This window comes from Orcinus orca, chromosome X (genome assembly GCF_937001465.1).
Source record: "Orcinus orca chromosome X, mOrcOrc1.1, whole genome shotgun sequence".
Taxonomy (NCBI): Eukaryota; Metazoa; Chordata; class Mammalia; order Artiodactyla; family Delphinidae; genus Orcinus; species Orcinus orca.
This window is the reverse complement of record NC_064580.1, coordinates 131,416,087-131,881,714: the sequence shown is the minus strand read 5'-3', so window position 1 is coordinate 131,881,714 and position 465,628 is coordinate 131,416,087. Positions and strand designations below refer to the sequence as shown.

The 465,628-nt window shown below is 43.7% G+C and overlaps 14 protein-coding genes and 3 non-coding genes across 23 annotated transcripts; 8 read left to right on the top strand and 9 right to left on the bottom strand.

The window, feature by feature from the left end:
* Positions 1-14,699: 14,699 nt before the first annotated feature.
* BRCC3 (BRCA1/BRCA2-containing complex subunit 3) lies at positions 14,700-90,818 on the bottom strand. 4 transcript variants are annotated; one of them, XM_004285931.4, is made up of 12 exons: positions 90,636-90,818; positions 89,936-89,952; positions 89,152-89,206; positions 83,145-83,264; positions 79,867-79,954; positions 75,347-75,435; positions 73,664-73,719; positions 41,172-41,246; positions 21,778-21,909; positions 21,236-21,279; positions 17,374-17,543; positions 14,700-16,269 (listed from the first exon to the last, which is right to left on the bottom strand). In XM_004285931.4, exons 1-11 carry the CDS (start codon positions 90,756-90,758, stop codon positions 17,392-17,394), a joined length of 951 nt encoding a protein of 316 aa, XP_004285979.1. In that variant the 5' UTR covers positions 90,759-90,818; the 3' UTR covers positions 14,700-16,269; positions 17,374-17,391. The 4 variants fall into 4 exon arrangements, with proteins under 4 accessions (XP_004285979.1, XP_033272742.1, XP_033272743.1 ...); XM_033416851.2 differs by lacking the exon at positions 41,172-41,246 and having other exon boundaries at positions 90,636-90,817; XM_033416852.2 differs by lacking the exon at positions 89,936-89,952 and having other exon boundaries at positions 90,636-90,761.
* Positions 90,819-91,352: 534 nt separating this feature from the next.
* CMC4 (C-X9-C motif containing 4) lies at positions 91,353-101,463 on the top strand. 3 transcript variants are annotated; one of them, XM_033416839.2, is made up of 3 exons: positions 91,353-91,491; positions 98,549-98,616; positions 101,098-101,463. In XM_033416839.2, the coding sequence occupies exons 2-3, from the start codon at positions 98,559-98,561 to the stop codon at positions 101,238-101,240; spliced, it is 201 nt and encodes a 66-aa protein (XP_033272730.1). In that variant the 5' UTR covers positions 91,353-91,491; positions 98,549-98,558; the 3' UTR covers positions 101,241-101,463. The 3 variants fall into 3 exon arrangements, with proteins under 3 accessions (XP_033272730.1, XP_033272731.1, XP_033272729.1); XM_033416840.2 differs by lacking the exon at positions 91,353-91,491 and adding an exon at positions 97,174-97,622; XM_033416838.2 differs by lacking the exon at positions 91,353-91,491 and having other exon boundaries at positions 97,176-98,616.
* Positions 91,355-98,040, top strand: MTCP1 (mature T cell proliferation 1). Its single transcript, XM_004285930.4, has 5 exons — positions 91,355-91,491; positions 96,492-96,643; positions 96,763-96,933; positions 97,015-97,066; positions 97,158-98,040. Exons 2-4 carry the CDS (start codon positions 96,539-96,541, stop codon positions 97,060-97,062), a joined length of 324 nt encoding a protein of 107 aa, XP_004285978.1. The 5' UTR covers positions 91,355-91,491; positions 96,492-96,538; the 3' UTR covers positions 97,063-97,066; positions 97,158-98,040.
* A 12,103-nt stretch (positions 101,464-113,566) lies between the features above and the next one.
* Positions 113,567-133,244, bottom strand: FUNDC2 (FUN14 domain containing 2). The gene is made up of 5 exons (XM_004285929.4): positions 133,073-133,244; positions 128,889-129,039; positions 121,992-122,067; positions 117,187-117,318; positions 113,567-114,095 (listed from the first exon to the last, which is right to left on the bottom strand). The coding sequence occupies exons 1-5, from the start codon at positions 133,203-133,205 to the stop codon at positions 114,018-114,020; spliced, it is 570 nt and encodes a 189-aa protein (XP_004285977.1). The 5' UTR covers positions 133,206-133,244; the 3' UTR covers positions 113,567-114,017.
* Positions 133,245-133,502: 258 nt separating this feature from the next.
* Positions 133,503-261,003, top strand: F8 (coagulation factor VIII). Its single transcript, XM_004285927.3, has 26 exons — positions 133,503-135,989; positions 147,566-147,687; positions 151,233-151,355; positions 155,814-156,026; positions 159,304-159,372; positions 162,121-162,222; positions 164,027-164,248; positions 164,982-165,234; positions 165,530-165,701; positions 175,346-175,439; positions 179,207-179,421; positions 180,984-181,134; positions 187,885-188,094; positions 203,194-206,290; positions 211,715-211,868; positions 221,129-221,341; positions 221,624-221,852; positions 222,043-222,225; positions 228,485-228,601; positions 229,120-229,191; positions 230,589-230,674; positions 233,924-234,079; positions 247,410-247,554; positions 247,957-248,105; positions 248,877-249,053; positions 258,608-261,003. The coding sequence occupies exons 1-26, from the start codon at positions 135,844-135,846 to the stop codon at positions 258,761-258,763; spliced, it is 7,026 nt and encodes a 2,341-aa protein (XP_004285975.2). The 5' UTR covers positions 133,503-135,843; the 3' UTR covers positions 258,764-261,003.
* On the bottom strand, positions 160,200-160,325 carry LOC117198847 (small nucleolar RNA SNORA25). Its single transcript, XR_004480095.2, has one exon. It is a non-coding gene; the product is annotated as a small nucleolar RNA SNORA25 (small nucleolar RNA).
* F8A1 (coagulation factor VIII associated 1) lies at positions 236,893-242,324 on the bottom strand. Its single transcript, XM_049705165.1, has one exon. The coding sequence runs from the start codon at positions 242,202-242,204 to the stop codon at positions 241,068-241,070; it is 1,137 nt and encodes a 378-aa protein (XP_049561122.1). The 5' UTR covers positions 242,205-242,324; the 3' UTR covers positions 236,893-241,067.
* Positions 243,581-243,912, bottom strand: LOC105748890 (histone H2A-Bbd type 2/3). The gene is given in 2 exon segments (XM_012539125.3): positions 243,581-243,616; positions 243,619-243,912. Coding segments are annotated over 2 exon segments (330 nt in total).
* A 1,816-nt stretch (positions 261,004-262,819) lies between the features above and the next one.
* On the top strand, positions 262,820-263,990 carry SMIM9 (small integral membrane protein 9). Its single transcript, XM_004285943.2, has 2 exons — positions 262,820-262,961; positions 263,857-263,990. The coding sequence occupies exons 1-2, from the start codon at positions 262,820-262,822 to the stop codon at positions 263,988-263,990; spliced, it is 276 nt and encodes a 91-aa protein (XP_004285991.2).
* Positions 263,991-271,727: 7,737 nt separating this feature from the next.
* MPP1 (MAGUK p55 scaffold protein 1) lies at positions 271,728-294,212 on the top strand. Its single transcript, XM_004285924.4, has 12 exons — positions 271,728-271,973; positions 282,514-282,657; positions 282,835-282,913; positions 283,946-284,031; positions 286,886-286,954; positions 288,391-288,587; positions 289,017-289,123; positions 289,826-289,906; positions 290,608-290,688; positions 292,131-292,333; positions 292,584-292,658; positions 293,527-294,212. Exons 1-12 carry the CDS (start codon positions 271,872-271,874, stop codon positions 293,701-293,703), a joined length of 1,401 nt encoding a protein of 466 aa, XP_004285972.1. The 5' UTR covers positions 271,728-271,871; the 3' UTR covers positions 293,704-294,212.
* Positions 294,213-296,036: 1,824 nt separating this feature from the next.
* Positions 296,037-306,825, bottom strand: DKC1 (dyskerin pseudouridine synthase 1). Its single transcript, XM_004285922.4, has 15 exons — positions 306,677-306,825; positions 305,962-306,029; positions 305,428-305,514; positions 304,137-304,228; positions 303,749-303,933; positions 303,085-303,149; positions 302,674-302,800; positions 302,315-302,445; positions 301,758-301,901; positions 300,091-300,211; positions 299,161-299,279; positions 298,429-298,532; positions 298,000-298,063; positions 297,174-297,302; positions 296,037-296,807 (listed from the first exon to the last, which is right to left on the bottom strand). Exons 1-15 carry the CDS (start codon positions 306,690-306,692, stop codon positions 296,742-296,744), a joined length of 1,518 nt encoding a protein of 505 aa, XP_004285970.1. The 5' UTR covers positions 306,693-306,825; the 3' UTR covers positions 296,037-296,741.
* On the bottom strand, positions 298,098-298,226 carry LOC117198848 (small nucleolar RNA SNORA56). Its single transcript, XR_004480096.1, has one exon. It is a non-coding gene; the product is annotated as a small nucleolar RNA SNORA56 (small nucleolar RNA).
* On the bottom strand, positions 302,080-302,215 carry LOC117198846 (small nucleolar RNA SNORA36 family). The gene has a single exon (XR_004480094.1). It is a non-coding gene; the product is annotated as a small nucleolar RNA SNORA36 family (small nucleolar RNA).
* A 7,142-nt stretch (positions 306,826-313,967) lies between the features above and the next one.
* Positions 313,968-374,606, top strand: GAB3 (GRB2 associated binding protein 3). Of its 2 annotated transcripts, none has more exons than XM_004285921.4 (10): positions 313,968-314,080; positions 342,737-343,040; positions 345,092-345,305; positions 345,692-346,170; positions 358,960-359,015; positions 359,492-359,711; positions 361,745-361,826; positions 362,771-362,873; positions 372,326-372,442; positions 373,733-374,606. In XM_004285921.4, the coding sequence occupies exons 1-10, from the start codon at positions 314,009-314,011 to the stop codon at positions 373,847-373,849; spliced, it is 1,764 nt and encodes a 587-aa protein (XP_004285969.1). In that variant the 5' UTR covers positions 313,968-314,008; the 3' UTR covers positions 373,850-374,606. The 2 variants fall into 2 exon arrangements, with proteins under 2 accessions (XP_004285969.1, XP_033272737.1); XM_033416846.2 differs by lacking the exon at positions 313,968-314,080 and adding an exon at positions 338,900-339,272.
* Positions 374,607-389,048: 14,442 nt separating this feature from the next.
* On the top strand, positions 389,049-389,804 carry LOC101288213 (olfactory receptor 3A1-like; the record flags this gene model as incomplete). The annotated part of the gene is made up of 1 exon (XM_004285942.1): positions 389,049-389,804. A coding segment is annotated over one exon (756 nt), but the record flags the coding sequence as incomplete, so codon positions are not given.
* Positions 389,805-400,720: 10,916 nt separating this feature from the next.
* Positions 400,721-403,204, bottom strand: LOC125963142 (sodium- and chloride-dependent creatine transporter 1-like). The gene is made up of 5 exons (XM_049705169.1): positions 402,368-403,204; positions 402,155-402,279; positions 401,398-401,507; positions 400,950-401,266; positions 400,721-400,858 (listed from the first exon to the last, which is right to left on the bottom strand). The coding sequence occupies exons 1-4, from the start codon at positions 402,409-402,411 to the stop codon at positions 401,021-401,023; spliced, it is 525 nt and encodes a 174-aa protein (XP_049561126.1). The 5' UTR covers positions 402,412-403,204; the 3' UTR covers positions 400,721-400,858; positions 400,950-401,020.
* A 21,038-nt stretch (positions 403,205-424,242) lies between these two features.
* LOC125963143 (creatine transporter-like) lies at positions 424,243-426,609 on the top strand. Its single transcript, XM_049705170.1, has 3 exons — positions 424,243-425,011; positions 425,100-425,224; positions 425,872-426,609. Exons 1-3 carry the CDS (start codon positions 424,968-424,970, stop codon positions 426,189-426,191), a joined length of 489 nt encoding a protein of 162 aa, XP_049561127.1. The 5' UTR covers positions 424,243-424,967; the 3' UTR covers positions 426,192-426,609.
* Positions 426,610-465,628: the final 39,019 nt, after the last annotated feature.

Genomic DNA, 465,628 nt, shown 5'->3' with positions numbered 1-465,628 from the left:
CTGATCTTTTCTTTTGCAGATTATCTTCTCTTAATCCCATTTAGGACAGTTTGCATTTTCAGTAAGGTATTTTTCATCTCTAGAATTTCCATTTGACTCTTTTTATCTTTCAATGCTCTCCTCATTATGTTCACATTTTCCTTTAAACCCTTGAGGATATCATAATAACTATCAAGAATATATGCTTATCAACCAATTCCTTCTGGCTCTGTTTCTATTGACTTATTTTTCTCTTTGGTATCAGTAACATTTTTCTGCTTCTTCCTGTGTAATTTTGTATAGATGTCAAATATTCTTAATTCACTGAGTGCTGTATGTTTATGTATTACTTTAAAGAACGTTGAAGTTGGTTTAGAAAGGCACACACATTACTTTGATATCACTTCTGTCCTTTCAGAGCATGTTTTCTCAAGTAGCTTTGTTGGTATTTAATTCACATATCATTCCATTCACCCATTTAGTCTACAAGTTGGTAGTTTTTAGTATATTCAGAGTTGTATGACCAGCACCAAGATCAATTTACAACATTTTCACCACCTTAAAAAGAAACCCCACACTCATTAGCCATCACTCTTCATTTCCACCTAAACCTCCCATCCCTAGTCAATCACTATTCTACTTTATGTCTCTGAAGATTTTCCTATTCTGAACATTTCATATAAAAGGACTCAGTCAATATGTGGACTTTGGGGACTGGGCTCCTTCACTTAGCATAATATATGACAGCTTCATTCATGTTGTAGCATGAATCAGTACTTCATTTCTTATTATGGCCAAATAATATTCCATTGTGTGGATATACTACAGTTTATTTGTTCATTCATGAACACGTGGGCTGTTTCCCTTTTTGAACTATTGTGAATACTGCTTCACATGCAAGTATTTCTTTCAATACCTGTTTTCACTTCTTTTAGGTACATACCTAAGCGTGGAATTGCATGTTCATATGGAAATTCTGTGTTGAACTTTGTAAGGAACTACTAAACTATTTTCCATAGTGGCTGAACCATTTTACAACCCCACCAGCAGTGTATGAGGGTACCAATTTCTACACATCCTTGCCAATATTTGTTTTCCATTTGTTTGATTATAGCCATCTGAGTGGGTTGGAAGTGGTATCTCTTTGTGGTTTTCATTTACATTTCCCTGATGACTAATGACTTAGAAGAATTTTTTCATGTGCTTATTGGCAATTTGTGTATCTCCTTTGGAGAAATGTCTATTCTGATCCTTTGCTAATTTTTTAATTGAGTTTATCTTTTTCTTCAGCTTTACTGAGATATGATTAACAAATAAAAATTGTATATATTTAGGTTGTACAACATGATGTTTTCTTTTTTTAAAGACACGTTTTTATTTATTATTATTTTAAAATTTTATTTATTTTTGGCTGCGTTGGGTCTTCATTGCTGCACGTGGGCTTTCTCTAGTTGTGGCGAGTGGGGGCTACTCTTCATTGCGGTGTGCTGGCTTCTCATCGCGGTGGTTTCTCTTGTTGCGGAGCACAGGCTCTAGGCACGTGGGCTTCAGTAGTTGCAGCATGCGGACTCAGTAGTTGCAGCAAGCGGGCTCTAGGGCACTCAGGCTTCAGTAGTTGTGGCACACGGGCTTAGTTGCTCCACGGCATGTGGGATCTTCCCGGACCAGGGCTCGAGCCCGTGTCCCCTGCATTAGCAGGTGCATTCTTAACCACTGCGCCACCAGAGAAGTCCCAACATGATGTTTTCTTTTAAGGTGTACAAGATGAGGATTTAATATATGTATACATTGTGAAATGATCACCACAGTCAACACATCCATCACCTCCATACTTAAAATATTTTCTGTGGTTAGAACACTTGAGATCTATTATTTTAGCAAATTTCAAGTGTACAGTATTATTAATTGTGTTCACAATGCTGTATATTAGATCACTAGAACTCATTCATCTTTTTTTTAAATGAATTCATCTTATAACTGAAAATTTGTACCCTTTGACCAACTTCTCCCCATTTCCCCCACCCCCCAGCCCCCGGCAAACATCATTCTACTTTCTGGTTAAATAAGTTCAACATTTTCAGATTTCACATATAAGTGAGATCATACATTATTTGTCCTTCTGTGCTTGGCTTATTTCACTTAGTTAGCATAATATCCTTGAGGTATATCCATGTTGTCACAAATGGCAGAATTTCCTTCTTTTTAATGGCTGCATTTTATATATATATAAAATATATTATATATATATATGTACACACACATTTTCTTTATTCATCTGTCAATGGAATTTAGATTGTTTCCATATCTTGACTGTTGTGAATATTGCTGCAATAAAAATGGGAATGCATATATCTTTGAGATCCTGACTTCATTTCTACGGGTATATACCCAAAAGTTGGATTGCTGGATCATATGGTAGTTCTATTTTTAATTTTTTGAAGAAACTTCATACTTTTTTACATAATGGCTGTACCAGTTTATATTCCCATCAACACTGCACGAGGGTGCCCTTTTGTCCACATCCTTGCTGACACTTGTTATTTGTTGTCTTTTTGATAATAGCCATCCTGACAGGTGTGAGGTGATAATCTTATTGTGGTTTTGATTTGCATTTCCTTGATGATTTGCAATGTTGAGCATCTCTTTATGTGCCTGTAGGTCATATGTATATCTTCTTTGGAAAAATGTTTATTCAGGTCTCAGGCCTATTCTTAAATTAGGTTGTTTGTGGGTTTTTTTGCTATTGTTGTATAAGTTCCTTATATATTTGGGGTACTAAACTCTTAGCAGATATATGGTATACAAATACCTTCTCACATTCTGTGGGTTGACTTTTCATTTTGGTGATGATTTCCATTGCAGTATAGCTTTTTAGTTTGATGTAGTCCCACTTGTTTATTTTTGCTATTGTTGCTTTTGCTTTTGGTGTCAAGTCTAAAAAGTCATTGCCCAGATGGATGTCAAGGAGCATCCGCCTAGGTTTAATTCTAGGAGTTTTATGCTTTCAGGTTTTACATTTAAGTATTTAATTCATTTGAGTTAATTTTTGTGTATGGTGTAAGACAGTGGTCCAGTATCATTCATTTGCATGTAGATATCTAGTTTTCTCAACACCACCTGTGGAAAAGACTATCCTTTCCCCATTGTGCATTCTTGGCTCCCTTGTCAAATATTAGTTGACTGTGTATGTGTGGGTTTATTCCTGTACTCTATTCTACTCCATTGGTCTGTGTGTCTGTTTTTATGCCAGTGCCATAGTGTTTTGATTACTGTGGAATTGTAATATCATTTGAAATCAGGAAGCCCCCAGCTTTGTTCTTGCTCATGATTACTTTGGCCATTTGGGGTCTTTTGTGGTTCCACATGATTTTTAGGATTGTTTTCTTCTATTTCTGTGGAAAATGCCATTGGAATTTTGATGGGGATTGAATTAAATCTGTACATCACTTTAGGTATTATGATCATTTTAACAACATTCATTCTTCCAATCCATGAACACAGGGTATGATATAATTCTTTTTTTTTTTTGGCCGCAAAACTTGGCTTGCAGGATCTTAGTTCCCCCATCAGGGATTGAACCCGGGCCCTCAGCAGTGAAAGTGCAGAGTCCTGTCCACAGGACCGCCAGGGAATTCCTCATGGATACAGGATATGTTTCAAATTATTTGTGTCTTCTTAAAATTCTTTCATCAATATCTTATAGTTTTCAGTGTACAAGATCTTTCATCTCCTTGGCTAAATTTACTCCTAAGTATTTTTTTGATGCTATAGTATATGTGAATGTCTTCTTAATTTCTTTTTCAGATAGTCCATTAGTATATAGAAATACAGCTGAGAGAGGTTCAAGATGGCGGAGTAGAAGGACATGTTCTCACTCCCTCTTTTTTTTTTAGGGTGATTTATATGTTTGTTTGTTGTTTTTTAACATCTTTATTAGAGTATAATTGCGGTACAATGGTATGTTAGTTTCTGCTTTATAACAAAATGAATCAGTTATACATATACATATGTTCCCATATCTCTTCCCTCTTGCATCTCCCTCCCTCCCACCCTCCATATCCCACCCCTCTAGGTGGTCACAAAACACCGAGCTGTTCTCCCTGTGCTATATGGCTGCTTCCCACTAGCTAGCTGTTTTATGTTTGGTAGTGTATACATGTCCATGCCACTCTCTCACTTTGTCACAGCTTACCCTTCCCCCTCCCCATATTCTCAAGTCCGTTCACTAGTAGATCTATGTCTTTATTCCCGTCTTACCCCTAGGTTCTTCATGACTTTTTTTTCCCCCTTAGATTCCATATATATGTGTTAGCATATGGTATTTGTTTTTCTCTTTCTGACTTACTTCACTCTGTATGACAGACTCTAGGTACATCTGCCTCACTACAAATAACTCAATTTTGTTTCTTTTTATGGCTGAGTAATATTCCATTGTATCTATGTGCCACATCTTCTTTATCCATTCATCCGATGATGGGCACTTAGGTTGCTTCCATGTCCTAGCTATTGTAAATAGAGCTGCAATGAACATTGTGGTACATGACTCTTTTTGAATTATGGTTTTCTCAGGGTATATGCCCAGTAGTGGTATTGCTGGGTCATATGGTAGTTCTATTTTTAGTTTTATAAGGAACCTCCATACTGTTCTCCATAGTGGCTGTATCAATTTACATTCCCACCAACAGTGCAAGAGTGTTCCCTTTTCTCCACACCCTCTCCAGCATTTATTGTTTCTAGATTTTTAATGATGGCCACTCTGACCAGTGTGAGATGATATCGCATTGTAGTTTTGATTTGCATTTCTCTAATGATTAATGATGTTGAGCATTCTTTCATGTGTTTGTTGGCAATCTGTATATCTTCTTTGAAGAAATGTCTATTTAGGTCTTCTGCCCATTTTTGGATTGGGTTGTTTGTTTTTTTGTTATTAAGCTGCATGAGCTGCTTGTAAACTTTGGAGATTAATCCTTTGTCAGTTGCTTCATTTGCAAATATTTTCTCCCATTCTGAGGGTTGTCTTTTGGTCTTGTTCATGGTTTCCTTTGCTGTGCAAAATCTTTTAAGTTTCATTAGGTCCCATTTGTTTATTTTTGTTTTTATTTCCATTTCTCTAGGAGGTGGGTCAAAAAGGATCTTGCTGTGATTTATGTCATAGAGTGTTCTGCCTAGGTTTTCCTCTAAGAGTTTGATAGTGTCTGGCCTTACATTTAGGTCTTTAATCCATTTTGAGTTTATCTTTGTGTATGGTGTTAGGGAGTGTTCTAATTTCATTCTCTTACATGTAGCTGTCCAGTTTTCCCAGCACCACTTATTGAAGAGGCTGTCTTTTCTCCACTGTATATTCTTGCCTCCTTTATCAAAGATAAGGTGACCATATGTGCGTGGGTTTATCTCTGGGCTTTCTATCCTGTTCTGTTGATCTATATTTCTGTTTTTGTGCCAGTACCATACTGTCTTGATTACTGTAGCTTTGTAGTATAGCCTGAAGTCAGGGAGCCTGATTCCTCCAGCTCTGTTTTTCTTTCTCAAGATTGCTTTGGCTATTCGGGGTCTTTTGTGTTTCAATACAAATTGTGAAATTTTTTGTTCTAGTTCTGTGAAAAATGCCAGTGGTAGTTTGATAGGGATTGCATTGAATCTGTAGAGTGCTTTGGGTAGTAGAATCATTTTCACAATGTTGATTCTTCCAATCGAAGAACATGGTATTTCTCTCCATCTATTTGTATCATCTTTAATGTCTTTCATCAGTGTCTTATAATTTTCTGCATACAGGTGTTTTGTCTCCTTAGGTAGGCTTCTTCCTAGATATTTTTTTGTTGTTGTTGCAATGGTAAATGGGAGTGTTATCTTAATTTCACTTCCAGATTTTTCATCATTAGTGTATAGGAAAGCCAGAGATGTCTGTGCATTAATTTTGTATCCTGCTACTCTACCAAATTCATTGATTCACTCTAGTAGTTTTCTGGTAGCATCTTTAGGATTCTCTATGTATAGTATCATGTCATCTGCAAACAGTGACAGCTTTACTTCTTTTCCGATTTGGATTCCTTTTATTTCTTTTTCTTCTCTGATTGCTGTGGCTAAGACTTCCAAAACTATGTTGAATAATAGTGGTGAGAGTGGGCAACCTTGTCTTGTTCCTGATCTTAGTGGAAATGCTTTCAGTTTTTCACCATTGAGGATGATGTTGGCTGTGGGTTTGTCATATATGGTCTTTATTATGTTGAGGAAAGTTCCCTCCATGCCTACTTTCTGCAGGGTTTTTATCATAAATGGGTGTTGAATTTTGTCAAAAGCTTTTTCTGCATTTATTGAGATGATCATACGGTTTTTCTCCTTCAATTTGTTAATATGGTGCATCACGTTGATTGATTTGCGTATATTGAAGAATCCTTGCATTCCTGGAATAAACCCCACTTGATCATGGTGTATGATCCTTTTAATGTGCTGTTGGATTCTGTTTGCTAGTATTTTGTTGAGGATTTTTGCATCTATGTTCATCAGTGATATTGGCCTGTAGTTTTCTTTCTTTGTCTCACTCCCTCTTTTGAGAACACCAGAATCACAACTAACTGCTGAACTGTCATCAACAGGAAGACACCAAGCTCACCCAGAAAGATACTCCACATGCAAAGATAAAGGAGAAGCCACGATGAGATGGTAGGAGGGGCGCTATCATAATAAAATCAAATCACATAACTGCTAAGTGGGTGACTCACAAACTGGAGAACACTTATACCACAGACGTCCACCCACTGGAGTGGAGGTTCTGAGCCTCACGTCAGGCATCCCAACCTGGGGGTCTGGCAATGGGAGGAGGAATTCCTAGATAATCAGACATTGAAGACTAGCAGGATTTGATTGCAGGACTTTGGCAGTACTGGGGGAAACAGAGATCCACTCCTGGAGGGCACACACAAAGTAGTGTGTGCATTGGGACACAGGGGAAGGAGCAGTGATCCCAAAGGAGACTGATCAGACCTACCTGCTAGTGTTGGAGGGTCTCCTGCAGAGGCAGGGGGCAGCTGTCGCTCGCCAAGGGATAAGGACACTGGCAGCAGAAGTTCTGGGAGGTACTCCTTGGCATGAGCCCTCCCAGCGTCCGCCATTAGCCCCACCAAAGAGCCCAGGTAGGCTCCAGTCTTGGATCGCCTCAGGCCAAACAACCAACAGGGAGGGAACACAGCCCCACCCATCAGCAGAGAAGCAGATGAAGGTTTTACTGAGCTCTGCCCACCAGAGCAACAGCCGGCTCTACCCACCACAAGTCCCTCCCATCAGGAAACTTCCACAAGCCTCTTAGATAGCCTCATCCACCACAGGGCACACAGCAGAAGCAAGAAGAACTATAATCCTGCAGCCTGGGGAACAAAAACCACATTCACAGAAAAAGAGACAAGATGAAATGGCAGAGGACTATGTACCAGATGAAGGAACAAGATAAAACCACAGAAAAACAACTGCATGAAATGGAGATAGGCAATCTTCCAGTAAAAGAATTCAGAATAATGATAGTGAAGGTGATCCAGGACCTCGGAAAGAGAATGGAGGCAAACATCGAGAAGATGAAAGAAATGTTTAACAAAGATCTAGAAGAATTAAAGAACAAACAAACAGAGATGAACAATACAATAACTGAAAGGAAAACTACACTAGAAGGAATCAATAGCAGAATAACTGAGGCAGAAGAACGGATAAGTGACCTGGAAGACAGAATGCTGGAATTCACTGCTGTGGAACAGAATAAAGAAAAAAGAATGAAAAGAAATGAATACAGCCTAAGAGACCTCTGGGACAACATTAAACGCAACAACATTCACATTATAGGGGTCCCAGAAGGAGAATAGAGAGAGAAAGAACCCGAGAAAATATTTGAAGAGATTATAGTTGAAAACTTCCCTAACATGGGAAAGGAAATACCCACACAAGTCCAGGAAGCGCAGAGAGTCCATACAGGATAAGCCCAAGGAGAAACACGCCAAGACACATAGTAATCAAATTGGCAAAAATTAAAGACAAAGAAAAATTAGTGAAAGCAGCAAGGGAAAAGTGACAACTAACATACAAGGGAACTCCCATAAGGTTAACAGCTGATTTCTCAGCAGAAACTCTACAAGCCAGAAGGAAGTGGCATGATATACTTAAAGTGATGAAAGGGAAGAACCTACAACCAAGATTACTCTACACAGCAAGGATCTCATTCAGATTCGATGGAGAAATCAAAAGCTTTACAAACAAGCAAAAGCTAAGAGAATTCAGCACCACCAAACCAGCTCTACAACAAATGCTAAAGGAACTTCTCTAAGTGGGAAACAAAAGAGAAGAAAAGGACCTACAAAAACAAACCCATAACATTAAGAAAATGGTAATAGGAACTTACATATCGATAATTACCTTAAACATGAATGGATTAAAATCTCCAACCAAAAGACACAGGCTTGCTGAATGGATATAAAAACAAGGCCCATATATATGCTGTCTACAAGAAACCCACTTCAGACCTAGGGACAAATACAGACTGAAAGTGAGGGGATGGAAAAAGATATTCCATGCAAATGGAAATCAAAAGAAAGCTGGAGTAGCTATACACATATCAGATAAAATAGACTTTAAAATAAAGAATGTTACAAGAGACAAGGAAGGACACTACGTAATAATCAAGGGATCAATCCAAGAGGAAGCTATAACAATTATAAATATATATGCACCCAACATAGGAGCACCTCAGTACATAAGGCAACTGCTAACAGCTATAGAAGAGGAAATCGACAGTAACACAATAATAGTGGGGGACTTTAACACCTCACTTACACCAATGGACAGAGCATTCAAACAGAAAATTAATAAGGAAACAGAAGCTTTAAATGACATGATAGACCAGATAGATTTGATTGATATTTATAGGACATTCCATTCCAAAACAGCAGATTACACTTTCTTCTCAAGTGCTCATGGACCATTCTCCAGGATAGATCACATCTTGCGTCACAAATCAAGCCTCAGTAAATTTAAGAAAGTTGAAATCATATCAAGCATCTTTTCTGACCACAATGCTATGAGATTAGAAATCAGTTAAAGGGGAAAAACGTAAAAAACCCAAGCACATGGAGGCTAAACAATACGTAACTAAACAACGAAGAGACCACTGAAGAAATCAAAGAAGAAATCAAAAAATACCTAGAGACAAATGACAATGAAAACACAATGATCCAAAACCTATGGGATGCAGCAAAAGCAGTTCTAAGAGGGAAGTTTATAGCTCTACAAGCCTACCTCAAGAAACAAGAAAAATCTCAAATAAACAATCTAACGTTACACCTAAAAGAACTAAAGAAAGAAGAACAAACAAAACCCAAAGTTGGCAGAAGGAAAGAAATCATGAAGATCAGAGCAGAAATAAATGAAATAGAAACAAAGAAAACAGTAGCAAAGATCAATAAAACTAAAAGCTGGTTCTTTGAGGAGATAAGCAAAATTGATAAACCATTAGCCAGACTCATTAAGAAAAAGAGGGAGAGGACTCAAATCAATAAAATTAGAAATGAAAAAAGGACAAGTTACAACGGACACCGCAGAAATACAAAGCATCCTAAGAGACTACTACAAGCAACTCTATGCCAATAAAATGGACAACCTGGAAGAAATGGACAAATTCTTAGAAGGGTAAAACCTTCCAAGACTGAACCAGGAAGAAATAGAAAATATGAACAGACTAATCACAAGTAATGAAATTGAAACTGTGATTAAAAATCTTCCAACAAACAAAAGTCCAGGACCAGATGGCTTCACAGGTGAATTCTATCAAACATTTAAAGAAGATCTAATACCCATCCTTCTCAAACTCTTCCAAAAATTGCAGAGGAAGGAAAACTCCCAAACTCATTCTATGAGGCCACCATCACCCTGATACCAAAACCAGACAAAGATACTACAAAAAAAGAAAATTACGGTCCAATATAACTGGTGAATGTAGATGCAAAAATCCTCAACAAATACAAGCAAACAGAATCCAACAACACATCAAAAGGATCATACACCATGATCAAGTGGGATTTATCCCAGGGATGCAAGGATTCTTCAATATAGGCAAGTCAATCAATGTGATACACCATATTAACAAATTTTAGAATAAAAACCATATGATCATCTCAATAGATGCAGAAAAAGCTTTTGACAAAATTCAACACCCATTTATGATAAAAACTCTCCAGAAAGTGGGCACAGAGGGAACCTACTTCAACATAATAAAGGCCATATACGACAAACCCACAGCAAACATCATTCTCAATGGTGAAAAACTGAAAGCATTTCCTCCAAGATCAGGAACAAGACAAGGATGTCCACTCTCACCACTATTATTGAACATAGTTTTGGAAGTCCTAGCCACGGCAATCAGGGAAGGAAAAGAAAGGAATACAAATCGGAAAAGAAGAAGTAAAAGTATCAGTGTTTGAAGCTGACATGATACTATACATAGCGAATCCTAAAGATGCCACCAGAAAACTACTAGAGCTAATCAATGAATTTGGTAAAGTAGCAGGATACAAAATTAATGCACAGAAATCTCTTGCATTCCTATATACTAATGATGAAAAATCTGAAAGAGAAATTAAGGAAACACTCCCATTTACCATTACAACAAAAAGAATAAAATACCCAGGAATAAACACACCTAGGGAGATAAAAGACCTGTATGCAGAAAACTATAAGACACTGATGAAAGAAATTAAAGATGATACCAACAGATGGAGAGATATACCATGTTCTTGGATTGGAAGAATCAGTATTGTGAAAGTGACTGTACTACTCAAAGCAATCTACAGATTCATGCAATCTCTATCAAATTACCAATGTCATTTTTTACAGAGCTAGAACAAAAAATCTTAAAATATGTATGGAAGCACAAAAGACCCCGAATTGCCAAAGCAGTCTTAAGGGAAGAAAAACAGAGCTGGAGGAATCAGACTCCCTGACTTCAGACTATACTACAAAGCTACAGTAATTGAGACAATATGGTACTGGCACAAACACAGAAATATAGATCAATGGAACAGGATAGAAAGCCCAGAGATAAACCCACGCACCTATGGTCCACTAATCTAGGATAAAGGAGGCAAGGATATACAATGGAGAAAAGACAGTCTTTTCAATAAGTGGTGCTGGGAAAACTGGACAGCTACATGTAAAGAAATGAAATTAGAACACTCCTTAACACCATAGACAAAAATAAACTCAAAATGGATTAGAGACCTAAATGTAAGACCAGGCACTATAAATCTCTTAGAGGAAAACATAGGAAGAACACTGACATAAATCACAGCAAGATTTTTTTTTTTTTTTTTTTGTAGTACGCAGGCCTCTCACTGTTGTGGCCTCTCCTGTTGCGGAGCACAGGCTCCAGACGCGCAGGCTCAGCGGCCATGGCTCATGGGCCCAGCCGCTCTGCGGCATGCGGGATCTTCCCGGACCGGGGCACGAACCTGTATCCCCTGCATCGGCAGGCAGACTCTCAACCACTGCGCCATCAGGGAAGCCCAGCAAGATATTTTTTGATCCACCTCCTAGAGTAACGGAAATAAAAACAAAAACAAACAAATTGGACCTAATGAAATTTAAAAGCTTTGCAGAGCAAAGGAAACCGTAAACAAGACGAAAAGACAACCCTCAGAATGGGTGAAAATATTTGTAAATGCAGCAACTGACAAAGGATTAATCTCCAAAATATATAAACAGCTCATGCAGCTCAATATTAAAAAAACAAACAGCCCAATCCAAAAATGGGCAGACGACCTAAATAGACATTTCTCCAAAGAAGACATACAGATGGCCAGGAAGCACATGAAAAGCTGCTCAGCATCACTAATTATTAGAGAAATGCAAATCAAAACTACAATGAGGCATCACCTCACACCAGTTAGAATGGGCATCATCAGAAAATCTACAAACAACAAATGCTGGAGAGGGTGTGGAGAAAAGGGAACCCTCTTGCACAGTTGGTGGGAATGTAAATTGATACAGCCACTATGGAGAACAGTATGGAGCTTCCTTAAAAAACTAAAAATAGAACTACCATATGACCCAGCAATCCCACTACTGGGCATATACCCAGGGAAAACCATAATTCAAAAAGACACATGCACCCCAGTGTTCATTGCAGCACTGTTTACAATAGCCAGGTCATGGAAGCAACCTAAATGCCCATCGACAGACGAATGGATAAAGAAGATGTGGTACATATATACAATGGAGTATTACTCGGCCATAAAAAGGAACGAAAATGGGTCATTTGTAGAGACGTGGATGGATCTAGAGACTGTCATACAGAGTGAAGGAAGTCAGAAAGAGAAAAACAAATATCGTATATTAACGCATATATGTGGAACCTAGAAAAATGGTACAGATGAACTGGTTTGCAGGGCAGAAATCCAGACACAGATGTAGAGAACAAACGTATGGAAACCAAGGGGGGAAAGCCGCGGGGGGTGGGGGTGGGGATGGTGGTGTGATGAATTAGGCGATTGGGATTGACATGTATACACTGATGTGTATAAAATTGATGACTAGTAAGAACCTGCTGTAAAAAAAAAATAAAATTCAAAAAAAAATTTTTAAAAACTTCAAAAAGTAGGCTTCCCTGGTGGCGCAGTGGTTGAGAGTCCGCCTGCCGATGCAGGGGACACGGGTTCATGCCCTGGTCCAGAAAGAGCCCACATGCCACGGAGCGGCTGGGCCCGTGAACCATGGCCACTGAGCCTGCGCGTCCGGAGCCTGTGCTCTGCAATGGGAGAGGCCACAACAGTGAGAGGCCCGTGTACCGCCAAAAAAGAAAATAAAAATAAAAAATAAATAAAAATTCAAAAAGTAATAGAAAGAAAAAAAAGAAGACAGCAACCAAACCAAAAAATAAATTACCAATGATAACAAGCACTAAACACTATACTTAAAAAACAAAACAAAACAAATGGACAGGCAGAAACCTAGGACAAATGGTAAAAGCTAAGCTAAAAGCAAAGCTATACAGACAAAATCACACACAGAAGCATACACATACACACTCACAAAAAGTGAAAAAGGGGAAAAAATTGTATCGTTGTTCCCAAAGTCCACCGCCTCAATTTTGGGATGATTCATTGTCTATTCAGGTATTCCACAGATGCAGGGTACGTCAAGTTGATTGTGGGGATTTAATCTGCTGCTCCTGAGGCTGCTGGGAGAGATTTCCCGTTCTCTTCTTTGTTCGCACAGCTCCGGGGGTTTAGCTTTGGATTTGGCCCCGCCTCTGCATGTAGGTCACCGGAGGGCGTCTGTTCTTTGCTCAGACAGGACGGGGTTAAAGGAGCAGCTGCTTCGGGGGCTCTGGCTCACTCAGGCCAGGGGGAGGGAGGGGTACAGATGCGGGGCGAGCCTGCGGCGGCAGAGGCCGGCGTGACGTTGCACCAGGCTGAGGCGCGCCGTGCGTTCTCTCGGGGAAGTTGTCCCTGGATCCCGGGACCCTGGCAGTGGCGGGCTGCACATGCTCCCAGGACGGGAGGTGTGGAGAGTGACCTGTGCTCGCACACAGGCTTCTTGGTGGCGGCAGCAGCAGCCTTAGCGTCTCGTGCTCGTCTCTGGGGTCTGTGCTGATCGCCGTGGTTCACGCCCATCTTGGGCTCATTTAGGCGGTGTTCTGAATCCCCTCTCCTCCCACACCCCGAAACAATGGCCTCTTCGGCAGTTCCAGACTTTTTCCCGGACTGCCTCCCGGCCAGCTGTGGCACACGATCCCCTTCAGGTTGTGTTCACGCAGCCAACCCCAGTCCTCTCCCTGGGATCCGACCTCCAAAGCCCGAGCCTCAGCTCCCAGCCCCGCCCCACCCCGGCAGGTGAGCAGACGAGCCTCTCAGGCTGGTGAGTGCTGGTCGGCCCTGATCCTCTGTGCGGGAATCTACTTTGCCCTCCGCACCCCTGTTGCTGTGCTCTCCTCCGTGGCTCCGAAGTTCCTCCCCCTCCGCCACCCACAGTCTCTGCCCGCGAAGGGGCTTCCTAGTGTGTGGAAACTTTTCCTCCTTCACAGCTCCCTCCCAGAGGTGCAGGTCCCGTCCCTATTCTTTTGTCTCTGTTTTTCCTTTTCTCTTTTGCCTTACCCAGGTACGTGGGGAGATTCTTGCCTTTTGGGAGGTCTGAGTTCTTCTGCCAGCATTTAGTAGATGTTCTGTAGGGTTTGTTCCACATTTAGCTGTATTTCTGACGTATTTGTGGGGAGGAAGGTGATCTCCACGTCTTACTCTTCTGCCATCTTGAAGCTCCTCCCCTTTTCATGTTTATAAGTAATTTCTCTGACACTGACAAACCTAGCTTCCACTTTCCTCAATACATTTACTTATTTGCTCCATCAGTTGACTTACTTGTTTAATGTACCTGATTGCTGGCTGCACAACAGTTTCCACTAGATATCCCCCACCAAGGCACTCATGCAGTAATCCCAGCCCTGCTTCCTCAGCCACCAGGTACTTTGACACTTCCATGTACCTGCCTCCTCTCCCCACATCCTATTTTACAGATTACAACTCGAATTATCAGGTTAGAAAAAGAATTTCAAATTGCCATAACTCTGTCAATGTAAATAGCTTAGAAGGGACATGTGCAGAAGGTTTGTCTGTAAAAATATTCAAATCATTTTATTCCCCCTCAGATTTTATCACTCTTTTCTTATTACACAAAATACGTACCATACCTCCTAGTTCCTTATTTAATACTTACAACTTTTTATTTTGCAATAATTATAGATTAACAGGAAGTTGCAAAAATAGTACAGGGAGTCCCATGTGCCCTTCACCCAGTTTCCTCCAGTGGTAAGATCTTACACATAACTATTGTACATCTTCAAAACCAACATATTGACAATGGTAGAATACTGCTAACTAGACTATAGACCTTATTTGGTTTCACCAAATTTTACATGCATTCATTTGTGGGTGTGTGTAGGCCTATGTAGTTTTAGCACAGATATAGATTCATGTAATAAACACCACAATCAAGATACAGAACTGTTCCATCAGCACAAAGGAATTCATTGTGTTATCCCTTTATAGTCACCCATATCCCATACCCCCTCCAGTCCCTATCCCTGTCAACCATTAATCTGTTCTTCACTTCTATAATTTTGTCATTTCAAGAATTCATACAAATGCAGTCATACAGTATGTGAGCTTTTAAGACTGGCTGTTTTTCATTCATCATTATACCCTTGAGGTCCATCCAAGTCGTGTGTATCAACAGTCTGTTCCTTTTCATTGCAGAGTAGTATTGCATGGTGTGGTTTAACCACACACGCAACTGCAGGTCATCTGGGTTGTTTCCAGTTTGGGGCTATTACAAATGATACTGCCAAGAATGTCTGTATAGAAGTTTCTGTGCCAAAATAGGTTTCATTTCTTTGGGATAAATGTCCAGGACAACAATTGCTGGGTAATAAAGTACATGTATGTTTAACTCTATTAGAAATTTTTAAACTCTTTTTTTCAGAGTGGCTTACATTTTACATTCTGTTCAGCAATGTATGAGAGATCCAGTTTGTATGCTCAACAGCATCTGGTATTTTCACTGTTTTTTCTTTAGCCATTCTGATAAGTATGTAGTTATAATTCACTGTGGTTTTAATTTGCATTCCCTGATGACTAATGAAGTTCAACACCTTTTCCTGTGCTTGCTTGCCTTCGATACACCCTCTTTAGTGCTATGTCTATTCATGTCTTCTGCTCATTTTCTAATTGGATTGTTTGTTTTTTACTCTTGACTTTATTCTAGATAAATGGTTTGCAAGTAATTTCTCTCAATAACTTCCTCCTCTTAAATTTTTGACAGAGCAAAAGTTTTTCATTTTGATGAAGTCCAATATACAGTATCAACTTTTTCCTTTCACGATTGTGCTTCTGGGATGAAGGCCAAGAAGAACCTGTTGCCTAGCCCATGATCCTAAAGATCTTTCTATGATTTTTTTTCCTGAAAGTTTTACATCTTACATCTAAGTTCATGATACATTTTCGATTAATTTTTGTATAATGTATGCAGTTTAGGTCAAAATTCATTTTCTTTGCCAACTGCACCAGCATCATTTGTTGAAAAGACTATCCTTCCTCCACTGAATTGCTTTTGTACCTTTGTCAAAATCAGTTGCGCATATACCACACTGTCTTGATTACTGTAGGTTTATAGTAAGTCTTGAAGTCAGGTAATGTGAGTCTTCCAAATTTTTCTTCTTCAAAATTGATTTGGCTTAATTAATTTTACACCTGGATATTTTCATCCTTCCTACAGGGAAAGAAAAGAATAGAGAAGAACTGTGGCTGTGGGAAATTAGGGAAAATACAACATTTACACTACATATGCCCTAGGGGAGTTCATGAACATTTCTGGGTTCCACTCCCAGAGCTGAAGTTTGGCCTCCACATGATTATGGTGCATGTAGTTCTGGACTGTACTTTGAAATTTGAAAAACAATAATTTAGGGAGAAACAAGAAGAAAAAACAAAAACAAAACCAACCCTTTGTCGCTGTTGTTGGGATTGGGGCTTTCTTTGTTTTCTTTCTTTCTAACTCCTCCAATTCCCACTTTAATTTCTGGTCTGCAGTAGGCTTGGCTCTTTTCTGAAGACACACTTAGCATTTGTGGTTACACATGGTAAGAAGCTTGCAACAGAACTTTTTAAAGCATTATTTTTGTTACATCCTAAGTCCTGAATGTTTCTGGAAAAACACATTTATATTATACTGGAAATTCTTAGGGAAATAGGATCTGCTCAGTAGGAATTTGCTTCAGAGCCAAATATGCTAGAACTCATGTTTTTGGTTACAAAGAGCACCCACATAGATTCAACCTTTGCTGGGTATCTCAGAATACCTATTTTAGAGATCAAGAAGGAAGACATAAGACATATGCCTCTCAATGGGGGTAAAGAATAGAGGTGGGGTGCTGATGAGTCACCTTCACTTCATCCCACTAACCCTTGTGTACTTATTTATTTGTCCAACATCAGCATCATAACTACAAAACTGAACATGAAATACTTATCCCTTTAGCTTATTCTAGAGAAAAAATAAACACTTGAAATATGCTCCCCAGACATTTTATTACAGGATATCCTTGCCAATGTAACTTGCATAGCCTTTAAAAAAAAGCTTTCATATTCTACTTAAATCACCCTGCATATGCTCTTTGTAGGCCGGTTCCAGGTAGGAGGGTTCATTAGGCCCTAATGAAACTTTTAGGAAGACATCTTATGTTTGTTTATCGTATGCATAAAATGCACCCATGGGGATATAAAAGGATCTGCTCCATCGTCTGCCTACACATCTCCTGTATATGAATTTTCAGACCATGTTTAATACACAAATTGGAAAACAAAAGTTTTTTACCCCATTTTGTCTCCTGCTTTATTCTAAAGAAGAAAGTTCTTGCATAAGCTCTTCCTTTTCTTGTTGCAACTCCTGCAAATGCTGTTGGTTTTGCTCCAGTCTGTCCTCCAGCCACTGCAGTAGAGGCCCGCTGACTGCCGACATCTGACTGCACAGGTTCTTGGTAAACACTTCAATAGGAAAAACAGAGATAACAATCCACCACCAGTAGCGCCCAACAATGATTACAGAAAGAGGGGGAAGGAGGAGAACACAGAAAAAGTGCAGAAGTAGAACTGGCAGACAACTTTGTATGGGCAGCCAGGAGAAAGGCAGGAGAGCTGAGCAAAGAGGATACCTATTCGGAGGCCATCCTGAACATCCCTGGATCCATAAGCCAGACGGAAGCCTTGCTATGCAGAGAGCAGAAAGATATCCAGCTTTTTACTTCCATAGCAAAAGGGTAAGAGCTACAGAAGAGTCTCTTTCCCCAGCTCTCAGACCTTCTCACTGTGAATGAACATAGCTTCCCAGTGAGCTAGAACTCTGTCTTCTGCAACTTAATTTTTCACGAGTTCAGAAAGAAAATTGCTTACCAAGTGTTACATACATTGAAGAATACATTAATGCAACTCACCTGAAAGCTTCTCTTTTAAAATGAGGAAAAAGCAGAGAGATGAAGGGAGTGATCACCTTTCACGTCTTCCTAGGAATGTTCAGCTTCACGGCAAGACGGAGATTCTGTGGCTCTCTTTTTAAAACAAATTCTGCCTAATAGAAATATCTTTTTCTCTCTTATGATACATGACTTATTAAAATGACCACTGTAAAATTGTGGGGTAGACCTTCCAAGATATATCTATATGTGTGTGAACCTGTGTGCATATGTATATATACTTTTGAATAAAAATGGTTCTGAAGAACCTAGGGGCAGGACAGGAATAAAGACACAGGTGTAGAGAGTGGACTTGAGGATATGGGGAGAGGGAAGGGTAAGCTGGGACGAAGAGAGAGAGTGGCATGGACATATATACACTACCAAATGTAAAACAGATAGCTAGTGGGAAGCAGCCACATAACACAGGGAGATCAGCTCGGTGCTTTGTGACCACCTAGAGGGGTGGGATAAAGGAGGGCGGGAGGGAGAAGCAAGAGGGAGGAGATATGGGGATGTATGTATATGTATAGCTGATTCACTTTGTTATACAGCAGAAACTAACACACCATTGTAAAGCAGTTATACTCAATAAAGATGTTAAAAAAATTTTTTTTTTGAAAAACAGATTTGGGGGCCCCACTTTCACATCACTGAATTACAAACTCTCTTAAGACAGGCCTTGGAATCTGTGGGGTTTTTTTTTTGTTATTATCGACCTCAGAGTGCTATATATATATATAATTTTTAAATAAATTTATTTATTTATTTTTGGCTGTGTTGGGTCTTCGTTTCTGTGCGAGGGCTTTCTCTAGTTGCGGCGAGCGGGGGCCGCTCTTCATCGCGGTGCGCGGGCCTCTCACTGTCGCGGCCTCTCTTGTTGTGGAGCACAGGCTCCAGACGCGCAGGCTCAGTAGTTGTGGCTCACGGGCCCAGTTGCTCCGCGGCATGTGGGACCTTCCCAGACCAGGGCTCGAACCCGTGTCCGCTACACTGGCAGGCAGATTCTCAACCACTGCGCCGCCAGGGAAGCCCAATTTTTTTTAAATGAAGTTAAAAAAAACTGTATGATTTTGGATGTTACTTTTACCTCACATAACAATAAGCCATAGACACCTTCCTGTGTTGATAAAGATCTACCTTTCCTTCTTAACGGCTGTGCAGTATTCATCAGAATGGGCGCACCAATTTAATAAGTCTTCTGTTGGTGGGCCTCCCAGTGGCGTCCAATTTTTCGCTATTATAAAGACTGCGATTAATATCCCTTTATTTTTGCACACTTTTCCTACTAATTTTTTAAGGGTACATTTTTCGAAGTGGAATTGCTAGATTCAAGTTCACATATATTTAAAAATTATACCTCCAGGAACAGTATATGGGAGTGTTCACTTCCCTCACATCCTCATCTAATTCTCTGTCAATTTAATATTTGTTGAAAGAAAAGGAGAAAACCTGATGACTTTATCTTAATCCATACTTCTTTTATATATTATTATGAACAATTTGACTTTTCTGTAGGGCTCTATAAAAGTCTTTAATTCTTAGTCAGTCTTTTGTGACTTCCTTGTATTTTCCTCCTGTATTTTTTTTAACTTTTAATGAGCTTTATTGAGGTATAATTTACAGACAATAAATGACCCCACCTTAAGGGTACAGTTCAGTGAGTTTTGACAAATGCATACCCCTTTTAACCACCCTCCAGTCAAGATACAGGCCATTTCCATCAGCCCAGAGGCCCTTCTGGGTTCCCTCTGCAGCCGGTGCCCCTTCACCTTGGGCCACAGCAGCTACTGACCCATTTGCTGTCACCATAGGTTAGTTTAGCCTATTCTTAAATTCCATATAAATGGCACTATAGAGTATGTAGCACTTTGTGTGATGCCTCTTTCAGTTGGCATAATGAGATTCATCCAGGTTGTTCATGTATCAGTAGTGTGTTCTTTCCATTGCTGAGCAATACCTTGTTGTATGGATGGATCACACTTTGTTTATCCATTCACCCACTGACAGACAATTGGGTGTTCCCACTTTCTGGCTATTGTGAATAATGCTGCTACAAACATTCCTATACAAGTTTTTGTTTGAACACCTGTTTTCAACTCTTTGGGGTATATGCCTAGGAGAGGAACTGGTGGGACATTTGGTAGTTGTAATTGTCAATCTCTTTCCAAAGTGGTTGTACTGTATTTAATAGTAGAAGTTTAAATATATCTGGAATTTATTTTTTGTGTAGGGCATTAAGTAGGAATTTATTTTTTTCCCATATGGAAATAGAAGTATAAACTAAGAAACAAATGAACTGTCCCAACACTATTTAGTGAACAATCCATCCTTTTTAAAATTGATTTGAAGTGACATCTTTCTTAGATATAAATTCTTAAATATGTATACATGGGCTGTATTCAGTTCTACTGATTTATCTGTCCATGTTTGAATTATCAATATATATTTTTTAATTGCTGTGGCTTTAGAGTATGGCTACATATCATATATTACCTTATATTATTAACTCTTTGCCATGTTTTACCTCCAGATAAAAATGATGGGACAGATAAACCAAGCCAGCTCTGTCTTTTTCTCTCAAAGTACTTGCCTATAATACTTGGAAGCCTCCTTTTCTTCCTTCCTAGTGACTTTGCCAGAATGGCCTGAGAGTCAGGGTTAGTCAGAAGGTGTGGATGGGTAGGTGTGTATGTTGGGAAAAGTGATTTAGTGTGTATATTGTATTGAGCAGAAATCCTTGGCCTTGTATAGGAATTCCTTATATATTTATTTACATGAAAAGATCTCCCTCATGCGCTCCCTTTTATGTCTGTCTGTCTGTCTAGCCATCTCTTTCAACTCCCACTACAATAGGCTGGTACTGATATGCTGGAAACCGGCTCACAAGAGCCAACTGTTGAAATTTCAGGAAGTTTGCAAACTGGTTACGGCCATGTTAGTTGTTTGAAATCAGCCACAGTAGGCGTGTTACACTATGGAAACTTGCAGACAAATCGGGGCCCTCCCTGTCTCCCTGAGAACTGGTGTTAAATGTGTCCAGTCATGTATAGTATTCAGTGGTCCACAGGATTCAATAGAAAAGTTGGGAGCAGGATTAGTGAATGGCAAAGCTCTTGGGAAAGAAAACTCATGGGTAATTTGTACTCATCACTTCAGTCACTTCAACTAAATTTGCTTCTGTCATGTGAGTATTTCACTGCCTGTACTCGAGAAAAAAAATCTTACCTGAGCCATTATGGATCTTGGTTACTGAGTCCAGATGTGTAAGGCTAAAGGGATAAAATAGTTTAGGTTAGTAGCAAAGCAGCAGTTCATCTAATCCGTTTGGCAGTGGTCTGCTACAGACCTCTGCCAACCAGATTAGATAAATATGTATCATTGAACTTCCCATTATTGTTCCATTTTTCATGATTTGGGGGGATATAATTTTATTCAGAACGTTGAGATAATTCAAAGAAATAATTTTGAAATTATTGTCTCTCGCTGAAGCCTTCCTATAGTACACAGTACTTGGCAACAGGGCTACTAAGATGTTATTTTTAACAACTAGAAAAAGTGTCTTTGCCCCAGAAGCATCCAAAGTGCACCAGGAGAGAAACAAGTGTTAAAGAGATTGTTATCATACAGGGTGAGACATGTGATGACTTTCTCACAGAGAGCTGAAAGGAAAGGGGGCTCACAGCTTGAGCTGCTGAAGATGAAAGGACAGGAGAGGAGAACAGGGACCAGGCCCGAGAACTGGGAAGAGGAGCAGCGAGGCTCTCTACCTGTGGATCCTCCTGTACGCATCCTGCTCCTCTTGGCACAGGATCTTGGGCAGCTCAACTGCTGACTCAAGGCACACTTTCCCAATGGTTACATGAGGTACAATATGAATTGGAATTTCAATTCTCTCATACCTGTAAGACAGTCAGTTCAGGTCAGTTTTTGTTTGTTTGTTTCCAGCTTTACTGAGGTATAATTGACAAATAGGAATTAAACGTATATATTTAAGGTGCACAAATTGATATTACGATATATATACACATTCAGAAATGATCACCACACTCAAGCTAATTAACATATCCATCACCTCACATAATTACCATTTTTTGTGGCGATTTAAGATCTACCTTTTTAACAAATTTCAAGTACAAAATCACCAAGTTGTACATCAAATTGCCACAACTCATTTATCCTAAAACTTTGTACCCTTAGACCAGGGGTCCCCAACCCCCAGGCCGCGGACCAGTACCGATCTGTGGAGGAGGAGGTGAGTGGTGGACGAGCGAAGGAAGCTTCATCTGCCACTCCCCGTTGCTCCCCAATGCTCACATTCCCGCCTGAACCATCCCCCCTCCGTCCACACCTGTGGAAAAACTGGCTTCCATGAAACCGGTTCCTGGTGCCAAAAAGCTTGGGGACCACTGCCTTAGACCAATACTTCCTCATTCTCCCCTCTACCCCCCGTGCCACAGCACCACCATTCTACTCTCTGGGTCTATTAGTTTGACTCTTAGATTCCACATATAAGTGAGAGCACACATTGCATTATTTGTCTTTCTCGGACTTATTTCACTCAGCATAATGTCCAGGTTGATCCATGTTTTTGCAAATGGTATGTATATATACATACATATACACATACCACATTTTCTTTATCCATTTATCCACGGACAGACATTTAGGTTTTCATTCCTTGTGAATAACAAGGAATGTGATGAACATGGGAGCACAGATACCATTTTGAGACACTGATTTCATTTCCTTTGGATATATACCAAGAAGTTGGTAAGTTTTTAATACTGACTTGTCATAATCAGAAGTTTTCTATAGTTTTAATAGAAATTTGGGGACACAGTATGCTTCAAAGATTAAATATTCCTGTTACTTATTTAGTAACTCAACTCCAAAGGGGACAGAGTTCAAACTGAGCTCATGTGGGGAGCAAATTGGAAGTACATACATTTGCAGAGCCAATATTCTCATAGAAAATCTGAGGCCACTTTGTATACTTAACAGAAGCCTTGGGGGTGCAAGGTCCTTATGCTCATTCCCCAGACAAGGGAAATAGCTAATTAATACTGTTTTCAGTCAAAAAGTTGCCAGTGAGGTTGAACACATTAATCACAAAGCCTGGGGAAGAGGAAATGTAGACTCTTCAGTGACTCCATCAGATTCATTATGTGGAAGGGATTACTCATATAAATACTCACTTGTTCTAACTCAGTGTTCACCAGTGGCCCTCACTTCCCATTTTCTCCCCTGGAGGGAAATAGGTAAGTAATTTACAAATACTTCCATTTTCATGCTAGAGTGAGGTCAACCAATCTACCTCTAAATACTTCTCACCCCAAATCCACCTAACAGTGGGTTCAGTGGAGCAACCAGGTTGAGGGTCCCTGGCACTGTGTGACCTCATTGGCACATGGTGGTATATCAGCATAAGATCTAGCTCCCTCCTCTCTCTTTCCCACCGAGCAGAATGCGTCTGGCCCCCTCACCACTTCTATTCAAAATAATATTAGAAGTCCTAGCCAAAGAAATTAGGCAAGTAAAACAAAGGTATCTAAATTGGAAAGGATGAAGTAAAATTATCTGTTGGCAGATGACTTAATCTTATAGATAGAAAACCCAAAATACTCCTCCAACCCCCCCCAAAACCGATTAGAGCTAATAAATTCGGCAAGGTTGCAGGTGTCATCAGGGCCCCACATCTGAAAGCTCTAGAGGGGAAATCGTGCCTTGCCACTTGCAGATTCTCGTGGCTTGCGGAGATTCTTTGCTTGTGGCAGCGTAACTCCTATCTCTGTCTCCATCTGTGTATTTGCGAGGTGATCAGGTAATGAGGTTGGAGCCCTCATGAATGGGATCTTTATAAAAGTGTCTTTATAAAAGAGGGTATATTTCTGTAATCTTTCTTCTGTTCTATTGAACTCTGATCCTTTCACCAGTACCACCTGTCTTGATCATTATAGCTTAATAGCAACTCAGTATCTGGTAATGTGATACCTCCCAATTTATTCTTGTTTCCCCAGATCTTTTTTTTTTTTTTTTTTTTTTTGCGGTACGCGGGCCTCTCACTGTTGTGGCCTCTCCCATTGCGGAGCACAGGCTCTGGACGCGCAGGCTCAGCGGCCACGGTTCACGGGCCCAGCCGCTCCGCGGCATGTGGGATCCTCCCAGACCGGGGCACGAACCCGTGTCCCCTGCATCAGCAGGCGGACTCTCAACCACTGCACCACCAGGGAAGCCCTCCCCAGATCTTTTTGGCTATTAAGGTTCTTTTGCCCTTTCATAAAATTTTAGAATCTAGTCCCTCAAAAAATTCTGCTGGGAATTTGATTGCTATTAAATCTATAGATTTGGGGACAGTTGACATATTTGCTACTCTGACCTAATCCATGAACATGACATGTCTCTCCATTTATTTACTTATTTTTTATTTCTTATTTTATTTTACATTTTTGGGTGCACCGGCCCTTCATTGCTGCGTGTGGCCTTTCTCTAGTTGTGACAAGCAGGGGCTATGCTTTGCTGCCGTGCGCGGGCTTCTCACTGCAGTGGCTTCTCTTGTTGCGGAGCACAGGCTCTAGGCGTGCGGTCTTCAGTAGTTGTGGCTCACGGGCTCTAGAGTGCAGGCTCAGTAGTTGTGGCGCACGGGTTTAGTTGCTCTGTGGCATGAGGGATCTTCCTGGACCAGGGCTCAAACCCGTGTCCCCTGCATTGGCAGGCGGATTCTTAACCACTGCGCCACCAGGGAAGCCCCTCTCCATTTATTTAGATCTTTGATTTTATTCATGAGTTCTGAATTATTCAACATACAAATCCTGTATGTGTTCCTTCTATTTGCATACAACATGATTGTCTATATGAGGTTAGCAAGGTCATAAAGTACAAGATTAACACAGACACACAAATCAGTTCTGTTTCTATATTCCAGCAATGAACATTTGTAAATGAAAGCTTTTTAAAAATGCCACTCAGAATAGCTCCCCCCAAAATGAAGTACATTTAGGTTGTTTCCACATCTTGGCTATTGTGAATAATGCTGTAATAAACATGGGTCTGCAAATCTCTTTGAGATCCTGTTCTCAATTCTGTTGGATATACATAGAGATTGCTGGATCATATGGTAATTTTAGTTTTAATTTTCTGAGGAACCTCTGTATTGTTTTCCATACAGACTACACCATTTTACATTCCCAGGGCACAAGGGTTCCAACTTCTTCACATGCTTACCAAACATTTCTTCTTTTCTGTGTTTTTGATAATGGCCATCCTAGTGGGTGTGAATTGATATCTCACTGTGGTTTTGATTTGCATATTTTTAATGATTAGTGATGTTGAGCATCTTCTCATGTTTGCTGGCCATTTGTGTATCTTTGGAGAAATGTCTGCTAAAGTCCTTTGCCCATTTTTAAATTGGGTTATTTTGTTGTTGAGTTGTAGGAATTCTCTTTATATTCTGGCTATTAACCCCTTATCAGATATATAATGGGCAAATATTTTCTCCCATGATGTAGGCTGCCTTTTCACTCTGTTAATTATTTCCTTTGATGATCAGAAAGTTTTTAAGTTTAATGTAGTGCATTTGTCTATTTTTGCTTTTGTTGCCTGTGCTTTTGGTGTAATATCCGAGAAGTCATTGCCAAATTCGATCTCATGAGCTTTTCCATTTTCTTCTGTGACTTTTATAGTTTTAGGTCTTACATTTAGGTTTTTATTCCACTTTGAGTTAGTTTTTGTATATTGTGTAAGGTAAGGGCCCAACTTTATTCTTTTGCATGTGACTATCCAGTTTTCCCAGCATCATTTATTGAAGAGAATGTCCTTTCCCCATCAATTGTTTTGGAACCTTGGTCAAAGATCATTTGACTACATATGTCAGAGTTTAATTTGGGACTCATTCTGCTCCACTGGTTTTAATATCCGTTTTTATGCTAGTACCACACTGTTTTGATTACTGTGGCTTTTTAGTAAGCTTTGAAATGAGGAAGTGTGAGACTTCCAATTTTGTTCTTCTTTTTCAAAATTGTTTTGGCTATTCAGGGTCCCTTGAGATTCCACATGAATTTTAGGATAGATTTTTCTATTTCTGTAGACAAACAAAACACAACGCTGTTGGGATTTTGATATGGACTGCATTAATTCTGTAAATCGCTTTGAGTAGTATTGACATCTTAACAATATTAAGTTATTCAGTCCATGTACATGGGATGTCTATTTATTTGTGTCTTCTTTTATTTCTTTCAGCAGCACTTTGCAGTTTTCACTGTACAAGTCTTTCACTTTTTGGCTAGGTTTATTCCTAAGTATTTTATTCATATTTATGCTATTGTAAATGGATTGTCCTCTTAATTTCCTTTTTGGATTGTTCATTGTTAGTGTGTACAAACACAACTGATTTTTTGGCACTGATTTAGTATCCTGCAACTTTGCTGAATTCATTCATTCCAGTAGTTTTTTTAGTGGACTCTTTGGGGCTTTCTATGTATAAGATTATGTCATCTGTAAACAGAGATAATTTTACTTCCTCCTTTCCAATTTGGATGCTTTTTATTTCTTTTTCTTGCCTAATTGCTTCCAGTTCCATGTTGAATGCCCATTTTTAAATTGAGTTGCTTGTCTTTTTATTGTTTAGCATAAGAGTTCTTTACATATTCTGGATGCTATACCATAGTCAATTGGGAGAAGCCACAATGGGGGCTTCTGGAAGGATAGTAAGTTTCATTTCTTGATATGTGTTGCAGTTTCATAGACACATTTCACTTTGTGAAAATTCATGGAGGTGGTGATCTGTGTTGAGGTTGTGTGGGTATGTTTATGAAAGCTGATTGAGCTGGACACATAATTAGTGTGCTCTTCTGTATGTGTGTTATACTTCAACTGAAAAGCTAAAATCAACACACCAAACTAAGGTAATGAAGAAGCTCTAGAGTTTGCTAGAACTCACAGGTCAGAATACTAGTTTTGAAGTCTATAGCTGAAGGAATATTCAACAATTATTTATTGAGCACCAGGGATACAGTGATAAAAGGGAAGCATTTGTTTCAAGAATCTTACAATGTTAATAGAGAGACAAAATATTAAAATATACTGTTACAAGTATTATGACAAAGGAAATATAGGATTCTATTTAGTTCTCAGAAGGAGTACTAACTGGGTTGGTATTGGAGGTTGAGGGGTATCAGAGAAGAATTCCTAAAGTTGAGCTTAGTCTTCAAAAACGAGTGTTAGCCAGGCAATGGCTGGAGAAACAGGCCAGCTATGAAAGGCTTCAGGTTTGTTTTCTGTTTCTTTTATGAGGATGTTATGGAGCAGGACCATTTTGGAAAAGCTACAGCATAGATACCAGATAGAAGGGAAGGAAGACAGGAACACAATGGATGGGTGAAATGGAAACCAAAATTAAACGACTTTTAAAAAAATAATGAAAGTGAAAAGACTGCTACTATCCTAGCATCTATGAAATATAAAGCAGAGATCAGCAGAAATTCATAGCCTTAAGCACTTATATCAATAAAAATGAAAGACAAAAAATATATTAAATAAATTCCAAACTCCAAATGCTAAGATAAAGCACAAGAAAATAACCAAAATAAAACATAAGGAAGGAAATAATGAAAGATAAAATAAAAATTAATGAGGGTGGGAGTAGGAAAAAACAATCAAATTAATAAAAATGATTGTCTTGGGGGAAATTGACAAAATACACTACTAGCTAACATAATCAAGGTGGGAAAGGGACAAAGCACAAATATACAAAATACGAAATGACTAGGGGGAGATAACTGTGGAAATAGAAGAGATTTAAAATACCATAAGAGACTCTCTGGCAGATAGATCTCTATGCAAATAAATTTGAAAACGAGACAAAATGGATAATTTCTTAAGAAAATACAGTTTACCAAAATTGACCTCATTAGGAAAAAAAGCATAAATAGATCAATTACCATAAAAGAAACAGAGGAGTACATCAAGGAACTATCCCCTGCCCCCCAAATAAAAGGCCCTATTGCTTTCATAGAGGAATTGTCAAAGAATACATTGTCCCCAATGTTACATACATTGTACCAGAGCCTAGAAAATGAAAGAAAACTTCAAACAACTCTTATGAATCAAGTATAATATGGAAACCTAAACCTGATAAAAACAATACAAAAAAATTCCAAAAAGTTATCACTTATGACTGTTGATGCCAAAGTACTAAATAAAATATTAGCAAAAATAGCCCAATATCATATTAAGAAAACCCAGCAGGATGTTTTTCCAGGAAGGCAAGCTTGGTTCAATAGTTGGAAATCTATTAATATAATACATCATATTAATAGATCTAAAGAAAAAATTATGTTCATAGTCCTGAAAAATTAACAAAATTCAACAGTCATTCCTGATTAAACACAGAACAAAAGAGGTAATTATGGATTTATGGATATTTTCTTAATAGGAAAAAGTATGTATACCTTAGTCCTGAATACAACCTTAATAGTGAAATGCTACAGGAATTTCACAAGGATCAGAAACAAAGTTAAGACTGCCTACTATTTTCCACTGTTATTTAAATATAAAGGAGATACTAGGCAATGCACTTACACATAAGAAATCAATTAGAGGCACAGGAACTGGAGAAGTAAAACTATTTCTATTTATGGATAAGACATAATATTTATCTGGAAAGCACTAGAGAATCAAAGGTAAAATTAATGCAAGGAATAAAATCATTCTGGAAGGTAAAAACGTTAATACAGATATAATAGCCTTCAAATATACAAACAATAAAAAGAGTCACAATGGAAAAAAAAACCATTCAAAATGCAAACAAAGAATCCCAGGTGCAGCAAAGTTTGAGAACCACTGTGTTAGAACACACAACCTCCTTCCCTGTCAGGCCTTCCAACATGCTGTTTCCTCTGCCTGAGGTTTCCCCCTATTTTTACTTGACTAATTTCTACTCACCCCTCAGAAGCCAGCTTAAGAATGCTTTCTTCAGCAAAGACTTCCCTGATTACCTTACAGCACTTATCACAGCTGCAACGAATTAGTTGTGTAATTAACTTTTAAATTTATTTTCCCCTATTCTTTTTTCCAGCTTTTTTGAGATATAATTGACATATAAATTGTGTAAGTTTAAGGTGTACAACGTGTTGATTTGATACTTACATATAGCAAAATGATTGCTACCATAATAATAGCTAAGCCTCCATCAGGTCACATAATTTCCACTTCTCCTTTTGTGGTGAGAACATTAAAGATCTCTCTTTTGTAAGTCCTGACACTCAGGCCTCATCCTTTACCCCATTATAAAAATCACCATCTCTGGAGGAGGGACCCACACAGAATAATTTCACTGCCCTAAAAATTCTCTAAGCTCTGCCTATTCATCCCTCCCTCCTGTCAAACCCCTGGGAACCACTGATCCTTTTACTGCCTTTCCTTTTACAGCATGTCATTTTGTTGGAATCATACACTAGATAGCCTTTTCAGATTGGCTAGGTATAGTTTTTAAACTGCTTAAGTGATTCCAATATTCAGCCAAGTTTGAGAATGAATGGTCTAACTCACGTTTCTTCCTCCACATCTTCCAATCTACTCAGGTCAAACCTTCCCTAACTTTTGGTGACAAAATATTCCCTAGAGTTGCAGAAGTAAAGCTTATTAGCCATTCTTTGGAAAGAAAAAATAAGGTCAGGTACATGAGTTTTCTAACAGTAAAAAAAAGCTTCTGATTAGCAAAGTGCTTTCTGGCTACATGTGAAACATCAAAGAGACTTGTAGTTCCATTACTCCCTAAGTCACAGACTTTCAAGGGGGAGAAGGTGAGAACTCTGCTAGCTCTAACAAGCTAGTTTGTTTACTTTCCTGTGACACTCATTTATATGGCTTATTCTTTCAAAATTGTGAGATAGGTTTTAGAGAAATTATGTCATAAAAAGATGGCTATTGTAAACATTCAGTTGATTCAAACATTGTATTAGTTATATAAATGATTTGATAATGAGCTTGCTCTGCTTTCTGCAAGATAATTTTTATTCAAATTTATAAAATTCTCTCATTGTGAATATGATGTTAAAGGACCAATCACATTATTCTCTTCCCATTTGTACAGAATTTTAAGAAATGAAGTGATTTTGAATTTTAAAAAAGGAAGGTAAAATAGGAATAAACCTAAACAAAACATGCACAAAATCTATATGAGAAAAACTTAACACTTTCTTGAAAGACACAAAAGTAGACTACAGCAAATGGAAAGACATCCAGTGTTCTTAAAAGGGATGATGCAAACATCATAAAGATTAATTATAAATTAATTTATAAATTTAACACAATCACAATAACAATACCAAAAAGTTTTTGCTGGAGCTAGCCAAGTTGACAGTAAAGTTCACATGGAAAACTAAACATGTAAGAATAGGGAAACACAGAGAAAGAAAACTTAATGAGGACTGGCTGTAGCAGACAGTAAAACATACAATAATTATGTGCCGGTACACAAATAGACAGCCAGACAGAATAGAAAGTCTAGAAATTGATCTAAACAAATAGGGAATTATTGAATGTGATAAAAGGAAGCATCTAAAATAACTGGGGTAAAGAATAGCTTTTTAGTAAGTGGTTTTGGGACAGGTGGATAGCCATTTAGAAAGACATAAAATCAGATCCACATCTCATGATACACAAAATAAACTCTAAACTATATAGTTCTGACTTTTGACTTTTTAGAACCATGTTGGTATTTCACATACCCCAAAGGGAAAAAAATGTATGGGTTTAAAAAATTCTAAAATGGAAAATAACCAGGAAAAAGCCCTCTCTTTCAAAAGAATAATAATAACCACAGGGAAGCGGTGGAGGGCAAAAAGACAAAACTCAAGTAACTTTTGAACACATCTGAGTATGTACTCTCAGGAAGAAGACATAAAGAACTTCAAACTATTTTCGATCTTCAGTTAGTAGGTTAGTACTCAGTTCAGGCTGCTACAACAAAAATACCAGAGACTGGGTGGCTTCAACAACAGGATCTTATTTCTCATAGTCCTGGAGGCTAGGAAGTGCAAGATCAAGGTGCCAGCTGATTTGGTTTTTGGTAAAGGCACTCTTTCTGGTTTGAAGATACCTTCTTGCTGTGTCCACACATGGTGGAGAGAGCGATCCTCTCTTGTGTCTCTTCTTAAAAGGGCAGTAATCCCATTCATGAGGGCTCCACCCTCATGACCTAATTATCTTCCAAATGCTCCACCTCCAAATACCATCACATTAGGGATTAGGGCTTCTATACAACATATGAATTTTGGAGTAGGTGGGGGGCCACAGACATTGAGTCCACAGCAGTTTGTATAGGTTAGCAATTCTGAAACTACTTTCCATATATTCTAGGATTGAGCAATAAGTTAACATATTATGGATAGCAGGAACAAAGTTTCTCTAGGTCAGAGAAGAGAGTTGTAAGTATGGAAAGGGAGAATACTAGAATGAACCCTAAGATGTGGGAAAGGATTGGAGTTATTGGTTTGAACTCATGGGGTGTGTGTGTGTGTGTGTGTACACGAATATGCACACATACATACTTCTTCCTAGCTCTATCTACTGAGAGAGTCTAGAAGCAATGACACTCTAAGAGTAATGAGTATACCTAGCACCCAGACCTTGGTTTCTAAATAGCATTGTTAACTTAAAAGAACCACAGTACAGGCTAAGATGGAGGGATGGGGACCAGACTTACCCCCTTCTTGAAACAACTAAAAAAGTGTAAAAAGAAGAATAAAAAAGTGAAACAATGACTCACAAGACCTTGGAAAACAGGCAGTGAAGGACAGTGAAACCTGGGAGATGAGAAGCAAGATGAGTCTCAGCTTACTACATGAAGAAAGTTTCCAGGCTGCAGCAAAGGAAGGGGAACCCCATCTAGAGCTTGAAGTTCTCCTTGAGTTGAGAAGAGAGAGCTGAGGCTCTGGGAGAGCCAAGGAGGCTTGAATTTGCAGGGAAAAGGACTGTGGAGGAGAAAGCAGCAAAGAGAATTCCAGAGATCTTTAGAGGGTCACCTTCAAATGTTCAGTTGAGTAGTGATCAGGGCACATATGTGAGGAAACTACATAAGGCCAGGGGAACAATAACCCAGAAGGATTAAAGGGAACTATCCTCAAAGTATATCCAGGGCCAGTAATACTGCCTGTCCCCAAAAGCCTTAATGGGAAATCTCATAATTCAGAAGACAACAGAGTACTAAAAAGGGTCTAGCCTCAGGACTAGAGAAAATGAACCTTACGTTAAAGACTGCATTGTTTTTGCCTAATAAAGCTTAAAAGCAAGACCCAAAAGGATCAAACTATTTCTATTAACAGTATCTCAAAGCAAAGCTCAAGAATATTTTTAGGAATATAAATATATCTAACACCCAATAAGGTAAAATTCAAAATGTCTGCATTCAATCAAAAGTTGCCAGGCACGCAAAGCAGCAGAAAAATCCAACCCATAATGAGGAGAGAAAATCAAATGAAATTGACCCAGAAATGATGCATATCTAGCAACAGTAATTAGCAGACACATACATTAAAACAGATATTATAACTATTCTATATTTTCAAGAAGCTAGAGCAAAGATTAACATGTTAAGTAGAGACAGAAAGAAATAAAGACCCAAGTCAGACTTCTGGAAATGAAAATTACAACACATGAGATAAAAAGTACACTGGATAGGGTTAACAGAAAATTAAACATTACAGAAAAAAGATCAGTGAACTTGAAGACATAGCAGTTGAGACTCTACAAAATAAATCACAGATTTATTTTCTATCAAAAAAATGATTAAAAGCAACGAACCATGAGACAATATCAAGTAGCCAAATGTATGTGTAATTGGACTATCCAAAGAAGAGGAGTAGAACAGAAAACATTTTGTAGAAATAATGGCTTAGATTTTTCTAAATTTTTCTAAATTTTTGATGAAATTTTCCTAAATTTGATGAAAAATGTAAATCCACAGGTCTAAGAAGCTCAATGAAACCCAAGCACAGGACACATGAAAACAATTACACCATGGTACACTATAATCAAATAGTTTTAAACCAGTGATAAAGAGAATCTTAAAAGAAATCAGGAATTATTAAAGAAATGCAAATCAAAACTACAATGAGGTATCACCTCACACCAGTTAGAATGGGCATCATCAAAAAATCTACAAACAATAAATGCTGGAGAGGGTATGGAGAAAAGGGAACCCTCCTACACTGTTGGTGGGAATGTAAATTGATACAGCCACTATGGAGAACAGTATGGAGCTTCCTTAAAAAACTAAAAATAGAACTACCCTACAACCCAGCAATCCCACTACTGGGTATATACCCAGAGAAAACCATAATTCAAAGACACATGCACCCCAATGTTCATTGCAGCACTGTTTAGAATAGCCAGGTCATGGAAGCTACCTAAATGTCCATCTACAGACGAATGGATAAAGAAGATGTGGTGGTACATATATACAATGGAATATTACTCAGCCATAAAAGGAAAGAAATTGGGTCACTTGCAGGGACGTGGATGGACCTGGAGACTGTCATACAGAGTGAAATCAGAAAGAGAGAACAAATATTGTATATTAATGAATATTTGTGGAATCTAGAAAAATAGTACTGATGAACCGGTTTCCAAGGCAGAAACAGAGACACAGATATAGAGAACAAGAGTATGGACACCAAAGGGGGAAAGGGGGGTGTGGGATGAATTGGGAGATTGGGATTAACATATATACACTAATATGTATAAAATAGATGAGAATCTGCTGTATAGCACAGGGAACTCCATTGTACAGTAGAAACTAACACAACATTGTAAAACAACTATATCCCAATTAAAAAAAGAAATCAGGAAAAGAGGACAAATTAAGTAGACAGGAAAAAGGTAAAGATGATAGTCACTTTCTTGTTGGACAGTGGAGAAATCTTTATAGTTCTGAAAGAAAAAAAAGTCAACCTACAGTTCTTTACCCATCGAAAACATGTTTTAAAACTGGAGTTGAAGTAAAGACGTTTTTCAGACATATAAAAGTTGAAAGAATATATTGCCAGAAGACTTGCATTATCAGAAATATTAAATGACATTCTTCAAGAAGAAAGAAAATGATGCCAGATGGAAACAAAGAAATGAAGAGCACTGGAAACTGGGTAAATACAGACATTTTTTCCTTAATTTAAGTTGCTTGGAAAGATAATCAACTATTTAAAGTAAAACTAATAACAACATACTATGGGTTTATAGCATACATACAAGTAAAATGTATGACAGTATTAGCACAAAAACCAGGAGGAGAGAAATGGAAGTACCGTGGTGCAAGGTTCTTAATACTACATGTGAACTAGTATAATATTACTTCAAGGCAAACTGTGATAAGTAAAAAAAAAAATATATATATATATATATATATATATATATATATATACACACACACACACACACACCAGTGCTTTTCAACCAGGTGTGATTACACCCTTCAGGGAACATTTGGCACTGTCTGGAGACATTTTTGACTGTCACAACTAAGGAAGCGCTACTGGCATCTAGTGGGTGGAGGCCACAGATGCTGCTTAATATCCTACAATGCACAGGACTTCTCCTTGCTACTACAGTTGTCTGGCCTATGATGTCAATAGTGACAATGTTGAGAAACCCTACTAAAGTAATATAACAAAAGATTATCGCTAATAAACCTACAAAGGAGGTAAAATTAAATCATAAAAATCACTCAATCCAAAAGAAGGCATAAGAAAGAGGAAAAAGTGAACAGAAATTAGATGAGACAAATATAGAAAACGAATAGACAATAGAAGCAAGATGGTAGATTTTAAACCTAACCTCATTAATAATCACATTAAATGTAAAGGATCCAAATATGTCAATTAAATGGCAGAGATTGTCAGATTGGATAATTCCTAGACCCAACTATATGCTAACTACAAAAATCACACTTTGAATTTAAAGACACAAATAAGTTAAAAGATACAACATGCTAACAAAACTCAAAAGAGAGTAAGTGTGGTTATACTAATATCAAAGTTAATTTCAGAGAGAAGAATATTAACAGAGATGAAGATAATTTCCTAATGATAAAAAGGTTAATTCATAAAAAATACATAGGGCTTCCCTGGTGGCGCAGTGGTTGAGAGTCCACCTGCCGATGCAGGGGACACCAGGGTTTGTGCCCTGGTCTGGGAAGATCCCACATGCCATGGAGCGGCTGGGCCCGTGAGCCATGGCCGCTGAGCCTCCGTGTCCGGAGCCTGTGCTCCACAACAGGAGAGGCCACAACAGTGAGAGGCCAGTGTACCGCAAAAAAAAAAAAAAAAAAAAAAAAAACCATAAAAAATACATAACAGTCCTAAACATGTAGGGACACAATAACAGAGCTTCAGAAGCTATAAATAAAAAACTGATAGAATCATGAGGAAAATAGACAAATCTACAATTATAGAGATGTCAATACCCTTCCTTCAAAAATTGATAGAACAGTGCACACAAATGCCAGTAAAAGTAAAGACTTGAACTACATTATAAAACATCTTGATTTATATGAGTCTCCTTATTCCTAGTCATTGATTTTTTTCAAGGTTCAGGCCAGTCATCTTGTAGAATGTGCCACATTTTGGATTTGAATATTTTATTATTACACCCAGGTCTGGCAAGAATACTACATAGGTATTGTTGTACCTAGGTTTGTTGTATACATGAAGTTTTAAAAACTCATTCTTATAGAAAAATTATTAGTAAAAACAAACAAAAATATAAAGCATGAGATTAAAAAAAAGAAACATTCTAGCTTGGTTTAAAAGAAAATTTCCACTCTTTTCTTTTTCCTTGTGCCTAAGAAATGAGCACAATGTTCACATTTGCACCTGTATATTTGCTGGCATTCTGTCACCTGTGTATGTGTTGTATTTTAACAACAACAACAAAAAATGTCTTAAGGGCAAAGCTTTTCTCTTCCTTTATTTTTCACAAAATGTGTATTCCAGTCTGCTAAGTCTTCTTATTACCACAGAGTAAATTATATTTAAAGAATGAGCTGGGGAGGGAAAAATCTGTACTGGAAATATTTAAGGGATGAATTGGAAGGGAAAAAAATCAGTATTGAAGAGAAAAGGGCAATTACTATCTTAGGCAGCCTTCTGAGTAATTAGTGCTATACAATCTCAGACTGCATACCAGCTGTTAAGTTGAGTAAATGTCTTTATTTTTATTGGTTTTGCCCTTTATATCTCTAAATGAGAAACAATAGATTTTGATTAACTTAAAAAAAACTTAACCTAATTGATATTTCTAAGCATACTCTACCCAACAGCAAAATACATATCCTTTTCAGGTGTACACAGAAAAGTTACCTATATAGACCACATTCTGGGTCATAAAACATTCTCAATGTATGGCATGGGGAACACAATCAATAATATTATAATAACTTTGTATGGTGACAGATGGTAACTTGACTTATCATGGTGATTGTTTTGTAAGGTATAGAATTATTGAATCACTGTGTTGTGCACCTGGAACTAACATAGTATTGTAGGTCAATTATACTTCAATTTTAAAAATTAGGACTTCCCTGGTGGCACAGTGGTTAAGAACCCGCCTGCCAATGCAGGGGACACGGGTTCGAGCCCTGGTCCGGGAAGAGCCCACATGCTGCAGAGCAACTAAGCCCAGGTGCCACAACTACTGAGCCTGTGCTCTAGAGCCCTTGAGCTGCAACTACTGAGCCCACGTGCCACAACTACTGAAGCCCGCATGCCTAGAGCCCATGCTCTGCAACAACAGAGGCCACCACAATGAGAAGCCCACGCACCGCAACAAAGAGTAGCCCCCACTCACTGCAACTAGAGAAAGCCTGTGTGCAGCAAGGAAGACCCAGTGTGGCCAAAAATAAGTAAAGAAATTTATATAAAAATTAAATAAACAAAATATAATTAAACAAAACGTTTTAAATAACTTTAATAGGATTCAAGTCACAAAAAGTATTTTTTCTGACCACAATGGAATTAAATTAAACATCAATAACAGAAAAATATCATGAAAACCCCAAGTATTTAGAAACTAAATAACATACTTTTAAATACTTGTGGATCAATGAGGAAGTCAAAAGAAAAATTAGAAAGTATTTTGAACTTAATAAAAATGAAAGCATACCAAAATTTGTGGGATACAACTAAAACAGTAGGTAGAGAAGGAAATTTATAGCGCTCAACATTTATATGAAAAGATAGGCCTCAAATAATGGATCTCAGCTTCCATCCACCTTTTAAAAAACTAGAAAAAGAAGACTGAAGGAAGTTCAAAGTAAGCAAAAGGAAGGAAATAACACAGATCAGAGTTGACATAAATGGAAAAAGAGAGAAAATGAGTGAAACCAAAGATGATTCTTTGAGATATGCAGTAAAACTGTTACACCTCTAGCCAGACTTATCAGAAGGGACACAAATTACCAATATAGAAATGAGAAAGAAGATGCAAATTACCAACATAGGAGTCAGAGATGACATTACTATAGATTTTACATATAATAAAGGATAAAATATTATGAACAACTTTATGCCAGTATATTCAACTACTTAGATAAAATGAATAAGTACCTTAAAAGACACAAATTACCAAAGCTCACTCAAGAAGAAATAGATAACATGAATAGCCGTATATCTATTAAATAAATAAAAAGGTTCCCACAAAGAAGCCTCCAGGCCCAGAAAGCTTGAATGGTGAATTCTACCAAATACTTAAGGAAGAAAGAATATCAATTCTACCCAAACTCTCCCATTAAATTGAAAAGAAGGCTATACTATCTAACTCATTTTCTGAAGCCTGCATTTCTCTGACACCAAAGCCATAGAAAGACTTTCCAAAATTGAAAACCACAAACTAATATCCCTTGTGTATACAGATGCAAAAATTCTTAATAAATTTTTAGCAAATCAAATCCAGCAATACATAAAATGGATAATTCATCATTATTCATGGGGTTTATTCCAGGAATGCAAGGTTGGTTTAGCAATCAAAAAATCAGTGTAATTCATCAATATTAACAGACTGAAAAAGAAAAAAAACTATATGATCATCTAAATAGATTTTTATAGAATAAGCATTTGATAAAATACAACATCTATGATTGATGAAATAGAAAACTCTCAGCAAACTAGGAATAGAAGGAAACTTCCTCAAACTGATGAGAGAACCTATGAAAAACCTTCAGGTAACATCATACTTAATGGTGAAAAATTGAATGGTATCTCCAAAGATCAAGAACAAGCCTACCGTGACTGCTCTCACTGTCATTAAACTGTATTCAACAGCTTATTAGAGGTTCCAATGAATATGGTAAGGTGACAAAAATAAACATAAGCATCCAGATTGGAAAGAAAGAAGTAAAACTGCCTCTATTTACAGATGATGACCTATGTAGGTAATCCAATGGACTCTTCAAAAAAACTACTAAAATTAACAAGTGAATCTATCAAAGTTGTAGGATACAAACTCAATATATAAAAATCAAATGTATTTTTATATAGCAGCAATGAACAGTAGGAAAATGAAATTAAAACAATAGAACAGTAGGATAAACATATGAAATGTGTAGGGATAAGTCTGACAAAAGATATGCGAGACCCCTATACTGAAAACTACAAAAAATTGTTGAGAGAATTAAAGACCTAAATAAATGGAGAGATATACCATGTTCATGGACTGGAAGACTCAATATTTTTAAGATGTCAATTCTCCCCAAAATGATCAATAGAGTCAATATAATCCCAATAAAAAATCCCAGCAGGCTGTTTTGGAAAACAGCCCCTGGTAATTTCTTAAAAAGTTAAATATACACCTACCATATGATTCAGCCAGTCTGCTCCTAGGTATTTCTCCAAGGGAAGACAGAGCATATATCCAATACAAAGACTTGTACACAAATGTTCAAAGCAGCTTTATTTGTAGTAGACAAAAACTGCAAGTAACTCAAATGTCTATCAACAGGTGAATGGATAAAAAAATTGTGGTAATAATTATATCATTTAATACTACTCTGTAATAAAAATAATGATACATGCTATAACTTGGATGAATCTCAAAATAATTCTGTTGTTTGAAAGGTAACAAAGAGTACATATTCTATATATATATATATATATGTATATATATACATATATATTTCTAGAAAATGCAGAGTAATCTATATTGACAGCAGGTCAGGGTTTCCTGGGGTTAAGGAAGGGATATGAAGTGGCAAGGGGGAGGAATTACAAAGGGGCACAAAGAAAACTTGAGGGGTGAAGGATATGTTCATTATCTTGATTGTGGTGATGGTGTATATAGGTGTGTATTTGTCAAAACTTATCAAATTGTATACTTTAAACATGTAGTTTATTGTATGTCAATTATACCTCAATAGAACTGTTAAAAAAAGTAAGGGAACCAGGGATCCTTGAAGAAATGCTGAATCCAGGGCTGAATGCAGGAAAGGACGAGATGAAGCTGAAACATATTCTTGTGCCAGAAAATCAGGTAGTACTCAAAAAATGATGGGAACATGTCAATAGACCATGGGAGGGGCTTCCACTGTGTGTGCCTACTATGTGTCTCAAAGTAGCTAATGACAATAATGGGTTAGAACATATGGGCAAAATAAGAATCCAGGTGTCCACACTAATATAAATAAATGAATGAAAAAATAAACAAATGGGAAGAAGGAAAAGCCCTTCCCTGGAGTAGAATGCTAACTAGTAAATGTAGATGGAATGATGGAATTAGACCATTGCCTTTGATAACCATCTTAATAATAAATAATTAGGAAAGGATCATTGATGAATGCTAAAACTCCCCACAAGATACTTACTAATTTCAAAGGGAAAAATTTATAGTGGAAAACCTCATAGACACTTCCTTAAGGGCATGGTCAAAGTTGCAATCACATATGAAGGGACAAATTGATATCATGTGCCTCCTAAAACAAATCACTGAGAAGAACACAACATCACTTTTGTGGTGTTATTGCCAAAGTATATAATCTCCATATAATTATGATAAAACATAAACAAATCCAAAATGAGGGACATTTTTCCAAAATAACTGGCCTGCAGTCTTCAAAAATATTAAGGTCACAAAAGACACAGGAACTGTTTCCAATCAAAGGAGACTAAAAAGTCATGACAATTATGTGCAATGTGTGAACCTGGTCTGCATCCTGGACCAGGATAAGGGTTTTTTTGTTTTGTTTTTTCGTACGGTAAGGGATGTTATTAGGAAAACTGATGAAATTAGAATACCATCTATGGATCAGATACAGTATTATACGAATTTTAATTTCCTGATATTATTTTATTATTGTCATGTAAGAGAATGTCCTTGTTCTTTAGGAAATATCCACTGAAGGGACATCATTTGTGTAACTTATCCTCAAATGGTTCAGGAAAAATTATTCAGAAATATGATAAAATTCTGACATTTGGGGGATCTGGGTGAAGGGTACACAGGAATCCTTTGTACTATTCTTGCAACTTTTCTGTAAATCTGAAATTATTTCAAAACAATGTTGTAAAACATTAAGAGTATTATCTAAAAGAATCAAAACAGTAAGGACAATGTCTAAAATTGAAAAAACAGGTAATGGAAAACTCAATCAGAGTAACAAATGGAAGGAGAGGTAAAAAGAATTAAACAGAAAGTATGGCACAAAGAAAGCAGAAAAAAAAAAATGGCAGGAATACTGCCACATATACCAGCAATGATAATAAAATGAATGCATTACACTCACCTATTAATAGACAGATGTTCTGATTGTTTAAAACCAAGTAACTCAAGATCTTGCTATATTCTATTTAAAAGAGACATACCTGAAACAAAATAACTGAGGAAGGTTGAGAATAAAGGGATGGAGAAAGTTATAACAGGAAAATGATATTAACAAGAACTACAACATGCAACAAACAGGGAGTGGCAGAAGTTGCTAGCTGTCCTAATCCAAATGTCCTTGGTAACAATGCCAATTTTTAGCAGACAGAGCTATCTGACAGGCCTCCCTGGAAGCTTAGGTGTGGCCACTTGACTAAATTCTGCCAATGAGATGAAAATTGAATTGTTTTCTGGGGCTTTCTGGGAAGGTCACTTATTAGAAATTGGCAGAGCTGGGACCAGCCCATTTTTGCCCTCCTACCTTTCCTCTTCCTTCTGGCCCTCAATGGAGATGTGCTGGCTGGAGCTCCAGAAGTCTCGTGGACCATGAGGGGACCTTAGGATGGAAACCATACACCGAGATGGTGAAGCAGAAGATAGGAGCCTGGGTCCCTGATAGTATCGCAGAGCCCTTGAATACCTATCTCCAGACTTCTTCTACCCAAGAAAAAATCTTTCTTCTTTAAACTAATTTTATTTATTATTTTTTCCTAATATATGTAGTTGAACCTAATCCAAACAGGAATAGTAACATGCTTTACAAAGAAAGAATTTAAGGCATGTATAAATATATGCATAAATAAATGGGACAAAGAGGGCTACTTCATATTTTATGAAGGAAAAATATACCAGGACAATATAAAAGTTATGGACCTTTATACATTCTTTATGCACTAACAATACAGCTTCAAAATATATAAGGCTAACCCTGACTAAAATATAGGAAATAGACAAATTTAGTTATGATGGGAGGTTTATACATCTCTCTCTCAATGAGGAAGGATATAAGGATCAGTATAACACAACTTAACAAGCTTATTCTAACAAGGCTATAAGGGACTTTTACTCAAGAGACAATATACATATTTTTCAATTCATATGAAAAAGTTATAAAAATTGACCATGTTTGAAGTCAGGGGTCAGCAACCTTTTTAATGGAAAGGCCAAACAGTATATGTTTTAAGCTGTATGGGCCACAGAGTCTCTATTACAGCCACTCAGCTTTGCAGTTGTAGCTGGAAAGCAGTCATAGGTAGTATGTAAACAAATGGGTGTGGCTGTGTTCCAATAAAACTTGATTTCCAAAATAGGCACCAGGCCCATGTAGCCTACAAGCTGTAGTTTGTGGATCCCCGTTCTAGGTAACAGAGGAAGTATCAAAAAATTTCCATAAAGCTGATATCACACAGGCCACAATTACCATAATGTAGTGTTAAAAATGAACATAATAGCAAAAAATATCCCCCCCAACCTGGCCCAGATCTACACATCTGGACGTTTTAAATGCATTTCTAAATAACTCTTGAGTTGAAGAGAAAATAAAAACAGAAAACACAAATGAGTTAGAACTTAAAAAAAACCACTGGAACTACTATACAACAAAACCTATGTAATGGAGCCAAAGTGAGGAAGAAAATATATGGCCTTAAATGTATTTGTTAGAAAGCAAGGGAGACAGAAAGTAAATTAATTTTCATCTCAACAATTTAGAATAAGGATAACAATAAGAAGAACAATGCAGCAATAATAAAACATACAGAAAATACAATGAAGAAATTAATAAAGGGAAAAGCAGACTATTTTTAAAAAAGAAAGCAAAGAAATTGAGTTGAGCAAGAGAACCTAAAGTGGGTCCTTTGAAAAGACCAACAAAATAGATAAGCCTCTGGAAAGAGAATCAAGAAAAAAGAGAAAAAACAAGTAAACAGCATTAGCAATGGAAAAGGGGACATACTTAAAGAGAGATCACACAATCATCCACTCAAGAAATATTTACTGAATGGCTACTATGTGGCAGGCCATGACACAGTCCCCACAGTCATAGAGACAACAATATAGTGGAGAGACCATAAATAATGAATGAAAAATTAAATTACATTAGTGATAAATGCTACAAAGAAAATAAAACATTTAAAAAATAAAACTACATATTTCCTCAAGTCAAAAAAAAATGGAAAACTTAGATGAAACCGACAATTTTCTAGGAAATATAAATTACCATAATTGACTCAAGGAGAAGTAGAAAACCTGAAAGAAAACAGAAACCAAAGAAGAGATTTAAATACTGAGGAAAGATCTACACCCTCAGAAGGCATGAGGCCAAGATGGTTAAGGAAGAGAAACTCCAGTCTGATATAGCCTGTCCCAGAGCATACAACTAGTACAATAATAAAATAAAACATAGCTAAAATATAGCTAAGAGAGGAATTTTCTTAAACAGATAAAGAATATCTGTCAAAAATCTACAATAAACATCACTTATTGGTGAATTATTAAAAACTGTCTCTCTGAACTTGGGAATAAAAAAGGATGCCTAATATCATCCCTGAAAGTCCTAGCAAATTTAGTAAGGCAATAAAAGAAAAGGCATGCAGATTAAAAAGGAAGAAATAAAATTGTGATTATTCAAAAATGACCTGTGTTTGTAGAAGATTATAAAAACCCACACACTATTAGAATTAATAAGTAAATTAGCAAGGTCACTGGGCATAAGACCAACATAAACAAATCCATTTAATTCATATATACTAGCAAAAAATAGGAAATGAACTTTAAAAAATTAGTCCATTTATAATAGCTTTACAGTATTTTTAAAATAAAGATGAAATAACTAGGAAAAAATCCAACAAGAGGTACAAGGCCTCTATACTGAAAATTATAACATATTACTGAGAGAAATTAAAGACCCACACAAAAGGAGGGATATAACATGCTCATGGAGTAGAAGACCTCACTTAAAAAATGTCATTTTTCCCTGAATTGAGCTATAGACTTAAAGCAATCCAAATCAAAACCCCAGCAGGTCTTTTTCCTGTGGATACTGAGAAGACAAATTCTGCAATTTATGTAGAAATGCAAAGGGCTAAGAATAGCTAAGGCAACATTTGAGAATTACACAGCTGGAGGACTCATGTATTGGGTTGGCCAAAAAGTTCCTTCCATTTTTAAAGTTAAAAATAAAAGACACATTTTTCATTTTCACCAAGAACTTTATTGAACAACGTGTTCACCATTTTGTTCCACTAACTTCTGCCATTTTTCAGGCAACTTCATAACTCCATCTTCCCAAAACTTTTTATCTTTTTGAGCGAAGAACTGTTCCAGGTGCCTTTTACAGTCTTCCAGGGAACCGAAATTTTTTCCATTAAGAGAATTTTTGTAAAGACTGAAACAAATGGAAATCCAAAGGTGCAATGTCTGGTGAATACGGCAGATGAATCAGAACTTCCCAGCCAAGCTGTAATAGTTTTTGCCTGGTCATCAGAGAAACATGTGGTCTTGCATTACCCTGATGGAAGATTATGCATTTTCTGTTTAATAATTCTGGACACTTTACCTCGAGTGCTGCTTTCAGTGGTCTAATTGGGAGCAGTACTTGTTGGAATTAATCGTTTGGTTTTCCAGAAGGAGCTCATAATAGAGGACTCCCTTCCAATCCCACCATATACACAACATCACCTTCTTTGGATGAAGACCGGCCTTTGGTGTGGTTGATGGTGGTTCATTTCGCTTGCCCCACGATCTTTTCCATTCCACATTATTGTACAGTATCCACATTTCATCACCCATCACAATTTGTTTTAAAAACGGAACGTTTTCATTACGTTTCAGTAGAGAATCGCATGTGGAAATATGGTCAAGGTTTTTTCTGCTTAACTTATGTGGAACCCAAACATCAAAGCGATTCACATGACCAAACTGGTGCAAATGATTTTCAACACTTGATTTGGACATTTTGAGTATGTTGGCTGTCTACTGCATGGGTGTAACATTGACTGTTCTCAATTAATGTCTCGATTTGATGGCTATCAACTTCAACTGGTCTACCCGACCATGGAGCATCATCCAGTGAGAAATCTCCAGCAGGAAACTTCACAAACCACTTTTGACACGTTTGATCAGTCACAGCACCTTCTCCATACACTGCACAAATCTTTTTTTGCATTTCAATTGCATTTTTACCTTTCTTGAAATAGTAAAGCATAATATGCTGAAAATATTGCTTCTTTCTTCCATCTTCAATATTAAAATGGCTACACAAAAATTCACCAATTTTGATAAATTTTTTTAATGCATGGTGATATGACCGCTGTCACAATGCAATCTAACAAAATTGTTTCGAATGAAGTTAAAGACAACTAAACGCTTCTAGAGCCATCTTATGGAAAAAAACCGAATGAACGTTTTGGCCAACCCAATATTACCACATGTCAAGACCTGTTGTAAAGCTACAATATCAAGACAGTGTAGTACTGGTACAAGGATAGACAACAAACCAAGGATAGACCAAGTAAAGAATCCAGAAACATCAACACATAAACAAATGCCTGATTGATGACAAAAAATGGTCTTTTCTATTAACGATTCTGAGTCAATGGACATCCATGTGAAAAAGAAAATGAATCTTGACCCCCTGCTTCAGACCATACACAAAAATCAAATCCAGGTGTATTATAGATATAAATGTGAAAGGTAAAATAATGAAACTTTTAGGTAAAAAGTAGAACGTCTGAATGAGCTTCGGGTAGGAAAAATTTTCTTAAACAGAACACAAAGAGCTCCAAAATGGGAAAAAATTATACATATTAAAATTAAGAACTGGTATCAAATATTTGTAAACCATATATCTAATAGAGTTAATATCCAAAATACATAGGGAACTCCTAAACAGAAATAGAGTCACAGATGTAGGAAACAAACTTATGGTTACCAGGGGGGAAAGGGGGGAGGGATAAATTGGGAGATTGGGATTGACATATACACATGATGCTACTTATATGATGAATCTAAAATAGTCAAACTCAAAGAAGCAGACCATACGATAGTGGTTGCCAGTGGATGTGGGTAGGGGAAAGAGGAGTAGTTATTCAATGGGCATACAGTATTGTGCATTTCAAAATTTGCTGAGGGTAGATCTCACATTGTCTTCTTACCACAAAAACAAAATTATATGAAACAAAACAAAGACAACACAAGGAAACTTTGGAGGTGTTGGATATGTCTATTACCTTGATTGTGGTGATGTCAGCCCTATGCCTGATTTATATGTAGGTTATAGATCCTATGTAACCCAATAAAGGCAGAAGAAAAATTCAAAAGCAGAGTGCAGATAAAACAAGGATAAGGCTCAGGAATTCAAACAGTGCTTCTAGTGAGGACTTTGGTAATCTTGTCCATGACTTCTTAAGTTAAATAGATTCGGGATTTGACATTCTTAAAAGGGGACACAGAATGAGCACTGGCCTTGCTCTTGCCCAGCCACGTGGTCTTGGATGAGCCCCTTTATTTCTACAGACTCAAGTTTCTGAAGGACACTCAATGACCTTTTAAAGTACTTTAGGCTGTAATGACTGAGAATTCAATTATTCTCTTTTCTTGCATTCTGATAACATTTTTCCTTTACAAGATCAGCACCATTTATTGAGAATGCAATGAGAAACACAGTCTAAAACTTGTAGAACACGGAGAATAAGTTTCCAGCTAAAAATAGATTTTTTCAGGTCTCTAATCTTCACCATGTTACAAAAATAAATTTGTTCTTCATACTTAAAATGTTTCCCCTACAGCATTCTGGAGGTCAGAGAAAAGCAGTGCTCTGTACTTCAATTAACAGTAATCACCAATCATCCATAAAGAATAATATCATCAACAAGAACAGATAGTTACCTAGAGGAATTAATAAGCAGTTGTAGACACTTTCAAAAATGAGAACACGAGATGCAGTATCCCACTTTTGCAGTTCCCGTATTTGCTTTTCATCTAGTGAAACAGCTACTGTTTTTTTCTCTTCCTGAAAGAATGGAGACTGAAAAAACAAAGAGGCTTTCACATCCTAATTCTGCTTCTGTTACCTTTTATTTATGTTTGAGCTCTCATCTTGCATGTAATTTTTTTTCAGATTTACTGAGGTATAATTGACAAATGAAAATTGTATATAATTAAGGTGTACTACTTAATGTTTTGATATATATTGTGAAATAATCACCACAATCAAACTAATATATCCATCCCCTCACACAGTTACCATTTTTGGTGGGGAGGGGCACGGTGGTGAGAACACTTAAGATTTACCCTCTTAGCAAATTTCAAGTACACAATACAGTATTGTTAACTACAGTCACACTGTTGTATATTAGACGTCTAGAACTTACTCATCCTGAATAACTGAAACTTTAACCATCATCTCCCCATTTCTCCCTCCCCTCAGCCCCTGGCAACCACCATTCTACTTTCTGGTTCTATGCGTTTGATTACTTTAGATTCCTCACATAAGTGGAATCATGCAGTATTTATCCTTCTGTGACTGGCTTATTTCACTCCAGGTTAACCCATGTTGTCGCAAATGGTAGGATTTCCTTCTTTTGGGGGCTGAATATTCCACTGTGTGTTCGTTTGTGTGTGTTTGCACACATCCCTGATGACTGATGATGTTGAGTACCTTTTCATATACCTGTTGGCCATCTGTATGTGTTTTTTTTTTTTTGAGAAATGTCTATTCAGGTCCTTTGCCCACTTCTTAATAGAGTTATTTGGGTTTTTTGTTACTGAGTTCCTTGTATATTTTAGATATTCACTCCTTATCAGATACACGGTTTGCAAATATTTTCTCCCATTCCATAGGCTGCCTGTTTACTCTGTTGATGTTTCCTTCGCTGTGCAGAAGCTTTTTATTTATTTTTGGCTGCGTTGGGTCTTCCTTGCTGTGCGCAGGCTTTCTCTAGTTGCAGTGAGCAGGGGCTACTCTTCGTTGCAGTGCATGGGCTTCTCATTGCAGTGGCTTCTCTTGTTGCAGAGCACAGGCTCTAGGTGCGCGGGCTTCAGTAGTTGTGGCACATGGGCTCCAGAGCACAGGCTCAGTAGTTGTGGTGCATGGGCCTAGTTGCTCCGCGGCATGTGGGATCTTCCCAGACCAGGGCTTGAACCCGTGTCCCCTGCATTGGCAGGCGGATTCTTAACCACTGTGCCATGAGGGAAGTCCCAGAGCTTTTTAGTTTGATGCAATCCTACTTGTCTATGTTTGCTTTTCTTGCCATATCAAATAAAAATTCATTGCCAAAACCAGTGCCAAAAAGCTTTTTCCCTATGTTGTCTTCTAGGAGTTTTATGGGTTTAGATCTTACATTTAAGTCTTTAATCCATTTTGAGTTGACTTTTTGTATATGGTGTGAGTAAAAGGTCCAATTTCATTTTTCTTGAAGTGGATACAAAGTCCCCCCAAAATCATTTCTTGGTTTTATTGTGTATTCTTGGCACTCTTGTCAAAGATCAGTTGACCATGGGTGTATGGGTTCATTTCTGGGTTCTCTATTCTGTTCCATTGATCTATGTGTCTGTTTCTTGTGCCAATACCATGATGTTTTGAACACTGTAGCTTTGTAATATCATTTGAAATCAGGAAATGTGATGCCTCCATCTTCATTCTTCTTCCTCAGGATTGCTTTGGCTATTCGGGGTCTTTTGTGATCCCATATGAATTTTAGGAGTTTTTCTTATTTCTGTAAAAAAATAATGCCATTGACATTTTGATAGGGAATGCATTGACTCTTTAGATCACTTTAACAACATTTTAACAATATTAATTCTTTTAATCCATGAACACAAGATGTCTTTCCATTTATCTGTGTCCTCTTTAATTTCATTCATGAATGTTTTTATAATTTTCAGTGGGTATATATGTCTTTGACTTTACTCATAAGCATTTTATTATTTTTGTTGCTATTGTGAACAGGATTGCTTTCTTAATTTCCTTTTTGGATAGTTCATTGTTTGTGTATAGAAACAAGACTAATTTTTGTACGTTGATTTTGTATTCTTCAACTTTACCAAATTTATTAGTTCTAACAGCTTTTTTGTTGAGTCTTTAGGGTTATCTGCACATATTATCATGTCATCTGCAAGCAGAGATAAATTTTACTTCTGATTTGGATGCCTTTTATTTATTTTCCTTGACTAACTGCTCTGGCTAAGATTTCCAGTATTATGTTGAATAGAAGTGGAAAGAGTGGGTATCTTTGCCTTGTACTGGATCTTGGAGGGAAAGCTTTCATTTTTTCCCCCCACTGATTATGATGTCAGCTGTGGACTTTTCATATATGGCCTTTATTGCATGGAGGTAAGTTCCTCCTATACCTGTTTTGTTGAGTGTTTTTACAGTGCTTTCTCTGCATCAATTGAGATGATCATGTGGTTTTTATCTTTCATTCTATTAATGTGGTGTATCATATTGATTGATTTGCATATGTTGAAACATCCTTATATCCCAGGGATAAATCCCAGTTGTTCATGGTGTATAATCCTTTCAATGTGCTGTTGAATTCAGTTTGCTAGTATTTTATTAAAGATTTTTGCATTCTGTTCATTAGGGATATTGGCCTGTAGTACTCTTTTCTTGTGGTATCCTTGTCAGGCTTTCATATCAGAGTGATGCTGGCCTCATAAAATGAGTTTGGAAGTGCTCCCTCTTCTGTGTTTTGGAAGCGCCTAACAAGGATTGGTATTAATTTTTCTCTGAGTGGTAGAATTCATCCATGCAGCCATGTGGTCCTGGACTTTTCCTCCTAGTCCATCTTGCATATGTCGCCCTTCATATAATTTATAGTTTATGCCAGTAGTTACTTCCCTCCTGGATATATCACAAAGATGAATGGGTGTTGTTTTTAAAGTCATTTTTCATTATTACCTTTCTGCATGGTGGGAGGTTGGCCTTATCTGTAAATACACAATACCTATAAGCTTTGGAAATGTTGTTGCATTTAGGGAAGGGGGGATTTTGCGCAATTGGAATATTTTTTAATTATCTAATGCCTCGCAACATCCGTAAGATACTGGAAACATTCTACTTTTATCCCTTTTGAAAAAGACAGGAGTACAAACTTCAAAAAGAATGTTTATTAATACAAGGTGTATAATTGATTATATATATGTTATTGCACTAATCCCCCAAAGTATAACCCGTCATTATAAGCAATTAAATGTTAAAGTATCTCCCTCACAGTATTGTGTGATTTTCAGTTGTTCTCAACTGAAAAAAAAATTAGCCAAATGCTCATTTACTCTTTCAATTACCTATTCATTCATTCAATTAATGTTTATTCTGTGCCTATGTTATATTTTCTGTTTCTGTCCAGGTTGCCCCTTTCATGAGTTCCTAGGTTCCTTAAATTTCCTATCACAATGTTTATTCTTTGTACTTTCTGGCTGAATCTTACATTACAGTCTTTACTACTCAATACATTTGAAATTCTCTTATGAATAGGGACTGCGGCTTTTACTTCTTTGAGTTCTCTCTACCACTTCCTGTATGAAAGATGCTGCTCTCAATATCCTTTAAGTATCTTTCTTAGTAAACAGAAGCTAATTTTTAGCTGGTAGGTTGCCTGTAAGCTAAAATATTTCTTAGTATCTCTTGCAGCTAGTTGTTACCATATAATTGCTAGCCAATAAGACATTTATGAAAAGGTTATATGTACAACCAGGGAGATTCCTTAAAAGGAAGGTTTTGGGTTTTTTTAACTTCCTTCCATTTGCTGTTTAGAAAATCATTGTATGTCTGAAATTTTAACATCCATCTTGGACTATTTGGAGACCCTGTAAATGGAGCAATAAGATATAAGATACCTATTTCCCTAATAACAGCCATTTACTGTCTACCCATTTACTATTTTTCCATGATGGAGAATTAAACTTTAACTTTGCTGAAGGCATTATTTTTAGAGTTTTTGCTTGGTTCTCAACCAAGTGTAATTTTAACTAATACAACCTAATAAATTGTTATGCACATGTTATGGACCTAAATAAAAACATCCTGATTATTTGACTTTAATTTTGGGGCTATGAACATAGGGTTTAATCCACGGACTATATCCATGTATAATACGGATGCTATTCATATAATAATAACATGCTAGAACTAAAAAAAAAATATGAAAAGGTTTTCAACTTTATTAGTGGTCAACAAAATGGAAATTAAAGTCACAATGCAATACTACTACACACTTACCAGAATGGCAAAAATGAACAAGGCAGACATTATTAAGTATTGGCAAGGATGTGGAGTGAGAGGCAGTAAAGACACTTCAGGAAAATTGTTGGCATTATCTATTAAAGCTGAACATATATACATACGTATTCCACCCCCAGGTATGTATCCAACAAATGTACATATGTTCACAACAACAAGAATATTCATAGCAGCACAATTTGTAAAAGCCTTTTAAAAACTGAAATTATCTCTTAATAGTAGAATGAATAAACAAACTGTGGTATATTCAGACAATGGAATACTATACAGCAATGAGAATTTCTAAACTATTGCTTCATGTAACCACACGGATGAACCTCACAAACATAATACTGATTGAAAGAAACTAGACCCAAAAGAGTACATACTATATGGCTCCATTTATATATGGTTCAAAAATAGGTGAAAGTAACTGATAGTGCTAGACATCAAGATAGTGGCAAATCAGGATTCCAACCAAAGCATCTGGCTACAGAGCCATGTTCTTAATTATTATGCTAGATTTTCTTTCCGAAAAAGAGAAAAAAATCCAACTCATTTTATAACTTAATAAAATAATCCTGATACCAAAACTAGACAAGAGGAGCCCAAGACAAGAAGAACACTTTAGACTAATCTCACTTATGAACATAGATGTAACAATCTTAGGCCAAATTTTAGCAACTAGAATCTACTTTGTATTAAAAGAAGAATAATACATCGTGGCAAAGTAGGGTTTATCTGAGGAATGAAACATCAGTTCACTGTTTTAAAAGCTTTCAATGTTGGAAACTTTTAAAACAATGAAACAACCACATTATCATCTCAGAAAATGACAAACAGGCATTTGATAAAACTTGAGACACTCATGATTAAAAACTCTCAGTAAACTAGAATTAGAAAGAAACTTCCTTAACTTAATAAAGGAATAGAGGGTGTCTACCACAAAATCATAACAAACTCATACTTAATGATGGACAGAAGTATTCCCATTAGAGTCAGAAAGAATGGTATTTGCCACCCAACTCTGCTATTCAACTTTTATAGGTCCATACCAATGAAATAAGAATGCTCCTGAAAAAAAGGATACACACACACACACAAATATTAGAAAGAGTCAAACCCGTCATTTGCAGATGATATGATCATCTACCTAGAAAAAACCAACATAACCCACTGACTCTACTATTACTATTTAGAGTGTTCAGCACTATGAACAGAAGAACAAAAACTATGAATCTAATGAGAAATACTATAGTAAATATCTGTTGGTTTTGCTGCCATGTATTCTGTCCTCCTTCTGGAAATAGTACCTCTGAAAGTAGGATTACCAAAACCCTTTCTCCCTCGAGGTGAGGCACTGACCTTGGATTCACTTTCTAGTTTGGTTGCCCTGGAAACCTGATGAAGGTGGATGGTCACCTGTGGGATGGGCGGGCCTGCTTCCGAAACAATGTCCCTGGAGGTACCCTGAGCCTGGTCTGGGAGGGCTGGGACTGCACATCAACACCTGCTGGGAGTCACAGCTCAGGGTCCCTGAGTGCAGTGAGCCTATCGTTCCTGGGCCCTGACCCTGGCTGGGACCGAGGCTACACACAGGGAACAAAGACAGAGTGGTCCCTAATTTGGGACATGGGGCTTCTAAGCCATAGTGGCTCCTGTTCTCCCCCATCCCCCCCCCATATGCTCTCATTTCTTCACACCTGAGCTGTTAATGGGGGCAGAGACGAGCCCTAGACAGCTGAGAATGCTTGCTGATGCCAGCCTTCTGGCAGGCTGGGTTTCTTGTTCTGCAGTCTGCAAAGTTGAATACTTATGGGTGCCAGGATGGCCTATTTGGGTTTTGTGAGTGTGAACCATCTAGCTGAACCTGCTGATTGAGCAGAGTGGATGTGGCAATATGCCAGTTTTTACTGTGAAGAAAATGTCAATATATTTCTGAAAAAGATAAAACGACATGAATGTAGGGAGGGACATACACCAAGTTCATGGATGGAAAGACCCAATGCTGTACAGGTGTAAGTTCCTCCCTAAATTAGTCTATAAATTCAAAGCAATCCTAATATATAATTGCTGACTACGAGATACTTTTGAGGAAGTAGAATGGCCTGTGTGGGGAGTAAGTGCCCTACCAAGTCCAAATTCTGGAATAGGTTGCATTTACTGAGTCTTCCCCTTTGCCATACATTATCCTAAATGCTTTATTTCCATTAATTCATCTTATCCTCACAATAACTCTAAGAGATGAGCAGTGAATTAATATCTCCATTTTACATATAAGGAAACTGACGTAGAGAGAGCTTGAGTTATTTGCCCAAAGTCACATACCTAGTTAAAGGTAGTCTCAGGACTCAAACCAGGCTACCTGGCTCAAAGCCCCATGCTCTCAGGCTCTGTATACACTGCCTTTCTGTTTCTATGCTAAAAAGCCCTAGTAACTAAAGTATGGTATTAGCAAAGGAACAAACAGATCAAGGGAATGAAGGAGAAAACAGAAATGGGCTCATGTATATATAAAGAAACTTAATATATGATCAAAGTGGCCTTTCAAACCAATGGGTGTGCAGGCAACTGCTCAAAAAGCGGTGCAGGGACAACTAGTGATCCAGTTGGGATAAAATGAAGTTAAACTCCAACTGCAAGGAGTTAACACCATAAGTTCCAGATGACCTAAGTTTCTAAATGCAAAAACCAAAATTATAAAAGAAGAAAGTACATAAAACTATTATTTATGGTCTTGAGGAAATGAAAGGTCTTTGAAAGAAGAAAGGCAAAGGCATAAAATGAAAGATAACATTGATATATTGCTTTAAAGCTTTTGTCTGACATATGACACAATAAACTAAGTCAGCCTGGGACTAAATATTTGCAACATACTAGACAAAAGATGAAATTTCCAGAACATACAAAGAAATTATGCAAATCAGCAGGAAAAAAAGACAAATAACTCTATAGAAAATAAAGCAAAGAATATGAATGGGCAATTCAGGACTGACAGACATGAGGAGATGGGCACCCTCACTAAAACCACTTTACTGGCTGGCATACTGTTGTTCATCTGTCAGATTGATAAAAATTAATGTTTGACATTGAAAATGGCCCTCTACACCAACTCTGTGACTTCAAGCAAGCCTCTTAACCTCTGAGCTCCAGTTTCCACATTAGTAAAAGGGTTGTTAGGAAAATTAAATGAGAGGATGCACATCAAGTACCTGACAGTTTCCACTAGCATGACTTTTATCAGACGTCTTCCCAGGTTTTTCTCCTTCAACTGGTTGATGTAAAGAATTATATTACATTCTGAATTACATTTAAACTTCCTGAAGCTGAATGAACTTTATATTTCTGGATTAAACTGAATTTGTTCATTGTATATTATCCCCTAATACAGTTATATTTGATTTGTTGATATTTCAAATTTTTGTATCTATAGCTGAGATTGGTCAATAGTTTTCTTATTCTTTGCTATCTCTATCCAGGTTTTGGTGTTAAAATTATTTTAGCTATTTAAAAAATTGAGGAGCTTATAACCTTTTTGTATAGTCTGGAAAAACGTATAAATTGAATTAGAGCCACCCATCCTTCAAAGGTTAGAATTCAGCTGTAAAGCCATGTAAACTCGCTATCTTTTAAAATCATAGATCCTTAATCACCGTTTTCAGTCTCTGCTTTGATAACTGCACTGAATAAGTTTTCTATTCTTAATTTTGACATATCTTCCTAAGAAATCAACCATTTCCTTTAGATTCTCAAATTATTTGTTACAGAGGTCATGTACTAATGACTTATGACTTAATTTTTGTTTACTTTTGTCATACAAACTGACTTATGGAGTACAGTCCAATGAATTTTACATGTACAGGTTCCTGTAACTACTTTAATGAGGATACATAATTTTCCATCACCCACCCTAAAAAACTCCCTCATGCGGTCCCTTTATACTCACACCCTTCCCCTAATCCATAAGCCCTAGCAACCACTGACCTGATCTCTATCGCTATAATTTTGTCTTTCTGAGACTATCATATAAAAGCAGTCATACAGCATATAGCCTTTTGAGACTGACTTCTTTCACTCAGACTCTGAAATCAAAAGTTCATTCCTTTTTATTGCTGAGTAGTTCTCCAATGTATGGCTGTCTTAGAGTTTGGTAATCAATTCACTTATTGAAGGAATCTGGGTTGTTTCCAATTTGTGGCAATTCTGTGTGTGTGTGTGTGTGTCTGTATAAACATATACAAACAGGGTTAGTGTGAAATTAGTGTTCAATTCTCTTTGGAGTAAGACTGCTGGATCACATATTAAGTGTATGTTTAACTTTATACAAAACTGTCAAATAGTTTTCTAAAGTGACTGTACCATTGTGCATTTCCACCAGCATCATGAGAGTTCCAGTCTTCATCCCTGCCAGCATTTGGTACTGTTAGTATGCTTTATTTTAGTGACTCTAATAGGTCTGTAGGGGTATCTCACTGCAGTTTCAATTTTCACTTCCCTATTAGCTAGTGATATTCAGCATCTTTTTATGTGCTTATTTTCCATTCATTTTTTTAAATAAGTAAATAAATATTTATTTTTAAAAAATAGGTGCAAGGAAGTAGTCTGATAAAGAAGAGCTAGAGACCTTAAATCCTACAGAAGTAAATTTTGCCAAGCAGATAATACTTACAGAAAATGCAGAAAATCAATGATAATAGTAATTGCTGTCTATTAGTTCCAGTCTTCTGTTTAATTCCACTCACCATTTTGCCCTTACTCCATAAAGGTAAAAAATATGTAGTACCCATGACATAATACAGGTTCTTAACTAATTTGGAATTACAATCTTTGCCTTAATGCATATTTCATTTAAAAACTTTTTAAGATATTTATTTTCTTTGTTACCTCATATACAATTATTTTTATTATATTAAGGAGATATAGATTCTCCTGAATTCACGAGTATTGAAAAAGTAACAAATAATACAGTGAAGTGAAAATCCCCCATAATCTCATCTCACTTATTTTTCCAGATTTTTATATGCCAATATAAGCTCTCTTTTCTTCACACAAATATTTATTTATTTTAATGTTATTCTATAATCTGCTTTCTAAAATCTTAACAATAGATCAGGAGCACTTATCAATGTAAAAATACTGACTACTTAATATTCCATTATATGGATATTCCATACTTTATGTAGCCACTACAATTTAGCTTGTTTCCAATTTAAGCTATTATATCAATTTAACTATTAGTACCCCAGTATAATCAATTTTGTGAATTTGTCTAAGTAAATTCTTCTTTCTTAACATCTTTATTGGAGTATAATTGCTTTACAATGGTGTGTTAGTTTCTGCTTTATAACAAAGTGAATCAGTTTACATATACATATGTTCCCATATCTCTTCCCTCTTGCATCTCCCTCCCTCCCGCCCTCCCTATCCCACCCCACTAGGTAGTCACAAAGCACCGAGCTGATCTCCCTGTGCTATGCGGCTGCTTCCCACTAGCTATCTATTCTATGTTTGTTAGTGTATATATGTCCATGCCACTCTCTCACTTTGTAACAGCCTACACTTCCCCCTCCCCACATCCTCAAGTCCCTTCTCTAGAAGATCTGCGTCTTCATTCCCGTCTTACTCCTAGGTTCTTCATGACAGTTTTTTTTCTTAGATTCCATTTATATGTGTTAGCATACGGTATTTGTCTTCCTCTTTCTGACTTACTTCACTCTGTATGACAGACTCTAGGTCCATCCGCCTCACTACAAATAACTCAATTTCGTTTCTTTTTATGGCTGAGTAATATTCCATTGTATATATGTGCCACATCTTCTTTATCCATTCATACAATGATGGACACTTAGGTTGGTTCCATCTCCTGGCTATTGTAAATAGAGCTGCAATGAACATTTTGGTACATGACTCTTTTTGAATTATGGTTTTCTCAGGGTATATGCCCAGTAGTGGTATTGCTGGGTCATATGGTAGTTCTATTTTTAGTTTTTTAAGGAACCTCCATACTGTTCTCCATATTGGATGTATCAATTTACATTCAAACCAACAGTGCAAGAGGGTTCCCTTTTCTCCACACCCTCTCCAGCATTTATCGTTTCTAGATTTTTTGATGATGGCCATTCTAACCGCTGTGAGATGACATCTCATTGTACTTTTTATTTGCATTTCTCTAATGATTAATGATGTTGAGCATTCTTTCATGTTTGTTGGCAATCTGTATATCTTCTTTGGAGAAATGTCTATTTAGGTCTTCTGCCCAGTTTTTGGATTGGGTTGTTTGTTGTTTTGATATTGAGCTGCATGAGCTGCTTGTCAATTTTGGAGATTAATCCTTTGTCAGTTGCTCCACTTGCAAATATTTTCTCCCATTCTGAGGGTTGTCTTTGGTCTTGTTTATGGTCTCCTTTGCTGTGCAAAAGCTTTGAAGTTTCATTAGGTTCCATTTGTTTATTTTTGTTTTTATTTCCATTTCTCTAGGAGGTGGGTCAAAAAGGATCTTGCTGTGATTTATGTCATAGAGTGCTCTGCCTAGGTTTTCCTCTAAGAGTTTGATAGTTTCTGGCCTTACATTTAGGTCTTTAATCCATTTTGAGCTTATTTTTGTGTATGGTGTTAGGGAGTGTTCTAATCTCATACTTTTACATGTACCTGGCCAGTTTTTCCAGCACCACTTATTGAAGAGGCAGTCTTTCCTCCACTGTATATTCTTGCCTCCATTATCAAAGATAAGGTGACCATATGTGCGTGGGTTTATCTCTGGGCTTTCTATCCTGTTCAATTGATCTATCTTTCTGTTTTTGTGCCAGTACCATACGGTCTTGATTACTGTAGCTTTGTAGTATAGTCTGAAGTCAGGGAGCCTGATTCTTCCAGCTCTGTTTTTTGTTCTCAAGATCGCTTTGGCTATTCGGGGTCTTCTGTGTTTCCATACAAATTGTGAAATTTTTTGTTCTAGTTCTATGAAAAATGCCAGTGGTAGTTTGATAGGGATTGCATTGAATCTGTAGATTGCTTTGAGTAGTAGAGTCATTTTCGCAATGTTGATTCTTCCAATCCAAGAACATGGTATATCTCTCCATCTATTTGTATAATCCTTAATTTCTTTCATCAGTGTCTTATAATGTTCTGCATACAGGTGTTTTGTCTCCTTAGGTAGGTTTATTCCTAGATATTTTATTCTTTATGTTGCAATGGTAAATGGGAGTGTTTTCTTAATTTCACTTTCAGATTTTTCATCATTAGTGTATAGGAATGCCAGAGATGTCTGTGCATTAATTTTGTATCCTGCTACTTTACCAAATTCATTGATTAGCTCTAGTAGTTTTCTGGTAGCATCTTTAGGATTCTCTATGTATACTATCATGTCATCTGCAAACAGTGACAGCTTTACTTCTTCTTTTCCGATTTGCATTCCTTTTATTTCCTTTTCTTCTCTGATTGCTGTGGCTAAAACTTCCAAAACTATGTTGAATAAGAGTGGTGAGAGTGGGCAACCTTGTCTTGTTCCTGATCTTAGTGGAAATGCTTTCAGTTTTTCACCATTGAGGACGATGTTGGCTGTGGGTTTGTCATATACAGCCTTTATTATGTTGAGGAAAGTTCCCTCTATGCCTACTTTCTGAAGGGTTTTTATCATAAATCGGTGTTGAATTTTGTCGAAAGCTTTCTCTGCATCTATTGAGATGATCATATGGTTTTTCTCCTTCAGTTTGTTAATATGGTGTATCACGTTGATCGATTTGCGTATATTGAAGAATCCTTGCATTCCTGGAACAAACTCTACTTGATCATGGTGTATGATCCTTTTAATGTGCTGTTGGATTCTGTTTGCTAGTATTTTGTTGAGGATTTTTGCATCTATGTTCATCAGTGATATTGGCCTGAAGTTTTCTTTCTTTGCGACAACTTTGTCTGGTTTTGGTATCAGGGTGATGGTGGCCTCATAGAATGAGTTTGGGAGTGTTCCTCCCCCTGCTATATTTTGGAAGACTTTGAGAAGGAAATGTGTTAGCTCTTCTCTAAATGTTTGATAGAATTTGCCTGTGAAGCCATCTGTTCCTGGGCTTTTTTTTGTTGGAAGATTTTTAATCACAGTTTCAATTTCAGTGATTGTGATTGGTCTGTTCATATTTTCTATTTCTTCCTGATTCAGTCTTGGCAGCTTGTGCATTTCTACGAATTTGTCCATTTCTTCCATGTTGTCCATTTTATTGGCATAGAGTTGCTTGTAGTAATCTCTCATGATCTTTTGTATTTCTGCAGTGTCAGTTGTTACTTCTCCTTTTTCATTTCTAATTCTATTGATTTTTCTCCCTTTTTTTCTTCATGAGTCTGGCTAATGGTTTATTAATTTTGTTTATCTTCTCAAAGAACCAGCTTTGGGCTTCCCTGGGGGCGCAGTGGTTGAGAGTCCGCCTGCCGATACAGGGAACACGGGTTCGTGCCCCGGTTCGGGAAGATCCCGCATGCTGCGGAGCGGCTGGGCCCGTGAGCCATGGCCGCTGAGCCTGAGCGTCCAGAGCCTGTGCTCCGTGGCGGGAGAGGACACAACCGTGAGAGGCTCGCATTCCGAAAAAAAAAAAAAAGGAACCAGCTTTTAGTTTTCTTGATCTTTGGTATCGTTTCCTTCATTTCTTTTTCATTTATTTCTGATCTGATCTTTATGATTTCTTTCCTTCTGCTAACTTTGGGGGTTTTCTTATTCTTCTTTCTCTAATTGCTTTAGGTGCAAGGTTCGGTTGTTTATTTGAGATGTTTCCTGTTTCTTAAGGTAGGATTGTATTGCTATAAACTTCCCTCTTAGAACTGCTTTTGCTGCATCCCATAGGTTTTGGGTCGTTGTGTCTCCATTGTCATTTGTTTCTAGGTGTTTTTTGATTTCCTCTTTGATTTCTTCAATGATCACTTCGTTATTAAGTAGTGTATTGTTTAGTCTCCATGTGTTTGTACTGTTTACAGATCTTTTCCTGTAATTGATATCTAGTCTCATAGTGTTGTGGTTGGAAAAGATACTTGATACAATTTCAATTTTCTTAAATTTACCAAGGCTTGATTTGTGACCCAAGATATCTATCCCGGAGAATGTTCCATGAGCACTTGAGAAAAATGTGTATTCTGTTGTTTTTGGATGGAATGTCCTATAAATATCAATTAAGTCTATCTTGTTTAATGTATCATTTAAAGCTTGTGTTTCCTTATTTATTTTCATTTTGGATAATCTCTCCATTGGTGAAAGTGGGGTGTTAAAATCCCCTACTATGAATGTGTTACTGTCGATCTCCCCTTTTATAGCTGTTAGTATTTGCCTTATGTATTGAAGTGCTCCTATGTTGGGTGCATATTTACAACTCTTATATCTTCTTCTTGGATCGATCCCTTCATCATTATGTAGTGTCCTTCTTTGTCTCTTGTAATAGTCTTTATTTTAAAGTCTATTCTGTCTGATATGAGAATCGCTACTCCAGCTTTCTTTTGATTTCCATTTGCATGGAATATTTTTCCACCCCCTCACTTTCAGTCTGTATGTGTCCCTAGGTCTGAAGTGGGTCTCTTGTAGACAGCATATATATGAGTCTTGATTTTTGTATCCATTCAGCCAGTCTGTGTCTTTTGGTGGGAGCATTTAATCCATTTACATTTAAGGTAATTATCAATATGTACGTTCCTATTCCCATTTTCTTAATTGTTTTGGGTTTGTTATTGTAGGTGTTTTCCTTCTCTTGTGTTTCTTGCCTAGAGAAGTTCCTTTAGCATTTGTTGTAAAGCTGGTTTGGTGGTGCTGAACTCTCTCAGCTTTTGCTTGTCTGTAAAGGTTTTAATTTCTCCATCAAATCTGAATGAGATCCTTGCTGGGTAGAGTAATCTTGGTTGCAGGTTTTTCTCTTTCATCACGTTAAATATGTCCTGCCAGTCCCTTCTGGCTTGCAGAGTTTCTGCTCAAAGATCAGCTGTTAACCTTATGGGGATTCCCTTGTGTGGTATTTGTTGTTTTTTCCTTGCTGCTTTTAATATCTTTTCTTTGTATTTAATTTTTGATAGTTTGATTAATATGTGTCTTGGCATGTTACTCCTTGGATTTATCCTCTATGGGACTCTCTGTGCTTCCTGGACTTGATTAACTGTTTCCTTTCCCATATTAGGGAAGTTTTCAACTATAATCTCTTCAAATATTTTCTCAGTCCCTGTCTTTTTCTCTTCTTCTTCTGCAACCCCTATAATTCGAATGTTGGTGTGTTTAATGTTGTCCCAGAGGTCTCTGAGACTGTCCTCAGTTTTTTTCATTCTTTTTTCTGTATTCTGCTCTGCAGTAGTTATTTCCACTATTTTATCTTCCAGGTCACTTATCTGTTCTTCTGCCTCAGTTATTCTGCTATTGAGCCCTTCTAGAGTATTTTTTATTTCATTTATTGTGTTGTTCATCGTTGCTTGTTTCCTCTTTAGTTCCTCTAGGTCCTTGTTAAATGTTTCTTGCATTTTCTCTATTGTATTTCCAAGATTTTGGATCATCTTTACTATCATTATTCTGAATTCTTTTTCAGGTAGACTGCCTATTTCCTCTTCATTTGTTAGGTCTGGTGGGTTTTTACCTTGCTCCTTAATTTGCTGTGTGTTTTTCTGTCTTCTCATTTTGCTTATCTTACTGTGCTTGGGGTCTCCTTTTTGCAGGCTGCAGGTTCATAGTTCCCGTTGTTTTTGGTGTCTGTTCCCAGTGGCTACGGTTGGTTTAGTGGGTTGTGTAGGCTTCCTGGTGGAGGGGACTAGTGCCTGTGTTCTGGTGGATGAGGCTGGATCTTGTCTTTCTGGTGGGCAGGTCCACGTCTGGTGGTGTGTTCTGGGGTGTCTGTGGCCTTATTATTATTTTAGGCAGCCTCTCTGCTAATGGATGGGGTTGTGTTCCTGTCTTGCTAGTTGTTTGGCATAGGGTGTCCAGCACTGTAGCTTGCTGGTCGTTGAGTGAAGCTGGGTCTTGGTGTTGAGATGGAGATCTCTGGGATATTTTCGCCATTTGATATTACGTGGAGCTGGGAGGTCTCTTGTGGACCAGTGTCCTGAAGTTGGCTCTCCCACCTCAGAGGCACAGCACTGACTCCTGGCTGGAGCACCAAGAGCCTTTCATCCACACGGCTTTTGGGAGGTCTGAGGTCTTCTTCCAGCGATCAGTGGGTGTTCTATAGGAGCAGTTCCACGTGTAGATGTATTTCTGATGTATCTGTGGGGAGGAAGGTGATGTCCGCGTCTTACTCTTCTGCCATCTTCCCCTAATTAAAAATCTATTTGCCATTCTTACATACTTGTTGGTGAAGCATATGCTCATGTCTTTTGCCCATTTTTAATTGGGTTGTATACTTTTTTATTGTTGAGTTTTGAGAGTTGTTTGTATATTATAGATACAAGTCTATTTTCAGACATTTGATTTGAAATATTTTCACTCACACTGTAGCTAGTCTTTTCATTTTCTTAAGTTTCTTTCACTCAGTAAATTGTTTAATTTTGATGAAGTCTTGTTATCAAATGTCTTTTATGGAAAATGCTTTTTAAAATTTGTATTGGAGTATAGTTGATTTACAATGTTGTATTAGTTTCTGCTGTACAATAAAGTGAGTCAATTATACACATACATATATCCATTCTTTTTTAGATTCTTTTCCCATATAGGTCATTACAGACTATTGAGTAGAAGTCCCTGTGCTATACAGTAGGTCCTTATTAGTTATCTATTTTTTCATATATATATATTAGTCTGTATATGTCAATCCCAATCTCCCAATTTATCCCTCCCATCCCCCTTTCCCCACCGGTAACCATAAGTTTGTTTTCTATGTCTGTGACTCTATTTCTGTGTTGTAAATAAGTTACTGGAAAAATGCTTTTGGTTCCAAGAATAAGAACTGGTTGGCAAGCCCAATATCATACAGATTTTCTACCTTTTCCTCTAAGACTTTTCACACTCTTATTTCTAATTGGACCTATGATCCCTTTTAATGTTTTTTTTGGTATGAGGTTTAGAACGACGTTTATTTTGTATATGGTAGTCTAACTGTTAGACTATTCCTCCAAATTTTATTCTTCCTTTTCAAAATTGTTTAAGGTATTCAAGTTCCTTTGCCTTTTCATATAAATTTTAGAATCAGTTTGTCTGTATCTACAAAAAAAGTCTTGCTGAAATTTTGATTGCTGTTGCTCTAAACCCATAGATTAATTTGAGGAGAACTGAAATTTTTACTATGTTGAGTCTTCCAATCCATAAACATGGCATGTCTTTCCATTTAATTAGGTTTTCTTTGATTTCTTTCATCAATGTTCTGTGGTTTTCAGCATATAGATTTGATAGATTTTGATAAATTTACACCTGTTTCATTTTTTGTAGTACTGTGTTAAAATGTTTCCAATTTTCTATTGCTGGCATTTAGAAATATTGCTTTTTTAAAAAACATCTTTATTGGAGTATAATTGCTTTACAATGTTGTGTTAGTTTCTGCTGTATAACAAAGTGAATCAGCTTTATTTATACATATATCCCCATATCCCCTCCCTCTTGCGTTTCCCTCCCACCCTCCCTATCCCACCCCTCTACGTGGTCACAAAGGACCAAGCTGATCTCCCTGTGCTATGCGGCTGCTTCCCACTAGCTATCTATTTTACATTTAGTAGTGTACATAATGTCCATACTACTCTCTCCCTTCGTCCCAGCTTACCCTTCCCCCTCCCCATGTCCTCAAGTCCATTCTCTACATCTGCATCTTTATTCCTGTCCTGCCCCTAGGTTCTTCAGAACCTTTTTTTTTTAGATTCCATATATATGTGTTAGCATACGGTATTTGGTTTTCTCTTTCTGACTTACTTCACTCTGTATGACAGACTCTAGGTCCATCCACTTCACTACAAATAACTCAGTTTGGTTTCTTTTTATGGCTGAGTAATATTTCATTGTATATATGTGCCACATCTTCTTTATCCATTCATCTGTCAATGGACACTTAGGTTGCTTCCATGTCCTGGCTATTGTAAATAGTCCTACAATGAACATTGTGGTACATGACTCTTTTTGAATTCTGGTTTTCTTGGGGTATATGCCCACTAGTAGGATTGCTGGATCGTATGGTAGTTCTATTTTTAGTTTTTTAAGGAACCTCCATACTGTTCTCCATCAAGACAATATGGTACTGGCACAAAAACAGAAATATAGATCAATAGAACAGGATAGAAAGCCCAGAGATAAACCCACACACATATGGTCACCTTATCTTTGATAAAGGAGGCAAGAATATACAGTGGAGAAAAGACAGCCTCTTCCATAAGTGGTGCTGGGAAAACTGGACAGCTACATGTAAAAGAATGAAATTAGAACACTCCCTAACACCATACACAAAAATAAACTCAAAATGGATTAAAGACCTAAATGTAAGGCCAGACAGTATAAAACTCTTAGAGGAAAAAACATAGGCAGAACACTCTATGACATAAATCTCAGCAAGATCCTTTTTGACCCACCTCCTAGAGAAATGGAAATAAAAACAAAAATAAACAAATGGGACCTAATGAAACTTCAAAGTTTTGCACAGCAAAGGAAACCATAAACAAGACCAAAGGACAACCCTTAGAATGGGAGAAAATATTTGCAAGCGAAGCAACTGACAAAGGATTAATCTCCAAAATTGACAAGCAGCTCATGCAGCTCAATATCAAAAAAACAAACAACCCAATCCAAAAATGAGCAGAAGACCTAAAGAGACATTTCTCCAAAGAAGATATACAGATTGCCAACAAACACATGAAAGGATGCTCAACATCACTATCATTAGAGAAATGCAAATCAAAACTACAATCAGGTATCATCTCACACGGGTCAGAATGGCCATCATCAAAAAATCTACAAGCAAGAAATATTGCTTTTTTGTGTTGACATTGCATCCTGTGACATCACTTAACTCACTTATTAGCTCTAGGAATTTCTTTATAGATTCTTTGGGATTTTCTGTGCAGATAACCATGTCTTATGCAAATGAGGATTAGTTTTTTTCCAGTCTATATGCCTTTTATTTCTTGCTTTATTGAACTAAGACTTCCAGCACAAAGTTAGAAGTGGGGAGAGGAGACTTTTCAGCACAAAGCTCTACTTCTAAGGACTTCTTTTTCAGGTAAAATTCAGAGAACGTAAAATTCACCACTTTAACCATTTTACAGTGTGTGATTCAGGGACTTGTACATTCACAATGTTGTGCAACCATTACTGTTACCTAATACTGTAATATTTTCATCACCCCAAAAAGAAAGCCCATACCTATTAAGCAGTCGCTTCCTGTTATGGTCTGAATTGTGTCTCCCCCCAAATGCATATGTTGAAACCCTAAGCCCCAGTACCTCAGAATGTGACTGTATTTGGAGACAGGGCCTTTGAAGAGGTGATTAAAGTAAAATGAGGCTGTTAAGGTTGGACGCAAATCCAATCTGACTGGTGCCCTTATAAGAAGGAGAAATTTGACATGCAAAATGACCCTAGGGATGCACATGTAGAGAGGAAAGTCCATGTGAGGACACAGTGAGAAGGCAGCCATCTGCAAGCCAGGAAGAGGTCTCAGAAGAAACCAAATCTGCCAGCACCTTGATCTTAGACTTACTGCATCCAGAACTGTGAGTAGATAAATTTCTGTTGTTTAAGCCACTTGGTGGTATTTTTTATGGCAGCCCTAGCAAACTAATATACTCCCAGTTTACCTCTCTCCTCTAATTTTTGTCTCTACAGACTTGTCTATCCTGGACATTTCATACCACATGTGGCCTTTTGCATCAGGCTTCTTTCACTTAGCATGTATTCAGGATTACAGCAGTTATCAGTACTTCATTTCCCTTTATGACAGAAAATTCCATTGTATGGCTACATACACTACATCTTGTTTATTCACTTATCAGCTGATGGTCATTTGGGTTAGTTCTGCTCTTTGTCTATTTATGGACAATGCTGGTATGAATATTCAAGTACACGTTTTTGTTTGAACACCTGTTTTCAACTGTCTCTGCTACATACCTAGGAGTGGAATTGCTAGGTCATATGGTCATTCAATGTATACATTTCTGAGGAATCACCAAACTTTTTCACAGCATCTGAACCATTCTAGATTCCCCCCTACAATGGGTCAAGGTTCGTTTTCTCCACATCCTCAGCAACACGTTATTTTCCTTTAAAAAAAAAAAGTACAGCCATCCTAGTTGGTGAGAAACAGTATCTCATTACGGTTTTATTTGCATTTCCCTAAAGACTACTGATGTTGGGCAGCTGTTTTTGTGTTTATTGGCCATTTGTATATCTTCCTTGGAGAAATGTCTACTCAAGTCTTTTGCCCATTTTTAAAAATTGAGGTGAAATTCACATAAAATATAATTAACCATTTTAACTAGGGAACAATTCAGTAGAACTTAGTACATTTACAATGTTGTAGGACCACAACCCCTATCTAGTTCTAAAACATTTTCATCACCCCAAAGTAAAACCCCGTATCAATTAAAGCAGCTGCTCCCCATCCTGGTCCCCATTTCTGGCCAAACCATGCCAACCACCAATCTGCTTTCTGTCTCTATTCTAGATACTTCATATAAATGAAATCATACAATATGTGACCTGTTTTTTTGTTTGGCTTCTTTTACTTAGCATAATGTTTTCAAGATTTCTCCACATCATAGTATGTTTCAGTACCTCATTCGTTTTTTATGAGTGATAGTCCAATTCAATGGATATACTAAATTTTGTTTATCCATTCATCAGTTGATGGACATTTGGGTTGTTTCCAACTCTTGGCTACTGTGAACAGTGCTGCTATGAATATTCATGTACAAGTGTTTGAGTACCTGTTTTCAATTCTTTTTGGTATATACCTAGGAATAGAGTTGCTAGGTCATATGAATTCTCATATGAAAAACCTCCCCCCAAAAAACTGTTTTCCACAGCAGTCTCACCATTTTACATTCCCCACCAACAATGTCTGTAGGTTCCAATTTCTCCACATCTTTGTCAACACTTGTTATTCTCCATTTTTAAAATTATGGTCAGCTCAGTGAATATAAGGTGGTATCTTGTTAGTTTTGATTTGCATTTTCCAAATGACTAATGATGTTGAGCATCTTTTCGTGTGCTTGTTGGCCTTTTGTACATCTTCTTTGGAGAAATGTCTATTCAAGTACTGTGCCCATTTTTAAATTGAGTTGTCATTTAGTTGCTGAGCTGCAAGAGATCCTTATATATTCTGGATACTAGACCCATTCAGATATTAAGATTTGCATATATTTTCTCCTATTCTGTAGGTTGTCCTTGCACTTTCTTGGTAATATCTTTTGATGCAGAAAAGATTTTAGTGTCTGGTTTTTTTTTAAATAAATTTATTTATTTATTTTTGGCTGTGCTGGGTCTTTGTTGCTGCACACGGGCTTTCTCTAGCTGCAGCAAGTGGGGGCTACTCTTCCTTGTGGTGTGCAGGCTTCTCATTGCAGTGGCTTCTCTTGTTGTGGAGCATGGGCTCTAGGTGCATGGGCTTCAGGAGCTGTGGCTCGCGGGCTCTAGAGCACAGGCTCAGTGGTTGTGGCTCATGGGCTTAGTTGCCCCGCGGCATGTGGGATCTTCTCGGACCAGTGCTTGAACCTGTGTCCCCACATTGGCAGGTGGATTCTTAACCACTGAGCCCCCAGGGAAGCCCAAAAGATTTTAGTTTTCATGAAATCCAATTTATCTGCTTTCTTTTGCTATTCATGCTTTTGGTGTCATATCTAAGATTCCATTACCAAATCCAACATCATGAAGATTTACCCCTATGTTTTCTTATAAGCATTTTATAGTTTTAGCTCTTCTATTTAGGTCATTGATCTATTTTGAGTTAATTTTTATATATAGTGTATGTGGATAACCAGTTGTCCCAGCACCACTTGTTGAACAGACTCTTCTTTCCTCATTGAACGACCTCAGCACCCTTGTTGAAAATCAGTTGGCCACAGATATGCAGGTTTATTTGTGGACTCTCAATTTTATTCCATTGGTCTCTGTGTCTCTGCTTATGCCAGGTCCACAAAGTTTTGGTTAGTGAAGCTTTGTAGTAAGTTCTGAAATCTGGAAGTGTGATTCCTCCAACTTTATTCTTCTTTCTCGATATTATTTTCACTATTCAGGGCACCTTGCAATTCCTTATGAATTTTAGGATCATCTTTTCCATTTTTGTAAAAAGGGCCATTGGAATTTTAATACAGATTTTATTGAATCTTTGGGAAGTACTGTCATCTTAACAATATTGGGTCTTCCAATCCATGAGCAAGGGATATCTTTTGATTTATTTAGGTGTTTTTTCTTTCACCAATGTATTCTAGTTTTAACTTTACAAGTCTTTCCCATTCTTGGTTAAATTTTTTCCTAGGTATTTTATTATTTTGTATGCTGTCGTAATTGGATTTTTTAGTTTTATTTTTTACATTGTTCATTGCTGGTGTGTAGAAATACACACTGATTTTGTGCACTGATTTTGAACACTGCAACCTTGCTGAACTCATTTATCAACTCTAGTAGCTTTGGGGGCTTTCTTTCAGATTGTCTATATATAGGAACACATGATCTGCAAATACATAGTTTTACTTCTTTCCAATTTGGATGCCTTTTATTTCTTTTTTTGCCTAATTGTTTTGGCTAGAACTACCAGTAACATTGAATAACAGTGGTGAAAGTGGGCATCCTTGTCTTGTTCCTCATCTTATGGGAGAAAGCTTTTCACCATTGCGTAAAATGTTAGCTGTGGGTTTTCATAAAAGCCCAAAAATGTTGAGGAATGTTCCCTAGATTCCTAGTTTTCTGAGTGTTTTTATTATGGAAGGATGTTGAAATTTTGCTTTTTGTGCATCAGTCGTGGGTTTTTTCCTTCGTTCTATTAATGTGGAATATTAATCAATTGATTTTCTTATGTTGAACCTCACTTCTATGCCAGGGATAAATCCCACTTGATCATAGTGTATAATCCTTTTAATGTGCTATTGGATTCAGTATGGAAGGATTTTGTTGAGGATTTTTGCATCTGTATTCATAGTGAATATCACTTTGTAATTTTTTTTTTGGTGATATCTTTGTCTGGCTTTGGTATCAGGGTAATACTGGCCTCAAAGATGAGTTAGAAGTGCTCCATTCTCTTCTATTTTTGGAGAGTTTGAGAAGGATTAGTGTTAATCCTTCTGTAAATGTGTGGCAGAATTAACCAGTGTAGTCATCTGATCTTGGAGTTTTCTTTGTTGAGATGTTTTTGCATACTGATTCAATCTATTTAATTTTTATAGGTCTGTTCAGGTTTTCTATTTCTTTTTGAGCCAGTTTTGGCAATTTGTGTGTTTCTAGGAATTTGTCCACTTCATTTAGGTTATCTAACAATTGTTTGGTTTTACCTTATAATCATTTTTATTTCTGTAAAGTTGGTAGTAATGTCCCTACTTTTAATTCAGATTTTAGTTATTTGGTTCTTCTCTCATCTTTTTGTCAGTCTAGCTAGACATGTCAATTTTGTTGATCTTTTCAAAGAACTAACTTTTGGTTTCTTTGATTCTATTGTTTCTGTATTCCCTATTTTGTTTGTCTTCACTCTATTATTTCCTTCCTTCTAACTGCTTTGAATTTAGTTTGCATTTCTTTTTCTAGTTCCTTAAAGCGTACAGTTAGAAATACCTTAAATACTGATTTGAGGTATTTCTTTTTTAAAGTAGGCATGTATAGCTATAAATTCCCCTCTGAGCACTGCTTTTGCTGCATCCCATAAATCTTGGTATGTTGTGTTTTCATTGTCATTAGTCTCAAAGTATTTTCTAATTTATCTTGTGATTTCTTCTTTCTCTTAAACACTGGCTGTTTAAAAGCATGTTTTTTAATTTCCACATATTTGTGAATTTTCCAGATTTCTTTCTGTAACTGATTTCAGATTCCATTCCATTTTTGTAGAAGATGCTTTGTATGATTCCAGTCTTCAAAAATTGAGACCTGTTTTGTGAACTATCATGTGGTTTATCCTAGAGAATGTTTTATGTGCACTTGGGAAGGAAGTGTATTCAGCTATTGTTGGGTGGAGAATTCTGTATGTGTCTATTAGGTATAGTTTGTTTATAGTGTTGTTCAAGTCTTCGGTTTCATTATTTTTTTCCTAATTGTTCTTTCCTTTAAGGAAAGTGGGGTGTTGAAGTCTCCCACTAGTACTGTTGAACTGCCTACCTCTCCCTTCAGTTCTGTCAATTTTTGTGTGATATATTTTGGGGTCCTTTTGTTAGGTGCATATATGTTTATAATTGCTATGTCTTATATCATTTTTTGTTCAATTCTTCCTTACCGCCTTTTGTATTAGAAAGACGTTTTCTAGTACACTGTTTTGCTTCCTTCCTTTCTCTCTCTCTACTATATATCTCTACTTTCTTAACGGTTTCCCTGGAATTACAATTAACACTTTAGTTCAAATTAGCTCCTCAGACTGGGTGAATTGACATTATCCAGTCTGAGGAGCAGAAAGAAAGAAAGAATGAAGAAAAATAAAGAGCCTGAGACCTGTGGGACATCTTAAAACGCTCTAAGTGTACTCATAATAGGAGTCCCAGTAGAGGATGAGATAGAGAAAGGGGCAGAAAATGTATACAAATCACCTATCTTGAAGTTTGGTGATTCTTTCTTTCGTCTTCTCAAACCTGCTGTTGAACCTACCTAGTGAATTTTTCACTTCCCTTATTGTACTTCTCAGTTCTAGAATTCCTATTTGGTTCCTTTTTATAATTTCTCTCTTTATTGATATTTTCTATTAGGTATTCTCTATCATTCTCATGGTTTTCTTTAGTTCTTTGTATATCATTTCCTTTAGCTTTTTGAAAATATTTTAAATAGTTGATTGAAAGTCTTTGTCTAATAAGCCCAACATCTTGGCTTCCTCCAGGAATGTTTTTATTAATTTATTTTTCCTGCTTTCAGCCCATAATTTGTTTCTGTGAATGCCTTTTTTGTTGTTGCTGAAAACTGGACATTTCGAATATTGTAACTATGGAAATCGTATTCTACCCCCTCCCCAGGGTTTATTGTTGCCGCTTGTTTTATCTGATTTTGTTTGTGTGTTTAGTGACTTTCCTGAACTAATTTTTTATAGTCTATATTCTTTGTTATATGTGGCCACTGAGGTCTTTGTCTTGTTAGCTTAGTAGCCATCTAGTGACTTGACAGAGATTTACTTAAATGCTGAGATTCTGGTGTTTTTTTTTTCTGGATTTAGTATTTGCCAGGTTGCTATAAAATATTGATTACTTTCTAGAGTTCCAATAAAGTTGATTCTGACAGTTTTTGCCAGATTATTCACTGCTTTTGTGGAGGACTTTTTTTTTTTTGCGGTACGCGGGCCTCTCACTGTTGTGGCCTCTCCCGTTGCGGAACACAGGCTCCGGACACGCAGGCTCAGCGGCCATGGCTCACAGGCCCAGCCGCTCCGCGGCATGGGGGATCTTCCCGGACCAGGGCACGAACCTGCGTCCCCTGCATCGGCAGGTGGACTCTCAACCACTGCGCCACCAGGGAAGCCCTGTGGAGGACTTTTGAAGTTTCCTACTCTGCCATTTTTGTTGATGTCACTCTCTCTTTTGTCACTTTCTCTCTTGATGTCACTTTTTCAATTTTAATGTTCTGAGGGGGAAAATGTCAATTTAGAATTCTTTATCCATTAGGGTTATTAATGAAGAATAAAAACATTTTCAGGCAAGCACTGATGCAGAAGGTTTAGCTCAAATGCACACCTTTCTTAGGAAGTTACTAGAGGGCCTTTAACAGCAAAATGACAGAGTGAACCAAGAAAAATGACATGAAATCCAGACAACAATGGATCCAACCCAGGAGAATAATGAAGGAAAGCCCCAAGACATCAGCTGAGACCTGATTAGCATAGGAAGATAGAAGGCTTTAGGGAGCGATCCTAGGAATCTGGAACTCAGGGAGGTGATAAGGTCAGAGAAATAATGGAGAAAAAAGCCATTCAAAACCCCATGAAAAAGCAAAAAGCTATACAGGAAAGGAAATGGAATCATAGTATACTACTTTATAGTGCTTGGTTGTACATGGAATAATATTTATATAATCATAACAATATAAACATTTTGTTTTCTATTCTTAGAATCAACTAGTACACAAAGCACAGAAAACACAATTGTGATTACAACATAGAACACAGGTTTTTGCAACTGTGAAAATATAAAGGTTTATGGTAAAACTGCAAGTAACACTAGGGAGCCAAGAGATGTCTATTGTCTGTTGTTGATAGAATAAATAAAGGGCAAACTTTAAGATTAGAAAAGTAACAACAGAAGAACAAAAAGTAGTAATATAACTACATTGGGCAGAATGGAGATGGGGCGGTGTGAACTAAATCCTCATTTGTGAGACGAAGATAACATAATAAGAAGAATAATTAATATCTAAAATTAGTAAATCAAGAAAGAGTATCAAAAGTATATTATTTAGAGATATCAAGGTAAACAACAGAAGAACTAAAAACAAAATTGGGAGAAAGAAGTGGTTCCCCCTGAGGAGTGACAGTATTCCTCATAAATTCTGTGCCATCTGATATTTTTATGCACGTGCATCTATTACTTTGATGAAAAATTTAAAAATTAACACTTGTGTATGGTTCAACATTCCAAAGCTGTAAAGGTACAATTAAGTCTCCACACCTCCTTCCTACTTCCTCTCTGCTGAGGTGACTGATGTTTCCTTCCAGATATTCTGTGTATTTCCAAGCAAGTACACTGGTATGTCATGAGTAGATTTCTCTTCCATATCCTTATATGAATGGTAGCATTCTATACAGACTGTTCTTGTACCTTGCCTTTTTTACTTAACAGTGTATCTTGGAGATATTTATGTAGCACTACTAAGCATCCTTATTTTTTTTGGTCACGCCATGCGGCATGTGGGATCTTAGTTCCCCGACCAGGGATTGAACCTGGGCCCGTTGCAGTGGAAGCACAGAGTCTTAACCACTGGACCGCCAGAGAATTCCCCTCATATTTTTAATAGCTGAATATTATTCCATCATTTAGATGCATCATAATTTATTTAATCAGTTCTGTACTGACAAACATCTGTTATTTTCCCCAATTCTTTGCTGTTTCAAACAATGCTATCATAATAAATTGACAAATATTATAAGAAAAAAATTTAAGGCATTCTTTGTTTCTGTCTCCCAATTAGATAATGAACTTGGCTTTCTCTCTGCCTCCTTGGTGCCTACCATGGTGCTTGGCATATAGTAGTTACTGTATTTGCTAATTTAGGTTGAATTGAACTTAAATGAGGAAACTAAGCTATTCAAACATTTAAATGAGATACTGTAATTCTAAAATCAAGTTTATGGCACAACAAAGACAAGAGCTTATACAAATCTATAAGACTCTGCACACTCAGCCTTTGTTTTACAATTCATCAGAGACAGGGAAAGTAACAGTGCAACTCAGTTTAGAATAATGCAGGAAAGGAAATGTGGGACAGGGCTGTGGTGATGTAACTGCAATGAACAGACTCCTTGCTTATATGATCCTAGCTTTCTAGATCCCTGATATCCAAGATGCTAAAGAGATTCTAATTCCTCACAGAGATGTTCACATGTATAAGCAAGACTATAGAATTCTTAGTGTCTTACTAATGAGAAAAATAAAATGAAATAAAACAATCAATTCCCTGGAATGGAGATTAACCCACCAATACATACATATATCTCTGTCATACTTACTCTGAGCTCTTTTGGGCCTGTATGGACTGAAAGCAAGTGTAGAGTACCCGTCCAGTCTAAAAAAAGAAAGAAAAAAAGAAAGGTCACACAGAGGATTAATATTGAAAGAGTTATAGCAATTTAGTGGACGCTAACCTAAAACTCAAAGGCCCCTCTGGGAGTGGAAGGTTAGAAGAGACTCCAAAGATAGACTATGTATAAATCAGTTTCTGTAAGAAGGATCAAATACTCAGTCAAGGGCTTCCCTGGTGGCGCAGTGGTTGAGAGTCCGCCTGCCGATGCACGGGACACGGGTTCATGACCCGGTCTGGGAAGATCCCACATGCCACAGAGCAGCTGGGCCCGTGAGCCATGGCTGCTGAGCCTGTGCATCCAGAGCCTGTGCTCCGCAACAGGAGAGGCCACAACAGTGAGAGGCCCGCGTACCGCAAAAAAAAAAAAAAATACTCAGTCAACGTGAGATGGCCACAATCAAACATCCACTCATGTGACAGCAGAGAATTGCTCACAAACATGAGAACCAAGAAACTAAGAATGAGACCATTCACACTCCTTTTTTGGAAGCTGACAAATTCATGCAACAACTATTTATAATGACAATAAATTTATGATGACAAAGCCAGAAGCATTTCAAATGAAGTATGAAGTTCAAGATAGTAAACTTTAATGTTTTCAGAAAAGAGTGATTTTATGAAGAATATTCATTATTAACATAGATTCTGAGAATATAACTAATGTACTAAACAAGAGGAGGACACACTTGGTACATCGGCAAAATTCATACTTGCAGTGTTAAATTTTCTTTTTGTTTGAAGTGACACATAGTAAAACCTCTTGATCTGAACGTAAAATTCAAACAGAATAGCAAGACTAGCCATTGATTGAGCTGCTTAACTTCTCTGAGGTTCGGTTTGCTTATCCATAAAAATTGATAATAATAATCCTCACAGGTGGTTGTCAGGGTTCGAGTATATTTATGTAAAACACCTAAAGAGTAAGTGCCATACAATACGTGATAAATGGTAGCACTTGTTACTGTTATTAGCCTCCACTCCTACCACCGTGGTCAAACATCCGTCATCTCTTTCCTAGATTACTACAGTTGCTTCCTAACTGGTTTCACAGACGCCATGGACTCTGCACCCCCTCCCTCCCTGTCCCCCCAGCCCCACCCCCAGTTATCTTCCAGACCTCACTGTAGGATGACCACATGAGTTACCATGCAAAGAGTTACCATGGTACCATGTCCTGGTTACCATGTTACCAGGACACTTCCAAGAAGGAAAGGTGCTAACTGAATAGGAGACTGGGACAATGGGTGGAACTGGGACTGACAGAGGCAAGCTGGGACATGTAGTCATGTTCTGCCTCACTCTGCCGCAGCCACACTGACTTCCTCGATGTCCCCTAAACATGCCACACTCACCTCAGGGTCTTTTCACTGGCTATTTCCTCTGCCTGGAACGCTCTTCCCCCAAGAAATCCACAAGACTTGCTCCCTCACTTTCTTCAGGTCCTGACTCAATGACCCTCCTGATTGAAACCTTCCCTGGCCACCCTATTAAAATTGCAAAAAGATTTTTCTCTATTCTCTGTGTCTGTGTGTTTATACACACACGCATGCGCATGTGCACACACACACACACACACACATAGACACACACACACACACACACACAATACCTTTGTATTTTTATCTTCTATGAAACAGGAAAATATAAGTCCTACAAAGCCTTGATCCATCATCTGGTACATGGCTTGTGTACGAACATCTGCAAATAAACAAAAATAAAAATCTGCTGTTAAACTGTACCTCCCAGACATGAAAATATAAAGATAACAGCAGCATACAATCCTCGCGGGATTCAGATTCTAAAGGCAGAACAGGGGTACATCCTAATGACAATATTATTGTCAAAGTATAAACATTTTACTAGGTTAGTGAAATACTACAGGAGTCGGCAATTAAATAATAAAATTTATTACTAATTCTAGGCTGCCTAGCCCACAACTAGCCCTGCTATGAAATGTAGCATAGAAAGAAAAAAATGGAAAGCCTATTATCCCCAAAACACCTGATAATTTCTTCCAGGAGGACTCCAAAAGAAAGGAAGGCATTCGAAGGAGACAGCAGATTTCTTAGAATAAGCCTTTTGATGGACAGCTTCTAGGGAAGTGAATACATTAGACTTGATACTAAAGAATGGCAGTGTAGAACTATTACAGAGGAAACTATTGTATACAAGTGACTACAATAGAATTAAATACTACATTCCAGGGAACAGAAACAAAATCTCACTAAATGGTTATACAATTTTTGAAAAGGAAATCATAGACAAGCACCAAGTAACATTTGAAAGGATTAGCTAAAAGATTACCAAAAACTGAACAGAGGCAAAGTTTAAAGATATGAAGTACTCAGACCATTATTTATGGATACAAAAGATCTGGTATTACAACAAAACAGTGCACAGCATGGTTTGGTCCGGTGACTTATGCCCAGTTAGCTTGTTCTATATGTTCTTAAATATACTTCGCATTGGGACTTCTACCCAATATATTCCTAAGCAAAGAGTAGGGCCCAACAGTACCCAGCAAAGAGTATGAGAAAAATACTGGCTGAAACAGTTGGTGAAAATGAACAGCACTGTTTGAATGATCTCTGTACCTGCTATATGACCTTGGTAAAATTTTTAATACCTCTAAGCCTATTTCCTCATCAGTTAAATAAGGATAAACATCATCCGTACTTTTTCAGGGTTTTGTATTTTAAAAGTTGCCAGATGTTTTTAGCACAACGCCTAGCACATCAGAGGTACTTCATAATAATTCATTACATTTCGTTCCATCCACAACCATTGTTGATGAACTGCTGAATCTGAAATGGATTAGTATCCATACTGTGCCACCCAAAGTGCTTCTGTCAAGATCACCCATGATGCATTTTTGGTTCTCAATTTATCCGATTGCTCCCTCTTTGAAACACTATCTTCACTTGGCCTCACATTCCCACTCTTCTCATCTCTGTCCTCTTAACTTCCTGGCTCTTCTTTTCCAGTCTCTTGCTGGATCCTTCCCATCTTTCCATCCTCGAAATATTGGCATGCCCAGGGCTCTGTCTTCAGCCACTTTCTCTTCTCCATCTACACTTACTCCCTGGGGGAGTTCATTTAGTTCCACGGCTTCAAATCTCATCTCTATACTGGCCACTCCCAACTCCTACTCAATAAACTCTAGTTCCAGCCTTCTACCCAAACTGCCGAATCATATATCCAATTGTGTACCTGACACTGAGACTTGGTTGTCTTAATACTGTGCTCCTCAAGGCAGTAGGTCCATGAACTATTTGTTACCCGTTCACAAGGAGACAAGAGCTTGAGCTGGAATGGAAATTAATGCTCTGCTTCCTTCATTGACAAAGTCTTAAGGAAAATGTAAGCTGAACTAAACAATATGCTAAGTTGACATAGATGATTTTTTTTTTTTTTGGCCATGCCAAGCTGCTTGCAGGATCTCAGTTCCCTGACTAGGGATTGAACCCGGGCCACAGCAGTGAAGGCCCAGAATCCTAACCACTAGGCCACCAGGGGACTCCCGACAGAGGATTTATGTTTGGTGTAGGCTCCTTATCGAATTGGTCACAGACCAAAGCCAGGCTAGGTGAGCATCACTTGCCTACCAGACATTTGAAACTCAACATGTCCAAAAGCACACACTTGATTTCCTCCACAAAATCTGCTACTCCCAAAGCCACACTGGCTGTCCTGCTTTTCCTCAAATTTTCCAGGCATGCTCCTCCTCAGGGCCTTTGCACTGCCTATTCCTCTCTGCCTGGGACGCTCTTCCGCAAGATATTTGCACGGCCAACTCTCACTTCCTTCAGGTTTTTGCTCAACTGTTACCTTCTCCATGAGGCCTAATCACGTTACTTAAAATACAAACCCTATGCCCCTTACCCTGATTTACATTTTTCCCTGAGGTAACTTAATTACTTCCAAATTACCTCCTAAATGCCAAATCCAAAAGATACACTTTAGTCTAAATGAGGACCATCCAAGAGACCTTCTTGCAACTGTGCCAATTTTTCTTTCAGCATCAGACAGTCTGAAGAGACAAAAGAATCACACCTCCCGTTTCCTGGTGTAAAAGTAGAACAGCCTGAGCACCATATTCTTTCATTTACTCTTGACTCAAAATTTTCCTGAAACAGAAACCACAGACCCCAGTTCATAATAAAGGATTTTAAAAGAATGAGAGACTATACATACAAGTGTTTTTAGAATATGAGCCCTGAGATAGCCATCACATTACAATAAAATTTTGGTTCAGCCTTCACTTATTCTATCCCTGGTCCTAACAGAGCTTCCATCTATGTCAGTTTGCTAAAGAAGGGCATAGAAATGTATTATAATATCCAAAAAAATTTGTTTGTAATGATTCTAAGGAGTATTGACATGTAACTTCTAGAAGAGAATGTTTGGGGAAATGTAATTTTTAAAAATGACTGGTGATAGAAAACTGCTTAATTAAAACTACAGCCTATATTTTTCATGGGAGGTTGATCTGACCCACCAACTTTGGTAATAAATTAACACACCATGACATCACCGTAGCAGTGCTTCCCTTCTTATAAAAGGATCAAGCAGATCTTATGATTAGGAACATAACTACAGGCGCATGTCTCCTTTTACTATGCACTTACAAAGACAGGAAAGTTAATGTAAGAGTAACTGAAAAACAGTGCCAAGTCACATGCGATTTACAAAATAGGCTGTGCTTTTTAAATTGCTTCCCTTTTTCTTTTGCAAGCCACGTCCTATAGGTAAAATTTGGGTAAGATCGTTGCATGGGTATGACATAACTCAACTATGTATCTTTTTCCCCACCACCAAACCTATGCTTCCTCCTCCATTTCCTGTTTTCATAAATAGCATTCCCACTTAACCAGACAAAGCAGACGCTGGAGAATGCCAAGGCCCCTGATTCACAGAAACCTCCACTGAGATATTGACTCTGCCACTTATTAGCTGACTGGTTTTGCACAAAGTATTTCAGCTCGAACCTCAGCTTAGTTTCTTAGGAGCCACACACTCCTCGTGATTATTTGGGAAGTGTTTCAAGAAGTAGAGAGTGGTTGCAGTATCAAATGCTACAGACTTGGGAGACAGATATGGTTCAGACCTCAGCACTGCCACTTACTCAACACATGGGAGCCTCTGTTTCCTCCTCACTGCCATGAGGGGGAAGGTCTCTAAGTCACGGGTTAGACGAGGAAACATTCATTTCCGCAAGTAAAGTTATTCTAATTCTTTCAAAAGAGTCAGATAGAGACAAAAAGTGACCATGATTAGAGAAAAAGGGTAAAGATAAAGAGAAAGAAAACAGGGCTTCCCTGGTGGCGCAATTGTTAGGAATCTGCCTGCCACTGCAGGGGACACGGGTTCCAGCCTTTGTCTGGGAAGATCCCACATGCCGTGGAGCAACTAAGCCTGTGCACCACAACTACTGAGCCTGTGCTCTAGAGCCCATAAGCCACAAGTACTGAGCCCACAAGCCTCAACTACTGAAGCCCGCGCACCTAGAGCCCGTGCTCCACGAGAGAAGCCACCACAATGAAAAGCCTGCGCACTGCAATGAAGAGCAGCCCCCACTCGCCGCAACTAGAGAAAGCCCGCGCACAGCAACGAAGACCCAACACAGCCAAAAAAAAACAAAAAAAGAGAGAGAGAGAAAACAATCTTGTTACATATACTGATTAGAGGGCTGAGGAGGTAGGTTGACAGCCCCAAGAGCTAGGATGATATATGTGTCAAACAGAGATTGTAAACATCAGTTTTATAAATTTCACCCTTCACACCTTTGATTCTTCCAAATGGTAGTGTACTAGACAGTGATAGTCACAACCGGCAATTTTCAGTTATAGTTTATTTATTATTATTATCATTATTTTGGATACCAGCCAATTGTCAGGGTTTAGTCTTGATTTCCTGAATACTGTCAAAATGGAGTGCTAAAATTTTATCTCTATTAAAAATAATCAATATGACATAAATCAGTACTTTTAAAACAGCAAAATAAAAATAAGGACGTTTGCTTAAGGATACTTAAATTTTGATTTAAAATAACCACAGCCCATGTAATGGAGAAGGAAAAATGATATTCATTTCTAAGAACAAAAAACATTGCAATCCCATAATACTTACCGACATGTGAAGGCCAAACAGTTATATGGGGATGGGAATGATACCAGCCCACAACTCTCATGGGGCGACCAGTTAGTTCAGCCAACCTGTGTGTCTGTCAAGGTATTTTCAACTTGTGGGAACACAATTTGTGATGCTAATAAAGGCTCAGAAAGCAACCTGAAGTTTAAAATAAACCTATCACAATTTAATGTCAACAAAAGAATGAAAAAAGGTCAATGCCCAGAATTTCCCAGACTTCCCTTCTAAAGCCAAAAGTATTTCTTTTTTTTAAATAGAATCCATTTGGTTTCCATTATTGTATATAGTTATATGCTCTTAATCCAATTTAGCTAATATTTGATCACTCAAATACTTATCACTGTGCTATCTGAGAAGAAGCTTCTAAATCTTTGGATGTCACATTATTAACTTGAGTAATCTTCTGTCCTCTAGCCCAACCTACCCTCACTCCTGAAAAAGTACAAAATTTAAAAAATTCATTTCATTTCTCTCTGGCAAGCTGCCAGTGTCAACAATAGCAAGTAGGGTGGTTTCAGAGACCAAATGAACAAAGACCCCCAGTTTAGTCTCCCCATTTGTCTAGAAATATCCTCCAAAAGAACATTTTCTCCTTTGTTCTGGAAATAAAAATTTACCGTAACTGTCTGAGGCTCTGACTTGAGATAAGAACTCGGTTGGAGATAAGAAGCTGTCCCCTTCTGTTGCTATTCACTGTAAAGTGCTGGTTCATTTTCCTGTGAATTACTTGCATTGAAACCCAATAGTCCTATCTGTATAGCTAAGTGTAAGAATACTTTTTAGGGACTTCCCTGGCGGTTCAGTGGTTAGGACTCCACACTTCCACGGCAGGAGGCACAGGTTCCATCCCTGGTTGGGGAACTAAGACCCTATATGCTGCGTGGCACAGCCAACAACAACAACAAAAACTTTTTAAATATATATTTTTTTAATTTCAAATGCCAAGAGAAGTTACTTAACTTCCCTAAGCCCATTTCTTCAGCTAAGGCGAGGGAAAGGACCACCCGAAAGGATGGAAGGTCACTCTGCCCAGCACTCAAGCAGGACAGGGACTGGGGGCTGTCCCCACTGGCCAGAATGCAAATCTAACAATTTCAGGCAGCCTTGGGCAGGAGGCTCAGAAGGCCTCTGAAAAAATGACTCCTACACTGAAAGCTCCTCCGGTCCCACGCAGCAAATCTTCAAACAAGTAACAATAGGGTCTCACTGTCCCCGGTAACCTAACAGCATCCCAGAACAAAGCTAAAAAAATATGTCTAGGAATACAAAGATATCCAGCCCCCAGGGGAAAATCATAATCCTGGCATCCAATCTAAAATTACCAGGTGTGCAGAGAATTGGGAAAATCCAACCTATAGTGAGGAGACAGAGAGCAGATTCACGGCTCCCATGGTTTGAGGTGTGCGGGGTGAGGGTGGCTATCCAGGGGAAGCTTGAGGCAGATCTTTACGGTAATGCAACAGCTCTGCACCTTGACTGCTGTGGTGGTTTTATATATACATCTCTACACATATGACAAAATGGCATAGAACTACACACATTAATGTCAATTTCCTGGTTTCCATATTGAACCATAAGTTATGTAACATGTAACCTTTGGGGGAAACTGTGTAAAGGTACAGGGACCTTCCCATACTATTTTTGCAACTTTCCATGAATCTATAATTATTTCAAACTAAAGAGTTTAAAAAAAGGTGCAAAAGGCACACATCATAAGAGGAGATTGATATATATGATTATATAAAAGTGCAACAAGAACAATTTGATTGGGAAAAAACACACACATACTGTGAAAAAGCTGACAAAAATCACTATCCTTATCACAAAAGGCTAGCTTTCTTAACATAAACTATAAATTATTAAGAAAAGTATTTCCAAATCAATAGAAAAACGGGCAAAGGAAATAACCATATAATTCAGAGAAAAATACAAATGACTCCTAAAAATTAAAAGCTGATCAAATTTACTCACAAGAAAAATGCTAATTAAAATTGCAAGAAAGAAGATACAATTTTTGCCAATCAGGTTGGCAACAACCAAAAACTTTGATTTACCAGGGCCTCGCAGCACAAAAGCAAAACTTTGATAACATCCAATGTTTGGAAGGGTGTGGGGAAACAGATACTCTTGCACATGGCTAGAGGGTAAACTGGTCAAACTGCTACAGGCGCAAGTCCATATAACCTTTGCCCCGGCAATTTCACATCTAGGAATTGATTCTACAGATACACGCACACATTTGTGAAATGCAACGTCCAAGGTTATTTGCTGCAGCACTGTCAGTAAAAGACTGCAAATAACCTAAACGTCTGCATGAGGACAGCACAGCCATCCAGGGCTGTATTATGTAGTCATAAGAATGAGACATCTCTATACAGTAATGTGGACAAATCTCTAGATACACTGTTAGGTAATGTCATAGCTACCATATGTATTAAATACTTTTTAAAAAAGAAAATATTCTTATATGTTTCCGTATGCACAGAATTCATCCATAAGGACACATGAAAACCTGATACCCCTGGTTATGTCCAGGGAAGGATGGTGGGGGAACTGGGGCACAGAGGCTAGAGAGAAATACTTACTTTGTATACTTTTTTGTACCTTTTAAAGTTTGTACCATGCATGTTTTCTACTTTTAAAAGTTACTTTTTAATTGACTACAAGATTAACTTAATCTGAAAGAATGATAAATTACTAAAACCGCTGATGCAAGTTTAATTTGTTACAGTTGAGGTATGGAGTCCAGATCATAGGAAGCAAATGTCCCAACTGATCGCTCTTTGGTTACATTTAACATGGAATATTGCATTCAGTTCTCAGCACTGCATTCTCTTTGAGAGGCAGCCTCAAAAGAGAATCTCCAAAGGAGAGAGACCAAGATAGTGAAAGGCCTAGAAGCTAAATGATATTACAAAAACTGTGGGGGCGGGGGTTGGGGTAGACGGGGCAGAGGGGAGTGGAGAGGAAGGAGACAGGGACTCCCCAGAGAGTTCACTGTCATAGTATTGGACCCTGGGATCTTTTGGCATTTAAGAGCAGAAATGTTAGAAATGTCCAGTTCTTCCAATAAAAGCCACTCAAAAAGAGAAATGGAGAGAAATGCTGATTAACCAAGCAACTGGATCTAAGGGGTAAATATGAAAACTGGGAAAGAGTCACTAGGAAGAAAAGCTGTGAAATCTGCTTAAGCAGCAAACAGAGAAACCTGGAAGCCTCAAAGCACATAAAAGCTTCTCATCGACCAGTAAGGATATCTCTGCCTCTGTCGAGGCTGCAGACAGCTGCTCTGGAGAAATTTCCACTCGATCCTTCCTCTTATCAGAACGCCGCAAGATGATGACAGAATGAATGTGAACAATTCTGACGGTGTCAACCTAAAGGAAAATCCACAGAAACGTTTACTTCTGTCTCTCTCGAATAACATCTCTCCCTGCAATTACGGGACTGCATCGTATTACATTATCAGGTTGAAGTTTCCATCTTAGAAAACAGGCATTTTTTCTCATGAATAACAGAACGTTTCAAATAAAAGACATCCAACCTCAGTATATACATTTCAAAACAAAAATATAAAGGCTAACGTTTAGATCAAGGGAGGACTTTTGCAATGATCAACTAACAATCATTTGATTTCCAACTATGTGCAGGAATACAAGTCAGAGTGCTGACAGTCCAAGTGTTCAAAATGCTAACATGTGGTTGCACAGCAAGAATCATACATGAAACTACACTAAAGTAACGCAGTAAATAAATGCTGCAGGAGCCCAGAGGAAAGGAGTCTCTTAGATTGGAAACAAATCTTTACAGAAAAGGCAGACGAGAGTTATCTATTTCCTGATTGTCGTGTGTGTGTGTGTGTGTGTGTGTGTGTGTGTGTGTGTGTGTGTGTGTGCATGCACACGCACACATAGATAGAATTTCTGTAGATGCCAAATAGATGTGAATGACATGTTTGGGAGACAAATTGGCCAACTCATTTAGGTGGTACAGAACTTGAGGTGGAATGGCAGACAGCAAGGCTAAGAAAGAAGGTTAGCGTGAAAATATGCAAGGTCTCAAATGCCAAGCCACGATCTGCAGGATGACCTAGGAGGAAGGACACTATTTCAGAGAGCTTGCCCGGGAAGCACTGGACTAAGTGTATGTCAGAGATGGAAGAAACAGCCTTGAGATTCATTAAGAAGCAAGGATCCACGAGATTTGGTAGCTTATGGACCATGGGTGATACAGGACAGGAAGCTGTCAAGGAGGACTCTGAAGTTTCAGGGTTGAAACTAGGTAGAGCAGAGGAGGCAGATCTAAGTTTAGAAAGGATCAAGAAGGAAGGAAGATGAGTGTGTTTTCAGATGAGCTCAACTGAGATGAGAGGATGTAAATAAAGGCAAGGAATAGCGTGGGGAGGGGGAGCAGAGGTCCAGGGTGAATCCAGGGGGATACCCATGGTATAGGATGGGGTACAATGAGAGGAGCCAGGAAGGAAGACAGCAGTCAAAACCAGAACAATGAAATCGTTCAAGAGTTTCAGGAGAAAAGGTGGGTATGGCATTGCCAGACGTTGCCCGGACAAGGGTGAAATCTGAGACAAGATTTTGAAGTAACCTATAGACCTACACTGTGCAACACAGCAGCCATGAGGCACGTGTGGCTACTGAGCTTCAAATGTGGTTCCCTTTCATGCCTTTTTTCACCTCATGAACTCTTTCATAGACTTTAAATTCCTTGCTCATCCTATAAAGAATGAATCATTCTACCCTCACATACAACTTTTCTTATAATACACACACGTGTCTGGCAGGCACAGAGTATACAATAAGGAAAATCAAAAGCAGACAGAAAGACACTTGACCTTCCAAGGAGCAACAAGACGAAGAGCTGACTTTTGAACAGAAACAATCAAAGCATAAAGAGAATGGGTGACACGTCAGAGTGTAAAAAGAAAAGATCTGCCAACCAAGAACTCTATGAAGCGTCTTTGAATGAGAACACATCCCTCAAAAATGAAAGTAAAATAAAGACGTTTTCACATGCAAAAAATTGAGAGATCATTATCAGCACAGAAGATACTAAAAAGAGAAAGGAAAATCCCAGATATGAAAGAAGGAATGAAGAACACTGTAAAGGGTAAAATATGTGAGTAAATACAAATGTAATGCTAACTGTACAAAACAGTAATAACAATGTCATGTGGGGGGACTTCCCTGGTGGTCCAGTGGTTAAGAATCTGCCTTCCAGTGCAGGGGAAGCAGGTTCGATCTCTGGTTGGGAAACTAAGATCCCACGTGCCGCAGGGCAACTAAGCCCGCGCACCACAACTACTGACCCTGCGCGCCACAACTAGACAGCCAGCATGCCGAAATGAAGAACTCATGTGCTGCAACTAAGGCCCGACGCAGCCAAAAATAAATAAATAAAAAGTCACTCTGCCCTTTAAAAAAGAAAACAAAAACAAAAAAACCCCCAAAAAACAATGTCATGTGGGGCTTAAAATATCCAAATAATTAAAATGCATGAAAACAATAATCCAAAAGGTGGGAGGATGCAAATGAAATTTAAATGTTCTAAAGTTCTAGTACTATCAGTGAAATGGTAAAAATAGTAATCTGTATTAGACTAACAAATTAAGAATGCATATTGTAATATGTAGGATAACGACTAAAAGGAGAGTAAAAAATGTTATAACTGATTAATGGAGGATCAAAGGAGAATAATAAAATATACTGATGAGTCCAAAAGAAGTCAAGAAAGGAGAAAAAAACAAAACAGAGAAGTGGGTCAAATAGAAAGCAAAAATATGACAGCTATAACATATATATGTATATGTGTGGGGGGTATATACATATATAATTACATTAAATGTAATTGGACTAAATAGCCCAATTAAAAAGGTTATCAGATTGGATTTTTTAAACTATATGCTGCTAATAAGAGACACACTTGAAAATATTAGTACACAGAAAGGCTAAAAATAAAAGGATGGAAAAAGATATGGCATGCCAGCATTAACTAGAAGATAAGTTGCTGAACTCATGAAGTTTAATATCAAATTTGCAGGTACAAATTGACATAGAATTCAAGATGAGGACATGGACTCTTGAAAAATAAAATTACATCATTAAGACTGGGAATGTACTTTAGTAGGAGTTGATGCCCAGCATGAATTTTCTCTTTCTCAGAGAAAGTTTCAGTGCCTAAGAGGAATGCGTAAAAGAAGTTCAGGATAGGGTGGTGAGACGAGCCCAGGAACAGATCATAAACAAAACGAAACAAGCATAAATAAAAGTCACAAAGGACTGATGGATGTCCCTGAAAGTCACAGGTAGCTGAAGGGTTTGAGGAACAGACTGGTATGGTCATAGTCACACTAGAAGTAAGATATTACAGCTGAGCTAGATTGGTCCCTATGCTTTTCCAGTCTTGGAATTAAGGTACTAAAGCCCAGTTCCTTTGGCTCTTCTGCCTTGGTACAGATCAAAGGTCAGCAAACTATGGCCTGCTTGGCCTCCCTCAGGTCAAATCTGGCCATGTTCATTCATTTATGTTCCAGTAGCTGCTGTTGCACTACACTGGCAGAGCTGAGGAACTGCAGTAGAAACTGTATGGCCCGCGAAGCTAAACATTTACCATCTTGCCCTTTACAGAAAGCCTGTGCCCCCTGGCATGGCCCTCCATGGATCACAGGCAGGTAACACTAATTTCCTCCTGTAGGGAATGTATGTTAATCATACAACATGTATTTATCAAGTATGTACTATATGTGAGGCACTACACGAGGGCCTGAGCATACAAAGATAAACAGGATACAGTAGTCACATCCAGGAAGACAGACAGGTAAACAGCTCTAAGACAACATATATGCACTGCAATAGATACGCTCAAGGAGCTAGCCTACAGGTCAGGACAGGTTCCTTCAAGGAGGCAGGCGGCACCTGGGCTGAACTGCAAGGAATAAGGAGTTAGCCAAGCAGACTTATGTTCTCAAAAGGTCACATCCTAAGTAGTCAGAAGAAAAGACTGGAGGTGAGACAGACTCACGGCAAGGAGACCAGTGGAGAGGCTGATGCAGTATTCCATAAAGGAAGTGATAAGGACCTCAACCAAGGTAGCAGTTGTTGGGATGGTGCATTGGAAACAAATGGGAAAGCAATCTACATTAATGGTTCTGAATGGCAGGCAGTGGTTCCCAAACTTGGCTGCACTTTAGAATCACCTGGGGAGCTTTGTAAACTCCTGCCACACAGGTCTCACCAAAGACCAACTGAGTCAGTATCAGGATTTTGTAAAGATTACTGGGTGATTCCAAGGTGCAGCCAGGTACGGGAACTACTACGGCAGGAGGAATGCTGGAGGAGAGGGTTTGAGGAAGAGGAAAGGTTCAGTCTTGAACACGTTAGTTTAAGATACCTGTGTCTGGATAAACGTGGATGTCCAGAAGGCAGTGGAGTACGAAGTTCTGGAGCTTTGGGATAATTCATACTAACCATCACCTACTGGCCATTAACAACAAGTCAGAATGGCCAATGTCATGCGTCAGGCACTTGGAAAGTGCTTTTCGTGTATTAATTTAATTAACTCTCCCCATGACCCAGTGAGGTTGGTACTATTGTTATGCCCATTCTACAGATGAGTGTTTTACACACATTACCCAGATCCAACTCTCCCAACAATTCTATGAAACTGGTGGCTGTCATTTTCCCTGTTTTGCAGATAAAGAAAGCAAAGCTCACAGATGTTAAGTAACATGTCCTAAGTCACACAAGTATCAGAGAAAACATTTGAAGACAGACCTGTCTAACCTCAATGTCTCCTGCAGGTAAAGCCATAGGGGAGGTAAGGCTGGCCAGGAAGACATTCTGGGAAGAGGAGGAGGTGAAGGCAGAAACTTGGAGAATCCCAATATTTGATGCATAGGCAGAGGAGGAAGATTCCATAAAGGATGAGAGAGAGAGGGGAGGAATGCTAGACACAGCAAAAACAAAACAAATAAAACACCCCGTGAGAGTTCAGAGTTCTGAGGACAAAGATTAAGTAAGATAAGCACCAAGGAATAATCCACTGATGGAGCGATGAGGAGGTGGCTGGAGAGGTAGAACTGCAAACTACAGGGTGGTCGCTTTCACTGGAGAAGGTAAATAAGGAACGATTGCAGCCTATTCTTTTAAGAGGTCTGACTATTAAAGGAAGGATACAAGAGCAGTTAACTACAGGAAGATACAGGATTGAGAAGTTATTTGTCTTTCCTTTCTGAAAATGAGAGTAATTGAAGCACAGTTGTATCCTAAGGGAAAAAAGCCAGATGACAGGAATAGGTTGAAGACTCAGAAGAGAGACAAGATATTTGATAAGCAAGGTCTTTGAAGAAGCTGCAGCTCTGGATGGGAAGTGGACTTCTTTCCTTGATTTGGGAAGACTGTACATGGGGGTAATAATTAGATGTTAATTAGTTGTTGCCTGATAGCTTTTATCACCTCCATTGTCTGCTTGGTGGGAGAAGAGGACATAATTTATTTTTATTGTATTTTACAAAACCATTGGTCTGCAACAGGTTGGGAAAAAATTAACTGGTCCTACACCACAATTAGGTTGAGAAGCATTATACTCCACCATAAAAGCTCGAGCATGCCAGAAAAGGCAGGGCAGGGGGACTTCCCTGGTGGTCCAGTGGTTAAGACTCCGCACTCCCGATGCAGGGGGCCCGGGTTCGATCCCTGGTCAGGGAACTAGGTCCCACATGCCGCAACTAAAGATCCCACACGCAGCAACGAAGATCATGCGTGCCACAACTAAGACCCGTGCAGCCAAATAAATAAATACATATTAAAGAAATAAAAAGGAAAGAAAAGGCAGGGCGGGAGTGCAGACAGGTTGCCTGTAAGCAGAGAGGGGTTGCCTGAGTAGATATTGGGACTTGGGATAAAAAGATAACAATGATGTGAACCAGATCTCAAGGATGTGAACCAGCAAGGTCTCAAGGAAGATGGGAGAAGGGCCAGAAATCCCGCAGAGGACAGCAAGGAGGAGAGCTGACAGTGGTTACTCAATCCTGATCAAGTAGTAATAATTTGCTAGAAAGAATAGAAAATTAGGTCCCATTCCTACTGAGTAGATTCTTCATCTGCTTTTCCTAGACAGAACACCCCACCCAGCCAAACGTGGGTCTGCATGAACTGGCTTAACCCTGGCTGAGATCATCAAACAGAATACAGAAATCCCTCCCCAAGTGCAAGTTTTCATCATGCAAAATTATAGCTATAGCACACGTACCTTTTCAGCAACTGTGCGCATATCAGTTCCAGTATATGTAAATTTGGGGTCACTCCTTTTGGGGATAAATTAGAAAAAAAGGGAACTGAGGTTTGGAATATAAAAAGGTATTAAAGCAAAGTAACAGGAATAGCAGTTTTTGCAATGAAACAGCAGAGACAAAGGAAGAGGAGGGAAAGTAAACTGAGGCTAGAGCTGTGCTCTTATGTCTGTTAGAAGGACTCTGAGACATATGCTTAAGTGGCGAGTGCATAGTTTTCATGGGCAAAGCTAAAGTCCTATAATCCTGGGTATTAAGGAGGTGAGTTTGACAAGGAGAAACTGCTGTGCTCTGACGTTTAAATAAAGGTAGACCAAAGCTTTCACCGCCTCAAGCATTCAAGCCGCTGTGGATCTCTGAGATCACTGTAGGGTCCACCAGGGGGAGGCAGAAAGCCATTGACAATTTAGATAGAGAAATGGATTAATAGCGGGAAATGTCTCCTCATATGCACATCATCTGCCACAGAGAGCTTTCCCAGGTTCACTTATGATCTTGGCTCCCCCAAACATATTTTTCACATAGGATCATACATATCTCAACTGAAAATCCTCCTACTAGAAAGTAAGGTGGAAAGCAACTTTCAGGGTTGGGGTGGAATTGAAACTGTGTTCTTGAGGGAGCTCCACAGTCATAATGGTAACTTAAAATACAACCTGTACAAAACATTGCGAAAGTTGTGATAATTCTGAGTTAACAATGACAAAGAGATCAAAAGATAGGAGTAAAGAAATATAGTCTTACCTTGGGTCATCATTCAACTAGAGTGGGAAAGAGCAGAAAACATTATTGATCACATTAAGTGTATTAGATGTACATGGATGCAGATAATATGAAAATTAGGTTATGTGTTCCTGTACACCGGCATGAAAGACTGGAGAATTCTTACTTCGGATTGCCAACAAGTAAGCTCTATTTCCTCATCCTCTTTCACCCCTCTGCAATATTTAACGCAGTGGAAACTTGGGATTCTTGGAAACCCTCACCTGTCTTGGGTTATTTGGAACCGAACCCTCAAAATGATTCCTAGAGGGAAGAGCGGAGGCGAGGCTAGGGGCCCTAATCGTGGTCAGCTGCTTCCTGATACACTGATGTCCTCATTATAAAAGATCGGCTTTCTGATCTGACTTGCAGTTTTGGTCAATGGGGTTATAACTCCAGATCTAAAGAAAAGCCACAGACTACAAGAAAAAGTGAGCCTTCCATCCCTCCCCCCCACTCCCCGAGGCTTAGGAGGATCGCTGGTGGCTTGCGGAAGGGTAAAGAAGCCTTAAGCGACGCGAGGAAACGGGGCCCAGGCGACAGGACCATCCAAAGGATACGTCCAAGGATCTGAGTCAGGAGTGCCTGTGGCCTCCGCAGCCCTGGGCGCTGGCAACACCCAACCAGGGGACACGGTGGGACTGCTCAGCAGGGTTCCGGCCGGGCTTACTGGATGACTTACCTCCCCTATGCACAGCCCCATCACCTCCTCCTTCTCTGTGCTCAGAGCGTGGTTGAGACAAACTAGGAAAGCATCCGACTCCAGATGAACCGCCTGCACCGCCTGCACCACCTGCACCGCCATCTTGATCTGGCCCTGCTCACGTCCGCCTCGGGCCCACTCGGGCCTGGCCAACCGGCTGCTCCGGCGCTTGGGTTCCGTGGGGGCGGGGCCTGGGGCGCGGGGCGGGGCGGGCGGGCGCGCGGGGGCGGAGCTTGGGACGCGGGGGCGGGGCCGGCCCGGCGGCACCTGGGAAACGCCCGCGCCGGTTGGGGCAGGCGTGGCCGTCGGGGCAGAGGGCGGTGGCCGGCCGCGGTCTGGACGTCGGGCCGGGCGCGGGGGGCGGCAGGGAGGCGGCGCTCTCGGGCCGCGGGCGGACGTGGTCTGTGAGGAGCGCCCGGACGGCTGGGCCGGCGCCTCCTGAGCGCCGGCGCCCATTTTGCCCGCCCGCCGAGAAGAGCCGTGCGCGGCCTACACGCTCCGGGGACCTCCCTCAGGCGGCATCGCCGCGCGCGCCGGCCTTTCGAGCCCAAGGGACGCTCTTTTGAAATTCGGTCCTGAGTTAAGGTTTTCTTTTATTTTGTTTTGTTTCCAAGTTAGGGGCCCTGAATTTGGGACCACTCTCTTTCCCTGGACCACTTCCGGTGGCCGGCCCGCGCCCCGTAACTTCGGTTCGGTGACCTCGGCCCGGAATGCCCCTCGGCTCGCCCCGGGCTCACGTCCCGATCCCGGCTTGAGTGGCCCGGGGTGGGTGACCTGAAGTTGTAGCCTCGCTGCTCTCGAGGCGGATAATTAGCCCAAGAAACACTATATTCATGTGAGTAACCTCTTGGCAGAAACAGTGTTATACTGTGTCTGAAAAAGTATCACTCCTAAGCTTGGCGGCTGCTACTTTCTCCAAAGGCTTTAGGTATTTATTTGTTCGATACAGGGAAGGGGAAAGGGGAACTGAAGTTTCTGTTCGAGGTCGGATGTATCGCAGATCGCAGCAGATATGCACAAGTTTCCTCAGCTCGCCTTGTCTCGGTGATATCAGACCTGGTGAAATTATATGTAAAAGTAATTTTCTTTTGAGGTGTGATAAACGTGCAATAGGGGACAGTACACATCTCCCACTCCCGAGGCTAGGAATTACACGCGGATTCTGGGAACGATTCAAAACCAAAGAAAAATCTATGCCGTGCTGCCGCCACAGCCAGTCAGTGCCTCTGTGGGTTTGATCTGCTTCTCTGTTCCATGTGTAGTTGGGAGACAGGCGGACAGGGCAGTACTGGAAAGGGAACATGCCCAGGGTGCTGCTGGAGGAGGTGTTGATGCTTTGCTCTTTTCTCCCAAGTCAGTTCCAACCCCGATCTCCCCACAAATAGGGCCCACGTCCAGTGGAACTATCTGGAACATCCATGCCAGCAACCTCCATTTTTACCTAATGTTTAAGAATCATATTGCACATCCTTCCATGATTAATTTTGATAATGATGAAGCTGGGGCGAAATTTCATGTGTGCAATTACACTGGACCCATCTAATTTTTCTCTTAAGCTTCAATTTTACAGCATATATTGTTTTCAATGGCTATTCGCGGCTAGTATGCCCTGCGCTGATGGTGCAAGTATGGCTGTTGTTATTTTTATGTTTTGTGATGGGACGTCTTGCGTTTATAAGCACTTTTAGGCAGCTTCGAGAAGAAAAACACCTTTTGTCTATGGTTGGTGTTAGTCAATCTCATATCCCACAATGATATTCTCTACCTTTTATAATGCTCATGGCTGCATTTTACAGCTCTAAAGTTTAATTGGAGTAGAAAAAAACTATTAACATTTATGGCAAGCTTATCATGTGCTAGACACTCTACTAAGCATTTGTATACCTTGTATGTGTAAACTGCCCCAATTGGAATCAGCCTCTGCAACTTCCTAGCTGTGTTACCTCATGCAAGTTAGCTAACTTCTCTGTGCCTTACTTCCCTCATCTTTAAGTGGGGGTAATAATAGTATCCATCTAATGGGTGACTGTGAAGATTAAAAGAGTCAATATATAAACATGTAGGAAGTGCTAGGTAAGTGCTGACAGTTACAATTAATTTGTTCTTTAATCCTCATTTGACATCTTAGAAAACTGGAGTGTAGAGAGTGTAACTTATCCGAGGTCACAGAGCTAGTAAGTGGCAAAATCAGCATTCATACACAGGCCGGGCTGACTCCAGGGCTTGGTAACTTCACCCATTGTAAGTAGATGAGTTTATTAATTGACTTCAAATAAAGTAAGTGTATTCAACTGATTCATGTTTAAAAACTGTTCAAACACCTGGAAATTAAACCAAATTATACTTCTTTTAAAAGACAAAATGATTCATTCTGTAAATGAAAAATAATGGTTTTACTTGCATTACCTACCTAAGCAAGCCCTTCTGTGTGGTCTATCCTACTTAAGACATAGTTCACAAACTGCCTTATTAAGAAATATTCTGTCTAGGCCAGTGTGGTCCCTGGCCGTGGCATCAAGGTAACCCCCACGGGGACAATCTTTTTTAGTGCATTCATGGGTAATAAAGGTATATAAACACTTCTCTTTTTTTTTGGCCACGCTGTGCGGCATGCAGGATCTTAGTTCCCCAACCAGGGATCGAACCTGTGCCCCCTGCATTGGGACCACGGAGTCTTAACCACTGGACCACCAGGGAATTCCCTATAAACACTTTTTTGAATCCATTTGAATTTGCAGCTGGTAGTATTACTTGAGTTGAGTGGAACAGGTTTATGTTCTGTGTTTTGTATTGCACATTGTACCTAAGTTTATCTCGAGGTTTTCAGAGATTCATCTTGGTTCAAGGGGTCCCGAATTTTGTGCACAACTGTCATATGGAGGAGAATGTTCTCTAGTCAAATAAATTTGGGGAATGTTAAAATAAAGTTTCTTTACTGCGTAACTTGCCAGAGGTTTTACTGTACTTATGTTCTTTATGATTCTACAAGATTCCCAAACTTATTTGACCAAGGAAAAAGTTAGGGGCAAGTGTTCCAAGGATCACTTTTAGGGAAACTGTATTCCATTCATACAACCTGCGATTTTGTGGCTTTGATCTTAGTCCCTCTCACTGAGCCTTGGCTTTTCTCTGCTGAGGCTCTTGATTCGTGCTCACAGGGCAGCTTCTCAGTCCCTTGATCACTGCAGTTGCCTTTCGCTGGGCCTTCACGCTGTCTCTGGTAGCGCATGCAAGTCCAGGGTTGTGTGCTGGCGTTTGTCCCAGGTTCATCCTGCTGATGCCCAGCATGTTGTCCTTCAGGTCACAGCAGCACACCACGCTGCCTTTCTTCTGAGAATATTTTGTAGTGACTCATAGGCCTCTTTGTAGTGATTCTTACTAACTCAGAGCATCCAATTTGTTTGCCCTCTATGCCAGTGGAATTATTTCCTTTTAATGTCGATGTAACCAGTAAAATTTTGCTTTTCATTCAAAACAGATTTAAATGTCAATGTGTCAACGTGTTAGTTGTTGCTAGGACCTATCTGTGAAGTTGAGATGGTCCTAAAACCTTTAACATTTGGTTTCTACTTTGAGGGGGGGGCACGTGTTTCTTTTGTACTCAAAATTCAGACTTTAATATATTTTATTTTGACATTAGTATTTACTGGGTTTTGTTTTATCTCTCCTTTCCAAAATCTTGGGGAGAAAGAGAGGCAGAACAATTGTATCTGCTAAATGGAAAAAAATGGCTTTGAACAAAATAATGTATAGCTATATAACAGACCCAGAGGGTCACTCCCTACCCATGCTCATGTGGCCTTTGCCTCCCCTCTCTACTCAGCATACGTATCCATCCACTCACAGGAACACTGTTTGACTAGTATTTGAGGCTTAGGGTGTCCAGTGCCGTATTATTCCTTCCGCTGAGGTGCTTATAACACTGTACTGGGGTGGGGGGGCGCGGACAGGACTTGTGAAATAAGCAGAGTAAAATGCGAAGCAATTTATAATTAGCGGCCAAATCTGAGTTTTAGTTTAGACATAAATGCTACAGTATTCATAAGAGGCAGGAAGTTTCCATCAAGAAGGCAGGCACCTGCCCTCTGTGGTAATAGTACTGAGATAGGCAGAGAGGCCCGGGGAGGAGCATTAGGTGAGTGGAAAGTGAGAGCAAGGATACGGCGCTAGACATGATGAACCTGGTATTGGGGGAAAGTTGGTCTCAAGTACAGTGGTAGTGGTGCTTGCTGGAAATGGTGACAGGTGGGATGCACCAACTGAAGAAGAGGAAGAAGTCCACGATAACTCACAAGTTTTGAGTCCGCAGGATCAGGAGAGGCTGTGTTGCCACTGCGAGAATCAGGATTTGGTTTAGGAGAAGGTGTTCCGCTTTAGGTGAGTTTGAAATGAGGGAGCCCTGTAAGACAAAAGCTACGATGGGCTCAGCGTCAGGTCCACGCAGGGTGCAATGGGCGAGGCAAGTGTGCTGCTCATCAACTATTCACCACAATCAGACCATTTCCTAAGTCTATAGAAGGTAGTTTCCACTTACCTTTTAGGGAAGGTAAACCAGCAGTGTTAAGGAAAAACAACAACAACAAATCAGACTCAGATTGTTGTTCTTGAAAAGAAGGCTTGGTTCAGCTCAATTAGTTCTTCTTTCTGGCACCATTCTGTGTTCTGGCATCTCGTTTCCTCTTGACAATCTCATTTGAGGGTTTAACAACCTCCCAAGTTGTGCTGCGGTCCCTCTCTTACCTAAAGGCCGCCTGACGGGAATAGGAGGCCTCTGTTTTTTGGAGCAGATCCCCCAATGCCGTGTCTGCACTCTGTCCAACATAGACACCCAGTGAAAGCACGCTGCGACGCTGTAAGCTGGCTCCAAAAGGTTCATTCCTGTAAAATGCAGCTCAAGTTGTTGTGAGGCCCTGAATGAGACCCAGACCTGGGCAGAGGATCCTTATGGGGTCGGAGCTGAGTCTGCGTTATGGAAAGAGTTTGCCCAGAGGTGTGCTTCCTTTACACCTCCCAAAGGGCAGATGGGCTTTTCTGACCTTCTGACTTGGGAAAACAGAATTTAAACCCACGCGTCTATGGAAAAATGGGCTCCTGTGACATCCTGAAGCATTATTAAAGTGAAACAAGGACCTAGATGGGTGACTATCACTTGCTGTCTCTCAGCTCTGAATCATCATGATCCCCAGGGTCTGTTGCAACGATGCGACCATAAGTATTTTCCCTAAAATGAAAACTCCCTTCTGGAAATGCCTAGCCATTATAAGTAGCCTTTCTAAGCAAACTGATAAATAGGTCGTTTGCCCTTAAAACAAACTTCTAATTTCAATTTAGAAAGCCATGCACATTACATGATTTGACCTTCACAGTCTTACCTTTTAAAATGGAAACTGCTTGGAAGGGGCTTTTACCTGGAGAATATGGCATGCATGTGTCTGTTATACTGCTTTCCTGCCCAAATAAGTGTGCCCTTATGCGCACTCCTGTGCATATTCCGTTGCTCACTGCATTTTGTCAGATGCTGCTTGCTGAATGCAAAGACTGTGAGACCACTGCCCGGCTTCCTGTAGCGCTAGGCCCACATTTCCACGGAACCCCTCACCTAGCAGAATTCTTGAGTGCTTCGCAGTCAGCAGCATCACCCAGGGTTCTGCCTGAGTGTCACTTCAGTGTCTGCCAGGGAGCTTCAGACATCCTCAGTTCTGTTTAGGCTGTGCAGATAGACATAGGTGAGGTTTGCTTCTAGTTGGTGGTTGCTAGTACCAGGTCACCTTGCTCATTGGTGAGTTCATTCCAACCCAAAAAGTCACACCTGTGTCCTGTGCGCGGGTGCTGCAGGCTTAGGTGGAGAAAAGCAGGGCTAGAATTGGAATCCAAAGCCCAGGATGGCAGGAGAGGATGTGGGGGCTCCACCCGATCACCTCTGGGTTCACCAAGAGGGTATCTACCGCGACGAACACCAGCGCACGTGGGTGGCCGTCCTGGAAGAGGTAACTGTTTACATTTTGTTTCTTTCTTTCTTGATTTTTGCTTTCAAGCAACTTGGTTTCTAACCAGTCTCAATATCCTGAAGTCTTTGGTTTTATTTTTGATCGTTTCTTTCCATTAGGAGACGAGTTTCCTAAGGGCACGAGTTCAGCAAGTTCAGGTTCCTTTAGGTGACGCAGCCAGGCCAAGTCACCTTCTCACCTCCCAGCTACCTCTCATGTGGCAACTCTACCCCGAGGAGCGCTACATGGATAACAACTCTCGCTTGTGGCAGATCCAGCATCATTTAATGGTACACATGTTGCTTAATAATTTTTCATTGTACTGGGACTCTTATAACAGAGTACTCTATAAACTTTTCTTTTTCTGACAGGTCAGGGGAGTACAGGAGCTGTTGCTTAAGCTTTTGCCTGATGATTAATCTGGTATGTATTTCTTTTTCTCCCCTGTCCCCACCCCCCTTCTTCTTTTTCACCCTATTCGATTGTGGTGATTTTAATGATCTTTTTTTTCCAGGTGCTGGGATTCTAGGAAGATATGCCCCTCTGTTCTGTTCAGTATATGGCAATCACGTCATCCACCACTGCAGTGCACCCACCTGTGGGCCTGTGGGGAGGGAGTGGGTTGAAAAACTGCTCAAGAACACAGAAGTTTAGGAAGGGTCATGAAGAACACCGAAAGTGGAACTGCAGAGAAAGGGTTATGCAGGCAGAAAGCAAGTCAACAAAAGCACTTAGTTAGGATACGTAACTTGAAATTGACTCCTTTGGAAATTGCCATAGAACCGTTAATGGACATCATCAGCTGGAACTGGGATCTGATGAATCCCACAAAAGTCAGCACCTGCTACAGAACAGATGCCCTGATCACCAAGGACTTGGTACTGATTTAGAGAGAAGAGAGCAGCTCCTAGCAGCATCAACATCTATTTGTCGCTTATTTGCCCTGCAGCAATTCACCTGCCTTTCCTTCTCCCATCCTGTAAATATCCTAGGTTTTGCTCCAGTGTTTCCCATCCCAGTACTGACCTAACTTGGATCTACTAAGAACTTAGGGGGCTCTGAGGAAAAAAAAAAAAGGGGAGATCATTTGCATTAATGAAATTAGCTACAAAGGCTCCTGGGCCTTTTTCCTTTCTGAAATTGTGTCTTCAAATTTTTAGAAGTTGCTGATCAGAATCGTGGGCACTTAAATTTATTCTCTGGTTACAAATATTTTAAATAAGTTGGTTTCTGTAAGAACTCCAAAAAACGTTTTAGCTGCTTACCTAGCACCTTTCTCAGGAAGTAATAATAGCACCAAATATTGCTGATTCACTACCTGATGAAGATTATTTCCTGAGTTAAAATACTCATGGCAGTTTGTATACATTAAAAGAAGGGTTTTACTTTTTTAAAAATCTTGGGAATAATAGCTATCACGTGTTGAGTCCTTACTGCCTTCCAGGCACTGTTCTATGCACTTTATATACTGTATCACGTTTAATCCTTCCATCAATGCTTTCAGGTAGGTATGATCTCTATTTTACACACAAGTAATAAGGAAAAAGGCTCAAGGAGTTAAATCATTTATCAAGAGTGGTTCTCTGAGTGACAGAGCCGGGCAGTGGGCCGACTTGTCAGGCTGCAGCGCCGGCTCCTCTAGCCCAACGTTGGTTTACAATAGTCAAGATGAGTTGAAGTCAAGGGGTTTTTTTCCCTATGTAAAGCTATTTATATCTTCCAAGCCAAATGGAATATCATAAAAATACAGTTAATTCATCCTATGAGCAGGAAGAATATTTTTTAGTGTAATTGTTTTCCAGCAATTGTAAGAGCATACTGCTTGTCTCAGAAGAAAATTCCATCGAGGGGCTTTAAAGTCTTTATGTATAAAAGACAAAATAAAAATCATTTTTCTTATTTTAGTTTTCTGGATATGCCGCAGAAGGATCCGTGCCAGAAACAAGCCTGTGAAATACAGAAATGTTTACAAGGTAGTATGTTAAATGCTTTTCTATATTTTTCAACTTTATCTGTGAACTAACCAGAGAACAATTGTTCTTTTTATCAGCAGACTATATTAACTCCTCTCAGAATGTAATATTTCTGTAATTAACTTATCCTAAAGATTTTCCTCACTGTGTCATCAAGGATGGCAGAAAATAAAAAGTGGTGTGACCTAAGCTTGGGGTTTACAATCCCGGTTGTACATTTAGAATCACCTGGAGGGCTTCAAACACTTGCCTAGCACAGTTAAATCAGACTCTGGGGGTGGGGTCTGGGCAGGAATCAGTCTAAAAAGCTAACCAGGTGATTTTAATGTGCAGCCAGAGTTGAGAATTACTAAGCTGAGCAAAGTCCTTTTTAAAAAAGACTAGTTTTAAGTGGGTTGGTTAGACTGCACTGTGGCTGACAGCTCACTTTTTAAAAGCAGTCAGGTTGGAAGGGATGGGGGTGAAAATACGTTTGGAAGTCAGGCAACTAACTCTTGAAGGCAAAAGTAAATCAGCTAAAGCGTATTTGATGTAAGTGATTTGTCCATTTTGTTTTAAATAAGCCGATAAATTTGACCATATGCTAGGGGATTTTACTTTTTTTTTTTTTTTTTTTTTTTTGCGGTACGCGGGCCTCTCACTGTTGTGGCCTCTCCCGTTGCGGAGCACAGGCTCCGGACGCGCAGGCTCAGCGGCCATGGCTCACGGGCCTAGCTGCTCCGCGGCATGTGGGACCTTCCCAGACCGGGGCCTGAACCCGTGTCCCCTGCATCGGCAGGCGGACTCTCAACCACTGCGCCACCAGGGAAGCCCGGATTTTACTTTTTTAAATCAGCAAATGATTACTAGCAGAACAAACAGAAAAGGCTACAGGGCTATCTGAATTTGAAAGCTGACTTTTTGGATAATTTTTTCCCATTACTAAAGTAATAGATAGAGATGGATGCCGATGAAAATATAGAAAGGGAGGATGGAAAAATGTTCAGAGTTCACCCAAAGACTCACCACCAAAGAAAACCCTTGTTTGTATATTTCCTTTGACTTTTAACTTTCATTCTTGGACTTTTCATTTTATGGTGTAAGCAATCTTTTTAAAATCTTTTAATCTGAAATGTTAATGTACAATAATAATGCCATTTTATTCATCCTTTTCTTCCCTTCCTCCAAATTTAAGAAAAAGGAAGGGGAATTCCCTGGAGGTCCAGGGGTTAGGACTCAGCACTTTCACTGCCGTGGGCCCGGGTTCAAGCCCTGGTCAGGGAACTAAGATCCCGCAAGCCTCGAAGCGTGGCACCCCCGCCAAAAAGAAAAGAATGTTCTTCCCAATTTCTTCTCCCAAATAAATTCTTACCTGATTCTATCTGATTCTTACCTGATTTGAATTAGCAACATACAGCTAAAGGAGAACACAAATCAAGTTAGAACTGGATACACCCCCCTCACTACAATGTGGGTGGATTGAGAGCTAGAAGGGCTAAGAGTGAGCATTAAGTACTCCCTGGATGACAAGCTCAGTTGTAAGGGCTTTAAATAATATTAAGCTTTAATCCTTTCACCCATGAGGTAGATACTACTGTGACCCATTTTTATAGATAGGGAAATCAACACAGAAGCTATGTAACTTGTCTAAGGTCACAGAACTATTAAGGGGCACAGTGATGGTTTGAACCCATTTGGTCTGGGTCCAAACCTGGACTTAGCCACCCAACCATACTCTCTTTCTAATCAGAATTGTCTTTCCTATCCCAGGCTAACTCCCATACACCCCATTTTAGTACTGGGGGACTCATCACCTGCAGTTGACCTAGGACCTTTAGGTCAAGTCCTCGTTGACTTAGGGTCTATGTATAGCAGGGATCTGCAAATGTTTTATGTAAAGGACCAAACAGGAAATATTTTAGGATTTGGAAGTCAGGAGGTCTTTGGTGTGTGCGTGTGTGTGTGTGTGTGTTTCCAACCTTTTGCAAAACCCATTCTTAGCTCAGCCGTAAAAAAGAGTGGAATTCAACCCTGAGGCTGCAGTTTGCCAACCCCTAATGCACAGACTTGGTAGGGAAGGTCCAGCAACCACTTTAAACTGAGTGCAAAATAATGTGCATGGTTCCTGCATTTCTCTAATTCACCAAATTAACAAAAGGGGTTAGTGACCAAACACACACACACACACACACACACACACACACACACACACACACAAAAGGTTAAAAACCACTGCCCTGGAAAAAGGCATGTAAGGAATCAGCGTTAAAGAAAAGGAAATTATATGTAAAAATACCTTTCGACCACTTTGTACCTCATACTTCCTTATTAACCTGTTGATGGGTCTCTAAATCAGAAAGAATTCAGTGGACTTGGGTACATCCTCTTTCCTCCAGGTCTGTAGATACAATAAAGTGAAAAGGACTGGGAAGCTCAGATCTAAACCTCCCTGTGCCCTAGTCCTATGAGATCATGACTAGGGTCTGTCTATCTGTCTTTCAGCCAACAACTACATGGAATCTAAGTGTCAGGCTGTCATCCAAGAACTGCGTAAGTGTTGTGCTCGATATCCCAAGGGAAGATCTCTCGTCTGTTCAGGATTTGAGAAAGAAGAGGAAGAGAAGCTGACGCTGAAGCCCACATGACAGTAAAGTTCTGCTGAGAAGCAAACTGCTGCCCCACATTGCCACCACGCGGGTTTTATCTATCCTCCTGACTCTTTCTTCAGGCCAGGTAGCAGCAAATATCAAATGAAAAAGTCAACTATAAAAGTTAATATGCCATCTATGCAGAACAAATATAAATATATTAAACAAATAAGTAGAATGTGATAAAACTGAGCTGCTAAAATAAACCTTTTAAGTGAAACTTTTTGGTTTGGTATATGTGATATGCTGACTTATTGTTACCGAAGTCAGATTTGGCTGCTTGCCACTCAAAAGCCAATAGTGGAGAGGCAAGTGTCAGTGGAAAAGGTGCTTTAATCAGAAAACCTGGCATTCTGGGGAGAAGGTGGGTTTGTGTCCAGAGACCAACCCCAAAGATTCTGCTCAGCCATGACAGTTTTTTTGGTTTTATTAAAAAATTTATTTATTTTTGGCTGCGTTGCGGCGAGCGGGGGCTACTCCTCGTTGCGGTGCGCGGGCTTCTCATTGCGGTGGCTTCTCTTGTTGCGGAGCACGGGCTCTAGGCACGGGCTCAGGAGTTGCGGCATGTGGGCTCAGTAGTTGTGGCTTGCGGACTCTATAGCACAGGCTCAGCAGTTGTGGCACATGGGCTTAGTTGCTCCGTGGCATGTGGGATCTTCCCCGACCAGGGCTGAAACCTGTGTCCCCTGCATTGGCAGGCAGATTCTTAACCACTGCCCCACCAGGGAAGCCCCACCATGACAGTTTTTAAAGGGAAAAAGGGGGTAAGAATCTCAGTGAATCGTCAAGGAAGGAGGTTGGATTCTGCATCATTCTCCTTTGCATGCAGACTGGCTGACTTTCTTCAGATGTTTTCTTGCCCATGTGATCTGCGTGCAGGATTGCTTAGGGGGGCTATTGGGGGTAGAGAGCTAACTACTTCTATCTAGGAAAAGAATCAACAGGTTAGACAAGGCATGGTGTGCATTCAGGAGAGTATAAGTCAGGAGTTAGGTTAAACTGCCTGGTGATCTCATTCCTATAACTAGGTTCTTTTAAGGTTACAGGGGAACAGAAATGGGCAAACAGGAAAGGGGTAAAAGAGCTGCTTTCATTATAACAAAATATATATTTGGTTTTTGTCTCCATTCCTGGCACTGTGGTCCTAAAACGCTTGGAATTTCCTAAGTGATAAGTGCAATAAAGGTGGCTTCTGTTATGTTAATGAGACTTTTGAAAGTCCCTAGGTAACCTTAGGATGGGGGCTGGTTGCCAGGGGAACGGCCTTGCAGGGTTAGAGGGTTAGAACTTTCAGTTCCCACCCCCACCATGACCCCAGGGGAGGGGAGAGGGGCGAGAGGCTGGAGAATATTGGAGTTCAATCACCAACGGCCAGTGATTTAATCAATTGTGACTTGTCAAAGGATCACAGAAAAATAACAGAAAGCCAATGAATCATCAAAGTAGTAATTAGTGAAAGTTTATTGTGCACACACCAAAAAGAGTTTGTGAACACAGAGCACTCAGACCAACACGTGGAATGAGGCCGGGTGGGGGGGGGCACTGTTATAAAGCAGCTTACACAGCATGAGGGCAGTGACTGCTTATTCTTCACAGTGATTGGTTATAATATTAGAATTTTCTTAAATGGTTGGGAATTGGTCAGTGGCTAACCTCATATCAGCCTTAGGAAACAGTTTAGCTTATGCTTTCCAGAAGCATAAGCGAGAAATGACCCAGGTCAGGTTAGTCTCCTAAAATAAGCTCAATTAAGCCTTGCTTGCATGACTAAACTGGTTTTGTCTGTTCATGGAGTTTTCAAGGCTGGTCTCAGTTTTTTATTTTTTATTTTTTTAAATTTTATTGGAGTATAGTTCATTTACAATGTTAATTACTGCTGTACAGCAAAGTGATTCAGTTATACATGTATATATTCTTTTTCATATTCTTTTCATTATGGTTTATCACAGGATATTGAATATAGTTCCCTGTGCTATACAGTAATTAGGGCCTTGTTGTTTATCCATTCTATATATAATACTTTGCATCTACTAATCCCAAACTCCCAATCCTTCCTTCCCCCACTTCTCCCCCTTGGCAACCACAAGTCTGTTCTCTATGTCTGTGAGTCTGTTTCGTAGATATGTTCATTTGTGTCATATTTTAGATTCCACATATAAGTGATATCATATGGTATTTGTCTTTCTCTTTCTGACTTACTTCACTTAGTATGATAATCTCTAGGTCCATCCATGTTGCTGCAAATGACAAAATTTCCTTCTTTTATATGGCTGAGTAGTATTCTGTTACATATATGTACCACATCTTCTTTATCCATTCATCTGTCAGTGGACATTTAGGTTGCTTCCATGTCTTGGCTATTGTAAACAGTGCTGCTGGGAACATAGGGGTGCATGTATCTTTTTGAATTAGAGTTTTCTCCGGATATATGCCCAGGAGTGGGATCGCTGGATCATATGGTAGCTCTACTTTTAGTTTTTTTGAGGAACTTCCATACTGGCTGCACCAATTTACATTCCCACCAACAGTGTAGGAGGGTTCCCTTTTCTCCACACCCTCTCCAGCATTTGTTATTTGTAGCCTTTTTTTTTTTTTTTGGGCTGCACTTTGCGGCTTGCAGGGTGTTAGTTCCCCAACCAGGGATCAAACCTATGCCCTCAGCAGTGAAAGCTCGGAGTCCTAACCACTGGAACGCCGGGGATTTCCCTGCTATTTGTAGACTTTTTAATGATGGTCATTCTGACCAGTGTGAGCTGGTACCTCATTGTAGTTTTGATTTGCATTTTTCTAATAATTAGCGGTGTTGAGCATCTCTTCATGTGCCTATTGGCCATTTATGTCTTCTTTGGAGAAATGTCTATTTAGATCTTCTGTCCATTTTTCGATTGGGTTCGTTTTTTTTTGTTATTGAGTTGCATGAGCTGTTTGTATATTTTGGAAATTAAGCCCTTGTCAGTCGCATCATTTGCAAATATTTTTCTCAGTCCAAAGGTTGTATTTCATTTTGTTTATGGTTTCCTTTGCTGTACAAAAGCTTATAAGTTTGATTAGGTCCCATTTGTTTATTTTTGCTTTTATTTCTATTGCCTTGGGAGACTAACCTAAGAAAACATTGGTACAATTTATGTCAGAATGTTTTGCCTATGATCTCTTCTAGGAGTTTTATGGTATCATGTCTTATGTTTAAGTCTTTAAGCCATTTTGAGTTTATTTTTGTGTATGGTGTGAAGGTGTGTTCTAACTTCATTCATTTACATGCAGCTGTCCAGCTTTCCCAAAACCACTTGCTGAAGAGACTGTCTTTTTCCCATTGTATATTCTTGCCTCCTTTGCCAAAGATTAATTGACTGTAGGTATGTTTGTTCATTTATGGGGTCTCTGTTCTGTTCCATTGATCCATATGTCTGTTTTGTGCCAATACCACACTGTTTTGATTACTGTAGCTTTGTAGTATTGTCTGAAGTCTGGAGGGTTATGCCTCCTGCTTTGTTCTTTTTCCTCAGGATTGCTTTGACAATTCTGGGTCTTTTGTGCTTCCGTATAAATTTTAGGATTATTTGTTCTAGTTCTGTGAAAAATGTAATGGGCAATTTGATAGGGATCACGTTAAATCTATAGATTGCTTCAGGTAGTATGGCCACTTTAACAATATTAATTCTTCCCATCCAAGAGTATGGGATATCTTTCCATTTCTTTGAATCATCTTCAATTTCCTTTATTAATGTTTTGTAGTTCTCAGCATATGTCTTTCACCTCCTTGGTCAGGTTTATTCCTAAGTATTGTTTTTTGATGTAATTTTAAAATGGATTGTTTGTTTACATTCGCTTTCTGATATTTCATTGTTAGTGTTAAGAAATGCAGTCAATTTCTTTTTTTTTTCCCCGCTCCCTCCTCCACCCCTCTGCCCCTGCAACCAATTTCTGTATGTTAATCTTGTATCCTGCTACCTTGCTGAATTCATTGATTAGTTCTAGTAGTTTTTGTGTGGAGTCTTTAGGGTTTTCTATATATGGTATCATGTCATCTGCATATAATGACAGTTTTACCTCTTCCCTACCAATTTGAATAACTTCTATTTATTTTTTTCTTGTCTGGTTGCTGTGGCTAGGACTTCCAATACTATGTTGAAGAGAAGTAAGAGTGGGCTTCCTTGTCTTGTTCCAGATTTTAATGGGAAGGCTTTCAGCTTTTCACCATTGAGTATTGGATTGGCTGTGTGTGGGTTTGTCATAAATAGCTTTTCTTATGTTGAGATATGTTCCCTCTATACCCACTTTGGTAAGAGTTTTAATCATGAACGGATGTAGAATTTTACTGCATGTTTTTTTCTGCATCTATTGAGATGATTATGGGGTTTTTTTCTTTTGTTGATGTGGTGTATCACATTGATTGATTTGCACATATCAGACCATCCTTGTGACTGTGGGATGAATCCAACTCGGTCGTGGTGTATGCTCTTTTTTATGTGTTGTTGGATTCAGTTTGCTAATATTCTGTTGAGAATTTTTGCGTCTATATTCATCAGAGATATTGGCCTGTAATTTTCTTTTCTGGTAGTGTCTTTGTCTAGTTTCAGTATCAGGGTAATGGTGGCTTCATAGAATGTCTTTGCAAGTGTTCCTTCCTCTTCAGTCTTTTGGAAGAATTTGAAAAGGATCAGTATAAGTTCTTCTTTGTATGTTTTGTAGAATTTGCCTGTGAAGCCATCTGGCCCTGGACTTCTGTTTGTAGGGAGTTGGGATTTTTGTTTGTTTGTTTTATTACAGATTCTATTTCACTTCTAGTGATTGGTCTGTTCAAATTATCTGTTTCTTCTTGATTCCGTTTTTTTGGGCTGTATGTTTCTAGAAAATTGTCCATTTCTTCTGGGTTGTCAAATTTGTTGGCATATAATTGTTCATAGTATACCCTTATGGTTTTTTGTATTTCTGAGTTATGAGTTGTGATTTCTCCTCTTTCATTTCTTATTTTGTTTGAGTCTTCTGTCTTGTCTTCTTGGTGAGCCTGGCCAGAGGTTTGTCAATTTTCTTTACCTTTTCAAAGAACCAGCTCTTGGTTTTATTGATTTTTTTCTATTGTTTTTTAAATCTCTGTTTTATTTATTTCCTCTCTGATCTTTAGTAAATCCTTCCTTCTGCTGACTTTAGGTTTTGTTTGTTCTTTTTCTGATTTTTTTTAGGTTGTGGGTTAGGTTGTTTGTTTGAGATTTTTCTTGTTTCTTAAAGGCCTGTATTGCTGTGAACTTCCCCCTAAGAACTGCTTTTGCTGCATCCCATAGATTTTGTATGGTTGTGTTTTCATAGTCATTTGCCTTAAGGTATTTTTTAATTTCTTCTTTGATTTCATTGTTGACCCATTGGTTTTTTAGTAGCATGTTGTTTAGTCTCCATGTAATTGTTTTTTTCTCGTTTCTTTTTCTGTGGTTGATTTCTAGTTTCATGCTGTTGTGGTCAGAAAAGATACTTGAAATATTTTCTATATTCTTAAATTTGTTGAGGCTTGTTTTGTGCCCTAGTATGTAGTCAATCCTAGAGAATGTTCCATGTGCACTTGAAAAGAATGTGTAGTCTGCTTTTTTTGGACGTAATGTCCTGAAAATATTAAGTCTGTTCTGTTGTATCATTTAGGATCTCTCTTGCCTTATTGATTTTTCTGTCTCAAAGATCTGTCACAGATGTGAGTAGGGTGTTAAAGTCTCCTACTATTATTGTATACCCATCAATTTCTCCCTTTATGTCTGCTAGTATTTGCTTTATGTATCTGGGTGCTCCTATATTGGGTGCATATATGTTAATGAGTGTAATATCCTGTTCTTCTGTTGATCCTTTTATAATTATATAGTGTCTTTCCTTATCTTTCGTCGTGGGCTTTTGAGTGATCCTATATTGGGTGCATACATGAGTTTTTATTTTAACACTGTGTAATGAAGCCTCCATAAAAACCCAAAAGGATGGGGTTCAGAGAGCTTCCAGGTTGGTGAACCAGAATGCATCCACATGTCAGGAGTGGATACACCCCAGTTCCATGGGGACAGAAACTCCTGTGTGTCAGGCCCTGCTGGACCTCACCCTGCGCACTTCTTCATCTGGCTGTTGTCCATCTATATCCTTTATAATATCCTATATAATAAACTGGTAAACATTTAAGTGAATGTTCCTCTGAGTTCTATGAGCTGCACTAGTAAATCAGTTGAACCCAAGGAGGTGTCGTTGGGAAACTCAGATTTAAAGCCAGTTGGTCAGAAGCACAGGTAACAACCTGGACTTGGAACAGGTGTCTGAACAAGTGGGTGCAGTCTTTTTTTATTTTTTATTTTTTGTAAAATTCAACCTTTCCTCAAATTGCCACTTTTGGATGATTTCTGTATTGACCAACTTTACCCACACAACAAATAACCTCACATCTCAGTGACTTACAGAAACAAACAGTAATTTATTTTTTTTAAAATATTTATTTATTTATTTGGCTGCATCGGGTCTTAGTTGCAGCATGAGGGATCTTCGTTGCGGCACGCAGGCTCTAGAGCGCACAAAGTCATTAGTTGAGGCCTGCGGGCTCTCTAGATGTGGTGCACGAGCTCTGGAGCGTGCAGGCTCAGTAGTTGCAGCACACGGTCTTAGTTCCCCCAGGGATCGAATCTGCATCCCTTGCATTGGAAGGTGGGTTCTTAACCACTGGACCACCAGGGAAGTCCCAAGTGGGTGCAGTCTTGTGGGACTGAGCCCTTCACCTGTGTGACCCAGTCAGTGTCCAATAATTTGGAGCAAAGTGTCCTTCCAGATGCCAGTAAGAATATTTCTTTCCACTTTTGCATCCCCCACCATAGTGTGTAGCTCAGAAGCCACTTAATATTTGTTCAGTGAGTGGCAGGAAAGGCATAGAAATGATTCTTGGAATGTTTAATGACTCTTAATTTATCATCAGGAGAGAACTGGGGAAACAAATTCTTTGGAAGTTAGGCAGCAACAGAACTAGAATTCTTAAGTGGTTTATCTACACTTTATAGCCTCATAATCAAAACCTATTCCAGTGGATCCTGATGGTGCTAACACAAGGCTGCTGAAGCTGTGTGACTTCACATAGTGGTTGAGGGGGGACAGTATCGAAGGGGCCATTTGGTTTCCTCAAATAGGTGCTAGAACCACCATCACTCTACCCTCCCCCACAAATAAAGAAAAAAGATGAGTTCTTAAGCAAGAGCTGAAACAAATTCTGATGGGTCCTTGTCTCAGTCCATTCGGCTTGCTATGACAAAAAGATCATAGACCAGGTGGCTTCAACAACAGACATTTATTTCTCAAAGTTCTGGAGGCAGCAAGTCCAAGATTAAGGTGCTGGCGGATTCAGTGTCTGGTGAGGGCCCTCTTCCTGGTTCATAAATGGCTGTCTTCTTGCCATGTCCTCACATGGAAGAAGGGACAAGGGAGCTCTCTGGGGTCTATTTTATGAGGCCACTAATCCCATTCACGAAGGGATCAGTGCCCTCATAAAACAGACTCATGACTTCATCACCTCCAAAGACCCCACCTCCAAATACCATCACCTTAGGGGTTAGGATTTCAACATGAAATTTGAGGAACCACATTCAGTCCATAACAGGGAGGATCCCTCCTTCCCTCTGCCAGCATGCTAGAGAGAAGCTACATTGCTGTGAACAAACTAAGATAGTCCCTGATATTCAAATACCATTACTGTTTTGGGACCACGTGTTCTTTAAAGCAGCATTTCTAGGAATTGCTGTAACAGGTGGAAAAAAGGCTTGCCTGGTAAGGTAAGTCTGGGAATGCTAGGTTACACAGAAGTAAACAGGTTTCTTTCCTGTGAAGACTTCAAAGCTTTTCATATGCTCATGTGAAGTATGATTCTTTGGAAAGGACTACTGTATGCAATACTTGCCAACTTGTACCAGCAAACCCGTTTTGCAGATAGCATCTCTCGGGAGGGGAACATTCTCCAGAGACTTGGAGAAATGCTGCCTTAAGAGATGTTTGGTCCACAAACTAGGGAAAGAGTGCTATATTCTCATAAAATCATTTGAAGTCTTGTGTTAATAGTAGAAAATTTAATGAAACATTTTATAACTACATTTACATCATATACAAATCTAAATTACATTTAAAAGTATCAATTGATAGTGGTGTTGGATTCACATTAGCAATCACTACATGATCAAAGAGATTGCTCTCCTGTGCTTTACTACAAAATTATTTTTATTGAGTTAACTACTCAAGTTTCAGACTTTTAATTTTTTCCCCAAGTATACTCCTTTCTTTAGGGCTCCTAAAGCTTCAAACAATTATTCCTGCCTATCTTTAAACTCAGAACTGTCTCAGTTTCATTCAACATCTATTAGCAGACATTGATTTCAATCTTCTTCTTCTTAGCTATTACTATGACATACAGGGAAATAAAAGAGACATCAAAGAAGCTTAACACCAACCGTTTTTTATTTATTAGGGACCATGATTAGCACTGAATCTCAGTCTTCAGGGGAGAGCTGGGAAGGTGAGAAATACGATCTCATCCTCCACTTAGAGACTTCTTAAAAGCCTGCTGTAAGTGGGCTCTGAGTGATGCTGTTTCATCACTTGGTTAACTAATGACTGAGACAGACCTCTCCACTGGAAAGGTAGTTTTCCCTTGGTCACGGGAGCTCATTTGTGGGGTGATATGGTGGCACCATATGAACACTCCATTACCCCACAACCTTCTGTCCAAGAGCTTTACATCTACTGATGACAGAAGGCCCTGGTCAGCCATCATGCCACTCATGCATCCACTCCACACAATTCCTATAACATTTAATAAACTAATATTATACTCTGTTCAGTACTTGGAAGGCATCTGAAATTGTATGGCACTTAATTTAAAAGGTATTAAAGGCCTGTTCAGCAGAACTGTGACGTTATTACACCAGCTTCCAAGTCTGTAGTTCAGTGGTTCCCAACCTTAGATGCTCCTCAAACATCTGAGGCTGCCCCGCCGCTACCAGTGCAACCAGAGTCTCCAGGACGGCAGGCAGGCAAGCAAGGATGCAAACCACTGCTCTCAATCATCATAATGGCATTTCTGACCATTTCAAATTCAGGACGGTAGTTTTGGTGTTTCAATAAGCTGACTTTACAGTTTTCTAAAAACGTGAAGAAAGTGCAACACTCAGTTTTCGCTAGAAAAATAGTGCTCTTGAAATTCATGATTCCTTAAGTATCAAATATCAGAGACATAAGCCACACTGTATGATTTCTGGGAAATCAGGTCCAGAATAAGGTATGTTTTCTGCCCAGTTCTCCAAGAGCTCACACTACTATTGTATAAGTGATTAAGAAGCCCCCAGACCTAGAACCATGACAAAGAAATGAAGCTGGTAAGCTGGTGGAGGGAGCAGAGAGGGCAGCAGTCTAATTTTGCCTGCAGGGTCCAAAATTGGCCCTAAGTAAATTTCCCTGAGAGAAGAAACTAGTGTTTCATCGTGAAACATTAATGATTCTCAGATATTTAAAATCTATCCCTACACCATTTTTTTCAATCAGAAACTTATTACATCTCCCAAACGACACAAAAGTAGGTTTCCAAATAAGAGTTCAACCATTAGTCACGTCCATCTTTCCGGCAAAAGTCAAACAAAAAGGATGATGGGGAGAACATTTTCACAGTAGTTAAGCATTTCAAAACCATGAGCACCCACCCCAAGAGTATGTTAGCTAGAATTATGTAAGATTCACTCCTTTAGTCATGTCCTGTGTTCTGCCAGGTCCAGCAGGGGGGAATGTCAGCCTGTTAATGAGTGTCCTGAGGCTGAGGGGCGGGAGCAGAGAAGTGGCCCGGATGGGCAACGGGAGGAAAGTCAATGACAGTGACACTCATGACAATGGGGCCACTCAGGCGGAGGTGTCCCCACGCTCAAACCGTGTTAGCAGTGAGGATACAGAGCCTTAGAAAGACTGAAGACACGGGGGTCTACTTGTTGGACCTGATCCCTCTCCCCCTCCTTTGCTTATAGCTCCCCATCCCACCTGGTCCATCACAAGGAGGGACGCTGGGTCAAAGGGTGGTCCAGAGTGGCAGAGATGCCAGGAGGGGACAGAAGGAGCACATGGGGGCTCTGGGGTGAGCAGAAAAAAGGGAGAAGACCCTCATAGGCACTCTGGCCACCAGCTGTCAGAGGTTCTCCAGTCCAGGCCCAACTACAGGCAGGGAAGCCCCGAACAAGGGGAGCCAAAACCCAAACACGGTCAAAGTGACGACTGGAAACGCTTAATCCCTCCGTCAGTCAAAGAAAATCTGCCATCTCTTCAGCCCCCATCACTAAGGAGGCACAGCATGTTACTGGATTCTGGGTACTGGAGAAAAATGCATCGTGAAACAGGCCTTGCCAGTCACATGGAAACAGAGCATCCACGGGTGAAGTTGCCTGGTCCTGGTGTCTCAGTTTTGCGTGAAGGGGTGGCAGCTGTTCTTTGGGGGGAAACCTCTCACTTCGCCACCTGAAGCAAAGCTGCTGACAACAGGGCCTCCATTTAGAGGCTCCCCTAACTGCCTGAGGGAGCTCTCCTAAATGCCACCAGTGATGAGCACCAGAGCGCCGCCACTGTTCAACCTCAGCACCCACTCTGCCCCTCCACCTGTGGTGGCCCCACTCAGCGGGCAGAACTCAGAGCCATCCTGATTGCAATAGGATGAGGCCAACCCGTAACACTGACCTCAACCATGTCCCTCAGGTGGAAGCTAGAATCTTACTTCAGTCTATTATCTATTATAACCCGCTCAAAGCAGCTTAGAGCAACCTGCTAATCTTTGTCATCACCAATAATCACAGGAAAAAGAGATGGAAAAAGGCCACCCCACCCCACTACCTGCAGCCCCCATTCCACTGGTCTGGGTGGGGTCAGATGGGTATAATAATAGGGTATTGCATTTATGATTTTTAAGATGAATTCTTACCTTTTACAGACACATACCAAAATATAATAAAATGACACATTTGGTATTTGTTTCAAAACAATTGATAAAACAAGATATAGTTTGATGATCATTATAGGTGGTTGATGGACACATGGGGGTCATTGTACTATTTTCTGTATTTTTATATATGTTTGAATGTTTCCATAATAAAAAGTGAAAAAAATTTGAGTTCTTCTACAAAAATATGGAACAATGTGGCTCATAGCATTATGATTTGTATATAATTCATACATGTTACAAGCAAAACTTAATGTTGCCTTAAAATACTACCATAAGGAGAAAAATGCAAATGGATGAATTCTAAAAAATTCCACACATCCACTAGTAGCTACAATTTCCAAATTCAATACATCATTCCCAAGGTAAGTTAAAAGGCAAACATTTTAAAAGGAAGGCCTTAAGAACATACATTTTGCAAGGGGTCACCTGCAAGTTTAAGAAGTTAATTCCAAGTTTTCCGAATTTTCAGAACTCCTAAAGTCTCACAATCCTGTGGATCAGTGCCTTTTCCAGATACTTTCCTATGAGCTCATTATTCATATATTCAACAGATACTGAGTACTTATTAAGTGCTTGGCTCCATGGATATGATGGTGAAGACAAAAGCCTTGCCTTCCTGCAGTGGGTATTCTAGATGGTACAACAGAAGGCCAGTACAGAAAAATGTGTTAAGTTTCTAAGCATGGATATATCTATAAACTTTTATTTTAAAGAAAAATTCTAAGAGTTGGGGTCTTCCTGAGACAGATTACCTTTGATGATAGAAATAATTTATTTCACATGTGCTGTTGCTATTGCTACTGTTCTCAATTCTTAATGCTTGGAATGCCACCATTTAAAAACTCTGGTTCAAATGTTATATATTTCATACTAACTGGATAAATAGTAGAACTGGCACAGAGGAGCTACGGCTACCCCTGATGTTTGACAAGAGGTAAAGAATATTTCACATTTCAAAGCTTAAAACCTTTTCTATTAAATAAAAATCCAAGAGCTTCTTCCCTCTTCCACCTAAAGTCACTTATTTTACCATAAATAAATCCTTTGGAAACCAGCATGAGATGCATTATCCTGTATGGTGGAAAACATCTGTAGATAATACCGCAATGCCTCTAAGTGATTCACTAAGTCTGACCATCCTAAATGTATCTATTGGTTGGTTTCCCTAAAGACCTTCCCACCAAACACAATACCTTCAGCTCAGCATATGTATCTTTAGCACAAGTTCATTCCATATGCAGATTTTTCAACTGTAGTGCGCATGCTCCCATTCTGTCAGGATAATTAGAGCCAGTACAAGTAGTTCTCATTCTGTAACCTAAAATCTACTACAAAAGAAAGTAGACACCAAGATACCAAAATCTTTCATGCTTACAGGCAAATGTATTCAGTTCCTTTCCAGGCAGGACATAGTAAGGTATCTTATATGCTTGCTATTTCTTTTCCTAATCAAGTTTGGGACAACCTCTGAGGGTCCACTCACGCTCCATGGTGAGCCATCTTGTACCATGTTCTGGTAAGTATCTTACATAGGGGACAAAGGAATATTCTTGCTGACCTAGAGATTAGTCAAGGGGGGAGTGTGGTGGGAGAAGAGTTAATGTCTACTGTCTCTTCCGTTGCCGTCAAGGTCATGGTGGGGCCATTATCCACTTGTACCAACAGATGCCTACAGAAGCCATTCAGATACGCCACGGCAGGGAGGAAGGCGAGGGAGAGGAGGACGAAGAGGAGAGGCTTTGCTATCCTATGACGGAGTGAAGAGGCCGCTGGCTGGAAAAACCAGGAGTAAGGAAGTGAAGTCATCCTCTTTAGGACGCCATACCAAGCAGAAAGCCTCCGAAAAATCCACCAGTCACTAGAACATTCTTCTTCACAAACGACACCACCTAGGAACAGAAGATAGCACAGTGGATTACTTTGCTGAGGATATTATTAGGAAGCAGGACGCAGATCAGAAGGTGAGATGACGTGTCTTTGGATAAGGTAGTGGCGGGGTGCTAGCGCACAGTGATCACATTCAAGGGATGCTTTTCAGACGGGACTTTGCAAAGAGAGAAGGCACCACATTCAGTAAACTGGTGTCTCCTCCAAACCTGTCCACACGTTCCTCCCGCCCACGCGTCTGTCCATCTATCCATACACGCTCCTCTGAAACCTTATTTTCTCACATTCCTACAGCTTCCCATGCATGTGCTCTATCGACCTCCATCCCAGAGGGAACTTTCTCCCAAGTGCTACCATAGAAAAGTATTCACGAGGGGAATACACCCTGTAGCCTGGCCTACTGGTTTCCTGAACTTAAGTACAGGGGTTCATCTCCCTAACCCCACCCCGACCTTTCCCACGCCACCACCCAGCCTCCTGGGACCCTCGAGCCCCCTCATTCCCACTGTGCCTGTGTCTTCACTCCTCCCCGACTTGGCTGGAACTATACTTCCCTATTTGACGCATTGTCTCTTGCCATCTGCCCTCAGGGGGAATGACAAAAATCATACAATTTCCTGACATAACCTCTTTCATTCATCATCTTTACTCATTCCTCAACTTGCTACACCTTGGCTCTCAACTCCACCACCCGACTGTAACTGTTCTCGCAGAAATGACCAATGGCCTCCTTGCTGCTAAACACTAACCCGAACATTTTCATTTCCTGCTCCCCAAATATGAATACGGGCTCTCAGGGGGGACCAGCCACTCTCCCTGGGGCCTGTGAGAGGGCCAGGCCACAAAGAGGGATACTACAAACATTTGTGGAATGAACCAATTCCAAACCTTCTGGTTACTTTATATAAGTGCACACTGTAAGGCAACAGTTGGTTCTAATCAAACATTAACCTTATACTTTTTATTATATACATTCCTGTATCATTAAAGAAGTTTTCAACAATCATGTATTACTTTTGTAAATGTCTGAAAAATAAAAAAAATTTTTGAAGTGAAAAAAGTGTAAGTTTCATAACCTTGAGCTTGAGGAGGGATGGAAGGGAGGAAGGAGGAAGGACTTATCTAAGTGCACAAATGCCACATTCCACTCTGGGCAACGGACAGCTTTCTTTATAAAAAATTTATTTATTTGAGGGGTTTTTTGTTCTTCTTTTCGAACTTTTCCATCTTACTACACTTTATTGAGGTATAATTTACATAAAGTAAGATGTGCTCATTTTTTCATTGAAATGTAGTTGATTTACAATGTTGTGTTTATTTCTGCTGTGCAGCAAAGTGATTCCATTGTACATATATATGCGTTCTTTTTCCTATTCTTTCCCATTCTGGTTTATCCCAGGATATTGAAGAGTTCCCTGTGCTCTACAGTAGGACCCTGTTGTGTATCCATCCTATAGATACTAGTTTGCATCTGCTGACCCCACACTCCCAGTCCCTCCCTCCCTCCCCCTTGGCAACCACAACTCTGTTCTCTATGTCTGTGAGTCTGCTTCTGTTTCATAGATTCATTTGTGTCATATTTTAGATTCCACATATAAGTGATGTCATATGATATTTGTCTTTCTCTGTCTGACTGACTTCACTCAGTATGATAATCTCTATGTCCATCCATGTTGCTGCAAATGGCAAAATGTCATACTTTTATATGGCTGAGTAGTATTCTGGCAATGGACACCTTTGGCTGAGCACTCGCCACCGCAAAGAATCGTCTTTTTCTTTTTTTCTTCTTTAAAGGGAATGTCATTTTTTTAAAAACAATATTTATTTATTTGGCTGCACCAGGTGTTAGTTGCGGCATGTGGGATCTTTAGTTGCGGCATGCGGGATCTAGTTCCCTGACCAGGGATTGAACCCAGGCCCCCGGCACTGGGAGCACAGAGTCTTAGCCACCGGACCAGGGAAGTTCCTCTGCTAAGTTATCTACCACTCATCTATGTGCTTTCCAACTTTCAAACATTTGCTAATATTTCTTGTCTCCTGGTATTCCCTTCCTGTTCTCTTGGTCCTTGTAGGTTTAACCAGGCACCTTCCTGACACCTTGATCCCGGTTTATTTCTCCCTGGTTAAGTGCACTTATATCTTTGGGACATTTGACATTTTTCCAAAGGTAATAAAGAAGTAACAAAATACATCCTTTTAAAAAAGAAGCCCTTCTCCTGTCCCTCCAGTATAATCTGACCTGATTTCATGCCTTAGATCAGAGGTTAGCAAACTATAGCCCGTGGGCCAAATCCAGCCAGTCACCTATTTTTATTTTATTTTATTTTATTTTATTTATTTATTTATTTATTTTTTGCGGTACGCGGGCCTCTCACTGTTGTGGCCTCTCCCGTTGCGGAGCACAGGCTCCGGACGCGCAGGCTCAGCGGCCATGGCTCACGGGCCCAGTCTCTACGCGGCATGTGGGATCTTCCCGGACCGGGGCACGAACCCGCGTCCCCTGCATCGGCAGGCGGACTCTCAACCACTGCGCCACCAGGGAAGCCCGTCACCTATTTTTAAATAAACTTTCATTGCAACGCAGCCACACCCACCTGCCTACCCATCGTCTATGGCTGTTTTCACGCTACACAGTGGAGTTCAGTAGTGACAGAGATCACAATGCCTACAAAGCTGAAAACAGGTACCATCTGGCCCTTTACAAAAAAAGCTTGTCAACCCCTGGGCTACACATTCTGGACGTTTCAGAGATGTGTGTGTATGGAGACAAAAATGTGACTGACTCAAAGTGATCAGAGTGGCTGTACAAGGTACATCTTCCCCCCCACCCCTCACGTGCCGCTCCAATCCCAACAAGAACTTCTTCAAGGGATGCTCGATCCACATATGTGCCTGCAGCACTTTGCACTCTCGCTCAGCAATAAACGTCACCAAACCTACTGGTCCTTGGTCCTTGTAGGTTTAACCTTTTAAATTGCCACTGAGGTGAGGATATTCCATCTGAGGCTGACATATTGGTGTGTCTACCCCATTTTTTACACACAAAGTTGTCTGCACCCTTCACACACTGCACAGGAACAAAACAAGTCTCACCTCGTCTGCTTTGCTTTTGACCTCCGCAGGTGTCTGGCTGCCCTTGCGGACCTTCAGCTGCTCCTTGGCTTTCTTCATGTCCCGCTCTACCCGCTTCCAGTCCACTTTGATGTAGCCAGTATGGTTTGCAAGCTTTAGTTTAAAAAACGACAGCAATAAAGGAGAAACACAGGATAAATCACTGAAATATGTTACCAAAAATCCTTCTGAGTTTCTATCTTTGGAGATATTTGCCGTCCAGTTTTTTGTATTTCAACGACATTCACTCCACATCTACTGAGCACCCACCCTATGTGCGAGGCCCTATGCCTGTCAACGGAAATCCACACACTGGCCTTCGGTGACTGCTGGCAATTCTTTTACTTTATTTATACTCTTACCCATCTCGATAAAATTTCAAGTGAGCTTAAAAAAATTAAATGGTAAATGAAAATCAGAACTGGAAGTCAAGATGTAAGGTAAAGAAACCTTAAAGGCGACATAAGCCTGAGTTTCTCAACAATGTGAACAGGGCAAGGGTGTCATGTAGTAATCACTGCTGCTCAGAAAGAAATCACAGAGATTTCTCATGAGCGATTTCTTGTAAGGGAGAAGCACATCCAAATATACCTACAGAACATGGCTACTTCCCTTGCTCAAGACAGCAGGCACGCACACACACACACTCAGTGAGAAGCATTTCATAAAGAATGTGCGAACAGGATAAAACTCATTCACACATGGAGTTTCCTGATGGATTAGTGTTACCCAGGGAACGAAGAGACTGATTAGGCCATCAGTCAATCCTCCATGTGTATCACTTCTCTCCTCCAAATTTCTGATATGATAAATCATAACTCCCTGGATAGCTCAAAATATCTAAAACTGAAATTCTTCTCCACTGTCTAGTCAGTTGCTCTCCCTCTAGTCTCTCTTTTAGTTAACAGCACCAACCAACTAATCAGTCACCCAAACCAGGCTGGAGAAAATATCTGCAATATATCTAACAAACAAAACATTAATACTTATAAAAAGTGAAGTTCTTCTGGAGATCAGTAAGGAAAAAACCCCATTTGAAAAACAGGTAAAGGCAACTCACAAAACAAAGTGGTCAACAAAAGGGAGAAGTTCAACTTCACAAGGAATCAAGGAAATTAACACTAAAATTACTGAGTTGCTATACTTTCTTTATCAGATTGGAGATGAGTAAAACACTGAAAATATACAGTGTTGATAAGGATGTGGGAAATGGACACTCCTATCACACCCTTACTGAGTGTTTACCAGCAGCCTTTTAGGAGAGCCGTTCGGCTTCATCCGCCAACACTGAAACTGCACGTGCCATTATGCTATACCCAGAATGGCAGCTCGTCACAGCAGCTTTACCGGAAATAAAGCAAATGTCCATCCGCACATGAATGAATAAGCAAGTTGTGTCATGTTTACACAAGATGTTGCTCAGTACTAAAAAGAACAGACTACTTGTAGCAGCAATATAGCTGCATCTCAAAAATCGTACACTACATTCAAGTTCCGATTCTGTTACTCCACCCTGTCTCTCCCACACGACGAAGTACACTGAACAGCTACTTGGGGGCTCTGAAGGAAACAAGAGCATCTGACTGGAGAAGCCCAGAGCCGTGTAGTTCCCATATTTGCTAAGGTATCACCTGGCCTAGACTTCAGGCAGGACTCAGAAACATTCTGACAAAATTCCACACACATTCCCGTAAAAGCTCTTGGAAAAACAGAAACAGGGAGAACTTCCTCAACTTGCTAAAGAGCATCTACAAACATACAGCTAACGTCAATCATACTTACTGGTGAAAGACTGAATACTTTCATCCAATGTTAACAAAAAGGCAAGGATGTCTACTGTCTCTATTCCTATTCAACGCTGTGCCGGAAATGAAGTCATAGTGCAACAAGGAAGAACATAAGGTAAGAGGCGTACAGATCAGAAAGGAAGATGTCAAAATGTCACTATTTGTAGACATGTTTGTCTACATAATTTCAAAGAATCCAACAAAAAACAAAAACTCCTACACACAAAAAGTGAGTTTAGCAAGGCTGTACACTACAAGATAAACACACAAAATAAATTGTATTTCTATATGCTAGCAATTTGAATTGGAAATGGAAATGAAATTTATGGTTTTACAATAGCTGCAAAATAATCGAATACTAGGTACAAATCTAAACAAAAATCATATAGGATCTGTACACTGAAAACTACAAAATGTCTGTTGAAGAAAGAACTCAAAGAGAAATGATTAAGCCAGAGTTATTGCAATCCCAATCCCAGCAAGATGTTTTACAGATATGTAAACAAGCTGGTTCTAAAATGTGTATGAAAAGACAAAGGAACTAGAACAGCCAAAACGATTTTGAAAAAGAACAGAGTTGGAGGAATCACACTACCTGATTTTACAGCAATCAAGACAGTGTGGTATTGGAGAAGACACACAGATTAATAGGACAGAATAAAAAGTACAGAAACAGACAATCCAATTTAAAAGCGGACAAAAGACCTGAATAGATACTTCACCAAAAAGGAGATCTGGACAGTAAATAAACACATGAAAAGATGTTCTACATCAGTAGTTGTATCACTCGGAGTCCAACTGGGAGACAGCTTTAGGGCTCAGGGTGAGTGCCTGGGGAAAAGCACAAGAGCAACTAAAGCTCTTATAACGTATCTAGGAATAAAACTGAACCACAGATGGACCAGATCTATATGGAAAAAACAAGAGAAGTCTAGGCAAAGACATTAAAGAAGACCTAAATAAATGGAGACGAAGCCTGTGTTCACAGCTAGATGATACAATATCATAAAAGATATTAATTCTCCCCCAACTTATCTATATGGTTCCCATGCAATTCCAGTCAAACATTTTTCTTATTACTCTTTTTTTTCCCCTCTTTTTGGGTGCACCGTGCGGCACACGGGATCTTAGTTCCCCAACCAGGGATCGAACCCACGCCCCCTGCAATAGCAGCGCGGACAGAGTCTTAACCACTGGACTGCCAGGGAAGTCCCCCAATGAAAATTTAAACAGAATCTTTGAAAGGAATTGACAAGCCTGTTGTAAAGTTTAGATGGAGAAGCAAAAGTACGAAAGCAGCCACGACGATCCTGAAGAATACGTGGAGGAACTTGTCTTGCCCACTATCAAGGCTCAGCAGATACAGGAAGGAGAGTCAGAGCCACACACATATGAACTCTGATGTATGATAAAGGCAACGGTACAAATATTGAGAAAAGGAAGACTTATTCACTAAATGCTGCTGGGACAACAATCCGGATGAAAGGAAACTGGATCCTTATGTCAAACCACACCCCTCATCTCCCAACATCGTGACTACCCTGGTGACAGGGCACATGCGTGCACAGCACAGACCCCCATGTCTTACCTGCACTGCACTCCTTGCACATCTGACCCAAGCAATACCAGAATCCCAGTGCAAGGGTCCTTCCTGGAGATTATTCTAATGCCCATTACTTCTGTCAGTCAGAACCCCCAAAAGAAACAGAGGGTGCACTCAGATTAAGGCATTTCAAAGCAATATGAAGATACTCAGGGAAACCACAGGGACAGAACAGGATTGTGGGTCTAGTGCAAGAGAGCTGTCACTGCACTTGCATCTGAAGGGGTGCGAGGAAGGAAAGATGACTGCAACCCAGAAGGCAACAGGAGGGGTGAGGAGGGGCCTGTCTGCTAACAGCCACAGGGAGGGAGCCAAGAAGCTACGCAGGGAACGGGTCCGGGGGCAGCTGCTGGTGCCTTGCTAGTCACAAGCAGGATGCTGCCAGAGTGATGCTATGGAGTTCCCAGGCTTGGGCAGAAAAGGGCGGGCAGCTTTCACCATGTTTCTGAAACAAGGGCGCTTGGAGAACTGAGGCCACAGGAGGAGCTGAGACCCGAGTGAGGGAGGGGAGGGAGAGGCCTGGACCCGCCCCAGCTCCCTGCTCACCCAGCTCCAGTCACCTCTGCCTAGAACCCCTTGAGGCTGCCAGCCCAAGCGCCCACCCTCCCCTCCCCGAATTGCTGATGCACAGAAACTGAGATGATAAAAGATGGTCATTTTAAGCATTGGGTTTTGAGGGCGTCTGTGATGCAGTGATGCTGTACCACACCGCCCCGGCCCTCCAGTCATAAGCGGGCCTCTTCTGGCCTCTTCCACACACTTCATTTTCACCTGACGCATCTGGAAAACTCACTCAAATTGTGATTCTAACGTGGGACGACCTCACTAAAACGAGGGCTGCTACCTTCGAGAGGAGACAAAGAGCTGTGGATCCGGACACTCCAGCTTGACTGCACCTCAGAATCACCTGCAACTTTAAAAATACTCCGATATACAAGCAGGCCTACTGCCCGTGAAATCAGACGGAGGTGATTTCACAAGCATCAGTGTTCTATAAAATTCCCAGGTGATTCCAATGTGGAGTCAGGTTTGCAAACCAACTGTACACACACAGCCTCAGGGAGCCAGCAGCCAGTGGTTCAAAACAAACTCCACGCCACGGGCCAGCAGAGGCCATCTGACCAGTGTCATTTAGCCCTCATGTCTCTCATCGACTTTGTGTCTAAGAATAAATCATATCACAGGGCACTTGCATCACACCTGGGATTTCTGAAATCACCCTTGCTTCATATTTCAAGTGGTCTTGAAAACCCTGGAAGGGAGCTAAGGAATATGCACGTGTCCCCATGTTATAAGTGACAAACTGTAATCCACCTAGTAATTGAAGAAGTCTGACTCAAAAGGTTACTAGCATTTCAAATGGTACGTGAAACCGGGGAAAGACTCCACATACAGACCTGAAGCAGGAAAAATCCACCTCCCAGAGCTGTGGCAGCCAGCCTTCCAACCTTCTGGAATATGAAACCAGTGCACCTACAAAAATCAAGTTAACAAGCTGTCAGACAAACACAAGCATGGACTTCTAACAACATTCAGAGCCTGCTTACCTTGGGATGGCCCAGCTCCTTCCTACTCCAGGCATAAAGCCCGTCCCCTCCAGAACGAGGGAACGGCAGAGGCTCCAAGCTCACGAAGACCCTGACTCGGATCTTGGCTCTACTACTCACTTCATTTTGTGGTCTTGAGCAAATCCCTTAAACTCCCAAGCCGTGTTTTTAAAAGATGACTCGTGCTACACTGCGGAGAATGGATCAACACAGGAAAGGATAAAGCAGAGACTCCAGTCAGCAATATGGAAGAGAAACGGCGGCAAGGAGGGCGCAGCCCTGAAGCGAGTAAACACATGACTGTGTATGAGGCCAGAGTGGCCGCATGGGATAAGGGACAGGCTCTCAGTGCCATCTTCTCTGGTCGGCACATGGCTCTTGACAGAAAACTCTGCCCTGAAGACGGCTTATAAAGCCCTACACTTACATCCAGTCTCCCTTTACCTCTCTGCCCTCATTTTCTACCACCTACTGCTTGGTACACTTCAGTAGGAGAAAAAATATGTCAATATCAATAAAACATTGCATGGAGGACCTCACAAGGATTTTAAATGTTTTTAAACAAAAGCTAGGTATATCTCAGAAGGGACTCCTAAACTGGAGGAATGATAGGACTAGTAAATAACCCATTAGGACTCATCTCAGTTCTTAAATGTGATTATAAGCTGAAGTAAACTGCCTGTACCCTGTATCCACTGGCCCTAAGTCCCTGACATGAAGGCATTAACTGACATTTTGCAGCTAAGATTCACTCATGATAAAGGCAACCAACTGGATCGTCAACTAGCTCTTATTTCGCCGATCTTTTCTTCAAAAACCCAACATGGATAAACGTGCTTTTCCCCTCCAAAGAAATTTGGGAGAAAAAAATGAAGTATATATAAACTCCAGCAATTTTCTTCTCAGTCTCTTTTATCTTTAAAATTAGTTCTATAGAGTAAGGTACAGAACACACGTGGAATTTTTTTAAAGCGATGTGTAAATGTGTCCCAGAACAAGAATCAAGACTCAATTATATAAGAATAAAAAAGATATTTAGCACCCAATAAGGTAAAATTCACAATACTGCCATCCCATTAAAAACTACCAGGCAGGCAAAGCAGGAAAACAGACCCATAATGATAAAAAACGAAATCAACTGAAAGCAACCTAGAAATGGCACAAATGACAGAATGCTGACAAAAACATCAGAAGTGATTATGATTGTATTCCATGTTCAAGAAGCTGGAGGAAAGATTCCACATAATAAGTAGGGACAAGGAACATATTTTAAAAGGATACAAATCAAACTTCTACAGATGAAAACTATATGTCTGAGATGAACACTGTACTTGATGGAACTAACAGCAGTTTAGATACTGTAGAAGTAAAGATCAGTAAACATGACATAGCAATAAAAACTATCAAAATGAAACAGAAAAATACATGAACATGGCTGTAATATTGAACTATAGTTATACACTGGGGAAAACTGAAGGATGGGCTCTCTGGATTTTTTTTTTTGCATTTTTAAAAATTTATTTATTTTTGGCTGTGTTAGGTCTTCGTCACTGCGCACGGGCTTTCTCTAGTGGTGGTAAGCAGGGGCTACTCTTTGCTGGGGTGCAGGCTTCTCATTGCGGTGGCTTCTCTTGTTGCAGAGCACAGGCTCTAGGCACGCAGGCTTCAGTAGTTGCGGCATGCGGGCTCTAGAGCGCAGGCTCAGTATCTGTGGTGCAGAGACTCTCTGGATTATTTTTAACAAGCACCTGTGAATCTATAGTTATCCCAAAATAAAAAGTTAAAAAAAATAAACAGTGTCAGTGAACTACAGGAAAATTTCAAGCAGTGTAATAATATGTCTAACTAGAACTGTTGAAGGATAGAAAATATTTGAATAAATAATGAGAAAATATTCTAAATTTGATGAAAACTGTAAATTGATAGATCCAAACAGCTTAATGAACTCAAAGCACAAAACAAATAATAAGTATCTTAAAAGCAGCCTGAAAGGCGCGGGGAGGGACATATTAGGTACAGAGGAATAAAATTCAGAGATAGCACATTTCTCATAGAAAATAATGCAAGACAAAAGATAATGGAACATTCTTAAAGTACTGGGGGAAGAAACAACCCTGTCAATCTGGAATTCTATACCCAGTAAAAATATCTTTCAAAAAACAAAGATGAAATGAAGACCTTTCTCAGATATACAAAAGCTGAAAAATAAATCATCACCAGCAGCCCAAAAGTACAAAGAATGTTAAAAGTGGAGGAAAATATACCAGATGGAAATCTGGATACACACAAAAGCATGATGAGTACAAGAAATAAACTATACGGGTAAATACAAAAGGTTTCATTTTCATTATTTAAAAATATAAGAATTCAATATTTAATGAAAAAATGTAAAGGTTAAATGTATGATAATGAAAACCAAGGGTAAAATGGAAGTATACTGTTTTATTTTTTTTTTAAGATTTGTTTCATGTGGACCATTCTTTTTTTTTTTTTTTTTTTTTTTCCAGACACGCAGGCTCAGCGGCCATGGCTCACGGGCCCAGCCGCTCCACGGCACGTGGGATCCTCCTGGACCAGGGCACGAACCCGTGCCCCTGCATCGGCAGGTGGACTCTCAACCACTGCACCACCAGGGAAACCCTGATGTGGACCATTCTTGAAGTCATTATTGAATTTGTTACAATACTGCTTCTGTTTTATGTTTCTGGTTTTTTGACTGTGAGGCATGTGGGATCCTAGCTCCCTGACCAGGGACTGTACCTACACCCCCTGCACTGGAAGGCAGAGTCTTAACCACTGGACCACCAGGGAAGTCCCAGAAGTATACTATTGTAAGAGCATTACACACTACATGAAGTGGTATATCTATTGATGATAGACTGTGGTAAGTAAAAGATACATCCTATAAACCCTAAAGCAACCATTAAAATTACACAATTAAGAGACACAGAATTATGAAAAATATGTGATTCAAGCAACGAAAGAACAAAAAAGAACGAATAAACTGGACTTCATAAAAATTAAAAACTTTTGTCCATCAAAGGACATTATCAAGAAAGTGGAAAGACAACTTAAAGAATAGAAGAAAATATCTGCAATCATGTCTGGTAAGAATCTAATGTCAAAAACATATAAAAAATTCTTACAACTCAAGAACAGAAAGACAAACAACTCAATTTCTCCAAAGCAGATGTACAGATGGCCAACAGACACATGAAAAGATGCTCAACATCGTTAGTCACCACTTCACACCCATGTCATGCCCACTAAGGTGGCTATATTAAAATGGTTTTTTTAAATGAAAATAATAAGTGTTGGCGAGATGTAGCCATAACAAGGAAAGAAGTCCTGACACACACTGCAACGTGAATGAACATCAAAAACACGATGCTCAGGAGGCTTCCCTGGCGGTCCAGTGGTTAAGACACCCTGCTTCCACTGCAGGGGGCACAGGTTCAATCCCAGGTCGGGGAACTAAGTTCCTGCATGCCACTCGGTGCAGTCCCAAAAAAACAGAACAAAACAAAACAAAACATGATACTCAGTGAAAGAAGCCAGACATACAAGGTCACATATTGTATGATTCTATTTATATAAAATATTCAGAATAGGTAAATCCATAGAAACAGAAAGCAGACAGATGGTTGCCAGGGGCTGGGGAGAGGGGAGAATGGGGAGTAACTGCTCAGCAGGGATGGGGTTTATTTTGGAGTGATGAAAATGTTTTGACCCTAGAGAGAGGCAGTGGTTACACAAAGGTGTGAATGTACTAAATGCCACTTTCACGTTACATAAATTTCACCTTAATTAAAAAATATACATATATATACACATATACAGTAGACCTATTTTTATTACACACACGTATATTTGATCCAAAAGAAAATAAAGAACAGAACACCAAGATGGTAAATTTAAACCCAATGATAACAAAAATAAACTTAAAGGTAAATAGTCTAAGCACCCTAATTAAAATGAAAAGATTGTAAAATTGGATTAAAAAACGGAAGACCCACCTATATGCTGCCTATAAGAAACCATTTTAAAGAACTGTTTTTAAAAAAATATTTATGTATGTACGTATGTATTTATCTTGGCCGCGCCAGGTCTTAGTTGCAGCACTGGGAATCTTCGTTGCAGCATGTTTAGTTGCAGCATGTGGGATCTTTAGTTGCGGCATGCAGACTTCTTAGTTGCAGCATGTGGGCTCTTAGTTGCAGCATGCGGTGCGAACTTCTTGGCTGTGACATGCATGCAGGATCTAGCTCCCCGATCAGGGATCAAACCCGGGCCCCCTGCATTGGGAACGCAGAGTCTTACCCACTGGACCACCAGGGAAGTCCCAAGAAACCCATTTTAAACATACAGACTCCACTTTCCTGAACTTTGCCCCATGTGCCTCTTCCTTTGGCTGATTTTGTTTTTAATATTTATTTATTTATGGTTGTGTTGGGTCTCAGTTGCAGCCCTTGGGATCTTTCATTGCAGAATTCCCTGGCAGTCCAGTGGTTAGGACTCAGAGCTTTCACTGTTGAGGGTGTGGGTTCAATCCCTAGTCGGGGAACTAAGATCCTGTAAGCTGCACGGCACAGTCAAATGGAGAGATAAACCATGTTTATGGATCAATGCAATCCCAGTCAAAATCTCACCAGGCTTTTTGTAGAAATCAGCAGCAAGCTGATTCTAAAATTCATATGAAAATGCTAAGTACCTAGAACAGTCAAATCAACTCTGAAAAGCAACAGAGTTGTAAGATTTACACTACCTGATTCATGACTTACTATAAAGTTACAGTAATCAAAACAGTGTGATATTAGCACCAAGACAGACAAATCAGTTTAACAAAGAAGACATATAGTCAATTGATTTTCACCATAAGTACAAAGGTATTCAGTGTAGAGGAGTATAGTCTTTCAACATATCATGTGGGCACAATCAGATATCCATATGCAAAAAAAAAAGACCTTGGATTCCTACCTTACAACATATACAATAAGTAAATCAAAATGGATCATGGAACTAAATGAAAAATCTGAACCTATATATCATATAGAAGAAAACATCGAAGAAAATCTTGGTGACCCTGGATTAGGCAAATATTGTCAGACATGACTCAAAAAGCTAGAGCTATAAAACAGAGTTGATAAATTGTATGTCAAGATTAAGAACTTCTGTTCTTTGAAAGACATTGTCAAGATAATAAGCTACAGAGTAGAAGATTATATTTGCAAATCACATATCTAAGACTTGTATCCAGAATACATAAAGAACTCTCACAACTCAGCAGTGAGAGAAAACCAACTCCCCAATAAAAATATGCAGAAAATATCTAAACAGATACCTCACCAAAGACATACGGATAGCAAAAATAAGCTCATGAAAAGATACTCAACATCATTATTCATCAGGAAAATGTAAATTAAAACCACAATGAGGGCTTCCCTGGTGGCGCAGTGGTTGAGAGTCCGCCTGCCGATGCAGGGGACACAGGTTCGTGCCCCGGTCCAGGAGGGTCCCACATGCCGCGGAGCGGCTGGGCCCGTGAGCCATGGCCGCTGGGCCTGCGCGTCTAGAGCCTGTGCTCCGCGGCGGGAGAGGCCACAGCAGTGAGAGGTCCGCGTACCACAATAAAAAAACAAAAACAAAAACAAAAAAATACAATGAGATATCACTTCACAGCCACTAGGATGGTTGTAATCAAAAGGACATTATGCCAGAAACAGACTGAAAGATATATAAAACAAACTAGTGTTTACCAGTGGGCAGAGGGAAGTGGGGAGGGGCAAGATAGGGGTAGGGGATTAAGAACTATAAACTACTATGTATAAAATAGATAAGCAACAAGGATATGTTGTATAGCACAGGGAAGTATAGCCATTATCTTATAATAACTTTTAATGGAGTATAATCTGCAAAAATACTGAATCACTACACTGCAATCTGAAACTAATATAACACTGTAAATCAATTATACTTCAAAAAAAAGACATTATGCCAAGTGTTAGTGCGGAGGTAGAGAAACTGGAACCCTCATACACTGCTAGGGGAGATGTAAGATGTAAGACAATACTTTAGAAAACTGCTTGGCAGGTTCTTAAAAAGTTAAGACATTCACCTACTATGACTCAGCCTAACTCTTTCTAGATATTTACCCCAAAGAAATGAAAGCATATGTTCATACAAAGACTTGTACACGAATGTTAACAGCATTTTAGCCCAAAAGTGCAAACAAACCAATATTCATCAAAGGGGAATGGATAAACAAACTAGTTCATCCATACGTGGAATGAACTAGTGATACACACAACAGCACAGATGAACCTCGAAATTAGTGAAAGAAGCCAAACAAAAAAGATACATACTGTATAATTCCATTTATATATAATTCTAGAAGATGCAACGTGATCTACAGTGATAGAAAGCACTTACTATGTGGCCCTGGTCAAGTAAACCTTTCTAAGCCTTAGTTTCTATTAAATGAGGATAGATAATAACAGTAACAATTTCAGAGCTGTGAGAAGGAAATGAGATACCTATATAAATATCTAAAATAGTACCTGACATGTAGTAAATACTCACTATGTGTAACCATTAAATAGCACTTTAACATTATGTTTAGATGTATACTATTTATTAAATGATCAATTTCACAAGTCAATGTATTTTCATTGGTTAAAAGAGATGGTTCCTATAACCCCAACACTGAGTCATGCAAAAAAAGATACTGGACATTTTTACATCACTTACCATCCAGTGACACCTCCAATTAACAGCTGGGTTGCCACGCTATACTTTTCAGCTGAAGGCCCAGATTCCTGCCCAAACAGCTTGCGCCACCATGGCTGCTTTTTAGCAAGTTCTGCAAGATCCAGTGACTCAAATTTTCCCTCAAAGTCTCCTACAAGAATTAAGATACTGAATAAGAAAAGTTACTTTTACAATAAATCACTAACATTCCTAACCTAGATTAAGAGATTTTTAAGGAAACAGAGACAGTTGTAATATGGACATCTAAATATTAATCTATTTTAAAGAGTAAACTGACTCTGAAATTCTGACCAGCAACTTTTGAAAATGAGACTAAAATCAACAAATATCTCAGAGGAAAAAAACCTAGACAATTTAGAATCAGTACTCCAGTTTTTCCCCTGAAATTTAAAAACAGCCAAAAGGACCTAGGAAAAACTGGTAGTAATACTTAATAATGCATCCTAAATGAAATGGGTTTTCTTCATTTGCCTCTCCTTTTCAGGAGTAACTCAATACTATTCAATAGCCCACAAATTCTCAGTACTATGTGTATCTCCAGTGATTATAAAGATAGGAGGTAACCCTGAGAAAACCATAATTCAAAAAGAGACATGTACCACAATGTTCACTGCAGCACTATTTACAATAGCCAGGACATGGAAGCAACCTAAGTGTCCATCAACAGATGAAGGGATAAAGAAGATGTGGCACATATACACAATGGAATATTACTCAGCCATAAAAAGAAACGAAATTGAGTTATTTGTAGTGAGGTGGATGGACCTAGAGTCTGTCATACAGAGTGAAGTCAGAAAGAGAAAAACAAATACCGTATGCTAACTCACATATATGGAGTCTAAAAAAATGGTACTGATGAACCTAGTGGCAGAGCAGGATAGAGAAGAAAAAAAATGTCATGAAGAACCTAGGGATAAGACAGGAATAAAGACACAGACCTACTAGAGAATGGACTTGAGGACACGGGAAGGGGGAAGGGTAAGCTGGGATAAGTGAGAGAGTGGCATGGACATATATACACTACCAAGTGTAAAACAGATAGCTAGTGGGAAGCAGCCGCATTGCACAGGGAGATCAGCTCGGTGCTTTGTGACCACCTAGAGAGGTGGGATAGGGAGGGTGGTAGGGAGGGGGACGCAAGAGGAAAGAGATATGGGAACATATGTATATGTATAACTGATTCACTTTGTTATAAAGCAGAAACTAACACACCATTGTAAAGCAATTATACTCCAATAAAGACATTAAGAAAAAGAGGTAACATTTAATTGAGCTGTTACTATTTACCAGGCAATGTGCTAAGGAATAAACATGTATATATAATTAAATCCACAGAACAAAGTAGGTACAGAACAAGGTACTATTTATTAACTCCATTTTGTAATTAAGAAGTAGAGGCTCAGAGGGTGATTTATTTGTCCCAAAAGGGAAAGAGTTAACAAAATGTCTAATCCCTCTCTCTGTGGGAAAATAAATTTAGTGAAAGAGGCAAAAGAACTCTACACTGTAAATGAGGAAACACTGCAGAGTTGCAATCTCGATCAAAAAGTAAGTTTTTATCTAGAAATTGAGAAGCTGGCTCTAAGATTTATATGGAAGTACAAAGGACCTAGAGTAGTATTCCAGTTACTATGGCTGTACAACAAATTACCCCAAAACTTCATTCACAGAGCAAAACAATCACTTTTATACTCCCAGACTCTATGGATTAGGAATTCAGACAGGATACAGCTCATCCCTGTTCCATATGTCTGTGGCTTCAGCTGGAAGAATTACAGGCAGGCGTCTGGAATCATCTACTACATTCACACATACAGGCTGCCTTGCTCTGGGTTAGTTTGGGCTTCCTTACAGCATGGTGGCTAGGGTCAAGGCTGCCTGTCCCAAGAAAGGGAGTAAGAGAGTAAGGAAACTCAAGGGCTCAGCAGAAGCTATATGACCATTTAAGACCTAGCCTCCAAAGCCATGCAGTGTTACTTCCACTGTATTCTGTTGCAGCAGTCACAAACTTCCACTCAGATTCGAGAGGGAATATAGACCCCAGTACTCAGCAGGAGGAGTGTCAAAGTCACACAGAAAAAAACAGCATATGGAATGGGGAGATATTGCTGCAATCACTTAGGAAAATACAGTGTGCCACCAGTGGCCAAAACAATTGTGGGGGAAAAAGCAACAAAGTTCAAAGAATCTCAAGACTTCTTATAAAACTACAGTAACATACAGGTAACTAATTTCAAGACTTAGAAAAGTACCCTATTTGACACAGTGTAGAACTGACCTAAGCATATAAAAATATATCAGTGGAAGAGAATATAGAGTCTAGAAGTAGATCTACACATACAGAAAATCATTTGATTTTCACATGGCACCAAAGTTATTCAATAGGGAAAGAAAGTCCTTTCAACAAATTGTGTTAGAACTATTAGGTATGTGTATTAAACAAACAAAAAAACCCTCAATCCCTACTTTACACAATCACAAAATATAACTGAAGAATTAATTCAAGATGGACCATAGATACTAATTTAGCAAAGCCAAAATATGGATGTTTAAGGAACTGGGCCTTCTATGGCCTCACAAGTAGTTAAATGAAAATTTTTGTTCTAACGTAACCGCAAAACATTACTGCTGTGTTGAAGAAGAAACTCTCTCCCTGGGTTAAAGAACATCACTGAAAACAAGAATGAGTTTTGAGTTTTGTTTTAATGTCATTTTAACAAGCTCCTTAGCTCAATAGAGGGCTCCAGCCAAAAGGGATCAAATCACAGACACTGAGTTCACCCAAAGTCACTCAGTCATTCAACACACACTGCTAAGCACTATACCGACCAGTCAGCAGCCTTGCTTGTGAGCCCAGGAGAGCAATGATTACAGTATTATGTGATCATCAATATGATAAAGATTGAAATTCCTAATGTCAGCCTCAAAGTTTCTCCCACCAATTTCCTAGGTGCAAATATCTGAGCAAACTATACATTTTAACTAAATAAGGGCAGTCTGCTCTGCAGGAAAATAATTCCATTGTGCATTCCAACACCTTTGAGTCACCTCAATTCAGGTGTGCTGGTAAACGGTTTGGTTTTAGATTTTTTTTTAATCTGGACCATTTTCAAAGTTTTTATTGAATTTGTTACAATATTGCTTCTGTTTTATGCTTTGGCTTTTTGGCTAGGAGGCACGTGGGACCTTAGTTCCCCCATCGGGGATGGAACCTGCACCCCCTGCACTGGAAGGTGAAGGCGTAACCACTGGACCGCCAGTGAAGTCCCCAGGTAAACGTTTCACAAGCGCGCTGGGGTGGGGGGAGGGCTGACTAGTAGTGTATACCAACATCCAGGGTGTGACGTCACTGACGTGTGACAGCGCTGAATGAGGAGCTGGCAAGAGACGCGGCTTATCACGCTACGTTATTTCCACCACACAGACACAACAGATGTCCAGAACCTCAAGAGTACAGATAATAACTAAACATGGCAAACAATAAGGAAGTAATGAATTTTGAGGATTTTCACCCTGTTTTTAACATAATTTATGTAATTTTAAATTTATATAATTGAGTTTTTGATAATGGTTCTGTGAGCCAGTACTGAACTGAACATAGCCTGAAGCATTCAAAGAAGTAGGATAAGAAGCACAACTGAAAGACGTGGTCCACTGTGTATTTTATTACAGGCTTTTTTTTTCATGGACTCTCCCCTTCACTACGCAGACTAAATAGGCGATTTCCAAGAACCATACCACGTGTACTCTTTCAAAACCATCAATAGCACAAGTAGAGGCGGCCTGCACGCGGAAAGACGCCGGCCCGGTGTTTGAAAAGACACTCCAAAGGGACAAAGACGCTGCCTTAGCCTCAAGGTGCCAGATGCTTCCGGGAACAGGGACAAAATGTCTCCAGGCCGAGGCTGTCGGGGGCGGGGCCGGAAGGCGGAGGAGCCCGGCCGGAGTCAACAGCGAGGGCAAGTCCGGCTCCAGCCCGGCCACTGACCTTGGCCGGACCTCGGGAGCGGCCGGGCCACAGAGGAGCTCCAGGCGCCCGCCCCGCCCCTGCGGCGCTCGGGCCCCCCAGGGGCACTGCTGGGCCTGGGAGGCGCGGAGCCCGTCCCTTCCGGAGCCCGGGAAGTCGGCTCCTCGCGGCGCCACCGGCGAGCGCCCGTCCTTACCTTGACTGGCTGCGGCCATTTCGGCGAGCTCGTCTCGCGATGACACCTGTAGGGGCTCGGCTCGGTAAGGCGCGGAGTGGCGCGCCACCGTCGGCGCTAGCTGGCTTCCGGCACGTGGGGTAGATGTTTCCATTCCCACGGCGGCGGCGGAAGAGGCGGGGCGGGGCGGGGCGGGGCGGGGCACGGGGCGGCTAGTCCCCTTCCCCGGGCGCAGCCGCTTCACAAGGCGCCAAGGGCGGTGTCAGAAGCCCCGCGGCGCCGACCCCCAGGCGCGTCGGGACACGCGTGCGCGGAAGGTCTCTCGCGGAGGAGTAATGCCGCAGCACGTAGTCTAGCTCGCAGCTCGCCTGGAAGGGGGCTCCCCGTGCGCGACCGCAGTGTGGCCTTTCGACAGTGAAGACTGCTTCACTCCTTACTTTACTAAAAATAAAGCGGGCTTGTAGTGGTTGCTCATGTTAACATTGAGCACGTATTTATCAGTGCCCGCTCTGTGCCCGACGCTGTGCTACTGGAAGAAGACATTTAAGAAACATTGCAGTCCCAGTGACCGAGACGGGCTCAGAAAGGAAAGCCCTCGCTGCCCGCAGCGCCCGCCGAGCCCTTTAACCACGTGCCGCGGCGCACCTCCCCGCCCCAGCCCCAAGCGACAGCTTTCGCTGTTACTCCGTCTCAGTTCAGGGCAACGCCACCTTTGCAAAACCCTTGCTGTTTATTCTGAACTCCTCTTTCTCAAAGCCCACAAACCCAGTTCATCAGCAACCAGCAGAAGCGCCACCTTCACAATGAATCCAGCCCTGCTCGCCCCTCCACTGCTTCCGTCCCAGCCCAAATCACAGTCGTTTCTCGCCCTCAGTTAACAGGTCACCTGCTCCTCAGGCACGCCTTCCATGACCATCCTCATTTAAAATTGCAGCCTAGTACACCCCTCCTTCCCCTTCTCCTACTTACTTTCCTTTTGGGCACAGTACTTATTTCACCTTCTAACATACGTAAGGTTTTCCTGTCTTTCAGGTATTGCTTACCGTTTCTCAGTTGTTTCTTTTTCACTGCTCTGCACCCAGTGCCTAAGACAGTCTGGTTAGGACAAATGGGTAGTTGTGTGCTCTTTGGCAAACCATTAACCTCTCTGCCCCTCAGATGGTTCATCTGTACTCACTTTGCAGTCTTATCGTGAGGATTAAATCACATAATGTGTAAAGCTCATGACAGAATTATCACTCTGTATTGTGACTATGTATCTACCTTTTTGTCCCCGCTGCTGCAGCATGACTCCCAGAAGACAGGAACTGGATTTTATTCATCTCTGAAGCATGGACGTATAGTAAAAGGGTTAGGAGCAAGACTCCTGGAGCCCAATTAAATGGGTATGAATGCTACAATTTACAAACTGTGTGACCATGGCCAAGTTGCCTAACGTCTCTGTGCTTCAGTTTCATCACCTGTACAATGAAGACAAGAATGCTTGCTGCATTAGAAAGCACTTAGAACAGTTCCTGGAATATATTACATGCCAGCTATTATCTCTGAAAACTTGTGCCTGGCAGAGAGAAGGTCTCAGCAAATGTTTACCCAAGGGGCTTCTTCCTGATTGTTTCCAAGCTGGACAATACCTTGCCAATGGCTCCCAAACACATTCCTATCCGTGCAGAAGTGGACTCTCCGTGATAACACTTCTTATAGAAACCCTGATCAAGATTCTTATTAGCTCCTATACTTTGAGGCCCTTGGGAGGCTCTCATACCTCCTAATATACATTAAACCGAGTAGGTTCTCTGCTTGAGCTCAGCATGGCTATATTTTGATGTAAGGAGATATAGCCTATACTCAGGCCAAATGTAAACAACCTTAAGAAGCATCAGGTAGCAACGATGCAAGGGAAATAGATACGTGGATGCTGGGTAGTTATGAGTGCTCTGTAAGCAAATGAAGCCAAGAGAGATATCGGTAGTGCCGGTGGGGCTAGAGAACTTACAGTGTCAAGGCGCTGGTCCAGATTTGAGCTCATTAGGTGAGATTTGAGCCAAGACTTGCAGGAGATGTGGGAGTGGAAACGTGTGGCTATCTGGGAAAAGGGGTTTCAGGTAGAGGAAACAGCAGATGCTAAGGTCCAGGTGCAAGGGAGTGCTCGGTGTTTTAAGGAAGAGCAAGGAGGCCAGTAGCTGGAGTGAGATGAAACCTTGGAGGTGGGGGGAAGGGACATGCAGATCATGGGGAAGACTCTAGGCCATGGTCAAAATGTAGGATTATACTCTGAGTGAGGCCAGAAGCCAGTGGAGGTTTCTGGGCAAAGAAGTAACTGGATCCGCTTTATGGTTTTAAAGGTCATTCATTGGTGTCTGTGAGGGGCAAGGGCGGAAGCAGGGAGACTGTTAGAATATTACTCTTGCTGGTGCAGGTGGATTCCAGAATCTTCAACAACATCAGCCCCCTCTTTCCTTTCCTCAAAGGTTCTGAGCAAAGCAGCATTCTTGTGCCCCTGCTGCTTTCAGAGGTGAACGGGTTAAGCTTTAGCTCAGCCTCCCTTTTCCTACTCAGTTCTTCCTGTGGCTGCTTCCCACTGCCAAAAAGGAAGCAATCCTATCCGTCACTGCTGAGCGCTAATGCTGCTGTCACTCCAGCCAGTCAAGTTCCCTAAAGTCCTTTGAGAAAATTTTGGGACTTTTCACTAAATCATACAAAATTTACCTTTTTTCTCCTGGGAGCCAAAGATATTTTTAGAGAAGAATTAATCTTTCGTTTCTCCAGTCGAACATTTTCTAGCAATCAGAGCCATGCAAATTGAGCTCTCCACCTGCTTCTTTCTGTGCCTTTTGCCTTTCAGCTTTGGTGCCATCAGAAGATACTACCTGGGCGCGGTGGAACTGTCCTGGGACTATATGCAAAGTGAACTGCTCAGTGAGCTGCACGTGGACACAAGGTAAAGGCCTGTTCTAGATGGGCCAGTCAGGATGGTGGGGCTGTGACTCTGGCTGTTTTGTCCATTGCTTCTCTTTGTCACATGCTGCCACACTGGAAACTAGAGAGTGGAGTCGAGTGAGGGCGAAGAGGCAAGCAGCATAAGAGACAGACCGAAACTTCCCTCAGCCTACCCCACAGCTTCCACAGGGAGAAGAGCCCTAAGACCCATCCATATTACATGCAATTTTGCTGTAAGGAGAGTATTAGCCAGGAGTTCAGAAACTTTTCATCTTTTCTGGGTTCTGGTGCATTTGGGGAGAGTAGTATTAAATAATCTTTCCAATATTATCTATGGTCGTTGATTTATTCAGATTTTTCTACCTCTTCTTCAGTCAGTGTTGGTTATATACATTTTCCTAGGAAGCAATCGGTTATTCCTAGATTTGATAATGTATTGGTATCAAGTTACATAATAGTCTTGGGATATTGTTAAACTGTTCTGTGTCTGTAGTTATATCTCCATTCTTAGCTTGTGTATGTTCTCTTTACCTCTGATAAATAATATTTCCAGGAAGTTTCTCGATTTTATTGCTTTTGTCAGGACCCATCTTTTGGCTCTATCATTTTCTGTTTTTACTTTCATCAATTCATTTCTTCTTCCTAGCTTCCTTTGGTTCATTTAGTTGATCTAACGTTTTGCTTATTGAGTTGAATGCTGAAGTCATTTGTTTTAAATTTTGTTTCGTTTTCTTTAAATGTGTATTATAAAGATTTAAACCCAATACATATATAATGGTAATGTAAATATTAAATATGGTCATGTCATACATACGTTACAATCTTTTCTGTTCTTTTTGCTTTGCTCCCCACTCTCCTTCTACTTGAGCCCCCTTCTTGATTATCCCCAATCAGGTAACCCTAGTATGGTAATATATATTCATGTACACGCACGTATGCACATATATGCAAATAAAGGTCTTCTTGGTCATTGTTTTACAAAAATGGGATATTACACACTATTCTAACTCACTAACACCTAATAGAATTCTGTCCAAGTCAGTTGGCATAACTTCAGTCTTTTTAATGGCTAAATAAAATACCCTATTATTCCAGGTTTTTGGCCATTATATCCTATATCATTACATACTGATGCTTTTATTCCTATAGGACAGATTCTCAAGAGGGATATTGCTGGAATGAAGGGAATATTTCCTTTTTAGTTTTAATTTCCAAGAAGGCTAGAACTCTTCAAACATTTCTACCATCAACATATAGGAGTGCCCTTCTCCCTGCATTCACATCAGCAATAAGTTTTACCTTGTTTTTTAATCTTTGCCAATCTAGTAGGTATGGAGTGATATTTCATCATTACAATAATCACATTCCTTTTATTTCTAATGAGGCTGAGCGTCTTTTTAAATGCTTGTTGACTACTGCATTTATATTTTGAGATTTGACTATTCACATGTTTTGCCCATTTTTCTTTGGGCACTTTCACTTTTTTTTAGATTATGAGAACTATTTTATTCTTACAAGTATTAATAGCCTATCGCAAGGCACCGTTTATCAAACAATACATCTTTTGTCACTGATTTGAATAAAAACATTCATCATGTAAAATTCTCATATATATTAGTATCTATTTCATTAAATTTCATTAAATTTATACATAAATTTTATTAATATAATAAGTGTAAGTAATTTATTATGACATTTATCCCTATGCATTTTATAAATATGTTGCTATTGTTAATCAAATGTTTTCTCTTATGTTCTTGATGTTAAGTACCAGAATAGAGAAAAGCTATTGGTCTGTGTATATTCATCTCAAATCTAGCTACCTTACTGAATTCTCATATAAATTCTAATAATTTTACATGGCAGTCTCTATGCGTATTGAATCATATTCAGAATAAGACAGATTCTAGCTCTTTTCCAATGTTTAATCAGTTATTTCTTTTTCTTATCTTATTGATTTTACTTGAAACAGTCTTCATATTTTGCTTTTTAGAATAACATTTGCTGTTTGTTCTTGATAGGTGGTCTTTGTTACTCCTTGCCATAAAATTTTCATTAGTAATGGCTTTTCAGCATTCTAGCATCATATGAATTTTGGCCTTTAATATGTTGAGGACAAATAGATTATGTCTATAGACTTCCTGACATTGAATATCCTTACATTCTTGGAGTAAAATCTAATGTTCATACAATTTGATTATTGTTGGGTTCTATGTGCTAATATTTTTTTAGACACTGTGTGCCTTTATTATGTGGGATTGATCTATAGCTTTATTTTTTAATTGAAGTATAGTTGATTTATAATATTGTGTTAGTTTGAAGTGAGGAGCATAGTGATTCAGTATTTTTACATATTATATTCCATCATAGGTTTTTAGAAGATAATGGTTACAGTTCCTTGTGCTATACTGTATATCCTTGTTGCTTACGTATTTTATATATAGTAGTTTGTGTCTGTTAATCCCATACCCTTAATTTGTCTCTCCCCCCTTCCCTCTCCCCTTTGATAGCCATGTTTGTTTTCTATGTCTGTGAGTCTGTTTCTGTTTTGCATATACACTCATTTGTATTATTTTTTAGATTCCACATATGAGTGAAATATATAGTATTTGTCTTTCTGTGTCTGACTTAGTTCACTCAGCATAATATTCTCTAGTTGCATCCATGTTGCTACAGATGGCAAGATTTCATTCTTTTTTATGGCTGAGTAGTATTCCATTGTGTGTGTGTGTGTGTGTGTGTGTGTGTGTAAAACACATCTTCTTAAGTCAATTGTCTGTTGATGGGCACTTGGGTTGTTTCCATGCCTTGGCTATTGTAAATAGTGCTGCTATGAACATTGGGGTACATGTATCTTTTCAAATTACTGTTTTCATTTTTTTCTGGATATATAACTTTATTTTTTACTATTATTATTAGATTTGGTATTAAAGTTTTATTGGCTTTATCAGATGAATTGGTGAGTGTTCTATCCTTTTCTATTGCCTAAAATAGCTCAAATAACATTAGAGTTATCTGTTGTTTTAAAGTTAGATAAGACTCACATATGAATCCATTTGGTCCAAGTGACATTTGCAATATCTTTAATCATCTCTTCAGGCTCTTCTATGTTAACTAGTCAAATCAAAATTCAACTTATTTTTGGAGTCAGCTTTAATAATTTTATACCTTTCTAGGAAATCATTTCCTTTATTTTCTCAATTTTGTTGCCACTGTGTTGCATATAGCACTCTCTCATGATTCTTTTACTCCACATCATCTGTAGCTATTTGCCCTTTCTCATTCTTAAATTCCTAAATTTTTGTTATTTACCTTTTCTACATGAACAAGTTTATAACGGATTTCTCTTTGGTTGTTGTTGGGGGTGGTCTTTTCAAATAATGAGCTTTTGGCTTTTTTTGTTCTTCATTATTTTTAAAAATTAATTAATTTATTTTATTTATTTTTGGCTGCATTGGGTCTTTGTTGCTGTGCACGGGCTTCCTCTAGTTGCGGTGAGCAGGGGCTACTCTTCGTAGCGTTGCCCGGGCTTCTCATCGCGATGGCTTCTCTTGTTGCGGAGCATGGGCTCTGGAGCACAGGCTCAGTAGTTGTGGCTCAAGGGCTCTAGAGTGCAGGCTCAGTAGTTGTGGCGCATGGGCTTCGTTGCTCCACGGTATGTGGGATCTTCCCAGACCAGGGCTCAAACCTGTGTCCCCTGCATTGCCAGGTGGACTCTTAACCACTGCGCCACCAGGGAAGTCCCTGGTTATTTTTTATATTTAATTTATTTTCATATTTTATCTTTATCAATGATAGTTTCTTTTGGCTTGTCATGCTATATTTTTTCTAATATCTTAGGGAAAATAATACGTTCTTTTCTCTTTCTTTTGTCCTTTGTTTTTAACAGTGAAGGCATTTAAAGCTATACGTTTTTCTCTGAGAACAATTTTTCCATATCCCATAGGTTATGTTATGAAGAGTTTTCTTTTCATTGTTTTCAGTAGAGGCTGTAATATCCTCTTTGATTTCCTTTAGAAGCATGATTTTTAATCACATTTTTAATTTGGTTGTCAAGTTATTTTTTTGGTATTTGGATCAGCTTTGAGCATCCTGTTAGTTTCCTACTGCTGTGTAACAAATTACCTCAAACTTAGCAGTTTGCAACAACATCCATTTATCATCTCACAGTTTCAGTGGGTCAGAAGTCCAGGTGGGCTCAACTAGATACTCTGCTCAGGATCATACAAGGCCAAAATCAAGGTGTTGACAGGGCTTTGCTCCTTACTGGAGACTGTAGGGGAATCCACTTCCGGGCTGAATTGGAATTTAGTTCCTTCTCTCAGTTTCCATGGGGCACCCTCCATCTTCATGCTAGCAAGAGTGCATCAAGTCTGTTTCATGCTTCGGATCTGTCTAACAGAACATATTCATGAGCATAACACCAAACGGCAAAGGTCACGAGGAACAACATTTTGCCTACCACAGGTGTAGTTTACATACAATGAAACACACAGATTTTCAAATGTACAGTTTGATAAGCTTTGGCAAACGCATGCAAGTTACATAACCACCACCCTAGTCAACCCTCCTGCAACTTTTCAGTGAGTCTCTCTACCTTTACCTGGCACCAGGCAATAAGCTCCTTTCTGGAATTACAGATGCGCTTTTGGAGTTACAAGACTTTTATATCAGTAGATTCATACAGTATGCATTCTTCAGTGTCTGGCTTTTTATCTTAAGCATCGTGATTTGGAAATTCACCTAGGTTGTTGCATGAAGTTGTTCTGTCCTTTTTATTGCTGATTACTACTCAATTATGGGAATATATCACAATGTGTATATCTTTTCCCTGCCACATGGACCTTTGGATTGTTTCCAGGGGCTAATATAAATAAGCCTGCTATGAACATACCTGTGCAAGTTTTTGTGTGGCCATCTGCTTTCCTTTATCTTACATAAATATCTAGGAGTGAAATTGCTGGATCATGCTGAAATGCATGTTTAACTTTATAAGAAACTACCAACAGATTTCTGGAATGGTTGTACCATTTTGTACTCTCACCAACAATGCATGGAAGTGCCAGTGGCAACACATACTGGACAATATTTGATGTCACCAGTATTTAATTTTAGTCATTTTAATGACTATGTGGTGGTATCTTATGTATGTTTAATTTACATTCTCTGATAACTAAAGATGCTGAGCATCTTTGCATGTGTAATTGACCATTCCTGTATCTTATTTAATAAAATGTTTATTCAAATCTTCGGCCCAGTTTTAAATTGGGTTGTCTTATTATTGTTGAGTTTTGAGAATTCTTTGTATATTCTGGATAGAAGTGAATTTTCAGATATACCTGTTTTCAATATTTTCTCCCAGCACAAAGAGTTTCATTTTAATGAACTCCAATTTATCTATTCTTTTTTCCACTGGTTGCTTGTGGTTTTGGTGTCATATCTAAAAAGCCATTGCCAAATCCAAAGTCACAAAGATTTACACCTGTTCTCTTCTAAGAGGTTTGTAGTTTTAGCTCTTATATTTAGTTCTTTGATACACTGAGTTAACTTTTGTGTATGGTTTAAGGAAGCGATCCAAGCCTGTGGTTGTGCAGTGTTAATGATCCTGAAGTAGAGGCCCAGATGGTTGGTAGCCTGGTATCTAAATGAACCATTGACCATTTATCCATTAATGTTGGTCTTTTTGAAGATTAATATTGAAATATTTGTACTTAATACATTGTGCTTGTATTATAGTTTTCATCTAACACGCAGGCTGAGGTATAGTGAATAATAGACCGAGTGTAAAATTGAATTGAATGGAGAAAATGATTTATTATCTAGCTTTCTGTTGTTTTATAGGCAGTCACATGTATTTACCAGGAAAAAGTTGATAGAATTTTTATTTTGATGACACCATTTTATAGTCTAGATTATTTTGATACTGATTAACAGGATAAGCTGACTCTGGACACATCCTGACAACCTCTGCCAAGGTCTGAAACAAACATCTGGGAAAATTCAGTTTTGTATTATCTATTCCTGCAGCTGCTCAACTTCTTCTAAGCAAGGGTCAGGGAATATAATAGGTTTTCCGATTGGTTTTAGATAAAATGTGAAAGAACAGTTCAGGTCAAGGACATTGTTGCCAAATATATTTGGCAAGATTTATATATCAAACCTCAAGGGAAATACACAAACAAAAAACCCACATAAGTTAGGAAGGAGTAAAATCTGTGAACCCGGGAACATTTTGTCACTTACTGTGCAGATTACCCTGAATCTGAGACATAAATCACGTCCCACTTGACTAGGGCCTAGGCCTTCTGTTTCTGTCTCACAATCTTGATCTTTTATCTGGCTTTTGGTTTTCACTCTTCCCTCAGAGAGAGAAAAATTTGTTTTCTGTGTGCTCGTGATCCTGTTCCTTCTCTGCTCGTCCAAGCTCTTGATCTAGTAAACATTTTTTATGTCTTATATTTTCATTTTAGTCATAAATATTAAAGTGAAAGTACTGTGCTAGTGTATGTCAAAATACCTATCTCTGGACATGGGTCTGAGTCTTGTTAGAAACCAATGGAAACTTTGGAGAAACTGAGTAGGGTAGACTCAGGAGAACCGAGGAGATGGAGTGGGAAAAGGGGAAGGGAACAAACTAGGGATGAGTTGATGACTGTGGAAGGGCATAGTCTCAAAGTGGCCAGGAGGTGGGACAAATGAACCGAAGGGAGGAGTATACTCAATGATGTAGTCATCAAATAATGTTAAATGACTAAAAGCCATGTAGGTCTATGCCTAGGCTAATGCCATGGAAATTTCTAGAGATGGATGAAATTACAGCACATTTAAATATGAATTAATATCACCATTTGGGTTCCCCAGAAGCAGACTGTGAGATGGATATCAACGTGCAGGAATTTTATTTAGAGTGTTCTTGGGATCAATACCTGGGAAAGCAGGGGAGGGCGGAGGGAGAAGCTGGGCCACAGTGCAGGCCAGTCGTACAAGGAGCTCTGGAGCGGGAATGACCCTTCTGAGTTGTCCCACTTGGGCCAACGCGGCCAGGCCCCCTGTGTCTCCGTACTGATCAGTCATTAAGCACTGGCTATCCTAGGAAGGGGCGCGGCTATCCTGGGAAGGGGCGCGGCTATCCTGGGGAGGGGGCGTGACCTGCTCCGGAAAGGAGCTGTGGTCTGCTCTGGGAATGGGCGTGGCCTCCCTGAGAAGGGCCAGTGGGCTGCTTTGGAAAAGGGGCGTCCAGGCCCTGTGGGCGGGGCATGAGCCTGGCGGGCCGCTCCTCGAAGATACCGGAGCTGAGGGCTGTCCTCCAGCAGCACCCACCCCCCAGGTGGCCGGGTTCGAGTACCTTCCTGGCCGCCCCCTCCCCATCGCCATCACAGCCCCCGCTCACTCACTGTCCATGTGCTCACCTGCATCGGGGGCAGCTTCTCCAGGCCCCAGGGGCCGTCTCATCGCGCCCCTCACCTGGTGTGGCTGCCCTGGGGTGTGACCCACTCCTGCCTGCTTCGCGTGAGACAGCCCTCCCCCCTTGGTGGTCGTGCCCCGGGGGCTCCTCGTCTGGCGTGCCGCTCCTTGGGTACGGTAGCCCCAGGTGCCCAGGCGGCGCCCCTGCTTCTCACTCAGTGAGACTCTTGTGTTTTGTGCTGTGAGGACCTTCTACACTGCCGAGCCCAGAGCTGCAGGTGGAGATGGGCGGCGCAGACTCCCCGGGTGGGTCACGGGGGAAGAGAGGTTCTTTTGCTGCCATTCTTTGGTTCCTAAACCCGTGTGTTCTCATTGGGGCCACAGAACCATCTTCGAATCAATGCATATCCAGCACCTTGGAGGTTGACCCTCTATCCTTATGGAGCCCTGCCTCCAAGCTGGAGCTTTAGCTGTGCCTTTAAGAGGTCATTCCATTGCTCTCTCTGTCTGGCAGCTTCTGTATGGGGTGGCATCTGATAAAGCCAGTGGATGCCATGGTCATGGGCTCACTCCAGCACCTCCTTTGCTGTACAGTGGTCTCCTGGTCTGATATGATATCATATGGGATCCTACATCAGTGAATCAAACCCTCTGTGAGCCCTCAGACAGTGGTGCTGGCTGAGGCCCTGCAGGCAGGAAAGCTAACATATCCCTGAAATACATGTCTCTTCTCTTCAGAATGAAGAGCCAGCCCTTCTAGGGTGGAAGGGATCCAATGCAATTTGCCACCGAATCGCTGGCTGGTCTCCATGATGGACAGTGCCCAGTTAGGAACTCAGCATTGGTTTCTGTTGCTGGCAGGTTGGATTTGGGGAGGCAACACAAGTTAAATCGCCTTAGTCAGTGGGAACCCTTGCTTTTGGGTCCATGCATTCATTCTCTCCACGCCTCCACAGCCGCTTGGCTCACATCTTGCCAGCACTGAGATGGCCCATGTAGAGGCTGGCTAATGGTAATCGTCAGGCATTTTGTCTGTTATTGTTTTGCACTTCTTCCACAGTAGCTATTCTCTGATGGCATTAACATATGACATGAAGGTTTTTTATTTTGTACCCACTCACTAATATGCCTTCGCCCCAGACATCCTTGTCCTTGACCTTCCAGTCCTTTTCTTTCTAGGCCCTTGAACAGCCAGCCAAGCCATTTGCTGCTGTCCATTAGTCTGTATATATTGGAACCTTGGGCGGTTTTCTCTTTCTGCTCAAAGTGAACAACCAACATTAGCCAGAATTTGGCCCACCGGGAGATTATCCTTCACCATTGTCTATTGAATCCACCCCTGAGTGGGGCTGTAATACAACAGCAGTCAATTTTTGGCTCGTACCTGAATACCAAGCTGACCCAACTGTACATAATCTCAGGCTTCTTCCCCCCCAGCAACTGGTCGTCAGGGACCCCCCACATGACTGTGGGTGTGACTTAAGGTAAAGGTGGCTGTGTAGCACGAGTAGATGAGATGGGCCTCTGACAATCTGCTCATTCAGCCTGCTCGTGCGCTCTGGTCCATGCAGATCCCCACGCCTGCCTCCGTAAATCAGCTCCTTTTACTGGAAGGGCTTCCTTATCAGTACGCTGGCTTCTGGCCCTCAGCCAGTACATAGAGTCACTTGTCCTGGCCTTGGGCTGGCCGAGCTGCTCCCGGCACGTGCTTTCTCGGGTGTCCTGGAAACCCTGGGATTGAGTGAGCTGCAAGGCTCCCTGGGAGGGGAGGGCTGTCAGGGAGGAGAGAATTAAGTCAGTCTCATCTTTGCCTCCTCCTTGAGAGAGGTGTACGCAAAACAGTGCACACTTGGAAGGAGTGTCTTCAGTTCATCTGCTGCCCCATCCCTCCAAGGCTGCTGAGGTCTTCCTCTGTGACTGTTGCTTGGCCAGTTTCTCTCGCGCTTGCAACAATCTTTATGTGAAGCAAGAGCTGCTAAACTGTTAGGTGCCGGCTCACCATTTTCAGGCTCGGCCAAACCCTTGTGTCTTCTGAAGGGGCGTCTCCCTCCTTTCCTGGGCTTGTCCTTCCTCCTTGGTTTCAACACTGACTAGGGCTCACAGGGCTTCCTTCTGCAAGTGGCTGTCTGGTGTGTCTGCCTGTGTCTATGCCTCTTCTTTCCACCGTCGCCTGCCGTTCGTGTTGAGCGCGACTCCCAGAAACTCGCATAGCAGCGTCTGCTCTGTCTGCCATTCGATGCACTTTTATTTTTCACCAGAGCCGTTCAAACCTACGTCTCTGGGCCACACCCCTCATCAGAGCTCCAGGGGCACAAACTCGGGGACCTACCAGATGGTTCCACCCTGCTGGGTACCAGCTTCGCCTTAGCATAGCCGCAGTTTGGGTGGGCGGAGGGCCACTGTGTGCCTCACGAAAGAGCTCTGACAGCCTCACGCCTACCCTTTCGCTGGGAAGCACCGTTTGGGGGCCTTTTAAGTTTTCGGTCGTTCTGAGCGGGGTTCTGCTAATCACGGGTGACAGCATTGCCACAGATTTATAGCTGTCGGTGAATTATCTGAAAGCACATGGGATGAAAAAGAATGTTGCCAACCAACATTGTGCAAGTAGTGACAACTTCTGTGTTTCCTTGGGTGATTTTATAGCTGTTTAAGCACACAAATTTCAAAAAAAAAAAAAGGATTGTCTGCTTCTTTTCTTTTGTGTATGTATGTGTGCGGGAAGTTTATTGGGAGGAGTTCACTGGGGCTCAGCTTACCGAGGCTCACCAAGTGCCTGGATAGTTTCCCTGAGGAATGATGACATATCAGGGCCTTAGCGTTGGTCTCTGTCCCTGGCAAGCTGGACATCTACAACAGCAGTAGCTAGATCAGCCGTGGTGAGTCCATGATGTTGAGCCCACGCATAGTCACCATCATGGCTCCTCCATTTATATGTCCATCTTGGCAGCATTGGGGTGCCAACGACTGAGGCTGGCTAACATCAACTTGCTAAGTCATTCAGTTTACTTGGTTGTTTGGTGCAGTTTCCTTGGCAGAAAGTGCAGCATTTATTGCAAGACGCCCAACCTGGGGCCAAGCAAGGAGAACGGGCAGCTCATATGCTCAAAAGACCCGAACACCCCGATGGCTTTCGGGGAAGGGCTTTTGAAGGCAAGGTGAGGGAGGGGGTGGCGGGATACCTGATCAGCTTATGGACGTTCTTCTGACGGGTTGGTGGTGAGGTAACCAGGTGGTATTTCGGGAGGGAGTCAACATCATCAGCCTTCTGGTTCCAGTGGTCTGGGGTCTACACGCCGGTGGTCAGCACGCCCTTACCTTCTTCCGCCCGGTGGGGGTCTTAGTATCTGCAAAACAACTCAGGGATATGACTCAGGGTATGATCTATAGCCCCTGAGGAGCAAATTTCTCTCTCCTTTTCAGTGTTGGAAGTTTCTGTTGTTATAGGCTCAAGCTCAGAGATTTTTTCCTGACAGTGCCCAGTTTACTAAGGAGCCTATCGAAGGCACTCTTCATTTCCATTACAGTGGTTTCTTCTTGATTTTCTTAGCATTTCCACCTTTCTGCTTCTATTATCCATCTGTTCTTACACGTTGTCTACTTTTTACATTAAAATATTTAACATATTAGTCATAGTTTTTTTTAAATTTCTGGTCTAATACTTCCAACATTCTTGAAGCTGTGATTAAAATCCCAGAATGATAAGCTCTGGTAAAATAATTTCTCATGAGGGCAGGCATAAGAACAGAATGCTCTGGCATATTTTAACTTTTTTTATTTTTATTATTTTTTTAAATTTATTTATTTTATTTCCTACTACAGCACTGGTTCCCACAGGCATTGTGGTTCTCTGCACTCACCTGTCTCTCTAATTTGGGGGGCAGCAGTTTTCTCTGTGGCTTCATGTACAGCTTCCAGTCTGCCTTGTTAACAGTAGAGGAGAGTGGGAGGGAAGCATTACTTCCAGCTGTTTTTTAAATTATGTTTTATTTTTTTGGCCACACCACACGGCATGCGGGATCTTAGTTCCCCGACCAGGGATCGGACCTGAACCCACTGCACTGGAAGCGTGGAGTCTTAACTACTGGACCACCAGGGAAGTCCCATAGCTGTTTTTTAAAGTGGGTTCAAAGAAGGGTCAACCAAAATGAATGACTTTTTCCTTTTTTCACACAGGTTTTCTCCTAGAGTGCCAAGATCTTTTCCATTCAACACCTCAGCCATGTACAAAAAGACTGTGTTTGTAGAGTTCATGGATCAGCATTTCAACATTGCCAAGCCCAGGCCACCATGGATGGGTAATGCAAACAATATTGACTCATTGTTATGAAACTGGGTATCTTATTTCCTTGCAAGGATTCCCCAGTCTTGGGGCTGTAGTTTTCTTGGCCAGGCTTCCCTTATTACCACCTCTCGGGGAAATACACTGGCTGAATGGTCTCAGTCTTCTTACTGGGCCCTCCTCCTCTGCTTGAGTGCCCTTTATCTTGGACCTGGGTTCATTTTATTTTCTCTCTGCTTCCAATCCCTAGCTGATCTTATCCAGTCTCATGGCTTGAAAATATCATACATGCCAATAAGTCCCAAGTTTATATCTCTAGTTCAGACTGCTTGCTTGATACCTCCACTTAGGTGTCAAATAAGCATGTAACAAGATGTTAAGATGAGACATTTCCTACCTTAGAATGATTGCTCAGAATTATAGGTGACAAGTACCCCCAAATTCTAAAGAGAGATATCAGGCCACCTATTCAGGACTTGGTCGGGTAGTGGTTCAAAATTGGTTCAGCAACCTTTAGCCCATCATATACCTCCAGCCTATATAAAAGAAGGTTAGGAACTTATGAAAGAGTTTCGATTTGAATATTTCTTTTTTTAAAATGTAATTAATTAATTAATTTTTTGGCTGCCTTGTGTCTTTGTTGCTGTGTGCCGGCTTTCTCCAGTTGCCTCGAGCAGGGGCTACTCTTCATTGTGGTGCGCGGGCTTCTCATTGCGGTGGCTTCTCTTGTAGCAGAGTATGGTCTTTAGGTACGTGGGCTCAGTAGTTGTGGCTCGCGGGCTCTAGAGTGCAGGCTCAGTAGTTGTGGCGCACGGGCTTAGTTGCTCCATGGCATGTGGGATCTTCCCGGACCAGGGCTCGAACCCGTGTCCCCTGCACTGGCAGGCGGATTCTTAACCACTGCGCCGCCAGGGAAGCCCCCTTGAGGGTTTCTTTTGAAAGCATTTTGGTGTTTTGTATATTCCCATGGGGGGAGCTTGGAAGATACTGACTAGTGCCTGATTTTTATCTGGAAAAACTTTCAATGCCAGAGTGTTGGGGAGCTTCCCCTGATGGCGTAATAAGGAGAGTGGGCTATAGCAGAGGCTAACTGCACTGCAACTGTTATGTGTGAGACCAGGAAGGCCATAGGACAAGACTCGCCTCAAGAAGACCCTGCCTGAGAGGACTTCCTGCCGGGGCTAGGTGATTCCAACAGAAAAGGTCTATGTGATTGCACTGTCAGAAGCAGAAACTGAGGGGAGAGATAAAGTGACAGCTGGAGAGGGCGATCCCATGCCAGGGGGAGGTGGAGTAGGGCGTCGCCATATTGAGAGGGAGAGAGCCTCCAAAGAACTCATATAAGTTCTCTAAGAAAGAAAGACCCAGAATTTTGGCATGTGCCACATCCAGGGGGTACCAAAGCCAAGAAAGATCTTGTCAGCATGTCCCTTTTTGCACTTGTCCTTTGTCCACTAGCTCCAACTTTAGAAAGTCCAGCGGCAGTAAAATGAGAAAGCGGTGAAGCTGCCAACCAAACTTCCTTCCCCATTTCAGGTTTCTGAGCCTGTTTCAGAACTGAACTGCAGGGGGGAGGGACCCTTAACTTGCAGGTGACATCAAAAATTTGATATTAGACCAGACTGGATTTATTAGTACCTAAAGATGATACTCTTACTATGTGAAGGTTACTGGAAAAAAAGTGGGACTGTTCAAAATGCAACAAAGGGAAATTCCACATACAATTAAAAACTATGAAAAATAAGCCTATTTCATATTTTCGTCCCATTGAATGCAGTCCATTCAATAAAACCATTTGTAGGCATCTTATACTTAGTATGTATATAAGTCAGAAGTCTTGATTTTCCTCTAAATTTTCTGTGCCATGGCCTGACTACCACCCGCTTGCACAAACCAAAATCACAGGAGTCATTCCTGGCTCTCTCACTTCTTTCCTCCATCTTCAATATCCAACCCATGAGCAAGTCTTGTTGACCTGTTGACCTTGTTGAAATAAATAGACTACCAGATATTTCTCCAGAAAAGATGGGTTTATTCAGGATCAGCAGAGAATTGCAATCTGGGATCTGCAACCATGGCAAGCTACAAACAAGTCCCTGAATAGCAAAGGGAGAGGAACACAGTTTACAGAGGGGAAAGGAAGTTGGAAGGGCTAGAGTAAACAAAGAGTCTGTGGCTGCTCATTGGCTGAGTCCTTGCCAGGAACGATGAGGAGTCTTCTTCCCCTCGGGTTCTGCTATTGTCACAGGGTGTGAGAGCGCCCCCTTCTGGTCTCCCAACTCTATTTAATTGATGTTTCTGTTTATTAATTTTTTTTTTAACATCTTTATTGGGGTATAATTGCTTTACAATGGTGTGTTAGTTTCTGCTTTATAACAAAGTGAATCAGTTATACATATACATATGTTCCCATATCTCTTCCCTCTTGCGTCTCCCTCCCTCCCACCCTCCCTATCCCACCCCTCCAGGCTGTCACAAAGCACCAAGCCAATATCCCTGTGCCATGCGGCTGCTTCCAACTAGCTATCTACCTTACTACGTTTGTTAGTGTGTATATGCCCATGACTCTCTCTCGCCCTGTCACAGCTCACCCTTCCCCCTCCCCATAACCTCAAGTCCGTTCTCTAGGAGGTCTGCGTCTTTATTCCTGCCTTACCCCTAGGTTCTTCATGACATTTTTTTTTCTTAAATTCCATACATATGTGTTAGCATACGGTATTTGTCTTTTTCTTTCTGACTTACTTCACTCTGTATGACAGACTCTAGGTCTATCCACCTCATTACAAATAGCTCAATTTCGTTTCTTTTTATGGCTGAGTAATATTCCATTGTATATATGTGCCACATCTTCTTTATCCATTCATCCGATGATGGGCACTTAGGTTGTTTCCATCTCCGGGCTATTGTAAATAGAGCTGCAATGAACATTTTGGTACATGACTATTAATATTTTTTACACTCTTCCTCCAAAACAAGTCCCAAGTCTGCTTCTTCTAAATTCCAAATTCATCCAAACTGCTGTAGCCTACAAAGTCCTACATGTTACGTGCCCTGCCTGCCTCGATAACCTTATTTTCTACTATTCCCTTGCTCATTCACTTTGCTTCAACCACATGTTAGCTTACCGTATTTAAAGTGTCCTCTACTTCCTGCCTCATCATTTTCTAGCACGCCATCATCATTTATAGCATTTATAACAACCTACAATTTTCTTCTTTCTTTATTTACATGCTTAATGTCTCTAGAATGTGATCTCCATGATCTATCTTGTTAACTACTGCATCTCTAGTGCCTAGGGCAGTTTCTAGAATATAGTAGGAACTCAGTTATTAGTTGAATGAATAAATGCATTGAATGAATTGCCAGAAATCTGTCTTCAGAACAACTATGAGGCTGAGCTGGTTATAGCAGTTTATGTATTCATTCATTCAGCTACTACTTTTTATCAATAACCATAGGGGCATGCTTCTCTACTGTGACTTTGACCATCACTTTTGTGATAACAGGTTTTCTGGAGTGCCACCCTCCAAATGACCTTTGGGGGACATCTCATTCTTGCAGGTCTGCTGGGTCCTACCATCCAGGCTGAGGTTTATGACACGGTGGTCATTACACTTAAGAATATGGCTTCTCATCCTGTTAGTCTTCATGCTATCGGCGTATCCTACTGGAAGTCTTCTGAAGGTGAGTCAAATGCCCTCCTATTGTCCTGTCATCCTAGGGACAGAAGAGTATTGAGTATAAGGGCATACAGCTACTGAAAGGTGGATTCGGGATTCAAACCTAGGCCCATTTCATGAAGTCAAGAACCTTGTCATTTCAGTCTAAACCCTAAAGTTTGTTGCTGTTCCCTGTTCTCCCTTGGGGAGCCAGGCCGCGGATGTTAAAAATCCCACTGTAGGGGCTTCCCTGATGGCGCAGTGGTTGAGAGTCCACCTGCCGATGCAGGGGATGTGGGTTCGTGCCCCGGTCCGGGAAGATCCCACATGCCACGGAGCGGCTGGGCCCGTGAGCCATGGCCGCTGAGCCTGCACGTCCGGAGCCTGTGCTTCGCAACGGGAGAGGCCACAACAGTGAGAGGCCTGCATAAAGCAAAAAAAAAAAAAAAAAAAAAAAAAATCCCACTGTATCTGCCTTCCTATGCCCAGAAAACTTCCTAGGGAGGATCAAGGCCCATGGTATAGAAATGAAACAGAATTCTCCTTCTCCTTCCTTAGATTCAGACTTTCCAGATATCTCCTCTGCCTCCCCTCCCCCCAATTTCTAAATATGTGATTAGGGCCAACTAGCAGAAGCACAAGCTGACCTCATTACAGCAAGCAACCTGTTTGGCCACAGTCCCCACCCCAACTAGCTTCTCCTTAACCTTCGCAGTACAGGAAGGGAGTGAAGGGAGAGCCACAACAGACTGTGATATTGCCCAGATAGACTATGGCATATACAGATCAAGAAGATTCAAGTAAATCATTAAGAAATTATTGGAGCACATGCCCTGTATTGTACGGTCTAACTATGCTTATGCGTTGACTAATTTCTCATTCTGAAATTGGAAAGCATTAGTTTTCTAGGTTGCACTCGCTAGGTCAGGGCAGAGCTGGACTGGGGGAAGGTGAAAGACAGGAGGGGGCAGGTGCTATAGAGGAAAAGTCATCCCAGGTTCTGACTTGTGCCTGGCAGGCTATTTCCATGAGGTTTATCTACTTGGAAGCTTCCAGAACTAATCTAGGGGCATTTTAGAGAGACCAGGGTTCCCACAATTCTGCAGCTGGGAGCTGACCATAGAGATGACTCTTTTGCACCCTAAGCCTGGTGAGTTCTGGGAAAATAGACTATCATCTCTCACACATACAGCTACAGTGGTTCTTCCCAGGAACAACACAGTGAGTCAATGGCCTAATGCCCATGCGATTTACGATCCTAGCACGAGCCTGTGTATTTATATGTTATGATCCACAGGCTCCTGGCCTTCTTAGACTAGTCTGGGGGCCCCAGGATGTAAGTTAAATCTGTGACATGACGATGTTGAGTATCACTTCATATGCTTGTTGACCTTTCTGATATCCTTTTGTAAAGTATCTGATCAACTGTTTAAATGTTTTCCTGTTGAAAAAAAAATGAGTTGTTTATCTTTTTCTTATTGATTTGTAGAGGTACTTTATATATTCTGAATACAAATCCTTTGACAGATATAAATATTTGCATATCTTCTTCCAGTCTGTAGCTTGAATTTTAATTTTACTCTCTTAATAGTTTTCTTTTTTGGTAAACAGAAGTTCTTAAAGTTAATTAAGCATGAAAATTCAACGGTTAATGAAGCACAAAAAAGGTATCACATTTTTTTCCTTTTATGTTAGAGCTTTGTGTCTTATTTAAGACATTTGCCTATCCCAAGGTCATGAAGAATTTCTTCTATGCTTTCCTCTAGAAGTTTTATTATTTTCCCTTTCATACTTATGTCTGTGACCCATCTTAAATTAATTTTTGTGTATGGTTTCCCTATAGCATCTTTAAACAGCTTTGTTGAGGTATAATTTACATACCACAAAATCCACTCATCTAAAGTAGTTTGATGACTTTTACTAAATTTAGACAGTTATGCAGCCATCAACACAATCCATGTCAAGAAGTTCTGTCTTTGCAGTTCAAGCCCCATTCCCACTCTCAGTCCCAGACAACTTCTGATCTGATTTCTATCTCTATAGCTTTGCAAGCCTGTCATTTTTATCTCCCAAACCAACTCTGGTAAATTATATTTCAGTTCACCAAATAGTCATCTCCTCCCCCAGAGTGGCAAGAGTACATTTCCCTGCCATATTGTTGTTGGATGTGGCCATATGCTGTATGCCAAGATAGCTAGTTCACATGGAGTGTCTGTCAAAGGAAATTTCAAGTTTGGTCTTGAGCTGAAAATGGAAACCCAGTACTAGAGAAAGGCTTTTAATTTCTTCTCTGGACGAGTGGCGTTCTAAGACACCAACCTAGGCTGTAAGTAGGTCCACAAAATGAGGCTCTGAGTAGGAATGAGATGAAGTTGGCCATGAGCTGCCAAACTTTGAGGGAGCTGTGAAAGACAGTATGGGGGCATACGAGTTAAGAAGTACCAACCTGAAGCTGCTGAGCAGACATCAGGCAAAGGAAAAATAGCTGAAGGCACCAGAGAGTGAAGTGGAGTAGCCTCTGAAACACAGCATTTGTCCTGTGGTAGAGTAGTCATGCCCAGGGGTCACTGAGCTGTGGCCTTTCACGACTGAGACCAACAAAAATCCTTGGCATGGGGAGTCAGAATGTGGGTCGCAACTCCTGCTGGACACCCAGGAATTTGGGATGTCTCAGCAGGGTAGCTTCTGGGGGCCTAGGCCAGACCTGGGGCAAGGCTGACCCAGCAGCAGCAGGGGGTTGACTAGAGGGCTAACCAGGACACTGGAAGCAGACAGGCAGACTTTCTGAACTCTCAAATGTCCCAACAGTGTTCTTCCTCATATAATAGAAGATAAAAATTACACAAAACACATTCTGCTTAGAATATTTGTGGTGGCTGATATATAAGCTCAGGTAAGACTCTGATGGAGACATCAGTAGATATGTGAACTTTAAGGGCTGTGCACAATGCTTTTTCCCAGGCACCGCCTACTTCACTTGGTCTTGACAAATCAACTTTGTCTTCACCGAAGGATAGACCTTGTTATTAGCAACCTGAGAAGAATCCAAAATCTCAGGTTCAAGCTTTCAGCATTCTGAACATCACTTCCTACTTTTGCAGCTGTCATTCTCTCACTGCCCACTCCTACAATTCTTCATTCTCATTGGGATCCACCATGTACTGACCCTACAATTTTTCACCGTCTGCCTTGCCAAGACGGGTATAATTTTCACGCGTTCTTGGCCTCTCATCAACCCCCCAACCCCAACCTTAGTATTAGGAAAAAGGACATTCTTCTCCTAATGAAATATTTCAAACAAAAAAAGGTACAGGAAATAATAGAGCAAACAAACATGTACCCATTACCTCACTTTGGCAGATCTTAACATTTTGCCATGTTTGCTTACTTTATTTTAAGAAATTAAACATTATAGATATAGTTGAAGCCCCTTCTTTACCCGTCCATGATCCCCTCCCTCCCTATGCAAATGTATTCACTATTCAGAATTTTATACCAACCCACAATCACACAGACACCTGAACCACACTCTCCAACCTGAGGTACAACTCACGTTTTTCTAAATGTCCCCCAGGATCTGCCAAGCACAGGTATCGGTCTGCTGTTGCTTCTGGATGAAGCCAATTGTCCGTAGTGCTCACTGGAGGGGCACCCCTTTACCAAAGAGGCTGACTTTATAGTGGGCCAGTGCAGGGGGTCTCTTGTACAGCTCTGCTGGAGAGGTCCCTCTATTAGATGTATAGCTGTTGTGGGGTACGATGGGGTATAGATGAGGAGCACCCTGAATGCCTTGGGAGGCTCTGGAGTCTCAGAGACCCTGATGAATCTGAGAAGCTAAGGTGCGTTGCTAGAAAAATAGTTCAATAGAAGTATAAGTGTTATGGTCAGTGAGTTTCAATATTTTCTACTTCAGTCCACTGAAATGATGTAGAAGCAATGACACGTCACTAACAATGAAAACATATAGTGCTCAGTGTAGAATAAAGGTATCAGGATAATCCAGGGGTCAATTTTAACATCACTAAGGATGGGACAGCCAGAAAATATCTGCCCCTGATATGGTCTGGCCCGCCAGAGAAGAACCAAGTTAAAAACAACATTTAAAAAAATCTCTGCGTCTCACCCTTCCCTGACCCTCACCAGTGCTCAGTAAAGAGTCTGGGACAAGAGTACATACCCATGTATGTCTACTGAGTTGAACTGACTTGAATTAGGTAAAAAGATGCAATAATGAAAGCAGTATTATTGTTACAATCTGGAGGTCTCAGAGGACCACTCAACCGCTCATGTTTGCATTAGTGGTCAAGAACTCCTCTGCAACATATAAGGCTTCTCCCCATGTATAGCTGCTACTTGTTAGTATTCCAAATTAAGTTTCAGGAACACTGTTTCTTGTGTAGAGTCTACTGGTGACAATAAACTTGATGTTTCCTTGAGTGGGCAATGGGCATAGGAAGGACAATTTTATCCCTCCTTGATTTAGGTGCTGAATATGAGGATAAAACCAGCCAAAGGGAGAAGGAAGATGATAAAGTCATTCCTGGTAAAAGTCATACCTACGTCTGGCAGGTCCTGAAAGAAAATGGTCCAACGGCCTCTGACCCACCATGTCTCACCTACTCATATCTTTCTCATGTGGACCTGGTGAAAGACGTGAACTCAGGCCTCATTGGAGCCCTGCTGGTTTGTAGAGAAGGTAAGTATAAGAAAGAGTAGGATTGAGATGAAATAAGCCGGCAAGTACAAACATCTGAAAGAGGTTTCCTTTCCCTAGTGTCCTGCCAGGGAAAGGAGAATAATGTAGTCTCCGAGAAGAACAGATGCCCATCCTGTGTAGCCAGAATGCACTCTAACGTTCAAGAAAAGCCAAGTTCTGGAATTAGCTCTCTCTTCTCTTCTTCTGCTTTCTACTTCAGATATCCTATGGGCTGTCTCAGTAGTGCCTTTTATAATTTTGTGTTAGGTGCCTTGAAACCTCCATGAAGGTAAATACATCCAAGTGTGTGATCAATGGCATATAGACCACTTCAGGAGGTTAGTCATCTGTAACCCAAAAACATAAAAATCTGAGAAAAGCAAGCATTTATACATGTTTATAAGTTCTTATTCTAAAAATCATAGTAATTTAAATTAAACCTTTTATAAAAAAATTTTTTCCCGGGAATTCCCCGGCGGTCCAGTGGTTAGGACTCTTCACTCTCACTGCTGAGGGCCCGGGTTCAATCCCTGGTCATGGAACTAAGATCCCACGAGCTGCACGGTGCAGCCAAAAAAAAAAAATTATTGAAGTATAATTGACCTACAACACTATTATAGTTCTAAGTGCACAACATAGTGCCAAGTGAATGAACAAATGAAAAGATGCTCAACATTGCTAATCATCAGGGAAATACAAATCAAAACCTTGAGCTATCACTTCACACATATCAGAATGGCTATTATCAAAAAGACCACAAATAACAAGTGTTGGCAAGGATGTGGAGAAAAGGGAACCCTTGTGCACTGTTGGTGGGAACGTAAATTGGCACAGTCATTATGGAAAACAGTATGGAGGGTTCTCAAAAAATTAAAAATAGAGCTACCATATGATCCAGCAATTCCACTTCTGGGTATTTTTCAGAAGAAAATGAAAGCTCTAATTCGAAAAGATGTATGTACCCCAATGTTCATTGCAGCACTATTTACAACAGCCAAGATATGGAAGCAACCTAAGTGTCCATCAACAGATGAATGGGTAAAGAAGATGTGGGGAATATTACTCAGCCATGAAAAAGAATGAAATCTTGCCATTTGTGACAACATGGATGGACCAGAGGGCATTACGCTAAGTGAAATAAGTCAGAGGGAGAAAGAAGATGCTGTATGATTTCACTTATATGTGGAACCTAAAACATAAAATAAATGAGGGACTTCCCTGGTGGTCCAGTGGTTAAGAATCCATGCTCCCAATGCAGTGAGCATGGGTTCAGTCCTGGGTTGGGGAATTAAGATCCCACATGCTGCACAGCATGGCCAAATAATAATAATAACAAAACAGAAACAAATTCATAGATAAAGAGAACAAACAGGTGGTTACCAGAGGGGAGAGAGGTGGAGGGATGAGTGAAATAGATGAGGGAGACTAAGAGGTACAAACCTCCAGTTACAAAATAAATTTGTCACAGGGATGAAATGTACAGCATGGGGAATATAGTCAATAACACTGTAATAACTTTGTATGGTGACAGATGGCAACTGGACTTATTGTGGTGATCTCTTGTAATGTATAGAAACATAGAATCACTATGTTGTGGACTTGGATTATATGTATAATGAGATGTGTCCATTATATTAGTATCATACAGTATCATATGTCATATAGTATCATATATCATATAGTATGATATATATGTCATATATAGTATCATATCACTGCCCTAAAAATCCTCTGTGCCCTGCCTATTCATCCTTCCCTCTCCTACCCTCTGGCAACCACTGTTCTTTAAATTGTCTCCATAGTTTTGCCTTTTCCGTATGTAGCCTTTTCATATTGGCTTCTTCCACTTAGTAACATGCATTTAAGGTTCCTCCATGTTTTTCATGGCTTGATAGCTTCTTTCTTTTTAGTGCTGAATAGTATTCTGTTGTCTGAATGGACCAGTTTATTTATCCATTCACCTACCGAAAGACATCAGTTTCACTACTTGATAATTTAAAAAGTATATAATAAAAAAATTAAAATCTTTTCAGACAGCTTTACCTGTATTTTAAATTTGTATGGGTGAGTTAGTTTCTTCGTCCAATTTAACTTTTACTTTCCAAGCATTAAGTGTACAAGAGAGGACTTCTCTGGTGGCACAGTGGTTAAGAATCCACCTGCCAATGCAAGGGACACGGGTTCGAGCCCTGGTCCGGGAAGATCCCACATGCCGCGGAGCAACTAAGTCCATGCACCACAACTACTGAGCCTGCACTCTAGAGCCCATGAGCCACAACTACTGAGCCTGTGTGCCACAACTACTGAAGCCCACATGCCTAGAGCCCATGCTCCACAACAAGAGAAGCCACCACAAAGAGAAGCCCGTGCACTGCAACGAAGAGTAGCACCCGCTCGCTGCAACTAGAGAAAGCTGGTGCACATCAATGAAGATCCAATGCAGGCAAAAATAAATTAATTAATTAATTTTTTAAAAAAGTACAAGAGAGGAAAGAACATTATAAACAAAAATCTTCCTACTCAAAATAAACCTGCAAAGAAAACTTCCCAATCAAGTGAAAAAGTATGCTAAGAAAGACAGCTAACAAATTCAACAGTTAAAGCATGAAGCAAGCTTATTTGTAACATTGATAACTTTAAATATTGATATACATGGTGTTCATTTAAAGTGTGAGTATGTGTTTAATATAGACAGTAGTTATTTTGCTCATAACTTTTTTTTTTTTTTTTTTTTTTTTTTTGCGGTACGCGGGCCTCTCACTGCTGTGGCCTCTCCTATCGTGGAGCACAGGCTCCGGACGTGCAGGCTCAGCGGCCATGGCTCACGGGCCCAGCCGCTCCACGGCATGTGGGATCCTCCCGGACTGGGGCATGAACCCGCGTCCCCTGCATCGGCAGGCGGACTCTCAACCACTGCGCCACCAGGGAAGCCCTCTTTTTCTGTTTTCTGTTTGTTCTGAATATACATATATATGAAATATGGTTATATGGACTTGTAGTTTGTATGTCTTTTTAATTTCTTTTTTAGTAATTAATTCTTAGTGTATTTTATAAAAGCAAGGGTCTGCAACAAATCTGAAATTTTTAAAAAAGTCCTTTACCCCGAATAATTTTAGAATTACTGGCATAGGAGATGTGACACCAAGGAAATAATGTTATGGTAAAGTTAGTAAGAGACCAAGAGACAAAGCAGTTGATGAAGTAATGTATCCTCGTAGTGTCATTTTCCTATGAGAGGATTTTCAATAGAAGATAAGTGCTCTCACTTCTTTTTCAGGGAGTCTGACCAAAGAAAGGACACAGACCTTGCACGAATTTGTACTACTTTTTGCTGTGTTTGATGAAGGTTAGTGAGCTGCAGTCTGAATTTTGGTCTCCTGAAAGAAATGAAATATATTAATTTAATGTGGTACTTGAGCATGAGGGCTGTTAATGTCCAGAGGAAGTGATTACAGAAAGATCATAAACGACGTTATCATTCAGGAATGATGCAGACAGGGATGAAAATGAATTCCAAGGAAAAAATGTAAGCTGAGTTCCACTGGCAGCTATGAAGTAAGAAGATAGAGTAGCTGGGTAACCTTGTCCCTCTTATTAAATCCATCAACAAAGACTTTTTGCTTTACTTTCTCTTTTTTTTTCCGGTTTGAAGCAAAGGAAAGTTTTATTCTTTGTGCAAAGAACGGAGAAGTGCGAGCTTGGACTCTAGAGCAAACGCCCTTCCGACAGGCCGTAGGCGGGGCTGCTTTATAGGGACGAGGGAAGGGGCGGAGCTCTCCCGGCAGGCGCAGCTGCAGACGCAGTGCGTGCACAGCGTCTCTGCACACGGCCTGCTGCGGCTGTCTGGCCTTGAGCGTCGTGGGCAGCTTCTGCTCCCAGCGGCGCAGCTGCAGACGCAGTGCGTGCACAGCGTCTCTGCACACGGCCTGCTACAGCTGTCTGGCCTTGAGTGTCATGGGCAGCTTCTGCTCCCAGCGGCGGAGCTGAGTCAAACCAGCAGGTGACGTGTCAAACCAGGAGGTCTGGTGTGAAGGGCTAGGGGCAAGGCCTGTACCCGCGACAACGTTTCATGTATGTAATTTTGTTTTGTTTGGTTGTTTGTTAGTTTTGGTTAAACGTGGGAGACATTTATTTACTTTCCCACATCGCCAATCATGGATACGAGTGGCTAAGGTTTCTATCTCCTCAGGAAAACACAGCCCAATTGAGTGACTATCACATCCTTTGGAGAATTTCAGTCTTTGGTCACAGCATTTAAGAGCTCCTAGTTGGTCCCACAAGCCCTTTTTGAAGTGACTTATTGCTTTACTTTCTAAATGCCCCCTGTTACCTTTTAAAGAAATGTTTACTAAAAATCATATATATTTAAGGTGTACATCATGATGATTTTAGATAAATAGATACAGATAGAGAAATGATTACTACAGTCAAACTAACATATCTCCTCACAGAGTTATTTCTTGTGTGTGGTGAGAGCACCCGAAATCTACTCCCTTAGCATATTTCCAGTGTTCAGTGTAGTATGATTAACTATAGTCATCACACTGCACATTAGATCCCCAGAACCTGTTCATCTTAAAACCGAAAGCTTGTACCATTTGACCAACATTTCCCCATTTCCCCAGACCCTGGCAGCCCCCCTCGTGTTCTGTGTTTCTATGAGTATACTTTTTCTTATCTTCATCTCTTACTTTTAAGTAACTTGGGCAAGTTACTTAACCCCTCTGTGTCTCAGTTTTATCCAGTTGAAAAGTGAAATAATAAGTACTATTTCATAGGATGGTTGTAAGGATTAAGCGGGTGATTTCGTCCTCGTCGCCGTCATGATCACCTTCTGAAGTGAGACCCCCCCATCGTCTCTCTCCTGACTAGTCTCCTTGTCTTTTTGTGCCCCCTGACACTTCATTATTACTATAGCAGCCAAAGGGAGCCTACCGAAATGTGAATCTGATCTTGTCACCCCAGCCCTTAAAATCCTTCAATTTTACATCAAGGCAAAATGTAAACGTCTTAACACACTGATACATGACCTAGTCTTTGACGACCTGTCTAGCCTCATTGTGCTTCTCTTCCTGCCTCACCGTTCATCACCGTTCAAGTTGCAGCCACACCGTACACATTTTGTGTAACACCCAAAACACGCCATGCTTTTTCTTGTATCCGGACCTTTGCTTATGCTGTTGCTTCTGCCTGGAAAGCCTGTCTCCAGCTTCACACCAAGTTTCTCCTCCTTCTGGTCCAGGTTAGTTGCCTCTTTATGTATTTCCACAGCACCTTGAGCTTCCTCCTTATGACACTAAATCATCATTGCTGGCTTTATTTAATATTTATCTTCTTTGACCTTGTATTCCTTTCTCTTCAGGCAAAGTGAGGTTCCTTCTCCTCTCTGCTCCCATAATAGCCTGTTCTTATCTCTCTTACATCACTCTTCACTCTGTATTATAATTGTCTGCTTCTCTGTCTATTCGAGCTAAATTGTAAGCGCCTAGAAGGTAGAGGCTGTGTCTTCTTTGTCATCAGTGCCTAGTGCTCAGCAGTGTTCAGTAAATATGTTTAACTGAATGAACAAATGAGTGGATCAAGGGATAAATGAACTTATGAGAGTTCCCCAAAGGCTGGGTGCCTCAGAAAGGTTCAGTCCTTTGCACAAGGAGCTGCTAATAATAATATTTATAGTGCCTTTCACTCTTGTTAATTCCAGGGATGAGGTTGGAAAGCTTTCGGGTTCTTGGGCTTTCATTATTGCAAACTGGATGAAGCAGTTAGGACAGGGACAGGTACTGGCAGCCTTTTCCTAGGATGCTTTTCATGTGCCTCCTTTTAAATAAGTCAGCTAATGAATAGAATGAAATCATCATGGTGCAAATTAACCGATATTCTCCCTTCCACTAGTTATCATCTGTCATTATTCCTTTCCAAGTAGTGTCATGGATAAATATAGGGAGAGATCATTACTTTGAGCGAGAAATAGCTGCCTTTTGGTAACTGTCTTCTCCCTTTTTCTTACTGACTTTGAGGGCAAATCATCTGTGCCTACTGTGCTGACATGAGACAGACACTTAGCTGGCCCTCTATTCGCATCCTCTCTCAACAGGGAAAAGTTGGCACTCAGGAAAAAATGAGTCCTTGACACAGGCTGTGGACCCTGCATCTGCAATGCACACAATCAATGGCTATATAAACAGGTCTCTGCCAGGTATGTACAGCCTGCTCAAGAATCCTCAAGAGCTCCTGCATTCACCACAGAGCTCTCTTCTCCAGTTCTCCTCAGTTATCTGAAAATTAAGGTTTCTTTTGCTTAAATGTAAATAGGCATCCAAGGATGAACAGATATTTAAGGAAAGCCTGAAACACAAAGACAATATGCAAAGATAAAGAAAAGTAGTATGCCTTGCCTTATCATCCGTTCCATCTGGATGTTCCTGAGTTACATCCTTTTATAATAAATGTAATAAACAGGTTTCTAGTAAGTAAAAAAAAAGTAATAATAGGATTATATGAAAAAGAAACAATCAAAACAAGAATATGCTCACAAAATTAGGAATATGATTGTCAAAATACAAACTTAATAGAAAGTGGTATAAAGCAAACCTCCCAGAAAGCAAAAGAAAAAGAGATTTTTAAAATCAAAGAAATGATAGAATGAAGTGTTAAAAAAAGAAAAGAGTTGAGTCTTTATATAAAAATTTCCCAGCAGGATAAATAAAAAAGTATCCCCACACAAAATTAGGTTTGTGGAATTTCAAAGAACAAAGAGAAGATATATAAGCTTTCCCTGGGAGAAACAGGTCACATACAAAGGCATGAGAATTAGACTGGCAATGTAATAAACCAATACCTTAAAAGTTCTAAAGGAAAAGTTACTTTCAACCTAGAATTCATAGCCAAACTATAACTTAACTTTGGGGGAAGAATAAAGACATTTTCAGAAATGGTAGCCCTTAGAAGCCACTGAATATGTGCTACGATAAAACCAGAGAGTAAACCAAGAAAGAGGAAGTTGGAAAATTCAGACACCCAAGAAAATAATGAAGGACGAGGAAGGATATTTTCTTAACTCTTTCCTATATTTTTCAAGAATTCTATAATTAATATGCATGATTTCAGAATTAGAAAAGAAATTAACTTTCAAAACATGCAAGTCCCTGCTCTCACATATCAAGTTAATTAACCTCTCTGGGCATCAGTTTCCTCGCCTCTAAGTGAGGGATGATAACTATAGTTTCTACATTCGTAGGGTTATTGGGAGTTAAAACTTGTAAAATACTTTGGACAGTGCTTGATGTTACACAAGTGCTCAGTAAACATTACTGTTATTAATTATATTGCCATCATTGACGTTAGATTGGATGTGAGAAGTGAGAGTGGGGACAAGAATAACTCTCACTTGCATAATTGAATTCAGGATGGTACCATTCACTGAAATAAAGAAGTCTGGAATAAGGTGAGGTGATAAAGATTGAAAATTTGGTTTTGTACCTGTGGGTTTTATGAGATATCCAGGTGAAGATATTGAGAAGGTATCAGTCTGTATCAGTCTGGAGTTAATACCATGAGAATGAATGATATTATTCAGGGAGAAAATTTGATTAACGAGAGAATAAGGCCTAGGGATGAGCCCTGGGGTGGTCCATCATTTAATGGATGGGTAAAGAAGGAGCAGTCACAAAATGAGACAGAAGAAGGAGCAGTCTAAGCCTTAGGGGAACAAAACTCTGTTGAAACAGAGGCCAGGGGAGGAGAGAATTTCCAGAAGAAATGAATGGTCAACAGATGCAGATGAAGACTGAAAAATACCCATTGGATTTAGCAGCATGATAGTCATTGATGACTTTGGCAAGAGCTGTTAGTTTGACAGTACCCCAGTGTCCTTGGAAAGTTTGGTTCCAAGTCAAGATAATAAAATTTGTAAGGACAATTTGTTCATCCTATCCTAGAAAGTGTTTTCCATTTCAAATTCTCTACCTCTTGCTTATAGCTGTGTCATTCTTACTTTACAGGTCTGACTGGATGCCGTAAGAAATCAGTCTACTGGCATGTGATTGGGATGGGCGCCACCCCTGAAGTGCACTCAGTTTTCCTTGAAGGGCACACATTTCTCGTGAGGAACCATCGCCAGGCTTCTTTGGAGATCTCACCAATAACACTCCTTACTGCTCAGACACTCCTGATGGACCTTGGCCAGTTTCTACTGTTTTGTCATATCTCTTCCCACCAACATGGTAATGTCTGTGGATCTTAAAAAGGAGTGTTATAAATATCCAGCTCTTCTTTTAATGGAATTTACTGTCCACTGTCCAGTATAGGATTATGTTAGTTAGCCCTCAACTGAGATTCCCTAGTTGCCAGTTTTCAGAGCAAATAGTTCACCTTGAGTATAAGAGGGCTTGATTATTAGTAGTACTTGTGAATGTACTGGTGAATCTACCTGTGATATAGGCAGGGGAAAATGAGGTGGCAAGAGTGAGGAGGACAGTGTATCATTGTTTTCCCAGCCTGATCACATTAAATAGGCTTCAGTACTATGGAGAGAGGGATTTTGGGTCATAGCTGAAGAGATGTTTTATGAGAAATTTAGGGAAAAGGAAAAAAGTACACTGTCTAGGTTATAATCATAAGGGCTCCAGGATATCAGTAGTGATGCCCAGAGCATTATATAGCAAATACAAATGGATATTCTGAGCAAATGAGTGAGTCTTGAAAAAGGGGTAAAACATATATTGGAGGAGAGTCAGGCAGAAGGGAAATGGTGAGTGCAAAGACCACAGGAAGAAACCAGAAAGTACCAGATAATGGGGAAGGTAATACATATAGGACAATGGCAAGAAAGGATATTGGTGTGGAGAAGGGAACACTTAAGAGAAGGCCTTGAAGGCCTGACAAGAAAGAACAAAGTCATAAGAGTTAAGGCAAGAAAGTCTCATTGGAACCTGACATTCGTTTGTCTGACTCCAGATGGTATGGAAGCTTATGTCACAGTAGATAGCTGCCCAGAAGAACCCCGCAAATGGATGAAGAGTAATGAAGAAGAAGATTATGATTTTTATGACTCTGACATGGATGTGGTCAGATTTGATGGTGACAGCGCTCCTCCCTTTATCCAAATCCGCTCAGTTGCGAAGAAGCATCCTAAAACCTGGGTCCACTACATTGCTGCTGAAGAGGACGACTGGGACTATGCTCCCTCAGTCCTTACCTCCAATGACAGGCAAGTACCTTTTGACTCTTGGTGCTATCTCTTCCCCATAATCAAAAATTCTTCCCAGTTATTCAAAACAACAAATCCTTAAGCCATGTTTAAGGTTAGGTACAGGTATAGAATCAAATGGCAAGGGCATTAATATGTTTGGTAAATTAACATAGCTAAACATCAGGGATGCTTATATTTTTCTCACTCCTTTCCTTGATTAAATCATATGAGCTATTTTAGAGTGGATTTTAGCAACCTGTCCTTTACCTAGAATTCTCCATTCCAACCTCTCATCTTTTTGTGTCTCACACAGAAGTTATAAAAGTCTGTATTTGAACAATGGTCCTCAGCGGATTGGCAGGAAGTACAAAAAAGTCCGATTTATAGCTTACACAGATGAAACATTTAAGACTCGTGAAGCTATTCAGTATGAATCAGGAATCCTGGGACCTTTACTTTATGGAGAAGTTGGAGACACACTTTTGGTAAGTTGAGGAAAAGATATAAGGTTGGGTAAGAAGACAAAGTCTGGAGGGTTTTGAGTTTTTTAAAACTTCATAATTCAGCCTTGTCTCCAATGGGCAGGATCTTTTAAAAATTATAAATGTTACGCAAATGTGGATTATAAATTTGTTTTAAAATATTATAGAACAAAATATTTAATGCCACCCATTAAACCTGACACTCCTTTGAAATACTCATTGCTTAGACTTTCCTACATATCCTTCTACAACTTTTAGAAGGATTTTACATTTGACTTGTAAGGAAAAGAACAAGAAGAATATGTGACAGAGAGTAGATATAGCCCACAAAGCCTAGAGCATTTACTATCTGTCCCTTTCCAGAAAATGTTTCCTGACCCTTGATATAGCATATTAACAATACTTATGCTTCAAATAACAGTGGCTTTAAAAAATAGGGAGTTATGTTTTCACAATCAATTTAGAGATAGATAGATGGCATGTCAACGGTAAAAAAATGCACAACCTAAAAGTTGAGAGTTATGTTTTATGTGGCGGACATTCTTAGGACTTCAAGCCCAGGAGACAGTGTCTCAAGTAACCCTGAGAGAACTGCTCCAAGGAGGCAAGGGGGGAGCCAGGGTATATAGGAGTTTTGCAACAAATGGCAGGTAGTAGGAACAAAAGATTACTGCTAATTAAAGAAAACCAGGTATCCCGAGTTAAGGAATTTAGTACTTTTCTATGTATGGGAAGATGCAAGAGTCTAGGCTTATTGAAATCATTCCTTTGAACTGCACCTCAGCTATCTGTATCCTGTGCTTTCTCATCCTGCGTTTCCTTAAGCTGCACCATTGGGTGTGGCTGCAGTCTGATGACTGCTAGACAGCCGGGCATTCTTTGTTTCCTCTCCTGAGTTACCTCAGGGCTCACTGATGGCTGCGGCATCCTTTGTTTACTGATATGGCAGGCAGGTTCTTAACATGGCTATATTTTGCTTATATATTTGTAAAAGGTTTTATGCATTATAAATATTAACACATTGTTATTTGTCTTTCAAATATTTTTCTCAGTCTGTCACTTGTACTTTAACTCCTTTGTGATGTCTTTTGTCCTATAAAAATTTTCAGTCTTTATGTAGTCAAGATCTTTTCTCAATCTTTAAGTTTATATTTTTCTGGATATTTTTCATTTATGTTTTCTGCCTAGGAACATCTTCACTACCTCTAAGAGATTATAAATATGGTCTACTATATTTTCTTCTTTTACATTTACATTTTTATTTTTACAATAAGCATTTTAATTGCTCTGGAAGTTACTTTTGGGTATAGAGCATCGTGTCAAATAGGGATTTCCCCAAGTGACAGCCAATTGGTCCAATCAATCCTTTCTTCACTAATTCTAAAATGCCTTTTTTATTATATACTAAAATGATAAAATCTGTTCTGTTTAACTGATCTGTTACCACACTGTTTTAATGACTGCAACCTTGTGATGTGTTTTGATATTTGTAGGGCATGTCTACCTTCATTTTACTTCTTTAAAATTTTAATTAACTATTAACGTACAGTTTTTCTTCATGAATTTTATTTACCTATTTTTGAATTAGCCAGTACAAATAACTCAAAAGGCAAAAAAGATTATGCAAGAAAAAGCAAGCTTTCCTTCCTCCCAGACTTCCAGTCCCATAGTCTGACCAGCTATCGTTGCTCTCAGTTTTTTATATCCCCTTTCAGAAACAGTATATACATATACAAGTGTATGTGCACATATTTCACACAAAAATAGAAGCACTATGTAGATTTTAACAATATATCTTGGATATCATTTCATATCAGTATATGTAGGTCTACCTCATTCTTTCATGTTTGTAAGCTATGCTCTTATATATGCTGAATCCTATAAGGCTTTTCTGTTAATGTGAGAACTTGAGGACTATTTTTTACTTTTTATACGGAAATTATCAAACATACCCAGAAGTAGAAAGAATAGTAAAATAAACTTCTTTGAACCCATCACTCAGCTTCAACAGTTATCAACAAATGGCTAATTTCATTTTGTCTATAAACTAACTAGGCCTAACAGACATCTACAGACCAGGCCACCCAACTCCAATAGAATATATATTCTTCTCAAATGCACAGGAAACATTCTCCAGGATAGATTATACATTAGGCCACAAACCAAGTCTCAAAAATTTTAAAGAAAACTATAGTTCAAAATTCCTTGTGAATATAGATGCAAAAATCCTCCACATTATTAAGCCAGATCTAGCAACATTTTAAAAAGATCATATACTATAATCAAGTGAGATTTATCTCAGGAATGTAGGGATGGTTCAACATATGAAAATAAATGCAATACAACATATTACTTGAATAAAGGACAAAAGCACATGATCATGTAATATGTGAAGAAAAAGGGCTTGACAAACTCCATTACCCATTCGTGATAGAAAAAACTCAGTGAACTAGCAACACAATGCAAGGTCCTTAACTTGATGACGAACATCTAAGAAAAACTTATAATACGCTGAAAGACTAAATGTTTTCCCCCTGAGATTAGGAACAAGTTAAGATGTCCACTCTTGGCGGGGCGGGGGCAGGGGCAGCAGCTCCGGGGGCGCCGAGGCCCCACTCGCCCCATCACGCCGTTGCTGCCCAGACGCCGTGGCCCCCCGTCCAACCCCGCTGCACCTGCGGAGACTCGGCAAAGTGCCGGGTGGGCACGGGGCGGTCTCCACGTCCTCGAATCTGCCCTTTCAGTTGTTTTCTTGACGTGACCTTAAGTCACCCAGAACTAACTGGGACGCCTGGTCCAGCGGTCGAAGGGGAACCGGAGGGTCTCTGCCTGACCGAAATGGTAACCTGGCAGCAGGGGAAGCTGGCGAGAGGCTCTAGAAGTTGCCTGAGAAATTTGTGCCATCGGCAGCTCCTGCCTAAAATCGTCGGGAGCTGCTAAAATTGTCTTTAGGAAGGCTGGCAGCCAAGTTTGACACCCCAGCGTTCCATACAAGGATAGACGGTGACTTGGGAGGTAATTTCCACATCCTGCTATTTGTGTTCAGGGTCGAGGCTTATGGACGACACGAAGGGAAGACAAGGGAAGGACGATGGATGCGAACATGTCCACGGAAGCATTGCCCCAGCTCTGAACTGGGTCGGCCTACTGTTGGCATCGCAGCAAAGGGTCAAGGCCAGGCCAGGCCTGCAGAGGGTGCCTCCTAACTTCACTGTTGACCCCAAGTGCAGACTGTCCTACAAACGGGTTAGAAAGGATGATTTGGGTTCCTAGTCATTAGAAGTTTTTTGAGGTTTCTGTTTAAAATTTTAAAAGAGATTTAGAAACACTAGGCATATTTTGGAGGGAAAGCAGATGAAAGAAAAGCATTTTCCTTCTGCGTGAAAACCTAAATATAAAGGTATGGCTTATACTAGGTGGGCATTCCCACCTACAAGGGTCAAATTCAGAATAAAATTGAAGAGTGTTTGAAAATCAACTCAATCAATGCCAAGTATGGAGGATGCAAAAACAAACTGGACAATGTCTTTTTTCATAAGAAGTTTACAATTTAGTAAGGAAAAAAGAGAACAGGACTTGTGGAGAGGACATATTTCAAGAAGAGTGAATGCGATATGTAGTCTGGTTTGGCAAGAAAATAATGCTGCTGTAGAAGGGCGTGGTGAGTGATAAGCTCAATGGATGCGGTTAAAGATGTTGTGAAAGGCCCTACATACTCAGCTGGTTTTGAACACAATTGAACAGATGAGGAACCTTTGATAAGAAAATATAAGAGTGTGGACTTCCCTGGTGGTGCAGTGGTTAAGAATCCGCCTGCCAATGCAGGGGACACGGGTTCGAGCCCTGGTCCAGGAAGATCCCACATGCCACGGAGCAACTAAGCCCGTGTGCCACAACTACTGAGCCTACACACAGCAACTACTGAAGCCCGTGTGCCTAGAGCCCGTGCTCTGCAACAAGAGAAGCCACCACAATGAGAAGCCCATGCACCGCAACGAAGAGTAGCCCCCACTCGCTGCAGCTAGAGAAAGCCCAGGCACAGCAATGAAGACCCAACGCAGCCCAAAATAAATTAATTAATAACTTAAAAAAATAAGAAATAACAGATAAGTTATGCCAAGGTCCATAGAATATCATCTACCTGAACCAAAATCTGTCCACACATCTTAAAAAAAAAACCATGAGGTGTACAAGGAGTACAAATAAAGTTACACATGATTCATACGATACTAGGAAATGGAGGGTACCACAAACATCAAATTACCAGAAAATTGGTAAGTAGCAAACTCCAGCAAGAGCAACCTTCCTCCACTGCTGCAAGACTCTAGACTGATACTGGAGTTAGAAGAAAAGGCTTCTATTTTATTTTTGTATTGCAATATAGTTGATATACAATATTATGTTAGTTTTACCTGTGCTACATAGTTATTTGATATTTGCATACATTATGAAATGTTCACCACAGTAAGTCTAGTAACCATCTGTCTCCATACAGATTTATTGCAATATTATTACTTAGGCTGTATATGACATCTCCATGGCATATTTCTTATTTAAGTGGAGGTTTGTACTTCTTAACCCCCTTCACCTATTTTGCCCTTCCACCACCCTCCCCTCTGACAACCATTGGCTTGTTTTCTGTATCTGTTGTGTCTGTTTTGTTTGTTTTGTATTTTAGATTCAACATATAAGTGAGATCATACAGTAAAAAAAAAAAGGATGTCCACTCTTGTTACTTTTATTTAATACTGAACTGGAAGCCAATGCAATAAGGCAAAAAATAAAAAGGAATTAGATGCATTTGGATTGGAAAGAAAGAAATAATATTGTCTTTATTTGATGATGATATGATCTTTTATGCAGAAAATCCTAAGGCATCTACTAAAAAGCTATTAGAACTAATAAACAAGTACAGCAAGTTTGCAAGATTCAAGATCAATACTAAAAAATAAGTTGTATTTCTATACACTTCAATGAAAAATCTGCAAATGAAATTAAGAAAACAGTTTCATTCATGATAACATAAAAAAAGAATGAAATAACTTGGGAAAAATGTAACAAAAAAGGTGCAACACTTGTACAGTGAAAACAACTAATTGTTACTGAGATAATTTTTTAAATATCTAAATAAATGGAAAAACATATATTTATGGATTGGAAGAGTCACTTACTGTTAAGACTCTTCCAAATTTGTCTATAGATACAAATTAAATCCCTGTCAAAATCCCAACTGCCTTTTTTGCAGAAATTGACAAGCTGATCCTAAAATACAGATGGAATTGCATAGGACCCTTCATAAACAAATGAATCTTGGGGGAAAACAAACAACAAAGTTTGAGGACTCACACATCAATTTCAAAAATTACCACAAACTATAGTAATCATGACAGTGTGGTACTGGCATAAGGATAGATATATAGATCAATGGAAGACAATTGAGAGTCCAGAAGTAAACCTACGTATCTATGAACACTTGACTTATTTTTTTAATTGAAGTATAGTTGATTTACAGTATTGTGTTAGTTTCAAGTGTACAGCATGGTGATTCTGTATTTTTGCAGATTATACTCCATTATAGGTTATTATAAATATTGGGTATAATTCCCTTTGCTATACAGTATATCCTTGTTGCTTATCTATTTTATGTATAGTAGTTTGTATCTGTTAATCCCATACTCCTAATTTGACACCCCCTCGTTTTCCCTTTGGTAACTATAGGTTCGTTTTCTATGTCTGTGTGTCTGTTTCTGTTTTGTAAATAAGCTCATTTGTATCATTTTTTTAGATTCCACATGTAAGTGATATCATATGAAATTAGTCTCTCTTTGACTGACTTTACTTAGTATGATAATTTCTGGGTCCATCCATGTTGCTGCAAACGGCATTATTTTGTTCTTTTTTATGGCTGAGTAGTATTCCATTGTATATATATGCAATGTCTTCTTTATCCATTCATCTGTAGATGGACATTTAGGTTGCTTCCATGTCTTGGCTATTGTAAATAGTGCTGCTATGAACATAGGGGTACATGTATCTTTTAGAATTAGAGTTTTCATCTTTTCTGGATATATGCCTAGGAGTGGGATTGCTGGATCATGTGGTAGCTCTATTTTTAGTTTTTTCAAAGGAACCTCCATACTGTTTTCCACAGTGACTGCAACAATTTATATTCCCACCAGCAGTGTAGGAGGTGAACACTTGACTTTTCACAAATGTCCTAAGACCAATCAATGGGGAAAGAATAGTATTTTTAACAAATAGTACTCGGACAACTGGATACCCACATGAAAAAGAAAGAAGTTTGACCCCTTCCTTATACCATACACAAATTGAAGGCGGATCAAAGATATAAATGTTAGAGCTAAAACTAAAACCCTTAGAAGAATATACAGGAGTAAATCTTTGTGACCTTGGATTATACAATGGTTTCTTAGATATGACATCAAAAGCAACAAGCAACAAAAGATAAAATAGATTGGACTTCATCACAATTAAAAACTTTTGTGCCTCAAAGGATACCAACCAGAAAGTGAAAAGATAACCCATGGAATGGGAGAAAATAATTGCAAATCATATATCTGATGAAGGAATAGTATCCAGAATTTATAAAGGACTCTTACTCAATAATAAAAAAAACTCAATAATAAAAAGGCAAATAGGGACTTCCCTGGTGGTCCAGTGGGTAAGGCTCTGTGCTCCCAATACAGGGAGCCTGGGTTCGAACTCTGGTCGGGGAAGTAGATCCCGCATGCATGCCACAACTAAGTAGTCCGCATGCCACAACTAAAGATTCCTCATGCTGCAATGAATATCCCACGTGCCGCAACTAAGACCTGGCACAGCCAAAACAAACAAATAAATGTTTTAAAAATAAATTAAAAAGGCAAATAATCCAACTGAAAAATAAGCAAAGGATTTGTATAGACGCTTCTCCAGGGATGATATATAAAGGAGTGACCAATACGCACATGAAAAGATGCTGAACATTATTAGCTATTGGGGAAATGCAAATCAAAATCGCAATGAGATACCATTTCACACCCACTAAAATAGCTATAATCAACAAGACAGATAATAACAAGCGTTGGTGAGGATGCAGAGAAATTGGAAGCTTCATAAACTACTGATGGGAATGTAAAAATTTGCAGCCACTTTGGAAAACAGTTTATCCATTCCTCAGAATGTTAAAAATGGAATCACCATGTGATCCAGCAATTTCTTCTAGGCATATACTCAAGAGAAAGGAAAACATAGGTCCACACAAAGACTTGTATGTGAATGTTCATAGCAGCACTATTCATAATAGCCCCAAATTGGAAGCCATTCAAATGTTCACCAATTGGTGAATGAATAAACAAAATGTAGTGTACCCATATAATTGGAACACTAGTCAGCACTTAAAAGAAATGAACTACTCATACATGATACAACATGGATAAAACTCAAAACATTATGATAAGTTAAAGAAGCCAAGCAAAAAAGACGTATTACATGATTTAATTTATGTGAAATATCTTAAAAAGGCCAACTTATAAAGCAGAAAGCGTATTAGCAGCTCAGGACTCCAACTGTGTGTGTTCCACTAAACCAGTCAGAAAGTGCCTCACCTTTAATGACCCAGCATCAGCAATCACACAGCATCTCATGGCATAATCTGAGTAAAAGCAGTCAAAGCCCACCCAGAATCAAGGAGAGGGAAACTTTGGCCTACCTCTTGTTGGGAGGAGTGTCGAAGAATTTGGGAACCATGTTTGAAAACTGCCACATAAATTAACAGCTTACTTCTCAAAAGCAACAAAGGAAGCCAGAAGACAATGAAATTATGTCTTTAATGTGTTGAAAGAAAATCGCTATCAACCTAGCAAGAATTACCATTTTATTGGCAATTTATACCAATATTCAAGGAATATATAATTTTATATTAAAATTTTAAATGTAGAGTATAAGAAAAAAGTAAAGACCCACCAGTTCTTTATTAGGCTAGCATAACCTTAGTTGTAAACCTGAGCAGGACAGTATGAGAAAGGAAAATTAAAATTACAGACCAATTGCATTATAAACATGGATTCAAAAAATCCTAAACAAAAATTAATAAACCCAATGGAGCAATATATTAAAAAGATAATACATTATGACCTGGTTGATTTATCGGAGGAGTACTAGATGAATTTAACATTAGAAAATCAAATATGGTAATCTATCATATTAACACATAAAAGGGTAAAATATAATTTGAAGATCTCAATAGTTTCATACAAATATTTATCAAAATTCAACATCCATCCATAATAAAAAGTCATAGGAAATTGAGATCACAAGGGACATCCTTATCCTGATAAATATCTGAAGAAAATCTATAGGCACCAATCATACTTGGTGGTGAAACTGAGAAATCCTTCTGTTTAAGATCAGATCAGGACAAGAAACAGTAACAAGTATCACAACCTCTATTTAATATTTTACTAGAAATCCTAGCCAGTATTCTTAGGAGAAAAAAAGTTTTAAGATTGGAAATGAATAAACAAAACTGTTATTATTTGAAGATTAAGTAAATGAATGACAGTGGGAGCTATATTTGTCATTGTTGAAGAGGGTAATTATAAATAAACAAAAAGGAAAGGCTAGAATAAATCATGTGATACTGGATTACAGTTGGAGACATTACTATGAGTTCATGTTCGCCAAATATAGATACAGATGGATGCATACAGAAATAATTACATATGTGTGTGTATGTTTAGGTTAGTATGTTTCCTAGCGCTGTCCACTGAGAGGATCTAGAAGCAATGACATCCCAGTAGCAATGAGCACACCCAGATCTTGGTTTCTAATACCATTCTCTGATGAAAGGAACCAAGGCCATTTGGAGAATGGATGATTCTAGGGCTGGGCCAGGGAAAACATAAGATGAGCCTGGAGAATCTTGTGGTTCCAGAAAGTAAGAAAGTGCTCAAAAAATAAAAGGATGGGACAATGTTAAAGAAATATAGGAGCTTCTAACAGCCAAGGTGGAAGAATATGAGCAATAAAATAAATAAAGTATAACATAAATATCCACTGCACCACCAGGGAAGCCCAGAAGTTGGTTTTTTATCTTCATATCATAGAACCTCAGGCATAGAGCCCAGCTGATATGTTCAGAGTTCTTAATGCTGCTTCCATGTTATCACTCTTCTACCTCTCTTTTAAAGCTCGTGCAATCAGACAATTCCAACTGCCACCCTTGCTTAATGCTGTAATCAGCAGTCCTTCTGATCATGCCTGCGCATCCGGTGAAGATTTTATCACTTGAACCAGTTTTCCCTTCCACTGTTGGGGAATTCAGGGCCCAAATGGTGGGAAAGGCTGAGGGGAAGCAGTACCCTCAGCAGACATCCAAATTTCAATTACTAATGTCAGAAGGTGCAAGGAATTTCTTCCTGAAGTGATTAAAATAATTTTAAATAAATGGAAAGGAACCTTCAGTGAGAAACCTAAGTAGCTGTCTGAGCAATTTTATGAAAAGAACAAACATTTTGAGCTTTATCTAGGCTCAAAGCCCCATACTATAGATACAAGGCAGCTTTTGTTTTCTGGAGGTAGGCCACACTTTTCTTGTTGATCCTAATTGTCTTGTACCTAATCTTATATCTCATTTATACTTTCAGATTATATTTAAGAATAAAGCAAGCCGACCATATAACATCTACCCTCATGGAATCACTGATGTCAGTCCTTTGCACCCAGGGAGATTTCCAAAAGGTAAGTGTTACCTCAATTTTATAGCTCTTCCTTACCTGTAGATACAGATGAGGGCACAGCCGCAATAACAACTAAAACCACGCACATTTATCACCCCACCATCCTTATTCTCTTAAGTTTTATTTTATTTGAAAATATGTCTTTATTTTGCCTTCGCTTTTGAAGGATAATTTTGCTGGACATAGAATTCTGGGTTGAGAGGGTTTCTTTTTCCTTTTAGCACATTCAAAATATTGTTTTACTATCTTCTTGCCTTTATAATAGCTAAATTCTATTCCGTCATTCTTCCCCTGTATGTCATTTTTCTCTGGCTGTGATTTTCTTCATATCTATCCTACTTGGGGTTCACTGATCTTCCTGTGAGTCACAATATTTGTATTTTTGTTTTTAATAGCCAGGCCTTTGTCCCCAAATGAAGTAATAAGTTGCACTTCTACTAGTCATGTATGAAAATATAATTTCCCACATCCTTGATAGCTAGAAGATAATAGTCTTTTAAAATCCTGCTAATCTGGTGGGTGAAAAGTGGTATTTCATTGTTGCTTTAATTTTCCTTGGGGATGAACATTTATTTTATCAAAATAATACATGCTTAAAATATTGAAAGGCTGTAAGTTCCACTCCCTAGAGGCATCCATTTTTAAGCATTTGTTTTAGATTTTTGGTAGTTATCTCTATAGCTCTAAAAAATCATTTATATGCTACTCCTTTGTTTTTCAGCTTTAGACATTATAGGTTTATTTTGTGTTAAATGAGGATTTAGCATTGTGCTTCTTCCATTCCAGTTGTTTTAGACTTTCATCAGTGCTTTTAGTTCCTCAACTGGCTATCATTAGAATTTAAAAAAACATGCTAAATACCTACGTTTTGTATACATTAAGGTACTAACAACAGTTTCCCATTTCTTCTCCTCTATTCTTCCATTCCCCCACTGCTGCCAGCTATACCTTTACTTTTATAAAACTAAAGTTGATAACATTTACATTTTGCACTGTAATTTCAAATAACTCCTTACTTTTTCTATATATTTATTCTAAACTTTAAAAGTCAAAAAACCAGCATTTATATTATTTTAGTATGTTTCTTATTATAAGTATATGAGTTTACTGCAGGACTAGGTGATGCTATGATTATTCTTTTGTCTACAGTTCCAATGATTTTACTGTTAAGGTCAAATGGATTATCCTTCTTTATTCTCTACCAGTAGTTCAAAATCATGGTAAATTTTAGTTTGCTTTATATTAGGACCATGCTGATCTTGGAATTTTTGTGTTTGTATTCCTGAAAAAAGACTTTTTTTTCTTTTTTTTAATATTTTGTTGCAGTGTTTTTTTTTGTTTGTTTTGTTTTTGCGGTACGCGGGCCTCTCACTGTTGTGGCCTCTCTCGTTGCGGAGCACAGGCTCCGGACGCGCAGGCTCAGCAGCCATGGCTCACGGGCCAAGCCGCTCGGCAGCATGTGGGATCTTCCCACACCAGGGCACGAACCCGTGTCCCCTGCATTGGCAGGCGGACTCTCAACCACTGCGCCACCAGGGAAGCCCCTGTTGCAGTGGTTTTTTTAAAATACATTTATTTTAATTTTGGCTGCGTTGGGTCTTTGTTGCTGCATGCTGGCCCCCTCTAGTTGTGGTGAGCGGGGGCTACTTCTCATTGCGGTGTCTTCTCTTGTTGCGGAGCATGGGCTTTATGTGCACAGGCTTCAGTAGTTGTGGCTCGTGGGCTCAGTAGTTGTGGCTCGTGGGCTCTAGAGCGCAGGCCCAGCAGCTGCGGTGCACAGGCTTAGCTGCTCCACGGCATGTGGGATCTTCCCGGACCAGGGCTCGAACCTGTGTCTCCCACATTGGCAGGTGGACTCCTAACCACTGTGCCACCAGGGAAGCCCCGACTTTCTTTTCTTTTATCAGGAGAAGAAATGTATGCCTTTTCAGCATATCCCTTAGGTCTTCCAGCTTCTTAATCGTGCTGTTTATTGGTATCTGATCCTTTTTTCTTCTAAAGATGTTCTTGTAGTTCACCAGCTTACTATTCTAATTTGGATTATATGCTTTCTAGGCCTGCTACAAAGCTGCCATCTTTGGATTTTTTTTTTATTTGGACTTGTAGGCTAGTGCCATTACTGCTCCTATCTTGTACATTTCTGGTTTTTGATTTCTTTTGTTTTTCTGGAAGTATACCTTCAATATACTTCTGAATACATTTAGTATATAGGGGGAAAACTTTATGAGTCCTTCAGTATTATATGATGTATAGATAGGCTGGTTATAAATAATTTTCAATCCACTGTTTTCTGATACTCATTGTTGCTGATGAAAATTCTAATGCTAAATTGACTTGCAGTTCCTTTATGGGAGAAGGGCAATGTAACAGAATTCTGGGGAGATATTGAATGTGTACCCTGAAATTTGGAGGCATACGCAAATACAATTCCTGGTAACTTGCTTTTTATGTGGAAAACTCTGAAGGCTTTACTGCTTATAACTAGCAGATAAGAAGAGAGGGTAAGAGTGGAGCAGTCTGCCCTTCTGCTGTTTGACCTGGCTAGGATGCATGAGTTTTCTCTGTAAAAAGTAGATACTGTTGCAAGTAGCTGGCTTGCTCTCTTTTGAAGATACCCTGCCTAAGAAGGCAGCCTGACAGGGTGAGGGATGCCAGAAATAACAACAGGCTCTTGCATACATCACTAGACATAAGAAGAGCTGGGGAAGGAGGAGGGCTGCGGAAGGATAACTGAAGTAAGCATCTCTCATGTATACGGTGCTGAGGTCCCGAAGGTTACTCCAAGGAAACCATACATGTACCCTAAGAAAAGACCAGCATCTCAGCACCTGCCACACAGAAAGCATTGGTGACCAAACAGTGTAGTCAGAGAGAGAGCACTCACACAGCAGGACCTACTAAGCAAAACTCTATTTGCCCTTTCCTCTAATACCCATCTACCCTCACTCCCTATTACGTTAACCCTGACCTATGGTTAGGGAATGGATATAGACTGGATCTTTAGGTATTAAACATATGCAAAAGTGAGTTTCAATTACTAAAATCAGACAGTTCTTGTCCTGAGGACCCTTTAGCCCAAGGGCAGATTTTAATTCTTGCTTCCATTCCTCACAGAGGCCAGATACCACAGGTCTTGATACCACATGTGAGTTAAAACTTCAGTGTGCAGTCTTTCAGCATCTATTCAGGCCACTCTGGCTTTGTTGTGTCTTTCTTTTTGGCACTTGGGTTTTTTTTTCTTCTTTATACATTTTCAGTTATGTATTTAAACTGTTTAAAAATATTATTATCTATTATTTCTATTAGTGGGTAGACCTGCTCATTTCAACTCAAATTAACACGCTAGCAGAAATCTCCTGAACCTTTTTTTTTTTTTTTTTTTTTGTGGTACGCGGGCCTCTCACTGTTGTGGCCTCTCCGGTTGCGGAGCACAGGCTCCGGACGTGCAGGCTCAGCAGCCAAGGCTCACGGGCCCAGCCGCTCTGCAGCATGTGGGATCTTCCTGGACTGGGGCACGAACCTGTGTCCCCTGCATCGGCAGGCGGACTCTCAACCACTGCGCCACCAGGGAAGCCCTCCTGAACCTATTTTTGTTGTAAAAAGTTGTGTGAATCTTAAACTTATAAGAGGTGCAAATTTAGTTTTCACTTATTGAGAAACTTTATATGTACATATAAATTTGTAGAGCCATTGTAATAACGACACGATTACCAATATGTGCCTTGTTATACTTCTAATCAAGCTATTTTGGGGTTTGGGTGTGGGTAGGTGTGAAACATTTGAAAGATATGCCCATTCTGCCAGGAGAGATATTCAAATATAAATGGACAGTGACTGTAGAAGATGGGCCAACTAAATCAGATCCTCGGTGCCTGACCCGATATTACTCAAGCTTCGTTAATCTAGAGAGAGATCTAGCTTCAGGACTCATTGGCCCTCTCCTCATCTGCTACAAAGAATCTGTAGATCAAAGAGGAAACCAGGTGAGCTCATCTCTTTCCAAGTGCTGGGTCTGAAGCTAAAATGGAATGATGATGCACATGAACTTGCAGATAGTATTTCCTATATTCTCTCAGTGTACATCCGCCTATAGCCTGCAGAAAATATAGTAGTCTGCAATATTGAGCAAAAAAAGAAATGAGCTGGGTTTCTCACTGCTTTTATTGAATTTGACTTTGGTGTACTTTCCTGCTGGATGGATAGGAGAGCCCGGGCCCTAGATTATTTCTATAATACTCATTCTCAGTCTAAAATTCCTCTCTCTGTAAGTGATCTTGCCCATTTTTACATGATCAATTACCACCTATTTTCAGATGACCCACAAATGTATACGATAGCTTAGACGTCACCCCTGGACGTCTCACTGTGGGAGATTCAAAGACACCTCAAAATGAACACATGTGCAGCATCTAGCATAGTGTGCGGTATTTTAGTAGGAGTTCAGTAAATATTTGTTGAGCAAAATTCAAGGCAATATGTAAAATATTTCAGAATATGGTTAGAATTTGGACCACTTCTGCCATTTTAGAAAAAATTAAGTTAAATACTCTGAATTTAAAAAGCTCGATTCTTCACAAAAACTCATTGCTTGGCTGCAAAATAACTCATTGCCATATTGCTGAGGCTTGACTACATGTCCATTTGGTTGTTTATGATATGTAGGATTCCTACTAGTCTGAAAACATTTTATGAACTTTAATGCAGGTAAAACACGTGGCACACAAACCCAGAGAGGCATCAGTTTGGCCAAGTATCTTTCCTAATTTTTCCTAATTATAGTTTTCCATCAGTTTTTGGAAGAGGACTGAAATGTACCTATATTCTCCAATCTCCTCCCCTCAGCATTTTAATTTCTGTAGTAATAGTTTACACAAGATGAAATTTATACATATTAGTGAAGTTTATACATTAATTCTTAGCGGATTCAATTAGCAAGTGACTAACTCATAACTTCAGTTCATATACAAACAGCTCCTTCCCCCCAAAAAACTTTCAACTTTGTAAACATAAAACCTAAAAGTGTTAGTGTTAGTAAACATTTTATGGTTCATCTTAGCTTTGTTATTTTACTTCTATTTTGTATTTTTAATTTTTCACAGATTGGTAGTCTTGTGGAAGGGCATTTGCTAGATGAAAGTTTAGGGAAGGCATTCACCTTACTTGATTTGACTAAATTGTTTAAGAAAGACATTGAATAATCACTTGGGTCTTTAAAGAGTGAAAATTCTCTAATCTAAACATGGAGAGAATGAGGCTACAGACTCTCCCAAAACAATCAGCCAGCATATAGCCTTGGGTCCAGAAGAAACTAAGTTTAATGGGTCCAGTTACCCTCTTGCCCTGAGGACACATTTGCTCTAAACGTATACTCACTGCTCCCAGGCCCTGGGACATGCCATAATAGTGACCCTAGGGAGAAATGGCATTGAACCAGAGGATTGTAGATACATCATATGCATGCCATCACTTCCATCATAGGCTGCTAATTTCTACCTGACAATACTAGTAGCATTTCTTTCTTCCTTTCATTCCATGTAATTAATAGATGATGTCAGACAAGAGAAATGTCATCCTGTTTTCTGTATTTGATGAGAATCAAAGCTGGTACCTCACAGAGAATATTCAGCGCTTCCTCCCCAATGCAGATGGAGTGCAGCCCCAGGATCCTGAGTTCCAAGTCTCCAACATCATGCACAGTAAGTAAAGCACCACTTGAGTCCAGTGGGTAATGGATAAAGGGAAACTGAAGACACCAAATTGATGGGCAGTTAATTTATGTGCCACATAAGAGTCATATTTCCTTAAACATTATTACATATGAACATATGCAATTTTATATAAATGCATAAATATGATCATATAATGCATATATTTTCTTTTAGAAGGCATCAAATAGTCAGTGAAGTTTATTTTTAAAGGATAAATCAGACACACAGTTTTCATTTACCCAAACATACATAAGCCATCCTTAATATGAAATGTGCTCAATCAGTAAATTACACATGAAATACAAAGGGAATGCAATTTTACATTATGTAAAAAACTTGCCAGCTATAACAATTTAACAGTCAAATTAATCACGACATTGTACATTTAAAAAAAACCAACATCTTTTTTTTGCAGCTTTATTGAGGTATAATTGACAAATAAAAATTGTACATATTTGAAGTGTACAACATGATCTTTTTGATATTTATTTGGCTTCCCCTTCCCTCTTATCTTCCCTCCTCCTTCCATATTATACCTTTCCACTAATCATTTTGTGTCCAGTAGCCCATGTTAAAACATATTTTTCTATGATTATATAATAATATATAAACACATATACGGGGCTTCCCTGGTGGCACAGTGGTTGAGAGTCCGCCTGCCCATGCAACGGACACGGGTTCGTGCCCCGGTCCGGGAGGATCCCACATGCCGCGGAGCGGCTGGGCCCGTGAGCCATGGTCACTGAGCCTGCGCGTCCAGAGCCTGTGCTCCGCAACGGGAGAGGCCACAACAGTGAGAGGCCCACACACCACAAAAAAAAAAACAAAAATAAAACAAAAACATATATGTTGTATTAGTCTGCTAGGCTTGCCATAACAGAGTCCCAGAGACTGGGTGGCTTCAACAGTAGACATTTATTTCCTCATAAGCCTAGAGGCCAGAAGTCCGAGATCAAGGTGTCAACAGGATTGGTTTCTTCTGAGGTCCCTCTCCTTGGCTTATAGGTGGTCTTTCCTTTGTGTGTGCACATGTCTGTGTACAAATTTCCTCTTATAAGGACACGAATCATATAGGGTTAGGGCCACCCTAATGACCTCATTTTAAAGAATTACCTGTCTAAAGACCCTATCTCTGAATGCAGTCACATTCTGAGGTACTAGGGGTTAGAACCTTCAACATATGAATTTGGGTGGGAGCACATATGTGTATGTGTTTATATACACACACAAGTCAGAATGGTCAAAAATTTGATAAAAAATGTCAGTCTCACTACAGAGAAATGCAAAATAGAATACCATTGCGATAACAATTAATACCTGTCAGACTGGCAAAATTATAATATAATTATTACTAGTGGGCTTGTGAGTAAAAGAGTATTAGCATACAATGCTAGTGGATAGCTAGCACAGTCTTTTTGAAACCAATCTGATTGAAACCGTTAAAATTAAAAATATATGCATTTTGCAGTTCTGGTTCTGTTTAAGATGGAATCACCCTGTCTATCCTACTGAATGATAGTTAAGGATTGTTCCATACAAAATGCATGGAGCAGCTATCTGAGAACCCTGAAAAGTAGTTGGCAGCAGGTAAATTGGGGAAGGAAACTAGAAAGATTTAAAAGCATGCAGATTGGAAGTAAAGAACTAAAACTGAATGTGACATGATTATCTACATAGAAAATCTCAAGATCACCACAAAAAAGCTCCTAGAACTAATAAGTGAGTTTAGTCTGATTGCAGAATACAAAGTTGACCTACCAAAGTCAGTCATATCTCTATGTAACAATAGCCAACTATTGGAAACTTAAATTACAAAAATAATACCATTTATAATAGCTCAAAAAATGAAATACTTAGGCCTAAATCTAACAAAACATGCAGGATCTGTACACTGAAAATTAGAAAACACTGATGAAAGGAATTTTAAAAGACCTAAATAAGTGGAGAGACATGCAACATTCATGGATTGGAAGACTCAATAGAGTGAAGATGTCAGCTATTCCCAAATTGATCTGTAGATATAATGCAATTCCTATTAAAATCCCAGGAGGATTTTTTTTGTTGGTAGGGAAAAGTATATTGTAAAATTTATATGGAAAGCCAAAAGCATTAGAATAGCCAAAACAATTTTGAAAAAGAAAAATGGAATTGGAGGACTCATATTACCTGATTTTAAGACTTACTATAAAGCTACAGTAACCAAGGTAGCATTGTATTGACAAAGATGAATGACATAGAATATATAGTGCAGAAATAGACCCACACATATATGACTAATTGATTTTTGATGAAGATGGAAATGCAATTCAATGGAGAAAGAATAGTCTTTTCAACAGATAGTGTTGGAACAATTAGTCACCCATATACAAAAAGATGAACCTCAACCTAAATCTCACACTTAAAGATTAACTTAAAATGGATCATAGATCTAAATGTATAATGTAAGGGCTTCCCTGGTGGTGCAGTGGTTAAGAATCCGCCTGCCAATGCAGGGGACATGGGTTCGAGCCCTGGTCCGAGAAGATCCCACATGCTGTGGAGCAACTAAGCCCGTGCACCACAACTACTGAGCCTGCTCTCTAGAGCCCGTGAGCCACAACTACTGAGGCCATGTGCCACAGCTACTGAAGCCCGTGCGCCTAGAGCCCGTGCTCCACAACAAGAGAAGCCACTGCAATGAGAAGCCCACGCACCGCAACAAAGAGTAGCCCCCGCTCGCCACAACTAGAGAAAGCCCGTGCACAGCAACAAAGACCCAACACAGCCATAAATAAATAAATAAATAAATTTATATTTAAAAATATAAATGTATAATGTAAAACGACAAAAAGTTTCAAAGAAAACATAGAAGGAAATTTTCATGACCTGGAGTTAGGCAAAGGGTTCTGATAAATGACACCAAAATCAAAATTAATAGAAGGAAAAACTTGATAAATTGGATTTCATCAAATGAAAAACTTTTGCTCTACACAGGATATTGTTAAAGAGAATGAAAAGACAAGCCACAGATTGGTAGAAAATATTTGCAAATCACATATCCATATGTAAACTCTCAGACTCAGCAGTAAGAAGACAAACAGATGCCTAATAATGTGCAAAAGATTTGAACAGACACATTACCAGAGAAGATATACGGAAGGCACAAAGCATATGAAAAAATACTCGATCATTGGCCATTAAGGAAATGCATATTAAAACCATAGTGAGATACTGCTACATGTCTATTTTAACAGCTAAAATAAAACAAAACGGACAATATTAAATATGCTGGCAAGAGTGCAGAGCAACAGGAGCCCTCATGCATTGCTGGTGGGCGTGTACAATGGTTTAGTCACTCTGGAAGACAGTTTGGCAAATGCAAATCAAAACCACAATGAAATATCACCTCACACCTGTTAGAATGCCTGTTATCAAAATCACAAAAGATTACAAGTGTTGCAAGGATGTGCAGAATGGGAATCCTTGTATATTGTTGGTGGCTATGTAAGTTGGCACAGCCATTATGGAAAACAGTATGGAGGTTCCTCAAAAATTAAACATAGAACTACCATATGATCCAGCAATCCCACTCCTGGGTATTTACCCTAGAGAAATAAAAACTTAGGTTCACACAAAAACCTGTCCATGAATGTATACAGCAGCTCTATCCATAATTGCTAAAACTTGGAAATAATCAGAGAACCTGGAGCCAGCTCCAAACCCCTGAGCCTTGAGCCAGGGACTCTCTGCCAAGCAGCCCCAGGAAGGAAAGCCATATGAATAGAGGAGAAACCCCCCAAGGATGACTCTGCCAGTCAGGAGGAGCCAATGGCCAGAGCAAATCTGTGCGGAGACCCTGGGAGAATCTGTGCTGAGGACGAGATCCCATTAGACCATCTCTCTCTCTCGCTCTCTCGCTCTCTCTCTCTCTCTCACTCTCTCTCTCTCTCCTCTTTCTTTTGGCTGCACCGCCTGGCATGCAGGATCTTAGTTCCCCTGAACAGGGATTGAACCTGTGCCCACTGCAGTGGAAGCACAGAGTCTTAACCACTGGACCACCAGGGAAGTCCTAGACCATCTCCCTCTTAAATGGGGAGTTTATCCTATCTACATGGGATTTATTTATAGTAATTTGTGTTTCCTTTTTTTCTAAATTTTTAGTATTTTCTCCTTTATTTTTTGATCAATTAAGTGTTTTTAAATTCCGATTTTTCTTTACTATTTTGGGAGTTATGCACACGTCTTTTCCCATTGCGGGGGTAATACCTTTGAAATTTTACCCTTTATACATAGACTGTTGTTGTTTGTTTTGTTTTGTTTCCAGCATTATTAATATAAAATTGTCATATAAAATTGTATAAAAGTTTAAGGTGTATAACACATAGTGTTAGCTAACACCTCCACCAGATCACATAATTACCATTTCTTTTTTGTGGTGAGAACATTTCATATCTACTCTCTTAGCAAGTTTCAAGTATATAATACAGTATTATTAACAAAATCACCATGCTGATCCCCAGAACTTATTCCTCTTACATAGCTGGAAGTTTGTATCCTTTGACCAACATCTGTCCATTTCCCACACACACACCCCAGCCCCTCGTAACCACAATTCTACTCTCTGTTTCTATGAGTTCATATGTTTGAGATTCCACATATAAGTGGAATCATGCAGTATTTCTCTTTCTCTGACTTATTTCAGTGAGGATCACATTTCCCTGATGATTAGTGCTGTTGAGCATCTTTTCATGTACCAGTTGACCATTTGTATGTCTTCTTTGGGAAAATGTCTATTCAGTTCCCCTGCCCATTTTTAAAATCAAATTGTTTTTGCTTGTTTGTTTGTTTTGTTATTAAGTTGTATGAGTTCTTTATATATTTTGGACATTAATCCCTTATCAGATACATGCTTTGCAAATATTTTCTCCCATTTCATAGGTGGTTGCCTTTTCATTCTGTTGATCGTTTCTTTTGCTGTGCAGAAGATCTTTAGTTTGATGTAGTCCCACTTATTAATTTTTACTTTTGTTGCTTGTGCTTCGGGTGTCACATCCAAAAAATCATTGCAAAGACAAGTTTCCCTATGTTTTCTAGGAGTTTTACAATTTCAGGTCTTATGCTTGTCTTTAATCCATTTCAAGTTAATTTTTGTGTATCATGTAATGTAAAGGTCCAAATTCATTCTTCAGCATGTGGCTATTCAGTTTTCCCAGAACCATTTATTGAAGAGACTATCCTCTCCCCATTGAGTATTCTTGGCTCTCTTGTCATTTATCAGTTGGCCATATATGTGAGAGTTTCCTTCTGGGCTCTTGATTCTTTTCCATTGATTTATGTGTCTATTTTTATGCGAGTGCCGTACTATTTTGATCACTACAAAGGTAGTGTAGTTTGAAATCAGGAAGTGTGAGGCCTCCAGCTTTGTTATTCTTTCTCAGGATTGCTTTGGCTATACAGGGTCTTTTGTGGTCCCATATGAATAGTCATATTTTCCACCAGCGTTTACCAAATAGTTCATTCTTTCTGCTACTGTTTTGGGGTGCTCTCTTTGTCATGTATTAAATTTCCATTTATATCTGTGTCTGTTTCTGGACTCTGTATTCTGATTGACATAATCATCTATACTGCATTCAGACCATGCTTTTAATTACAATAACTTTAAAATATCTTTTAACACTTTGTAGGGCAAGAAACTTTGCTTCTCAATTAGTTGCACTAAGCTAGTGTCTGAGCATTGCTTAGTGGATTTGTGGGCCTCCACCTTGCAGGTAAACAAATGTTTATTGAATGGATGGACAGATAGATGTATGGAAGAGGCTTTCAGAAACAATTCTGTTTATAAATTGAAATCTGTGTTACTTTTACTTACTTTTTATTTAGAAATAATTTCAAACTTTCAGAAATGCTGCAAGAATAGGTATATATATATAGATATATAGGTATATATATATATACCCTTAATGGGTATATATATATACCTTTTATCCAGATTCACTCATTTTTAAGATTTTGCTATTTTTACTTTATCATTCTCTCTTTCTTCTATATATACTTCTTATTACTTATTTTCAACTTGAGAATAGCTTGTAGATATCGTGCCCCTTTATCTCTTAATACTTCATTGTGTATTTCCTATGAATAAAGATATTTGCTTATATAACCAAAGTGCAGTTATGAAATCCAGAAAATTTAACAGTCATAGAATACATTATCTAACACATTTATACAATAACCTTACCTAATTGGTAGCCAATATTCCAGTTGTATCCATCAGTGCTATATTTTGTAGCATTTCCTCTCTCTGTTTCAGGGTCTAGTTATGGATCTAGTTGTCCTGCTTCTTTGATACCTGTTTCCTTGAATTTGGAACACTAGCAGATACTAATTTTGATCACCAGATCAAGAGTTTTTTTCTGGTTTTTTCCTCCGTGTAGTTATTATTTTTCTCCTTGCAGCTAATAAGCAGTGTATAGGGAGATACTCTGAGAGCATGCAAACGTCCTGCTGCTCATCAGCCTGCGCCCACCATACAGCATCTAAATCCATCAGTACTGTGATGGTCTGTGACTCTCCACACTTTGACATTGGAACCTAGCTGATCAAGTATTAACAATTTACTTTTTTGAAAGGTATAATGTTATCTCTTCTTGGGAATAAGGTAACGGGCATAACATATAATCATTTCTAATCAGATCATGACAGTCCAAAGTAATACATGCAGGTACTGCTAAAATCTTTTATTCTCCATTCTCTTTACAGGCATCAATGGCTATGTTTTTGATAGCTTGCAACTGTCGGTTTGTTTGCATGAGGTGGCATACTGGTACATTCTAAGTGTTGGAGCACAGACTGACTTCCTGTCTGTCTTTTTCTCTGGATATACCTTCAAACACAAAATGGTCTATGAAGACACACTTACCCTATTCCCCTTCTCAGGAGAAACTGTCTTCATGTCAATGGAAAACCCAGGTTAGTTATTTATATTATTCTTTTACTAACAGTGGTGTTTGCTTCACTAGCCATTCACATGTTCTTTTGCCCACTAGCTTACATTTGGGTAGATACTAAATGGTTCAAGTGATTTTGGTAATTACAAGGCATTTTAAAGACAACACCACATCAAGTATTTAAGTTAAAAGTCTTTGTTCTAAAAAGTGCTTTTACTTGCCATCAGCCAAAAGTTGAAGTGTGTTTACTAAACTGTAGTGGTGAATATACATTTATACATGCAGTTAACACGCAGGGACTAAACGTGTTTCCGTGTGCCTTGTGAACATTGGTATTGCTGGGAAGTACATCATTATCTCCTTTTGCACACATAACATCAAACCACTGTGCAGCCTTCTGGACGAATGTGGCTGTCAGCTTCTCGCCCTCTCTCTCCCTCCATAACTACCGCAAGGCTTTTTTTTTTTTGTAACATCTTTATTGGGGTATAATTGCTTTACAATGGTGTGTTAGTTTCTGCTTTATAACCAAGTGAATCAGTTATACATATACATATGTTCCCATATCTCTTCCCTCTTGCGTCTCCCTCCCTCTCACCCTCCCTATCCCACCCCTCTAGGTGGTCACAAAGCACAGAGCTGATCTCCCTGTGCTATGCGGCTGCTTCCCACTAGCTATCTACCTTACGTTTGGTAGTGTATATATGTCCATGCCTCTCTCTCGCTTTGTCACAGCTCACCCTTCCCCCTCCCCATATCCTCAAGTCCATTCTCTAGTAGGTCTGTGTCTTTATTCCTGTCTTACTCCTAGGTTCTTCATGACATTTTTTTCTTAAATTCCATATATATGTGTTAGCATACGGTATTTGTCTCTCTCTTTCTGACTTACTTCACTCTGTATGACAGACTCTAGGTCCATCCACCTCATTACAAATAGCTCAATTTCGTTTCTTTTTATGGCTGAGTAATATTCCATTGTATATATGTGCCACATCTTCTTTATCCATTCACCCAATGATGGACACTTAGGTTGTTTCCATCTCCTGGCTATTGTAAATAGAGCTGCAATGAACATTTTGGTACATGACTCTTTTTCGATTTTGGTTTTCTCAGGGTATATGCCCAGTAGTGGGATTGCTGGGTCATATGGTAGTTCTATTTGTAGTTTTTTAAGGAACCTCCATAGTGTTCTCCATAGTGGCTGTACCGATTCACATTCCCACCAGCAGTGCAAGAGTGTTCCCTTTTCTCCACACCCTCTCCAGCATTTATTGTTTCTAGATTTTTTGATGATGGCCATTCTGACTGGTGTGAGATGATATCTCATTGCTTTTGAGAGCACCAGCCCAGTGTACAGGAGGAACAGAGGCCCGGCCTAAATCTAACACACACTGTTGCAGCTGAGTAACAAGGGCTCCTTGTCCCTCCCACCCCCACCATCTGCAGAGGGAAGCACATAAAACTACCTACACACTGTAGTTATTCTCTTACACTTATGGCTTTTCTGGAGATAAATTCTCACGGGGAAATTTCTTGGGAATAAAAACCAATCTCAGCATATAAAAATATAGATTCACCTTCATACCCAGAAATTTATCTTACTTCAAGAAATGCAGTTTTGTAAGAAGTGAGTGAAGAACCTGACAAAACTCCAGTAACACCTCTGAAAGTATCTTGTTTATTCGTGTTTATGTCTTTGTTATCTGTTTTCCAGCTAAGTTGTAAGGTCTCTAAGGACAGGGACCTTGTTATCTTGCTCATCACTGAATCCCGAATGTTTACAGTGCCTGGCCTATAGTAGACGCTTAATAAACGTTTTTTCGATGAATGAATGAATTAAATACCTGCAAAAATATTATAAAACAGTATGCATAATATGGTTGTAATTGTCGAAACCAAAGAAAGAAAGTGTGTGTGTGTGTGTGTGTGTCTGTGTGTGTGTCTGTGTGTAGGCAGAGAAAGATATTTAAAATACCAATATTTTGAGAAGCTTTTAAACTACTTTGGTGATCACTTAAATTCTAAAGACAAATTAAAACTCTGCTTTATGTGTCTTGAGGGAAAAGTCTGATCCCTTTTATTTGTCCTTTTGTGTCTGGCTTATTTCACTTGGCATAATTGTCACTCAGCCAGAGTCATCCACGTTGTGGTATGTGTCAGTGCATCATTCTTTTTTTAAAATTTTTATTTATTTATTTTTAAAAATTTATTTATTTTCGGCTGCATTGGGTCTTCCGTTGCTGCGTGCGGGCTTTCTCTAGTTGCGGCGAATGGGGACTACTCTTCGTTGCGGTGTGCGGGGTTCTCATTGCGGTGGCTTCTCTTGCTGCAGAGCACGGGCTCCAGGTGCGCGGGCTTCAGTAGTTGTGGCGCATGGGCTTAGTTGCTCCGCGGCACGTGGGGTCTTCCCGGACCAGGGCTCAAACCTGTGTCCCCGGCATTGGCAGGTGGATTCTTAACCACTGCGCCGTCAGGGAATTCCCTATCAGTACATCATTCTTGCAGCTCACTTTACACCCTGCTTTAACCGCATATCACCACAAAAAGATGATAATTATGTGATGTGATAAAGGCACATAGCTACCACTATGATGGTGATCCATATTGCAATATATAAATGTATCAAATCAATACACTGTAAAGGTTAAACTTACACAGTGGTATCTATCAATTATATCTCAATAAAAAAAGAAACTAGTGAGCAGGTTGGTCACCTGTTTCTGTAAATAACGTTTTGCTGGAACATATACACAAAAGACATACAATTAATTGTTGTATATTGACCTTGTATCTTGCAGCCTTGCTAAATTCACTGTAAGACCTGGCAGTTATTTTATAAAGTCCCATAAGATTTTCTTGTACACAATCAAATTGTTGCAAATATTGACAGTTTCAGCTTTTCCTTTCCAACACTTATGCCTTTTAATTCTTTTTTTCTGTGCCTTAATTTTGAATAAAACTGGTAAGAGCAGGGAAAAATCCCACATATCAGAAGTTTTGATGAGTCATTTTTATTATCAATTATATTAAAATATTAGAAATATTTTCTAATATCCATTGTGACTTCTTTTATTCATAATTATTAAAACTGGTTTACTAAATTCCTAAACATATGGATATTTTCTAGTTTTCTGTTGCTTATTTCGTATTTTTACTTCGCCGTGGCCATATAACGTACTCTGCGTGATTTCAGTCCTTTGAAATGTGCTGAGACTTGCTTTATGCCCAGCATATGGTTTCCTTTGGCTAATGGCTCGTTGGAACTTAAGATGAATGTGTCTTTGCAGTTAGGTGGACTGTTCCATGTATGTCAAGTTGCTTTATCATTTTGTTAAAATCCTTATAAGTTTGCTGATGTTTTGTCTGCTTCTTACAGTTACTGAGAGAACTATGTTAAGAGCTCTACCTGTACTTGTTGGGTTTGTTGTTTCAAAATAAATGAGGCAAAATAAAATCAGGTGCTTACAAATTTAAGATTGTTATGTACTCCTGTTAAATTAACCATGTTATCATTGTGAAATGTCCTTCTTTTTCTGAAGTAGTACTTGTTGCCATAATATCTGCTTTTTCTGAAATTTATGTGCCTCAATCACCTTTATTTTGGTTAATGTTTGTGTGGTATATACTTTTTCCATTCTGGTACTTTCAACCTATCTATGCGCTTACATTTATAGTGTATCTCCTTAACACTTATAGTGCACGTCTGCTGGTTAATTAATTTTATCAGGTTTTGCTTGTCTAAAAAGTCTTCATTTCTCCTGAAATTGTGAATAATATTTGCACTGTGTACATACCAATGAAAATAGCTCTTGGACAAATCTAGAACAGAATGAAGAAGTATCAGAAACACTGTGGAGCACAAAGATGAGGATGGCCAAATAGAAGAGCATATCAAAAATTTGACTTGTGTCATTCTGTCCCTCAGTCTGAAGCAGCTTGGTGCCAAAGGGGATCCCCTCTAAGGGATTTATTCCCATGGGGAAAGGACAACAGGAGAACTGTAACACCTCTTGTCACCACCAGGAACACCAGCAGCCTTCACCACCTGATGGACCTGCTTAGAGTCCAAGCCGCTGCCTTCCCCCCAGAGGAGGAGCTGCATCCTCCCCTCAGGGCTTAGGCCTCCCCCAGCACCCACCATCTTCAGGGCTTGAGTTGCTGGTGTGCTTGCAACTGAGAGCCTGAGGACCCCATCATCCCTGGGGCCCATGTTGCTGCTCTACCTTGCCCCTCCAAGCACCAAGACACCACTGCACCCCACCCACCAGGACCTGAGCTGATGTGGCATGCCTTAAGAGAATGTGGACCCCAGCTTCATTGGCGATCTGTGCATGCCTGTGCCTTTGAAACTGGCACCACTACAGCAGATGTGCTCACACTCCAAGCTCAGGAACCATGAACTACACTGTCACTCTGAGCACCTGCACCCCAAACACTGGCACCACCATCAATGCATGTGCATCTCTGTCCCAGAACCCAGCACTGCCATCAAGGCCTGTGTGCTCACATGCCAGACACAGCACCAAGAAGAATCCCCTCAGCTAGGACCTCAGTCTGTGGGTGAAAAGGTGATCAAGAGGACCCCAGCATCCTTTGCCATCTAGGAGGCCAACAGCCCTCACCACTACTTCCATCACAGACACTCACAGCCTTGACCATCAAGGACCCTCCACAGTCTTCACTGACATTGACCTCAACTGACAGAACTGCATGGAGACTATGCTGTTGTGCCCTCCCTGGAACTGGAGCTGCTGAACTGCAGAAGAAAGAAAGAGAGAAAGAGGGAGGGAGGCAGGAAGGGAGGAAGAAAGGAAAGAAAGAAAGAAAGGAAGAAAGGAAGGAAGGAACCCAGAAATCCTGGAGCTAAAGAATATAATGAACGAAATGAAAAATGCAATAGAGAGCTTCAACAACATACTTGATTAAGCAGAAGAAACAATCTGCAAACTCAAAGATAAATCTTTTGAAATTATCCAGTCAAGAGGAGAAAAAAAGGAATGAAGAAAGCCTACAGGATTTATGGAATACCATTAAATTTTTCCAGAGAAGACATGCAAGTGACCAACAGGTATATGAAAATGTTCTCCATGTCGCTAATCATCAGGGAAATGCAAATCAAAACCACAGTGAGATATCAGCTCAGACCTGTCAAAATGGCTATTATCAAAAAAATCACATGATAATAAGTGTTGGCAAAGATGTGGAGAAAGGGGAATCCTTGGGACTTGCCTGGTGGTCCAGTGGTTAAGACTCCATGCTCCCAATGCAGGGGGCCTGGGTTCAATCCCTGGTCAGGGAACTAGATCCTGCATGCCACAACTAAGATCCCACATGTTGCAACTAAAGATCCTGCATGCCGCAACTAAAGATCCCGCATGTCACAATGAAGATCCTGTGTGCCACAACTAAGACCCAGCACAGCCAAATACATAAATAAATATTTTTTTAAAAAGAAAGAAAGAAAGAAAGAAAAGGGCATCCTTGTGCATTGTTGGTGGGAATATAAATTGGTGCAGCCATTATGGAGAACAGTATGGAGGTTCCTCAAAAAATTAAAAATAGAACTACCCTATGATCCAGCAATCCCACTTCTGGTATACATACAAAGGAAATGAAATCAGGATCTTGAAGAGATATCTGCACTCCCATGTTTACTGCAACATTATTCACAACAGCCAAAACATGGAAACAACCTAAGTGTCCATTGATGAATGAATGGAAGAGTAGAAAGACCCTGAGCTCACCTGCTCTCACAGGCACACCAAATCACAACTATTTTCAGAACAACCATCAGTGGAAAAGACTGGAATGTACCAGAAAAGATCTTCTACAACTAATGTATGAAGAAGGAACAAACAAGATGGATAGGAGGGGTGGAGTCGCAATATAGGCAAGTTCCATAAACCCAGGTGGACAATCCACAAACAGGAGGATAAGTACCATTGCAGAGGTTCTCCCCAAGGAGAGAGGGGTCTGACCCTATGTTGGGCTCCATAGCCTGTGAGTCATATACTGGGAAAATGAGCCCCCAGAGCATTTGGCTTTGAAGACCAGCAGGGCTCACGCCCGAGAGTCCCAGAGAGCTGTGGGAAGTAGAAACTGTACTCTTAAAGGGCGTACACAAACTCTCACATGCTCCGGGATCCAGGGCAGAAGCAGTAATAGGAGCCTGGGTCAGAGCTACCTGCTGATCTGGAGAGTCTCCCAGAGAGGTAGGAGGCAACTGCAGCTCACCCTGGGGACACAGACACTGGTGGCAGCCATTTGGGGAGCTGATTCTACCAGGAGGACACTGGTGCTGGTAAGCACCATTGTGAAATCCTCCCTCTAGCTTATAAGCCTCAGGACCCATCCCTGCCTGTAGGCAAAAGTGCTGAGACACCTCATGCCAAGCAACTAACTGGGCATGGGCACAGCCCCACCCACCAACAGACAGGCTGCCTTAAGATCCCCTGAGCCCACAGCTGCCCCTGGACATGGCCCTGTCCACCAGAGGGCACAGGATCTGCCCCACAAACCAGTGTGCAGGCACCAGACCCGGGACCCCCAGCGACCCCCAGCCAGAGACCCTGGGACCCAGCTTCACCCACCAGTGGGCAGGCACCAGCCCCAGAATCCCCTGGACTCTGGCCCTGCCCTCCAGTGAGCCTGCTCTAGCCTTGGGACCAGCTTCACCCACCAACAGGTGTCACTCTTTGTCACTATTTGCTATCACTATTTGCAGATGACATGACACTATACATAGAAAATCCTAAAGACACCACCAAAAAACTACTAGAGCTCATCAATTAATTCAGTAAAGTTGTAGGGTCCAAAAATAATATACAGAAAATCTGTTGCATTTCTATACACTAACAACAAACTATCAGAAAGAGAAATTAAGGAAACAATCCCATTTACAATCACATAATAAAGAATAAAATACCTAGGAATAAACCTGCTTAAGGAGGCAAAAGACCTGTACTCAGAAATCTATAAGATGATGATGAAAGAAATCAAAGATGACACAAACAGATGGAAAGATATACCATGTTCTTGGATTAGAAGAATCAATATTGTCAAAATGACTGTACTACCCAAGGCAATCTATAGATCCAATGCAATCCCTATCAAATTACCAATAGCATTTTTCACAGAACTAGAACAAAAAATTTTTAAATCTATATGTAAACACAAAAGATAATGAATAGCCAAAACAAAAAACAGAAATATAGATCAATGGAACACGATAGAGAGCCCAGAAATAAACCCACACACTTCTGGTCAATCTACAACGAAGGGTGCAAGAATATACAATGGAGAAAAGACTGTCCCTTCAATAAGTAGAGCTGGGAAAACTGGACAGATACATGTAAGAGAATGATATTAGAAATTCTCTAAGACCATATACGAAAATAGACTCAAAATAAATTAAAGACCTAAATGTGAGACCAGATACGATAAAACTCCTAGAAAAAGACATAGATGAGACACTCTATGACATAAATAGTAGCAACATTTTTTTGGATCTGTCTCTTACAGGAGATAAAAGCAAAAATAAACAAATGGGACCTAATTAAACTTAAAGCTTTTGCACAGCAAAGGAAACCATCGACAAAACAAAAACAAAAAGACCACCTACTGGGACTTCCCTGGTGGTCCAGTGGTTAAGGATCCGCCTTCCAATGCAGGGGATGTGGGTTCGATCCCTGGTCAGGGAACTAAGATCCCACATGCCACGGGGCAACTAACCCCATGTGTGCTCTAGAGCCCATGCGCCACAACTAGAGAGAAGCCCGCCTGCCACAACAAAAGATCCCACATGCTGAAACTAAGACCCAATGCAGCCAAATAAATAAATATTTTTATAAAAAGACAACTTACTGAATGGGAGAAAATATTTGCAAATGATATGACCAACAAGTGGTTAATATCCAAAATATGTAAACAGCTCACACAACTCAACATCAAAAAAACAAACAACCCAATTTAAAGAATGGTCAGAAAGCCTGAATAGACATTTTTCCAAGGAAGACTTACAGATGGCTGAGAGGCACATGAAAAGGTGCTCACCATCATTAATCATCAGAGAAATGCAAATCAAAACTGCAATGAGATATCACCTCACACTTGTCAGAATGGCCATCATCAAAAAGACAACAAATAGCAAATGTTGGCAAGGAAGTGGAAAAATGAAAGGCTAACACAATATTGGTGGGAATGCAAATTGGTGCAGCCACCATGGAAAACAGTATGGAGGGTTCTCAAAGAACTAAAAATAGAACTACTGTATGACCCAGCAATTCCACTCCTGGGTATATATCCAAAAAAAAAAAAAAGAAAACTCTAATTGAAAAAAAAGATGTGTACCCCAATGTTCATAGCAGCACTATTTACAATTGCCAACCTAAGTGTCCATCAACAGATGGATATATATATATATATATATATATATACACATACATACATACATACATATATACAATGGAATATATATATATATATATATATACACAATGGAATACTACTCAGTCATTGAAAAATGAAGTTTTGCCCTTTGCAGCAACGTGGATGGACTTGGAGTGTATTATGCTAAGTGAAATATGTGAGACAGAGAAAGACAAACACTGTGTGATATCACTTATATGTGGAATCTAAAAACTACGACAAACTAGTGAAGATAACAAAAAAGCAGCGGACTCACAGATATAGAGAACAAACTAGTGGTTACCAGTGGGGAGAGGGAAGGGGGGAGGAGCACGATAGGGAAAGGGGATTAAGAGGTACAAACTACTATGTATAAAATAAATAAGCTACAAGGATATATACTATGACACAGGGAATATAGCCAGTATTTTGTAATAATGATAAATGGAGGGCATTATGCTAAGTGAAATAAGCCAGACCAAGAAAAATATTGTATGGGATCACTACTATGGGAAATCGTTTTGATAAAAAGAAAAGGCAGAACTCACAGAAACAGATAGTAGAATGGTGATTATATCACGTTTTGTAATCTTTTTTCCCCTCACTTAATAATGTAGTTGATGTTTTTCTATATCACTAAATATAGATGAACATCATCATTTTAAAAAATTGGTTAATATTCCATGCTAGGGATATTGCACTATCATTAAAGAGCTCTTGCCTAATGAAGCCTGAGGTGTGCTCCTACCCACTTGTGATCAGCTGGGCTCTGTCTCTCTCGGTTACTTTGATAGGAACTAGCTCCAGGATTGAACATCAGCCTAAAAAATTAATTAGTTCATTGAAAGCCCCAGTTATATCACTGACGTTGGAGGCAGGTCCGTGTAGTTGTAGTGCTGAACAAATCTCAAACTTGGCCAGGCGTCTTATGCCTGTTTCGGAAGTTGGAGTGGGAGATTGGCAGCTGAGGTGTCTCCAAGGGAAATATAAGTTAATTTTCTTTGCATCTGTGGTTATATCTCCTTCCTTATTTCAAATTTTATATGTGTGGAATTTCTTATTTTTATTTGGTTATTTATTTTATTGAGTTTTAATCAGAATCAACTCTTCTTTAAGCTCTTGGATTGAAATTTATTAATTAATTACTATAATGTTTTAATTTATTTTTATTCACACATGTAATACAAAAATATGTTCTCCTTACAAAAATTCAACCAGTACAGATATAACTAAAGTTCCTCTTGATCACTATTCCCAATCCCAGGCCCTTCTCAGAGTATGGTGGATGTCATTCTAGACCTGTTTATGGAGTTTCATTTCCCCTTTTCTCAACCAATTACTGTCTTCCTCAGGAAAAGGAAGTATTAGATTTATCTAAGTTATAACAGTGGAATTTTTAAAGTGAAAAACCTTATTTAAATTACTCATTTCAGCTCCAGTCCTGGTCTACTCTGAACCAACATGGTTTTATACCATCAAAAATATGCTTTAAATATCATGAAATTGGGTTTTTGTATCCCATGTCTTCGTATTTTTTAATATACTCCTTTATTTTGGTAGAAGACATTCTCTAATCACTTCCTGAGAATGGCTGAATTAGAGGTAGATATTCTGAATCCTTGTATATTAGAAAATCTCTTTATTCTCATTTCCCATTCGAGTGATTATCTGGCTGCACATAGATTGCAGTGTGCATTAATTCCAGAATGTTTGACCACAGGAACCTTTTCCATGGGCATCCCATTGTCTCATAGGGCTCTGTGGAAATATACTTTGAGAAAAGTTTTCTCTTTGAGGAAAAGCTGTATTCAGTTAAGATTTTGGGACAGACTTCCGGGAAGATGGCGGAAGAGTAAGACGCGGAGATCACCTTCCTCCCCACAGATACACCAGAAATACATCTACGCGTGGAACAACTCCTACGGAGCACCTACTGAACGCTGGCAGAAGACCTCAGACCTCCCAAAAGGCAAGGAACCCCCCACGTACCTGGTTAGGGCAAAAGAAAAAACTAAACAGAGACAAAAGGATAGGGACGGGTCCTGCACCAGCGGGAGAGAGCTGTGAAGGAGGAAAAGTGTCCACACACTAGGAAGCCCCTTCGCGGGCGGAGACTTCGGGAGGCGGAGTGGGGGAGCTTGGGAGCCGCGGAGGAGAGCACAGCAACAGGGGTGCGGAGGGCAAAGCGGACAGATTCCAGCGCAGAGGATCGGGCCGACCGGAACTCACCAGCCGAGAGGCTTTTCTGCTCGCCCGCCGGGGCGGGCGGGACTGGGAGCTGAGGCTCCGGCTTTTGTCGGAGCGCCGGGAGAGGACTGAGGTTGGCGGCGTGAACACAGCCTGCAGGGCGTTAGTGCACCGCGGCTAGCCGGGAGAGAGTCCGGGGAAAAGTCTGGACCTGCCGAAGAGGCAAGAGACTTTTACGTCCCTCTTTGTTTCCTGGTGCACGAGGAGAGGGGATTAAGAACGCTGCTTGAGAGAGCTCCAGGGACGGGCGCGAGCCGCGGCTAAAAGTGCGGAGCCCAGAGACAGACATGAGACGCTAAGGCCGCTGCTGCCGCCACCAGGAGGCCTGTGTGCGAACACAGGTCACTAGCCACACGCCCTTCCGGGGAGCCTGTGCAGCCCGCCACTGCCAGGGTCCCGGGATCCAGAGACAACTCGCCCGGGAGATCGCACGGCGCGCCTCAGGCTGCAACGTCACGCCGGCCTCTGCCGCTGCAGGCCCGCCCCGCACTCCGTGACCCTCCCTACCCCCCGGCCTGAGTGAGCCAGAGCCTCCGAATCAGCGGCTCCTTTAACCCCGTCCTGTCTGAGCAAAGAACAGACGCCCTCCGGCGACCTACACGCACAGGCGGGGCCAAATCCAAAGCTGAGCCCCTGGGAGCTGTGAGAACAAAGAAGAGAAAGGGAAATCTCTCCCAGCCACCTCAGAAGCAGCGGATTAAAGCTCCACAATCAACTTGATATACCCTGCATCTGTGGAATACCTGAATAGTCAACGAATCATCCCAAATTAAGGAGCCCTGTGGATGAAAGGCTCTTGGTGCTGCAGCCAGGAGTCAGTGCTGTGCCTCTGAGGTGGGAGAGCCAACTTCAGGACACTGGTCCACAAGAGGCCTCCCAGCTGCACATAATATCAAACAGCAAAAATCTCCGAGAGATCTCCATCTCAACGCCAGCACCCAGCTTCACTCAACGACCAGCAAGCTACAGTGCTGGACATCCTATGCCAAACAACTAGCAAGACAGGAACACAACCCCACCCATTAGCAGAGAGGCTGCCCAAAATCATAATAAGTCTACAGACACCCCAAAACACACCACCAGACGTGGACCTGCCCACCAGAAAGACAAGATCCAGCCTCATCCACCAGAACACAGGCACTAGTACCCTCCACCAGGAAGCCGACACAACCCACTGAACCAACCTTAGCCACTGGGGACAGACACAAAAAATAACAGGAACTACGAACCTTCAGCCTGCAAAAAAGGAGACCACAAACACAGTAAGATAAGCAAAATGAAAAGACAGAAAAACACACAGCAGATGAAGGAGCAAGATAAAAACCCACCAGACCTAACAAATGAAGAGGAAATAGGCAGTCTACCGGAAAAAGAATTCAGAATAATGATAGTAAGGTTGATCCGAAATCTTGGAGATAGAATGGACAATAGAATGGACAAAATGCAAGAATCAGTTAACAAGGACCTAGAAGAACTAAAGATGAAACAAGCAACGATGAACAACACAATAAATGAAATTAAAAGTACTCTAGATGGGATCAATAGCAGAATAACTGAGGCAGAAGAACGGATAAGTGACCTGGAAGATAAAATAGTGGAAATAACTACTGCAGAGCAGAATAAAGAAAAAAGAATGAAAAGAACTGAGGACAGTCTCAGAGACCTCTGGGACAACATTAAACGCACCAACATTCGAATTATAGGGGTTCCAGAAGAAGAAGAGAAAAAGAAAGGGACTGAGAAAATATTTGAAGAGATTATAGTTGAAAACTTCCCTAATATGGGAAAGGAAATAGTTAATCAAGTCCAGGAAGCACAGAGAGTCCCATACAGGATAAATCCAAGGAGAAATACGCCAAGACACATATTAATCAAACTGTCAAAAATTAAATACAAAGAAAACATATTAAAAGCAGCAAGGGAAAAACAACAAATAACACACAAGGGAATCCCCATAAGGTTAACAGCTGATCTTTCAGCAGAAACTCTGCAAGCCAGAAGGGAGTGGCAGGACATATTGAAAGTGTTGAAGGAGAAAAACCTGCAACCAAGATTACTCTACCCAGCAAGGATCTCATTCAGATTTGATGGAGAAATTAAAACCTTTACAGACAAGCAAAAGCTGAGAGAGTTCAGCACCACCAAACCAGCTCTACAACAACTGCTAAAGGAACTTCTCTAGGCAAGAAACACAAAAGAAGGAAAAGACCTACAATAACAAACCCCAAACAATTAAGAAAATGGGAATGGGAACACACATATCGATAATTACCTTAAATGTAAATGGACTAAATGCTCCCACCAAAAGACACAGATTGGCTGAATGGATACAAAAACAAGACCCATATATTTGCTGTCTACAAGAGACCCACTTCAGACCTAGAGACACATACAGACTGAAAGTAAGGGGATGGAAAAAGGTATTTCATGCAAATGGAAACCAAAAGAAAGCTGGAGTAGCAATTCTCATATAAGTTATATATATATATATATATATATATATATATATATATGTAGTTTGCTTGAGTGCAGTGTTTTTTGTTTTCTGTACTGAATTCATTAGCATGGGTCGGTATAAAATTTAGCATAGGTCAATATGTAATTTGTAAACTAATAAGGTCTTAAAAGTGAGGAATTAAGTCTTTTAAATTTAATTATTTATTGTAAAGAGCAGAATAGCATACATAAACAGGTGCCTAAGGAAAACTTGTATTCTAATATGGAACTCTCATGAACACCTTTTTTTTTTTCTTCTAACGGTATGATAGTAGGCCATTTGATTATTTTTATGGCTTTAACTTTACAACAATGAAATATTCGTAAATTTTAAAAAGTATTTTTCTTTATTTGATGCGGGTGGGATACTAGAGAAATGAAAGGTCAAACATCTATTGAGGAATCCATACTTGTCTATATATTGTGTACTTTTATTTCAAGAACTGATTTAAAATTCCTAAAAGGATGCTATAATAAGTTATTATGCCATTTTACAGACTGAACTAAGTGAATTTCAGGGAGGTATAAAACTTGCCTAAGGCTATCCAGCTACCAAGCGGTAGAAGTGAGAATTAAATCCAGGTATACCTATAAAAAAAATAAAAATTAAAATTAAAAAAAAAAAAAAAAAAGAAGGTGAGGGCAGCACCAGGGTATGGGGTTGTTAGTTTTATAGGGGTGAGTAATTTCATACGCTGATGAGTGGGAGGAGTATTCCAGCTATTTTGGGGAAGGGGTGGGGATTTCTAGGAATTGAGCCACCGCCCACTTTTTGACCTTTATGGTCATCCTTGGAACTGTCGTGGCACCTGTGGGTGTGTCGCTTAGCTTGCTGATGTGTTACAATGAGTGTATACTGAGGCTCAAGGTCTAGTGGAAGTAGACTCGTCCGCCATCTTGGACCTATTTTGTTCTAATCAGTTTATGTTGTGTCCTCAGGCTATGTAATTCTTTTAAAGGTTGTGCCCTGCCCCCTTTCCTCCTGTTTCATATTGAATATATAATATTTACCAGAGTATGTTTTAATAATTAATACATGATATATTGTATAATTAATTTATATATCATATATATAATGATATCTATAGGTATTTGTTCTAATAAGTCATTAAAAATAAATGAATATTCTTTTTCTTTCATAAAAAAAAAAAAAAAAAATCCCAGGAGGGCACACACAGCTGAGGAAAATGGACAAATCTGAGTAGACAGAATCTTACTAAAACTGCAACCCAACCCAAGCTCAATTCCTGATTGGTTAAGATTACTAGCATATCATCTTATTGCCTAACAGAGACAGGAGAATCACTTTCTTGTGGAAAATAATATTACTGCATAAATAGTAATAATCTTACACATGTATATTGCATAGAATTAAATATTAAAATAAATGTGGGGAAAAAAAAAAAGATTTTGCTTGCAAATATTGTGACTTGATGAGACTGTTCAGGTACCTGATGGATAGCTTAGTAAAGGTGTATTTGTTTTCATTTATGTTTATGCATATACTTTACCACCATGAAATTCTTTTACTCAGATAATCCTGTTCATAGTAGAAATTAATATTGCTAGAACTGTGGTGGGATTTTATGTTATTTGTATCCTAAACCTAAGTCCTGCTCCCTTGTCACCAAAGAGTTCTGTGTGACTAGTAAGACTCTCCACTATTGTGTATAATTACATTTCTCCATTTTTATCCATATATATATATATATATATATATATTCATTTTAAATCGCAGCCCTTTCTTGTGGTCACAAACAGATATACCACAACAGCAGCAATGCAAAACCACTTTTACTACCATTGTTGTACTACTGTTCCATGTGTCAGGGACTTAACCTAACAACCTGCTATATAATGGTACTGAGTAGTATTTTTTCATTTATCTGGGAATAGAAGAGAACCTCTAACACAGATCTTGCTTGGGACCTGGGTTATGAGTAACCAGAGTCTTATTCTTCCTCATCTCCAGGTCTGTGGGTTCTGGGGTGCCACAACTCAGACTTTCGGAACAGAGGCATGACAGCCTTACTGAAGGTTTATAGTTGTGACAGGAACACTGGTGATTATTATGAGGACACATATGAAGATATTCCAACCTTCTTGCTGAATGAAAACAATGTCATTGAACCCAGAAGCTTCTCCCAGAATTCAAGGCACCCTAGCACTAGGCAAATGCAATTCAAAGCCACCACAACTCCAGAAAATGATGTAGAGAAGACTGACCCTCAGTCTGGAGAGAGAATGCAGCTGCTTAAAGAACAAAGTGTCTCCTCTAGTGATTTGCTGGTGCTCTTGGGACAGAATCCTACTCCACATGGATTATCCTTATCTGATCTCCAAGAAGCCAGAAATAAGGCTAATGATCATTTACCTAGAGCAACAGAAAGAAACAAGCGCCCGTCTGAAGTGGCACATCTCACACCAGAGCTCCATCACAGTGGGAAAAGAGTATCTACGCCTGAGCCAGAGCTGCCGTTAAGATTGAATGAGAATTTGGGGACAACTATAACAACAGTAGAGTTGAAGAAACTTGATTTTAAAATTTCTAGTTCATCGAACAACCTAATGACTCCACCAACAATTCCATCAGACAAGTTGTCAGCAGGTACTGAAAAGACAGGTTCCTTAGGACCCCCAAATATGCCAGTTAATTTTAGTAGTCAATTAGGTGCCAATGTATTTGGCAAAAATTCATCTCACTTTATTGGGTCTGGTGTACCTTTGGGCTTGAGTAAAGAAGATAATGATTCCAAGTCATTAGAAGCAGTTTTAACAAATAGTCAAGAAAGTTCACTGGGAGAAAATGTATTATCAGTGGAGAGTGATAGGTTATTTAAAGAGGAAAGAGTTCGTGGACCTGCTTCATTGACCAAAGATGATGCTTTATTTCAAGTTAATATCTCTTTAGTAAAGACAAACAAGGCACCAGTTAACTCAACAACTAATACAAAGACTCACATTGATGACCCAGCATTATTAATTGATAATAGTACATCAGTCTTGCAAGATATTATGTTAGAAAGTAATACTGAGTTTCAAGAAGTAACTTCCCTAATTCATGATGAAATGTTTATGGACAAAAATACTACGGCTTTGGGACTAAATCATGTGTCAAATAAAACTAATTCGTCAAAAAATATGGAAATGATCCACCAAAACAAAGAAGGCTCTGTGCCACTAGATGCAGAATATCCAGATACATCGTTCTTCAAGACTCTGTTCTTGCCAGATTCAACAAATTGGATAAAAAGGACCCATGGCAAGAACTCCTTAAGTTCTGGGCAAAGGCCCAATCCAAAGCAATTAACATCTTCGGGATCAGAAAAATCTGTGAAAGATCAGAATTTCTTGTCAGAGAAGAATAAGGTGGTAGTAGGAGAGGATGAATTTAGCAAGGGCACAGGTCTTAAAGCGATGATTTTTCCAAATAGCAAGAACGTATTTCTTACTAACTTGGCTAATGTCCAAGAAAATGATACACAGAATCAAGAAAAAAAGTCTCAGGAAGAGATAGAAAGGAAAGAAAAATTAATCCAAGAGAATGTAGTTTTGCCTCAGGTGTATACAGTGACTGGAACCAAGAATTTTCTGAAGAACCTTTTTTCACTAAGCACTAAGCAAAATGTAGAAGGTTTAGATGAGGAGACATATTCTCCAGTACTTCAAGACACCAGGTCATTGAATGGCTCAGCAAAAAGAGCAGGGATTCACATGGCCCATTTCTCAAAAAGAAGGGAGGAAGCAAACTTGGAAGACTTGGGAAATCAAACAAAGAAAACGCTAGATAAATATCCAAGCACCACAAAGATGTCTCCTATTCCAAGTCAGCAGAAGGCTATACCTCAACGTGATAAGCGGGATTTGAAACAATTCAGACTCCCACTGGAAGAAATAAAGCTCGAAAGGGGGGTAACTTTGAATGACACCTCAACTCAACGGTCCAAAAACATGAAATATTTGACCCAGGGCACCGTCACACAGATAGAGTACAACAGGAAGGAGAAAAGGGCCATTATTCAGTCATTCTTATCAGATTGTTCTATGAGGAGTCATGACATTCAAACAAATGGCTCTGCATTACCCATTGCACAGGTATCAGTATTCCCATCAATTAGACCTACAGATGTGACCAAGATTCCATCCCAAGACAACTCTTCTCATCCTCCAGCATCCGCCTGTAGTTATAGCTTTGTGGAAAGGAGTTCTGGGGTCCAAGAAAGCAGTCATTTCTTACAAGGAGCCAAGAGAAATAACCTTTCTTTAGCCTTCCTAACCTTGGAAGTAATTGGAGGTCAAAGAAATATCAGCGCCCTAGGGAAACGGGCCACAAACTTACTCATGTACAAGAAACTTGAGAACACTGTTCTCTTGAAACCAGGATTGCCTGAAGCATCTGGCAAAGTTGTTCATCAGGAAGACTTTTTCCATACAAAAACTAGCAATGGTTCTCCTGCCCACCTGGATCTCAGGGAAGAGATATTCCTTCAGAAAACACAGGGACTTGTTAAACTGAATAAAGTAAATAGACCTGGAAAAGTGCCCTTTCTGAAATGGGCAACAGAAAGCTCTGAAAATACTCCCCCCAAGCTGCTGGGTCCCCTTGCTTGGGATAACCAATATGCTACCCTGATACCAAGAGAAGAGAAATCCCTAGAGAAGTCACAAAAACACAGAGCTTTTAAGACAAAAGACATCATTTTGCCCCTGGACCCTTGTGAAAACAATCATTCAATAGCAGCAATAAATGAAGTACAAGATAAGACCCAAAGAGAAGCCACCTGGGTAAAGCAAGGAGGGACTGGAAGGTTGTGGTCTCAAAATCCAACAGTCTTGAAACGCCATCAAAGGGAAATAACCCTTACTACTTTTCAGCCAGAGGAAGACAAAATTGACTATGATGATACTTTCTCACTTGATACGAAGAGAGAAGATTTTGACATTTATGATGAGGGTGAAAATCAGGACCCCCGCAGCTTTCAAAAGAGAACGCGACACTATTTTATTGCTGCAGTGGAGCGGCTCTGGGATTATGGGATGAATAGATCCCCCCATGCACTAAGAAACAGGTATGGGTACATTGATTATTCCTTTGTCCTACTGTTGTGACCTTTGATTTTACCAGGTGCTGAAACAATAGGAAAGGCACAACCAGCAGTGAGACTCCAAAGATTGAGGAAACTGAGAACCAGATGGCAAAGTCTAGATGAAGCTGAGGAGCAAATGGGAGATTAGATGATGACACTAACAATGAGAGTTACGGGATGGTAAACCCAGATGGCATGAAACTCACTCTGGTGGGATGGTGAAGAAGAGGGGTCTACAAAAGGGTAGGGGGTCAGAAACAGCCATGGGGAGCAGGAAGAAAGTCAGCCTCACCTATCAGCCCTATGAGCTGCAGGGTAAGGTTTAGTCTCCTGAGAGAGCCCTGATAGAGGCAGGAGGAAGCAGTGAAGTGTGTGGTAAAGAGATTGAGGATGCAGGGAAAGTTGTTTTCCATAGTACTGGGGATCCAGAGGGCAAAGTGGGAGGATTTGATTGTTAGGGGAGCAGAGGGAGGTTGGGCAGGGGAGAGAAAGCACAGAGACATTTGGAAGATAAACATAAGGAGAGTCAATCAGTCAACCAATATTTATTGAGCACCTATTATATGCCAGACACTTGCATAGACACTGGAGTGCAGCAAAGTAGGAGCCTACATTCTACCTGGGAGAGCAAGGGACAATAAATTAGTAGAAAACTAAATAGGGGAATCTTGGTGCCGTTCAAAAGGTAGACTTGAATAATATGGTAGAGTGACGGGGGTGTTACTTTAGCTGTAACGGTCAGAGAAATTCTCTTTGTGGAGTTGAGACCTAAATGATGATAAGAGGTCAGCTAACAGAGGTCTGAGAGAAGACATTTCCGGCAGAGGGAACAGGAAATGCAAAGGCCCTGAGAATGAAACAAGTTTAGCATGTTTGAGGAACAAAAAAGGACCAACATGAATGTAGTACAGTAAGGAAGTGTGTGCAGGGGTAGGGAGATGAGGTGGCAGAGATGAGCAGTGGTCAGATAATATAGGACCTAGAGGAAGGGTAGATGCTATCCCTCTTCATTAGTCATTGTCACTTCCCAGCCTTGCTTTCTACCTCAAATGAGCCCTTATTGCTGCACAGCAACCGTAGAATATTTCCTGCTCTCCTGGACCTCTATCTTACATTTTCTGCTTTTTCCCTAAGTCTCCAACACGTTTTGCCCATTCTCCAACACCCCTTCTCACTCCTAGCTGATGCTTTGCACTGAACTCCACAGACTTCCAACACCACATTTACTGACATCTGTACCAATATACTGTCCAGTTTTGCATTTGATCCCATCCTTTCTCCCTTCATAAAAAATGTTGCTTCAGCAAGTCCCTTGTTCTCTCTTACATCATCAGTTTCTCACTCTCCACCAGATTAGTCTCACCAGCATTGATCAAGCTATTGATTAGAACAGGGTAGTGGTGGTGAAAATCAAAAGGAATGTAAGGATGTTGATTATAATTTAAAGATAAGCAGAGAGGGCTTGCTGTTAGATTGAGTATGGAGAGGAATGGTGAGAGAAAACTCAAAGAAGATTTTCGGGTTTTGTCCTGAGCAACTAGGTGGATGATAGTGACATTTAATGAGACGTGGAAGGCTTGAAGCAGAACAGATTTATTTGAGGAAACACTCAAGGGTCTGTTTTGTACATATTTAATTTGAGATGCCTATTAGAGATCCAAGTTGTGTTTTTTAAAAATTTCTTTTAATTTTTTTGGCTGCATTGGGTCTTAGTTGCGGCACGAGGGATCTTCATTGAGGCATGCAGGATCTTTTCATTGCAGCGCATGAGCTCTTCGTTGTGGCGTGCGGGCTTCTCTCTAGTTGTGGCATGCTGGCTCCAGGGCACGTGGGCTCTGTAGTTTGTGGCACATGGGGTCTCTAGTTGAGGCTTGCGAGCTCAGTAGTTGTGGCACATGGGCTTAGTTGCCCCGTGGCATGTGGGATCTTAGTTCCCCAACCAGGGATCGAACCCACGTCCCCTGCATTGGAAGGTGGATTCTTCACCACTGGACCACCAGGGAAGTCCCCAAGTTGAGATGTTGAGTAGGCAGTTAGATATATGAGTCTGGAATCCAAGGAAGAGGTCTGTGCTAAAGATATAAATTTAGGAGTTATGAGCTTATTAATAGCATTCAAATAAGACTTGATGGGATGATAAGGGAGTAAAAGTAGATGTAAACCGTGCCCACTTTATGCTAGGTCCCCAAAGGGCTACATCCTCAAAGTAATGGTAAACCAGTTAACTTGCACTTCATTGACTTACAGCCCAGTTTTCTGTCATCTGTGTTGTCCATGAAATCTCTATTCTTGATCAAAATTTAAGCATGTCTTGGATTGGCAGTGCCTGCAGACATCTGGCTGAAGAATACATAAAACCTCTCTAGTATAAGAAACCAACATTCTAGGCCTCAAGTTATTTTCACAAATATTCCAGATACAACTTCTAGCACACAAAGATACTGGGTATGAAATAAAACAAGAAAAATAAGCAAGAAACCACAACTAAGGAGTCCACATGCCGCAACTAAGGAGCCAGCGAACTGCAACTAAGACCCAGTGCAACCAAATAAATAAATAAATATTTTTTAAAAATCTAAGTACTCAGTTAAGTAGAAAGGAAACTTTAAAGCAAGAGGTTTGTAGAGATAAGGAGGAAATGTTATAATAATAAAACAGTCAATTCAATAGGCAGCCATACATTCCTAAATTACTATGAACCTAATAATATAGTTTTAAAATACATAAAGCAAAACTTGACAGACTTAAATAGAGAAATAGATAAATTCTCAATCATTATCATCACTTCTATTCAATACTGTACTGAACCCTCAAGCAGTAAACACATATAAAAGGTATAAAGGTTGAAAAGAAAGAAATAAAACTGTCTTTGAGTACGGATGATATGATTTTATACATATAAAAAATGTTTACAAATAAGTGATTAGAATTAACTAGGAAGGTTAGCAGGTTTGTAGAATTGAAAATCAATATACAAAATCTATTGTATATCGATATAGTAGCAGCAGACAGATAGAAAATGAAATTAAAAGAACATGTCATTTACAATGGAATGAAATAGTAACAAGTACGTAGAAATAAGTATGACAAAAATTTTTCAAGACCTCTATGGAAAAACCTATGGAAATTTATTGGGAAACTTTAAAGAAGACCTAAGTAGATGCCAAGATATACCATGTACATGTACTGGAAAATGCGATATTATGAAAATGTAAACTATCCCCAAACCGATCTATAGATTCGGCACAACCTATGTGAAAATCTCAACAAGTATTTTCTCTTGCAGAACTCAACAAGCCTGATTTTAAAGTTACTAAGAAAATGCAAAGCACCAAGAATAGCCAAGACCCTCTTGAGGAAAAGGAACAAGATAGGAGGAATTGCTGTATAACACATTGAGACTTATTTTAAAGCTATAGTAATGTGATAATTGGCTTAGGAGTAAACAAATAGGTCAGTGAAAGAGAACAGAAAATCCAAAACTAGACTCACACATTTATAGGCATTTGATTTATGGAAAAGGTGTCACAGAAGAGCAGTTTTCAATAAATGTGCTGAAATTTTTTGATATCCATATGGAAATACATTAAACTGGATCCCTAACTCGCACTGTACACAAAAATCCACTAACAGTGGGTTACAAGTCTAAACATAAATATAAAACCTTAAATCTCTTAGAAAGAAAAAAAGTAAAAGAATATCTTAATAACTTCAGGGTAGGAAAAGAAAGAGAATTGATATCAAGATACAAAAAGCACTAACCATGAAGAATTTTTAAATAAATTTCACTACATTAAAATTATGACTTTATGCTCATCCAAAGATAACAAAAAGAGAATGAAAAAATAGCCGCAGAAGGGAAGATGTTTGCAGCACAAAAGGCCAACGAAGACTCATATCAAGAATGTATAGAGTACTCCTTTGAATCAATAAGAAAAAAAGGCTGATTATCCAATAGAAAAATTGGTACAAAAAAGAAGGAAACAAACTTGGATAGGCAATTCCACAAGAGGAAATCCAAATGGCTACTACCCATAAGAAATTAACCTCATTATTAATCAGGGAAATGCAAAATAAAACCACAGAGACACTGCTATGCAACCACTAGAATGGCCAAAAATGTAAAAACACAGTCAATGTCAAGTGTTTGTGAAGATTTGGAGCAAATGGAACTCTCATACATTGCTGATGAAAATGGAAAATGGTGCAGTTCCACTCCTAGATGTGCCCAGCAGAAATTCATAGGAAGGTTCATAGCAGGACTATGTATAAGCACCAAAAATTACTCAAATGCACATGATTGCATTATATTCACACAATGGAATGCTATACAGCAATAGGAATGAACAAACTATAGCTACACACAACAGCATAGACGAATCACAACCATAATGCTGAGTAAAAAATATCACAAACAAAAGAATGTATGCAGTATGGTTCCATTTGCATACTTCAAAAATAGGCAAAACTAAGCTATATTCTTTAGGTATGTATACATAAGTGGTACGGTTATGAACAAAATCAAATAAATAATTATAAACATCAGAATGGGGGTTACACTTAGTGGGAAGGGAGAGGATGTGATTGAAAAGGCAGATAACAGTGAGTCTTCTGGGCTGCTGGCAAAGTTCTTGATCTTAGTGGTGGTTGCATTTTTTGTATCAAAAGCATTTATGTTTTATGCACTTTATTGTATAGTTTTAGTTCACAGTTTTTACAGAATTTTTGAAAAGCAAAGAAAAGTGGTCCAAGGACTGAACACTGAGGCTCTCATATTTAGAGTATGTTTATAAACCCTACATCCATTCAACGTTCAACAAATCTTTTTTGAGCACCTACTATGTGGCAGGCACTTGTTCCAGCTGCTGGGAGTACAACAGTGGACAAAACAGACAAATCCCCCTGCTTTCATGGATCTTATATACTAGAGAAGCCTGGAGAGAGTATGTCAAGGAGGATGGAGTGGTTAACTATGCAAAATGTTGCTTACATGTTGAGTAAGATGAGGACATAAAATTGACTATTGGCTTTGATAAGCCACTTCCATGATTTTGTTACCACCTAAATATAGATAATCTTCATCTAGACCTCTTTTGTGAACTCCCAGTCTCCATGTATTTCCCAATATAATTCCCATAGATACCCCATGTGTCCAAAACTGTATACAGCAACCTACCCTTCTAGGGTTCTCCATCTCAGTGAACTGCATCACCATCCATCCATTTGCCCAAATCAGAAACCGGGAGGTTATCTCTAATCCCTCTTTGTCCCTCCCTTCTCCATTACATTTCCAATTCATCATCAGTTCTACCAAATGTATCTCAAATACAGGGAACACAACAATGTGAGGCATTTCTACCCACCTGGTCCATGAGGATATTGCTTTTCCTCTGCTTTTTTCTCCAGAGCTGAGAATGGAGGTGTCCCTCAGTTCAAAAAGGTGGTATTTGAGGAATATGCTGATGGCTCCTTTACTCAGCCCTTATACCGCGGAGAACTAAATGAACATTTGGGACTCTTGGGACCATATATAAGAGCAGAAGTCGAAGACAACATCATGGTAAGTTGAGGACAATGAAATTACAAGAAAATTAATCCCGTGTGTGTATTTTAGATTTCTGATTCTAAAAATAATGGCCATAAAAAGAATGAAATAATGCCATTTGTAGCAACTTGGATGGACCTAGACATTGTCATACTGAGTGAAGTCAGACAGAGAAAGAGAAATATCGTAAGATATCGCTTATATATGAAATCTTTAAAAAGGGTACAAATGAATTTATTTACAAAACAAATAGAGTCACAGTTGTAGAAAACAAAACTTATGGTTACCGAGGGGGAAGGGGAGAGGGAGGGATACATTGAGAGATCAGGATTGACATATACACACTACTATATATAAAATAGATAACTAGTAAGAACCTGCTGTATAGCACAGGGAACTCCACTCAATACTCTGTAATGACCTATATGGGAAAAGAATCTAAAAAAGAGTGGATAGGGCTTCCCTGGTGGCGCAGTGGTTGAGAGTCCGCCTGCCGATGCAGGGGACACGGGTTCGTGCCCCGGTCCGGGAAGATCCCACATGCCGCGGAGCGTCTGGGCCCGTGAGCCATGGCCGCTGAGCCTGCGCGTCTGCAGCCTGTACTCTGCAACGGGAGAGGCCACAACAGTGAGAGGCCCACGTACTGCAAAAAAAAAAAAAAGAGTGGATACATGTATATGTATAACTGGTTCACTATGCTGTACACCTGAAACGAACACAACATTGTAAATCAACTATACTCCAATAATTTTTTAAATAAAAATAATGTATTCTCACTTTTGAAAAAGTTTAAAGTATAGAAAATAAGGAAGTTGAAAAATAATACCATAATTATCATTTTGCTGTATGTTCTTATGTTTTTCCTATGTATTCTCTTTATGTATTCAAAATTAAACAATGGATCATCCTTTTTTAAATAAATATGTCATAAACATTTCTTATGTCATTAAAAACACTTCCTACACACACATATATAATATATATATATATATTTTTTTTTTTTTTTTTTTTTTTTTTTTGCGGTACTCGGGCCTCTGACTGTTATGGCCTCTCCCGATGCGGAGTACAGGCTCCGGACGCGCAGGCTCAGCGGCCATGGCTCACGGGCCCAGCCGCTCCGCGGCATGTGGGATCTTCCCGGACCGGGGCATGAACCCGTGTCCCCGGCATCGGCAGGCGGACTCTCAACCACTGCGCCACCAGGGAAGGCCCCTACATATATATTTTTTTAACATCTTTATTGGAGTATAATTGCTTTACAATGGTGTGTTAGTTTCTGCTTTACAACAAAATGAATCAGTTATATATATACATATGTTCCCATATCTCTTCCCTCTTGCGTCTCCCTGCCTCCCACCCTCCCTATCCCACCCCTCCAGGCGGTCACAGAGCACCCAGCTGATCTCCCTGTGCTATGCGGCTGCTTCCCACTAGCTATCTACCTTACGTTTGGTAGTGTATATACGTCCATGACTCTCTCTCGCCCCGTCACAGCTTACCCTTCCCCCTCCCCATATCCTCAAGTCCATTCTTTAGTAGGTCTGTGTCTTTATTCCTGTCTTACCCCTAGGTTCTTCATGACATTTTTTGTCTTAAATTCCGTATATATGTGTTAGCATACGGTATTTGTCTCTCTCTTTCTGACTTACTTCACTCTGTATGACAGACTCAAGGTCTATCCACCTCATTGCAAATAGCTCAATTTCGTTTCTTTTTATGGCTGAGTAATATTCCATTGTATATATTGCCACATCTTCTTTATCCATTCATCCGATGATGGACACTTAGGTTGTTTCCATCTCCGGGCTATTGTAAAGAGAGCTGCAATGAACATTTTGGTACATGACTCTTTTAGAATTATGGTTTCCTCAGGGTATATGCCCAGTAGTGGGATTTCTGGGTCATATGGTAGTTCTATTTTTAGTTTTTTAAGGAACCTCCATACTGTTCTCCACAGTGGCTGTATCAGTTTACATTCCCACCAACAGTGCAAGAGGGTTCTCTTTTCTCCACACCCTCTCCAGCATTTATTGTTTCTAGATTTTTTGATGATGGCCATTCTGACTGGTGTGAGATGATATCTCATTGTAGTTTTGATTTGCATTTCTCTAATGATTAGTGATGTTGAGCATTCTTTCATGTGTTTGTTGGCACTCTGTATATCTTCTTTGGAGAAATGTCTATTTAGGTCTTCTGCCCATTTTTGGATTGGGTTGTTTGTTTTTTTTGTTATTGAGCTGCATGAGCTGCTTATAAATTTTGGAGATTAATCCTTTGTCGGTTGCTTCATTTGCAAATATTTTCTCCCATTCTGAGGGTTGTCTTTTAGTCTTGTTTATGGTTTCCTTTGCTGTGCAAAAGCTTTGAAGTTTCATTAGGTCCCATTTGTTTATTTTTGTTTTTATTTCCATTTCTCTAGGAGGTGGGTCAAAAAGGATCTTGCTGTGATTTATGTCATAGAGTGTTCTGCCTATATTTTCCTCTAAGAGTTTGATAGTTTCTGGCCTTACATTTAGGTCTTTAATCCATTTTGAGCTTATTTTTGTGTATGGTGTTAGGGAGTGATCTAATCTCATACTTTTACATGTACCTGTCCAGTTTTCCCAGCACCACTTATTGAAGAGGCTGTCCTTTCCCCACTGTATATTCCTGCCTCCTTTATCAAAGATAAGGTGACCATATGTGCGTGGGTTTATCTCTGGGCTTTCTATCCTGTTCCATTGAGCTATGTTTCTGTTTTTGTGCCAGTACCATACTGTCTTGATTACTGTAGCTTTGTAGTATAGCCTGAAGTCAGGGAGTCTGATTCCTCCAGCTCTGTTTTTCTTTCTCAAGATTGCTTTGGCTATTTGGGGTCTTTTGTGTTTCCATACAAATTCTGAAATTTTTTGTTCTAGTTCTGTGAAAAATGCCAGTGGTAGTTTGATAGGGATTGCATTGAATCTGTAGATTGCTTTGGGTAGTAGAGTCATTTTCACAATGTTGATTCTTCCAATCCAAGAACATGGTATATCTCTCCATCTGTTTCTATCCTCTTTAATTTCTTTCATCAGTGTCTTATAATTTTCTGCATACAGGTCTTTTGTCTCCTTAGGTAGGTTTATTCCTAGGTATTTTATTCTTTTTGTTGCAGTGATAAATGGGAGTGTTTTCTTGATTTCACTTTCAGATTTTTCATCATTAGTGTATAGGAATGCCAGAGATTTCTGTGCATTAATTTTGTATCCTGCTACTTTACCAAATTTGTTGATTAGCTCTAGTAGTTTTCTGGTAGCATCTTTCGGATTCTCTATGTATAGGATCATGTCATCTGCAAACAGTGACAGCTTTACTTCTTCTTTTCCGATTTGCATTCCTTTTATTTCCTTTTCTTCTCTGATTGCTGTGGCTAAAACTTCCAAAAATATGTTGAATAATAGTGGTGAGAGTGGGCAACCTTGTCTTCTTCCTGATCTTAGTGGAAATGCTTTCAGTTTTTCACCATTGAGGACGATGTTGGCTGTGGCTTTGTCATATATGGCCTTTCTTACGTTGAGGAAAGTTCTCTCTATGCCTACTTTCTGCAGGTTTTTTTTATCATAAATGGGTGTTGAATTTTGTCGAAAGCTTTCTCTGCATCTATTGAGATGATCATATGGTTTTTCTCCTTCAGTTTGTTAATATGGTGTATCACGTTGATTGATTTGCGTATATTGAAGAATCCTTGCATTCCTGGACTAAACCCCACTTGATCATGGTGTATGATCCTTTTAATGTGCTGTTGGATTCTGTTTGCTAGTATTTTGTTGAGGATTTTTGCATCTATGTTCATCAGTGATATTGGCCTGTAGTTTTCTTTCTTTGTGACATCTTTGTCTGGTTTTGGTATCAGGGTGATGGTGGCCTTGTAGAATTAGTTTGGGAGTGTTCCTCCCTCTGCTATATTTTGGAAGAGTTTGAGAAGGATAGGTGTTAGCTCTTCTCTAAATGTTTGATAGAATTTGCCTGTGAAGCCATCTGGTCCTGGGCTTTTGTTTGTTGGAAGATTTTTAATCACATTTCAATTTCAATGCTTGTGATTGGTCTGTTCATATTTTCTATTTCTTCCTGATTCAGTCTTGGAAGGTTGTGCTTTTCTAAGAATTTGTCCATTTCTTTCAGGTTGTCCATTTTATTGGCATAGAGTTGCTTGTAGTAATCTCTCATGATCTTTTGTATTTCTGCAGTGTCAGTTGTTACTTCTCCTTTTTCATTTCTAATTCTGTTGATTTGAGTCTTCTCCCTTTTTTTCTTGATGAGTCTGGCTAGTGGTTTATCAATTTTGTTTATCTTCTCAAAGAACCAGCTTTTAGTTTTATGGATCTTTGCTATTGTTTCCTTCATTTCTTTTTCATTTATTTCTGATCTGATTTTTATGATTTCTTTCCTTCTGCTAACTTTGGGGTTTTTTTGTTCTTCTTTCTCTAATTGCTTTAGGTGCAAGGTTAGGTTGTTTATTCGAGATGTTTCCTGTTTCTTAAGGTAGGATTGTATTGCTATAGACTTCCCTCTTAGAACTGCTTTTGCTGCATGCTGGTCGTCGTGTCTCCATTGTCATTTGTTTCTAGGTATTTTTTGATTTCCTCTTTGATTTCTTCAGTGATCACTTCGTTATTAAGTAGTGTATTGTTTAGCCTCCATATGTTTGTATTGTTTACAGATCTTTTCCTGTAATTGATATCTAGTTTCATAGCACTGTGGTCGGAAAAGATACTTGATACAATTTCAGTTTTCTTATATTTACCAAGTCTTGATTTGTGACCCAAGATATGATCTATCCTGGAGAATGTTCCATGAGCACTTGAGAAAAATGTGTATTCTGTTGTTTTTGAATGGAATGTCCTATAAATATCAATTAAGTCCATCTTGTTTAATGTATCATTTAAAGCTTGTGTTTCCTTATTTATTTTCATTTTGGATGATCTTTCCATTGGTGAAAGTGGGGTGTTAAAGTCCCCTACTATGAATGTGTTACTGTTGATTTCCCCTTTCATGGCTGTTAGTATTTGCCTTATGTATTGAGGTGCTCCTATGTTGGGTGCATAAATATATACAATTGTTATATCTTCTTCTTGGATCCCTTGATCATTATGTAGTGTCCTTCTTTGTCTCTTCTAATAGTCTTTATTTTTAAGTCTATTTTGTCTGATATGAGAATTGCTACTCCAGCTTTCTATTGGTTTCCATTTGCATGAAATATCTTTTTCCATCCCCTTACTTTCAGTCTGTATGTGTCTCTAGGTCTGAAGTGGGTCTCTTGTAGACAGCAAATATATGGGTCTTGTTTTTGTATCCATTCAGCCAGTCTGTGTTTTTTGGTGGGAGCATTTAATCCATTTACATTTAAGGTAATTATCAATATGTATGTTCTTATTCCCATTTTCTTATTTGTTTTGGGTTCGTTATTGTATGTCTTTTCCTTCTCTTGTGTTTCTTGCCTAGAGAAGTTCCTTTAGCAGTTGTTGTAGAGCTGGTTTGGTGGTGCTGAACTCTCTCAGCTTTTGCTTGTCTGTAAAGGTTTTAATTTCTCCATCAAATCTGAATGAGATCCTTGCTGGGTAGAGTAATCTTGGTTGCAGGTTTTTCTCCTTCATCACTTTAAATATGTCCTGCCAGTCCCTTCTGGCTTGCAGAGTTTCTGCTCAAAGATCGGCTGTTAACCTTATGGGGATTCCCTTGTGTATTATTTGTTGTTTTTCCCTTGCTGCTTTTAATATATTTTCTTTGTATTTAATTTTTGACAGTTTGATTAATATATGTCTTGGCATGTTACTCCTTGGATTTATCCTCTATGGGACTCTCTGTGCTTCCTGGACTTGATTAACTGTTTCCTTTCCCATATTAGGGAAGTTTTCAACTATAATCTCTTCAAATATTTTCTCAGTCCCTTTCTTTTTCTCTTCTTCTTCTGGAACCCCTATAATTCGAATGTTGTTGCATTTAATGTTGTCCCAGAGGTCTCTGAGACTGTCCTCAGTTCTTTTCATTCTTTTTTCTTTATTCTGCTCTGCAGTAGTTATTTCCACTATTTTATCTTCCAGGTCACTTATCCGTTCTTCTGCCTCAGTTATTCTGCTACTGATGCCTTCTAGAGTATTTTTAATTTCATTTATTGTGTTGTTCATCGCTGCTTGTTTCATCTTTAGTTCTTCTAGGTCCTTGTTAAATGTTTCTTGCATTTTCTCTATTCTGTTTTCAAGATTTTGGATCATCTTTACTATCATTATTCTGAATTCTTTTTCAGGTAGACTGCCTATTTCCTCTTCATTTGTTAGGTCTGGTGGGATTTTACCTTGCTCCTTCATCTGCTGTGTGTTTTTCTGTCTTCTCATTTTGCTTGTCTTACTGTGTTTGGGGTCTCCTTTTCGCAGGCTGCAGGTTCGTAGTTTCCATTGTTTTTGGTGTCTGTCCCCAGTGGCTAAAGTTGGTTCAGTGGGTTGTGTAGGCTTCCTGGTGGAGGGGACTAGTGCCTGTGTTCTGGTGGATGAGGCTGGATCTTGTCTTTCTGGTGGGCAGGTCCACGTCTGGTGGTGTGTTTTGGGGTGTCTGTGGACTTATGATTTTAGGCAGCCTCTCTGCTAAAGGGTGGGGTTGTGTTCCTGTCTTGCTAGTTGTTTGGCATAGGATGTCCAGCACTGTAGCTTGCTGGTTGTTGAGTGAAGCTGGGTGCTGGTGTTGAGATGGAGATCTCTGGGAGATTTTCGCTGTTTGATATTATGTGGGGCTGGGAGGTCTCTTGTGGACCAGTGTCCTGAAGTTGGCTCTCCCACCTCAGAGGCACAACACTGACTGCTGACTGCAGCACCAAGAGCGTTTCATCCACACAGCTCAGAATAAAAGGGAGAAAAGTAGAAAGAAAGAATTAGTAGAAGCAGAAAGAAAGAAAGAAACAAAGAAACAAAGGAGGGAGGAAGGGAGGAAGGAAGGAAGGAAGGAAGGTAGGAGGGAAGGAAGGAAAAGAAGAAAGAAAGAAGATAAAGTAAAATAAAGTAAGATAAAATTAATAAAGTTATTAAAATAAAAAAAATTATTAAGAGAAAAAAAAACGGACAGATAGAACCCTAGGACAAATGGTGGAAGCAAAGCTATACAGACAAAATCTCACACAGAAGCATACACATACACAGTCACAAAAAGAGAAAAAGGGGGAAAAAAATATATATCTTTGCTCCTAAAGTCCACCTCCTCAATTTGGGATGATTCGTTGTCTGAAGGAGGGAAGGAAGGAAAGAAAGAACAAAGATAAAGTAAAAGAAAATAAAGTTATTAAAATAAAAAGTAATTATTAAGAAAAAAATTAAAAAGAAAACAAAACAAAAAAAAACGGACAGATAGAACCCTTGGACAGATGGTGGAAGGAAAGCTATACAGACAAAATCTCACACAGAAGCATACACATACACGCTCACAAAAAGAGGAAAAGGGGAAAAAATCATAAATCTTGCTCTCAAAGTCCACTTCCTCAATTTGGGATGATCCGTTGTCTATTCATGTATGCCACAGATGCAGGTACATCACGTTGATTGTGGAGCTTTAATCCGCTGCTCCTGAGGCTGCTGGGAGAGATTTCCCGTTCTCTTCTTTGTTCTCACAGCTCCCGGGGCTCAGCTTTGGATTCGGCCCCGCCTCTGTGTGTAGGTCGCCGGAGGGCGTCTGTTCTTCGCTCAGACAGGACGGGCTTAAAGGAGCCGCTGATTCGGGGGCTCTGGCTCACTCAGGCCGTGGGGAGGGAGGGGCACGGGTGCGGGGCGAGCCTGCGGCTGCAGAGGCCGGTGTGACGTTGCAGTAGCCTGAGGCGCGCCGTGCGTTCTCCCGGGGAAGTTGTCCCTGGATCCTGGGACCCTGGCTGTGGCGGGCTGCACAGGCTCCCCGGAAGGGGGGTGTGGATAGTGACCTGCGGTTGCACACAGGCTTCTTGGTGGCGGCAGCAGCAGCCTTAGCGTCTCCCGCCCGTCTCTGGGGTTCGCGCTTTTAGCCGCGGCTCGCGCCCGTCTCTGGAGCTCCTTTAAGCAGCGCTCTTAATCCCCTCTCCTCGCGCACCAGGAAACAAAAACCCTACGTATATTTTTAAATGATGGAATATTAGTCCATTATATGATTTTATGGTTTACTTAACCATCTACTTTGAACAACCTTTTAGATAGTTTCTTTTTTTTTTTTTTTTTTACTATTTAAGTAATGCGGCAGCCACAACCCTTTTCCTAGGATAAAATTCCAGGAGTGCAATGTACATGAACATTTTAAGATTTTCTCTAATGAATTATCTATTAATGTTCTTTGCATAGTTTAAATTTTTGGAGGGAGTGCTTTTCTTGTTCATTTATATTACCTTGTATATTATAGATCATTGATATATTAATGATCATTGATCATTTTAGTGAATAATATTTTTCCAAGTTTGTTTTCTCTTAATTTTGTATATAATGGTTTTTAAAATAAAACAGGTTTGAAATTTTAGGTAGTAACCCATAAATCTTTCCTTTATGACACTTTCATAGATTTTTTTGTTTATTAAAATCCTTCCCTATACAGAGATTTTTTTTCTTAAAATCACCTATACTTTTTTCAACTTTCTTTTACAGTTTAATTTCTTAACATTTAACTTTTTAATCCATCGATAATTCCTGTAGACTAGAATTTGTTTTTGGTGTGTGTGAGCCAAAGATCAAGGTAGTTTTATTTTTTCCAGAAACAGTCATCCATTGTCCCAATTGATTGTTTACATGAAGGATATAGGAGGATCTAAAATTATGGGATTGTGAGTGAATTTTTTTCTGACTTCAATTTTATTTTACTTTCCATATGTCGCATGAAAATGTATAATTTTTTTAATTTGAAAAACAAGTCTTCTTTAAATATCATAAGTATTCATCCTGGCATTTGTCATGAAGAACCTTAATTTAAGAGTATCAGTTCCTGGAGTTAGGGTCTCTTAAAACCCCTGTGGTGATATTTTCCCTTTTACTTTGGAATTGCTTTTAAGTATTTAGAAATTTTCTCCTTTGCAACTTTGAGTTCATGCCATAAAGATTTTGGAATTCAAAAATGTCTCAGTTTCTTTTGTAGATCTTTAGGTTTGGGTTCTAACAACATCCATACTCTGTACCATTTCCTCCAGCTATTAAAAACCTGGATAAAACCCCCCCAAATCGGCATTGCTATTAGGGATATAAACCCTAACCTAAGAACTTTACAAGATCTTAAAACATAACACCTGCTTTTTTAAATTTCTTTTCTTTTTTTTTCTTGCTCTGCAGGTAACATTTAAAAACCAGGCATCTCGTCCCTACTCCTTCTATTCTAGCCTTATTTCTTATGAGGAAGATCAGAGGCAAGGAGCAGAACCTAGAAAAAAGTTTGTCGAGCCTAATGAAACCAAAACTTACTTCTGGAAAGTGCAGCATCATATGGCACCAACTACAGATGAGTTTGACTGCAAAGCCTGGGCGTATTTTTCTGATGTTGATCTGGTAAGCAGGTCTGTGTTGTGCTGGCCTCTTTCTGGTTTAAAAGAAAGAGGCTTTGTGTTATGTTTGAAGTTTGGTATTTATCCTAAGCATAATGGGAAGCTTTAAATAGGGGAGGTGTCATCATATTTATGGCTTAGACATATCGCTCTGGAATCTACTGAAGAGGAAGAAATTGTACTGTGGGAAGATGGGGAGTGGGTTGGAGTGGCATAAAAGTTGATGAGAAATCCACTCTGGTTCATGGGTGAGAGAACTTTTGCTCACAGGACTGGTGTCTTTCAGGAAAAAGATGTGCACTCAGGCTTGATTGGACCCCTTCTGATTTGCCGCACAAACACTCTGAGCGCTGCCCATGGGAGACAAGTGACAGTGCAGGAATTTGCTCTGTTTTTCACTATTTTTGATGAGACCAAGAGCTGGTACTTCACTGAAAACATGGAAAGGAACTGCAGGGCTCCCTGCAACATCCAGATGGAGGACCCCACTTTTAGAGAAAAGTATCGCTTCCATGGTAATATATTCCACACCCAAATATTACTCGCTGTGAAATGAACCTTGAGCCTGAGGTTTCGACGTTGTATGATTTGAGACTATATGTATGGGAGTGGAATCCTCATAGGGATCAATATTTTTTGACTGGAGTGGAGGGAAAGACACTTATACAATAGATTTTAACAGCTTTCTCTGTGTTCTTTCTCCAGCAATCAATGGCTATGTGATGGATACACTACCTGGTTTAGCAATGGCTCAGGATCAAAAGATCCGATGGTATCTGCTCAGCATGGGCAGCAATGAAAATATCCATTCTATTCATTTCAGTGGACATGTGTTCACTGTACGGAAAAAGGAGGAGTATAAAATGGCAGTCTACAACCTCTACCCGGGTACGAGCCACTTTGTGCTCTTTCTTCAACTTACTGTGCTTGCTGAAAACCTACTTTAAAGGTCTGTGCCCTGGGGATATGTCCAGTGAACAAAGCAGACCAACTCCCTGCTCTCGGGTAGCTTACTTTTTCAAGTAACTTTACCCTACAGAGAGATAATAAATAAATTAGCAAGTGAACATGACAATTTCAGATACAGATAATGTGCTATAAAGGAAATAGAACAGAATAAATGGATAATTGATGTCACAGCACTTTCCTAGGAAAAAGGGATTTTTCTACCACCTTAAATCCCACATGGCACCAGTAGTTTCCCAAAGACTGATTTGTTTATGTATGAGAGCAATATATTGATTAAGCACTCCTCACAATGTTGATCAAAACATAATTTCATTTTAGTTCTCCAGTGTCCCTTTAAAACAGGTTTAATAGTGGAAGTAAACTTCCCCTGTTTCTGTGTAAAAATTCTGATAAGCCCAGTGACTTTAAGCTCACTTTTTTTTTAAACATCTTTATTGGAGTATAGTTCCTTTACAGTGGTGTGTTAGTTGCTGCTGTATAACAAAGTGAATCAGCTATACGTATACTTATATCCTCATATCCCCTCCCTCTTGCGTCTCCCTCCCACCCTCCCTATCCCACCCCTCTAGGTGGTAACAAAGCACCGAGCTGATCTCCCTGTGCTATGCAGCTGCTTCCCACTAGCTATCTATTTTACATTTGGTTGTATATGTAAGTCCATGCCACCCTCTCACTTCGTCCCAGTTTACCCTTCCCCCTCCCCGTGTCCTCAAGTCCATTCTCTGTGTCGCGTCTTTATTCCTGTCCTGCCCCTAGGTTCTTCAGGACCTTTTTTTTTTAAAAATTCTATATATATGTGTTAGCATATGGTATTTGTTTTTCTCTTTCGGACTTACTTCACTCTGTACGACTGACTCTGGGTCCATCCACCTCACTACAAATAACTCAATTTCATTTCTTTTTATGGCTGACTAATATTCCATTGTATATATGTGCCACATCTTCTTTATACATTCCTCTGTCGATGAACACTTAGGTTGCTTCCATGTCCTGGCTATTGTAAATACTGCTGCAGTGAACATAGTGGTACATGACTTGTTTTGAATTATGGTTTTCTCAGAGTATATGCCCAGTAGTGGGATTGCTGGGTCATATGGTAGTTCTATTTTTAGTTTTTTAAGGAACCTCCATACTGTTCTCCATAGTGGCTATATCAATTTATATTCTCACCAACAGTGCAAGAGGGTTCCCTTTTCTCCACACCCTCTCCAGCATTTATTGTTTCTAGATTTTTTGATGATGGCCATTCTGACCAGTGTGAGATGATATTGCATTGTAGTTTTGATTTGCATTTCTCTAATGATTAGTGATGTTGAGCATCCTTTCATGTGCTTGTTGGCAATCTGTATATCTTCTTTGGAGAAATGTCTGTTTAGGTCTTCTGCCCATTTTTGGGTTGAGTTGGTTTATTTTTGATATTGAGCTGCATGAGCTGCTTCTATATTTGAGAGATTAATCCTTTGTCAGTTGCTTCGCTTGCAGATATTTTCTCCCAATCTGAGGGTTGTCTTCTCGTCTTGTTTATGGTTGCCTTGGCTGTGCAAAAGCTTTGAAGTTTCATTAGGTTCCATTTGTTTATTTTTGTTTTTATTTCCATTTCTCTAGGAAGTGGGTCAAAAAGGATCTTGCTGTGATTTATGTCATAAGGTGTTCTGCCTGTTTTCCTCTAAGAGTTTTATAGTGTCTGGCCTTACATTTAGGTCTTTAATCCATTTTGAATTTATTTTTGTGTATGGTGTTAGGAAGTGTTTTTTTTGTTTGTTTTTGCGGTACGCAGGCCTCTCACTGTTGTGGCCTCTCCCGTTGCGGAGCACAGGCTCCGGACACGCAGGCTTAGCGGCCATGGCTCACGGGCCCAGCCGCTCCACAGCATGTGGGATCTTCCCGGACTGGGGCACGAACCCATGTCCCCTGCATCGGCAGGCGGACTCTCAACCACTGCGCCACCAGGGAAGCCCAGAAAGTGTTTTAATTTCATTCTTTTACATGTAGCTGTCCAGTTTTTCCAGCACCACTTATTGAAGAGGCTCTCTTTTCTCCATTGTCTATTCTTGTCTCCTTTCTCAAAGATAAGGTGACCATATGTGCGTGGGTTTATCTCTGGGCTTTCTATCGTGTTCCATTGATCTATATTTCTGTTTTTGTGCCAGTACCATACTGTCTTGATGACTGTAGCTTTGTAGTATAGTCTGAAGTCAGGGAGTCTGATTCCTCCACCTCCATATTTCTTTCTCAAAATTGTTTTGGCTATTCGGGGTCTTTTGTGTCTCCATACAAACTTTAAGATTTTTTGTTCTAGTTCTGTGAAAAATGCCATTGGTAGTTTGATAGGGATTGCATTGAATTTGTAGATTGCTTTGGGTAGTATAGTCATTTTCACAATGTTGATTCTTCCAATCCAAGAACGTGGTATATCTCTCCATCTGTTTGTATCATCTTTAATTTCTTTCATCAGTGTCTTATAGTTTTCTGCATACAGGTCTTTTGTTTCCTTAAGTAGGTTTATTCCTAGGTATTTTATTCTTTTTGTTGCAATGGTAAATGGAAGTGTTTCCGTAATTTCTCTTCAGATATTTTTGTCATTAGTGTATAGGAATGCAAGAGATTTCTGTGCATTAATTTTGTATACTGCTACTTTACCCAATTCATTGATTAGCTCTAGTAGTTTTCTGGGACCATCTTTAGGATTCTCTGTGTATAGTATCATGTCATCTGCAAACAGTGACAGTTTTACTTCTTCTTTTCAGTTTGGATTCCTTTTATTTCTTTTTCTTCTCGGATTGCCGTGACTAAAACTTCCAAAACTATGTTGAATAATAGTGGTGAGAGTGGGCAGCCTTGTCTTGTTTTTGATCTTAGTGGAAATGGTTTCAGTTTTTCACCATTAAAAATGATGTTGGCTGTGGGTTTGTCATATATGGCCATATATTGCCATATATGGCCCATATATGGTTGAGGTAAGTTCCCTCTATGCCTACTTTCTGGAACGTTTTTATCATAAATTGGCGTTGAATTTTGTCAAAAGCTTTTTCTGCATCTATTGAGATGATCATATGGTTTTCCTCCTTCAATTTTTTAATATGGTGTATCACGTTGATTGATTTGCATATATTGAAGAATCCTTGCATTCCTGGACTAAACCCCACTTGATCATGGTGTATGATCCTTTTAATGTGCTGTTGGATTCTGTTTGCTAGTATTTTGTTGAGGATTTTTGCATCTATGTTCATCAGTGATATTGGCCTGTAGTTTTCTTTCTTTGTGACATCCTTGTCTGGTTTTGGCATCAGGGTGATGGTGGCCTCGTAGAATGAGTTTGGGAGTTTTCCTCCCTCTGCTATATTTTGGAAGAGTTTGAGAAGGATAGGTGTCAGCTCTTCTCTAAATATTTGATAGAATTTGCCTGTGAAGCCGTCTGGTCCTGGGCTTTTGTTTGTTGGAAGATTTTTAATCACAGTTTCAATTTCAGTGCTTGTGATTGATCTGTTTATATTTTCTATTTCTTCCTGGTTCAGTCTCGGAATGTTGTGCATTTCTAAGAATTTGTCCATTTTTTCCAGGTTGTCCATTTTATTGGCATATAGTTGCTTGTAGTAATTTCTCATGATCCTTTGTATTTCTGCAGTGTCAGTTGTTACTTCTCCTTTTTCATTTATAATTCTATTGATTTGAGTCTTCTCCCTTTTTTTCTTGATGAGTCTTGCTAATGGTTTATCAATTTTGTTTATCTTCTCAAAGAACCAGCTTTTAGTTTTATTGATCTTTGCTATAGTTTCCTTCATTTCCTTTTCATTTATTTCTGATGTGATCTTTATGGTTTCTTCCCTTCTGCTAACTTTGGGGTTTTTTGTTCTTCTTTCTCTAATTGATTTAGGTGTAATGTGTGGTGTTGTGTTCCTGTCTCGCTAGTTGTTTGGCGTGGGGCATCCAGCACTGGAGCTTGCTGGTCATTGAGTGAAGCTGGGTCTTAGCGTTGAGATGGAGATCTCTGGGAGAGCTCTCGCCGTATGATATTACATGGGCCCGGGAGGTCTCTGGTGGTCCAATGTCCTGAACTCGGCTCTCCTACCTCAGAGGCTCAGGCCTGACACCCAGCAGGAGCACCAAGACCCTGTCAGCCACATGGCTCAGAAGAAAAGGGAGAAAAAAAGGAAAGAAGGAAAATAAATAAATAAAATAAAATTATTAAAATTTTAAAAAATTATTAAAATTAAAAAGCAATTTAAAAAAAAGAAGAGAGCAACCAAACCAATAAACAAATCCACCAGTGATAACAAGTGCTAAAAGCTATACTAAAAAAAAATGGACAGACATAACTGTAGGACAAATGGTAAAAGCAAAGCTATACAGACAAAATCACACAAAGAAGCATACACATACACACTCACAAAAAGAGAAAAAGGAAAAATATATATATAAAAAGGAAGAGAGCAACTAAATCAATAAACAAATATACCAGTGATAATAACCTCTAAATACTAAACTAACATAAACATAAAACCAGAAACAAATTGATGCAGAAAGCAAACCCCAAGTCTACAGTTGCTCCCAAAGTCCACCTCCTCAATTTGGGATGATTCGTTGCCCATTCAGGTATTCCACAGATGCAGGTACATCAAGTTGATTGTGGAGCTTTAATCCGCTGCTCCTGAGGCTGCTGGGAGAGATTTCCTTTCTCTTTGTTCTCACAGCTCCCGGGGCTCAGCTTTGGATTTGGCCCCACCTCTGCGTGTAGGTCGCAGGAGGGCGTCTGTTCTTAGCTCAGACAGGACGGGGTTAAAGGAGCCGCTGATTCGGGGGCTCTGGCTCACTCAGGCCGGGGGGAGGGAGGGGTACGGATGCGGGGCGAGCCTGCAGTGCACTAGCCGTGGTGCACTAACCCCTTCAGGCTGTGTTCACGCCGCCAACCCCAGTCCTCTCCCTGCACTCCGACCCGAAGCCTGAGCCTCAGCTCCCAGCCCCGCCCGCCTCGGGTGAGCAGACAAGCCTCTCGGGCTGGTGAGTGCTGGTTGGCACCGATACTCTGTGCGGGAATCTCCCCGCTTTGCCCTCCACACCCCTGTTGCCGTGCTCTCCTCCGCGGCTCTGAAGCTGCCCCCTCTGCCTCCTGCAGTCTCCGCCCGCGAAGGGGCTCCTAGTGTGTGGAAACCTTTCCTCCTTCACAGCTCCCTCCCACTGGTGCAGGTCCCGTCCCTATCCTTTTGTCTCTGTTTTTTTTTTTTTCTTTTGCCCTACCCAGGTACGTGGGGAGTTTCTTGCCTTTTGGGAGGTCTGAGGTCTTCTGCCAGCGTTCAGTAGGTGTTCTGTAGGGGTTGTTCCACATGTAGTTGTATTTCTGATGTATTTGCGGGGGGTAAGGAGATCTCCACGTCTTACTCCTCTGCCATCTTGAAGCTCCTCCTACCATACTCTGCTCACTCTTAAGTAATAAACAGTCCTGCAGTCACTTTACATCACAAATATAGTTCAGGTCACAAATTACAATGTCTACTCCAAGATATTAATCAAAATTCTGAACTTGATTTAAGTTCAGTATCTCGTCCTCCAAGTTGGTTGAGTTTTCTGTCTCGCTACCTTATGCTTCCCCCTGCACTCCTGGCTGTTGCTGGTCTGAACCGCAGCGGGGCAAGGGCAGAGGCGAGGGATGGCACCACTGTCTGCACCAGGCAGATATTTCAATCTGACTCTATGTTTGGTGGGGTACTTTCAGGGGCTCTTCAGAGACTCCCTTTTGGGACTGTCCCTCATGAAATCCTCTTGACCTGGTTGTTTCCACCTTTATTCTGGGTGGTCACTGTGACTGATTCCTCAGCCCCTCGGCATTCACCCTCTAGCTTCTTGCTCCTGGAGTTACTTTACCCCTCAAGGCAGGGAGCCCACATCTCGTCAATGAGAAATACACCTCTGGCTTCGAAAAGCACTGAGTGCAGGCCAATCTTTCTCCTGTCTCCACCACCAAAGCATCCCGTCACCCAGTCTTTCCCATTTCCTGGGGTCAGTACTCAATTTCCAGGGCCTCCAGCTGTAGGGGTCACATGCCAAGCACTCTGGGTTTGAGGGGTCCAAGAATGGTGCAACTGACTTGGGTAGATCTCCTTTGATATTCTGCATAAGCCAGTGTATCTTATGCCCATTTGTGTGAAAAGAAATAATTTTTGTTCCTTTTGGTTTTGATAAGGTGTTTTTGAGACAGTGGAAATGCTACCATCCAAAGTTGGAATTTGGCGGATAGAATGTCTTATTGGCGAGCACCTGCAAGCTGGGATGAGCACGCTCTTCCTGGTGTACAACAGGAGTGAGTGGCACCTACCTCTATACCTCTTTCCCCCTTCCTAGGACGGTTGCTTTTGTCGGGAAACGAATACCAGCTCACAGTCCTTTCCAAATCTAAAATGAATATTGCTGGTAGAAATCATCAGAGCCCTCAGAGGAGGGCAGATATGCTTGAAGCCTTGAACACTTTGACCCTGAAGCTCCAAGAGCAAATTTTGAAACTTAGTTTTGGTTCAGTTACCAAAGATAACTTACAAATATCATTTGGAAGAATTTGAGATTTCACCCTAAACAAGTAGGAGAACCACTGGTCTACTTACGTATTGACCCTAGTTTCCTCAGCTGCACAATGTGAGTAGCAGTAGCACCTACCTGTTGGAGTGAATTCAATGATATAGTACAATAAAATATTTAGTACAGTTCTTGGCACATAGTAAACACTAAAAAATATGAGCATTTGTTGGTGTTCTCATTGACTTGCATTTGTGCAGCTATACTTTCTGCACTGCTAACTATTGTGCTCCCTTCATGTGATTTCAGAATGTCAGACTCCACTGGGAATGGCTTCTGGACGCATTAGAGATTTTCAGATTACAGCTTCAGGACAATATGGTAAATACTATTCCTTTCTCGTAAAGCACTGGGCTGATTATATCTTTTTTATTTCTATTGGAAAGATTCAGATAACCAATCCGTCTCCATAGGTGCCTTTCAAATCTATTTTCTCTTCTCCATTTCCCAGTGTGAGCATCTTAATTCAGGCCATCATCACTTCTCACCTGAGTAATGCCACTACCACCTTAAATGTCCTGCCTGCCTTCCATATGGCTTCCCTTGAGTCCATTCTCTTCACTGTAGCAAGAAGCTACATTTTTCTGTGAGCAGTGATAGAAAGCTTAAACTGGATCTAGAGAGAGTTCTCAAACTACAGCCCGCAGGCCACATCCAGCCCATCACTTGATTTTGTATGGCCTTCAAGCTAAGAATCACTTTTCTATTCTTAAATTATTGGGGGAAAAAAACAAAAGAAGAATAGTATTTCATGACATGTGAAAATTATATGAAATTCTAATTTCACTGTCCATAAAGAAGCCACACCCTTTCATTTACAATCATCTGTGGCCGCTTTTGCTCTACAACAGCATTTAAGTAATTGCAACAAGACAAGATGATCTGCAAAGGTTAAATTATTTACAGAACAAAGTTGGCCAAACTCTGTTTTAGAGGGAAAAAATTGCATTTGAAAAACAAACAAACAAATTGCTGGAGGAATTACCAAATTGTAAGGCCACTTTGAAAAAAAAAAGAAAAGAAAAAGAGGGCTTCCCTGGTGGCGCAGTGGTTGAGAGTCCACCTGCTGATGCAGGGGACACGGGTTCATGCCCTGGTCCGGGAGGATCCCACATGCCGCGGAGCGGCTGGGCCCGTGAGCCATGGCCGCTGAGCCTGCGCGTCCGGAGCCTGTGCTCCGCAACGGGAGAGGCCACAACAGTGAGAGGCCCGCGTACCGCAAAAAAAAAAAAAAAAAGAAAGAAAAAGAGGCTTGAAAGTTACATACTAAAATAGTATTATTTTTCTCTGGGCGGAAGTATGTTGTTTTTTACTTCTTTTATTTTTATTTTTACTTACGTTTTATTTTTATATTTTATTTTCTAATTTTTCTCCAGTGAACATACGTTAGGTAATAAAGAAGTAATAATATTATTTGATAGTGATGGTAACACATTCCAGTATTAGCTAACTAGTAACTAACAATCAACTAACAATCAACAAAATTATTAAATTTTAGAAAATACAATGGACAACAAGGACAGGCCTGGTAGTAGTCATTGATGAGAGTTCTCAATCTACAGCCCGCAGGCCACATTGGTGGTCATTGATACTAATATGCTTTATGCCTTTAACGTCTCCACAGCTAGCATTAACCTTTCTCAAGAGAGTAATTTTATTCCTAAATGACTAGGACCAACCCAGCTGAATCTAATCTCTCTCCCCTTTCTTGGGCAAAGGACAGTGGGCCCCAAAGCTGGCCAGACTTCATTATTCTGGATCAATCAATGCCTGGAGCACCAAGGACCCCTTTTCCTGGATCAAGGTTAGAAAATGCATCGCATTCCATCACATCACACATTCCTCTTGCAAGCTTAAAGCGTTTTATAGTTTTATATCTCCTTTATACCAAAGTCATTTTCATCAAACTCCATGTAATAGACAAGGAAAGAACTGAAGAGTAGAGTGGCTTATGATTTGTACCAAAAGAGTCAGGAATGAAAGACTCAGGAATAGAATTGAGTACACTGTGTTTTTAGTCTTTCTGTTGGGATTAGAATCTCTGAATATTTTCTGTAACATTGAACTTACCACCTCCCAAGACTGTATTCTATCTTTAGATGCCTTCAACTGCCTAGATGTCCTTGAGTCCTCCAGTCCCTTCATTTTAATACAAAAACAAATGGCTCAATCCCCCATCCCACAAGCCAAGAAAATGTGGCTTCTTCATTTTCTAAAACTGAATCTTTCTTCTTCACAATTTCTACACCACCCAGTAGTAAGAAACACCTACTGAAGTTAGTCCAATCTGATAAACCAACTTGGAGCCATAACTGAAAGTGTCCTAGATTAACTCAATTTCTTTTTAAATGACCCAGCCTTTCGTATTTTCTCACTTCCCCATTTCCTCTGGAGCAGTGCTGTCCAATAGAAATGTAATGTGACCCACAAATGCAAACCACACATGTAATTTTACATTTTCTAGTAGCTGCATTAAAAAAAGGAACATCATTAAAATGAAAATCATTTTAATAATACATTTTCTTGGGAATTCCCTGGTGGTCCAGTGGTTAGGACTCTGTGCTTTCAGTGCTGAGGGCCTGGGTTCAATCCCTGGTTGGGGAACTAAGATCCTGCAAGCTACACAGCACAGCCAAAAAAATAACAATAATAATAATACATTTTCTTTAACCCGAAATATCCAAAAATATTTTCACGTCAACATGTGATCAGTCAGGACTAATTACACACGTTTTACCACCTACTTCCCCCACCTGCATCCTCTTCTAGTCCGTCAGCTTTCATCTTTTTCTCAGTCAGCTGAGGAAATTCCCCTACATACTTTACTCCTTTGCAAGATTGCATCTGCTCTCCTATTTTCCCTGAGGTTAAAATGATAAATAGGGAACTTCCCTGGTGGCGCAGTGGTTAAGCATCCGCCTGCCAATGAAGGGGACACAGGTTTGAGCCTTGGTCCGGGAATATCCCACATGCCGCAGAGCAGCTAAGCCAGTGTGCCACAACTACTGAGCCTGCGTTCTAGAGCCTGCGAGCCACACCTAATGAGCCCATGTGCCACAACTACTGAAGCCCACGTGCCTAGAGCCCATGCTCTGCAGCAAGAACCCACCGCAATGAGAAGCCTGCGCACCACAACGAAGAGTAGCCCCTGCTCGCCGCAACTAGAGAAAGCCCGCACGCAGCAACGAAGACCCAACGCAGCCAAAGATAAATTAATTAATTAATTTAAAAAATTAAAATAAAATAATAAATAGGGATCAGGGAAAGATGAGCTAGCTTACCAGCAAGCAGACACAAAGAGTACATCTGTTAATGCCACATCAGCTCACTTTTTTTTGTTTTGTAGGCACTGCCAATTATGACTCAATTTGACCTGACTGTTCGCTAATTCCTAAGTATTTTTTTTGTTTGTGAAGCTGCCAAACCAGATGTTCTCACCTTGTATTTCTGTGGTTATCACTTTCAACTTTATATGTATCACCGCATAGTGGACATTTTAATCTATTTGGCTGCCCTGCATCTGTTCTATGTATTTCCTTTTTGTAATAGCATCCTCATTTCTATTTGGGGAAATCTATCTGCCTCACTGGATACAGTCTGATGAGACTAGTAAACAGAGCACCTTTTCCAAGCATAGCCAAAGAACCCTGAGTGATACAGCCTATTAAATTTCCGCTTCTTAGATTTGGCCAGTGTTCCAGCTTGCCAAGCTCTGTCTCCCAAAGTATTCTCTAGTCTTCCAGTTTCACACAGTTTACTGACTTGATCAGTAAACTTTTTTATACTTTATCAAAATCATGATCAAAATATTAAAGTATACAGGGCTTCCTTACTATGTACTGAAAACAAATCAAGCGACTAAATCCCTACCACAACAATCTTCATTTCAGATAAGGAAGGTGAAGCACAGAAAAGTTAAATAACTTGTCCCATGTCACACAGCCAATAAGTGGCATAAGCAACTGAAAGTACCGGGTACAAAATCATGACTTATGTTGAACTGTACTGTTTCTTTGTGTAGCTGTAAACAAATAAAACATATATATAATATATAGTCTGTTTCCCCAACTCAAATTTAAGTTCCACGAGGGCAGGACTCTTTTTTTAATTGTTCACGACTCTATTCCCAGTACCTAGAACAGTGCTTGGCACATAACAAATGCTAAAAATATATTCTTTGAATGAATGAGTGTATGTATAGATGGAGCTTACAGCCAACTGGAAAAGATAGTCATCAAGCACAAGAGTCATGGCCAGTCCAATCTGGGAGAAGTTAAGTTTGACTGGCTTGTTAGGGCAGTAACAGATGTCAAAATTCCTGTAATAGCTACTGCCTTGTAATGCTTGCGTGACCCATGCCTGCCTCTTTAAGACCCACTGTTATTCACTCATTCATTCCAAAACATGTGCTAAGCATCAGTATTACGTCAGATGCTACGTTAGGTGCTGGGGCTAGAGAGAACATAAAAGCTAACAGGTAGTAACTGTTCCGTTACTGCTCAGCAGTGAGCTCAGCACATGTAATGTATTAACTCTTTAATCCTCTGGTAACCTTTTGCCATAAATGCCATCATTCCCTCCACTTTACAGATAAAGAAATTGAGACATAGAGAGGTTAGGTGACTCAGACAGGTTTACTGCATTAAGGATCTCAGTCTAACAAGGAAGGCAAAAAGCATGAAAACTTTACAATGTGGTGCAATAATTTACTATAATGAAATTATATATAAAGTGAAATGGAAACAGAGAAGAAGCCGCACTAAATTTGTGCAGCACAAAGGATGTGTGCAGAGGAGATTGGAGCTCAATGATGTGGAAGTGATTTCCTTTGTCAGGAAGTAGTCTGGGAACTCAGTGAGCACATTTCCTACACGTTCCCATCATTTATTCCACAGCTTCACATGCATCCACATTTCAGCATTGGTCTCTGCTTCACCTGCACCTCCAAGGTAATACTGGGTGTATCTGTATCCATGTAGATTCTTCTTAAGCTGATAAATGATTTCAGAAGGTGGTACATACATTTAAAATAAAGGGTTGTTTTCATCTGTAGGTGGATCTGTTGACACCAATGATTATTCACAGCATCATGACCCAGGGCGCCCGTCAGAAGTTTTCCAGCCTCTACATCTCTCAATTTATCATCATGTATAGCCTTGATGGAAAGCAGTGGCGGAGTTATCGAGGGAATTCCACTGGGACCTTAATGGTATGTAATTAGTCCTTTTAAGAGAATGCATGAATCTTTTAAAGAGCTTTTGACAGATTTCAGGTATGGAACAAACACTCATAGCTTCCACAGATTTAACCCCCCAAAAAAGAATTTTCCACTCATGGGCAATAGGAGTGACTACGGACATATGGACAAAAAAGTGGCAGCATCAAGGATCTCACAGGTAATAGAAATGAACAGGTGCTCTGTTGAGAGAAACATGTGATTCCTGACTGGGTAGATTGATAAGATTGTCAGTTTGCTTATGGATATTCTAGGTCTGAAGTGACAAAAGGGCAAGCGGGCTCAAAACCGTAGCTTCATCATCTACTTTTCCCTCATTCTTGCACCCCCTGATGAACAGCCACACATCCAGCCAACTCTTCCTTGGTAACACCTCTCCCATCTCTTCTGTTTCATTTATACAGTTGTTACTACAGCCCGAGGCCCCATCACCTCACACTTGACGTATTATGTTACATTCCTAACTAGTCTTCTTCTGTTTCTAGTCTCTTCTCTAATAAAAGCTGCACATCGTTTTGGGGATCATACTATCAGTCCCCTGCCTAAACCTTTCAATGTCTCCCTCTTGTCTTCAGAATAAGGTTCAAATCCTAAAATGGCCCCATGCAAGATGACTTCTGTTTGCCCCTTCAGATCCGTTTTCCTGCTTCGCTACCACGCCTCTTCTTCTGTGAGCCTGGCATGTGTGGAATATCAGGGTATTTCTTCCCTTGGCTGTTAACTCTCCACTGAAGGCCACTGCTCCCCTCAAAGTGGTTTTCTCTACATGTCCCAGTTACTATCGCTGAGTTGCCGATGACCCCAAAACTTAGCGTCATGAGAAAAGCCCATTTCGTTTTGTTCTTGGATTCTGTGGGTCAGGACTTTGGACAGGGCACAGCAGGGATGGCCTGTCTCTCTGCTCCATGGTATCTGGGGCCGCAGCTGGGAAGATGTGACAGCTAGGGGCTGGAATCATTTGGAAGCATCTCTACCTGTATGTCTGGTGGTTGGTGTCGAGTGACCTCTGGGGCTGTTGACTGAAGTAGCTTCTCCCAGCATGACTGGCCCAACTAGCAAGGTGGAGATGACGTCACCTTTTCTAATTTAGTCTTTTAAGTCATGTAGTATCATTTGCAATACATTCTGTTGGTTATAAGCAGGTCACACATCCACCCACGTTCAAGGGGAAGGGACCTAGACCCCACTTCTCAATGGGAGGAATGCACAGAATTTCTGCTCATTTTGTCTACCTAATCTTCTCCTCAGCCTTCCAGGCCTAGGGATGGCAGCACCCTGCCCCCGCCTTCTTAGCTAGTACCTTTATTAACCTTTCCTCAAATTATACGAATTTTAGTGTTCCGTGTTTCTTGCTGGAACCCTGCCTCGTACAGTAATTGCTGCCAAAAGTAGCCCCAGGAAACAGACCTTCAAAATGGAATTCTAGGGTTATGTTGCTAATATATTCAAGGAGCACAGGTATAATTCCCTGCTTGGGGAGAAGACTGGATGCGGAGTAACCTATGACATGCGGTGGCATCACAATTTCTCAGATTATCACCAGTGAGTGATACAATGGGATGAGCTACAGATGGTGAGGAAGACATTGGGAGATTAAATTGACGGTGGCATTTAGTTGCTATGGCAACAAGTTTAGCATACCTGATTGTAGAGTGACCTGTCTTCTTTTTATGGCCCTTCCTTTTACGGCATACATAGGGAAAAAAGAAATTAAATGTTGTGAATATATGCAAAGAACACCCATGAACATATGTAGAGAATCAGGATGCATCCATGGAGCTCTGGAGGAGCCTTCCATGTCCTGTGGTTACAGGCAGATACTTGGACCTAATACCAAATCTAGTAGCTGAGCATGTGAACTGCAGAGTCACAGTGACAATTAAATGGTCAGTCCCACCAGGCCTGTTATGCTAAGGTAAGGGCACTGGTGGAAAGGAATGGAACTCTGAGACCAGGGATGGGTACATTTTTTTTAAATTGGCTGTGCTGCACAGCATGCAGGATGTTAGCTCCCCGACCAGGGATCCAACCCGTGCCTCCTGTAGTGGAAGCCTGGAGTCGTAACCACTAAACCACCAGGGAAGTCCCGGGATGGGTACATGTAGGCAGACATGCATGAGGCTGAGAACTGCAAACCTCCAAATTGCCCTGAACCTCCTTTGCCTGAAGAGGTAACCCTTCCCCAGTCTCTGAAGCAGTCATCCATGCTCTGCATACAAGTCTCTCAGTGACTACACCTTGAATAGTTGCTTCCCAAGCCAGTGGCTAGTCTCCTTAGGGTCCCTGTTTGGCCACTACAAAAGCCAGACGAGTCATGGAAAAATGACAGATCATCACAAATTTAATCAGGTGGTGATGACAAAAACCCTGCAAGTCCAGGTGTAGTATCTCCTCTGGAGCACATTAACGCAGCCTCAGGCACCTAATATGAAACTACAGACCTGGAAAATGCTTTCTTCTTCATTTCCATTGGCAACCAAAATCAGAATAGATTTGCATTTATGAAGTAGGAACAACGTATTAACTTTACTGTCCATGCCTCAAGGCAATGCCACTTCCCTTGTTCCTTATCATAATATAGACCCTAGGGACCCCAAACATCTCGACATCCCACAGAACACCATATTGGTCCATTACATGGATGACATTATGCTGACAGGACCTGGTAAACAGGAAATAGTAATCACTCTAAATGCCTTTGTGATTAATACACGCACACACAGACACATACACAAACACATAAACATTATATATTGTGTTGTCAACTAAAAGAAAAATACACAACGTGAGAGTTGTGAATCAAGCTTTATTCAGGGTTTTACTGATGACTATAGCCTGGGAGGCAGCCTCTCAGATAGCTCTGAGGAACTGCTCCAAAGGGGTTGAGGGGAGGCTAGTTTACATATGATTTTTTTGTTAAGGAATACATGCAGTCAAGCATAAATCTTGGTAAAATATTACTACTATTCACAAAGAACAGATACCTCGAGTTCACGATTATAGTGTTTTTCTATGTACGGGAAGATGCAAGAAGCAGGGTTCATTAAAATTCTTCCTGAAATGCATATTAACTACCTAACGGCCTGTTCGTCCAAAGCACAGAGCATCCTGTTATCATCTTTAATTTCCTGTCTAAAGCACAGAGTGCCTCATCCTGTTATCCCATTCATCTCTTCCTCTGAACACCAAGTGCACTGTCCATCAGCGGCTGCAGCAGATATTAGTCTTTGTAGACTTGGATGGTGACCAAAATGCTCTTTGCTCTTCTTTTGTTTTCAGTGTGATATATATGTATAGATATAGATATATTAGCATATGTTTGTTAAATATTAGCAGATCTTGCTTCTGACTTTAATGGGAATGGATCCCATATTTTGCTGTTTAACATGCTGTTAGTTTCAAATATTTTTAGTTTCTTGCTACTCCTACCTTATTTGGAATGGCTGTAGAATTTCATCAAATGCTTTCTCAGCATCTTGGATAGGATCACATTTCTTCTCTTTGCTATTGTCAGATTATACTCACACTCAATGGTGGGCTGGCAAATGTTTAACAACCAGCTCTGGGGCAAAGTGGGGGGCAGTCAGCACAAAGGCCTTTATTTGTAGTGTTTGCTGATTTCCATGATGTAAATATTCCCATCACACCTGATTTCAAGCTGCTGACACAGTGTCATTGAATGCAGAGTTGGGAGCAGACGCCCACAATTGGCTCTCACAAGCCATCCTAGCTGGGGCTCCAGCACAACGTGGTGCTGCATTCCTGGGAAAACTGCCCATAAGTCATAGTGTATCAGTCATTTAAAGTTTAGCTGGATCCAATTTGCTAACATTTTGTTTAGAATTTTTCTATCTGTACCAATCAATAAAGTTGTTTTACCTCTTTGGGGGGCTGTATTTATCAGGCTTTGGCATTAGAGTTATACTAACCTTGAAAACAGTGTAAAAGCTTCCATCTTTTTCCATTAAACTATTGCTCTAGAATAGTTTAATTAATGTAGTAATCATCTGTTTAATGAAAATTGGATGGAAAAGCCACTGTGCCTCGTTTAGTGGTAGATACTTGAACTATCTTTTCCGTTCCTTATCTGATTACTGGCATTCTCATTTTCTGTTACCTATAGTTAATTGCTGTAAATGTGTACATTAAAGTTCTATCTCCCTTCCCATGCCATATATCTTTACCTACATGCACACATGTATCTCTCTTTTTCCCCCTTTATCAGAGTTGGTGTTTATCTATTCTATTGGGTTTTAAAAGAATCAACTCTTGGTCTTAAAATCAAACATAGATTTGAAGGTGTTGTTTTCTAATTAATTAATTTCTGTTTAAAAATTTAAAAATTCACTTTCATTTATCTTCTTGTTTCTTAGAATCTGGAGTTAAATGACTAGTTCATTTATTTTCAACCTTTCTTGTTCAATGACAAAGATAAAATAGTTATTAACTACACTCATGAGGGTCATTCCTTGAGCAGTTATTGAGTAACTGCTATGTTCTAGGTTCTAGTGAAGGGCTGCACAAGCTAGAGCCCATGGACTTGGAGTACAACCTGCTTTTGCATATGGACTGTGAGTTAAGAATGGTTTTTACGTGTTTAAAGTTTCAAAAACAAACAAACAAGGAAGATTATGTGGTGTGAAAAGACTGAAATATTTCTCTCTCCTCCTTTACAGAAAGTGTTTGTGGACTGTTGGTCTAGTCTAATGGCAGTAGAGATGCCTAGACAGTTCACATTAACCAGAACCCTTCTATCCCAGAGCTTTTTGCCCAATTTACAAATTTCAGTCTTAGTCGTCTTCCTCCAGTATAGTGGTTCTCAAATGACTTAATATCTTTGTACCATTTACATACAGAATATTTTTTCATAAGCAACATTTCTCATCATAGAAGTCCCTTGTAAAGGGGAGCCCAAGCACCCTTTCAGGATCACTGCTTCACTGCCACTATTTTCAATATTTCATAATATTTTGAATGTTAATTTTGAATTGTCAATGAACATTTCAACGATGCAGATCTTTCCCTCTGGTTTTCAAGTTAAAAAGAACACTAATCATGTCCTGTCAACATAAGTTGATACATAGCAAGAGATTTCTGTCAAAATCACTGAAATCTGGCCTTGGCCCAGCTCTCCGTGCTATGAAGTTTCTGAGGGAGATACATAAATGAACCAACGGCAAACGGAAAAAAATCTTTAGCGTTTTCTATAGTTATGCTTGTATACCCAATACCAGGCTCTCTGGTGATCCCTCCCCCCACCTCCTCAAAGCAAGGAGTTTAGACCAGAGGTCTAAGGAGGCTTCTCCTTGCGCCCAAACCCAAATGCTGTCACCAGTCACGGCCCATAATTCCTAAGCATTCTTGTCATAAGGACAATAGGAAGGAGGCCAGAGCTGCAGCCCAGGCTGACAAGAGTGTACCAGCAAAAGCAAGAGCACAGGGGAGCACGCACCCTTACCACTGTGGCAACAAGCTGGACTAGGCTTTCAGGGCTCGGAAAGTCCCTTCGGGCAGCCAAGTGAGAGCACAGGAAGGGTGGCTGAATCTGTCTCACATGGGCCTCCGCTACATTTCCTCAGCCACTGCCTCCACACTGCTGAGATAGAAGGAGAAAGGAATACCCTAAAAGCCCCATCCACTTTGGGACACTTAACTCATAGTGACGACACTCCACATATTCCCCCTCCCCGCCAAATACGCAAAACCAAGATCTGTTCCCAAACTGTGTCCTTAAATCTCACCTCAAAAGATTAGTGCTGTCTACAACTTCAGCCCAAAGGATGCGTTTTCCCAAGCCGAATGAATGAGATTACATTCTGAAGAGTTCCTACCATCACTCTCAACACTAAAGGAAATAAAATTGAATTTGAGAAAACAGCTAAGTCGGTTTGCATGCAACGTTCGGACCAAAAAGCCTTGGAAATTTAGTGTTTAAAAATGGAACGCCATCCTGCTTTGGGGGAACAAGGGCACAGTCTGGCATACACACGATCACACGATACCCAAGCAGCATGCCGATTTTACATATTGGAGTTAACTAAGATTTGTAGAAGGATCTGCACTACAAATAAAAGCTGCCACGTGGATTACCCGTACCTCTCGAAATGGAGCCAGAACTGAAAACTCCAGTGCACGTCTGACACCTCTGCTCTGGAGCCCACCCCGCCCTCACCCTCACCCCCACTCCCACCCCGCTCTGCACCGAACACATTCGCACCGCAGCTGAGAAAGGAGCACATCGCAAATGATCTCTGTAGATTCACAGGCACACTGTCCATTTCGAATGAACGAATCCATCTTGGAGCTAAAAGGGAGCTATCTGCTTCTGCTTGCCGCCTCCTGCCAGGTAGATAAGCTATTCCCACTTTACAGATAAGGTAAATACGAACCACAAGCTAGGAGGGTCAGAATGGCTTTATCATGGACTGAGGGCTGTAGCGACAACAGCGTAGTACTGAATCCAATGATTCCCACGAACACGTACGGGGCGCATGAAACACAGGGGGAACTGGGCGATCATGCAGGCGGACATCGAAATACGCTAATCAGAGTCATCGTGAGAAAATCATGCAGCTTAAGTAGCGAGCCAGAGCTGTGCAAATTAACCCTCAGTCGGAAAGAAGGACGCGGGGGGAGGGGAGCCTTGCGGGGGAAGAGGGGTGGGTGGGGACAGTTGGGTGAAAACAGAAGAGGAAAGGGGGCGGAAGGGACTCTCATGGTTCTGTTGCAGTTTCTGGGGAAGAGAATGGGAGACTCTACTCCGATTCTACCATATGGTTTTTTTTCTGCCGCTATTGTGGAAACAACATAACTTGTAGTCAACCACATTCCTCTGGTGGCAACAGGGGTAAGATACACTGCAAAGGCAGAAGCGCCGGGTCAACGCCTCTTGTGTCCCCGTAAACGCGCAGGCGGGTGCGTGAGGCTCGGGGACAGGCACAGAGTCGCTGGGAGGGACTCGTCAGATCCCCTGGCCCGACGGGGAGATGGTTTCCTGCAGAACGAGGTGCAGGAGGTGGTTCTGCTCGGCGCTCAACAGGGGCCACATCTCCACCTGCAGCGACTTGACGGCTTCCGTGTCCTTCTCGTGGGTGGCCATGACCAAGGACTGCAGCAGCAGGAAGAGCTCCTCGGGAAGCGGGCCGCTGCTGTCCTGCCCGTGGCCGTCGAAGGCCTCCCAGGAGTACTTCTCCAGGGTGTGCGCATGCTCCGGCAGGAGCTTGGCGGGCGGCGGCTGCAGGAGCAGCAGCAGCAGCACGCGGGACACCTCGCAGCGGACCAGCACGTCGGCGAAGGCGCCCAGCGCGGCGGGGGAGGGCGCGGCCGCGGACCCCGCGCCGGGCGGGAGCAGCGCGAGCGGTGGGGCGGAGGCCGCGCCGGCCCCGGGCTGCGGCGCCGGCGGCTTGGGCTGCGGCTGCGGCGGGGGCTGCGGCCCCGGTGGCGGCACCGGGTGGCTGCCGTACTCCCGCGCCAGGAGCTGCATGCGCGTGAAGAGCGCCAGGGCGCCGCTGTAGTCGCGCGCCAGCAGCTGGCAGGACGCGGCGTCGCCGAGCGCCTGCAGGGCGGCCAGGGGCAGCTGGGGCAGCTGCAGCTGCGCGGCGCGTTGGAAGTGGCCGGCGGCGGCGGCCGGCTGGCCCAGGTCGCGCAGGGCGGCCGCCAGCTCGAGGCAGAGCGCGGCGGCGGCAGCCGGCTGGCCTAGCTCCAGGTGCAGGCGCACGGCGGCGCCCAGGGCGGCGGCAGCGGCCTGCAGCGGCTCCCCGTAGGCGGCGGGGCAGGCCAAGCGCTGGCGCGCGTCGCGCTCCTGCCGCAGGAAGAGGCGCGCGGCCTCGGTCAGCGCCAGCGCCTCCCCGGGCCCGTGGAAGAGCGCCTGCTGGCAGCGGGCCACGGCCAGCTGGCACCAGGCCGCGTACGGCAGGCACTCCTGTGCGCGCAGCTCGCGACCCAGCTGGCCGAACTGCTCGCCGGCCTCCGCCACGTTAGGCTTCCGCAGGAACCGCTTCTTCAGCTTGTTGCACACCTGGCGGTAGCGCGCCAGGAAGTCCCCGGCCTCAGGCCCGGGGCCCGCACCGCCACCCAGGCCGGCCGCGGAAGCCGCCATGATCGCCTCTTAGGCACTTCCGGGCGCGCTGACGCAAGTGGGCGCACGTGCTGGGCGACGGCGGCGGGCTGAGACGTGCCCTGCGGCGGGCTCCGGCCCACCACGCGACCGCGCCGGCTCGGCCGCCCGGCGCTCTCGTCGCCCTGGTGATATGCAAAATAGCAAGCACGGAGGCCCGGCCGGGACAGGCCGCGGGTGGTGTATGCAAATCGGGGGCCCTGGGGCGGGGCGTGGCCCGCTGTCCGGGGTTCTGTGAGCGGACCAATGGTGCTGGGGCGGGGCCTGGCTGGGTGCCCCCTGTTGCTAGGTGACAGATTTTTTTTAAAATGTACTTATTTAATTTATTTATTTTTGGCAGTGTTGGGTCTTTGTTGCTGTGCAGGGGCTTTCTCTAGTTTCGGCGAGCGGGGGCTACTCTTCCTTGCGGTGCGCGGGCTTCTCATTGCGGTGGCTTCTCTTGTTGTGGAGCATGGCTTCTACGCGCGCGGGCGTCAGTAGTTGTGGCACATGGGCTCAGTAGTTGTGGCTCTCGGGCTCTAGAGCACAGGCTCAGTAGTTGTGGCGCACGGCCTTCCTTGCTCCGCGGCATGTGGGATCTTCCCAGAACAGGGCTCCAACCGGTAGGTGACAGCTTGTTTACGCAGGTTGCCAAGCAGGGCATCTCTTGGCATCTCTAGGGGAACACAACCAAAAACTCTTGACCCCACGTGACCCTAATTCTGACTTTGCTTATGTGTTGATTGTGTCCCGCCCACCCCAATCCCGATCATGCCTCAATCTTCCCGTCAAAGCCCCTGCCCCATGGGAGTCCATGCCAAGCACTCTGTCCGCCCACCCCTGCCTCCCGCACCCAGGGCGGTCGGTCGCCTTGGCACCTTCACCCTATCACAACACCGCCCTCGCGGTGTTGAGCGCCGCCGCAAGGAACCCCGTCCCTCTGGGGACTTTGGCCTGGCTCCGACTTGCTCAGAGCCAGCGGGGCAGCCTTCTGTTGTCCGGCCTCACCCCAGGCCCCAGTCCGCCCCCAGCCCCGCCGCAGCCAGCCTCTCCCACCCAGGGCCACCCCATGCACTGTCACCGTGGGAGACCGCTCCTCTCTGTCTGTGACCCCCGACTCCACGCCCCCCACCCCCCAACTCCGGCCAGACCCCCGCCCCCATCCCTCCGACGAGGGGTGTCCCACCACCACCACCTCCCACTCCAAGTGAGTGAAGCATGCGCAGGGGGTCTCTTGAAACACTTTATTGACTCGCAGTGACTGTGCCCAAGGCGGCGGGCAGGCCGGGGCCGCCCGGGCTGTGCGGTCGGTCGGTGAGCGGACCTGGCGCCTGACGGCCGCGCCCCCAGGGGCCGGGAACCCAGGTGTCGTTGGGCAGCTAGGGCTGGGCCGGGGCCACCTGGGAGATGGTGCTATAGTCCTGAACAAGTCTCTGAGCAGCGCGTTGCTGCGGGCCGCCACGTCCACCAGCTCCAGAGTGAGGCGCCTCCTGCTGCTGTTCTGGGCCTCATGGCGCGCCAGCTCCAGGACCCTGGCCGCCAGGTACTGGATGATGGCCACTAGGTAGACGGGTGCGGACGAGCTCAGGCGCTGGGCGTAGTGGCCCTCCCGCAGGAGGCGCTCCATGTGGCTCACGGAGAAGGACAGCTCGGCTCGGGCGGTGTGGGAGCGGCGACCAGGTGACCCTCGACGGCCCCTCTTCCCCGGCATGCTGGCCGTTGGGCGCGCTTTCTGCGATGGCCTCGCTCTGCGGTGCGCTGGGATGAGGTGCGGCGGGATGAGGGGCGGTCGGTTGTGCCTGCTGGTCCCAACATCTCAAGACAACTGGTGTTCTCAGGCCCCTCCTCCATATCCTAGCGACCATAGGCCGGGCCCTCATTGGTCGGGGAGCACCCTGTGAGGTCACTGCTTTCCCATAACCCCTCCCCCACCCCACCTCACCCTGCCGCCACCCCCTCCGCCGGGGTCCTGGGCCTGCAAAGAAATGGCGCTGGCAGGATCCTGCTCGCTGTGCTCGCTGGACCCTCTCTTTGGTGGAACTCTCACTGTCCACCAGATGGGAACTTTGTACAGAGAAGGCAGCTAATGGCAGACCATCCAGGGGCACCAAGTATACACTGGCGGTGCTGGGCCACCATCACGACTATATATCTGCTTCCAAATGAATAATATTCCTGGCTGAATAATATTCAGCAGGCTGAATAACATTGCAATGCATGGCTAGACCACACATGTTGTGTATCCGCTCAGCAGCTGCTGTACATTTGGGTGACTTCCACCTTGTGCCTGTCGGGCATAGTGCTCTGGTGAACATTCCTGTGCAGGGTTCTGTTTGAACACCTGTTTTCAACTCATTTGGGTTTACAACCCATGGGATAAATCTATGGGTTTATTTCTGGACTCCACTGATCTATGTGTCTATCCTTATGCTAGTACCACATAGTTTTGATAACTGTAGCTTTGGACTAAGTTTTGAAATAGGGAAGTGTGAGTCCTCCAACTTTTTTCTTCTTTTCCAAGATTATTTTGGCTATTCAAGGTCACTTGAAATTCCATATGCATGTGGGATTGGCTTTTACATTTCTGTAAAACAGAGCATTGTGATTTCCATAGGGATTTCATTAAATCTCTAGACAACTTTGGGTGGGATTGCCATCTTAAAAGTATTAAGTCTACCCGTCCACAAAATCTGCTGTCTTTCCCCTTTTCTTTTTAAGGTCATCATTAATTTCTTTCAGCAGTGCTTTGTAGTTTTCAGTGCACAAGCCTTGCACCTCCTTGGCTAAATTTATCTCTGTGTGTTTTATTCCTTTTGATGTTGTGTGAAATAGAACTGTTGTCAATTTCATTTTGGATTATTTTTTCATTGCTAGGATATGGAAACACAACAGATTTTTGTGTGTTGATCTTGTATACTGCAACTTGGTTGAATTCGTTTGTTAACTCTAATGTGTTTTGTGGATTCTTTAGGGTTTCCTGTACAGAAGAGCATGTCATCTGAGAATAGAAGTAGTTTAACTTCCTTTCCAACTTCGATGCTTTTCATTTCTTTTTCTTGCCTCATTGCTCTGACTAGGACTTCCGTTACAGTCTTGAGTAGAAGCACTGAAAGCAAGGATTCTTCTCTTGTTCCTGATGTTAGGGAAAATGCTTCCAGTATTCCACCATTGAGTATGACATTAGCTAGGGTATTTCATAAAAGCCTTTTATTTTGTTGAGGAATTTCCCTTCTATTCTTAGTTTGCTGGGTGTTTTTTGTTTGTTTGTTTTTTAATCATGAAAGTTGTTAGATTTTGTTGAATGCTTTTTCTGCATCAACTAAGATGATCATGAGGGTGTTTTCCCCCTTCATTTTATCAATGTGGTTTTGACTAATCAGTTTTCTTATGTTGAGCCATCCTTGCCTTCCTGGGATAATTCCTATTTGGACATGGAATGTAATATTTATAATATGCTGCTGGATTCAGCTTGCTAGAATTCTTCTGAGGATTTTTGCATCGATATTCATAAAGGCTATTGGTCTGTAATTTTCTTTCTTCTGGTATATATGTCTGGCTTTGGTATCAAGGTAATGCTGGCCCTATAGTATGAGTTAGGATGTTTTTCCTCCTTTTCTATCTTTTGGAAGAGTTTGGGGAAGGATTGGCATTAATTCTTTAAACATTTATTAGAATTCACCAGTGAAGCCACCTAGCACATAGTTTCTGGCACATAATACATGGAATCTAGGATTTCTGTAGTCATTAACTATTTGTTGAATTAATACATTGTCTTCCTAAGAAGGTATCTAATCAAGACACAATAATTGAGTTAAAAATGAAGCAGATCTATTTATCAAAAATAATGCTGTGCCTACAGATTGTCATACTGAGTGAAGTAAGTCAGACAGAGAAAGACAAATACATGATATCACTTATATGTGAAATCGAAAAAAAAGTGTACAAATGAACTTATGTACAAAACAGAAGTAGAGTCACAGATGTGGAAAACAAACTTATGGTTACCATGGGGTAAGGGGGGGATAACTTGGGAGATTGGGATAGACATATACACACTACTATATAGAAAATAGATAACTAATAAGGACCTACTATATAGCACATGGAACTCTACTCAATACTCTGTAACGACCTGTGTGGGAAAAGAATCTAAAAAAGCGTGGATACATGTATGTGTATAACTGATTCACTTTGCTGTACAGCAGAAACTAACACAACATTGTAAATCAACTATACTCCAATAAAAATATTTTTTAAATGCTGTGATTTCTGGGGCAATGCTATACATTTATTAACATTTTTATCCCATAGGAAGAAAAAATTGTTACATGGAAGAACAATTTTTTAAATTCCCCATAATACTATAACTCTGATGTCTGATTATATAACAGCCATACATTGATTCCTGTTTTAGTGTATTCAAGCAGATAGAGAATCCCAGGTGTTTTATGAGAGAGGATTTTCAACTTTCTTTTTTCTATATACCATGATTTAAATCTAGGCCTTTTGAATTGGAATTACTACCATATTTCTCAAACTGTGTTCCTTATTCCTTAAATATGTCATGTACTTTTCTGTAGAACCTAGACATGTCAAGTTCCTAAACCCCAGAAGTTGGATATTAACATGTGTCTCATGAATTCATACACAAGGGATCGTTAATTAACGCCCCACAGCACACACACACACACACACACACACACACACTCACACACACATTATTGGAAGGTCATCCTGAGACCATATGGCAGGCCGCCTACTCCAAGTCCCCTTTCACAGCTGCAGCCGACTCTGCCCTAAGCTATTGTTTCTCAAACTGTATGGTTTGATTCAGTAGATCTGGAATAGGGCTCAAGATGTTGCGTGTCTAATTGCTCCCAGGTGATTCTAATGCAGCTGGTCTGTGGCCCACACTGGATTAGCAAAGGCCTAAATGGCTTCCACAACTTTGATGAATGACCGTTTTACAGGACCCCAAAGTAGACACTTAACCTGCTCAGACCTAATCTCCCTTGTTCCATTCTTCTCCCTGTGATTTTCTCCTTTGCATATTACATTCTAACATCTGGCTGGCCAGAATGGTTTTATTTGGGTGTTCGGTGCTGTTGAGAAATGCACAGAGCAAATTAGAAGAAAGATATGATTGGGAGGAATTGCTTCTTATTCTTTCTTCATTTTACATGTATCTGTGCTAATACCTCCCTACAGGTCTTCTTTGGCAATGTGGATTCATCTGGGATAAAACACAATATTTTTAACCCTCCAATTATTGCTCGGTATGTCCGCTTGCACCCAACGCATTACAGCATCCGCAGCACTCTTCGCATGGAGTTGATGGGCTGTGATTTAAACAGTAAGTGTCAAGTCATCCCATGTCCTTACCTCTCCCAACCATGAGTAGGATGGCTAACCATCCTAGCTTTCCCGAGACTGGGGGGATTTCCCAGGACACAGAACTATCAATGCTAAAACCAGTACAGTCCTGGGCAAACCCATGACTTGGTCATCCTAACCATGGGATTCCCCAGGGGCAGCCACCTCCTACACTACTATTAACAAGGCAAATCAAAGTCCAACAGAGCTGAGCAGAGCTGACAAGAAAATAGGGGGCATCTTAACAGTAGCATGCAAAAGTTAGTGCCTGGAAAATGACTTCGTGATGACAATAGCCCTAGAACATATCAGTGGAGACAGGCCAGCAGAACCTCAGCTGCAACTTGTTCTTGTGATTACATTCTCCTTTCATTTCTCTGAGGTTGCAACATGGCACTGGGAATGGAGAGTAAAGCAATATCAGATGCACAGATTACTGCCTCATCCCACTTAAGCAATATGTTTGCCACCTGGTCTCCTTCACAAGCCCGACTTCACCTCCAAGGGAGGACTAATGCCTGGAGACCCCGGGTAAGAGGGAACAAATTTGCCATATAACTGATGCAGAAGAAGGAGTAGTGGTTGGGAAAGGATAGGGTAAGCTCTTGACTGTTTCTTCAGTTACTTCTATCACCTGCTTGTTCCCACAAAGAGTGTCAAGGAAAGTTGACTATACACAGAAAACCCCACAGATATTTATTTAGTGGGTGTGCCATGTGAATTCACACAGCATTCATTGGGGGAAAATGATCCCTAATTGAACCTCCTAGAAACAGAATATCTATATGTAGTACTGGGCTAATATTTGTCAAAGAATTGGAGTGGCTGAAATCCAGTTTTACAGAGAAATATCAACAGAGCAAAGGGTCATAGTCATGTACAGTTCATTGGGCACAGTTCTTTTCTGGAACCACTCAGTTTGTGATTTTCAATCACTGACTAGCTTGGGGAAATGGATGGAGTTAATGGTCTCTGTTCCCCCAGGGGCTTATTTTAAACAAAATAGGTTGTATAACACATTGCCAAACTTTTAATACTCTAGTCAGTCTGTATATTACTCATATATTCATTCAGCAAATCTTTACTGGGCCCCTATTAAGTGGCTAACCCTGGGGATACAGAGATGAATCATGAAAAATTTCAGCCCTCAATTTGCTTCGAGTCTAATAAGGGAGACTGACAAACATAATTAATATGCAGAGTGATAAGTGCTGTGATATGATTAAGAAGGGATTTGGGGATTTCTGGGAGCAAATAGTGACCAAAAAGATACTACTCTAATGCACCTGGTGCATTCCCCAGGCAAATAATCAAAAAGAGTGGCTGCAAGTGGACTTCCGGAAGACAATGAGAGTCACAGGAATAACCACCCAGGGGGTGAAATCTCTGCTCACCAGCATGTATGTGAAGGAGTTCCTCATATCCAGTAGTCAAGATGGCCATAACTGGACTCTGTTTCTTCAGAATGGCAAAGTAAAGGTACGCTAATCTCACAGGAAAGGCACAAAGCCTGTCTTAGAACTTGACATTTAGAAACATAACAAGGTTGATATATGACCAGACTTTCAGGATAAACTTTACTGAGTATCTATAGTAATAGGACACTATGAAAGGCATTCTGGGAGGACACAGTGACTCCAAGCAAGAATGTATCATCCCAGGAAAGAGCAGAGTAGAGCCAAAAGCTGCTTATCCTCATAGATGGTGTCATTCAGGATGGTGGCCCTTACCGACCTCTCTAGCATAGTCTCTTGCTACTTGCTCCTTGGCTTTCTAAGCTCCACCCATACTAAGGAACCCTCAAGTCCCTAAAAACAGCATGTTTTTTCTCACACTAGGCTTCTATATGTACTGTTTCTTCTACCTAGAACATTTTTTCTAGGTACTTCTTATTGACCCTTTCACCTGGTGCATTCTTCAAGTCTCAGATAAACATCATCTCCCCCAAGAAGAATTCCTTGTTCCGTCAAGGCTGGATTAAACATTTTTGCTTCTGGCAGTTTAGTGAACCAGAGTACTGATAATGTATGTTCTAGAGGACATTCCCATTTTTAAAAGGGCATATCTCTGATACATGCTATAACATGCATGGCTAAATTAATTAGAGCAGACACAAAAGGACAAATATTATATAATTCCACTTATATATTAGTCAGGGTTCTCCAGAGAAACAGAACCGATTGACTCACATGATAATGGAGGCTGACAGGTCTCAAGATCTGCAGGTGAGTCAGCAAGCTGGAGACCCAGGAGAGCCAATGGCGTAAGCTTCAGTCTGAGTGTGAAGGTCTGGAAACGGGGAGAGCCAGTGGTGTAGTTCCTGTCTGAACCCAGGAAGTGCCAATATTTGAGTTTGAGCCCAAAGGCTGGAAAAAACCCAATGTCCCAATTCAAATGGGCCATGCAAAAAGAATTCTCTCTTACTCAGACGAGGGTCAGCCTTTTTGTTCTATTCAGACCTTCAACTGATTGCATAACGCTCACCCGCTTGGGGTGGGGGGGACAGCAATCTGCTCTACTCACTCTACTATTTAAATGTTAATCTCATCCAAAAACATCCTCACCAACACACCCAGAATAATGTTTGACCAAATATCTGGACACGTATGGCCTAGACAAGTTGACATGTAAAATTAACAATTACAATGAGACTGAAAGTCGAATAGAGGTTACCAGAGGCTGGGAGCTGGAGAGGATGGAGAGTTATTGTTTGATGGAGACAGAGTTTCAGTTTTGTTTTTGTTTTTATTTTTTGGTTTTTTGTTTTGTTTTGGCCGCGCTGCGCGGCTTGTGGGATGTGGGATCTTCGTTCCCTGACCAGTGATTGAACCCGTGTCCTCGGCAGTGAGAGCACAGAGACCGAACCACTGGAGCACCAGGGAATTCCCCAGAGTTTCAGTTTTGCAAGATAAAGCGTTTTGGAGATGGTTGGTGGTGATAGTTGCACAACATTGTGAATGTACATGTTATGTACTTGTTGTCAAACGTACTTGTACGCTTAAAAAGAGTTAAAATGTTAAAATATATGTTATGTATATATTACCAAAATTTTTAAAAGGCTATAGCCCTGATAGTACATACTTTTTTTTTTTTTTTTCCGGTACGCGGGCCTCTCACTGTTGTGGCCTCTCCCGTTGTGGAGCACAGGCTCCAGATGCGCAGGCTCAGCAGCCATGGCTCACGGGCCCAGCCGCTCCGCGGCATGTGGGATCTTCCCGGACTGGGGCACGAACCCGTGTCCCCTGCATCGGCAGGCGGACTCTCAACCACTGAACCACCAGGGAAGCCCTATAGTACATACTTCTTAATGCACTGCTACACTCAATGAAGAAAGGGGACTCTCCAGCCTCCTCACCACCAACAGCAAAAAACAAAACAAACAAAAAAAATGAGCTTTTATTTTAAAATAATGAGCTTAAATCAGAGCAAAGAGAGGTGAAAAATGAGAAAATGTAAAATGGAGGAACTTTCGTAAAGGCAAATGCTTATATTAGTGTTGTTCTCAGGAGACCAAGCTTCGAGCAAAATGCAAGAATGGAATGTGAGACTTCTGCATTAAGTAATGAAACCCAGAAAGTAGCAGAACTAGTTGCAGATAAGTAGCACCTCCTGGCTTCTGGAAGAATGATTTCTCTAGAGAAAAAGCATTCCCAGTTTAGGTCTCCAGGATTCCTACATATTAAAATGATGAGATCATAAACATAGATCAGCAAACATACAAGATAACAAGCCAACTTGACTACAAATGGGCAGAAACAATCAATACAAATTTAGAATCTGAAGAATACCAGATATTGACATTATCAGATATATATCATAAAGTAATTATGCACAAAATATTTAAAGCAATGAGCTATGGAAACATAAAAATAAATGACAAATTATTAGGCAGTTTTGGAAAAAACAGTACTTTTAGAAATTAAAAAACATCATTGTTGAAGTTTAAAAATCAAAGAAAGACTTAATAGTGAATTGGGCACAGCCAAAGAGAATTTAGTCACTGGAACATATATCTGAAGAAATTACCGAGAATGGAGCACAGAAGGTGAAACATATGAAAAAGAAATTGAGACATATGCTATACAGAGAAAGCCATGTATATATAAGTGGAATCCAGAATGAATGAAAGAAATAGTGGAGAAGTGGCAAACAAACAAGGATGACCACTTTCACCACTTCTGTTCAACACTGTACTGGAAGTTATAGCCAGAGAAATTACAAAAAAAATAAAACTAAACAAAAGGCATTCAGATTGGAAAGGAAGAAGTAAAACTGTCTCTCTTCACCAATGATATGATTTTATCATAGAAAATCCTAAAGAACCCACAAAAAGCTATTAGAACTAATAGATGAGTTCAGTAAAGTTGTAGGATACATGATCAGCACACAAAAATCTGTTGTGTTTCCATACACTAGTAGTGAAAAATCTGAAAAGAAAATTAAGAAAAACATTTCATTTACAATATCATCCAAAAGAATAAAATATTTAGGAATAAACTTAACCAAGGAGGTACAAGACTTATACACTCAAAACTACAAAACATTGCTTGAAAAATTAAAGAAGACCTAAATGAATGGAGAGACATCCTGGGTTAATGGATTGGAACACATTATTAAGATGGCACTACTAACCAAAGCTTTCTACAGATTCAGTGCAATCCCTATCAAAATCCCAATGGCCATTTTTGCAGAAATGGCCAAGCTGATCTTAAAATTCATCTGTAATTGCAAGGGACCCAAAATAGCAAAAACAATATCTTGAAAAAACAGTTACAGGATTCACACTTCCCAATTTCAAAACTTACTACAAAGCTACAGTAATCAAAACACTGTGGTAGTGACATAAAGATAGAATTCAAGTCCAGAAATAACGCTATACATCTATAGTAAATTGATTTTCGATAAGGGTGCCAAGACCATTCAATGGGAAAAGAATAGTCTCTTCAACAAATAATACTGGGAAAACTGGATAGCCACATGCAAAAGAATGAAGTCACCACACACCATATACAAAAATTAATTCAAAATAGATCAAATACCTAAATATAAGAACTAAAACTCGTGGAAGAAAATATAGAGGTAAATCTTCATGACCTTGGATTTTACAAATGGTTTTTTAGATGTGAACCATAATCACAAACAACAGAAGAAAAATAGATATGAAAAGAATTCTTAAACTCAACAAAAAGACAACCAAATTTAAAAATAGACAAAGGACTTCAATAGGCATTTCTCCAAAGAAGATATACAAATGGCCAACAAGCACATCAACACCAACATCATTAGTCATTAGAAGAATGCAAATCAAAACCACAATGAGATACTACTTCACACTTACTAGGATGGCTATAATTTTTTTTAATACAGAAAGTAAGAAGTGTTAGCAAGGATGTAGAAAAATTGGAACCCATACCGCTGATGGCAATGCGAAATAGGCAGCCACTGTAGAAACCATAGAATTACCATATGATCCCAGCAATTCTGCTACTGGGTATGTACCCAAAGGAACTGAAAATAGGCAATTAACAAAAACTTGCAGGCAAATGCTCATAGCAGTACTATTCACAATAGCCAATGGGTGAAAATGACACAAATGTCCATCAACTGGTGGATAAACAAATTCTGGTCTATCCATACAGCTGAATATTATTCAGCCATTAAAAAACATAGACATGCTGATGCATGCTACAATATAGATGAACCTTGAAAATACGCTAAGTGAAAGAAGCCACATGCAAAAGGCCACATATTGTATGATTCCATTTATACGAAATATCCAGAATAGGAAATTATAGAGAGACAGAAAACAGATTAGTGATTACAAGAGATTGGAGAGAAGGGTAAACGGGGAGTGGCTTCCTGATGGGTACTGGATTTCCTTTTGGAGTGATAGAAATATTCTGGAACTAGATAATGGTGAATGTACTAAATGCCACTGAATTTTACAATTTAAAATGGTTAAGATGATAAGTTTTATGTTATGTACATTTGACCACAATAAAAAGGAACCAGAAGACACATACATTACCATAATAAGAGTGACAAGCTGACAGGTGATTTCTAAGCAATAATGAAAATCAGAAGATAATTAATGATATCCATGTGATGCTAAAAGGAAAAATCTGAAACCTGCCCCCAAAAGAAAGAAAATCTGGTGAAATATTTTTCATGCATTCAAGCAAAAACTAAAACAATTTTTCAGGGACTTCCCTGGCAGTCCAGTGGTTAAGACTCTGAGCTTCCACTGCAGAGGGCCTGGGTTCAATCCCTGGTGGGGGAACTAAGATCCCGCAAGCTGTGCAGCCACAGCCAAAATAAAATATTTCCAACTTGCATGACTGATTTTACCACCCAGTAAAATCCTGCCAACATAAAAAAATGAGGATATTTATTAACCTTATGACAGTAAATTTGGAAGATTAGGTAAGATGGATAATTTCTAGTAAATATAACTTACTCAAGAAGGAATCAAAAACGCTGAAACTCCTACAACCATTTTTTTTTATTGGCCACGCCCCACAACTTCCTGGATCTTAGTTCCCCGACCAGGGATGGAACCTGGGCCCCCTGCAGTGGAAGTGCGGAAACTCCTACAACCTTTGAAAGATTGAATTGGTGTTCAAAAATCTTCCTACAAAGAAACCTCCAGATTCAGATGGCTATATTAAATACTCTACCAAATTATCAAGGGAGAAATAATACCATTATTACAAAGATTCTTCCAGAAAAATGGAAAAAGCTTGTATTTACATTATCCAACTCTTTAAATGATGACAACAAAGACAATTTTATTAGAAAAGAAAATAATAGGCCACCTTTACTCATGAACATAGATCCGAAACAAAATATTAGCAATATGTATGTGTTAGATTTATCCTAGGAATGCAAGGTTGGCTTAACATTAGAAAATTAATGCAATCCATCACATTAATAAATGCTGAGAAAAAGATTCATAAAATTCAATATCTATTCTTAATGGGAAAATTTGGCAAACTAAGACTAGTAGGGAAACTACGCAATCTGATAAAGGATATTCACAAAAATTTTACAGCAAATATAATATTTTAGGTGAAACACAGAAAGGTTTCCCTTTGAGATTAAAAATAAGATACCATTTATCTATACAAACTACCCTGAAACTTGGCCACAATTTTGTGGATCAGGAATTTAGGTTGATCTGTCTGGCTGGTTTGTCTGTGATCCATGGGGTTTCAGTGGGTATGGACGGATGGATCTACTTCCTAGCTGGCTTCTTTGCTCACCTACCTGGTATCTTGGTTCTCCTTGACCTTTTCATCCACTGGTGTCTCTTCAGGGCCTCTCAGCATGGTGGTCTTAGGATAGTCACTCTTCTTACATAAAAGCTAGATTCCAAGAAACCAAGGTGGAAGCCGTCAGTCCTCTTGAACTTGGCACAGCATCACCTCTGCCGCCATACTCTATCAGCCTGCAGAATCAATTGCCCCCCCCCAACTTAAAACAAATCAAAAGACACATGCGCCCCAATGTTCACTGCAGCACTGTTTACAATAGCCAGGACATGGAAGCAGCCTAAGTGTCCAAGGACAGAGGAATGGATAAAGAGGATGTGGTACATATACACAATGCAATACTACTCAGCCATAAAAAAGAACGAAACAATGCCATTTGCAGCAACATGGATGGACCTAGAGATTATCATACTAAGTGAAGTAAGTCAGACACAGAAAGACAAATATCATATGATATCACTTATATGTGGAATCTAAAAGAAATGATACAAAAGAACTCATTTACAAAACAGAAATAGACTCACAGACATAGAAAACAAACTTATGGTTACCAAAGGGGAAGGGTGGGGGGAAGAGAGATAAATTAGGAGTTTGGGATTAACAGATATACACTACTATACATAAAATAGATAAGCAACAAGGATTTACTGTATAGCACAGGGAACTATATTCGATATCTTGTAATAACCTATAATGGAAAATAATCTGGAAAAAAAGTATATATAACTGAATCACTTTACTGTATATCTGAAACTAACACAATATTGTAAACCAACTATACTTCAATTTTTTTTTAAAAAAAAGGGAATTCCCTGGAGGTCCAGTGGTTAGGACTCTGCGCTTTCACTGCAATGGCCTGGGTTCAATACCTGGCCGGTAAACTAAGATCCCGCAAGCTGCGTGGCACGGCCAAAAAAAAAAAAGTCAAAATACACCTACCTCTCCATGGGAGGAGTATCAAAAAAATTCATAGCCATCTTTAATCTGCCCCATCCACTTTTATTAAAAACTGTATTGGAGGGCCAAAGCAATGCAGTAAGGTAAGAAAAAGAAATAAAATGTGTTAGGATTGGGAAAAAAAGCCCTCTCATAATATGTGGAAGATACGATGGCATACATAGAAAATCCAAAAGAATCTATCTATCTAAATTATTAGAATTACTAAGATAAGTTTGCAAGCTTGCTGAAAACAAAATCAATAGAAAATTTTATTGTATTTCTACATGCCAGAAACAAATAGAAAAATAATTTAAAATAGCATTTTAAAATTCCAAATACTGAGTTGCACATTCTCATCAAATAATGGCAGCTGCCTAAATCTCTCCATACAGCCTTCAAAAACCATCTCTCTATCTAACTATCTCTCTGTAGATATATTTTAAAATTGAAAATAAAACCACCCATAACTCACAGAATAACTAGAAGACAAAGAATACCATAAGTTTCAGTGGTGGAAATTAAGTGTTCTGGAAAGCAAAAATGAGTCACAAAATCACAAGACATATCTTCCTATCCCATCTGTTACAGAAATTGCACTTCTCTTTATCAACAGTAGAGGGTGCTTGTGGACTAAGAAACCTAACAAGCCACCCAAACCTCTTATCTGACTACATATTGTAAAATCACCTCATTGCTGTGATGAATGAACAGAAAATAGCAGATGAGGTAAAAGGTATTATTCTTTTATTTTATTTATTTATTTATTTACTTATTTATTTTTGGCTGCATTGGGTCTTCGTTGCTGCGCGTGGGTTTTCTCTAGTTGCCGCGAGCGGGGGCTACTCTTCGTTGCGGTGCGCGGGCTTCTCATTGCGGTGGCTTCTCTTGTTGTGGAGCACGGGCTCTAGGCACACGGACTCAGTAGTTGTGGCTCGCGGGCTCAGTAGCTGTGGCCCGTGGGCTCTAGAGCGCAGGCTCAGCAGTTGTGGCGCGCGGGCCTAGTTGCTCCGCGGCATGTGGGATCTTCCCCGACCAGGGCTCGAACCCGTGTGCCCTGCGCTGGCAGGCGGAGTCTTAACCGCTGGGCCGCCGGGGAGGCCCCAAAGGTATTATTCTTGATTTTTCACCGCCTCCTTTTTTGAAAACTCCGTTGACTTTGGGCTTCATAGTAGGGCTCATGTTGACCAATGCAGTGTAAGTAGACATGATATAAACCACTTTCCAACAGAAGCTTTCAGTGTGATCCTGTGTTTGGCTCAGTCTCTGGTGCCTCTGCTCTCTGCCATGAGATAAAAATGTCCAAGCTGAGAAGACATGGCGTACGTGAGCCTTGGCCTGGAGCAGAGCCTAAGCCAACCCAGAACAGTCTTGGTTTCCAAATACCATTTCCTAGTAAAAGGAACCCGGGCTCCTTAGAGATTTCAAGACCAGAGCCAGGAAACTGCTAGGTGTTACTGGAACATCTTGGAGTCCATTATCATCATCAAAAATATAAAGGGAGAGGAGACGTTCTTCTCCACAGAAGAATTCCAGCTAATAAATGTAGAAGACATGACAAAATTAAGAAACCAATCATCAATACAGTATATAATACTTGTAAGGAGCTTCAGCAGATACTAAAACCATTGGATGAAAGCTTAATGTGGAACAGAATGTTTACACAGTCTCAAAGTCTAACCCCACAGATTGTTAGGCAAGGGAAGTTATTACCTTTATAAAAGAGAGATCTGGTGGACATCACCTTAACTAAGGGTCAAACTCTGGAGGAATCGGCATCACGTGTCCTCTGATGTGATATGGTGGGAAAGGCACATCACCTAGTTAATATTCTCACTAACGATGTTGAACTGAAATCTAATAATAAGAAAACAGTCACACAAATTTAGAATGTGGGACATTCTACAACGCAATGGTCCTAGGCTTTTTAAAATGTCAACACCATGAAGGACAAAAAAAGACCAGAGACTAGGAGTCTGTTGTAGATTAAAGGAGATTTAAGTGTTCCTTGTATTATTCTTTCAGTTTCTTGAGGGAAAAGATCAAGGAATAAGTCTAACAGAAGATGTACAAGCCTCCAAAGTATGCCACAAATATTTATCCAAGAATCTCTTTTGTTTCCCGGAAGTTTTATCAAACACACAACCTTTAACAAATGTTTATAGTATATTTGCTACGTATATACTATATATATTGTACGTGTGGAAGGTCAGTGACCAAGGTCTCTGCTGTCATGGAACCGACATTTGGTGGTGAAAACAAATGAAATGGTCAATAAGCAGGTAAACAGATAAATGAGAAGATTCTGAATGGTGTAAAGGAAATGAACAAGAGGAGATTCAGAGTCAACAAGAGTCCTGTTTCGGAGATAACATTTAAACTGAGACCCAAAGCCTCGGCAGGTTGAAGTGTTTGGGAGTAAAATATGATGTTTACAACTTCCTTGAATTAGTTGGGAAAGTGGGTGAGAAGATTCCAGAGGGAAGCCATAGCTGGAAGCACGGCCTCCACAGGAGGTTAGCAAGGATGCTCTTAATTCTAGATGTCACAACCACTTTCCCAGGTACAGAGGCAGGGGACCGAGTCATCCAGTCACCTCCCAGGGTTCAATCCTGGACTACCGGAAGCGTGGGTCCCTCAATTGGAAGTGAAAAAAAGCGTGCGTGCTGGGCGATGGGCATTGGAGTGGGTGCCCGTGAGGGGGCGGAGCTTAGGGAGACCAAGCAGGAGGCCAATGGACTTGGGGAGCCTCTCGGGTGTGTGTGTGTGTGTAAACATTATAACTCTTTTCCTGTCAACCAACAAATGCTATCTCTCCTCTTTCAGATTTTCCAGGGAAATCAAGACTCCTTCACACCCGTGGTGAACGCTCTAGACCCCCCGCTGTTTACCCGCTTCCTTCGAATTCACCCGCAGAGCTGGGCGCACCACATCGCCCTGAGGCTGGAGCTTCTGGGCTGCGAGGCGCAGCAGCAGTACTGAGGCCCGGTCCTTCCTTCCTGGCCCCGGGCCCTTTCCTGGTTCGGGTCCAGCATCCCTCTGAGCCCGCCCTCCGGGTCACTTCCTGCCCCACGCTGCCCACGGTGCCATCGTTTTTCTATGTATTCCAATTCCTCAGTCCCGGCAGATATGCCCTGAAGCCTCCCAAATCAATCGTCATGTGTCCTGCGTTCTCTGGGGCTGTTGCATCCAATTTACCTCTTGCGCATTTGCTGCGGCCGCTCCCAGATTGGTCCTTCCTTCCAAGGTACTCAGGCAAAAAGCAGTGAGGAAACTCAGCTGGAAAGCATTCTCCTCTGGGCACGGCCACCACTTCCTCCTCTGTGGTGACCAAGAAAGGTCATGATCATACTAGGCTTCTAAAGGACATATTTTTAATATTTCCACAGAAAAATGAGGAAAATCCATGGCTCTCTGGGATAGGAGATACAACATTGTAATTCTAATCATGCACTCATTTTACTCCCTCCTCAGCTAATTTCCTGCTGAAACGACACAACAAAATGTACCAGGAAATTCTGTACCCTAACTGCCCAAGAGGAACCCCCACCTCGCCCCATCCCTGACAGATAAGGTTGGGAATGGTTTACTGTCCTGTAAAAGTCCATCAAGGTTAGAGGTTAATTTACAGAAATCAATAAGGTGATATGGTTTGACTCCCTGTAAAAGGTTAACCACTTTTATGTCTAACTTAATCACCTTGTTTTGGCATTCTTTTCCCATTGACCACATACATCTTTATTTTTCAAATGCTCTTGAAACCAGCTCTTTTGTCTTCCCGCTGGTTCCCTCAAGAATCAGTTAAACAAAACATTGGTGTGTGAAAACAAATGCCTTTGAGAGTTGTGCTTTTATACTGGAAATAAAAATGTGAACAATGAAATTTTATAATTTATGAGGTGAAGCTAACATTTAAAAAATTAGAAATGGAGCCTTGATCCAGTAGCAGAGAGAGAGATTCTTAACCTTGACATCCATTAGCACTAGAAGGAGTAAAGGCAGTAGTCTGGCCTCTGGCCCATCCCACAAACCCCCCTTTTATAAGTTTTCTAGAGGTTGTGACCAACCAGAATCCGGGAGAGGCTGCAGCAGAATGTAGTGAACCTAATGTGAGAAATGCTGTATTTGCATCGCCCAGATCTCCTGGGATCACTTTTACGAGTTCAGTGTTTGCAATCATACTCCAGCTGATTTGGCTAATGGGGGGCCTGTACTCAGAAACCTACAAGACCCTGATGAAGATGACACAGATGGACAAATATACTGTGTTCATGGATTGGAAAAATTAATATTGTTAAAATGACAATGCTACCCAAGGCAATCTACAGATTTAATGCAATCTTTATCAAAATACCAATGGCATTTTTCCAGAACCAGAACAAACAATTCTAAAATTTATATGGAAATACAAAAGACCCTGAACAGCCAAAACATCTTCAGAAACAAGAACAAAACTAGAGGAATCATGCTTCCTGACTTCAGACTGTATTACAAAGCTACAGTCATCAAAACAGTATGGTAATGGCTCAAAAATAGACAAAAACAGACACATAAACCAATGGAACAGGATACAGAGCCCAGAAATAAGCCCACACACCTATGGTCAATTAATCTATGACAAAGGAGACAAGAATATACAATGAAGAAAAGACAGTCTCTTCAATAAGTGGTGCTGGGAAAACTGGACAGTTACATGTAAAAGAATGAAATTAGAACATTTCCTCATACCATATACAAAAATAAACTCAAAGTGGTATAATTATTTTGGAAAACAATCTGGCATTATCTACAAAAGTTGAGCATAAAGATAGCCTGTGGCAATTCTGTTGGGTAATGACCTAGACCCAGAACTGCCATGTGAACCAAGAGACAGGGCAAAACTACCCATAACACTTCCAAACTGGAAACAACCCTTATTGCATATATTTCCTAGTGGCTCACTTTAATTGCAGTAGAGTAATCCATTATATAATATATATCACAATTTATTTATCCATTGCTTTTCTGACTGATTCATTTATGCCAGTTCTATGGAGCTGATCATCCTTTTTAAAAAATTGATTTGTAAGAGTTCTTTGTATGTTAAGGACATTAACCTATTATCTGTCATATATGTTGTGGAATTTTTCACCTAGTTTGTCATTAATCTTTTATCTTTCTTTACAATGTTTTGCTGTATGAAAGCTTTACATTTTTATGCAATAAATTTATCATTATTTTCACCTATGGCTTTGGGGTTTTATGACATATTCAAAGTAGCTTTTTTCACCCTAAGATTACAAAAAACTCCACTCCTGTTTTATCCCGATATGTATATGGTTTTATTTTTGTTTAGTCCTTGATCCATCTAGAGTTTATTTTTGTGTGTATGGCTGTCACTTCAGTCAGTGCATCCAAATGAATAGCCAGTCATCACATTAAACCATCTCTTTTTCCCCACTGAAATGAAATGCCACCTTTATCATCTATTAAAATCCCATACATACACTATTTGAAGGTGCAGTAGATACCATGTGGCAAACAAAATATCTTAGAAAGCTTCAAGCCCAAGAGGATATGGCTACCATGAGGATGGGTTTCAGTATCGACACAAATATTTATGCATAGACAGAAGAAAACATCTGTATGCTTAGCTGTCAAATAGAGGGAGACTGGGGGCAGATCAAATGCGGTAGATGACATCATAAGGAGGAGTAGAATTCTATTTGGAACTTCAGAAACCTTGAAGGAAGACTCTGGCCAGCTTCTTCTTAAGACGGAGGCCTGATTCACTGGCTTCTTTGCCACCTTACCTGACACGGGTCTCAACAGTGGGTGAGAATGTCAGTTCTAAATGTCTTAAGTAATAGAAAGCTCAAATAGGGGTTTATTTTTCTCAGACCTAGTAGTTGAGAGGTGGGCAGATAGAGGTGTTGGTTTAGTGGCTTAACATTGTCAGAGCCAGAATAGGTGTCATTTTCTTGGCCTTTTCCTTGTGTCCATTGCCTGATGGTCACAGGATGGCTCCTCCAACCCCAGGTAACACTTAAAGAATGTTCAAGGCAACACAAAGGGGAAATGGTAGCGCCATTTCTTTTATCAAGACAGCAGAAAGTCTTCCCAGAAGCCACCCATCAGATCTCCATTATGCTTCAGTGTCCAAAACTATGTCCCACAGCCATTGCTAGCAGCAAGGCTGGCTGGGAGAAAGCGGATTCCGCTTTTCTAGCCTCTCCGGTTGCACGTAATAAGTGAAGAGGGGGTGGTGATGACAGGCAATGAACAATATCTGCCCAAATTCACCACCCATTCATTCATTCAAAAAATATTTATTGAGCACCTGAACAGCCTATGTGAACAAAACAGAGAGGAGCACGTGTGGCTTGTTCCAGAGGAAATGAGGCTGAGGTGGAGCGATCAAGAGTAGATAATAGGCCATGAGGTCAGGGAAGTCAGTAGGATACTACCTGACTTACAACAAAGTGAGATCTCTTTGGCTGTTCAGTGGCAGCAAGCAGGAAGCTATGAACTCCTGTGACTGCAGAACTTCTGGGCCACCGCCACCCCCATGATGGACTGTGCCCCCTTATCCACTGAAATTCATACCTGGTTAACCATTTATACTGCTTATTTGCTGATTCAGTAATAAACCCAACTCAAAACAAAACAAAATGAAAAGGATGTGGGACTGAAAAAGTGGAGTCAAAGATGACACCACAGGGTTTGGCCTGAACAACTTAAAAGTTTCCACTAATTGAGCTGGAAAAGCCCAAAGGGGCATGTGGTTTAGGAGGGGATGTCAGGTACCTGATCCGATGGAGCACAGTCAATTTCTGTCTTGTGTTGTTTTGTTTCTTGAAGGCGGGCTGGTTTTTGCCTTGGAAACTGACTGTGTTCAGGATTCAACAGTGTCAGTAAGTGAATTTTTCTTGTGTTCATAATAGCTCTAGGTTTGCAATAAAATCTAAACCACCATTTTCTGACTTTTCAGACAGAGCTGCCTTGGGACGAGCCAAGGGAAAAGCCATCTCCCCTCGGTGCAGGCCCTCGGGAGGGCGCATGGAACCCCCAAAGCTGCTGAGCACTGGATTTCTGCTGTGCTCTCTGACTTGCCTCTTGTTGGAAACTGTCGCTTTGTCTCTGTCACCTTTATCTGCCTTCGGAAAACAAGACCAGGATGGATTGGAACCACGCTCAAGGGGTGTGTTTGCTGTTACGATGAATGTTCCTATCTTCATAGGACGTAAGATTCCTGTCTCCGGTCAGGAAAGAGTGATTCTGTATTTTAAAAAAAATGTTCACAGGAAAGCAAAGTATTTCTGGTTTGGTTCAACAAGCATGAACCCACTAAGCCAAAGCCACAGGTGTCAACCTTCCATAAAATATGACAAATACTCCCTGAGGACAAAGGGATAATTAAAGTTGTCTGGGGGGAGGGGTCAAGAGGACTTCAGAAAGGAAGCGAAATTTCAGCTAAAGCTGACGAGCCGCTGACCCATGGCTTAGCTGCTCCCGAAGCCCAGCGTGGTGCCGAGTTCCTTCCCATCGCTGGAAAGGGTACCGTTGTGAGTGGTGAACCCTCCTGACTTCACATCACAGACACTTTTGTTTGCCCTGCCTCTTCCCCGATCAGCAGACCCTGAACCTCCTTCTGCCGGCCGCCCCGGCCTCCTCCTGTTGGTGCCACTGGGCAGGCAGCCATCTCCTTTCTCCTCACGGGACACCCAGGGCCCTCAGCCTCCCGAACCCCCTCTAGGCAACAGCATGGTGTCTATTAAGTCGTGCTCCTCGCTCACAGTGTACCCCATTGATTCACAGACACCTCCAAACAACCTTTAAGCGATCTGGGGCGGACATTATTGTTCCTATTTCACATACAAGGAGGAAAAGATGATGTCCATCTGAGGATACTTTTGTTTTCCCAAAAGTGTATTCCTTTAATCTCTCAGCACAGCAAAGTTGTTAGGAATATGGGCCCTGGGCAACTATAAGAACCTGAGATCTGGGACAACTATTTGAACTTGAACCAGGTTTCAAATCCCAGCTTCATCACTTACTCGGGCTCTCTTCAGTGACTGTCTATGCTCTTCCTGCAGAAACTTCCAGGTCCTGGCTGAGCAACTTCAGTGATTACCTGTGGGATCTCATCAGGAGCTCCATCCCTACAGCTGCCATTTTTGCTTTTCTGATCATTTCAGCGATCATGGGGACCCTCTGTTGCCTCACGTAAGCTGCTGGGGGGAGGAGAGGGGGAACCGAAGGAGAGGCAGGAACAGCCAAGTTCCACACCAGCCTGCGCATCTGTAACTAAGGGAAAGTTCTGAGGAAGGTGATTGTGGGAACACCACTCTGAAAGCCCATGTGTGCCCCTTTGAAAAAGTCTCCTGCACGTTCTCTTTTTTTCTCTAACCCACTCCCTATGTTTCCAACCACTGACACATGACGTTTAAAGACCAGTGTTTGCAGTTGATCTTTTTTTTTTCTTACACTAACTTCATTAACTCCTAATTATCCTTCCCTTTAGTTTAGGAACTATACATGGAAAACATATGATTAACTTTTCAACTGCCTGAAAATTTGCTGAAATATTTATTATTAAATCATATGAAGCCAAAGAGATTCCTGAAATAGCTAACAAAATACTTAAGCTTAGCTAGCAAAGCCTGAATTTAATTAATTCAATCAGTATTTACTAAGACATGAACACTTGCCTGTCTCTGTCCTGATTACTAGAGACAGAGAAATAAGACAACTGAATAATTACAACCTGGTGGCTCAGGGCTGTTCAAACTGCGGACTCTAATAAAGTGGCTGAGGTCAAAGATCAGGTGAAGGGTGTGGCATCCCCACCTAAGGCTCCTGATAACCTCAAAACGACCACAGATCAAGAACCATGTCTAGGAAACAAACTTGGATATGGTTCCTGGCACCTAGAACTCACAGGAGCCAAACAGAACTAAATGAGCTATTCACTGTTTGAGCCGTACAGCAGTACTCAGACCTCGGATCGGCCATGAGAAGGACACTTGCTTCAGGCACAGCCACAGAGAATAGTGGACCAGGGAGCGTCCTGGAGGATGGGCCACAGGCAGGGAGCTCCCCCTTCTAGGAGGAAGAGCTGGGCCTGATCAATGTCTGGCCAGCAGGATTCCAGAATGACTACAGAGCAGGGAGTGCTGTAGGCCTCCCGGTCTTCCTCTTTTCAAAGGGAAGGGTTTACAGCCGTTGCCCTCTTCCTGCACCATCACTGTATGGGGCAGGGGTGGGGGTGGAAGCTGGAGACCAGGGGCACATGGTCTACTTCGGTTCAAAGCTCTCTTAACCAAGAAGAGCCACACCCAGACTTGAGAGAACCAGATACTCTGGAAGCAGACTGTGTGGCGGGAGTGTGGTGTGCAGGGTATTATCAGGGATCAACGCCTGCGGGGGGCAGGGGCAGGAAGGGAGAAGCTGAACCGCCTTGCAAGCCCTGCAAGGCCTCCGGTGACCCCCTTCAGAGTTGTCCTTCCCCCGCCGCAGGAAGTACAGGCTCTGTGTTCACCAACCCTGTTCCTTCTTCCCAAGCACAGAGGAAGACTGCATTTCACAACTAAAGAAGCCAGGACTCAAGTCAACATACATTTGATTCTCTATCTTTTAAATCACTGTTGCTCAAACTCTGGCCAACAGGCCGGCTGCATCAGAAACATCAGAGGTTTGCTGAAACACGCACACACGGAGGGGCTTCTGTGAAGACAGGCAGGCAACATGCCGAGAGAAATGTTTCCTTTCTTGAAGTAAATGGCTCAGCCTGGTGAGAAAAACCAGTAAACCCTTGCTTGCTGGGAACAAACAAGGACAGTAAGAACAAAACAAAAGAAGACATGGATGACAAAATATAAAAGGATCCAAAAAGCTGGATAAACAAAGACCTTAGTGAAAGTAAGATTAGAGAAAAAAATGATAGATGCAGGAGACATAATTAATTTTTTGGTAGAAAACAACCAAAATAATTCAACAGAAGAAAACACTTCAAGGCCTAATTTTTTTTAATATTGCAAAATCAAAGGAAGGTTTGAGTCTCTAGTCATACGGGGTGCATCAAGTCCCAGGAAAAATTGGCACTTGGGACTGGGCACGTACTAGACGCCGAATAATACTTGATTTTTTATGAATGCATTTCACAGTCAGGATTGCAGTTTCTCTGCGCCTCTTTATTCACCCCCTTTCTTCACCACCACCATTAGCGGTGGCTGTACAGAAGGCTTAGGCTAGCTGCTTGCTACCTGAGGAAATCAGCATGGAAGGCTGGCCAACCTCTCGGGGCCCTGGCAAGTACGCAAAAACACACGTATTCAATCTACGAATTTTTAGTACGGTTTATACTAGTGAAAAAATAGAACCAACTTAAATGATTCTTGGCTGGTTAAAGAAAGCAGTGAACATTCATACAATGAGAGCTATACAGTCACCAAAACGTTGCTGTAGAAGGGTAATTACATGGAATCAGATTCATGAAATATTGTTGAGTGGAAAAAAGCAGATTATAATAGAGGATATGCAATTTCACCCAATTTGTTGTGAAAAACTATATGTACAGGGAAAAAAACTTTTAAGGACCTAACAAAAGATTTAGACATTGGTCATCTCCTTGTGATAGTGAATAGGTGACTTTAATTATCACTATTGTTGTTGTTATGTAGTTTCATGTTTATTTTTGTGTGTCTGCACTTTCCAATCTTTCCACAACAAAACGTATTGTTTAATTAGTAAGTTTTTTAAGAGAAACTTTAAAAACAAAAGACGAAAAACTATCTGATCACACTCTGATACCACACTCTTACTCTTACTTTCTCAAGTCATGAACGCAGTTTTTGCAATATGAAATTACTTGGTTCATGATAAGAAAAGAAGCTGTCCAAAATCCTATCTTGGAAAAGGTGATGTAACTACAAAGTAGCTCTGTGCAGACCAAGAGAGTGTACTGGAATTTAAACTCAGTTCAGCAGTCATTTTCTCTTCCTTTCCCAGTATCCTCATAGGTGAACCAGTCCAATGAAGTACTAGAAGATTCCAAGAGAGTGCAGAGTGTGCTATTTGTGTGCACTGAGGAAGTATCTATCAGGTAAAATTAAATTGTCGGATTTCCCTGGTAGCGCAGTGGTTGAGAGTCCGCCTGCCGATGCAGGGGACGCGGGTTCGTGCCCCGGTCCGGGAGGATCCCACGTGCCGCGGAGCGGCTGGGCCCGTGAGCCATGGCCGCTGAGCCTGCGCGTCCGGAGCCTGTGCTCCGCAACGGGAGAGGCCACAGCAGTGAGAGGCCCGCGTACCACAAAACAAACAAACAAACAAACAAAAAAGTTATGACACAATAGGGCTTTGTGGCCAATTAAGTTGGAGAGGTGCGGAAACAAATTTAAACATATTTCCTTCACTGTATGACATATCGTGGCCATCTTTCCATATCAGGAAGTGTTGCATAGTATTCCTTGCAGTGGATTCGACAGAAGTCGTTTAACCACCCCCCATATAATAATAATTTAGGGTGTTTGTACTTGTTCACTATTGCAAATGTAATGCAGGTGATAGTTTTACACATTATTCATTTGCTTTCCCCTTTGCTGTTCTGAGTTGGAAATAATTCACTCCGTGGGCACTATTGAACACCTCCTGTCCTGGGAAGGTGACAAAACAAACACCAAGCCTGGCTCGGGTGGAAGGCACAGCAGGGCCAGGGGCTGGGATGAGAGTAAGGTCTGGTGGGCCTCAGAAAGCATCTGGGCTCTACTGGGAGCGAACAGAAAGCAGGGAGCAGAGAAGGGACGTCATTTGATGGGTGTCTTTAAAGGGTCATCTCAGTTGCCACGTTGAGAAGGTCAGAAGCAGGGAGACCAGCTGGGAGGTTTACCGAAATCCAGGTGAGAGACAGTTTCGTTGGGACCAGGGTGGGAATTGGCGGAGTTGCAGGAAGAGTCGGAATCCAGACAGAGGGTGAAGGAAGGAGCATCAGGGTTTGATTATGGGTCGGGTGAGGGGTGGGAAAGAGGGAGGCTCTGAGGATGCCTCCCAGACTTTGGGCCTAAGCACGGGCACGGACGGGGTTAGGAATTTACTCCTGAAAAATGCGAAGAGAAAGAAAGACCGAATGGATGTTCTCATTGATGCGGAGGTGAGATCCAGCCACACACCCTTTGTCCCACACTCCACACAGCAGGAGGAGACCATCCTCTGATCAAACTTGAAGTGACAGTTTAACTTATCAGCTTGCACTAACCTTTAAATCAGATTGGATGTTTACTTAAATTCTCCCCCCCTACTCAGCACATGGGAGCCGGGGAGGGAAGTCTAAGTAATAATGAAAAGAAGAGCTGCATCCTTACACACATCTTTATAGTCTTTATATATCTTGCCCAGCTTGTTCCTTAAGACAAACTGCTGAACGTGCAGTCGTTGGGTCACAGGCCGTGAGCATGTTAAAGCCTTACGCTGGTCCACGTAGCGCTTGTACGAGTTTCCAGGTTCCGCCTCTCTTGAACATTGCGTTGTTTCTTTGGTTTTCGTTACATTTTTGCCAGTTATGTTTGGCAATATATTATTTAATTTTGCTTGTATTTTAAAAATTCCTGAAGTACCCCTAGGCTTGGTGCCCCAGAATTTTTAAGCTGCTTTTTCTTTTTATAAATGTATTTATTTATTTATTTTTGGCTGCATTGGGTCTGTAATCCCCATCCTGTCTCCTCACGCCAGAGCCCTGCCTCTTTTTAAACTATAAAAACTAAATCATAGGCATGCATTCTCCTGTGATTTTCTGTTTTGAGATTCCTCCACGTCGATGCCTGTAGCCCATTTCCACCCAGTTGTAAGAAAAGACCTCTAATCATTTACACCATCGACTGTAGACAGACATCTGTATTGTTTCTGTCTTTTTTATTCTAAATATTAATGCATGTCTTGTAGTGTACAAGTGCTAGAGTTCCTCTGAAGACTATCACACTGTGATTGACTTTCTGAGTCAAAGGCACCAATTATTAAATATATCCGCATCCTTGAGAAGATGCAACATCACCAGCCTTTTAAATTTTTGCCAATCTGGCGGATAAGTAATGATATCTTATTGTTTTCTTACTTTGCATTTCCCCGATAACTGATGAGATGGAAGACCTTTTCATGTGTTTATAGGACATTTGTCTTCCTCTTCTATGAATTTTGCCCATTTTTCTAATTTTAGTTTCATTTATTCCTTATTGGTCAGTAGGAATTCTTTCTATACTCTGTATACTAATATTTTGTAGGCTATAGCTGTGGAAAATATCTTCCCTCAGTTTGAGGATTGTATTTTCATTCTCGATATGACGTATTTTGATCAGCAGAAGTGCTTATTTTAATGTAGTGCGAGTTGGCAATCATTTTCCTCTGCGTAAGTGCTTTTCTACCCCAAAGTCATAAAGGATGTCTCCTATATTGTCTTCTAAAAGTTTTATAGTTTTGCCTTTCGCCTTTAAGTCCTTCAGCTACTCGGAACACATTTTTGTGTGGTGTGAGGTAAAGTCTAATTTCATTTTTTAAAAACATTGTGAGAAACTATATTTTTCCAGTCATGAACTTTGAACTGAATTTGTGTGCCTCAAGGCAGTTCTAGGAATTGAGAAAAGCAGATAGCTGCAATAAATTCCAAGGAGCAAAGCCTGATTCTGAGCACTGAGCACCCTGAACTGGAACCAGCCGAGCAGAAAAAGGCATGGGAATGTTGAAAAAAAGACCAGCTGTATGACCATGCATCCTGAGTCAGCCGACTTGCCCTCCCAGTACTTTTCCACGCTGAGCTTTGCCTCGACAAAAACTTTTAACTACATTTTGCTGGAGGATTCACTCCCTCGGAAGTCTCCGACGGCAGTAGTTTAGGTGGCGTGTTTGCCTTCACCTGTAACCTGTCTCGGTTTCTGTTTTGATCGTATGGATCCCCAGTCGCCCTTACTGCAAGCGTGTCCTTTCCCTACTGCTCTACAGTGCCTCTTGTCATGTCACCATTTCTCGTCTCTCTTCTGTTCCAATGGTCTGTCTATTTCTGTGCCCACACCATGCTCTCCTAATTAACATAGCTTTGTTATAAGTCTTGCAATCTAGAAGGCAGTTCCCCCACATTGTTCTCCTAGAATGCTTTGGCAATTCTTGTTCTTTACAAGTCCACACATATTTTAAAATTAGATTATCAAGTTTCACAAAACCTATCCCAGAAGTGGGATTGCTGGCTCAGAAGGTACTGTTCAGCTTTATGAGATAATGCGAAACTGTTCTCCCAAATAGTACTGCCAACAGCAGTACTCCCAGCAGCAGTATTCAAGAACTCATATGGATTCACATCTTCTCCAACGCTTGATATTGTTAGACATTTAAATTTTTGATAATTGAATGGAGGTGCAGTGGTATTTCATTGTGGTCTGATCACTAATGAGGTTGAACATCTGTTCATATGTTTATTGTCCACGTGGGTTTCTCCATCTGTGAAATGTTTATTCGTGGTTTTCACTCATTTATCTGCTGGATTGTTTGTGTTTTCCTTATTGATTTGTAGACCTTTATATGTTCATAGTAGGAATTCTTCGTCAGTTGTGTGTATTGAAAATATTTTCTGCAAAAGCACAACTTATCTTTTTTGCTTTTTAGCTTGTCTTTTGATGAGTAAAAGTTCTTAATGCTAAAGTCAAACTGATCAATATTGTTTTATAGTCAATGGTTTGTCTCTATCCCAAAGTCTAAAAGTTCTTTGCTGATGTTTTCTGTCAAGAGCTTTAAAGTTGTGTTTTTGACACAGAAGTCCTTAATCCATCTGGAATAGATTTTTTTTCTGCATATAACATGGAGGAGGGTTCCAGCTTCATCTCTTTCAATATAAATAACCATTTTCCAGCTTTGGTTAATGAAAAGTCCCTCTTTACTTACCTAACATGGCACCTGTATCGTATACACAGTTATACACATGACTGGGTGCGTTTCTGCGTTTTCTAATCTATCTCATTGCTCCATTAATCTATCCCTGCACTGGTATCGCACTGTCTTAATTTCAATAGCTCTCTCTCCCTCTGTGTCTGTGTCTCTGCCTCTGTGTGTATGTGTGTGTGTGTGTGTATCTCAGCCTTCTATAGTTCCTTCAGGGTAATCTTGGGGAAGGGAGCCAGCAATCACGTGAGCTCAGCCTCTTAGCAGAGAAAACTGGATGATCTGGCTGCAAACTCTTGCCCCTGGATTTGCCCTTCTTGTCTATGAGGTACTGGAAGGTCCAAATAAGATTACATAGAGTAATGAACTGCTTATAATACTGCGAGGTTACTCCCTTGGGGTCAAGGGGCCAGGTGTTTATCAGGCAAAGGTGTGTACAGATCGTGGACAGCCCTGAGCTCTGTAAGCACAGGAAATGTTTGTTTTGTTCAGAAAGTCTGTCGTCTAGGCTTCTGTTTTAACGCCACGAAGGCGTTAGGGTATAAGGAATTCTGCTCTAGTATTCGGAAGGAATGTTGGCTTTCTTCGCTTCCACTGATCCCTCAATTTTTTGTGGCATTAGCAGTAGGAGCTGTAGCCTAAGACAGATAACAGCAGCACAGGAGCCTTAAAAGGCCTTTTCTCAAAGTCCTGTGCCCACATCGGTTTCTGGGTGGAGCCTGGAGTCGGAGGGGCGGCCGTCGCAGCCCTCGGATGCTCCCCTGCCATCCCCACGAATTCGGCCCGGGTGTAGGTCGAGCGCTCAACCCGCCCCAGGCTGTGGGTCCTCTGTGGTTTGGGAGCGGTGTGCTTTTTCCTCTGACCCCTCTGGGATTCAGCCGCAGGGGCCTCGGCGGGAACAGCGCCTCCTTCCGGCCCTCAGGTGCGTAGCGCGCCAGGGGCCCGCGGGGCCCAGGGGGAGGGGGGAGACGGGAGGCGGGGGCAGGGGCGTGGCGAGGGTGGGGCGTGGGCGGAGCTCCTCCCCCGCGCTCTCGGCGCACAGCCTGCGGGGTGGTGACTGACCAGCCGCGCCGCTTCCCAGTCGCCTTCGCCGCCTCTGCCGCCTCCGCGCCGCAGGCCCGGGGCCCTGCCGCTCCAGGCTCTGTCCGGCCCCGTGTCCCCGCGTCCCGGCGCCCGGCGTCCCAGGTCCCGCAAGATGACGCTGAAGGCGAGCGAGGGCGAGAGCGGGGGCGCCATGCGCACGGCGCTCTCCGACCTCTACCTGGAGCACTTGCTGCAGAAGCGCAGCCGGCCCGAGGTGAGCTGCCCCCGGGGCCCGGCGCGGGATGCGGGCCGGTCCTCGTCTCTAGGCCGCGCCTCCGGCCGCGGTCCCTTCCCGCCCGCCGCCCTGCCCTCGGGGGTCCTGCCCCCGGGGTGGGGGCCGCGGCGGGCGGCAGGATTCGGGCGGGACTCCGGGCGCAGGTGGCTGGTGGCCCCCAGAAGCGCCTCTAGGCGAGAATCGGGAGAGGCCGCGGCCTCGACCGAGAGCTGATTAAGGTCAAGGGAAACTTCTTCGTGGACGGAAGTCAGGGTCACAGAAAGACTGTAAGGAGCAGATCCGAGAGTAGGACTGCTTGGTGGTTGTGTCAGCAGAAAGGGTTGTAAAAGCCAACGCTGGCCCCAAAGTGTTCACTCACCGTCCCTGTGCATTTAGGCAGGGCCCCTGGTGCTGGGGCGCAGATGGGTGGACCCCTGTGTCTGTTTGTGGGCAGTCATCTCACAGGTAACTCTGCCCCCCAGATTCCTATGATGGCCCATAAATAGCTCATCACCTCCATCCTCAAAGATTCCCAGAGGGAAGGGTTGATAATTTTCTTGTTATCTCTAATTCTTCTGGGTGTGGCGAGGACCCAGCAAGGTAAGGTTGTCACTCAGGGTCTCTCCCACAAGGGCACGGCCACCAGGATGCTCGCTCACTCACTCACTCATCTGAAGGCCGACGCTCTGTCTCATTGTCAGCCATCAGCAGCACCGGCCAGCAGCCCTTCCATGTCCCCTGGCCTTCTCACAACACAGTGGCCAGGTTCCAAGAAAGGATGTCCACGGAGACACACAGACAGAGACAGAGGGCCAGGCAGAAGCTATCTTGCCTTTGATAACTCAGCCTCAGAACTCACAGTGTGAATCTTTTTCCTAGACTACAAGATCTTCCAGGGCAGGGCCGTTTCACACTCACTTTTTACATTTTAAATGCCTGGTAAGTGGGTCCTCAGAAATGTTTGCTGAATTAATAAGTGACTTAAGAGGTGGACATGCGATTCAGCAGAGCCATCCGCTTTCACTCATGAGGAAACTGAAGATCCGCAAAGTAAAGCAGACTGTGGAGCTGTGGACTCTGGGCTGGGTGGCATCAGCTCAGGTCTCCGCATTCACACCTGTCTGTCGTTGCAAATCAGGATGAACCCGTGGGGAAGGCCTTGGTTATTCAGCTGCCAAGACAAAATTGGAAGTTATGCAGCAGCATGTACCCTAGGAGGGGCTCAGGCTCTAAAGCGACTTGGTTCCTCACAAGTTTGGACATGGGATTTTTTTTTCTTCCCCACGGTCAGCTCACTTGGCTGAGCCTTAACTCACTCCCCCCCAAAAAACCACCTCTCTTTATTAAATTTTCTTTTGGAAACTTTATTGAGGTTTACTCTAGCATACATCTAATTCACGGATTTGATTGTGCAGTTCAGTGACATCTGACAGATGCATCCCATCATGTGGCCGTCACCGTAATCATAATGTAGAACATTTGTGTCACTCCAGAAAGTTCCCTGATGGTCCTTTAGGTTCATTTCCCCGGAAACCTGGAAGCCACCCTGGCAACTTCTGGAAAACACTACCACTTTGCCTTTTTCAGACAGTCTTATAAATAGACTCCAAACATATGCAGGCTTTTCTTTCTGGCTCTTTTCACTTAGCAAAACCTGAGTGTCACCTGTAACTCCGTGCCCAGACCCTGTGTAGACCTGTCTGCTCCTGGTGGGGAGGCTGGAGAAGTCGTGTGCGGTTTTGAAAAGAGGCCCTTTCACTGCCCTCTGAGTAATAAGCAGTTTTTGTGGAGCTGTGAGTTGATCCTGCAAAAATACCAGATACAGTCTATTGCTTAGTCACTTTGCTTGAGTGTATGAAAGGATTTGAACATGAAATAAGAAAACCTGGTAAAGCACTGAATGCAAAGCGTCCAGACCTGCTGAGGTGTGGAGACTGGAAGAAGGATCTCCACACGATGAGAGGTGGCCTGACCCCGCGAACCTGCTGACTCTCACTTCCTGACGTTCACCCTCCCTCTGGGGCTCTTAGCAGTCTCTGCTGCCAACCCTGGGCTCTGCCTGTGCCTTTGATTTCTCTTCTCTGTAAAGTGGACCTGCTTAGAGGGTTGCGGTGATGTTGACCTGACGTAGCGCCTGTCCAGCAGCAGTAGCACGTTTTGCTGTCCTGGCAAGAACCAAGAAAAGTTGTAAGGAAGTTGTTGGCTTTAAAGGAGTTCATAAACTCACGTTGCCAAAGGCTTCATTTAGGGAGATTGCTTTCTATAAAAGTTCTAAAGACTGGAAGCCCAAAGTTTCACCTCTGATTATAGTCGACATTTGGTATTGAAAAAGTATTGTCGGGCTTCCCTGGTGGCGCAGTGGTTGAGAGTCCGCCTGCCGATGCAGGGGACGCGGGTTCGTGCCCCGGTCCGGGAAGATCCCACATGCCGCGGAGCGGCTGGGCCCGTGAGCCGTGGCCGCTGGGCCTGCGTGTCCGGAGCCTGTGCTCCGCAACGGGAGAGGCCACAACAGTGAGAGGCCCGTGTACCGCAAAAAAAAAAAAAAAAAAGTATTGTCAAAATATAATTTTGCGGTAGGTTTCAAGTGTAGCCTGTCTCCCATATTTAAGTACACGTTTCCTTCCTTGGAGAAACGTTTTATGAGCTCTCTCTGACCTTGTTCTTTTTTGCAATCCCTTAGTGCACATAAGATTGGTTGTAAAATTCCTACTTTTCTCTTCAGTCCTGTTTGAAGTAGCCCTTCTCCCATGAACTGAAGCAATACGTTGAAAGTCCCTGAAAGTTCACTTGGGCCTGTCCCACATGGGAAATGACCTAAGAAATGTCAGGCTGCAGGTGAGTTTCCACTCAGAAGAGCTGTCTGTGGGCTCCTGGGCGGGGAGACGCAGCATCACCTGCTGTGCAGGGGCCAGGACGTCACTGGCGAATAGCGCTCCAGGCAGGGGACATTCAGGGTTGACGGGGGTCTTGAGACACTGCTACCAAATGTCCCCTGGGGCAAAGGGAGATGAAATCAGTTGACATTTCATTGACTGCAGAGATTTTTTTCCCCTAAGCAGTGAGTTGCTCAAATCTTTCACTGTTGCTAAAAAAGGAGGGGAAGTGACCCGAGGGGTGGGAAATGGGAAGAAATGCTCTGAATTAGGGAACCAGAATACAACTTTTGTAACATGACATTCTCTTTTCTGAGTCTTCACTTTTCCATTTTTCCTTCCCATAGAGAAATACACATGAGCAAAGTACATACGCAGTTGCCGCTGGAACGGCTCCTCTGTGACCACAACTCCCATCCGCGGAGGCCACCAAGCACGGATTGTGTAGCACTGCAGTGTTTACTATGGGAAAAATCCGCGTGTCAGTGGACCCGTGCAGCTCAAACCCGTCATCGCTCAAGGGTCGTCTGTATAGGTTTTTGCTCAAAAGTCACTTGCCGGAAAATTCTGGCTCGGAGGCGCTCCTCTTTCCCCAACTCTTCCCCAGCTCTTGTCATTTGTGGTGAAACAGTGCTCAGCTGTTTCTGGTACCTTGAGCCCTCTTGGTTTTCTCATAGTCTTTCTTGTTTTCTTTCCCAAAGTGGAGCCTGACCTTGCCTGCCGTCTGCGGCGATCACTTGCCTTCTTGGCCTGGGCCTTCTTCTGAGTCTCCACATGGAAACAGTTGGCAAGGAGCCTAACAGTAGGCTGAACAAATGTTTGTTCTTTCCTCCATTCGCTGTCACCGGCTCTTAATCCGACTGTTTGGGTGGGAAAGCCACCCGCTGCCAAGTTTGTTTTTCATCTCTTTTTTAATCCCAACTTCCTTTGAGCCACTGCCTCTGCCCTTTGAACCCGCTGCAGATGTTTCCTCCGAAGGGGGTTTCAGCGCACAGGCGTTGCCACCCCAGCAGTGTGTGTGATTAAAGGCCGAGAGGCTGCAGAGCTGCCCCCGTCCTGCTGGGGCGGCGGGGAAGAAGGCTGGTCTCAAAGTTGTGAAGTGAACTCTGCGAAATGCCATCTAGTACCTTTGACCACGTTGTTCAGCATCACTTGGTGGTCGTGGGCTGGTAAGGATTGAAAGACGGCTCAGCTTTGGGGCGACAAAGTAAACAAACGAAATATTTGTAGCACGTTGGAATGAATGTATTACCAGCTATGGAAACAAGAAAAGTTAGAGCAGTTCAGGGGCAGGACAGGTGCCCGGCACGTGGCCAGTGGATGGATGGACAGATGGGACAGGGGACAGACTGCAGTCTAAGTTGTCAACCTGGACAAGTTAGTTACCCTGAGTGGCAGGCGGGTAACCTTCCCATTCTTCAAAGCTGGGTCTGGGCCAGCTGAACTCTGTGGACGTGTCCTGCCTTTGGTGTGGTCTCAGACCCACGGCTGGGGTCAAGGAAGCACCTTGGCTCCGTGCGCATCTGTCTGTCTGTCTAGCCCTGCTCCTGGGATTGTCTGTGGTGAGGGGTGCAGGGGGCTGGTTGAGGGAGTTTCCTGCATGTCAGGTGCTGTTGAGGAGAGGCTGGCCCCCTCTTGCTGAGCAGTCAGGGAAGCCTCACTGTTGCTAGTTGGTTTTTTGGTCGCCACGTCGGAGGGTTCCGTTTATCTTACTCATCATTTGCAGCTTCTGGGTGAGCATGATAGTGGCTCTGAGTCATCTCGAAGGGGGACGTCTTGATGAATAAGCACATTTAAAAGACCAGCCTTTGAGATAGCAAGTCTTGAACTTTCCTGGGTGCTGAGTCCTTAATTTAAAGGCTGATGTGTTAAAAGCAATCTGTGTCATGGAGCCGAATGAGAAGGCGATGAGCGGAGGGTGCCGCTTTATCTGCCTGTTCCAGGCACACAATCACGTAGGCGTCGGCCCCTTGCAAAGGTCATTTTGTCTTCCGTGGACTGAGACTTTCGAACCTGTCACTGTAGACGGGCCCAGCGCGTCTCGAAACACAGGTGAATCATCATAAGTGGTTTATTGATGGTACTTTACGGCACATGATAAAATAATCTGATCTATGTTTTCAGGTTTTATGGCCACCAGTACCTGCTTTGGTTACTGACACAGATAAATGGTAGATGCTGATAGATCCATAGGATTAATTTCTGAGTTTGGTTTTCAGCTTTCTCAGCCCCACAACTACTAGTGAAAAAAGATTTGTAAGTCAGGATCAAGGAAAGTCCTAAGTTTTATTTCATGCTTTGAGGCCAGAGATTTGAGACTTGAGCTCTTTGTGTATTCACAGCAGTCATTCAGTCAGCAATCCTTGAATTCCTCATTCTGTACATTCAATCTCTTAACACATGTGCATGGTAAAAATATACAACTAGTACAGATGCTTAATTTGAGAGAAAGAATTCTTCCTTCCAGCTTGACGCTGCTTTTCCTCTGGTTTTCTTGAGTCTACTTAGAGAGCTATTTGATCTCATTCTCTTTAAATGGGTCTGTGGCAATAGCTACCTAGCTTTGAAGAGTTTTAACCACATGGTTCCAGGTCGCCATGGGCAATGCTTTGAGGAACTCTTTGGTCACTGTGTGTTGTGGCCTCTTACTTACCCATCCCAGAGTCTGGAAACTGATCCTGTACCCTGCAGATGTCTCAAGGATTGGTTGTTGCCTCTGTCCGTTCTTTGGTACTGTGCTCTTAGTTATAGCTCTTCGGTTGCAGACAAGTGCGACTTGCCAGCCATTTTGCTAGTTCTTTTATGCAATAACTTCTCCTCTGTCTACTACAAGCTCAAAAATAGTACCCCATCAAAACCATGGACTTGACATTGGTATGACGTGTGAGTGTAGTTCTGTGCCATTTTGTCACATGTCTGAATATATGTAACCATCACCACAATCAAGATATGGAACTGTTCCATCAGCACAGAGACCTCCCTGGTGCCACCCCTTTATAGTCACATCTCCCCGTGTCCCCTTGGCAACCACTAATCTGTTCTCCTCCTCTATAATTTTGCCATCTCTAGAATGTTATATAACTGGAATCATATTGTATGCAATTTTTTATTGCTGGGAAGCGTCCCGAGGTATGGATAGACCACAGTCTGTTGAACTGCTCACCTATTATAGGCTGTTCTCCTTGTCTCCAGGTTGGGGTTACTACAAATAAAGCTGTTATGAGCCTTCATGTACACATTTTGTACAAACTTTTGTCTTGTGCCATTGCTGGGTTGTAAAGTAGTCATTTAGTTTTTTAGGAAAGTTCCCAACTCTCTTCCCGAATGGCTGTAACATTTTACATTCCCACCAGCCATGGATGAGAGGTTCAGTTTCTTTGCACCCTCACCAGCATTTAGTCTTGTCGCCAATTTTTATCTTAGCTGTTCTGATAGGTGTGTAGTGGTATATTTCATTATGGTTTTAATCTGCATTTCTCCCTGATAGCTAATGACATTGAACGTCTTCTCATGTCCTCATCTGCCATCCTTCCTTTTACATATCCTCTTTAGTGAAATATCTGTTCATGTCTTTTGCCCGTTTTCTAATTAGATTGTTTTTATTGTTGCGTATGGAGCATTCTTTATGTACTCTAGATGTTAGAGTTTTCCATTGGATGTGGGCTTTGGGAATGTTTTCTCTCAGTCCACATCTTGTCTTTTCATCATCTTCACTTAGGCTGTCACAGGGGTAAAGTTTTCCAATTTATCAGTTTTTCCTGTTATGGATCCCACTGTTGGTGCCAAGTCTAAGAACTCTTGTCTAGCCCTAAACCCTGATGACTGTTTTTTTCTAAAAAGTTTTGTAGTTTTACGTTTTACATTTAAGTCCATGATCCATTTTAAAGTCTAGTTCAGTGTTTCTTTTTTTGCCTATGGGTGTCCAATTGCTGCAGCATCATTTGTTGAAAAGACTACCCTTCCTCCGTTGAATCGCCTTTGCACCTTGTCAAAATCAACTGGACGTATCTGTGTGGGTCTATTTCTGGGCTCTCTCTCCTGTTCCATTGATCTTTATGTCTGTCCCTCTACCAGACCACACCGTCTTGATTATTTGTAACCATATAAATCTTGAAACCAGGTAGACTGATTCCTTCTACTGTCTTCCTTTTCAAAATTGTCTCAGCTGTTCAAGGGCCTGTGCCCTTACATCACGTACATTACACGTCGTCCAGAGGTACTTTTTTCATGTAACCTGCAGGGATCGGGTGAGTGAAGCCACTTGTGGGTAAAAAATAACATCCCAGATGCAGGAGGATCCACAGCTCATGCTTAGCTTTCCTCCCAGGGTGCCGTGGAGAGTGAGCTGGAGAGCGTGTGCCCATCTGCAGGGGGGCAGGTTCCACAGGGACAGGTCTTCTGATTGTTACTAAACGAAACAAAATAAAGCAGAACCTTAAATTCTACATTCATTCCTTCGTCAACTTTCCCTCTCACTGTAGTCACAGGATCGGTAGCCCTTCCCTTCATCTCTTCTCTGTCATGTGTGTGTGGACCTTAATGTCGTTTCGTGACTTGCTGTAGGTAGATTGTAAAAAGGGAAAGTTAGTGAAGGCTTTTGTATTATTCTGACCGGTTGCTGACCCAACAGCTTTAGTCCACTTCTTGCTGACCCAGCTTTTCCCTGATCTTGTTCGGGGCGGCAAGATGCCCAACTCAGTTCTTATTTTCTCAGCCCCTTTTGCAGCCTGGGATGGCCACACTGTGTTCTGCAGTTCTGGCTGATGAGCCATGAGCAGATATCCACTGGGGAAGTTCTGGGACAGATGCCACTGGCCTGGCCCTTCTTCCTTCTTCCTGCCTTGAAAGTGGAGCTGTAGGTTGGGTGGGCAGCTTTTCAGGAGACGTTTTCTCAGAAGCCCGAGCCCCAGCCCGTTCTGCCCCGGCCAATTCCTCCTGTGTGCACGTTCCAGGCTCTGCTGTCTTCTGGAAAAATTTTTGAAATCTCTCATCCCTGATGACTTCCTGTTTTTTGTCTGTGGGTTTCTATTTACCCTCCCCCTTTGGTCTCATTTAAACAGGGTCCAGGCTACACGCAAGTACTTAGGCTGCCAACTTGAACCTAAATCACAATCACTTAGGAAAATTCTATCTTGCCAGAATAGAAAGCATTGTACTTTGTAGGGCTTTAGGAATAATAGGCTTTCATTTGCCTGTTTAGAAATTAATTTGAAATGAAACGAATACAGTTTACTTCTCACCTCCTTCTCTAGTCACCCAGTTCCTCCCTGTTGTTCATGTCTCTTTCCAGAGGGAAATGATGCATTTACAAGCAAATATGAAGATATTCTTATCTTTCACGGTTTATGCTGATGATAACATACCTTTCCTCACTCTTTTTTTTTTTCCACTTAATATGTCTTCCAGATTAACCTCTGAACCTCCTTTTCAGGGCTACATGGTGTCTGTGTGCCAGGATGCCCCCGCACAGATGCAGTGGTGACTGTATTAATGGCTTATCTACTGTAGACGGCCTTGAAGTTCTGTGTGGTTCTGGGCTCCCAGGTCTCATAAGTCACTTTCCTAAGTATGGCCCTTTGTTAGACAATTCTGCTTTAATAGCAGTGCCGCATGACTCAACGGCATGAGAGGTTTTCGAAGTTCTAGTTGCTACACAAGGCAGTTTCTCTTCGTCAGTACTTCCCTCATTCTGTAGACAGACAGATAGGTCTAGCTGTTCCCACCTGGGGATATTCCCGCTTCTCCTTTGCCACCAAGTGGCTGACGAGGTGTCCTGCTCACGGCTCCACCCATTGGGAAGATCTTCCCTCCCCACGGTCTCTGAGGGGCACCCCCAGGTGTGGCTGGATTGCAGCCACAATCCATTTTCAGCTCAATCCTCACATAAACCAGGGTCGGGCTTCTTCCTTCTGCATATGGTTTTTGATTGACTGTTGTATCAGGAGAAGGAGCGTTTCAAGGAGATTTATTCATATTGTCCAGCAGCCACTTATTCTCGTTGGTGTGTGGTCTCAGAGCGACACTGTTCTTAAAAGCCCAAACCTGGAAGCACCCCAAAGTCCATCCACAGTAGGACACCACACGAGGGTTCCAGTTCCCTGCTCCATGGCCTTGTCACTGTCTTAGTGCCATTCCCTTCCAATGTTTTATCTGAAAATTTTCAATCTCACTGAAAAGATGAAACAATTTTATAGCAACTTCCATTAGCCATACCTCCTAGATTCTACCATTAACATTTTGCCATGTTTGCTTTATCACATATCTATCCCAAAACCATCCATTCACCTTTTTTTTTGTTTTGCACTTCAAAATAAGTTGCAAAGATCAGAACACTTCACCCCTAAAAGCTTCAGCATGCATATCATCGGCTAGGGTTCAGTATTTATGGTTCTTTTTTAAATTTTGTGGTTAAGTTTACATACAGTGAAATGCACTGGATGAGTTTTAACAAATGCATACACCTGTGCAACGCAACCCTGGTCACAGTTTGGAACATCACCACTCCAGAAGGTCTGTCATGCCCTTACCCAGCCTACCCCTTCCCATCCTATGAGAGGCAACCACTGTCTTAAATTTTTTTTACTGTAGTTTTTTTTGCTTGTTCTAAAACAGCATGAATGGTCTCCTCCTGCAGGTGGACTTTTCAGCTATAGTGAATAAAGCTGCTGTGAACTTCTGTGTGCAAGCCTTTCTGTGGGTGAACACCTAGGAGTGGGGTTGCCAGGGCATAGGGTCAATGAATGCTTAACTTGATATAAGAAATCGCCACACTCTTTTCCACGGGGCTGCGCCATTTAGCGTTCCCACCGGCGATGTCTGGGCGTTTCCAACATCTGTCCTTTTCACTGTAGGCTCCCTAGTGGCTGCGGAGTGGTATCACGGTGATGTTGGCTCTTCATAGGCCTTTAGTGAAGAGTTTGTTCAGACGTTTCGTCCATCTTTTCATTGCTCATCATCCTGTTATTGAGTGAGAAGAATTCTTTACATGTTGTAGGTATAAGTCTTTGTACTCTCAGGCTGAGAGTTTTGGTGAGAAGTTTTTAGTTTTGATGAGATCAGTTGTATGCTGTTTGATTATTGCTCTCTGTGTCTACTAAACCTTTGCCTGTCTCAGTGGAGTTTCTCCACGAACAGATATTCTTAACTTTAAAGTATTTGTAGTTTTAGCTTTCGTTTTTTTACAGTTCTCTGCCTCCTCCCAGGTTTTGAAGATGTATTGTGCTTTCTTCTCAAAGCTTGGTGGTTTTACCTTGCACGTTTGGAACTGGTTCTGTATATAAAGTGATGTGGGGACCAACGTGCCCTTGGCCTGTGCGGGGTTGACCCAACACCATGGATTACAAAATCCATCCCTCTGTGTGCCCTCCTGCCAAGGCCACGGGCCTTAAATTACTTCAGATTTATACTAAAGACATCTTTCTAGAGTGTAATCCGTCCAGCATTGCTGTCTTCATGGTCGGGGTCAAGGGGTCACAGTTGATGTGTCGTCTCGGGCTGATGGCAGGGGTAGCCACTTGGATAAATAATGCTTCACATCAAGTCTAATGCAACTCGCCACCAGCCTTAGGAGATAAGCGTTGGTTTGCTGAGCCTTTGGGGTTTGGACGCGCAACAACGACCCGACGGCTGCTTGCTTCATACATTTCTCTGCTGTTTTGACCCGACAGACTGTGTCACCCCAGCTGAGTGCCGTGACGGAGGACATGTACACCAACGGGCCCGCCGCCCCGGGGAGCCCCACCCGGGTCCAGGGCCAGGAGGCTCGGAAGGTGCGGCTCATCCAGTTCGAGAAGGTCACCGCGGAGCCCATGGTAATCCCTCTTCCTCCCCACCCCAGGCCCCTCATGGCAGGCTTCTTGCCCCTGCCAACTGATGACACCTCGTGTGCAGACAAAATATTTCTCCCAAGAAGTTGCCTTAAGTTGTCTTAAAGATCAACTCAGAAAGAGCTTGCAGTTAAGCTTGCTGTGCCCTCGTCTGTCTTCCAGGGAATCACGCTGAAGCTGAATGAGAAGCAGTCCTGCACGGTGGCCAGAATCCTCCACGGCGGCATGATTCACAGACAAGGTGCAGGCGTGTTTTGTTCAGGGATTCATCCTTTACTCCCTGTCCAGGGCCGAGGGGCACGAAGCTTATAGTGTTCAAAACAGGGAGCATCTGTGTGCGTGCCGAGAGATTTTTTGTACCGTAATGACTGGCTCTTTCAAATGATGAATCGCCCAGCGCCACTGTCGCTCCCTCTGAGCATTCTCATACACTTATTTATGCCAATACTTCTGCAGTTAGTTAACATTTGAGCAACTACTATATGCAACCCCTTGCACTAGACTGTGAACACATAGCAGTGAAGAAAACAGACCATCTCGACCTCCTGAGGCTACCAGTTAAACTGAGAAAATAGGGAATTCCCTGGCGGTCCAGTGGTTAGGACTCCGCGCTTTCACTGCCGAGGGTGCGGACTCCATCCCTGGTCGGGGACCTAAGATCCCACAAGCCACATGGCACGGCCAAAAAGAAAAGAAAAGAAAAGAAAAAAAAATAAACTGAGAAAATAGATATTAACAAATAACGACAAGTAACTGTTGTATCGCCATGTGAAGCTGCCGTCAATTTGCAGATGCGTCATTGAGTAAAAGTGCTTTTCTGTGCATCAAGGGTAGCACAGGTATTGATACCCATTCTTCACATAGAATCTAAACAGCGATTAACTTTACCACTTGGTAGCATTTGGAGGTCTTAGCTAAACAACAGAGAAACATTGAGCTTTCTTGTTCCTTGGAGTGTGTTCAGCTGTGTCATAGCCCCCTGACGTCAGGGGGACTCTAGTTCCAGGACACTTTCAGGACCAAGTGCTTTTATTTTGCAGTTGGAGTCCTGAGGTCAAGGAGGATGACATAATCTTAAACCGTCAAGTGCCTGTCTTGCTAGGTCCCTGAAGGCCATGAACAGAACATTCCCATCTCTCATGGTTGAATGGTTTCAACCCTGTGTGTTCTACAGTCTGTCGTACAACATGCTCTAGATCATGGTTTCTTCTCTGTGGCGTTTTGACTTCTGTTGACACCTCTTTCGTCTGAACGTTTGTTCTTCTGTTGGTAGGCTCCCTTCACGTCGGAGATGAGATCCTAGAAATCAACGGCACGAACGTGACTAATCACTCAGTAGATCAGCTGCAGAAGGCAATGGTGGGTATTCACTATGCCCTTGTCTTCGTGAAGCATCGATCCGCATTGGTGTCTGTGTACCTTGTTTTTCTGTGAAAGTGTTTATACCTCATTGAAGGGCCTCTTACCACTGCTAATCTTTATTCTGTGCAAGAAATCACAGCTCTCTGTCTTCATTTAGTAAACTTCTAAAACAAGGCAAAAGACCCAGAGTGTCTGTCTAGAAAGAGCATTGGACTGCAATGGCAGCTCTGAATCCCGCTCTCCTTTACTCCAGCCCTGTGATTTGGAGCAGGTGAATTCACTTCTCTAGGTCATCTGTAAAATGAAGATGGTAGTAATTGCTGTTCTTATGTCATAGATTTGTTACAGAGAACAACTGAGCTATAATAGGTGAAACGTTGAATGTGCTCTTTAGACGCAGCTGTGCCGGGCATCGTGCTGGGTGTTTGCCTCTCGAGATTCTTCACCATCCCTGTCCGCCCCTGAACACAGCAGAGACCCTTCCTGTAACCAAAGCAGGAAAAAACACATGGGGTAGTCGGGTGTAATTGGTCACGGCTGGTAGGAAGCACCCCTCAGGCACTCAGCAAGGAGATGCCAGGGTACCAGCCAGGGAATGAAGCAGAAAACAGCAACTTAGGGAAAAGTTTACTTTGAACCAGAGCTGAGGAAACTGAACCTTAGAGAGCTCTGAAGCATGGCTGTTTAAGGATAGACCTCACCTCTGACCCAGATGAAATAACAGGGACCGGGTTTACCCTGCTTCTTGAAATGCCTCACGTCCTAAATATTCATGTACCTGATGACAGAGGATTCAGAATACTTGAAGCAAACACTGTCAGGACTGCCACATCCTGCAGGATAGACTGTGTACCCTCTGCCACATGACAGCCTCAACAGGTTTAAAGGATTCAGACCATACAAAAATGCACCGTCCACCCACAATGAAATGAAATTAGAAATAAAAAACAGAAAGATACCTGGAAATCCCTAAATATTTGGAAGTTAACACACCTCTAAAGAAGTCACAGGCCATAGGAGAAATCGCAAGGCAAATTAGACACTGTCTTTAAATGAATAGAAATGAAAGCACAGTGTATCAGATTTTGTGGAATGCCACTGAACTCGGACCAAGGTGGAAACGCCTGGATTATAAAACGAGAAAGTTTCAGTCAACAGCCTCAGCTTCTACCCACAGAAACTAGAAGAAGGAAAACAAATGAAACCCAAAACAAGCAGAAGAAAAGAAACAACCGAAATAGAATGGACAGGACCTTGGTAAATGAATGTGGAGGGTGAAGGGGTTTGTAAGATATAACTCTGAAGTAGGCATAACCCACCTATGAGCAACTCTATAGGACCAACGACCCAGTTCCTTCCACAAAGAAAAGACTGGAAAAGAAAACACTGCAGGGAGAACAGGTAGATGAAAATTCGACTCTTACAAGACATATCCACCAATTGCAAACAGTGTCGGACCACGTGCCCCAGACCCTTCATTCAGCGTCTTCCCACCCTCTGGAGTGGGCCACCTGTTTCCCACCGGGACACTGGCTGGATCGTTTCATGGTCACCAACACGAGGAGCAGTTTGGCCTAATGGTTGCTTCTCAATAGAACGTGATGCACGTGTTTTCTCTGAGCCGATGGCACAGCTGTATCCCTTCGTCTTGCATAAAAACCATTTCAAGTATGCGAACATTCAACATTTGTGCTTCTTTTTGATTTATGTAAATAAAATCAACTATGTAAAAGGTAATTTGTGTCCTGGCAAAAGTTACCATGAACAATACACTTGGAGAAATACTTGTTGTGCATATAATAGGTAGACAGTTAACAACTCTAATATTTAAAGTGCTTCTAAACTTTGTATAAAAAGACAAAAAACTAGGGAGTTCCCTGGCTGTCCAGTGGTTAGGACTCTGGGCTTTCAGAAGACAAACAACCAACTAGACAACTGGGCAAAATATATAAGAAGAAAAAGCATGTGGCCAATGAGCTCTTGAAAAGTGCTCAATTTTGGTTATGGTAATAAAATTACAAAATAAAGCAACCATGAAATAATTTCCACCCATCAGATTGGCAGAAATTTAAAACGAACGTTAACATGTAATTCTGGCAAGAATTTCAGGGGAAAGGGACTCTCATATGCTCCTGGTGAGAGTGGAATTTTTATAGTTTTTTAGAAAAGTAATTTGAGGATAGCTATAAAATTGTTTTTATCCTTTGACTCTGCATTTCCATCATGGGGTTCTATTCTGTATAAATCAAATGCAAATATATAAGGACATGCGTTAAAGGGTGTCTACTGCGGCAGATTGTAATAAAAAAAAAAACTGGCAACAGTGGACACGCCCAGTAATGGGGATGGTGGCTGAGCAAGGGATGCGGCAGAGCCATGAGACAGAGTGAGTGAGGTCTTCATGTATCAACCTGGAAGCAAGTCATAGAGTAATGCATATAGTATAATCCCATTTTTGTTAAAAACAACTAGCAAAAATACACATGTCTGAATTTGTGTGTAAGTATTTAGGCACATGACTGGCCCTTTATTGGTGTGGAGAAATGTGTGGCTGTTCGTGTGCCAGGGCTCATTTTAAGTACTTCTGGGGACCTGTTGGGGGTCGACTGCGCGGAGGAGGGAAAACTATTAGCCTTTGTTCGTTATTCTTTGTTATGCTGGTTTATGGGGCACATGACACTTCTGTCTTGGAGGAAGCATTGTGCTACAAGATTTCAAAGTGTACAGTAAAGATGGCTATTGGGAAAAAAAATGCCCAGGACTTTGGGAGGGGAAAAATGACTTAATGAAACCCCCAGTCACCCCAGCTCGTTTTACATGACGATTTTATTTCACCTTTCTTTTTTAATAGAAAGAAACCAAAGGAATGATCTCATTGAAAGTAATTCCCAACCAGCAAAATCGGCTTCCTGCACTGCAGGTAGGTGGCACCATCTTCTCTGTTGTGATGATGGCAGGATTCAGGCCCAGTGTGTATTCTTCGAATTTGATTGAAGTGATGTGATTGTAAATATCTCAACAAGCATAGCTGCCAGGTACTCTCTGAACCAAACTAACATGTGTTACAAACTGGCAGGCTGCGGGGCCCTGACAGATAAATGTGGAAGAAGGAAGTTTTAAAAAAATAACTCTGAAGTTTCTGTCACGGGTCACTTATCGTATGATGGTATAATTTTCTTTTTTAAAAAACTTGTTTTAAATTGAAGGTTTGGTATATATGGGCACATATACAATAAAGGACACAAATCGTAAGTGTAAAAGTAGATGAATTTTCACAAACTGAACACACCCACGTGACCAGCACCGTAAGAGTCCCCGTGCCCATTTCCAGTCCCACCAGCCCTGACTTCTAACTCCAGAGACGAGTTTTGCCCCTTTTTGAAATTTGTGTAAATTGACTCATGCAGTATGAATCCTTTAGTGTCTCATTTTGTTCACTCGGTGTGAAGTCTGTGCTGTAGCAACAGGTGATTCCTTCTTCTTCATTTGTTGTATGACTGTGCTCTGGAGGGCCTTCTGTGATTCCAGCTTTTTAGTTCTTACAAAACTTAGTGCTGCCATGAACCTCTCTGTACCTGAGTTTTGGTGCATTTCTGACGAGCTTTAGGCTGCGTGCCTCTTTCACGATGTTGCCGAACTACTTTCCAGGGTTTTCCATTCACGGCTGCAAGTCCCAGCTCTTCCACGTGGTCACTGTAGCACTTAGAATTATCTGGGCTTTTTTCCTTCATCTTGGCCGTTGTGATAGTGGTGTTACGTTGTGCTCTCTGCTGGGAAATGGTGTCTTCTCTAGTTTGTTAATCAGCCTTAATTTCATGAGTCTTCAGAGAACCAATGTTGCCTTTCTTGATCCTTTCAACTCTAGTTTGTGTTTCACTGGTTTCTGCTCTTTATTATTTCTTTATTTCTTTGGGTTGGATTTTTACCCCTAATCTTCCTAGCAGAGGTAACTGGTATTAAATTCTGATATAGCTTCTTTCGGTCTTTTTTGTTTCTATGTAGAAAGAAATACTCCTTTAAAATTTCAAGCGTACTAGGTATTGTTTTTATTTAATGATATTCTCATTTAATGTTATATCAGCAGCATTTTCCCAGGACATTAAATACTCTTCTACAAATTGATCTTTATAGTTGCATGGTAATATATTCTGTAGATGGCCGTATTTAATTAATTCCCCATTCTTGGAAAATCAGATTGTTTCTAATATTTCGCTCTAATAGATAATGCTATGGTGAGCACGTGTATCCGTGTATTGTAACTGACAAGCTTCCGTGTAGAAGTAGATCGTGGGGTCAGGACTTCGGGCGCGTTCACAAGGAAACAAGTGCATTTCAGATAGTAGCCTTCTTTTTCAGATGTTCATGAGAGCACAGTTTGACTATGATCCCAAAAAGGACAACCTGATCCCTTGCAAGGAGGCGGGGCTGAAGTTCGTCACCGGGGATGTCATCCAGATCATCAACAAGGATGACAGCAACTGGTGGCAGGGACGGGTGGAAGGATCCTCCCAGGGGTCGGCGGGCCTGATCCCCTCCCCCGAGCTGCAGGAGTGGTGAGCTGCCAATGGCGGGGACCCATGGCCGCCACGCTGCTCAGCTACGGAAATCTCATCCTGTGTATAGTTTCTGTTTCTCAACCGGGCCAACCTTCCACTTTTCCTGGAAGAATGGGCGGGGTGGGGGGGCCAATGATGCCTTGATGAGCCTGACTGGCCCTTATGGGTGAAGGAGGACGACTGGCTCTCCCTTCATCCGTGGATCTGTGTTGCCACAAATGCCTTCCCTAAGCTTTAGGTCCCTAAGCCCGCGTTGGGACTGCAGCCCCCTCTTTCTCTGCCGGAGGAGGACGGGGTCTGGGATGACACAAAGGGCAGGAGGCACATGGGTCTGGGGGTTCTGTGTAGAAGGGACGGCACAGGCGAATGACCCCGGGCTTTTACACCAAGAAGCCACCAGTGTCCTCGGTCATCTCTTCCCTCCAGGCGCGTGGCGAGCGGGGCTCAGTCTGCTCCGAGTGAGGCTCCGAGCTGCAGTCCCTTCGGGAAGAAGAAAAAGTACAAAGACAAGTACCTGGCCAAGCACAGCGCAAGTACGCTCCCCAGCCTCCCCGCTGCCCGGCACATCGTTCTCACCCCCAGGGAGCCAACCCAACAGTCTTCCAGACCCTTCTCAGTACATCAGTGCCATCAGTGTGGCCAACTGCAGGGTCTGAGCAGCCCCAGACAGTGGCCTGTTTTCCTTAGAACTAATTCACACTTTGTCCCTTAGCTGCCATGTTTGGAAATATATGAACATTATAAATGCGTTTGAGTGGATTGTAGATAGCAAGTGAAGAATAATCTGCGATTGCGCCACTATTTATTGAATGCCTCCTTCCTGCCGGGAGCATTCTAGAGAAAGACAGGAGCAAAGCACAGGGCCTAAAAGCTATGTCAGGGGCCTCCAGTGAGGCAGATGTGGCCGGAGCATCGCGCTGGTGGCAGAGAGGAAGGGACAGCAGCGCGAGCTGGAGATAAGGGGAGATGACAGGCGCATCGGGTAACGAACTGTGGAGAAGAAGTGGAGAGGTTGGGGGCCAAAAGATTAGAGAAAATCCGAGTCCAGAGGACTGACCAACAGCCGTGCTGAGTTTATATGGTGCGGGGGTTGGGAAAACCAAAAAATAGACCCCAAGGAAGGGCATCCACGATCCAGGTTGTCCCTGATGCTGTCCGAGCCGGTATAGCCGGTCGCAGCCTTCGCTGTGTGCCCAGCTCTGGCATGAACACGGCTTGCTTTTCTTTGTCTCTAGTTTTTGATCAGTTGGATGTTGTTTCTTACGAGGAAGTTGTTCGGCTCCCTGCGTTCAAGAGGAAGACCCTCGTGCTCATCGGTATCTTCTCATTGCTTTGCCACTTAGAGTACATCTCTGCATTTCTGTTCTTATTTCCCTGCCTGCAGTACGTAACCTCCCTCACTCCCTCTCTCAAAAAAACAAAACAAACAAACAAACAAAAAAACAAGGGCAGTGAGGAAGAAAAGGAAACGGGAAGGCAGGTGTCTTGGGTCCTCCACGTGGAGCAGATATAAGGAGTTTTCTGAGTCCTTACCGGGTTCACGTTACAACATAGGGTAAACCTCACATGGTTTTCAGCAACTAACTCTTTCGGGCTGTCTGTCCGTCTGGCGGCAGTAGGGGTGCTCCAGGCCTATGCTTCCGGGTCCTCCCCATCTTTAGAGTGAAAACATGAGTTGGTTAGAGGACCTGTATGAGGGTTCTGTTTAAATTTCCAGTAAAAGTCAGTTCCATTCAGAGTCCAGTAAGGCAAATATACTTCAGAAATAAACAGAAAATGCCATGTGGTAGCTGGCTCCTCTGCGGAAATGCCAGTTGTCTTCGGAATCCTAACTGGGACCCCAGCGCCTGGAGCCCCCGGTCCTCCTGACACCAGCCCAGAAGCCACGCAACTCGCTTTGACCTGTAGCTCATCTCGAGGGTCTGAGAGATGAAAACCCCTAACCCATTCCTCTTCCTAGCCCCACCTTTGTGCCTGGGGCAAGAAATGGAAGCCTTTATCTCCTCTGTCTGTGCAGGAGCCAGCGGCGTGGGCCGCAGCCACATCAAGAGCGCCCTGCTCAGCCAGAGCCCGGACAAGTTCGAGTACCCCGCCCCGTGTGAGTAGCTCGGGGGCCTCAAGGACACGTTGCCACGGTCATCTGTCTTTTCCTTTGTGATTTGTTTTTCTTCAGCTGCACCGCACCGCTTGCAAGGTCTTAGTTCCCTGACCAGGGATGACACCCAGGCCCCAGCAGTGAGAGCGCTGAGTCCTAACCACCGGACCGCCAGGGAAGTCCCTCCTTTGTGATTTTTTTAAAAAAAATGTTTGATTATAAAAAGAAAAGCCAATTTGGAAAGATACAAATTTGTGCCCATAGTTGCTCCCACTAAAAAAGTAGCTGTGCTGTTTGTCTACATAAGAGAAGCAGCGGTCAACATTTTTATACTGCTTTAAAAGATTAAACAAATAATATGTTATTAAAAACTTATGTTACTTTCTTTCATTTTAATTTATATTATAAACACTTTCTCATATGCCTAAATCACTCTGAGAGCTCTCTTCCGGTCCATTGAGTGGCTAAGGAAATTACAGGACAGCCACCAATTTTCATGAAATGTTTTCTCAAAGTAGCGCTCAGTAAGGCCCCCGTAACCCCAGCAGCTGCTGTAGAAGGGTCAGGCCAGCAGTCAGGCGGACGCTTAGATTAGTTGCATTCCCAGGAGCGAATCTGTGTAGAAAACTGGATTCTAAACCTGTTATTTGTATTTTTTTTATTCCTTCTCCATTTTGCCTTTGAGGACAGAGTGACACACTGGGGTCAGAAAGCAGAAGGCCTTGGAGGTAGAAATAACCACGACAGTTCCATCATTCAGTAAGTTAGAATGAGAAGTGAGTTAGAAAGGGTAAGAGGTGAGGATAACTCAGGTCAAAGAAGAGTCATCGTTTTATAAGATGGAAAGAAAGACGCGCGGCAGTTGTGGATTGAGGAGAAGGTGCCCGTTGAGACAGACCAGAGGATGACGCAGGCGACCAGGGGGTCGCGTCTCAAGCTACAGCATCCGTAGCACGTTTTACTCAGAGGATCACTTACATGAGTAATCGTAAACGTTGTGACTTAAGGACATTCCAGCATTTAACAGTGTGAGTTTAAAGCAAACCAGAGTACTCTTCTTTCCAAACAACGAAAAGGAGACTTTCAGTGTACTTCCCAGAAATCCTGACTGTAGCCCGGAGATCTGTTTCTAAAATATTTTCAGCTGTCATTTCTTCATTTCTGAGCTTCCGTGTCCCTGGGGTTGGTGTTTGAGAGATGCCTCTTCATAAAGGGAGGAGGATGGTACTCTGGCTCTTGACAGTTAAATGTGTTCTGGGCGGATGGGGGACTTCCTGGTCCTCTTTGTTTCCCAAAGTCAGCCCCTCGGGGTCCTGTGTGAGACATCCCTCCGGGAAACTCCGTGCGCTAAACGCAGCTGGGGTGGCGGTGGCGACGCCAGCGTCCGAGCCCTCGGGAGCCCAGGAGGCCCTGAGTTGCTCAGGGATTTGGGTTCTCGTGCACAGATACGACACGGCCGGCCAAGAAGAGTGAAGAAGACGGGAAGGAGTACCACTTCGTCTCCACAGCGGAGATGACGCGGAGCATCGCTGCCAACGAGTTCTTGGAGTTTGGCAGCTACCAGGGCAACATGTTTGGCACCAAATTTGAAACAGTGCACCAGATCCACGAGCAGGACAAGATCGCCATCCTTGACATTGAGCCCCAGGTGGGTAGGCATGGAAGGCAGGAGCGGATGGGAAAAGGGTGCTGAAGGGCACAGCTCGTGGGACCCTCCCGCGAGTGCAGATCTGTGCCACGAGCTTTCCCTGGGATCACCTGGCGGAAGAACAGCAGGACCAGAAATGCTGGAGACGGTGCGGGGGTTGGCGAGGCCCGAAGATGCCAATCGCAAAGGCCCGTCACGACAGCTAACTCCTTTTCTTCCCCTCTCTTCTTCCTCCACTCCCTTTTTCCAGACCCTGAAGATTGTTCGGACGGCAGAACTTTCACCCTTCATTGTGTTCATCGCACCCACTGACCAGGGCACTCAGGTGGGATGAAGGGTCTGTGCTGGGTGGTGGTGGGGGCCGCTCTCCAGGCCCGTGAGGACCGGGCATCGGTCCGGATCGTTGGCCAGAGCGCCGGCAGAGCTCAGCTTCCCGACCCTAAACCTAACCCTGCCTGCTGCTGTCCCCTTCCCGCCCGGCCAGGGGCCAGAGCACGTGTGCCTGTCCCGTCTGTTCGGCACACAGTTGTTAATGCACTAGCCAGGCCATTGTTCCAGAAGAGCAGATCCTGACACTGGTGCGACATGGGCTTAAGAGGGGCATCTGGGGGCAGGGCAGGGACTGTGAAGAACAGAGGCGGCCCTGGGCCCACGTGGTGCGTGCTGTGCGGGGAGGGGCGGGAAGGAGGCCAGGACCGTGTTGAAAGGCCTCCCCGCTCCCCAGAGCCGAGCCGCCCCAAACCCACCCTGCAGGCGCCTTGCTTTGCGCTGAACCTGTGCGTGGGGACCTCCCCGGGTCTTTCTCAGTAGCTGTGTGGTCTCGCATCGTGTGGATGTAGCAGACACTCATTTAGTCTCCTCATTGCCTTCTTGATGGCTATTTAGGTTTAAAACTTATTATAAATAATACGACGGTCGATGGCCCTGTGCGTACGGCGTTTGACACGTGCAAATATATCTGTAGGAGAGATTCCAGGCAGGATTGTGTTGGGAACGTTGAGAGAGGTCATCCCTATGCCAGGAGCATGTTATGCAGTTTCATCTTCGGTGAAATCTGCTAGAGGGGAAACACAATCTCACTGTACTTGTACGTTTTACTGGAGTCGGTGGTGCTGGGGTGCAGACGGGTGGATCCCTGCTCCATCCATGACGCCCTCTCTCCCCCTCCCTCCCTTTCTCTGTCTCCTCCACAGACGGAAGCCCTGCAGCAGCTGCAGAAGGACTCCGAGGCCATCCGTGGCCAGTATGCTCACTACTTTGACCTCTCACTGGTCAATAACAGCGTCGATGAAACCCTTAAGAAATTGCAAGAAGCCTTTGACCGGGCATGCAGTTCTCCGCAGTGGGTGCCCGTCTCCTGGGTTTACTAAGCTTGCAGAACAGGGGGAACGACTATGGGCCCCTGTCGAGCCTTAGGAACTCCATTCCCCTTGCTTTAAGACAAACAGGATCGCCCCAGCTAGCTCTGTGTCAGCTTCCAGCTCTCTGCAACTATCCTCATGACCAGTGGGTATCCATCTTGTTCAGGTTTCTGAAGGGCTGGGCTCTGACTTCCCTGATAGACGGGGCCCCGTGGATCAGGATTTCCAAAGGATCTCTGGAAATTGGGGTCCGGAAGTACTATCCAAACACAGCTGCTGATCAAAGATGGTACACACGGGGAGGAAAAGCAATGGACCCTGTCCCTCTGAAGCCTGCACTCCTTTACCTTCAATCACACTGGGCATTTCATTTGTCTTTGCTTTGAAGAAAGCTTTAACTGCAACTTTCTAAACTGCCAAATGAAACAGCTGTGCAATAGGATGAGGTCTGCTCTAGCGAAACCCTCAAAAGCAATAAAAGTGTTGCGGTGTTAAAATAAAACGCCAATGACCTTGTACCTTTTAACTCTCTGGGTTTCGACCTGTGCCCCAAGCCTCTGGGAGCAGCTGCTGGAGGATGGTACCAACACCAGACGCCTCTGCTGGGTTCACAAGTCTCCCTCAGGCCTGTGAGGACCTTATAGAGGTCAGTCAGGCTAAAAGCCTACATGCACGTGGCTGGTGCCTGTGTGCTGGGCCAGGCATGTGCATGTGAACACATACGTGTGTGTAACATATAAAAACATTTTGGGGGCTTCCCTGGTGGCGCAGTGGTTGGGAGTCCGCCTGCCGATGCAGGGGACACGGGTTCGTGCCCCGGTCCGGGAAGATCCCACATGCCGCGGAGCGGCTGGGCCCGTGAGCCATGGCCGCTGAGCCTGCGCATCCGGAGCCTGTGCTCCGCAACGGGAGAGGCCACAACAGTGAGAGGCCCGCATACCGCAAAAAACAAAACAAACAAACAAAAAACATTTTGGGAGCAAAGGTGTAAGGGGACCGTCCAGTTTCTGCTCCAGTGGGGAGAGTGCTCTGAAGTCCTTGCTTCCACTTGCATTGGCCTTGGTTTCGACATGTCTACCAGATCTATCTTTCCTCCTAATAACCACTCCTTTTAGCTTTCTCTTCTATTCTCAACATGGTTTTCAGAGCACCCCAGACTTGCTGCCCAGATTTAAACTGTGTCCAGAACAAAATACTCTGCTCCCTTGTTCACACAGCTGAGAGTCACATTAGCCCCAAAGAACTAAGATGCAGTTGTGCCCTCAAAAGTCACACTGCAGACAGCCTGGAGGGGTGGGATGGGGAGGGTGGGAGGGAGGGAGACGCAACAGGGAAGACATATGGGAACATATGTTTATGTATGACTGATTCACTTTGTTATAAAGCAGAAACTAACACACCATTGTAAAGCAATTATACCCCAATAAAGATGTTAAAAAAAAAAAAAAGTCACACTGCAGGTCTCCTGAATCTAGCGCCCACGTAGACAAGCACCCCAGAGCATCTTACCCCAGATGGGAACCCACCGTGGCCACACACTGAACTTCCCGGAGGCGTACATCCTGGCACGTCTAGGGCCCAGGTGTGCAACTTGCGCTCAGGGTCCCGGGCAGCAGAGGCCGTGACAAGCCAGCAGTGCAGCACTTCCCCACAAACTGCTCTAGACCTCTCACCAAGGCCTTCAGATTCCTAAACATCCTCCATCACTGCGCCCTCTCTTGTCACTCACCCGGCCTCCAGCCCAAGCAAAAGCTTCAGTGGCTCCCTTCGTCGAGTTTGCGCCCAGATGTGTCTGCAGATACTTAAGGGCTGTCAACAGACACAGGCACTGGCACCTCCTGCCCTGCACACCCACCACGTAATACTGAGAACCTTTCTCCTCTCAAGTAGTTTGGACATCACTTAATTTGTGATGAGTCCCCTCTTATCTCGTCAGTGTCTTGATGAAGATTCCAGAGTATCTGATCTCATGCCAGATGACGGGCCCAAAGGGAAGTGTTACAAGACGCAGAACCAGAGAAAGAAAAGTAACCAAACATAAAGGAAAAGCATCAAATTTCAACTAGGACATAAAGGTCCCTACATTTTTTTTTTTTTTTTGCCTCTCACTGTTGTGGCCTCTCCCGTTGCGGAGCACAGGCTCCGGACGCGCAGGCTCAGCGGCCGTGGCTCACGGGCCCAGCCGCTCCACGGCATGTGGGACCTTCCCGGACCAGGGCTCAAACCCGTGTCCCCTGCATCGGCAAGCACTGCACCACCAGGGAAACCCAACATTTTTAATCAAAATATATTTTCTGTCCTCCTAGTTTGAGATCAACAATCAGAAAATCCAACAGGAATACTTTAAAAATTTCATAAGTAAACTTTAATAAGTAAAAATTACAACCTTCTCCCAGCAATGAAGCTAACTGAGGATTAAAACAAAGAACAGAGACATGGTTTTTGGGGGATTCTCTCACAGGTGGATTTAAGTGTCTGAAGTGGTGCCTATATACACAAGCAGTGAAGAAGCGACTGGAAATAACTCATGAGATGGAACGACAGAGCCCTTGGCCAGGCCTCCATCTAGAAGGGAAATACGGGGTGACAGAGGAGACTGACACTAGAGTCCTCACAAGACACTGGAAAAATGATTACCCCTCAATTAATAACATGATTCAGTTATATTTTTTTTTACTTGCCCTATACCATTTTGCTGAGCAGACTTGATTTTTATAAACTTTTTTGATGAGGGAAGGGGGACGCAAACTAGGAGAGGCCCATGACGTGAAAACGGCCCCCAGGAAACAGCTGCGGATGCTCACCGGGCAGTGCCGGGTCTGAAGGGGAGACACCCGCCCCCTTCACCGGTGTCCTTAAAACAGGACAAGATGGGATGACCGCGCCAGGGGACGTCAGCAAGGTCGCAGCAGCTGCTCCAACACGCCGGACTCTCCGCCCTTTCCGGGATCTCAGGTTCATTCCCTCAAGAACAAATGTAGTTATGTTTTCTCAATAAGGCTTTAACTCCTCCTCCCACCTGGACACAGTGCTTCAAGCGGCGTCCACTAGTCAGCGAAGATTTCCACTTTTATTTTCTTCTTCTTCTTCTTCTTTTTGGTGGTGTCACTGTCCTGGGGGAAAGAGAAAGCAAGCGTCTGTTAAGCACTGCCACTCTCCCCAAAGGAAATCAGGGAAGTTCCACACAGTCAACTAAGCCTTTTCAGGATCCGTAAGGATATCCTGCAATACGTAAATTTTGCACATAACACAAATCCCGCGTTTTCCACGGTGCCCCTGCATTTAGATCCCCCAGCCATGCACCCTCCCCACCCACCATCAACACAACCCTAACTCTGAGCCGCTACTATAAAAAAGCTGGGCCCGGCCCCGTCCTTCCCACAGGGCAACTCCCCGAGTAACCAAGCCAGCACCAGCGGGCAATTCCTTCCCCTTCAAGGACAAAGAGAGCCCTGGGCCCTGGACGTGTTTATACACACCCCATCTCCCGGCTCGTCCACACTCTCCAGAGCAGCTTTGGCCTTCTTGTCTTTCTTCTTCTTCTTTTCCTTCTTGACCAACTGGGGAGCCACTGAAGAGGTTTCATCGCTTTCACTCTCTCGCTTCCGCTAAGGTGGAGACAATTGATCAAATGTTAAGATCTTGGGCAAATGCGGATGAGAAAGTTTCAGTAAGTCAAAAGGGGAGGAGCCAGCAGAGAAGACGCTGATTGGATCCAACAGGAAGTTTTCAAAGACCCCAACAGGGCTTTGTTTACCAAGGGTTCAAAGACCAGGAAGCCAGGGGCACAGCAGGAGCGCCAGGGCAGCAACACAGGGCCGGGCCAGAAAGGCCACGTCCTCACTGAAGCCAAAGGCAGGACCGCATGCCCCCCAGGGGCGCTCCCACGAGTGCTCAGAGAAGACAGGCAAGCGCGGGCCCCAAGCAGCTCTTCTCAGGACACTCTGTGCCACCCGAGGTACAGACAAGCCATCCTGCAGTCTAACACCAACAGCCCGCCGCCCCCGAGCCGAGCAGCCACCGCGTGCTTCCCGCGGACGGTCGCAACACTGAGCTGGTGCCGTCCGGAGGGGTTTGTCCGGTCCCGAGCGTCATGGTCTCTACTTCAACATGCCTGTGCCGCCCCTTGACCCAACCCTGTTCCGGGGTCATGGCCTCAGCTGAGCCCACACCCCTGCCAGCAGACACGACAGGGAACGTGAACTGGAGCCTGCAGAGCCCGAGGGGGGCAGGAAGGCCCACCCCGCTGAGCCAGCACGTGTGGCTGGACGGCACATGGCGAAGCCCTCAGAGCACGCCACTCACCTTTGGGGCTTTGACTGCTTCGGCAACTACCTGGGGGGCTTTGACGTCTTTCCTGGCAGAATCGCTGAAAGAGGAGCGACAGGTGAGAGTCGTTCCCAGCAGATCCGGCAAGCCTAAGGCCACCATCAACATCCTGATGCTGGACAGAACAACTCACCACTTGCTGTCGCAGACTGACTCCTGCTGCAGTGCCACGAGCCAGACTAGAAAGGGTTAACTGTCTGTCGTGCTGCCCAACGCCCTAAGCGGCTACTCCACACGCCCCAAGGCCAGTCCCCTCAGGTCCTACACGTTTCCCCCAAACTAAATCCACCCCTTTCCCACGTCTGGGCTCCCCGCCTTCCCCTCCTCCCCTGCGGTCACTATAGCACTGCAGCCAGCGTGCCCTCTGCCCACCACGTGGCTGGGAAACATCCCGCCCGCCCTTACCTGTAGTCCACGTACTCCTGTGTCCAGGCGGCAGGCGTGTTGTCCGTGGGCTTGCCGTGCTTGTCCAAAAGGCCCTGCTTGATCATCAGCCTCTTCTGACTTGCCTGGTGGACCGTCAGGGTTTCAACGTTAGTACAGTGTCAACACATAAAACATGTACCACGACCACACACACACAGCAAATAAGGTGCCCCCCTTGGGTGTTCTCAGCAGAGTGCTCCAAACTCACCCTCCCTCTAATAGGAGCAAACATGGGACTTACGAAAGGTTGCAAACCTTTTTGTACCAGTGGGAGCCTCTGCAGTGTCATTTTGACCACAGGGCCTTTGCACATGCTATTCCATCAGCCCTGGACTCTTCCCTCCCCGCTTCACCTCAACATCTAACACTACGTACCGCACACGGGCGTGGCTCCAGATCCCTCACCCCGACTCCCCGACCAGGCCGAAGCCTTCATCGGGGACTGCTGATTGACGTGTTAGGCACCTCTCCACACCCCTTCCTAAGGCCCTCACCACGCCACTGTGCAATTTGAGCACTGCCTATCTACTGTCCCCCTTAGACTGAAATCTCTAAGGTCTGAGACAGGCCCGTTTCTACTTACCACTGACTCCCCAGAGCCCAGCACGAGGCAAGGACGTGGCAGTGGACACACAGTGGGAGCTGCCCAAGTGAGGATTCAACAAGGCAAAACAGAATAAGGCAGCAGGGCACACGCCCAGTCCCACTTACTTTTGGACCTAAACCCCACTTCCGAGGGTAAGTGTCTCTCTCCATGATCACTCTCTTGATCTTGGCTACGATACCATGGTCACAGGTGGAGATCACTGCCGTGGTCATTAATGCAATCGCTGCAGGCGTTGGAATGAGATAAAAGAACAACTTGAAGGGGAAAGACTCCATAATCAATGAGCCCGAATGCCACTGTTTTACACAACTTTTAAAAACCTATTTAAAACTCTTAAGCTCTCCTGCCTTGAGGTTTCCTTTGCTGAGCATTGCATATGGAGGAAATCCACCATTAGGGGAAGAAAGGCTGTGAAATCACATTACTTATCGAGTTCAAAAAATACTGACACTAATCACACTCATAAAAATCAATGCTTCCTAGGTCCTCAGAAGGGACCTCTTAATAAGTAAACCACAGCTATTTAACCTGTGTAATTTGCACAAGAAATAAAGCATGTCATCAGAATTCCTTTTCAGCTGTGAGCAAGCAGCCAGAGGGGAAGGGACACCTCAATAAGGAACCCCAAAGACATGCGTGTCCTGCCTGGAGCTCAGGCCACACACAGGGACAATCCGACAGTAGCTAAACTTTCACAAGGTAGTGCTGCAAGCAGACAAGGAGTGGACTGAAGGCTCTTTAATTACCACAGCCATTCACCCCCACTTCGCTGATGATTTCCTCCTTTCACTGGAGAGCCGAGGAGAGCCCAACTGCTGAGACACAGCTCCTAACAGCAGCCAGTGGGGCGAGAGGAAGCCCCACTTACCTCCCTGCCGCCTATGCCTGTCTGACATGGCCCTTTGCTGTGAGCACCCCGACAGACCCCGAGCGACACAGCGATCGGATGAGCCCGAGGGGCCAGGCCCGGGGGAGCCCGTTAGTGAGCCTGGCTGCAGCGGCGCAGGAGGGCCAAGGGCGCCTTCGCCTCTTACCCATGCAGACAGCTTCCCCTTTGGTGGTGATGACCGCCACCTCCTGGTTGACCTCGATCCCGTCCTCGTACCGGAGGACGCCCGGGAGCATGATCTTCGCGCCATAGCAGATGGCGTTCACCTGCGGGGTGGTGTCCCTGGTGAGCGCCGCGGCCCCAGGCGGCCGCCGCCCTGCACCCCGCCCCCACCCGTGACAGAGGACCAATGACACCCATGGCCACTGGCCGCGGTCTAGCTTATGAAGGGACTCAGGCTCACAGCAGCCAGCCAGCCAGCATGGGCCAGGCGCTTCACGCACGTCGACTCAGAAATGTCAGCGGGGGCCGTAAACAGCCACTCCTACCCAGGGCACTTAGAGCTGCCTTCATACTAAACCAACACCCAGCCTCAGTTTTCCTTAATTGCTCTTCTCTATGCCTCTAATCATTAAGGGAAAAACCTCTGACAGAGCTAGGAGGTGTATCAGATTTATTGGGAAATCTGGATAATGACAGGTTCCCAAAGTTACCTCACAAGCAAGACTGCCGAGGCCAACTCTCCCCGAGCTCAACAGCACTCCATGCGTCCAACCCGCCTCGTGCCACCTTGTCTTCACTCACCATATTCCACCCTCCCTTGAAATTCACCCAGAAGCGACCAGTTTGACCCCAGCGCAACGGGGGATCACATTTATGTTGTTCTGTTTTACGTGATTAAGTTTTTTCAGTCGCTATAGGGGCATGTTTTGGTATGCCTCATTAGTTTTTATGTCTTTTACTACAAACTATAACATCTATACGGTCATCAAACATCTATGTAATTTAAGATCTAAATATGAACGAGCAAGCTCAAGTTATTAAATATATACAAAAATTTATATCTTTAAAAGTTAGAAAAAATTTTTATTGCTACTTGTTTAACAATAATTGATTACGCACTAGGCCACAAAGCATCTTAACTTACAGAAGGCCGTATTCTCTGACCATAATACCATTAAAAATAAGGCTATTTACAATTCTGGACTACTCAACCTTAAACAACTACTAAAGAGGAAACCCAAAGCAACACAAATAACTGCAGATTTCCTTTCATCGTTAAGATTACTCTAAGGTTATTTAGTAAGTATACTAAGAAAAAAAGCTTGATAATCTCTGTGACGTTTAGGTTTTATGACCTCAAACTAGGATTTATTTAAACAAAACAAAGCCTTTAATGGAGAACTAACTTATCGTATCTCTGAAACTCTCTAGTCTCAACCTTTTATCCCCATCAAAACAACCTTTTCTAGCAATAATTTAAATAAACCAAGGTGTCTTAGGCACATGCAGAACTACCAGTTTACAAGAGGGCAAAGTTTATGTACCACTGATAGTCTATTTCTTGAACCAAGTTACTTACTTTTAAAGTATTTGCCTTATTTCGAAATGAAATTACTCCTAGCATTAAACTTCTACTTTAATTTATATTTCTTTTTGATTTAATAAAAAGTTAATCATAAATGCTTCCAAGAACAAAAAAACAAATAAATGAATCCAGTGTCCAATCTACGAAACCAGAAAATAAACCAAGGGAAAATAATAGCTACAAGTTCACAAAGCCCAATTTCATCTCTTTAAACAGAATGAAGTGTTCAGGACACGGACCATATCTCATCTCTCAAGGTCACATTTGGTCCAAACAGAACTTACCGCACTGTCTTTCATGACCAGCCGTTTATGAGAGGTCAACAGCTTTTCCAAAGGGTAAACAACTCGCCGCAGGTAACTCTCATCTTTGTGGTTGTCATACAGCCACTGGGCATCCAGCACATCGTGCATCGTCACCATGTGGTCCTGGAAAGTAGCCACATATGAAAATTACTCGAGTGCCACTGTATCCCCGACAGGCAAACGGACCTCACACTTCCAAACACGGAATGAATTTAGTCCCGTCTGCTAGTCCAAGCTCATTAGTCTCCGGTCTCTTCGGAGTCACTCTTTACCTGTTGGTCTATTAAATCTAAGCAGGCATATCTGTAGGCTAGGAGGTAAATGAATAGAGTAATGCTATCCATCCAGTCACCCCCCCACCAGCCTGTGTTTCAATGTCCCAAAGTTTAATTAACAGAACAGGGAAGCTGCCCTGAACTGAACTCAACACTTTGGAAACTGCCTTTGCTTGGATGTGAAGCAGGTAGAGTTCCACCAAGGGCTGGAGGACCCAAGTACCAGCCGGCTCTAAAACTCTTAGCCCCGCGATGACGTACCTTTTCACTCATGACTCCGGAACGAACCCGCCGGAGTTCCTGCATCTGACCACCAACTCCCAATAACAAACCAAGGTGTACACACAGCGTCCGAATGTAAGTGCCGGCCTCACAACTCACCCAGAAGATTCCTAAGACACATGCAAAAGTAGTACATATTTTCCCAAGTAAACACACCACTGGTTGAGAAACCCAGAGTTATTCTCTATCTGCACCAGCAAAACTAGAGACAACGGACACAGGCCACGACTACACCACATACTAAAGGCATCTACTTTTAAGAGACTAATTCTCCAGAATTCATTCCTACGCACGTGTGCTCTACGTGGGCTCAGTGCCTCGCAGGCCTAAGGACCCACCTAATCTCCTTTCAGGATCATACTCGATCATCTTGCTCTCGTAGATGGTCCGCACTCGGAGCTGCCTCTTTACTGCAGCGATGAGCGGGGGTCGCTGGAACAAGGCACCCGTCAAGGTCTCTAGGGCCTGAGAATAAGCACAAAGCAAAACTCAAATAAGATCAAAGGGCAGATTTGGGGAGTTTAAGGGCACACTTGAAACACAAAAGGTCTCTTTCAATCATTTAGGATCTAAAAGGGCCTTTCAACTTTTGACTCTTTCTTCAACCACATAGGGGTGGCTCAGTGCCGAGCAGAAGCCTCTCCTCAGAAAGGACATGAGCAGGTTGGCCACGGCAGCCCACTGGCCAGGGCAAGGGCCTCAGAGACCGCAGCTGCTGACAGGGGCCTTCCCTACAATTACAGACTTACCCTAGAAAGCTGAGTCCCCCCTTCGATAGCATTGTGCAGCCGGACAATTCCCACATACTCTTTGCCTGTAAAATGACAAAAGAGTAGTCAGGTGTGGCCACTGAGTTTTCTGTATTTTCTATATGCTTATATCACTCCCATTTTGTACAGCCAGAAAAAGCAGGCAATTTGAACTCCTGTTTCTGTAAAATTTGCATTAAGACAGATTTCACGGTGCAGATGTGAGAAAGGACTGAAGACGCTATCTCATCGAGAGCTCAACTTTCCACATGCTGACAGGGACAGCCGGAGCGCCCGTGGAGAGCCTGACTGGAGACCACCTTAGAAGGTCAAGTAGAATTCTCCCCAATGCCAATGAAGGAGAGGCACTTTAGGCAGAAGCAGCAGGGCGGTTAGAGGAGCGTGGAGTGACAGGCCTGGAGCTGGGCTCAACGTGTGCATAAAAAGCACCTAGAACTCCAAACAAGGCAGCCCCACCAGGGTCTGGCTGAGGACAGAAGGCACATACACACCAAGAATATCCCTTGCTTCTGTTTTTTGTTTTTGTTTTATGATTTTACTAATGAAGAAATCATTTCTGAGAGCCAAAAGGTAGAAAGGAAAGGAAACACAGAAAGCCTTCCAATCTCCAAGTAGCCCCGTCTTCCCTCCCTCTCCCACATACCTGCGCTCTGCTGGGATTTCACCAAGCGAGTGGCTCGTTCAATGCACACTATTAAACAACCAGTCACCTTGGGATCCAGGGTACCACTGTGTCCTGTCTTCTCTACCCGGAGTATTCGCCGAATCCAGGCTACCACCTCGTGGGAAGAGGGGTTGGAAGGCTTGTCAAGATTAATGAAACCTGTCCTAGAAAGGGAAAGAAATTACTGTATCATCGGCTCTGGTCCTCTAATGAAAACTAAATCTGAAGAGTACAAAAGAAGAGTTCACCATGGGTACAGGATATCGTATTTAGGGCAATGCCACCGCTACCTCCGTGAATAACTGATGTGAAAGGGTCATTTTGAAAAGAACGGAAGTTTGGACAGTGCTGTTTCCAACACACTTACCTGATATAGTCCCCAATCTCCCTCTTCAGAGGATTTGAACCACAAGGAAGAGGTGTATAATGTGTTGTCCTTACATTTAGCTTATCAAAATTCTAGAAAGCAATGATACAACACAAAACAAACAATAAATCATTAACATGTGGGAAACAAAAGTCAGGACCACCATGAACCATGATATGGTGACGCTTCAGCTTCTTGTTTTAGATCTTACTCCTATATTTCCATTATGTGCTGTGACAGACTGCTAAGCCTCCCCACATGCTGGAAAAATTACCTATATGAGTAAGAATACGACAAATTTGATCCCTCCTCCAGAAAGACCTCTTGGGGTACTACAGAACAAACTGGGCTTCACTGTGCAGGCTTATGAGTACAATATGGACTAGCTTTGATTTTCTCCGGGACCAAATGGAGGGGGACTGGCAACACGGCTCCGCACACCTGACTGGCCTGCACCTGCCCCAGGCACTCCTACCCCACTTTCCTCACGTCTGCCCCTTCTCACTCTCCTTTCCAGGGCTCCACCACCAGCCTGAAAGGGCTCCCGTCAATGGAAGCCCCTTAGCTTCATCTTGGTACTTTCCACAAGCAGCAATGATTTTTTTAACTGTATCTCCCACCCCTAGATTTTAAGTTCCATGACAGTAGGGACATTGCCAACCTGGTTTACCAGCAGGTAAAAATAGAGAAGCAGATGCTGTCTAAATGGCAGACACATCTGGCCAAGCAGAAACTCAACTGTATTCAATTCTATATGCAAATCTCTCTTTTACCTCATACTTAGTGATTTACTCAAACAGTCTGTCAAGGAGTCTTTCAATAAATTTACCTCCTAATCTCGTAGCTGGCGCCCATTATGTCATTTGTGAAACTTGTAATTTAACTCATCACCGAAGTACCCTAGTTAAACCCCAACACGATAGCCAGTAACTTCTAGGGAGCAAGTTAACATGCCAGGCACTGGCCGTATGCTCTCAAGCATGTTCTACTCCACAAACCAGGACAGGTCTGTAAGGTGAGGCTAAGTACAGAAATTGAGAATTGATTATAAAATGTGATAGCAGTGCGACACTGTTGTAAAATTTACCTGTATTCTACAAGTGTTGGGTACATTGGAAATGAAGGGGGGAAACCCGAACAAACCCTGGTCCTTCATCTCAGACACGTTGAGGAACAGTGTTTTAGACGGCCTCATCTAGCATTTCCTAACTCCAGGATGCACTCTGAATCAACTGTTTAATACTCAAAAACAATGTAAAAGCCAAGCGTTGACCTGATGCGAAACACATACCTTTAGCAACAGGGGCCACTGAGATGTGTCCAACTGAGCCACTTTGGATTCAGGTTTGATGAGGAATTCTTCAGCGTGTTGTATTTCCTTCCACAGGACAGAAACACAGCCTGTTAGACTTCCCACCTGACTTTGAACAGTTCCACTACTACCACAGAAGTCTATACCTTTGAAATAAAAAGCAAGATAGTCTATGCCTTTTCCCCGGGACCTCCAAAGGAAAAAGAAATGAACAAAGAGCTGAGAAGCGTAAGCGAAGTGCCACCACGACGGGCACAGCAATTTTAAGAGAAAGCGGGGCAGTGGGTCTGATAAGAGAATTTCAGGGGGAGCACTTGGTGCGGCCAGCAACACTTAGCAGGGTGTGCCTGACAGCAAAGACCCAGGTTGGCGGGCGTTGTGTACTTTCTACACAACGACCACTCAATTACAGCCCATTCCTCCAAAGCCTTTAAAAACAGTTCTTTTCTGTAATCTGTCAGCTAAGAAACCTTTCTTTCCAGTCAAAGCAAAGTACAACATATTCGTACTCACCGCTACATCTTCTTCTGGTAAGGATTTCCGCTCCTTTTTCTTCTTATGCTTCTTCGGTAAAATAAGTACTTAAAAAAACACACACACACAAGAATTAGGAGTTTTCCCCGTAAATAAAGACAATGAAGTTTAAAACAAGGGTAGGTAGAAAACGGATGCTTGTCTAGGATCACAGGGGAAGCCGCCGGTGTCAGGCCGAGTGCGCGGCTGCACGGCGGGCTCCAGACAGCAGCCGCACGTGTCGCCCTCCATCCCGGCTCACCACGTGGCCGCGCGGGGCTGAAACGCCCACGGCGCTCTGGCCGCGGGCCCGTAAGCGACCGCCCAACGGTCCCCGAGGGCTGGTGGCCCCTAGAACTTTTTCTCGACTTAGCGCTCCGCGCACGCCCGAGCCCCTCGGCCCCTTTGCTTCCCCTCATCGCGCGGCGCTGACCGCGGCGTCCGAGCTGGCGGCGGCGGCCCGGGCCCTAAGGGGACGTACCGTCGGCGGGAGGCCCGGGCTGGTGGCGTCACGTCACCGCGGGGGCCTCTCGCTCTCTCGCCCTCACCCGTGGAGCCAAGGCCAAGCGACAAGGTCGGCAGGAGGCCCGGCAGCTGGAGCTAGCGGAAAGCTCGGGCCTCGAAGTTGTCCCCCCACCCCCGGCTCCCCTAGCCGAAGGATCTGGCCCCGGCCCGCGGCAACCCGCCCGGCCACCCGCGAGAGAACCACCCGTACCTTCCGCGTCCGCCATGTTGCCCCGCTGAGCGTGCCAGCCGCGTGGGCTAGCTCCGAGGAAGCTACCGCGGACTCCCGCCGCCGTCAGGCCGCGCCACTAGGGCCCGCCCACCTGTGCGCCGCCCCGTGCGTGTCGTGCAGCGGGGCGGGGCGAGGCGGGGCCGGGCTCGCGGGGCAGAGCCCCAAGCGCGCGCGGGACGGCTGCACACTCTCATTGGTGGACGCGGCCGGGACGCTGGCGCGTCCGCGCGTGCGCCTTGGGCCTCTCCCCGCCTTCGGCGGCCAGGTCTAGGAGCGCCTGCGCAGCTCGCCGGGGCGGCTCGTAGGCTGTGGGCATGGCCCGGCAGCGGTTCGCTCTCCTTCGTTGAGGTTTTACCCGGACGGGAGCGCACGGGCACCCGCCTGAGCGCTCCTTGCTTCCTCCCCGACCCTTGAAGGTGGCTGTCGGATCAGTCCCGATGGCAAAATGAAGACGTTGAGGCGCATAGCGTCCTTTGCCGCTTGTAATTCCCATCCAGCTAGAGTGGCACTGGCGATAGAAACAAGAGTGCGAGCCACTTGTGGACTTTTAAATTCTCCAGCAGCCATTTGGGAAAGTACACCGTTAAAAGTTAAATCGATTTTAATAACAAACTATTTAACGCAGCGATCCACAATATTATCATTTCAACATATAAGCAATACACAGCATTGTGAATGGCATATTTTACGCTCTTTTTGTGTTTTTTTTCTGTACCAAGTCTTTCTGGTGTGCGCTTTACGGTTACAGCACAGCTAGATTTCAGCTCCACGACGGGGCTCCACGTGAACTGCTGGACAGTCAAAGCGGGTTCGTGGCTGTGGTACTGAACGGCCAAGCAAGCTCCAGGTTCAAGCCCTCTTCCCTCCTGTAGTAATAATATTAATGCTCTAACTTGATTTTTTATACATAGCCAAAGTCCTCAATATCAACCAATCCACGAGCAGTTAATTACACTCCCCATCCCATAAATTTATAATGCTCCGTTGGTATATATTTGGCTAAATTTCAGGTACTCACTAATGGTTCTCCAACACTCCTCATCTGATCTGTTAGCAAATCCTCTCGGCTTTGCTTTCAAAAGATCCAGAATCTGGTAGTTTTTCACCACCCTCAATACTGTCACTGGAGTCCATGTCATCACCATGGCTCTCCTACATTTTTCCACTCGCCTCCTGCACTTACCCCCTCTTTCTGTTTTTTCCAACTATATTGTCTCCTCAACACAGCCCCTGGAAAGAGCCATTAAATTGTGAGTCAGGCCATGTCCCTCCTCTGCTCAAAGCCCTTCAATGGCTTCACATCTATAGTGGGATGAAGACTGGCCCCCCACTTCGGACCTAACCCCTGGACTCTATGAAAACGAACTTACTTGAAAAAAGGGTCTTTGTAGAGGTACTGAAGTTAAGGATCTACAGATGAGGTCATCCTGGATGACTCAGGTGGGCCCCAAATCCAACGACAAGTATCCTTAGAAGAGAAGAAGGACACAGAAGAGGATAAGGCCATGTAAAGATGGCAAGAATGTTTTATCCCCAAGGATCTTCAGGGTGATGAATCATGGAATCCTGTTAAAAGGCCACCTGTAGTAGACCACCACCAACAAAAACTCTAGATCTGGTGAACGGCAGCCTGCCTTGAATCACCACGATGGAAAATCATGGCCCCTCATCTAATTCCCGGACCCCATCAATTCACAGACTCAGCCCTCAAGCGAAGGTGAGGCCAGGTACACACATAACACAGCTGTGTACTTTAAACCTTCCTCCGACTTTCCACTGTGGTCCGCTGGTCGGAAATGGAGTCTTTAGTCTGCGTCTTTCTCCCTGTGGACCCCCTGTGGCTCTTTCCCCAGTTCCTGATCGCATAATTGGCAGCTGGATGAATTCCCACAGAGGCTTCCTGAAGGACTGAGCACAATTATGGAAAGAGGGTCAAAAGAAAGCCCCGGTCACTGTCCCTTCAATTATCGGGCACATTACCATAATGAAGTCCCTGGGCATTGACGTGATCATCTCATTGTCCCCCAAACCATCATACTGGTCTGCCACGTTAATGACGTCACGCTGACTGGACCTAGTGCACGGGCAGTAGCAAATATTTCACCACAGAGTGAAAGATAAGCCCCATAAAAACTCAGGGGCCCAAAACTTTCATGAAGTTTCTGGGCACCAGTGGACTGAAGCATATTGGCATTGTCCCTCCAAAGAGAAAAACAAGTTGCTGTACCTCGAACCCACTGTCACGAAGAAAGTATGATGCTTGGTGGGCCCCTTTCTGGGAGTGGCATACCCCATGCGGATGCTTTTATACCTTTGTCAAAAACCAGTTGGGTAAATGTATGTGGGTCTATTTCTGGGTTCTCTACTCCGTTCCATTTATCTATGTGTTTATTCCTCTACCAATATCACACAATCTTGATCACTGTAGTTATATAATGAGCCTTGAAATTGTGTACAGAGATTTATGTGTTGATCTTGTATCCTGCAACCCTGTAAAGCTCACTTATTAGTTATGGGAATTTTTCATGTAGATTCCTTTGGATTTTCTATGAAGACAATTATATCATCTGCAAATGAAGACACTTTTAATTCTTCTTCCCAGTCTGTGTGCCTTTTGTTTCTTTCTTTCTTTTTCTTTTTTTTCCTTATTGCACTGGCTAGAACTTCCAACACTACGTTAAATAAGAGTAGTGAGAGCACATAGCCTTGCCTTGTTCCCAACCATTAGGGGAAAGTGCCCAGTTTTTCACCATTTAAGTACGAAGTTAGTCATATGATGTTAGTCATATGTCTTCCATAGATGTTTTATAACAAGTTGAGGAAATTCCCCCCTATTCCTAGTTTTGTGAGAGTTTTTGTCATGAATTGATATTGGGTTTGTTCTGCATCAATTGATATAATCATGTGACTTTTCCTCTTTTGCTTGTCAATATGGTGGATATCACTGATTTTCATATACTGAATGAGCCTTGCATCTCTGGGATAAGCCCCACCTGGTCATGGTGTATAATTCTTTTTGTTTGCAGATTTTACTTGCGGATTTTACATTATTGGCCTTTCACACACACGTATAGCTATCTCCTCATGTTTGTCCCTCATCCAGAAATTGGAGAATTTTCTTTTCAAATTTTCTCTCTTTTCACAGAGAATAAGTTAGATGCATGGCCACTTGGCCCCACATAACATAATTAAAATAGAAACTCTTCCTTAATAGTGGACATTTATTTTCATAAGTCCTCCTAGTTACAAGATTTACAGTACTTAAAGAACTGCCAAACTAAACCTTTTTTTTTTTTTTTTTGGTTGGGGAGCCTTGCTCTTTTTTGTTTTTTAAAAAAATGTTATTTATTCATTTATTTTATTGAAGTATAGTTGATTTACAATATCGTGTTAGTTTCAGATGTACAGCACAGTGATTCAGTTTTATATATATATATATATATATATATATTATTTTCAGATTCTTTTCCATTATAGGTTAATACAAGATATTGAATATAGTTCCCTGTGCTATACAGTAGATCCTTGTTGGTTATCTATTTCAAACTAAACCTATTTTATTTTTTTAACATCTTTATTGGAGTATAATTGCTTTACAATGGTGTGTTAGTTTCTGCTTTATAACGAAGTGAATCAGCTATACATATACATATGTTCCCATATCTCTTCCCTCTTGCGTCCCCCTCCCTCCCACCCTCCCTATCCCACCCCTCTAGGTGGTCACAAAGCACTGAACTGATCTCCCTGTGCTATGCAGCTGCTTCCCACTAGGTATCTGTTTTACGTTTGGTAGTGTATATATGTGCATGCCACTCTCTCACTTCGTCCCAGCTTACCCTTCCCCCTCTGCTTGTCCTCAAGTCCATTCTCTACATCTGCATCTTTATTCCTGTCCTGCCCCTAGGTTCTTCAGAGCCCCTTTTTTTTAGATTCCATATATATGTGTTAGCATACGGTATTTGTTTTTCCTAAACCTAATTTAAATAAATGAGAAATGGGTAAGCCACAAAGGGAATCCAGGTTCCAAAAAACCACTTGCTATTCAAATTATCTAGTCTCCCCAGGCTGGAGTGCAAACAAGCCATCCTGTGACTCTCTGTCATCATCTCGGATGAATGGAACTCGATTGTTTCAACAATCACGGTGAACATCATGCTGGGCCATTACACCGGAGACATCACGCTTACTGCACCTGGTGGACAAGAGGTAGCAGAGATGCTTCATTAGGACACCTGTATGCCAGAGTGTGGGAGATAAAGCCCATGAAAACTCAAGCGGCTGACCCTTAGTGATGTTTTGAGATGGTCTGGACCATACTGGATATTCAGTGAGTTGCTGCACTGCATACCACCTACCACTCAGAAAGGGGCACCGCATTTGCTGGGGCTCTTCAGATTCTGTAGGCAACATATACGACATGAAATTGTGCCACCAGTGCTTCAGCAAGTAATCTGTAAGGTGACGTGTTTTTAGTGGAACCCCAGGCAAGGAAAGTCTCTGCGGCAGGTACCAGCCACTCAATGCACTGCAACGTTACATGGAGCTTTGGCAAGTCCTAAAAGGAGAAACAGACTGTGGGTTCCTGGAGTGTTGAAGGAAATCATGCCCTCTACTGCCATCGTATTTTCCTTTTGATCAACCTCTGTGGCCCCTGCTGTGGGTGACACTCTTTCCCTTGACTCCCACGTGTAACCTCATAGGTCTGTTGGTCAGGGTCTCCGAAGGAAGCAAATGAGAGGCTCTATGGGTTGAACTGAGGAGAATCTAATGGGGAGATTGTTTACAGAGGTTAAAGGAATCAGCAGGGGTGAGGCTCCCCTCCCAGGAACTGCCATCAGTTGATGTGGTCATGGCCACTGTCACTGCCGCTGCTAAGTACTCTGCCTGTCCACAGCAGAGACCCACACCGAGTTCCCAATAAGGTAGCCTTCCCTGGGGGACGAGCCCACCACCTTGTGGCGATTGATGAAATCAGACCACATCTGTGGGGAAGGGGCCACAATTTGTCCTCACTTGAATAGGTACTTGTCATGGGCCACCTTTCTGCTAGCATGGCCACCCGTAGACTTACTGTCCTGCACTCAGTTTCACAATATTTCACATAACAGTGCTTCCGACCAAGGCAATCACTATAAGACACAAGACGTGTGCTACGTGCTGACACTGAGAGATTGCCCTGAAACCCCTGGCCTGAAAGGATCTGTGCTGGTCAGTCTAGTGAAGGCTCACTTCCTACGCTAGGTGGGTGAAAAGACACTGAAAGGGGGAGGTGAGCTGGTGGCCGCTATATGGTGCTGTTCCTCCTTAGCCAGAATCCACGGGCCCACAATCAAGAAGTGGGAAGGACTCCTCTCACCGTCACACCTACTCATCTACTCCCAGCGTGGAGCAGCTTAGAGCTCTGTTGGTTTCCAAGGTAGGAATGCTTCAACCAGGACCCACACGCTGGTCCCATCATATTGCCATTTAGGGTCTTTATGCCACTGAACCACAGGTCTCCTGAGCAGGCTTGGATGGTTGACATTGATTGCCAAGTTGAAACAGGGTCACTGTTATACCAGGGGATTGGGAAGGACTATGTCTCAAATCCAAGGGATCCTCTGGGGCATCTCCTACTACTGTCACATCCAGGCAGGACCACTAAGGATTCAGGCTCAGTGGGAATAAAGGTTTGGTTGACTTACCAGGTAAAGAATTCTGACCAGCTGAGGCTGGAGAGCAAAAGGAGGACAGGGACTGTAGTGAAGAAGGAAGTTATAAAGACCAATGAAATTATGATCTCAAGATCAGTTATAGAAAGGAGAATTGTAGTAGCTGTGTGTGCGCGTCTGTGTGTGTGTGTGTGTGGTGAACATATAAACTTTTCCCATATTCCTTCTCTCCAGATTTTATGTATGTCAAATAAAGACTGATAGAGGTTAGCTTTATGTTTTTCTTTAGGTTTTAGGATATTGAAGTGAGGTGGTGTCTGAACTAGAGATGGCTACAGTGACGGATGGGCCTTCTGGTGTCCTGTTTTAGGGAGTGCTTTTTAGTTTTGTAGGAGGGATAGGATAGCAGTATTATTTTGCCAGGAGTGAGTTGTTGTTGCTTTCAGCGCCCACAGACTCCCAATGCTCCAGCACTCCATTGATTTTATAAGCACCTTCTTCCCTAAATTAAATCCCTTTCTGCTTGAAACACCTAGAGCAAACTCTGTTCCCTCCACTGAACCCTGACTGATTACAGAACAACACATGAACCCTACCATACAAGAGTCATCACTGTGGAAATTTCAGATGTATGGTAGGAGGCTGAGAAGTCTTTTTGTAAGTCAAAGAAATGATGTGGCATTTGTTTCTTCCAAGTGTCACTTCTAAGGGAGAGGTGTCACGCCGAGGGAAAAGAGCACTACAGGTCAGGGAGCTGGCCAGGTGACGCCATACTAATCACTCGGATTAGCATTGTGGATGCGGCCCCGAAATTTGATATCCGTGCTTTTCTGTTTATAAAGTGTGTTCATAAAGGGCAGAGTGTGCCTCGAAGAGCAGCACAGAGAGGCCTGGCTGCCTCTCAGCTGAGTTCCTACTTGTGCGACTTTGGAGGGTGATATGATCCTGTTTCTCATTTCACTCACGCGCACAACTGAGATCATGATCAAGCCCACTTGATAGTGTGTATGGATCCAGGGAGCTAATGCCTGTCCAGTGGTGTGCACACTCACCGGCCCTGCAGCCGCATGTCTGCGTAAGTGTCATGTGCGTGGCTGTTACTTACCGGGCTCAGCACACCGCCTGCACCATCATTCTTGGATCCATGTTTTAAAGCCTTCGGGTCAAAGAGACTGCAAACCGCACTTCCAGTTTTGAACCTTTTGATTATGGATGATTTGGATTTAGTTTTGCTGCAGAGCTCATCACCGGATAAAGAGGTCTTCGGGGGAGGGGCACAGCAGAAGCAGTAATTTGCAAACCACCAAGTGGAAACGGGAAGTCAAGGGGCAGTTAGGCTTTTCTTCATCCCTAAGCATTGACATTGCAGGTGCGGGGTCTAGATTTCGGCTCTCGTGACCCCGAGGCCCGGGCACCAGCCCTTCAGACGCGGCTGACCGCGGGCGGGGGCGAGGGCGGCGGGGGACCGGCTCTGGCCCGCAGGGCTTTCCTGCCCGAGGCCGGGGGTGGCGCCCGTCCCCTCAGGACGGGGGTCGCGGGGCCGCGGGGGCGGCGCTGGAGGGCGGGCGGGCGGGCGGGAGGCGCTGGGCCCGCCCCGCCGGCATCCCCGCCGACTTCCTCCCGCCGCGGACGCCGGCCCAGCCGGAGGAAGCGCGGCACGATGAGCGCGGGCGACGCCGTGTGCACGGGCTGGCTCGTCAAGTCGCCCCCCGAGAGGAAGCTGCAGCGCTACGTGAGTAGGGGCGTCGCCGCGCGTCCTCGGGGCCCCGGGTGGCCGCGGGGTGGCCTCGGAGTGGCCCGGGAGCCCCGCGCTCGGGCTGCGGGCGAGGCCGGCGGACGGAAAGCGAGATCGCACGTCGAGCCGGAGCGCGCTGAGCCGACGGGAGGGAGGCGGGTGGGGCGAGCCCGGGCGTCCGTCTCGGTGCGGGAGCGGCCGGGGGAACCTCCCGAAAGAGCGGCCCTGTCGCCGTGCCGCGGTGGGGGAGAGGGACGGGGACCCCGGGACGTGCCGCCTGCACGGGGCGGGCGCGGAGGCTCCGCTTTCCCCCGGGGTCGCAAGCACCGTCTTCCCGCGGAGCTGTCGTCGGACACGACCGTCCACAGCCTTCCTCAGGGTGTCGCTTCTCAGCTTCTCCTTTCTGCGGACACTGCGCTTTTCGAGAACCTCCGGTAACCATGGACTTTTGCTAGGATGAGACAAGGGGCACTCGGGAGAGCCCACCTTAAATGTACGAGCCACAGCTCAAACATTCATTATGTCCACCCGCGTCCTCGGGACAAGCAACGTACAGCTGCTCAGACCCCTTTCTCCATTGACCCGGGACTACACTAGTGTCCGTCTCTTGCGACTCTTTGCGAAGTTTTTTTCTTTTTTTAAATTAATTAATTAATTAATTTATGGCTGTGTTGGGTCTTCGTTTCTGTGCGAGGGCTTTCTCTACTTGTGGCAAGCGGGGGCCGCTCTTCATCGCGGTGCGCGGGCCTCTCACTATCGCGGCCTCTCTTGTTGCGGAGCACGGGCTCCAGACGCGCAGGCTCAGTAATTTTGGCTCACGGGCCCAGTTGCTCCGCGGCATGTGGGATCTTCCCAGACCAGGGCTTGAACCCCGTGTCCCCTGCATTGGCAGGCAGATTCTCAACCACTGCGGCACCAGGGAAGCCCTCTTTGCGATGTTTTTTGCCGTTTGTTCTGCTGAGCAGCGTTTTAGAGGCATGTTCCACTTAGCGTGTAGATGCCATAGATGTAGACACACCTAGATTCTTCTGATTACTACCACTGTTTACCTTCATCATTCTTTTTGAGTCCCCGAGTCTATAGACACGAGGTCCACTATTGCTCAGCCTCTAAGGCACCAGCTGCTTCGCTAACGGTGCATCTGCTTTGAAGACTCATGATATTCAGATGAGGGTCTGTCACAGAGCGCAGCACTTACAAAGCCAGCTCGAGGTAGCTTTCCTTGTTGCCCTTCGGAATGTGAGACATCTTAAATGTTTATGGCATATTGTCAGATGATGCAGGAAGGTGCCGAACCTGGACTGCAAAGTTCGTGGCAGATTTTTTTCCAATCCTGTTTTCTATCTTGTCCTGACCAGACTGGCTTAGGAAACTTTATTAGTACTTCATCCCCCTCGGGAAGGCATGGGTGTCCGTACCTCTTATTACATGAGCTTCGTTCTCTTGAGGTGCAGTGGAGGTGTGGCAGGCGTGGACTTTGCACAGCTTATAGGCGTGTGGGGCATGTGATGGGGTGGTGAAGGAGGAGACTTAGGACACAAGACTACCTAGATGTCATCTTACCAACACTCCAAGACATAAACCTGGGCCTCTCAGGCTATGGTTGGGAACTTTTTATAATGAGGGACATAGTCGTTTCGACAGTCGATGCTCTTTGGTTGAAAGGAGTCCCTGAAACACACCCCATAGTCAGATTCCGCTCGTCTTTAAGTTCTGTAGGAATCCCGTATTGCCACTAGATGGCGGTCATTTGTCAGTGCTTTTCACTCAGATCCTGTCGGGAGTGCTCATTCCGTCTTCCTTTTAATTGAGCACCAACTCTGAACCAGGCCCTATGCCATTGGCTAGAGAGAGCAAAAGAGACTTTATCCCTGTCCTCCAGAAGTCCAGAGTCTCACATGTGTTACCCAATGACATAACGAAGCTACTTAGTGGCACAACTAGGGCAATAACTTAGTTCTTTGCGCTGCCAGCCAAGTAGCTCTCTGTCAATGTTTGTAAACCACAGATGGAAGCTAAGTCTGTATTTAGGTAAGTCCTTCAGTCCGAGGTAAGCTGGTGTTTCATTCTCGAATCTATGAAAGATAGTTTTATCACTGCTCTTTAAATTTTAAATTTAACTATAGTTAATTTACAATATTGTGTTACTTTCAGCTGTACACCTTCAGATTTTCTTCACTATAGGTTATTACAAGATATTGAATATAGTTCCCTGTGCCATATAGTAGGTCTTTGTTGTTTATCTATTTTATATATAGTGGTGTGTATTTACTAATCCTGAACTAACTTATCCCCTACCCTTCCCCTTTGGTAATCATAAGTTTGTTTTCTACGTCTGTGAGTCTATTTCTGTTTTGTAAGTTCATTTGTATTTTTTTTTAGATTCCACATATAAGTGATATCATATGGTATTTGTCCTTCTCTGACTTACTGCACTTAGTATGATAATCTCTAGGTCCATCCACGTTGCTGCAAATATTTCATTCTTTCTTATGGCCGAGTAATATTCTGTTGTAGATATACGTACCACATCTTCTTTATCCATTCCTCTGTCAATGGACATTGAGGTTGTTTCCACGTGTTGGCTACTGTGAATAGTGCTGCTATGGCGCATGTATCTTTTTGAATTAGACTTTTCATCTTTTCCAGATATATGCCTAGGAGCGGGATTGCTGGATCATACGGTAGCTCTATTTCTACTTCCTTAAGGAGCCTCTATACTGTTCTCCATAGTGGCTGTACCAGTCTACATTCCCACCAACAGTGTAGGAGGGTTCCCTTTTCTCCACACCCTCCCCAGCATTTATTGTTTGTAGACTTTTTGCCATTCTGACAGGTGAATTACTGCTCTTTTAAAAGATGGTTGATTCTTTTCTGTTTTTTCTTTCACAAATATACGAACTTATTCTTATAAACAGCCAAATGATCTAGGAATAAATACAGTAAAAAGTGAAAGACGCTCTTTAATTTTCCCCACATCCTATCCTTCCTGTGCACCCCTCCTCATTCCCTTCCACGCCCCTCCCTAGGGATGACAACTGTTAGAAGTTTGGTTAAGGACTTTACTTGAATTATCTCATTTAATCTTCAAAACAACACTAAGATCCAGGTACTACTTTTATCTCTGCATACAAGTTCTTTGTTGGGTATATAATTTGCAAATATTTTCTACCAGGCTATAGTTTGTCTTTTCTTTCTCTTTACAGTATCTTTTATAGAACAAAGATTTTAAAGTTTTGATTAAGTCCAATTTGTCAATTTTTCTTTTATGGATCATATTTACTGTCAAATCTAAGAACTCTTGCCTAACCCTAGATCCTGAAGATTTTCTCCTATGTTTTTTCTCCTAAAGACTTTATAGTTTTACACTTTAGACCAATGATTCATTTCAGTTAAAAATTTTGTACAAGGTGTAACATTCATGTTGTGATTCATTTTCTTGCAAACCAATTACATTTATTGAACAAACTGTCTTTATTCCATTGAATTACTTTTGCAACTTGGATGGACCTAGAGTCTGTCATACAGAGTGAAGTAAGTCAGAAAGAGAAAACAAATACCGTATGCTAACACATATATATGGAATCTAAGAAAAATATAAAAACGGTCATGAAGAACCTAGGGGTAAGATGCGAATAAAGACACAGACCTACTAGAGAACGGACTTGAGGACACGGGGAGGGGGAAGGGTAAGCTGGGACGAAGCGAGAGAGTGGCATGGACATATATACGCTACCAAACGTAAAACAGATAGCTAGTGGGAAGCAGCCGCATAGCACAGGGAGATCTGCTCGGAGCTTTGTGACCACCTAGAGGGGTGGGATAGGGAGGGTGGGAGGGAGGGAGACGCAAGAGGGAAGAGATATGGGAACATATGTATATGTATAACTGATTCACTTTGTTATAAAGCAGAAACTAACACACCATTGTAAAGCAATTATACTCCAATAAAGATGTTAAAAAAATTTTTAAATCAATTGGTCATATTTATGTAAGTATTTCTGTGCTCTCTAGTCTGCTCCCTTTATGTCTTTGTTCATCTTTATGCTAACACCATGCTGTTTTGATGACAAGAACTTTATAGTAATTCTTGAAAGCAGGCAGTTTTAGCCCTCCAACTTAGTTTTTCTTTTCAGAGTTGTTTTGGCTATTGTTGGTCGTTTGCTTTTCCATGCCAGTTTTAGAATTCGTTTGTCAGTTGCTTTTTGTTTATTAACCTTGTGTCCTGCAACCTTGCTAAGCTCACCCATAGTTTGAACTTTCAGTACTGTCAATATTGTATAAAAATGATGAGGGCAGACACCCTGATTTTTCTTGATTCACCTTTTAAGTGCATTAGCCGTAGGCTTTTTGTGGGTGCCTTCTCTCAGGCCGAACCTCCCTTGTATTGCTAGCTTGCTGAAACTTTTTATCGTGAATTGGATTTGTTAAGTGCCTTTCTTGCATGTGTAAAAATAATAATATGCATTTTCTTTTTCTTTTTTTTTTTTTTGTCTGTTACTATGGTGAATTATTCTGATGGATTTTTGTATCTGGAGCCAGCTTTGAGTTCCTGGGATAAACTTCACTTGGTTGTGATGTTTTATCCTTTTCATGTTTTTGTTTTTTTAAAATAAATTGATTTTATTTTATTTTTGGCTGCATTGGGTCTTAGTTGCTGCACGCGGGCTTTTCTCTGGTTGCGGCGAGCGGGGGCTACTCTTCGTTGCAGTGTGCGGGCTTCTCATTGCGGTGGCTTCTCTTGTTGGGAGCACGGGCTCTAGGCGTGCGGGCTTCAGTAGTTGTGGCACATGGGCTCAGTAGCTGTGGCTTGCGGGCTCTAGAGCACAGGCTCGGTAGTTGTGCCACATGGGCTTAGCTTAGTTGCTCCACAGCATGTGGGATCTTCCCGGATCAGGGCTCAAACCCGTGTCTCCTGCATTGGCAGGCGGATTCTTAACCACTGCGCCACCAGGGAAGCCCCTTTTCATGTATTGCTGGATTTAATTTGCTAATATTTTGCTGAGGGTATTTGTGACTTTGTTCATGAGGGATATTGGTCTGTAGTTTTTCTCTTTTGTACTCTTTCTCTGGTTTTGACATTAGCATAATGCTGGTAACCACTACTCTCTTCTCTGTATCTGTGTGTTTGTTTTTGTATGTTTTGTTTGATTTGTTTATTGTATTCCACATATGAGTGAAATCATATGGTATTTGGTATTTGTCTTTCACTTCTTTCACTTAGCATAATACCCTCTAGGGCCATCCGTGTTGTTGCAAATGGCAAGATTTCAGTCTTTTTCATGGCTGAGTAATATTCCATTGTGTATGTATACACATCTTTATCCATTCATCCATCAGTGGGCACTTAGGTTGTTTCCAAATCTTGCCTGTTGTAAAGAATGCTGCAATGAATATAGGGGTGCAGATACCTTTTCTAACTAGTGTTTTCATGTTCTTCAGTTAGTATTTATTGTACTCACTGTATTTTACAAATAGTTAATCAATTGATTGAACACCATTTGTTGAAGAGTCCTTCCTCTCTATATATTTTCATTATATGTTGCCAGAGAGAGTGTATTTTTAAGGAATATATGCATATGATTCAAAATCAAAGCATATCAAAGTATATACAGTGAAAAGTAAGTTTCCCCCTCCAGCTGCAAGCATTGCGGATTTTCCTTCCAGATATATTCCATGCATATACAAGCATATTTTTTGAACAAATGGTAGTATACTATATTCACTATTTTATAACCCTCTTTCTTAGTATATTTTGGGGATTGTTCCATATCAGCACATAGAGATCTTTCTCATTATCTTTAACAACTTCATAATATTTCACTGTATGCAGCTACTATGATAGACCTTTTCTTGTTTCCAGTCCCATGCTACTATAAACAATGCTGCCATGAATATCTTTGTACATTGGTCTGTGTAGTCATGTGCAATTAATTCTGCTTGTAAAAAAATGCTTAGAAGTGGAATTTCTTAGTCAAAGTGTATGTGAATGTAAAATGCCAATAGATATAAAAGTGCTTGTCTCTCTGCAATGCCCCAAATATAGTGTATTATCAAACGTTTTGATCTTTGTAAAGTCAAGAGTTGATAAATGGTATTTTATTTTAACTGAATTTCTTTATGAGTGAGGTTGAACATCTTTTCATATATAAAAGACATTTGTATTTATGTTTGTACAGCATGATTTTAATTGCAACCTAAGTCTTAAATCCTTTCATGGGTCTATTTTGGGGCAATTTTGTTCAGTTGCTTCTTCTGCTTTTATCTCAGCTTTTAAACTGTTATTGAATAAGTATCACACTTACATGATTCAAAAATGAAAAATCTCACCCTCACCTCTGTCTTCATCCATCTTAATTGCCCTTAGCCTTCAAGTAACCATTTTTCTTAGTTTTTTCCTTCACACTTCCAGTATTTCTTTCTATAAATACGAGGACATATGTACATAGCTTCTTTTTTTAATTTTTTAATTTTATTTGCGGTATGCGGGCCTCTCACTGCTGTGGCCTCTCCCGTTGCGGAGCACACGCTCCGGACACACAGGCTCAGTGGCCACGGCTCACGGGCCCAGCCACTCTGCGGCATGTGGGATCTTCCCGGACCGGGGCATGAACCCGTGTCCCCTGCCTCAGCAGGCGGACTCTCAACCACTGCGCCACCAGGGAAGCCCTGTACATAGCTTCTTACGCCCCACTTTCTTACACAGTATCCCATTCTATATCTTAGTCTGTTCATTTAAGAAGACATACAGACAAGCACAGGGAGCTCTACTCAGAGATCTGTGGTGACCTAAATGGGAAGTAAATCTAAAAAAGAGGGGACATGTGTATACATATAGCTGATTCACTTTGCTGTACAGCAGAAGATAACACAAAATTGTAAAGCAACCATACTCCAATAAAAAAAAGAAGAAGACATACAGACAGTCAACAAGCACATGAGAAGATGCTCAACATCACTAATCATCAGGGAAAAGCAAATCAAAACTGCAGTGAGATGTCCCCTCACCCCCGTGAGAATGGCCACCATCACAAAGGCCACAAATAACAGATGCTGGAGAGGGTGTGGAGAAAAGGGAAGCCTCCTGCACTGCGGGTGAGGATGTAAATTGGTGCAGCCACTACGGAGAACAGTATGGAGGTTCCCCCCCAAACTAAAAATAGAACTACCATGTGATCAACCAGTTCCACTTCTGGATATTTATCCAAAGAAAACGAAAACACTAACTTGAAAAGATATCTGCACCCCCACGTTCATTGCAGCATTATTTACAATATTCAAGGTGGGTGTGGAAGCAACCTAAGTGCCCATCAACAGATGAATGGATAAAGATGTGGTACAGGGCTTCCCTGGTGGCGCAGCGGTTGAGAGTCCGCCTGCCGATGCAGGGGACGCGGGTTCGTGCCCCAGTCCAGGAGGATCCCACATGCTGCAGAGCGGCTGGACCTGTGGGCCATGGCCGCTGAGCCTGCGCGTCCGGAACCTGTGCTCTGCAGTGGGAGAGGCCACAACAGTGACAGGCCCGCGTACCGCAAAAAAAAAAAAAAAAGCTGTGGTGCATACATATACATGCAGTGGGATATTACTCAGCCGTAAGAAAGAATGACATCTTGCCCTTTGCAGCAACATGGATGGAACTTGAGGGCATTATGCTAAGTGAAGTAAGTCAGACAGGGAAAGACAAATGCCATGTGATCTCACTTTTATGTAAAATCTTAAAAAACAAAAATGTTGAGCAGGAACTCAAAGATACAGAGGAAAGATTGGTGGGGGATGGCGGTTGGGGGGTGAAGTGGGAGAAGGTGGTCCAAAGGTCCAGGCTCGCAGTTATAAAATAAATAAGTCCTAACGATATAATATACAGCATCTCGACTATAGCTAGTAACACCGAATTGTATATATGAAAGTTGCTAAGAGAGTAGATCTTGAAAATTCTCAAAAAAATTTTGTTCTAGAATTCTGCCCATGTCAGTGACCAGAGATCTTCACTACTTTTGACAGCTGTACAATGTCCTGCTGTGTGGCTGTAGCATGTTTATTCAACCAGTTCCCTATTTTGGACACCTGAGTTGTTTCCGCTCTTTTGATTTTGCATCCATTGCCACAACTAGTCGCATGGTATATGTGACATTTTGTACTTGTGCAGGTATATCTGTATGATTCCCAGAGCTGGGATTGCTGGGGCTATGAATCTATACATGTAGTAGACATTAACAAATGTTCCATTTTGCATTCCTTCCAGCATGTGTTGTTCAACTTGGGGATTTTTGCCATCTGATAGGTGAGAAATGGTATTTCTGCGTCGTTTCAATTTGCAGTTCTTTTATTCGGAGGGAGGTTGAACATTTCTTGACATGTTGGTCTTTTTAGTCGCAGTTTCTGAGGGGTGATAAGTCCTTTGTGAGAAGAGATTTGTGTACGTTTCCCCAGTTTGTCACTTGTATTTTGACTCTGCTTATGTTGTGTGTGTGTGTGTGTGTGTGTGTGTGTGTGTGTGTATGTGTGTGCAAAGGGAAAAAGTGTATGTAGTAGAATGTGTCAGTATTTTCTTTTACAGCTTCTGGATTCTCAGTCAGATTTAGGAAGGCCTTTTCCCCCTCCCTGGTTTTAAAGGAATTCACCTGTGGTTTCTTCTGGTGCTTGTATGGTTTTGTTTGTTTGTTTTTAATTAATTTATTTTATTTATCTATTTTTTGGCTGCGTTGGGTCTTCGTTGCTGCGCGTGGGCTTTCTCTAGTTGCAGTGAGTGGGAGCTACCCTTTGTTGTGGTGCACAGGCTTCTCACTGCGGTGGCTTCTCTTGTTCGGAGCACAGGCTCTAGAGCGCAGGCTTCAGTAGTTGTGGCACGCAGGCTCAGTAGTTGTGGCACACGGGCATAGTTGCTCCACGGCATGTGGGATCTTCCCAGATCAGGGCTCAAACCCGTGTCCCCTGCATTGGCAGGCAGATTCTTAACCTCTGTGCCACGAGGGAAGCCCCTTGTTTTGTTTTATTCATTTTCTTCCCTGAGTGTTCAGGTTTATTGAGGGCATGGGGGTCTACAGGGGAGACCCAAGTGCCTGCACGTGGCCGGGGATGGGGTCTCCAAAACCTGGGTTGACTTGAAAGTGTGACCCTCAGCTCCATCCCACCAAAGGCTTGGGACTCCAGTGTGGCTGCACTGCGGGGGTGGTTGCCTTTGGGTGTGGCCCCATCAGGGCAGCGACTTGGCACATTTCTCGCCCTTCAGGCAAGGTCCACGGCCACTCTTCCCCAGGGAGGTCACCTGCTCAGCGCTTCGGGCCCTTGGGTGCCGAGTCTGGGGCATTGAGATTTGGGGTCCATGTGGAGTTTATCCTGGTGCAGATGTAAGGAATGGATCCGACTTTATTTTTTTCCAAATGGCTGTACAGTTTTGCCTGCACTACTTATTAAAAAGTTCATCTGTATCCCCACTGATTTGAGATACTGTCCTTCCTTATTATATATGAAATTCCCACATTTATTTTTTTATTTTTTTTACATCTTTATTGGAGTATAACTGCTTTACAATGGTGTGTTATTTTCTGCTTTATAACAAAGTGAATCAGTTATACATATACATATGTTCCCATATTCCCTCCCTCTTGCGTCTCCCTCCCACCCTCCCTATCCCACCCCTCTAGGTGGTCACAAAGCACGGAGCTGATCTCCCTGTGCTATGCGGCTGCTTCCCACTAGCCATCGTTTGGTAGTGTATATATGTCCATGCCACTCTCTCACTTTGTCACAGCTTACCCTTCCCCCTCCCCATATCCTCAAGTCCATTCTCTAGTAGGTCTGTGTCTTTATTCTCGTCTTACCCCTAGGTTCTTCATGACATTTTTTTTCTTAAATTCCATATATATGTGTTAGCATACGGTATTTGTAATGAGGTGGATAGACCTAGAGTCTGTCATACAGAGTGAAGTAAGTCAGAAAGAGAAAGACAAATACCACATTTATTTTTGTTTCAGTTTCTGGTTCAGCTTCCATTGCTCCCTCTGTCAATTCATGTGCCGTTATTAAGTTGCTTTCATTATAGAGGTTTTACAGTTGATTTGAATAGTGATATGGCTAGTCCCCCTTTATTGTTCTTTTTTTGGAGTTTTTAGAGTTATAGAGTTTTAAGAGTTTTTAGAGTTTAGTTTGGCTAGTTTTGATTTAATTTTCCCCCATGAACTTGAGAATCGGCTTGCTTAATTTCAAAACAAAACCTGTTATTACTGGGGAGGAGAGTTAAGTTAGATTTTTAAGTGAACTTAGAACTGACATCATGGTGTGGAGCCTTTCTATCCAAGTCAGCTTTTATGTTTTTTTCACATTGGTCTTTACACAATTCTTATTAGGCTTATGCCTGTTTGGGGTTTTTTGTTTGTTTGTTTGTATTCATAGGGCTATTGGTTTCTGTCTTCACCTGAATTCCTTAGAAAACAGAACTTGCGCCAAGGCTTCTTTGCCAAGGCTTTGTTGGGGTTGTAATCTCAGTGCAGTGAGAGTGATGGGAAAAAGGAAGAAAGGAAAGAATGTGCAAATTCGTGTGTTACTGAGTTGGCCATAGCTTCGTGAGAAAACACAGCCACTGGTTGGGATATTTGGATGGATTTGGACAGGCTCTGTAGAACCGATTCACCTTGAAACCGTCTTTTGCAACAAAGAAGGGAGATAAATGTATCTGCCAGTTCCCTTACGGCTCCTGTCTCTCAGTGCCTTTTGGGGCAGCCACTGGGAAAGCCAGTGTTTTTTGGCCTGGTGTCTCATCTAAATCCAGAAGTGGTGGAAGGAACTGGAGTATTTGAGGGTTCACTGGCTCGGGCCTGGGAAGGGTGGGAGGGTCTCTCAGCAGAGGCCATGGCTCCCCACTGAGTGAGCAGCTGGGCCTGGAAGGCAGGTGGCGCCAAGATGCACAAAATTGGTCCAATATAATTCCAACATATCAATATTCTATCCTCTTACCTTTGAATTCTCTTACTTTTTGTAGTAGTTTTTCAGTTGATTCTTCTTTGGGGATTTCTTGTGTATACGATCATGTCATCCCAAAAAGAAAGAGTTTTTTTTTTTTAATTTATTTGCCTGCGCCAGGTCTTAGTTGTGGCAGGCGGGATCTTTTAGTTGCGGCATGTGGGCTCTTTAGTTGTGGCGTGCAGGATCTAGTTCTCCGACTGGGGACGGAATGGGCCCCGTGCATTGGGAGCTCGGAGCTTAGTCACTGGACCACCAGGGAACTCCCCAAAATAGAAAGAGTTTTACCACTTCCTTTTTCAATTCTTACGTATCTTGGTTTTTTTCCTCTTGTCCAAATGTGTTGGTTAACACCCCAATGTGAAACAGTAGTATTGACAATGGGCAAGCTTATTTTGATCTTGACTTTTATAGGCATGCCTTCAATGTTTTCCTATTAAGAAAAATATTAGAAGTTTATACCAATTGAACAACAAATCCCCATTTCCTTCTCCCCCTGTCCCCCAGTGACCACCATCCAGTTCTCTGCTTCTATGAGTTTGACTGTTCTAGGGACCTCATATAAGCGGAATCATGCAGTATTTGTCCATTTGTGTCTGGCTTATCTCACTTAACACAATGTCCTCCAGGTTTATCCATATGTCACAAATGACAGGATTGCCTTTTTGTAAGGCTTAATAATATTCCATTGTATGGACATATCGCATTTTCTTTATGCATTCATCCATCATCTAACACTTAGATTGTTTCCATGTCTTGGCTTTGTAAACAATGTTCTGATGGATGGACATGGGAGGACAGATATCTCTTTGAGATCCTGATTTCAATTCTTTTGAGCATATACCCACCAGTGGAATTGCTGGCCTGTACTGGTATAAAGTTTCAGTTATACAAGATAAATTATTTCTAGAGGTCTGCTGGACAGCATAATGCCTATAGCCAACAATACTATATTATAAAAGTTGTTAGAGGGGTAGATGTCATGTATGTGTTCTTACTGCACACACATTGACACACACACAAAGGAACACAGGAAAACTTAGGGAGGTGATGGATATGTCTACTACCTTGACTGTGGTGATGATTTCACAGGTGTCTACATATGTCAAACTCATCAAATTGTACACATTAGTTATGTACAGTTCTTTGTGTGCCAATTATACTTCAATAAAGCTGCTCTTTAAAAAAAGAAAGAGGGCTTCCCTGATGGCGCAGTGGTTAAGAATCCGCCTGCCAATGCAGGGGACACGGGTTCGAGCCATGGTCCGGGAAGATCCCACATGCCGCGGAGCAATGAAGCCCGTGCACCACAACTACTGAGCCCGCGAGCTCTAGAGCCCACGAGCCACAGCTACTGAGCCCGCGAGCCACAACTACTGAAGCCCGCACACCTAGAGCCCGTGCTCCACAACAAGAGAAGCCACCACAATGAGAAGCCCACGCACCGCAACAAAGAGTAGCCCCTGCTTGCCACAATTAAAGAGAAAGCCCATGTGCAGCAACGAAGACCCAACACAGCCGAAGAACAAATTTTTTTAAAAATCTTAAAACAATTTTCTTTTTAAATACTTTAAAAAGAAAGAAAGAAAGAAAAATATTGACTTTGGGGCTAGGAGAATATATTTTCTTTATGTTAGTGAAATATTCTACAATTCCTGTATTACTGAGTTTGTTTTTAATCAGAAGTCATTGTTGAATTTTATTAAGAAGTTTTTCAGCATTTCTAGTGATGGTCATATGACTTTTTCATTAAATCTAGCAAAGCAATGAATTCTATTAATAGATTATCTAATATTAGACCACCTTTACATTTCTGGAATAAGCCCCAGTTGGGCAAGGTGTATTTTTCATTGTGTTGTTGGATTATTCATACTAATATTTTATATTGGATATTTGCATCAACATTCATAAGTGAGATTGGTCTTTGGCTTTAAATTTGGCTTTATTTATTTCTGTACAATCTTTAGCAGATTTTGGCATAAATGTTATACTTGGGTCATATAAAAATTTGGAAGTTTGCCATATTCTGGAATATTTTAAGTAGAGTTGGAATTAACAGCCCTTTAAAATTTTGGCAGAATTCCCCTCTAAACTGTATCTGTTGCTTTTTTGTGTGTGTTTAGATCTTTGTCAACTCTATTTCTTTTATGGAAATTGGTCTGTTTAGTCTATCTCTCCCTGAGTCAGTTTTATAAATTATACTCTTCCTGGAAAAGTGTCTGTTTCATCCAAGCCATCAAATTTATCACATATAATTTTATGAAATGCTTTTCTGATTTTTTAAATTTGTTTTTACTCTTCTCAGAGGTATTGCTTCCTTGTCATTGCGAATTTGTGCTCTGTTCCTTTTTCCCCTGTTGGTTAGGTTAGTTGGTGTTTTCTGTTTTATTGATTTTTGTTTTGGCAGTGAACCCGTTTTTTGATTATTAATAAGTCCTACTTTTTAATTTTTCTAACTTTAATTTCTCCTTTTATATTTGTTATTTCTTCATTCAGTTTTGGCGTGTTTTAGAGATGAGGAAACTTGGACTGACCACACACTCTTTGTAGATGTTGTACTAGTCAGGGTTTTAATTTGCAAGCAACAGAAGCTGATCCTGACTGATTTAAGCAGAAAAAGAGCTGATCAGAATGATATTGGGTCTCTGACAGAAATGGTGAGAGGATTGGAGAACCAGCTTTGAGGTTAAACAGCCAGGAAAAAACACCCCAAACCACAACTCAGAACTAGTTCTGGTGAGAAACCTGCTATCACTACTGCGGGTGCCTGACAGGCTGAACGATGCCACTTAGCTCGAGTTCACTGCCACCAACCCATCCTACAGAAAACAGTAGGGAAAAGAAAGGGGAAAGACAATGCCTTAGCTGATCAGCGTTGTGGGCCTGGTGAGGTGATCGAAACCTTCCTTCCCGAGGAGTCTGACTCCTTGGTGGTCCTCCCAGTGGGGCTCAGATTCAGCCCAACGCCATCCGATGTCCCCGTTCCAACCCTCCAGGCCCAGTCTTTTCGAAGCGTGCCCTTTGTTTCACTTACAAGACCCGGTGGAATAATTCAGCAACTCGCAGTGTTAAGCCCAGGGTTGTTGTGGATGACCTCAGCCTGCGCACGTAAGCTAGAAGAGAGTCTTAGCACTATCATAGAAAGCCTAGTTTTCCAACCGTGCTTCGAGCCAAGAATTTAAGTCTTGGAGCTTGTCATCCTTTTGCTTTACGATCTGGCAGGAGAGACCATCAGAGTCTGTATTCCAGCTGTGAGGGAGACTGGAAAACAAAGGGTATTAATGGGAGGGCAGCAAAAAGGAAGAATATGAGAATGATTTTAGAGAGATAACCACTGGGGCTTCTCGACTGCTTGATTAAAACGTCTGAGAGAGACAGGGGCCGTTGAGCAGGGTGGTCTGTAAGCCCGATCGCAGTGCAGTTCTGTAAACTTCAGTGATTGGAAAGGGTGTCAGTGGTCATCTCGTTACATACTGGCCACGTTTTTGAGCGATCACTTGTTATCCGGACAGTTCCAGCAACAGGAAACCGGTTACATAAACACAATTCCCAAAGAATCGTGTGACAGCTCCGACTGGGAGAATCCAGCCCGGTGTTGTTACCTCTTGAGATTACACGGAACACACCTCGCTCTGTTCACCTGGGAGCCCCGCTGGCATCCAGTGTGAGGGTGGCCGGTCAATGCCGCCATTCCTTCCAGGTTCTCAGGCCATCCATCCACCTCCTCCGAGCTGCTACCAGGACTGAGTGCACTCCTGGGTTCAGAGCACCAGGCCGAGCGGAGCCAGCTGCCCCCTCCCCGCCTGGAGGCTGGAGGTCCCCCTGGCTCAGGGCTGGCGGCCACCCCACCGCTGACTCACACCCGCCTGGCTTCCTGTCGAGAGAACTGCGTTTTCTTCTGTGCTCTTGCTGAGATCTCTTTCCTCCAGTCTCTGCTTGTGCTGTCGATGTTTTGCTTTGTTGAGGCCCGGGGACTGGACCTTGCATTTCTTACCGGTAAATTTCACCTTTTTGTTTGCAATTTGTCCTTCAGCCAATCTGTCATGATCTTTGGGTAGCTGAAAGCAAAGGAGAGGGAAGCATTTTATTGATTTGCAGTGTAAGGTCACCAGGAATCAAGTGGCACCCACCTCCAGATTTGGGCCCGACAGAGAAGGAAATAAGTTCCCACCTTTCCTCAGGTCCTTCTCAGGATGTAAGTTCCCACCTGTTCAGAACCTAGAGCCAGAGTGGAGAAAGAAAGCCATTGTGGCATCTTGTTCTTTTTTTATTGGAAGCTGACAGCTGCTACCACCCCCCTGTCTATGGACCCACCTGCCTCTAGATTGTAACAGTCAACATTCATATGTTTTCATTTTCTGAGAGAAAATAAGCATTTCATAGAAGAAACAAATGGCCCCAAGTCATATAACCAAAAATTGCTAATTAAAAATGTGATACCTTTGCCCATCAGATTGGCACAAAATTTTCAAACCTTTGCACAATGATGTATGTTCATGGATGTTAACATCACTATGTATAATGGCTAAAAATCAGAAAGGAAGAAAGTAAATCTCCATCCAAAGGTACTTTGTTGTGACTCTTTGAGTTCCATTTCCCTCATCTCATTTACAAGTCTGAGTGAAATGAAGGGAAAAGTTTATCATTCTCCAAAATAAAAGCACACTCGCAGCAACAAGAGAGAGCAGAGGCCTCAGGGCAATGTAGTCTCCCTAAATCTGCTCCTTCCAGGGGCTTCCAAATCTCAGAGTGTGGAAGTACCATCCTCCAGGTAGTCAGGTCGTCTACGTTTATCGGAGTGTTTTCACAGAAGCTCTTTATGTATTTTGTTTATTCACTTGTAGCTGCCTACAAATTCATCATCTCAACTTTGTTCAGGGGGTCTCTTGCCACGCAGATATTTTTTATCTTTTGTAAGCAAATCTGGAAATTGGTTCCTTCATAGTTTTTGTGAGTTGTTTGGCTTCTCGCAATTATATGCATGGAATAATTCAACATAAAAGATTAAAAGAAAATGTAGGAAAATACTTTTTTATTATCTTGTGTCAGGCTGGATGAGCCCAGAGGCCCTGTATAGCCAAGCCCCAAGGCATGCTGGGCAGCCCTGGCCGGCGGGCCTCCACACCTGTTGTATCCCGCCAGGGACCAAAGTTGCGTTCCTTCTGCAATGGAGCACCCTGTTTTCTTGTCTGGCTCCCTCCAGGTAGAGCCTCACGATGCATCCCACCGTGCTCACTTTGCCTTCTTTCCACGTCAGAACTGTGCCTGCTTTATACCAGCACGCCGGCTAGGCCCCCTCGTGGGCTGCTTTGCTGTCCCCTCCCAGGCCTCCTTTTCCGTGGTTGTTTCGGTTTATCACCACCAGTTCCTATTTCACAAGAAGCAAGTCTGTTACACTGTGGCTTTTAGTGCTGACGAGAAATCCGTGGTTTGGGGTCTTGGGCCCTGAGCATGGTGTAACTAGAAATTAAACTGAAGTTTAAACTGTACTTTAACTCCACCGAAATTTTCACACCAAAGGAGAAGTCTCACATGGCCTTGCTGGAAAGAAGTACACACTTCACAGTCTTACACCCTAAAATGTTATTTTGGTCAATATTATAAGGTAAATATGAACGAAGTGAAATTACCTCCGAGACAGATGCTTGACTCAGAATGTTTTAATATTTGAGATCTTTTGAACTTTAAAGAACAGATCACTCTCACACTCTTTTAAACTATTTAGGCACAGAAAAAGATGCAAGCTTCTTCAGGAATCCTGATAGCAAATTCATAAAACTACAGATCAATCTCACTTCATAGAGACATGACAAACGAATTCCAGATGTGTTGAGTTTAAATGGAAGACAATGAAATATAGTTTCTACAAGAGGATGTTGTAGGATCTCAATCTGATCTGGGGCTGGGGAAAACCTTTCTAAACATGATAGCAAAACTATAAAGGGAAAGATAGATTTTTGCTATATGAGAATAAAACACTTCCATTCATTCATTTATTCATTCCTTCAGTCCTTCAGCAGATGTTTACTGAGCATCTCCCGCATGCTGAGCACAATTTTAGGCACTGGCGCTTCAAAAACAACATAAACCTATAAGGCAAATGAGTTTATATCCTTAACTTCTAGGAAATAATCCTTGTAAATCATTAGGGAAAGGATCGGCATTGCAATGGAAAAATGGGCATAGAAGAAGGTCTACAAAGGGACGTGACACATAAGAAATAATATACAACCTCCTGAGACACCAGACAGATACACATTTAAACAACAAGGTGCCCTTTTTGCTTTCGCCTATGTGACTGCTGGATCTTTCGAAGAGGTTTCTGAGAAAGAAAGTAACTTATTTCTGAATACATGTTTATGTAATTCCCCTCTGTGAAACTCATTGAAAAGAGTCCAAAATAGAGCAGGAGAATCTAACCAAGTCATGGAGAGCCCTGAGATCGGTTAGACTTCTCATCTCCTCCTGGAACGGTACAGCTTTGACGAAATAGGAGAAAGATTTGTGAAGGATGCCAGTGAAAAATCCTTAACTGAGGAACGAGAGGACAATGGTGTGGGCTTCTCCTCCACCCAGACCCTCAGGCTTTAGGAGCTGAGAGGGACCGTGAGGCGGACAGGACGAAAGCCAGACGCAGCAGGCAGCGCTCATCACTTCGCCCAGCAAACATTTCTGCATCCTGATTGGCACGTGCGTTCCCGGCATGCAGAAATGCACTGGGGTCAGCAGGGAGGAGGCCCAGGGAATTGGCCTTGAACTGTAAGCAATAAAGGGGTCTTCCTTCTAACAGATGTCTGTCCTTTGAGCCCAGCAAGTCGTGAAACCAAGCTGAAAGCCAGGCTGTTCTTTTCCTCTCTAGGTACCTGGGGACGAGTCTGCCGCCGGCAGGTGCCCTCTGGGAGCTCAGCTTCTCCCAGGCCGAAACTCGAGCTTAAGTCAACACTGGCATCCTGTGGGCTCCCGGGCGGAACCGCTTCTCTTGAGTCACAGTTTTGTGCTGGCCAGAGGCTGGGAGGCGGTTTTGGCAACTTCCTGCAGCCAAAACAGTGTTTCGTGCTGATGAGCTGCCCCGTAACCATCACTCTGGGGCCGTTAGCTGCCTGCCAGCTGGGACCTGTCTCCTGCCCGCTGTCTCCTCTTTCCGTCCCTCCTGCCCTCCGGCAGCTGAGTCACGGGTAGCACGAGTGTTAACAGCACCGACGGCTCCACTTCTGAGGAATGAATGTGTGGCTGTCGTGTCATGTTTTTGGAAAGCCTTCCCAGAGGCTGGTGTTAGGTCAATGCCCACCTCTATTTTTTCAGTCCTGTTATCATTTCCTTATTTAAATGTGAATATTTAATTCAGGCAGAATTTATTTGGATTACAGGTGGAATGAGCTAGACATTCATTAATTTGTTCAACAAGATTGACTGAGCTTGCTCTTGGCACCAGGCACCGGGGGGAACATTTTAGAGAGATTTTTCTCAGCATTAAACCTCAGCTACCTTACATCCAATGACACAAGAGACCGGGTTTTCTGAATGCCTTCCAAATTCACATATTTCAGGAGAAAGAAGGGGTGGGCCTCCTGCTGGAGTGTGAGCTCATTTGTATAAAATAGGGCTAGATTTTCTCCTTTCCAAGACCTTTTGTCCTAGACTTGGTAACCAAGTCTACACTCTCATTCCATCCCAGTTGGTTCACATCACGCCTTTCCTCCTGTGTAGAGAATGCTGTAAGGACCTGTGTGCAGGTTAAATAATTTCATTTAATCCATCCAAAGCACTTCGACCAGTTCCCGGGACGTGCGTGTTACCTATTATTATTACTATTGTGCACTTCAAGGGATCGGCGTCACCTCATGGTTCAGGGACTCCTTCGGAGATGGTCCCAGGAGCCCTCACCCCTGCGTGCTCAGCTTGAGCAGTGGCAAAGGAACGTCCCAAGGGGACACCCTTGGGTGTGAGGGTCATATTATTTCATTTGTCAGTGTCCCGTTCAGAAATGATGAGAAGCCACCCAGGACATCGAGTGGCGCTTAGGTCTCAGTGCACGAGGAAGGTCAAGTCCACGTCACGTAGAGTGGCACACTTATCTCTGCCGAACAGTCCTCCTCAGGGTTCCTCCTTCCACATCGCAGAGATCCAGGACTTGTCTGCCTCTCTTGACAAGGCCTGGAAGCGGAACCCATGGGCCAGGCCGTCTCCAGGACAATCACAGGAAGCTATTCCACGCCTGCGACAAGTCCCGGCTCTATGTGGTGGCAGGCAGAAGGTTACAGGCCATCAGGCTGAAGGGTCACCAGCAATCCCGGCTCCTGGAAATTCCCGACCCACCGCCCTCGGGTCCCCTGGCTTTTGTGGTCCCCCTTGGCGAGGAAGTGGAAGGCGGAGAGAAGGGGCCCCCTTGAGTAAAGCACAGCAGAAAATAGAACATTCACCAGGACTTTGTTTCACTTTGTTTCTTTTTCAATGATGTTCGCCTTTTGCAACACATAACCGCACCCCAAACTTCCTGAGTGTTTTCAAGGTGACACCACTGGGAAGAAAATGGGAGCTGAGCTTAAAGGAGCGGGTCTTGGGAAGTTACTATAAACCCCCAAGTTGTTACCAAACGCTTTCTTTCATCTCGCGTTCTGGGACCACATCCAAGATTCCTGGGGGCCTTACAAATGGCAGTCCTGATGGAGTTGTTAGGTTTTCTAAACACTCACTAACATTTACCAAGTATCCGTTAATAGCAGCACAAGGAGAAGAAAAGCACAGTGGGGGGGGATGTGTTCCAGTCAGAAGATGGGGGATGAAGAAAGATGTAAAAGGAAATGAAAAGTCAGTCAATGAGACAAGAGCCAGGCTTCAGTCCTCTTGCCTCTTTCGCTCCGTGTCTTCTGGACTCCAGCGAAGAATGTTTGTGTGTGAGGGGACAGAAAGGTTCCACTTTGGAGCTAGATTGGAGAAACAGCTTTGACAGTTCCACGAGGCAGGACAGCCTGCGGAAAGCTAACACTCCATCTCTCTGAGGACCAGCTTCTTTTTCTGGAAAATTAGCTGCCTTGACCACTTCACAAGATTATAAATACAAGTTGTTCCATTCGGGGGACATGACACAATAACAGTACCTGCCCGGTCATAAAGCAGCCTCTGATTCAGCTTCGACCCCTGCCCTCCCTCAGGCCCACTGTGTCTTCCACCATTTGGCCACCACCCCCTCTTTAGCTTCATCCTCTGTCACTCTAACCTTCCCGGCACCCACAACTTCGTCCACATGGTATATTCTGTCATAGCACATGGCCCTCGAGACCGTCATGTGCATCCTGCGAGCGGGGCCTGGTAATGCTCATCTCTGCATCCCCCGCATGCGACCCATTCCATGAACATCTTTGTGCCGGAGTACTGAGTCCATTTCCGCTGGATGTAATGATTGATGCATTTAGATTGAAATCGAGCATCTTACTTGTACTTTTGATGTGCTCCCCGCTTCCTGTAGGTTTCCTTTTCTGTACTTTGAGTTCTTTAGGATTGAGCATCTTTCTGTAAGCTTATTTAGAAGCTTAACTAGATCCCCAGGAGTTTGTGAACACACAGGAGCTGCTGTAGGTTTCGCCTGTTGTATGTGCGTGTGTCTGTGTGTCTCAGTGCAGTTTCATTGCACGTGTAGATTCGTGTGGCCACCACTGCAGTCAATATACAGATCTGTTCCAACATGAGGATTCCTCCCGTTAAGCTTTTCCAGCCAGCCCTCCCCCCAGTCCTGCCCTCACAGAGCACACAGGCTAGATGGGCACAGGCTAGAGTCCCAGGGCGAGCTGGAGACCAGCTGATGTTCACTGGCCAGGTCTTGGTTTCTAAAGTTCCTCCTGCAGCCTGACAGATAAGGCCCCTGCAAGAACAGCTCAGAAACCAGGGCAGCACGGAGCACATCCACAGGTCCAAAGGGGAAGAGGCCTGCACAGTTCCTTGGGCAGCTTGAGTCGAAAACTGCCCTGGCTCAGATGACAGTAATATTGAAGGATCAAAACCCACAGTTCCAAGTGCAGCTCGATGGAGGTTTCGTTCCCTCAGCCCGAGTTGGAAAGCTGGGCGATGCCGGCAGCTTGCGGATGGGTCCTGTGCACATGCGGAGGAAATGATTTCATAGCTTTGGGATTTCACCGCTGCAGAGGGGTCAGGGGGCCAATTCCGCTGAAACAAAGGGACAGTAATCACTCTGGCCAGAAGAGCAGTTTAAATCAGAGGTGTCTCTTTCCAGCCTCAGAGACTTGCAGGACGTTTCTCAGTTCACTTCAGTGTCTTTCGACGATGGATACAATCCAGACAGGGCACTTCACTTTTATTGGAGTGAATTCTGGAGCCCAAGAAGTGAAACTTGCTTAACCCAGCCAGGTTTATTTTATTGTGCAAATAGAACTGAGTGTAGGAATAAAGTGCTCAAACTTTGAACCTTTGTCCATGGTAATCTGCAGCCTCAATAGCCTGTGTTATTAGCTGACAAAGGCTCGTCTTAGAAATGTGTAGCTAGGGCTTCCCTGGTGGCACAATGGTTAAGAATCCGCCTGCCAATGCAGGGGACACGGGTTCAATCCCTGGTCCAGGAAGATCCCACATGCCACGGAGCAACTAAGCCCGTGCGCCACAACTACAGAGCCTGCGCTCTAGAGCCCGCGAGCCACAACTACTCAGCCCGTGTGCCACAACTACTGAAGCCCGCGAGCCTAGAGCCCGTGCTCCACAACAAGAGAAGCCACCGCACTGAGAAGCCCGCGCACCGCAACAAAGAGTAGCCCCCGCTCGCCGCAACTAGAGAAAGCCGGTGCGCAGCAACGAAGACGCAACGCAGCCAAAAATAAATAAAATTAATTAATTAAGAAAAAGAAATGTGTAGCTGACACCCCAGTGTACTCAATGTGTGGACGGAGCATTTACTGTGTTGGAGTTAAAAGGCTCGGACCAAGCCTTGCCTGACTGCCTAATGTCCAGCTTCGAGAACTTGTCTGTCTGGTTCCCCATCACATCCCCAGTTCCTAGCACGTAAATATGTGGTGAGTAAATCCTGGTGATGAAGTTTGTTATGAACCCACAAAGCTAGTCATATTTCTCAAGAGTTGTGTTTTAAACCTAGGTCCAGGGCACTGTGAAATCATGTGGAATTAGTTCACTCAACAAGTATGAGCATAGTCTCAAAGCTGGACCTTAGGCATGGGTCTGAAGTTTCTGGGAAAGATCTAGGTTGGAAACATAATTTTGTAAATCATCAGAAAATAGATGGTTGTTAAGAGAAATGATACTGGGTGAGGCCATGAGGGAGAGTGTGTGAAGTTCAATAAGGGAAAGCCATCCAGAACAGTGTGTGTATGTGTATGTGTGTGTGTGTGTGTGTGTGTATGCACGCACGCGCACACGTTTTTTTTTTTAAATTAATTAATTTTATTTTGGCTGCGCTGGGTCTTAGTTGCGGCATGCATGTGGGATCTAGTTCCCTGACCAGGGATCGAACCTGGGCCCCCTCCGTTGGGAGTGCGAAGTCTTAACCACTGGACCACCAGCGAAGTCCCTGCACACATGTTTGTGATGACAGAAGGTCCAGGAATTTCATCATGTTTTCTAAGGGGTTCACAACCCATAAAAGGATAGGAATTCAGTGTTGAAATGGTCCATCTTGAACTCCCTTTGCATCCTTGGCCAGTTAGGTACCTTTAGAAAGGGCACTGCTTCTACACATCACAATCTGTAGAGATGCTTGTTAAAAATGCACATTCCTGGGCCCCAAGCCAGGCCTGGTGAGTAAGCCTTTCTGGACGTGAGGTCCAGGAATGTGCATTTTTAGCAGGTCCCTGGGGAGTCTGTTCATTTCTCCCCAGGGAGAAAGTGCTAAAAATGCACTTCCGGTTCACTGAGCACTTCTTTGATGCTTAAGGTGTTGTTCTACACATCCAGTGAATTTTTCATTTCAGATATTGTACATTTACCTCCACAAGTTCCATTTTGTTCTTGTCTATATCTTCTATCTCTGTCCTCATTATCACATTTTCCTTTAAATGTCATACATTATAAGAGCTGTTTTAAAAATACTGTGTGCTTATTCCATCATCTCTGTCATTTTTTTTTTTTTTTTTTTGCGGTATGCGGGCCTCTCACTGCTGTGGCCTCTCCCGTTGCGGAGCACGGGCTCCGGACGCGCAGGCTCAGCGGCCATGGCTCACGGGCCCAGCCGTTCCACGGCACGTGGGATCCTCCCGGACCAGGGCACGAACCCGTGTCCCCTGCATCGGCAGCCGGACTCTCAACCACTGCGCCACCAGGGAAGCCCATCTCTGTCATTTTTAGGTCTCTGTCTATTGTATGATTTTTCTCCTGATTATGAACCACATTTTCGTGCTTCTTTGCATTTCTAGTAATTTGGGGAAAATGCTCTACATCATAAATATTATATTGTTGAGTGTCTGAGTTTCATTGTCTTCCTTTAAAAAGTGTTGAGCTGTCTTTGTCAGGTAATTCACTAACTTGAAAGCTTCTGAGGTGTGGCCTGTCTAGAGTCTCTGCTGGATGTTTCAGGTTTCTCCACTTGAGCTGGTCTGAGTATCTCCCAGCCCTGTGTGAGCTCGGTAGTCATTCACTCTGTGGGTGTCCAGGCGTTGTTTCTGGACTCACCTCATGGGGTTTCACCCAACAGATGTGGGTGTTAGTATCCAGCCGACGTCCCGTGAGGGAATTCCCAGGTGGATTTCTGCAGCTCTTTCTTTACCCTCTTTTCAGCACCCTCCTCTTTGGTGCCTTTCCCTACAAATTCCAGCTGCCTCAGCCGTCCAGAATGCTGCTCTGTCTTGGCAACTCTGCCAGTCATATTACATTAGGGCCCCCACCCTAGTGACCTTATTTTAACTTGATACCTCTGTAAAGATCCTGTCTCCAAATAAGGTTACCTTCTGAGGCATTGAGGGTTAGGGCTTCAACATAGGAAGTTTGGGGGTGGGGGGGAAACACTTCAGTCCATAACAGGGAAACTCAGATTCAAGTCTCAGTCCCTCTTCCCTGGATGGGAAGCCCGCCATTGCACAGCAGCCACCTCAGCCTTGCAAGAAACCAGCCAGGAGGTGTTTGTAAACACAGAATCAGCAACGGGCCTGGGATCTCAACACACCTTCCTAGGGGAGTTCAGTTTTACCTTCTTCATATTTGAGAAATGAGCACAAACACCTTTCCACAAGGTTACAGGATGTCGCAGGGTTTTGTTGCTGGAGTTGATACTGGTGGGCTGCCTGAAAAGGCTGATGGGAAACATCTTTCTATGGTCAGAGCTAGAAGAGCCCTCAGGGCCTATCGGTGTGCAGTGGGAGAAGCGATTTGCCCAGGGCAAACTGACAGTGTTTTGCTGTGGAATCCCGCAATCCTGCCCTTGTGAAATGTGAACATCTCCCCAGTTGGAAGAGCCAGCAGCCCCCGGGTCCCGCCGTGCTCAGTGCCTGGCCCATAGTGAATGCAGCATGAACATGCCCTATCCAGAGAAATCTCTTCTTTGCGTTTTTAAATGTTTTTATCACTCAAAAGAGCATCCCCTAGACACTATAATACAGTGGAATGTCACTCAGCCATAAAAAAGAGTGAAATAATGCCACCTGCAGCAACAGGGATGGACCTAGAGATGATCATACTGGGTGAAGTCGGTCAGACAGAGAAAGACAAATACCGTATGACATCACTTATATGTGGAATCTAAAATATGACACAAATGAATCTATGAAACAGAAGCAGACTCACAGACATAGAAGAGAAGCTTATAGTTACCAAAGGGGGTGGGGGAGGGATAAGTTAGGAGTTTGAGATTAGCAGATACACACTATTATATATAAAATAACCAACAAGGACCTACCGTATAGCACAGGGAACTATATTCAGTATCTATCTCATAATAACCTATGATGAAAAGAATCTGAAAAAGAATATATGTCTAACTGAATTGCTGTGCTGTACACCTGGAACTAACACAACCCTGGAAATCAACTATACTTCAATAAAAAATAATCCCACAGAAAACTTCTCATACATCTTTTAAGACTCATTTACTCCATAGATCACCTCTGTCCTTTCTTTTTCTTGTCATTTGTCTGTTGAAGAACCTGGGCCTTTGATCACAGAATTTCCCACTGTCTGGCTTTGCGGGTGGAACTTCCACGTCTGCTGGTTCCTCTTCATAAGTTAGCAACTGTTGAGGCTGAACACCTCTACCTATGATTTCGCTGTGGACAGCAGAATGGTGAGATTCTAATTCTATCATTGGTTTTCCTTTGTTAAGCAGAATACCTTTATGAAAAGATAATGAAGTGGTTCCATCACAGCCTCTGAGGATGACAAATTCTTTTTTCTCTTTTAATATCATGATGAACTCCCAGATTGAAACATATCTGATGGATTTCAAGCCACCGTAATGATTATATTTATTAAAGCTCGAATTGTTCCATCTTCAACCAGTGGGAGTACCTTCAGGTTGGCTCCTGAGTCCCTTTGATAACTTCCGTGTGGAGCAGTGTCACTACGAAGGCTTCACTTCGGTGCTGGCCGCTTGCTTTCAACGGTCTTTGTCACATGTCTCTCACTTCCAGAAGCCCAGAAACCTGGTTTCACCTACTCAGCAAAGAGCTCCAAGAACACGTTATTTCTGCTTTTCTTTTCTTTTTTTTTTAACATCTTTATTGGGGTATAATTGCTTTGCAATGGTGTGTTAGTTTCTGCTTTATAACCAAGTGAATCAGTTATACATATACATATGTCCCCATATCTCTTCCCTCTTGCGTCTCCCTCCCTCCCACCCTCCCTATCCCACCCCTCCAGGCGGTCACAAAGCACCGAGCTGATCTCCCTGTGCTATGCGGCTGCTTCCCACTAGCTATCTACCTTACGTTTGGTAGTGTATATATGTCCATGCCTCTCTCTCGCTTTGTCACCGTTTACCCTTCCCCCTCCCCATAGCCTCAAGTCCGTTCTCTAGTAGGTCTGTGTCTTTATTCCTGTTTCACCCCTAGGTTCTTCATGACATTTTTTTTCTTAGATTCCATACATATGTGTTAGCATACGGTATTTGTCTCTCTCTTTCTGACTTACTTCACTCTGTATGACAGACTCTAGGTCTATCCACCTCATTACAAATAGCTCAATTTCGTTTCTTTTTATGACTGAGTAATATTCCATTCTATATATGTGCCACATCTTCTTTATCCATTCATCAGATGATGGGTACTTAGGTTGTTTCCATCTCCGGGCTGTTGTAAATAGAGCTGCAATGAACGTTGTGGTACATGACTCTTTTTGAATTATGGTTTTCTCAGGGTATATGCCCAGTAGTGGGACTGCTGGGTCGTATGGTAGTTCTTTTATTTGTAGTTTTTTTATATTTATTTATTTGTAGTTTTTTAAGGAACCTCCAAGCCTGCGGGAGGGCGTGCTGGCGAGTTTCGCACGCAGGCTGTGCTAGGCGCTGCTGCTTCCTTGGCCCTTCTTCAGCGTCAGCTCGGCTACCACGTCGCCCCGGAGGATGTCTCTTGTGTATGCCCGTAGCATTTTGGCTCTCCCTTATTGTAGCACTGATCTCGCTGACTGCAGTTGCCTGTTTATCCATGTGCCCACTTCCCCTGCTGCCCACGAGATTGAGTGGCAGGGCCCGTGGCTTGTTGACCAGTGGCTAGCATATTAGGGTGCCAACAGATAATTGCTGAATGAATGTCTGTGTCATTCTTCTCCTACCAGGGCGCTCCTTACCCGGGCTTGAAATCTATCCATTTCATATTTCCACGCCTCTCGGCATCCCAGCTACATGGTGAGCTCTTTCAGGGACCAGTTCTAACCCCCTTCCCCATCTCCACCATCTGGCAGGATGCATTGTGGACCCCTCCCCCCCTGCCCACCAACACTGTTATTAAAGGATAAGAAATGTGTTTCTATAAAACTAAGAGCAGTTAACTTGAAACTTGTTTCAGCATCCAATTTGACTTCCTCTTTTAGAATCATTTTTGGGAAGTACAACAAAGTTCCTCTTCACATTTCCCTACCAAAGTGGCCTTTGGAAAGTTTGGGGTACCCAGGGCATCCCAGGGCGTTCTCTCATCCTGACGGTGATGCGGGAGCTCCTTCCACCCCATCCAGTACCATGTTTTTGTGACAGGAATTTACTGAATGATTAATGCTTCTCTCCCTCGTCCATCACTCCCAGGAGCCTACAAACATGCTGTTATTTCTCTTGTCTTAAAAACAAGGACTTAATTACACTGCTTTGTCCCTCTTCCAAGTGGCCAGATCTCTCCTTAGAGCTTTACACCATCATTGAAGGCACGGTTTCCTCCTCTCTGTCCCAACCCCATGTGGGGTGACCGCCACCCTTCTGATGCTGCCTCTTGCCATGGCCTCAAAGCAGCTTTCAATTCTGAGCCATGATTGCAGGTCGGGTGTGAGAGCCCCCTCTCCCTCTTCATGGCCTCATCAGATGCTCTGCTGCCTCAGATCTCCCAGCCCCTGGGCAGGAAGGGAGCTGAGAACACTGCACACGGTGCCCTTTCCCTTTTCTCCCGGCCTCTGGATGAAAGCTGGTGGGCATATAAACATGTCAGGCACACCTGAAGCTGCAGTGGCACGCAGAGCATCATTCTCTTTTCTTTTTTGGTCATGGTAAGCTTTGCCAGACCATCTGACCTCAAGGTTTGGCTCTCCCATATTCCTGTAGCACTAAAGGCAGTTCCCTCCTATTGTTACGGTGCTTCTCCGCAGGGAATAGAGGATCCTTTAGGCCAGACAGTGCCTGCCCCACGCCCCGGCCCCCAGCCCTCATGACAGGCTGACCTAGGGGGGTGGATGCAGAAGTGTCTTCCATCTTTACAAAAAAATCCCTGGACCCCAGAGCTCTCCCCCTTTACAGTCAGACATCTCTAAAGAATTGCCCACAGTCCCCTCTCTCTTTTTTTTAACTTCATATTTAGTGAACCTTCCACCCTCACTTGAGTTCAAATCTATTCGTACAGCTTCTTAGCTGTGTGACCTTGGGCTCATGAATTTCTCTGAACCTCAATGTTTTCATACATAAAATGGACATAAAAATAGCTACCTGTCCCATGGGATAGTTTTGGAGATGAAATAGGTTGTGGTAAAGCCCTTAGAAAACAGTCTGTCACATAGGAAACAGAACCAGCACGTTACTTAATTCTCTGAGAATTGTACTTGTATTTTAATCTTCATTTTGGGGATTTTACAGAAAGACAATCACATCAACTTCAGCTAATGGTAACCCTCTTTCCTCTCCAATGTACACTATTCTTCTTTTCTTGTTGAGCAATTCTCTACAAGTCAAATGACCACATTAGACGGCACTGATTTGAGTGTATGATACTGGCTTTTGGCTTGAGGTAGACAGTGATAAGAAAGCTTCCTTCTTGTTCTGCATTATTGTTTTTTTTTAAAAAATGCATGGGCACACATAAATTTGCACTGCACGCCTTTGCTGCATCACTTGTGATGACTGCATAGCTCTCATCAACCTGGGGGTGTGAGTCTCATCACTACGCTCCCCAGTGATGACCGATCATTAAAATCACTGGTGAAAGGCGACTTGAAGAGGCTGCGTGGGTCCTTTCAGACAACGCCGCCGGCTGGGCCTCGCACCTCACTGTTACGGTGGGCAGTGTCCTCGTCCGGCCGGCAGAGTCTGAGAAGCCGTGTCCTCTTGCCTCCCCGCAGGCCTGGCGCAGGCGCTGGTTCGTGCTGCGGCGGGGCCGCCTGAGCGGCGACCGCGACGTCCTGGAGTACTACCGAAGCCAGCGCGCCCGCAAGCCCATCCGCACCATCGACCTCAGCGAGTGCGCCGTCTGGAAGCACGCGGGCCCGGGCTTCGTTCGTAAGGAATTCCAGAACCATTTCGTGTTCATTGTCAAGACTGCATCTCGCACGTTCTATCTGGTGGCCAAGACCGAGGAAGAAATGCAGGTGTGGGTGCACAGCATCAGTCAGGTCTGCAACCTCGGCCACCTGGATGACAGCGCAGGTAAGAGCGGACAGGGGGCTCCCGAGGCTAAGGGCGGGCGGGGGCCGCTGCGCTTGTGCCAAGGAGCTCCGGAAAGGACCCGGCGGCCGAGCCACGAGCCATGTGCGCTGCCCCCGGAGCGTGACGGGCCACTTCGGTGGCTTCAAAGCCTCACCTTGGCTTTGCTCTCGTGAGCTACAGGGAGCGCATGCAGTGAAAGCAAAACGTGGGTGGGGACGTCCTGTACAGCTCTGATTTTCCCCATGCTGCTGCTGCCGGTTTTTCTAGAAATATCAAATATCGCTGTCTTTAAAAGATTCTAGGAACTCCAGCTTTTCTGTTGCCTACCGGGTTGTTCAGTACTAGAAGGTAGAAAGAACTAAGCTACTTGTCTTGGGCAGGTAACGTTTCCTCTTATCTCCAAGTGGCTCAAGGTCTCTGCAACGGAAATGAGCTCTAAGTTTGCTGTGAGCCATTTCTGGGCAGTGGAAGCAAATGACCCATGAGGCTCTTTTTCCCTCACCCTTGCTCTCTCTCTTTTATACACACACGCGCACACACACACACACACATACTGCCCTTTCTATATAATGTACTGGGTATAAAGCTCTCGGGCTTACAGTGAACTCTCCTTCATGGATTTTGTTCTTGAGGCCCTGGCACCATGCCCTGATCTTCAAACTATGAGACTTCGAGTCTGCTTTCTTTTAGTCTCTTAGTCTAGCCCGCAGAACCTTACCCCTAAATCCCATGGTCTACAGTTGCTTCAGCATTTCCGTCCTTACTGGTGCTTATCATCTTCCACTGAAATACCCACATTCTAACGCTAGGTGGCGCCGAAGAGTCAGAGTTGCATCTCTCTTTAGACAGACGTGAGGGTGTGTGCGCTTCCTGCCAGCAAAGTCCTTTTCTTTTCATGACCCAGGGAAGCTTACTAAGTGAAGCTACTCAGTCACGCCGCTGCTCACTCTTCACCCCAGTCCATACATTCTGCCCACACCAGATACATATTTTTGTGTCATGTTATGTGTCTCCTCTGTTTGTTTCCTCATCTGGGAGTTATGCTAAAATATAGATACATAACATGTGTCCCGATATCCTAAGGGGAACAGAAACAAGTAAGGCACCAGGCATAAAACAGAAAGCTCTGGCCTGAAGTTGGAGGAAGCCGGAACCCCCCATGACCTCTTTTGTTCCCTGTAGCCCCCCTCAGTTTTGACGAGGATGTAGGGGCTAACTGGTCATCTGAGAACCAAGCCTGTATTAGCTCGTCTCATCCCCAGACGGATTCTGTGGCATATGTAGCATGAACATAAGCACTTTACAGATAAGGAAGCTTGGAGCAAGCGGGTAACTTGCCCAAGGTCAGGACAGCTATATACTAGAGCCTGGACTTGAACCCAGGCAGTTCTGGACGACTCTGACTCAGGAATCCTGCATTCCTGCCAACTTGGTTCAAAAGGGAAATAGAAGCAGGCCTTTCATTGGGAGTTTATGAATGTGGGCTTTCCAGCCATCACAACTCTTTATTTCTTTCATTCCTTTTCTTAGACATCACTAACAGTCAATCATTAACGCTGTGAGGGCAGAGTTAGAACGGTTCCAGGCACACAGTAGGTGGAAGAGTAGGTATCTATATAGACATAAATAGACATATATCTACATATGCATGTCTGCATATGTGCCCAAATGCTTATGTAAGTCTATGTACATATATTTGTTATGCATAAATGTGTGCGTATATATATATAAAATGTAAGTATATTTGTTGAGTGAATAAACAGTGATGCAGAGCTGTGGCCGAGGGCCATGAAGAGGCTGTGTGAAGACTATCTAACTGCAGATTTTTAGGCCAAGAGTCCTTGGGTTTTTTGCTCTTAATTGATTCAGCACTTCACTCTTGGAACATTGGCCTTCTTCCCCAGACATTGTTTATAGCTTGGGGAAACGGTCTCCATCAGTACAAACACCAGCTGTGATTTGCATCTTCTCTTTGGCCTCTTAGATGCCATTTGAGAAACTGTGTTCTAGCCATTCTTAAACATTCAGCTGGGAAATGATTTCTCCTGCAGATTGTGTGGAGAGTGGCTCTCACGCGCCTTCCTGCGTGCAGCCCTCTGCCGCCAGCTCCCTTTGCACCGCCCCTGCTGTCAGCTCCCTGCCAAGAGATGACCCAAGCACTAGTACTGTAGCCACTGAGGAAACCGGAAGTGAGTCAGAGTTTCTCTTCCTTCCTGATTATCTGATTCTATCCAACTGCGAGACGGGAAGACTGCACCACGCCAGGTACGCCTCCAGCCGTTTAGCTGTAGCATCTTCTAGTGGGTGTATGTGCACTCCCCTCTCTTCCTGCTGCCGTCAGGGCAGGGACAGATCCCTATCAACCACTACCGAGGCCGAAGCTTGTGGCACACCAAGCAGAATGACTCATGCATCTCAGCGCTGTGGCTTTCCTTTCCAACCTTGCATTTTCATACGTACCTTACACTTAGAGGATGAAAAAAATCAACGAGCCATTTTTTTCCCCTGCATCAAGGGGTTGGTGTCACTGAGTGTGGTAGAGGCGACATTAGAGGCATGGGTGGGTGGGTGCCGAGGGTGTAGCAGTATCAACTACCGCTGCCGGGGACTCGCTGCCTCTCAGTCAAATGTATGTGCTTTTCTTCCATCAGTCTCCCCACCAGATGTGACAGCTGGTCAAACTCGGAGCGCTCACTGGAACAGGGGTCCTTCGACGACGTTTTTGTGGACGGCCCGCAGCCACTGCCCTCCGGGAACCTGGCCTGCCCCTCACGCCCTGGGAACAGTTCTCAAGAGGCCCCTTCCACGAGGCCCCCGGCTGCCCTGATCTGCACGAGACATGTCAATGGCCCGTCCAGGGACCACTTTTCTTTACCGGTGCTGGAAACTTCCTTAAACTCCACCGTCCAGGTAGATCAAAACCAAGCTTCCTTGCCCTACGGGGTAAAAGAACTAGATGTTATGTCCAACACGCCACCTCCCCGCCCCCCCAAGCCAAGCCATCTCTCTGAACGGCGCCATGAGGAGCAGCTCCTGTGCGGTGGGCCCAGTAGCATCAAGAAGCCGGAAGGCACTGTGGTACCGAGAAGAATCTCTCTCTCTGGTTTAGATAACATGAGAACCTGGAAAGGTAAGTGTCAGATGCTAAGCTTCGGTACCGAGAGAAGCCTGGCTTCTCTTTCCTCCTTGTGTCCACATGAGGACGTTGTCCAGCGTCCTTTGCTCAGGCCAGTCCAGTGTCCCGGCAGGGTCAGGCTCTGGGTGGAAGCGCACACCCCGAGCAGCAGCCCTCACTCCCAGGCTCCCCACCCGCCCCACTGGGAGAGGTATACGTGGGTCCCTGTAGATGCTGAAAGAAGTCAGATCCCTGGTCCCCTAGTCATGCCCTTGCCCACACGAGACCACGCTCCTGGTGTTTGTTTGGAGCCACTCCGGGATCCACTTGGTACAGAAGGCGGTGTCTTTTGCCAAAGCTGGGCCCAGTTCCATCCGTTTCCTTTCACATGCAGACTGAGCACTGAGGTGGGAGGCCATACCTCTTGTCTCTATTTTTCAACAATCCAATCAGCCTCATCCATCATCCCACCTGACATGTTCTTTCCAAATTCTACCTGGCTGAAGTGATGTGGCCTTTTGCCAAGCTATCACCATCAAGGTAATGCTAACCTAGCCCTATCAGCTTGGTCCCTGTTTGGCCTTTTTCTGGAACTCTGTTGCTTCTCACAGGGTTGCCTTGCATGCACGCTCTCCCCCTCCCTCTCCCCCTCCCTCCCCCTCCCTCTCCCCCTCCCCCCCCTCCCCCTCCCCCTCCCCTCCCCCTCCCCCTCCCCTCCCCCTCCCCTCCCCCTCCCCCCTCCCCCTCCCCTCCCCCTCCCCCTCCCCCTCCCCCTCCCCCTCCCCTCCCTCCCCTCCCCCTCCCCCCTCCCCCTCCCTCTCCTCTATCTCCATCCAAACGTTGCATTCTTTCACACGAAGGTAAACAAAGGCTAAAACTCATTGAAATGGAGGTTTTGACCATGAAACAAAGACCAAACAACAGTGCTGGATGGAAGCCAAATGGCTCTGGTAAGGCAGAGGGGACGCGTCCCATGGACTGCTGTGCCCTCCACATGGAGCTCCCCCAGGAACCGATGTCTGTACGTGGCGGCAGAGTGGGGTCAGGTTCGCTATCATCCTCGTGGGGCTCCAGTGACCTGGCAGCCGTGATTGTCCCCGAGGCCCTCCAGCGCCCCTCTGCCATCGGTGAAGTGCCCGTGGCGGGGAGTCTGCGTCTCAGCTCTGCTGTCTCCCATCGGGCCCCTGCCCCAGCCTGCACCACTGCCACTCTCTTTTTTTGGGGGGGAGGGGCTACTAAATTATTTTATTGGAAGGAATAGTAGAAATGAAAGAACTTAAGTGGGTGTTTTGGTACAACTTATAGAAAAGGTAAAGGTAACCACGACATTCATGCCCCGCCTGGGCGACCAGGGAAGTCACCCGCCGAGGCTGGCTCGTCACCGTGTTCCAAGGTGTGCTTGTCAGAGAGACACAAGCTGGTGTCCTGGTCACCCAGTTCGTTGATGGATCTCACCTCTTATTCAGGTGATGAGTCTCAGTGAAATGACACAAGCTGGGGGTCGTGTTGTCAGTCGTCACTTTTTTCCAAGTGCAACACATTCTGTTGCATTCAGCTGCTTGCTCTCCAAGTCGTCATGGTTTAATTTCTTGATTTCATGACGATTTTGGGATTCAGCCACCTTGTTGGTTCTGCCCAAACAGTGTCGAACAGGAAGAATTTCTGGAAACGATTAAACAATACAGAAATACATACTATCTCTTCTTTTTAAAGCATAAATGAAATCTGAATATATTTACTGTAATACAACTCGTTATCCTGAGATCACACCACCACCATTCTTGCCTGCCTCTAATCTGTTTTCCACACGCAGTCAAGTGGTATCTTAAAAAATGTAAATCACATAGTCAGTTCCTTGCTAAAAACCAATCTAGGGCTTCCCTGGTGGCGCAGTGGTTGAGAGTCCGCCTGCCGATGCAGGGGACACGGGTTCGTGCCCCGGTCTGGGAGGATCCCGCGTGCCGCGGAGCGGCTGGGCCCGTGGGCCATGGCCGCTGAGCCTGCGTGTCCGGAGCCTGTGCTCCGCGACGGGAGAGGCCACAACGGTGAGAGGCCTGTGTACCGCAAAAAAAAAAAAAAAACGAAAAACAATCTAACGACTTCTCTTTGCACTTGGGATAAAATCTAAATTTCTTAGCATAGCGTGCAAGGCCCACTGGGATCTATCATGCCTACATCCCTTATCCTTCTTTTATTTTTCTTCCGGTTTTATTGAGCTGTAATTGATGTACAGCACCGTATGAGTTTAAGGAATACAGAATGATCTGACTTACATACGTCATGAAATGATGACCACAGTAAGTTTTGTGAGCATCTACCATCTCATGTAGATACAACATTAAACAAATAGAAAAAAAATTTCCTTCTGATGAGAACTCTTAGGAGTTACTCTTTCTGTGGTACGCGGGCCCCTCACTGTTGTGGCCTCTCCCGTTGCGGAGCACAGGCTCCGGACGCGCAGGCTCAGTAGTTGTGGCTCACGGGCCCAGCCGCTCCGCGGCACATGGGATCTTCCCGGACCGGGGCACGAACCCGTGTCCCCTGCATCGGCAGGTGGCCTCTCAACCACTGCGCCACCAGGGAAGCCCAGGAGTTACTCTTGTTAACAGCTTTCATATATGACACACAGCACTGTTATTTATATTTATCTTGTCCTGCATTCCATCCCTAGTACTTATTTTTCTTAGAACTGGAGGTTTGTACTTTTTGACCACCTTCAGACCTTCATCCAATTCCCCCTCCCCCAATGCCATACTCTCAACTAGGAGTGAAAGCGCAGAGTCCTAACCACTGAACCACCAGGGAATTCCCCTTCTTATTTTATTTCTGTCTGTGATTTATATGGTTTTTAGTGAAGTCTTGCACATCTCATTAATGTATTCCCATGCATTTGTTATTTTTACGTGATTGCGAATGGTATTTTACTTTAAATAATTTCTTTGCTGTTGCATGCAAATAAATTAGCTTTATATTTTGATTTTGTATCTACCTTTTCTAAACTATATATTTATTTGCATTTTCTTTGTATACAAACATATCACATGCAAATACTAATAACTTTGTGTTTTCTTTTATAACATATCTTTCATTTTCTTTTTCTTATGTCAGTGCTTGGGCTAGGAAGGCCAGGACATCTTTGAATAGTAGTATTAATTACAGGTATCCTTGCCTTATTCCCAATCTCACATGGAAAGCTTCCAGTGTTTCACCATTCTAATGTGGTTTGCAGCAGACTTTTGTAGACACCATTCATTAGATTAAGGACATTCTCTGATATTCCTACTTTGCCAAATGTTATTTTTAAAAATCATGAAAGGGTATTGAATTTATTGAAACATTTTATGATCATGTGATTTTTTTTCCCTTTATCCTGTTAACGTGAAGAACTTCACTGGCCAATTATTTTTTGCAGTATAGTTGGTTTACAATATTATATTAGTTTCAGGTGTATAGCATAGTGATTCAGTATTTTTACGGATTATACTCCATTAAAAGTTATTACAGGGAATTCCCTGGCAGCCCAGTGGTTAGGATTCAGTGCTCTCACTGCCGGGGCCCGGGTTCAGTCCCCGGTTGGGGAACTGAGATCCTGCAATCTGCGTAGCATGGCCAAAAAAAAAAAAGTTATTCCAAAGTAATGGCTATAATTCCCTGTGCTGTACAATATATCCTTGTTGCTTATCTATTTTATACATAGTAGTTTGTGCCTCTTAATCCCCTACCTTATCGTGCCCCTCCCCCTTCCCTCTCCCCACTGGTAAACACTAGTTTGTTCTCTATATCTGTGAGTCTGCTTCCGTTTGGCTATAATACCTTTATTTGTTTTCTCTTTTAGGTTCCACATACAAGTGCTGTCACACAGTGTGTGTCTTTCTCTGTCTGACTTATTTCACTCAGCATAAGAGCCATCCATGTTGCTGCAAATGGTAGAATTTCATTCCTTTTCATGGCTGAGTACTATTCCATTGTATCTATGTGCCACATCTTCTTTATCCATTCCTCTGTTGATGGACACTTAGGTTGCTTCCATGTCTTGGCTATTGTAAATACTGCTGCTATGAACATTGGGGTGTATGTGTCTTTTCGAATTAGAGTTTTCATTTTTTCCTGATATTTGCCCAGCAGTGGGATTGCTGGATCATATGGTAGCTCTAGTTTTAGTTTTCTGAGGAACCTTCATGCTATTTTCCATAGTGACTACACCAATTTACATTTCCACCAACAGTGTACAAGGGTTCCCTTCTATCCGCATCCTCACCAGCCTTTGTTATTTGTTGCCTTTTTTTTTTTTTTGCGGTACGCAGGCCTCTCACTGCTGTGGCCTCCTCCGTTGCGGAGCACAGGCTCCGGACACGCAGGCTCAGCGGCCATGGCTCACGGGCCCAGCCGCTCTGCGGCATGTGGGATCTTCCCACACCAGGGCACGAACCCGTGTCCCCTGCATCGGCAGGCGAACTCTCAACCACTGCGCCACCAGGGAAGCCCTTGTTGCCTTTTGATGATAGCCATTCTGACAGGTATGACGTGATACCTCATTGTGGTTTTCTAATAATTAGAAATTTGGAGCATCTTTTCACGTGCCTGTTGGCTATCTGTATGTTTTCTTTGGAAAAATGTCTATTCCCTTCTTTTGCCCATTCTTAAATCAGGTTGTTTGTTTTTTTGACATTGAGTTTTATGAGCTGTTTATATATTTTGAATATTAAACCCTTGTTGGTCATATCATGTGCAAATATTTTCTCTCATTCTGCAGGTTGCTTTTTGTTTTGTTGGTGGTTTCCTTTGCTGTGCAAAAGCTTTTTAAGTTTAATTAGGTCCTGTTTGTTTATTTTGCCTTTATTTCTTTTCCTTAGAGGTTAGATCCAAAAAATATTGCTATGATTTATGGCAAAGAGTGTTCTATGTTCTCTTCTAGGAGTTTTATGGTTTCAGGTCTTGCAGTTAGGTCTTTAATCCGTTTTGAGTTTATTTTTGTATATGGTATGAGGAAATGTTCTAATCTCACTGTTTTACATGTAGCTGTCCAGCTTTCCCAGCACCACTTATTGAAGAGACTGTCTTTTCTCCACTGTATATTCTTGCCTCCTTTGTTGTAGATTCATTGACCATAGGTGTGTGGGTTTATTTCTGGGCTCTCTATTCTGTTGCATTGATCTATGTGTCTGTTTTTGTGGCAGTATCATGCTGTTTTGATTACTGTAGCTTTATAGTATTGTGTTAAGTCTGGGAGGGTTATGCCTCCTGCTTTGTTCTTTTCCCTCCGATCGCTTTGGCATTTCAGGGTCTTTCATAGTTTCATTCAGGGTCAAGATCCATATGAATTTTGGGATTATTTGTTCCAGTTCTGTGAAAAATATGGGTATTTTGATAGGGATTGCATTAAATCTGTAGATTGCTTTGGGTCGTATGGACACTTTAACAATATTAATTTGTCCAATCCAAGAGCACAAGATGTCTTTTCATTAGTTTGTATCACCTTCAGTTTCCCTCATCAGTGTTGCATAGCTTTCAGAGTATAGGTCTTTCACCTCCTTGGTTAAGTTTATTCTTTTTGATGCGATTTTAAACGGGACCATTTTCTTGCTTTCTCTTTCTGATAGTTCATTATTAGTGTATAGAAATATGACAGATTTCTGTATATTAATCTTGTATGCTGCAACTTTGCTGAATTCATTTATCAGTTCTAATAGATTTTGTGGAGACTTTAGGGTTTTCTATATAAAGTATCATGTCATCAGCAAATACTGACTGTTTTACTTCTTCCTTTCCAATTTGGTTGCTTTTTATTTCTATTTCTTGTCTGACTGCTGTGGCTGGGACTTCCAATACTATGTTAAATAGAAGTGGCAAGAGTGGGCATCCTTGTCTTGTTCCTGAATTTAGAGGAAAGGTTTTCAGCTTTTCACTGTTAAGTATGCTGTTAGCTGTGGGTTTGTCATAAATTCCCTTTATTGTGTTGAGATACGTTCCCTCTATACCCACCTTGAAGAGAGTTTTTATCATGAATGGATGTTGAATTTTATCAAATGATTTTTCTCCATCTATTGAGATGATCATGTGATTTTTATCCTTCCTTTTGTTAATGTGGTGTATCACATTGATTGATTTGCGAAAATTGAACCATCCTTGTGTTTCTGGAATAAATCCAACTTGATTCTTTGATGCTATATGATCCTTTTTATATATTGTTGGATTTAGTTTGCTAATATTTATTAAGGATTTTTGCATCTATATTCATCAAAGATATTGACCTGTAATTTTCTTTTTCTGTAGTGTCTTTGTTTGGTTTTGGTATCAAGGTAATGGTGGCCTTGTAGAATGAATTTGGGAGTGTTCCGTCCTCTTCAATTATTTGGAATAGTTTGAGAAGGATAAGTATTAGCTCTTCTTTATATGTTTGTTAGAATTCCCCTGTGAAGCCATTTGGCCTTGGGGTTTTATTTTCTGGGAGTTTTTTTTTTTAAATACAAATTCATTTTCACTACTAGTGATTGGTCTGTTCAAATTGTGTGTTTCTTCTTGTTTCAGTCTTGGCAGGTTGTATATTTCTAGAAATTTGTCCATTTCTTCTAGGTTTTCCAATTCTTTGGCATGTAACTATTTGTACTATTCTTTTATGATTTTTTTAATCTCTGTGGTATCAGTTGTTATTTCTCTTGTTTCATTTATTTTGTTAATTTGGGCCCTCTCTCTTTACTTCTTGGTGAGCCTGGCTAAAGGTTTATGAATTTTGTTTATCTTTTCAAAAAAGCAGCTTTTGGTTTCATTGATCTTTTCTATCGTTTTTTTATCTCTATTTTATTTATTTCCTCTCTGATCTTTATTATTTCCTTTCTTCTGCTGACTTTGGCCTTTGTTTGTTCTTCTTTTTCTAATTCTTTTAGGTGGTAGGTTAGGTTGTTTATTTGAGATTTTTCTTGTTTCTTGAGGAAGGCCTGTATTGCTGTAAACTTCCCTCTTAGAACTGCTTTTGCTGCATTCCATAGATTTTGGAGTATTGTGTTTCCATTTTAACTTGTCTTGAGTTATTTTCTGATTTCCTCTTTGACTTCTTCATTGACCCATTGATCCTTATTAGCATACTGGTTAGTCTCCACACATTTGTGCTTTTCCTATTTTTCTTTCTATAATTGATTTCTAGTTTCATACTGTTGTTGGAAAAATACTTGATATCATTTCTATCCTCTTAAATTTGTTGAGACTTGTTCTGTGGCCTAGCATGTGATTTATCCTGGAGAACATTCCATGTGCACTTGAAAAAAAATGTGTATTCTGCTGTTTTGGGATTGAATGTCCTGTAGATATCTATTAAGTCCAACCAGTCTGTTGTGTCATTTAAGACCACTGTTGCCTTACTGAGTTTCTGTCTGGATGATCTGTCCATTGATGTCAGTGGGATGTAAAAATCCCCTACTATTATTGTGTTACTGTCAATTTCTTCCTTTATGTCTGTTAGTATTTGCTTTATATATTTAGGGGCTCCTGTATTGGGTGCATATTTGTTAATGAGTGTAATATCCTCTTTTTTTATCGATCCCTTTATCATTATATAGTGTCCTTCTTTGTCTTTTGTTATAGCTTTTGTTTCAAAGTCTGTTTTGTCTGATAGAAGTATTGCTACTCACACTTTTTTTGTTATTTCTGTTGGCATGAAATATTTTTTTCCATCCCTTCACATTCAGTCTTTGTGTGTCTTTAGCCCTGAAGTGAGTCTCTTGTAGGTAGCATATTGAAGAATCTTGTTTTTAATCTAATCAGCCCGCCTATGTCTTTTGATTGGAGCATTTAGCCCATTGACTTTTAAAGTAATTATTGATAGATATGTATTTATTTCCATTTTATTGCTTGTTTTCTGGTTGTTTTTGTAGGTCTTCTCTGTTCATTTCTTCTTCTTTTTGTGTCTTCCCTTGTGGTTTGGTGATTTTCTTTAGTGTTATGTTTGTGTTCCTTTCTTTTTAGTCTTTGTGTATCTATTGTAGGTTTTTCATTTGTGGTTATCATTGGGTTCATATATGTTGACCTATAACTGTATCTACTTGTTTGTTTGTTTGTTTGTTTTTTTGCGGTACACGGGCCCCTCACTGTTGTGGCCTCCTCCGTTGCGGAGCACAGGCTCCGGTCGCCCAGGCTCAGCGGCCATGGCTCACGGGCCCAGCCGCTCTGTGGCATGTGGTATCTTCCCGGACCGGGGCACGAACCCATGTCCCCTGCATCGGCAGGCAGACTCTCAACCACTGCGCCACCAGGGAAGCCCTATCTACTTGTTTTAAACTGATAGTCATTCAAGTTCAAACAAATTCTAGAAGATCTACATTTTTTACTCCCTTCCCCCACATTTTGCGTTTTTGATGTCATATTTTACATCTTCATGTCTATACCTTAACTCTTTATTGTAGTTATAGTTGATTTTATAATTTTTTGTATTGTAATATTTGTACTGGCTTATTTAAGTGGTTGATCCTCAGTCATTACTATATATTTGCCTTTCCTAGTGGGATTTCCTTTTTCCTATAGATTTTTCCTTCTTTTCTGCTTAGAGAAGACCTTTTAACATTTCTTTTAGGGTAGGTTTAGTATTGATGAACTCTTTTAGTGTTTGCTTGTCTGAGAAGCTCTTTATCTCTCCTTCGATTCTAAATGATGATCTTGCTGGGTAGATTATCCTAGGTTGCAGGTTTTTCCCTTTTAGGACTTTGAATCAATCACTCCACTCTCTTCTGGCCTGCAAAGTTTCTGCAGAGAAATCAGCTGATAGCCTTATGGGGATTTCCTTGTAAATGACTATTTTTCTCTTGCTGCTTTTAGAATTCTCTCTTTATCTTTTGCCATTTTAATTATGATATGTCTTGGTGTGAGTCTGTTTGGGTTCATTTTGTTTGGAACCCTCTGTGCCTCCTGTACCTGGATATCTGTTTCCTTCTTTAGGTTTGGGAAGTTTTCAGCCATATGTTCTGCAAATACATTTTCAATGCTTTTCTCTCTCTTTTCTCCTGGAACCCCAATGAAATGAATTGTTGGTGTGCTTTTGATAGTACCTAGAGGAATGGAGTTTTTTATATGCTTTGATCCAAATCAAATTAGATCCCTTTGGCAAAGAAGCTTCTGGTCTTCACGACTTGCCTTGCCCTGGTAGAACTACTTCTGAGTGAGCTGGTGAGGGGTATGGGAGCACCCCAAGCTAAAATGCCACAGATTCTCAGTGTTCTTACCAGATGTCCACTAGTTGTTTTTTTTTTCTCCAATAAATCCTTCCCAATATAATATACAACAATTTTGTTGTATGCTTTTGGTAAATTTTCAGAGTCCCCAATTAGTTGTGCTTGACGTTTTAAAAATAGTTTTGTACACTTGTATCATTGTTTTTTGGAGAATGGCTTTTCTGAGCTCCTCATTCAGCCATTCCAATAATACCACCTTCCTCTGTTTGCTAATATTTTTTGCGGGGTGAAGTAGAAAAGAATAGCTTTATTGCTTTGCCAGGCAAAGGGGGCCGCAGCAGGTGAATGCCCTTAAAACTGTGTGTCCCAACTTGGAGAGGGTAGTGAGAAGTTTTACAGTAATGGTTCAAAGAGGGTGTGACGTTTGCTAATATTTTATTTAGGATTTTTGCATTGTTAATCATAAGTGATATTAGTCTGTACTTTTCTGATATATTTTATGTTTATCAGGTTTAGCTACCAAGTTATACTTGCTTCATAAAAAGAATTAGAAATATTCCTTGATTTTCTAAACTCTTGACCAAATTTGTGAAGCATTGGGACTGTCTGGTCTTTGAAGTTTTGGTAAAATTGTCTGTTGAAACCATCTGATCTTCATAACTTTGTCTATTTTATTCTTTGGAAATTTTTTGTGTCAATTTTGCTGTGGTGTATTTTTTGGAAAATTATCCATTTCATCTAGATTTTGAAATTTATTTGTGTAAAGGCATGCAGAATTGTCTCTTTTTAAAAAAATTTCCTCTGTTTCAATGCTAATTTTTTCCTTGTCAATTCTTATTTTGCATATTTGTGCCCTCCTCTTTTATTGATTAGATTGGCTAGTTGGTTGCCTTTAGGTTATATTTTTTCCCCAGGAAACCAAGATTTTGATTTTTTAAAATTAATTCCAGGGCTTCCCTGGTAGCGCAGTTGTTGAGAGTCCACCTGCCGATGCAGGGGACGCGGGTTCGTGCTCCGGTCCGGGAAGATCCCACATGCCGTGGAGTGGCTGGGCCCGTGAGCCATGGCCGCTGAGCCTGCGTGTCTGGAGCCTGTGCTCCGCAACGGGAGAGACCACAGCAGTGAGAGGCCTGCGTACTGCAAAAAAAAAAAAAATTAATTAATTCCACTATTTCTCTGTACTCTATTATTTTTTGCTTTTATCTTTATTTTATAATTTCTTTTCATTTTCTCTATCGTTCTTTTTTAGCTTTGGACTGGGTATTTAATTCATCTGTTTCATTCTGTCATTTTTATTGATATAATGTTTTAATAGATTTTACATTCTGGGTAGAATTGACCATTTATTTATTCCAGGTACTTGATGGGCCCTTTCAATATTAGATTCAAGTGTTACTTTATTTGTGGACCTTTTCTTGGATTGTGATTTCAATATTTTGTAAAATTAATTTTTATTGGAGAATAGTTCTTTACAATGTTGTGTTAATTTCTACTGTACAGCAAAATGAATCAGCCGTATACATATACATATGCCCCCTCCCTTTTGGACTCCCTTCCCGTTCACGTCACCACAGTGCATTGTGTAGGTTACCCTGTGCTATACGGTAGGTTCTCATTAGTTATCTACTTTACACATAACATCAATAGTGTATATATGTCAATCCCAGTCTCCCAGTTCATCCCACACCCCCCTTCCCCCTTGGTGTCTATACGTTTCTTCTCTACATGTGTGTCTGTATTTCTGCTTTGCAAATAGGATAATCTATACCATTTTTCTAGTTTCCACTTATATGGGTTAATATGTGATATTTGTTTTTCTCTTTCTGACTTACTTCACTCTGTGTGTGACACTGTCTAGGTCCATCCATGTCTCTACAAATGGCCCAATTTCATTCCTTTTTATGGCTAATATTCCATTGTATATATGTACCACATCTTCTTTATCCATTACTCTGTCGATGGGCATTTAGGTTGCTTCCATGTCCTGGCTATTGTAAATAGTGCTGCAATGAACATTGGGGTGTATGTATCTTTTTGAGTTGTTTTTCTCTGGGTATGCGCCCAGATGTGGGATTGCTGAGTCACATGGCAGCTCTATTTTTAGGTTTTTAAGTAACATTCATACTGTTTTCCATACTGGCTGTATCAATTTACACTCCCACCAACTGTGCATAAGGGTTCCCTTTTCTCCACACCCTCTCCAGCATTTGTTATTTGTAGACTTTTTAATGATGGCCATTCTGACCGGTGTGAGGTGATACCTCATTGTAGCTTTGATTTGCATTTCTCTAATAATTAGTGATGTTGAGCATCTTTTCATGTTTGTTGGCCATCTGTATGTCTTATTTGGAGAAATGTCTATTTAGGTCTTCCACCCACTTTTGGATTGGTTTGTTTTTTTTGATATTGAGCTGCATGAGCTGCTTGTAAATTTTGGAGATTAATCCTTTGTCAGTTGCTTCATTTGCAAATATTTTTTCCCATTCTGAGGGTTGTCTTTTGGTCTTGTTTATGATTTCCTTTGCTGTGCAAAAGCTTTGAAGTTTCATTAGGTCCCATTTGTTTATTTTTGTTTCTATTTCCATTTCTCTAGGAGGTGGGTCAAAAAGGATCTCGCTGTGATGTATGTCAGAGAGTGTTCTGCCTAGGTTTTCCTCTGAGAGTTTGATAGTGTCTGGTCTTAATTCCATCGATCTCCATCACATCATTCTTAGCTGGGAGTTATTCTCTTGCTGTAAGATGATGTTGACTCTTCAGTTTATTTCTCAGAGGCAGCCTGGCTTTTCCACATGTCCAAGTTCTAGGGAGACACTTTGCTGCGGTGCCCACGTGCTGAGGGCCCTTTTTGGCGGTGTTCCCCGTCACCGGCCGCCGTCTCCTCCCGTGGGCTCTCGCAGTTCGGGGCCCCTGCCTTTCCTCCTCCTCCACTTGCTCTCTCTCAGCATGAGCCAGTGCTCATCTTCCTACGCTTTGAATATTGAGAGTCTCTAGGATTTTATATTTAACCTTTTCTCAACATCTACAACCTAGATCATGTCCTCTCCTCTGAGGTTTTGACTGCCGTCTCTGAGCAGGTCTCATTTGCATCTAGGCCCATATATCTTGCTACCTTCTGGACATCTCCTATTTCAGTTCAACAGCTATTCTAAATGTTTACGTCACACTGTTTATGTCACATCCGTCTCACAAATGTCTGATCCTGGACTCATCCAGCTCTCCTCTCTCTCCGGATCTGTACCTGAGGCGCTGACTCTTGCTTCAGAAATTCATGGTCACCGATTCGCACTGCTGCTCATCACAAGGGCTATTTCACGCCTGCTGCCCTCTCCTCAGACCTCCAGCTCTGCCTCTACCATCTCTAAGTGCAGAAAATTCATGTAACAAATGCAACGAGCATTTGTTAATTACTGGCTCTGACTCTCCCCAGTTCACAGAGAGAACTGAAGCCATCATACAGCAACCTCTTCAAAATCTGGTCCGCTTTCCATCTGTGGGGGGAAGGTGTTCTGACTGCCCAGCTAGACTCAATAGCAAGTCTCTCTCCCTCCCTGGAGCTGCACACAGGGCCCTGAGGTGCACAGGTACTAGGAGCCTAGCGTCAATTGATGTTGTCCGCGTTTTTCACCACCCTGCTTGTTTCTTGCAGGTGATGTAGAAGGCCAATCTTTAAGACACCGAGATAAGCGGCTAAGTTTAAATTTGGTAAGTTTGGTACTTGAGTTTCTTTAAGCCTCAATTTTTACCAGAAAAATAGCCTGACCTATTTACGTTCCCATGATGTCTTTTAAGACAGCACTGTGAATCTCTGAGGACCCCTCCAGTCTCCCATTAAGGCTTAAACTTGTCTGGGAGCTACTGGACTTTGTGTGCTCTGAGGACCCTGCCAGTTCTAATGGTCCAGACGCTTCCCCAAACTTGGGGCACCTGCTGAAGTCATCACATGATGCTTAAAGCGTTTGCATAAATTCATTAACCTCTGTCTTCTGGCATGAGATCTAGGCGAGTCACCACCTACCTCACACGCTAAGTCCAGAGGCAGAGCTTGAGTTAGAGGCTTGTCTGACTTTCCTAAGCAAGTTCAAAGTCATTCTTGGAAAATCTGCAACTGAAATGCCATGTGCAGCCGAGGCTGCCCACTGGAAGCAGTTTCCATGGCTGTTCTGTGCTTTCCCTTGCAGCCGTGCAGGTTCTTCCCGATGTCCCCTCCAGCTTCCGCCAGCACTGAGGACAGCTACGTGCCCATGAGCCCCCAGGCCGCCGCCTCTGCTCTCGGACCCCACTGCAGCCCTGACGACTACATCCCAATGAGCTCAGGAAGCATCTCCAGCCCATTGCCCAAGCTCCCGGCGGACCTGGAGCCTCCCCCCGTGAACAGAGATCTCAAGCCTCAGAGGAAACGTAAGTTGCTTCCCCAGGCCTGCTGCGTGGGACTGGGGAGCAAGGCCTGGTGGCCGTGTGGCAAAGCTTCCCTCCTGACCGTCTCTGGGAAGGGGACACTAGAGAAACCAGCCCACAGGCCTGGGAAGCACAAGGGCAGGGAGAAATGGCTGGGATTGAGTGGGGAGGACCCTAAGGATGAAAGGAGCCAAGTTCACTCCAGAGGACTCATCTTTGGCTGCTTCCCTAACAAAGGCGTCCACCTTGTGTAAGGCAGCCAAGAATGGCCTTTGACACTGATTCCTCATGCACACCTGGTCGCATGCCACGTCGCTCAGTGCCCTGCTAGCGCCCGGCAGAAGAGGTGTGTGGGGCGGGGGCACATAGAGGTGAGCGGCCGGAACAGGCAGGGAGGAGGGCGAAGAGGGGACGAGCAAAAGCAGGTCAGGGTAACTTGCCAACTTCCTTTTTCGCTCGTCGTCACCTGCCCAGTAGGGCTGGGCGATTCCAAGGAAATACCTGGTACCGTGACCATGACCCCTGACACTCCATTGGCTCCGTCGCCGGCTCTGCTGCTTCAGGTGGCCCCGCCCAGAGCTGGAACTAAGTCGTCTGCTTATGCCCGGTCCTCTCCAGGCTCCCCCTCTTCAATTCGAGTCAAATCACATTTCTGGGAGAGGCACAGATGAGCGAGCAAGCAGGGAGAAAGATATGTCCAAACCACCTGGAAGAAAAAGTAGAGTCATTCAATAGGTACTAAATAGGGGAACAGACCCTGTCTCGTGAGCTTTAGAGGAAGTAGCCATTCAGGCTGGCCAGAAACCATTTCACAGGGACCTGTAACTTTGAGGTAGATACTGTTGTTTTGCTCGGCGACTTTTCTGTAGCAACGCCGTGCAACAGAACTTTCTGTAACGAGGAAAATGTGGCTGTTGAACAAGTGAAACATGGCCAGTGCAACTGAGGAACTGAAGTTTTTAATTTTATTTAATTTTAATGCATTTAAATTTCAATAGCCACATGTGGCTAGTGGCCACCACGTTGGATGTTAGAGCTCTAAAAGACCTAGTGATGGAGGCGCAGAGATTTTGGTTGGACGTGTGGTTGTGGATTAATTGGGACGCCTGGGCCAGGAGGGGCTGGTTCTTACACGTGTGGCTCCGGGGTTGGACCCTGCGGCCCAAGCAGGAGAGGCAGGGGGTGTAGCCAGGAGGCGTCTGGTCAGTGAAGCCGAGACCAGGGTGCATCACAGCCAGGAGAGACCTTCTCCCCGGGGACTACACGACGCATATGTCCTTTCCAGCTCAGCACCTGGCAGGTCTGAGGCTCCTGGGCAACTGATTGAGCAGCACGAAAGTCACTGGCAATATGGAGCGGAGTTAAACACTCTCCACCTGTGTGGCCTAGTGGAGGAAAGAGCTAGAAAACCAAGCTGGTCAAGGCAGCAATAGAGGAATACGCTCACGACCAACTCAGCAAGTCGGGCAGCTGAGGGGGAATGGGATGCCAAGGCTACTGCAGTGAACAAGCCAGAAAACCCTGTGCTCCCAGAACGCGGTCGGTCTAGAGCCAAATCAGATCATCACAGCTGAATGTATCGTCACGAAGTGGGCGAGTGCTGTGAAGGGTAAGCACAGGAACTCATGACAGCCCATGAGCTGGGCCTTATCTTGCCTGGAGGTCAAAGAAGGCCTTCCTCCTAAGCAGGACCTGTTGAGCTGAGATCCGAAGATGACTCTAACTAAGGCAGAGAGATGGGGAAGAAAGGTACAGTTTCAGTTTGGGACACCTAGAACCATGCCTGACAGTGAGTTCTCGATAAGTGTGTAGCGACTGGGTGTAAGCCCAGCTGATCGTGTAGCCACTGGCTCGGTGGTTGTCCCCTCTACCCCCCGTGAGGCAGGGAAGAGTAGGACAGCAAAAAGCACGCTCACCATCAGCACTGCTTGTAAGTAAATGTGGATCTGATGGAATGTCATAGTTTTATAGTCTTCAGTTTGTGGCCTTGAACCCCTGAGAACTTACCATGTTGGTTGTCATGTGTTATCTTGTAGCACGGTCACCTCCCCTGGACCTGAAAAGCCTCTCCACCATCCGGGAACACACGTCTCTCACCAGGACCCGCACTGTGCCTTGGTGAGTCTGATTGCTCATAGGGGCCTCATCTGGTGCACTCCCAGCGTTACTCAGGCCTCGGTGGTTAAAGGAAGTCGAAGCCCACTCGATCTAGCTTAAGTCGAACGAGGGATGGGATTTATTATCCCGAGCTGGAAGTGTTTTGTAGGTCACAGAGGAAGGACCATAAGTCAATCTCCCAGGACAATGGAATCGGGAACAAGAGTGCTGCTGGGAACCTGTCTCTCACGTCTGCTTCTCTGTTGCACAATCCTCACGGCCTGAGATGGCTGTCCCTTAGATCCTTACTTACATGCTACAACCCTAGTACCAACAGAGAAAGGTTCTTTTTCAATCCCAATTCACGTGGGCTCAGGAGACAAACCCCAAAACGTATCTGCACTCTTTCATCTCACCGTGTAGCAATTTCAGAGTCCTTGTAGGAATTTCAGAGTCCTGAGCCTGGCCTGGGAGTTTCTTAGTTCACCCTGTATGCTGCAGGACACAACGGCTCTGTAAAGCAGAGTTCTGCAGTGAACTACATTCCCAGACAGAACTGCAGAGCCTTGGATGAAAGTGGATTCCTATCAAAGGAATGACCACACTTCCTTACTTTTCCTGGTTACTTTGAATGGAAACAAGAGAGCCTCAAAGGAGCGTTTTTGTTTTGTTTTTCTCTAAATGATATGATGCCTTGGTCTCTTTCTAGAAAGCTCATGAGCTGTGTCACATGGAGGGCCTGGAAAAAAAATAGCCTTTGAGAATTGGGAACCCTTTTCCCCATAGCAGGACGGCAGCTGCGGGGTAGTCTCTCTCCTGGTTCAGGAATTGCTTTGGCCAGAAGGAAGTTGCATGGGGAAGCGGGGGCGAGGGCCAAAAGCCCAGAGGGGCCATGTCAGTTCTTGGCTGGCTTTCAGAGCAGCTGTAAGACATTGCCTTGACCTCACCTATATTTCTGTTCTTAGCAATCGAACCAGCTTTCTCTCTCCAGAAAGAAATGGTATTAATCCTGCAAGATTTTTTGCCAATTCTGTTTCCAGAGAAGAGGAACAAAGCTACATGCAAATGGTAATCCTGTATTTTTCGCACTCTTCTTATTCTTCACCCCAATCTATATTATCAGTTCACTGTAAAGGAAACATAGCATTCAGAAAGTCCTGTGCAATCTTAAAACAATTACTTGACTGTAATACCAGCTTACAATGTTTTCCAGACTGGGAACAAGTTGTTATGAAGTCGGTTTTCTTTCCTGCAATATTCAGCTCCTCGTACCACTTTGAGGCCACAGTTTTAAGTGTACCCAGGGCTGCAACGTGTAATGGGAAAATGGAAATGCTAGCAACTCTTTTCACCATGGCTGGGATATTGTGTTTGACTCCAGTAGGTTTGTAGCTTCCTGGATGTCCAGAGTCTAAGCTGTGAAAACTCACACATTGGATGTCCCCTTCCACCACACCACTGGGTAGCCCTGCCCTGACTGCCTCCGAACCTTTACCAAAGATGAATCACTTAGAGTCCCGTTGGGAGGGTGGCCCAGTGTCCCGGGTCATGGATGGGTCTAGTCTCTGGAGACTCCTGGTAGAGTCTTTCTGTGGCCCAGAGTGCACAGAGACCCGACATCTCGATCCTTTGATGAACGATTTATGGTTCAATCTCTCCTCCTGCCCTCTGTTGTCCCTTCCATTCTCTCTACTTTGGATTCTGTTGAGAATGGATTACTGAAGAGAAAGGGGGTCTTTTAGCACCTCTGGCAATTATCAGGCCCTTTAGCCAGAACTTTAAAATGTAGGGAACTCTAGAGAGAATCTCTGTTTAAACTATGAAATTTTGAAAAAGAGATCTTAGAAGGACAGTGTTCAAGGCACTGAGACTATATACTTTTGAGAAGAGAACTCGGCCCTCCTATACGTGACAATAACAGGCATTTAAAATTCTCAAAACAGTCATCTCCAGTGAAGCAGCAATTAAATGCTTCGTTTTGCCTTTCTATTTGACAGATTGTTCTGTGAGTACCCACGTGCAGGTGGAAGGTGACTCATATCCAGTCTGCTGTGGTATTCCCAATATTTTGCACACTTAGTAATGGCCCTTGGGAAACCTCTAGAAGAAAACACTCTTATAAAAGATACTGCCCAGCTGTGCTTTGTCTCCAGAGAACAGAGAAGGGAAGTGAATCTATAGCCTCATAGAAGCAAGTGCAGAATCATTCCAGACACTAGCAGTTATTTCTGATCTTTGAGGTTGTGAGAAAGACCACTGTTTCATTAACAGCGTAATTCAGGATTGGTCTCTTGCCTGTATATAATCATTGATTAATGACTGTCTCTGTACATTGCTAGGCAATGTGACACAGTAGATTAAGAGCCCAGAAAACTGGCTGAAGGAAGGTAGCTCTGAGGGAACCGCCCCATAAATGAATTTAAAGCCTATCCCATCTCATTCAATTGTGTGTTTTAAATTCAGTAATATGATATTTTCAAATGACTTTGATTTACATTATTTCACTTGTTCCACAAAACAACCCATTTGGTAGACAGAACTAATATAATTCAGTTTCAATTTTGCACATAATCATATGCATAATTTTTTTCTCTTTGAGGACAAGTTCTTATCTGAATGTAAAAATTTAAGCTAGGGGCTGAAATACAAGTTTTCTTTTATTAAAGTCACCTATCCTTCTTTAGCTACTTTATTTTTTAATGAAATATAGTTGATGTTCAACATTTTGTTCATCTCAGGTGTACTACGTAATGATTGACATGTGCATACATTGAATGAAATGGTCACCGTGATAAGTCTAGTAAGCATTTGTCCCTCTGTGACTTACTACAATGTTATTGATCCTGTTCCTTACACTGTAGAGTACATTCCCATGGGTTATATAATGGAGGTGTGTGCCTCCAAATCCCCTTCACTTATTCCGCCCACTCCTCACCCCCTCCCTTATGGCAACCACCCATTTGTTTTCTGTATCTGTGAGTCTGTTTTCATTTTTTGTTTTTGTTTTTGGCTGCGTTGGGTCTTCATTGCTGCATGCGGGCTTTCTCTAGTTGCGGCGAGCGGGAGCTACTCTTCGTTGTGGTGTGCGGGCTTCTCATTGTGGTGGCTTCTCATGTTGTGGAGCACGGGCTCTAGGTGCATGGGCTTCAGTAGTTGTGGCTCGTGGGCTCAGTAGTTGTGGCTCGCAGGCTCAGTAGTTGTGGCTCGCGGGCTCTAGAGCGCAGGCTCAGTAGTTGCGGTGCACGGGCTTAGCTGCTCCGCGGCATGTGGGATCCTCCCGGACCGGGGCTCGAGCCCGTGTCCCCTGCCTTGGCAGGCGGACTCTCACCCACTGCGCCGCCAGGGAAGCCCCTGCTTTTTGGTTTTTGTTTTGTTTAGATTCACTTTGGCATAACAGCCTCTAGATGCACCCATGTTGTCATAATGGCAAGATTTCTTTGCTTTTGTTTTTTTTTTTTTTTGCTGGGTAACATTCCATTGTGTGTGTGTCTATATATATATATATATATAGACACACACATGTACATACACACACACACACACACATATATACACATCCGTATACCACATCTTTATCCATTCATCTATTGATGGACACTGAGGTTGCTTCCATGTCTTGGCTATTGTAAATACTGCTGCACTGAACATGGGAGTGCATGTATCTTTTCGAATTAGTGTTTTTGCATTTGGGCGGTGATAAATACCCAGAAATGAAATTACTGAATCATATTTTTAATTTTTGAGGAACCTCCATACTGTTCTCCATAGCAGCTGCACCAATTTACATGCCCACCAACAGTGTACGAGGGCTCCCTTTTCTCCACAGCCTCACCAAATTTGTTACATGTGTTCTTTTGATGATGGCCATTCTGACAGGTGTGAGGTGATGTCTCATTGTGGTATTGATTTGCATTTACCTGCTGATTAGTGATGTTGAGCATCTTTTCATCTATCTGTTGGACACCTGTATGTCTTCTTTGGAAAAATGTCTATTCAGGTCCTCTGCCCATTTTCTAATCAGGTTGTTTGTTTTTTTGATGTTGAGTTGTATTTGTTATTTGTATATTTTGGATATGAACCTTTTGTCAGATGTATCATTTGAAAATATCTTCTCCCATTCAGTAGGCTGCCCTTTTGTTTTATTGATAGTTCCCTTTGCTGTGCAAAAGCTTTTTAGTTTGATGTGGTCCCTTTTATTTACTTTTTGTTTTTCTTTCTCCTGCCTGAGGAGACGTAACCAAAAAATATTGTTAAGACCCATGTCAAAGAATATACTGTTTATGTTTTCTTCAGGGAGTTTTATGGTTTCAGGTCTGGTATTTGTCTTTCATCCATTTTGAATTTGTTTTTGTATATGGTGTGAGAAAGTAGTCCTGTTTGATTCTTTTGCATGTAGCTGTCCAGTTTTCCCAACATTTATTGAAGAAGCTGTCTTTTCTCTGTTGTATATTCTTGCCTCCTTTGTCGTAGATTAATCGACCACACAAGTATGGATTTATTTATGGGGTATATTCTGTTCCATTAATCTATGCGTCTGTTTTTTTGCCACTACCACACTACTTGGATTATAATATAGTTTGAAATCAGGGAGTGTGATTCCTCCAGCTTTGTTCTTGTTTTTCTTTTTCTTTCTTTCTTTCTTTTTTTTTTTTTTGCTGCGTGCTGGCTTTCTCTAGTTGCGGCGAGCGGGGGCTCCTCGTCGTTGCGGTGCGTGGGCTTCTCATTGCAGTGGTTTCTCTTGTTGCGGAGCATGGGCTCTAGGCGCAAGGGCTTCAGTAGTTGTGGCTCGCGGGCTTCAGTAGTTGTGACACTCAGGCTCAGTAGTTGTGGCGCACGGGCTTAGTTGCTCCATGGCACGTGGGATCTTCCCGGACCAGGGCTCGAACCCGTGTCCCCTGCATTGGCAGGTGGATTCTTAACCACTGCACCACCAGGGAAGTCCCTGTTCTATTTTTTTTAATTTGATGAAGCACTTCAGTAGGCAAGGTACCATGAAAACCGCATGACCACCATATAAAAATAATCTTAAAATGGTAGAGAATATAGTTTGAAATTGTATTTTGTAAATCCAAAACTCAACTGCCAAGAAAGGAAAGGGGATCTCTCGGGCCAAAGGTATTGAGAACTTGCAAATCCTGAAAATCAATAGGAATTACAAAAGATAAAATCACCTAGAGAAGTAAGTCATTATTAGAAATATTAGATTTCACATATAAAAAAACATGTTTTATATATTTAAAAAGTAAGATGAGTTGAAAGTTGGACTGAGCCAAAAGATACTATTTAAAAACGACCAGGTAGGGGTTCCCTAGTGGCGCAGCGGTTGAGAGTCCACCTGCCCATGCAGGGGACGCAGGTTCCTCCTCCGGTCCGGGAGGATCCCACATGCCGCGGAGCAGCTGGGCCCGTGAGCCATGGCCGCTGAGCCTGCGCGTCCGGAGCCTGTGCTCCGCAACGGGAGAGGCCACAACAGTGAGAGGCCCGTGTACCGCAAAAAAAAAAAAAAAAAAAAAAAGACCAGGTGGATTAGAAAAGACCATTTAGAACTTCTAGACATAGAAATAGGGATGAAACTAGAAACTCAACGGGTGAGTTAAACAGACTGAACCCAAAGAGTAATTTAGTGAAGTAGAAGATAGTTTTGAAGTTCCTGATAAGTCAGGACAAGGAGATAAAGACATAAACAAAGTTGAGAAATGGAAGATAGCACGAGAAGGTCCAACATTTGTCCAGTCGGCGTTACAGAAGGAGATAATAGGAAAAAAAATAGAGAAGCAATATGTAAAGGGATAATGTCAGTTTCTCACAGTTCGTGAAAGACATCAATCCTCAGTCCAAAGACTCACAAATAGGTCATTGTAGTCAAATGTTAGTGGTAGACCGTGGATGGTAGGTGTATGGGTGTTCATAGCATATTTTCTTCAATTTGGCTGCTTATTAGAAATTTTCCATAGTAATAAATTGAAGAAATAAACCCCATGAAAAGAATATGAATAAAGGTGAGAAATTAACAAAATAAACCACAAAATTAGAATCAACACTGACCTAATTTGCTCTTTTAAGAGATTAAAATTGAACGCAACCAATCAAGAGAAAGCAATGCATGCAAATAAACAATATTAAGAATGCAAAGGAAGGAGGTAACAATTGCAAATACATCAGAGATTAATGACGCGAGAATACTATGAACAACTTCATATAGAGTGAATTTGAAAACTTTAGTGAAAATAGGCAAATTCTCAGAAAAATATTATTAAAAACTGACTCAAGTAAAAACAGAAAACACAAATTATTAGAGAAACTGAATACGTAGGGAAATTTTTACTACAAAGGATCACGAGGCCCCCAAAACTTTACAGAAACTTTCTATCAAAAGGAAGCGATCATTGCAGTCTTATATAAGCACCTCCAGGGAATGGCAAAAAGAGGAAATATTACCCAGCTTATTTTATAAAGCTAAAATAACTTGATACCAAAACAAATAGCACTAACATAAGTAGAAAATTATATATCAATCTCACTCATTCATGAAGGTTAAAAAATCCTAAGCAAGAATAAGTCCAACCAAATGTTGCACGTGAATGTTCATAGCATCATTTTTCATAATGGCTAACAAGTGAAAGCAACCGAAATGTTCACCAAACGATGAATGGGTAAATAAAATGTGGTATGGCTACACGGTGGAATGTTATGCAGCCATACAATGAAGTCAGATCCATGAAACAACAAGGATGAACCTTGAAAACAATATGCTGAGTGAAAGAAGCCATTCCAGGATGTGTGCGTGTTGGTTGGGGTGGGTTCCCACATAACACCAAGCAATTCTCGGACACCGGCAGGGTGTCCAAGGATTCAACTCAATTCTGACACTTTCTACCGGGAGATAGCGTCAGATTCCACAGGTTAAGGGTTCAGTCCTACAAGACTGCCCACCCCTTCCAACTTCAGCTGCTGGTCACAATCGCAGGTTGTTATCTGTGCTTCTGACTGACTGGCTACAGATTGGAGGTTCCCACGTCCCCCTGCTTGGGTTTGGCTCATTTGCTAGGGCAGCTCACAGAATTCAGGGAAGCACTTACTTACGTTTACTAGTTTATGATAAAAGGATATGATAAAGGATACAGATGAACATCCAGATGGAAGAGAGGCACAGGGCGAGGCATGAGGAAAGGGCCCAGAGCTTCCACGCCGTCACCAGGGGCCACTCTCCCAGCACCTCCAGGTGTTCACCAGCCCAGAAGCTCTCTGAACCCAGTCCTCCTGGGTTTTATGGAGGCTTCATTATACAGTATGACTGGTTAAATCATGGGCCGTTGGTGACTGAGTCAAGCTCCAGCACCTCCCCACTCCCCGGAGATCGGGTGGGAGCCGGGGAGTGGGACTGAAAGTTCCAAGCTTCTGATCACATGGTTGGTTCTCCTCGCAAGTAGGAGGCACGTTGTCAGGTGCCACCTCGTTCCTATAATAAGAGACATCTCTGTCATTCTCAACACTTAGGAAATTCGAAGGGTTTTGGGAGCTGTGACCCAGGAATCATGGACTGAAGACCAACTATATATGAGAAATAAATATTTGGTCATCTGAATGACCAAATATATATTTCTTGTAAATCACAGTATCACAACCACATATTGTATGATTCCATTTCTATGACATGTCTAGAATAGCAAATCTATAGAGACAGAAATTAGATTAGTGGTGGTTGCCTAGAGCTTGGGGAGATAGTGGGACTAGGGGATGATGGCTAAGGGGTGCAGGATTCGTTTTGGGGTGATGAAAATATTCTAATTGAGGTGATGATTGCACAAATATGTGAATAGCCTAAGCACCACCGAATTGTACACTTTAAGTGAGAGAATTGCGTGTTATGGAACTATATCTCAGTAAAGCCGTTTACAAAAGAAATCCTAAAAATTTTAGTAAAATAAGTTCAGCACTTTATAAAACTGAAAATATGCATGAACGGGCTTCCCTGGTGGCGCAGTGGTTAAGAATCTGCCTGCCAATGCAGGGGACACGGGTTCGAGCAGATTGAGCTCGACCAGATTCGACCTGGCCTGGGAAGATCCCACATGCCGTGGAGAAATGAAGCCCGTGCGCCACAACTACTGAGCCTGCGCTCTAGAGCCCGCGAGCCACAACTACACAGCCCGCAAGCCACAACTTCTGATCCCGCGTGCCACAACTACTGAGCCGGTGTGCCACAGCTACTGAAGCCCACACTCCTAGAGCCCATGCTCCGCAACAAGAGAAGCCACCGCAATGAGAAGCCCACGCACCGCAACGAAGAGTAGCCCCCGCTCGCCTCAACTAGAGAAAGCCCACACGCAGCGATGGAGACCCAATGCAGCCAAAAATAAATAAGTTAATTAATTAATTTTAAAAATATGCACGAACAAGTTGGAATTATTCCAGGTATGCAAAGTGGTTTTAACATTTGAGAATCTGTTCATGGGCATCTCGGTAAAAATGGCAGATTGACCACAGACTTCTGTTTTCCCTCCGTCCCAAACCTTCCTCTAAAATCACAGTAAGGGATTTGTTAAAGGCATAAACCCACACGGCTGTGAAGCACTGAAGAAGACAAACACGGTAACGCATTGGAAACTGGAAAGCAGGTGGATTTGTAGTGAATGATTGATCAGACCCAAGAGGGAAGCTCTAGCATAAAGACAGAAACCAAACAAACTATGCCAGAAGGAGAAACAGTTTCTTTTAAATCTATTGTTACAGATATTCCCTGAGAGATGAGCTGTTACAACCATAAATTAAAGGAATCTATCAAGTCAGTCAAGCACATTAACATGTTAAAGGAGAAAAGCAAAAATATTCAGTAGAACTGACCAGCTATTCACATATGGGAACGTGATATGTGAACAGAGGCTGCATTACTGGGAAAAGGAGGGTTGCCCATGTGGGGTGCAAACAGAACAAAAGGGAATTACTTGTATCCCTGGGTGACCACCACATGTTAAAATCAGTTGAGGCTAGGTTATGACTTAAATGTAAAGGACAAAACTTGATAACTTAGAAGAAGATGTGGGAAAACAAATTACAACCTCAGCATAGGAAGAATTCTTTAAACAAAATACAAGAGCAAACTACTCAGGAAAATATTGATATATTACATTGAAAGCGAGAACATTTCTTCATTTACAAAATACCAAGAAAAACCCACTGTAGACTGTGATGGGCTATTAGCAACACACATAACCAACAAATTGTTAGTCTCTTAGATATGTGAGGCAAATCAGAAAAATACAAGCACTTCAGTATAAAAATTAGCAAAACAAAACAAACCTAAACAGATAATTCACAGAAGAGAACAAAATGAATGACCCGTAGACATATGAAAGGATGGCCAATTAATTAAATTATCAAGGGTGTGGAAAATCAAATCACAGTAAAATACCATGTTCCTCGTATCAGGCTGGTGATAGTCAAGTTGAAGGGGCCCACATCCCAGGGACACACCCTAGAAATTCTTCCACAGGTGCGTGAATGCTCACAGGAGCATTGCTTGTAAGAGCCTCCAAACTGGAAACAACTCAAATGCCTGTTGTCGGTGGAACAGTTAAATAAACTACATAATGGAATCATGTATGCTAATGAAAATGAATGAAGTGGGGCATTGACATGGGTGAACGTGAAGTATGTAAATTGAAGTCGCCACAAATGCATACAATACGGTTCTATTGAGAAAAGTTCAAAACAGTCAAAACAAAACAGTATGTCACTTAAGGACACTCACACATTCATAAAACCATCTTTAAAAAGAAAAGTGGTAAACACCAAGTTCAAGATAGCACTCACCCCCTTGGGGGGCAAGAAGGCAGCAGTAGGGCTTCCCTGGTGGCGCAGTGGTTGAAAGTCCGCCTGCCGATGCAGGGGACGCGGGTTCGTGCCCCGGTCCGGGAAGATCCCACATGCCGCGGAGCGGCTGGGCCCGTGAGCCATGGCCGCTGAGCCTGCGCGTCCGGAGCCTGTGCTCCGCAATGGGAGAGGCCGCAGCAGTGAGACGCCCGCGTACCGAAAAAAAAAAAAAAAAAACAAGAAGGCAGCAGTAGAACGCAGCCCTCGGCATGTGCCGTGTGTGTCATGTAGCGGTGGCATACTCCGAAGCTGGATGGTGATGCCATGGGTGTGTGTTGCACACGTTATCACTGTTTGTATTGTATAAAGTATCTTTAAATGCATTTGGGATGTCTTCACTTAAGCTTTCATAAGTGTGATTGAGCTTTTCAGGATTTAAAGTCTCTAAGGTATCATGGGCCTGTCAGACCCGTAAAATGATTCCTTCTTGGGGGAGATTTTGGCCAGCTGCTTCAATGGTGAATGAAGGCATAGCTTCGTGTGAAGCCCAGCTGGGCTGTATTGTATTTCAAAGCCAGCTCTCCTTCCGAGGTGCGGGCTGAGCTGCACAGGACTCATCGGGCCGCTGTTGTCTGATGGCAGCTGCTCGCCCCCTGGGCAGCCCGGCCAGAAGTCGGTAACCTGCATCCTGTGGCACTGGTTTCTAGGAGGAGCACGGAGAAGCCAACTTGCTGAGCAGTGGAGCTCTGACGTGGACGAGGAAATTCAGCCTGGACTATTTAGCCCTGGACTTCAACTCGGCGTCACCAGCCCCTGTGCAGCAGGTAGGCAGTACTGTGCGTCTGAGAATTCCCAGGAGATTCCATTTCGGTATGGATTTTGTTTTGGATGCTTCCACCGTGGACGTTCTCTTTGCAGAGTCTTAAACCTACAGACACGTACAGTGAAGAATCTTAAAATCAGCCCTAACTCTGCCTCCCAGAAGCCCTGGTGTATTTCCCTCGGGGCTGTGTTCTTTGCATGTCTGCGTGTGTGAATGTATGTAGTATTTGTGCTCTTCAAAGCTTGGACCATGACGTTTGTTGAGAAATTGCTCTGGCAGAGATGAGGGTGGGGTGAAGTGTAGTCCAGGCATAGGAAGGGCCTGCTGAGGGAAGAAGTGACAGCCCTGCTTGGCTAGACTCTGGGGAGTGGTGACGGGAGCTCTCAGTTGGCTTTGAAGCGGCTCCGTAAGGGGCCTCAGGTGCCAGGTTGGGCAGTTTTGACTCCCTTGAGTAGTATTCTTGTCTGTAGAGTGGTCAGCAGAAATAACGCCTATGTTGAAGCCTGTCGTGAGGATTAAGTGAGTTAATCCATGTAAGGGACCTTAGCCATTGACTGTTGTCACTCACTGCACAGGGGAAGCCATGGAATGAATGGCTGGTGAGCAGTGGACGACAGCTGAAGAGTTTTTAGCACGGGATGGTCATGGTCTAGACTGCGCTAACAATATATCGTTTGATGAGACAAATCACTTGCTGAACAGAATATACAGTATAATTTCATTTTGTGTGTGTGGCTTCCCTTCCCTTTTGCTGAATGAGCTCCCACTTCTCCTTAACCTTTCATTTCATTCCAGAAACCTAAAATGATACTCCAGCAAAGCTGGTCAGCAGGATAGACAGATAAGCCCAGACGGTGCATTAGCCAGTTCTGGTCGGCTGTGCAGTGAAGACAAGCCCCGAATCTCTGTGGCTTTTGACCGCAAAGGCTTCTCAGTTGTTGCCTGTGGGACAGTCCATCACGGTCCCCACGTGAGGCATGCCGGTGTCCTGGCAGGGGAAAAAGGGAGAGTGCAGGATCACAGGACACCTCTCTCCTCTCTAGGAGGGGCACCCGTCACCCCACTCATATTATATTGGCCAAGGCGAGTCAGCTGGCTAGAGCTAAGTTGAAGGGAGCAGACGTGAGGAGAGATTTACACACATTCACCCGCAGCGTGACATTTCTGCAAGTGACGACCCAGGAGGGAGGGCCAGCCAATACTTGACACTGTAATCCACCAGAGACTGACTGACATTGTGCTGAATTTTTAAATTTGATGGAATGAAACCCTTTTTCTTCTCCCCCTTCAGAAACTTCTCTTTTCAGAGGAGCAAAGAGTAGACTATGTCCAAGTGGATGAGCAGAAGACGCAAGCTCTCCAGAGCACCAAACAGGAGTGGACGGACGAGAGGCAATCCAAAGTGTGACGGGGCTGGGCTGCGGGCAGGGGGCTCTGAGGGAGGCCAGCCCTTGTCACCGGCCACGCTGGCCCCTGCCAAGCCTCAGGCCGGTGGACCGGGATGTAGAAAACTCCATTCGGGCAGGGTAGGAACAATCAAAGCAAAAGTGGCGTTAGAAATCTTCTCCGGTGGAGCCTTTGACGTGCAGATTGGAGCCAACAGGATGACATCTTTTGACTCCAACGCCTGAAGTTTCGATCTCTCTCCTGTGCTTCCACTGGAATCATAAATGATCCTAGGAGAGACGCGCCTGGGCACCATCTTGTCCCCACCCCTGAAGGCACAGTGCAAGACACCAAGCCTAGTGATGGTGGCAGAAGGACAATGCGAGTGACAGGAGCCTTGAGTCCCGAGGTCCGTGAGGAGCACATCAGATGAGGCTGGTGGCTCTAAGGACAGCGTGCTTAAGCAGCCACCTGTGGCTGGGTGTCCCATTGCTGTTGGCTTTCTCCCGGCATGCTTTCACACGCATCGTCTCATCTCTTCCCCTCAAAGACCTCGGAAGCTAGGCTTGGCGGAGATCACTGCTCCCACTTTGAGGAAAACAATACCAAGAACCAGAGAAGGGAACGCTTGACCCAAGACGACTCGTGGAGTGAGACAGCAAGTCAGGCTCCTTCCGCCGTCTAATGCTGCCTCAGTCACTTAGGATGACTTCAGAGACACGTGGGAAACACGTGCGGACACGGGGTGGCTCATCCTCTCCTCTCCCTTTCACAGGATCTCGAGCAGGTGCTTTTTCACTTGAAAGGTATGCCTGTCGAGCCAGGGTTTCTTTGTATGGTGCTCAAACGGGGCACTCGAACACAATCAGCGGTTACCATTAGAGACACCTCCCAACAGTCAGTGTGAAATGCGTTCTTGGTTCACACGGTCCCCTTGCCACCTCGGGGAAAGCTGTCCCTGGCCATCCTGTGCTGGACTCAAGCTTCTGAGTGATATAGTTCTGATCCAAAACAAAATCAAAGAACAAACCAAACACCGGTGACTTCAAGTCTCAGGTTTCCTGGCTACTTTTCCCTTCTGCTTTCGTGGCGACTAGCCCCTGAGACCGCACACATTCCCAGCATGCCATGAGGGCATCTTGTCACCCCTTCCTCTGTGGGGCACTGGGGTTCAGGGGACGCAGACAACAGGCTCGACTGGGCTCAGAGTTTTACATAACGCCCTTTGCCGATCCTTCTGAGTGCCTGCGGCCAGAGGACAAACCTCAACAACCGGGTAGTAAGCAGGTTCCGGCCCACTGTTCTGCCACGGTGTCTTATATATGAGGATGGACCAAGTAGGCGGGCAGGTCTGCGGCAGCCAGGGTGAGGCAGGGCAACTGTAGGCTTTGCTGCAGGGTTTCGGGGTTTCGAACTGCTCCGACCATAAAAGAAGTAATTTTGATGTTCAAAGCAGCACGGTCTGGTGACATCATTTTCTTCCCAGAGCAAGATGGGGGCCAATTGCCAAGGGCTTTAACTAAGTCCTTAGTGAGTCTGGACGGAGCCACGGGAGGGCTCCCTGAGCCCACGGCCTGCTCCATGGCCAGAGCCTGTAAGGGGCTGCCTTCTGCCTTCTGTGACTTGCAGGGAGTCACAGAGCCTCAGGCAAGAATCCAGGGCTACAGGCTGCCAGTTCCCATAGATGGTGGCTTCCTTATGTGTGGGCCACCTGTGTTTAGCTCACTGATTGCCTGACAAAGGCCAGTGCAGAAAAATCGTACGTCCAAGTGTCAAGAAGCTCACCAGATTGAAGATAGATTGGAATAGTAAATGCAGCTGAAACTTTGTCGGCAGTGAAATGTCATCCAGTTGACCAAAACACAAAAATCTGTTTCTACAAGACATTTCCAGGGACATACTTACTGCACGAGACAATAGACATTTGTGCAGTGTGACTTGTCTGGAAGTGATTAGGGATGTAAAGAAATATGACTTCGCCCTCATGTCCAGGGTGTGGGGGGTGATGTCTTGCTTTGATAAAACTGCTAATGGATGGCTACACAAAGGCATAATGATTCAGGGACACAAAATGCAGGTAGTTTTTGAGCTGACGGCAGCATATGCTCCTGAGAAGGGTACCGCAAATCACAGTGATGCCGGCCAAATCTTGTTTTCCGGCAGAGATAGTCCACGTGTAATAGAGGGCTATGATTCTGATGGGGTCTGAGGGATTTTTGTGTTTTTTTTTAACAGAAATGATCCCAGATACCACTCCAAGTCAAGTACACATGGCATGTCTGCACACTGTGCAGAGTACACCTTTCTAGAAGATTTGGGAATCAACATAACGGGACAGTGCAGCAATTAATCTCGCATTATTTTCTGTATCTCCTTTTTGCTTCATTTCCTTCCGTCTCCTTTCATGAGGAAATACTTCCAGATCAGGCATTTTGTCATGCAGAAAGGGGGACCGAAGGGTCTCAAGCCTAAGTCCACAGGCCCAGGAACGTTGGGAGTTAAGTCTTCCTTGGGGAGGGAGGAGCCCTGAGGCCCAGCACACAGCCTGGCTACAAGGGCACGGTGTGACTCTGGGGACTCAATGTCCAGGCCACTTCACCACGCAGCGCGCAGCAGCTGAATCGTGGCCATTGGGCCCGGGTCGAGACTGATGGCTCCCCTTAGGCCTGGCTTCCCCTCTCAAGGCCTCCTCCTAGGTCCCCGTTCAAACCACCTTTGTATCCACAACCGTGCAGATTTTTAACAATTCACTATGTTTTTACTGTTTCATGTCTGGCATTAATAAAAGTCTTATGAGGAGAGGAATCGTGACCTAAGTGCCCTCTTATTTAAGTGATGACATCTGAAAAACTACGGGACACGTTTTGAAACCTGAATAAGTGGAAATAGACTTCATTGCCATTTTCAAATACAACAGACTTAACCTGACTCAACATGGAATGACCTACATCCACGTTACTTCGCTGCAAACAGTGGAGCAAGTGGCTGTAAGAAGTACTGCTTCTGCTCAGCCAAACCACATCCTTGACATCTGGGTCAGCAGCTAGCTTCGATAATTGGCGGTAGAATTACCGGCTCTGCCGGATGCCACGTATAACACAACCTTTGTCATTACTGACACTACAAAGCAACAGCGCCCAGCTTGCTTCTCCCCAGAGGGGGTCTCTTGTGCCACCACCTCCCTTTTCCCTATGGCCGAGATTCCCAGTTGCCCTGGATGCCAGGTGAGCAGCATCTCTAGGCCACGATGTGAGGCAGAGACAACCAGAATAGCAGGGGTTCAGGTCTGGGGGAAACAGGCCAAAAGCAGAGAACCTACAGCCAACGGGAGTCCTGGTGCTGAGAGAAAGGAGGAGAAGCCACGTGAAATTCCTCACCCTGGTCAAGTACGAGGCTGGTTACCATGAACGCTTTTTCCTGACACACACTCCAGGCCGAGCCCTTGACCTAAAGGAGAGTAGGTCGGCCCACAAGGCTAACCTCAGAAGCAGGGGCCGGGAAACCTGACCTAAAGGTCTCTGAGCCCCAGGCCCCTCATGCTCTGGCCCCTTTACTTCACCAGACAGCTCCCTAAGTTTCCAGCTTTCTACTTCTTTATTTTCCTTGATCTTAGATTGCATTTATTGTTATCATTTCCTTATTTTAATTGTCATTTGTTTTTATAAATTTAGTTTTTATTTTCTGCAACTGAGAGAGAGTGGCAGTGGTGCAGGCTGGGGCAGGGGCCCGATGGGAGACAGCAGAGCTGAGATGCAGACTCCCCGCCACGGGCACTTCACCGATGGCAGAGGGGGGCTGGAGGGCCTCGGGGACAATCACGGCTGCCAGGTCACTGGAGCCCCACGAGGATGATAGCGAACCTGACCCCACTCTGCCGCCACGTACAGACATCGGTTCCTGGGGGAGCTCCATGTGGAGGGCACAGCAGTCCATGGGACGCGTCCCCTCTGCCTTACCAGAGCCATTTGGCTTCCATCCAGCACTGTTGTTTGGTCTTTGTTTCATGGTCAAAACCTCCATTTCAATGAGTTTTAGCCTTTGTTTACCTTTGTATAAACAAATGCATCCTACCTGTTTTACATCTGTCTTGAAATTTTAAATCATTTCCATGTTTTTGTTCTTCAGCGTGAGACTTTTAATTCACGTTCATACTCTATGGCGGTAGAAGTCAGAATAGTGGTTTACCTCTATCAGGAAGAGGCAGGAAATAAAAAGTCAATTTGTAAATTATACTGTATCATAGAAGGTGATGAGTGGTATGGAAAAGAACAGCAGGAAGAGGATTGGCTGTGCACTGGGCTGTTGGTGGCCACAGGAAGAAGCAGAGTGAGAAGATGAGATCTGGGCAGACTCGAAGGAGATGAGAGAGTCAGCCAGGTGCTGTATTTGAGAGCACATTCAAGGCAGGGAGAACAGACTGTGCAAAAGCCCCAAGTCAGTAGAAAACCTGGAATATTGAGGGCACAGGCAAGAGGCCAGCATGGCTGGTGTGGAGTGAGCAAGAGAGAGCAGAGGAGGTAAGAGAGGCAATGGGGGATTCACAGATCAGAATGTGGGGACTTGCTGGCCATTACAAGGACCTCTGGCTTATATTCTGCGTGAGAATGGAGCCCGTGAAGGGAATTAGGCAGGGGAGACGTGATCTGACATATTTTGAAAGGTAGTATCACCGTAGCCACCAGAGCTGCTGCGTGCTGGCGGGGGAGATGCTCCATCATCAGTCTTCGCCACGCCCACCGCCACCATCCCCAGCACCAGCATCTCCCTCCCTCCAGCCCACGCTGCCAGAGCTCTCTGGGTTCTGTGCCGGCAGACTCCGTTCACGCACATGCAGGAACAGGGACCGGATCTCCCCCGCACTGGCTTGAAAGAATCCCCTAAATGCAGCCAAAATATATGAAACACAGGCTGTGAAGAAACTGGGCCTCAGGTGAGGGAGGACCGTCAGGGATCTCTGGGAGCTGAGACCCCGAAGAGGTGAGCCGTGCAGCTTCCCCAGCTTGCTGTCTACACGGACTGTCCGGACCGAGTCCAGCCGCCTCCCCGGGTCTCGGGGGTGGATCGCAGAGCGCACGCAGCCGGAGTTGGCGGGTGGAGGACCGGAGAGGACACAGCGGCACAGGGAGAGAACCGTGCCCAAGGGCGGAGGGTCCGCTAGTGGAAACTCCGAATTCGGGTGACATCATATACAGTACTCAGAGGGATCTTGTCTCAATAGTGTGGAGAACTAAAAGCTGCTCTGCTCCCACCGATAAAGTCTCAAGGCAAGACTCCAAAGGATCAAACTGTCTCCAAGTAAGTTAACAATATGAGAGTTTTTGAAGTTCTGGAATATACTTAGGAAAAAAAATACCCAGCACCCAAGGAAAAGGGTATGCTAAGCTTCAGAAGACTCCAACCCATTATGAGGAGACAGATCAATTGATAAAAGACATCCCAATTGGAAAGGAAGAAGTAAAACTATGTGCAGACAACATGACTGTCTATGTAGAAAACCGAATGCAATGGACAAGAGTGAGGAGAACTAGTCAGTGAGTTCGGCAAGATCACAGGATAAAACTCCGCCGGCCCGAGCGCTCACCGCACTTGCTTGTCCCAGCGCTTTTCTGCACTGAATCTGAAACAAGCCCAGTCAGCCACAACATTGTTATTGTACTGGGCCTAGGGTTTTGCTCTTCTTGTGCAAACTAAGTTTTTAATTTTAGTAGGAAACCAAGCCAATTGTGACAAGGATGTTGGGAAACCAGAAATCTGGTAGTAGGTGTATTTTCTGAAGAGAAATTATGATAGAGTCTTTTTTCTGTTTTTTAAGACAGTCTGTTTCCTCTCTCTCTCTCTCTCTCTTTTTTTCCATGCCGTGTGGCTTACAGGATCTTAGTTCCCCAACCAGGGATCGAACCCGTGCCCCCTGCAGTGGAAGCATGGAGTCCTAACCACTGGACTGCCAGGGAATTCCCTGTGATCAAGAGTCTCAAAAAAGAAATAGGAAAGTATTTCTAACTTTTGGAATATACTTTAAGGAAATAACCATTCATGGAAAGAATTATATACATGAATTCCATTGAATCGTTAACCATAGTAATGAAAAAACTGAAAACAACTTAAATGTTCAATGATTACATTATGATGCATCTTATATACCTCCACTCAATAACATATTTTTGAAGAGTTTTTAGAAGGTGGAAAAGCTAGTATGTTAAATGAAAAAAAGTCAGGAAAAAATTTAATGCTAAACTTGATAACTTCTACATTGCATACCATTATACATTTACTGTGCAAGTACAACTAAAAAAATAGTTCTAAAATGTTGACAGTATTTAGTGCTGAACATCGGGCTTGATTTTCATTTTCCTAAACTGTCTTCAATTACCTTGTACTACTGGAATATCTGAATTCCAGAACCTTCCCTCCAACACGAGGACAAAGATAAAAAATCCAGAAATGCATTAGCTGAAAAGAAACTGTGACACAAAACAGTGGCCTAGTTTTATTTTCTGCAGTAATACACATTGAAGCATCCCACTCCACGAGCCACAGGGAAACAAAACAAGTGAACCAAGAGATACCAAGGGCCAGTACTGGCAAAAAATTAAACCCAAATAACAAAGTGGTGACTACTCAAGTTTGAATTCCCTAAGCCTTGCCTAGTAGGCGACACAAGGTTAGGCCTCAGCCCCCTTTCCTTCGCGTAGCCTTTAGGGAGGCGGGGGCCCAGGGCGCTGAACATTCTGAATCACCAGGGAAAGCTGATCGTGGGAGGAGCTGATGGAAATCCGGAAGAGAACAAGGTCTTCAGCAGTCCATCTACTACAAGTGAGGGAAAAGGAAAATCAGGTTAAAGGGGAGATCGCTCATGTAGGTCCAGGGCACCAGCCCCCAGCCCCCTCCTTATACCAAGCCCGTCAGCGCCCCCATCACAGCACTCAAGGCAGAGATCAGATCCCAGCACCTGCCACCGACCCCACCCCCACGGCAGACTCTTCTAGAACTCACATAGCTAGGGCACTGCCATTCACTCTATGTTCCTCCCGAACCACGCCTTGGTCACGCTGGGCATCTGGGATCAGAGCTCTGTGGGCCATGTGTGCCTCCAGGGGGGGTCGGAAAAGCACTGTGAGCTTGCTGGGGGAGACGTGGTTAAGGCACCATCCATCGCTGAATTTGCTGGTATCTCGGGCTTGCCCACACCGCAGAGGCCCGTTTTTACCCCAGGATGAGACCGCCCGGAGCCGCCTCCCTAATCCTTTGGTCCTTCCCCACTCTCCAGGCTCCTCAGGCATTGACAATCCCCTTTCCTGCCAGGCTGCCCGCCCCTGCTGCCCCTGACTGCGCCCTGTGCTCCCCTCCGTTCCCTCCGCAGGCGGCCGCCATGTACCCTGCCACCGCACCGCTGCCCCAGCCCAGGGAGGCTCCATGGAAAGGATACACCACCAGCCGTCTGCTTCCAGGCCCTACAGCCGCGAGCGCTGCATCTCCACCAGCTCTTAGGGCACGTGGTGCCCGCCCACCCTGGGGACCTGCAGCAGCTGCTCCCGTCGCTGCTCCTCCTCTGCTGGGCCCACGCCGGGCTTCCGGGTGCCGGGGACCACCCTCGCCTTCAAGGCTACCTGATCCACTCTGGCAACCAGGAGTTCCGGAGCTTTGCTGGCCAACTCGGCCCCCTGCACCTACCGCGCTGCCGTCCCCCGGGGCCTGCATGGCCGCGGCGTGTCCCTCTAAGAGCTGACGAGAGCCTGAGCGCCTCACGAGGCCCCGCCCCTTCTGCCCAAGGACACCCAGGGCGCCTGCGCAGACACCCCTGAGGTCGCCTCCCGGCACCGGATTGGCTGCCGCCCTGGCCCCACGGGCCGCCCCGGAGACCCCGTCGGGCTGCACAGACTCGGTTCCGCCGTGAAGCCCCGCTCCTTCCGCATGCCCCGGATGCGCCTGCACAGACCGGCTCCCCCTGTCCGGGCCCGGCGGCGTGGAGCCGGCGCCGAGTGCCCACGGAGTCACCACCGATACAGGAGCGACGCCTTTGCACTCCCAAGGCCTTGACCCGTCTCCCAAACCATCTGCTCCAGGCAATAAGGGCCACCCACCCACCCCCAAAGCCCTCCGACCCTCCCCCCAGTAAAGCCCAGAGTAAACCACAAACAGCAGGGGAAGTGTAGGACCTCCAAGCAGCAGGGTCTCCGCCGAGTGGGGAGGTCAGGGCTGGTGGGTGTGTTCACTGACCCCATCATGGAGGCGCCACCCGCATGACCTCGTCCAGACCCTATTACCTCCCAGAGGCCCGCCTCCGAAGTCCATCCTGTGGGGGGTTAGGGCTTCCATGGGTGAACCAGGGGAGGGGGAGGGGAGGCGAGGGGGAGGGGGAGGGGAGGCGAGGGGGAGGGGAGGCGAGGGGGAGGGGGAGGGGAGGTGGGGGGGAGGGGGAGGGACTCGACGCTCAGGCCATAGGTCAGCGCTGCTCAGCTAACCCGGGCTAGGTTCCCGTGAGTATTCTTAGCGGGGGGCCACTGACTTACCTAACCAAACACAGAAACAGCAACTTTCCTGACGGAGAGATGATCCACCTCAGCTGTCCTGAGAGATGCGCCAGCCAAGGCCTCACAGGTCCCCCAGCTGTGGGGCGGGATGGAAATGGGGAAATGAAGATTCTGTGCCAGAACAGGGTTAACACCAGTCAACCCCAAGCGCCCTAAGGACGTGCCTGGAATCAAAGGAGCTGTGGCGGTGACCCCAGCTGTGGTGACGGATGCTGATTCTACTTTCTCTCCACCTCCTCTCGGGTGCCCCTCGCCCTCCTCGTGCTCCCTGCTGTCCTTGCCAGTGATGTGGACCCTCCTGCCCCTGGGCCGGCCCGGCCCCTCGCGTCCCAGGGCCAGGAGGTGACACGGGCCAGTCTGGCTTCCTCTCGGCTGTTTCCAGGCCACTCCTCCACCTGCTGGGCTGGTTACCATCCTTCCGCGGCCCTGCCCTCGGCCCCAGAGGCTGACCCGAGGTGGACGCTCACTCAGCAGGCGCCCTCGCCCGGGCGGCCAGTGCTGCACTGGTGAAGCTTTAACAAAGGCTCTCCAGACGCAGCAGGGGCTCTGCATCTGCTGAGCTCCACGCTGTACCCACTCCCACCACAGCCGACTGACTGCAGGCCGCCGACACGACATCACTGAGGGCCTGGCCGCAAAGAGACGCTCCCGCTTGGCTGTCGCCAGCAGGTCCAAGGTGGCCCAGCACACCCCCAGGGCCGCACCGTGCATCCCAGCACACACGGACACTCTGCTAGTACTCACACGGAAACCGCGTCGCTGTGACTCACAGGAAGGGCACCCAGAAGTGGACTTCCATCTTGCTTTGCCCCCCGCATCGCACGTGAGAGCAACTAGCTGGTCACGCCTGGACCTCGCCCAGGACGCTAGTTCCAAAGGGGGCCGGGGAAACGCAGCTCTTATTTCTCCAGCGTGTGCGGTAGAAGAGGCCTCACCGGACCGAGGTTGGAGTACGTGGCGAGCGGCCAAGCCACGGAACCCACCAGAGTCCTCCTTCTGGCTACTCGACATCTAGACCTGTGCTTTCTTTTTTAAGTTTTTTTTTCTGTTAGTTTATTTCTTTAGTTATTTATTGGCTGCGTTGGGTCTTCGTTGCTGCGCGCGGGCTCAGTAGTTGTGGCTCGCGGGCTCTAGCACGCAGGCTCAGTAGTTGTGGCGCACGGGCTTAGTTGCTCCGTGGCATGTGGGACTTAGTTGCAGCGTGCAGACTCCTTAGTTGTGGCATATGAACTCCTCAGTTGCGGCATGTGGTATCCAGTTCCCCGAACAGGGATGGAACTGCATTGGGAACTCAGAGTCTTACCCACTGGACCACCAGGGAAGTACCTCCAATCAGTTAGTTTTTGTTGTTTTTTTTTTAATGTATTTATTTATTTATTTGGTTGTGCTGGGTCTTAGTTGTGGCTTGCGGGTTCCTTGACTGCAGCAGGTGGGCTCCGTAGTTGTGGCACGTGGGCTCCTTAGTTGTGGCAGGCAGGCTCCTTAGTTGCAGCTCACAGGCTTCTTAGTTGTGGCATGCGAACTGTTAGTTGTGGCATGCACATGGGATCTTGTTCCCTGACCAGGGATCGAACCCAGGCCCCCTGCATTGGGAGGATGGAGTCTTAACCACTGCACCACCAGGGAAGTCCCCCAATCAGTTTTATCAGTAATAAAGCTGGTATTTAGGTTAAAAGACATGTCAAGGGAGATGTGTCAAAGGCTGCAGATGGTAAACTAGACCTATTTGAAAGGAGTGGAAAAGGACAGGCAGGAGGCAGGAGTGGATGGTGTCAGTGAACTCCTTGCAGAGGAAATGATTCGTGTGGTCCAATTTGTAAAGCCACATACTTTTTTCAGGAGAAAGCAGAGGGTACAGAAGTGATTACAATTCAGGCCAGACTAACATATAAACACGAGGAAAGGAGAGCAGGCCATCTTCTCTGAATAATGGGCAGTAGGGAGCTGGACTAGGGAGGCCGAGCTGTGGTCTTGTACGAAAGCCAGGTGGGAATTAAAGCCTCACAGTCACGGAAGACTCAATGAGCTCTGTGTCCCAGGTTCCCCTGTGGGAGTTGCAAAGGGGGAGCCGTGAGCAGACATTCTTATAGTTTTTTAGTTTTAGGTTTAGCAAAGAGGTTTGAATCATCATCACTGGGGAAAAAAAAAAAACATCAGTGCAGAATCGGACTCACACGGGTAGGTAGTGAGTAGGCGTGGACACTGGTTGGACATGTGCGGGAAAAGCCCAGAGAATGTACTGAGCAAGGGTCTAGCATGTTGGCTTCTGCTGTCGTCCATATCACAAGAGGAAACTCATGAATTAACCAGACCCACCTGAGGGTCTGAAATAAGGTTAGAAGGAGGGTCAGTGGGACGTCTAGAGGGCTCTGACTCCCACCTCTGTGAAAAGTACCTGATGGACATCCTCATACATACCCATTAAGGGGACCAGTGGCAAGTTCCCAGGAGCAGAATTGCTGGGCTTTAGGGATGGGAAGACGTCATTGGATTCAGTCGCGCCATGCTGCTCTCTGCTATGGCTGTACCCATCTCCACTCCTACTATATCCTTGCGGCTTTTGGGGGTTTCCTTTTCTGTAACTAGCCTATTCATATCCTTCGCTCATTTCCAAAAAAATTGGAATTGCTGTTATCTTCTTGATGACCAGCAGGATATTTTAAAAATATATTCTTTTTTTAAAATTAATTAATTAATTTATTTTTGGCTGCGTTGGGTCTTCGTTGCTGCGCACGGGCTTTCTCTAGTTGTGGCAAGCGGGGGCTACTCTTCGTTGTGGTGCACGGGCTTCTCATTGCGGTGGTTTCTCCTGTTGCGGAGCATGGGCTCTAGGCGCAAGGGCTTCAGTAGTTGTGGCTCGTGGGCTTCAGTAGTTGTGACACGGAGGCTCAGTAGTTGTGGCGCACGGGCTTAGTTGCTCCGCGGCACGTGGGATCTTCCCAGACCAGGGCTCAAACCCGTGTCCCCTGCATTGGCTGGCGGATTCTTAACCACTGCGCCACCAGGGAAGCCCCCCAAATTTCTTAATACTTGCGTCTTCGTTCCTTTGTGGTATCCTTTTCCTAATATATACTCATACTTCCTGGGCCTGGGTTTAATATTTCTGATCCTTCATCCTCATATATATCTGAGGATGTCAGATAACACCCAGTAACTGATACTGTGGGGCACCTTGGAAAGATTGAATATGGAATTATTTCTGTCCACTGTGGGAGGAGAAGGAGACAAAGCTGTAGATGCTGTGTTACAGGATGTCCAGTATCACATGCAATAGATGTATGTTTCTTTTCAAATGTATTGCAAATTGTTTGCCAAAAAGAATTACATCAATTCACCCTGTCACCAATATAGTATACCCATTGACTACAACCTAGTCAGCACTGGCTGTTAATTTTAGTACATCTAATTTACTAGTTATAAATTGGTATTCACTTGCTATTTTAATTATCATTTTATAAGTAACTTGTGGGATTGAATATTTTGCCATATGTATGTACTACTTTTCTTTCCTCTGCTAACAAATTTTCTATTTGTTTACTTTCCTAATTTTTGTCTATGTGTAATCTTGCTTTGTGATGGAAATCTTCAAACGTTAAATTTTTGTGACTAAAAAAAAAAAATACTGGGTCTTCCAATCCATGAACGTGATACATTTCTCCATTACTATAGGTCTTAAGTTCTCTTATTAATAGGTTTTAGTTTTCACTGTAAATGTTTTACACGTATTTTATTAAATGCATCACTAAGTATTTCATGTTTTGGGATACTATTATAAATTATAGTGATTTTTAAATCTCACGTTTCTTTCTTTGTAGATTGCTTAGGATTTTCTACATACACAAACATTTCATCTCTGAATAAAGATAATTCTATTTTTTCCAATCCGTATAACTTATATTTTTCTTTCTTGTCTAGTGCACTGCCTAGGATTTCCAGGACAATACTTAATAAAAGTGGTGAACATCCATGCCTTATTCTCAAATTCAGGGGTGGGGAATTATATTTTCCTCCATTATCATTTTAGCTGTAGGATTTTTGTAGATTGCCTTTATCAGATTAAGAAAGTTTCTTTCTAGTCCTAGTTTTCTGAGAGTTTTTATCATAGTGGTTGTTGAATGTTGTCAAATGCTTTTTCTGCATCTATTGAAATGATCACATGGTTTTTCTCCTTTATTTTGTTAATATGATGAATAACTCTGATTTTTCAATACAAAACCAATCTTTCATTCTTGGGATAAATCTCATTTGGTTGTAATGTATTGTCCTCTTTATGTATTGCTGGATTAAACTTGCTAATATTTAAGTTTTTTGTGTGTAAGTTAATGAAGGATATTGGTCTATGGTTTTCTTTTCTTGCAATGTCTTCATCTGGTTTGGGTATTTTGTAATGCTGGCCTCATAAAATGATTTGAGAAGTGTTTCCCCTCCTCTACTTTCTGAAAGAGTTTGTATAGGATTGGTAATATTTCTTCTCTAAGTATTTCATAGTATCCACTAGTGAAGTCATATGGGCCTGGAGTTTTCTGTTCCATTTCTTTCATAGATTTAGGGATATTCAGGTTTTCCACTTCTTGAGTTAGTTTTGGTGATTTGCGTCATTCAAGGAATTTGTCCATCTCATCTAAATTGGAAAATTTATTCACAAACATTTTTCCTAACATTCCGTGGTTACAGTTTTTATCAGTTTTATTGGTATTTTTAAAAGCTTTCAGTTTCATGGATTTTTCTCTATCATTTATTTGCTCATTTTACATTTTATTCATGTCTGCTCTTATCGTCATTATTTCTTTCCTACTGCTTATTTAGGTTAAATTTAAAATTAAAATTTGCTCTTCTATGTCTGATTTTCTGCAGTATCGTTCTGTTACTTAAGTTTCCTCTTGATTGCTACTTTACTTCTTTCGTTTCTGTGAGTTTTGTTTCATACATTTTGAAGCTTTGTTATTATGACTTCTTCATGAAATAACCCCTTTATCATTAGCAAATGTCCTCCATCCCATCATATTCCTTATCATAAAGTCTACTCTGCCTGCTATTAATATAGCTACTCAAACTTTCTTATTACTCGAGTTTGCATGGTATGTCTTCATCCATCTTTTTACTGTTACCAGACCTATATCTTTATGTTTTAAAGTGGGTTTCTTATGCTTAGCATATGTTTTGTTTTGCCCTTTTATCCACTTTGACAATCTCTGCTTTTTAACTGAAGCATTTTTTTTAACTGAAGACCATTTACCATTAATGTAATTAGTGATATGGCTCAGTTTAAATCTACCATCCTGTACTTTATTTTCTGTTTGTCCCATGTGTTCTATGTTCCTCGTTCTATCTTTTCATGACTTCTTTTAGATTGAATAAGTTTTAGAATTCCATTTTATCCTCACTATATCTTTTTTTAGATCTAGGGTTTCTAATAGGCATTTTACCTTATTATTGACTACCTTCAAATGGTTGAAAATCATTCCACATATCATGTAAGAACATTACAACAATATACTTCCAATTACCCACTCATGTCCTTTGTACTATTGTTGTCATACATTTTATTTCTACATTGGTTATAAACCGCACACTATGCTGTTAATATTTTTGCTTAAACAGTTTGCTATGATTGAAAGAGATACTAAAATGAGAAAAATTTATGTTTACCTACATATTTTCCATTTCTGGAACTCGTCATTCATTCACATAAATCCAAAATTCCATCTGGTGTCATCCTTCCTTGAGGAGAACTGTCTTTCACATTTCTTGTAGTGCAGGTTTTCTGCTGACAATAATTCAGCTTTTATATGTCTGAAGAAAGTCTTTAATTTGCTTTCTTCTCTATTGTGGCAAAATTGACATACCATAAAATAAAGCATTTTAAAGTAAACAACTGAGTGGCCTTTAGTACATTCACATGTAAAAGGATTGCCAAGTACTGAGATGAAGAGCAGCTGGAGAAGTTAGCCTTGGATAGAAGGGCAGAGCCCTCTTCCTCCAAGGCAGGAAATAGGCAAGGATGTTTGCTGCTGTAGGTAGGTCTGAAGATGTGACATGGGACAAGATGCTGACAAAACTCTTGTCTGATGACCAGAGAGGAAAGGAGAGGGCATATCACAGGGGGTCTGCTAGCCCACGAGGAGGACTTTGGCTTTGACTCTGAGTGAGATGGGAGGCACTGAAAGGTTCAGCGCAAGAGAAGGAGGGACCTGATCTCATCACTGATCCTGAGTAGGGGTTCTGTTGGGTTGGTGATGGGACAATTTCAGGTAATTACAAGGTGCAGGGCCACTTACTCAGGTAGAAGTTTCTGAGGGACTGCCTTTGATATTCTCATAGGATGTGCATGTACTGTGACTTCAAGGTCTGTGCACCTCCTCTTGGTGTGAGGACTGATGGGGTTTCCATTCTGCTGGCCTCTCCTTTACTGCCGGTCTCCTGAGCCTAACTGCATTCTTCCAATTCTGAGTTTTATTCCCTTAAGCCTGAAACCAGCCTTCTTTGTCTCTTCCCTCACCACCACTCCCTTTTGTAAATTGAAACTCCAAACTTAAACCCTCGTGTGACTCTGAGTTGGACTCCACAGGTGCGAGTTTCCGTGCGTGGTTCCACCCAGCTGGGGAATGGGACACAGGAGTTGAGGCTTTGCTCTTCGCCAGCTTTCTGCTGCTCTACATAGTGGCTGCGGCTGGGAACTTCTGACTCCACATTCCCATGTATTTCTTCCTGGCCAACCTCTCGCTGCTGGATACTGCCTATATCTCCACCATGGTGCCCCAGATTCTAGTACATCTGCTGGCACCAGTGCGGGTCATGCCCCGTCATGCTTGTCTCACCCAGATATTCTTTCTCCACTTCCTGGCTCCCTGGGAGTGCTGCCTGTGCACAGCCACGGCCTATGACCACTACGCAGCCATCTGCCAGCCACTGCGCTACCTAGTCCTCATGGGCCAAAGGACCCGGACAGGACTGGCTTCAATCTCCTGCCTGCTTGCTTTGACCAGTGCCCTCACCCACACCATCCTTGCGGCTCTCCTCAAGTTCTGTGGACCCCGCCTTATCACCCACTTCTCTTGTGACCTCCCTCCACTGCTCAAACTCTCTTGCTCCACCACGTGGGCCAATGAACTTGCCCTGCTCTTCTTCGGTTTTCTGGTGGCTCTTGCACCCTGTGCCCTGGTTGTGAGCTCCTATATACATGTTGTCGCTGCGGTTTTCAGGACTCACTCTGCCGAGGGCCGAAGAAAAGCCTTTTCTACCCGTGGCGCTCACATCACCATGGTCTGTATTTTCTACATCACTTCAGTCCTCCACTGCATCCTTCCCAGCTCTTCACACTCTGGCTTGAGAGACCGGGTTCTTTCTGTGCTGTATGTGGGCCTCGCTCCCATGCTCGACCCCATCGTCTACGGCACATGCGAGGCAAGGCCACACTCCTCCACAGTGCGGCTGGCACATACCTGATGCTTTGGGAGTTAATCCAACTACATAGGAGTCTCAAATTTAGTGTAGATGGTCCATCTGGTGAATCTTATTTTGTGTGCCAGGTTTTCCTCCATTCTAGCAAAGATCAAATATCTCTGTTGCATTTTTTTATTCTAAAACATTGTTTTTTGTATTGATAGAAATAAAACATTGTCACTGAATAAGTTGTGCAGTTACGGAAGTTCATGAAATGACAAAAAAAATACCCTTCACAATCTCACCACCTACAGAGAACCACTGTGAACATTTTCATGGTTTCCTTCAGGTGTATTTTTGAACAGCAAATGTATGTGCATGTGTATTTAAAGCAGGGAAACAAAACTGGAATCACTGTGTATTTACAGTTCTGGACGCTTAGAGATGTTTTATTTTTTTCAACTACAATATATGCTTATTATAAAATCATTTAGGTAGACATTTCTCCAAAGAAGACATGCAGATGGCCAACAGGCACATGAAAAGATGCTCAATATCGCTAATTACTAGAGAAATGCAAATCAAAACGACAATGAGGTATCACCTCACAGCGGTCAGAATGGCCATCATTAAAAAGTCTACAAATAATAGGGACTTCCCCAGGGGCGCAGTGGTTGAGAATCCGTCTGCCAATGCAGGGGACACAGGTTCAATCACTGGTCCGGAAAGATCCCACGTGCCACAGAGCAACCAAGCCCGTGAACCACAACTACTGAGCCCGCATGCCGCAACTACTGAAGCCTGTGTGCCAAGAGCCCATGCTCTGCAACAAGAGAAGCCACCGCAATGAGAAGCGCGCGCAGTGCAACGAAGAGTAGCCTCCGACAGCCGCAACTAGAGAAAGCCCATGCACAGCAATGGAGACCCAATGCAGCAAAAAAAAAAAAAAAAAAAAACATGTCTACAAATAATAAATGCTGGAGAGGGTGTGGAAAAAAAGGAAGCCTCCTACACTGTTGGTGGGCATGTAAATTGGTGCAGCCACTATGGAGAACAGTATGGAGGTTCCTTAAAAAACTAAACATCGAACTACCATATGATCCAGCAATCCCACTCCTGGGCATATGTCCAGGCAAAACTATGATTCAATAAGATACACGCACCCCTATGTTCAGAGCAGCGCTGTTCACAGTAGCCAAGACATGGAAACAACCTAAATGCCCATTGACAGATAAACAGATAAAGAAGATGTGGGAATAGATACGATGGAATATTACTCAGCCATAAAAAACTGAAACAATGCCATTTGCAGCAACATGGAAGGACCTACAGATTAGCATACTAAGTGAAGTAACACAGAGAAAGACAAATATCATATGATATCACTTATACATGTAGTCTTTAAAAAAATGATATAAATGAACTTATTTAGAAAACAGAAATGGACTCACAGCCATAAAAAACAAACTTACGGTTACCAAAGAGGATAGCAGAGGGAGACGGGGAGAGATAAATTAGGGGTTTGGGATTAACATATACACACTACTATATATAAAATAGATAAACAACAAGGACCTACTGTATAGCACAGGGAACTATATTCAATATCTTGTAATAAAGTATAGTGGAAAAGAATGTGAAAAAGAATATATATATAAAACAATATGTGTGTGTGTGTGTAATGGAATCACTTTGCTATACACCTGAAACTAACACAACACTAAACGAACTATACTTCAATTTTATAAATGGTTAAAAAAATTTTAATGAAATAAATAAAATCATTTATGCTTTACATAAAGGTGCATTATTAGAAAGTTAAAATTTCTCATAGGGGGCTTCCCTGGTGACACAGTGGTTGAGAGTCCGCCTGCCAATGCAGGGGACACGGGTTCGAGTCCTGGTATGGGAAGATCCCACATGCCGCGGAACAACTAAGCCCGTGTGCCACAACTGCTGAGCCTGCGCTCTAGAGCCCACGAGCCACAAGTACTGAGCCCACGCACCTAGAGCCCATGCTCTGCAACAAGAGAAGCCACCGCAATAAGCCCGTGCACTGCAACGAAGAGTGGTCCCTGCTTGCGCAAAGTGCAGCAACAAAGACCAAAGGCAGCCAAAAATAAATAAATAAAAATTTTTTCTCATAATGTCTCTGCACTAACCCCTATGAGCAGTTTTATGTGTATTCGTCCAGATTTTTTCCTAGGATATGCTAACCTGCATTTACAATGTTTTTTTACATAAATAAGATCACATCAAGTACCAATTTGGCTGTTTATAATTGTTATTCCATGAATGCCATGTTCTTGTCATTTGTACAATTCCCTATTGGATTGTTTGTCTTTTATGTACTGATTTCTAAGAGATTTTTGGGTTTTTTTTCATATTTTAAAGATATTTTCTTTAGCTTGCTATTTGTGTCACTGATTTTTTCCTAACTCGTTTGTCTTTTCATCTTATTTATGGTGTTTTGTTCATAACAGAGTTTAACATTTTTGTATAATTAGACATTGATTTTACTTTATTTTTTTGCCTTCTGCACTTTGTATCCTGCCTTTTTTTAAATTTTTTTTCTTTTTTTTTTAAGCTGCTGGGTGTAGGAGTTTATTAATTAATTAATTTTATATTTTTGCTGTGTTGGGTCTTCGTTTCTGTGCGAGGGCTTTCTCTAGTTGTGGCAAGCGGGGGCCACTCTTCATCGCAGTGCGCGGGCCTCTCACTATCACGGCCTCCCTTGCTGCGGAGCACAAGCTCCAGACGCACAGGCTCAGTAGTTGTGGCTCACGGGCCTAGTTGCTCCGCGGCATGTGGGATCTTCCCGGACCAGGGCTCGAACCTGTGTCCCCTGCATCGGCAGGTGGACTCTCAACCGCTGCGCCACCAGGGAAGCCCTCCTGCATTTTTTACTATCTGGTTTATAAAGAATCATCCCAATTGATTCCCAATTTGATGCTTTCACGGTGTTTTCTGCCATAAATACGTTTCACATTTCTTTGTGTTCGGACATTGATTCATATTTACTCATGCATGGCTTCTGGGTTTTGTATCATGCATAAATGTCTTCATCAATGTTTTCTCCTTTCATTTTTATGGTTTCATATTTTCTATTTAATTGTATGCTTTCATTTATTCCCATTTCAAGTTTAATTCTTTTGGAAATTAATGTTTCTGTGAAAAGTAAAATCTAGACCAGCTTTCTTCTGACTTGTGTAATCCAAGTAATTTCACCATTGCTCTTTATGTACTCTTTCAATTTCGGTTTCACTCTGACTGCTGACTTAATTTTACATTTTCTCTCCAGTCACATCTCTCGCTTGGTCCCTTAGACACAACTGCTGGCATCCTGGCTGATAAACCCTACCTTCCGTGAGAATATGGAACTTGTTTTTTATTTTGGACGTCAATTTTGCAGACACATATCTTGGCCTTTCTCCACCTATCCTTCACCCTACTACATGGTAGAGTAATGTTCCCTCATTCCCTAACCAGGTAATATGCTATAATTACAGAGACCTGCATAAATATGTCATGTGGGAATGCATAGTTCTTGCAAAATTATGAACTCCACCTGAAAACTCTCTCATCACTAAACCTCGGACTCTGTATATTTACACATGTGTGTATGCAACCCTTTTAAACAAAATATTCACAACACCATTATTTATAGTAGTAAAAAACAGAAAAACTCAAATGTTCAAGTATCCCCAACTCAACAGTCCTCTAATCCATTGATGCTTTAATCTCCTCTCTCTCATCCCCTTCTTGTCCTCACGTTATTCCCTGCATTCTTGGGAAGGCAACTTAAGCTGAACCAATCAAATGTCTGTCTGTCTTTCTCTGTCTCTTTCTTCTCCCTCCCCAATCCCAACTTTCTGTACTGAATCCTTCAGGTCACTTCCTCAGAGAGGCCATCCCAGATCACTCAACCCGAATTAGCTAGAAGAACAAATTGCAAGAATAAACAAAGGTGGGGGTTAAACTTTGGTGACGATGACATTTCAACTCGGTCGAGAAATACGGATTATAAACGTTATAAATAAATAACGTTCCAGGGCTTCCCTGGTGGCGCAGTGGTTGAGAGTCCGCCCGCCGATGCAGGGGACACGGGTTCGTGCCCCGGTCCGGGAAGATCCCACATGCCGCAGAGCGGCTGGGCCCGTGAGCCATGGCCGCTGAGCCTGGGCGACCGGAGCCTGTGCTCCGCAACGGAGGAGGCCACAGCAGTGAGAGGCCCGCGTACTGCAAAAACTAAAAATTAATAAATAAATAAATAAATAACGTTCCAACACCTGACTAACCTTTGGGGGCAAAACAAAATTAGGTCAATGTCATTTTTTGCACCCAAATAAATTCCTAGTGGATTAAAATTTTAAAGTACTAGAAGACGTTATGAGTGACAAATTTTACAGTTTTACAGTAGTGGGTAAGGCTTTCTATTGGACATAAACTACAGAAATCATAATGAAAAGATCGATGACTTAAATACATTTTAAAAGTTTTTAAAAACCTTCTATATAGAAAAGAAGTATGACCAAAGTTAAAATGAAGCAATGAGGAAGGAAAGCGTTTTCAAATTACAGCAAAGATTTGATATCTTTAACATATAAAGAGCACTCTCAAATCAATAAGTGAAATATGACTATTACAATTAAAAAATAGAAAAAAAGGATATGAAAAGACAGTTCTCAGAAGAGGAGTTACCAGTGGCCAGGTGTCATATGAATATTGTTAAACCAGTTTAGAAATCAAAAGAAAGTGAAACAATATTGAGATATGATTTTGGTTACTATATGGGCAAAGATTTAAAGGATTGAAAATGTCCTGCTTGGTGTGCATTATGGGCTGAATTGTATCCCCCCTTAATTCGTATGTTGAAATCCTATTGTCTAATGTGACAGTATTTGGCGATAGGGACTTTAAAGAGGTAATTAAGGTTATATTTATCAGGTCATAAGTGTGGGTACCTAATCCAATAGGTCTGGTGTCCTTATAAGAAGAGGAACAAGACACCAGAGAGCTCTCTCTTTCTCTCCCTACACACACACACACACACACACACAAGGACATGTGAGGACACAGCGAGAAGGTGTCTGTCTGTAACTCAAGGAGGAGGCCTCACCAGAAACCAACCTGCTGGCACCTTGATCTTGGACTTCAAGTCTCCAGAACTATGAGAAAATAAATTTCTGCTGTTTAAGACACCTAGTCTGTGGTATTTTATTATTATTTTATTATGGCGGGCTAAGCTGCCAAATAGAGGGTAGGAAGTAAGAAAATGGACACTTTCATACACAGTTGGTTGGAGTTAAATTGATGCAAACGTTTTGGAGGGCAACTTGGTAATACATATCAAACACTTTAAAAAGAGATTACTCTTTGACCCAACAAGCCTCCTTCTAAAATCCTATTGTACATAATGTGTTACACAAAAACAAATGTACCAGGGTATTAATTTCAGCATGGTTCATAATACTGAAAAATTATAAGTAGCCTAAAGGCCTATGTACAAGAGATTGGTTAAAATAACTATGGTATACACATTCTGTGGAATATTATACAGCTATTGAAAACAATGTGGAAGGCACAGGCTTCTCCAAATCCACTATATGGCCCACTTCTGGGCCAATTTTCGGTGCCCTGTCTGGAAAGGGAAGGTCCTTCTCCTTGTCCCTTTCCTCCAGCTGCCCCTTGCAGTGCCTCCCCTCCTTTGACTCATTTGTCTCCTTTTCTACCACAATATGAGTTGATCAGCAAGGAGCTAATCCCTTAACAAGAAAAGAGGCCTATTTCTCCCTTGAAGTAATAAAGGAGGGCCAAGTCCTCAGACCACAGTAGTTAAATAAATAAAATTATGATTCCCTCAATTCATTAATAGTCAGGACTTTGCTATTGCAAGTGAAAAAAAGTAGAACAGAAACAATCAAAAATATTCCCTCAATTATAAATAAATATGATTATAATTACGAAAATAAATAAATTTATGATTTATGATTAAATAAAATTATGATTCCCTCAATTCATTAATACTCAAGACTTTGCTATTGCAAGTGAAAAAAAAGTAGAACAGAAACAATCAAAAATATTCCCATTACCTTAAGCGAAAGGGAGAATTTCTGGGTCTGTATAACCGAAAGGTACAGAGGTAGTTCCTGTCTTCAGGCATGGCTGGATCCAGGACTCGGTTCTCTGAGATGTGTCTTCTTCTTGCTCTAGCTTCCCCTCTGTCCATTACCAGTCTGCCCTCCTGCAGCCCCAAAAGTGTCACTGGTTGGATGGGATCACCACGGCCGGAGGAAAGCAGTGCTCCGATTGGCCAGGCCTGAGCCACATGCCCACCCCTGGAATCAGAGGTGACGTCAACTCTATCAGAACCATAATGGCCGAGAGAAAAGGAAAGGGGAGATTTTCTAGCGTGACATGACGATACCGGTACCAAGAGAAGGGACACGGATGCTGGGTGACAAAACCCATAGATGTCCTCTACAGTGGTGCAGACTTTTCATCAAATTCAAAATCAATGTCCAATGTTTTAAAGGAACAAGACTAGGAAAGATTATTCCTTAATCTAACAGAACAGTATTTGTACTTTCCCAAAATAAAAATACTTATGTCAGAAGGAATACATACGTGATGAAAATATTTAAACAGTACGTACGTGTGAAATTTACCAGGTGGGAGTTTCTTTCGCTAATGCTAATGTCTGGAGATGAGCATTCCTGATAGTGGAGGTGGCTCACTCTAGGTAGTTACTATGCATATCCCCACACATTCACATGGTGGCAGCACAGTGTGAGAACAGAACATACCATACAGAGAACACAGCATATACCACGCAGAGATTCTCAACTTGTTTTAATCTTTCTTAGTACCCAGCTATCTACCTTGCTCTTTCTCTAACTGCCACACGGTTTTCCACTAGGATGGGCTTACTGTAATTTACTGAATCTTTACTCAGTTGAAGCTTTTTTACTCAATGCTATAATTAACATTCTGGTTAATTCTGCCTTGTTTGCATATGCAAGAGTTTCTCTCTGAAAGATTCCCAAAGGTAGGCCAAAGGGTAAGAACAGCTTAAACTTCAATGTAAAATGCCAAATAAATGTCCCGATAGCTTTACTAACACTCCAACTGATAAAGTATAAAAGTCTCTGTTTCTAACAAATATTGGAGGTTGTTAATTAGTTAAATTATTCCTACACTAAAACCTGCCCTGTTCTCACCAAAAGGAAGACTTGAAAGGCTCAAATTGTTTCCAAGTAACTTAACAGAGTCCCAGAAAAAAAGCTCAAGAATATGTTTGGGAACACCAATATCCAGCATCCAAGGTAAAATTTCACAATGTCTGGCGTCCAATATAAAATCACCACGCACGAAAAGCAGCAGGAAAATCCAGTCCCATTAGGAGAGAAATCAATCACAAAGAGGCATCCCAAGTGGAACGGAAAAAGTAAAACTACCTTATCTGCAGACCACCTGATCATGTATGTAGAAAATATGATGTAATTCACAGAAGAGCTACTAAAACTATAAGGGAATTTAGCGAGGTTGCAGGAAACACTATACATTAGAGGGGGCTAACTCCTCCCCCAAAGACTTAACTAATTGTCCCAAAACTTTTCTTCACTCGTCTGAAACAAGGTCAGTAGACCACAAAGTTCCAGTTCCAGTGTTTCTGGGTTGTTTGATCTTCTGCAAACTAAGCTTTTTATTTTGGCAGGAATCAGACCTACTGGTACAAGGTGGTGGGCAAACTAGAATTCTGGTGGGAGGGCACACTTTCTGAGCAGCAACCATGTACTGTACACCAACAGCCTTAAAAAATCAATAGAAAAGTGAATTTTTACCTCAGCAATTCTACCCTTTGGAATCTACCTTGAGGACATAACCAGTCAGGCAAATACTTACACAGAAGAATTCCACTGACTCGTTTCTTATAATAGGGAAAACTGGAAACGTATTAAATGTTAACGCTTATAGTACCTCTTTTATGCAACCAAGTACGTGTTTTTGAAGAAATTTCAGGGGAGAAAAGCTCATATGTTAAATGAAAATAATTCAGGAAAAAACTTAACCATGAACTTGCAAAAATTACATTATCTTCTTGCTATATATAAATGAAAGTATAAAACTAAGAAAATATTCCAAAATACTGATAGTAGTTAACGCTGAATGACACGACATAATGCATTTTACTTTTCTTCCATCTCCTACACCGTCTTCAATTACCTTGTACTACTAGAATACCTGAAGCCCAGAACCTTCCCTTGAAACCAAGGACAAAGCAAGAAACCGTGGAGGCGCAGTACCTGAAAATATACTCAGACACGGAGTAGTAGTTCAGTTTTATTTTCTGCCGTAACAAACGTTTCAGCACCTCCTCCTCCAGCAACAGGGAAACAACAGGGCCAAGCGGGCGCAAGACCAATGCAAGCAAACAATTAGGGCCCCAGAATAAAGTGGCAACTAGTGTAGGAATCAACGCACCGGGGAGGGACGCCCTGCCTAGGAAGAGGCGCTAGGTTAGTCCTACGCCCCCTTTCCTGGCCCGGGCTTAGTGAAAACATGGAGCACGAAGTGCTGCATGGTCCGCAGCAACAGAGAAGGCTGGTTGAGACCGGAGGTGATGGAAATCTGGAGTCAGCCCGGGTCCTCAGCACTCACTGGGCTAAAAGGGAGAGCAAGAGAAAACCCAGTGAAATGTGGTAACTGTGCGCCTAATGCTCTGCCCGCTCAGCGCGCGGCAGGCTCGGCGCGCAGGTCTACGGCCTCAGACCCCGCCTCTGGGGTCTCCAATTCACGCTTAGAGCCAGCCCGGCCACCTGCCACCGCCCCCCACCGGGGCCCCTCGGAGAACTGACACGGCTAGGGTGCTGCCGCACACTGCGAGCTCCTTCCACACCGCCCCTCGGTGGCGCTGGCCATGTGGCGCCGGGGGCTGGCAGGCCCTCTCTGCCTCCACGGGCCATCGGAGGGGCACCGGGAAGGAGCCGGTGGCGGCACGGCCAAGGAACCGGCTCCCGACCTGGCCTGTGCCGCAGGCCTGCGTGCTCTCAGGCCGCTCTCACTGGTCTCGGCCCCCTGCAGGTCTGCTCCGCCCCCTTCTGGTCCCTCAGGCCGTCCCCCCCCGCGCCCCCCACCTCTCCCCGCCCCCGCTGACCCCTCCCCCACGAGGCCAGCGCCTCCAACGGTCTTGCTCCCCCTTCCCCCACCCCTCCACATCCCCGGGCTGACCCCCTTCTCCCCCTTCCACTGGCTCCCGAAGGCGCATCCCTCGGCCTCTCCTCAAACAGAATATAACTGGAGCAGTTGGCTTCCGGATCCTCTGCCCACGGGCCCGACAAACCCACCCAGCCCCGAGGCGGTGTGTGCACCAGTCCCCGGCGCGGCGTCTCCACCTGGTCCCGGCGTGCCGTGTCCACCTGGTCCCAGCGAGGCGTGTCCACCTGGTCCCGGCACGGCGTGTACGCCTGGTCCCAGCGCGGCGTGTCCACCTGGTCCGTAGGCGGCGTCTCCACCTGATCCAGGCGTGCCTTGTCCACCTGGTCCGGTCGCGGCGTGTCCACCTGCGTAAGGTGCGGGGTGGCACCCAGGCCGGCGGACGGCGTTGCCGTGGGAGGGCGTGGTGACGGAGGAGCCATAATCGGCGTCTGCCCGCCCCGGGGAAACCATCTCCTCTCGGCCCAGGGGCACGCGGCAGCTGCAAGGCCTGTGGACCTCCAACCTCTTGTGCGACACTTCCGGGGCCATCTGGGCCGCCCTGGCCTTCACCACCTCTCGCCACGCCGCCGCCATCGCCTCGGGCTGCGGCCTCCATGCTGCCACAGGCTTCGCTTCTGCCCTCCACGCCCAGCACGAGCTTCTGAGGGAACGAGGTCCCCACAGGAAGCTCCGCCCCTCGGCGGCTGACGTCACTGGGGCTCCCAGGGCGCCTGCGCAAACAGGCCCCGCCGCCATTCCCCGGATGTCACGCTTGCGAGGCCTCTGGGCACGTGACTGCTTCCCAGCAAACCGGCAAACCCCAGGCGAGCCCCGTGCACCTCAAAGTCTGTGCTGGGGCCAGCTGAGCCACCCTCACGTGTGACCAGCCTGCTGAACGCAGGTCCCTGTCATCGAGTTCTGGAAGGGAGTCGGGCACCTCTGGGCCAGGCCCGGCCAGCCCTCTGGTCTCCCACACGTAGCTCGAGTCTGCATGTCTGTTCGTGTGCACGCATGCGTGTGTCGGGGCCCGGCCCTGCGGGGATGAGGCCAGGGATGCAGAGCGGGCGGTGCCTGCCCGCCTGGGGAGGGAAGCAGGGGGCTGTTGCTGGACCCCCCTGGGGACGGCGTGGGGCCGGGCCGCTAGGGGCTCCAAGGCTCCGGGTACACAGACTGCAGCGACTCCAGGCTGCAGGCTTGGCCCGGGCCGGCCAGGTGCATGGGGGAGACCGGCTGGCCGGAAGGGCTGTGGCGGCGGGGGGTGGGGTGGGGGTAGGGGCGGGGGGCCCCACCCAAGGACCACCCCCAGTCTCCTGGCCATTTGGTGGCACAGACCTCATGGGCTTTCTCTCCCCCAGGAACAAAGTCTTGCGGCTCTCCGGGGGCCTGGATGTTCCAGGGGCCCTCAGCTGGGAGGTGACCCTGTGTCTGCTGGGTGCTGGTCTACTCTGTGTCTGGAAGGGGGTCAAGTCAACAGAAAAGGTACAGCCGGGGTGACGGCAGGCCTGGGGGCAGCACTGCCTGGGGGGGTGTGGGTGTCTGCCAGCGACCACTGCTGCCACGGGAGGAGACTGCACCAGGGCCAGAGCCCGAGGAGGGGCAGGGACTTCAGTCCGGACCACTTGATCCCCAACCCTGGCTGGAGAGTCCTCTCCACCCTGCGCCTCCAGGCCTGGCATCCTGCCCTCCCGAGTGGAGGTGGAGTGGCCCCGGCAGCTGCTTCCCCTTCCCTGGGGTGAGGGGCATCCCTGGCCCGCCTTTCCTGGCTCGCCTTTCCTCCCTCGGTGTCCCTCGCCCTGCCCAGGCTCTCCCGGCCCTTACCATGCACACCAGCAGGGTGAAGAAAGACCAGCACCATTTCATCCAGGGGCAAGGTCGGTACCCGATCATGCAGGCCACGTCATCCATGAACCGGTCGGCTCCTGGGGTCACGTGAGGCCGGAGGGCCAGAGCTAGAGAGGCACCACCCCTGACCGTGCCGCACCCCCAGCTTGCCTGTCGGCCCAGAACTACCGTACACCCAGGCGATGACCACGCACTCCCAGAAGGCCGAGAGCACCGGGGTGCCACTGGCTGAGTAGTAGTCAAACAGCTGGAAGACATACATCCCACCCTGGGGATGGATCCAGGTCAGGGAAGGTGGCAGCCGGCAGCCTGAGGCCAGGGGCATCCCTCACCCTGCCCCCACTCACATCGGTCACCACGGAGAGATCAATGACAAAGCAGAGGGTGCAGCAGAGGGCCACGGAGATCTCTCTTTGGAAACAGAAGTAGTAAGAGGCCGGGAGGAGGTCCAGCAGGCCGGTGATGAAGACTTCCACACCTACAAACTGTGGCCGGGCAACTCAGGCCGTGCCCCTCCCCACCCACCTGCCATCTCCCGTCGCCCAGTGTGGCCTCTGCTCGCCAGCCCCCATGCCCCCATCTCCCAGCCCCCTCTCTTGCGTCCCCCCTCTCAAACCTGGCTGTCAAGGCCAAGCAGCAGCAGCATGAAGAACAGAGCAGCCCAGAGCGGGGCCACAGGCATCAGCGTGACGGCCCGGGGATAGGCGATGAAAGCCAGGCCAGGCCCTGAGGGGGAAGGGGCAGGGTGTGGACACCTGGAGCCCCCCACCCACGTCCTGTCCCCCTCCACCCTGCACCACGGTACCAGAGGAGTGGACGATGCCAGGGCACCCTGTGGCCAAGGGCCTTTCCACTTCTGTCAAGACACTGTCGGGCCACTCGAGCCCTCGTGTGTGCGTGTGTGTGTGCGCGTGTGTGTGCGCGTGTGTGTGTGTGTCTGCACGCGCGCGCGCCATACCAGGGGCTGGAAGGTTCCCGCAAGCCCTTGGTAGACCTGTACTCATGAGTGGCGTGTCTGGCTCAGCCTTCTGTACCTGGGTTCCGGCAGCTACTGTGGTCGCAGATCACCACTGACCCAGAGAAGGCCGACCTTTCCCTCTACAACACTCAGGCAAGTGTGAGGACGTACCCCGAGGCCCCTGGATACAGATGGATGGGGGCTCGGGGCTCCACGTGGCCTGGCCTGAGGTGGCTGCACAGCTGTGCCTCGCAGCTGCTCAGCCAGGCCTCCTGGCCCAGAGTGATGTGACAAATTGAGTTTGAATTGTTCTCATTTCTCAGAACGTCATTCTGTGTGCGTTCGTGTACACGGTCCGTTACGACAGCAGCTGCCGCTGCTCCGGAGCCCGGGCTGGGGCTTGGGGCGTCTTTACCTGATTCCGCCACCTTGGAGATGTGCACGCCCTGCTCTGTGGCCATGAAGCCCAGGATGGAGAAGACCACGAAGCCAGCAAAGAAGCTGGTCCCGCTGTTGATGTGTGCGAGGATGATGGCATCCCTGGGGGCAGAGGGGACCGTGTGGGCTGGTGAGACTGCCTGCTGCCCACGGGCAGGCAGGGCAGGGGTGGCAGGGCTGTAGGGCCTACTTGTAGCAGTTGTTGTTGAAGCGATTGTAGCTGCCCAGGGCCATGACGGCCCCCAGGCCAATGGCGTAAGAAAAGAAAATCTGGGTCCCGGCATCTATCCATACCTGGAGATGAGCGAGGGGAGAGCAGGTGTGAGGAGCCACGGCGAGCACAGGTCAGCTGCAGAGGGAGGGAGAGGCAGGGCCCTCCCCTGGCAGGGAGCGAGGCCGCAGCCCGCACGCAGGTCCCACGCCTCCCGTGCCGACTCCAGGGCCTGGTCTGCAGAGAGGCGGGGGTCCTTGGTGCCGGGGATTAGAACTCACCTAGCCAGAGACAGAGGCAAGATCAAGACGGCAGCAAAGGCCTCTGCCTCCCACACAAGCAGCGCCAAGCGGCTGCTCTGCGGACCCTGCTGGAACGCTCCCGCCTTCCAGACACCTGGCCGTATCCTGCGTGTCCCGCAACCACCGGCAGGCTGTCTTATTGTGTGTCTGTTCACACAGTTGTGCCCACAACCTGACAGGGAGCCCCTGAGGGAGGGATGGGTCCACGCTCCCCGCTGGGTCCCCGAGGGCAGACAGGCAGGTGAGAGAGACAGACCGAGAAGGTCAAAAGCTGACTCAGAGCCAGAAACGAGAGGAACTGGAAGGGAGGGAAGGCGAGACAGGAAAGGCGAGCCAGGGATGCCCCCCACCCCAGGGAAGGGGCAGCCGCTGCCCGGGCCACTCCACCTCCACTCGGGAGGGAAGGCTGCCGGGCCTGGAGGCGCAGGGTGGGGAGGACTCTCCAGCCAGGGTTGGGGATCAAGTGGTCCGGACTGAAGTCCCTGCCCCTCCTCGGGCTCTGGCCCTGGTGCCGCTTCCTCCCTCCCGTGGCAGCAGTGTTTGCTGGCAGACACCCACACCCCCCCCAGGCAGTGCTGCCCACAGGCCTGCCGTCACCCCGGCTGTACCTTTTCTGTTGACTTGACCCCCTTCCAGACACAGAAGTAGACCAGCACCCAGCAGACACAGGGTCACCTCCAAGCTGAGGGTCCCCGGAACCTCCAGGCCCCCGAAGAGCCTCAAGACTTTGTTCCTAGGGGAGGGAAAGCCCATGAGGTCTGTGCCAGCAAAGGGCCAGGAGACTGGGGGTGGTCCTGGGGTGGGGCCCCCCGCCCCTACCCCCACCCCACCCCCCGCCGCCACAGCCCTTCCGGCCAGCCGGTCTCCCCCATGCACCTGGCAAGCCAGGGCCAAGCCTGCAGCCTGTAGTCGCTGCAGTCTGTGTCCCCGGAGCCTTGGAGCCCCTAGCGGCCCGGCCCCACGCCGTCCCCAGGGGGCCCAGCAGCAGCCCCCTGCTTCCCTCCCCAGGCGGGCAGGCACCGCCCGCTCTGCATCCCTGGCCTCATCCCCGCAGGGCCGGGCCCCGACACACGCACGCGTGCACACGAACACACATGCAGACTCGAGCTACGTGTGGGAGACCAGAGGGCTGGCCGGGCCTGGTCCAGAGGTGCCCGACTCCCTTGCAGAACTCGATGACAGGGACCTGCGCTCAGCAGGCTGGTCACACGTGAAGTTGGCCAGGCTGCCTCTGACACAGACTTCGAAGTGCACGGGGCTCGCCTGGGGTTTGCAGGCTTGGCAGGGAAACTTACGTGCCCGGAGGCCTTAGGAGGTGGGAGCGGGGCTCTGTTTGCACATGCGCACTGGGGAGCTCCAGCCACACTAAGTGGAGGGGCGTCACCTGGAGGCCTCATGGCTAAGCCGCTTACGGGGAGCCTGGGCCCGAGGTAGGCCGGTTAGAGGGACCGGAAGATGTGGGTGTCTGTTTGCGCAGGCTCATTGGGGTTACACAGCGCTCTGCGGTGTGGAGCTTCGTAAGGGGGCGACCATTGGCTGGAGAGCCTGCAGGCTCTGTCGGTGGGAGCCAATCACGAGTCAGGAGCCGTTACCAGGGGTGTGTTTGCGCAGGCGCTCTGGGAATCCCCACGTGAGGGGCCGTTAGACGGTTGGTTTTGTGAGGGACCGTTTTTTTCTTCCCCCGCTTGTAGGGAGGGTGGAAGCGGTTGTAGATGGAGTCTGAGGCAGATGGTGAAGGAGCCATGAGGGCAGCAGACGAAGGTGCAGGTGCCGCGGCCGTTGCAGTGGGAGCAGCATGTGGTGGCCAGGGTGACCCCGGTGACCCGGTCGATCCTGGCGACCCTGGCAACCCTGGCGTCGCAGGAGAGGCAGGTGGCGCAGCCGGTGGCCTTGTGCAGATCCAGTGGGCAGCCCACGCAGCAGGGTCACGTAGAGATGCAGCACCCGGGGCCGGAGATGCGGGTCCGCAGGCGCTACAGTGGTATCCTTTTCCAGGAGCCCCAGTGGGCCGGGCGTCCAGGGGCTGGGCTGGAGGTGGTTTGTGGGGAGGGGCTGCAGGCGGTGGGGCCTGAAGTGTAGAAGGAGGGAACTCTGGGCGGCTGGAGGGTATGGGCCAAGGGTGGTCTGGGCTGACGGGATGGTGGGGCAAACCAACCTGAGGGAAACCAGAGGGTAGGGGTGGTGATGTCCAGGGTGGCCTCAGTGTATAGGGTGGGAGGTTGTGGACGGCCTAAGGGGTGGTCTGGCGGGGAAGCCGCGGGGTGGGGGGGTGAAGGCGAGTCTCAGTGAGGAGGAAGCCTGAGGCACAGGCGAAATCAGTAGTGCGTGTGGTGCCTTAACCATATCTCCTCCAGCACCCTTACTGTGCATTTCCCATCGCCCATGGACGCGGAGGTCGCCCACCAGTTGCTGAGTGTATACTTTCTAATCCCAGAGCCCATTCAGAGGGAGCTCAATGTGGAGGGCCCCGTCCTGGTCATGTGGGTTCTACAGGGGTCTGGGGAGGGGCTGGTGGCAGGTGGCCAGAGCCAGGCTCAGGCCAGGTGGAGCTGTAAGGGAGGGTTAAGCCTAAAGAAGAAGTGTGCTGCTCTGGGATTGTCGGTGTGGGGGGACAGGGAGGGACGTGTGCCTCCCCAAACTTGAATTTTATTTTTCCCTCCCTTTTAGCCGATTCACTGCTGAAGACTTTGGCCAACTCCGAAGTTCCATCATCTTCTGTGTCGACCAGCTTTCCTTGGTGATTCACATCTTGCAGTACATTTTTACCCAGTTTCTCGTTTAGCGTCAGCAGGCCCCAGGGCGCTAACCCTAACTTATGTGTCGTGTCCTTGGCGTCCTTCCCTTGCTTTCTTCAGTGGTCACCACTTGTTGCGGCCTCGTCTTTTGCCTGTACTGGCCCTTGGGCGCTCAGGGTCCACGTATTCTGTTTGGTGATTAAATGTTAACTGCAGAAAATACAACTGAGCTGCTGTTCTGTGTCTGAGTTTAGTTTTAGCTTCTGCACCTCCTAATATTCTTGCATTTGTGCTCAGGTTGGAGGGGAGGTCTGGGATTCAGCTATTCCGGTAGCACACCTAATTGAAGACAGTGTCAGAAGTGGAACAAAAAGAAAATTGTGTCCTGCCGTTCAGTGTTAATTTTGGAATATTTTCTTAGTTCTATAGTTACATTTTTATATTAACGTATAATGCCAGAATACTAAGCAAGAGTTTGTGGCTTACCGACCTTGTTTCAGGTCTGCAAAGAAAAGTGCTGGGGCAGTTGGTTAAGTGTTTGGGGTGAGGTGATAAGCTCCCTCTAAAACAGCTTGTATTCTGCAACCTTGCTAAACTCACTAGTTGATAGTAATAGCTCTTTTTATAAATCCCATGGGCCTTTCTACATATACAGTCATTTTGTCTGTAAATAAAGGCACATTTACTTCTTCTTTTCCAATCGATGCATTTTAACTGATTTCTGTCATAACGGTTTGGATGTTCCCGCCTCTTTGCATGCCCGGTAAGTTTAGATTGGTTGCTAGGCATTATAAGATTTCCCTTGGGTGCTGGATGTGTTTCTATTCCTGAACTTATTCTTAAGCTTTCTTCTGGGATCCTATTAAGTGACTTGGAAACAGTATGAACCTCTTGAGTCTTAGTTTTTTTGTTTGTTTGTTTGTTTGTTTTGCAGTACGCGGGCCTCTCACTGTTGTGGCCTCTCCCGTTGCGGAGCACACACTCCGGACACGCAGGTTCAGCGGCCATGGCTCACGGGGCCAGCCGCTCCGCGGCATGCGGGATCCTCCCGGACCGGGGCCCGAACCCGTGTCCCCTGCTTCGGCAGGCGGACTCTCAACCACTGTGCCATCAGGGAAGCCCCTGAGTCTTAGTTTTATAAGATTTGCTTTTTGGGACCAGAGGAGGTCTCACTGTAGGATTAATTTTTTTTTTAATCATCTTTTTTGACGTATAATTGCTTTACAATTTTGTGTTAGTTTCTGCTTTATAACCAAGTGAATCAGTTATACATATACATATGTTCCCATATCTCTTCCCTCTTGCGTCTCCCTCCCTCCCACGCTCCCTATCCCACCCCTCTAGGTGGTCACAAAGCACGGAACTGATCTCCCTGTGCTATGCGGCTGCTTCCCACTAGGTATCTGTTTTTCGTTTGGTAGTGTAGATATGTGCATGCCACTCTCTCACAGCTATCCTTCCCCCTCCCCATATCCTCAAGTCCATTCTCTAGTAGGTCTGTGTCTTTATTCCCGTGTTACCCCTAGGTTCTTCATGACCATTTTTTGTTTCTTAGATTCCATATATATGTGTTAGCATACCGTATTTGTTTTTCTCTTTCTGACTTACTTCACTCTATATGACAGACTCTAGATCTATCCACCTCACTACAAATAACTGAGTTTCGTTTCTTTTCATGGCTGCGTAATATTCCATTGTATATATGTGCCACGTCTTCTTTGGATTAATTTAATTAACTGAAATCTTCTGTGTTTGAGAAGGCTATAGTTAGAAACAAAGACTCATACACGCTCAGAGTGGTGGTAAAATCTATCTGGACACTTGATTGGCATTTCCTCTTAAATATTAAGATATGCATATCCTTTGACCCACCTTTGGGAAACTATCACAGAAAAACTCTTGTGTATGTGAACAAGGCAGCATTGACCACAGTGTTATTTACAGCATTGTTTGTCATTGTGAAAAATCGGTAGAATGTACATCAACAGGGGAAACGTTCAGTAAATCACAGCAAGTCCGTCCTGGTGGAGTACCATACGGCAGTCAGAGCACAGTAGATAGCTGGGAACTAATATGGAAAGAGATGAAAGCAAATTGCAGAATTCTGGGTATGGCATATTCCTGTTTTTGAATACATTCCGACCATATGGCCATGTGGGGAAAGGCAGAGTCACCACCTGGAATGAGCCACCCTGCTTTCAATGTCATCACTGGGCTTTAGGGAGGAAACCTTTCACTATTTAGATTTCCATGTTGTTTAAATATTTTCATAAGGAATTATTAGTTTTGAAATGATTTTCCTGTGGAAAACAATAGTCTGCTCCATTCTTTTCCCTTTAAAACCACTTACTTAACAAACGTTAATTCAGCAAAGGTCTGTGTGGGAGGATTAGGCAGAGGACATCCCCCTGAAGTGGATGTGGAAGCCCAGAGTCAGGGGATGGGAGCTGATAGGAGGGCCAGTAGCAGGGCACATGCTCTATTAAGAGAAGCATCTTTCCTAGTCTTGGTTTTTTAAAAGAACCATTAGAAATGGATTTTCATTTTGATGAAAAGTCTGCACCACTGTAGAGGACATCTATGGGTTTTGTCACCCAGCATCCATGTCCCTTCTCTTGGTACTGGTATCGTCATGTCACGCTAGAAAATCTCCCCCTAGAAAATCTCCCCTTTCCTTTTCTCTCGGCCATTATGGTTCTGATAGAGTTGACGTCACCTCTGATTCCAGGGGTGGGCATGTGGCTCAGGCCTGGCCAATCGGAGCACTGCTTTCCTCCGGCCGTGGTGATCCCATCCAACCAGTGACACTTTTGGGGCTGCAGGAGGGCAGACTGGTAATGGACAGAGGGGAAGCTAGAGCAAGAAGAAGACACATCTCAGAGAACCGAGTCCTGGATCCAGCCATGCCTGAAGACAGGAACTACCTCTGTACCTTTCGGTTATACAGACCCAGAAATTCTGCCTTTCGCTTAAGCCAATGGGAATATTTTTGATTGTTTCTGTTCTACTCGGTTCCAAACCCTCCAAGGGGCTCCCTGTCAGAGTTGAAAACAAAGCCTTACGGTGGCCTGAAAAGTCCTACGTGATCCAGCCTGTATCCTCTCTGTCTTCGTCCCTTCCCCTTCCCCTTCCCCTTCCCCTTTCCCCTTGCGTATTTTTTTTTTTTTTTACATCTTACTGGAGTATAATTGCTTTACAATGCTGTGTTAGTTTCTGCTGTATAACAAAGTGAATCAGTTATACATATACATATGTTCCCATATCTCTTCCCTCTTGTGTCTCCCTCCCTCCCGCCGGCTCGCTATCTTATTGTGTGTCTGTTCACACAGTTGTCCCCACAACCTGACAGGGAGCCCCTGAGCGAGGGATGTGTCCACGCTCCCCGCTGGGTCTCCGAGGGCAGACAGGCAGGTGAGAGAGACAGACCGAGAAGGTCAAAAGCTGACTCAGAGCCAGAAACGAGAGAAACTGGAAGGAAGGGAAGGCGAGCCAGGGATGCCCCCCACCCCAGGGAAGGGGCAGCCGCTGCTGGGGCCACTCCACCTCCACTCGGCAGAGAAGGCTGCCGGGCCTGGAGGCGCAGGGTGGGGAGGACTCTCCAGCCAGGGGGTAGGGATCACGTGGCCGGGACTGAAGTCCCTGCCCCTCCTCAGGCTCTGGCCCTTGTGCAGTCTCCTCCCGTGGCAGCAGTGTTTGCTGGCAGACAGCTACACCACCCCAGGCAGTGCTGCCCCCAGCCATGCCGTCACCCCGGCTGTACCTTTCCTATTGTCTTGAACCCCTTCTAGACACAGAAGTAGACCGTCACCCAGCAGGCCAGCAGACACAGGGTCATCTCTCAGCTGAGGGCCCCCGGAACCTCCAGGCACCCGGAGAGCCGCAAGACTTTGTTCCTGGGGGAGGGAAAGCCCATGAGGTCTGTGCCACCAAACGGCCAGGAGACTGGGGGTGTCCCTGGGGAGGCGCCACCCGCCCGCCGCCCCTCACCCCCGCCCCCCCCCCCACCGCAGCCCTTGCGTCCAGCCGGTCTCCCCCATGCACCTGGCTGGCCCGGGCCAAGCCTGCAGCCTGGAGTCGCTGCAGTCTGTGTTCCTGGAGCCTTGGAGCCCCTGTCGGCCCGGCCCCACGCCGTCCCCAGCGGACCCAGCAGCAGCCCCCCGCTTCCCTCCCCAGGCGGGCAGGCACCACCCACTACGCATCCCTGGCATCATCCCCCCAGGGCCGGGCCCCGACACACGCACTCGTGCCCACGCACACACCTGCAGGCTCGAGCTACGTGTGGGAGACCAGAGGGCTGGCCGGGCCTGGCCCAGAGGTGCCCGACTCCCTTCCAGAACTCGATGACAGGGACCTGCGTTCAGCAGGCTGGTCACACGTGAGGGTGGCTCAGCTGGCCCCAGCACAGACTTTGAGGTGCACGGGGCTCGCCTGGGGTTTGCCGGTTTGCTGGGAAGCAGTCACGTGCCCAGAGGCCTCGCAAGCGTGACATCCGGGGAATGGCGGCGGGGCCTGTTTGCGCAGGCGCCCTGGGAGCCCCAGTGACGTCAGCCGCCGAGGGGCGGAGCTTCCTGTGGGGGCCTCGTTCCCTCAGAAGCTCGTGCTGGGCGTGGAGGGCAGAAGCGAAGCCTGTGGCAGCATGGAGGCCGCAGCCCGAGGCGATGGCGGCGGCGTGGCGAGAGGTGGTGAAGGCCAGGGTGAGCCAGATGGAGCCAGAGGTGTCGCACAAGACGTTGGAGGTCCACAGGCCTTGCAGCTGCCGCGTGCCCCTGGGCCGAGAGGAGATGGTTTCCCCGGGGCGGGCAGACGCCGAATACTGCGTCTCCGTGGCCACGCCGTCCCACGGCCCGGTGGCCAACCCGCACCGCACCCAGGTGGACGCGCCGCGCCGGGACCAGGTGGAGACGCCGCGCAGGGACCAGGTGGACACGCCGCGCCGGGACCAGGTGGAGACGCCGCGCAGGGACCAGGTGGACACGCCGCGCCGGGACCAGGTGGAGACGCCGCGCAGGGACCAGGTGGACACGCCGCGCCGGGACCAGGTGGACACGCCGCGCAGGGACCAGGTGGACACGCCGCGCCGGGAGCAGGTGGAGACGCCGCGCAGGGACCAGGTGGACACGCCGCGCCGGGACCAGGTGGAGACGCCGCGCAGGGACCAGGTGGACACGCCGCGCCGGGACCAGGTGGAGACGCCGCGCGGGGACCAGGTGGACACGCCGCCTACGGACCAGGTGGAGACGCCGCGCCGGGGACTGGTGCACACACCGCCTCGGGGCTGGGTGGGTTTGTCGGGCCCGTGGGCAGAGGATCCGGAAGCCAACTGCTCCAGTTATATTCTGTTTGAGGAGAGGCCGAGGGATGCGCCTTCGGGAGCCAGTGGAAGGGGGAGAAGGGGGTCAGCCCGGGGATGTGGAGGGGTGGGGGAAGGGGGAGCAAGACCGTTGGAGGCGCTGGCCTCGTGGGGGAGGGGTCAGCGGGGGCGGGGAGAGGTGGGGGGCGCGGGGGGGGACGGCCTGAGGGACCAGAAGGGGGCGGAGCAGACCTGCAGGGGGCCGAGACCAGTGAGAGCGGCCTGAGAGCACGCAGGCCTGCGGCACAGGCCAGGTCGGGAGCCGGTTCCTTGGCCGTGCCGCCACCGGCTCCTTCCCGGTGCCCCTCCGATGGCCCGTGGAGGCAGAGAGGGCCTGCCAGCCCCCGGCGCCACATGGCCAGCGCCACCGAGGGGCGGTGTGGAAGGAGCTCGCAGTGTGCGGCAGCACCCTAGCCGTGTCAGTTCTCCGAGGGGCCCCGGTGGGGGGCGGTGGCAGGTGGCCGGGCTGGCTCTAAGCGTGAATTGGAGACCCCAGAGGCGGGGTCTGAGGCCGTAGACCTGCGCGCCGAGCCTGCCGCGCGCTGAGCGGGCAGAGCATTAGGCGCACAGTTACCACATTTCACTGGGTTTTCTCTTGCTCTCCCTTTTAGCCCAGTGAGTGCTGAGGACCCGGGCTGACTCCAGATTTCCATCACCTCCGGTCTCAACCAGCCTTCTCTGTTGCTGCGGACCATGCAGCACTTCGTGCTCCATGTTTTCACTAAGCCCGGGCCAGGAAAGGGGGCGTAGGACTAACCTAGCGCCTCTTCCTAGGCAGGGCGTCCCTCCCCGGTGCGTTGATTCCTACACTAGTTGCCACTTTATTCTGGGGCCCTAATTGTTTGCTTGCATTGGTCTTGCGCCCGCTTGGCCCTGTTGTTTCCCTGTTGCTGGAGGAGGAGGTGCTGAAACGTTTGTTACGGCAGAAAATAAAACTGAACTACTACTCCGTGTCTGAGTATATTTTCAGGTACTGCGCCTCCACGGTTTCTTGCTTTGTCCTTGGTTTCAAGGGAAGGTTCTGGGCTTCAGGTATTCTAGTAGTACAAGGTAATTGAAGACGGTGTAGGAGATGGAAGAAAAGTAAAATGCATTATGTCGTGTCATTCAGCGTTAACTACTATCAGTATTTTGGAATATTTTCTTAGTTTTATACTTTCATTTATATATAGCAAGAAGATAATGTAATTTTTGCAAGTTCATGGTTAAGTTTTTTCCTGAATTATTTTCATTTAACATATGAGCTTTTCTCCCCTGAAATTTCTTCAAAAACACGTACTTGGTTGCATAAAAGAGGTACTATAAGCGTTAACATTTAATACGTTTCCAGTTTTCCCTATTATAAGAAACGAGTCAGTGGAATTCTTCTGTGTAAGTATTTGCCTGACTGGTTATGTCCTCAAGGTAGATTCCAAAGGGTAGAATTGCTGAGGTAAAAATTCACTTTTCTATTGATTTTTTAAGGCTGTTGGTGTACAGTACATGGTTGCTGCTCAGAAAGTGTGCCCTCCCACCAGAATTCTAGTTTGCCCACCACCTTGTACCAGTAGGTCTGATTCCTGCCAAAATAAAAAGCTTAGTTTGCAGAAGATCAAACAACCCAGAAACACTGGAACTGGAACTTTGTGGTCTACTGACCTTGTTTCAGACGAGTGAAGAAAAGTTTTGGGACAATTAGTTAAGTCTTTGGGGGAGGAGTTAGCCCCCTCTAATGTATAGTGTTTCCTGCAACCTCGCTAAATTCCCTTATAGTTTTAGTAGCTCTTCTGTGAATTACATCATATTTTCTACATACATGATCAGGTGGTCTGCAGATAAGGTAGTTTTACTTTTTCCGTTCCACTTGGGATGCCTCTTTGTGATTGATTTCTCTCCTAATGGGACTGGATTTTCCTGCTGCTTTTCGTGCGTGGTGATTTTATATTGGACGCCAGACATTGTGAAATTTTACCTTGGATGCTGGATATTGGTGTTCCCAAACATATTCTTGAGCTTTTTTTCTGGGACTCTGTTAAGTTACTTGGAAACAATTTGAGCCTTTCAAGTCTTCCTTTTGGTGAGAACAGGGCAGGTTTTAGTGTAGGAATAATTTAACTAATTAACAACCTCCAATATTTGTTAGAAACAGAGACTTTTATACTTTATCAGTTGGAGTGTTAGTAAAGCTATCGGGACATTTATTTGGCATTTTACATTGAAGTTTAAGCTGTTCTTACCCTTTGGCCTACCTTTGGGAATCTTTCAGAGAGAAACTCTTGCATATGCAAACAAGGCAGAATTAACCAGAATGTTAATTATAGCATTGAGTAAAAAAGCTTCAACTGAGTAAAGATTCAGTAAATTACAGTAAGCCCATCCTAGTGGAAAACCGTGTGGCAGTTAGAGAAAGAGCAAGGTAGATAGCTGGGTACTAAGAAAGATTAAAACAAGTTGAGAATCTCTGCGTGGTATATGCTGTGTTCTCTGTATGGTATGTTCTGTTCTCACACTGTGCTGCCACCATGTGAATGTGTGGGGATATGCATAGTAACTACCTAGAGTGAGCCACCTCCACTATCAGGAATGCTCATCTCCAGACATTAGCATTAGCGAAAGAAACTCCCACCTGGTAAATTTCACACGTACGTACTGTTTAAATATTTTCATCACGTATGTATTCCTTCTGACATAAGTATTTTTATTTTGGGAAAGTACAAATACTGTTCTGTTAGATTAAGGAATAATCTTTCCTAGTCTTGTTCCTTTAAAACATTGGACATTGATTTTGAATTTGATGAAAAGTCTGCACCACTGTAGAGGACATCTATGGGTTTTGTCACCCAGCATCCGTGTCCCTTCTCTTGGTACCGGTATCGTCATGTCACGCTAGAAAATCTCCCCTTTCCTTTTCTCTCGGCCATTATGGTTCTGATAGAGTTGACGTCACCTCTGATTCCAGGGGTGGGCATGTGGCTCAGGCCTGGCCAATCGGAGCACTGCTTTCCTCCGGCCGTGGTGATCCCATCCAACCAGTGACACTTTTGGGGCTGCAGGAGGGCAGACTGGTAATGGACAGAGGGGAAGCTAGAGCAAGAAGAAGACACATCTCAGAGAACCGAGTCCTGGATCCAGCCATGCCTGAAGACAGGAACTACCTCTGTACCTTTCGGTTATACAGACCCAGAAATTCTCCCTTTCGCTTAAGGTAATGGGAATATTTTTGATTGTTTCTGTTCTACTTTTTTTTCACTTGCAATAGCAAAGTCTTGAGTATTAATGAATTGAGGGAATCATAATTTTATTTAATCATAAATCATAAATTTATTTATTTTCGTAATTATAATCATATTTATTTATAATTGAGGGAATATTTTTGATTGTTTCTGTTCTACTTTTTTTCACTTGCAATAGCAAAGTCCTGACTATTAATGAATTGAGGGAATCATAATTTTATTTATTTAACTACTGTGGTCTGAGGACTTGGCCCTCCTTTATTACTTCAAGGGAGAAATAGGCCTCTTTTCTTGTTAAGGGATTAGCTCCTTGCTGATCAACTCATATTGTGGTAGAAAAGGAGACAAATGAGTCAAAGGAGGGGAGGCGCTGCAAGGGGCAGCTGGAGGAAAGGGACAAGGAGAAGGACCTTCCCTTTCCAGACAGGGCACCGAAAATTGGCCCAGAAGTGGGCCATATAGTGGATTTGGAGAAGCCTGTGCCTTCCACATTGTTTTCAATAGCTGTATAATATTCCACAGAATGTGTATACCATAGTTATTTTAACCAATCTCTTGTACATAGGCCTTTAGGCTACTTATAATTTTTCAGTATTATGAACCATGCTGAAATTAATACCCTGGTACATTTGTTTTTGTGTAACACATTATGTACAATAGGATTTTAGAAGGAGGCTTGTTGGGTCAAAGAGTAATCTCTTTTTAAAGTGTTTGATATGTATTACCAAGTTGCCCTCCAAAACGTTTGCATCAATTTAACTCCAACCAACTGTGTATGAAAGTGTCCATTTTCTTACTTCCTACCCTCTATTTGGCAGCTTAGCCCGCCATAATAAAATAATAATAAAATACCACAGACTAGGTGTCTTAAACAGCAGAAATTTATTTTCTCATAGTTCTGGAGACTTGAAGTCCAAGATCAAGGTGCCAGCAGGTTGGTTTCTGGTGAGGCCTCCTCCTTGAGTTACAGACAGACACCTTCTCGCTGTGTCCTCACATGTCCTTGTGTGTGTGTGTGTGTGTGTGTGTAGGGAGAGAAAGAGAGAGCTCTCTGGTGTCTTGTTCCTCTTCTTATAAGGACACCAGACCTATTGGATTAGGTACCCACACTTATGACCTGATAAATATAACCTTAATTACCTCTTTAAAGTCCCTATCGCCAAATACTGTCACATTAGACAATAGGATTTCAACATACGAATTAAGGGGGGATACAATTCAGCCCATAATGCACACCAAGCAGGACATTTTCAATCCTTTAAATCTTTGCCCATATAGTAACCAAAATCATATCTCAATATTGTTTCACTTTCTTTTGATTTCTAAACTGGTTTAACAATATTCATATGACACCTGGCCACTGGTAACTCCTCTTCTGAGAACTGTCTTTTCATATCCTTTTTTTCTATTTTTTAATTGTAATAGTCATATTTCACTTATTGATTTGAGAGTGCTCTTTATATGTTAAAGATATCAAATCTTTGCTGTAATTTGAAAACGCTTTCCTTCCTCATTGCTTCATTTTAACTTTGGTCATACTTCTTTTCTATATAGAAGGTTTTTAAAAACTTTTAAAATGTATTTAAGTCATCGATCTTTTCATTATGATTTCTGTAGTTTATGTCCAATAGAAAGCCTTACCCACTATTGTAAAACTGTAAAATTTGTCACTCATAACGTCTTCTAGTACTTTAAAATTTTAATCCACTAGGAATTTATTTGGGTGCAAAAAATGACATTGACCTAATTTTGTTTTGCCCCCAAAGGTTAGTCAGGTGTTGGAACGTTATTTATTTATTTATTTATTAATTTTTAGTTTTTGCAGTACGCGGGCCTCTCACTGCTGTGGCCTCCTCCGTTGCGGAGCACAGGCTCCGGTCGCCCAGGCTCAGCGGCCATGGCTCACGGGCCCAGCCGCTCTGCGGCATGTGGGATCTTCCCGGACCGGGGCACGAACCCGTGTCCCCTGCATCGGCGGGCGGACTCTCAACCACTGCGCCACCAGGGAAGCCCTGGAACGTTATTTATTTATAACGTTTATAATCCGTATTTCTCGACCGAGTTGAAATGTCATCGTCACCAAAGTTTAACCCCCACCTTTGTTTATTCTTGCAATTTGTTCTTCTAGCTAATTCGGGTTGAGTGATCTGGGATGGCCTCTCTGAGGAAGTGACCTGAAGGATTCAGTACAGAAAGTTGGGATTGGGGAGGGAGAAGAAAGAGACAGAGAAAGACAGACAGACATTTGATTGGTTCAGCTTAAGTTGCCTTCCCAAGAATGCAGGGAATAACGTGAGGACAAGAAGGGGATGAGAGAGAGGAGATTAAAGCATCAATGGATTAGAGGACTGTTGAGTTGGGGATACTTGAACATTTGAGTTTTTCTGTTTTTTACTACTATAAATAATGGTGTTGTGAATATTTTGTTTAAAAGGGTTGCATACACACATGTGTAAATATACAGAGTCCGAGGTTTAGTGATGAGAGAGTTTTCAGGTGGAGTTCATAATTTTGCAAGAACTATGCATTCCCACATGACATATTTATGCAGGTCTCTGTAATTATAGCATATTACCTGGTTAGGGAATGAGGGAACATTACTCTACCATGTAGTAGGGTGAAGGATAGGTGGAGAAAGGCCAAGATATGTGTCTGCAAAATTGACGTCCAAAATAAAAAACAAGTTCCATATTCTCACGGAAGGTAGGGTTTATCAGCCAGGATGCCAGCAGTTGTGTCTAAGGGACCAAGCCAGAGATGTGACTGGAGAGAAAATGTAAAATTAAGTCAGCAGTCAGAGTGAAACCGAAATTGAAAGAGTACATAAAGAGCAATGGTGAAATTACTTGGATTACACAAGTCAGAAGAAAGCTGGTCTAGATTTTACTTTTCACAGAAACATTAATTTCCAAAAGAATTAAACTTGAAATGGGAATAAATGAAAGCATACAATTAAATAGAAAATATGAAACCATAAAAATGAAAGGAGAAAACATTGATGAAGACATTTATGCATGATACAAAACCCAGAAGCCATGCATGAGTAAATATGAATCAATGTCCGAACACAAAGAAATGTGAAACGTATTTATGGCAGAAAACACCGTGAAAGCATCAAATTGGGAATCAATTGGGATGATTCTTTATAAACCAGATAGTAAAAAATGCAGGAGGGCTTCCCTGGTGGCGCAGCGGTTGAGAGTCCACCTGCCGATGCAGGGGACACAGGTTCGAGCCCTGGTCCGGGAAGATCCCACATGCCGCGGAGCAACTAGGCCCGTGAGCCACAACTACTGAGCCTGTGCGTCTGGAGCTTGTGCTCCGCAGCAAGGGAGGCCGTGACAGTGAGAGGCCCGCGCACTGCGATGAAGAGTGGCCCCCGCTTGCCACAACTAGAGAAAGCCCTCGCACAGAAACGAAGACCCAACACAGCAAAAATATAAAATTAATTAATTAATAAACTCCTACACCCAGCATCTTAAAAAAAAAGAAAAAAAAGTTTTAAAAAAGGCAGGATACAAAGAGCAGAAGGCAAAAAAATAAAGTAAAATCAATGTCTAATTATACAAAAATGTTAAACTCTGTTATGAACAAAACACCATAAATAAGATGAAAAGACAAACGAGTTAGGAAAAAATCAGTGACACAAATAGTAAACTAAAGAAAATGTCTTTAAAATGTGGAAAAAAACCCCCAAAACTCTTAGAAATCAGTACATAAAAGACAAACAATCCAATAGGGAATTGTACAAATGACAAGAACATGGCATTCATGGAATAACAATTATAAACGGCCAAATTGGTACTTGATGTGATCTTATTTATGTAAAAAAACATTGTAAATGCAGGTTAGCATATCCTAGGAAAAAATCTGGACGAATACACATAAAACTGCTCATAGGGGTTAGTGCAGAGACATTATGAGAAAAAATTTTTATTTATTTATTTTTGGCTGCCTTTGGTCTTTGTTGCTGCACTTTGCGCAAGCAGGGACCACTCTTCGTTGCAGTGCACGGGCTTATTGCGGTGGCTTCTCTTGTTGCAGAGCATGGGCTCTAGGTGCGTGGGCTCAGTACTTGTGGCTCGTGGGCTCTAGAGCGCAGGCTCAGCAGTTGTGGCACACGGGCTTAGTTGTTCCGCGGCATGTGGGATCTTCCCATACCAGGACTCGAACCCGTGGCAGGCGGACTCTCAACCACTGTGTCACCAGGGAAGCCCCCTATGAGAAATTTTAACTTTCTAATAATGCACCTTTATGTAAAGCATAAATGATTTTATTTATTTCATTAAAATTTTTTTAACCATTTATAAAATTGAAGTATAGTTCGTTTACAGTGTTGTGTTAGTTTCAGGTGTATAGCAAAGTGATTCCATTACACACACACACACATATTGTTTTATATATATATTCTTTTTCACATTCTTTTCCACTATACTTTATTACAAGATATTGAATATAGTTCCCTGTGCTATACAGTAGGTCCTTGTTGTTTATCTATTTTATATATAGTAGTGCGTGTATGTTAATCCCAAACCCCTAATTTATCTCTCCCCGTCTCCCTCTGCTATCCTCTTTGGTAACCGTAAGTTTGTTTTTTATGGCTGTGAGTCCATTTCTGTTTTGTAAATAATTTCATTTATATCATTTTTTAAAGACTCCACGTATAAGTGATATCATATGATATTTGTCTTTCTCTGTGTTACTTCACTTAGTATGCTAATCTGTAGGTCCATCCAGGTTGCTGCAAATGGCATTGTTTCATTTTTTTATGGCTGAGTAATATTCCATCGTATCTATTCCCACATCTTCTTTATCTGTTTATCTGTCAATGGGCGTTTAGGTTGTTTCCATGTCTTGGCTACTGTGAACAGCACTGCTCTGAACATAGGGGTGCGTGTATCTTATTGAATCATAGTTTTGCCTGGACATATGCCCAGGAGTGGGATTGCTGGATCATATGGTAGTTCGATGTTTAGTTTTTTAAGGAACGTCCATACTGTTCTCCATAGCGGCTGCACCAAATTCATGCCCACCAACAGTGTAGGAGGCTTCCTTTTTCTCCACACCCTCTCCAGCATTTATTATTTGTGGAATTTATTTTTCTTTTGCTGCGTTGGCTCTCCATTGCTGTGCGCGGGCTTTCTCTAGTTGTGGCTGTCGGGGGCTACTGTTCGTTGTGGTGTGCGCGCTTCTCATTGCGGTGGCTTCTCTTGTTGCGGAGCACGGGCTCTAGGCGCACAGGCTTCAGCAGTTGTGGTGCGTGGGCTCAGTAGTTGTGGCTCGCAGGCTCTACAGCCCAGGCTCAGTAGTTGTGGTGCGTAGGCCCACCTGCTCCACGGCCTGTGGGACCTTCCCGGACCAGGGCTCGAACCCGCGTCCCCTACACTGGCAGGCGGATTCTTAACCACTGCGCCCACAGGGATGTTCTCCCAGCAATGTTTTAAACAGTCCCGCCCCTGCCTTCTGGTGTCTCTGTTTGAGAGAACCACTGGCTTCAAGTACGACCTATTCATTTCCTAGTGGTTTAAACTCTTGCCCCAGAGCAGGAATGAGAGAAGCAGCAGACACAGACACTCTCCACACAGACCTTTGCTGAATTAATGTTTGTTAAGTAAGTGGTTTTAAAGGGAAAAGAATGGAGCAGACTATTGTTTTCCACAGGAAAATCATTTCAAAACTAATAATTCCTTATGAAAATATTTAAACAACATGGAAATCTAAATAGTGAAAGGTTTCCTCCCTAAAGCCCAGTGATGACATTGAAAGCAGGGTGGCTCATTCCAGGTGGTGACTCTGCCTTTCCCCACATGGCCATATGGTCGGAATGTATTCAAAAACAGGAATATGCCATACCCAGAATTCTGCAATTTGCTTTCATCTCTTTCCATATTAGTTCCCAGCTATCTACTGTGCTCTGACTGCCGTATGGTACTCCACCAGGACGGACTTGCTGTGATTTACTGAACGTTTCCCCTGTTGATGTACATTCTACCGATTTTTCACAATGACAAACAATGCTGTAAATAACACTGTGGTCAATGCTGCCTTGTTCACATACACAAGAGTTTTTCTGTGATAGTTTCCCAAAGGTGGGTCAAAGGATATGCATATCTTAATATTTAAGAGGAAATGCCAATCAAGTGTCCAGATAGATTTTACCACCACTCTGAGCGTGTATGAGTCTTTGTTTCTAACTATAGCCTTCTCAAACACAGAAGATTTCAGTTAATTAAATTAATCCAAAGAAGACGTGGCACATATATACAATGGAATATTACGCAGCCATGAAAAGAAACGAAACTCAGTTATTTGTAGTGAGGTGGATAGATCTAGAGTCTGTCATATAGAGTGAAGTAAGTCAGAAAGAGAAAAACAAATACGGTATGCTAACGCATATATATGGAATCTAAGAAACAAAAAATGGTCATGAAGAGCCTAGGGGTAAGACAGGAATAAAGACACAGACCTACTAGAGAATGGACTTGAGGATATGGGGAGGGGGAAGGATAGCTGTGAGAGAGTGGCATGCACATATCTACACTACCAAATGAAAAACAGATACCTAGTGGGAAGCAGCCGCATAGCACAGGGAGATCAGCTCAGTGCTCTGTGACCACCTAGAGGGGTGGGATAGGGAGCGTGGGAGGGAGGGAGACGCAAGAGGGAAGAGATATGGGAACATATGTATATGTATAACTGATTCACTTGGTTATAAAGCAGAAACTAACACAAAATTGTAAAGCAATTATACGTCAAAAAAGATGATTAAAAAAAAAATTAATCCTACAGTGAGACCTCCTCTGGTCCCAAAAAGCAAATCTTATAAAACTAAGACTCAGGGGCTTCCCTGATGGCACAGTGGTTGAGAGTCCGCCTGCCGTTGCGCGGGACACGGGTTCGGGCCCCGGTCCGGGAGGATCCCACATGCTGCAGAGCAGCTGGCGCTGTGAGCCATGGCCGCTGAGCCTGCGCGTCCAGAGCCTGTGCCCCACAACGGGAGAGGCCACAACAGTGAGAGGCCCGCGTACCGCCAAAAAACAGACAAACAAACAAAAAAACTAAGACTCAAGAGGTTCATACTGTTTCCAAGTCACTTAATAGGATCCCAGAAGAAAGCTTAAGAATAAGTTCAGGAATAGAAACACATCCAGCACCCAAGGGAAATCTTATAATGCCTAGCAACCAATCTAAACTTACCGGGCATGCAAAGAGGCGGGAACATCCAAACCGTTATGACAGAAATCAGTTAAAATGCATCGATTGGAAAGGAAGAAGTAAATGTGCCTTTATTTACAGACAAAATGACTGTATATGTAGAAAGGCCCATGGGATTTATAAAAAGAGCTATTACTATCAACTAGTGAGTTTAGCAAGGTTGCAGAATACAAGCTGTTTTAGAGGGAGCTTATCACCTCACCCCAAACACTTAACCAACTGCCCCAGCACTTTTCTTTGCAGACCTGAAACAAGGTCGGTAAGCCACAAACTCTTGCTTAGTATTCTGGCGTTATACGTTAATATAAAAATGTAACTATAGAACTAAGAAAATATTCCAAAATTAACACTGAACGGCAGGACACAATTTTCTTTTTGTTCCACTTCTGACACTGTCTTCAATTAGGTGTGCTACCGGAATAGCTGAATCCCAGACCTCCCCTCCAACCTGAGCACAAATGCAAGAATATTAGGAGGTGCAGAAGCTAAAACTAAACTCAGACACAGAACAGCAGCTCAGCTGTATTTTCTGCAGTTAACATTTAATCACCAAACAGAATACGTGGACCCTGAGCGCCCAAGGGCCAGTACAGGCAAAAGACGAGGCCGCAACAAGTGGTGACCACTGAAGAAAGCAATGCCCTAGGGAAGGCCGCCAAGGACACGACACATAAGTTAGGGTTAGCGCCCTGGGGCCTGCTGACGCTAAACGTTAAAGCGGGTAAAATTGTATCGCAAGATGTGAACCACCCAGGAAAGCTGGTCGACACAGAAGATGATGGAACTTCGGAGTTGGCCAAAGTCTTCAGCAGTGAATCGGCTAAAAGGGAGGGAAAAATAAAATTCAAGTTTGGGGAGGCACACGTCCCTCCCTGTCCCCCCACACCGACAATCCCAGAGCAGCACACTTCTTCTTTAGGCTTAACCCTCCCTTACAGCTCCACCTGGCCTGAGCCTGGCTCTGGCCACCTGCCACCAGCCCCTCCCCAGACCCCTGTAGAACCCACATGACCAGGACGGGGCCCTCCACATTGAGCTCCCTCTGAATGGGCTCTGGGATTAGAAAGTATACACTCAGCAACTGGTGGGCGACCTCCGCGTCCATGGGCGATGGGAAATGCACAGTAAGGGTGCTGGAGGAGATATGGTTAAGGCACCACACGCACTACTGATTTCGCCTGTGCCTCAGGCTTCCTCCTCACTGAGACTCGCCTTCACCCCCCCACCCCGCGGCTTCCCCGCCAGACCACCCCTTAGGCCGTCCACAACCTCCCACCCTATACACTGAGGCCACCCTGGACATCACCACCCCTACCCTCTGGTTTCCCTCAGGTTGGTTTGCCCCACCACCATCCCGTCAGCCCAGACCACCCTTGGCCCATACCCTCCAGCCGCCCAGAGTTCCCTCCTTCTACACTTCAGGCCCCACCGCCTGCAGCCCCTCCCCACAAACCACCTCCAGCCCAGCCCCTGGACGCCCGGCCCACTGGGGCTCCTGGAAAAGGATACCACTGCAGCACCTGCGGACCCGGACCTCCGGTCCCGGGTCCCGCGTCTCTACGTGGCCCTGCTGCGTGGGCTGCCCACTGGATCTGCACAAGGCCACCGGCTGCGCCACCTGCCTCTCCTGCGACGCCAGGGTTGCCAGGATCGACCGGGTCACCGGGGTCACCCTGGCCACCACATGCTGCTCCCACTGCAACGGCCGCGGCACCTGCGCCTTCGTCTGCTGCCCTCATGGCTCCTTCACCATCTGCCTCAGACTCCATCTACAACCGCTTCCACCCTCCCTACGAGCGGGGGAAGAAAAAAACGGTCCCTCACAAAACCAACCGTCTAACGGCCCCTCACGTGGGGATTCCCAGAGCGCCTGCGCAAACACACCCCTGGTAACGGCTCCTGACTCGTGATTGGCTCCCACCGACAGAGCCTGCAGGCTCTCCAGCCAATGGTCGCCCCCTTACGAAGCTCCACACCGCAGAGCGCTGTGTAACCCCAATGAGCCTGCGCAAACAGACACCCACATCTTCCGGTCCCTCTAACCGGCCTACCTCGCTCGAGCCCAGGCTCCCCGTAAGCGGCTTAGCCGTGAGGCCTCCAGGTGACGCCCCTCCACTTAGTGTGGCTGGAGCTCCCCAGTGCACATGTGCAAACAGAGCCCCGCCCCCACCTCCTAAGGCCTCCGGGCACGTAAGTTTCCCTGCCAAGCCTGCAAACCCCAGGCGAGCCCCGTGCACTTCGAAGTCTGTGTCAGAGGCAGCCTGGCCAACTTCACGTGTGACCAGCCTGCTGAGCGCAGGTCCCTGTCATCGAGTTCTGCAAGGGAGTCGGGCACCTCTGGACCAGGCCCGGCCAGCCCTCTGGTCTCCCACACGTAGCTCGAGTCTGCATGTGTGTTCGTGTGCACGCGTGCGTGTGTCGGGGCCCGGCCCTGCGGGGATGAGGCCAGGGATGCGTAGTGGGTGGTGCCTGCCCGCCTGGGGAAGGAAGCAGGGGGCTGCTGCTGGACCCCCTGGGGACGGCGTGGGGCCGGGCCGCTAGGGGCTCCAAGGCTCCGGGGACACAGACTGCAGCGACTACAGGCTGCAGGCTTGGCCCTGGCTTGCCAGGTGCATGGGGGAGACCGGCTGGCCGGAAGGGCTGTGGCGGCGGGGGGTGGGGTGGGGGTAGGGGCGGGGGGCCCCACCCCAGGACCACCCCCAGTCTCCTGGCCCTTTGTTGGCACAGACCTCATGGGCTTTCCCTCCCCTAGGAACAAAGTCTTGAGGCTCTTCGGGGGCCTGGAGGTTCCGGGGACCCTCAGCTTGGAGGTGACCCTGTGTCTGCTGGGTGCTGGTCTACTTCTGTGTCTGGAAGGGGGTCAAGTCAACAGAAAAGGTACAGCCGGGGTGACGGCAGGCCTGTGGGCAGCACTGCCTGGGGGGGGGTGTGGGTGTCTGCCAGCAAACACTGCTGCCACGGGAGGGAGGAAGCGGCACCAGGGCCAGAGCCCGAGGAGGGGCAGGGACTTCAGTCCGGACCACTTGATCCCCAACCCTGGCTGGAGAGTCCTCCCCACCCTGCGCCTCCAGGCCCGGCAGCCTTCCCTCCCGAGTGGAGGTGGAGTGGCCCGGGCAGCGGCTGCCCCTTCCCTGGGGTGGGGGGCATCCCTGGCTCGCCTTTCCTGTCTCGCCTTCCCTCCCTTCCAGTTCCTCTCGTTTCTGGCTCTGAGTCAGCTTTTGACCTTCTCGGTCTGTCTCTCTCACCTGCCTGTCTGCCCTCGGGGACCCAGCGGGGAGCGTGGACCCATCCCTCCCTCAGGGGCTCCCTGTCAGGTTGTGGGCACAACTGTGTGAACAGACACACAATAAGACAGCCTGCCGGTGGTTGCGGGACACGCAGGATACGGCCAGGTGTCTGGAGGGCGGGAGCGTTCCAGCAGGGTCCGCAGAGCAGCCGCTTGGCGCTGCTTGTGTGGGAGGCAGAGGCCTTTGCTGCCGTCTTGATCTTGCCTCTGTCTCTGGCTAGGTGAGTTCTAATCCCCGGCACCAAGGACCCCCGCCTCTCTGCAGACCAGGCCCTGGAGTCGGCACGGGAGGCGTGGGACCTGCGTGCGGGCTGCGGCCTCGCTCCCTGCCAGGGGAGGGCCCTGCCTCTCCCTCCCTCTGCAGCTGACCTGTGCTCGCCGTGGCTCCTCACACCTGCTCTCCCCTCGCTCATCTCCAGGTATGGATAGATGCCGGGACCCAGATTTTCTTTTCTTACGCCATTGGCCTGGGGGCCGTCATGGCCCTGGGCAGCTACAATCGCTTCAACAACAACTGCTACAAGTAGGCCCTACAGCCCTGCCACCCCTGCCCTGCCTGCCCGTGGGCAGCAGGCAGTCTCACCAGCCCACACGGTCCCCTCTGCCCCCAGGGATGCCATCATCCTCGCACTCATCAACAGCGGGACCAGCTTCTTTGCTGGCTTCGTGGTCTTCTCCATCCTGGGCTTCATGGCCACAGAGCAGGGCGTGCACATCTCCAAGGTGGCGGAATCAGGTAAAGACGCCCCAAGCCCCAGCCCGGGCTCCGGAGCAGCGGCAGCTGCTGTCGTAACGGACCGTGTACGCGAACGCACACAGAATGACGTTCTGAGAAATGAGAACAATTCAAACTCAATTTGTCACATCACTCTGGGCCAGGAGGCCTGGCTGAGCAGCTGCGAGGCACAGCTGTGCAGCCACCTCAGGCCAGGCCACGTGGAGCCCCGAGCCCCCATCCATCTGTATCCAGGGGCCTCGGGGTACGTCCTCACACTTGCCTGAGTGTTGTAGAGGGAAAGGTCGGCCTTCTCTGGGTCAGTGGTGATCTGCGACCACAGTAGCTGCCGGAACCCAGGTACAGAAGGCTGAGCCAGACACGCCACTCATGAGTACAGGTCTACCAAGGGCTTGCGGGAACCTTCCAGCCCCTGGTATGGCGCGCGCGCGTGCAGACACACACACACGCGCACACACACACACGCACACACACACGCACACACGAGGGCTCGAGTGGCCCGGCAGTGTCTTGACAGAAGTGGAAAGGCCCTTGGCCACAGGGTGCCCTGGCATCGTCCACTCCTCTGGTACCGTGGTGCAGGGTGGAGGGGGACAGGACGTGGGTGGGGGGCTCCAGGTGTCCACACCCTGCCCCTTCCCCCTCAGGGCCTGGCCTGGCTTTCATCGCCTATCCCCGGGCCGTCACGCTGATGCCTGTGCCCCGCTCTGGGCTGCTCTGTTCTTCTTCATGCTGCTGCTGCTTGGCCTTGACAGCCAGGTTTGAGAGGGGGGACGTTGGGTGGAGATGTGACCTCCAGAGCGCCCTGCCCCTTCTCCCACCTGCCGGGAGGGACAGACCGTTGTGCCGGAGCCTCTGGGCCAGCTCGGAGGGGGGTGTACGGGAGGAGAGTTGGCCCTCCAGGGTGGCGGCGGAGGAGAGGCCTGTCCCTAGCCTCTGTTCTAGCAGCCACTCGGCCCTCCACTGAACCCCTATTTCCCTAGCGTAGGGAGCGGGGCCTGGTCAGGAGGGGCGCGGCCCCGGGCCCCAGGTTGGTGGCAGGTGGCGGGAAGCGGAGAGAGGCCAGGGACAAGCAGGTGCCCCTCCCCAGGGACTCAAGGTGTCCCTCTCTCCCGCAGCGCTGGCAGCACCTGACGCAGCCCGTCTGGGGCCTCCACCACTTGGAGTACAGAGCTCAGGACTCGGATGTCAGGGGCCTGACCACCCTGACCCCAGTGTCTGAGAGCAGCAAGGTGGTGGTGGTGGAGAGCGTCATGTGACAGGTGCCCCGGCTCACATCACCAGCTCACCCTCTCGTAGCCATAGCAGCCCCTGCTCTAGCCCCCCACCCCCGCAGGGGGCTTGCCTTTCCCTGACACCTATGGGGTCTGCCGGGGGGGGAGGGGAGTGCTTATAACTAAAATAACTTTTTCCATTTTTAATAAAATGCCAAAAATATCACAACCCACCAAAAATAGATGCCTCCCCCACCCCCCTTAACCAAGCTGGTGCACACGCTGCTTCCCAAGCCCTGCCGCCCGCCCTCCAGTGCCCGCTACCGTCACGTCTCGCCTGACCCCACCAGGCCCTGCCTGCCTCTCTCCAGGCTCTGCCCAGCACACCCCTGGGCGGCCCCTCACCCCAGGGGCAGCAGTGGCAGCTCGGGGAACAGGGGGACTGGAGAGCAGAGGGGGCAGGCGGGGGGGGGCCGCGGAACCAAGGCGAATATTTCAGCTGGGCTAGGCCCCTCTCCCCGTCCCTCCTCTAGAAGCTTAGAGAGCCAGCCAGCAAGGGAACCTTCAGTTCCTGAGCCAGTTGCCACCAGTGGCAGTTGTGTGAGCTTGAGTGCATGTGTGCGTGAGTACATAGGGTATAGACATAGATCTCTGTTTCTTAGCCAAGGGGGCGTCATCTCTTACCTGACAGATTGCTGTGCGCCTGCTCTCTGGGAACCCCTCCTCCCTGGGCAGGTCAGTGGGTTATCGTCATGTCACCCAGGATCACGCCCCAACCACACAGACCCACGTCCTGTCCCACGGCACCCAGGAGAGGGTCTCCCTCCTCCCTGGGGCCCCCTGTGCCGCCAGACTCCCACCCCACTGCCTGGGAGTGATGGAACCCCCTGTCTCTGCACCCCTGCCCACCCAGGGCCTTGTGTGTGTGCACGTTTGTGTGGGTGCACACGTGCACAGGAACACGTGGGTCGGTGCTGTGCACACACGGCAAGGCCATGGTGGATGGGAACCCGAGGCTGCTCTCCTGTCAGCAGCATTCCCTTGCCTTAAGTGCGAACTCGACCGAGGCGGTCATTAAAAAGGGGTCGGGGACTCAGAGGCATCTGAGCTGTGCCTTAAAGGAAGAGCGAAGTTTAGATAAATGGCGAGGGTGGGAGACCGGTCAGTACCTTGACTTTTCTAGCGTCTTTATTGCGGACATTTCACATGTACGCACAAGGAGAGAGGGTAGTGTTTTTAAGAATCCGCCTACCTTTCACCCGGCTTCAACACTTGTCAACGTTTCACTAGTTTATTTTGAAAATAAGGAAGGGTTTAGGGGTGAGAGTAGTGAAAATAATATCTCTTGAAGAGATAAAAGAAGAGGCACCCCTCGAAGCTTGTCCAAATAAAGGGGTGCCCGTGCACCCCTCTCGTAAGGGTATCACATGGCCCTGAAGCACAGGGCCCGCGTAGGGTTGCAACGGGATGTGGTCGGCAACAAGCGGCTACTGGCGTTTTGGTCGCTGTCTCTCTGACTTTCACGTCAGTTCTCTCTCCACATACGCTGAAGCTAGCGATCACCCCACCTTCACTTTGATCAACCTGGAGTCGCCGTCTGGGTTCCCTGCAATGAACCCAGATGATAGCACCGCCTCCTGCCCCTCCAGGCTCTGCCCTTTCCTAGGTCTGAGGGCGCAGGCCAGAGAGCAAGTAGGGCTGGACACGAGGGAAAATTACCCACGTGGTTCCTGCCCTCCAAGATCTGCCACTCCCATTGAGGAGTGCCCCTCTGGTGGCTCTGAGGGCCCCTCTGTGGCAGGAGGTGGGGTCATCGTCTAGGAATGATGAGGGAGGTGGTAGGAGACATGAATTGAGGAGAGTAGGCAAGGTTGGGGTTTGGTGAGGAAGGTTTTGGGGGTTTAAACTATGAGGAGGTGTATTGTTGACCGAACACGAAGGCTAGAGGGAGGTGATGATGGTTGTGGTTGAGTTTTCCAATGAAGGGTCATCAAGGACCCAGACCCTTTCCTTCCTGACCCTTTTAAACAGCATGTGGGTGTTCTAGGCTTGGTGCTGGGTGAATGACTCCTGCCTATGAAAGAAGAGCTCGTAACCATCGTATATTTTCTAAATAATTGGTTTTATTTTAGTCTTTTAAATAAGGTGCTCAACTCGCCAGCCTCATTTGTGAGCTCTTTTGTGCCTTATGCTTTGTCGTATCCCCAGTGCCACGGGCAGTGCCTGGTACCCACAAGGTGCTCATTCACTCATTCAAGAATTATTTGCTGCTAAGTGCTAGGATGCAGGGATCCAGGGCACCTTGCCCAGCCTGTGGGGGTGGACGTGGGGTCAGCAAACACTTCCTTGAGATCGTAATGCCGGACCTAAGTCCCTGAATCTCGGAGGCTCAGCAGGATATTGAAGGCTTCCCTCCCATTAGCAGCCAGAGTCTGAAGCTGTTCCTATGCCAGAACTCACGGGAGGGCGGGGGTGGGGGGTGGGGGTCAGCGTCCAATTAGTGCTGATTGAACACCTGTTATGTGCCTGGTGCCGGGGCGGCAGGTTAATCACAGTTCTTGCCTGCAAGGAGCCTCTCGGCCAGTCAGGAAGAGAGCAAAGCCCTTCAGCCCTAGGTAATGAGTGAGCGCACGGGCCCTCCCCAAGGCCGCCAGGAGTGAGCGGCCCTCGAACCCATGGCAACATGAGGAGGGGCCAGCTGGCCCAGAGGCTGGAAGCGGGGTAGGTCGGGAAACGCGGCGGAGAGGAGGGCGCGCAGGAGGAGGGTGGAGTGGGTTACAGCCCCTGGGCTGGCTCTGCCTTTGCCCCCTTGCCTTTACCTCATTTGGACTTGGGAGCTCGCTCCTTGTACTTCTAGCTCTTTGGCCGGAGAAGTGTCTGACGGTGCTCCAGAGTCTGGGTGTCATCGTCCGTGAAGGGGCCGTGAAACGTTCACTGACCCCCCCAGAGCTGCTCCATGTCGGAAAGCGTCAGGGTTTGTTCCACGTGTGACGGTGGGAAAGGGGGCGGTAAGGTCCAGGCGCCCGCAGAACCACAGCGCAGCCCTCAGGAGGAGGCGTGGGGCTGCGAGGGCTGCACGGACATGACCGACTGGGCTCTGGCACGTGGACCCCCTCTTCCCGCTCCCCTTGCATTGGACTGCCGGCCTCGTCTGGTCGTGGCTCTCCAGGAGTCTCTTGAGGGCCCCCTCGACGTCCTTGTTCCTCAGACTATAGATCATAGGGTGGAGCACGGGAGTGACACTGGTGTAGATTAAGGACACAGTTTTGTCCTGTTCTGGGGCGTAGCATGACTTGGGGCGAATGTAGATGAATATTGTGCAGCCGTAGTGCAGAAGGGAGACCAGCAGGTGCCCAGCACAGGCGGAGAAGGCCTTGCTCCTGCCCTCAGCCACGTGGATTCTGAGGACGGCAGCGATAATGAACCCGCAGGAGAGCAGGGTCAGCAGGAAGGGAACCAACAGGATGAGCAGGCAGACGAGGAAGACCGCGACCTCACTGGCCCGCGTGCGTGCGCGCAGGCCAGGAGTAGCACAGTGGGGATGTCACAGAAGAAATGACTGATCTCATGAGACTGACCAAAGGGGAAGAGGGATATCAGTGTGGGGAGGGTGAAGGAGAGCGCAAGTCCGCTGACTCACGCCAGAGCCAGCACCTGCAGACACAGGGTCCTGGCTATGATGAGTGTGTAATGCAGGGGCTTGCAGATGGCCTCAAAGCGGTCGTAGGCCATCGCAGCCACGAGGAAACACTCTGCCCTGCCCAGGGCGCTGAAGAGATGCATTTGCAGGGCTCAGCCCAGGAAGGGCATCCACTGGCTCCCGGACAGGAAACTGGCCAGCATGCTGGGGACGATGACCCATGTATAGCTGATTTCAATGGTGGACAGGTTGCGAAGGAGGAAATACGCGGAGTCAAAGAGGGTGATGAGCGCAAGAGTCGTGTGCCCTGCTAGGGTGACAAGATGCATGATTAGAAACAGTCCAAACAGGGAGATTTGTAACTCAGCCAGGTCCCCAAAGCCCAAGACAATGAATTCAGAGCTCAAGGTGTGCTGCTTCTGCAGTGGGGCCATCCTGCGTTCTCCTCTGTCGAGCTCCTGGGCCGGAAAAGGCAGCTTTCTAGCAATTCTGTAAGTCGTGGGAGACCCTGGAGCCCTCTCCACAGATGGCCATTGTCCCCATTCTGTGAGCCTTTTGAACTCTGCCTTCTGTTCAGCGAGAGCGGCGGAGTGCTCGCTCTGATGGTGACGTCACTTTAGTTCACCTGTTGAGTTATTACAGAAACGAGCCGAGATGAGTGAAGTTGTCTTTAACAGACCCTAACGAAAGTCCTCCTTCTGACTACGTTTTGAAGAGCGGCCTCAGGGTGGGGGTTGGGTGCTGAGCGTGATGTTACTTAGGTTGGAACAGAGGCCGGGCCAGCGGGGTCATTGACGCCGTGGGGAATTCCCGTGGGATGGAGGGTCCGGCGAGTTGGTCTTAAAGACACTTTGACTCTGTGCGTTGGCTATGTTGTCCCTCCCTCGCCACCGCCCCTCCCCACCAAACTCCCAGGATTCCTGCAGCCTCCCCCGTTTCAGCTCCGCTGAGTCGCAGGGAGACCCCGGCTTATGTGTCACCCCGCTCTAGACACCTCTTCTGAGCCCTGGGCTGAGTCAGGCGGATTCTCTCTCTGGCTACCCCAAAAGCCTGTGGGCTCCATGATGGCAAGAATGATTTCTTATTTAGGCTCTCCAACAGTGGCTGGCACATATTAGTGTTACTGGTGAAGATCTGTTGACTAAAAGTCTGTTGCTCGTTTCTGCATCCTCTGCAGTTAGGGCAGAGTCAGACATTGAGTAGGCACCCAACACGTATGCTTGAGTTAATGGTTAAGTGAAAGCAGGGAACCTTTGACGTACTGGGGATGCTGAGGTCATGATCGTCCAGGGTGGGAGGAAGCAGGACAGAACTAGGACATAGTCGGCACCTTCCCAGACTTTGGGGGACACGTTTGCTTCTCTCTTCCCCGGTAGGACCAAAGATACAAGTAGGAGGCCTTATGCCTAGGCTTCGATTCCTTCCTGTGCATCCCTTTCTCACAGCAGAGGAGAGGAGAAGCTTGCTAAAGAGTCTAGAGATCTAACACATCGAGACTCAACAGGAGTGACCTGTTGAGGTCACTGAGATGGGTTCTCTCTATTTTCAGCGCCTCGTGGAAATGGAGTTGTCACCTCAAGGACAGGAGCTCACTTAGGTACCATTTGGACCGGGGCCAAAGTGTGAGACGCGAAGTGTGTCCACTGAAACCTGAAAACCCATTCTGCTGATGGTTTTGCTTGGCCCAGACGGAGTTTGTGCTTCCAGTTTTCCAGCCCCTTGCGTGTTACACTGACTATTCTGTGGGTGTTCACTGACCTAATGGGCGCCTAGAGTCTCTGAGCAGCACGGGTCCCCGGAGGGCCGTTTGCAGAGCCGATGGTCACGACGTCTTCCCCGGATGACGCCTTCCCTGCTCCCAGCCCTGCCACCAGCTCCGCCTGGAAATCACACTAAGTGCCCTGCTCTGCCAGCGGTCTGAGTGAGGCCATCCTTTCCGGGTTCTTGTTTCTCTTCCTTGGACTCGGACCCTCGGCTCTGGCTTGGCCACAGCTGATCACTTCCACTCTTTTTTCCCATGACGGGGCTGCGGACATGTGGGGATTGCTTTGTTTCATTTGGGCCCTAAACCTTGAAAACACTGAAAACACAAAAATGAAAGTCAAAGACTTTCAAAGACACATGATCCAAACGGTTGAAAAGCGAGAAGTGAAAGTCAGTGTGACTTTCTCCCCCTGCTCTCCCAGAGAGCATCGCTCTCAGCCGGGGGGCTCAGTTCCTTCCCTGCTTTGTCCGGTGCGTACAAACGCAAACACTTCACACACACACACACACTCACACGCATGGGCATACACACACATACACACTCCCACACGTGTACACAGAAACAAGCATGCACACACCTTACACACGCAAGCATAAACACGATCACATGTACGCACACATACACATTTGCACACGTGTATGGACACACACAGTGCACACCTGCGCGCATACATCAACACACACCTGCACGCATATATGCACATGTTCCCACACTCACACGTGTATGTATATAAACGTTCACCACAGTCACACATTAAAAAAGCTGAAATGGGATCATATTACACATATAAACTTACTGCCCTTAGACTGCCCTTAGTGTTTTCACCGCATAATGTGTCCGGGAGAGGTTTTCAGTCAGCACATAGCTGGTTTACTTCAATCTTCTTTTGTTTTTTTTAACATCTTTATTGGAGTATAATTGCTTTACAATGGTGTGTTAGTTCCTGCTTTATAACAAAGGGAGTCATACTTCAGTCTTTTAACTGCCGCATTCTACAGTATGGATGCACTGTAATGTCATTAAGTGTAATGAAATAATACAACAAACACACGATAACAGATAAAACCTATACACAAAAGTAAATAAAACATAATTAAAATAACTGAGACTTTAATCAGTCTTTCATTACTTCGGTGTTGCAGTGGTTTCTATTTGTTTCTTACCACACGCCACGGTCCAAAGCATAGCCCCGAGTGGAGCGCGGAGCAGCGGCCCCGCGTGAGTACGGCTCGTGCATCCTTCCTGCTCTTTTCTCGCGTGCCTGGAACGGCCCCGGAGAAGAGATCTGGTTTGGTTACCTGGGAGGCACAGATCAGCGCGTGAAGCGGAAAACCGGGGAGAAGCCCGAGGAGGAGGAAAGCCCATCTTCAGGGAAGCAGCGGCAGCGCCCAGTGGCCTGGACCCGGTGGCACAGCTTCCCGCAGCCTGGCCGGTGGCTTTCCCGCCTGTCCGGACCACGGGGAGCGAGCCCTCGGAAGCACTGTCTGATGGCTGGAAGGAAGGGAGTGTCCTTAGAGGAGCTGCTACGTTGGCCCTAGAGGAGAGGTGGGGAAGGAGGCCGTCCCTGTGGTCCACCCCACCGAGGGGAGGCCCTTCCCTAGGTCACACAGCTGAACCCAAGCCCAAACTCAATTGCTCAGGTTTTCCTTGCCAAAAAAAGAAAAAGAAAAAGAAAAAACAGTCTAGATCTTGACAATGTTGTTTAACTCAGATCTGCTGAAATTGCGGGCCCACTGTGCCGTCACCAGTACGCGAATGGGCCTCAGGCTGATTTTAGAGGCAGAAAATGCACAGGTTTGCTTGGGTTTGAATCAAGCCATCAGGCCTTGCTAGAGAGGAGTGCAGAGTGGGCAGTGGAGCCCGAGATTGGTGAGCTTTTAAGCCCCCCAGCCCCCAAAGCTGAGAGTCTACAAGGGGACTTAATCAGGGCCATTGGGGATTCCATTTTTAATCTGCAAACTCTGAGTCATCAAAGTAGCTTCATTGAACGAAGTGGGGAATGAGGGTTATGGAAGCTTGAGAAAGCTACTACTCAGCTGACCCAGGCTTCTGTCTAATACTTTCATCTCCCCGGTTCTGGTCTAGGTGTAGCCCGATGTCCGACCTGCACCGTGCCCTGCATCCTCGTAAGGCAGGACCCCAACGACGCCTCGCCTACATTCATAAAGCCAGTCTTCCCCCTGCAGCCACTCTGGGCCTTCCTTTGGTTCACTTCCACGGCCCACAGGCTTGCTCAGAATAAACCTCCCTTCCACTGCCGTCCTTTGGAGGATAGCCCTGCCCGGGCCAAAGCCTCGGAGGGCTAGCTCGGTGCTGGCCTGCAGGCGGCAGTGGGACAAGGCCTGCCCCGCAGCACTCTGCCACACTCTGCAACCGGAAACAGGACCCCCAAGAGCCCTCTGGGTACTTAGAATTACACACACTTCCCCTTGAATCATTCCAGTCGTTTCTGCCTCTAATCATGACCCCAGAGGGGCTGCCAACAGTCCAAGGTGGGCCTACGGCACTTTTCCACCTTCCTCTCCCTCCTCCCTGGCCTGTTTCTCCTCTTGGCCCCAGTTTCTAATACAAAAGCTCTTCTGCCATCTAATGGAGAGAAGCACCGTGCAACTCTCCAGCGTCGATGAGTGACCTGATGTGGCGGCAGCGCGGGGCTGAGGATATGCTGTCTTCCTCCAGCTAATGCGCATGCCCACCTTAGTGCCAGCATTACCGGCACGTGGGGTCCGAAGGGAGGGATGGCAAGTAAGAGGTTTTAAACATAAATTCAGCACTTTGGAAGAAAGGCACCTCAAAAGGGCCCTAAGTAACTGGGGCTGCCGCCTCTGCAAATTCCTAGATGTTCTAAGGCAGTGTCAGCGCAGCTGCCACACCACTCACAGCCACAGACTCTGTGTGTCTCCCCTGGTTTCCTCGAGGAAAGAGATGCCACATGGAGATGCAGTGAAATACACTGTTGGTGAGCAGCGTCCAGAGGTCCACGTTTCCTCACCAGGGGGAATTTGTCAGAGGTTCTCAGTGTGGAGTATTTGGTCTCTTTCTCCTTCCCTTTCCACTCCCTCCAATGGGTTGTTCTGAGTCTAACTGTGTGGGGTGTAGGGAATTAGCTGTATTCACAAACCAGCCCTTACCAGTGTAGAGGCTTTGCTTCCCCATCTGTTGGGACTTTTCTTGTATTTCTCAAGTGGTTCAGAACTCCGGCAGGGAAGAGGTATGCTATTTATTGGCCCTTCTTCACTCCCCCAAATTCTCAACTTAAGTGCTAATATTTGTATCTAAGTTTCTTAGAAATTGTGCTGCCAAGGAGGCAGGCGTGCAGTCCTGAGTGGGGAGCCTCAGAATTCCCTTCATTTCTCAGGGAGGGAACTCCGCTCCCGCTTCCTCACCTTACGGGCAGTGGGTCGGGACACTAGGCCTCTTCGTGGAACCACGTGCTTGTATTCGGTTAGGACGTGATGATGAAGCAATCTGGTTGATTGTTCTTCCCTTAACAGTCTCTTCATGGTTGTTCTGATTTACTGAGGTATAGTTGATGTACAGTATTATATAAGTTTCAAGGGGCACAGCGTAGTGATTCACAGTTTTTAAAGGTTATAATCCATCTATAGTTATTATAAAATATTGGCTCTATTGCCTGTAGTGTACAATATATCCTTGTAGCTTATTTATTTTGTACATAGTAGTTTGTACCTCTTAATCTTCTTAGTGACAGATTGATGGGTTCTCTTTATTTTCCTGCCTTGTATTTTGGCAACCACAAAGAGTTCCACAGTTGAAATTACCTGTAGGTAGGAAAGCATCGGATTTCTAGGACCACCAGGCACCCCATGCCCCTGATTTCCTTCCATCTGCTTCCTTCCCTCGGGGGAGAAGCGTCCACAGACCTTGGGGCCGGGATGGGTTGGTCTCAGCCAACCCAGATTTTGGAGTTTGTGGGAATACCTTGTCACCTAGTTTTGTTGTGGACGTTACCCTGGGTTTTTGGTTTTGCTATCGTTTCCTGTATCTCTTTCTCGTTCTCCTTCGGTGCTGGGAGAGTAGATGAGGATTTTGTGAAGATTCAAAAATGATGTTACCACCTCTGCTGCCACCTTCCCAGAATCGAGAAACTGTATGACTTCTGGGTCAGAATGATTAATAAAGATATCTTAACATCGATACAACAAAACACAGAAAAATTAGACGTTCTGGGCAAATCGTGACTTGACATGGATCTAAGTCCTCTGTCCATGTTTCTCCTGAAACGACAAATGACGGGGGCCCGAGGGGCGCAGGAGAGCAGAGCTCCTTGGGGAATTGCACCCACTGACTGAGAAGGGTCAGGGCTGGAGGTTCGGCAGCCGGAGGAGGGGGACGCAGCCTTCTGGGGAGAAGTCCACCTGATACTGGTTGCATCTGATGATGTCAGGGCCAGAGCTGGGCACTGCCACGGAGTGGCTTTCTGGGGGGACTGTGCCCAACCGACCGACTGGCTACTGCCCTAGGATAGAAAAAGAACATCTGTGCTGCAGTCGTCTTGGGCTCCAGCCTCACCACCCTCACTATCACTTGCTCCATGTTGAAGAGGACAAATCTAAAGCTGAGGGAGATGAAGCATCTTAGCTTCCCCGCAGCCACCCAGCCGGGAAGGGGTGGAGTTGAGTTGGGCCTCGGGTGGTCTGCCTGGCCCCAGCTCAGCTCCACCTCACAGTCAAGTCTGGCCTCAGTTTCCACTGTAAGCAGACTAACGCTTGACTCTTGTCTGCTTCACGTGTCTGTGTTTGGTCCCCTATTAGTCTCTAAATTCGTCCATACACCCTGGCACAGAGGAGGTATACAGCAAATGATGGCTCTCAGTCTATTAACGCTGGTGTGTGGTCAAGGATCACAGAGGCTGCTCACGTCAGTAATGTGGTTGGCATACACCTCTAATTGTTTCCCCTGAGGTTCTCTTGCCAAGATCCTTTTGTATTTCCTAAATCTCTCTCTGCTTAACAAGGGCCAGCACAGGTGACCCCCAACCCGGACTGCAGATCGGAAAGTTGGGATTCCTTTCCTGAGCCGTACTGTGAGCCATGTGACTCGGGGACGTGCCGCTCTCTCCCTAGAGGGGGAGTCTAGCTGGAGATGCGCCAGGTATGCTTGTCCTTTGTGTGTCCCAAGCGAGAGGACGGGACTTTCTTATGACCTATGCTGACCTCACTGCAGCCCTGAGCCGCTGGGCAATGGGAGGCCGGCCACAGGCTACAAGGGAACTCAGAGGCAGAGGACTCCAGAGTCCCTGGCAAGTTTGTGCCCAGAGGGACGTCCTTTGCCCCTGTCCCAGGTGGACCTCAGAATCTGGGGACCAACTAGTCAGGAAATGTTGATAGCTATGGAAAGAGTGCAAATTTAGACTACACCCCTGGGAAAGAAGGACTCACCTCTGCCCACATGTTCATTCTCTGCTGCGGTCGGTGCCTGCTCTGCAGAAGTGCAAGGGCGTTACTGATCAAGCATCCTGTCCCGGAAGGACCTACCATTGACTCCTGATATATACAGCTCTTAGATCCTCAAGGCTGTTTTAACACCTTACTATCAAGCTCCTCAAGGCACAGGTGATTGAGCCTACCGGCTTCCGTCTAAAGGAAATCACGCACAGACCAGAGACTACAGTTCTTTCCATTTCCCAGCTGAACTAGAAATCCAAACTTCAGGTAAGTGAAGACATCATGGTTGGCCAGAGCACTGTTGAAATCAGGCAAACAGGTTACGATTTGACAAGAGAGGGCTGGTGAAAATCTCACCGTGTTCATCCCAAAGCAGGTTTAATCTCAGGAAAACAAAGTTTGGCTCAAAGGCAGAGCAGGAAGGGGCTCTCCTTCTGATGTTCTCTACTCCCATCACTGAGCTGCTCAGCCCATCTCACAAAGGCAGTTCGTGGCAATTCCATCTCATGCCCTGGGGGCTGCAATGCCGTTTTCGGAAATAGATGCCATCTATGGAGTTCTCAGTGAAGAGCATGCTGGGGCCTTTTCCCCGGGGACGATGTTGCCAGTATCTCAATGGTACAGGATACTTTTGCGTGCGTAGAGGCTGCTCTCCTTAGTCCTCCAGACGGCTCAGTCTGCTCACACAGCGCCACTCCATGAGGCCAGAGTCAGCCCCGATGGCAACGAGAAGCCACCACCTTCTGTAAGGACTAGCCCGTTCCACGCCCCAGCACACGGCGCCAGCTTCCTGTGGAACCAGGCCCATCAGTGGCTTCTGAAAAGCTGCGTGGTCTTCATGACTGCCATTCAAACCCTGGTAGGCACCCTGCTAGGGGAAAGTGAAGGCTTCCCAAGGCACAGGCAGGGAGGGGTAGCTTTAAATTATGAATATTCACAGTAAGCCAGAAATCACATCCTTGCCACTATTTAAACTTATGAACAATTTCCGATGCTAGCTTAAAAATGTGTGTGTGTGTGTGTGTCATAGTTTCACAAAATTCTTTTGCAGGGAAGTGAGCAAAATTGTCTGGAGTCCACTGACTGGAGTCGATAGGACCTTGGCTGCGGCCTTCAAAGCCCTCGGTGGAGGTGGCCTCAGGCCTCTCGTGTGTCTGCTCTGTGACCGGAGCACAGCAAGCGTATGTCCTCACAGGAGCAGAGGTGGGCGCTGCTTCCAGGACCCCGCACTGTTTTTAGAATCGAACGGCATGAAGGCACGAAAACCCTCATGTGGGACGTGAAAGTGCGAGTCACACGACAGAGGTGTGACTTCAGCCTTGGGGACCAGCAAGGAGGGGGAGGGGAAGGCCTCTTTCCCTAGGACTGGAGTGAATCACTTTCTCTCTCATTTTCGTGTTCGGACCCTACAGTCACGAAGCGTCTGAAAAGCTGTCTGTGTCTGTGTCTGCTGCTTCTCTCATTCCTGCTCTGGGGCAAGAGTTGAAAGCCACTAGGAAATGAATAGGTTGTACTTGAAGCCAGTGGTTCTCTCAAACAGAGACACCAGAAGGCAGGGGCGGGACTGGTTAAAGCATTGCTGGGGGGACTTCCCTGGTGGCGCAGTGGTTAAGAATCCGCCTGCCAGTGCAGGGCACGCGGGTTCGAGCCCTGGTCCGGGAAGATCCCACAGGCCGTGGAGCAGCTGGGCCCACGCACCACAACTACTGAGCCTGGGCTCTAGAGCCTGCGAGCCACAACTACTGAGCCCCCGCGCCACAACTCCTGAAGCCTGTGCGCCTAGAGCTCGTGCTCCGCAACAAGAGAAGCCACCGCAATGAGAAGCCCGCGCACCACAACGAACAGTAGCCCCCGACAGCCGCAACTAGAGAAAGCCCGCGCACAGCAATGGAGACCCAATGCAGCAAAAAAAAAAAAATGTCTACAAATAATAAATGCTGGAGAGGGTGTGGAGAAAAAGGAAGCCTCCTACACTGTTGGTGGGCATGTAAATTGGTGCAGCCACTATGGAGAACAGTATGGAGGTTCCTTAAAAAACTAAACATCGAACTACCATATGATCCAGCAATCCCACTCCTGGGCATATGTCCAGGCAAAACTATGATTCAATAAGATACACGCACCCCTATGTTCAGAGCAGCGCTGTTCACAGTAGCCAAGACATGGAAGCAACCTAAATGCCCATTGACAGATAAACAGATAAAGAAGATGTGGGAATAGATACGATGGAATATTACTCAGCCATAAAAAACTGAAACAATGCCATTTGCAGCAACCTGGATGGACCTACAGATTAGCATACTAAGTGAAGTAACACAGAGAAAGACAAATATCACATGATATCACTTATACGTGGAGTCTTTAAAAAAATGATATAAATGAAATTATTTACAAAACAGAAATGGACTCACAGCCATAAAAAACAAACTTACGGTTACCAAAGAGGATAGCAGAGGGAGAGGGGGAGAGATAAATTAGGGGTTTGGGATTAACATATACACACTACTATATATAAAATAGATAAACAACAAGGACCTACTCTATAGCACAGGGAACTATATTCAATATCTTGTAATAAAGTATAGTGGAAAAGAATGTGAAAAAGAATATATATATAAAACAATATGTGTGTGTGTGTGTAATGGAATCACTTTGCTATACACCTGAAACTAACACAACACTGTAAACGAACTATACTTCAATTTTATAAATGGTTAAAAAAATTTTAATGAAATAAATAAAATCATTTATGCTTTACATAAAGGTGCATTATTAGAAAGTTAAAATTTCTCATAGGGGGCTTCCCTGGTGACACAGTGGTTGAGAGTCCGCCTGCCAATGCAGGGGACACGGGTTCGAGTCCTGGTATGGGAAGATCCCACATGCCGCGGAACAACTAAGCCCGTGTGCCACAACTGCTGAGCCTGCGCTCTAGAGCCCACGAGCCACAAGTACTGAGCCCACGCACCTAGAGCCCATGCTCTGCAACAAGAGAAGCCACCGCAATAAGCCCGTGCACTGCAACGAAGAGTGGTCCCTGCTTGCGCAAAGTGCAGCAACAAAGACCAAAGGCAGCCAAAAATAAATAAATAAAAATTTTTTCTCATAATGTCTCTGCACTAACCCCTATGAGCAGTTTTATGTGTATTCGTCCAGATTTTTTCCTAGGATATGCTAACCTGCATTTACAATGTTTTTTTACATAAATAAGATCACATCAAGTACCAATTTGGCCGTTTATAATTGTTATTCCATGAATGCCATGTTCTTGTCATTTGTACAATTCCCTATTGGATTGTTTGTCTTTTATGTACTGATTTCTAAGAGTTTTTGGGGTTTTTTTCCACATTTTAAAGACATTTTCTTTAGTTTACTATTTGTGTCACTGATTTTTTCCTAACTCGTTTGTCTTTTCATCTTATTTATGGTGTTTTGTTCATAACAGAGTTTAACATTTTTGTATAATTAGACATTGATTTTACTTTATTTTTTTGCCTTCTGCTCTTTGTATCCTGCCTTTTTTAAAACTTTTTTTTCTTTTTTTTTAAGATGCTGGGTGTAGGAGTTTATTAATTAATTAATTTTATATTTTTGCTGTGTTGGGTCTTCGTTTCTGTGCGAGGGCTTTCTCTAGTTGTGGCAAGCGGGGGCCACTCTTCATCGCAGTGCGCGGGCCTCTCACTGTCACGGCCTCCCTTGCTGCGGAGCACAAGCTCCAGACGCACAGGCTCAGTAGTTGTGGCTCACGGGCCTAGTTGCTCCGCGGCATGTGGGATCTTCCCGGACCAGGGCTCGAACCTGTGTCCCCTGCATCGGCAGGTGGACTCTCAACCGCTGCGCCACCAGGGAAGCCCTCCTGCATTTTTTACTATCTGGTTTATAAAGAATCATCCCAATTGATTCCCAATTTGATGCTTTCACGGTGTTTTCTGCCATAAATACGTTTCACATTTCTTTGTGTTCGGACATTGATTCATATTTACTCATGCATGGCTTCTGGGTTTTGTATCATGCATAAATGTCTTCATCAATGTTTTCTCCTTTCATTTTTATGGTTTCATATTTTCTATTTAATTGTATGCTTTCATTTATTCCCATTTCAAGTTTAATTCTTTTGGAAATTAATGTTTCTGTGAAAAGTAAAATCTAGACCAGCTTTCTTCTGACTTGTGTAATCCAAGTAATTTCACCATTGCTCTTTATGTACTCTTTCAATTTCGGTTTCACTCTGACTGCTGACTTAATTTTACATTTTCTCTCCAGTCACATCTCTGGCTTGGTCCCTTAGACACAACTGCTGGCATCCTGGCTGATAAACCCTACCTTCCGTGAGAATATGGAACTTGTTTTTTATTTTGGACGTCAATTTTGCAGACACATATCTTGGCCTTTCTCCACCTATCCTTCACCCTACTACATGGTAGAGTAATGTTCCCTCATTCCCTAACCAGGTAATATGCTATAATTACAGAGACCTGCATAAATATGTCATGTGGGAATGCATAGTTCTTGCAAAATTATGAACTCCACCTGAAAACTCTCTCATCACTAAACCTCGGACTCTGTATATTTACACATGTGTGTATGCAACCCTTTTAAACAAAATATTCACAACACCATTATTTATAGTAGTAAAAAACAGAAAAACTCAAATGTTCAAGTATCCCCAACTCAACAGTCCTCTAATCCATTGATGCTTTAATCTCCTCTCTCTCATCCCCTTCTTGTCCTCACGTTATTCCCTGCATTCTTGGGAAGGCAACTTAAGCTGAACCAATCAAATGTCTGTCTGTCTTTCTCTGTCTCTTTCTTCTCCCTCCCCAATCCCAACTTTCTGTACTGAATCCTTCAGGTCACTTCCTCAGAGAGGCCATCCCAGATCACTCAACCCGAATTAGCTAGAAGAACAAATTGCAAGAATAAACAAAGGTGGGGGTTAAACTTTGGTGACGATGACATTTCAACTCGGTCGAGAAATACGGATTATAAACGTTATAAATAAATAACGTTCCAGGGCTTCCCTGGTGGCGCAGTGGTTGAGAGTCCGCCCGCCGATGCAGGGGACACGGGTTCGTGCCCCGGTCCGGGAAGATCCCACATGCCGCAGAGCGGCTGGGCCCGTGAGCCATGGCCGCTGAGCCTGGGCGACCGGAGCCTGTGCTCCGCAACGGAGGAGGCCACAGCAGTGAGAGGCCCGCGTACTGCAAAAACTAAAAATTAATAAATAAATAAATAAATAACGTTCCAACACCTGACTAACCTTTGGGGGCAAAACAAAATTAGGTCAATGTCATTTTTTGCACCCAAATAAATTCCTAGTGGATTAAAATTTTAAAGTACTAGAAGACGTTATGAGTGACAAATTTTACAGTTTTACAATAGTGGGTAAGGCTTTCTATTGGACATAAACTACAGAAATCATAATGAAAAGATCGATGACTTAAATACATTTTAAAAGTTTTTAAAAACCTTCTATATAGAAAAGAAGTATGACCAAAGTTAAAATGAAGCAATGAGGAAGGAAAGCGTTTTCAAATTACAGCAAAGATTTGATATCTTTAACATATAAAGAGCACTCTCAAATCAATAAGTGAAATATGACTATTACAATTAAAAAATAGAAAAAAAGGATATGAAAAGACAGTTCTCAGAAGAGGAGTTACCAGTGGCCAGGTGTCATATGAATATTGTTAAACCAGTTTAGAAATCAAAAGAAAGTGAAACAATATTGAGATATGATTTTGGTTACTATATGGGCAAAGATTTAAAGGATTGAAAATGTCCTGCTTGGTGTGCATTATGGGCTGAATTGTATCCCCCCTTAATTCGTATGTTGAAATCCTATTGTCTAATGTGACAGTATTTGGCGATAGGGACTTTAAAGAGGTAATTAAGGTTATATTTATCAGGTCATAAGTGTGGGTACCTAATCCAATAGGTCTGGTGTCCTTATAAGAAGAGGAACAAGACACCAGAGAGCTCTCTCTTTCTCTCCCTACACACACACACACACACACACACAAGGACATGTGAGGACACAGCGAGAAGGTGTCTGTCTGTAACTCAAGGAGGAGGCCTCACCAGAAACCAACCTGCTGGCACCTTGATCTTGGACTTCAAGTCTCCAGAACTATGAGAAAATAAATTTCTGCTGTTTAAGACACCTAGTCTGTGGTATTTTATTATTATTTTATTATGGCGGGCTAAGCTGCCAAATAGAGGGTAGGAAGTAAGAAAATGGACACTTTCATACACAGTTGGTTGGAGTTAAATTGATGCAAACGTTTTGGAGGGCAACTTGGTAATACATATCAAACACTTTAAAAAGAGATTACTCTTTGACCCAACAAGCCTCCTTCTAAAATCCTATTGTACATAATGTGTTACACAAAAACAAATGTACCAGGGTATTAATTTCAGCATGGTTCATAATACTGAAAAATTATAAGTAGCCTAAAGGCCTATGTACAAGAGATTGGTTAAAATAACTATGGTATACACATTCTGTGGAATATTATACAGCTATTGAAAACAATGTGGAAGGCACAGGCTTCTCCAAATCCACTATATGGCCCACTTCTGGGCCAATTTTCGGTGCCCTGTCTGGAAAGGGAAGGTCCTTCTCCTTGTCCCTTTCCTCCAGCTGCCCCTTGCAGCGCCTCCCCTCCTTTGACTCATTTGTCTCCTTTTCTACCACAATATGAGTTGATCAGCAAGGAGCTAATCCCTTAACAAGAAAAGAGGCCTATTTCTCCCTTGAAGTAATAAAGGAGGGCCAAGTCCTCAGACCACAGTAGTTAAATAAATAAAATTATGATTCCCTCAATTCATTAATAGTCAGGACTTTGCTATTGCAAGTGAAAAAAAGTAGAACAGAAACAATCAAAAATATTCCCTCAATTATAAATAAATATGATTATAATTATGAAAATAAATAAATTTATGATTTATGATTAAATAAAATTATGATTCCCTCAATTCATTAATACTCAAGACTTTGCTATTGCAAGTGAAAAAAAAGTAGAACAGAAACAATCAAAAATATTCCCATTACCTTAAGCGAAAGGGAGAATTTCTGGGTCTGTATAACCGAAAGGTACAGAGGTAGTTCCTGTCTTCAGGCATGGCTGGATCCAGGACTCGGTTCTCTGAGATGTGTCTTCTTCTTGCTCTAGCTTCCCCTCTGTCCATTACCAGTCTGCCCTCCTGCAGCCCCAAAAGTGTCACTGGTTGGATGGGATCACCACGGCCGGAGGAAAGCAGTGCTCCGATTGGCCAGGCCTGAGCCACATGCCCACCCCTGGAATCAGAGGTGACGTCAACTCTATCAGAACCATAATGGCCGAGAGAAAAGGAAAGGGGAGATTTTCTAGCGTGACATGACGATACCGGTACCAAGAGAAGGGACACGGATGCTGGGTGACAAAACCCATAGATGTCCTCTACAGTGGTGCAGACTTTTCATCAAATTCAAAATCAATGTCCAATGTTTTAAAGGAACAAGACTAGGAAAGATTATTCCTTAATCTAACAGAACAGTATTTGTACTTTCCCAAAATAAAAATACTTATGTCAGAAGGAATACATACGTGATGAAAATATTTAAACAGTACGTACGTGTGAAATTTACCAGGTGGGAGTTTCTTTCGCTAATGCTAATGTCTGGAGATGAGCATTCCTGATAGTGGAGGTGGCTCACTCTAGGTAGTTACTATGCATATCCCCACACATTCACATGGTGGCAGCACAGTGTGAGAACAGAACATACCATACAGAGAACACAGCATATACCACGCAGAGATTCTCAACTTGTTTTAATCTTTCTTAGTACCCAGCTATCTACCTTGCTCTTTCTCTAACTGCCACACGGTTTTCCACTAGGATGGGCTTACTGTAATTTACTGAATCTTTACTCAGTTGAAGCTTTTTTACTCAATGCTATAATTAACATTCTGGTTAATTCTGCCTTGTTTGCATATGCAAGAGTTTCTCTCTGAAAGATTCCCAAAGGTAGGCCAAAGGGTAAGAACAGCTTAAACTTCAATGTAAAATGCCAAATAAATGTCCCGATAGCTTTACTAACACTCCAACTGATAAAGTATAAAAGTCTCTGTTTCTAACAAATATTGGAGGTTGTTAATTAGTTAAATTATTCCTACACTAAAACCTGCCCTGTTCTCACCAAAAGGAAGACTTGAAAGGCTCAAATTGTTTCCAAGTAACTTAACAGAGTCCCAGAAAAAAAGCTCAAGAATATGTTTGGGAACACCAATATCCAGCATCCAAGGTAAAATTTCACAATGTCTGGCGTCCAATATAAAATCACCACGCATGAAAAGCAGCAGGAAAATCCAGTCCCATTAGGAGAGAAATCAATCACAAAGAGGCATCCCAAGTGGAACGGAAAAAGTAAAACTACCTTATCTGCAGACCACCTGATCATGTATGTAGAAAATATGATGTAATTCACAGAAGAGCTACTAAAACTATAAGGGAATTTAGCGAGGTTGCAGGAAACACTATACATTAGAGGGGGCTAACTCCTCCCCCAAAGACTTAACTAATTGTCCCAAAACTTTTCTTCACTCGTCTGAAACAAGGTCAGTAGACCACAAAGTTCCAGTTCCAGTGTTTCTGGGTTGTTTGATCTTCTGCAAACTAAGCTTTTTATTTTGGCAGGAATCAGACCTACTGGTACAAGGTGGTGGGCAAACTAGAATTCTGGTGGGAGGGCACACTTTCTGAGCAGCAACCATGTACTGTACACCAACAGCCTTAAAAAATCAATAGAAAAGTGAATTTTTACCTCAGCAATTCTACCCTTTGGAATCTACCTTGAGGACATAACCAGTCAGGCAAATACTTACACAGAAGAATTCCACTGACTCGTTTCTTATAATAGGGAAAACTGGAAACGTATTAAATGTTAACGCTTATAGTACCTCTTTTATGCAACCAAGTACGTGTTTTTGAAGAAATTTCAGGGGAGAAAAGCTCATATGTTAAATGAAAATAATTCAGGAAAAAACTTAACCATGAACTTGCAAAAATTACATTATCTTCTTGCTATATATAAATGAAAGTATAAAACTAAGAAAATATTCCAAAATACTGATAGTAGTTAACGCTGAATGACACGACATAATGCATTTTACTTTTCTTCCATCTCCTACACCGTCTTCAATTACCTTGTACTACTAGAATACCTGAAGCCCAGAACCTTCCCTTGAAACCAAGGACAAAGCAAGAAACCGTGGAGGCGCAGTACCTGAAAATATACTCAGACACGGAGTAGTAGTTCAGTTTTATTTTCTGCCGTAACAAACGTTTCAGCACCTCCTCCTCCAGCAACAGGGAAACAACAGGGCCAAGCGGGCGCAAGACCAATGCAAGCAAACAATTAGGGCCCCAGAATAAAGTGGCAACTAGTGTAGGAATCAACGCACCGGGGAGGGACGCCCTGCCTAGGAAGAGGCGCTAGGTTAGTCCTACGCCCCCTTTCCTGGCCCGGGCTTAGTGAAAACATGGAGCACGAAGTGCTGCATGGTCCGCAGCAACAGAGAAGGCTGGTTGAGACCGGAGGTGATGGAAATCTGGAGTCAGCCCGGGTCCTCAGCACTCACTGGGCTAAAAGGGAGAGCAAGAGAAAACCCAGTGAAATGTGGTAACTGTGCGCCTAATGCTCTGCCCGCTCAGCGCGCGGCAGGCTCGGCGCGCAGGTCTACGGCCTCAGACCCCGCCTCTGGGGTCTCCAATTCACGCTTAGAGCCAGCCCGGCCACCTGCCACCGCCCCCCACCGGGGCCCCTCGGAGAACTGACACGGCTAGGGTGCTGCCGCACACTGCGAGCTCCTTCCACACCGCCCCTCGGTGGCGCTGGCCATGTGGCGCCGGGGGCTGGCAGGCCCTCTCTGCCTCCACGGGCCATCGGAGGGGCACCGGGAAGGAGCCGGTGGCGGCACGGCCAAGGAACCGGCTCCCGACCTGGCCTGTGCCGCAGGCCTGCGTGCTCTCAGGCCGCTCTCACTGGTCTCGGCCCCCTGCAGGTCTGCTCCGCCCCCTTCTGGTCCCTCAGGCCGTCCCCCCCCGCGCCCCCCACCTCTCCCCGCCCCCGCTGACCCCTCCCCCACGAGGCCAGCGCCTCCAACGGTCTTGCTCCCCCTTCCCCCACCCCTCCACATCCCCGGGCTGACCCCCTTCTCCCCCTTCCACTGGCTCCCGAAGGCGCATCCCTCGGCCTCTCCTCAAACAGAATATAACTGGAGCAGTTGGCTTCCGGATCCTCTGCCCACGGGCCCGACAAACCCACCCAGCCCCGAGGCGGTGTGTGCACCAGTCCCCGGCGCGGCGTCTCCACCTGGTCCCGGCGTGCCGTGTCCACCTGGTCCCAGCGCGGCGTGTCCACCTGGTCCGTAGGCGGCGTCTCCACCTGGTCCCGGCGCGGCGTGTCCACCTGGTCCCTGCGCGGCGTCTCCACCTGGTCCCGGCGCGGCGTGTCCACCTGGTCCCTGCGCGGCGTCTCCACCTGGTCCCGGCGCGGCGTGTCCACCTGGTCCCTGCGCGGCGTGTCCACCTGGTCCCGGCGCGGCGTGTCCACCTGGTCCCTGCGCGGCGTCTCCACCTGGTCCCGGCGCGGCGCGTCCACCTGGGTGCGGTGCGGGTTGGCCACCGGGCCGTGGGACGGCGTGGCCACGGAGACGCCGTATTCGGCGTCTGCCCGCCCCGGGGAAACCATCTCCTCTCGGCCCAGGGGCACGCGGCAGCTGCAAGGCCTGTGGACCTCCAACGTCTTGTGCGACACCTCTGGCTCCATCTGGCTCACCCTGGCCTTCACCACCTCTCGCCACGCCGCCGCCATCGCCTCGGGCTGCGGCCTCCATGCTGCCACAGGCTTCGCTTCTGCCCTCCACGCCCAGCACGAGCTTCTGAGGGAACGAGGCCCCCACAGGAAGCTCCGCCCCTCGGCGGCTGACGTCACTGGGGCTCCCAGGGCGCCTGCGCAAACAGGCCCCGCCGCCATTCCCCGGATGTCACGCTTGCGAGGCCTCTGGGCACGTGACTGCTTCCCAGCAAACCGGCAAACCCCAGGCGAGCCCCGTGCACCTCAAAGTCTGTGCTGGGGCCAGCTGAGCCACCCTCACGTGTGACCAGCCTGCTGAACGCAGGTCCCTGTCATCGAGTTCTGGAAGGGAGTCGGGCACCTCTGGGCCAGGCCCGGCCAGCCCTCTGGTCTCCCACACGTAGCTCGAGTCTGCATGTGTGTTCGTGTGCACGCATGCGTGTGTCGGGGCCCGGCCCTGCGGGGATGAGGCCAGGGATGCAGAGCGGGTGGTGCCTGCTCGCCTGGGGAGGGAGCAGGGGGCTGCTGCTGGACCCCCTGGGGACGGCATGGGGCCGGGCCGCTAGGGGCTCCAAGGCTCCGGGGACACAGACTGCAGCGACTCCAGGCTGCAGGCTTGGCCCGGGCCGGCCAGGTGCATGGGGGAGACCGGCTGGCCGGAAGGGCTGTGGCGGCGGGGGGTGGGATGGGGGTAGGGGCGGGGGGCCCCACCCAAGGACCACCCCCAGTCTCCTGGCCATTTGGTGGCACAGACCTCATGGGCTTTCTCTCCCCCAGGAACAAAGTCTTGCGGCTCTCCGGGGGCCTGGATGTTCCAGGGGCCCTCAGCTGGGAGGTGACCCTGTGTCTGCTGGGTGCTGGTCTACTCTGTGTCTGGAAGGGGGTCAAGTCAACAGAAAAGGTACAGCCGGGGTGACGGCAGGCCTGGGGGCAGCACTGCCTGGGGGGGGGGGTGTAGCTGTCTGCCAGCAAACACTGCTGCCACGGGAGGAGACTGCACAAGGGCCAGAGCCCGAGGAGGGGCAGGGACTTCAGTCCCGGCCACGTGATCCCTACCCCCTGGCTGGAGAGTCCTCCCAACCCTGCGCCTCCAGGCCCGGCATCCTTCTCTGCCGAGTGGAGGTGGAGTGGCCCCGGCAGCGGCTGCCCCTTCCCTGGGGTGGGGGGCATCCCTGGCTCGCCTTCCCTCCCTTCCAGTTCCTCTTGGTTCTGGCTCTGAGTCAGCTTTTGACCTTCTCGGTCTGTCTCTCTCACCTGCCTGTCTGCCCTCGGGGACCCAGCGGGGAGCGTGGACACATCCCTCGCTCAGGGACTCCCTGTCAGGTTGTGGGGACAACTGTGTGAACAGACACACAATAAGACAGCGTGCCGGCGGGAGGGAGGGAGACACAAGAGGGAAGAGATATGGGAACATATGTATATGTATAATTGATTCACTTTGTTAAACAGCAGAAACTAACACACCATTGTAAAGCAATTATACTCCAATAAGATGTAAAAAAAAAAATACGCAAGGGGAAAGGGGAAGGGGAAGGGACGAAGCCAGAGAGGATACAGGCTGGATCACGTAGGACTTTTCAGGCCACCGTAAGGCTTTGTTTTCAACTTTGACAGGGAGCCCCTTGGAGGGTTTGGAACCGAGTAGAACAGAAACAATCAAAAATATCCACATTGGCTTAAGCCAAAGGCAGAATTTCTGGGTCTGTATAACCGAAAGGTATAGAGGTAGTTCCTGTCTTCGGGCATGGCTGGATCCAGGATTTGGTTCTCTGAGATGTGTCTTCTTCTTGCTCTAGCTTCCCCTCTGTCCATTGCCAGCCTGCCTCCCCTGCAGCCCCAAAAGTGTCACTGGTTGGATGGGATCACCACGGCCGGAGGAAAGCAGTGCTCCGATTGGCCAGGCCTGAGCCACATGCCCACCCCTGGAATCAGAGGTGACGTCAACTCTATCAGAACCATAGTGGCCGAGAGAAAAGGAAAGGGGAGATTTTCTAGGGTGACATGACGATACCGGTACCAAGAGAAGGGACACGGATGCTGGGTGACAAAACCCATAGATGTCCTCTACAGCAGTGCAGAATTTTCATCAAATTGAAAATCCATTTCTAATGGTTCTTTTAAAAAACCAAGACTAGGAAAGATGCTTCTCTTAATAGAGCATGTGCCCTGCTACTGGCCCTCCTATCAGCTCCCATCCCCTGACTCTGGGCTTCCACATCCACTTCAGGGGGATGTCCTCTGCCTAATCCTCCCACACAGACCTTTGCTGAATTAACGTTTGTTAAGTAAGTGGTTTTAAAGGGAAAAGAATGGAGCAGACTATTGTTTTCCACAGGAAAATCATTTCAAAACTAATAATTCCTTATGAAAATATTTAAACAACATGGAAATCTAAATAGTGAAAGGTTTCCTCCCTAAAGCCCAGTGATGACATTGAAAGCAGGGTGGCTCATTCCAGGTGGTGACTCTGCCTTTCCCCACATGGCCATATGGTCGGAATGTATTCAAAAACAGGAATATGCCATACCCAGAATTCTGCAATTTGCTTTCATCTCTTTCCATATTAGTTCCCAGCTATCTACTGTGCTCTGACTGCCGTATGGTACTCCACCAGGACGGACTTGCTGTGATTTACTGAACGTTTCCCCTGTTGATGTACATTCTACCGATTTTTCACAATGACAAACAATGCTGTAAATAACACTGTGGTCAATGCTGCCTTGTTCACATACACAAGAGTTTTTCTGTGATAGTTTCCCAAAGGTGGGTCAAAGGATATGCATATCTTAATATTTAAGAGGAAATGCCAATCAAGTGTCCAGATAGATTTTACCACCACTCTGAGAGTGTATGAGTCTTTGTTTCTAACTATAGCCTTCTCAAACACAGAAGATTTCAGTTAATTAAATTAATCCAAAGAAGACGTGGCACATATATACAATGGAATATTACGCAGCCATAAAAAGAAACGAAACTCAGTTATTTGTAGTGAGGTGGACGGACCTAGACTCTGTGATACAGAGTGAAGTAAGTCAGAAAGAGAAAAACAAATACGGTATGCTAACACATATATATGGAATCTAAGAAAAAAAAAGGTCATGAAGAACCTAGGGGTAAGACAGGAATAAAGACACAGACCTACTAGAGAATAGACTTGAGGATATGGGGAGGGGGAAGGATAGCTGTGAGAGAGTGGCATGCACATATCTACACTACCAAACGTAAAACAAATACCTAATGGGAAGCAGCCGCATAGCACAGGGAGATCAGCTCAGTGCTTTGTGACCACCTAGAGGGGTAGGATAGGGAGGGTGGGAGGGAGGGGGACGCAAGAGGGAAGAGATATGGGAACATATGTATATGTATAACTGATTCACTTTGTTATAAAGCAGAAACTAACACACCATTGTAAAGCAAATATACTCCAAAAAAGATGTTAAAAAAAATTAATCCTACACTGAGATCTGCTCTGGTCTCAAAAACCAAATCTTAAAAAACTAAGACACAGGGGCTTCCCTGATGGCACAGTGGTTGAGAGTCCGCCTGCCGATGCAGGGGACACGGGTTCGGGCCCCGGTCCGGGAGGATCCCACATGCCGCAGAGCGGCTAGCGCTGTGAGCCATGGCCACTGAGCCCGCGCGTCCGGAGCCTGTGCTCCGCAACGGGAGAGGCCACAACAGTGAGAGGCCCGCGTAACGCAAAAAAACAAACAAAAAAACTAAGACTCAAGAGGTTCAAACTGTTTACAAGTCACTTAATAGGATCCCAGAAGAAAGCTTAAGAATAAGTTCAGGAATAGAAACACATCCAGCACCCAAGGGAAATCTTATAATGCCTAGCAACCAATCTAAACTTACCAGGCATGCAAAGAGGCGGGAACATCCAAACCGTTATGACAGAAATCAGTTAAAATGCATCGATTGGAAAGGAAGAAGTAAATGTGCCTTTATTTACAGACAAAATGACTGTATATGTAGAAAGGCCCATGGGATTTATAAAAAGAGCTATTACTATCAACTAGTGAGTTTAGCAAGGTTGCAGAATACAGGCTGTTTTAGAGGGAGCTTATCACCTCACCCCAAACACTTAACCAACTGCCCCAGCACTTTTCTTTGCAGACCTGAAACAAGGTCGGTAAGCCACAAACTCTTGCTTAGTATTCTGGCGCTATACGTTAATATAAAAATGTAAATATAGAACTAAGAAAATATTCCAAAATTAACACTGAAAGGCAGGACACAATTTTCTTTTTGTTCCACTTCTGACATTGTCTTCAATTAGGTGTGCTACCGGAATAGCTGAATCCCAGACCTCCCCTCCAACCTGAGCACAAATGCAAGAATATTAGGAGGTGCAGAAGCTAAAACTAAACTCAGACACAGAACAGCAGCTCAGTTGTATTTTCTGCAGTTAACATTTAATCACCAAACAAAATACGTGGACCCTGAGCGCCCAAGGGCCAGTACAGGCAAAAGACGAGGCCGCAACAAGTGGTGACCACTGAAGAAAGCAATGCCCTAGGGAAGGCCGCCAAGGACACGACACATAAGTTAGGGTTAGCGCCCTGGGGCCTGCTGATGCTAAACGAAAAACTGGGTAAAAATGTACTGCAAGATGTGAACCACCCAGGAAAGCTGGTCGACACAGAAGATGATGGAACTTCGGAGTTGGCCAAAGTCTTCAGCAGTGAATCGGCTAAAAGGGAGGGAAAAATAAAATTCAAGTTTGGGGAGGCACACGTCCCTCCCTGTCCCCCCACACCGACAATCCCAGAGCAGCACACTTCTTCTTTAGGCTTAACCCTCCCTTACAGCTCCACCTGGCCTGAGCCTGGCTCTGGCCACCTGCCACCAGCCCCTCCCTAGACCCCTGTAGAACCCACATGACCAGGACGGGGCCCTCCACATTGAGCTCCCTCTGAATGGGCTCTGGGATTAGAAAGTATACACTCAGCAACTGGTGGGCGACCTCCGCGTCCATGGGCGATGGGAAATGCACAGTAAGGGTGCTGGAGGAGATATGGTTAAGGCACCACCCACACTACTGATTTCGCCTGTGTCTCACGTCCGCTGGGGACGACGTGGGGCCGGGCCGCCAGGGGCTCCAAGGCTCCAGGGACACAGATTTCAGCGACTTCAGGCTGCAGGTTTGGCCCGAGCTGGCCTGGTGCATGGGGGAGACCGGCTGGACGCAAGGGCTGCGGTGGCGGGGGATGGGGTGGGGGAGGGGCGGGGGCCCCACCCCAGGACCACCCCCAGTCTCCTGGCCGTTTGGTGTCACAGACCTCATGGGCTTTCCTTCCTCCAGGAACAAAGCCTTGCGGCTCTCCGAGGGACTGGAGGTTCCGGGGGCCCTCAGCTGGGAGGTGACCCTGTGTCTGCTGGCCTGCTGGGTGCTGGTCTAATTCTGTGTCTTGAAGGAGGTCAAGTCAACAGGAAAGGTACAGTCGGGGTGACGGCATGGCTGGGGGCAGCACTGCCTGGGGTGGTGTGGGTGTCTGCCAGCAAACACTGCTGCCACGGGAGGAGACGGCACGAGGGCCAGAGCCCGAGGAGGGGCAGGGACTTCAGTCCGGGCCACTTGATCCCCACCCCCTGGCTGGAGAGTCCTCCCCATCCTGCGCCCCCAGGCCTGGCAGCCTTCTCTCCCGAGTGGATGTGGAGAGGCCCAGGCAGCGGCTGCCCCTTCCCTGGGGTGGGGGGCATCCCTGGCTCGCCTTCCCTCCCTTCCAGTTCCTCTCGGTTCTGGTTCTGAGTCAGTTTTTGACCGTCTCGGTAGACCTGGTCTACGCCTGTCTCTCTCACCTGCCTGTCTGCCCTCGGGGACCCGGCGGGGAGCCTGGACACATGGCTCCCTCAGGGGCTTCCTGTCAGGTGGGGAGACATATGTAAGAACAGTTGTGCCGCAGAACAGGGCTCACCGGATGAAGGTTGAAGTAGCTGGCGAGGGGCCAAGCCACAGCACTCAGCAGGGTCCACCCTCTGGCTACTGGACTCCGTAGTAATAGCTGGCACTTCCTATGTTCCATACACTGTTTCTATTGCTTTGCGTGTATTAGTCCATCATGTAGGTTTTCAGACAATATTGCCAACGTCAGTCTCCTGTCTCCCATTTTGCAACTCTCCTCCAAACAGATAAAACACACCCACTCTCTCCCCAACACTAGCGATTCAAAGACTTACCCTTCTCCGGGGGGGTGTCCTTTCCATGTCTAATTTGAGCAGATACATGCACCCCAATGTTCATAGCAGCACTATTTACAATAGCCAAGACATGGAAGCAACCCAAACGTCCATCAACAGTTAATGGATAAAGAAGATGTGGTATATATATATATATACAATGGAATATTAATCAGCCCTAAAAAGGATGAAATAATGCCATTTGTAGCAACATGGATGGACCTAGATATTGTCATACTAAGTGAAGTAAGTGAGACACAGAAAGTCAAATATCATATGATATCACTTATATGTGGAATGTTAAAAAAAATGGTACAAATGAACTCATATACAAAACAGAAATAGAGTCACAGATGCAGAAAACAAACTACGGTTACCAGGGGGGTAAGCGGTGGGGGGAGGGAGAAACTGGGAGATTGGGATTGACAGATACACACTACTATATATATAATAGATAAGTATTAAGGACCTACTGTATAGCACAGGCAACTCTACTCCATACTCTGTAATGACCTATATGGGAAAAGAATCTAAAATGAGTGGATCTATGTATACGTATAACTGATTCACTTTGCTGTACACCTGAAACTAACACAACATTGTACATCAACTATACTCCAATAAAAATTTTTTGAAAAAACCATCGTCGGACCTATCATTTGCAAATATTTTCTTCCATTCAGTAGGTGGCCTTTTGGTTTCGCTGATAGTTTTCTTTGCTGTGGAAAATCTTTTAAGTTTGAGTAGGTCCCATTTGTTTATTTTTGCTTTTATTTCAATTTCCTGAGGTGTCTCAGGGCACCTGTCCTGTTCAGGATGCCTTGTGTTATGGAGTGCCTGGTTGTTTTTGAACTGTGTACTGCTCATTGCCCTTAAGAAGTTTTTCTGTGGGGATTCTTTGGAGCCTAGGATGGCATTCTCCAGAAAAGAATTGATTGCTTTTGCTTGGCATCTAATGGTACTATTATGGGTTGAATTATGCCATAGAATGAATGTTTGTGTCCCCTCAAAATTCATGTGTTGAAATCCTAACCTGCAAAGTGGGGCCTTTGGGAGATGATTTAGGTCATGAGGGTGGAGCCCTCATGAATGGGATTAGTGCCCTTACAAAAGAGACCCCAAAGAGCTCAGTCGCCCCTTCTGCCATGTGAGGACACAGTGAGAAGACGGCTGTCTACAAAGCACAAGTGGGCCCTCACCAGACACCAAATCTGCCAGTACCTTCATCTTGGACTTCCAACCTGTCTGTTGGCAGCAGACGTTCATCCACATGGTTCTGAGAAATCAGTCCCCACCTCGCCCCCAGACCCACAGTGCTCAGAACCAATGGAACCAGTGGAATTCTCAGAACGGTTCCATCCCTGGGTCTCCCTGCTTCCAGAGCCTCCAGGACCTACCACACTTGCCCTGAGCTCTGCTCCACCAAGGATGTGGTAGCGTCAGCTGCTGCCTGCCCACCCCCGACATGCACACCCCCCTCTGTGGGGGGTTCACCTCTGAATGACTCTAGAGAAAGCAGCCTCTAGGGAAAGGACAGAGTGGGGTCACCTGCAACATGAGACCAAGGCAGACAGTCCCCTGTTCTCTTCTGCCCTGTGGTTAGTGCACACGGCACCACCTGTCCAATGGTCATCTGTCAAACAGAGCTTTGGGAAAGGTGTAAATGTTTTGCTGTATCTTCATTTGCATTTTCAAAGGAGCTCAGAGGAAGCTGCACAGGGCTCTTGGACAACGTTTTTTAATAACGGCTTTATTGAGATAAACTCACACACCATACAATCCAGCCGTCTAAAGTGCACAGTCAAGCGGGTTTTAGTATATTCATAGATTTTTGCAACCATCACCACAACCAATTTCAGAATCTTCTTATCATCCCTGTACCCACTAGCAGTCACTTCCCAATTCCCCCAGCTCCTGCAGCCTAGCAGCCGCCAGGTGACCCTGCTTAAAATTTAAACTTACATTCACAACAATTATAATCTAAAGGAAAATCCAGTTTTTTGGCATGGCCTGAACTGGAATTGCTTTCACAGTTTTCCCTTCCACCTTTGGTTTTTTTGTTCTTGTTTTGTCTTGTTTGGTTTTTTTGGCTGCGTTGGGTCTTCGTTGCTGCGTGCGGGCTTTCTCTAGTTGCGGCGAGCAGGGGGTATTCTTCGTTGCGGTGCCCGGGCTTCTCATTGTGGTGGCTTCTCTTGTTGTGGAGCACGGGCTCTAGGCGCGAGGGCTTCAGCAGTTGTGGCACGTGGGCTCAGTAGTTGTGGCTCGTGGTCTCTAGAGCTCAGGCTCAGTAGTTGTGGCACACGGGCTCAGCTGCTCCGTGGCATGTGGAATCTTCCCAGACCAGGGATCGAACCCGTGTCCCCTGTGTTGGCAGGCGGATTCTTAACCACTGTGCCACCAGGGAAGTCCCTTGCCTTCTACCTTTGGTTGTGCACTACTCTAAGTGTGTTGCGTGCCTCATCTCATTAGTAACTCTGAAGTAACCAGATGGCATTCTGCCCTTTTTACAAATGGGGAAACTACAGCTCAGAGAGATTAAATAAGGGGCAGAGCTGTGACTTGTCCAGGTGACCCCAGGGTCTGTGTTCCTGCCTGTACATAGCCAACATGATCTACCCATTCGTGTACCAGAGAAATATCAATAAAAAATACAGATGGTTATAAGAGGCCCCCCAAGTTAAGTCACATGCTCCCTAAAAGAGGTTTTCTGTGTGATCATCTCTAGCACATTAATACACATTTCTGTCAAGTACCATTTATCGGGATGGGGTGATGTCTGCAAAAATATGGACAGAGGGATCTTGATGGGGCTTCAAGGCAAGCTCACGCCTTCTATATGCACACTGTTCCAGGGGATTCTGCCCTCTAGTGGAGGGAGATGGAAAACAAACCAGAAAAGATGGGGAATTCAAACAGGGCAATGGATTTAGGATGGAGACTATAGATGAAGGAGGTGATGTTTCAACTTCAAGCTGAACAACAAAAGAGAAACCAGCCATGCAAAGATTTGGAAAAGGGCATTCCCCGCAAGGGGGTGGGGAGGCCAGCTGGAACAAAGACCTAAAGACACAGTTGAGGAAGGGGAAGAGGGTGACGTTGAGAACTACAAGAACTCTTGGCAGGAACATTCCATTCAACCCCTGGCACTCAGGGATGGCAAACACTGTCTGGCTTCTTGCAGCCTAAGGTCACGACCCTGGGCCGGCCCAGCCCCCTTTTGAGTTCCTGTCTGAGAAAAGAGGGCTGGCAAAAGAATGTACTGTTTGCTCCAGCCAACACCTGACCTAGACCCCCACCATCCTCAGAGCCTTTCCTAAGAGGGCTCCCAACATGTGAATCCTTCCTCTGTCCCTTTGAGACAACCCAGGAGTCTTCCTTGGGGACCTGAGAGCCATTCCTCTGAAACGAAATCCTCAGGAAGGATAGGGCCTTGGTCTGCGTGTGTCTGCGTGGGATGGAATCCTAACTTCCAGAACTGACTCCCGGGGTGGACGCTGCTGACCTCACCGCACTGACACTGACCCACCCCATGTGGGTTTTCACTTGAGCCCCTGCTCGCTGCCCCCACCTCACTCTCCCTTCAAATCGCCAGCAATTCTGTGCCCATCAGAAGGGTGCGCAGCACCTTCCCCTGCTGTTGGTAGTTACCAAACAAAACCTGTTTTTACCCCTTTACCTAATGGCCGGCTGAGCTGCTCTTTGCATGTCCTACGCTGCTGACACAGGACAGAGATGAGGACTGAGAGGGTGGGAAATGGGGTTAGTGTCTAACAGGGAGAGAGCTGCAGTTTGGGAGAATGAAAAAAGTTCCGGGGATGGATGGTGGGGATGGTTGCACAACGCTGTGCAGGCGCTTCATGCCACTGAACTGTGCACTTAAAAATGGTTAAGATGGTAAATCTCACGTGTATTTTCCTACAACTTATAAAAACACCCACATCACGAAGTGTTTGGAGAACACCTTTGAAAATAAAATTTTAAAATCAGCTTTTTAAGCTTTCGACAAAATTCAACACCCATTTATGATAAAAACCCTCCAGAAAGTCGGCATAGAGGGAACTTACCTCAACATAATAAAGGCCGTATATGACAAATCCACAGCCAACATTGTTCTCAAAGGTGAAAAACTGAAACCATTTCCTCTAAGATCAGGAACAAGACAAGGCTGCCCACTCTCACCACTATTACTCAACATAGTTTTGGAAGTTTTAGCCACAGCAATCAGAGAAGAAAAGGAATCCAAATAGAAAAAGAAGAAATAAAGCTGTCACTGTTTGCAGATGACATGATACTATACATAGAGAATCCTAAAAATGCTACCAGAAAACTACTAGAACTAATCAATGAATTTGGTAAAGTAGCAGGATACAAAATTAATGCACAGAAATCTCTGGCATTCCTATACACTAATGATGAAAAATCTGAAAGTGAAATTAAGGAAACCCTCCCATTTACCACTGCAACAAAAAGAATAAAATACCTAGGAATAAACCTACCTAGGTAGACAGAAGACCTGTACGCAGAAAAGTATAAGACACTGATGAAAGAAATTAAAGGTGATACAAATAGATGGAGAGATATACTATGTTCTTGGATTGGAAGAATCAACATTGCGAAAATGACTCTGCTACCCAAAGCAATCTACAGATTCCAAGCAATCCCTATCAAACTACCACTGGCATTTTTCACAGAACTAGAACAAAAAATTTCACAATTTGTATGGAAACACAAAAGACCCCAAATAGCCAAAACAGTCTTGAGAGCAAAGAACAGAGTTGGAGGAATCAGGCTCCCTGACTTTAGAATATACTACAAAGTTACAGTAATCCAGACATTATGGTACTGGCACAAAAACAGAAATACAGATCAATGGAACAGGATAGAAACCCACACATGTATGGTCAACTTATCTTTGATAAAGGAGGCAAGAATATACATTGGAGAAAAGACAGCCTCTTCCATAAGTGGTGCTGGGAAAACTGTACAGCTACATGTAAAAGAATGAAATTAGAACACTCCCTAACACCATACACAAAAATAAACTCAAAATGGATTAAAGACCTAAATGTAAGGCCAGACACTATCAAACTCTTAGAGGAAAACATAGGCAGAACACTCTATGACATAAATCACAGCAAGGTCCTTTTTGACCCACCTCCTAGAGAAATGGAAATAAAAACAAAAGTAAACAAATGGGACCTAATGAAACTTAAAGGCTTTTGCACAGCAAAGGAAACCATAAACAAGATGAGAAGACAACCCTCAGAATGGGAGAAAATATTTGCAAATGAAGCAACTGACAAAGGATTAATCTCCAAAATATACAAGCAGCTCATGCAGCTCAATATCAAAAAAGCAAACAACCCAATCCAAAAATGGGCAGAAGACCTAAATAGACATTTCTCCAAAGAAGATATACAGATTGCCAACAAACACATGAAAGGATGTTCAGCATCACTAATCATTAGAGAAATGCAAATCAAAACTACAATGAGGTGTCACCTCACACCAGTCAGAATGGCCATCATCAAAAAATCTAGAAACAATAAATGCTGGAGAGGGTGTGGAGAAAAGGGAACACTCTTGCACTGTTGGTGGGAATGTAAATTGATACAGCCACTATGGAGAACAGTATGGACGTTCCTTAAAAAACTACAAATAGAACTACCATATGACCCAGCAATCCCACTACTGGGTATAATACCCTGAGAAAACCATAATTCAAACAGAGTCATGTACCACAATGTTCATTGCAGCTCTATTTACAATAGCCAGGACATGGAGGCAATGTAAGTGTCCATCGACAGATGCATGGATAAAGATGTGGCACACATACACAATGGAATATTACTTAGCCATAAAAAGAAAAAAAATTGAGTTATTTGTACTGAGGTGGATGGACCTCGAGTCTGTCATACAGAGTGAAGTAAGTCAGAAAGAGAAAAACAAATACCGTATGCTAACACATATATATGGAATGTAAAAAAAAAAAAGGTTCTGAAGAACCTAGGGGCAGGACAGGAATAAAGACGCAGACGTAGAGAATGGACTTGAGGACAGGGGGAGGGGGAAGGGTAAGCTGGGATGAAGTGAGAGAGTGGCATGGACATATATACGCTACCAAACGTAAAATAGATAGCTAGTGGGAAGCAGCCGCATAGCCCAGGGAGCCCAGCTCAGTGCTTTGTGACCACCTAGGGGGCGGGATGCGGGGGTGGGATAGGGAGGGTGGGAGGGAGATGCAAGAGGGAGGAGATATGGGAATATATGTGTACGTATACCTGATTCACTTTGTTATACAGCAGAAACTAACACAACAAATGTAAAGCAATTATACTCCAATAAAGATGTTTAAAAAAATTAGCTTTTTAAAAATGAATTACCAGTTTGGAATTATGTGCTCTTAGGTTTCCAGAATGAGTCGCATCATGTTTGAAGTTGCTTTGGGAGCACAAGTGGACAGCCGTGCAGACACCTCGATGTCTCACTTGGGCAGGCCAGGGATCAACAAAGAGTTAGCAGTCAGAGAGTGTGTGTGTGTGTGTGTGTGTGTGTGTGTGTGTGTGTGTGTGTGTGTGTGTGTGTGTGTGTGTGTGTGTGTGTGTGTGTGTGTGTGTGTGTGTGTGTGTGTGTGTGTGTGTGTGTGTCTGGTTTGTTGTGAGCAACACCATGCAGTTGCTGGGGACATGCTCAGAGAAGCCCAGCTGTTAGGAAGCCAGTGGTTGCCAACAACTGGGTAACAGAAGCACTTATGTAACAAACCCCCGGGTCTGTCAGAAGTTCCTCAGCTGTGTTACCACACTCGAGAATAAGGCTTAGATGCATTGTTCACTTCTTCCTGATTTCCTAAAGCAGCAGCTCCTCATGCCTGAGTGAAACATGGGGTTGGCCACCCCTGTGGTTAGCAGAGCAGCTAATCCAACCAAGAACACTGGAACCTCTGCCGTGGAGCACCGTGTTTACAACATTTGTGTCAGCCCAACAGTCCCGCTATGTTCTTATGAAATCAGTTTTGCTTCCCACCCTACGTTCAGTTGGTTGCACTTAACTGCTCTCAGATGTCAGGGTCAGCGGGAAAGATACAAGCACGGGTCAGCGTGCAGCTGTCTGTCCGAGCACGTTTTCGCATTCCATTTCTGAATATCTACACACTGGTTTACCTTGATGGGGCTAGAGAGGTCTTCTGCAAATAAATGAGGAAACACAGTGAAGGCTCGTGACCATGCCCACCTGGCTGACCTCACAGACGCGGCAGTAACGTGCTCCCCATTTTACACACCTGGATTTGGGGACATTCCCCCACCCACCCACCCGTGGTGCAGCGCGCAGCTTGACTGTAGGTTGAGACGTCTGCTTCGGAGGCTTGTGGTTTGCACCTCAGCCACAGTTCAGCTCTGCCTTGGCCAAGGTTGTTCAAGACCCGCCCTTGCCGTGGCTTCACCGCCACTAAGGCATGAGACACTCCAGAAGGTAAGGGAGGAGGTCGCAGAAACCATGAGGCAGCCACACCCCACACTGCCCACCCGGAAAGTGCTGCTACTGCAGTGCTATTTCGTTTCCTCTTCTCCATCCGCCATGTACGAACAGTGTGCGAAGGACAACCTGCTCAAATGGAAGCCAATACTCGGATGGTCCCATTTCATGGCTGAGGAGCCTGAGGCTCAGAAAGGTAGAATCACCAGGCCGCCATCAAGCAGCAGACGGGCCAGGGAGACGCCGTCTGGGCCCATCTCCTCCCCAAGGAGCCGCTGCTGCTCTTGCTCCTAGCGAAGCGCGCACAGGGACGTGTCTGCTCTGTCTGTTCAGACGGGCAATGTCCTGCCGCGGCCAAGGGAACCTGCTCAGCCCTGTCCCCTTTCTAACATGTCAGTGGTTGGCTGGCAACCAAAGGCATCCAACTCGCAATGCAGGCAGAGCTGTGTTTTCTAACAGAAAATAGCAGACTCGTTGCTGTCTCGGGCCTCCTATAAAACAGGGCTGAGTGACCCACGTGCTATGGGTTGAAATGTGTGCCCCCAAAGAAGACACATGGGAGTCCTCACCCGCAGGACATGAGAATGCCACTGCATTTGGAGACAGGGTCTTTACAGAGGTGAGCGAGTTAAAGTGAGCTCACGGGGGTGGGTCCTCATCCGATGGGACTGGTGTCCTTATAAAAAGGGGACATTTGGAGACGCAGACACGCACAGAGGAGTGACGGCGTGAAGACACAGGAGCAGACGGCAACTACAAGCCCAGGAGAGAGGCGTGGAACAGACCCTCCCTCGCGGTCCCCAGAAGGAACTGCCCCTGCCCACAGCCCTGGATCTTGGCCTCCCGGCCTGCACAACTGGGAGACGACACGTCTCTGTCGTTTGCCCCATGCACTGTGCGCACGCAGCATGGAAGCGTCGAGTTGGCCCTCGCACCATCTGCTGTCAGCCACCTGGTGTCAAAGCCCCCTGCTGCACCTACCCCAGGGCAGTAACATACATCCTCTATGTATCAAACTCATACCTGCAAATGATAGGCACCTAGGAAATACATACATGAGGAAAGCTTAATCACTGGTAATCCTACCACCACATCCATCCAAGTGGTAGCAGGGTGTGCACGGCATCTTTTGCTCTTTTATTGGGGGTCGCACTTTATACATAACTGTGTCTATTGGCTTTTTCACACCAAGGTGCTACAGAGTGTATTCCAGGTGATGAGGTGTCCGCAGTGCTGGCTGCACAGGCCCAAGTCGTCACCCCGCCTGACCGGCCCCCACGGAAGGGGGTCCCTGCGCCTTGTCGGCAGAGCACTGGAAGTCTTCATTTGTCGCTATTTTGACGTCACTTTGTGTGTAGTCTGAGTCTGTGTTGTTTTAGTCTTTCGTGAGGGAGAAAACCTTTCATATGCTGCTTATTTTATGGTCATCTGGATTCCTCTTAAGCAGGTAACGGAGTGGTGCGTGTGGGAATGACAACAGGGATGTGCTTCTGTCTGTCTGTCTCTACCTCCCAAACCCAGGGTCACGAGTATCAAGGGGCCACAGCTAATCCTACAGGCAGGCTGCTTCCCTCACGGGAGGAATCCAGCCACTTGTTCGCGAAGCCAGAGAGTGGAAGCCCTGGTTTAAAACCCTCGGTCTCTCAGGTCCAGTCGGCCCTACAGGAGGAATCAGGCTCCCTAACTCCAGACTATACTCCAAAGTTACAGTAATCAAGACAGCCTCCAGGAAGAGAGGGTTCCAAAGAGCAGTGGTTCTCGGCCAGCGCCTGGTCCCATCCCAGCCCCGACTCAGCCGGTCCGGGGCGTGGGCAGCACGAGTGTCAAGCTCTCGCCGCTGCCGCCGTGCGGCCTGCGTGGGGGTCACCGCCGAGGTGCTGGCGCACTCCTGGGGGGGGAGAACGTCCGCCTCGCACCACTCCAGGGTCTCCCCTTCTTTCAACCCCCTTTCAGAAAAGGGAGCTGATCAGAGAAGGGCTCCTGTGCGCCTGCCACCCTGTTAGAAGCACGAAGCCAATCCCTACACAGCCAGGAGCCAGCACAGGTTGCAGGTGGTCCAACGGCACTGACCCCTTTTCCCGGCCACGTCCACTGGCCGCAGCAGCGGTGTCCAGCTGGAGACAAGACGTCCTAAGGATCGACAGTCCCCAAGCCTGCAAGGGCCCACCCACCGCCAACTCCAGCTTTCCTCACCACCATCACCCTGGGGAACAAGCCCTCCGACAGAGCTGCAGCTCCTGGAGACGCCTGCCTTTGACTGCGTTTGTCCTAATCTGTGGGCTCCAGAAGACGCCCCTGTGCTGGGCTGAATGGTGGCCAAGAGAGATATACGTGTCCTGACCCCCAGAACTTGCGGCTGTGATCTTATTTGGAAAAAGCGTTTTGGGGGATGTGATGAAAGTTAAGGGTCTACAGATGAGGCCATCCTGGATGACACAGGTGGGCCCCAAATCCAACGACAAGTATCCTTAGAAGAGAAGAAAGAGGACACAGACAGAAGTGGAGAAGCCCACGTCAAGACGGAGGCAGATGCCGGAGAGACGCGTCTGCCAGCCAAGGAGCACCGAGGACAGCCACCAGGAGCTAGGAGACAGGCCCAGAACTGAGGCTCCCTCAGAGGCGCCAGGAGCCAAGCCCGCCCGCACCTGAACCTCAGACTCTGGCCTCCAGAACTGGCAAAGAATGAATTCCTGTTGTTTTAAGCCACCAAGCTTGCAGCCATTTGTTACAGCAGCAACAGGAAGCTAACACATTCCCCCCAAAACACAAAGTGCTCGTCGAAAAATTGCAGGATGTGGACTGAAACGCAGCACCCAGGAGCGGAGAACCTCTCTGTGCCTTTAACATGCTCCCGAAGGACCATCTGCAACTACATACTTGGGCTTCAGGAAGTGGGCCAGCCCCTCCCACCCCTGCAGATGCCAAGAAAGCCCCCAGCCAAGGCCTGTTTTTGGAACAGGATGCTGGCTGGGCCGTCTTCCAGCAGGAGACTTATACCCCGATCCTAGCCCACCCTGTCACTGCCGCATAGCAGGGCGGCCTGGACAAAACCCATTCCCAGCCAGGGCAGCCCACGGGGTGCAGGAAGAGGCTGGGCGCTGAGGAGCAAACCACAGTTGCAGGGGTAATGCCCACAGCTTTGACATCCTCGGAAATAGCCAGAATTTTGCAAAACAACCAGGAAGAGTCCTCTGGTGCTGGTAATCTGCCAAAGATTGCTGAGTGGCTTCTGCTGGCCAGGCCGGGGCATTTGCGGCTGGTGTGGGGAACGGCATCACAAACTTCTGGAATGTGATGACATACGGCCGCCACTGCTCACGCTGGGTGGCAACGCACTTGGGGAGGACAAGAGCGCACTGCAGTGTCAGGGCAAGGACAGGGCAAGCGTACGTGTGGGACGTGCCCCTCGCCAGACCAAGAGGTGGTCGCAACAACTCCAAACCCAAAGCCGTGAAGGAACAGTGGATAAACGTGACTACAAAGATGACAAGCTCCAGGGCTTCCCTGGCGGCGCAGCGGTTGAGAGTCCGCCTGCTGATGCAGGGGACACGGGTTCGTGCCCTGGTCCGGGAAGATCCCACATGCCGCGGAGCGGCTGGGCCCGTGAGCCATGGCCGCGGAGCCTGCGCATCCGGAGCCTGTGCTCCGCAACGGGAGAGGCCACAACAGTGAGAGGCCTACGTACTGCAAAAAAAAAAAAAAAAAAAAAGTGACAAGCTCCAGTCCAAACACACCGGTACCAAGTCAGGAGGAAAAGATAACCGAAATTTCTATCACACACAAGAGCTGATCCCACTAATGACCAAAGAGCTGCTGTAAGTCAAGGAACAAAAGACTAACAGCCCAATAGAGAAATGGGCAAAAAATACAAACAAGCTGTC

Bases quoted from the DNA above. Each gene is read 5' to 3' on its own strand.
- LOC125963142 (XM_049705169.1), bottom strand. From the start codon at position 402,411: ATGGCCCTGGGCAGCTACAATCGCTTCAACAACAACTGCTACAA. The intron at 402,280-402,367 runs GTAGGCCCTACA...CTCTGCCCCCAG, and splicing joins TTCAACAACAACTGCTACAA to GGATGCCATCATCCTCGCAC. The intron at 401,508-402,154 runs GTAAAGACGCCC...CTTCCCCCTCAG, and splicing joins CTCCAAGGTGGCGGAATCAG to GGCCTGGCCTGGCTTTCATC.
- MPP1 (XM_004285924.4), top strand. From the start codon at position 271,872: ATGACGCTGAAGGCGAGCGAGGGCGAGAGCGGGGGCGCCATGCGCACG. The intron at 282,914-283,945 runs GTGCAGGCGTGT...TTCTGTTGGTAG, and splicing joins CGGCATGATTCACAGACAAG to GCTCCCTTCACGTCGGAGAT. The intron at 284,032-286,885 runs GTGGGTATTCAC...CTTTTTTAATAG, and splicing joins ATCAGCTGCAGAAGGCAATG to AAAGAAACCAAAGGAATGAT.
- FUNDC2 (XM_004285929.4), bottom strand. From the start codon at position 133,205: ATGGAAACATCTACCCCACGTGCCGGAAGCCAGCTAGCGCCGACGGTG. The intron at 129,040-133,072 runs GTAAGGACGGGC...TAATTCTTGTAG, and splicing joins AATGGCCGCAGCCAGTCAAG to GAGACTTTGAGGGAAAATTT. The intron at 117,319-121,991 runs GTCTGTATGTGG...TTTAAACTAAAG, and splicing joins GTGGATTTTTCCTGCTTCAG to CTTGCAAACCATACTGGCTA.
- F8A1 (XM_049705165.1), bottom strand. From the start codon at position 242,204: ATGGCGGCTTCCGCGGCCGGCCTGGGTGGCGGTGCGGGCCCCGGGCCT.
- LOC125963143 (XM_049705170.1), top strand. From the start codon at position 424,968: ATGGCCCTGGGCAGCTACAATCGCTTCAACAACAACTGCTACAA. The intron at 425,012-425,099 runs GTAGGCCCTACA...CTCTGCCCCCAG, and splicing joins TTCAACAACAACTGCTACAA to GGATGCCATCATCCTCGCAC. The intron at 425,225-425,871 runs GTAAAGACGCCC...CTTCCCCCTCAG, and splicing joins CTCCAAGGTGGCGGAATCAG to GGCCTGGCCTGGCTTTCATC.
- MTCP1 (XM_004285930.4), top strand. From the start codon at position 96,539: ATGGCAGGAGAGGATGTGGGGGCTCCACCCGATCACCTCTGGGTTCAC. The intron at 96,644-96,762 runs GTAACTGTTTAC...TCTTTCCATTAG, and splicing joins GGGTGGCCGTCCTGGAAGAG to GAGACGAGTTTCCTAAGGGC. The intron at 96,934-97,014 runs GTACACATGTTG...TTTTTCTGACAG, and splicing joins AGATCCAGCATCATTTAATG to GTCAGGGGAGTACAGGAGCT.
- DKC1 (XM_004285922.4), bottom strand. The intron at 303,934-304,136 runs GTAAGTGTGTTG...TTCCCTTTCTAG, and splicing joins GAGATTGGGGACTATATCAG to GACAGGTTTCATTAATCTTG. The intron at 299,280-300,090 runs GTAAGAGGCGAA...CAACGCCTGCAG, and splicing joins AGGGGAAGCTGTCTGCATGG to CGATTGCATTAATGACCACG.
- SMIM9 (XM_004285943.2), top strand. From the start codon at position 262,820: ATGGAACCCCCAAAGCTGCTGAGCACTGGATTTCTGCTGTGCTCTCTG. The intron at 262,962-263,856 runs GTGTGTTTGCTG...CTCTTCCTGCAG, and splicing joins ATTGGAACCACGCTCAAGGG to AAACTTCCAGGTCCTGGCTG.
- F8 (XM_004285927.3), top strand. From the start codon at position 135,844: ATGCAAATTGAGCTCTCCACCTGCTTCTTTCTGTGCCTTTTGCCTTTC. The intron at 206,291-211,714 runs GTATGGGTACAT...TTTTTTCTCCAG, and splicing joins CCCCATGCACTAAGAAACAG to AGCTGAGAATGGAGGTGTCC. The intron at 221,342-221,623 runs GTAAGCAGGTCT...GGTGTCTTTCAG, and splicing joins ATTTTTCTGATGTTGATCTG to GAAAAAGATGTGCACTCAGG.
- BRCC3 (XM_004285931.4), bottom strand. From the start codon at position 90,758: ATGGCGGTGCAGGTGGTGCAGGCGGTGCAGGCGGTTCATCTGGAGTCG. The intron at 75,436-79,866 runs GTAAGTATTATG...GTTTATTTGCAG, and splicing joins TGTTTGGCCTTCACATGTCG to ATGTTCGTACACAAGCCATG. The intron at 17,544-21,235 runs GTAAGATTTTTT...TTCCTATTGAAG, and splicing joins CAAGATCCATAATGGCTCAG to TGTTTACCAAGAACCTGTGC.
- GAB3 (XM_004285921.4), top strand. From the start codon at position 314,009: ATGAGCGCGGGCGACGCCGTGTGCACGGGCTGGCTCGTCAAGTCGCCC. The intron at 314,081-342,736 runs GTGAGTAGGGGC...GCCTCCCCGCAG, and splicing joins AGAGGAAGCTGCAGCGCTAC to GCCTGGCGCAGGCGCTGGTT. The intron at 359,712-361,744 runs GTAAGTTGCTTC...GTTATCTTGTAG, and splicing joins TCTCAAGCCTCAGAGGAAAC to CACGGTCACCTCCCCTGGAC.
- CMC4 (XM_033416838.2), top strand. From the start codon at position 98,508: ATGTATAAAAGACAAAATAAAAATCATTTTTCTTATTTTAGTTTTCTG. The intron at 98,617-101,097 runs GTAGTATGTTAA...TCTGTCTTTCAG, and splicing joins AATACAGAAATGTTTACAAG to CCAACAACTACATGGAATCT.